The 576,716-nt window shown below is 38.0% G+C and overlaps 1 protein-coding gene, 1 long non-coding RNA gene and 1 pseudogene across 7 annotated transcripts; 2 read left to right on the plus strand and 1 right to left on the minus strand.

The window, feature by feature from the left end:
• Positions 1–79,048: 79,048 nt before the first annotated feature.
• Positions 79,049–195,223, minus strand: MAP3K7 (mitogen-activated protein kinase kinase kinase 7). 5 transcript variants are annotated; one of them, XR_013176292.1, is made up of 18 exons: positions 194,882–195,223; positions 171,849–171,959; positions 165,616–165,681; positions 165,062–165,107; positions 163,892–164,030; positions 150,767–150,891; positions 127,609–127,737; positions 125,754–125,884; positions 123,980–124,061; positions 120,236–120,366; positions 119,459–119,588; positions 116,668–116,748; positions 105,333–105,397; positions 92,894–92,999; positions 85,366–85,427; positions 84,003–84,118; positions 81,369–82,137; positions 79,049–79,295 (listed from the first exon to the last, which is right to left on the minus strand). XR_013176292.1 is itself a non-coding variant. In XM_077162425.1 (18 exons), the coding sequence occupies exons 5-18, from the start codon at positions 165,093–165,095 to the stop codon at positions 81,957–81,959; spliced, it is 1,512 nt and encodes a 503-aa protein (XP_077018540.1). In that variant the 5' UTR covers positions 165,096–165,107; positions 165,616–165,681; positions 171,849–171,959; positions 177,318–177,556; positions 194,882–194,992; the 3' UTR covers positions 79,049–81,956. The 5 variants fall into 5 exon arrangements, 4 of the variants coding, with proteins under 4 accessions (XP_077018540.1, XP_077018538.1, XP_077018541.1 ...); XM_077162425.1 differs by adding an exon at positions 177,318–177,556 and having other exon boundaries at positions 79,049–82,137; positions 194,882–194,992; XM_077162423.1 differs by having other exon boundaries at positions 79,049–82,137.
• LOC143682363 (DNA repair protein RAD51 homolog 1 pseudogene) lies at positions 157,578–158,528 on the plus strand (annotated as a pseudogene).
• Positions 195,224–195,311: 88 nt separating the features above from the next.
• Positions 195,312–383,409, plus strand: LOC143684968 (uncharacterized). Of its 2 annotated transcripts, XR_013176294.1 has the most exons (4): positions 195,312–195,649; positions 231,393–231,439; positions 234,849–234,962; positions 383,306–383,409. It is a non-coding gene; the product is annotated as an uncharacterized LOC143684968 (long non-coding RNA). The 2 variants fall into 2 exon arrangements; XR_013176295.1 differs by lacking the exon at positions 231,393–231,439.
• The last annotated feature ends 193,307 nt before the right edge of the window (positions 383,410–576,716 follow it).

A 576,716-nucleotide genomic window follows, 5' to 3' on the forward strand; every position in this document is an offset into this window, starting at 1 on the left:
ACATTTTGTATGGGAGGTTAAAGGAGTCACCCTTTGACATCCTTTGAATGGTGGAGCCCCTTTTTGTCTGGAAGACAACACTCCCTCCCACCACCATACTCCAACTTCTAAGCACAAGCTGTTGTTTCTTAAAAACTTAACTTTTACCTAAAAATCTATTCTTCACTTAGTTTCTGAATTTCAGGGGAGTATCTTTATTTACAGAGACTCCATGGTTTCAGAATGCTGGATTGCTCCCTTAAATCATCTGCCCTAAGAATATAAAACAATGTTTCACGGCCTTGTTCTCTGTGGGTGGTTTTCTCCTTAATACAGTAACAATTAAACCAGAGTTTTACCCCAGAATGTGTTAAGATGTAATAGTTGAGAGTTTTTATTGAATTGATAGGCTCAAAATCCTTCCTAGGAGTTAATAATCTGTAAACATACATGTAGTTAAGTTTAAAAATTTTAAAGTGTTGTGTATGTTCATAAAGGCATGTTTTTAAAAATGTAAGCCTGTTTATAAACTTACTGTAGTTTTATGCCTCTAACCTGTAACACGGACCACTGAATTCTCATTCATTCCAGAGTCCATACCCCCTTGAAGGTCAGGGGCCACGTCTCATCTTGATTTTCAGTATCCCCTAGTTCATGGCTGTGCGTGTTCATCGAACTGAATGGATTTTCAGTGAAGCAGAGCTAACAAGTTTACTTAGTCTGTCCATTGCTGGACAGTTCTAATGGTAGAAAGTGGTTCCCTAGTTGAGCTAAGACATACTTCCATGTAACTTATACCTCATATTCAGGCAGAAATGAGAGGATTGCACTAAATTCCCACTAGTAGGCAGCAAGAGATGAGATGGCTAGAATATGGGTAGCTTCTGCAAGGAAAAGTTCTGGCCCCTGCTAATTATGTATATGTATATTTTATATATATATATATATATATATATATATATATATATTAGCAGATGCCCATACTACACAAGCAATATGATGTGGGAACTGGCTACAAATGAACCTATAATTAGGCTTTTGGCCCAACTTCCATTGGCAGTAGAGGACTATTTTTACACCATCTACCTTAAAAACTGCAATTCATCCTCCCTTTACTTTCCAGGAGTAGGATATAAGGGTCATCACCAGGTCCAGTGCTCCTCCATCTTTCCCATTAGGTGTTCCCACCTTTCAACTTTATTTTAGATAGAACTCTCTAGAATGCTAGAGCCTAAGAGATCATCTGCCTGCTTTGTCCTATACAGTAGCCACTAGTCACATGTTCAGCTAATTAAAGTGAAATAAAATTTAAAATTCAATCTATCAGTTGCACTAAGCATACTTTGAGTTTCAGTGGCTACTTATGGCTCTTGGCTCCCATATCTAACAGTGACGATATAGAACATTTCCATTATCTTAGATATTTCCATCAGACAGTGCTAGTAAACAAAAGTCCTCATTTATTTTAAAGACAGGAAAAGATTAAATGCCTCTCCCAACATCCATGGCAAAACTATGAATGGATCCAGTTTTCCATAGTCCAGGTCTACTGCTCTCATGACTGCATTGGACTAGCTTCTCAGTAGGGGACACCATTTAAAATGTCCTGGGAGAGGTTCCTCAAGGGTATGTCATAGTGCCTCATTACAATTTAAAAGATAAGACTATCCAGTCCTCCCTGGAAAAGGCCAGGCCAGGCCGGGTGAAGAGTCAGGAAGAAAGAGTTTGCAGGAGGTGAGGATCCATCATGATTCAGAGCATGGACAAGTCAAGCACAGAAGTCGAGATGTGTCTCACCCACATCTATACTCTCAGTGCCTGGATTGAAGTTGGCATTACATTATGCCAGAGTAAGTGAGCAGGGACAGGGATAGCATTAGGAGCTGGGTACAACAAGCAAAGGGACTGTAGGGGAAGATGGGAGAACTTTGATCAGAATCTTAGATGAGATTTGGGGTGTCCCTGTGCCAGCTTTTCTCCCTGTCTTGTCATGGTTCTCCAAATGCATACTCTACTTATTGGGATGCATGCCAATATCCTGAAAGGTTAATCGTTGCCTTAGTTTATATATCTGACTTGGTAATGAATTTCAACTCATTACGAAATAATTGACCAGGAATGAGTGAAAAGATGTGTTGTGTTTTGTTTTCAGTAGCTGCAGAGCCTGAAAGGTCAATAGGATTGGAATTCAGAAGACCCTCTCATCTCCAGCACTCTTTGACCCTGAGCATCAGTATCTCATGTGTGAAATTAGCCTACAATAAATCCTTGTCAGGATTGTGGAGGGTATCAAGTGAAGTAATATGGGTGATAATTATTTGAAAACCAGAGAACTTTGATAATTAGTTATCTCTATAATTATTCCCTCATTTGGGGACCTTTTCGACAACAATTATGGTATTGAATTCTGGAGAGCCACTATTACCTTAGGTGTACCAAATGTATGTGTTTCTCTGAAGATTTATTGTGTTTAAACCATTGATGGATCTACCTAATACCCTTATTTGAAGATGATATAGTCACAGCCTCTGCCGTTTTGTGAGTCAGCAAAGAATAGTTTAATGGTTCAATTAGCTCCTTGAGGAGATACATGGTGCTTGAGATATGCCAAATAAGCAGCATGCAACCTCTGTGGGGAGAAAAGAAGTCAGAGGACTCCTTGTGAAAACACAGCTTCCTGCAGAGCCAGATGTAGCTTGCATTTTCCTCTTGCTTTCTCCCAATAGCAGTGCTCAGGGGGGATAAACTTTACTTAACCTAATTAATTTTAATCACAGCTTTCAAATCTCATACTGTGAAAAGAATTACAAATTGGAATACATTAATAGAAGCCATAGTTTATGCTGCAAGCTAATCATGAAATGTGCATTCACATTTTCTGCATGAGTTTGCAATTACCATTAAAATAAAATTCTGTTATGTCCTTTTAAATTACCAAAATGTGAAGAGCAGATTGAACTAGGCCCATTTTTGTGCTAAATGACTAGAAGAGCATCTAAATTTCCAAGAATTAGACGGCTTCCTTCGTCTGAGCTGCAGTGAGGAATGATTTCCAGTCGTCTGCTTCCAGACAATTTCTGCTTTTAAATAATAGTCTTTTAAACTGCTTGTCTGGGAAAACATCTCACCTGCTTTAATAAGCGGTCCTTTGAATTTAGTACAGAGGAAGAATGTTACATCTGTCTGTCTGTCTGTGTCTCTTTCTGTCTCTATCATCTCCCCTATCTGTACGCGTACACACACCCACATACCATATAATGACATTTCTATCAGACAGTGCTAGTAGTTTTACTTTTAGGTTACATGCAGACATTTATTTTATGAATGTGTATATTTAAGTAAGTGCCACCTGGTTCCTCAGAGTCTGAGGCAGTTTAGAGGAAACACAGAGAGTATGGTAATAACGTTTTAATGAAGAATTTGTTCCCAATTTAGAATAGAATGGCAAGACATCTGCATAGTAACTATCACAGCTTATATGTGTATTGGCCTTGACAGTTCTTTTACCTCTCTTGACGCACAGCACAGTGGGTTTTCAGTGTCCTCACGGGTGATGGTCCCGGGAGATGGTGCCATGACTTCTGACACCAACCGCAATGCGATGCTGTCTCCACCTGCCTGGAGTTAGGTCACACCTCACTGGTTAAGGGCCCAGTCCCCACAGGACTGCCCTCACATCAGACACCAGCCACACATCCCGAGGTTCCCAGGCCCGCCCACTTCTGACCAACTGGCTATTAATGTGGAGGCTGCCACACCTTCAGGCTCGAGCATTTGCTAGGACAACCCACAGGACAGGAAAGGACTAGACTTACAATTGTACAATTGCAAAAAGGATGCAAATCAGGACCAGACAGAAGGAAAAATGCACAGGGTGAGGTCTGGAAGGGGCTCAAATGCAGAGCTTCTGTGTCCTGTCCCTGTGGAGGGAGGAGGCATCACCCTCTCTGCACATCAACACGATCAGCAGAAAGTAGAAATACCTGTTGCCAGAGGAAAGGAGGAATGAGGAGCTGATGGGTGCAGTTGCTGTTCGGAGTGATGGAAGGGTTTTGGTAATAGATGCTGGAGTCGGTAGCATGGCATCGTGCATGTAATTTGGGTCACTGAGTTGTATACTTGAAACTGTGAAATTTTGTGTTGTATATATATGCATAACCACAATAAAAATAAAGTAAATAAAGTGTCAGCTTTGTGACAGCCGCCACTTTGCTCCACAAAGTTCTGTATAAATGGCAATGTGGTATTTCTTTTGTCACCATATTGCATTATAATGTTCTGTTTAGGGCTGATCACCTCCTCGAAACACTGAACACAGCAAGGACAAGGACTGTGTTGTGTAACATTTATTTGTCTTTGTATCACTGACACCCCACACAGTGTGCAGACACGTTGTAGAAGCTCCCCAGACTGCATATGGCATAAACAAAGTGGGAAAAATCTTAGTTTCTTATGATAGCGTTGCTTTTTGTCCTTTTGAAATTTAGTCAGAATGAAATAGAAGTACTGCAGACTGACAAGTCTGGGGAAATTTCTTCAAAACATTGCAACCCGAGTGGGGGAAAAAAAAAAGGAAGATCAAGGAAAAATCAGATTAAAAAAAAATTCTGTAGTGGCATTTTTAATTAGAGAATATTCTTCTCATTGACGTTAGGAACTCCCAAGGAAATAGTTAATACGTTCGAGTACCCTGCCTCCCATTTTTTCGCCAGTTAGTACTGGATATACCGAGCAGCGAGCAGCGTTTGTGATGAAAAGCTCCTAGGATGCAGCACCCGATGAAGACGCTCAGCGCTTCCATAGCACTCCGCACATTTGATAATTAAGGCTTTTCCCTCCCCTCTGCAGCGTCCACGGCTGCATTATTGACTGGAGTTGGCTGAACTAAGAGGTCCTGAGGAGGAGGGGCTCGCTGGGCCCATGCAACGGGTCTGTCACATGCAGAATCCAGACTTTTGGATCCTCCTCTTATGTCAAGCAGTTACCGTCCGCCTCAGAATTTTATTTCTTTAGACAAACATTATATATCAAAGCCAAAGACCCTAGATCAGGAGGCTCTTTGGACCAGTTCAGTGGTTCTCAGTTATTGGGACATCAAGAATCAGTAAATGTTTTAAACTTAAGTTTAGGAATGTGGTAGTTAGATTCAGTTGTCAACTTGGCCAGGTGAAGGCACCTAGTTCTGTTGCTGTGGACTTGAGCTAATGGTACGTGAACCTCATCTGCTGCTGATTTACATCTGCAGTCGGCTAGGAGGCGTGCCTGCTGCAATGAGTGACGTTTGACTTAACTGGCTGGTGCTTAAATGAGAGAACGCAATGTAGCACAGCCTAGCAGCTCGGCATTCCTCATCTCAGCACTGGCAGCTCAGCCCAGGCCTTTGGAGATGCAGAAAGAAGTCACCCCAGGGGAAAGTTGTTGGAACCCAGGGGTCTGGAGAGAAGACCAGTAGAGACCATCCTGTGCCTTCCCACGTAAAAAAGAACCTCAGTGGAAAGTTAGCTGCCCTTCCTCTGAAGAACTAACAAAATAAATCCCCTTTTATTAAAAGCCAATCCGTCTCTGGTGTGTTGCATTCTGGCAGCTAGCAAACTAGAACAAGGGATGACTGTAGGATTGCCAGCTTTTAATTTTGCTTATCAGGAAAATCTTTTATCAAAATTATGCCATAAAAGAAGATAAAGTTTGACCCCTTCCCCCCTAAAAAAAATGAGGAATGGTATCAGAATATAAGTCCAGTTGAAAAAAATTTTGAATACATGTAACTTGATGACAACCCCACTATATTGCTATTATTTTTCCCATTTCACAGTGGACCAAAGAAAACTAGCAATAGTTTGGAGTAGTGCTTAGGAATCACTAGCTTGGATGATCTTTAATATGCTAGATCCATGCTTTTTGCTGAAACCTCAGAGTCAAGCTTTTATAGTTTTATTAGTAGGCTCAGGCCCACCTGCTGGCATTTTCCTCCAAGCTCAGTCACCTGCTTGCTCCTTACACAGCTAAGGGAGTGGGTACATCTCACTCATGGCACTTTCTTCTCGCCAGAGTGCTGGGTCTCTGCCTGATAGTTGTTGGAAAGTCTGGATGTGATTTTTTCCTAATGAGTTTTAGGTAGGACTAGGCAAAGCAATCCCAGTCCTATTTTTGTTTTGTCCATGCAAGAAAAATAAAGAAAATGAGTACATTGAGGTGTGAATTTGGGACTTACATATTAAGGGACTATACAAATGCAAAATTCTATGTACATTATGCAGAAATTATGGGGATAAAGGGATAAAAATAATTACTGTAACTGGGTTAAGGAGTGTTCTAGTTTGCTAGCTGCTGGAATGCAATACACCAGAGACGGATTGGCTTTTAATAAAAGGGGATTTATTTCATTAGTTCTTTGGAGGAAAAGCAGATAACTTTCAGCTGAAGTTCTTTCTTATGTGGGAAGGCACAGGGTGATTTCTGCTGGCCTTCTCTCCAGGCCCTTGGGTTCCAACAACTTTCCCCGGGGTGATTCCTTTCTGCATCTCCAAAGGCCTGGGTTCAGCTGTGAGTGCTGAGGTGAGGAATGCTGAGCTGCTTGGGCTGTACTACCTTGAGCAATCTCATTTAAGCACCAGCCAGTTAAGTCAAACATCATTCATTGCAGCAGGCACACCTCCTAGCCGACTGCACATGTAATCAGCAACAGATGAGGTTCGCATACCATTGGCTCATGTCCATAGCAACCCAACTAGGTGCCTTCACCTGGCCAAGTTGACAACTGAATCTAACTACCACGAGGAAGATTGTAAATAGATTTTTCTTTTATGTTTTCCAAGTTTTATTTCAGTAATTTTGTTACTTTGGGAATTTAAAGTTATTTTATAATTATGAAGAAATAAGAAAAAGAGAAAATACATCTTTATGGATTTGTTGGGATGCCAATGAAATATTTTACAATAAAAGCAAGTCACAAACTAATGTATTTATGGTAGATTGTTTTCCCCAAAGATAGTCACAACATCTTCCCTCTCTCATGCTCTTCTCATGATGAGACCTTAGTACTCCTTCCATTAAGCTCTTCCTGTTGAACCTGGACAGAACTTTTATTTTTTTATTTTATTTTTTGCTTAGCCTATCCTTTGTGGGGTTAAGTTTTATATAAACAAACCCCAAGATTGGGGGCTCAGCCTATTGCTTTGGTTGTCCCCACTGCTTGTGAGAATATCAAGAATTCTCCAAATGGGGAAGTTGAATTTCCCCCCTTTCTCACTATTCCCCAAGGGGACTTTGCAAATACTTTTTTATTCACTGTTCCAATTACTCTGGGATTTATCAGGGCATCACTCTGGACAAACCTATAAAATCTTGTGCCCTACTCAAGGTTCCATGTACTATAGTGTTCAATTAAGCTGTCCACATAAGTTATATTAGGAAATGCACTAGTCAAAACATAAATTTTGTACCAAACAAATATTTTTTTTGCTTTAGTCACACACATAAGTTAAAGTTTTAAAATATGAATTACCATCTATTTTCAACATCCTGCAATATTGACATTTCTTTGTTCTTCCTCATGCAAAAACATTTTTAAATTTGCACATTTAGTCACTATCATTATACACTCTAGGCATTCCTAGATTATACCATCTCAGTCTTTATTGTCTATCTTTCCTTCTGATTTCATTTGTGCCCCCAGCCCTTCTTCCTCTGTCATTCTCACATTCAGCTTCATTCAGTGTTCTAACGTTATTGTATTACAGTTAGGTAGTATTGTGCTATCCATTTCTGAGTTTTTACAAAAATTTTAACTGCCTCAACTGAGTATAGTGGAAATGATACCATTTGACTTCTGAGGCTTAATTATAAAAATGCCATGTGCTTCTGCTCTGTTCCTGGGACTCCATTCTTTGAATTCAACTGTCATGCTGTAAGGTAGTTCAAAGAAGAGTCCACGTGGAGAACTCACATGTAGGTAGGTGTTTCAGTTTGCTAAAGCTGCAGGAATGCAATGCCCGAGAAATGGACTGGTTTTTAACAATGGGGATTTATTAGCTTACAAGTTACTATTCTAAGGCCATGAAAATACCCAAAGTAAGGCATCAACAGAACAATACCTTCTCTGAAGACCTGTTACCAGTGTCTCCTCTATCATATAGAAGGGCACATGGCTATGTCTGCTGGTTCTTCTCCCTGGGTTTTCACTCTTTCAGCTTCTGGCTTCTCCATCTGTGGCTTCTTCCCTCTCTGAGCTTCTGTGGGTCCTCTCAGCTTCCCCAGGGCGTTTCCCTATGAGCTTCTCTTAATTTCATCTCTTATCTTCTGTATGTGTTTTGACCTCTTATAAACAACTCCAGTGAAAGGATTAAGACCTACTTTGAATGAGGTGGACCACATCACAAGTGAAATAATCTAACTACATTCCCAGCAACAATAGGTCTGCACCCACAGGAATGGATTAAATGAGCATGGCCTTTTCTGGGGTATATAACAGCTTCAATCCACCACAGTAGGTGTCTGGTCAACAGTCAAGGTAAGGACCCAGCCAAGAGGTAGCACCAGCTGCCAGACAAATATAGTGAAGAAGCATCCAGAGGATCCCAACTCCAAGTTATTGGGTCACCTTCAGCCGGACACCTTGACACTATCGACAGAGATGAGCAGTGCCTAGGTCAAATTCCTGAGCCACAGAGCTCCTAATTTTAAGCATAATTAAATAATTATTTTATACCATTAAGTTTTAGGGTTCGTTACACAGGAATATGTGCATGATATAATTTTCTTTTAGTAAAAGCAAAACCAAAACCCAACACTCCTCTCATCTGAATATGTTGTTTCAAATGTAAAAATGAACAAGGCAGAGGTACCATAAAACAGCAAAAGGGGTATTGCCTTGAGGTGCATATGCTGGGAACGGAAGTCCAGGAAAAGTGATTCTTTACCTTCATACATTCTTGTACTGGAGGGTCTCACTTGTCACCAGCATGTGCTACTAACTCAGTAAAGAAAAAAAGTTAAGGAATGATCAATAAAATGCCACCTTGCTTAATCATCTTAAAAGATCTGATTTGAGGTTTTTAATAATATGGCTAAGAAAATGAAATAGTCTTGAGCTGAACCTCTCATCAGATTTCATTGGTAAAAATTTTAATAATGAGAACATATCCTTTCATTGTTCTAGTCCCAGATGCAGGACTTGCTTTTTCCCCCCTCCCCCCTCTTCCCTTCTGGAAAGAGCTCGACTAGGAGAGGATCCTGTTTCTCCTTAAAGGGACTATTTGTTTCCATGGCAACTTGCCTTCTTCATCTTCAGAGTTGTAAACTGGGAAATTCTATTAAAGGCTCAGCCAGGCAGCCGCTTTGGAAATGGTGTCTGATGTTAGCTGTTTACTTCATTCACCTTTGCTGCCCCATAATCTTTTGAATTTGGCGATTCTGTCGCTATCAAATGAAGCAAGTAAAAGGAGACAATACGAAGCTGATTTTAATCGGTCTTGGAGGGCACTGTGCTCTCTTCTGACAGAACATCGTCAGGTACAGTTGTGGGGCTGTCGCAGTGGAGCCCCGGGCTGACCATGTGATTTGTGCAAACCAGGTCCACCTCTGCCCTGGCCGGGCCTCTGGGCCAACGGCCCTCACACAGGGCAGCTGAGCGGGCCCTGCATGCGGCAGAGCAGAGTGGAGACGGCGCCCAGGGTCAGCCACTGGGGCTGAATAGAAACTAGCTCTGTTGTCAAAAATGACTTTGATTGTTAATGGACTTCAAGTCCTATGTATGAGATTCTGATTTGGGCATGAGGGAGTTGATTATACCCCTGCTGTGAAAGCAGCTGTAACTCAAATAGGTGCAAATAAAGCAAGTAACCAAATTACCTGATTTAAATTTTTCCAGTAGCACTTGTGCCTATGAAATTGCATTTATTGACTATGGGAATAGAAGTGTGTGTATGTGTGTGTTTAAATCAGTGTGATCAATATGCATGAAATCTATATCCAATTTTTAATTTCCCTAGACCCTCAAAATATGACATTTCAATCACAGCCTATAAACATAGAAAATATCTTTAAAGCACTTTTTTATTCAAGAAATTCAGCCATTTTATTCCTCTTGAAAGCAGCTTCATCTGGTTATGCTGGGGGAGAAAAGATGTTACTAATTTTCTTTGCTTTTTTAAATCTAGTGACTGATAAATAGCTTGCCTCCAATATATGAACAGATTTCTTAAATAAAATGCTAGTATTTAAAAAGAATATTTACGATTCTTGTAACTTTGCCCAGTTGATACCTACCCTAAATGCACCAAAGAAAACACTAATCTGACTTCTACCCCCCTAGTTTCCTCTTGTCTGTTTTTGAGTTTCCCATAAATGGATCTTATTGTATGAAAAAAGAGGGTGGGCAACGGTGGCTCAGGAGATAAGAGTGCTTGTCTGCCATGCCAAAGGACCCCGGTTCGATTCCCAGTGCCTGCCCATGTGGAAAAAAAAAATGTTTATTGTATGAAAAAAGAAAAAGAAAAGAAAAGAATATTTAGAAATTTCTAATTGGAAATCTGGAAGTGTTTGCAATTGCATTTTATGAAAGTCTCAGGCTCCTACCCTTCTATGAAACTTTCTTCTTTAAACTTACTCTCCCAAGATAATTCCAAATTTTGGTTTCTTTCATCATCTTCAGTTTTAAGGCTATTAAATGCTTCCCTTTTCCCACAGAAGATGATTAAAAGTACTGTGTTCGGTGGCCCTCATCTCTGGAGATGGTTTGGTGTTTCTTCGTTCCCATTGGAAAAAGCAAATGCACGCCAAGGGCTCTGCTTGTGGCAGCCGCTCTCCTGATGTTGGGAGTACAGGAAGCAGGAAGGCTCAGCAATCCTCATCCTGAGGAGTGTGCTGTCTTACAAGAGCAATTAAAGAACGTGGTTCATCCCAGAATGGTAGGAGACCTACCCAGGGCGGGCTTACCCTCCACAGTGTCTCTGAGAGATGGGGATGCCTACTTCCGAGTAGAAGAACATTCTGCCTCACAGCTGCCCATTTCAGTCTCATTTACGAAATGTTCATTCATTCCACATTTTGTTTTGGTTCTGTCAGGTAGTGGGGAAATCAGAGGAAACAAGACGGGTGTAGTCCTGCCCTCATAAAGCTTGTTAGAATGCTCTTCTGCCCATTACATGGAAATTCTGTCCCTTTACCTTAAACCCATCAGTTCCGATTAGGTCTATGGAGTTAGAAAGACTGCACGGCACCTTTAGTGAGTGCCTGCCATACACGGGGCCTGTGCCGAGAGCCCCATCTGCTTCATTTCTCTTCCTTCATATCAGAATTCTATGAGGAAAAGTCCTTCACTGTCTCCCTTTTCCCAGTGGAGAAACTAAGATATAAAAGGTAAAGTACCTTGCCCAAGATCATATAGCCACTATCTGTTTTCCCACTCATATTCAGTCATTCAGCAAGCAGAGTTTGAGAAGCTTCTGGCAAGGTGAAAAAAGACGTGATGGCTGCCCTTAAGGAACTCAAGAACCGAATAAGGGAAGAAGCCAGGCAGCGGACACACCCCATAAGGCTGTGTGCTCGCCGCGCTGACAGAGATAAGCTCTCGGGGTGGTGGCGGATAACAGGAAGTTCTCACACCTGGTCTTGGCATCCAGTCAGGCTCCCAGGGAACACAGCTGCCCTTAGGGGTATCTGCCATGCCTCTGCCCCCACCTGTCAATCAGCATCTAGAGTCTAAAGCATGACTCAGCCCTGTCACACTCACTTATTTCTTCATTCCGTCAGCTGATGTTTTGGAGTGCCGACTTTGTTAGTTAGCCCTTAGGAGTAGAGCAGTAAATAAATCAGAAATAGTCAGGACCTTCACAGAGCTGACAAGTGAGGTGAGAGACTGAAACAGGGAGATGTACAGGATGATTAAAGACAAAAACAAAACAAGAGGACCTAATAGATTGGGGCATCAAGGAAGACTTCTTTGAGGAAGGGTCATTTAAGTTGGGACCAGAAGGCTGAGCAAGAGTTAGCTGGGAGAAGGTTGTAGAGAAGAGCATGCACTGACAAGAGGAAGAGGGCTTGGGATGGACCTGAAGGGAGAGCCTTATGAGGGAAGGCTTTGCAGGCTATGTAAAGTGTTTCAGATTTTGTCCCAAATACCATGGAAAATCTCCTGAAGGGCTTTGAGCCAGTGGCAATCACGATGTAATGTATATTTTATCAAGTCCACTCTTGCTGTTCCATGGGAATGGCTGGCGGGACTGAGAGCAGAGTCAGGGTGTAGTTAGGACGCAACTGCAGCAACTTATGCGAGGTGTGGCAGTGACTCGGACCAAGGCTCCCTGGGGCTGTCACTTTAATCCAGGATCCTGCAGTGGACACACAAGGTGCAGCATAACCCAGCCCCTTAGTTCTCCCGGCTCATCTGTCACTCTGCCCACCTCACATGCTTGGCTGTATCCATAAGGAAGGGCCCTCAGTACTTGAGATATCAAGTGACTCAGTGACCTCTTTCATTTCAGGCCATTGAACATTCTGCTCCCCCTTCTGGAATGTTTCCCCATAATATTTGCCTGGTTAACTTTTCTTCAACCCTTAGGACTCAGTTAAAGCTCACTTCTTTCCAAATATTGCCCTGGACCCCAAGCTGCTTGATAGGACCTGCTTCCCCCTTTGGTTCTCCCTCCAATTCTAGAATAATTCTAAATGCTCATGGTACATTTGGTAATGGGTGGTCATTGCGTGTGTTAGACCTTGTGCTGGCTTGGAGCCATGTGCATCCCCATGCGGGTACGTCTAAGACCTTGTAGTTCAATTGAGACGTGACCCAGACCATTTTGGGTTGGTCTTAATCCCTTTGCTGGGATCCTTTATGAGGACAAGAGGGAGAAAATGCCCAAAGACATTTGGAGAGAGCCATCGAAACCAGAACACAGGAGAGAAGGACTAGCAGATGTCGCCATGTGCCTTCCCATGTGACAGAGAACCCTGGATGTCAGGAGCCTTTCCTCAGAGAAGGCATCTTCCTCTTGATGCTCTAATTTGGACATCTTCATGGATTTAGAACTGTAAATTTGTAACCTAATAAATCCCCACTGAAAAAGTCAACCCATTTTTGATATACTGCATTCTGGCAGCTTTAGCAACCTGAAACACCCCTCTTTGTTCTCTCCATTACCCATGGACTCATTTGTCCCCCACTGCAATGCCCCTGGGTAGATGAATGAATTATTTCAAGGGAAATGATTCAGAACTCAAGGTGGCTGTCCTCCATGTTTCCCTCGAATCTTCATTTAACATATTTCTCTTTTTTCCAGAAATTGTACATTCCCACCATCCCACAGATACTGTCCCTTGTTGAAATGCCTCTTCCCACTTTTTCAGAATATTGTCTTCCTTAAAAGATAGTAATCACATTTCAGTTCTCTCTGCTCCCAATGTTGAATAAGCCTGTCACCATCGCCTTCTCTGATAAAGAGCACAAAGAGGAAAATGTGGAAATATTTTTTTACTAGGATATTTTCCTTCCTTTTTCATGACCACATTTCTGATGACAGTCATTTCATAGATAATTGATATTTTTATAAAGACATTTTAGTTTTCCTAATGGCCATCTGATAGGTTGCAAGTGTTGGTCAGTCTTTTATACTCTTGAGAAAAAGGATCTGATCTTAAAATATGTATTCATTCCAATGGCTCTCAGAACCTTATACATTTTCTTAAAACATTCACCTATACTGTCCCTCAGGGGGGAGTTCAGACTTCCACATAATATCTCAGTAATTCGAGGCAAATTATTTCGCCTCCCTTTGCCTTTGTTTCCTCATTTGTAAAGGGGTTAATAATGGTCCCTACCTCAAAGGCTCTTATGAGCACTGAACAAGTTAATACTTGTAAGACACTCAGAACAGTGGCTGCCATTTGCAGCAGCAACAATCACCTCCTATGGAAGGGGAAACGGTGGCGGGGCGGGGAGGGAACGGGCGGTGTACCCTCAGGTTGCTGGGAACTCCTGATGACCCAACCCCACCTGCTCCTTCATCTGCTGGGTGGGAAGCGGGCTGAGGTTGATGTCTAACCCTGGAAGGAGGTGCCGTCACCTGAGGAAGTTTCTCCAGTAACACACCTGACAGCACACACACCGGTCTGAGGCCACAATAGCCTTGAAAACCTTGGTCTGGTTGTCATGGTGCATTCCCATTGATTGAACCAATAAAAAAGATTCTCTTGAATCCCTAACCTGCTTGAAAACGATTATCACTTACCTAAAGAAAAAAGGAAGGAAAGAATAAGAAAGAACATTCTCTGACATTATATCTTCACCTTAATCTTCATGTTAATTTCTATAAAAAGCTAAAATCTGGGGCAGTATTAGGAATTCTAGGAGATGGAGAATTCCACTTTGGAGATGATTTTTTTCTTTAGATAAGCAGAGTCTGCATGACTGAGCCATTATTCTATTTTGACTCTAGCACTTGTTTGATTAATCTTTAATTTGTTGAGCATTTATGTCCTCTCACCTCAAAAAGAAGTAGAAGTGGCTTCTTAGCTTCAGTGTAATGAATGATAGTGTGAGGGATTAAATGCAGATGAGAAAACACCTAGGGGATGCAGACGGCCTCAACACATGTGAGTCACAATCTCAGGGAGCAAGATATGGACCAGACACCTTCCTGGGGTTGGGCAAGTGCTAGAGGAGGAAGCACCAACAAATTCAACTGCAGGTCAGTAGGCATTTCAGCCAGGGATGTAGAGCCAAATGGCTAGAGGACAAGGTGCCCAGCAGAAAGTAACGGTCATTCAGATAAGCAGCTGCCTTTGGAAAGGTCCAGCAAAAGGCCCGATGGGGGTCCTGCATGGGGCATCTGGGAACATCTATCAGGACGCAAGCTGAGAGCCAAACAAGGGAACCTAATGTCGAATCCCTGCATGGCCCACATTCCCCATACGTAGATAAGACCAAACCAAGCCTCATGGAGGGTTATGGCAGGGCCATGGTGGTAGGAAGGCTATAGGCGACAGACCAGACAGACGTCTCATCTACCCTGAGCTGCAGCAGGAGCTGGAAATGCAAATACCACTTTTCAAGTCGCTACAGAGGGAAGTAGGCAAAGAGAGAAGGGTGTCGCAGATAGTGATGGCCAGGAATTTTTCTCTTTTTGCCTTAATTTGAGCAGCATTCTAGATGCCCCTTGTCTCTCTCTTGGGGCATTCATTCTGGTCAGAAGAACATTAAATTGCCTTGGCTACATTTGGAAAAAATAATGCTGTCTTTGGTGTTAATTTTCGTGTATGTTTACAGTTCACCTCTCTCTCAAATGGACCAATACTGATTTTTCAGGGCTAGATGTTGGAGAAGTGCAAGCTGGCCCCACAAGTGGGACTTGTATCCCACAGTGAGGTAGGGCACCAACTGTGGGACAAATGCAAGAAAGAACACAACCTGCACTTCCTCAGAGTCCAAGGAAGGGTCAGTTTCAAGCCCTTGAGTTCTTTACTTAAGCCTTCTTCCTCCTGTGACCCAATCCATATTCTGGGGCAGAAAAAGCCTGAGGATGTAACACAACAGAGGAAGTGTGTAACTGTGGGGCAGCAAGAATTTCCTTATATGATAATAAGGTACACCTTTGAATACTGACAAAGCCAGCCCCTGTCTTCCCCTGCCTAAACAGGTATGGAAAACATTTGAGGAAGAGGGCCATTTTAGGGTCCTCTGACCTGGAGGGTTGCTCAGTCTTCAGGGGATACTACAGAACTGGGGTATACCTTGGTGGGAAACAAAGGGACATGGGCAGCTGGTATAACAAAGACACTTTCGGATGTAATGAATAAAAAAATTTACTTTGCTTGTGCCCCTTCTGAAGAAGCTATTGGATGATATACTTTGGCAAAATGATGAGTGAACCAAGAAAGAGAAAGACACGAAATCTCAGGAAACAGGGATACAACCCAGGAAAGTGTTCTGGGGAGGTTCCAGGATGACAGCTTAGCATTGGCCTAGAGAATTGTGAGCCTGCTGGGAGGTGCAGAACGATGTCTCCAGGGGGTGATGGGTCGGATAGGAGGTCTGTAACTGTGCTTAAGGATATGAAAAAATTTGATGTGTGGATGAAAAGAATGATGGAGCATTTACTTAATAAGGTGGTAAATCTATAGACAAATGGCTAAAAATATAGAAGAAGAAACAAATAGCTTTCAAAGAAAGGCAATATGGTTATAGTAACATGTTACTTGGCTCATCAGTGAACACTAGTTACATAGTCATAATAATGTAAACATATCAACAATGATTTAATCCAAAATTGTAATCTAACTATATTGGAATGAAAGGGAGGGGACATGGCAGAGGGTATATAAACTAGCTAAATCCTCCACTACTATAATATGAAATTGAATTTGGTATGCGAAGTTAATAAACCAAGAAATAGCAGTATATACATATTATTTATAAATATGTGCTAAATGTTAGAAGAAACAGATTGAGAGCAAGGGCAGGGCAACAGCTGCTCATTTTGTAAATTCCTTTTTGTTTTTGTTTTTGTTTTGTATGCTGTTGGTGGGAGGGGTCTCAATTCATTCTTTTTCCATGTGAGTATCCCATTATTGCAGCACCATTTGTTGAATTTTTGTATGTTTGTTTGCTTGTTTGTTTGCTTTTTTGGGAAGTGCATGGGCTAGGAATCAAAACTTGGTCTCCCACACGGCAGGTGAGAGTTCTACCATTGAACTACCCTTGCACCCCCTCTGAATGTCTTTTAACATTATTTGATTAAAAACTATGTGCGGGGGATAGGGAATGGGGAGTTGTGGTTAATTCGTGGAGTTTCTGTTTGGGGCGATAGGAAGGTTCTGGTAATGGATGGTGGTGATGATAGTAAAACGTTATGAATGCAATTAACACCACTGAACTACGTGTTTGAATGTATTGAAAAGGGGAAATTTTAGGTTATATATATATGACTAGAATAAACATTAGGAAAAAACTGTAGAGAGCCGCTTTCCGGGTTTGGCCTAGTGGACACGCTGCAGCCTGCTCTAGAGTTCCCCCCGCCCATCGAGTGAGCTAAGATGGCGCTCACATCCTGCTTTTGCAAATGACGCACACGCCCACCAACCCTATCTTCCAATCACCTCTGTATACGTGGCACTAACCTATTGGGTTTGGGCACAGTATATAAGAGGTTACCCGGACGGGGTGGGCGGAGACGACCCACAGGGAGCCGTGCCTGACGGCCGCATAGAGGTCGCTCCCCCGCGGGGTATCCTGTCCCGCGCGGAACCTGTAACAGAGAATGCAAGCTTAACTCCAGTAAAGGTCTGTGCTTACAACTGCTGCGTGTCTTGGATCTGTGTTTCTCACCAGCGCGGATTTGTCTGCGTCTGTCTCTCTCTCCCTCCTGTTCCCTCCGCCGGCCGGGGACCAGAAGCTGAGCGAGAAGTCGCGGACAAGTGGTGGCCCGTACGGGGACCCTTCTGCTGCCTTTTCTCGAGCTGGTGAGGACGCGCATCCTGAGCTCGCAGCGGACTTCCCGCGTTTGATCACCGCGAGAAGGTGAGTGCTTCTTATTACGTGAGAGTTAAGGGCTGTGGGCGTTCAGGTAGCCCCAGTGACTCGGAAGAGCTCTCCGAGTGATTAAAGACAGTGCCGACTGCAAGCATGGGGCAGTCAGGAAGTTCACCTTTGTTAGCTCCCTTAAAGACCCTTTTAGCGGACGGCTCCTGTGAAAGTGAGCCGCCCACTTGCAAGCCGCCAGAGTCAGACGTTAGTTCGGACAACTCTGACTCGGAGTCAGATAGTAATGAGACCGAGGGTGCAGACGCGCCTCCGCCGATCGATTGGGGGAGGCCCCCTGTCTCACCCACGCAGCCTTCCGCTCCGCCAGCGCCCCCGGGGATGCAACAGTTTCCGGTGAATGGTTTTGGTGATCTCGCCAAAAACCCTCACCACGGGCTCCCTCTGGTGGCCGAATCAGGTAATTACAGTGGCCCTCCTTTGCGAAACCCGGAACCCCTTACAGGCTGGTCGGGGGAGGGGCAGTTACAGCCGTACCCCCCGCCTGCGTACGCGAGCCCTCGAGACCTTACGTCACCAAGTGATGGAGGGAGACATTTCTGGAAATGGAACCCCTTTTCAGCCTTTAGACCTTTCGGTATGATGGGTGGTTGCCAGCCGCTTAAGCCAGAACCAGTCTCAGAGATGTACCCGGTTATTATCAATCCCCAAGGTAATAACCAGTATGAGCCATATGATTACAAAATTTTAAAGGAATTGAGGCAGGCTGTCCATCAGTATGGCCCCAATGCCCCTTATACCCTGAACATGATTGAAAACCTCTCCGCCCTGAATCATACACCCGCAGATATTTTTCAGCTGGCCCGTGCTTGTTTACCACAGGGCCGGTATATAGATTGGAAAGCATGGTTTGAGGAGCTAGCTGAGGAACAAGCCGCAAAAAACGCAGCGGGGAGACATGGCGGGTGGAATGCAGATATGCTATTGGGGAAAGGTGCCCACTCCCAGAATCAAACAGGGTTCCCTCAAGAAGTCTACGCCCAGATTTTCCGCTGTTTCGTAGGAGCCTGGAAAAAGCTGACAGGTGAGGGAGAGGCTCAAGCCTCACTCAGCAACATACATCAGGGCCCCACAGAACCCTTCGTGGATTTTGTAGCCAAAATGCAAACTGCGGCTGAGAGAATTTTCTCAGATCCAGGAGTGGCAGAGACTGTAGTTAAACAAATGATATTTGAGCAGTGCAACAAGGAATGTAAAGTTATCCTAGCACAAAACAGAGGGAAAAGCTTGACAGAATGGGTTCGGCTCTGCAGGGATGCTGGTAGCCCGTTAACTAATGCAGGTCTAGCTGCCATGCTAGCCAGCTCCTTACAAGTAGCTGCAAAGAAATCCAAAGACCTAGGAACAAAGCCAAGAGGATGTTATCATTGTGGCCAGTTGGGACACATTAAGAGAAACTGTCCCAATAAAGGCCAACCACCTGCCACTCAACAGTTTGGTAGACCATATGCGGCAACCAGGCTATGTGGCCGTTGCCACAAGGGACCCCATCGCGCAGAAGACTGTAGGTCAGCCTTCAATGCGCAGGGTGTGCACCTTTCTGGCCGTCCTGAACAGGACCCAAAAAACGGGCAGAGGGGGTCCACCCTTTCGGTGGACCCCCCTGCATGCCATCCGGCGACACAACACCCGTCCAAATTCGCGCATCCCCTGGATCAGCAGGACTGGACCTCTGTGCCACCTCCAGGCTTGTACTGACCCCCTCCATGGGTGTCCAGTTGATAGGGACCTCCTTTAAAGGGCCCTTACCAACGAAGACTGTTGGGCTTATAATAGGGAGGGCATCCACAGCCCTGAAAGGACTAACAGTCATACCAGGCGTTGTAGATTCAGATTTCACAGGTTACGCCCAAGTTATGGTACAATCTCAGCAAGGTACTCTGGTCATTGCAAAAGGTGATAAGCTGGCACAGCTCTTGCTCTTACCCAGCTTACATACATTCTTTCCGAGTAGACCCAGACAGAGAAGAGATAAGGGATTTGGGTCTTCTGGAGAAGTTTTTGAGGGCCTCCATATGTCTCTGGAGTCTCGACCCATGCTGACTATTAAGGTACAAGGCAGATCCTTCCTGGGCCTGCTAGATACCGGGGCCGATCGATCAATTATAAGACAACAAGACTGGCCCTCCACCTGGCCGACGTGCAAGGCGGAGGACACCATTAGAGGAATAGGCCAGGTCTCAGCACCCATGCTGAGTGCCACTGCCCTCCACTGGGCAGATGAAGAAGGACATCAAGGCAGTTTTCAACCTTATGTACTACCCTTGCCTGTGTCCTTATGGGGAAGAGACATTCTAGCCCAGATGGATGTTACATTGACCAGTAACTGCTCTCCGGCCTCTAAGCATCTCTTAAAAGGAATGGGATATGTCCCTGGCAAAGGCTTAGGAGCCTCATTGCAGGGACACACCATGCCCGTACAGACTGCTTCCAATTTTAATAGACTAGGCCTGGGTTTTTCCTAGGGGCCACTGAGGGGAGATTCCCACCCACACCTATAAAACTAAAATGGAAGACCAGTACCCCGGTGTGGGTGCCTCAGTGGCCATTATCACAGGAAAAGCTGTCAGCATTGCATACTCTAGTGTCTATACAGCTAAAAGAGAGCCATATCATTCCCTCCACATCGCCTTGGAACACACCCGTATTTGTCATAAAGAAAAAATCAGGCAGATGGAGATTGTTACATGATTTAAGAACCATCAATAACTGTATGGAGCCTTTAGGACCTGTTCAAATGGGGTTACCCCTCCTCTCAGCTTTGCCAGAACACTGGCCCATTATCATCCTAGATCTTAAGGATTGCTTCTTTTCCATCCCACTTCACCCTGAAGATACTCCAAAATTTGCTTTTACTGTGCCCTCTCTTAACCAAGAGGAGCCCTGTCAACGCTTCGAGTGGACGGTCCTGCCCCAGGGCATGACTAATAGTCCTACCATGTGCCAGCTGTATGTTGCTACAAAGCTAGCCAGCACTCGGCAGCAGTTCCCCCAAGTGAAAATCATCCATTATATGGATGACATTCTCTTAGCCCATAAAGACACAGATCTTCTTAAAACAGCTTTATCACATTTAGTCCTTAGTCTTAGAGAAGCCAACCTGGAAGTGGCCCCTGAAAAAATCCAGATGACAGAAATTACCACCTTCCTGGGGGCAAAAATCATGCCTCAGCATGTTTCCCCCCAAAAAGTGTCTCTCAGAGTAGATGACATACATACCCTTAATGATCTGCAAAAGCTTATGGGAGATATCAATTGGGTTCGTCCGTACTTAAAGATCACCAATGCCAAATTAACACCTTTGTTTGATTTGCTAAAAGGAGATTCAGACCTACACTCGCCCCGGTGTCTCACCCCAGAGGCGAGGCAAGCACTACGTCAGGTAGAACAGGCGCTCAGTAGTGCTGCTTTAAAAAGAATAGACCCCCAAAAGCCATTCGAAGCCTGCTTACTGCCAACAAAACTACAGCCCACGGCAGTGCTATGGCAACAGGGACCATTACTCTGGGTCCACCCTGGAATTTCCCCTAAGAAAAGTTTAGAGCATTTTCCTACAGCAATTGCAGAGTTGGCATTGGAGGCCATCAAGAAGGCCATACAGCATTTTGGCCAACAGCCTAAGTACCTCAGAGTACCTTACTCTTCTCAGCAACTTGAGATACTTACTGGATGTATAGATCAGTGGGCCATCCTCCGATGTACCTTTTCGGGAGAAATTGATAACCAATACCCAAAAGATCCCCTCTTACAATTCGTCACCCGTCACCCAGTAATCTTTCCTAAGGTAACTTCATCTAAGCCACTAGTGAACGCCCTCACCGTGTACACGGACGGTTCCAGCTCCGGTTCAGGAGCATATTGCGTAGAAGGAGGTTCTCCTAAAACTGTGTTCTTCCAACCACAGAGACCTCAATGGGTAGAATTACAGGTCATTATTACAGTCCTGAAAGAAATTACCGATCCCCTAAATATTATATCTGATTCGATTTATGTCGTAAATTCTGTAAATATTTTAGAGACGGTGGGCATTATAAAATATTCCTCCTCAGTAAGACCATTCTTTATCAAACTTCAAGAGACAATATGTGCCAGACAACATCCTTTCTACATAACTCACATTAGAGCGCACACAGGCCTGCCAGGCCCCATGGCACAGGGAAATCACGTAGTGGATGTGGCCACTCGACAGCCACATATCTTCCCTGCGCTGACACCGTGTCAACAGGCCCAAGAGTTTCATACTAAATTTCATGTCAATGCAAGCACCTTAGTCAGACAGTTTCACATACCGCGTGCAGCTGCCAGAGATATAGTCAGAGCCTGCAATAATTGTGCAGAACAGAGGGTAGTCCCTTCAGTTGGAGTTAACCCTAAAGGTCTCATCCCGGGAGACATTTGGCAAATGGATGTCACCCATCACTCAGAGTATGGTAAAGTTAAATACCTGCATGTGTCAGTGGATACTTGTTCTCAAGTTTTATTTGCCTCTGCCGAATCAGGAGAAAGAGTCCACCAAGTAATTGCACACTGCCTTGCCGCTTGGGCAGCTTGGGGTAAGCCGAAAATATTAAAAACAGATAACGGACCTGCTTACACCAGCAAAGCCTTCCAAAGATTTTGTGCAAATATGGAAGTGCAATTAAAACATGGTATCCCTTACAACCCTCAAGGGCAAGGAATCATTGAAAGAGCACACAGGTCTCTTAAAGACTTGCTCAAAAAACAGAAAGGGGGAATAGGCCACGGCCTGTCCCCGAAGGCTCAACTGTCTGTAGCCTTATTTACATATAATTTTTTAAATGAAAATTCACTAGGAATGACACCTGCCCTACAGCACACCACTCCGAGTCCTCCACATAGAGGTCTAGTCCGTTGGAAGGATGTCCTGTCAGGACAATGGCAAGGCCCTGACCCAGTGCTCAGCTGGGCCAGAGGCTCTGTTTGTGTTTTTCCCCAGGAGCCAGGACGTCAACCAGTGTGGGTTCCGGAAAGACTGGTGAGAACCGTGACATCGCCCGAGGAGGCCACGGAGCTGTTGCCTAAAAAACCAACAAGCCTTCAACCTGAACCATCAGATCAGGCCTCCAACTCTGCTGATGACGGCGGCGACTGACGAGATAGCAATGAAAACGCCGGTCACCCTTCGATTGTTTAGAAGGGGGACCAGTTTTAATAACCCCCGTTGCCTTCGACCTTTCCAAACTGGGCGAGACTGTACAAAGTCTGTGGAACCGAGTCACCTCATGGTTCTCTTGGCCCAATTTGACTACTTGGATCCTCGTGGCAGTGGGACTATTAGTGGGCTTAGTCACTGTTAAATGTTTGTTAGAACGCTTGTTCCAGACACAGCAGCAACTACGTGTTTCTACCATGTTAGCTATGTCTTCCCAGTCAAATGTGGGTGTGCGTCCCTCCTCGATAGATAGCCCGTCTGAATCACCTGGGGCAAAGCTCTTGTCAGCAAGGTTTGTTGCAGGCTCCCTGGCCACTACCCGTGTTTAGCTAGGCACCAGAGGCTGTTAATTTTGCGCGCCTAGCCGCCTCGACGGTGGAGCTGCGGCCGCAGTCCTGGCCAGACTGGGCTTGGCTCTAGCCATTGCACCGAGGCCTCCGCAGCGTTTCCTATGCCCTGGCTGTCGCTCTCATAATCCCCGCTTGACCCAGTTGTGAGGCGAAGCACTGCAGGGAGGAGTCACGTGGTATCCAGTTCACGGACTCTCCGGTCTCTATATGAGGTGAGCATTCTGGTCGGTGCCAGAGGCTCCGTCGTGTGATGACGCGAGCCTAGTCCAGACTCCCCAAAGCACCAAACTATGTTGTGAGCCACTCAGGCCCACGGGAGCACCATCATCAATAGAGACACTGGGTACAAGAATACGGTCTACGGACCATGCCTCTTATAAAAACAAAAAGGGGGAGATGTAGAGAGCCGCTTTCCGGGTTTGGCCTAGTGGACACGCTGCAGCCTGCTCTAGAGTTCCCCCCGCCCATCGAGTGAGCTAAGATGGCGCTCACATCCTGCTTTTGCAAATGACGCACACGCCCACCAACCCTATCTTCCAATCACCTCTGTATACGTGGCACTAACCTATTGGGTTTGGGCACAGTATATAAGAGGTTACCCGGACGGGGTGGGCGGAGACGACCCACAGGGAGCCGTGCCTGACGGCCGCATAGAGGTCGCTCCCCCGCGGGGTATCCTGTCCCGCGCGGAACCTGTAACAGAGAATGCAAGCTTAACTCCAGTAAAGGTCTGTGCTTACAACTGCTGCGTGTCTTGGATCTGTGTTTCTCACCAGCGCGGATTTGTCTGCGTCTGTCTCTCTCTCCCTCCTGTTCCCTCCGCCGGCCGGGGACCAGAAGCTGAGCGAGAAGTCGCGGACAAAAAACTATAGTACATTACGCACAGTAAATCCTAAGGTAAACTATATAGAAGTTAATAGTATGATTATAATATTGCTCACCAATTATAACAAAGGTACCCGATACTGAAGCCAAGTGTCAATAAAAGGGAAAACTGTGGGTGTGAGTGGGGTATATGGGAATTGGGTATATGGGTATATTTGCATGATTTTTCTGTAAATCTACAACTTGTCTAATAAAAAAATGCACATGTGCCGATTTGAAAGGATTTATATACGCTAGAAAAGCCATGCTTTTTCCCTAATCCCATTTTATGGAGGCAGTCTTTCTTTTAATCCCAATTCAGTATTATAGGTTGGAAATGCGATTCGATTATCTCCATGGAAATGTGACACACCTAATTGTGGATATTAACCTTGGATTAGAGGGAGATGTGACTCCACCCGTTTCAGGAGGGTCTTGACTAGTTTACTGGACCTCTTTAAAAGAGGAAGCATTTTTGGAGAAAGCTTGAGAAGGACAACAGAGCTACGAGGACCATGAGAGCCCACACAGCCAGAGACCTTTGGAGTTGAAAAGGAGAGCGTCCCTGGGAGAGCTTGATGAAAGAAAAAGCCTGAAGAGAAAGCTAGCTGACGTCACCATGTTCACCATGTACCTTTCCAGTCGAGAGAGAAACCCTGGACTTCATCTGCCTTTCTTGAGTAAAGGTAACCTCTGATTGGTGCCTTAATTTGGACATTTTTCTAGACTTGCTTTAATGGGGACATTTTCCCAGTCTTAGAACTGTAAACTTGCAACTTAATAAATCCCCCTTTTTAAAAAGCCATTCTGTTTCTGACATATTGCATTCCGGCAGCTAGCAAACTAGAGGAACATATTATCCTGCAATTTTTTTTTTTATTAAAATACATCTTTGAAATGCATTTAAAGAGTTAGGCAAATTGTTGCTTTACTTGCTGAGGTATCCTGTTTCTTTGCTCTGAGGTTCCCTCCCTCCCTCAACCTGTCACCAAGCCACCCAGGATGGGCTATAAAATCCTGACCCCTAATGAGCTGACCCAGCAGGCAGAAGCCCAGGAGCAAGTCAGCATTTCAGGGCTTGTTAAACTGAGCCAAGTTCTGAGGAGTTTTAATTAAACTCAAATTGAGAGGGGGGTGGGGGGTGGGCTGGGGGTGGTGAGTGGGGAGGGCGGGATAGGGAGTAGAGATGAAACCCTATTCCTCGCTACAGCATGCCTCGTCATTCATAATTGCTTACAAAGCAATGATCAGCCTGCGCAGCCACCACTGGGGAAATTACCATATGGAAATATGAAACTCAGGATTACAAAAGGTCCTTGAATACTCAAAGTGATTAGTGTTCAACTTAATCTTCAGGGATTAGTATTTATGCCAAGTTAATAACCTAAAGGAATATTCTGTAAATGACTCATTTAGTCATAGTGTACATTTTTGGTTTTATACAAATCGTCACTACAATTTATGGTGATTAGAGTATTAAGTTCAATTTCCACTTATATTTGGAGACAGCTGTTTCTCACAGTGCCCCTCAGGTTTCATACAGCAGAATGTACAGTGGATGTGTTGTATCTGGGACTGCCACCCTGCCATTTATCTGACAGAGACTCTTTCCACTGTCCCTATCCTGCAAAAACATCCCTGGTGCTGGGACAGCACTAACTGGTCCCCAGTCCAGGGCCTCTCTATCTTTTTTCCTAGGGATATTTCTAGAGATCTTTTACTGGGAACTCGACTTTTACACTTATTCACAGGGTATTTACTGATGTCTAAATCAAGAAAACATTTTCAAAAGGACTGTGGAAGACTTTCTGTGAACATTGTCATAACTTGTAAGAAGACATACCATCTTTTCTGAAAGATTTTTAAAAGGAGAAATCAACAAATTGATATTAAATTTTTTCAACGTTTTTAGACTTCTTTCTTTCTCACAGCAACACCAGACCTATATGTGACAAAGGAAATGAATCAGCCATAGTAGAGAATGGGGAAGATGATATTAATGACACTGAGTATAGGCATTTGCAATTGAATCGTAAACATGCCTCTGCTTTTACCCCAAGAGGAAACAGGGCTGGGGCTCCTGACTCTGTCCAGATCAAATAGCAAGGCAGTGTTCAGGCGAGATCTGTCTACCTCCCATGTCTACTATTATTCCCTCACTAGGTCAGCTACAATCCTCCTGTTTTCAGGCTACAAAGCAAAGCTTTTTTGATGACTGCAGCTCCTTCCCTACATCCTGGGGCAATTTTATTGAATGCTGATGTTACCAGACAAAGGCAGTGGATTCTGTGCCGCATAAGCTCAAATGACCGATTCCTGAGACACTGGGGTTTCAAAGACAGAGTTTAGTGCTAGGCACAAAGCAGGAGAGCAGGTGGCAAAGCACTCCAAAAATCTGTCTCCCAGAGTCTACAGAGTTCAAACTTTTTATGGATTCTAAACAAGAGGAGATTAAGTGATTAAAATTTTTTTTTTGGCTTTTACAAAGGAGATATATAACTTATAATTCACAGTTCAGAGGCCAAGAAAATGCCCAACTCAAGGCATCAACAGGATGATACCTGGACTCTGAAGACAGGCTACCAGCATCCAGGACACCTCGGTCACATGGGAAGGCACATGGCCGGCATTTACTGGTCCTTCTCTCCCGGGTTTCATTGCTTCAGTTTCTGGCTTCAGTGACTTCCTTTCTGAGCTTAGCTTCTATGTGCTTTTACCCTCTTATAAAGGACTCCAGTTAAAGGATTAAGACCCACCTGGAATGAGTTAGGTCACATCTCAACTGAAGTAGCCTAATCAAAGAGGCCTATCCACAATAGGTCTACACCCAAGGAATGGATTAAAGAACAGGATCTTTTCTGAGGTACACAGCTTCAAATCCTCACAATCTTTTTTTTTTGTTGTTACCTTTTTATTGTAAAATAAAACATATATGCAAAGCAAAGAAAGAAAAAAGCAACAGTTTTCAAAGGACTCTTCAACAAGTAGTTATAGGACAGATCCCAGAGTTTGTCATGGGCTACCATATCATCTTCTCACATTTTTCCTTCTAGCTGCTCCAGAACATTGGAGGCCAGAAGGAATATATATATATATATTTCTTATCATCACAATTCCCTTTTTTATTTATCTTTTTTTGGTGAAAACTAACGAATATACAAAAAAGCAATACATTTCAAAACACAGTGCAACAATTAGTTGTAGAACAGATTTCAGAGTTTGGTATGGGTTATGATTCCACAATTTTAGGTTTTTACTTCTAGCTGCTCTAAGAAGCTGGAGACTAAAAGAAGTATCAATATAATGATTCAGCAATCATACTCATTTGTTAAACCTTACCTTCTCTGTATAACTCCACCATCACCCACTCTTTAGGGTTATTTGGGCTATGTCCCATTTTAAATTTGTCATGCTGGAAAGGGCTGTCAATAATAAGGGGTAGGGAAATGGAATTAGCTGATGTTCTGGAGAGGCTGGTCCCTCTAGGTTTCAGGACTTATCTGGACCAGGGACCCATCTGGAGGTTGTAGGTTTCTGGAAAGTTACCTTAGCGCCTGGAAACTTCGTAGAATCTTATATATTGCCCTAGGTGTATAAGATAGTGTATAAGATAGTATATCAGCTAATAGGAGTGTTTTCTGCCATGAGTAATACTTAATCTAATCACTATAAGGCTTTTAAGGAGCATTCAAAGGTGACAGTCACTCTTTCTGCTTTAACAGGTGAGCCTCTCCTATGGAGTTCATCCAGACCCTTCATGGGAGTCACTAGCTTCACAGCCTGCCCTACGGATTTTGGACTCTTTCATTCCCACGGTTGCCCAGCCAGCCTCTCCTGAGAGTTTGTTGGGGAACTTCATCAGAGTTGCCAGCTTGTGGCCTGCCCTACAGACCTTAGACTCTACATTCCCATGGTTACGTGAGAAACTTTTACAAATTTTATATCTATGGAATATGCTGGTTCTGTTTCTCAAGAGAACCCTAGCTACTACAGTGTTCTTTAAGATAGGCTGGAATGGTTTTGGTTGGGGTTTGGCAAGGTTATGCTGGGTAGCAATGTCTAACTGAAGCCTGCATAAGACTGACCTCCAAAGTAGCCTCTCGACTCTGAACTCTCTCAGCCACTGATACCTTATTTGTTATACATCTTTTCCCCCTTTGAGTCAGAATGGCATTGTTGATCCCATGTTGCCAGGGACAGACTTATCCCTGGGAGTCATCTCCCACACTGCCAGGGAGACCCTGGATGTCATGTCCCATGTAGGGGGAGGACAGCAATTTCACTTGCAGAGTTGGGGTTAGAGAGAGAAAGGCCACATTTGAGCCATAAAAGAGGTCCTCTGGGAGTAACTCTTAGGTATACCTAGAGGTAGGCTAAGCTTCTCTGCTACATACAAAAGCTTCACAAGAGCAAACCTCAAGATCAAGGGCTTGGCCTATTAATTTGGGTGTCCCTAATGTTTGACCAGTATCGGGGGATTCCCTGATGGTAAAGTTTAATAGTTCCATATTTTTTCTCCCATCCCTCAAGGGACTCTGCCAATACTTTTTGATTATCTGCTTAATATACTCTGGGATGTATCCAGGCATTTCATCAAACTATACAGGATTAAAGGCCCTCATTATTTTTCTGGGCTCCTTGTGTTTCAGTTGTTCGATGAGCTATCCAGACAGGTTGAGTTAGATTATGTGCTGCAGAAAATTTAGGTTCTGAACAAAATAAGCCTTTTTTCCTTTGATCTCAAAGAGTAGGTGAGGTTCTAAAATATAGACAATGTCTTCCTTACAGCTGTGTTCTGAACTACCTTAATTCTGACCTGATTGGCTTCATTATTGAATCTAAATACCAGGTTATACACGTATAAAACAGTCTCTTAAAGTCCAGAAATAATAATTACCACTCCAGACTAAATGTGACTGTTAGAAAAGCTTACAATCTAGGCCCTTGCTTTCTTATAAGGATTTTCTAAAGGAGACCATATAGTAATTGCTTTTTTGTTTATGGCTTATTTTGCCTCACCAAATGTCCCACAGGTTCATTCACAATGTTGCATGCCTCACAACTTGGTTCCTTTCCGCAGCAGCACAGTATTCGATCATATGTGTACACCATCATTCACCAATCTACTTCTCAATCAGTGCATCCTTCAGCCACCACCATTCATTAGGCATCACGTATAATGTCCAAAGTCAACAGTATGTCAACATTGTCAATTTTTAGCTCCCAAGAGAAAGATAACCAATAGACACACCCTCACAAAACAGAAATCTAAACCTCCCCTTTACTCTTGTTCCTTCCGCTTTATTTACACCTGGTGTTTCTGTGGTACTGTTGTTTTGCTGTTAAACATAGCCCACAGCACGCAATAGCAGTTTTTCCCCTATACCCTGAACATATACACTCTTAGTACAAAAATCATACCTTTGAAGTAGTTCATGCAAGAACTTATTTATATTTGTAATGTTAGTCAGTGGGACATATGGGTCTATACAACCCCTTTCAATCATGTTCACCTTCAATATGGTAATATTACTTATATGCCCCCTAGTGAACCATCTTCACTTTTATCTATTCCCTTACATTTGAGTTCAACCTCATTAGTTAACCATTTATCCATTTCTAGCTTCCGTGTGTCTTTAGGTCCCCTATAGTCTGTATTATTATAAGCCTCTGATTTTACCTTTACCATGGTCGTAGAAGTGGAGTCATACAACATCTATCCTTTTGTATCTGGCTTCATTCATTCAGCATTATGTCCTCAAGGGTCATCCATCTTATCACGTGCTTCAGGACGTCATTTTGTTTTACTGCTGCATAATATTCCATTGAATGTATATACTACATTTTGTTAATCCACTCATCTGTCGATGGGATTGTTTCCATCTTCTGGCAATTGTGAATAATGCTGCTATAAACATTGGTGTGCAAATGTTTGTTTGTGTCACTGCTTTCAGCTCTTCTGGGTATATACTGAGTAGTGTCATTGCTGGGTCATAGGGCAACTCAATATTTAGTTTCCTAATGAACCACCAAATTGTCTTTGATAGTGGCTGTACCATTATATATTTCCACCAGCCGTATATAAGTGTCACAACTTCTCCATATCCTCTTCAACATTTATAGTTTCCTGTTTGTTTAGTAGCAGCCATTCTTATAGGTGTGAGGTGGTATCTCACTGTAGTCTTGATTCTGCATTTCACTTACAGCTAATGAAAATGAGCATCTCTTCATGTGCTTTTGAACCATCTGTATTTGTTCTTCAGAAAAATGCCTGTTCATATGTTTAGCCCATTTTATAATTGGGTTGTTTGTTCTTTTGTTTTTGAGTTGTATGATTTCTTTATGTATTGGATACGGAAACTTGCCCGATGCGTGTTTCCCAAATATTTTCTCCAATTGAGTTGGCTACCTCTTCACCTTCATGGCAAAGTTGTTTGAGGTGCAAAAGCATTTGATGTTTAGGAGTTCTCATTCATCTATTTTATCTTTTGTCACTTGTTCTTTGAGTGTAAAGTTTAGGAAGCTATCTCCTATTACTAGGTCTTGAAGATGTTTCCCTACATTTTCTTCCAGGAGCTTTATGGTAATAGTTCTTATATTTAGGTGTTTGATCCACTTTGAGTTATTTCTGTATAGGGTGTAAAGTAAGGGCCCTCTGTCATTCCTTTGGCTATTGATATCCAATTCTCCCATGCCCGCTTATTGGAAAGACTGTTTTTTCCCAGTTCAGTGGATTTGGGGGCCTTGTCAAAGATCAATTTACCATAGATTTGGTGGTCTACTTCTGTACTTTTGATTCAATTCCATTGGTCAATACTTCGATCTTTGTGCCAGTACCATGCTGTTTTGACAACTGTGGCTTTATAATATGTTTTAAAATAAGGAAGTGTTACTCCTCCCACTATGTTCCTCTTTTTTAGGATGCTTTTAGCTATTTGGGGTCTCTGTTACTTCCAGATAAATTTGGTAACTAGCTTTTCCAAGTCTTCAGAGTAGGCTGTTGGAATTTGGATTGGTACTGTGCTGAATCTGTAGAGCGATTTGGGTAGAATTGACATTGTAACTATGGTTAACCTTCCTATCCATGAGCAGGAATGTCTTTCCACCTATTTAGATCTTCTTTGATTTCTTTCAGCAATGTTATATAGTTTTTTGGTGTACAAATCCTTTATGTTCCTAGTTAAGTTCATTCCTAGGTACTTAATTCTTTGAGGTGCTGTTTTGAATGGAAATTTTCCCCTGACTCCTCAATTAGATCATTGCTTGTGTATAGAAACATTACTGATTTCTTCACATTAATTGTATATCCTGCCACCTTGCTGAATTTATTAGCTCAAGTAACTTTGTGGTAGATTTCTCAGGATTTTCCAAGTATAGTATCATGTCATCTGCAAATAATGAAAGTTTTATCTCTTCCTTTCTAATTTGGAAGTCTTTTATTTCTTTGTCTTGTCTGGTTGCTCTAGTGAGAACTTCTAGTACAATGTTGAATAATAGTGGTGACAGAGGGCATCCTTGTCTCATTCCTTATCTTAGGGGGAAAGCTCTTCATCTCTCTCCACTGAGTATGATGCTGGCTATTGGTTTTTCATATATGCCCTTTATAATATCAAGGAAGTTACCTTTGATCTTATCTTTTGATGCGTTTTTATCAGAAAAGGATGCTGAATTTTGTAGAATGCTTTTTCAGCATCAATCAAGATGATCATGTGGTTTTTTCCTTTCGATTTGTTAAAGTGCTGTATTACATTAATTGATTTTCTTGTGTTGAACCATCCTTGCTTTCCTAGTATAAACCCAACTTGGTCATGGTGTATAATTCTTTTAATGAGCTGTTGAATTCAATGTGCTAATATTCTGGTGAAAAATTTTGTCTCTATGTTCATTAGTGAGATTGGTCTGTTTTCCTTTCTTGTATCATCTTTACCCAGTTTTGCTATTAAAGTGATGTCAGCTTCATAAAATGAGTTAGATAGTGTTCCTATTCCCTCAGTTTTTGGAAAAGTTTGAGCAGGATTGTTGTTAGTTCTTTTTTAGAATGTTTGATAAAATTACCCTGTGAAGCCATCTGGCCCTGGGGTTTTCTTTATAGGAAGATATTTCATGACTGATTGGTCTCTTGTGATTGGTTTGTTGACATCTTCTATTTTTTCCTGAATCAGTGTAGTTTGTGTGTTTCCAGGAATTTGTCCATTTCGTTTAAGTTGTCTAGTTTGTTGGCATATAGTTATTCATAGTATCATATTATTTCTCCAGGATCTGTGGTAAACGACCCCCCCTTTTCTGATTTTGTTTATTTTACATCCTGTCTCTTTTTTTCTTTGTCAGTCTTGCTAGTGGTTCATCACTTTTACTGATTTTCTCAAAGAACCAACTTTTGGTTTTATTGATTCTTTCTATTGCTTTTTTGTTCTCCCATTCATTTAACTCTGCTTTAATCTTTCTTATTTCTCTTCTTCTCTTTGCTTTAGGGTTAGTTTGCTGTTCTTTCTCGAGTTCCTCCAGGTGAACAATTAAGGCCTTGATTTTTGCTCTTTCTTGTTTTTTAATATAGGCATTTAGGGCAATAAATTTCCTTGTCAGCACTGCCTTTGCCACATCCCATAAGTTCTGATGTGCTGTATTCTCATTTTCATTCATCTCCACATAGCTACTGATTTCTCTAGCAATTTATTCTTTGACCCACTGCTTGTTTAAGAGTGTGTTATTTAATCTCCATATTTTTGTGGAAGTTCTCATTCTTTGGTAGTTATTGATATTCAGCTTCATTCCATTGTGATCAGAGAAAGTACTTTGAATAATTTCAATGATTTTACATTTATAAAGACCTGTTTTGTGTCCCAGCATATGACCTATTCTGGACAGTGTTCAAGGAGGACTAGAAGAATGTGTGTCTGATGTTTTGGGATGTAATGATTTATATATACCTGTTAGGTCTAATTCATTTATCAAGTTGTTTAACTTCTCTATTTCTTTGTTAATCCTCTTTCTGGCTGTTCTATCTATAGAGGAGAGTGGTGTATTGAAGTTTCTTACTATCATTGTCGAAATGTCTATCACTCCTTTCAGTTTTGCCAATGTCTGTCTCATGTGCTTTGGAGCTCCTTGATTGGGAGCATAAACATTTATGATTATTTCTTCTAGTGAATTGTCCCTTTTATTAATATATAGTGTCCTTCCTTGTCTCTTATGATGTCTTTACATTTAAAATCTATTTTGTCCCATATTAGTATAGCTACTCCTGCTTTCTTTTGGTTACAACTTGTGTGGAACACCTCCTTCCATCCTTTCACTTTCAATCTATTTGTATTTTTGTGTCTAAGATGAATCTCTTGTAAGCATGATATAGCTGAATTATATTTCTTAATCCATCCTGCCAATCTGTATCTTTTAATTGGTAAGTTTAGTCCCTTAACATTCAAAGTTATTATTGAAAAGGTGTTTCTTGAATCCACCATCTTATCCTTTGGATTTTATTTGTTAGCTTTATATATTCTTTTCCCTCTCTCTCTTTTTATCCTTTAAGTTACTCTAACTGGTATTTCTCAAGGTTCCAGGGTTCTGTTTGGAAAATGGCACATTAGGCTGTTTGCACTAATTAGACAGTCTCTGGTTTTCTGTGACTCGGCTCTCCTTTTGCAACCAAGACTTCCTTATGTGGTATAGAAGACCCCCTCAGGTCCCTTACACCCTGGAATTGCTATCTCAGTCACCTTCCCATTCATTCTCTAGCTGTTCCTTGGAGTGGGGGTGAACTCAAACTATCCTATCCCACCATCTTCCCAGAAGCTTTTTCTGTCATTATAATTTCAATGGCAAGTGTAAGCAGAAAGGGAGAGAGACAGAGTTACCATCTCAATACTATATATGGGTGGAAACAATTTACAAATGTAAAGGAGTGAAACTGTGCAGGAACCAGTTAATGGTTGGTTTTGAGCTGATTCAATTTTACTTCATTAGCATTAGGGCATTTGCCTTTATGAGTTTCTAAAGGAAAAAATATGGAGAAAGGAAGTACCAGTTTTTACAATCATAAAGGCACATGATAGTGGCTTTTACAATCATTATCAGAAATCACGGCAATGGATCACAGTTCAGAGATTTCAGATATTTCCTTTCTGTCTACTCTTATATACCAGAAAGAAAAAAGAATATTTATATAATGATTCAGTAGTAAATTTTTTATTAAATCCTAACTCCTCAGTAACAGTGATTGTGAGCAAAAGCAGAAGTGTACTTGTTACCATTCCCGCCATCAGTAGGCATGCCTACCTTGGAATTACAAAGAATAAAAACTGGAGATTGTCTTGTCAACGTCACATCAATGGATAACTGACATATTCTCCATAACTAAGGTTTTTCTTTTTTCCATTCCTCTTTTTCTTCATACAAACAAAAATCACTTAAGAAAAAGATGTTATCTATCAAAAAAAAATTAGAAGAGTGTGTTCTTGAAATAAGCAGAAGGATGACAGCCTATGAGATGAAATGTCACATATTAATGGATAATAAAATACCCCATTCCTTACAACCCAGCAGAAGAAGAGAATTTGGAACAAAGGTGTAAAGGAAATCCTTTAAGCAACAAATGTTTAATCCTTCAAAATCCCATTTGGTTTTTATTTTAAAGTGTAAAATAAGATGCTTTTCCCAAATAATCAAAGCATTTTCTCTATTTGAGTGGCAGCAAATGTTACTATGTTTAATTTTGAGGAAACTGCCTCTTGCTTATCCAAGGAACAGTTTGCTAAAATGTAGTCTGCTTTAATACTTAGCATTGTGGACCAACCACCTCCACACTTGTCACTGTGTCAGTTATTTATGTGGAATGGCAGGTTGTTCAGATTCAAAATGAAGCTCTTAAAGAACAATTATAGCAACAATGTTAAAACATTTCAGGCAACAAATAAAAACTGGCTTGGTACTAACATTTTTAGTCAAGGGAGAAAAGTAGATGTAGATTTCCTGTATTTTTTTTTTTTTTTAACTTTAGGCTTACCCAAGAGTGCTTGATTTCAGTTGATTTTAAGATAAAATCAATTAAGTTAGCAGCATGAAACTTTAAATGTGATTATTGGTATGGTTGATATTGGAAAAGGTAGACTGATCTAATTACTCCTGAGTGTGAGAACAAACTAAATTAGCTTTAAACCTGAGGTATCTCTGTAGTGTTTTCATAGTGTGAGGCCCCAGGGCTGGGTCCCATCCCCTCTTCCATTATGAGAACAAGTCACTGCCCACAGCCACCTACATGATGGGGGCAGACAGTAAAGGTCAACAGACCCTTAAGGGGGCAAAGAATGTCATTAAAACTCACCTCCCCTAATCAAAACTCTAGAGACTGCTGAACCTATTTCGTCACACCCTGTGGACCTAAACTTCATACGCCATGCCCACAGCATTCTTCTTTCTCTCCTTTGCGTGGAACGCTGACTTTCATTTCCTGACTGTCTGTGATCAGGAAGACTCTTCCCCTGTTCGTAAGTCCCTAATTAAATTCATGGGTAACTCCATGCCAGGTGTGTTCTTTGGTCTTGGGGCTAAGTTGGGTTGGAATACATGGGCTATGATGATTAATTTTATGTGATATCTTGGCTAGGTCATGGTGTCCAATTGTTTGATCAAACATCAGCCTAGTTGCCACTTGGAGGCATTTCATAGATGGGATTAGTATCAACAATCAATTGACTTTAAGAAGATTCTTCTTGATAATGTGGGTAGGTTACGTCTAATCAGTTGGAGCTCTTCAGAGTAAGAACTGAGGGTTCCCAGCATCAGAAGGAAATCCAACTCAAAAATACACCCTTCATTCCCTCCTGAGTTTCCACCCAAAGGAATTTGAACTAAAGACTTCAACATTACTTTAACTATAATTTGCAGACTCTGGCCTGTCCTATGGAATTTGGACTTGCCCGCCTCCATAATTGTGTAATTCCTTACAATAAATGTCTTTATATATATTTATATATGTAGTATATAGTATATTATAATATTGTATTATATATTAAACTAAATACACACATACACACACACACACACACACACATATATACATATACATATACGTCTATCCCATTGCGTCTGTTTCTTGGAGAAACCTAACTGATTTTCTGGCCTTCTTTCATGTCCGCATTGGTAGAGAAGTGTCATCTGATCGCAGGGCCTGAATAGGAGCACATTGGAAACTCACTTCCATCTACCTAAATGAATGTGTAAGCAAAGTTAGAGTCCATTTCATTGCTTGTAAGGATATGAGAACATGAAGATGACCCACCTCCTTTGGTTACCTGTTTCAGAGTCTGATCTCTTACTCATTGTCATGGTCAGGTTCATGTGTCAACTTGGCCAGGTGGTGGTACCTGTTTGTGTGAGTGGGCAAGTGCTGGCCTGTCTGTTGCGATGAGGACATTTCATAGAATTAAATCATGATCACTTTGGCTGCATCCACAGCTGATTCCATTTGTAATCAGCCAAGGGGAGTGTCTTTGTCTAATCACTGGAAACCTTTTAAGACGGATTCAGAAGAAACAGGCTCTCTTCCTGCTTCAGCAGGTGAGCCTCTCCTGTGGAGTTCATCCAGACCCTCCATCAGAATTGTCAGCTTCACAGCCTGCCCTACAGATTTTGGACTCTACATTCCCACAGTATGTGAGACATTTTATAAATTTTATATTTATGAATATTTCCTGTTGATTCTGTTTCTCTAGAGAACCCCCTAACTAATACACTCATAAAGGTGCTTTGGTCTACACAAGTTTTCCATGCATGTGTGTGTCCTGTTGAGTCTATTCACAACTCTGAATTGAGTTTCTCAGGGGTAGGCAGAGATGGGGATTTATTCCTCAAAGATTTATGAATTTGCATCCATTCTTTCCCTCAAGGGAGACAATACAATTTCCTGAAGCTTTTCCTCATGTGCTTCTGATAAAAAACCCTATTGGAGTGCAGAGAGATTTATGATTCATACATACGTGCTGGCCACTTCTATACAAGTTCTCTAAAAACTTAGTCACAATTTGTCCTTTTCTCGATGGTTACAGGACTGATTCACAATACATATTCTTGTGTCTTCCCTCCTTCCCTCACGTCTTTTCTTAAATATTAGAGCCTTTGTTCCAACTATTTAGTAATCACAGGATATCAATTAAAAAGAAAATAATATTCTTTTTTTTTTTTTTGGCTTTTAAAAAGGGAATTTAATGAGTTTACAGTTCTAAGGCCAAGAACATGTGCCAGTTAAAACAAGTCTATAGAAATGTCCAATCGAAGGCATCCAGGGAAAGATACTTTGGTTCAAGAAGGCTGATGAAGTTCAGGATTTCTCTCTCAAGTGAGAAGCCCCATGGCAAACAGGGTCAGGGTTTCTCTCTCATCTGGAAAGGCATGTGGTGAACACGCATCATCTGCTAGCTTTCTATCTTGGCTTCCCTTCAGAAAGCTCTCCAGCAGGCATTTTCCTTCTTCATTTCCAAAGGTCGCTGCCTGATGGGCTCTGCTTCTTGTGGCTATGTCATTCTCTACTCTCTCAGAATCTCCCATTCTCCAAGATGTTTACTCTTTCTTTTTTTTAATTAATTAACGGAAAAAAAGAAATTAACCCAACATTTAGAAATCATACCATTCTACATATGCAATCAGTAATTCTTAACATCATCACATAGATGCATGATCATCGTTTCTTAGTACATTTGCATCGGTTTAGAAGAACTAGCAACACAACCGAAAAAGATATAGAATGTTAATATAGAGAAAAAAATAAAAGTAATAATAGTAAGAACAAAACAAAAGAAAACAAAAACCTATAGCTTGTATGCAGCTTCATTCAGTATTTTAACATGATTACTTTACAATTAGGTATTATTGTGCTGTCCATTTTTGAGTTTTTGTATCTAGTCCTGTTGCACAGTCTGTATCCCTTCAGCTCCAATTACCCATTATCTTACCCTGTTTCTAACTCCTACTGAACTCTGTTACCAATGACATATTCCAAGTTTATTCTCGAATGTCGATTCACATCATTGGGACCATACAGTATTTGCCTTTTAGTTTTTGGCTAGACTCACTCAGCATAATGTTCTCTAGGTCCATCCATGTTATTACATGCTTCATAAATTTATCCTGTCTTAAAGCTGCATAATATTCCATCGTATGTATATACCACAGTTTGTTTAGCCACTCGTCTGTTGATGGACATTTTGGCTGTTTCGATCTCTTTGCAATTGTAAATAACGCTGCTATAAACATTGGTGTGCAAATGTCCGTTTGAGTTTTTGCCCTTAATTCCTTTGAGTAGATTCCCAGCAATGGTATTGCTGGGTCGTATGGCAATTCTATATTCAGCTTTTTGAGGAACCGCCAAACTGCCTTCCACAGTGGTTGCACCATTTGACATTCCCACCAACAGTGGATAAGTGTGCCTCTTTCTCCGCATCCTCTCCAGCACTTGTCATTTTCTGTTTTGTTGATAATGGCCATTCTGGTGGGTGTGAGATGATATCTCATTGTGGTTTTGATTTGCATTTCTCTAATGGCCAGGGACATTGAGCATCTCTTCATGTGCCTTTTGGCCATTTGTATTTCCTCCTCTGACAGGTGTCTATTCAAGTCTTTTTCCCATTTTGTAATTGGGTTGGCTGTCTTTTTGTTGTTGAGTTGAACAATCTCTTTATAAATTCTGGATACTAGACCTTTATCTGATATGTCGTTTCCAAATATTGTCTCCCATTATGTAGGCTGTCTTTCTACTTTCTTGATGAAGTTCTTTGATGCACAAAAGTGTTTAATTTTGAGGAGTTCCCATTTATTTATTTCCTTCTTCAGTGCTCTTGCTTTAGGTTTAAGGTCCATAAAACTGCCTCCAATTGTAAGATTCATAAGATATCTCCCTACATTTTCCTCTAACTGTTTTATGGTCTTAGACCTAATGTTTAGATCTTTGATCCATTTTGAGTTAACTTTTGTGTAGGGTGTGAGATATGGGTCTTCTTTCATTCTTTTGCATATGGATATCCAGTTCTCTAGGCACCATTTATTGAAGAGACTGTTCTGTCCCAGGTGAGTTGGCTTGACTGCCTTATCAAAGATCAAATGTCCATAGATGAGAGGGTCTATATCTGAGCACTCTATTCGATTCCATTGGTCGATATATCTATCTTTATGCCAATACCATGCTGGAAAATAATATTCTTGATTATCTAAAAACAATGATCTTTGCAGGCCTACACCATGGTTAGTTATATCAATGTGTTATAATGCCTGTAAATGCATCTTATGAAATCCTGTTGAGTTGATACAACTATTTTAAAATATTATAGCTAATAAATTATTTACAAAATTGCAATGATTTTTTAGACCAGTAAAAGATTGCAAGATTGTTGCACAATCTTTTAGAAAAAGCAGAAAATTTAAATTCCTTGTAATTACCACCCCCTCCAACTGCAAATCCTCAAAGACATGCAATGTCATCTTTGAATGCATAATCTTTCATGGTCCTACCGCCACCTCTTCCTCCTCCTCCTTCAGACTTGTTTAGATTTTTAAATTAAAAAGTTAGCCACTCTCATTAAAACATGCCAAACAATTCAGAAGTATATAAGAAAAAAAGTAATATCTCCACCACCAGCCACCCTTCCTGGGTAAACCATGCTTCTGCATATCCTTCCCACTATTTTCCCTATTCATATGCATGTCATATGCATGCCAAGTAGGTCTGTGTTTAGGTTTAGAAATTTTTTTTGACCAGAATAGCATCATATATCTGCTTTTCAGTGTCTAATTTTTCATATAGTTGACATTCATCAAAATTAATATATATCAATATAGCTCATTCCTTTAAAAATACATAATTGCTATAATTAATTTAACATCCTCCCTATTGATATATATATTTTTAATTCAAAGAAACATTTTTTTTTGCCGTTATACTGTGCTTCAAGTAACTTCTAGCTAACTATGTCTTTATATGCAGGTGCTCTAATTCTTGTAGATTCCTCTGAGTGGGAATGCTATGTTTTGTTTTTAATAGAAGGTACCTGTTCTAGTTTGCTAGCTGCTGGAATGCAATATACCAGGAAAGGAATACCTTTTAACAAGGGGAATTTAATAAGTTGCTAGTTTAAATTTCTAAGGCTGAGAAATGTCCCAATTAAAACAAGTCTATAGAAATGTCCAATCAACGGCATCCATCCAGGGAAAGATACCTTGGTTCAAGAAGGCTGATGAAGTTCAGGGTTTCTCTCTCAAGTGAGAAGGCACGTGGCGAACACGGTCAGGGCTTCTCTCTCAACTGGAAGGGCACATGGTGAACACAGCATCATCTGCTAGCTTTCTCTCCTGGCTTTCAGTTTCATGAAGTTCCTTGGGAGGTGTTATCCTTCTTCATCTCCAAAGGTCGCTGGCTGGTGGGTTTCTGTTTCCTGTGGCTATGCTCTCTCTGAATCTCCTTCATTCTCCAAAATGTTTCCTCTTTTATAGGACTCCAGACATTTATCAAGATCCACCCAAATGGGTGGAGACATGTCATCACCTAATCCAGTTTAACAACCACTCTTGATTAAATCACATCTCCAGGGAGATGATCTGATTACAGTTTCAAACATACAGTATTGAATAGGGATTATTCTGCCTTTATGAAATGGAATTTAGATTAAAACATGGCGTTTCTAGGGGACATACATCCTTTCAAACCAGCACAGTACTAGATTACTTTCCAAAATACTGTGGCAATGTATGCTTCCATACCAGTATGAGTGTCTTCCCTCCTTCCTTCATGTCTTTTCTCTAATATTCAAGTCTTTGTTTCAACTATTTACTAATTTGTATTTGCCTGCATCCTTGCCAGCATTAGGAGCTATTGTTCTTTCAAATTGTTGTCAATCTCGTGGGTGAAAAATAATTTCTCACTGGTGGTTTTTTAAATGCACTTTTATTGAAATATATTCACACAACATGTAATCCATCCAAAGATATAGTCAGTGGCTCACAGTATCATCATATAGTTGTGCATTCATCACCACAGTCAATTTTAGAACATTTTCATTACTCCAACAAAAGAAACGAAAATAAAAAAGAAAGCCAGCAACATCCCTTATCCCTTATCCCCCCATTATTATTATTATTTCTTTATTTTATTACTCATCAATCTATACACTGGCTAAAGGGAATGTCAGTCACAAGGTTTTTATAATCACACAGTCACATAATAGAAGCTATATATTTATACAATAATTATGTAAGATCAAGGATACTGGCTTACAGTTCAACAATTTCAATATCTCCTTCTAGCTATTTGAATACATTAGAAAGTAAAAAAAGACATATTTATATAATGAGTCAGTAGATCATAATCATTTGTTAAATCCTAATTTCACAGTTACACTTCCTCCCTCTCAATCTTCAGGGATATCTGAACAATGACCATTTTAACTTCATGCTGGAAAGGGATGTTAACTCTATGGGGTAGAGGAATGAAACTGGTTGATGTTATTAGAGAAATTGGTATCTCTGGGTATTAGGGCTTATCTGGTATACGAACAATCTAGAGGTCTTAAATTTCTGAAAAACGAAAAGCAAAAAACAAAAAACAAAAAAACTTTCTATGAAAAATTTGTGTGGAGTTTTAGATAGAGCCCAGAGGGTGTTCTTTAGGGTTTTCTGGAATACCATTGGTTGGGGTTTGGCATGCTGTGGCAGTGTGCAAAATCTGGCTGCAGCTTGCATAAAAATAATCTCTAGAATGGCCTTGTAACTCCATTTGAAATCTCTTACCCACTGAAACTTTATTTTGTTTTCTCTTCCTCCTTTTAGTCAAAAAGCCATTCTCAATACCATGATGCCAGAGCCAGGTTCATCCCTGGAAGTCATGTCTAATGTAGGGGGCAGTGTAGTGAGTTTACTTGCAGAGTTGGCTAAAGAGAGAGACCACATATAAGTGACAAAAGAGGTTTTCTATGATTTGATCAGTGACTGGAAAAGTATTTGCAAGCCCCCTTCAGGGAATGATGAGAGTGGGGAGAAATTCAACTTCCCCAAGTTGAATTCTTGATATTCTCACAAGCAGTGTGGACAACCAAAGCTATAGGCTGAGCCCCCAGCCTATATGAAACTTAACCCCACAAAGGATAGGTCAAGTCTACTTAAAATAGGTCAAGTCTACTTAAAATTTAGGCCTAAGAGTCACCCCCAAGAGAGCCTCTTTTGTTGCTCAGATGTGGCCTCTCCCTCCAGCCAACATGACGAGCAGTCTCACCACCTTCCCCCTCTCTGCGTGGAACATGACTCCCAGGGGTGTGGACCTTCCTGGCAACGTGGGACAGAGATCCTGGAATGAGCTGAGACTCAGCATCAAGGGACTGAGAAAAACCCTAGAATGAACTGAGAATTAACATCAAGGGATTGAGAGAACCTTCTTGACCAAAAGGGGGAAGAGTGAAATGAGACAAAGTGTCAATGGCTGAGAGATTCCAAACAGAGTCGAGAGGTTATCCTGGAGGTTATTCTTGCGCATTAAGTAGATATCACCTTGTTGTTCAAGATGTAGTGGAGAGGCTGGAGGGAATTGCCTGAAAATGTAGAGCTGTGTTCCAGTAGCCATGTTTCTTGATGATGATTGAACAATGATATAGCTTTCACAATGAGACTCTGTGAATGTGAAAACCTTATGTCTGATGCTCCTTTTAGCTACTATATCAACAGAAGAGTAGAACATATGGTATAAAAATAAATAATAGGGGGAACAAATGTTAAAATAAATTCAGTTTGAAATGCTAGTGGTAAATGAAAGCGAGGGGTAAGGGGTACAGTATGTATAGTCTTTTTTTTCTCTATTATCATTTTATTTCTTTTTCTGTTGTCTTTTTATTTCTTTTTCTAAATTGATGCAAATGTACTAAGAAATGATGAATATGCAACTATGTGATGATATTAAGAATTACTGATTGTATATGTAGAATGGAATGATATCTAAATGTTTTATTTGTTAATTTTTTTAATTAATAAAAAAAGTTTAAAAAAAAGGTTTTCTAGGGGTGACTCTTAGGAATAATTATGTAGGCCTAGCTTCATCATTGCAGAAATAAATTTCATAAGTCTTCAAGACCAAATGCTTAGCTTATTAAATTGGGAGCCCCTAATGCTTGAGAGAAAATCAGGAATTCCCAGGTGTGGGAGTGTAATAGTTCCATATTTTTCCCCAGTCCCTCAAGGGGACTTTGCAAATACTTTTTTTTTTTTTTTGGCTTTTCAAAAGGGGAATTTAATAAGTTGCTGCTCGTTTACAGTTCTAAGGCTGAGAAAATGTCCCAATTAAAACAAGTCTATAGAAATGTCTAATCAAAGGCATCCAGGGAAAGATACCTTGGTTCAAGAAGGCCGATGAAGTTCAGGGTTTCTCTCTCAAGTGAGAAGGCACATGGCAAACACAGTCAGGGCTTCTCTCTCGGCTGGACAGGCACATGGCGAATATGGTGTCATCTGCTAGCTTGGTCTCCTGGCTTCCTGTTTCATGAAGCTCCCCAGGAGGCGTTTTCCTTCTTCATCTCCAAAGGTCGCTGGCTGGTGGACTCTCTGCTTCATGGTGCTGCAGCATTCTCTGCTCTCTTTGAGTCTCTCTGAATCTCCAAAATGTTTCCTCTTTTATAGGACTTCAGAAACTAATCAAGACCCACTCAAATGGGTGGAGACATGTCATCCCCTAATCCAGTTTAACAACCATTCTTAACTAAATCACATCAACCAGGGAGATGATCTCATTACAGTTTCAAATATACAGTATTGAATAGGGATTATTCTACCTTTAAGAAATGAGATTTATATTAAAACATGGCTTTTCTTAGGGGGCATACTTCCTTTCAAACCAGCACATTCCACCCTCTGGCCCCTAAAAAAGACATGTTTTCAACATATACAAAATACATTAATTTCATAACAACATCAGAAATCCTTAAACTTACCAGTAGCAATACAATGAAATACAAAATTAGAGACAGTATAAAATCTCATCAAGTCAGTTACAGACATGATCTGTCCTAAGGCAAAATTTTCTCCATTTGCTCTGGACCTTTGAAAACTCATAGCAAGTTATTTGCTGCCAACATATAAAGGAGGAACATTCACAGGATACATAGACACATTTCCATAGGGAGGAAGGAACACAGGGGTCACCGGACCCATACAGTTTTGAAAACCCGCAGGGCAAAGTCCATTAGATTTCAAAGTCTGAGACTCATTTATCCTCAAGGCTTTAGAAAGTGGCAGTCCCACCCTTTCCAAATGCCTATGCCTGCCTCTCTCTGAATGCAACCTTGGGGGATATTGGGGAGACCACCTTTCTCTCGGCTCCACCCTCTCCAAGCATTGGGGCCGCACCCGGGCTCTCTGCCATCTCCGGGGCACACGCTCAGCCCCTCCATGTGGTGGCAGCCAGGCTCTCCCCCAACCCCAAGAAACGTGCTTCACCCTCTCTAAGGCCTGAGGCGGCATGACTCTTCCACTGCAATGAGGTGGAAGGCCCATTCTCTGCCTTTGGGGCAAACTCACCCTCTCCACGGGCTTGGGTGGGTCCACTCTCCTGGCCCGAGGCTTCCTGACTTCAGACCTCAGCCTCCACGGTTTTGCCTCTGAAGTTATTTTTCCTCCAGTGTGTCCCTTCTCTGAACCCCTCAGTCCAGACTGGCAGCGGCTCTGTTTATACAGGTCCCACAGCACTTTCGTTGGCTTTCTATGCAGTAGTGTTGAATCATGCCCATCAGACATAAGGAGTTTCCACAAATCTTTCCTGGATAACGCCATGTCCGATCCTGACTTTCTCTGAAATGGTTGACTGGTTCCACATTTGGTTAAATCCACACTATACTCTGTAGTCTCCCTTTCTGTAGGCCCAGAATTTTATGGGACCTCAATTTCTGGTTTCTTTTTACTCAAGAGTTCAGTTTTCAGCTTATCTCTTTCCTGTCGCATTTCACTATAAGCTGCAAGGAGAAACCAGACTGCACTTTCGACATTTAATTTGGAGATCTCTTCTGCTAAATATCCAAGTTCATGGCTTTTAAAATCTGCCTTCCAGCCAATACCATTAGTCAACTTTGCCAGATTATCTGCCGTTTTAAAACAAGGATCACCTTCCTTCCAGTTTTCAATAACACGTGCCTCATTTCTGTCTAAGGCCTCATCAGAGGTATCTTTAGAGTCCACATTTCTACCAACAGTCTCTCCAAAGCATTCTAGGCCTTCTCTATCAAGCTTCTCACAACTCTTCCAAAATCTTCCCTTTATCCATTTAAAAAGCCGTTCCAACATGTTTGGTATTTGCAAACTGCAGCAGCACCCCACTCTCCGGTACCAAAATCTGTTCTAGTTTGCTAGCTGCTAGAATGCAATATACCAGAAATGGAATGGCTTTTCAAAAGGGGAATTTAATAAGTTGCTCGTTTACAGTTCTAAGGCTGGGAAAATGTCCCAATTAAAACAAATCTATAGAAATGTCTAATCAAAGGCATCCAGGGAAAGATACCTTGGTTCAAGAAGGCTGATGAAGTTCAGGGTTTCTCTCTCAAGTGAGAAGGCACATGGCGAACACAGTCAGGGCTTCTCTCTCGGCTGGACAGGCACATGGCGAATACGGTGTCATCTGCTAGCTTGGTCTCCTGGCTTCCTGTTTCATGAAGCTCCCCGGGAGGCGTTTTCCTTCTTCATCTCCAAAGGTTGCTGGCTGGTGGACTCTCTGCTTCATGGTGCTGCAGCATTCTCTGCTCTCTCTGAGTCTCTCTCAATACTTTTTTTTTTCTGCCCCCAAATTCTCTGGAATGTATCAGGGTATTACTTTAACCTGTAGAGAATAAAAAAATCTTATTCCCTATTCTAGGTTCCATGCAATCATGTTGTTTGAATAAGCTGATCATACAGTTTAAATTAGATTGTGTGCTACAGAAAATTTAAATTTGGACCAAATAAATATCTCTTCCTTTGGTCTCACACAGAAGTTGAGGTTTTAAAATACAGACAATATCATCTTTTACCCTGTATTTGAATTTATCTTAGTCCTAACCAGGTCCATTTCATTCATATCTCTAGTTGAAGTCTGATCTCTTTTTCAACTTTTTAACAATTGCTATATGGAATAATGCTGAATTACAGAGCTGCAGAACTCTCACTCAGAGTCTCAGGTGTCACACAGATACCCAAAGTTCCAGGGAACTACAAGGTTACACACAAAGAGCACAATATCTCAGAATTTAAAAATAACAGTGAAAACTCAGGAGTAGTTGTGATTGGTGTTAAGAGCGTATAATCTAGGGATCTTTATAATGAGCCTTATTGAAAATTTCATACTCTTTATTTATTGATTGTTCGATCTCTGTCTACTTTCTATCACCTGATAACCTATGCTATTATATTCAATTCCTTTCATTTCTGGTATTTCACTCAACATGATGTTCTCAAGTTTCATTCAGTTAGTTGCAGGCTTCGTGACTTCCTTTCTGCAGCTGCTCAAAATTCCACCATATGAGCAGAAGTTCACCCTTTTATTCATCAGTCGATGGATCCTTAGGCCATCTCCATCCATTGCAATTCTTGAATAATGTCAGCATTAACACCAGTGTGTAAATGCCTATTTATGTCCCTGCTTTCAGTTCATTTAAGTATATGTCTAATAACAGGGTTTCAGGATCATATGGCAGTCCTTAATCCTTAGTTCCATAGGAAGCATACTTAGCCTCCTGTGGAACCACCAAACTGGCCTCCAGAGAGACTGCACCATTCTACTTCTCTACCAACAGTGAACAGATACATCTCTCTCTCTTCACATCTTCTCCAGCATTGTATCTTTATGTTTATTTAGTTTTTTAAACTTTTTTAAATTGTATAATATAACATATATACAAAGCAAAGAAAGAAAAAAAGCAATAATTTTCAAAGCACTCTTCAACAAGTAGTTACAGGAGAGATTCCAGAGTTTGTCATGGGCTACCATACTATCATCTCAGACTTTTCCTTCTAGGTGCTCCAGAACATTGGAGGCTAGAAGGAATATATATGTATTTATCATATGTGCTGATTTGAAAGGATTTATGTACCCTAGAAAAGCTATGTTCAATCCTAATCAATTTTGTGGGAGCAATCATTTTTTCTAATGCCTGTTCAGCATTATAGGTAAAAAACTTGATTGGGTTATTGCCACAGAGATGTGACTCAACCAGTTTTAGGTATTAAACTTGGTTAGATGGAGATGTGTCTCCACCCATTCTATGTGGGTCTTGATTAGTTTGCTGGAATCCTATAAAAGAGAAGACACTGTGGAGAGAGTGCCTTTTTTGAAAATGAGGAGAGAGTCACAGAACCATGACAAAATGACAAGAGAACTGCAGAGTCCACCAGCCAGTGACCTTTGGAAATGAAGAAGGAGAATGCTGCTGGGGAGCTTCATGAAACAAGAGGCCTAGAGAGGAAGCTAGCAGATGACACAGTGTTCACCACGTGCCTTTCCAGATGAAAGAGAAACCCTGACCATGTTCACCATGTGCTTTTCCACTTGAGAGAGGAATCTTGAACTTCATTAGCCTTCTTGAATCAAGGTATCTTTCCCTGGATGCCTTGGGTTGGACATTTCTATAGATTTGCTTTAATTGGGACATTTTCATGGCTTTATATGGGGCCCAGAAATATTACTCAGTGTAAACAGCCTGCTAAGGTGGCCTTCATAAACTCTGTGGCAACATGATACGGCATAACTTATGCAACCATTGATGTAATATGCATATATCTAATCATGTACCCCATGAGTGAAGTCACTTGTTGGCAAAGTGCCACTTTTGTGTAGTTTAGCACATAAGGAACTACTGCTCTGTAAGCATCAAAGTGGAGGGAATGATTAAAGATAAACACTCTACCGGAGGCTCCTTGTACTTTCAATTTTCTACTGGGAACAGAGCAACTGAACCTTAAGATATGAACCTGACACCTTAGAACCCTAACTTGTAACTTATTAAATTCCCCTTTTCAAAAAGTCATTCCATTTCTGGTGTATTGCATTCGGGCAGCTAGCAAAATAGAACAGATTTTGGTACCAGGAATGGGGTGCTGCTGTGGCTTGCAAATTCCAAACATGTTGGAATAGCTTTTTGAATGGGTAAGGGGAAGATTCAGGAGGAGTTTTGAGGAGCTTGACAGAGAAGGCCTGGAATGCTTTGAAGAGATTGTTGGTTGAAATATGGATTCTGAGGATACCTCTGATGAGGTTTTCGGCAGACAGGAGGCATGTGTTATTGTAAACTAGAAGGGAAGTGATCCTTGTTTTAAAATGACAGATAATCTGGCAAAATTAACTAGTGGCTTCGGCTGGAAGGCAGATTTTAACAGCCATGAACTTGGATATTTAGCAAAAGAGATTTCCAAATTAAATATGAAAAGTGCAGCCTTTTTTTTCTCCTCACAGCTTAGAGTGAAATTTGACAGGAAAGAGATAAGCTGAGAACTGAACTCTTGGGTACAAAGAAACCAGAAATTAATGTTCTGGACAATTTTGGGCTTGTCCAGGAAGGGAGACCATAGGGAATAGTGCCCCATGTGAGAATTTGGCCAAATGTGGAACCAGTCAGCCATTTCAGAGAAAACCAGGATTGAACATAGAGTTATCCAGGAAGGATTTGTGGAAACTCTTTATGTCTGATGGGCATGATCTGAAGCTACTGCATAGAAAAACCAGTGAGAGCATTGTGGGATCTGTATAAAGAGAACCACTGCCAATCAGGACTGAGTGGGATAGAGAAGGGACACATTGGAGGAAAAATAACTTCAGAGGCAAAACCAAGGAGTCTGAAGCTTAGGGCCAGGAGAGTGGACTCACCCAAGCACGTGGAGAGGGTGAGTTTGCCCCACAGGCAGAGGATGGGCCTTCCACCTCATTGCTGTGGAAGAGTCATGCTGCCTCAGGCCTTGGAGAGGGTGGAGCACATTCCTTGGGGTTTGGGGAGAGCCTGGCTGCCACCACATGGAGGGGTTGAGTATGTGCCCTGGAGATGGCAGAGAGCCTGGGTGCAGCCTGATCCTTGTTGAGGATGGAGCTGAGAAAAATGTGGTCTCTCCAATGTACCCCAAGGCAGCATTCAGAGAGAGTTGAGCCTCTGTGTAGGTCCTTGGAAAGGGTGGGACTGCCACTTTCTAGAGCCCTGAAGATAAATGACTCTCAGACTTTGAAATCGAATGGACTTTTCCCTGCAGGTTTTCGAGACTGCTTGAGTCTGGTGACCCCTGTGTTCCTTCCAATTTCTCCCTATGGAAATGGGTTTATGTATCCTATGACTGCTCCTCCTTTGTATGTTGGGAACAAATAACTTGTTTTGAATTTTACAGGTCCAGAGCCTGAGGAGAATGTTGTCTTAGGACAGACTATGCCTGTAACAGACTTAGAAGAGACTTTGTACTGGTTTTAACTTTGTATTGCATTTGATTGTTACTAAAATGCTTTAAAGTTCTCTGATATTGTTATGGAATGAATGTATTTTGTATATGGGAAAACATGCCTTTTTAAGGTCCAGAGGGTGGAATGTGCTGGTCTGAAGGATTTATGTATCCTACAAAAGCCATGTTTAATTCTAATCAATTTTGTGGGAGCAACCATGTCTTCTACTCCATATTCAGTATTACAGGGTGGAAACTTGATTGTGTTATCTCCACAGAGATGTGGCTCAACCAACTGTAGGTATTAAACTTGGTTAGATGGAGATGTGTCTCCACCCATTCTATGTGGGTCTTGATCAGTCTGCTGGAATCCTATAGAAGAGGGGACATTGTGGAGAGAGCGCCTTTTCTGAGAATGAGGAGAGAGCCACAGAACCATGACAGAATGACAAGAGAACCACAGAGTCCAGCAGCCAGTGACGTTTGGAGATGAAGGAGAATGCCGCTGGGAGAGCTTTGTGATAACAAGAGGACTGGAGAGGACGCTAATAGATGCTGTGTTTGCCACGTGCCTTTCTACTTGAGAGAGAAACCTTGAACTTCATCGGCCTTCTTGAAGCAAGGTATCTTGCCCTGGATGCCTTAGATTAGACATTTCTATACACTTGCTTAAACTGGGACATTTTCAGGGCCTTAGAATGGCAAACTTGTAACTTATTAAGTCCCCCTTTTTAAAAAGCCATTCCATTTCTGGTGTATTGCATTCCAGCAGCTAGCAAACTAGAACATCATCACAATCAACTTTTTTTCTTTGTGAAAAATAACATATATACAAAAAAGGAATAAATTTCAAAGCATAGCACAACAGTTGTAGGACAGATTTCAGAGTTTCGTATGGGTTACAATTCCATAATTTTAGTTTTTTACTTCTAGCCTCTTTAATATACAGGAGATGAAAAGAAATAGCAATATAATGATTCAGCAATCATACTCATTTGCTAAAACCTACCTTCTCTGTACAACTCCACCATCATCTTTGATCTTTCTCCCACTCTTTAGGGGTGTTTAGACTATACCCATTTTAACTTTGTCATGTTGGAAGGGGCTGCCAATAATGTGAGGTAAGGAGAAGGAACTAGTTGATGATCTGGGGAAGCTGGCTCCTCTAGGTTTCATGACTTATCTGGTCCAGGGATGCATGTAGAGTTTGTAGGTTTCTGGAAAGTTACCCCAGTGCATAGAACCTTTGTAGAATCTTACATATTACCCTAGGTGTTCTTTAGGATTGGAATGGTTTTGGCTAGGTTTTGGAAAATTATGCTAGGTACAAATGTCTAACTGAAGCTTGCATAAGAGTGACCTCCAGAGTTAGCCTCTCGACTCTTTTAGGACTCTCTCAGTCCCTGATGGCTTTTCCCCCTTTAGGTCAGGAAGGCACTGTTGATCTCCCACAGTCCCAGGACCAGACTCATCCCTGGGAATCATCTCCCATGCCACCAGGGAGACTTTCACCCCTGGATGTCTTCTTGTTCCTCATAGAGGGGAGGGCAATACCTCTACCTCAGAGTTGGGCTTAGAGAGAGAGAAAGGCCACATCTGAGGAACAAGAGAGGTCCTCCTGAAGTAACTCTTAGGCATACCTATAGGTAAGCTAAGCTTCTTCTTTCTATTTATTTTAAAACAGCTTTATTCACACACCATACAATCCATCCTACGTGTACAATCAATGTTTCCTGGTATAATCACCTAGTTATGCATCCAACATCATAATCTATATGAGGACATTTACATTTCTTCCATAAAGAAAGAAGAGGAAGGTTAAAAAAAAAAAAAGGAGAAACAGCAACACCAAGAATCCCATACCTCTCCCTCATAACCCCCTCTTACTGACATTCAGCTTTGGTATTTTGCTATTGTTATAATTAATGAAGGAATATTATAGTGTTACTGTTAACTATAGACCTTAGTTTGCATTAATTGTATTTTTTCCATATACCATCCCATTTTTAACGTTTTGCAAAGGTGACATTCATTTGTTCACTCTCATGTAAAACCTTTCTAGTGTTGGTAAATTTAATTACCATCATTGTCCACTCTAGGTTTTGTTAAGTTATACAATCCCAGTTTTTATCCTTTATTGTTCCTTCTGGTGTCATACATGCCCATTCCACTTTCAATCATACTCACACTTATCTTTGTTCATTATACTTGCAATATTGTGCTACCACTACACAGTATTGTGCTACCCTTTTCTGAATCCTTAACTCAATCCTGTTGAACTTCCTTAGCACCAAATGCCCAATCTCTACCCTCTTTCTATCTCCTAATAACCTGTGTTCTCAGCTTTAACTGAGAGTTTGCTCATTATAGTTGGTTCATACAGCATTCATCCTTTTGTTTCTGGCTCATTTTGCTCGACCTAATGTCCTCAAGGTTCATCCACATCATTGTATGCATCATGACTTTATTCCATCTTATAGCTGCACAATATTCCATCATATGTATATACCACAGTTTGTTTACCCAGTCATCCATTGATGAATATCTCTTGGCAATCATGTATAATGCCGCTATAAACATTGGTTTGCAAATATAAATTCATGTCCCTGTTTTTAGTTCTTTCAAATATATACTTAGTAATGAGATTGCTGGATCATATGGCAATTCTATACTTAGCTTCCTGAGGAATTGCCAAATTGCTTTCCAGAGTGGCTACACCAGTCTATATTCCAACCAACAGTGAACAAGTGTACCTATTTCTCCACAGTCTCAAGCACTTGTAGTTTTCTGTTTTGTTTTGATAATAGCCATTCTAGTAGGTATGAGATAAAATCTCATTGTGGTTTTGATTTGCATTTCCCTAATAGCCAATGAAGTTGAGTATCTTTTCATATGTTTTTGAGCCATTTGGATTTCTTCTTTGGAAAATTGTCTATCCATGTATTTTGCCCATTTTTAAATCAGGTTATTTGTTTTTTTGTTTTTGAGTTGCAGGATCTCTTTATATATTCTGGATATTAAATCCTTATCCAATATGTGGTCTCCAAATGTTGTCTCCCATTGTGCAGGCTGCCTTTTTTACCTTCCTTGCAAAGTCCTTTGACATGCAAAATTGAATAATTTTGAGGCAGATCCCATTTATTTATTTCTTCTTTCATTGCTCACACTTTGGATTTAGGAAACCACCTCTTACCACAAGATCTTTAAGATATTTCCTTACATCTTCTCCTAAAAGTTTTATGGTCTTAGTTCTAATGTTTAGGTTTTTGAGTTAATTTTTGTATAAAGTATGAAATAAGAGTCCTCTTTTATTCTTTTGGGTATGGATATCCAGTTTCCAAGTACCATTTGTTGAAGAGGCTGCTCTGCCCCAGTTTGAGTCAACCTGACCACCTTATCAAAAATCAGTTATCAAAAAGTGGGAGAGAGAAATAAGACAAAATAAAGTTTTAGTGGCTGAGAGATTTCAGACAGAGATGTTATTCTGGAGGTTATTTTATTTTTATTCATTATTTAGATATCCCTTCTTAGTTTTTAGTGTATTAGAATAGCTAGAAGGAAATAACTGACCCTGTTGAACTGTGTTCCAGTAGCTTTGAGTCTTGATGGCAATTGTATAACTATATAGCTTATACATTGTGATCATGTGATTGTGAAAATCTTGTGGCTGATTCTCCTTTTATCTAGGGTATGAGTAAAAAAAAATAATGACAAAATTAAATAAATAATAGAGGATGGGGACAGGGTTAAAAAAAACTGGTGTAGATTGCAATACTAGTAGTATATATATGGGGGGGTTAGGGGTGTGGGATGTATGGAATATTTATTTTCCAAGAGTGATGCAGATGTTCTAAAAATGATCATGGTGATGAATATACAATTATGTGATGATATTGTGACCCATTGTTGGATACTTTGGATAGACTGAATGGTGCATGAAGATATCTAAATAAAATATTTTTTAAAAAAGAGGAAATGGTTTGAATGAAAGCAAATGACAAATTTAAAAAAATGTTTAAATCACACACACACAAATCAATTGTCTATAGATGAGACTGTCTACTTCTGAATGCTCAATTCAATTCCTTTTGTCTGTATATCTATCTTTATGCCAGCACCATTCTGTTTTGATCACTGTAGTTTTGTAATAAGCTTTAAGTCAGGTGTGTGAGACCTCTCACTTCATTTATCTTTCTCAAGATATTTTTAACTATTAACGCTGTAAATAATAATCAAATGATCAAATTTGATCATTGATTTTTTTTCTATTTCTGCAAAGTAAGTTGTTGGAATTTTAATTGGTTTTGCATTAAATCCATAAATCAACTTGGATAGAATTAACTATATTTAGTCTTCCAGTCCATGAACACAGTATGTTCTTCAGCTTATTTATGTCTTCCTTGATTTCTTTTAGCAATGTTTTGCAGCCTTACATGTATAGGTCTTTTATGTCCTTGGTTAAATTTACTTCTAAATATTTGATTCTTTTGCTTGCTATTGTAAATGGAATTTTTTTTCTTCACTTCTTCCTTAGATTGCTCATTATTAGTGAATAGAACCCTACTGATTTCTCTATGTTGATCTTGTATCCTGCCAATTTGCTGTATTCATATATTAGCTCTAGTAGTTCTGCTAGATTTTGGGGGGATTTTCTACATATAGAATCATGTCATCTGTAAACTGTGAAAGTTTTACTTTTTTCTTTCCAATTTGGATGCCTTTTATTTGTTTTTCTTGCTTGACTGGTCTAGCTAGAACTTCCAGCCCAATGTTGAATAACAATTCTTGTCATGTTCCTGATCTTAGAGGGAAAGCTTTCAGTCTTTCCCCATAGAGTATGATGTTAGCTGTGGGTTTTTAAATCTAATTTTATTGAGATATATCACATACCATATAATCATCCAAAGTGTACAATCAGTGGTTGACAGTATCATCACATAGTTGTGCATTCATCAACTGTGGGTTTTTCATATATTCCCCTTATCATGTTGAGGAAGTTTCCTTCTGTTCCTATTCTTTGAAGTGTTTTCATCAAGAACGGATACTGAATTTTGTCAAATGTCTTTTCTGCATCGATTGAGGTGATTATGTGGTTTTCCTTTTTGATTTATTGATGTAGGTATACTACATTACTTGATTTTCTTGTGTTGAACAACCCCCTGAAAAAATGGAATAAAACCCACTTGTCCATTGTGTATAATTCTTTTACTGAGTAATTTTGCATCTATGTTCATTAAAGAGATTGGTCTGTAATTTCCTTTTCTTGTAGTATCTTCATCTGGCTTTGGCATTAGGGTGTTGTTAGTTTCATAGAATGAGTTAGGTGGCTTGCTCATTTTTCAATTTTTTTGAAGATATAAGCAGGATTGGTACTAATTCTTTCCTGAATGCTTAGTAGAATTCACATGTGATGCCATCTAGTCCTGGACTTTTCCTTTTTGGGAGGTTTTTGATGACTGACTCGATATCTTTACTTGTGACTGATTTCTCTTCTATTTCTTCTCAAGACAATGTTGGTTGTTTGTGCTTTTCTAGGAAGTTGTCCATTTCACCTAAGTTGTCTAGTTTGTTAGCATGTAGTTGTTCATAGTATCCTCTCATTGTCTCCTTTGTTTCTGCAGGGTCAGTATATCAACCTCAAATTTCTGATTTATTTGTTTGCATCCTCTCCCTTTTTTCTTTGTCAATCCAGCTAAGGGTTCATTGATTTTATTGATTTTCTCAAAGAACCAACTTTTGGTTTTGTTTGTTCTCTCTATTGTTTTCATGTTCTCAATTTAATTTATTTCTGCTCTAATCTTTGTTATTCTTCCTTTCTGTTTGCTTTGGGATTAGTCTGCTGTTCTTTCTGTATTTCCTCCAGGTGAGCACTTAATTCCTCAATTTTTCCTCTTATTTTTTAATATAGATGTCTAGGGCAATAAAATTTGCTCTCAGAAATGCCATTGCTGCATCCCATAAGTTCTTATATATTATGTATTCATTTTCATTTGCCTGGATATTTTTAAAGATTTCTCTTCTAATTTCTTCCTTGACCTACTAGGTGTTTAAGAGTGTCTTGCTTAGTCTCCACATGTGTGAATTTTCCAGACTTCTGCCTGTTATTGATTTCTAACACCTTTCCATTATGATCTGAAAAAAGTGTTTTGTATAATTTTGATCTTTTTAAATTTATTGAGACCTGCTTTGAGACCCAACATGTGTTCTACCCTGAAGAATGACCCATGAGCACTTTAGAAACATGTATATCCTGCTGTTTGGGGGTGGAATGCTCTGTAAATGTCTGTTAAGTCTAGTTCTTTATTTGAGTATTATTTATCATAACACTCAAGATCTTTGTTTCTTATTGATCTTCTGTCTATATGTTCTCTTCATTGATGAAAGCAGTGCATTGAAGTGTCCAACTATTATCATAGAGGTGTCTGCTTCTCCCTTCAGTATTCTCCATGTTTACTTCATGTATTTTGGGGCACTTTGGCTTGGTGCATAATATTCATGTTATAGACTTCTTGATGAATTGCTCATTTTATTAATACATTACGTCCTTGTCTCTTTTAATTGTTTTACATTTGAAGTCTTGTTTGTTTCAGATATTAGTATAGCTACCCTGCTCTTTTCCGGTTGTTGTTTGCATGAAATACCTTTATCCAACCTTTCATTTTCAACCTATTTTTGTCTTTGGGTCTAAAGTGAGTCTCTCCTAGATAGTATATAGATGGATTCTGTTTTTCTAATCCAATCTGTCAGTCTATGTCATTTGATTGGGGAGTTTAATCCGTTAGCCTTTAATGTTATTAGTATAAAGGCAATACTTTCTCTATCCATTTTGTCTTTTGGATTTTATAGTTATATCTTAGCTTTTTCCCTCTTTTTACCCTTTTAGTAACCCTTACCAATAATCTTCACTTCTACACTCTTCTCCAAACCTCTATGCCTTGTCTTTTCATATCTGCCTATAAGACTCCTTTTAGTATTTCCTGTCGAACAGGTCTCTTGCTTGTGAACTCTCTCAATGTCTTCTTATCTGTAAAATTTTTTAACACTCCCTCATTTTTGGACAGTTTTGCTGGATATAGAATTCTTGGCTGCAGTTTTTCTCTTTCAGGATCTTAAATATAATTTAACACTGCCTTCTCACCCCCATGTTTTTTGCTGAGAAATCTGCATTTAGTCTTGTCGAGCTTGCATTTAGTCTTATTGAGCTTCCTTTGTATGTGATGGATTGCTTCTTCTCTTGCTGCTTTCAGAATTTTCCTTTAACAATTCTCCTTTAACAATTCACATTTCAGAATTCACATTTAACAATCCGATTAATAGGTGCTTTGGAGTAGGTCTACTTGAATCTATTCTCTTTGGGGTATGCTGTACTTCTTCAACCTGTAATTTTATATCTTTCATAATAGTTGGGAAATTTCAGTGATGATTTCCTCCATTATTCTTTCTGCTCCCTTTTCCTTCTCTTTTCCTTCTGGGGACACTCATAAAACATATATTTGTGTAGTTCATATTGTCACTCAATTCCCTGAGACCTTGCTCGTATTTTTCCATTTTTTCCCCTATCTGTTCTTTTGTGTGTAGGATTTCAGGTGTTCTGTCCTCTAGTTTCTTTCTTCTGCCTCTTCAGATCTGATGGTGAATGTTTCTATTGTGTTTTTCATCTCTTCTATTGTGTCTTTCATTCTCGTAAGTTTTGCCACTTGATTTGCAAGCTTTTGAGTTCTTCTATATGGCCACCCAGTGTCTTCTTTATAGACTTCATCTCTTTTGCCACATCTTCCTTCAACTCGTTGAATTAATTTAGAAGATTTGTTTGAACATCTTTAATTAGTTGTTTCTACTTCTGTATCTCATTTGAAATGTTAGTTTGTTCCTTTGATTGGGCCATCTCTTCATTTTTCCTAGTATGATGTGATTTTTTGCTGATTCAATGCATCTTATTTTCTTGATTCTGGAGGTTGTTTTCTCTCTTTTACTTAATATTTTCTTGTTGATTGGCTTTGTTCTCTATCTGCTCCCTGACATTCAGTTCAAATTTTTCTAGACCTCTAGTATAGCTCTGGTTTAACTGATCAGAACTTTTCAGCTGTTGTTTAGCTCGTTCTTGCCCTGCCTCTATGGGCTTTTTGTTTTTTTTTTGAGATTGATCTTTTTCTGCATGTGTAGCTATTTTGCCACCAGAAAGCAAGCTTTCTTTTCCCTCTTTCTTGTCATGGAATGTTGATGTGTTGTACATTTTGTTTTATTTTGCCTTTATGTTTTTAACACTCCTTTCATTACCTCTAGCACTGTTTACTGAGAGGTCTGGCTCTTGGAGGAGGGTCTCCCCAGACGGGATCAATTCCAATCAGATTTTCCCAGACAAGACAGACCCATTAAGAGGGTGTACTCAGTATCAAGGTTCCCTGGGGATGAGACCCCCATAGGGTGCCAGTCTTTCCTGTGACACCCCTTACTTCTGTGTTTTCCTGTCCTGCCCACCAGATGGTGCTTGTCAGCCCACTGCTCCCCATTGGTGTAAAGTGGTAATCTGCCTTTAATTCTCAGCAGAACCTGTCCCTGCCAGGGGTGTGGTTGAGATAGAGGCTGAGGCTACAGGCAGGCTTAAACTGTTTCTATTTTCTAGCTCTTTGGGTCTGAATTCTCTGAATAACATTCACTGCCTTGCCCCTCCTTTTTTGTGAGGGAGGGTAGGTGAGCCACTCTTCAACCCCTACTCCCTGCAGGCTGGCATGTTACTGGTCTCTCCAGAAGTCCCCTTTCCCCCTGCTGGGAACATGTTTGAGACAGGTTGGTTTCCACTTTTTGTAGGTTGAAACTGCTGTTGATATTCCAGCCTCAGGGTTATATTCTGTGAATGAGAGCCACCACTTGCACTGGGTGCTGACTTCCTTTTTCATGGTGAAGATATGCCCTTTAGGGAAGATATGCCCTTTACCTCATTAGTTTCTTTGTCTCCCAGTCATTCCTTAAGTCCACCCTTCCCTGGGGCAGTGTTGAAACCTGAGAATGCCTGCTATTTTCTTTATTTGGCTGCTAAAAAATAAAAAAGGAAAGTAAAGGAAAAAAGTCCTTTTCATAGCTGGTCCCCAGCCCCCTGGGTTCACCAATTAAGAGCCAGAGTTGATTTGTGGCTCAATGTGCCCCTTTTCTTGGAGCACAGCCCTTTTTCAATATTCTAAGCTAGCCAACTACCAAACCTCTGTATTTATCATCAGTCCCATGTCCTCACTGCTGGGGAGAGACCTCCCAGTTTCTTTCATGTTGCCTTGTTGTTTTATCTGTGCTCAGAGCTTGTATTCAGTAGTCAGAACCTGTTAATCAAATCTGCAATTGGGGTTTGGTTGAGCTCTCTTTTACTTGCTCCTACTAGAGAGGGTTTCTCTTTCCGACAGTGGGGAGACTGAGACAGCCTACTGTACCAGTAGGGGGTGGGCACCAGCCTCTACAGTGTGGAAAAATTGATCTTGGCTCTTCCACCCATTTCAGACTGGTTTATGATGTGCATCTGGTCACAAAAGTCCCCCAAACAGCTGTTCCAAACCATTCCTGGCTATTTACTAGCTGCCCTAGAGAATGAATTAAATCCCACACCTCCCTATGCTGCCATCTTGATCCACCTCCTTTTCACTGCTGTTTTAAATGATATGTATTTCCCTAAATATTAGCAAGATTTGACATGGCTTCACATGGCTGGTCAAATTTTGTGATGGACTCTGCCTCTGCCTGAGATTGTACCTGGATTCATTTGGACTGCATGCAGATAGATAGTTCAGGCCTTCAGATTTACTTCCAGTCAAATTCAGAGCTGAATGATCACTAGTTATTACTCTTATTTCTCCCATCCATTGCCCAGGAGATTCCAAACCAGCTGGCAGAGCTCACTGGCAAATGGGGCAGATGACAAGGAGTTGCCTACCACTTGCAGTCTGGATACTTGGAGCATGTCTTGGTGATCATTCAAGAATGGTGTCCTAAACTGTCTCTCCCCCTCACTTTTTTTAAAAAAAATTTTTAACTTTTTTTATTGTATAATATAACATATATACAAAGCAAAGAAATTAAGAAGCAATAGTCTTCAAAGCACTCTCAACAAGTGGTTACAGGACAGATATCAGAGTTTGTCATGGGTTACCATACAATCCTCTTGTATTTTTGCATCTAGCTGCTCCAGAATATAGGTGGCTAGAAGGCTTAAATATTTTTTTTATCAACACAACTGACTTTTTTCCCTTCTTTTTTTGTGAAAAATAACACATATACAAAAAAGCTATAAATTTCAAAACAGCACCACAATTAGTTGTGGAACATATTTCAGAGTTTGACATGGGTTACAATTCCACAATTTTGGGGTTTTATTTCTAGCTGCTCTAAAATACTGGAAACTAAGAGATATCAATTTTATGATTCAGCATTCATATTCATTTGTTAAATCCTATCTTCTCTGTATAACCCCACAATTACCTTTGATCTTTTCATCCCTCTCTTTAGGGGTGTTTGGGCTATGTCAATTCTAAAGTTTTCATACTGGAAGGGTTTGTCACTAATACGGAGTAGGGAGATGGAACTATCTGATGTTCTGGAGAGGCTGAGCTAGGTTTGAGGACTTATCTAGAGGAGTGACCTATCTGGAGGTTGTAGGTTTCTGGAAAGTTACTCTAGTGCATGGAACCCTTGTGGAACCTTATATATTGCCCTAGGTGTTCATTAGGATTGGCTGGAATGGTCCTGGTTGGGGTTTGGCAGGTTATGATAGGTAGTAATGTCTAACTGAAGCTTGTGTAAAAGCAACCTCCAGTGTAGTTTCTCGATTCTATTTGAATTCTCTCTGCCACTGATACGTTATTAGTTACACTTCTTTTCCCCCTTTTGGCCAGGATAGAGTTGTTGATCCCATTCTAGATCTGGATTCATCCCTGGGAGTCATCACCCACTTTCATGCCTGGACGTCATGTCCCATGTAGGGATTTCCTCCTCACTCTTAAAATTATTTACCTCGGGGTAGAAATTGTGGGTTCAAGGGATTTTATAAATCTTTCAACCACTGGGACACTGGGAGGGACATTATCAACCCCCCCCCCCCTTTTAACTTAATAAAATAAAAGACAGTTGTCCTGATTTCTAAACAATGTGGTTTTAAGACAGGGGTTTGCTGACAGGACCCACTCTCCTCCCTGGCTGCAGACAAGAGGCCTATTTTCAGAACAGGCACAGGTACTCTGCATACTTTGCTTGGGAACAACTGTCCCAGTCATGAACTCTTGTTTTCTTCCTATGAAAATAAGGTATTTTTCCATGGCTATACCTGGGGTCTTAGGTGCTCTAAGGATTTTTTTTTCCCCATGAAAGCTATCTTAATTTTGCTAGGCTGCTACCAAAACCACGACAAACTGGTTGGCTTAAACAACAGGAATTTGTTCTCTTGAGTTTTTGAGGTTAGGAGAAGTCCAAAAGCAAAGCATGAGAAAGGTGTTGCTTTCTCCCTGAAGACTGTGGTGCTCTGATGCTGGCTGCTGGTCATCCCTGGGCTCCCTGGTAACATCCTCTCATTTCACTTGTGTGCTCCCACAGATTTCTGGCTTCTTGGTCATCACTGTGGCTCTCTCTGTAAGAACTTCAGTAACAATAAACCTATCCTTAATTCAGCTGGCCAGCTGTTCTAGTTTGCTAGCTGCTGGAATGCAACACACCAGAGACAGATTGGCCTTTAATAAAAAGGGATTTATTTTGTTAATTCTTCAGAGGAAAGGCAGCTAACTTTCCACTGAGTTTCCTTCTTACGTGGGAAGGCACAGGATGGTCTCTGCTGGCCTTCTCTCCAGACCTCTGGGTTCCAACAACTTTCCCCGGGGTGATTCCTTTCTGGATCTCCAAAGGCCTGGGCTGAGCTGCGAGTGCTGAGATGAGGTATGCTGAGCTGCTTGGGCTGTGCTACATTGAGCTCTCTCATTTAAGCACCAGCCAATTAAGTCAAACATCATTCATTACAGCAGGCACGCCTCCTAGCTGACTGCAGATGTAATCAGCAGCAGATGATGTTCATGTACCATTGGCTCATGTCCACAGCAACAGAACTAGGTGCCTTCAGCTGGCCAAGTTGACAACTGAATCTAACTACCACACCAGCCTTTACCAAAAACAACATCTTCAAAAGGGTCTCTTTACAATGGGTTCACACCCACATAAATGGGATTAAGATTAAGAACAGATAATTTTTTTAAGTAATTTGTTTGCATATCCCTGGGTTTTCATAAGCGATAATCCAGGATCCTATTTAAATTAAAATATTAAATATATTTTATATAATATAATTTTAAAAGTCTAATTTTAACCTTTTGTCAATGCTTCCTCTCTCCTCCAAATAATGAGAACCTTAAAAAAAGACATTTCTCTATTTACTTTGAATAAAAGAGAATATTTAAAAGAAAAAAAAAAGAGAAAGAAAGAAAAGATTAAGAACATGTTTTTCTGGAGTATAAAATTCAACCTATCACAAAAGCCTTCCATAAAAATAACCTTTGCCCATTTTTTATTGAGTTTTTATTTTTCTTATCAATTTGTCTTTGAACATTAGAGATACTATTTATTATGTGAGCTGTGGAATATTTTATTCCCAGTTTAACACTTGTCTTTTGTCTGTCTTCATAGTATCATTCGCTTTAACAAAAAAATCATTACTTTTTATGCTAAATGATATGTCTGTATTTTCCTTAAGGATTCCTTATAATTCCTTATAATAATTCCTGTAATTACTACCTGGCTGAAACACAGCTTTCCTATCCCACAAATGTTCTTTTAGCAGGTCTGCTTTTTTTGGTGAGTGCTTGTTTGGTATTTAAGCTTTCATTTTTAGAAATGAGGTAGTGGATTACAGGTACACTTTGCTTGTTGCCAGATGAATGGCCACCTTTGCCAGCACCAGTTATTAAATTATCTTTTCTCCATTGTCATCAGACATATTAATATTCACAAGTATTTTAATCTATTCTATTTCCTAGGTATTTTAATCCATCTGTTTCATTGGTCTATTTGAGTATTCCTGCATCTACAACTTTATCTTTATATATAATAATTACATTATAAGCTTTATACTTGTCAGGGCAAATTCCTCTCTTCTTCCAGTCACTATTCTTTTTTGAAAATATCTTGGTGATACACTTTTAACTCTAAGTAGATTGTAAAAGATTGATGATATATATGGTAATCCCTAATTTAAGAAAAAGCAAATAGTTATATAAAGAATCAATAATGAAGTTAACATGGAAGTCCAAAACTACTCAAACAATCTAAAATGAGGCAGGAAAGGGGGAAACGGGAACAAAAACCAGAAGAGACAAAGAGAAAACAAAAAATATAATGGTAGACCTAAATTCAACATATCGATAATTATATTAAATAGTCTATCCACTCACATTAAAAGGCAGAGATTATCAGAATGGATACAAAAGCACAATCCAATTATATCTGCCTACAAGGTTATACTTTAAATATAAAGACACAGGTTAAAGGTAAATGGGTAAGATGCAAAATGGCAAAGTAGGAAGTTTTACAGAATGCTCCTTCCATCAGAAAAATATATGAGCTGGAAAAAGGGATCGGACTCGACTAAGTGGTAAACATGGAACCATACTGGACATTTAGAACCACAGGAGTGCCAGACAAAGGGGAAGGCTACCGAAAGTTCAGCTTTTGTAAATAAAAGTACAAACTCATTTCCTGGCCCTGCAGTGGGGGCTATGGAAATGGCCTAGATTCTGGAAGCAGGTAGATGGGGTCAGGATGGACAGAAGAAAAGTTGGCCTCCAAAAGTTGGGGCTGAAGGTTAAGGCTGGTCTGGGGGATCCCTGAGTGACCAGCACGGATATTGACCCTGGTTTTGGCTTCTAGGCAGCAGAGCCATCAGCCTCCCTATAATAGCCCCCAGAACAGAATGTAAAGAGTCAGGGTGTTAGTCAGGGTTCTCTAGAGAGACAGAAACAACAGAAGATATTTGTGAATATGAGATTTATAAAGGTGTCTGTGATGGTTAGGTTCTGGTGTCAACTTGGCCAAGTGGTGATGTCCAATTGTCCATTCAGGCAAGTACAGTCCTGACCACTGTTGCAAGGATATTTCATGTTGGCTGATAAATCAGAAGGCTTGTGTATTAAATCATCAGTCAGTTGATTGCATCTGTGGCCAATTATATCTGCAATCAACTAAGGCGTGTCTCCCACAAATTAGATAATCCAATCTATTGAAGATTTTTCCAAGGAAGAAGAGAGACTTTTTCACTGCTTCTTCAGCCAGCAAACCTCTCCTGTGGAGTTCATTCAAACCCTTCATCAGAGCTTCCAGCTTCATAGCCTGCCCTATGGATTTTGGACTCTTCCATTCCCATGGCTGTGTGAGACACCTTTATAAATCTCGTATTTACAGATATCTCCTTTTAGTTCTGCTTCTCTAGAGAACCCTATTAAAATGCCTCATACAGCCCCTTCCATGATGGAAGTGAACCACTTCCACCATGTCACCAGGTAGCAGACTGATCACCTCAGGGAATGGTGCCATATTGGGGACTGAGTGGGTCTGTGCTGCTGGCAGATTGGGGACTCAGCACGGGCTATATTGGTGAGTGAAGTCCATGCTGCTGAGACCATGCATAACCTCCATCCCTACCACCATACCCACTTTGTTCATGAGCCCATTGGGCAATGGCAGGAGTGGCTGGGGAAGGAGGATGATTTGTATCCAGAGAATGGGTCATCTTATCCACTTGATTAAAATTTTCCTCTGCTGAAGTCACCCTCTGTGAGCACTCATGTGAGACACAAATACCTTTATGTTCTTTGCCCACTCAGAAAGATCTATCTGCATACCTCTTCCCCACCCTCTTTGCCACCAATTTTGCAGTCATGCTCCTTCCAAGTCCCTGATCATCCTCCAAACCATTGGCAATTGTCCATGAGCCAGTCACCCTGGTAAAATGCTATAGGTCTCCTTGGGCTTGGAGACAGGGTAACAGTGTAAATCTGTTTTAGTTTGCAAGCTGCCAGAATGTAATATACCAGAAATGGAACAGCTTTTAAAAAGAGAATTTAATAATTTACAAGTTTACAATTCTAAGAAAGTGAAAGTGTCTAAATTAAGGCACCAACAAGAGGTTACCTTCACTCAAGAAAGGTCGATGGGTTTGGGACACCTATGTCAACTGGGAAGTCATATGGCTGGCATCTGGTTTCTTGCTTCTGGGCTCCATTGTTTTCAGCCTCTATTCCTGTGGGGGCTGCTCACTTTGCTTCTCTGGGGCTGGCTTTCATCTCTTGGCTTCATTGGCTCTCTCCAGGATCTGGCTCCAGGATCTCTCCAGGATCTCTCCAGGATCCCGTGGTGGTGTCTTCTGGGATCCAAGAATCTCCAAACATCCGTGTCTCTGTTCTCTGAAGCAACTGTTCTCCAAGTGTTTACATCTGCTCTGTCAGCTCTGAAGTTTCTCCAAAGTGTTTTCCCTTTTAAAGACTTTAGTAAACTAAACAAGATCCACCTGGAATGGGTGGAGTCATATCTCCATCTAATCGATAGTTCATACTCATAATTGGCTGTGTCACATCTCTGTGGAGATAATCTAATCAAAAGATTCTAACCTACAGTGTTGAATCAGGATTAAAAAGATTGGGTCAGGATTAAAACATGGCTTTTCTGCGGTACATAGAGATTCAAACTGGTACAGTCAGTGGTTTCTTTCTTTATTTTTTTTTTGCCCCCTTCAATGTATGGGTGTTTTTTGGTCTGGTATATATCCTTCAGGACCCAAGCAGACACTGGACTTGGTTTCGGCCCTCTTAGTAGTGGTGCTGTATCTAGTTTCTTGCCAGCATCCACCTAGACAGAAAGAACCAGTGTATCCTTTTTTCTTTCCTTTATGTATGTGAATTTCATGTGCTGGTAGATCCCTGAGGGCCCAACACAAATGCCAGTCTTGGTTTTTGCCTTCTGGGCAACAGCAACTTCTGGCCTCATCCTAGCATCCACAGAGACAGAAAGAGCCAGTGAACCTTTTTTGTTGTTGATTTTTCACTTGTGGCTGGGTGTTATATGATCTGGCAGATCCCTGTTAGCCTAGGTTTTGGTCCTTTGTGTAGCAGTAGTTTTGGTCCTCATACCAGCAGCTCCTTGGATGTAAACAGCCCGTATAACTTCCTTTTTTGGCTGGTTTTATTTCTTTCTCTTGATTGTATTATTTAGTCTGGTGGATTCTGAGAGACTAGCATAGATACTACTCTTATTTTGGCTCTCTTGGCAGCAGCAACTTCAGGCTTCACCAGCATTTACCAGGATGTAGAGCCAATGCACTTTTTGTTGTTGTTGCTTTCCTTTCTCTCTCTCTTTCTTTTTATGGTCTGGTGGATCCCTGAGGACCAGCATGGATGCTGGCCTTGGTCATGTCTCGATAGCAGCAGCTGTTGGTTTCTAACCAGTATCTACCTAGAGACTTGGAGAGGCAAAGTCTCTCTTTCTTTTTTATTTTTTTTCGAGAAGTTTTGTCTCTGTTAGCATTTTTTGTCTCTTTCTTTCTTTTCTTGTTTTTCTTCTTATTTTCTTTCTTATTCTCCATCTGACACAATGAGGAGTGGAAGTATTAGATTTTATGTTACTGTACCATAAAACTCAGAATGTCCAGATCGCAATAAAAATTTTCAAAACTTACAAGGAGACAGGAGGGTATGGCCTAGTCACAGGAAAAAATGAATTTGGTGGAAACTTTTCCAGAGGAAGCTTAGTCTCTGGAATTACTAACAAGATATTAGATCTTGACTATCTTAAATTAGATTAATAAAGTAAAGGAAAACATGGACAATGAACTAAAGGAAATCAAGAAAATAATATATGAACAAATGATAAATTCAATAATGAGACAGAAATTATAAAGAAGAAGCAAATGGAAATGCTGAAATTCCTGAGTTAGTAGAATAGATCAATGAACTGGAAGATAAGCCAACTGAAATTGCCCAGTCTGAGGAGCAGACAGAAAAAGAAAATGAAAAAGAATGAACAAAGCCTGAAGAACGTGTGGGACATCATCAAGTGTACCCATACTGGGACTCTGTAAGATAGGAGTCCCAGAAGAAGGAGCCCTAGAAGAAGAGAGAGATAAAGGGGCAGAAAAAATATTCAAAGAAATAATACCGGAAAACTTCCAAAATCTGATGAAAGGTAATGAATATACAAATCCAAGAAGCTCAATGAACACCAAGCTGGATGAAGCCAAAGTGATCTACAGTGAGACAGATTATAATTAAACTGTTGAATGTCAAAGACAAAGAATCTTGAAAATAGCAAGAGAGAAGTGACACATCCCATCCAAGAGACCTCATGGAATTCAGAAGGATATATTTAAAGTGTTGAAAGAAAAGAACTGTTACTCAGAATAATATATTGGACACAGCTGTCCTCCAAAAATAAGGGAGAAATCAGGACATTTCTGCACACACACAAAAAAATCTGAGGGAGTTCATTACTACTAGACCTGCTTTACAGGAAATAATAAAGGGATTCCTTCAACTGAAAGGAAAGAACACTAGATAGTAATTCAAAGCTGTATGAAGAAATAAAGACCTCTGATGAAAGTAACACTATGGTCAAATATTAATATCAGTGTGAATGCATTTTTCATTTGTAATGCTTTTACTTACATGGCTTAAAATTCAAATGCATAAAAACCAAGCATGAATCTTTACTACTGGTCATACAAAACATAAAGATGTATGTGACAAGAAAACATAAAAGGGAGGGACAGACTGATCTGTTACAATGTATGTGTAGGCTATTCAAGTCAAGTTGGAATCAACATGAACTAAATTGTAATAGCTTTTGGGGTGCTAAATGTAATCCCCATGATAACCACAAATAAAATACCTAAAAAAATCTACACAAAAGGAAAGGATAAGTGATTCAAAATGGCTCATTATAAAAGATTATCTAAACAAAAAAGGAAAGTAGTAGTGGAGGAAAGGAGGGACAAAAAAGGTATGACTCTCAAAAAACAATTAGTATATGTGCAGAAGTAAATCTTGCCGTACCAGTAATTACTTTAAATATAAATAGTAAATAGATTAAACTCTCCAGTCAAAAGGCAGAGACTGACAAAATGGATAAAGAAACATGAAACAACTACATGCTGTTTACAAAAGACAACTCGTAGATTCATAGATACAAGCAGTTTGAAAGTGTAAGAAGAAAATATTTTCAAACCATATCTTAGATAAGAGTTTATATCTAGAATATATAAAGAACACTGTTACAACAAAAAGACAAAGAACTCAATTTAAAAATGAGTAAAAGACTTGAATAGACATTTCTCCAAAGAAGCACTAAAAATGGTCAAGAAGTACATGAAAAGGTGCTCAACATCATTAACCATTAGGGAAATTCAAATCAAAACCATAATGAGATGCCATTTCATACTCACAAAGATAGTTATTATTAAAAATATAGAAAATAACATACGTTGGAGAGAATACAAAGAAAATGGAACTCTAGTGCATTGTTAGTGGAGTTGTAAAATGGTGCAGCCACTGTGGAAAGCAATATTGTGGTTCCTTGAAGTTAAATATAGAATTACCACTTGAACTAGCAACTCCACTTCTAGATATATACCTAAAGAGAGTGAAAACAGGGTCTCAGATACTTGCACACCAATGTTTATAGCAGCATTGTTCACAATAGCCCAAAGGTGGAAATAACTCAGATGTCCATAAACAAATGAATGGATATACAAAATGTGGTATATATATACATGATGGAATATTATTTGACCATAAAAAGAATGAAGTTATGAGACATGCTGCAACATGAAAAGAACCTTGAAGCCTTTATGTTCAGTGAAATAAGTAAAGCACATAAGGACAAAAATTGTCTGATACCATTTATAAGAGATGACTAAGAACAGCAAATTTGAAGAGACAGAAAGTAGATTAGAGGAGAGGTTACCAAAGAATGGGGTGGGGGAGGAGAGGGGGAGTGGCTGTTTGGTGAATATGGAGTGTATATAAATAAAATTAATTAAAATAAAAATTTTAAAAATTAAAAGAAGAGTAAATGGGTGAAAAAGACCATATAAACAATAAGCATAAGAAGGCTCGAGTGGGTGTATTGATATCAGATAAAAAAGATGATTTTTCCATCCCTCTCTTTAGGGGTGTTTGGGTTATGGTCATTCTAATTTTTTCATGTTGGAAGAGTCTGTCACTAATATGGGGTAGAGAGATGGAACTATCTGATGTCCTGGAGACTGGGCCCTTTAGGTTTCAGGATTTATCTGATCCAGGGACCCATCTGGAGGTTGTAGGTTTCTAGGGAGTTGCTGTACTGCATGGAACCCTTGTGGAATCTTATATATTGCCCTAGGTGTTCTTTAGAATTGGCTAGAACGGTCCTGGTTGGGGGTTGGCAGGTTATGGTAGCAATGTCTAACTGAAGCTTGTGAAAGAGCAACCTCCAGAGTAGCCTCTTGACTATTTGAACTCTCTTTGCCACTGATACTTTATTAGTTACACTTCTTTTCCCCATGTTGGTCAGGGTGGAATGGTGATCCTATGGTGCCAGGGTCAGATTTATCCCTGGGAGTCATCTTCCATGTCACCAGGTAGACTTTCACCCCTGGAGGTCATGTCCCACATAGCAGGGAGGGCTATGATTTCAATTGCAGATTTGGGCTTAGAGAGAGTGAGGCCACATCGGCGCAATGAAAGAGGTCCTCCAGAAGTAACTCATAGGCATACTTAGGTAGTCTAAGCTTCTTTGCTACCTACATAAGCATCACAAGAGTAAGCCTCAGGATCAAGGGCATGGTCTATTGATTTGGGTGTCCCTAAAATTTGACACAGTATTAGGGAATTCCCTGAGGGTAAGGTTTAATAGTTCCATATTTTTCCTCCCATCCGTCAAGGGACTTTGCCAATACTTTTTAAGTATATTATCTGCTTAATATATTCTAGGATGTATCCAGGCATTAAAAACATATAGATATATATCAGATAAAATAGACGTTTGGGTTTGATTTCCAGTCCATGTATTAAAAAAAAAAAATCAACAAATGGTGCTGCAATAACAGGATATTCTCATGGAAGAGAATGAAATGTGACCCCCCACCACACAACATACCAAAAAAACAGAGAACAAAGCATTACTAGAGATAAAGAACATTTCATAAGGATAGCAGAGACAATTTGTCAGGAAGAGGCAACAATAATAAAAGCATATGTACGTAATAACAAAGCCTCAAAATACATGAAATGAAAATTGACAGAATTAAAGAGAGAAATAGAGAATTCTATAATCAAAGGAAGGTATTCCCAGTAATAGATAAAACAACTGGATGAAAAAAATCACTAAGGACATAAGATTTGAAAAATATTCTCAGTTACCATGATCTTATAATATTAATATTTATAAAACATATACATGTTTTATATACATGTTTTATAAATTATTATATAAAATATAATTTATTTCATTTTATAAATTATAATTATTATCTGAAGTTATTGACATATATAATCAATAACTTCAGAATGTATATTCTTTTCAAGTGCACATGATAAACTCACCAAAACAAACCATATTCTCGGCTATAAAACAAATTTTTATAAATTTAAAAGGATTGAAATGAGCATAGAAAACAATTTGGTGTATGATTCATATGAAAGTGTGCTATTCATTTATCAGTTTATCTTCTTAAAATAATCTAATTGTAAATGTAATCATTAGTTTTTTCTAATAGGTATAATCATAGATATTAATACATAATTCAAATTTTCTAACAGGTATATATATATATTAATACATAATTCAAATTTTCTAACAGGTATATATATATATATATATATATATATATATATAGCAATATATATAGCAACATATATATATATTGCTATAAAGATTCCAACTTATCAGAGACTTCAGTCCATTTGCCTTTCATTAGAGTAAAAGTTTTGCTCTAATTTACCAAAAATACAAAAAAGTTCTTTGGAAGCAGATTATTCTAGTCTTATGCTAGAGATACATTTGTATAATTTCTTTACACTATTGCAAGTACAATTGTTTCCCTTCCCTTTATAATACATTAGTTTCCCGACTTCTGAGTAACAGTCAAGTTTGTTTATATGTCTATAGCAAGAAGACCTCCTTGCAAAGGCTTTGAGAGGCACCTGGGTCTACAGCACATAATTAACCTCCAAATCCTTCCTTGTTTTATTGGTGGAAAACAAGTATAGTATTGGGATATACTTATCCTTTCTTTTTTTTTTATTAAAAGAGACGTTTATTAAAAAGAGAGAATGTACATGCTAGGTTAACACGGCAATGCCCAAGGAAGGGACACACTGAGTGGAGTGGGCCAGCTTGTTTTATAGGAAAGTTTTCCCAATCCAGCTTTCCATAGTAACCTTTGAATACAAGGTGTCTTCTTTGTTCTAGGAGATAGCTAGCAGAATTCATAGTTCATTGTCACATACCTGAAATTTGTCTTTGGGCAAATGGTTAACAGTCTTTATGACCCTATGCTTCCTACTATTAACTAAGAGTTTGCTTTGGGCCCAGAATTTTACAAGCTTTTATGGTTTGGGGGAGATTCAATGGTTTTGGGAGGTCTGGGGGCTTTAGGGAAATTTTTGTACCAGGAAGTTTGCAGCTCTGTATCAGTTCCTTTGGAGCTAGATAAGTTCCATTTTAATTCTTCTATTTTATTTGTAAATATTATCAAATGCCCTTCCCTTAGGCATTGTATAATTGTATAGTTACTCTCCTTTAAATTGTCTCGTAAGTAATTATGCTGATGGCTTTTTTTAAAAAAATGCTTCATTCCTATCGGAATGGCGTTTCACACTAATTACAGACCTATATCATACCTTTTATTTAATTAATTAATTAATTTATTTTTAATATGGGCAGGCACCGGGAATCAAACCTGGGTCCTCGGGCATGGCAGGCAAGCACTCTTACCTGCTGAGCCACCGTGGCCAGCTCTATCATACCTTTTAATGGATATATTGTGTAGCTATACTATAATTTATGTATCATAATTTGTTTAGCTCTGCTTAATGGCTATTATGTTGACTTTTTTTTTGGCTCGATGTTGTAATATATATATACCTCTAAAATAATTTCTGATTTCAATTTTATTTTCCATGCTTCCTTCATAGGGATGGAAGTGGTGGAAAAGGCCAAGTTCATATACTAATAACTTTGTGAATTTTTTATGTTCAGGTTTCCCTAATAGAAAAGCAGTTCCCCCCACCCCCACCCCATCCCAGATCCTTTCATTTATCTAAAAATATTTTGGGTTGCTTTTTCAGTTTTTGAAAACTTTCTCTGCATCTTTACTAATCTTAGACTTAGACCTCCATGCCCTCACCTTTTGTGAATCCTAGGAATATGTCAAATTTGACCTTTCTCTGATTTTTCTTAGCTTCCATAGTACTAGATGGGATTTAGGAAATTTATAATCATAATATTCTTTCTACCTGCCAGGCAATGGAGGTAGTTCTCAGACTTGACTATGCAACAGAATTACTTGAGGAACTGAAAGAGAGAGTTTTCTATTCCTGGGCTCTACTTGCTATTCTCTGAATCAGAATTTCTGAGATAGTGGCCATCAGAGTAATTTTTTTAAATTAAAAAAACCTTTAAAGGAATAAAAAATTACATTCTTTTTTTTTTACCCCGCCTTAGTTTGCCAGGGCTTCTATAACAAATAACACAAAATGGGCTGTCCGCTGGTTTTGGAGGCTAGAAGTCCAACATCAAGGCATTGGCGAGGCCTTTCTTTTTCCCAGAGTGTAGAGTGCTCAGGCAATCTTTTGTCACATGCAATCTCTTCTGCTCCTCTGACTTCCACTAACTTCTGGCTTCTATCTGTGTCCAAATTTATTCTGCATGATAAGGATTCCAGTCATATGGATTTAGGGCTACCATGATTCAAGTTGGTGACATCTAAATAAGGTCTTTGAAGATCCTAATTACAAATAAGTCTACATCCTAATTAATAATTATATCTTCAAAGGTCTTTTTTACTTATGTATTAACACTCACAGGAATGTGGATTAAGACTTGCATGTATTTTTATGGGGGCATGATTAAATCCTCAACACCTCTCTTGCTGGGGCTGTGCTTCATTCCCATCAAATCCATGGAGTACCTTTGGAATACTCACGTATCAGTCTTTCCTTAACTGCAGGGATCCAGGCTGGGGGCGGGTGGGTAAGGTAAAAGTTCCCTTGATGGATGCTTGCAAGGGCTCCAACTGTTGTGCCCATGGGAAAGGTCACTAGGTTCCTGTCCCGTCCAAGATGTCATGTGGGATGCCTCTTCCACATAGTTAGGGTTTTCTCCCCTCCTGGTTCTTATTTTTAATGTACCCACAAAAATAAAAGGAAAAGAATTTCTAAAAGGGAAAAATCACAATGCCAACATCTGAAGACATTAATCATTTTCATTTTTCTCTAATAGTTTTTGTTGGAATTGTTCCATTCAATGGCATTATTTCATTTTCATTAAGGACCAAGTGGACTTTTGTGAATGGGCTTAGGAACCAAGCTTTCCCTACCTTTATTTTATCTACAAGAATATGAATTCCAAGTTCTAAACCAATTAAAAAGAGTTTTATATAGGGGCTGAGGCTCAGAAGACCTGGGTTTGAAATGTTGTCCAACAATTATTAGCTTAACACTACTGAGCTTCTTAAATCAGTAACATTTAAGAAATGCCTAAAGCATAGTATATACTGTTTTTTTCCTTTGTATTTCCTCAAGTTTGTTAAATATTTTTCCCTTAAAGTTAATTTTTTGTTTTTTCTTAATATTTGAGATATCATAATGGGCTCCTTCCCCAAAAGTTTCATTTCCAAGGGGAACTGTCTGTTGAATATTTAAATTACTTTAAGTCTGGTTTCAAATGAAAGTATTCCAACTTAAAACACATTCTGACACTTTATTTTTCCAAGCTACAGCAATTGTAAATACAGGAAAATCTTCAAATAGGTATATACCATGTTGATGAGATTTTGACATTAATGAAAATGCAAGTTGCTCGTGCATTTTGATGACAGGCCAGCTTTTCATTATACTCCCAGTATTACCAGGGAGAAGGGAGACAGAGGAAGTGGAGGCAGTAGCCTACTTTCCTCCCCAAGGGAGGGCAGAGGCTGTCCATTGTCCCCTATAACCTTTCAACCCTTCATTCATAATTGAACTCCCCAGGTTAGGTTAGGCCCATGGCTGCTCATGGTAAATATATTTTTCAGCCTTCCTTCAGCTAGGGGTAGCCATGTGCCTATGGTGTGGTCAAAGGATGTGAGTGTAAGTGCATGCACCCATGGACTGTGTCTGAATAGGAATGAGTGGCACTGTCCTTGCTCTTTTCACCTTTCCTGTGGCTGCAACACAGAGTGAAATTATATTGCTCCAGACCTTTTACATGAGAAAGAAAAAACTGCTATCTTGTTTAAGTCATTATTTTGGGCAGGAACCAAATTACATCTTAATGAGTAGAAGGAGGTTGTGTACATGGTCTAGAGAACTGAAATTATGGTATTTTCTGAAATGGATGAAAACACAACTTAAAGGAGAAGAAATGTTCATTTTAAGCTAAGGAAATCTCTATTGCTTTCCAAGCCTTTTATACATAAACCTTGGAACCAAGAATGGCATTCTAGTTTGCTAGCTGCTGGAATGAAACATACCAGAAATGGAATGGCTTTTAAAAAGGGGAATTTAATAAGTTGCTGGTATACAGTTCTAAGGCTGAGAAAATGTTCCAATTAAAACAAGTCTATAGAAATGTCCAAGGCATCCAGGGAAAGATACCTTGGTTCAAGAAGGCTGATGAAGTTCAGGGTTTCTTTCTCAACTGCAAGGGTACATGGTGAATACAGCCAGAGTTTCTCTCTTGCCTGAAAGGCACATGGTGAACACAGTCAGGGTTCCTCTCTCATCTGGAAGGGCACATGGTAAACACGGCATCATCTGCTAGCTTCATCTGCTAGCTTCTTCTCCTGGCTTCTTGTTTCATGAAGCTCCCTGGGAGGCATTTTCCTTCTTCATCTCCAAAGGTCGCCGGCTAGTGGACTCTGCTTCTTGTGGCTGTGTCGTTCTGCTCTGCTCTCTCTGAATCACCTTCATTCTCCAAAATGTTTCCTCTTTTATAGGACTCCAGAAATTCATCAAGACCCATTCAAATGGGTGGAGACATGTCGTTACCTAATCCAGCTTTACAACCACTCTTGATTGGGTTACATCTCCAGGAGATGATCTAATTACAGATTCAAACATGCAGCATTGAATAGGGATTATTCTGCCTTTATGAAAATGGATTTTGATTAAAACATAGCTTTTCTTGGGTCCATACATCCTTTGAAACCAGCACATTCCACCCTCTGGACCCTAAAAAAGACATGTTTTCCCCATATACAAAATACATTAATTTCATAAAAAATCAGAAATCCTTAAACCATTTCAGTAGCAAAACAAATGAAATACAAAGTTAGAAACAGTACTAATTCCTATTAAAGTTAGTTACAGGCATGGTCTGTTCTAAGGCAAAGTTTTCCTCTGGGCTCTGGACCTATAAAAACTCAGAACAAATTATTTGCTGCTAACATACAAAGGAGGAACAGTCATAGGATACATATACACATTTCCATAGGGAGGAAGAAACACAGGGGTCACCGGACCCATACGGTTTCAAAAACCTGCAGGGGAAAGTCCATTAGATTTCCAAGTCTGAGAGTCATTTATCTTTGGGGCTTCTGAAAGCAGCAGTCCCACCCTTTCCAAAGGCCTACGCAGAGGCCTGCCTCTCTCTGAACACAGCCTTGGGGGACACTGGGGAGACCATCTTTTTCTCGGCTCCACCCTCCACTAGCATTGGGGCCGCACCCAGGCTCTCTGCTATCTCCGGGGCACATGCTCAACCCCTCCATGTGGTGGTAGCCAGGCTCTCCCCAAACCCCAAGGAATGTACTTTACCCTCTCCAAGGCCTGAGGTGGCATGCCTCTTCCACTGCAACGAGGTGGAAGGCCCATCCTCTGCCTATGGGGCAAACTCACTCTCTCCATGTGCTTGGGTGGGTCCACTATCCTGGCCTGAGGATTCTTAACTTCAGACCTCAGCCTCCATGGTTTTGCCTCTGAAGTTATTTTTCCTCCAATGTGTCCCTTCTCTGAATCCCCCAGTCTAGACTGGCAGAGGCTCTGTTTATACAGGTCCCAAAGCACTTTTCGTCAGCTTTCTATGCAGTAGCCTTGGATCATGCCCATCAGGCATAAGGAGTTTCCACAAATCCTTCCTGGATAACTCCATGTCCAATCCTGGCTTTCTCTGAAATGGCTGAATGGTTTCACATTTGGCCAAGACCTCATGTGGGGCACTATTCTCTGCGGTCTCCCTTCCTGGATGCACAGAATTTTTCATAACATCAAATTCTGGTTTCTTTGTACCCAAGAGTTCAGATCTCAGCTTATCTCTTTCCTGTCTCATTTCACTATAAGCTGTGAGGAGAAACCAGGCTGCACTTTCAACATTTAATTTGGAGATCTCTTCGGCTAAATATCCACATTCATGGCTTTTAAAATCACCCTTCCAGCCAAAGCCACTAGCTAATTTTGTCAGGTTATCTGTCATTTTAAAACAAGGCTCATCTTCCTTCCAGTCTATAATAACACATGCCTCATTTCTGTCTAAGACTTTATCAAAAGTGTCTTTAGAGTTCACATTTCTACCAACAGTCTCTTCAAAGCATTCTAGGCCTTCTCTATCAAACTTCTCACAACTGTTCCAGAATCTTCCCCTTATTCATTTAAAAAGCTGTTCCAACATGTTTAGCATTTGCAAATCACAGCAGCAGCACCCCACTCTCTAGTCCCAAAATCTGTTCTAGTTTGCTAGCTGCCAGAATGCAATATACCAGAAACAGAATGGCTTTTAAAAAGGGGAATTTAATAAGTTGTTAGTTTACAGTTCTAAGGCCGAGAAAATGTCCCAATTAAAACAAGTCTATAGAAATGTCCAATCTAAGGCATCCAGGGAAAGATACCTTGGTTCAAGAAGCCCGATGAAGTTCAGGGTTTCTTTCTCAAGTGGAAGGGCACATGGTGAACATGGTCAGAGTTCCTCTCTCATCTGGAAGGGCACATAGTGAACACGACATCATCTGCTAGCTTCTTTCCTGGCTTCCTCTTTCATGAAGCTCCCCTGGAGGCTATTTCCTTCTTTATCTAGAAAGGTTGCCCGCTGGTGGACTCTGCTTCTTGTGGCTATGTCGCTCTGCTCTGCTTTCTCTGAACTGCCTTCATTCACCAAAATTTTTTTTCTCTTATAGGACTCCAGAAATTTATCAAGACCCATCCAAATGGTTGGAGACATGTTGTCACCTAATCCAGTTTAACAATCACTCTTGATTGGGTTACATCTCCAGGGAGATGATCTAATTACAGATCCAAACATGCAGTATTGAATAGGCATTATTCTGCGTTTACAAAAATGAATTTTGATTAAAACATGGCTTTAATAAGAATTTTAAGACTGTTGCCTAGTAATTTACTGATAGCATTACAACTCTAATGTACAAAAATAGATGTATTGCATGCCTTTAGATTCATCAACTTCATTTGCAGCTTATAAAATGAAGGCATATTTCCAATCCTAAAAAAAATAACATGGTGCATGCAAAATGAAGAAGAGTGGTACCAATTTTTGCAAGTAAGAAGTGTATCACACTTTGATGGTATTTAGTCAAGGACCTTTGTAGGAAATTGATTAGAGCCAAAAGGTAGGTTCTAGAGAGTGTGATGAGAAAATGTCACCATTTATTCTTCAACAATAAAATAAGTTACACTCATTTTCAGGTTTCTCCAGTTTCTAATTTGAATTTAGTGAATGAATTAATCAATCATAGTCATTTCTCTAAAAACTAAAAAACAGGTATCCATAAATAAAATCAAACAGTAAGTTTGAAAGGTAATTCCACTTTGTAAATTACTTTTGCTTTTCAGAAGATAAATATTCAGCATTTACTCAGGAATTTTCTGGTGCTTTCGAAGCAATTATCCTGTGGCCATATGACATCTATAAGATGCCAGTGATCATTAAATTATGGAGAAAGAATGAATTTCACTACTTGCAAATTTAAAAGGATCATGATACTCAGATAAAGGCAAATAACCATTCATTTATCAGAAAAGCTTCACTGAAAAGTGGTTTCAAGAATTTTGTAAGGTCAAAGTTATTCACAAATTTTACCCCAAATAAAAAACAAGAAGCAGGACAAAATAAAAAGACCAAAATAAGCCTCACTTGTTTGGTAGAGAGTAAGTTTTTCTAGACTAAGCCTCACAATACCACTATTCATATTTCCATTTCTGGCACATATCTTTCAGGTGAGGGGGCAGTGGAGTGAAAACACCCCATATTCCCAATAAGTAAGTATAGGAAAGTTGAAGCACTTCAGAACATCATGAATATTTCAAAATACAGTACAGTTTCTTAGTTTGCCAGGGCTGTAATAAGAAATACCACAGACTGGTTGGCTTACATAATGAGAATTTATTGTCTCACAGCTCTATAGGCCAGAAGTCCAAAATCAAGGTAGGCCATGCTTTTTCCAAAGTGTATTGTATTCTGGTGGTAGCTTGTGGCAATCCATAACACAAACTCTGCCTTCATCATGTGGTGATTTCTGTCTCTTCACTCCTACCACTGTGTCCAAATTTCCTTTGCTTATGAGGACTCTAGTCATATTGGCTTAAGGCCCACCTTGAATCAGTTTAGCCTCACTTAATAGGACCTTTGAAGATTCTCTTTATAAATGAGCTCACCTCCACAGCATCTGGGGTTAGGACTTGAACGTGTCCTTTGGGGAACAGGATTCAATCCATAACAATAGCAAAGTTGTTTAGAGCATAGATTTGGGTTTAAAAGACACACATGTGGGTCTCAATCTTGACTTTGATGTTTTCAACAGAGTGGTCAATCTAGCTGAGTTTACTAGCTAGAAGCTACCTCATGTTTCTATTTATCTGTTCACTGTTCAATTTTAATTTTTTTCCTATTCATCTTCACATAATGGCCTGATAACAGCCAGAGTTCTCAGGCATGGCCTAAAACAGATGATGATGGAAAAGCAGATTCAGGAACAAGTTTCCTAACCTCTAACAACCTGCTTCCTCATCTGTAAAATGGGAATAGCACTTAATTGCCACATGACTGAAAAGACGTGCAACTTGGCATTAGCAACAGTTATCATCTTGGCCTATGTCCCTGTTAAAAAGAATGAGTAAATGAATGGATGGAATTATCAAAATGAAGGTAGAGCTCTTAAGAATGTACGCATATGTGTAGGTTGGTGAGGGAGTAGGTTGATAAAGGAATGAAATACCTAATATAACTTAGAAATATTATAAGTACTTCATACAGAGGAAAATCAGTTTTCTAGTGATAAGACTTACTTAGCAATGTACCCCGTGTTGTATTTCATGCAAACTGGGATTTCCTAAAACTGTGAAGAGTACCCATTTAACAAAAAATTTTGAGTTGGAGAGGATGTCTGGACTGGCCAATTATCCACCCACTCAAAAAGCATAATTATGGTATGATAGTGTTTAGTATTAGAATACTGATGTTTTGGTTTTTATTAGATCCTGTGTAAGATTAACATATTGCTGGAGCACACCGCCTCTCAGCTTATCTGTTAATATAAATCATTCACCATTCTTATGTCAAATATTGAATTACAATCTGAGTTTTATTAAAAACAAAATAAATCTAAAAAGCTTCCTTCAAGTACATAATATGCATAAGAATATCTGTATTACATCATCTTACATTACATGATCTGAAATGACATAGGAGAAATTGAACTTACTACATTTGAAGAGAGGAGTTGACAGCTGAAAACCACACACATGTAAAGAGAGAAACAAAAATACAGGTAAGGAGCGAAGGCCTGTGGTCTCTGGCTACAGGCAGAAAGCTGAAACCAGGAACATGAAAGATATTCAATATTCTAAAATACTTCAGCAAACATAGTCAAACATTTGTAAACAAATCTCTTCGATATGCTATATTGCAATAAGGTAAATATTCTTAACTGTTTTTATTCGGCTTAAAAAATCTATTTTTCCTACTGAGGAGTGAGTATTTTCCTCTAGATTAGGAAAAAGCTTTGTTCTCTTTCCCTGGGGGCAAGAATAAAATGTACCTTGTTCAGGGATTGTCTGTCAATTTCTTAGATTTGGGCCCTTTAGCCACTTGCTTGCTTGCCTGTTACTCTATCCCCTCCAAAAAAGGGTTAAATTGTAAAAATAGAATTAATAACTAGTTGGCGCCTTGTTAATATATTTAAAGATTTGATGGGTAAGTACACTGATGAAATTGGCTGTGGATATTTCAATTATCCCTGGTATAGTTTTCTCCTATCACCAAGGAGAATAGGATTCAAAAAGTGTGAGATGGGCAATTTAATTACCTAAAAGCATAATGAGGCTGAACTACACTCAAAGTCCAGAACAAGCACAATATAAAAAATCCCAAGGAACTTACTGTAAACAAACAAGCAACTGTTCAACAGCCTTTGGCATTTGGTACCATGACTTAAAACTATTATTTTCTTCCATTTACCTATTCAGCTATATTTATGAAGTGACTGTATGTAATAATAATAACAAAATTTCCCTTTAAGTGCTATGATACAGCATATATACACTGATGACTAGAAAAAAAATCTGAAATCAATAATGCTAAGTCCTAATGAGAATATCAAGCCTTGGCATCCAAGCTTGGATTTTCTCATGTGCTGAGATATTAGAAAAACCTCTAAACATTGACTAAGTCCCTTCTAGTGGAGTGCCATGTACATGCAAGAAGCAATACTCTGGATGAATTATGCTCGTCCTTAGTCTATAGTTACTTTCTGTGCCAATTTTATTTTACTATTAATATATTGAGCCCAATATCAGTTCAACTAGGTAATGAAATTATCTGGGAATGAAAACCCTTTTATTTAAATGAAGTGATGGAAGACATTTAGTTCCCAAAAGCTTTCTAATAGCAGATTTTGAAGACTAAAAATGACAAAGTTTAATACAAACTGTCCTTTACCTTTATTTGCTGTATACACAAAGAATACATTATGAAACTCAGCGGGAGGAAGAAAAAATAATGGATGAAAAACTTACTTGCTTTAGCATTTTAAAGAAAATTCTGCTAACTTCTTAGACCAATTTGCTTATCAGAAATAGAACAAAACTATTATACAGCCATGATATAACTTGAACAATCATAGCAATTATGCTTTCACTTTTTATTTTCTCTTCATAAAACATTAATGCTATTAAAAACAAGGTTGATGACCTCCTTATTTAAAAGATATCTTATGCTGGTATCAAAAGGTAATTTATTTTAATATGAACTGAAAAAATAAAGCTTATAAGGTCTATTATTTCCATGAAGTTTTATTATTACTTTTAAGCTATTTTCAAGTTGGTAGCAAAGTTACTGTTAACAATATAAAATTTCTCTCTATAAGTGTTCAAATGTTCTCTTAAAAATGTTGAAAGGCAGCAGGTATTCGAGGATGGGATTGTAAAGAAAATCAATTATTCAAATATCTAGGATACGTAGGATACTTGATGAATTTATATTTAATTCTTTAACTTCCTTACTAACTGCTCCTGATTTGCCAGCTTTATTACTCATTTAGTCTTAAGAAATCTAAGCCTGAACCTTTCAGTTGGGGCAATTACTTCCATTTTCCATTATTTCTCTTCAGTTTTTCAAATATACAGTAAAACAATCCAATAATCATTACAAGAAGGAATGATCATTTAAGCTGGATCATGTTCTTTGCCTTTTAATTTCACTTAAGAGATTAATATTAAAGTCAAAAAAGCTTTCAACACACAAACACACAATCACAGAATTAATTAAAAATTTTTGCCCCTTAAAAAAAAAAAGAGTTCCATTTTGTTCAATGTATCATAATCAGATCCTAGTCTAGTGAAACCAGGTAAAATTGATTTCATTAAATACAGCAGCCGCCACTTACCTTTAAATATTTTATGGATGGAACTGAGTTCAATATTAATCCAAGGATGCTGGCATCAAGGCCCTTACGGGACTATTCTTAAAGATTCTATATTTCTGTGAGGTACCACCAATTTTTCTAGAACTATAATACCCTGTCTTTCCTTGGTATATACTATCTTTTGGAATAAAATTATTATTTTTTTGAGATGACATACAAGAATAAAATCATTCTTGAGGTTCCACCTCTAATACGGAAAAAAGACGATGTTTGCATATAGCAGCCGGTTTGATATTCCATTTTTGTTAGCCTAGTTTTCAAGCAATGAGCATGCACATACAGCCACAGTTTCCAGCATCTGTTCTGAAGTTGAGAACTGCTGCTTATTCAAGTCACAGATGCCCCAATGTTATGCAACGAGACAGGTGAATTGCACGTCCACCATGAGAATAGCCAAATATTGATGAAACAAATGCAGCAAATACAGGCAGCTGGCATTCAGAACACGCCAAAAAGCTAATACTCGTGAACTGTCATAATAAGGGTTTTTCTTTCCTTTGAAAAAACAAGTCTTTCTTTGCATATTTTAAAATTTAAAGGTCAAGAGAATCATGAAGTGCCTTGTCGCTTTTGCTGCTGACTTCTGATGACTTCTAGTTGTTTTTTGCATTGCTGGTAATAAGTAGAAAGGCTTTTGTTTTCATCTAAAAGCTTTTTATGTTCCTGTACCAGACGAGATGTATTTTGCTGGTCCTTTTCATCCTGGTCCAGTTCTGCAACTAATTCTTGCCTAAAAACAAATACCACATAATAAATATTACATACGATGGGAAAGTCATACCTTACTAGCTGATAATGAAAGCTCAATTAGTTAACACTTTTATTCAGGATCTATCATTATGCATCTTAAGTATACTACTCAAATCTAATTATGGGCGGAAAGGAAACTAGTCCATCCTTCTAGTATAACCATACAAAGACCATAATCCTTTTAATAAGCAACTGTAATTAGATAATTAGAGAAACAGATAAAATGATACAATAAAAGCTTCAGAAAATATCATTTATTACCTCTTTTTTAACTAGGTTGGGGAAATAAAAGGCCAGAAGAGGCTCTACCAGCTACTGGAAAATAACATGAAGTTTTTAATCATTCACATTCTGCTGTTATACTCATATTCTGAAGTCATACTCATATTCTGAAGTCATACTCTTCTTAAACTATAGTACATAACTGTAGGTATTAGAACATTTATAAGCTAATTAAAAGAGATGTTTTCCAACTTAAGTCTCTCTTATTTTACAACTGTGGAAATAATACAAAGTACAGCTTTTAAAACACTCACTTTTGCAAACATTATCAGGGAATATCCAATCAGTCTTTTACAGGCTAGTGAACTTCTTAAACTCTAAGCCCCTTTTATTTGAAAGGGCTACTAAGGATTAGCTCCTCAAGTGAGCTTATTGACTATAACTGAATAATGAATGAAAAGCCCTCAAATAAAATAACTTCTTAATCATAATTCCTCATTTAAAGCAAGTATCTAAAATGGATTCAAACCATCATAGTTTTCATATCCTCCCCTCCATTCCTCTATTTGTTTTTCTCCAGCATAGATCTCCTATTTTAAATGATTAGGATGTGAAACATCAGTATAGATTAAGTATGTGAAATAAGAAATACAGATTTGTTTGCTAAACATAGTCAAAGCATTTCGATACTTCTAAAACTTCCAGTTCTAAAATGTACAGACTGTAGTATCTTGTTACCTATCTAGTTCTACTTTTCTTACCTTTAAGATACCAAGTTGAATTCATTTAAACTTTTATATCAGTAACTTGTGTTGAAGCTTATTTTCTTTATATTTCTTTTTTTGAAGAGAAACAGAAAACTTTTTACTAGTTACTTCAGAAAACAAGAATTTTCATTTATTTTGGTTAAAATTAAAATAAGCAACACCATATACACTTAGAGTTGCCATGTTTTTCTCCTATAATACTTCATTCTGGTTATCACCACAAATCAGGTTTATATGTATAATATTTCATGAGTGACATGCTTAAGAAAATTAAAAGAATTTTTAAGAACTGGGAATGAAGCAATGTGGAAAACGGACTGTATTTCTTTAAAAACTCTCAGAAAAACACGATGGATATAGAACTCCCCAGGAAAATAGTCATACCAGGTATGAAACAAATCTTTATAAGTATTTCTACTCTTTAAACACACACCTGGAAAATTATGTTTAGAAAAATTTTCCTTAGATAAAGCACAATTGAACATAGTAAATAAATCATATTTTACTGTGTCCAAGAAAACAATAACTCTTTATACAACAAATCTAAACTGTTTTTAACCTTAAAATTCTAAAAGGACATAAAACACAAAATTATACAGCACCAGTTTATTGTCCTTAGTACTAATATAATCTTACACAGTCAAAAGGGTTGAGTGTTTGTGTGAAAAATAGCCAAAAGGTGTTCAAAACAAACATGTACATATATAAAATCTCTAAATTGGAAACATGCTTAATAATAACACACTCTAAATAGTGCAAAATTCTCATGTCTTCAAACAATTTTATATTGTATCACAAAAATTTCAAACTCAAAATACTTATATATTTTTGCCTTTATTCATAAAATATAACTTACTTTCTCTGTAATAACAATGCAATTTCTGTTTGAACTTTCATATATTCTTGTGCCATTTTACAATGCTGTTCAAATACTGCCATGGATTCTTTGGAGTTTGGGCATGGTGCTAGAGGCTGAAAATAAGTCAGAATGTTAAAACATAAAATTTCAATATCTAGCTAAGATGAGAGTCGAGACAGACCGAGACTTTAATATATTTTTATAGTACTAAAGTAGCGATCTTTTAAAAATAAGTGGTAAACCATGTCCTAGAAAATCCCACTGTTTCCTTGTCAGAATTAACTCAGAACTTAAATTTACACTTGCTGTTTTTTTTTTCTTTGCATACATTTATAAACTTCACTGTTTTCCTCAAGTAATTTACGCCACTACCTCACTACTACCTCTATCAAATTTAGGTATCTTACCTCCTAGCTTGCAGAGAAAATAAAGGAGAAACTCCCTCAACTTCTTGTCCCTCACCTAAGAAGCAGAAAAATTATGAACCTATTGTAGTGCACTGTATCATTGACCCATTCTTTCCTCTGACCCTACAGTGGTCAGATGTAAATCCACATCATTTTTTTTTTTTGTTATTAGAGACATTGTGGATTTACAGAAAAAGCATGCATAAAATACAGGGTTCTCTTATGTCACCCCATTATTAACACCTTGCAATGGTCTGGAACACATGTTACAAGTGATAAAAGTACATTTTTACAATTATACTTTTAACTATAGTCCATGGTTTAACTTAGGGTTCCCTGTGTTGTGCAGTACCATCAATTTTTAAAAAAACTTACATTTAATATATATACAACCTAAAATTCCTCTTTTAACCACATTCAAACATATAATTCAGTTCTGCTAGTTATGTCACAATGTTGTGCTACCATTCATCTACACTTGCTGTTTAAACTTTAGTTGTTAAAGGGAACAATGTCTAGAGTGCTCTTAGTTTCTGGTGGTACACTTTGGGTTGCTGAACTGTTTCTGTTTTACCAAAGATGTTCACAGCTTTCATCCTCCTGAGGCACTGAAGTGTATTATATTTTCAGTCAATATGAAAATAAGAATATATCACAAAATACATTAAACAGGAATGAACTTATAGAAGTTTTTATTTTAAGAACCTAAAATTAAAGAGTGAAATGATATGCTTAGCAGTCTAAGATATGAAAGGTGTGTAAGATGTTTAGGACAATTTAAAATCTAACCTAATTGATAGAATCATTTATTTTAACCTGATCTAAAAAGTTTAAAGAGGTCCACTAGAAGCATAAATGAATATACAATAATAGATAGAACACAATAGTCAGCTTGAAAGATAAACTCTCTAAGAAGGAAAAAGTAAACATTCATTAACGAAGTACTTCTTTACCTGTAGTTGGTGATCCAGTGTGAGATAAGCCATTGGGATAGAGTTATCTGATCCATTGGTATCTGGAATTCAAGCATATCTTTTATTTATTTTCTGTCATAAATAACTATAAACAAAAAGCAAGAAGGGATGCATGAGATATTGGTATATATTTCTTCCTAAGACAAATAACTTGTAAAATAAAAGCTATTATTACTGATAATGAAAAAATACTAGAGCAGTATATGAATTTTTTTACTAATTAAAATTTTTTTTAAAATACCAAAAAACACCAAACGCAAACATTCCTAACTTTTGATCATTCCATTCTACATATATAATCAGTAATTCACAATATCATATTCATCATCATGATCATTTCTTGGAACATTGCATCTATTCAGAAAAAGTAAAAGAAAACAGAAAAAAATTTATACATATCATACCTACCACCACTCTCCCCATCAATCACCAGCATTTCAATCTAAATCTATTTTAACATTTGTTCCCCCTATTATTCATCTTTATTCCATGTGTTTTACTCATCTGTTGATAAGGTAGATAAAAGGAACATCAGACACAAGGTTTTCACAATCACACAGTCACACCGTGAATGCTATATCATTATACAATCATCTTTTGGCTACTGGAACACAGCTCTACATTTTCAGGCAGTTCCCTCCAGCCTCTCCACTACATCTTGACTAACAAGGTGATGTCTATTTAATGCATAAGAATAACCTCCAGGATAACCTCTCGACTCTGTTTGGACTCTCTCAGCCACTGACATTTTATTTTGTCTCATTTCACTCTTCCCCCTTTTGGTCGAAAAGATTTTCTCAATCCCCTGATGCTGAGTCTCAGCTCATTCTAGGGGTTTTCTCAATCCCCTGATGCTGAGTCTCAGCTCATTCCAGGATTTCTGCCCCACATTGCCAGGAAGGTCCACACCCCTGGGAGTCATGTCCTATGCAGACAAGGGAAGGGTGGTGAGTTTGCTTGTTGTGTTGGCTGAAGAGAGAGGCCACATCTGAGCAACAAAAGAGGGTCTCCTGGGGGTGACTCTTAGGCCTAATTTTAAGTAGGCTTGACCTATCCTTTGTGGGGTTAAGGTTCATATGAACAAACCCCAAGATTGGGGATTCAGCCTATAGCTTTGGTTGTCCAAACTGCTTGTGAGAATATCAAGAATTCAACTTGGGGAAGTTGAATTTTCACCCTTTCTCACCATTCCCCGAAGGGGACTTTGCAAATACTTTTTTATTCACTGTTCAAATCACTCTGGGCTTTATCAGGGTATCACTCTGGACAAACTAACAAAATCTCATGTCCTATTCAAGGTAAACAGAGAAAATAAAAAACAACAACAAAAAAGGTAAACAGAGGACAGCTAGTTGCCAGAAATCAGAATGCAATCATACTCTCATACCTAATTTAAGATGGCTATAAAAGGAATAGACTCTAATATATTAATGCTTGTGAGCCCCCGTTTATTAAAACAAACAAAAACAGTGACATGAGAACTATATACTTTACATTCTATCTTAACTAACCTTAGATAAAGAAACCCATTTTCCTTTTTTTTCTACATCATGCAAGGTCTATCAAGCTGTGTCACACTATCAAGCTGTGTCAACTCTGTTAATATCAATATTTCTTTTTTAAAAATATTCTTATTGAGAAATATCCACACACATACAGCCCAACCTCATTATACAATCCATGGCTCACAATATCATCACATGGTGGTGTATTCTTCACCATGATCAGTTTTAGAACATTTTAATCACTCCAGAAAAATAAAAAGAAGAAAAAAGAACTCATATATCCCATACCCCTTACCCCCAGTATCTCAATCTACTTAATTTTTACCCTTTAACTCCCCCTATTATTTAATTGCTTTCTATTATTATTTATTTATTTACTTATCTGTCCATACCTTGGGTAGAAGAAGCATCAGACACAGGGTTTTCACAATCACACAGACACTGTAAAAGCTATATAGTCATACAGTCTTCTTCAAGAATCAAGGCTACTGGAACATTTTTCAATAGTTTCATGTATTTCCCTTCAGCCACTCCAATACACCATAAATTAAAAAGGGGATTCTATTTAATGCTTAAGTATAAGCTCCAGGATAACCTCTTGACTCTGAAACCTCTCAGCCACTGAGACTTTATTTACTTCATTTCTCTTCCCCCTTTTGGTCAAGAAGGCTTTCTCATTCCTATGCCAGGTCCCAGCTGGAGTGGAATCCCATGTTGCCAGGGAGATTTACACCCTTAGGAGTCATGTCACACGTAGTGGGGGAGGGCAGAGAGTTCACCTGCCAAGTTGGTTTAGAAATAGTGGCCACATTGGAGCAACAAAAGAGGTTCTCTGGGGTGACACTTAGGCATAATTATCAGTAGGCTTAGCTTCTCCTCTGCAGGATTAAGCTTCATCAGAGCAAGCCCCAAGATTGAGGGCTCAGCCTATTGAATCGGTTGCCCGCACTGCTTGTGAGAATATCAAGAATTCCCCAGATGGGGAAGTTGAATATTTCTTCCTTTCTCTCCAGTCTTTCAAGGGGACTCTGAGAACACGTTTTTATTCTCTGCCCAAGTTACTCTGGGATCTACTGGGGCATCACACTAACTTGTATAAACCAACAAGCTCTCATGCCCTATTCAAGATTCCATGTTGTTATGGTGTTCAAGTAGACTGACCATAACTGTTAAATTAGATAATGTGCTACCCAAAATATAAATTTTACATCAAATAAACATCTCTCCCTTTGGTCTCACAGAGGTTGAAGTTTGAAAATATGGGCCATATCATCCTTTACCCAGTATTTTGATTTAATAGTCCTAACCAGATCAGCTTCATTCAGATCTTTAGATGTAGTTAATATCAGTGTTTCTTAATGAGGAAAGAGAAAAAGTAAGTGATACAGACTGTTCCAATGAACCATTTTCAACTGATAAAGAATCTAATGTGATCCCCACACCCTGATCCTGTTCCTTCCCATGAGAATCACTGCAGAAAATGAGAAATGTCATTGATGGGAGTATATTATACATAAGAACAGTACAAAAACAAAGAGGTTTAGAATTGTGGCTCAATGTAATGCCAAAAGTAGTTAAATTGGTTTAATTCAAATAACCAATCATTTTTATCAAACTATTTGGACGGTTTGGTTTGTAGTTCAAAAGAGGCACAACTGCCAGAGTCACTTGGATCAGGAGCATGGGATGGTCTTGTCCCAAAAGCAACATTTATGCAGAACAGTTTGAGAAGTAAGCAGAATAACTGAAATAACACAGCCTTGCAATTTGAGAAGTAGGTGTTTTCCATTGTGAGTAGAAAATAAATGAGTTGTATGAAAAAGGTAAGCCCTTTTTCTGACAAGTAGTTCCTTTAAGGAGTGATGCAGATAAAGGCAAGGTCAGGATGACAGCAGAGGCACTACATTCAATCTAATAAAACCTAAGACAATTTGATGGTTTGGTCACCTCCTAATGTACTGCTGTCCGATAGTCTAGTTTGTGTGCATGATATTCTAGTTTGTGTATTTTAAAGACACTGGGAATGTGCTTTCAAATAACTCCAAAAGCCAAGTTAAATCGGACCAAATGAGACAGATAATGCACGTAAGGAACAACATGCAGTAATAGCATATGGTAAGCACTCAACACATGATCATGATGGTTATCATTATGCTATTATTATTAATCCTAAATGGAGAATTAGAAAGGAACAGGCAATTTTAAATAATCAAGTTTGGATTTCAGATTAAAAAAGCAATGTTTATGAGACACTGAGGTGCAAAAGAGAAGGATAAAGTATTGCTTAATAAAGCCTTAAATCATATATACTAACACAAATGTTTTCCTACTAACACAAATGTTTTCCTGAGGTGGCTAAACAAGAATTTAATTTGTTATCTCTTTGACTACCCTCTTCCCACCTCTAACAGTAGTCAAACTATACTCCCAAGAAACACTGCTTTCTACAAAGCTTAAAATCATTCAAAATAATTTACCACTAATTTTACAGGAAAAATTAATGAAGTGTCTTAAAAGATTTCCTTCAATTTAACATTTTCAATCCTTTTATTCTTTCTTAAGTTTTTGATATTTGATATATCTTATATCACACCCTGCATGTAATATGTATTAGAATTAAGTTTGATATATCAACGTTTCACAGTATTCTGGGGATGGGAGAAAAAGCCAAGGATTCTGCTATGAAATTAAAGTGCTTCCATGGTGAGGAATTTAAGGTCCTTTATTGAATTTCATGTTTTCCTTAAAACCAAGAAGTGGGATTTCACTTTCTCAGTTATACCTAAATTGAAATCCAGCTTCTAGTATCTAATAGCAGTAATTGACTTCAAGATAGCAAGTTTGCTATTGTAATGTCTCAATTGCTGATCAAGTCTAACCTTTTCCCCTGAATGTCAAGGGCCATACTGGTTTGGTTAAATTAGGTGAAATCTCTTTTCTGGCCCACAAAACACAACACTTACTATCATCTCATATTCTTTAAGAATGCATTCCCTTCACATGGAATGCTTTCTTTTCCTTTCTGCTTTATGACTAAAGAATAAATCTCATTATTTTTGTGGAAGTTATGGATTATGCCAGGTTTTATATTATTGATTTTTCTTTAACTATTAAAACACTCAGTTTATACAGCACATGCATTACTTTATTATAAAGCATGATGAGTTTATTTTTAATGTAATGTAATCACTGCAAGCAATGTGCCCTGTTTTATACTTCTATGTCATTGTAAAGTAAGTATGGGAAAAACTCCAGCATGAGCTTTTTTCTCCCTCTGTGGCTCCCTCTACTGGGTTTAGGTATTGTTTTCACTATATTTTCTTAGGTATGTATATCTGTTTTTAACCCCATTATATTATAAATTGAAATGAAAGAGCGCTCATCATCTGCTATAGTTACCAAATATTTATGCGTCTTATTTTTCTACGAAAATATACAGAAACCTCTCCTCTTTTATATTTAAAAAATCTAATTAACTAGGTTGTTTTAACTTATGTATATTTGTATGTTTGTTTGTCAAGATCCACAATTTTTTTTTAACTTATGTATATATGCCCTTAATTTATTCCTGGGCCAGTGAGCCTTCAAAGAAAAAGTCTTTACTTAACTCTTTCCAGTTAGTTATTTTATTAGCTTCTCAATACTTTTCTTAGATATAATGCAAAACTGGACCTAATTAACTGTAAACCAAACTCTCAGTGATTAAAATTGTATTAAAAGTCATTTAAAAACGATAACCACAGATTTGCAATATGTGTGGCAAAGACAAAATTCAATTGATATTACTGCAAGGGCCTTGGGAAGATTTCTAATTATTGGTATCTTGTGACATTTTTGGTATCAGAATAAAAAAAAAAGAGAGATGAGGTGGGAATATTGAGAATATATGAAGTGGAAATACAGCAGTTCAGTGAGAAGTAATTAAGAGGGTTTTGACTTTGTTCTCACGAATTCATAACCTGCCACATATGGACTTGTATGTCTCGATTAGTCTAGACTGAAGCCAGGAAGCTCTGTCATGTCGAATGACAGATCCAGACCAAATGTATGGTTTTGAAGAGTACTCTCTTACCAGAGGGTTCAGGAACCAAAAGAGTGATATCTAAATGTTAATGATAAATATACGGCAAGAGAATTTCTGTTTCTAACACAGACGTGAAGAACATCTATGATGAATTCTGAACATGTGAGAATGGTGAATATTCTGGACAAGCCGAGCATAGGCTGTCCTAGGGAAGAAAAAAGAATTTCTTTCACCACTAAATTGGAACTTTCTAAAACTAGAGAGAATAAACTCTGTCTAGACATAGTTCTATTTTATATAACACAAAGAAAAACCAGGTTAATTTTTTAAATTAAATTATAAACTTGATTAAACCATGCCAAAAATCCATAAATATATTTAAGCAGTATTTCAGTTGGGTAGACACAAAGCCAACTTTGGACTTTCAATTTAAATGCCACTATTAATAACACAATTGATCTTATATAGAATTCCAAATCGTTATATTCTCAAGGTATAAGAGATCATCTTTCCTGCCTCTGACAATAATTTCTATAGGCGTATATGACTGAGTGTGCACCAACGTATTCTGTTAATGATACAGAAAAGTCAATTCCAGTTTGACACATCAATTTCTATTTGTCTATAATAAAACTATCCCATCACTACCTATGGATAGGTAGATTTTAATACTAATATTGTGACTAGTTAAGTTATTAATGTCGGGAGTTTTTATAACTCTTTAACAAACTTCTTGAGGTCTATTTGATAGAATACTTTTGTAATTGAAATAAATTCTGCCTGCCGTTAAGGATTCAAAGTGACTGTCGGTAAGGATTCAAAGCATTAAACAATCAGCATTTATTTTTCTCACTAAGATACATAATTAACTTGTGTCTGTCAAACAAAAGACTGAGATGAGGATACTAATGATGATGATTTTACCATTTTGCTGATTTTAGTTACTTAAAAAAATGATTTTAACTATTTTCATCCAGAAGGAAGGATCATAATAGGAAAACCACAGATTGAATTATCAAGAATACATACAATATGCTTCCTAATGGTAAAAATTCCAACCAAACTATCTTCAAAATATATGCTTAAAATCCATAGAGTCAGAAACTAGAACGCAGGATTACCAGGGTCCAGGTTGGGGGTAGGGAATGGGGAATTAATGCTTAATTGGTACAGAATTTCTATTTGGGTGGATAAAAAAGTTTTGGTAAAGGATGGGTGATGGTAGAACAATGTTGGGAATGTAATTAACACCACTGTATTATATCCTGGAATGTAGTTAAAAGAGGAACTTTTAGGTTGCATATACGTTACCGGTATAAAAATTAAAAAAGAACAAACTATAGGATTGTATAACATAAAGAGTGAACCCTAATGTAGTTAATAGTACAATTAGAATAATAGTCTTTCACCAATTATAACAAAGGTACCAAGGGTGCAAGGGTCGTTCAGTGGTAGAATTCTCACCCGCCATTAGGGAGTCCCAGCTCATGCACTTCCCCAAAACAACAAGAACAACAAAAAACTATGAAAACAATAACAAACAACAAGAAATTCAACAAATGGTGTTACAATAACAGGACAGTCACATGGCAAAAAGAATGAAATGTGACCCCTACCATATACCATACAAAACAAAAGAAACAAAGACACCACACTAATGCAAAGCGCAAATAATGGGGGGGAGGGGGGGAGAGTTGATTGTGTTGGGAACTCTGTCTTTTCTGCATTATTTTTTGGCACAACTTTTCTAATTAAAAAAAAAAAAGTACCTGCTTAATGTCTGGGGAAAAATGCAGAGGGAAAAGCATTCTGTCTCAATAGTCAAAATTTATTGCTAAATATTTTATATTAGTAATGTAAAAATATAAATTAAGGCATAATGTTTGCTTCTGTAAATGTTATAGTAATGACATGAATAAGTGAACATAAATATGATGAATTCAAGATTTCTAATTATAATGAGGAATAAAATGGCCACCTGCGGAATCATCAGAGGTCCATGGATGACTTCGAGTTGGCTTTTCTGAGGTTGGTCCTGAGGTAGTGATCATTCTGATGCTAGGACTGGATGACCTACTGCTCACCTTTAGGAAGAAGTGACAGGAGGAAAAAAATGTGATTTTTAATTTAAAAACTAGATTAACATATGTATATACACACACACACACAAATTAAAAAAATTTATGTGCACTCATCTGCATAATACTTCTCAAAAATTGATGAGCTAACAGGAAAGATACTGTGAGATCAGAAATAAAGCAGGATCATGTATCTAGCAAGTACTATAATTTGCTACTAGCCTGTAGCCTTTTTTTGTTTGTTTTGTTTTGTTTTTCTGGGGGTGGTGCATGGGCCAGGAACTGAATCTGGGTCTCTGGCATGGCAGTAACCTGGAGCTCTGTTCTGACCACCAGCTGTACTCAGAGGAGCAGGAGATAAAGCCTGAGGCCTTTGCAGGATAGAAAGTAAGACTTTCATCCAGGGGTGAAAGTCTCCCTGGAGACATCGAAGATGACTACCAGAGCTGAATCTGGCCCAGGCACTGTGGGATCAACAATTCCATCCTGACCAAAAGGAGAAAAAGAAGTGTAACTACTAACGTATCAGTGACAGAGAGAGTTCAAATGGAATTGAGAGGCTACTTTGAAGGTTGCTCTTACTCAAGCTTCAGTTAGACACTGCTACCTATCATAATCCACCAAACCCCAACCAGGACCATTCCAGCCAATCCTAAAGAACACCTAGGGCAATATATAAGATTCCACAAGGGTTCTATGCACTAGAGTAACTACTCTAGTAGAGAAACCTACAGCCTCCAGACAGGTCCCTGGACCAGATAATCCCGAAACCTAGATGGCCCAGCCTCTCCAGGACATCAGATAGTTTCATCTCCCTACCGGATATTAGTGACAGACTCTTCCAACATGAAAAAGTTAGAATGGACATAGCCCAAACACCCCTAAAGAGAAGGACAGAAAGATCAAAGGTGATGACGGAGTTATACAGAGAAGATAGGATTTAACAAATGAATAGGATTGCTAAATCATTAAATCGATATCTCTTTTAGTCTCTAGTAATCTTAGAGCAGTTAGAAGTAAAAACCTAAAATTGTGGAATTGCAACCCATGTCAAACTCTGAAATATGTTCTACAACTAACTGTGTTGCTGTGCTTTGAAATTTATTGCCTATTTATATATGTTATTTTTCACAAAAAAGAAAAAAAGTCAATTGTGGTGATAAAAAATATTTACGCCTTCTAGTCTCCTATATTCAGAAGAAAAAATCTGACAGGATCGTATGGTTGCCCATGACAAACTTTGGGATCTGTCCTTTAAGTACCTGTTGAAGAATGCTTTGAAAACTTTGCTTTTTTCTTTCTTTGCTTTGCATAGGGTTTAATCAGTGAAGCATATTCACTGATTAAACCCTATCACAAAGATATTTTACTCTCTGAATTATGGTTGCATTTATTGTTAGTTCCTACATAAACTTGAAGCTGAAATGCTTTATAATTACTCTCAAAGTTTGTGATTCCTCAAATGTGTTATAATTTCCATAGGGCAGAGACCATGTGAACTTTTATACGTACTCCCCAGGATCTAGGAAACTGCTGAATACACAGTAGCCACATAGTATATTCTTACTGAATAAAATGACAACACACGCTGTTGGCACTCAAACTGATGCTTAAGCTTATTTACTTTTGGTATATAAGACAAGTAAGAACAGACATGAAAGAGAACCAGAGAAAGAATGTATGATTCTTACTTTAAAGATACTGTCATCTGTGGTAAAGCAAGTATGAACATTATGAAATTATTTTTCAGTTCTTTCAACCTTTTTTGACTGATAGCAAATTGATGATTTAAGAAGAGGACACTGATTTGATCAGAGGTATAATTTCTATTGCAAATCAAGAGCAACTTTTCTTCAAAATGCAGGCAGAAGAGATTCAAAGAACTGTTTAAGGGTTTCAATTAGCCTATTTAAAGTTAATATTCTTATTTTAACATTAGAAAAGAAGAAATAAATGTAAGTATTTGTGACATGTGAGAATCAATATCAGTTGAAGAGAAATTAAGCAACATAAGTCCAACTAAGAATAAGATTCACAAAATATCAGAATGGATTTTGTATACTAAATAAAAAGGTTTTAGTTTTTACTGAATGCTTGTGATATGAAAACAATGAAGTCTATTTGAATCTCCTATGAATTATACTATTCTTTAAGCTTAAATCATTCCCAAGAAAATCTTTGCTACAATTTCTTTCTACCTTCTACTTTCAAAAAAACTCTAAGGCAGCATTTCATGCACATACTTGTTTATTCTATTTGAGATTTCCTATGGCTATGAAATTAGTATTTTCACTTCTAGTTTCAAAACTGGTCTTTCTCTAAAGCTCTAAGAAAAGCCATGAGTTAATTTAAATCCCTAGGTTAACTAAATGAGTCTTTAGATTTCAAGTGATGTATATTCCAAAGAATGATATAAATATGCTAACATATTTGTATTAAAATGTTAATAATAATAAACAATAATAAAATATAATAAAAATAATAAAAAGTATAAATACTTAAAAACAAGCCATAACTGTACTTTTTGAATATCTGAAAAATATAAGCCATAAGCAACAGAGATACGTAGTAACATATGTTTTTCAAATTTTTGTTTATTTGAAAAATCAAACTAGTTTGTGGCTTAAATTTATGTTACTGCTTGCAACCAATCATGGAGCAAGTCTTATTATATAACATCTGTATTTTTTTAAATCACTGTTAAAAGTCTGATGGCTACAAATGTTCTCAAACTATTAGAAGCCATTGAGGTTGCTCTCTTTCAAACTCCCACATTAATTGCTAAGTTTAAGAGACATAAACACTCATTTGACTTACCACAAGGAATGGATGTGGAAGTGGTTACAAGAGAACAGAAATGCCATCAACAATTTAAGGCAGCAAAAGAATACTAAGCCAAATTTAAACCACATGGGCAAATTACTACCAATAGGCATGAATTAGAATTGGACTTTGACCAGAACTTTATCCTTCTATTCATAAAAAGGAATTAGGAATTATTTTTCAGGCAAAAACAAGCTTTGGTTTTCATGTTTCACCTGAATGACTAGGAAATGTCTTCACAAGTCAAAAATTTATGCTGGTACAACTATTTAGATTGACATTTAAAAGCTATTTAAAATGGCAGAAATCCTTCTCATTGCTAAAATTATACAAGCACAAAACATAGAGATTAAATACTTATTTACTGTGATATTCTCCTTGAAGTAGTAATTTAATAATATAAACATATTTTTAAAAAGGCTATAGTTGGAAATGTGGATTTTCATGGTATTCACTCCAGGATGGTAGTCACAGATAATTTAGTTATATCTTTACCTGATAGGGTGTATCTAAAACAAAGACATAAACTCAGTCTAATCCTGGCTTCTGCTGTCCTTTACAAGGAAATTTTATAATTTTATTATTCTTATTTGGTCTTTAAATTTTTCAATAGAAATATTTAAAACTAGGTATTATGTAAAACAATGGTATAAGCTTCTGATTTAGAGTTTTAACAGGCAATTATTTACACTAAAGGAGGAGTAGACTGAGGATAAACAAAGGCAGTATAATAAATCATATCCCTTATATAACAATACATTTATAATGAGTAATAATAATAGCATTCTTGATATGTTATAAAAAGCCTTTAAGGCAATTAATTTCCATGATCCCTGACATCAGTTTTTCTTATGATATAGGGAGACAAGAATGCAATTGAGTTTACATCTTTCCAAAGGCTACTTTCATTTTAATTTCCAGAAAATAATACTATATAGTGTGAGCCAGGAAGTGGTAACCAGAACCCTGGGAGGCACACTATGGTGATGCAGACAATAACATGTATTAAGCATCTACTCTGTGTGGTATTTTTCACATGTTGTAAGATCTTTAAGAGGTGGATGTTATGGTCCCCATTTGCAGCTGAAGTTCAGGAGAGTTAAGAAGCTTGTTCCAAATCACACCTCTGACTGGTAAAGTAGACTCTAAAGTCCATATATAAATGTAGTATTCCCAGTTCTCAAAATAATCATAATTGCATCATTGTATAGTTATAATTTTCACTAAATACAGTCCCCTCAAGGTGAAATCTTTAAAATAGATTCATATTTGGTACAATTCCAGAAGAAATATGCAGGCATGCATGAGAATGTATAATTTTAGTGAAACATAGAAAGACTCAGCCAGATGTATAAAAAATTTGTGAAAGCATCTGTGGACATTTATTATCAAGACAGGTTAGCCTTGCTTAATGCTATGATATAGCTAAAACTCATCATCACTAAAAACCATTTAAATAATTAACGACAACGAAGACTATCAGAAGCAGAAATATTTAAAATTTAGATGACATAGGACCTTAGTATGCATTATACCCAGTTTTAATACAAGATAGAATGATAGAGTGTCGAGTTTGCATGCTTTGGAATTAGATCTGGATTCTAAATCTGGTTATAAAGATTACTGGTACTGTAAGGCAAGTAAGAGACTTAGGCAAGTTTCTCTAATCCTCAGTTTACTCAGCTGCAAAATGAGGAAAATAAAAAGTGCCAAACTTATAGTATTAAGATTTAAATCACATTTGTCAAAGGTCTGGCTGGTACAAAGTCAGTACACAATAAATGGCAGCTTTCTATCACTGTAGTTCTCTAATTGATCTGGATATAAAATTTTATGTGTCCAAACAAGTTCCTTGAGGATTTGTTAGAATTAATAAGTACTTATTAGTATTTCAATGTCCTCCAGCCAAAGACTGCCAGGGGCATACCTGTAGCGGAACAAATTGGGTTTATTACTTAAAATGAAGAAAATGTGTGCCATGTGGATATGTGGGATATCTCAGTTAAGAAGGTTTTAGAAAGAAGTGATTATAGGTCTTGGGCTTTGGTAGAGTAATTTTGCGGGAGGGTCCAAGGAAGCAGAGGTTTGCTCTAGATTGGCTCCTGTCAGAAAGTGAGGCAGTTATATGACTAGATTGAGGATAAGGCTACCACTGGTAAAGGAGCAGCAGTTACTCCTATGAGCCAGGAGAGGGCAATGTCTGGTATTTTGTGGATGGCACAGTGACTGTTTTTGTCTGTGCTTAGACAAACTATTAAATGATCTTGTTTTGTTTTATTGGTTGCATTCTCATCACAACCTTTTCTGATAGTGGTTTTGCATGGGATTGTTTATGTCCAGCAGGAGAATTATATGGCTTAACTACTTCTGAATGTCAAGGGCTACATTTTCCCTTCTCCGTAAAGCCTCTAGGAGACAAGGTATTTTAGGAGCACTTAATAAATTTTCTGAGTTAAAAACCATTTTTAAAGTGAATCGTATGTTGTGAAGCTGCAATCTTTTACATTTACATCACTAATTTTTTTTTTTGGCAAGGACAGTCCTCAGGAATTGAACACGGGTGTCCGGCATGGCTACATCACTAATTTTAATTAAGAAGTTTGCTTTGTCAACTATTCTTCTCAATAGAAATGACAACTAATTTAATTTTAGTATACAGGTTGAAAGTCTAAGTGACTTTATTAAGACAATGTCTTGAGTTAAAAGTCAGGATTCAAATTTCAGTTAGTTCATGTTCCTCTATGACACGCAATGTTAAACTTTATTAGTAAGTTATCTCTCTCCCTCCCATGATTATACTGGGCGGGCCAGATTCTTTTCTTCATGCTCTCTATATATTTCTATGGCCAAAGATCTAAGCACTTATCCAATTCTCTTAGGCCAGTCTTCAAAAAGAACTACAACTTCACATTTTTAAAATCCATGTTATAAATACTTTTTTTTCCCTTCAAACAAGAAATGTTCTCTTCATGAACAATTATTTAATGGTCATTCATTAAAATTTCACCATGAAATTTTTATTGGAAAATGTTTTGATAGTACATTAAAATTACTGTTTTCCATTATCATCCCAAACTGAACATTTGGCATTTTAGGTTATAATATTTAAGTAATTTTGAAAAAGTGGATCAATTTTAAAAATTGGCTATACATTCTTTGTATATAACCTGGTTGTTCCCTGAAACTTAGGGTATTTATGTGACACCTGAGACTCAGAGTTAGAACTCTGAAGCGATGAAAGTCAGCATTATCCCATTCAGCAACTGTTTAAAAAGCTAAAAAAGTAATCAGACTACGTCTAGAGATATGAATGAACTGGCCCGGATAAGACTAAGGTAAATCAGAATACTGGGTAAAGTATGATATATCCCATATTTTCAGACTTCTCTGTATGAGACCAAAGGGAGAGATGCCTACTTGGCACAAAATTTATATTTTAGGTAGCACATTATCTAACTTAAATGTTACGGTCAGTTTACTTGAACATCACAACTAAATGGAATCTTGAATAAGGCATGAGAGCTTGTTGGTTTGTACAGGTTAATGTGATGACCTGATACATCCCAGAGTAATTTGGGCAGAGAATAAAAAAGTATCTGCAAAGTCCCCTTGAAGGACTGGAGAGAAAGGAAGAAATATTCAACTTCCCCACCTGGGGAATTACTGATATTCTCACAAGCAGTGGGGACAACCAATTCAATAGGCTGAGTCCTCTATCTTGGGGCTCGCTCTGATGAAGCTTAATCCTGCAAAGGAGAAGCTAAGCCTACTCACAATTTGCCTAAGAGTCACCCCCAGAGAACCTCTTTTGTTGCTCAGATGTGGCCACTCTCTCTACACCAACTTGGCAGATGAACTTACTGCTCTCCCTTCTACATGGGACATGACTCTCAGGGGTGTAAATCTCCCTGGCAATGTGGGACCTGACTCCCAGAGATGAGCTGGGACCTGGCATCATGGAAATGAGAAAGCCTTCTTAACCAGAAGGGGAAGACAGAAATGAGACAAAATAAACTCAGTGGCTGAAAGGTTTCAAACAGAGTTGAGAAGTTATCCTGGAGGTTATTCTTATGCATCATATACATATCCGTTTTTAGTTTATGGTGCACTGGAGTGGCTAGAGGGAAGTACCTGAAACTGCTGAACTGTGTACAAACAACCTTGATTTTTTTTTTTTGGTGAAAAAGTAAGTTTATTGAAGCTGTATCATCAAGGAACTGGTCTTGAAAAAAAATTTGTTTCCTCCAGGAACAATCTGGTGACTGTGACAGGACCCCAGCTGGCCAGTAGCCTTGATTCTACTTGAAGAAGACTATATAACCATACAGCTTTTACAGTGACTATGTGATTGTGAAAACCCTGTGCCTGATGCTCCTTTTACCCAGGGTGTGGACAGATGAGTACAAAAAATATAAGAATAAAAAATAAATAACTAATAAGAGGAGATAGAGGGTAAAAATTGAGTAGACTGAAATATTGTGGGTCAATGAGAGGGAGGGATAAGGGGTATGGGATGTATGAGTGCTTTTTTTCTTCTTTTTCTTGAGTGATGTAAACGTTCTAAAGATGATCATGGTGAAGAATACACAACTGTTTGATGATACTGTGAGTCACACTGATTGTATAATTTGGTTGGACTGTATGTATGTGGGTACTTCTCAATAAAATTATATTTTTTTAAAATTTGCTATACAATGGCTAAATGCAATCTGTTTTAGAACAGGTTAGACTGTTGTTCTAGTTTGCTAGCTGCTGGAATGCAATATACCAGAAACGGAATGGCTTTTAAAAAGGGGGATTTAATGAGTTGCTAGTTTACAGTTCTAAGGCCGAGAAAATGTCCCAATTACAACAAGTCTATAGAAATGTCCAATCAAAGGCATCCAGGGAAAGGTACCTTGGTTCAAGAAGGCCGATGAAGTTCAGGGTTTCACTCTCAAGTTGGATGGCACATGGCGAACACAGTCAGGGTTCTCTCTCAGCTGGAAGGGCACATGGTGAACATGGCATCATCTGCTAGCTTTCTCTCCTGGCTTCCTATTTCATGAAGCTCCCCGGGAGGCATCTTTCTTCTTCATCTCCAAAGGTCACTGGTTGGTGGACTCTCTGCTTCGTGGTGCTGCAGCATTCTCTGCTCTCTCTGAATCTCTCATTCTCCAAAATGTTTCCTCTTTTATAGGACTTCAGAAACTAATCAAGACCCACTCAGATGGGTGGAGACATATCATCCCCTAATCCAGTTTAACAACTGTTCTTAACTAAATCTCATCAACCAGGGAGATGATCCCATCACAGTCCCAAATACACAGCATTGAATAGAGACTATTCTACCTTTAAGAAATGGGATTTATATTAAAACATGACTTTTCTTAGGGGGCATACTTCCTTTCAAACCAGCACATTCCACCCTCTGGCCCCTAAAAAAGACATGTTTTTCCCATATACAAATATATTAACTTCATAACAATATCAGATATCCTTAAACCTTTCAGTAGCAATACAAACAAAGTAAAAAATTAGAGACAGTATAAAATCTCATCAAGTCAGTTACAGGCATGGTCTGTCCTAAGGCAAAATTCTCTCCATTTGCTCTGGACCTTTGAAAACTCACAACAAGTTATTTGCTGCCAACATACAAAGGAGGAACATTCATAGGATATATATATACATTTCCATAGGGAGGAAGGAACACAGGGGTCACCGGACCCATACAGTTTCGAAAACCTGCAGGGCAAAGTCCATTAGATTTCAAAGTCTGAGAGTCATTTATCCTCAGGGCTTTAGAAAGTGGCAGTCCCACCCTTTCCAAATGCCTACGCCTGCCTCTCTCTGAATGCAACCTTGGGGGATATTGGGGAGACCACCTTTCTCTCGGCTCCACCCTCTCCAAGCATCGGGGCCACACCCGGGCTCTCTGCCATCTCTGGGGCACACACTCAACCCCTCCATGTGGTGGCAGCCAGGCTCTCCCCAAACCCCAAGGAACGTGCTTCACTCTCTCCAAGACCTGAGGCGGCATGACTCTCCCACTGCAACGAGGTGGAAGGCCCATTCTCTGCCTTTGGGGCAAACTCACCCTCTCCACGGGCTTGGGTGGGTCCACTCTCCTGGCCTGAGGCTTCCTGACTTCAGACCTCAGCCTCCACGGTTTTGCCTCTGAAGTTATTTTTCCTCCAATGTGTCCCTTCTCTGAACCCCTCAGTCCAGACTGGCAGCAGCTCTGTTTATACAGGTCCCACAGCACTCTCGTTGGCTTTCTATGCAGTAGCCTTGGATCATGCCCATCAGACATAAGGAGTTTCCACAAATCTTTCCTGGATAACTCCATGTCCGATCCTGACTTTCTCTGAAATGGCTGGCTGGTTCCACATTTGGTTAAATCCACACTATACTCTGTAGTCACCCTTTCTGTAGGCCCAGAATTTTCCAGGACCTCAATTTCTGGTTTCTTTTTACTCAAGAGTTCAGTTTTCAGTTTATCTCTTTCCTGTCGCATTTCACTATAAGCTGCAAGGAGAAACCAGACTGCACTTTCGACATTTAATTTGGAGATCTCTTCTGCTAAATATCCAAGTTCATGGCTTTTAAAATCTACCTTCCAACCAGTACCATTAGTCAACTTTGCCAGATTATCTGCCATTTTAAAACAAGGATCACCTTCCTTCCACTTTTCAAAAACAAGGATCACCTTCCTTCCACTTTTCAATAACACGTGCCTCATTTCTTTCTAAGGCCTCATCAGAGGTATCTTTAGAGTCCACATTTCTACCAACAGTCTCTTCAAAGCATTCTAGGCCTTCTCTATCAAGCTTCTCACAACTCTTCCAGAATCTTCCCTTTATCCATTTAAAAAGCCGTTCCAACATATTTGGTATTTGCGAACTGCAGCAGCACCACCCCACTCCTGGTACCAAAATCTGTTCTAGTTTGCTAGCTGCTGGAATGCAATATACCAGAAACGGAATGGCTTTTAAAAAGGGGGATTTAATGAGTTGCTAGTTTACAGTTCTAAGGCCGAGAAAATGTCCCAATTACAACAAGTCTATAGAAATGTCCAATCAAAGGCATCCAGGGAAAGGTACCTTGGTTCAAGAAGGCCGATGAAGTTCAGGGTTTCACTCTCAAGTTGGATGGCACATGGCGAACACAGTCAGGGTTCTCTCTCAGCTGGAAGGGCACATGGTGAACATGGCATCATCTGCTAGCTTTCTCTCCTGGCTTCCTATTTCATGAAGCTCCCCGGGAGGCATCTTTCTTCTTCATCTCCAAAGGTCACTGGTTGGTGGACTCTCTGCTTCGTGGTGCTGCAGCATTCTCTGCTCTCTCTGAATCTCTCATTCTCCAAAATGTTTCCTCTTTTATAGGACTTCAGAAACTAATCAAGACCCACTCAGATGGGTGGAGACATATCATCCCCTAATCCAGTTTAACAACTGTTCTTAACTAAATCTCATCAACCAGGGAGATGATCCCATCACAGTCCCAAATACACAGCATTGAATAGAGACTATTCTACCTTTAAGAAATGGGATTTATATTAAAACATGACTTTTCTTAGGGGGCATACTTCCTTTCAAACCAGCACAACTGTCATAATAAACACCTTCTCCCCTCAAATCTTTTGGGGTAGTTGATGACAATTCATTCTCCCTCAACCACAGTCTGTCTCACGTACTGTGTTTTACTACCCGAAGGTATTGTAAATTAAAAGAGATAACACATAATACCAAGTAATTCAGAATTTGTAAGGAAACAGGCCTGCTCTGGGGGCATGGAAACATCAGCTCTGAGTTATAGCAAGGCCTTTATTATAGATTATGGAGAAAAGCAATTGTAGTAGCAGACATTTCTGAAGTGTCTTAGGGCAAGCTTCTCATTCCTAGTCAAAGGGAGAATAGTTGGCTAAAGGCTCTCATAATTGGAATATCAATGGCAACAGTAAACAAGAGGTTAAAAGGCTAAGCTCATCAAGCCTCTAAAGAATCAAAGCCAACGCCAGATGTCGAACTATTTGTTATTAAATGGGCTATTAGACCAAAGTATTTGAGGGGGAGAAAGTGGGAAACTTCAGTTAAACTTCTGGAGTCCCAATGTTCTAAGAAATGATCATGATGATGAATATACAACTATGTGATGATAGTGTGAGTTACTGATTATATAACAAGAATGGAATGATCATATGATAAGAATGTGTTTTTTATGTGGTTATTTATCATAAATAAAAAATAAATTCAAAAAACAACTTCTGGAGTCTCACAAGAGCTGATATACTAAAAAAAATACTTCTAAATAAGCAAAATCAAGAATTGGTCACTAATATGTAACAAAACATAATAAATTAATATGTACACGAACACACAGACAATGTGTAAAGGCTTTATGGATTGTGAAATAAAAATATTTCAGGTCATATAAATGAAGTGTTATCACTTAAATATCAAGTTTTCATAAGTTAAGTTGATGGTTATAAAGGACTTTTCAATGTTTATTAATGACTACAAAGAATCTCCAAAATTTAAAATGTTATAAAAAAGAAAACAACTTTATGAATGCTAAGTGCAAATATATTACCATAAATAAAATCACATTGCTTATAATGTGTAATGCTAAAATTTTACATGAATATAGACCATGATGTGATATTTGTTACTTCAGATGCAAGATGCATTCATAAAACTTATTTCAGTACAACTACAAAAAAATCCCCCTCAAAATCAGTCCTCATTTGTTTTATAGTATATGATATCAATTATATGTATCAAGCCTATTAATCTGAATGAAGAAGAAAAAACAATTGGCAGCTACTTTTATATACCTGGTTGGTTAAATTTAATGAATTCTGTACTAGCCAGTAATGGTTTAAGTATAGCACTGTGTAGATCACTTGCAGAGAAGCAATGATAGAGAATGGGAATTGAGAAAAGCATGCAGAAATACAGAGATAAAGAAAGAAAACAATAAAAATTGGGACAGAAAACTTTCTTCAGAGTTTATCTGCTGCTTAGTAAGTATCATTGATATTTCACAAAAACATAATCACAGTGGATATACCAAATTAAAAGAAGCTGGAATTCTACAGGTATGGCAATGCTCAATGTGACTCCAAGGGAGTGGCATCTTAAGCAGAAGTATTAATTCTTTTCATTAGTAAAAAGGATGTTAAAGATTCATTTTAAAGGACAATGAAAATGATAAGTAGCTACATTATAAAGTTGAAAACCTCCTTATTAAAACAGTTATAAAAGCTACATAACATATAGAGAGCACTATATCTTCCCATGCAGTTTAATCAACCTATCTTCATAAAGTATCCTTCAAGTGAAATTAATAATGACATCTGTAATTTTTTTTCTAAATATTTAAATTCAAGTGTCAATGAACTTCTTGATCACAATTTTAGGTCAAAGTTGTAATTTCAACTAAAAAAACTAATAATGCAGAGTATATTATAGTTAAGTGTCAGTTTTTACCCACTATTATTCTTCAAGGAGAGAGAATTGGAATGTTAGGTCTTACCTGACCAGGTTCTGTTCCAGTAACAGTCAAGTCTTGGATGGATCTACGTCTTGGTTGTCCGTTGCCTTTTAAAAAATAAAAAAAAAGTCAAACAGTGAAATCTATCCTGACAGACAATAAGGGTGCAACTGCTACAGTAGGAACTTGGAATTTGTTGCTCCTTGAAACTACACAAAACGTTTGTGGGAAAAAGAATAAGTGAGTTTGTTTGGGAAAAAAAAAAAAAAGAAGAGTGAGAGAGATGTAAGGAAAAGAAGAGAGACAGCTGCAATGTTTTAACTCAAAAATTGCTGGCCTACAACAAAGTATGTTCTAATACAATAACCACTCCTACCACATGAGTAGCTAGCTGCTGAACTCTCTTCCACCATCTTCTGTCATGTGCTTAAATAGATGAATGCTTGGAGGCTGGGGCTGATGATGGCATCTATTTCAAGGACCTTACGTTATAATTTCTACAGCAAGATAGCTAGCAAGTTGTAAGACATTACTGACTTTAACCAGCAGCAGTACTTATTCATTTCAGGGCCTAAAAGGATGTTGAGGTTTAAATCTATTATACCCAATCACAACTCACTTAATTCCATTAGTCTGTCAAAATGTAGCAATTTATAATAGGTGAACAACTTTTAATTTTCTACTGGAGATGAATAATTCTCAGTTTTTTCTCAAATATAATGCTTGCTGAAATGGGTTAGTGTGCTAATATATTTTAGGAACTTCTATGCTAATAACTAAATAAAAAATGAGTTTATGAAAGAATTCTACAGACTGAATTAAGCAATAGCTTCACTCAGCACTTCTACTTGGGAATAGCCTGTTTATACAGTATTTTCTAAGATGAGAGATCAGCTGTCTAGAAGGAAACACCAAAATACTATGAGTAACAGCTGACACAATGTTCAAAATTCTTTTGACTTTGAAATCTATATTATGTAATTTCTTAACAGTGAGCATGAGAACATGCACTCTCTAGTAGTAGCCTAATTGGCACTAAGAATTCATTCTTAGGATTTTGTATTTCTACATTCCTGAATATAGTATTTTATTTTGAACCAATCAGTAACATAATTTAGCATCTTAATCCATATAACCCCATCATTATTGTGCACATACAATAGAAAAAGAATGTTTAATGCAATAACGCGTAATAAATATAAAAAACTCAAATTACAACCACCTTTGAAAGTGTACGATATCATTGCTCTTTTTCCTTTTAGGGCTGCCTTTTAGAATTCTTTGCACAACCTTAATTTGAATTCACTGCAAATTTCATTTTTTGTAAGATGTTCCAACTTTCCATTACAGATGAACACAATAAACTGTGCACTTACTGAATCAGGCATACTAATGATACTTTCATTAATACCTTTAACCAGCCCTGTTTCCCGAGGACAAAAAGGATCCCCACCACTATGACTAATAAACAACTTTGGGCACATTTCATTCAACACACTCATTCTAAAATTAGCTTAGATGAGACAGGCTTGTAAAAGTGTTTGGAATTCTCTTTTCAGATTAGCAACATTTGTCAATCTGAGGAACCACCCAGCACTTGTGTCTAAAACCATTATATCACCATTGAAATAACAAAAACAAATAGAAATGTAAGTGGGAGATTGGAGATGAGGGGGGAACAACTTTTCAGAAAGTAGGGTAAAGAAGAGCTGACAGTTAATGAATACCATAGAATGAGAAATCCTCAAGCTACAGCATGAGTCAAAGCAAGCAATATTTGGCAAGGCATTTAATTAGCATAACTATGTCATAAACCATCTGGCAAACAGCTCAGACAAAGCAAAAAGGATTGCAATCAACAAATACTTGTTGCTCCAATATTAAGTTTTAAGTTATAATTCAGAAATATGAATGTAAAGAAAAATCAATCCCCTACTATTGTAAACCAAAACTACTGGTTGTGTTCCCAGTAAATCTGGATTAATTCTGAATTTTTCGGTGTGTGTTTCAGAACACTAATTTAGAAACTCACACATTTTACATTTTGCGTGGTTCTTTGAAATATGTACAACTACATTACACATGGTAGTGTAACTGAAAAAAAAAAAGGAGGAGATAAGAGACAAAAAGATGTAAACAGATGCCTGAGCAAGGAATCTGAAACCTTCAAACAATGTCCTGAGTATTTAATTCTGCAATGAATTCTGGAACTTTCATGACTTATCCATAGTTAAGTCATTAGAATTTTCTAGAATCTTCTAGAATTTTCATTTCTAGAATGACTCTTCTGAGTAACAACTACATCCTCAGTCCAGCCCCCCCGAAAGAGGAAGGGGGAAGGAATATCAGGGTACAGGTCAATCTAGACCTTTTTACAGTAACATCAGAAAGACAGACTCCACTCCAACTCTTAAAAAGCTGCTCTTTTAAGTACCATTGATTTCCTGAGCTGGCATTTGAAAGCCCTCACAGATTTCCTCCAGAGACTGCAGGTTTGGATCCCAAACATTTACTCTGGTGGTTTTTCTTACCAATAAATAAGCTTATAGCATTCCTTAACTCAACTACTCCTATGTTCCTATTTTCTAGTCATCCTGAAGACTATCTTCTCCTTGTGTAAAATTAAATACTGCATTTTCCTAGAGACATCTCTTATCCATAGTATGGGAATTTTGAGATTCAGAAGCCTGGAACAGTAAAATAGTTGCTGGCCATTGTATGCTTTACATGTAAAATAAATGAGATAAAAAATTTCTCACAGCACTATACACTGAAATATATATTATAATATATAATATATAATATAATATATTGCAAGCAATATTATATTACCGCTTCACGGTCAACATATTTCAAAATATATGTTCTCATTTAGGCTGCCATAAATTACATACTCCTTTGCTTATTTCAACAAATTCTGGCTCTTCTCTTAGTAAGGCCCTTCAGGTGGGTTTCTAAAAACTTTATCAAAAGAAATCAATATTACTGATGAGTTTTGCTTTCGAATAAACCAGTTTCAAAAATTTTTTAGATTAAAAAATAATTTTGGTAGGCTACAGTATGACGGAAAGAGATTCTCTAAATATTCACTGAGAAGTTAAATTAACTTTCCTATTTAATTAGTCATGAGTACAGAATTTTATGGAAAGTGAGGTGACTATCCATGACAGAAGCAGATATAGCGTATCTTAGGACAACTTTCCAAGTGCTCCAGTGTTCCTAATCAGAGGTTTGCAGCTGTTAATGGCACTGTATGTGTAAGGAAGAAACTTGCCAGATCTCGAAAACTCAATTCCTTTTATCTCACTGCTCTATTTATATTGGGGCTGATGTGACTATTTTGGGGAGGTAAATCACACTATTAATTTACATACTGCCAGTTAAGGAAATGTTTACAAGCATCACTATCTACTGGTTCTTGAACAAAATAGAGTTTAGAAAGGTTACATTCTAATCCTGGTGGAGAAAGCAAATTAGTGCCCAGGTATCCCTAAAGAGTACCTCTGCTTCCAGCTGTTTAGCATTTTGCAAAATTCTCATCCCCTCCTATGATAAAACAAACCTATCCACCTGCCAATTATATAAGATGCTTTGAAATGAAGAAGGAAATGATACATAAATACTAGAAATCTAACTACACATTTATTTCCCTGTTAATTATGCTTGGGACTTTCTATTTATTCTACTTTACTACATATCATATTCTTGCTAAACCAATATGTATACAAAAGCTAAATGTCCTTGACTGAAATTAAAAATGATTATTCACTAAATTTTTCTCAGTTAAGAGATCTAAATGCAACAGAAAATCATAAAAACATTCTTTACAGCTTTAAGAATTATTTTACAAATAATAAACATCAAGTAAATTCAGGCTTTTCAGGAAACTGAGAAAAAATATTTTATATATTTTAGTAAGACTGACTCAAAAACAGTTGTATATTCAGTCTTCTTTATCATATTCTTAAGAACAGTATGTAAAATGGAAAATCCTCTTCTTTGGCCAAGATATTCCATTACTCTATAATGTTACACCATATTATCTTTGGCTAAGAAATAACAAAAAAGTACATTGAAGCGTCACTGCTCAAGGTTCTTAAACAGAAGAGCTTTAAAACAATGTTTATTGATAGAACAGGTTGGAAAATTTTCAAGTGAAGTATCACGATTTAGTCTGAACTAACAAATCCAGAATAACCAGTTATGATATTACCACAGCACTAATAAAAACTGTTAAATACAAATCTTACAAAAACTTCCAATTCAGCTAATTCTTTTAAGGTATACTTACAAAATACTGCAACACTAATACAATATCACTGTTTAGAAAAATGCACACTTGCAAATTGCATTTTAGAATTTATTTCCTTTTAAAACAATCTGGTATAAAACTACGTACAACAAATTTTATATCAGAGTGGGAAGAACAGAAGACTAATGCTTCAACTAACCCTTCTTTACAAGTTTTATGTATGTGTATGTGTTTGCTGGTTCTTTTTTGCAATTTTCAGGCATTTTATCTATTCATCTTTGGCTTTTGGATTTTTATTTGAGATGAAGGTAGGGAAAAAAAAGCACAGATTCTTGGGCAGTAACAAAAACAAAATGTGGAGAAAGTCAAGTAAATTCAAGTAAAATAACAAAACAAACATTTGACTATCATCCTCATTAAAGGCCTGGAGGGGGAAAAAAAATACAACAGAAAAACCCAAGGAAGTCTAATAATCTGCCATCACCCATCCCCTTTTCTTCAATTAAAAGTACCACAAATTAAAATGTACTGGCTGAAAAAGGTAGGATTATGCTCTTAAAATTTTAAGTTTTGATGGAGAACATTTAAGGAAACCTATTTCCTTCTCTCAAAGTGCATTCCAACTTATCAGCTTACAATGTTCAATAAGCAAACGCACGATTCAATTATGGGTCAAATGGTATAAATTCTGGGCAAGAAACTCCTACATTTACATTTCGTTTGCTTAGGCAGCACATAGCTAGTTACTTGGCAGGACCTTCTCCAGAAATAAAGAGTTGGCAAATTATACTATATTGATGATTTGCTCTTAACTGTGTGTCTTTCTTGGTAATAAGGACCCAGACTGATGCAGAGCTAACTCTTTTAGGGAAGATGGGGAGTAAGAAGTAGAATAAGGGAGGTTTGTCTATACCAGAATTTGCCAGTACTTCTTCAGAGTCAAGAATAAGCTAGAAGCTAGAAAAGGTTAAAAAAAAATTGTACAATTTGATTTATAGGGAATCCTTAGTTATTAAAGGTCAATTTTTGTATGACTTAATAGATTACTAAATTTAGTACTGCTGGAAGCCACAGATTCCTTTTCCTTCTTCATTTGGTTGATGGCATAATATACAATAGTGTTGAATAGCAAGCAAAAAACAAGATTAAAAGTGAGGGTTTTTGCAACTGTTTACCCATTTCTAGGCAAGACATTTTAGTCATTTTAAAGAGGTATTTAAAATAAATTTCTTAGAGTGATAGTGTTTTATTCTTAATTTTAAAAAAACCCATTTTTTAATTTAAAAAAACACTGTTAAGAACAATACATTTGTAAACTACTAATAAGTAACAAAAATTTCTGTCATATTTAAAGGAATGTTCTTATCAAGAGGCAGCTCTCCCAAGAAATATATTAGACTCAAATATTGTACTTGGCCAAAGGAAAGTAAAATTGAAACTATCTACCCATAACACAGATAAAAATATGGCCATATATTTTTAAAAATGCTTACAACTGGGTTCCAATGCTAAATACTTTTTTTTTTAAATTGAATTGAATCCGAGCTCTGGCATGGCAGGTGAGAATTCTGCCACTGAGCCACGGTTGCATCACTCTCCAATGCTAATTAACATCAGTTTTGATGTACCAAGGAGTATCTGGTAATGTCACAGAACTTGTAGGATATCCAGTTTGACTAAAAATTTACTAGGTGGTAAATTTCTACTAGGTAGAAATTTGGGAAACTAAGTATTATCCTCTATAATGAAAATGGCCATGTAGAGCCCTTGAGATATTCCCAAAGGGTGGAGTTATAGTTTTATACTTAACTTTAAAATACAATCTAGGAACACAGTAACGTTTGGCTTTTATGTCCATTCAAGTCTAGTGCTTGCATTCTTTGTCAAAGAAAGTAAAACCCATTTGGTTAATATTTGGATATCTGAAAAATAACCAATAAGAATATTTCATAAAATGTATTAATGAATGACATTTTTATTTGAACAGCATTGCTGCTTTGGCAATTAAGAGTAGAATTAAGGCTTCTTGATGTTGTAAGGATCCAAGAGGGTCTCCCTAGCTGAAAAGCTCTTCTTAGTCTGAACACTAGAGAGGAGGAAGGCAAAATTACGCTAGGTCACAAAATGTGATTTAGGAGTCAGAAGATCTGGGCTAGAGTCCTGGGTGACTCTGGGCAAACCATTCAATATCATCACATCTAAGTTCTTCATCTGTAAAATGGTTGTGGATTCAACTAATAACTTAGTTAAAAGGCTGTCATGAAGGTCAATTAAACTACTTTGTAGGCCACAAACATCTAACCCGGGTTTTGCAGCCTTGGCAATGCTGACATTTTGGGCTGGATAATCCTTTGTTGTGGGGTGTCTTGTATATTGTAGGAAGACTGGCAGCATCTCTGGCCTCTGCCCATTAGATTCCAGTGGAGTGCTCTATTATGACAATCAAAAATGTTCCATTGTTAAATGTCCCCTGAGGACAAATTCATGGCTGATTGAGAGCCAATGATTCAAACCATTTTTCTCTCCCTTTTTTACCCCTCCCCTAACATCTAGTATAGTACTGACTACATTGCCCACTATAAAACTATTTTTGAGGATTGATTTAATTTGTTTTTATTTATAACCCATTAAGTCCTGCATTTAGGTTATACTGCCATTTGCCTAAATCTTCCTAATTACCTCCAACATTTAATCACTGCTCAGCAGTACAGAATATAAGTTTAAATACTGTCACTTCTTTAGCCACAATATCTTTCCCTTATAGATGGTACCTTTTTAGTGTGAAGGTAAAATGATGTCAGGCACAGGAATATCTTGGAAATATTGCGGGTCTAGTTCCAGACTACTGCAGTAAGTGAGTATGGTAATAAAGCTAGTTACATGAATTTTTTGGTTTTTCAGTGCATATAAAAGTTGTGCTTATACTATATTAGTGTCTATTAAGTGTGCAACAGCATAATGTCCAAAAAGCAATGTACATACCTGTACTGGTTTGAAAAGATTTATGTACCCTAGAAAAGCCATGTTTTAATCCTAACATCCATCTAGTGGAAGCAATGGTTTCTTCTAATCCCTATTCAGCACTATAGGTTGGAAACTTGATCAGATCATCTCCACGGAGATGTGACTCAATCAATTGTGCATATTAAAGCTGATTAGATGGAGACATGACTCCACTCGTTTGGGTGGGGACTTGATTAATTTACTGGAATCCTATAAAAGAGGAAACATTTTGGAGAAAGCTGGAGATTCTGAGAGAGCAGAGAATGACGATAGAACCACGTCATTTCCGCAGAACCACGAAGCAAAAAGCCCACTAGCCAGCAACTTCTGGAGATGAAGAAGGAAAACGCCTCCTGGGGAGCTTCATGAAACAAGGGGCCTGGAGAGAAAGCCAGCAGATGCCACCATGTTCACCAAGTGCCCTGCCAGCTGAGACAGAAACGTTAAATGTCATTGGCCTTCTTGAACCAAAGTATCTTTCACTCATGCCTTAGATTGGACAGTTCTATAGATCTGCTTTAATTGGGACATTTTCTCAGCCTTAGAACTATAAACTAGCAACTTATCAAATTCCCCTTTTAAAAAGCCATTTTGTTTCTGGTATATTGCATTCCAGCAACTAGCAAGCTAGAACAATACCTTAGTTAAAAAATATTTCATTGCTAAAAATGCTAACCATCATCTGAGCTTTCAGTGAATCATATTTTTTTTTGCTGGTGGAGGGTCTGGCCCTGACACTGATGGCTCCTGACTGATCAGGGTGGTGGCAGTGGCAATTTCTTAAAATACAACAATGAAGTCTGCCACACCGATGGACTCTTTTTTTCATGAAAGATTTCTTGTGGTATGTGATGCTGTTTGATAGCATTTTACCCACAAGTTCTGCTGTGTACTATGGACCCCAGCAAAGCCATGTTTTAATCCTGATCCATTCTTGTGGGGGCAGCTGTTTCTTTTAATCCTAATTCAATATTGCAGGGAAGAATCTTTGATTGGACTATATCCAGGGCGATGCAGCGTGCCCAACTGTGGGCATGACCTTCGATTAGAGATGTGATCCCACCCATCCCTTGTGGGATCTTGATTAGTTTACTGGAGTTCTTTAAAAAAGAAAACATTTGGAGAGAGCTCAGAACAGAGACACGGATGTTTGGAGATGCTTGGAGCCCCGTAGACATTGCCATGTGCCTTTCCTATGAGATGTTAAGCAAGGCAGAACCTAGAGAGAGACAAGGGAAGCCAAGAGATGAAAGCCAGCCCTGGAGAAGCAAAGCAAGGAACCCCCATAGGAACAGAGGCTGGAAGCTGTTTGAAACCAGAATCAAAAGCCTAGGAGATGCCAGCCATGTGCTTTCCTAGCTGACAGAGCTGTTCCACACACACTGGCCTTTCTTGAATTAAGTTATCTTTCCCTGGATGCCTTAGCTTGGACACTCTTATAGGCTTAGAACTATAAATTTGTAACTTATTAAATTCCCCTTTTAAAAGCCATTCCATTCCTGGTATATTGCATTCCTACAACTTAACAAACTAATACAACTTCTTTCAAAATTAAAGTCAATCCTCTTAAATGCATATGGTCACTTTGTGTTTCTGTGTCACATTTTAGTAATTTTCACAATATTTCAAAGTTTTTCATTATTATTGTATCTGTTACGATCTCTGATCAGTGATCTTTGATGTTACTATTGTAATTGTTTTTGGGTGCCACAAAACATGCCCATAAAGACAGCAAACTTAATCAATAATTTTTGTATGTGTATTGAATGTTCCACCAACCAACCATTCCATCTCTCTCCCTCTCTTCAGGTCTCATTCCAAGACACAATAATATTAAAATTAGGTCAATGAATAACCCTATAGGGGCCCCCAAGTGTTCAAATGAAAGGAAGAGTCACATATCTCTCACTTTAAATAAAAGTTTATTTTTTAAATAAATTTATTTTTTAATTAAAAAACTAGAAATGATTTAAGCTTAATGAGGAAGGTATGCCAAGAACTGAGCTAGTTTGCAAGTTAGGCCTCTTGCACCAAACAGTTAGCCAAGCTGTGAATGCAAAGGAAAAGTTCTTGAAGGAAATTAAAAATGCTACTCTTCTGTAAAAATCGTTTGTAAAAAAAACTATTGCTTTTTTATTTCTTTACTTTGTATATATGTTATACTATACAATAAAAAAGTTTTTAAAAAATGCTACTCTAGCAAACAAAACAAATGATAAGAAAGCTCAACAGCCTTATTGCTGGTATGGAGAAAGTTTTTCTGTTCTGGATAGAAGCTCAAACCAACCATACCATTTCCTTAGGCTAAAGTCTAATCCAGAAAGGCCTTAATTATCTTCAATTCTGTGAAGGTTGAGAGAGGTAAGGAAGTTGCACAAGAAAAGTCTGAAGCTAGCAGAAGTTGGTTCAAGTAGTTTAATGAAAGAAGCCATCTCCATAACAAAAGTGCAAGGTGAAATGCTAACGTAGACATTATAGCAAGTTATCCAGAAGATCTTGCTAAGATAACTGAGGAAGGTGGATACACTAAACAACAGATTTTCCATGTAGGCAAAACAGCCTTCTGTTGGAAGTCGATGTCACCTAGGACTTTCATAGCGAGATAAAAGTCAATGCCTGGCTACAAAGCTTCAAAGGACAAGCTGACTCTCTTGTTAGGGGCTAATGCAGCTGATGACTTTAAATTGAAGTCAGTGGCTTATTTACCATTCCAAAAATACTAGGGCCCTTAAGAATACACTTACTCTATGCAGGGTTGTCACAAACCTTCAACTTGCAAAAAAAAATGCAATATCTGCAAAGTGCAATAAAATGAAGTACAGTAAAACAAGGTAGGCCTGTACATAGTTAATTTCTCAAGCAGCTCATGACTCAATAAATTAAAATCATTATGTGAGAGATGGCTTATTCTTTGAATGACAGTAGTGACAACGTTATAAAATAAGATAAAAACTACTTTGATAATCAGCCTAAACATTAATTGCCCTAATATGAAATGGTTTTACAGAGACAAAATGGCCTCTAAGAACTGTACAATTTATGCTCAATAATGGTTTATTTTTAATAGCCACATATTTACCAAACTTCTATGTGTGAAACATTAAGCCGGATACTGTTGATTCGATTTGCCTTTTCATTAGTGGAGAAAAGAATCATTAAGTATTCAACTACAATACAACACTATGCTAAAAAGAAAATCACAGGCAAGGTATAGAGTATTGATGAATACATCCAAATCACATGCAGGAATGGATGTGGGAAAAATTGTATATTTCCTTATCAAAATTTAGGGGAAAGAGGTGGAGGAAAATCTAAAGCACAGCAAGACAGGATAATATTGGTAATGTATACTAATCAATATCAAAGGTAAATATGTCAGGTAGGTTTCTATGAAAATTATAATTTAGATTCATCTATAAAATGACCACCATAAAAACTGTCTACCAATTTGAGGCACTGAAATTACATGTGTGAGTTAGTTATAAAAACATTTTAATAACTTCCCTTTGCAAAAAGATTTTTCTGACAATATACAAAAATCAGAATTCATCATTTATTTTACATGATTATTTAGAAAGATACCCTGCAAAACAGCAAATCTTGTTTAGTTGTATTTTGTTTCCTAGTTTAAGGCAAAATGGTATTTGGAACTCTCTCGTCTCGAGTTCATATATTTCACTTGCTACCAACAGAAAGAGGCTGGGACAGAAAGGTTTAGAGGGAGCCCAAAATGTAGTAACTGAGGAAGGAAAGGTACCAAGGACAACAAAAAAAAATAAATACTTGTTCTCTCTTTCTGCTGGGTGCAAAAAAGGTATGGGTTCAGTTTATCTGCTCATTTAAATAAGAGGAAGATGGGAGAATTTTAGGCTGACATTCTCCCTTCTGTGAAAGGTTTACTTTCCCTTCTATTTTATCCTTATTATGTAAGATCCGAAGTATCTTTGCGAATCTACTTCGGTGTAGATAAATGTATAAGGTTTTAATCTTCTCCTTAATTATTGAATGCAAGGTATCTATTTTCATGCCTTATAAAAATTGGAGCAAGAAGCATTTTAAAGGTACCAGGGATCATTATTTTGGTTTCACAGCTATTAGACCAGTTCAGGTGGTCTATGATACCTGATATGACGATCTCAGGGACATCCAGAATGTTGCCAAATGAAGCGGTTTTACGGTGGCCCCTTTTAGGCTTGGAATAGGCTGCAAAAACACATATATACAGTATACATGCAAACAACCACACGTAGTAACGCAGAAAATGATGAACTACAAAAACAGTATGATTTCAAATAGTTATGTTAATAATATTTCATGCAGAATGACATGCAGAACTATCTAACTTTTCATCCATGCTTAGGGATGGGATGATTAAAGAGCAAACAACAACTACCAATACAAGACGTTTGAAACACTGGTTTAATTAGCTAAATAAATAAATAAATAAATAAATAAATAAATAAATAAACAATGAAGAGGACAGAGACGAACAAAGCTGCAGGGTAATGAGAAAGCTAGATTTTAAATGTGTTCATAGGAACAGTCTACCTAACTGAAACCACTGGTGTGTGACTGGATGTTGGGATTAAGGAGGGAGAAAGAGAGGAATTAAAAAGAAATATTTTGCTATTTCTGTTTTAATCACACGAACACAGAAATATATGTTCAAATTAGGTGTTTCTTGAAGAGTGCTATAAAGTAAAAACCACTGATTAAATTGTAATTATTGAATAAAGTAAGAAATGGATATGCTTGCACAATTATAAATACCTATACATACTTACTTCTAGAAAACTGAATATTAATTTATAGTTTCCAAAGTTTAGGATACCATCCTGGTGTTGAAAGGTTGGAGAATATGAACCTTTCAAAGACAATTCACTAAAAAATCTGAATTGTTTAAAATTCAAAGGATACATAATACCATTTGTACTATACTTAGAAAAAAAGGTGGGGTAGTTTTAATCTGTGAGGTTATCCTTATTCTAGCAAAATATCACTCTTGTAAAGAATAATAAACCACCACTTAACTAGAAAAATGATACTAGAGCAACATAAAATTACTATTATAATACGACTTGCTGTTTTAGAGTTGCAATAAGTATTTGTTAGATCTGTCTTGAATGACATCCTTGAATTGAAAAAGGTTCTCTAAAGTTTAAGGGTATCCTTGCTTGTATCAATTCATCTACTACTATCTGAGATGATCCAGCTTCACAGAAATATTGTTGGAGAAGGAGGCTGGTGATCTACACTCAACTTTGTTGGTTCTAAAGATCCCCTGCCAAATCTCTATTCTTAACTTCTTTCTTAGCAATAAAACCCTGACTTTACTCTGGACAGCAATGTTTCCAGATAAAAGACTACAGATCCCTCTTTCTCTTGGAGCTATAGGTGGCCATCTGACCATATTACCTTGGCTAATAATATACATATTATTATGTATATACAAAATAATAATAAACATATAACCTACATGTAAATTGTTAGGTAGGACTTCAGCAAAAGCTCCCTGAAAAAGCTTGGGTATATTTCCTTTTGCCCTTTCCCTTCTTTCCTGCTTCCTAGAAAATTGAAACTATCCACATGTGGCTATCTTGGACCACAAGGTAATCTTAAGGCTGGAAGTTACAAAACAGGGACTGTGGTATAGAGAAAGAGAAGGAACATAGTTTTCTGATGATCATGAATCACACCTCCAGACTAGTATGAGAAATAACCCTCTGTGTTAAGGCATTGTTATTTTATTTTGGATATTCTATTACAGTGAACCGATTTTAATGCTAACTGTTGATAAAATCAGTGATCATGATTAGTTGAGGACAAGTATAGCACAAAGGTACATGATATCAATTACATCCCAAGTGTAAGTATTCAAAATATTTTCATAAGAGATTTTCATTAAAAATAAAAAGCAAAACATGGAAAAAGTCAAGCTTAGACAACTTCTTTCTTAAAAGAGCCCCACAAGAAATGAGAATATTCTATTCAGAAAAAAATGGAATGAAAAAAAAAACTTAAAAAAGTAAAACTTGGTTAGCTAAGTTAAAAAAATGCAAATTCACATGGAAATATACATGTATACATATACATAGTTAAAAGACTAGAGGTAAATACATAAAAGTGTTAAGTGTTTGTTTCTGGGTGGGACAGTTACAGAAGACTATTGTTTTTCTGTTTTGTTTATATTCCCACATTCTCCATAGCAGAAACACATATACTTTTATAATCGGCTCCCCTCCATCCCTGGACAAGGGGTGGGGAAAGACCGGAAAGAAATAAAATTAAACAAGCATTACTAAAATGAAATCAGGTTAGAAAAGACACTCAGTTTAAAAAAAAATGTATTTAATTGTTTTTGTGTTGATAAGTTCTTCCATTAGTAATCATTTTAAGAACTGGCAAAATGGAATTCAAAAGCTAGCTTTTCTAAGATCTATTAAAATTACCATGATCATTTATTTTACAATTTAAAGAACTAACCACAACCACAATAACTTGTGTTACTGAAAGGAAGGAGGGGCAGAGAGCAGTTCATTTTTCTGTTAACTTCAAAACAAGATATTTGTTAATATTTGAGTTTAGCATAAAATCCTTCAAAGGTAACCAACATTCTGTTTTTGGCAAAATTTCAATTTTGCAGTTAAACTTTCAGCTCACATTTGAGCTGAATTACACTTGAACTCTGTGATTAGGAAGGTATATGGTATGATTCAAATGATTTTTATAAATCTCACCTTCCTTATTTGGAAATTGGGATAAATGTATAAATTATCACTAGAAGCTTAGAAAGTATACTGTAAACCTATTTCCTGCTTAAAAAAAATAAGACACAAAAATCACAACTGCACGAAAAAGATGAAAGGATTATATACATTTTCACGTCTATCCAGACTTTCAGTTTTTTTCTTACCTGTGGTTGCAGCTATCCTTGCTTCTATTTCAGACATGTCAGCACTCATCCTCTTGCCCTCAGAGGTTGGGGGCAAGCTCTCCATGCTGCTCCCACGGGAGGTACCCAAGCTTAAACGTCCGGATTCATTCTGTAAAAATTATAGGTCAATTTGAATTACTGAAGTTGTTTAGATTTAGCAATCCTAGGGTATACTAGAAGGCGGAAGCTGCCAACTGGGATTCTTATAACTCCTATACTACTCTAAAAGAAGGGAAAAGTTTGGAGAGAGAGAGGGAACTATAAAGGTAAGAGAGAATGAGTTGGGGATACTGCCATTATGAAATGGCAATGGAAAATTAAATGCCCAAATTATTAGTTACCCCAAAAGCTTCAGGAAAGATGAATAAAATAATTCCTTAAGATATTTAAACTAATAATAACAAAAATATAACAAGCACGAAATGACAAACCTAGGACAACTCCTCTAAATGGGGGGCATGGCCAAAAAATATCCATTTTATATTTTTAACAACCATTAAAGTTGGGGATGATTAAAGGGAGGGAGTTACAGAGTTGGCTAAGGTAGCAATCATTGGAAGGGAAAACAATTTAATCAGCAATAAATGGTAGAATAATCTTATTATATGCCTCTCTACCTGAGCTCACCTATCTGCTTCAGAAACAAGATTCAGGATTTGTATAATGGAATATGGAAAATAATTAATTTCAATTAGTATAATGTTATGATTACTGGCAAGGTTACCACTCAATTTTACTTTTGAGAACATAACTAACCTGCTGTTTTGCCTGATTTTTCAACAATTTTGATTCTAAGCGTTTAATAGTATCATTTGTGGCAGGAACTTGCTCCATATTAGTGTCACTTTTATTACTGGTATTTGTAGAAGTGATGTCCATGAATGAGCCTAGGAGAACAGAAAAACTTTATGCATACAGTTTGAGAAGAACACAAAATGCTTCATTTAATAATATGTAACTCACATTCTTTTCTAAATGTGGCAAGATTGGAATAGAAACAAAATATGATTTTCAAGATAGGTGAGAAATTAACTACAGTATCATAATACATTTATAAAAGGTTAATAAAGATATTCAAACAAACCCATTTTAAATAAAACTTAAAGATGGCACACAAAGGGAACCAACATGCCTAACTAGTCTTCCTTTAATGAAATTTTCTCTGTGTTAGATTAAAAAGTAATGCTACTGTGGTTAATAGAAGGAAAGAGATTAAGAACTGTTAAGTCAACCAGATTTTTGTCTTTACAACTTAGAGAGTAGCACTGCCAACATTTTTCTGCTTATTGTGACATGCTCATAGATTTATCCAAATTTTGACCATAGGGCTGAAGAACAGATAAGAAAAACTATGGCTTAAGCATACTACCCATGGCCTAGGCAACTGCATCTACTTAAGTTAATGAGCACAACTGACTGTGACAATAAATGACAGAAGTTTTAGTGTTAGAGGGGTACTTTAGTGTCAACCAAGGGTATTTCTATAGTAATATGGATTCTTATAATGTGATATGGGAAACTGAAATTGAAGATAATCTATATCATGACAATGCCTCTGGTTAATATGATCTATTCCAAGTACACAGAATAAAAGTTGTTTCCAATTCAACACTTGGTTTAAGCAGCTTTCTTTGTGCTCTTTTAAGAGTACCAGTGGATAATAAAGGTAGTGAAAATGTTTAAGAACCCATGAGTTAGTCACAGTGCTAGAAAGCACTAGGCATAATCAAATCCTGGGATTTTTTCATTTTTGTTGACATATAAGAGTTAAATATTTTGAGCTTTTTATAGTTAAAAAAAATCTTTAGAAAAAAGAATAACTGTGTTGTTCTGTATCTGGAACCCTTTTAAATTCTTCCAAATTTCCTCTTGCCACCGAAATAATTTATTTCTGTAGCTTTTTTTTTTTAAACTCAAGCTTTTTAAGAAATGTTAATTCTTATGTCATAGCAGAACCTAGAGTCCAATTTTTTTTTTAGGTTCATGGTCCAGGAATCGAACCCGGGTCTCCTGCATGGAAGGTGAGCATTCTATCACTGAACCACCCATGCACCAGAGTCCAATGTTTTTGATACACAGATGAAAAAAAGTGAGGCCCAGAGAAATTTGTTCAAGAACATTCAGCAGAGGTGGACTAGAAATTAAGTCTATTGACTTAATCAAAACCACACTTGAATATGATATAAAAGAACCATAACAAAAACTAAATTTAAAGAACCAAAATGAATAGCCAAATGAATTGGGAAATTTCTGGAAGAGTGGACTTCCAATTGTGTGAATTAGCAAATTCAGGTAAACATATTTTAGTTCTATTTTGCTGGAATAAGAGAATGAATGAACCCACAAACCACAAGGGACTGATAAGGGAACAAACAACGAGTTAGGTTAGACACTAAAATGTAAAAAAACTAATAATCACAAGATCTGAGAGATGCTGAACCCCCTGAGCAAGTAGAAGAACTGAGTGGCAAGTAGAATTAACTGAGTTGGGGACAACTATGGGAGGAGTGAGTCTGAAGGGTATATCAGGAATGCAGTTTAGAAAATATTAAGTTTGAGATTCCCCTCAGGTATAAAGAATGCAGCTGGACATATCAGTGAGGTGATCTGCTTAAGGAGGAAAAAAAACCCTTCAGTAAACAGATGGTATATAAAGCCATGATATTGGATGAGCTCACCAAGGAAATCAGTGCAGACAGACAAAAAGTCAGAGCACTGAGTCCTGTGCAGTCCTACATTTAGAGGTTAAGATGAGGAATAACCACATAAAGAAACTGAGAACAAGTGGTCAGAGGTATAAGATGAAATCCAGGCTAGCATGGTATCTTGGTGATCAAGCGAAGAAAAGTGCTGTGAGAACAAGAGTAATGTACTATGTCAAATAAGATGAGAACTGAAAAACATCCACTCAATTTAGTAATGTGGTGATCACTGGTGACCTTGACAAAAGCAATTCTGGGCTAATGGTATACCAAAAGCCTGAATAGAGAAGGCTCAAGAGAAAATGGGAAAAGAGAAGTTGGAGAATTCAAATAAAGACCATATATAATAGAGGAATGCCACCAGTAGAAAGGTTACAACTATACAGGAGAGGGGAACATTGTTGGGAAGAACAGATGGAGTATAACGCACAGGAAAAAGGGTTAGCCTTTGCCTCAGAAAATGGATATTTCAGCCATAGTAACAAAACAGAACGTGCAGATGTAGGGGGAGCTTGTGGAGGTACTCTCCTCATTACACCATGTTTCTCTGAGAAATAACAAGCAAGGTCAGCTGAGAGTGAGGAAAGAGGAAGAGGTGTTTTAAGTTTGAGGAGAGAACATAAAGTATACAATAAGTAACCTAGAAGAGAGGAGAGTATATGGACTAAAATATAGTACAATTGTCCAGCAGCAATAAGTAACCTTGAGGGAAGTGAGCATGGGTTTTTTTCTAGTCATATTTAGCTGCAGTGGTACAGGCAGGGAGTAAGCTGAATGTTAGATTTAAACGGGCTTGAGGTTTATCAAGTAAGTTGAAGAGAGGGGCCAGAAAGTTGAGGATTTGTTTCAAAGGAATTTTAAAAATTGTCTGGAAATAAATGGAGTGAGGAAGTAAGTAAGGAAGGACCCAGCGAGATCGAGGGTCAGTGAGATGGTGGAAAGAACAAAGGACTGAAGGTCGAAATATGGAAACAGGGAAGTTCAGAGCAGAGGCATTTTAAAGAAGTTCACTTTAGAATTCAGAGCAAATCAAAAGATTTCCAGTAAAACTAGAATTCTAGAATAACTGGCCAAACAGTAAGCCAGCTTAAAGTAAGGATTTTTTCCTTGAAGTGGAGAGAAACAGCCAATGTACTACTAAAATTACTAGCAAAAATAAAATTTTTCAGTGCAGGATAAATATTTGTGTATATGTATACATGCTACCATCTAATTTTAGTTAAATCAATATTATAATAAATGTTATAAAAATGAAATGCTACTGACTTTGAGAGGTACAATTTTTCTAACTTAGAATATTGCTCCTGCTATCGTTCTTGGTGACCATAAACTCGAGTCTATCACAATTTCAAATTTTTTAAAACAGAGGAATTTTTATTAAAATGAGTCTCTTAAGTAAGAATCTCTGTAGGGAAGAACCAATAAGTAAAGTATTCATGATGAAGAAACATGTTTAGTTATATATATTTATAATAATTTTCAATACTGTTTTATCTAGGAGTGCATATATAAAAACTAATGTTTTCAAATGTAGAATGAAGTTCATGGTAACAAAATATCCAATCTTTTTATATACAGCTATGCAGATTTTCAAGACTTAAAAGCAGGTCTTCAAAAACTCTTTAATCTGGATACCTTCATGAAGAATGATACATCTGGAAATTCAAATTGCAGTCAATCATATGAAATGAAGGAATTAAAATGCAAATGGAGACATCATTCATTGCTTCTTGATTATAATTTCATGGTAATAGAGAGAAAAAAATCAGGTTATTACACTTCTGATCTATCTTTTTACCTGTACTGGTAGCAGAGTTGCTCTGTCCTTCATCTGAATACTGACAAGGATATTGTAATGGCTCATCTGCTCCTGGAAAGTACTATATATAAAAAAGTAAATCACAATTTAAAATTTCTTTAATATAAATCAAATCCTGTTAATATCAACTTGAAAAGTAAATCTGAATTATTTCCTTTTTGTGCAATTTGTAGCAAAGATGCTGCTTTATTTGTCCAAAGGTATATACTAAATTTGTAAGTACACAAATTTGACTATAAAATAAATGTTTTTGATTTTTATAAAGATGACAACAATGTTCTCTTTTGAACTTTGACTGTGACCAATGTCATGTACCTACCTAAGCATCTAGCTTACATGGAACCTAGGTGGTCTTGAATAAAACAGCACATACTTCTCTAAAGGAACATATGAAATAGCATAGTATCTATTATCCTCATAATTTCATGAAACACATTTAACTCATGTTTTCATAGAGATGTTAGAAATTCCCAGTTGTTTAAATCATTGTTCTAGTCTGACAAGTGGGACTGGCACACCATAGAATATGTTAGAACTATTTTTTTTTAAATACCAAAAGGATATTTTATGAATGTCCCTCTATGACTTAGAGACATAATACTGGAAATATTTGCTGATTGGAATTTAAGAAAAAAAAAAGCCAATTCCTCAAATCATATGAAGCACATCAAAGTACAATTACAAATTCAGATTTACTTTTCTGAATAATGTATATACACCAAAATATTAAGTTATCAGACTACAGAGACTAAGTTGCTTTCTTGTGCATACACCTGTAGGGTCTAAGGTTCTATATGTGGCTGGTACCCAAAGATGATACTAAGCTTTAACTAGAGTATTTCAAGCTGGTTTGCCAAAGTTATTTTCAACAGACTGAATAAAACTAAATCTTTGGCCATTTGGGAAATCACAGCAACAGTATATCTTAGGATCCAAGAGCTAAATCCTTATTAGTCTCTAGTTGAAGCATCTGAAAGATTCTGCTAACAAACAAATTATTCTGAAATTCAGGCACTTCCACAAGTATGTGAAATTTTTAAAGCCAAGGCACCATATAACAGATTTTTGTTAGTGCACCAAAAACTAGAGGACTAAAATATTTCAAATAATTCTGAAAGTGTAAGACTTAAAGCATAAGGAATTCTGGTAGTCATTCAAAAAGGGTTGTTCTAAATTTAAAAATTCTGTAAATTCTAGAATAAAGGTTTTGTTAATGGCAAATTAAAAGCTGAAAATATGCAATGAAAAACATTTTTCCAAAAACTAAAAATTCACTTTAATATATATATCTGGGAATACTACCTCCCTCCTGCTATGCATAAATGACTGAATGTTTGATGAAGATGGGTATTAAAGAAAATGTAAAATTTAGTTAAGTATGTATTAGACTCATAAAATACTTAAGTCCTATAAAGGCTTTAGAGAGCAACTTATTCAACTTCTCTCACATTACAGAGAGGCAATAGGCCCAGAAGCAAGCATACTTGTCCACTAATGTAAGGAGGAGGAAAAAGCAAGTCCAGAAATCTAACTTAGTCATTTTTCCATTATAAAGAACTAGATCTGCCTCCCCCTAATGTTTCATTTTCTAATAGTATGAGTAACATATGCCCATTATAACTTGAAAAATACAAAAAAATATAAAGCAAAAAAAAATAACAATAATGCCCCCTTTACTTCAAAGCCTCCCTGAAACCCAGGATATAGCAAACCCCCCCCCCAAACCCAAAGCCCCTCTAAAGAAGGATTATACCCGCATCAAGTGAGTCATTATTTTCACTATTTCCTCCATAGAAGGGCGCTGAGAAGGATCTTTAGACCAACAACGAGTCATCAGGCTCTCAATGGGCTTAGGTAAATTTTTGATCAGTGGCGGTCGAGTACCTGTAGTTGAAAAACAGGGGGAATGGGGAGGACAGAATGCATTTATCCAAAAAATAGTGTAGACGTTTTATATGTACTTTCAAAACAGCATTTGTTTTATAGGTCTTGATATTCAGATTTACATTCTGGTGTAATATAAGTAATTTTTTTGTCCTTTAAGTTAACATTTATTCTATCTGTACAGATCTTCATGAAGGGAAAAATTACACTTTTTTAAAAGTTAAATTAACATTTTTATATGTGTTATGGTAATAGTAAGACTAAAATTTAATTAACTATATTTCACTTGTTATAAGCTTTCTTTTAACAAATAATAATGGTCTAAAATGTATTTTATTAAGAAAACTAAAATAGTGGCTTGAAGAAATTTTACCTGAACTGTATTTTCAGATACACTGCAACAATTTCAAATGTGTTTAAAAAATCATCTTCCATACCTAGAAAGTGGTCGACTATGGTGTTATAGTTCACTGACCTCCAAATGACTCTTCTGAGGAAGGCAGACTTTTTGGCTTCTCTGAATCAATTGTTTCATAAGCTGAAAACTGTCAAATTTTGTTGACAGTTTATTAAGACGGTACTATTACCAGTAAGTCCTTACTTAAAGAAGGCTTCAAGTAGAATGGGATCTTTGTCATTGTATCAATTCACAAGTTAGTTCTTTTATACCTTATTTCACTGACATTCAATTATTTACTGACAATTGATGGAGAGAAAAAGAAAGCAAACCGTATTGGTCAATGCTCTATTATTCCATATAGTAACATAAAAATAGTAACATTAAAGGTAGTACAGGTAAAAACAATTAAGATTCTTTAGCTGATGTTACTGTTTGAGATCTATGAATGATCTAAATAGGTAGACATTTGCTTTCATCATTTGTGAAATCATGTATAAAAATGCCACTGAATCATAATGATTATAATCAGGTGATGAAAATTAAATAACAAAGAGTGAAGTTAAAATTTAGGAAGATTATTTTCCTTATGAAGATTTTATTTTTCCAAAGCAAATGTGAAGTAACTTGATTAGTGAAGACAATGCATCCCAACATTGTATGTGGTTAGAAACATCATTACTACAGGTATAAAAGGAACAGGAGTCCATAAGTAAATATAACAAAAAATATGGGCATTGGAACAGGAAGATCTGGCTTTGAATTTCAGCTTTAACACAATAATCTTGTGACCCTATGCAGTTACTTAACCTAAGTCTCAGTTTCCTAATCTGTAAATAAAGGCAATAATACTACTAACCTCATAAGGACTGGTGAGAAGATAAAAAGCATCCATGAAACAGTCTGTTACACCTTTATGAACTTAAGTGAAAACTCATTATTATTATTTGCTTTCGATCCTGAGTGAGAACCTTGGTTCCTACGTCCCCTCAGCCATGTGAGAAATAGGCTTTTAACTTTCTACACAGTCCAGGCCCATGTTTCTCTATTCTCTGGAGAGGTCCAGCCTAGGCAGTTAGCTCTGGCTGTCTACTGATGGTCTTTCCCTAGTCAGCATAGCTAGTTACACTTCCTCAGCGAGCCCTGCACACTTACTCAGTTTGACAGGCCAGGGGAGAAGACTGGTTAAGAGAATACTATTATAGTAACAAAGAATTATAGGTTTCAATGTTAGTGATGAATGGTCTTCCTTGGGGGAGGGGAAAGAAACAGTTTTCGAAATAGGAAAAATATGAAGTATATTAAAGAAAAATTTATTTTGACAAACCATTATGAACAGCCCACATGATACGGAATGCTGGACCACCAATCTCATCAAAAGGTTTCCGACGTGTTATCACTTCCCAAAGGATAATACCCCAGCTGAAGACATCACATTTTTCACTGTAATTGCTACCTAGAAAAAAAAGACAGTATAATTTCAAGACTTCTTTTCCACATGACTTATATATGTAGAACGGAAGTACCTCAAATTTTTTCAACAAAGACATTTTTTCAATTTTTTTTTTATTTATTGTGAAACATATATACAAAAAAGCAATAAATTCCCAAGTATGTTTTTTTTTTTTTTTTTTTAAGAGGGAGGAAGGGAAGGAAAGACAGAGAGAAGGAAGGAAGGATGGAAGGAAGGAAGGGAGGAAGAAAGGGAAACATCTTTAAACATTTTCTTGTTTTATTGTATTTTGTTTGTTTGTTTGTTTTTTACATGGGCTGGGGCCGGGAATCGAACCGAGGTCCTCCGGCATAGCAGGCAAGCACTTTGCCCGCTGAGCCACCGCGGCCCGCCCCCCAAGTATGTTTTAACAAGTAGCTATACAGCAGATTTTAAAGTTTGGTATGGGTTACAGTTCCATGATTTTTCGTTTTTTTCTTCTAACTGCTCCAAGACACTGGAGACTAAAAGAAACATCTATATAATGATTCAGCAGTCACACTTGTTATTAAATCCTGTCTTCTCTGTTATACTCCTCCTCTTTGGCATACTTTTTTGTGAAAAATAACATATAAACAAAAAAGCAATAAATTTCAAAGTACATCACAACAATTAGTTGTAGAAGAGAATTCAGACTTCACTATGGGTTATAATTGCACAATTTAAGGTTTTTACTTCAAGCTGCTCTAAGGTACTGGAGACTAAAAGAAATATCAATATAATGATTCAGCACTCATACCCATTTATTAAAGCCTACCTTCTCTGTATAACTCCACTATCACCCTTGCTCTTTCTTCTGTTCTTTAAGGGTATTTGGACTATGCTCATTCTAACTTTTCCATGTTGGAAAGGGCTGTCAGTAATATGGGAAAGGGAGATGGAACTAGTTGATGCTCTGGAAAGGCTGGCCCCTCTGCATTTCAGGATCCATCTGGAGGCTGTAGATTTCTGGAACTTACCCCAGTGAATGAAACCTTTGTAGAATCTTATATAATGCCCTAGGTATTCTTTTGGATTGGCAGGAATGGTTTTGGTTGGGGTTTGGCAAATTATGATGGGTAGCAATGTTTAACTGAAGCCTGCAATACAAATGACTTCCAGAGGAGGACTTTTTTGAACTCTCTCAGCCACTGATACCTTATTTATTACACTTCTTTTCCCCTTTTTGGTCAGGATAGCATTGTTGAGCCCATGGTGCCAGGGCCAGGCTCATACCTAGGAGTCATCTCCCATGCTGCCAGGGAAACATTCATCCTGGATGTCATGTCTGATGTAGGGGGAAAGGCAATGGTTTCACTTGCAGAGTTGGGCTTAGAGAGAAAGAGGCCACATTTGAGCAAAGAAAAAAGTCATCCCCAGAGGTGGCTCTTAGACGTACCTCTAAGTAGGCTAAGCTTCTCTGCTACATACATAAGCTTCACAAGAGTAAGCCTCAAGATCAAGGGTTTGGCCTATTGATTTGGGTGTCCCTAATACTTGTCACAGTATCAGGGGTTTCCGTGGCAGTAAAGTTTAATAGTTCCGTGTTTTTTCTCCCATCCCTCAAGGGACTTCACCAATACTTTTTTGATTATCTACTTAATATACTTGGGATGTATCTAGGCATTACATTAAGCCGTATAGGATTAAAGGCGCTCATTTTTATTCTAGGCTTCCTGTGTTTGGATTGTTTAAATGATTTATCCAATCAGGCTGAGTTAGATTATGAGCTACAGAAAATTGAGGTTCTAGAAAAAATAAACCTTTCTCTCTTTGGTCTAAAAGAGTAGGTGAGAAGGTGAAATTCTAAAATACAGACAATGTCTTCCTTATCCCATATTCTAAAGACCTGTTTGGTTTCATTCTTATCTCTAAATACTAGGTTATACATATATCAAACAGCCCCTCAGCCTCCAGAAATAACAATTACCACTCAGACTAGATGTGACTGCTATAAGAGCTTATAATTTAGAACCCAGTTTTCTTATAAGTATTTTTTGTTTGTTTGTTTGCTTGTTTTTACATGGGCAGGCACCAGAAATCGAATTTGGGTCTCCGGGAGAGGACTCTGACTGCTGAGCCACCGTGGCCTGCCGTCTTATAACTATTTTTAAAAGAGATCATACTACATTTGCTCTTTTGTTTCTGGCTTATTTTGCCTCACCAAATGTCCCACAGGTTCATTCATATCTTTATACGCCATACAAATTCGTTCCTTTTTGCAACAGCATAATGTTCAATCATATGTATATACCATCGTTCGCCAATGTACTTTTCATCACTGCATCTTGCAGCTACCTCCATATACTGGGACTCATGTGTAAAGTACAAAGTCAATAGTGCATCAACACTCTCAATTTTAGATAATTTCATAGCTCCCAAGAAAATGATAGCTAATAAACGCACCCTCACCATATAGAAAATCTAAATCTCCCACTAACTCCTGTCCCTTCCCCCATTATGTACCCCTGTTATTGCAAATGTATCGTTGATGTCTGTTAAACACAGCCCAAAGCATTTAATGGCACTTCCCCCCACACCTCGAATTATACACTTTGTACAAGATTCATACCTTTGCAGCAGTTTTCATGCAAGAAGTTATTTATATTTGTAATGTTAATCAGTGGGCCACATGAGTCTATACAATTCTTTTCAACTTATTCACCTTCAATATGGTAATATTACTTATAGACCCACTAGTGAACCACCTTCACTTCTATCTATTCCCTTACAATTAAGTTCAACTGTTCACCCATCTCAAGCTTCCGTGTATCTCTAGATACCCTATATTGTATATTATAAGCCTCTGGTTTTAACCTTACCATGATAATAGAAGTGGAATCATACTGTATCTATCCTTTTGTGTCTAGCTTATTTCACTCAGCATAATGTCCTGAAGTCTCCTCCATCTTGTCATGTTGTTCAGGACATCATTTCATCTTACTGCTCCATTATATTCTATCATATGTATATTCACATTTTATTAATCCACTGGCCTGTTAATGGGCACTTGGATTGTTTCCATCTTTCGCTGACTGTGAATAAAGTTGCTATAAATATCAACATGCAAATGTCTGTTTGTGTCACTGCTTTCAGCTCTTCTGGGTATATACCAAGTAGTGCTATTGCCAGGTCATGGGGCAATTTGACATTTATTTTTCTGGGGAACTGCCAGGCTATTTTCCATAGTGGCTGTACCATTATACATTCCCACCAGCAGTGCATAAGTGAGTCAATTTCTCCACATCCTCTCCAGAATTTGTAGTTTGTTTGTTTAATAGCAACTACTCTTATAGGTGTGAGGTGATATCTCATTGCGGTCTTGATCTGCATTTCACTTACAGCTAATGAGAATGAGTATCTCCTTCATGAGCTTTTGAGCCACCTGTTATTTGTTCTTGACAAAAATATCTATTCAGCCCCTTCTCTGCAGGCGCTCCTGCCGCCATGTAGCCCTCCTCTTCATCTTTCTCCGCCAGCGCTCCTGCTGCCATCTAGCCCTCCTCTTCCTCTTTCTCCGCCGGAGGCGCTCCCGCCGCCATCTAGCCCTCCTCTTCCCCCTTCTCTGCTGGCGCTCCCGTCGCCATCTAGCCCTCCTCTTCCTCTTTCTCCGCCAGCGCTCCCACCGCCATCTAGCCCTCCTCTTTCTCTTTCTCCGCCGGAGGCGCTCCCGCCGCCATCTAGCCCTCCTTTTCCTCTTTCTCCGCCAGAGGCGCTCCCAGCGCCATCTACCCCTCCTCTTCCCCCTTCTCCGCCGGCGCTCCCGCTGCCATCTAGCCCTCCTCTTTCCCGTTCTCCGCCTGCGCTCCCGCCACCATCTAGCCCTCCTCTTCCTCTTTCTCCGCCGGTGCTCCCGCCGCCATCTAGCCCTCCTCTTCCTCTTTCTCTGCTGGTGCTCCGGCCACCATCTAGCCCTCCTCGTCCCCCTTCTCTGCCGGCGCTCCCGCCGCCATCTAGCCCTCCTCTTCCTCTTTCTCCGCCGGCGGTGCTCCATCCGCCATCTTATCCTTCCCTTTCTCCTCCTACTCCAGTGGGTCTCCAACCACCACCGTGCCCTCTTCCGCCTTCACCGGTTCCTCCGCCACCATCCTCGACAGCCCAGCCATCCTCACCTTTCCTCCTCCAGAACAGCTACTAGGGGAGTAGAAACGATACAGAACAGCTCCCGGAGCCACGACAGAGATCAAAAAGACAGCGTACCTCATCCTGGAACGGCTGACTGGCTGGGAGAACCTGCTCCGGTGAGATCGCCGAGGGGCGCAGGCTTCCCAGGCGGGGCGGCAAGCGGTCAGAGTTCCTCCCTTCCTCCTTCCCAGGCCGGCTGGGAGAATTGGGCAGGCGGTCCCCTCAAGCTGTGGCGGCTGGTGCCCCCACCACGCGCGGCCCCCCGGACCAACTGAGAGAATTGGATCGGAAATCCCCAGGCCGCGGAGAACAGTGACCGGGGGGGGTCCCTTCCAAACACGTGACTCCCCTGTCCGGCTGGGAACGGTGCACTCTCCCGGGCCGCGGCGGTTGGCGCCCTCCCGCCACGCTTGGCACCCCAGGCTGACTAGGAAATTCGGACGGGCACTTTCCCGGGCTGCGGTGGCTGGCAACCCTCCCCACGTTTGGACCCCCGGGCCGGCTGGTACTCTTTCAAGCCGCTTCGGCTGGCGAAACTCCCCCATGGCGAGAGTTTTCCAAAGTTAAAGGACCCACAGCACCTTTTACTGGTGAGACCTGCAGACAAAGGTGTGCCACGAGCGCCACCTACTGGGAAGGATAAGAAAAACAGAACCCAGAGATTTCACAGAAAAATCTTTCAACCTGTTGCGTCCAACACCCAGGGAAATCTGACTAAATGCCCAGACGCCAGCAGAAGATAACGGATCATGCTCAGAAAATTGAAAATATGGCCCAGTCAAAGGAACAAACCAATAGTTCAAATGAGATACAGGAGCTGAGACAACTAATGCTGAATATACGAACAGAAATGGAAAACCTCTTCAAAAACGTAATCGATAAATTGAGGGAGGACATGAAGAAGACATGGGCTGAACAAAAATAAGAAATAGAAAAACTGAAAAAACAAATCACAGAACTTATGGAAGTGAAGGATAAAGTAGAAAAGATGGAAAAAACAATGAATACCTACAATGATAGATATAAAGAGACAGAAGATAGAATTAGTGATTTGGAGGATGGCACATCTGAATTCCAAAAAGAAACAGAAACTATCGGGAAAAGAATGGAAAAATTTGAACAGGGTATCAGGAAACTCAAAGACAATATGAACCGCACAAATATACGTGTTGTGGGTGTCCCAGAAGGAGAAGAGAAGGGAAAAGGAGGAGAAAAACTAATGGAAGAAATTATCACTGAAAATTTCCCAACTCTTGTGAAAGATCTAAAATTACAGATCCAAGAAGTGCAGCGCACCCCAAAGAGATTAGACCCAAATAGGCGTTCTCCAAGACACTTACTAGTTAGAATGTCAGAGGTCAAAGAGAAAGAGAGGATCTTGAAGGCAGCAAGAGAAAAACAATCCATCACATACAAGGGAAACCCAATAAGACTTTGTGTAGATTTCTCAGCAGAAACCATGGAAGCTAGAAGACAGTGGGATGATATATTTGAATTACTAAAAGAGAAAAACTGCCAACCAAGACTTCTATATCCAGCAAAATTGTCCTTCAAAAATGAGGGAGAAATTAAAACATTCTCAGACAAAAAGTCACTGAGAGAATTTGTGACCAAGAGACCAGCTCTGCAAGAAATACTAAAGGGAGCACTAGAGTCAGATATGAAAAGACAGAAGAGAGAGGCATGGAGAAGAGTGTAGAAAGAAGGAAAGTCACATATGATATATATAATACAAAAGGCAAAATGTTAGAGGAAAATATTATCCAAACAGTAATAACACTAAATGTTAATGGACTGAATTCCCCAATCAAAAGACATAGACTGGCAGAATGGATTAAAAAACAGGATCCTTCTATATGCTGTCTACAGGAAACACATCTTAGACCCAAAGATAAACATAGGTTGAAAGTGAAAGGTTGGGAAAAGATATTTCATGCAAATAACAACCAGAAAAGAGCAGGAGTGGCTATACTAATATCCAACAAATTAGACTTCAAATGTAAAACAGTTAAAAGAGATAAAGAAGGACACTATATACTAATAAAAGGAACAATTAAACAAGAAGACATAACAATCATAAATATTTACGCACCGAGCCAGAATGCCCCCAAATACGTGAGGAATACACTGCAAACATTGAAAAGGGAAATAGACACATATATCATAATAGTTGGAGACTTCAATTCACCATTCTCATCAATGGACAGAACATCTAGACAGAGGATCAATAAATAGAGAATCTGAATATTACTATAAATGAGCTAGACTTAACAGACATTTATAGGACATTACATCCCACAACAGCAGGATACACCTTTTTTTCAAGTGCTCATGGATCATTCTCAAAGACAGACCATATGCTGGGTCACAAAGCAAGTCTTAACAAATTTAAAAAGATTGAAATCATACACAACACTGTCTCAGATCATAAAGGAATGAAGTTGGAAATCAATAATAGGTGGAGTGCCAGAAAATTCACAAATACGTGGAGGCTCAACAACACACTCTTACACAACAAGTGGGTCAAAGAAGAAATTGCAAGAGAAATTAGTAAATACCGCGAGGTGAATGAAAACGAAAACACAACATATCAAAACTTATGGGACGCAGCAAAGGCAGTGCTAAGAGGGAAATTTATTGCCCTAAATGCCTATATCAGAAAAGAAGAAAAGGCACAAATGCAGGAATTAACTGTCCACTTGGAAGAACTGGAGAAAGAACAGCAAACTAACCCCAAAGCAAGCAAAAGGAAAGAAATAACAAAGATTAGAGCAGAAATAAATGAAATTGAAAACATGAAAACAATAGAGAAAATCAATAAGACCAGAAGTTGGTTCTATGAGAAAATCAATAAGATTGATGGGCCCTTAGCAAGATTGACAAAAAGAAGAAGAGAGAGGATGCAAATAAATAAGATCAGAAATGGAAGAGGAGACATAACTACTGACCTCACAGAAATAAAGGAGGTAATAACAGGATACTATGAACAACTTTACGCTAATAAATACAACAATTTAGATGAAATGGGCAGGTTCCTGGAAAGACATGAACAACCAACTTTGACTCAAGAAGAAATAGATGACCTCAACAAACCAATCACAAGTAAAGAAATTGAATCAGTCATTCAAAAGCTTCCTAAAAAGAAAAGTCCAGGACCAGACGGCTTCACATGTGAATTCTATCAAACATTCCAGAAAGAATTACTACCAACTCTCCTCAAACTCTTCAAAAACATCGAAGTGGAGGGAAAACTACCTAATTCATTCTATGAAGCCAACATCACCCTCATACCAAAACCAGGCAAAGATATTACAAAACAAGAAAACTACAGACCAATCTCTCTAATGAATATAGATGCAAAAATCCTCAATAAAATTCTAGCAAATCGTATCCAACAACACATTAAAAGAATTATACATCATGACCAAGTAGGATTCATCCCAGGTATGCAAGGATGGTTCAACATAAGAAAATCAATTAATGTAATACACCATATCAACAAATCAAAGCAGAAAAATCACATGATCATCTCAATTGATGCAGAGAAGGCATTTGACAAGATTCAACATCCTTTCCTGTTGAAAACACTTCAAAGGATAGGAATACAAGGGAACTTCCTTAAAATGATAGAGGGAATATATGAAAAACCCACAGCTAATATCATCCTCAATGGGGAAAAACTGAAAACTTTCCCCCTAAGATCAGGAACAAGACAAGGATGCCCACTATCACCACTATTATTCAACATTGTGTTGGAGATTCTAGCCAGAGCAATTAGACAAGAAAAAGAAATATAAGGCATTAAAATTGGAAAGGAAGAAGTAAAACTATCAGTGTTTGCAGATGATATGATACTATACGTCGAAAACCCGGAAAAATCCACAACAAAACTACTAGAGCTAATAAATGAGTACAGCAAAGTAGCAGGTTACAAGATCAACACTCAAAAATCTGTAGCATTTCTATACACTAGTAATGAACAAGCTGAGGGGGAAATCAAGAAACGAATCCCATTTACAATTGCAACTAAAAGAATAAAATACCTAGGAATAAATTTAACTAAAGAGACAAAACACCTATATACAGAAAACTACATAAAACTGTTAAAAGAAATCACAGAAGACCTAAACAGATGGAAGGGCATACTGTGTTCATGGATTGGAAGACTAAATATAGTTAAGATGTCAATCCTACCTAAATTGATTTATAGATTCAATGCAATACCAATCAAAATCCCAACAACTTATTTTTCAGAAATAGAAAAACCAATAAGTAAATTTATCTGGAAGGGCAGGGTGCCCCGAATTGCTAAAAACATCTTGAGGAAAAAAAACGAAGCTGGAGGTCTCGCGCTACCGGACTTTAAGGCATATTATGAAGCCACAGTGGTCAAAACAGCATGGTATTGGCATAAAGATAGATATATCGACCAATGGAATCGAATAGAGTGCTCAGATATAGACCCTCTCATCTATGGACATTTGATCTTTGATAAGGCAGTCAAGCCAACTCACCTGGGACAGAACAGTCTCTTCAATAAATGGTGCCTAGAGAACTGGATATCCATATGCAAAAGAATGAAAGAAGACCCATATCTCACACCTTATACAAAAGTTAACTCAAAATCGATCAAAGATCTAAACATTAGGTCAAAGACCATAAAACAGTTAGAGGAAAATGTAGGGAGATATCTTATGAAACTTACAATTGGAGGCGGTTTTATGGACCTTAAACCTAAAGCAAGAGCACTGAAGAAGGAAATAAATAAATGGGAGCTCCTCAAAATCAAACACTTTTGTGCATCAAAGAACTTCATCAAGAAAGTAGAAAGACAGCCTACACAATGGGAGATAATATTTGGAAATGACATATCAGATAAAGGTCTAGTATCCAGAATTTATAAAGAGATTGTTCAACTCAACAACAAAAAGACAGCCAACCCAATTACAAAATGGGAAAAAGACTTGAACAGACACCTATCAGAAGAGGAAATACAAATGGCCAAAAGGCATATGAAGAGATGCTCAATGTCCCTGGCCATTAGAGAAATGCAAATCAAAACCACAATGAGATATCATCTCACACCCACCAGAATGGCCATTATCAACAAAACAGAAAATGACAAGTGCTGGAGAGGATGCGGAGAAAGAGGCACACTTATCCACTGTTGGTGGGAATGTCAAAACGTGCAACCACTGTGGAAGGCAGTTTGGCGGTTCCTCAAAAAGCTGAATATAGAATTGCCATACGACCCAGCAATACCATTGCTCGGAATCTACTCAAAGGACTTAAGGGCAAAGACACAAACGGACATTTGCACACCAATGTTTATAGCAGCGTTATTTACAATTGCAAAGAGATGGAAACAGCCAAAATGTCCATCAACAGAAGAGTGGCTAAACAAACTGTGGTATATACATACGATGGAATATTATGCAGCTTTAAGACAGGATAAACTTATGAAGCATGTAATAACATGGATGGACCTAGAGAACATTATGCTGAGTGAGTCTAGCCAAAAACTAAAGGACAAATACTGTATGGTCCCACTGATGTGAACCGACATTCGAGAATAAACTTGGAATATGTCATTGGTAACAGAGTCCAGCAGGAGTTAGAAACAGGGTAAGATAATGGGCAATTGGAGCTGAAGGGATACAGACTGTGCAACAGGACTAGATACAAAAACTCAAAAATGGACAGCACAATAATACCTAATTGTAAAGTAATCTTGTTAAAACACTGAATGAAGGTACATCTGAGCTATAGGTTTTTTTTTTTTTACTATTATTATTACTTTTATTTTTTTCTCTATATTAACATTCTATATCTTTCTGTTGTGTTGCTAGTTCTTCTAAACCGATGCAAATGTACTAAGAAACGATGATCATGCATCTATGTGATGATGTTAAGAATTACTGATTGCATATGTAGAACGGTATGATTTCTAAATGTTGGGTTAATTTCTTTTTTTCCGTTAATTAATAAAAAAAGAAAAAAATATCTATTCATATCTTTATCCACTTTATAATTGGGTTGTTTGTTCTTCTACTTTTGAGTTGTATGATTTCTTTATGTATACAGGATATCAATCCTTTATCTGATGTGTGATTTCCAAATATTTTCTCCCATTGAGTTGACTGCCCCTTCACCTTTTTGGCAGTCTTTTGAGGGGCACAAGCATTTGGTTTTGAGTTTCCATTTATCTATTTTTTCTTTTGTTGCTTGTGCTTTGGGTGTAAAGTTTAGGAAGCTACCTCCTATTCCTAGGTCTTGAAGATGTTCCCTTACATTTTCTTCTAGGAGCTTTATGGTACTGGTTCTTATATTTAGGTGTCTGATCCAATATGAGTTAATTTTTGTATAGGGTGTAAGGCAAGGGTCTTCTTCCATTCTTTTGGCTATTGAAATCCAGTTTAGTGGATTTGGGGGCCTTGCCGAAGATCGGTTTACCAAAGACGTGGTGGTCTATCTCAACACTCTCAATTCCATTGGTCAATACTTCTATCTTTCTGCCAGTACCATGCTGTTTTGACAACTGTGGCTTTACAATAAGTTTTAAAATCGGGAAGTGTTAATCCTCCCACTTTGTTCTTTTTAAGGATGCTTTTAGCTATTCGGGGCTCTTTTGCTTCCAGATGAATCTGATAACTAGCTTTTCCAAGTCTTCAAAATAGGCTATTGGAATTTTAATTGGTACTGTATTGAACTGTAGATCAACTTGGGTGGAACTTACATCTGAACTATGGTTAACCTTCTTATCTAAGAGCATGGAATGTCTTTCCACCTATTTAGCTCTTCTTTGATTTCTTTTAGCAATGTTATGTAGTTCTCTGTGTACACGTCCTTAGTTAAGTTCATTCCTAGATACTTGATTCTTTTACAACTTTGTTGTAGATTTCTCAGGATTTTCCAAGTATAGTATCATCTGCAAATAATGAAAGGTTTACTTCTTCCCTTCCAGTTAGAATGTCTTTTATTTCTTTTTCCTGCCTGATTGCTCTAGCTAGAACTTTTAGTACAGTGTTGAATAACAGTGGTGACAGAGGGCATCCTTGTCTTCTTCCTGATCTTAGGGGGAAAGCTTTCAGTATCTCTCCATGAGTAAGATGCTGGCTATGGGTTTTTCATAAATGCCCTTTATCCTACTGAGGAACTTGCCTTTGATTCCTAGATTTTGAAGTGTTTTTATAAGAAAAGGATGCTGAATTTTCTCAAACGTGTTTTCAGCATCAATTGTGATGATCATGTGATTTTTTCCCTTTTGATCTGTTAATATGCTCTTATTACATTAACTGATTTTCTTATGTTAAACCATCCCTGCATTCTTGATATTAACCCAACTTGGTCATGGTATATAATTCTTTTAATGGGCTGTTGGATTCGAATTGCTAATATTTTGTTGAGAATTTTTGCATCTATATTCATTAGGGAGATTGAACTGTAGTATTTCTTTCTCGTAGCATCTTTACCCAGTTTTGTTACTAAAGTGACATTAGCATTATAAAATGAGTTAGGTAGTTCTTTTTTCCCTCAATTTTTTTTTGAAAAATTTGAGCAGGTTTGGTGTTAGTTCTTTTTAGAATATTCGATAAAATTACCCTGTGAAGCCATCTGGCCCTGAGCTTTTATTTCTAGGAAAATTTCGGATGACTGATTAAATCTCTTTATTTGAGACTAGTTTCTTGAGATCTTCTGTTTCTTCGTGAGTTAGTGTCATGGTTGGGGTCATGGTACCTGTTTGTCTGTTTGGGCAACTGCTGGCCTGTCTGTTAGATGAGGACATTTCATAGAATTAAATCATGATCACACCAGCTGCATCCACAGCTGATTCCATTTGTAATCAGTGAAGGGGAGTGTCTTCTGCAATGAGTGATGCTTACTTTAATCACTGGAAGCCTTTTAAGGAGGGTTCAGAAGAGAAAGGCTCTCTTCCTGCTTCGGTTGGTGAGCCTCTCCTGTGGAGTTTGTCCAGACCCTCCATTGCAATCGTCTGCTTCACAGCCTGTCCTGCGGCCTGTGGACTCTGTGTTTCCATGGTTACCTGAGACACTTCTATAAATTTTATATTTCTGAGTGTTTCCTATTGATTCTGTTTCTCTAGAGAACCCTAACCAATACAACTTGGTACCAGGAGTGGTTCTCAAGAAACAGAATCTTAAAAATGGGGTTTTATGAATGGTTTTCTACTCTGAATGGACTCAAAGGCACTAAGGACTCTGATTCCCATAATCAGAATGACACTCCCACTCCATGGAGTGAGTTGGCAAAAGAGATAGTCAAAATATCACTATTCGATTCTCCTAATGCTTTGCTTATATGAAGCCAGGGTCTGGGGGATAACGCTTTTGACTCCTTTTGGAGTTTTGTGGAAATAAGAGGTATAGAGATGTTGGCTGGTTGTTGTTAGATACACTGGATACATTAAGGAATAAAAGGGATGGGCCTAAGGCTTCAAATGAGAAGCTTAAGTACTGTCTGACAGAGGTAGAAGATTCTGTGAGTATCCTGAAGGAAATCTTATTTCCTATAGTCATAGACTTGAGATCTCTGAAAATCAGACTTAGAATCTTATTGTTAGAGTAACAACTTTACATCATAAACTGAAATCTCAATGCTGCATGGTGTCTGCCATTAAAGTGAGGGCATTGATTGGAAAGGAGTGGGACCCTGAAAAATGGGATGGTGACATATGGATTGATAATGATGCTGGAGTGAGGTTGAAACCTAAGGTCATGCTGAATCTTCTCTAGATAACCCTGTAATAGTCTGCCCTGAGAACATAGCTGCCCCACCTCCAGCCTACCTTGGGGAGTTGGCCACCCAGCCTCTTCATGAAGTGATTAGCCCTAGAATGATTAATCCTGTTTCACCAGATGAAACTGCAAATGAATGCCCTGAAGCAAATGGCTTGGAAGATATTTCTAATTCTTTTCATGAACCACCCCCACCACCCCTCATTTCTTCCAGACCTATAACTAGACTGAAGTCCCAACAGGTCCCTAAAGGTGAGGTACAAAGTATCACGTTATACTCCAAAAGAACTGTGTGAGTTTTCCAATTTATATACAAAGAAATCAGGGGAATACGTGTGGCAATGGATTTTAAGGGTGTGGGATACTGGTGGGAGGAATATATGGCTGAATCAGACTGAATTTATTGAAATGGGCCCACTAAGCAGACATTCAATGTCATAGCTCGAGGGGTTAGAAAAGGTACTAACGCTTGTTTGGATGGTTGGTTGAAACATGGATCAAAAGGTGGCCGGCCGACACTGCCTGAGGCTGAAATGCCAGAAATGCCCTGGTATAATGTAGATGAGGGGATACAGAGGCTTAGAGAGATTATAATGTTAGAGTGGATTTATCATGCAAATTCTGCTCTTACATCCCAGGAAAGTCTGGAGGGTGCACCTTTTACCAGAACAGTGAGAAATAAATTTGTGGGAATAGCGCCATTATCCCTGAAGAGCTCTGTAGTTGCACTTCTCTGTAAATCCGATAGTATTGTAGGAACTGCTGTCACTGAGCTGAAATCCTTAAACACAATGGGGATGACTGGATCCTGAGTTGGCAGAAGCCAGGTGGCAGCACTTAATCACCAAAGATAGGGTAGATGTGGCTATTATAATAGACAGCAAACTCAAAGCAGGAGATAAAATTATATGACTCGCAGAGATTTGTGGCATTGGCTAGTAAATCATGGGGTACCTAGAAATACAATACATGGGCAGTCTACTAAATTCTTGTTCAAGCTGCATAAACAAAAGAATTCTAGGTCAAGTGAACAGAAGTCTAACTTGAATTACAAAAACACAGAGTCATGGTCCCTTAATCAATTTTCAGACTTGAGACAGTTTACAGACCCAGAGCCCTTGAATGAAGGGGAGGCCAGGTCCCTTTGGGGGAGAACCCTGTTACACTGCCACAGATTTATACTGTTAATCTTACTCCAAGCCTTCCCCAAGGAGACCGATGGCCTTTTACCAGGGTAACTGCACTGGGGAAAAGAAAATGATAAGATATTTCGGGGATTATTAGACACTGATTCAGAAGTGACATTAAATCCAGGGGACCCAAAACATCACTCTGGTCCACCAGTGAGAGTGGGGGCTTATGGAGGCCAGGTGATCAATGGAGTTTTAGCTCAGGTCTGTCTCACAGTGGGTCCAGTGGGCCCCCGAACCCATTCTGTAGTTATTTCCCCAGTTTCAGAACGTATAATTGGCACAGACACACTGAGCAACTGGGTAGAATCCCCACATTGGCTCTCTAACTCGTGCAGTGAGGACTATTATGGTTGGAAAGGCCAAGTGGAAACCATTAGAACTGCCCCTACCTAGCAAAATAGTAAATCAGAAGCAATACTGGGTTCCTGGAGGGATTGCAGAGATTACTGTCACTCTTAAGGACTTGAAGAATGCAGGAGTGATGATTCCCACCACATCCTCATTCAACTCTCTTATTTGGCCTGTGCAGAAAACAGATGGGTTTTGGAGGATGACAGTGGATTACTGTAAGCTCAACCAGGTGATAACTCCAATTGCAGCTGTTGTTTCAGATGTGGTATTATTGCTTGAGCAAATCAATACATGCCCTGGTACCTGGTATGCAGCTATTGATCTGGCAAATGATTTTTTCTCAATAGCTGTTAGTAAGGACCACCAGGAATAGTCTGCTTTCAGCTGGCAAGGTCAGCCAAATACTTTCACTGTCCTACCTCAGGGGTATATCAACTCTTCAGCCTTATGTTATAATCTTGTCCACAGGGGCCTTGATTATTTCTCCCTCCCACAAGAAAATCACACTGGTCCATTATATTGATGATATCATGTTGATTGGACCTAGTGAGCAAGAAGTAGCAACTACTCTAGACTTACTACTGGTAAGGCATTTGCGTGTCAGAGGGTGGGAGATAAACCCAACAAAAATACAGGGGCCTTTCACTTCAGTGAAATTTCTAGGTGTCCAGTGGTGTGGGGCATGTCGAGATATCCCTTCTAAGGTAAAGGATAAGTTGCTGCATCTGCCCCTCCCACAACCAAAAATGGGGCACAATGCCTAGTTGGTCTCTTTGGATTTTGGTGACAACATATTCCTTATTTGGATGTACTACTCCAGCCCATTTATCGAGTGACCAGAAAAGCTGCTACTTTTGAGTGGGGACCTGAACAAGAGGAGACTCTGCGACAGGTCCAGCCTGCTGTACAAGCTGCTCTGCCACTTGGGCCATATGATCCAGCAGATCCAATGGTGCTGGAAGTGTCAGTGGCAAATAGAGATGCTGTTTGGAGTCTTTGGCAGGCCCCTATAGGAGAATCACAACACAGACCCTTAGGATTTTGGAGCAAAGCCTTATCAACTGCTACAGACAACTACCTTCCTTCTGAGAAACAGCTTTTGGCCTGCTACTGGGCCTTAGTAGAGACTGAACACTTAACCATGGGCCACCGATTTACCATAAGACTTGAGTGGTCTATCATGAGCTGGGTGTTCTCTGACCCACCAAGCCATAAAGTTGGGCATGCACAGCAACACTCTATTGTAAAATGGAAATGGTATATACGAGATAGGGTCAGAGCAGGTTCTGAAGGCACAAGTAAGTTACATGAGGAAGTGGCCCAAATGCCCATGGTCTCTGCTCCTGCCACATTACCTTCTCTTCCACAGACCAGAGCTATGGCCTCTTGGGGAGTTCCTTACAGTGAATTGACTGAGGAAGAGAAAACTTGGGTCTGGTTTACAGATGGTTCAGCGCAATATGCATGTACCATCCGAAAGTGGACAGCTACAGCACTACAACCCCTTTCTGGGGTGTCCTTGAAGGACTGTGGTAAGGGAAATCCTACCAGTGGGTAGAACTTTGAGCAGTGCTCCTGGTTCATTTTGCTTGGAAGGAGAACTGGCCAGATGTGCGTTTGTATACTGACTCATGGGCTGTTGCTAATGGTTTGGCTGGATGGTCAGGGACCTGGAAAGATCATAATTGGAAAATTGGTGACAAAGAGGTCTGGAGAAGAAGTATGTGGATAGACCTTTCAGAGTGGGCTAAAATCATGAAGATATTTGTGTCCCATATGAATGCGCACCAGAGGGTGACTTCAGCAGAGGAAGGTTTTAATAATCAAGTGGATAAGATGACTCATTCTGTGGATACCAGTCAGCCTCTTTTCCCAGCAACTCCTGTCATTGCCCAGTGGGCTCATCAACAAAGTGGTGATGGTGGTAGGGATGGAGGTTATGCATGGGCTCAGCAACATGGACTTCCACTCACCAAGGATGACTTGGCTATAGCCACTGCTGAGTGCCCAATCTGCCAGCAGCAGAGACCCACACTCAGCCCCCGATATGGTACCATTCCCCGAGGTGACCAGCCAGTCACATGGTGGCAGGTGATTACATTGTACCACTCTCTTCATGGAAAGGGCAGTGATTTGTTCTAACTGGAATAGACACATACTCTGGATATGGGTTTGCTTCCCCTGCATAAAATGCTTCTGTCAAAACTACTATCCGTAGGCTTACAGAATGCCTTATCCATTGTCATGGTATTCCACACAGCATTGCTTTTCTGAGCAAGGAACACACTTCACAGCAAATTAAGTGCAGGAATGGGCACATGCTCATGGAATTCTCTGGTCTTACCATGTTCCCCATCACCCAGAAGCAGCTGGACTGACAGAACGGTGGAATGGCCTTTTAAAAACTCAATTACAGAGACAACTAGGTGCAATACCCTGAAGGGCTGGGGTAATATTCTCCAGGAAACTGTATATGCTCTGAATCAGCATCCGCTGTATGGTGCTGTTTCTCCCATAGCCAGGATCCATGGGTCCAGGAACCAAGGGGTGGAAATGGGAGTGGTACTACTCACTATTACCTATAGTGATCCACTAGGAATATTTTTGCTTCCTGTCCCTGTGACTCTGAGCTCTGCTGTTCTACAGGTTTTAGTTCCAAAAGGGGGAGTGCTTCCACCAGGAGAAAAAACAATGATTCCATTGAACTTGAATCTAAGACTGCCACCTGGTCACTTTGGGCTACTCATGCCCCTGGATCAACAAGCCAAGAAGGGGATTACATTATTGGCTGGGGTGATGGACCCTGACTATCAGGGGGAAATAGGACTGCAACTCCACAACAGAGGTAAGAAGAGTTTTCTTGGAATATAGGAGATGCCCTAGGGTATCTTTTAGTACTACCATGTCCTGTGATTAAAATCAATGGAAAACTGTAACAACCCAATCCAGGCAGGACTACCAATGGCTCTGAAGCTTCAGGAACGAAGGTTTGGGTCACCCTACCAGGCAAAGAACCACGGCCAGCTGAAGTTCTTGCTGAGGGTAAAGGGAACACGGAATGAGCAGCGAAGGAAGAAGGTAGTGATAAATATGAACTATGACCATATGATCAGCTACAGAAACGAAGACTGTAATGCTGTTTTGTTCATGTTATACTATTTAAGTTGTTAAGATATCAAGTTTAAGAATCAATATTACCCAAGGACTTGCACCATATTTTGGAGAGATTTAATGAATTTCCAGTTATATTCATGACCGTTGAGTACTGTTAGGTGAAAGAAAAAAATGTGTGCTTTATTGTTTTTTATTCAGAAATTAGGTATAGTTTAAGGTGATATGTATAGCTGCTAAGCTGACAAGGGGTGGACTCATGGCCAAGTTCATGTGTCAACTTAGCCAAGTGGTGGTACCTGTTTGTCTGGTTGGGCAAGTGCTGGCCTGTCTGTTGTGATGAGGACATTTCATAGAATTAAATCATGATCACGTCAGCTGCATCCACAGCTGATTCCATTTGTAATCAGTGAAGGGGAGTGTCTTCTGCAATGAGTGATGATTAATCTAATCACTGGAAGCCTTTTAAGGAGGATTCAGAAGAGACAGGTTCTCTTCCTGCTTCAGCTGGTGAGCCTCTCCTTTGGAGTTTGTCCAGACCCTCCATCGGAATCATCTGCTTCACAGCCTGCCCTGTGGATTTTGGACTCTGCATTCCCACAATTATGTGAGACACTTTTATGAATTTTATATTTGTGTTTCCTTTTGATTCTGTCTCTCTAGAGAACCCTAACTAATACAGTGAGTGTAGTTTGTTTGTGTGTTTCCAGAATTTGTCCATTTCATTTAAGTTATCTAGTTTGTTGGCATATAGTTATTCATAATATCATCTTATGATTTATTTCGTCCAGGTCTGTGGTAATAAACACTGTCTCATTTCTGATTTTGTTCATTTGCAACCTCTCTCTTTTTTTTCTTTGTCAGTCTTGCTAGTGGCCCATCAATTTTACTGATTTTCTCAAAGAACCAACTTTTGGTTTTACTGATTCTTTCTATTGTTCTCTTGTTTTCCCATTTATTTAACTCTGCTTTAATCTTGTTATTTCTCTTCTTCTATTTGCTTTGGGGTTAGTTTGCTGTTCTTCGTCAAATTCCTCCAGGTGAGCAGTTAAGTACTCAATTTTTGCTTTTTCTTGTTTTTTAATAAAGGTATTTAGGGCAATAAATTTCCCTCTCAGCACAGCCTTTGCCACATTCCATAAGTTCTGATACGCTGTATTCTCACTTTCATTCATCTCTAGGTAGCTACTGATTTCTCTAGCAATTTATTCTCAAACTCTTTGTTTAAGAGTGTTATTTAATCTCCATATATCTGTGAAAGTTCTTTCTTTTTGGTGGTTACTGATTTCTTGGTCTCTTGTTGATATATTCTCTTAGCCTTTGTTTTAATCTCTTCCTCAGTTTTGAAGGACAATTTGGCTGGGTGCAGAATTTCTGGCTGTAAATCTTTCTCCTCTAGGGTCTTAAATACATTATACCACTGCCTTCTCACCTCCATAATGCCAGATAAGCAGTTGAAGTAGATTGTTTTTCTCTTGCCACTTTCAGGATTTTTTGCTTCTCTTCAACGTAAGACAGACTGATTCGTAGGTGTCTTGGGGAAGGGTTATTTGGATTTGTTCTACTTGGAGTTCATTGGGCTTTTTTTATTTGCATATTTATTTCTTTTGTAAAGTTTGGGGAGTTTTCCCCTATTATATCTGCTACTAATCTTCCTAGCCCTTTATTCTTCTCTTCCCCTTCTGAGACACTGATGATTCCTATATTAGTGCACTTTGTTTTTTTTTAATCATTTCCCTGAGATTCAATTAAAATTTTTCCATCTTTTTGTCATTTGCTCTTTTGAGTGTTCAAAATCAGTTTTCCCTGTCCTCTAGTTACTTATTCTTTCTCCTGCCTCTTTAAATCTGCTGTTGTGTGCCTCTAGTATGTTTTTTAGTTGGTCTACAGCATCTTTAATCTCTGTGGTATCTGCTATTTTTCTACTTATTCTTTCAAATTCCTCTTTATGCTCTTCTAGTGTCTTCTTGGTCTCTTATGTGTTATTAGCCATCCACAAACTTTATTTAGTAGAGTTATATGAACATCTTTGATTAGTTGCTCCAAAGTCTGTGTCTCCTCCAGTGTTTTAATCTAGTAATTAGAGGGGACTATATCTGTCTGCATTTTCACATGGCTAGTGATAATCTGCTGTCTTTGTATGCATTTAAATACCTTGATAGGTTTACTTTGGAAGTTGATTTCCTTCAGTAGTCTAAAGCTTTGTATTTGCAGGACGGGTGTGGAGCAGGATTTGGGGCATGGGTTGGAGAGCAACATTGTGGTAATGGGTTGTGGAGTGGGTATATGCATGGGTTGGGGACACTATGCTGGTGTCTGTGAGCCTGGGGTGCGGGTCGCGGGGTTGCGGAGGTGTGGTGTGACAGGAGCAGGTTGTGGTGTGTTGGACACGGAGGTAAGATGTGGCAGGAGATGGATGGGGGTTGTTGAATGGATGTACTGGGGCTGGTACATGGGTAGGATGGGGTGGGGACGTGGGGCATGTGGGTCATGGGTGTTAGGGTGTGGGATACAGGGCACAGAAGTTGGGGCACAGGTTGAGGGCACAGTTGTGTCTTTGCGCAGGCGGAGGGATCCAGAGGGGCCGGGATGCAGATGTGTGTGTGTTCTAGTTTGCTAGCAGCCAGAATGCAATATACCAGAAATAGAATGGCTTTTAAAAAGGGGAATTTAATAAGTTGCTAGTTTACAGTTCTAAGGCTGAGAAAATGTCCCAATTAAAGTAAGTCTATAGGAATGTCCAATCTAAGGCATCCATGGAAAGATACCTTGGTTCAAGAAGGCCAATGAAGTTCAGGGTCTAACTCTCTAGTGAGAAGGCACATGGTGAACATGGTGTCATCTGCTAACTTTCTCTCCTGGCTTCTTGTTTCATGAAGCTCTCTGGGAGGCATTTTCCTTCTTTATTTTCAAAGGTTGCTGGCTGATGATCTTCATGGTGCCACAGCATTCTGTGCTCTCTCTGAATATCCTTCTTTCTCCAAAATGTTTCCTCTTTTACAGGGCTCCAGAAACTAATCAAGACCCACCCAAATGGGTGGAGACACATCTCCCCTAATCCAGCTTAACAACCACTCTTGATTGGGAGACATCTCCAGGGAGATGATCTAATTACAGACTCAAACATACAGTATTGAATAGGGATTATTCTGCCATTTTATGAAATGGGATTTAGATTAAAACATGGCTTTCCTAGGGTCCATACATCCTTTCAAACCAGAACATCATGTGTGTAGGGGCAGGGCACAGGTTACAGAGGTTGTGGGATGTGTATCAGGTTGGGTGACAACAGGTGGGAGGGTCCTGGCACAGGTGTGCAAGTGTGGGGTGGGGTTGGGGTAGGGATGTATGCTTGTGCAGAGCGGAGGGTATGTGGCACAGATGTGCATGAGAGCACCTGCCAGTTGTGGGTGTGCCAGTTGTGGGAGGGCAAGGGTGTTCACATGTGCAGGGTTGAGGGACTGGGTGTGGGTACACAGGTCTTGGGAGCGGCAAGGCAGACTGTGCGCTTGTGCAGGAGAGGTGTGTCGGGCTGGAACAGGCTTGCATGCATGCATGGGGTTGGGGTATGGGGTAGAGCTGTGTGGGGAGGGGGATTGTGGCTTGGGTGCTTGAAGGACAGTGGGGGGGTTGGGTGATGGAGTTCAATGCATGGGGTGTGGGTGGAGTCGTGGTCACAGGGTGGCACATATGAGGGTTGTGCTTTCAAGGGATGCGGCTTGGCTTACTTCCTTTTCCCCAACTCCCTGTATGTGCACTCCTGAGGGCTCCAGGCTTCCATTTGGAAAGGGGTGCATTTGCACTAGCTGGATGGTATCTGGTTCTCAGCTTTTGCAACCAGGGCCTCCCTATATGGTGTAGAAGACCCTCTCAGGTCACTTACACCTTGGAATCGTCGTCCCAGTTGCCTTCCCATTTCTTCTCTAGCTGTTCCTTGGAGCAGGGGTGAATTCAACCTATCCTATTCCACCAACTTCCTGGAACTTCAACAAAAACATTTTTTTTAATGAACTAAGTATCAACAATGGACTAAAAAACTCACTTTAGAATAAAGTTAGTCATTTTCTACCTTCTCATCAAGAGTCATAGACCTTGTCTTTTATTTTTTTAGACTGATATGTTCTTTGAACAGAGTGTGAAACATTTGTATAATCTTTCCTATAATTTTTTTAACCTTAAACTTTCTTCCTCCATTCTGTTGATGTATAGCATTACTCTGCTATCAAGGCACAAGAAATTTCAAATTAAATGTTAAGATTTTCCTTGTAGTATCTGGTGAGATAAAGTTCTTAATATGCAAACTTAAATAAGCTGTAAGCAATGAAAATTATAAATAATAAAGTTATAGTAAGCAGATTAATACAAGATTTATAAGATTACTAAATTCGTGGGTGAATCAGCACAATAAACAGCAAAAAAAAAGAATGAATGAACAATTATTACAGTGACAGTGACACATGTTAAACAGTCCACTGTAATAGAGTGGTATAACATTAAATCTAATATGGGCTATAGATGCTGTCAGTAGGCACCTTTCAGAAATGGAGAAAACTAATAATAGTTTTAACAGTCTCTGGTTTCTTGCTCTAAACAGTTAGCAGTAAATTTTATTTCTAGGTCTTTTTGTAGAAACAAATTTTTTTTAATTCTCTGTCCTAAGATACTATGCCACTTTAACTCTCAGAAAGGTAAACTAAATAATAATTTAAAAAGTACCAAATATATGTAGTCTGTATTTGAAAACAGAAAGTTATTATTTAATTTTGTATAATTTAACACTTGCTCACTTTTTAAATTTGTATTTTAGGACAAAATGGTCCCACTCAAATCATTAGCTGTACAGCATTTTCTCTTTCTCTGGGGTGCCTAAACAAAGGCAAAAAACCCAAAACTATAAATTCACCTAAAAAAAGGAAAGAAAGAAAGAAGCTATCACCATAATCTTATTACTAAATGCATCCACATTTCGTAGGCATCTATACCTCCTAACATACAGTTCATATATCTTTTCTTCAACTTCTATCATTTAAGAGATAATGGCAAGCTTTTATACAGAAACCTTACATAAAATGTATGAACCACTCTTTAAGAACTTGAGTGAGACAGGGAGATGTAAAACAAAGTAAATATAAGTTTTTCCTTTATTTGTAGTTCTTATATCATATCTGCTAATTATTCTTTCTAAGGCACTCTCATTTAAACTTTAAGACTGCTAATTTCTAATCACAAAGAAACCAATATAAAACTACATAATGCTTAAATTTGTATAGAAGGTGCTAGAGAACTGAAGTTTGCTTTAAGATTAGGATCTAAGGCTATATTTATTTAATATCTCCTTAAGACTTCAGTATATATGTTATAATTAATTATGTACTATGTAGAAGTAAAATCATGAAAACAGAACAAAACTATAAACACAGAATGGATTCAGATGGAGTGAGGTAGAGAATTCGCTACATCACACTTCTGTCATTTTACCTTCAAAAACTTCAGGCGCCATCCAAGCAGCACTCCCTTTGTTATTGGTCATGTGTGTCTGAATGTCACAGGCTGTACCAAAATCACAGATTTTTAGAACTGTCCCTCCTGCAACCAGCAGCAAGCTGTTTGGTGAAGAAAAAAAAAATCAAAGGTTATAAGACTAATATATGATTCTATAATAAAAGAGACATTTGTGGGAATAGAAAGGGTTAAGCAAAATGTCAGCATTTCTGAAATGCTACTTGGTCATTACACTATAACAGCCCGTAGTTCAAGGGGATATTAGTAGAAGTTAACTAACCTTACCCTAGTTGTGGACCCTAGGGCCACAGCTAGACACACATTTTGATGTCTCCATTTCTAACTCCATAATCTTTCCTGACCATACTTCTCTCTGGATCAACATAAAACATGGGGTTTTAAAAATTTCCAGTAGGCCAACATTATGGTGCCCTAAAATGGAAATGGATGGATATCACATATATTCCTGCCCCCACACTTAACCCATCTATCTCAGTATTTTTCAAGCACACAACTAGTCAGTGTGAACAGTTTCATGAAACTTCTGTTTCAGTTTCGTACAATAAATACACACAAAGGTGCTGGATTGTGGAGTATTTCTTACTTGGATCGTGGTAACAAAGTCGGCAAATCTGCTTTGGTCTTATTAACCATATGATGAACAAAAATAAAGCCTTCAGTTTAGCCTAATGTGGCAAGACTGGTTAGCTATTCACTGACCCCATTTTATCTCCCTCCTGGGCACACAATTAGATTACATTTCCCAGTCTCCTGCACAAGATGATCTAAAGCGACTGTTCTGGTCAATAAGAATGTGGGTGGAAGCACTACACTTCACTAAGCCTGGCCCTTAAAAATGTGATTGCTCCTTTTTCTTTCCCCATATGTCAGGTAAATGCAGAGGATTATGAGCTACAGGACAGAAGAAGTGTGGGACCCTGAATAAGCATATAAAAAGATGTCCACCAAAAAGGAACATCCATTTTAGACTTCGTATGAGTGAAAAATAAATTTGTACTGTGTTAAGCCATTGAGCTGTCAGGACTTACCTATTACCGCAGTGTCACTCTAGTTAAGTGGGTGCAGCTATAACAAAAATCTAATTTATTTGGTACTGGCTTAGCAGCAGGCATTAAGGAAACCAAAACTGGAGACTGGAAAGATGGAGACCCATTCAATGCTGTGGCAAAAAATGAAGTAAAGCTTGTCTCGTGTGATCATTTGTAGCTTTAAAGGACAGGAAAAGCAGACTATATGCTAAGCTGAAATGGCAGGATATAAGGCTGACAAAGACGTACTCTTAGCCAGGAAGCAAGAAAGTACTTCGCATCTAAACTGGATGTCTTCAAGGTATTAGAATGAGAAAAGGGCACTGGGGCCAGGGACCAAATAAATCAGGTTCAAGAATTTCTCTAAAAAAGAATTCTGGCTGTAGCTAGGCACATGAAACTGACTGGTATCAGAGAGACCAAAAGTTTACTTTAGAAGAAATTATATTGCCTAAGAAACCACAAGCCTGGAGTAAAAAAAAGTTTCAGTCTCATGACAATACTTAGGACCCTAGAGATACATAAGCAGGAAGCAGGCTGTGAAAGCTGTACAGCTTTTCAGGAGGTTTATACCTCAAAACCCACTTCAGATACAGCTATGGAGACTAATGAGCCAGGATGGGCCTGCAAAACAGCAAAGCCAAGAATCACGAAGAACAATGGATAAGGGAGTTCCTCTCTATGCCAGTTTGAAACTGTTGTGTACCTCAGAAAAGCCATGTTCTTTAATTCTGATTCACTGTTGCAGGGTAGGATTTTTTGATGAGTTATTTCAATGGAGATGTGACCCACCTAACTGTGGTGGGACCTTTTGATTAAGTGATTTTCATGGAGCTGTTCCTCCACCCATTCAGGGTGGGGTTGCTTAAAGGAGTCCTTTAAGAAGGAACTACTATGGAAAGCTTCCGAACTGACATAGACACCTTTGGAGATGCAGAAAGAAAACGCCCCTGGGGAAGCTCTTTTGAAATCAGAAGCCAAAGGACCAGCAGATGCCAGCCATGTGCCTTCCTAGATGAATATACCTTCTTTAGTCAAGGTATATTCCTCTAGATGCCTTAGTTTGGACATTTTTATGGCCTAAGAACTGTAAACTTATACCTTAATGAATTCTCTTATTAAAAGCCAACTCCCCTCCCCCACAAAAAAAGTTAACCCATTTCTGGTATATTGTATTTCCTGTAACATTAACAAACGAAAACACTCTACAAGGCCAGAATCAGGGTCTAATAAAGAAATCTCACACATTATTAAGGCAAAGGAGCCAGACAATGCAGGCCCCCATCCTTACCGAGCAGTAACTGCTGTATGTGCCCATTCTTCCCTTTTCTGATGACATCTTTACAGATTATCTTGTCTGTCTTGTGCTACTGTATGCATATGTGTATATACTGGGAGTGTGTGTGTGTGTGTGTGTGTGGCAGGTAGGACAGATAACTTGCCGTTTTAGTTCATGCATTGCCAAACCATGAGTAGCTACATCCAGACCTGTTGGAGAAGACTACACATCATACTGAGGTAGATGGTGAATGAAAAAGCCTTTGGAATTTTTCCCTGGCAAAGGGGGTGAGTGACTTCACACGTAGTAAGAGAAGTAAAGATCTTTGGTGACCAGAAAAGCAGAATGTGGCTGTGAATGACTTCATGCTCTCCAAACCCATTCTTTCTTACTCTTGAGTATACAAGACTAGATTTCCCAACCTCTCTTGTAGTTAGGTGAAGCCACAATTGAGATGTGGCCAGTGGAAAGTGGATGGAAGTGATGTGTGTCACTGACTCAAAAACTTCCTGTTTTAGTTTGTAAGCTGTCAGAATGCAGTACATCAGATATGGAATGGCTTTTAAAAAAAGGAATTTATTAAGCTGCGAGTTCAGTTTTAAGGCCATGAAAATGTCCAAATTAAGGCACCAAGAGGTTACCTTTATTCAGAAAGGCTGATGTTGTCCAGAACCCCTCTGTTAACTAGAAAGGCACCTGGCTGGCATCTTCTAGGATCTCTGGCTTCTGGACAGCTCAACTGGGAGGACACATGGCGACTTCTGCTAGCTTTCTCTTCTCATTTTGTAAGGCTTCCCTGGGGGCATTTTCCTTTTGTATCTCCAAAGGTCTTTGGCCACGTGAGCTCTATTGGTTCTTTACAAAATGGTTTCCTCTTAAAGGGCTCCACTAAGGAACCCCATCTGGAATGGGTGGAGACACACCTGCATGGAAATCATTTAATCAAAAGTTACCACCCACAACTGGTTGGGTTGTATCTCCAAGGAAAGAACAAAAAAGATCCCACCCAGCAATATTGAATGAGGATTAAAGAACAGGGCTTTTCTGGGATACATGACAGTTTCAAATTGGCACAATTTCCATACATGATTTCCATTATTTTTTTCTCATTGGCTGGCCGAATGGAGAGGTCTCCAAATTCCTGGAGGATGGCAGAACCACAAATTGAAGGGAGCTTAATTAGGTCCCTGAATGCCATATGGAATGTCACTTGCCAAAGAGACACAACTGTTTTGGATTTCACACTTAGTGAGAAATATAAATTTCTATTGTATTATGTCACTTATTGGTGGTAGCAGCTAGTGTTAAAGCAACTAATAAACTGAGCTATTAAGATTCTTATATGAAACTTATACTCAGGTCTTAGGTTTTTTATGTCCCAATTTAACTTGTTATCTTAAAGAACTGAAATCTTTTTTCATATTAAATGAACTATGAAAGCAAAATATAGTTTTATCAGACTATAATTAAAAAGTTAATCGTACATTTAAAAAACACAAGTCACTCTCATCATTACTTAAAAAGTTTCTAGGCTGGTGAGCTGCTCTGAAAATGTGTAGAAATAATTCTTTATTTTGAATTCCCTCCATCTCTTTCTTACATACAAAGATACAGTGTTTTATATAGTCAATATTTATTTTTATGTATGTTTGCTGATAGTTTTTTTCACCATTCCTTCTATAATTGTTTCCTTTTCCAAAGTACATCTTTTAGCACTGCCTTTAATGAAAGTCTGCTTATGGTGAATTCTCTCAAATTTGTTCCACCAAAATGTCTTTATTTTGCCTTTTTTATCTGACATTTTAGGGCAGGCACACAATTCGAGGTAGACAACTTTTTTCTCTCAGCTCTGAGAAATTAAGATTCTAGCCTTCTGGCTTCCACTTTTACTGTTGGAAAGTCTACCTCAGTCTAAAAGTTGTCAATCCTTTTAGGAGTTCTATCTTTTCTCATCAGCTTATCTTTAAATTTTCCCTTTACTTTTGTTGTTCTTTAAGTCTCACTATGGTATGTTACAGGGTAGATTTATTCTGCTTAGAATTCGTTGTGGTTTCAGAATTATAAGATTCCTATCTTTTCTCTGGAAATTCTCAACCAATCATCATTTCATTGGAATTCTAATGATACATTATTGGGCTATTAGTCCCTCTCCTTGTGGTTAACTAATTGTTTTTTGTTTTGTTTTGCTTTTTATTTTTTTGCTTGTGCTGCATTTTGGGTTATTTCAGATGTATCTTACAGTTCACTAATTCTCTCATCACGTATATCTTATCTGCTATTTTAAAATTTTAATTATTTTGTTTTAGTTCTTTTGGTTATTTTATAGCTTTCATTCACTGCTAATGTTTTAATCCTATCTTTTATTTTATATAAATATAAATAATTTAAGCATATATATTTTATACTCCTTATCTGGTAATTTCTTTGAAGTCTTATGAGGGTTTAATTCTGCTTTTTGTTATTTCTGATGACTCACTTATGGCAACTGTTCTAGTTTGCTAGCTGCCGGAATGCAACACACCAGAGACGGATTGGCTTTTAATAAAAGGGGATTTATTTTGTTGGTTCTTCAGAGGAAAGGCAGCTAACTTTCCACTGAGGTTCTTTCTTACGTGGAAGGCACAAGATGGTCTCTGCTGGTCTTCTCTCCAGGCCCCTGGGTTCCAACAACTTTCCCCGGGGTGACTTCTTTCTGCATCTCCAAAGGCCTGGGCTAAGCTGCTAGTGCTGAGATGAGGAATGCTGAGCTGCTTAGGCTGTGCTACATTGCGTTCTCTCATTTAAGCACCAGCCAATTAAGTCAAACGTCACTCATTGCAGCAGACACGCCTCCAAGCTGACTGCAGATGTAATTAGCAACAGATGAGGTTCAAGTACCATTGGCTTATGTCCGCAGCAACAAGACTAGGTATGCTCACCTGGCCAAGCTGACAACTGAATCTAACTATCACAGCAACTCATGAGTTTGGTAATTTTCATTGTGGTTTCATATGTGATCTTAATCTGTAAGAATTCTAAAGGTCCTGGTTTGAGGGTACATGACTTCAAAATGGGGTTGCATTTGTTCCCAGATACACTGAGACACTAACAACTCCAAAGCACTTTTAATCTGTCTGGTTGAGGTTTCCTTGACTGTAGAAATACTGTCAATTCAAAGCCATGATAGCATAAGCAGAGACAACTTTTTCTTTCAGCTCTGTGAGAAGTATCAGTTGGTCTATGAAAACTAATTTTTTCTAGTCTATCTTTCTTTAAGTTGTTCCTTCCAAGAGTACTGAATTATACAGAAGTCTCAGTTCTGCTACCCCATCTTGGGCAGAATAAAGGACAGATTTCCAATAATACAGGAACAATTAAAACCCAGGGTTCTACATTTTTGGTGCTAGCAGAGATTCACAGGAAAGCTTGTGACTTCCATGACTGCTTCTCAATCCAAGTTCAGTTCTATCTTTTACTCCGATGATCTATTTCCCTTATTTTCTTGTAAGATCACCTATGCATCTAAAAGAATGTTTGTCATATGCAGCATTTGTGGATGTTTATTATGGGATAGTTTTTTTAGTTTATGCCCTAAAAAAAATAAAGTTTTTTTTTGTTTTAAAACTAAAATTTAAAGTTAAAAAAAAAAACCTAGTTTATGCTGCAGTTCTAAAATTCTTTTAATTATGTACCCATAAGAATCAATGGGTACACTCTGGATGATTACATGGTATGTGAACAGACAATACATATTAAAAAAATTTAATAAAGCAAAAATCAATGCTCAGCCTCTCCAAGAACATTAACTAGTTCTATCCCTCTATTCCATTATTGACACCCTTCTCCAACTTGAAAAAGTTAGAATGGGCATAGTCCAAACACCCATAAAGATGGGGAAAAGGATCAAATGAGGAGTATAATAGAGAAGATAAGATTTAACAAGTGCGTATGACTGCTAAATCATCAAATGTATACATGTTTTAGTCTCCAGTGTCTTGAAGCTGCTAAAGGAAAAATCTGAAACTGTGCAATTGTAACCTACACAAAACTGAAATCTGTTCTATAACCATTTGTTTCAATGTACTTTGAAACCTATTGCTTTTTTGCATATGTTGTATTTCATATTAAAAAATGTTTAAAAAAATGCAAAATAGCCCTACAATTTTCAAATACTCATCATATGTTTGATAATATTTTGGTTGTACTGGGCTAAATAAAATATTCTACCAAAATTAAAAAAAAAAAAAAAAATCAACGGGACTAGACCCAGGCCTGAGGAAACGCGAGGTGCACCCTGGGACGAGTAGTTGGGAGCTGAGTCTCCTGGGTTTGTGCCCAGAAGGCCTGGGCAGAAGAGTAGGGAAGTATGGTCTAGCAAGGGGTCCAGGGTTGGGAGCACGCTGAGCCATGGAACAGAAGTCTGAGTGCGTGGCCTGCCAAGCAAGCAGTGCTGCAGGCAGATTATTGAACACCCTTAGTAATGGCTATGTAGATGCAGCTTGAAGCAAATGTAGACACTTCAACGGAAGAAGAAATCTTTGTCCATGACCTATTTCACGGTTACAGCAATATGGCATAAATGCCAATGAAAAAGAAACTGGAAGAAGCTGGGTTCCTTACTGTTGAGGCTGTTGCCTATGCACCAAAAAAAGGAGCTAATAAATATTAAGGGAATTAACGAAGTCAAAGCTGATAAAATTTTGACTGAGACAGCTAAATTATTTCCAATGCAAATGAAACTACTGCAAACGAATTCCACCAAAGGTGGCTGGAGATCATACATATTACCATAGGCTCCAGAGAACTTGACAAATTACTTCAAGGTGGGATTGAAACGGGTTCCATCAGAGAGATGTTTGGAGAATTTCGAACTGAGAAGAACCAGACCTGCGACACTCTGGCTGCTACATGTCAGCTTCTCATTGACAGGGGTGGAGGTGAAGGAAAGGCCGTGTACATCAACAACAGGGGGTACCTTTAGGCTAGAACGGTTGCTAGAAGTGGCTGAGAGATGTGGCCGCTCTGGCAATGATGTCCTGGATAATGTAGCATATGCTTGAGGGTTCAACGCAGACCACCAGACCCAGCTCCTTCATCAAGTATCAGCCATGATATAGAGTCTAGGTATGTACTGCTAATTGTAGACAGTGCCACTGCCCTCTATAGAACAGACTATTCTGGCTGAGGTGAGCTCTCAACCAGGCAGAGGTTTCTGTGGATGCTTCTGGGACTTGACGATGAGTTTAGTGAAGTAGTGGTAGTCACCAACCAGGTGGTAGACCAAGTGGATGGCACAGCCATATTTGCTGAAGATCCCAAAAGACCTACTGGAGGAAACTTCATTGTCCATACCTCAACAACCAGATGATACCTGAGGAAAGGAAGAGGAGAAACCAGAATCTGCAAAATCTGTGACTCCCAGTCTTCCTGAAGGCGATGGGCGATGACAAAGACTGAACCATTGTTTTTTGCCCCTGTGATAAACCTTAAGTGTTGCACCCTAACGAAGAGGACTGCTTCCTGGGGTCTTCACAGGCCTTTTCCTGTTATGAATGCCAGGGAAAGGCTTCTGGGAAAACAGCTATTGTATCAGGTATAAAAAGGAGACAGGTCACGACTGATCTGAAATGTTTATTCCTTCTAGAGCGTATTATTCTCTATGTGATTTCTTTGGTTCTTGAGGGAGCTATGGAATATCTTTGATACAGTACCTTAGTGTTGACTCAGGACTAACACCTGTCTACTGGGCAAACTTATGTTTTTGAGAGAATTAAAGCTGGGGAAACCCAGCTCATCTTTGTCTGAAAATGGGGAAATGAAACACCCAAGCTATATGGCAAAGGGAATGGGTTCTTTTCCTTTGTTAGTAAAACTTCGTCTTGTCAATCAGAAAGAGATATTTAAGTTTGTGTATCTGGATTGTTGTTTTAATTAAGGAGTCCAGAAAAGCCCTACTGGGCTGCCAGCACTTTGCTTCTACTTGCTTGGGCTTTTACTGCTAAGATGAACTCAAGGTAATTCTAGGACCTTAAGAATTTCAGAGGCTCTTTAAGTAGGCTGATTCGCTGTGAGGCTGCTAATTCGCTGTGAGGGAGCTATTTGAAGTAAATGTGTTGTTTAGGGGTTATTGCACAAGTTGAATATTTCAAAATCAAGCCTCTATATTATCTTTTTAGCACTGGCTAGGAATGATCAGTTTAAAAATTTGAAAACTCATTGGGAAGGGAAGTATGTATGATTTAGAATCCTATATTCAGATGACTGAGCTTACTGTTCCTCAGTCTAATGGAGAATATTATAAAACAGGCACATCAGCTTTCCTATTGCCTTTGCTTTTATTCCATTAAGACTCATGTTATAGAGGTTTGGTACTTTCCCTGAATATTTACTTCAGGGGTTAGAGATACTCTTCCTCCCTTTCAGATTTCTACTCAGGTTAGGTTTAACCAGTTCTTCCAGTTTCAAAGGGCCTCTGGCCAGCACTGGGAGGAGAGACTGAAGATCTCCTACTGCTGACTCTTTTGGTCCCACTGTATGTAGGGAGACAGGAAGACCCAGTCAATTTAATGTAGCTTTGCTGTGGTTTTTTTGTTTTGTTTTGTTTTACCAGAGAAGTTACAGCTTTATAGAAAAATCATACAGTAAATAGAGTTCCTATACATTGTATGCATATACCACATTTTGTTGGACACTTGGGTTGGGGCTGCAGCCACCTTATGGCAACTGGGAATGATACCACTATGAACTTCGTACAAATACTCATTTGGGTTCCTGCTTTCAATTCTTTTGGGTATATACCTAAAAGTGGGACTGTCAAGTCACATGATAATTCTATGCCTTACTATTTGAGGGGCTGCCAGACAGTCTTCGGCAGCATTGTGCTATTTTACATTCCCACCAACAATAAACGAGTGTTCCTATTTCTCCATATCTTTCAAACATTTCTTTATTTATTTTTAATCTTTTTTTGACTCTAGTCATTTTAGTGGGTGTGAAATGGTATCTCATTTTGGTTTTGATTTGCATTTCCCAAATGGCTGGTGATATCGAACATTTTTTCATGTGCTCATTGGCCATTTATATGTCTTCTTTGAAGAAATGTCTATTCAGGTCTTTTGTCCATTTTTCAATTGAGTTGTCTGTCTTTTGTTGCTGAGGTTTGGAATTTAGGTATTGTAGATATTAAACCCTTGTGAGATATATGGTTTCCAAAAAAAAAAAAGGGACTTAATGGACACGTTTCAGTACATCCTCATGAGTACACAATTTTACTGTGTTTTTCAAACTAGGGTATGAAACCTTGCCAGCAAATAAGTGTATAGCTGGGATAAATGGTAGAGTACCTGCAAAGACCTAATTACAGCTAGCACATCTTCCTGGACTATCACTTTTATTCAGTTATAAGTATTTTAACATTCTACCATATATTTTAAAGCAAATTGCATATTATAGGATCTTAAATGCAAAATTCTTATACAACTTTCCCTATGAAGGCTTCTTTGGGCTCTGTCCCTTCTCTCAGACCTACTGGGGTTCTATCACACAACTTTATTCTGGAGGCTGGGAAATTTTGAGAAGTACCAGTTTAGGGCATTAAAAACCTTATAGAATTTCAAAATGTCAAATGATTCAGCAGCATTATATTTTCTAAAAACAGCACTACAAATCAAGTCATCCAAGTCTAAGATTGCTCATAAGGTCAAAAATAGTTCCTATTTCAAGTATTCAGTTTACTTAAGAAGCAATAAAAGAATATTTACCAATAAAAAAATAAAGAAGTAAATATTTATATGTACTGGTATGAAAAGACATCCATGTAAGTGAAAAAAGCAACATTGTATGTAGTATGATCCACGGTGTATTATATAGTATAGTACAGTATAATCCATGGAGGCAGAAAAGACTTACTTTATACTTTTATTATTTGAATTACTTTTTTAGTATGAGTATGCATTATTCAAAAATAAGAGTAATAACAATTTAATAATTTAACAAAATAAAGCCATTACAGAAAGGAAAAAATCTTTATTTGAAATGTTCTAAAAATATTAAATTCCAGGATAATATTAAATCTGTTCTTTACATGTATCAAAGCCCCATTTTTGTGTGTGTAGAGTATGAGTATGGAGGAGGGAAGGGAATGTACAATTCTATTACTGTTAAAATGAAATGAATGAAAAATTTCCAGAAATTTTTCTGACCTTAATATTATAATTTTTCCTAGGTGTTCCATCACCCAAGTACAATTACCGTATAAAATATTCTTTCTTAGGAAGTTTTTGCTTTTGATGACAAACAGAAATAGGGACAGGTTATAAAATCTCCATCAATAGCAATATATAAAAATTCATCTTAATTACAAATTTTATAAGCTTTTGGTATATAATTACAAATTTTATAAATTTTTTGCTATATAATTTTGTACCTGAATTCCAACTGGAGATATTATTTAGGAAACTAGTTACCTTTCAGTGAACATAACCCAGCTAAGCCAGATAAACTATTACTATCTACATTTCCAAACTGCCAAAAAGACTTTCATTGATAATTCAAGTGGAAAGAAATGCTAAATGCAACTTATTTCTATATACATTTGAAAACAAAAACTTTTCCATCTCATTTTTCTTGTTCAAGTTCTTATAACTTTTAACCAAGGAGAATGTAAGAATTCTATAAATGGCTTCCTTGTTTCATTCTGACACATTCAAGACACCATAATTTTTCTGAATCACAACATTTATGCCAGTATTCCTCTACTCATAAGGCTTCAATGTTCACCGCTCTTGGCTTAGAATAAGGCTCACTGAAATCTGGACCTAGATGATCTTTTCAACCTTACTTTCATACTGTCCAAAATAAAATCCTACAGTTATTTTTGATATACCTGTGAATACACCTGGAAAAGATAAATAAAATGGGAGCACAAGTATAACTTGTCATTATATAAAACACTTCACCAAATCATTGGGTGCCTTCTTTGCATGCCTTTCTGACAGACCCTGTTTGACCACAGATCTGTAGGTTTCCTGCTGACAACAAGATGTAGCATGTGGGTGTGTGTATACAATTGCATAAGAAAGCACAGCCATTATGAAGAACTTTCCTATATCTCATCTGGAAAATTAATTCAAATTTTAAGTCCAACTTGTATACTGAAAGCCACAAAGATGATCTCTAATACTACAACTATTGGGATGCTCAAGAGGAATAAATGACCTGGACAGACCTCACATAAATATGTTATTGTTATTTATTAGCAAAAGGAGAATTTCTATCTACAAAATTTTAGTAGGATATAGCTAATCTAATCTGGGTTGCTTAACCTAAAATTTATGGCTTTATGGGGCATGGTTGGATGGAGAAGGGGGTAGTTGCTTAAGCTGTGTAACTAATGGAATATAAAATGGAGATGTTAGAAAACTGAAATGACTTCCTTTTGCAGACAATTATTTCCACATATATTGCTCGGTAACTAGTCAGTTATCCCAAAGCTAAAATACATTCTAATGCAGAAGAAAAGAAAGGAATGCTTTGGAAGCCACATCTGATGGTTTCAGGCTCCCCCAGGAAAAGAAAGTTTTGCCTTGCCTGATGCTTGCCCTTATCCTTTGAATCATTAGCCAATCTGGTGTTGGGTAAGATCTATGATTCTCATGAATTTACTTTGATATTTCAATTCGGTATAAATACAGGGCAGGAGGTGGGGAAAGACTGAATCTCCATAACCAGAAAAAAAAAGGTTAAGTGGTTTTTTCTTCACTAGCCAAGACAGACAGCTAAGACAACAGTCTCAGGAATCAAGTTAAAAAAATAAAACTACCATGAATCTGGAGCTTAAGCATTATTTTACCAGGGAAACAGAAGACTAATAAGTTTAAACCTGAGAATAGAAATAATATACACTAGCAAGAACAGCGATTCCAAAAACTGGAACCTAAGTAGGCACATCAGATTAGACATCAAAGTGAAAAATTATACCCAGAAGGGATGCTTTAATGCTTTACACCAGTATCAAAGAATGGAATAACTTGAGACTACATTTGTGACTGATGTAATTTTACTAGGGGAAACCTCTTCTCTGAAGACTCCTGTGGTGGTAGGGGGAAGGCATTTTGGGAGTAACACTTTTACTCTGTTGTGGGTAAATAAAGAAGAAAAAAAAAAGAAGGAAAGGGGTATTCATAGCACATGTTTTCTGTAATTGAGTGCTTACATAAACAAATAAAAGTTTGAGCCTTTTTAAATATTAAATTTAGGAATTTTTAAGTTAATAATAATTTTAAGCCCCAGGATTCTCAACATGAAGAAATCCAGAAAATTTTAATTTCTACGTAGATACCAGAAATGTTCTTGGCTTTCCTCTGAAAGGGCAAATAATGACCACTCTGCAAATTTTTGTAGAATGTGTGTTATATGTGGAAATCATGCTAATTGTTGGGGATATAGCAGGGAACATAAGACTTGTCCCTGCTGTCATGAACATAAAATCTAGGAACAATATTATATACTACAGCACAAAATGAAATTTGCAGGCTAACAGATTCTAAAAGTATATTAATCTAATGTAGATTATAAAAAACAAAAATCCACTAAAATAAAAAATTGCACTCAAGACAACATTCCAAAATGCAAGTTTAAAGAAAGGACTACATGATGATGAGTTAAAAATAAACACTCTTAAGCAAGCTAAAAGGGAGGAGAAAAGAGAAACTCATGTACAAATGATCAGCTTGAATTAGGGAACGGGGGGGGGGCTGGAGACAGCAAGGAACAGATTACACCATTAGAACTTACTTTGGTGGTTTCAGGTCCCTGTGAATTAGAGCTTTGGGTTGCATGCTGTGAAGATAAGCCACTCCTTGGGAACACTGTAAACACCAACTCATTGCATGGGCAGCAGTGTAATATGGCAATGGTTCAGCACCATGCAGCACTGCAAAAGAAAGGCACAAACTAAAAAGAACTTTATTGTATATAATAAAAAACACAAAGTGAATGCAAGCACTATCAGAACATGTCTGGATATTTTTCTAGACATATTCTTATCCGTTCTTCTTGGGATTATTTTCTAGATAAAAAGATTAAAATATCTAATAATTTTGAGTGGATGACTACCACACAAATAACATTACATACCATTCAAGTACAATTAATATACATTATCATACTCTTCCAAATTGATTTGTCTATCTCATAGTAGTATCAAATAAAAGCAATGTGATGGCACACTACAATAAGAGAGACATAGAAAAATACTACAGAAGGAAACAAATAATTTGCATCAAGAATGTTTACAATCATATTCTCCATAACTGCTAAAAACTAGAAACAGTCCAACCAAATAAAACAATGGCTTATTAGAAACCCATTAACAATGATGAGCACACAGGTATTCAAAAAAAGTAATAATCTATAAAACTAATGCTAATTAAAAAATAAAAGAAAGTATATTTATGCATATGGTTGATGTTTTTAGGGTGAAAGAGTTAGCTTTGTTCTATAAAGGTAAGAAAATGATAAAGTTTTCTTTCATTGTTACAATTAAAATGTTCTATGATGTGAGTTTTCACAATTTTAGTTTTGAAAAAAGCACAACAAAGCAAAGAGAAATGGAAGTACAGTTAAGGAGCTCTAAACTCAGAGAGGGCAAAAGGACAAAAAAATATATAAATTCTAACATACTTATCTGTTTAAAAAGCAAAATTTTACTTTACTTAAATAGTTTTAACATTATGAAAAGCAGCATCCATTTAAGAAATTTACATATTTAAGAATTTTAAATTTCATATGCTAATGCAATAACTTCTATTCTTTTCATTTTTAATCTTGAGCATTTTTTTTTAATTATCTCCTTCTGGTATTCTGATGGTAAATTGTGAAGAACATTAAATAAGTTACAGTTTTTATTGAAAGCTTTTCAATTATTATAAATTTACTAGAAAAGACAGGACTAACGACACTCACCATTATATAAAGAGCCTCCTTCAGCATATTCCATCACAAGACACACCTAAAGGAAACATGCCAGAATAATTAACTACTGAACGACAGCATCTTAGGGGACATGAGAGAGAATTTTATTTCTAGAAATGCATAAAAAATATTAATTTATCTACTACTGTGTGTATACCCCTAGAGAAATAAAAAAAAGATATCTATGATCTAAGACCTTATCTTCCAGGAGCCTACTGTATAAGAGAGGAAATGGATGTAAAATTATAATCACAAGATCTTTTGGGGACTTTCCTCCTGTGTTCCTAACTGGTGCTGCCATGGGATATCGAAAGCTTCACAAGAAGGTGAGGTTATTGGATAAGACCATCTAAGACAACTCCTCCAACATATTGTGTTGCTAAAGAATTGGAAACAAATAGAACAAATTCATAATGGTAGCACTTACTTTTTCAGAAATATATCTAAATTAGGATTAAACTGTCTTTATAAACTACAGACCCACATTAATCTGCCAGGAGGTTATTTCTTATCAACAAATGACAAGGAAAAAGTGACAAACTTACTGGATTCAAGCAAGCTCCATATAGCTTTACAATATTAGGATGGTTCACACGTGATAACTGCCGAAGCTGCAACAAATCAAGGTTTCTTTTAAAATGTGCTATTTTTTGAGATACTAATTTCATAGAATCATTGAAATCTTTTAGTTGTACAAAATATTTTTCAATCATTCAACAATCACCATCTCCTAGGACAGGCACTGTGGTCATAGGAATACCAAGATGGATGGCACAGAATACCTGCCCTCTAGTACTCAAAGTTTAGTTGGGGATATAGACATGTTAACAAATAATTTAAGTAGTGTTCAAAGTGCTGTAACAGGAGTTCTGAATAAGGCATGACAAGTACACAGAAGAAGAATTACCTCTGCCAAGAAAGCCAGAAAGCCATCCCATAGATGGCACTGATCTAAGTTACCCCATGTCAGAAGAAGCCTTGTCATTGTTGTCGCCACAATCTTCATAGCCATGATTGAGTGGTGTACCCACTCTGTGCCAGACCCTGGCTGGCATTTCATAGATGTACCTCTCACAACTCTGCAAGGTAGGTACTATGATTTCCATTTTAAAGATGAGGGACCTGACACTCAGAGAAGGTAAAGCAAGTTGATTAAACACCTTACAGATAGAAGTGGCACAGCTAGAGTTTGAACTTCATTCTTACTTAAAATATGTACTCTTTCCCTATTTTACTCTCTTCCCTCTATTCTCTCCCACCTCTTCAATCAATTCCCTTTTCTCATTTCCTACTGCCATTGCTTTAGTAACTGCAACCAGAACAGCTGCAGTAATTACTACAACCTTCTCCTAGCAGGTTTCCCTATTTCCAGTTTTAATTTTCCCCAATCCAATGCTTTATACTGAGGCCAGTGATGGGTTTACTATACTCAACTCACTTACCTGACTCTAAATCTCAAACTTCTATTAATGTACCCCCCAAGACTACTTCTTGCTTATTCTTTTCTCCTTTTCCTATCTTTTCTACCCTTCCACCTCTTTTCTTCCCTATTACCTATATCACATTGCTGGCTCATACCTAATCCATCAAGATCTTTAAAATCTCGGGCGGGCCACGGTGGCTCAGCAGGCAGGAATGCTTGCCTGTGATGCCAGAGGACCTGGGTTCGATTTCCAGTGCCTGCCCATGTTAAAAAAAAAAAAGATCTTTAAAATCTTTATAGTATGTCACTAGAAAGTTGTATCACTTTTCAGCCCAAAATCTCAATATTTGTGGATTTTTTGACCTAACAGAAGAACATCACTATTATATTTTATCTTAAGATTCAGCACTGAGTTTCAGAAAGCAGATTAAATTCCTCTCCTTCCTCAAACATCGCTAAAACAGCAAAGGGATTTTTTAAAGGCTTAAACTCAGAAGAATGAAGAAAGTGGGAAAGGGGCAGACAGCAAAATTTTTGGAAATTGCAAAGCAAATAACAAGCAATAATTGATACAGCAAACCTAAAAGAGATGAACCCTAAACAGCAATGAGAAAAACTGAGAAGCAACCACATTTACCTTATAAGACTCCCAATGATTTGGGGTGGTGGAGGTGGTATCAGATAGCTCTGCAAGTGAGCTAATTAAAAAGGGGAGAGGGATTGATGGAAAGATAGACCCAAACATCCCCTTTCTGACTTCAGAAATGAAATGACTACCTCTTTATCATCCCAGCAGGATATCAGAGGTTTATTCTTTTAGAGGATGTATAACAGGGTCCGGATCACAGGACCCCAAACACAATTACAGGGATGGGTACACAAAAGCAGAGGAAAACTCCTCTAAATATAATTGAGGGTATGAGTACATAAATTTCCCCCAATAAAACGGAGGGAATGAGTGCACAAATAAAAACAGAGAAAATTAGTCAAAATTTATATATTGAATGTTGAGATTTCCTGACTTCTTCCCTTGGCTCTCAAAATACAGAGATGTACGCCTTCCAGGCAGAAAATGGGAATTTAATTTGTTCAAGAAAAAAGACTTACAGATGTAGACACTGAGGTTTCTCCAATGAAACATCCCAGTCATACTATCTTAAAGTGCATGCACACAAACACACACACTCCTTCCAGTCAGTTGGTAAATAAAGTTAAGGCTCACCAGACACTGGAGGAAAGTTTCTAATATGAGAAATGATTCTAAAACATGCAAAATAAAAGAAGCAATGTAGCAGACACAGATATGAATCAAGAGAAAGTAAATAAAATCTGGTATCTTCAAAGATAGGAGAATATATCCATGAAATAAGAGAATGTCATAAATAAATAAGAATATAGAAATTTAAAATACAAAAATTGACACTAATTTGAAGAGTACAAGAAAATCTCATTGGAAAAAAAAGGAGAGATAGAAAAGAACAAATAGGGTAAGAAAAATAAAGAAACAGTCCAGTAAGTTCAATATCCAAATAGCAATTCCTAACAAAAAATGAAGAGTAAAAAGAAACAAATAAAATAAATAATTGAAGTAAATTTCCTGGAACAAAAGGACCTAAGTTTCCAGACTGAAAGGGCTCAATGAGTCAGTGTCCAGCTTAATGAATGAAGATAAACTCACACTAAGATACATCATTCATGAATGTCAGGGAACAAAAACCAAAAAGTTAAAAATTTATAGAGACAGGGATGTGAACAGACACTTGCACACTGATGTTTATAGTGGCATCATTCACAAATTCCAACAGATGGAAACAGCCTAAGAGCCCAACAACTAATGAGTGGATAAACAAACTGTGGTACATACATATGATCAAATATTACACAACTGTAAGAAGGAATGAAGTCCTGACGCATGCAACAATATGGATGAACCTTGAGGACATTATACTGAGTGAAATAAGCCAGACACAAAGGATAAATATCCTGTCTCATCACTACGAACTAATTATAATGAGTAAACTCTGGAAGTTAAACTTTAGAGTATGGGTTATCAGGGGATAGATAGAGACTAAAGAATGGGCAGGTGACACTTAAGGTGTACAGGATGTTTAAGAAGATTGATTGTAAAGGTTCAGAATTGGATAGAGGTGATGATAGCACAATTCTGTAAGAGTAATTAATAATACTGAGTGTATACGGTTGAAAGGGGAAGTTAAGGGTCATGTACGTCATTAGAAGGAAACCCAGAGTATAAAACATGGGACTGTATGATAAAGCAGAGCCTACTGTGGACGATGAATGTGCTTAACTGTAAAATACAAGAAAGTGGTTAAACAAACTAAAACAGATGTACGCCACTATTATAAGGCATTAACAATAGGGTGGTATGCTGGTCTGAAACTGTTAAGTACCCCAGAAAAGGCATGTTCTTTTACTCCAATCTTGTAGGGGCAGACCTACTGTTGGGTGGGACCTTTTAATTAGGTTGCTTCCATGGAGATGTGACCCAGTTCATTCAAGGTGGATCTTAATACGCATACTGGAGTTTTTTTAAGAGGGGGACGTTTTGTAGAAAGCACAGACACTGCTTGGATACAGAAAAATGTTCCAGGAGATGCTAAGCCAAGTGAGGTAATCCAGCATTTGCCCAGGAGAAGCTTAGAGAGGACCCACAGATGCTTGGAGAGAGATGCTAAGACCCCCAGGACACAGAGAGAAAGCCAGTGGAATCAGAACCTGAAAACAATGAACAAACCAGGAACAATGACCAGCAGATGCCAGCCTTATGCCTTCCTAGCTGAGAGAGATGTTCCAAATGCCAGCAGCCTTTCTTCAGAGTCCAGGTATCATCCTGCGGATGCCTTAATTTGGACATCTTCATGGCCTTAGCACTGTATATTTGCAACCTAATAAATCGCCTTTGTAAAAGCCAATCCATTTCTGGCATATTGCATCCCAGAAGCTTTAGCAAACTGAAACAGGTGGTATTGAAAAAATCCAATTAATAAAAACTAAGGATTATAGTCAACGGTAATATTGTAATATTCTTTCATCAATTATAACAAAGGTAATATACCAAAACTAATTGTCAATAATACAGGGGTATAAAGGGTATGTGATTCTTTTTCTTTTTGAGCAAGGAGAATTGTGGTGATGACACACCACAATTGATATAATTGCATAAGTGTGCAATTATATCAAGAGCCACTAACTGTATACTTTGGATGGATTGATGCTGTGTGAATAAAACTTTTTTTTTAAGTTTACAGAAAGGAAAAAGCAAATTTTGTACAACAGATCAAGAATCATGACACTGAACTTTGCAAAAGCAATACTGGGAGATTAAAAAAAAAACGGAGCAATGCCTTTAAAATTCTAAGAGAAAATTATCTCTAGCCTAGAATTCCACATACAAAGTATTAATAGAATTTTCTTTCTATTAGATATTTTCATACATTTAAGATCTAAAAAAAAAAAGTCCCAATGTATTTTGTAGCCTTTCTCAAGAAGCTACAAAGTATGTGGTCCATCAAATGAAGAAGTAAACCAAGAGAGAGCAAGATGATGAAAAAAGGGGACAGAACACATAAGAGAATGTTAGGAATCCCCGTGATCCTAAGACAACTGCACAAAAGACTTAGAAAGCCATTGATCTGAACTGGAGCAGGTCAGATGGCTCCAGAAGAAAATTTCCTCAGGATAAATTGCTAATACATCTACTGTGCTTGAGCATATTCAGAAGGTGATAAACTTGTACAAGGGAAAAAAAGCAAAAAAATGGAACAAAACAACAAAAAAACAAAACAGTAATTAATTACAAGGAAAACAAAAGGTTGTACAGGAGAGTTATGGGAATAACAGTATAACACATGGATCAGCTGTGCCTAGCACTTAATAGACATAAATAATTTTTAAAATGAATAATTATCAATTAAAATCACAATTTAGTCATCATAATTAGAGTTACAATTTAGAGGGAGGATGGGACGTATGTGGCAGAGTCAAGGGTGGGAAAAAGATAAAATTTCATCTTTTATATTGGTAAGTCAATAAATAATGCTTACATTGAAAAATCAATACATAAGATAAGTATATTATTTAAAGATATAAAGGTAATTAACAAAAAAGGGTTAAATAAAAGAGCTCAAAGAAGTTATCTTTGGGAAGCAGGAAATTTGATGGGACAAGGTAAATGGGCCTGAAGAGTTTTGGTAGGAACCCTCGAACTATTTGACTCTTCAAATTATATGTATGTATAGCCTTGATTGAAAAAAATTTTCCCCAAACTATTATGATCTTTTATCTCTTGATTCTTAGACTCCAATACATATACTATTTAACTCAGCTTTATGAACTGCCAATAGACAGCATATAATTAATGACCTTACCTAAATCATATACAAAAATCTTGAATAAGGCAAGGCTGTAACCTTGCAATACTCCCAAAGCATACTATAGAGACCATCTTGCTTCACGTCATTAAATCATTCATCAGTATTGCTCAATTCATTCAACCCATTACCAATCCACTTGAATATATTATAATTCATTTCTCATTTTTCCTGTATTGTAAATTTTAAAAATGAAATATATTTAGAAATTATGATTTAATAAACATATAAACTCATAAGATTTATAACATAAAAGTCAATTATTCATTGGCTTATGGGATTAAAGTGATAAAAAATTGCTTTAACCATGTATTGTGGTCTAACATACAAAATTATACAGTTAATAAAATAAGGAATAAATCTAATAATACAATCTCATGATTGAATTTTCTTTCATCATCAAATTTTTAAGAGAACAAAGTTGTAAATTATTATGCTAAATGAGAAAAACCAAATTTGAAATTATTTTTTCTTAAAATAAGCTTATTTGAATTTATAAAACATTCTCTTAAAAATGAATACGTGGGGTGCATGGGTAGTTCGGTGGTTGGAATGCCTGCCTTTCATGTGGGAGACCCAGGTTCAATTCTTGGACCATGCATTCCACCCCCCACCCCCCAAAAAAATAGAATATGTAAAATTTCCCTTCTTCATTTTAGATAATAGGAGAGAATACTATTTCTTCTCTATTTTAAAATTAAAATCTATGCCTTGAAATAGATCTGAATTACATGGATGAGATTTATTTTAATTCATAGATGAATTAATTTATGTAGTTAAATTTCTTTTCCCCTAATTTTTATTCAAGATTAACAGAGTGAATGAGAAAATGTTCACATGGCACTATCACTGATTTGCTCACATTGCTGATGCTCCAATATACAACTGAACAATCTTTAACATAATATTAAATTCACAGAATACTTAGGTGAAGAACTACCCAACAAATGACATCTCAACTTACCTCTACAATAAAAGCTTTTCTTTCAGATTCACTTTCTATTTGCTTAATAGCAACATCTTTTGCTCTCCATTTAGCTTTGCAGACTACTCCAAAGGCTCCTCTTCCAACAACCTGAGTTTAAAAATAAAAAAAGCAAAGCAAAAAAATATGAGACTCAGAAACAAATAGATACAGCCCAATACTGAACCCAATTTGAAAGATTAACCAATGAAAATTATAAAAATCATCACTATCTGGATTTGGTACTGATCACCTATGAATTTTCACTAAATTGAGGAGATAATGAAATGCACACTAGTATCTATCTCTAAGTTTATGGTCTAGATACCTCCTCATTCTCAACTCTTGCTGCATTTCTAGCCTGCAGGCCTGCCCTCCAGTTTTCAGACTTGCCAGCCCCTATAGTCACGTGAATTATATTCTTAAATAAATCATATGCAATACATATAATAAATACTATGTGTGTATATATATATAAATAAATGCATTTATATACATTATACACACACATACTTGTATGCATATATATCCATATATCTGAATCTGCTTCCTGGAGAACTGTGGCACTGCATCTAAGCCTTCTGTGTCAAGCCTTTTTTTCTTTTTTAAATATTTTTATTGCTAAATCTTCACACATATACATTCCATACATGGTATACAGTCAATGGCTCACATATCATCACACAGCTGTGTATACATCACCATGATAACTTTTAGAACAGAAAATATATAAAAAGAAAAAATTCATACATATCATAGCCCTTGCCCCAATATCTATCTACCCAGTTTATTTTATCCTTTGTCCCCCTATTATTTATTTATTTTTTTAGCCTATATTTTTACTTATCCGTCCATATCCTTCATAAAAGAAGCATCAGACACAAGGTTTTCACAATCACATAGTCACACTGTAAAAGCTGTATCTATACAATCTTTGTCAAGAATCAAGGCTACTATAATACAGCTAAACAGTTTCAGGTACTTTCCTCCAGCCACTCCAATATACCATAAACCAAAAAGGGATATCTATATAATGCATAAGAATAACTTCTAGGATAACATCTTGACTCTGAAATGTCTTAGCCACTGAAACTTTCTTTTGTCTCATTTCTCTCTTCCTCCTTTTGGTCAAGAAGGCTTTCTCAATCCGATGATGCCAGGTCCCCGTTCATCTCTGGGAGTCAGGTCCCACATTACCAGGGAGATTTACACCCTGAGTCATGTCCCACGTACAGCAGAGGGCAGTGCGTTCACCTGCCAAGCTGGCTTAGGGAGAGAGGCCACATCTGAGCAACAAAAGAGGTTCTCTGGGAGTGACTCTTACGCATAATTATCAGTAAGTTTAGCTTCTCTTTTGCAGGAATAAAGCTTCATCAGGGCAAGCCCCAAGACTGAGGGCTCAGCCTCTTGAAATGATTGTCCCTACTGCTTGTGAGAATATCAGGAATATCAGCTGAATATTTCCTCCTTTCCCCACAGCAACCCAAGGGGACTCTGCATATACTTCTTTATTCACTGCCCAAATTACTCTGGGATATATCGGGGCATCACACTACCCTGTAGAAACCAACAAAATCTCATGCTCTATTCAAGATTACATGTACCTATGGTGTTCACTAAACTGACCATATAAGATAAATTAGGAAATGCACTACCCAAAATATAAATTTTGCACCAAATAAACATCTTTACCTTTGGTCTCACCCAGAAGTTAAAGTTTTAATACATGGATGATATCCTTTATCCTGTATTCTGATTTACCTTAGTCCTATCCAGATCAGTGTCAAGCCTTTCCTTAAGTGAAAAATCTACCTCCCTAAATAACTCTTATTTATTACGTACTTTCTATGTAGCAGAACTACGTACTAAACTAAGCGCATTATGCACGTTACCTGATTTACACAACCTTTGGAGGTTGGTTCTGATACTACCCTCATTTACGGGCAAGTACTTAGGTTTAAAGAAGTAAACTAACCTGTTCAAGGGCTCATAGCTAGTAAGTGGTAAAAAAAAGGTTTGATGCTAGGCAGTCTAATGCCAGGATGTTAGTGATTCTAATTTGCAACACATTCAAAGCCTTTTCTGTATCAGAAAATTGCAGCTACATCTTCCCTTGGAGAAGTCTTCACTGTGGACAAACTTACATTAAGAAATCTCGGCACAAAACTTGTCTGTAACATAGCTGACTATAAGTAGGGCATCAAATAATTTATTAAGCGCTCTTCTTACTTTGGAGAGTAAGAAGGGTGCTAATAATAACTATGCTAGGTCAGTAATGGTTAATTAGGACGTATGGTCTAGATTCCACTTCAAAAAATACACAAAGCACTGCAGATATGGCTAACATTTATTGAACATGTATCATATGCCAAGCACCATTCTATGTGCTTTTCATGTATTAACACAAATAATCCTCCCCCATTTTAAAGGTGAGGAAACAGTCACACAGTTGGAACATGCTCAAGACCACACTGTCAGGGAGTATTTACAGAAGCCTAGAGTACGTAATGACTTTTATATATTCAGCTTATGTCTTTCCTTGGCTTAAAAGAAACTGTGCTGTCTCTAGGCAAAATTGCCAAGCAGGTAAAAGTCTAGTAGCTAGTCTTTCCTTTGGTGATTTTCCATTCACACTTCTTAGGTGTGGGTGCTCAGGGTCCTTTTTTATGTTAGGCTGCTGCTCACCTTCATTCCACTCATGAGAAAATGAATGAACATAAGTCATTTGCACTTGACAACCAGATACTTTATCATGAATAGGTACTGGTTAAATCTGGCAGCATTAGGATAATAGAAAGGGTACACCCAGGATCTGGAATCTGCTAGACTGAGTTGAAATGTGGGCCTGTCTACATATTAGCTCAATGCTGTGCAGGTTAATGTCTTTGAGCTCAGTTTTCCCAACAGTAAAAAGGGGATGTTCACATTTTCTTTAGTGAATATTTCTAAGGATCATAAGTTAAGGCCAGGCATTTTGTTAAATATTATAAAAAGAATAATAAGTGCTTGGAATTGACTATGGATCAGTGTAAGGAGCTGTAGTGCTCATTTCTGTCACAATACATGAAGATGAATAGCAAACAGGTCCTAAAACAAATTTCATTTCATGACGATGTTAGGCTAAGAAAAATATGCATGGAGACCCCCATCTATAGCTATTACCATTAACTGTGAACTAGATTAGGAAGTAATTTGAATATATTCTTCAACCATGTATTTACAAATACACCAAAGCAAGTGGTACTTCGTAGACTCCCCTGTTTCATACTGACTCCCAACTGTCCATGGAGGGATTCCAAATATTAACTACAGCTGTAGATCATGCACTTGTCACAAAAATTGTGTATGATGAATAAGTGCCACCTAGTGATGAGATGATGGCTAACTCTGAACTTTCTTTTTACCGGTGGCTGAGGATGGTAGACTGCCCAAATACAGGTGGGCAGAATGGAGAGTACAGCTGAGTCTCAGAGGATCAAGGAAAGCCAAGGAGAGGGTCTCAGCAAGCAGGGAAAAGTAAATAAGGTCTCCTGCCTTCAAGGGGTGTGAGGCTTATGCCAATAGAAGGATGAACTTCATTTATGTATGCCTTAAACCAGTATTTCTGAGTGCCTACAATATAAGGCTACTGTTTGGAATATCAGAGGTAAAGCAGTAAATAAAACAAAGTATACCAGAATTTACTTTTGTTGTTGTTGTTGGTGGGCTTAATAGTCAATCAACAGACAGACCAAAAGATGAATAAGAAAAATATCAGATTGTAAAAAAAATGCCATGTTGTGAGCAAAAATAGGATATGATAAAGAGACTGGGAAGGCCATCTGAGGAGGTAACTAATCTGATATTTGAATGACAGAAGGAAACAAAGATCAGTGAGAAGAAACAATTAAGGTAAAGACTCTAAGGGAAAAAATTCATCTCCTTATTAAAAAATATTTTAATCCTATCTATAGACTAGGCACTGAAAATATTGCAGTGAATAAAACAGACCAAAATTTTTCCACTGCTTTTTTTCTTGTGGAGAGAGACAATAAATAAAATATATAAGAAAAAGATAATATTTTAGAAAATGATAGTGTGTTAAGAAAAGGGACATCATTGTGTGTGTATGTGGTCTCCCTCCTGTGGGGACTTCCTCACGTACCCATCTCCCCACCCAATTTAGACAGAGTAGTCAGGCAAGGCCTCACTGAGAAAAGTGACACTTGAGTGATGACCTGGAGAAAGCTTGGAGTATTTGGTGAGGCTAACAGTGGGAGGTGAGAAGAGTGATAGAAGATAAGGCTGGAGAGACAGGTAGAGGCCAGATCCTGTAGGCGCTAACATACGAAAGGAATTTGGCTTTCAGTCTAAATGCAATGGGAAGCAACTGGAGGACATTAAGGAAGGAAAGATGTGATATGATTTGTATTTAAATAAAAAAAAAAGAAAAAGCATTTTACCTCTTATATGAAGAATGGATTACAGGGTGGCTAGAGTACATAAATACAGAGATCTCAAGGAAGAAATAATAGCTGTGGGACAGGGTTGATGATACTGCAAAAATATGGGCAGACTAGGGATAAATTGTAGAAGTAGAGTCAAAAGAGCTTACTGATCGTCTTACATTGTAGGCAGAATGTGTGGTGAAGGCAAGAGATGAATCAGGATAATGCCTAGATTGGGCAACAGTTTACTGAAAGATAAGAAAGAAAACAGTAAGCTTGTTTTTTTACTCAATGAAAAATAGTTTTATTTTAATCATATGAATCTTAGTATGCCTATTAGATATTTATGTGGAGATGAGCCTGGAGGTCCAGTGAGAAGTCAGGCAGGGCTCCAACTATAAATCTGGAAGTCTCAGGGATATAGTTAGTGTTTCTAGTCAGTTGATTGGATGCAGTCACCAAAAAATAATATGTAAATACCGGTGTCCCAGAACTGAGCTTTGAAGCTTTCCAATTTTTCTAGAGCACCCAACAGAAAAGAAAACCAGAAATGATTGAGAAGGAATGGTCAATAAGGTAGCAGGCAAAGCATGAGTGTCACAGAAGCCAAGAGAAAAAAGTATTTCAGGAAGAAGACAGATAAAATAGCTGCAAAAGCAATAAGCTAGTGGTTGTCAAAGTGTAGTTCCTTGGTCAGAAATACTGAATAACACTTAATTACTGAGTCTAGCTGGTAATTCTGCAATCTATGCTTTAACCAGTCTTCTAGGTGATCCTGATGTTTGAGAATCACTGTATTAGGCCAATACACTGAAAGTATTAAATATATTAAAAACATAAAAATAAGTAAGACAAGATATTTTAATGGAAGCCATCATATAGACCAGAGAGCCCTCCCTTGCTTTTGATATCATTTATGGAAGCTTGTCAGAGCACTCAGATGCCCTCTTGGGCAGGAAGAAGTGAAAAGCAAAATTCTTGTGAGGAAAGACTGAACTCTGAAGTAACTTGAAATCTTGAATTTATTGAGTAAAAAAATTACCTGAAAGATAGCAGAGAAGCTTAGCCTACCTATAGGTAGGCCTAAGAGTTATTTCTAGAGGACCTCTTTTGTTGCTCAGATGTGGTCTCACTCTTTCTAAGCCCAATTCTGTAAATGAAATCATTGCCGTCCCTGCTACATAGGACATGACATCCAGGGGTGAAAGTCTCCCTGGAGGCGTGGGAGATGACTTCCAGGGATAAGTCCGGTCCTGGCACTGTGGGGTCAACAATTCCATCCTGACCAAAAGGAGGAAAAGAAGTGTAATTAATAAAGTACCAGTGGCTGAGGGAGTTCAAATAGAGTTGTGAGGCTACTCTGGGGGTCACTCTTATACAAGCTTCAATTAAATCATTGCCCCCCAACCAAAACCATTCCAGCCAATTCTAAAGAACACCTAGGGCAATATATAAGATCCTATAAAGGTTCCATGCACTAGGGTAACTTTCCAGAAACCTACAACATCCAGATGGATCCCTGGACCAGATGAGTCCTGAAACCTAAATGGCCCAACCTCTCTGGAATATCAGCTATAGTTCCATGTCCCCACCCCATATTAGTGACAGATCCTTCCAACATGAAAAAGTTAGAATGGCCATAGCCCAAATACCCTAAAGTGTGGGATAGAAAGATCAAAGGTGAAGGTGGGGTTTAACAAATGAATATGATTGCTGAATCATTAAGCTGATATTTCTTTTAGCCTCTAGTATCTTAGAGCAGCTAGAAGTAAAAACATAAAATTGTGGACTTGGAATCCACACCAAACTCTGAAATCTGTTCTACAACTAATTGTTGTGCTGTGCTTTGAAATTTATTGTTTTGTATATATGTTATTTTTCACAAAAAAGAAAAAAAAGTCAATAGTGGTAATAAAAAAGTATTTATTCCTTCTAGCCTACTATATTCTGGAGTAACTAGAAGGAAAAATCTGAGATGATGGTATGGTAGCCCATGACAAACTGGGGGATCTGTCCTGTAACTACTAGGTGAAGAGTGTTTTGAAAACTATTGCTTTCTCCTTTCTTTGCTTTGTATATATGTTATATTACACAATAAAAAGAGTTAAAAAAAATTACCTGAAAGAAATAAATTTTATAGTGGAGTTAATCAAGTTATCTTTAATGTGGCAAGATTAAGTGCTTTTCTCTACTGAGTTGAAAGGAGGGGGAACTCGCCTAGGCAAGTTGCAGTGAGTTACAAGAAAATGAAGTCACTTTTCTGAACAACCTCCAAAAACAAAGAAATACACATGGAGTTACATGAATAAATAAAAATATGTATACAAACAACTATCCATATGGAAGTAGGTAGATGATAGATATATTGATAGGAAAGTCTTACCTTCCCCCATACAATTCTGATATAACCTCCCTAAGAGAACATGAGAAATAGGGGTTGCTGATGATACTGTACATAATGAAAAATGCTCCTAGGGCATTCCAATTGTTACTCCCCACCCCTTCCTTCATGAAATAACATTTTAAAGACGTATACTTTTTTTAATGCTATCTCCCTACATATATGTATTTCTGTATTTATACATACACACACACAGAGGTAGGTAGGTGATATGCATATCATAGGGAATTTTATTCACAATGTATTTTTTTTTTTCCGGGGCTGGGGGTGGGATGGGGGTGGATTGTATGCATGATGCATGGGGCCAGGAATTGAACCCAGTTTCCCACATAGCAGAGGAGAATTCTACCACTGAACTACCCATGCATCCCAAGAAGTGCAATTTTTATCATTTGTATGTAATATAATAATACAATCTTACATTTGTTTAACAATATATTACAACTTATAAAACATTTGCACAAATATGATAAAAGTTTAAATCTCATCATAATCCAGTGCATACGCAGCATTTTTTTTTCACTCCCATCTTACAGAGGGGAAAACTAAGTCTCCAGGAAGTTATCTACACAAGATCATGGAACTAGTAAATGAGAGTTACCTGTCAGGTATGTCCTTTGATGCCAACAAGACAGAGGTCCTAGTGGACTGCTTTAATGAGATTACACAAAGTCTCTTATATAGGGAGCATTAGAAATGCTACTCAGAAGCAGCAAGTATGATAAAATTACAAACAAGTATCTTTACAAAATGTTATATACAAATTAGGTTTTCAACTGCTTAGAAAGGGTTATTTAAAAAAGACTAATCTCCTTTAAGAAATACAAGTAATTTTGGATCAGCAGAGGTTTGTGTATAAAGAACTTATGGTAGATAGTCTCTAAAGATGATAGTCATCAATTCTTTCTCACCCTGTCTGTCTGTGCATGCCATTCTCTATTGGGAAGTGGAGCTTATTTTTCCTTCCCTTGAATCACAGTTGTCCTATGGCTGCTTTGATAAAAAGTGCCATAGAAACGATGTTTTGGGAACTTCAAAACCAGGCAAAGAGGTCTAGCAGCGTATGCGTTCCTCCTCTTGGAACCCAGTCACTATACTGTAAGAAGCCTAATCACCATGGAAAGGTGTGAAGGAGGAGAACTGAGTGTTTGGTTGATAATTTCAGTGTGCTCCCAGCAGTCAGTGCCACTTTGACAAACATCAGTAAGCCACCTTGGATGTGGCAGCCCACTTGAGCCCCAGGTGAAATCATGTAGAGCTGAAGAACCACCCAGGTCAACCTAGTCATTTCAAAACAAAGGAGGATAGAAGGATTTCTTATTGAAGAAAAGATATAAATGATGATTTGAGGAAAACAAACAAAAAAGTACTTGTTTACACAGACAAATTATAAGTGAATTATTTAAGGTTGATAATTAAAACTGAAACTTCAAAAAGAAAATACTGATGACTTATAATGACGAGGAGGGAATAGACTTTCTATCCTATACAACAGACAGAAAGTTAAAGGAAAAAAGAGTTCAGATTTAATGATACAAAAATGTAAAGCTTTTCTATGAAATACATATCTCAAATCCAAATGACAAGCAGTGAAAAACATCTGCAACATGTAGAGTTACATGCATCAAGAGCTCTTATAACCAGTAATCCACCTTGCCCTCCAAACCTCAAAACAGAAGTAAGCAAAAAGATTATATATGTAGGAACCACATATGGCCAATAGGATATGAAAAGTGTTGAACTCCCTATAATCAAAGAAATAACAATTAAAACAACAGTATTCAGTTCCCCAATGAGATGAATGAAAATTTAAAATTCCAGTGTTAATTTGGCATTTTGTATCATGGTTAAGTTTTAAAAATGTACATTTGTTCTGAGCCTGGAAATCTACTTCCAGGAATTTATTGCATGCAATAATTACCTATGAAAAAGACTGCTAACAAAAGTTTGTATTAACAAGAAATTAGAAACAACCCCAATATTATCAACAGACGATTAATTACAGAACAATTCCATCTAAGCCTCCTTTACTGGCTCTTTATCCTCTGTCCAAACCTTTGAGTTGGTGCTTTCTAAGGGTTCTTTCCTTGGCCCTGAGTTCTTTCCTCATCTATTCTCTAATCTCAGACCTTTGTATTCTCAATTTTTTCTCTCACCCAGGTCTTTATTCCCAGCTCAATATATATTTAAAACCACCTTTGGGCAATTTCCCTTTGGAACCACTGTATGTTCTACAGGCATCTCACCTCACCTTCAACATGTCAAAAACAGATCCCACTATCTATCCCTACATTCAACATAACGCAGCTAATTTGGCTTTGGTTAAGCAGATTTACAAGATTATACTATTTCATTTTAATGAAAGCAATCCTCACATTATGGAAAAGCAGAATGAAAAGATTTTTAGGAAGGAACTGCCTACTAAAAGGTAGTAATAATAATTCAAGTACAAGTGAACAAGAAAATGGCAAGTCTGACTCTTCTCTACCAGAACTACTCTTTGTCAGCAGCCACATTATGAGTGAAAAACAAGCTAATTTGATCTAAGATGCTGACCTAAAAAACTCAAAATCATTCAGAAAGATGATTCAAATATAGTTTGTTTGTTATTTTACTTTTTTGCATTGGAATCGAACCCAGGTCTCTGGCATGGCAGGTGAGAATTCTGTCACTGAGCCACCATCGTACTGCACTCCAATATGGTTTTACATTTACTGTCATTAACAATGAATCTTGCTCTAACTGTTTGCTGCACCTTGAGTTATGATCAAATGATAGCATGGAGCCATAACTTAAGTTTAGTGCATTTTAAATTTTACTTCTGTTTAAAAATATATCTTATTACTCATGTGCACATGTACATATTAAACAAACCCCAACTATATGTATAGAACACAGAGAGAAATTGTCTCTCTACGCTGGGAGACAATAAAAAAAAAAATTGGAGACCACTGCTCTATAGGATTTGTTGGCTAAGAAAGTATACTATTGTCTGCCTTCTACTTCTAGGCTGAATGTAAGACAGGCCTCTGCCGAAAGAGAAAATATTGCTAGTGTGTGGATTTTTAAATATATATATACTTTTGCCCAACTCTGCAAGTGAAATCACTGCCCTCCTCTCTATGTGGGACATGATATCCAGGAGTGAAAGTCTCCCTGGCAACGTGGGATATGACTTCCAGTGATAAGCCTGGCTTTGGCACTGTGGGATCAACAATTCCATCTTCACAAAAAGGGGAAAAGAAGTGAAACTAATAAGGTATCAGTAGCCGAGACAGTTCAAATAGAATTGAGAAGCTACTCTGGAGGTCACTCTTACACAAGCTTCAGTTAGACATTGCTACCTATCGTAGCTTCCCATACCCCCACCAAACCATTCCTACCAATCCTAAAGAACACTAAGGGCATTATGTAAGATTCTTCAAAGGTCCCATATAAGAGAGTAACTTTCCAGAAACCTACAATCTCCAGATGGGTCCTTGGCCCAGAAATGTCCTGAAATGCAGAGGACCAGCCTCTCCAGAACATGAACTAGTTTCAACCCCCTATCCCATATTATCAACAGCTTCTTCCAACATGAAAAAGTTAGAACGGGTATAGCCCAAATACCCCTAAAGAGTGGGAGAAAGATCAAAGGTGATGGTAGAGTCATACAGAGAAAGTAGAGTTTAACAAATGAGTATGGTTGCTGAATTATTATGCTGACATTTCTTTTAGTGCCTAGTATCTTAGAGTAGCTAGAAGTAAAAACCTAAAATTGTGGAATTGTAACACATACACTTTGGATGATTACATGGTATTGAATATATAATCTATATCTATATCTATATATATACTTTTGACTTCCAGGAAGATGGTGGAATAGGATAGGCTGAGTTCCCTGCTCCATGGAACAACTAGAGAAGTGAAAGAAATACAACCACAACAGTAGTTCTAAGACGTAAGTGACCTGGGAGGGCCTTCTACACTACATAGAGATGCCATGGACGAAAAAGCTGAGGAACTGGGACAGAGAAAATGAGGTGAGTGGGCTTGGTCACAACTCCACCAGGAATGAGAGGCTATGCCCAGAAAGTGCCTGCTCCTGCAGCTAGTTGGGAGATCAGCCTCCTCAGCTCTCCCCTTCCACCGGGGAAACTTGCTTTCCCTGCTCACAGAGACCATCCAACTAATGTAGAGCCTACTGCTCCCCTTTCCATACAGAGGACCAGACCCTGCAGGAGTGCACAGATGGGGAGGCAGGGATGAGGAGGCAAGCCACATGATGACGTGTGCCCCCACACTACCCCGCATACCCCTGCACCCTCATGATGTGCCTCGCATCACTTCTACTGGTTGGCATTTCCAAATTGGCTATTACAGGGGCAACTGAATTACCCAGTCCCACAGACAAGGTCATTCCAAGTGGGGCCTGGGGGCCTTCAGATCCATCAGGCCCACAAGTGAAATCTCCACTGAGGTGCACATAGCCCTTGGGTTAGTGGCTTTCAGCGTGCACTGGGAGTAGCAGATATGGCTGGAATTGAACCATGTCTCCATCCAGCTCAGCCAGCAGCTGCAGTAAGAGAGAGGCAGGCCTGAGGGGAAGAGGAGGCCCAAAAGTGGTATCTGCTGGGAACAAATGAAAAGTGCAGTCTGACAAACTGCCTATCTGTCTAACTTCAAACAGATCCTCAAGGAGATCTGCATTCCCTGAATGAGGTTGGCATCTTGGTTGGTGAGGAATTACTGATATGCTAAGTGCATTTCAATGCAAACCCAAGCAAATACAAAACCTTAGATGACTGAGGAAATCAACTTTCAAAATAACCCTATCAAGATAATCAAACGCCTTGAAGCAAAAAGAAAATCACAAAGCATATGAAGATACAGGCAGAGATTACCCAGCCAAATTAAAACAGCAGGGTAGACACAGACTTTGGAACAACTAAAGATGTTTATACATTTCTCCTAAATAAATACAATAGGTTGGCTAATGACATAAAAGACATTAAGAAGTCACTAGAAGAGCATAAAGAAGAATTTTAAAGAATAAATAGAAAAACAGCAGGTATCATGGAGAGGAAAGATATCATAGGCCACATTAAAAATATCCTAGACACACACAACAGCAGATTTGAAGAGGTAGAAGAAAGAATAAGAGGTCAGGACAATTGAATTTGAATGCACTAAAGAACAAATGGCAAAAAAAGATGGAAACATTTGAATTGAATCTCGGGGAAATGATGGGCAACAAGAAGCACACAAATATTGGTGTCCACAGGAGAAGAAAATAGTAAAGGGCTAGGAAGAACAGTCGAAGAGATAATTGGGGAAAACTTCCCAACCTTTATAAAACACGTAAGTATGCAAATCAAAAGCCCAATGAACCTCAAATAAAATAAATACCAAACAGGCCTACTCCACTACACATACTAATCAGTCAAATGCTGAAGAGAAGCAGAAAGACCTGAAAGAGGCAAAAGAAAAGTGACACATCACATACAAGGGAAACCAGATAAGACTGAGTTTGGACTACTCAAAAGGCACCACGGAGGCAAGAAGGCAGTGGTATGATATATCTAAGATACCGAAAGAGAAAGGTTTCCAGCCAAGAATTCTTTATCCAGCTAAATTGTCCTTCAAAAGTGAGGGAGAGATTAAAATTTTCACAGACAGGCAAAGGCTGAGAGAATTTGTCAATAAGAGACTGGTGCTACAATGCTAAATGGAGTTCTGTTAGCTGAAAAAAAAAAAAATACAGGAGAGGGAGCTCTGGAGGAGGGCACAAAATTGAAGAGTACCAGTAAGGTAACTTAGAGGATAAAAAGAGAAATAGGGAAAAGAATGTACAGACCTGACAAATAAAATCTAAAGGATAAGATGGTAGAGTCAAGAAATGCCTTTACAATAATAACTTTGAATGTCTATGATCTAAACTTACCAATTAAAAGGTACAGACTGGAAGAACAGATTAAGAAATATGACATACAAATACACGGAAAATGAAGGATGGAAAAAGATGTTCCATACAAACTGTAACCAAATAAAGCAGGAGTAGCTATACTAATATCAGACAAAATAGATTTTAAATGTAAAAACTCCAGAAGAGGCAAAGAAGGACATTACATATTAATAAAAGGGACAATGCACCAAGAAGAAATATCAATCATATATATTTATGCTCTCAATCAAGGAGCTCCAAAATACAAGAGGCAACACTGGAAAAACTGAAGGGAACAATAGACATTTCAATAATAATAGTGGGAGACTTTTAATATACCACTCTCCTCTATAGACAGAACAACCAGGCAGAGAATCAATAAAGAAATTGAGAACTTAAGCAATTTGGTAAATGAATTAGACCTAACAGACATATATAAATTGCTACATCCAAAAGCACCAGGATATACATTCTTCTCCAGTGCTCATGGAACATTCTCTAGGATAGATCACATGCCAGGGCTCAAAACAGGTTTTTATAAATTAAAAAGATTAACTATTTTAAGTTATCTAAAAAGATTAACTTTCTCTGATCACAATGGAATGAAGCTGTATATCAATAACCACCAAAGAACCAGAACTCACACAAATATATGGAGATTAAATAATGCATTCTTAAACAATCCGTAGGTCAAAGAAGAAATTGCTAAAGAAATTGGTAAATATCTGGAGATGAATGAAAATAAGAACATAAAATATTAGAACCTATGGAATGTGGCATAGGCAGTGATGAGAGGGAAATTTATTCCCTTATATGCCTATATGAAAAAAGAAAAAGAGCAAAAATTGAGGACTTAAATGCTCACTTGGAAGAACTTGAGAAAGAACAGCAAACTAACCCCAAAGCAAATAGAAAAAGAGAAATAACAAAGATTAAACAACCACACAACAAAACAATAGAATCAATAAAACCAAAAGACAGTTCTTTGAGAAAAATCAATAAAATTGATGGACCCTGAGCTAGGCTGACAAAGAAAAAAAGAGAGGATGCAAATAAACAAAATCAGAAATGAGATGGGGATTGTCACCAGGAACCCCAAAGAAATAAAAATAACCCTAAGAGGATACTATGAACAACTATAAGGCCACAAACTAGACAACTAAATGGACAAATTCCTAGAAACTCATGAACAACTTACAGTAGGCTGAGAAGAAATAGAAGATCTCAACAAACCAATCACAAGTAAAGCAATTCAGTCAGTCATTAAAAATCTTCCTACAAAGAAAATGCCCGGACCAGATGGCTTCACAGGGGAATTTCATAAAACATTCCAAAGAGAACTAACACCAATTCTGCTCAAACTTTTCCCAAAAAATGAAGAAAAAGGAAAACTACCTAACCATTTTAGGAAGTTAACATCACTCTAATACCAAAATTAGATAAAGCTGCTATAAGAAAGGAAAACCACAGGTCAATCTCCCTAATGAATATAGATGCAAAAATTCTCAACAAAACACTAGCAAATAGAATCTAAGACACATTGTAAGAATTATACACCATGACCAAGTAGGCTTTATGCCAGGAATGCAAGGGTGGTTCAACAGAAGAAAACTCAATCAATGTAGCAGTACATTAACAAATTGAAAGGGAAAACGTCACACAATCATCTCACACTGATGCTGAAAAAGCACTTGACAAAATTCAGCAACTTTTTATGACAAAAACACTTCAGAAGGCAGGAATTGAAGAAAACTTCCTCAATATGATAAAAATAAAATACTTATAAAACACCCATAGCTAGAATCGTACTCAAAGGAAAGAGAAGGAAAGCCACCCCCCCACCCCCAAGATTGGGAACATGATAGTTCAGGCAGGAAAAAGAAACAAAAAGCATCCAAATCAGGAAGGAAGAAGTAAAACTTCCATTATTTGCAGATGACATTATACTATACTTGGAAAATCCTGAGAAATCTACAAAAAAGCTTCTTGAGCAAACAAATTCAGCAGAGAGGTGGGATACAAGATTAATGAGCAAAGATCAGTAATGTTTCTATACACAAGCAATGACTTAACTAAGGAGACAATTGAAAAAGCTCCAATCAAAATAGGAACTAAAAGAATCAGGTATCTAGAAATAAAGTTAGCCAGGGATGTAAAGGACCTGTACATAGAATGATATAAAACATTGCTATAAGAAATCAAAGTTCTAAACAGGTGTAAAAACATTCCCTGCTCATAGATAGGAAGGTTAAACACAGTTAAGATGTCAATTCTTACCCAAATTGATTTACATTCAATGGAATACCAATTGTGGTAGTTAGATTCAGTTGTCAACCTGGCCAGGTGAAGGCACCTAGTTCTTTTGCTATGGACATGAGCCAATGGTGCGTGAACCTCACTGGTTGCTGATTACATCTGCAGTTGGCTAGGAGGCCTGCCTGCTGCAATGAATGATGTTTGACTTAATTGGCTGGTGCTTAAATGAGAGAGCTCAACGTAGCACAGCCCAAAAAGCTTGGCATACCTCATCACAGCACTTGCAGCTCAGTCCAGGCCTTTGGAGATGCAGAAAGGAATCACCCCGGGGAAAGTTGTTGGAACCCAGAGGCCTGGAGAGAAGGCCAGCAGAGATTATCCTGAGCCTTCCCACGTAAGAAAGAACTTCAGATAAAAGTTAGCTGCCTTTCCTCTGAAAAGCTAATGAAATAAATCCCCTTTTATTAAAAGCCAATCCATCTCTGGTGTGCTGCATTCTGGCAACTAGCAAACTAGAACACCAATCAAAATTCCAACCACCCAGTTTGAAAACTTGGAAAAGCTAGCTGTCAAATTAATTTGGAAGGGAAATGAGACCTCAAATAGCTAAAAATATCCTAACAAAGTAGGAGGACTAACACTTCCTGATTTTAAAACATGTTATAAAGCCACAGTGGTCAAAACAGCATGGTACTGCACAAAGATAGAAGTATCACCAATGGAATTGAATCAAGAGAGCTGAGACAGACTACCAAATCTAACATCAATTATCTTTGACAAAGTCACTAAATTTACTGAATTGGGTCAGAATAATCTTTTCAATAAATGGGAATGGGAGAACTGGATAGTAATAGCCGAAAGAATGAAAGAGGACCCTTACCTTACTTCCTATACAAAAATTAACTCAAAGGCCTAAATATTAGAGTCGGTATCACAAAACTCCTAGAAGAAAATATAGTGAAACATCTTTAAGACCTACTTGAAGGAGGCAGCTTCTGTTTTTTTAAAAAATATTTTTATTGACAAATCTTCACACACATACAGTCCATATGCGGCTCACAATATCAGCACATATCTGTGCTTTCATCACCACGGATCATTTTTAAAACATCTGCATCACTCCAGAAAAAGAAATAAAAAGAAAAAATAAGAAACTCACACATCCCATACCCCTTACCCCTCCCTCTCATTAGCCACTAGTATTTCAATCTACCCAATTTATTTTACCCATTATCCCCTCATTATTTCTTTTTATCCATATTTTTTTACTCATCTGTTCATACTACGCATAAAAGGAGCATCAGACACAAGGTTTTCACAATCACACAGTCATAATGTAAAAGCTATATTTTATGCAATCATCTTCAAGAATCAAGGCTACCGGAACATAGCTCAATAGTCTCAGTTACTTTCCTCCAGATACTCCAAAATACCATAAACTAAAAAGGGATATCAATATAATGCATAATAATAACCTCCAGGATAACCTCTTGGCTCTGAAATCTCTCAGTCACTCAAGCCCTTGTTCTTGAGCTTATTTATGTAGTGGAGAAAAACCTCTTTTGTTGCTCAGATGTGGCCTCTTTCTCTTTAAGCCCAACTCTGCAAGGAAAATCATTATTCTCCCCACTACATGGGACATGACATCCAGGGAGAAAAATCTCCCTGGCAATGAAGACTCTGACTTCCAGGGATGAGCCTGGCCCTGGCACCATGGGATTGACCAAAAGGGTCCCCAAAAGGGGTCTGTAATAAAATAAGGTATCAGTGACTAAGAGTGTTCTAATAGCATCAAGAAGCTATTCTGGAGGCTACTCTTATGCAAGCTTCAGCTAGATATTACTAATTACCATGGTTTGCCAACCTCCAACCAAAACCATTCCTGTTAACCCTAAAGAACACCTAGGGCTCCATCTGAGATTCTACTAAAATGTCACACACTAAGATTATTTTCCAGAAACCTACAACCTACAACCTCCAGATAGTTCCTAGGGCAGATAATTCCCGAAACTCAGAGTATCAACTAGTTTCAGTCACCTATCCCATATTATCAGCAGCCCTTTCCAACATAAAGAAGTTAGAATGGGCATAGACCAAAAATCCCTAAAGATTGGGCAAAGCATCAAAGGAAAAGGAGGAGTTATAACAGAGAAGATAGGATTTAACAAATGACTGTGACTGCTGAATAATTACATTAATATCTCTTTTAGTCTCCAGTATCTTGGAGCACCTAGAAGGAAACCTGAAATTGTGGAACTGGAACCCATACCAAACTCTGAAATCTGTTCTATAACTACTTATTACAATGTATGTCAAAATTTATTGCTTTTTTGTATATTATATTTCATAATAAAAATATTTAATATGTAGATAAGAAAATATTTCACAAATTTCTTTATTGCATTAATCAAGAATTTAAAATGGTGAAGACTGAAAGGGAGTAACAACTAGCAAGTAATTAAGGGATTATATATGTTACCAGATGAATAAACACAATGTTACCAGCCACAGAAAGCAAACCAATGTTTTTCTTGACACATGGTAAGGTAAATCAGCAGAAAAGAACAATATAAACTGGCAAATTTAGACATTCTGGCAACTAAGTAAACAATGAAAGACCTAATATCCAAACTATGAAACACTGAAATAAGTCGCTTTTTACTTAATATTTCTAATTCAAGTTCTCAAAATATGCCTCTCGTATTGTATTCACAGTGGAACAATCCAATGTAGTTTCTTCAACACATTATCATTAACATCCTTAAAGATCAATTTTCAATTAAAAAACAAAAGGTATACATCCAAGTTATAAGTATTTCTCTTGCCAATTAAACACGCGTACCCAAAATGTGAACCCAGAAACAAATATTTTAGATATTCTTCACAATGTCTCATCTGTAAAAATGGAAGAAAAAAGGTTGGTTTTAAAAGAAAAAAAAAGTCAATTTAAGAAACAGTTTCATCTAAATTTATGAGTGTTTTCTAAATTAAAATGTTTTTGGATTAGTTCTTTTACAACATACAAATTTTCCCTTTCATTTTAGCATTATATTTCACCAAATGGTTTTAGTCGTCTTGGTTTGAGGCTTACAACTTTAGCCTTTTATACAGTAAAACAGATTTAAATTTTAACTTGTTAAGTAAATAAATAATAACAGAAAAATATAGAGGATAGTATGTATAACATTTTCATGAAATCACTATTGAATGGCACAAAAAACAAAATCAAACTTTTTCCTTTTGTGTGTGTTTTTTAAAACTAATTTCTTTAGGATGAAAGCCCTCTCCATTTCTTCATTCAGGTCAAGTTATTAAAAATAACAATAATAAAATAAACCAAATGGAAAATGATGTCTTTCCTTGTGCTCTCAATTTGTTATGAAATAATTCTTAATTGTCCCCAATTCATCCTATTTTTAGTTCAACGATTGTAGTGGTCAGTTTGGTTTTGTCCTGTTCTGTGAACCGTGTGAATGGATCCTGGCTATGCTGCCATTCCTCTGGTTAGAAATTTGGAACATGATAGAACAAGCACAGATCTTATATTTATTAGTAGGCGTTGTGGCCTCCAACTATTTGAGAACTTCAATATCTATTAATAAACTATGGCAGAGTAGAACTGCCATTTGCTGACAAGACAGACTTGATAACCTACAAGTTAAGTTTTAATTATTTGAACTTCCTTCAGAATTTTTCATATAGTTTCTTAAAGATTGCCATAAGATAACTGACCTGTTTAACAGATATTTCTTTAGATCTTATGTTTGTATTATCTTTTAAGCAGTACAACAATATAAAAATCATCTCTGTGGCTACCTCTTCACTATAATAACCATTTCAGATTTCTTAATTAAATATTGGCTAACAAAGACTCAGTTTACTTAGATCACTACAAATTAGGTTCTTTTATAAGTTGGTCATATAGTTATGAGATAAACATACAAAATATAGATCACTCCCAAACTTATCTCTATTTCCCCATCCTAGCATATGTTAGCCTCTAAATTAAAATCTTTGCTTGTCTCTTTCATGAAGCTGAAGAACACAGTAGTTAAATGTGTTCAATACTGTAGCCTTGGGTGTTTTCCTTTTACAAAAGCAATCATGCCAAGTAGGGTCTTTTTAGCACTTTAGAAAGGATTCTCCAATACTTTAGCACAGCACCTGGCTATTTCCAGCATCTTTTACTCCTGCTAAATAAGAGCGTTTGCTAAGTATACTGGAGTGTAATGAATGAAAATCACATCTTGTTTCTAGTGTAAATGCCCTAACCAAATTGCATAATTTATCTTAACCTCTGTTTTATCATCTGTAATATAAAACAACCAGATGGGCATTAAATTCTCATGATTAGCTGTGATGACATTATCTACTCATTCAACAAATATTTAGATAAGTGCTATGAAGGATAATAAAAGTGACAAGGACATAGGTTGCTCAGGAAAAAAGCTTCTCTAAGGAGGTGACATTTGAGGTGGGATTTGAATAGTGAAAAAGGAGCCAGCCATGTGAAGTTTGGGGGGTAATGGTACTCTAAGCAGAGGAACAACTGCAAAGACTAATTCATCTTAGTGATTTCCCAATTATGATGCTCACCTAGTTTAAATTTTTATTAAAGTTTTCACTTGAAACCTAGTTTAAAACTATTTTCCCCCAAAGAAAACTCTTCCCCACCAAATGAAAACCTCTGTGATTAACCCTCCTGATTTCAAATTATGATTTAGGTACCTAATTTATACTATATTCATACTGAATCTGAAAACATAATTATTAACTATTCCATGTTTGCTCTGGTCTCACTCACAAGTACCGTGCACAAAAAAGAGTGGTCATTAAATGCTGAAGACCAAATACTAAAAATGAAATCTGAATTTTGTTTCTCTATTTCCAGAATAAGGTTTGGTCACAAAGTACTTCAGAATGAATTACAGCAACATTGTAAATACAGTGGAAAGAGAAGCTGACTCAGGAGTAAGAAATCCCAAATTCAATTCCTAGCTCTATCATTTATTTAGACATGTGGCTTCTGGCAAATAAACTCTATGATGACATGTCCATATCTGTAAAATGGGAATATCATTTGCCCTGCATACCTATGATTAGATGGGTACCAACTACATTCCATGGGAGATTATGACCACTGTTCTCAAAAAATGTCTAAGCTTATTGTGGAAACAGAATAAATACTGGAAACAATGAACCACATTTTCATTTTTGAACTCAAAGAGCCCTTAAATGATCTTGGTTCAAGCCCTTATTATACATTAGAAACTAAGGGCCCTGAATACAATGTGACTTGCTCAAAGTTACAAAAATATATTGTGGCAAAATCAGCACAGCCCCTACACTTTCTAAATATCCAGACCAGTATACTTTTCACTACACCACACTGCCTTTACCATATTATGCAACCTAGTCTACAATATACATACCTCACAATTTATTCTAACATTCTCTATACCCAGATCCAGAATGTTAAAATCTAAATGACTACAAGTACCTACGTAGATTTCTGAGGCTGATATATATAATTTTGTTACCAGAATTAGGTTTAAGAAGTGCCCAAGTGTTCCTAATCACAGTATTAGGAATTTAAGGATTAAAATCAGCTGATGATCTTAGAAATCTGTTTCTACAAAATGTGTATCTGGCCTATGATTGAAGCATATATTACACAGTTTCTAATTACATTCACTTAATGTCAATCAGTTATATTGTTATTTGAGAAATATGGAATATGACTTTTTTTTACTTAAAAAGTAATATACCTGTACTGTATAAAATATTGAAAGCAATCCAAAATACTTATTGTTTTTGGTTATCTTTCTCTGCTCTGTTATTCATGATTATAACCTAAAAGCAAAATCTAAGTTGAGAAACAGCCATGAGTGCCCATGGTGCACTATGGATTATATAACAATGTATGCCAAAGATGCAAGCAAAAGAAGAACCTGATGAAATTGTGTCATGGTTTCAATAGCAGAAAGATCCAAATTCACCTTTAATGTGAAAATAAAATGGGTATTAGAAAATGAAAACAAATATCCTAAATCCACCAAACGAAGTTCTAAACATTATTTAAACTGAAAGAAGGGTCATTGGACATGTGGGAAAACTGAAAGAAGGGTCATTGGACACATGGAACCCTAACCAAAAGTGAAAACCTTTGGGGGAAGAACTGCAAAATGATAATGTCTTCTTACTAACTCCAATTCCTCCATGAAGCAAGAAAGCAAAAGCTTTAGAAAACAGTGTGCAAAACTGAGGTTGTTCTAAAAATCAAATGAAGTTAAGACTGTGAAAGCATTGGTAGACCATGAAGTACAAGTTATTATTATATAACAATTTGTAGTCTACAAGCATAGCAGTTTGCCACAGGGTAGACGTAAAGGCTTATTTAAAAACTGCAATTCTTGTATACTGACTCACTGAATTTTTATTTTTAAAAAAGAAAGAATGTTAGTCATGAAAGCTGGATCAACTACCACTTCTGAAAAAGGAATTTATCATAGCCTCAATAGAAGAAAACATGCAAAAAAATTCCCCCTCCCTTTTTTTTTTTCAAGATATGGATCTTCTTTTAGCCATGTGACCTTTAAGCAGGTCACTGTTCCTCTCTGAATCTCAGTTTCCTAATGTTTCAGGCAGTGTGTTGGGTATTTTGCCATAGTGTTTAATTGACTAATAGGATCTGTTATACAAAGTGAGATAGAAATTAACATCTCTATTTTACAGTTAAGGAAACTACAATTCAAAGGGGTTAGTTAGGAAATTATGCTGCCAACCAGGCAGCTAATAAGTGGCATATTTGATATACTGCACCTTATTCTAACTCCAAAGATCCTGTTCTTCCTAGCATATTTCCTTGAAAAATAAAAACAAGGCTGGTCTCAATAATTTCCATGATTACTCCTTGCAACAAAAATATAATCCAATATTCTTCCAAAATCAAATAGGAAAAATATGTATTTATTTGATGACTGTGAATTATATTACACTTTTAGCTCACTGCAATCTAAATTTTAGATTTTTAGAGATAACTTTTCTCGAGTCTATAAGTTTTCAGTAAGACATACTGTGTTCTTCATCGTATATGTAATGCAAAGTGTCTAAAAAATTTAAAAACTGGTAACTTTAATAGATGCCATTTTCATTCAAAGTTTTTAACATGTTTTAAAATGTCTATTCATACTGTTTTATCTTTTCTAAATTTATAGTCCTTATCGCCAATCGCTCATCTGTAAACTTGAAAATAAGCAATGTATTAAAGACAAACTGGAATATCTTCTAAAATAACTAAAATTTTTATAGAATATGAAACGGATTAGGATTTTCCAACCGTGGTTTCCCGACTGGTCTTACATTTTAGTTGTCACCGCGATCTTTAGTTACCGCTTCAGGATACGCTACTTGAAACATCCTTCCATCATAACAGACCAGCCTATGACTAATGGTGAAATTTATCTAAACTAGCCTAACTGAAGGCAGAACATTTGTTAAGATTACGAGTCCTACTCTACGGAATCGACGAAACTGAGAACCATTCGGTACTCTGGAAGACAATGTATTTAGACTCGGCGAGCTATTAATTTAACATTTACCGAGCGCCCACTACCTACCAGGTACGGAGCTTGAAAGCTGAACGTCATACAATCCTTGGCCTTTAGACTAACTGAAACTCCCAAACGGCCACGGTCTTTCTGAATTTACTACTTAGAGAAACCAGAACTGGTGGACCACACTATCTCACCAGTTCACCCTTCTACTTGAGGTGACCCAAATCCGGGCACTGGATTATCAAATCCAAATTTAAGAATGCCGAAGTGAGGAAAAAAGAAATCTACCTCGGAGCAGGTGAGCGCTGCGAGTCCCCCCAACACCCGGTATCTGCAAGGTTGTGGGGACTCCAAGGCGGACCCTGAGGGGCGCCCAGAATCCAAGAGGTCGGGGAGGCGCCTTCAGAGCCGGGACCAGGCAGAGGCGAGGACCGCCCAGGGCCGGTACCTCTTTGCGGGTCCTCGCTCACCTCTTCTACCTCGATCTCCTTGTAGTCGATCTCTTCAAAGTTGAGGACCTGGAAGGGGGTTTCGATCATCTCACCAGCCGAAGACGAGGAGGAGGAGGAGGCGGCGGAGGCTGTAGACATGATCCCTCGCGAAGCCTGGGGAGGCTGCTGCCCGGACACTCCGGGGGAGGCCCGCGCCCACCCGCCTCTGGACTGGCCTTCAGCCTGGAGCCGCGCAGCGCAGCCCAGCCACCCCGCGATCCGTGGCGGGGGCAGGGGCCGCAGCCTCAGCCGTGTCCCGGCTCCAGCTCCGGGTCGGCTGCGCTTTCCGCCACCCGGCCCCGCCCACCACACTTCCGGCTCCGGTCTGAAATCGGAAACAGGCGGAGGGTTGCGGCTGGAAGGCGGGGAGGGGAGAATTTGGGGCCTGGGAAAGAAAAAGGAAGGACAGGTTGCGGGTGGGGCATAAGGGTGAAAGGCTTGCTTGAACTTGTAAAACAAATTTCGCGAGATCTTCGTTAACAGGGACCCAGCAACGGGATGATACCGCGAGAACTCTTGCGCTGACATAATTAAAATGCGCGAACGGAAGTGGCGTGCAGCACGACTGAAGTCGTTGTGGTTGGTCCTTTAAGAAGCAGCGGGAAAGATTAAAACTACGGTTTTGCCTCTGTTTTGGTGAACTTTGTCATGACCTCACTCCGTTTAGTCTGAGCGGCTTGCAAAGAGGTCGGGATAGTATTGAACTGAGTTTTTGTGGCAACCTTACTTTTCAGTTTCAGCCCTAAGGTAAACTGAGCTGTGTTCTTAAGAAACCTCGTAGAATTTGTTTTCCTCAGTGTTTATAAAAGGAAACAGTTGCTGTTCCTTTAAACTCTGAAAGGCCGAGTGTTCACAAACAAGTCAATATTTTGTTCTTACAATATTTTCAGAGATTAGTTAGATAAGGTAGATACTTTAACATAATTTGTTGTGTTCACCTCGTTAGAGACTATATTAATAACACGTCAAGTGCAGAGCACTACCATAGATGCTTTACATTTAACTTAATCAGTAATCGCCTTGCAAATTAAAGATTTTTGTTGCCATTTTCAGTACGTATAGAAAATAAACTCGGGTTAAAACAATTACTGGTCCTCACAAGCTAGTAGAACCTGGACCAGTGTGTCTCAAAGGCTGTTGATTTTGCCTATGTTGTGTTGCCACCGCAATTTTGTTTTAAATTAGCTGCTAAACCTCAGTCAGTTTGACCTGAAGCATAACTGTGGGAAAACTGAACTTGGACATGAAGACTTAAGAATAAATATAGACGGTGGTTGAGGCAGTGGGTTTGAATAATCAACTCACTTATGGACACTGCGTGGAAGAATCACGGATGGAACCCTACGCGTATGTTGTCAAATTCTAAGTCTCAGTAGGAGACTGAAAAGTAGATTGCTATGAAATAGTCTGAATCGGGAAAGTGAGGAGAGCATTTCAATTAAGGAGTAGTCAATCAAATAAATGGGGTACACAAGGAAGTAAAAAACATTTGTGATTGCAAATAGGTCATGGGATATTCTAATCAGGAAGTTAAGAACTTCTGGAAACATTCGTTTTTTATTAGTTCTAGTGACAATGATAGTTGGACGAATGGATAAAAAAATGAAAGAATAATTTCTTCTCACTATAAGCAGTCTCTGAAGGCTCTCACAGAAGGTCTTGTTTTCCCATATGTTTCCATTCTTTTTCTAATGCTCAGATTTTCCCTGAATTTTGGACCTATTGGACATATTTACTTAGAGGTTACATAAACACCTAAACTTTATGATGCCTGAAGCAAATTTAAAATTTCTCCTCCACCAAAAGTATGTCCCTCCCTGTGCATTTCCTATCTCAGGGAAGGGTTTTATCCATTCAGTTGTCCAAGTGAGATAACAGAACATTTCTACACGTGAAATGATAGTGCACTAATAATCAAATAGAAGCAGATTAAATCAATGGGATGATCATTTCTTACCTGTCATTCCTCTCCTTGCATTACCAAACTAGGACTGCCTCTTACTTGTGCTGTTAGTCTGTAGGACAGTCTGTAGGTCCATATCTTATTTGTCTTTGATACTCTGATCAATTGATGCTACAAAGTGGGAACTCAAGAAATGTTTATTATGTTTTCTGAATGAATGAATAGCTTTTGCCAGGCCTCCCTTTCTCTGGAATACAAGATCTGTTTTCTACTCCTTTGTTTAGGAAAGTATCCTGCTGACAACCAACTAATCACTACAGCAACGATGCTGTTCTTCTTGATTTTCTTTCCAATATTTTATGAAAAATTCAAACATATTGAAAAGTTGAAAGAAGTTTACAGTGAACATCTATATACCCACCACCAAGATTCTATTAACGTTTTACTGTACCTGCCTGTTCTAGTTTGCTAGCTGCTGGAATGCAACACACCAGAGATGGATTGGCTTTAAATAAAAGGGGATTTATTTTGTTAGTTCTTCAGAGGAAAGGCAGCTAACTTTCACCTAAAGTTCTTTCTTACGTGGGAAGGCACAGGGTGATCTCTGCTGGCCTTCTCTCCAGGCCTCTGGGTTCCAGCAACTTTCCCTGGGGTTATTCTTTGTGCATCTCCAAAGGCCTGGGTTGAGCTGCGAGTGCTGAGATGAGGTATGCTGAGCTGCTTGGGCTGTGCTATGTTGAGCTGTCTCATTTAAGCACTAGCCAATTAAATCAAACATCATTCATTGCAGCAGGCAGGCCTCCTAGCCAACTACAGATGTAATGAGCAACAGATGAGGTTCACGTACCATTGGCTCATATCCACAGCAGCAGAACTAGGCACCTTCACCTGACCAAGTTGATACCTGAACCTAACTACCACATTGCGTAATCATATATCCATCCATCCATCTATCCGTGTTTTCTGTTGAATGTGTTTCACAGTGAGTATATTGCATAATTTTGATCAGCTGCTCTGATACATCTGCTTCTATATTTTACCTGGTGACTTGAACTTCTGATATTGATATTAGTCTGAAATCAATCCTTGTCCTATTGGCTTGCAGATTGCTTAAGCAGGCAAGTAGGCCCAATAACTGTCAATTCCCCTAGCCCCTCTTTCCCCACTAGTCCTTGTTACTAAATTTTATCATGTGTTTTCATTAAGCCCATCTATTATGTTTTATTCTACATTACAGAAGTTATGTATGTAGTTGAAAAGCCATCTTTAAAAAATTCTATGAATAAATTTTTCTTCATTTTTTTCTTTGTACTTTATGTTGGTGAATTGTATTTGGTGGGTGATACAAAATGTCAGTGTTTTCTCCCCTGGATTTACCCAGGGGAATTTTGAAAATACAGATCCCTTGTGGCTCACCTCCAGAGATTCTCACGTAATTGGTTTTATGTGGGGCTCAGGCATATGCATGTTTTAGAAGTTCCTCTTTTAAGATTCTAAGGTAACTTAAAGGAAGGCACAGATCAGTTTGACTCAAACAGTGAATTTTTGTTAATTTTATATTGCCTAGATGAACTACATGGAAACTTGGGCCTGGATGTCTCTATTCTTGGTCCAGAATATAAAAGCGAAATCCCTTCCTCTATATTAGAATCTAATCCTATATTAGATCCTATATTAGAGAATCTTTATCCAAGGAAAGAGTTCTTATCTTCTTCTTGAGAGTTTGTACTTATTTTGACACCTTAGCTTTTATTTAGTGACAATAGATGAAAAATAACAAAAGGGGGAAACATGGTTTTTTCTTATTATTTGTGCCGTTATTCAGTGGGATCTGTAAATGGTTTCAGATAAAAATGCTTTCAGATATTAGCAAAGGAATAAGAACACTCATGCAGTCAAGTAGTATTTAGAAAAACTATCAGGTTCTTGATCTGGAGAGATTTTTTTTTCTCTTTGTCTGCTTGGCACCTTTTCCTTAGCTTCTGATAGTAGACCATAGCCCACTGTCGACAGTGATAGGCGCCATATATTAGGTTGGACCAATCATTGTACCTGATACACATGCCTCTTGGAATCAGTCCATGTTATGGATTGAATCATATTCCCCACAAAGATATATTCATATCCTAACTGCACATCCTCTGAATATGAACTCATTGTAAATAGGCTCTTAGAAGATGCTATTAAGAGAAACCAAAATGAATCAGCATGAATCCAATATTACTGGAGTCTTTATAAGTAAAGGAAGTTTGGACATAGGAGTAGAGAGATAGATTGCCATGTGATGGAAACAAAGATAAGTTATGGATCATTAGCAAGCCACCACCAGAATACTATACACTTTGGAAAAAGCATGGTCTACCAATACCCTGATTTTAGATTTCTAGCCTCCAAAACTGTGAGACAATAAATTCCTGTTATTTAAGCCAACCAGTCTGTGGTATTTGTTATAGCAACCCTGGCAAACAAAGACAGTCCAAGCATGGTCATGCGATTTAAGGTGGGCCCAGCAGAATTTTTCCCAGAATTTTTCTAACCAGAGCTGTTAGTGAACAGTTCTGTTTGGTGACTGTGACATGCAGTCTGGGAGTTGCTTATGGCCATATTTCTCACTGAGTTAATAAAGCCTGGCCGATTGAGAGAATGAAGTGTACACCCAGTAAGAAGCAGAGATAAAATACAGAGAAAGTTCTGGAAGTAGTTGTGTCTCTGGATCCAGTCACCCCCAGGGTTCATCCACTTCTCCCATTTTGTGATTGGTTGTGTAGACCAGTAAATTCCCATTTTTTACTTACGCTGGTTCAAGTTATATTTTTGTCATTTGCAACCAAAGGATCTTGTGTAATAATACAGCTTGAATCTGGAGAAGTGAGGGAGGGGAATGGAGCCCATCTTAGTTTACCTCAATTTTGACTGTGCAATTCCTTTTAATTCCTTTTTTTTCATGAATTAAAGATGGAATCTGAACATCACAATTTCATCTCAACTTCAGTCACCAGTTCATTGTGTCTCCCCAAATTTCCAGAAATAAACCTCAAGTTGTTTAGATGGTCTCCTTGAAGTCCCTCTCCCCCTGTTTTGAGCACCCTCCACCACCCAGCCCCATATCAGCCCCCTGATAACTACTCTAATCTCCAACTTTGTCTTTAATTTTAATCCTTTTATGTTCTCCAGGGATGAGGGACCAATGGTTTCAAAATCCTTTACTGACAGTATTTTTGGCATGTTCTAAATGGGATTTTATTCTTACTTCAGTCATTTTGGAAATGGAAATATTTGACAAGTGGATTCATAGAGACTTTGCAGAAACTGAGACTAAAATAGCTCCATTTTACTATCCTGTGGGATAAATGTTTATAATATATCTGTTAAAGGATTCCATAGCTCCATTTTACTGTCCTGTGGAATAGATGTTTATAATATATATGTTAAAGGGTTCCATATTTTATTAGTTAACATGATTTTTGTTATAAGTAATAGAAAACCCAATGCAAAATGGCTTAAGCAATAAAGGGATTTATTAGCTTAGGTAAATGGTAAGTCAAAAGCTAGGTCAGAATTCAGATTTCATTTGATTCATAGGCTTAGTAATAGCCTGAATAATTGAGTTTCCATTTCTTCGTTCTGCCTTTTGTGGTATTGCATTTGTTCTAGAACAGTGTTTCTCAACTTTTGTCACTGTTCCTCCAAGGAAACTTTTTAGACATTTTTTCCTTAATATCCCCCCATAAAATTTTGTTATCATAGACATACTGTATATGTGTTTATGTGCTGTTTGTATATCTGGGCTTTATAAAAAAAAATTTTTTTTCTTTCCCCAACAACTGATTATCACTTTCTCACCCCTGTTGAGAATATATGTTCTAGGAGTCCCATTTTTCACATGACATACCACACTGTCCAGTACAACCACAGAGAGCATCTCTGTGCTGGTTTGAAAGGATATATGTCCCCTAGAAAAGCCATGTTTTAATCAAAATCCCATTTCATAGAGGCAGAATAATCCCTATTCAATACTGTATGTTTGGATCTGTAATTAGATCATCTCCCTGGAGGTGTAACCCAATCAAGAGTGGTTGTTAAACTGGGTTAGGTGATGACATGTCTCTGCCCATTTGGGTAGGTCTTGATAAGTTTCTGGAGTCCTATAAAAGAAGAAACATTTTGGAGAGGGAGATTCAGAGAGAGCAGAGCAGCATGACATAGCTGCAAGAAGCAGAGTCCACCAGCCAGCGACCTTTGGAGATAAAGAAGAAAAATGTCTCCTGGGGAGCTTCATGAAACAGGAAGCCAGGAGAAGAAGCTAGCGGATGATGCCATGTTCACCATGTGCCCCTCCAGATAAGAGAGGAACCCTGAGCTTGTTCAGCATGTGCCTTTCCAGATGAGAGAGAAACTCTTGACTGTGTGCCATGTGCCCTTCCACTTGAGAGAGAAACCCTGAACTTCATCAGCCTTCTTGAACCAAGGTATCTTTCCCTGGATGCCTTAGATTGGATATTTCTATAGACTTGCTTTAATTGGGACGTTTTCTTGGCCTTAGAACTGTTAACTACCAACTTATTAAGTTCCCCTTTTTAAAAGTCATTCTGTTTCTCGTATACTGCATTCCAGTAGCTAGCAAACTAGAACAATCTCTTTTAGCAGCAATCTCAAAACAGCAGGGGACTTTCTTTTATAAATTCCTTGACAACTGTACCCTTGAAAGAAGAGTGAGGGAAGGGAGGTTTTGAAGATGCAAATAGCTTGTTTAACTTAGATTCCAGGCTTATAGAAGCTTAAAGGCTTACAGGGGGAGCTGCTCACCAAATGAAAAATCTGAATACTCTTAGAAGGGGAAAAGCGGGCAATAGTTGCTGGATATGCAACCAACAAATGTTCATTGTTAATCTATTGATCAAAGTTGAGTTCCATTCCTAGAAAGGGCTGCCATAAGCTCAAGCCAATGAAAGAGCATTCTTTCCAGGAAGTTCAGAAATATTATTCTGCTTTACTAGATTCAAGTCTGGACTATCAAGAATAGGCAACTCTTTAGCATTTCAGTAGCACTGCTGGAGAACAGCTCCCCAAAACCATGCATTTCTTTGGTATCTGAGTTTACTCCATATTTTCTACTCCCATGTCTTCATGTTAGAGTCTAGGAGAAGCTTTGCTCCAGTATATTTGACCCATGGAACTGCTGGAGGTATTTGTGTTCCTGGTGTCAACAATGTGGCTGGTAAGGGTGAGCTTGCAAACTTGAAATAGGGGTTTCTGGCAGGTGCAGATTCATCAGATATATCTAATGCTTCTATTTGCAACTAATGTTCTATATTGTCCCAACCAAACTATCTGCAAGGTGACTGCTTTGATGGTACATGTGTGTTCTGCAGATAAAATTTCCATCATTGGTTTTGAATTACTTGACATAAAAATGATCAACTGGTCTCCAAATCCATTGATGTTATCATAAGAAGTTTCAACATTTGCTCATTTAAATAGGGAAAGAGATGAAGTCTTTAAATGTAATTCAACTGTTGCAGATTTTAGAAAAATTGTAAAAATACTTGAATTTTTTTTATTTACTTGTGTGAGTAAAATTTCTCTTTAATGTTGTCTACTAAGATTTGAAAAGATCAGGAATGGATTGTAACCATTTCAAGTATAAAATCTTACATTAAATGTTATGTTAATGAATGTTTATTAAAATTTTGAAAAAATATTAGGTGTTTTATACATATTCAGCATTTAAGATTGTCTCTCATACTTTGTATTTCTTTCTTTAAAATAATAATGTGAAAAAGCAAAGATTTTTTGAGTCTCAAATTGATACTCACCCGAGAGTATTTTACAGTATTATTATTTTCTATGTGTATCATGACATGAAAAAGCTGGGAAGTATTAAGTTATGATGCTGTTTAAGTAGTCAAGTCAAGAAGTAAAAGTGGTTTGCACAAAATGGTTAGGTTTGAGAGGTGCTGAGGAAATAGAATTGGTAAGACTTGGTGATTGACTACATGTGGGGATAGGATAATATTGGCAAGAGTATGGTTGAAGTAACAGGCCATGGAGAACTAACCTGAAGAGAGGAAGAAAGTAATAGCAGGGTCTGATGAATAGGTGGGAGGGTCAGTGGGTGGGAAGTTGCCATGTGGTTGAAGAACAGATACGATGGAACTTTCCTGGGTTACTGGGCAGATCTGAGGGTGTGATTAGAGAGTGAGATGTTCTAATTTGTGATTCCAGAGGTGGTGCAATTTCAAGTGAAGGCAAGATTTGAGATATGATTGGAAGAAGTGAAGGGGTTGGTCTTTGGGAATGAGAAGAGCAGAAACTGAGAAGCCAGGATATTGGGTAGGACGTTCATCTAACTGCTGTTGGATATTGAGGTTATTTCTCATTACCTGGAATTAGCCAAACTGCTAGGTTGGGGCCCAGTTCTCCAGAATGCCAAGTCTGCCCAAGACTTCTGATCTCAACAGCAAAGAGCTAGTGTCCAACTACAAAGTTAAAAGGAAGAGTCTACAGTCTCACTTTTGATACCACCTGCAAGTTCAGGAGTTTCCCGAATTGACCCTTAGCTTTGATACTTCACTAGAAACACCCACAGAATTCACTGCAGCCTATTATACTCATAATTATATTTATAGCAAAGAAAGGATATGTTGACTTAAGCCAAAGGAAGAGATTCATAGAACAGGGTCAGGGAGGCATCCAAAGATATAGCGTCCAGTTCTCTCCCTGAAGAGTCATGGATGGCATTACCTCTTCCTAGATGCTATATGTGACAATATGCACAGAATATAGTCAACCAGGAAAGTTCACGCAATTTTAGATACAGTTTTTATTGATGTTTCTTTAAGTAGGTATGATTGAATCATTACTCACATGGTTTAACACAGTCCATGGCAGGTTGGGATGACATCTGGTGACCCTAGAAGCTCACCATAAGCCACCTCATTAACATAAACTACTAGGTGTGGTCCAGGGACCCATGATGAATAACAAAGACACTCCTATCACTTGGGAAGTTCCAAGGGTTTAAAAGTTGCCTTCCCCTCCCTCCCCAGAAGCTGAGGACAAAGGCCAGGCCTAGCTACTTTGGGTTAGGCCAAATTTGATAGTACACACTAATTTTTTTTTTCCTGTTATAAATATCCCTGAGATGAACATTCTTGTATTAAATTTAATGTTTATAGGTGTCTTCATGCAAAAGCTATTATACTTCTTTGGTTATCTAATTTTCCTTTCTCTGAAATGTTTTTAGTAAGCGTATACTTTAAAGAATGGTGGTATACAAGTTGCAGTCAGGATTTCTGTACTTTATCTTCAAAGCACAGGTTGTGGAATTGTAATGATTAGAAATCTTTTCCTGGTTCTGTCCCATACCTTAAACGAATTACTTAAGTTCAGCATTAGTTTATCTATCATTTGTTTCAAAGGTATTTATGCAGATTAAAAGAGTGACTGGTTTATGGAAATGAAACGCTAAATAATTTCTAGTTTTGTTTTCTTTTTTTTTTCTTTCCCTGAGGGGAAACAATTCTCCCTCATAGCCTCTAGGAGACTCTCTTGCCCTCAGAGAGCTCAGTTGCTGACTGATTAAAAACTTGGAAGGAGAAGAGATTTGGCTTGGGTATGTTTGTGGAGGGGAAGGAAGCATGCTGCTTATTTTTCATATATGGTATTGCCCCAAGTCTGGGTAGGAGGGGTCTCTGCTCTGAGCCTAACACTTTAAAATATCCTTCTCTGGTTCTCTTTTAGTATGCCCCTCCTCATGGGATGAAGAGATCATGCCCCAGGTACTCAGGACCCTAAAGTATGTACCTAAACACCCCTAAAGCTACTACACAATTCTCTTCTCTGGATGTGTCCTCCTGTGGGCTAGGTCAGGGGTAGCTCATTATGTGTGTGTATGGATAGAGTTTGGACAGGCAGGATGGAGTATCTATATGTAGGTATATAACATCTTTTGCAATGCAGGATTTAAGCCCATTGTAGGATGCAGGAGCGACACTGAAGGGCTGGAGGATAGTTCTGCTCATACCATCAAATTCTGGTGAAGACATATTGTCAAAATAGGAGGATGGATATATTTCCTTTATCAGTCTGTTATCTTGACTTTATAACTTATAAATATTTAGACACATAGTATGTGGCTTCCATTTGTACCCTTGCCTTGGGCTCTGCAAATGTTAAGAAAGATTTGCTTTTATGTGTTATTTTTGTTCTTACATACTAGGGATTTATGGGTAAGATGTTCCCAACTTGGATTTGCTATTTCCCAAATTTCTCACAAATGACTATATCTTATCATGTAGGTCTCAGCTCAATTACGCCCTCCTCAGTGGGGTGATATTACTTCCCTAATGCTCTCCACGCCTTTAATTTCCATCCTGTTACCCAGCTTTATTTCTAACCCTTTACCTATCTGGTATTATCATTTTAAATTATTTTCTCTCCTTTATTTTCTGTCCTCCCACCTGCCTCCCGCCTGGATGTAAGCACCAGTTTCAGGGATCTCAAGTGTTTTGTTTACCATTGTTTCCTCAGTAATTAGAATAATATCTAAAATATAGTAGACAATTTTTTAAAAAGTAATTCAGTATCTACACTTCTAAATAAATACTGTTTAATTTATTCAGGTAAAAGGAATGAATTAACCAAATATTTTCTATTATAATGTCATTGGAGAAAGATTTAATGGGTAGCTAAGTTGATATACAATTAGCATAGTAATTGTTTGTAATGGAGGTTTCTTAAGTATTTGTGGGTTTTGAAAATGCTTTCTTCTCCTGGCTAATTTAAATCTCTCTCCAATCTTAATACTAATTTTTAGGATACTTTCTCTTCCTAGATTTTGCAAGGTTATATTTGGTACCTCTTCTTTCCAAACATCTGCTACTATTTGATCATTTCGAATTGATTTTTTGTTAAATTTTAATAATAAGGTTTTATCATGGCAGCAATGATCGCTTTCAAAAACAATTGATATTTTAACTAAAAATTTGAAAAATCAGACAGAATAGACAGATATTTATTTTCAGGGCCTTTGAGGCAAGTTTGAACATCACTGATGTATCTCAGCATCAGTTTTTAAAAGCAGAAATTAATTGGATAAGAACATGCTTCAGAAATAAAAATGATTTTCATAGAAATAGTACTCCTCTCTTCAAAAGCACATTCATTAAATGTTTTACTTCAAAGACTAATGTGTCAAACCAGTGTTCTTAGACAGCCTTTCTCAGAAGAAATTCCAGAAGCAATTTGGCTTCATTTATGGGAATAAATAAGGGTGTTTCATTTCCCACAGCCTCAGGGAATCACAAATTAAAACTTTCCACTAAAATGGATGTCATCTAGTATTCATTATTTCAACCAAAAAAAACCCACTCCACTCTGCTGAAGTTGCAATCAGGGGAAGGGATTTGTAGTGGCTGAAACCTGCAATTCTGAGAGGGCCTACTTTGTATTCCTTCTGGTAAGCAGCCCATTTCACATCTTCCTCTGCATTCCCCAGCACCCCACAGAGGTACTCTCCATGGTGCAAAGCTCCATTAAGTAAATAGAGGTTCTGTATTTACAAGCCATCTCTGGGAATTCAAAGTGCTCCAAGAGGGAAATCGGTACTATCAAGATTAAGGTATTAATGAAAAGTTCTGTTAAATTTCTGTTGGGATGCTAATTAATCTTGTAAATATTGTTAATCAATTCAATTCTGTAACACACTAAATTTTAACACATGGTACAGGAAAAGTAACAGGCAGGGTCTTTTAATTGTACCCAAAGGCATTCAGAAAGTTAACAGAAGTAGTCTAAACAGAAAGTCATCCCTAAATAGTATTTCAGTCTGTTTTTCAGTATTCACCTGTTCTATCACATTTCTAAGTTTGGGAAATCAATACTGAATACGCAGATATTTGAAGTATTAGAAGAAATTCGGAAAGTAAATTATGACAGTTATTCCTTTATGGACTCTTCTACCTAAAGTGCAGAAGAAATCTCAGCCTGGATTTTTAAACTACGTTGGTAGCTATAGCCTGAATTGTTAAATGAAGAAATAATCCTTAGAAACTTTTCATCTTTGAAGCCTGACTAGCCATGCTAACTGGAAGTACTGAGCTAAATGAACTATGCTATATTCCTGCCAATATTCAGATATTTTCTTTGTGGTAATAGGAATTTGAATCATACCAATTTTGTCTAATATTCATGTCAATCCATTTCCAATATCTTAAAGATTAAATAAGTTAATAAACATGTAAACAATATGTGAAAGTATATAGTACCAGTCTAGAAAATACTTGATCTTCAAAAATATTAGTTTGAATGAAGCACTACATAGAAGAAAGGGAATAGGTGATATGATGCAACCGTAAAAGTTAGCTACAACTTATTTAGATCAGTCAGCAAGTAGTGTCCCTGGAGATTCTGATCCACTGGTACTCTGATGTTAGTGGGGCAGTTTTAGTTTCTACTTCATAGCCTGGACCAAGGTAAGAACCATTAAGTACATATATGGGCAGTGGAGTTTATTTTAACAAAGGATGTTTATAATTCTTTTGAAGAATTAAAAATTATTTTAATTTAATGTCCAATTTCCTATTGTTTGAAAGAAGAAAGCTGCTGCTCGTGATTCTGTTCTGATTTGTATTATGTATCATAAGCTAAACTAAAGTTAAAGGCTTTCCAGTAGAGTCCCATAGGATGATTATGCCCTGGCTGGAAACCCCTGATCTTGGTTATAATTTTTGGTTTGCATATTCCATAGCTCAATGATATTGGTTGGTCCGAAGGATGACTAGGCTTTTGGCAATTGATTCCTGTTTGCCAAAAACGCAAATGACTATATGAACTACAGGGCAAATTGTGTATACCAGTCTTTCTGAGTGAGGGGCTGGAGGAAAGGAGCCAAGTTAAGCAGAGACGATTATAATAGGGTAGATGAGCAAAAGGAGGCTTGAAAGGAATGGTATATATGAAAAATGTTGGTATAGTTGTGATGAACTCATTTACTGTCCTGTAAAATTGTTTTTATCAGATCTGAGCATTGTTATAATGGGCTCTAGAGGCTCCTTGTAGTCACCAAAGCCTACTTGTCTGAAACTTGGAGCTGTACTTCTAGTTCTAGGCTTCTATTGATCTATTAAGGTAGATTCTAGTACTAGTTTTAGCTGCTAGAACATCCAGTTCTAGGCTTCTATTGAGCTATCAGATAATCAGGTTGCTTTGGGGGCATATTAGTGTCATTTAAGATAAATGATTAATTGTAAATTTGTCTGAAGAATACTTTTATTTAATTATTTATTAAAAAAAATTTTTATTGAGATATCTTCACACACCATACAGTTCATCCAAAGTATACAATCAATGACTCACAATATCATCACTTAGTTGTGTATTCATCATCATGATCATTTTGAGGACATTTGCATCACCCTGAAGGATATTTTTTTAATATTGGCCTTTTCCCTGGAAAATATGAGGTCTTTTCTGTTTGTTTCTTTGATGAGTTCATTATACTTTAAAGTTGCGTCACTATGGTTTTCCTAATAGCAGTCCCTTTCTTTTCTTATCTCATTATTTACTACTGATTTAAGGCCAACACTTGGAGCAGGGGCAGTGAGGGGGTGATGATGGTGTTGGTTGGTGTCAGGAAGAAGAAATTAAAGTTGAAATTTAAACAGAGTAAAATACTTTAAGGAGTATAAGGTCAATTAATCCTTAGGAATTAATCCTCAGGGGTGTTTGGGAATGTGGTCAGTAGTATAATGAGTGCATCAAATGTAATGTTATACTGCATGGATAATTAAGTAGAAATAGTTAAATTTGGGGGGATAAAAAATAACAATGATTATCATTTAGTTAAAGTTAGCATTTTAAATTTCTAAATTTCTTTAACTTTTCTAGTTAATACTTCTGTTTTCCTTATAAATTGAAATTGCTTGAGATTAGAACATCATTATCTTGATCCAAACCAGATGAAATTTATAGCCTAAAAGGAAATTTCATTCTGAGATCAAATTAAGCAATTCTTTATCAATCTAAATGAGACTAAATTCTACACCTCTGCATAAATCCAGACAACTTGAATATTTATTAATCAATATTAACCATCTTCATTAAAAGAAAAGCAATAGCATATTTTAATTGGCATATGGTGTTTATTAAACTGATGAAAATGGAGTTGGTTTAAGTTTCAACTTCATACAGTATTACTTACCTTAACTCTCCTGCTCAGAATTGATTTCTACCTTCTTCTAAAGGACTCATTATCAACTTTAATAAGCCTCAGATTGATCTCCTTTGAAAAACAAAGAAGACATTATTTCCTTGATCTCTAGCTTAATTTATAAAAAGTAGATATTATCAGAATTGATAATTCACCTCCAATTGATTCATATTGAGCTCGCATATAAATGATTCTGAAAGCAATAAAATTTAGCCACAGGACTATAATAAGTTAAGAAATTTGGATTAAAAATTTAGCCTTGACAAACTCACTGTCCTCCCCCTCTCTATGTGGAGCATGACTCCAAGGAGTGTAAACCTTCCTGGCAATGTGGATCACACACATCTAGTATAGGCTGGGACTCAGCATCAAGGGATTGAGAAAACTTTCTCGACCAAAACGGGGAAGAGAAAAATGAGACAAAGTGTCAATAGCTGAGCGATTTCAAGCAGAGTTGAGAGGTTATCCTGGAGGTTGTTCTCACGCATTATATAGATATCACGTTGTTAGTAAGGTATATTGGAGAGGCTGGAGGGAACTGCCTGAAAATGTAGACCTGTGTTCTAGTAGCTGTGTTTCTTGAAGACAATTGTATAATGATATAGCTTTTGTGATGTGACTGTGTGACTGTGAAAACCTTGTGTCTGATGCTTCTTTTATCTATGGTATGGACAGATGAGTAAAACATATGGATTAAAAATAAATAAATAATAGGGGGAACAAATGTTAAAATAAATATAGTAGATTGAAATGCTAGTGATCAATGAAAGGGAGTGGTAAGGGGTATAGTAAAAAACAGGGGAAACAAAGACTAACATATATTGGGTAGATGGAAATACCAGCAGTGAATGAGAGGGAGGGATAAGGTGTATGGTATGTATGACTTTTTTTCTTTTTCTGAATTGATGCAAGTGTTCTAAGAAATGATCGTGGTGAATATATAGAATATGCACCTATGTGATGATATTGTGAGTTATTGATTTTATACCAGGAATGGAATGGTCACATGGTAAGAATGTTCATGTTTGTATGTTATGTTTAAAAAAAATTAAAAAATTAAAAAAGAATTAAAAAAAATTTACCCTTGAGATGACGATAAGTCTTGAGAAAGAATGTGGGAGATTTAGAATATGCAGAGAACAAGAAGAAAGATGGGTGGAATTCAAAATGCTTTTTTATTTTAGATTTTTAATTGGCTACATAGTTATGTTTATATTGGGGGAAATGTTGGGATTTAATATATTATTTTTATTCTTGACTCTTTTTGGCTAAAGTCAGATTATGTGACTGTCTCACAGAAGAAAAGGTCCCATATCAAAGCGATCCCTCATGGCTAGGTTGCCAAAAGTGAACTTTAAAAAATCAAGCAGATCAGCTGGAGTGGGCTGTATGGCTGTATGTGGCATTCCAGTATATCTCTGCAGGACAATTCAGTCCTGAATCATTTACTCATTCCTTCATTAAGCCACAATGACTTACTGGGGGAAGATTGTGATAGCCACTATCTGTGGTGCCCTTAAAGGTACAGTTAGATTTTATTTTCACATCCTCTCTTAGTACTCCAAGGCCTCTTTTGCCTACAAGTCAATTGCCCTTATTTATCTGGTATAGCAGAGGCTATGGCGTGCCCCACCCATATCCCCTTAGATTCTCTTAACCGTTCCTATAAGTGCTTGCTTGATTACCAAGGAAGAGCAACCTTTGTATGGGACTGCCTTTGGACTGCCAGAACTCACTTTGTCCACATGCATAGGCAAACTTGAAGTGTCTGGGAATTAATGTCCTCCAGGGCACATGGTCCTTAACCTTGTGCCTGGTGATCTATAGTGTAGGAGTTTAAGTACTCTGGCTTTTTACTCCTGTGCTGAAATAATTCTAGAGCTTCCCCTGTGTTGTCTACTGGAGTAGCTGACTGCATAATTCACACTGTATTAGCTGTCTTTCCTTTCTCTGTATCACCTTCCTGCCACCCTCTTGGGTGGGACCCAAATAAACCATGTGCACTCTGTCCTTGTGAGGATTTGCGTCTGATAGAAGCCCCTAAGAACTTTGTATTCTCCAAACAATTCAGCTAAAATCTCAGTTGTGGCTTTCCAAGTCCGCAAAATATAGATAGTAGGTAAGATTTTTGTTTCTTTTTCAGGCCTGAAAACTTATTTACCCCAACATCTGACTGGCAGACTTTTTCTGGGTTTATTTGATTGTGGAGTATAGATTCTCACGGGATATAAGTACTATATTGAATTAGCTGTTTTTGCATTGAGATTACCAAATTATTCACCAAATTGCTTTAAGTTGAATAATGGAAATAACTGGGTGGAGCGATTATATGTGTCTTTCTTTCATTGAACAAAATGTACTGAATATCTACCATGTGCTAGTATTGTGTTAAGCTTTGTAGATACAGCAATGACTAAGATTAAAAACTGCTGCTCTCATGGAAGCTTAAAGTTGAGCTTATTTGGTTCTTGCAGATATATTTAGCATAATATATGATGTTCCTGAAAATCTTAATAGTTGTTAATAGGAGATTATTGGTTTTATTCAATGTGTGTTTAATTCTTTTCCCTCATTCTTGCATTGCAAGATTCAGTTGTAATGCATTTCCTTTGTTATGCTCTTTAAGCATAAACGTACTGATTTTGGGTATCCGGTATGTCTACTTAATTAATTGTTTTTTTCCTCTTCATTTACTGTCATTCTTTTCTTTCAAGAATGACTTTTCATTATTGTAAAAATTTTGTTTTTTGAAGATCTATATTACTACTCCACTGGTGTCTCATTAAGATTAACATTTCTCAAAGTTCTCATATTTGGCTCAGTCATATTTAGGGTTATAATATTTTAAGCTCTTGATCAAGTGTAAAAATGTTCAAAACTAAATGCATTTTTGATTATGTAAATAAGTAGTCCAAAGTACAAATGAACGCAGAACAACATATGTAAGTTTGATTGTTACATTTGGCTTTACACGTTGTAGCAACTTTCAGCTTAATTTAAAAAATATTAAGTTAATACCTCATTAGAAATGCATTCAATACTTATAGTTACTACATTCCTGTCAAATGTCAGGGTAAACATTTATAAATTAATAGCTCATAGTCACTCGATTCTGGTGCGCCTGCATTGATTGGAGTGCTCATATGAAATTTTTACCCAGCTGAACCTTATGGACACATAACAGAAAGTCTGCATACATAAGCAATTATTTTAAGTTTGGATTCATATAATATGTGCATACCTTTGCAAAAAAATGTTTATTAATCATTCTCTGCCTTTAAGATTCTTTGCACATAGAAATGATACTTACCACTCTGTAGTGGACTTTCTATTTGTCTATCTGTCATTCACTTCCCCTTCTTCTGGCATTGGTATCTTTATTTTCTCATAAGGTATGACCCCCTCAGTGTATGAATTTCAGGAGACGATAACTGTCCCTCCACCTTAGTGGTGGGAATGCCGCCTAGGTGTGGCAGAGTAACTGGCCACAGCGATTGGTTCAGAGGTGGAGATGTAAACCAAATCAGACCAATCAGAACCAATAGATTTGGCTAGAACTATAGAAAAGAGTCATTCTCTTTCTGCAAGGGTTGCTGGGCTGATAGTCTATATGTTTGGAGCTGTTAGTAGCTAGTGGTCTTTGTGATCACTTGAGAAAAGCTTGCTTGAGAACAAAACCTGTAAAGGGAATTAGAGTGTGGATAGGGAGAGACAGAATTCAAATGGCAATTCCTGTGCATCTGTATTCAGTGGCACCTAAAGATCTACCCCTGAACTCTTGCTGACAAGAATCCTTAAGTAACAATTGCTCCACCAGCACTCTCCTGCCATCCTTCATAGTTTGTAGTTTTTCTTCCTCATTTGTGATGGAAAGCTTCTTAATACTATATGAAACCATTGTTCTCCCTCCTCTCTATGATTTTCCTCATCAACACACCAAATAAATAAGCTTCTGTTTTAAGAGCCTTTTGATTCTTGAGGTATGTGCTACAGAATTAAACTTTCTTTCCCTGTGAGAGCAATAAGAAGTGCCTATGGTCTTAAATCCATTGTTTAGATGCTTGAAGGAGAGCGGAGCCATTGAAACTCTGAGTATGACCTAAAACTACAAACATAAAGAAGGCCTATTGTCCTTAGAGATACGCTGTTTATTCAACAATTGATTATTGAGCTCCTACTATTTTAGGCGTTGGGGATAGAGCAGTGAATATTACACATAAAAAACTTTGACCTCTTGTATCAGTTCAGAAGACTTAGTATCCAGAACTGGAAGATTTCTGGGAAGGTGGCACTCAGGAAGACTTCATTCCCTTGCTTAAAATCCTTTGATGCTTTTCCATAGTACTTAAATAAAATCCAAAGGCCTTTGGGATTATATTTGTTCAAAACCTTCTCCTGTGATTTGTTTCCCCTTACTTGTACAGCTCCAGTCATACCAGATTTCTTCCCTTTTCTGTAATCTGTCTCAGAAACCTTTGCATCTTTTCATCCATATCTTGACTACCTCTTCCCCTGACACTTCATGTTTTTGCAGCTTAAATGGCATGTCTGTGGAGAGACCTTCCTTACCAACTCAGTCTAAAGTGGATCCCTTCATGTTCTCTCAAAGAATGCTGTTTTTTGTCTTTTGTAGTACTTACAATAAGTTGTAATTTTGAACTGTATATTTACATTTGTGTTTAGTATTTCTTTACTACCTCTTCCACCACTGTAAGTTTGTGAAGTCAGAGACTCTATCTAGTTTGTTCACTACAGAATTATGCAGCGTCTGGCATAGTGCCTAGCACATTGTGATGACTTAAATATATTTGTTGAATAACTATGTGGCTTGACTGCAGCCTCTTTAGAAGTAGACACTACTGTCTCAATCCTTTTTCAGCCTTTTGCCTTCTAAGTCAAGGACCCTTTCTAGCTCTCTTCTTTAGCTGCCTTTCCTAGGGGTCATTCTGGTATAGTAGTCATCATCTATTTATGTGAGAACTGGGCCTCAGGCACCAAACTGGGAGAGTGACCACAGAAATCTGATGAGATAACAGGAACCAAAACAGAAACCCAGCCCGTGCAACTGGAGATCTGCAGAGCTGGAATTGAAAGGGGCAGGGTAATCCCAGGAGCCCATGGTCATCTCCCAGGTAAGAATTCTAAGTCAAACTGTGGGCAGAAGTGTCTCAAGGAGCAATGTGGAGGTCAGTGATGAGTGTGAGGTTAGGAGTAAGTGCCAGCTTTTTGGAGTGTGAGTAGGATGTGGTATCTGTTCCTGTAATTAGAGCTTACATGTGGAATGACTGGATACCCAGTAACGGACTGACCCTCCAGGTGGAAAAATCATTATTACCAACTGTGGGGTGCTGGAGGAGTAAGAGGCAGGGGAAATAAAATGAGCTGACATTCTGGCCTTGCCTGTCCCTGTCATTCTTGTTCTTTGTTGGTGTTAAACAGATGATGTCTTAGCCTACTGTGATCCCTTTTAGACTTCAAATCTTCTTAGATCTAAAGCATTAATTTTTCTCTCCAATATTTTATTATGAAAAAATTCAAGCATATGGCAAAGCTAAAATAATTTTACTGTGAACACCCAAATACTAGCCACCTAGATACTATCATTAACATTTTATTCTGCCTGTTTTATCACAAATCTATTCATCTACTCATCCCTCTATCTGCCTTTAATACATCTTAATTTTTGATGCATTTCAAAGTAAACTGCAAACATTGGTACATTTACCCCTAAATATTTCAGCATTCATATCATTGAAGAGTTCAATATTTTGTTTTGCTTTTTTTTAAATAGTTTTTTCTTTGGAAGTAAATTGCATATACAATACATGCACAAATCTTTAGTGTACATTCACTGAGTTTTGACAAATATATACACCTGTGCAGTCCAAACCCTATCAAGATATAAAGTATTACCATCATCCCAGAATTTCCCCTGATGTCTTTTCCCACTCAATTCCTGCCCCAATCCCCAGAGGCTAGGGCTGCTCTTTCTTTTATTCCTTCCATAGTTTTAAGACATTATTTATATCTGTTAGAGCCAAAAGTAAGCCCTAGAACAATCTTTCTGCAATAGTTATCTGTTCTCATATTTAAATAGAAAAGAACTCTGCTTCCAGAATTCAAAAGTCAACCAAAATTTGAAAGAAGGAATTTGGTCCAACATGGCCGGTGCTAGCTTCGTAATGACTTTCCCCAGTCAGGGTCCAGGGTTACTTTATCTAACTCATATTTCTTCAAGGTGCATCAGCTACATAATAAAAATAGGGTCATTGAGTTACAAGGTGGTTTGGTTTGCTAAAGCTGCTAGAAAGCAATATAACAGAAATGGACTGGCTTTTACAAAAGGGATTCATTCATTTGCAAATTTACAGTTCTATGGCCATGAAAATGTTGAATTAAGACATCAAGAGGGAGATACCTTCTCTGAGGAAAGGCTGCTGGATCTGGATTCCTCTGTCATGTGGGAAGGCACGTGGTATCTGGTGGTCCTTCTCTCCAAAATGTCTCTGAACTTCTGTAGGCGTTTTCCTCTCTTAGCTTCTCCTGGGTGTTTCCCTCTCTGTGTGTCGTTCTCTTGGTTTCCTCTCTCTATTCTTTCTATTTTTTCTGTCTTTTATTCTCTTCATAGAGGACTCCAGTGAAAGGATTAAGATCCACCTTGAATTGGGTGGGTCACATCTCCATGGAAACAATCTAATCAAAAGGTCCCACCCACAATATGTCTGCATCTACAAGAATGGATTAAAAGAGCATAGTCTTTTCTGGGGAACACAACAGTTTCAAGCCAGCATACAAGGTCACATTAACAGAAGCAAAGCAGTATTTCTCCAGCTGTTACCTCTCCCTGCATCCTGCTGGGGTAATTCTGACCTCTTAAATTCTTTTAAGAAGTCTCCATATATGTCTCACATAACTTGTTAATGCAGCCCAAATCATCTTTCCATGCTGACACTAGCTCATTACCCTTCCTTGTGTCAAACTAGTACTCCTAAATTCTTTGATAACCTGAAAAGGAGTTATTTCCCGGGAGCATCCTTGTTCCCTTTTACAAATAGACTTTTGGTGGCCAAGTCTATCTTGTCCTCTAGAGATGCTCAAACATGTCTGAATTTTGTGTGGGTTTGCAGCTTCACTTGGAACAAAGTGATGCAGTTACTACTGTTACAACAGACATCTTTGAAAACTAAACCATTGAAAAGGGCCACACTTTTCCTCTAGCACTTACTCCTTCAATACAATGGAAAATAGTTTATATTTTATTTGGGCTGTTAGCTTTTTCACACATTCATTTTCTTGCGTTAAATGCAGGCTTTAATACATTAAATACAGACACACCTAAACAGCCTTCTCTTTATTTGGACTCTTCTAAACCATCTTAACAATGATTTTGAAAAGTGCCAGCCAAAAAATTTAGCTTCACTTATGTTCTTGGCTTTATCTAAGCAGAAGTATTTATTTAATATTCAAATATCCTATTATTAATCAACATATTCATTATTAAAAATAATTTAAAATAAAGTGCTGGTGAAAAACAAAGGTCTTATATCTTAATAAGGACAAAAGTTAAAATTAGTAAATGAACTGAAAGCTGAAAATTGCTGTTTGTCAGTCTCAATCAAAGGTTCTTTAGATTTAATTGGCTTGTGTGTATACTCAGGCATAATTTAAAAAAAATGAAAGAACATAGATGAAATGCTAGAAAGATGCCTTTAAAGATTGGGTTTAAATGGTAGAGTATAATGAGAGGTAATATTTTGCAGCTTTTTGAGAAGAGAGTGCACGGTTAAGTCATTCATTGTAATGTTATTTTCCTTTTTATATTTATCACAGTTTATAATTACATCTGTATTATGTGATTTTTTTTATCCAATGTAGATTTCTACCACTAACTGTAGTCTTCCTGAAATTTTTTCCCCTCGACTGTTCTTCTTTGAGAACTTAGCAGAATGACTAGCACTGAGATAGGTTCAATAAATGTGTATAATGAATTAATGAACTTGTATGAATATTCCTTTAGGAAATCCATCTTGATGTTGCGTTGAGAGATATGTATATTTTAAATACTAATAGACACAGACAAATTGCTCTCCAAAAAGCATAATTCCCATTCCTGAGATATTGGGAAATATAGACAAGTTGTATACTTCTTTGTTTTCTTGTCTAATAGTGAAGAAATCAATCAATATGCAACTATACTAAAAAGCAAAAAGCTGACTATTCTGTTGTGTTTAAAATATTCAGATAGAAAAAAAATTGTTCCCTTAGGAAAAGATTATTGTTTGGAGAAATTATGTCTTAAATTTTTGAAATTGTTGCTTCATAGATGTTTTATGTTACTTCCCTGAGGAAGTTACTTAAAACATAAAAACTGAAATTCCTATGTATATATGTTGGTTGGGTGATATTTTAGATAGAAGAAAGAACAAGTATAAATACATGATACAAAGGCAAAAATCTAAATGTGCAACAATAGGGGTGGGATTAAATATAATACATCCTTATCTTGGATACTATGAATGAGTTAGTTCTGTACGTACTGACATAGAAAGATTATTATATTATTGAGTGGAAAAAACATGTGATATGACCCTGTTTGAAACAAACAAACAGACAGACAGACACTATATATATGTGTGCATGCCTGCTTCCACAAAGAACAAAGGTCTGGCAGGGACAAACCAAAATGTTAACTGTGATAACTCCTAGTGAGTTGAGTGGATTGGGAGTTGAATGAGAGATTTTTAACTTAAGGTACTTTGGTTTTATTTGAAGATTTTTTCCCAGCTGATCCATATACATTTTGCAATTATTATTTTTTTTGAAAGCAAAAGAAAATAGTGAAGTGTGTTGGAAGCATTAGTGTAGCTTTTAAAGTGGATTTGATAATAAACTTGCAGGAAGAATCGTAACATTTCTTATAGCAATTCTTTACAGACTTATACAAAATAGGTTAGGTGAGATTGGTGATTTTCAAACATTTTATAGCCTTGGAGCCTGTTATATAAGCTCCATGCTAGACAGAATTTCTGTATGTGCAATTGATGAAAGCAGAGTTGCTTGGTGGAAGCTGAGAGTGAGGGGGGCCTCTTTCTGTGTTCTCCTCCCCTCATAATCTTTTGACAGCCCCTAGGGCTCAGCTGAGCACCGTTTGAAAAACACTGGTCTCTTCCCGGGATGCTTTTGATTTAGTCCTTCCTGAAGGTCAGAGGGATATACCAGCCTTGTGATTCTAAAGCACAAAGAATAAAGAATGCCTACAGGTATCCCCTGAATTCCCTCTTGCCATACAGAAAACACATTTAGAGTAGGAAACATCCGTGTCCTGTAAGGTATTTCCAGATGTACAGTAGAGGAGGAACAGTTTTTATTTTGGAGTCTTATAATTTTACTTCTTAAAATCCAAGATTTGTGCCCTCTTAATATTCCGAAGAACAACTACAACAGTTTTGTTAAGCTATGGACTGTAGGTTCATAAATATCTGCCTGCTCTGCCATTTTTAGTTATAATGAGACAATTTTAAAAAACGAAAAATTGCTTTGTATTTTTCTAGGAACCTTCATTTTCCAGGGCCAAGCAGCTGAACAAAGAGATACATTTTTAAAAAGCATAGCTAGTACTAATGATGAAAAACTAGGACAATTTTTAAAAGAATTATTCTTTTCTTTAGGATGTGCACATAATTTTATATTTATTGTTTTATACGTAACATTTGGTTTCTGGGATTATTTGTTTATTAGAAGCTTGATTTTTTAATTCCACATATTGTTTTGTTTAACTTATCACAATCTTAAAACTTATTTTGATATAAACGTGCTAGTGTGTTTAAAATTAGTTGATAAGGCTTATTTCACAATATATTTGCATAGATCTTATTGCTCAGTGTCTTAAATGGCTTTATTTATTTTTTATTTTTTGTGCATGACTACAGTAGAAACAAATTAAAAGAAACATAATATAGTAGATGAAAAAAATTCTCTCTTCCCCACAAGGTGGTACTGTGGTTCTTCTACTCTTTCAAAAATCTGTGCATAGCATTGATAATATCTCCACTTGCCTTCCTTCCCCCAACCTTTTACAGGTATTCTTCAATTAGATTCTAATAAAATGAAAAATAATTTCAAAGGAAATCTGATACTTTTAGGTTTCAGGTACTTGCAAGCAACTAAAAAATTCTCCACTTTTAAGAGTTTATTTCCCCCTACCCCACTGAGCTTTTTTCTTCTTAAAAAGTTCTTGCTTGTATAAATTTTGGTTATAGTCTACGACATTTTAAGTATACTATGTATAATATGGTGGTATAGTTAGTAGCTTTGTTTTATAAAGAAATAACATATTTGCATCTTTAAAATGTTTTAATAAATGTGAACGCAGCTCACCAACTTCAGGCATTTCAACTGTGATGTTATAATTTGCTCTTTCTTCTAACCAACTTCCGAAATGAAGAACCTGATGCCAGCCTCACTTCTATAGGTTAAAAATCACGGGAGAGTGTTTTTTTTTAAGCACTTTGAGTAGACATTTTGCTATTAATTTCTTTTTACACTATTCTTCGGTTTATTTGAATATTTAAAAAATTCTTTTCATGTGTGAATATGGAACATTATAAACGTTTGTTTTTCTCGCACCAAGAACCCAAGACCAGTAATTGGAAATCTGGATCCGGGTTTCGCCTCCCGGCTCCGCCCGCGGGTCGCTGGCGGACGTCTATCGAGTCCGGCCAAGGCACCCGGCCCCTGCGCCCAGGGCGGCCGCAGTCCCACGGCTCTCGCACAGCAGAAGTTTAATGTGTGGGCGTGGGGCGAGGGGACGAGTGTCATGAGACCACATAACAGTAAACCGAGTTCTTCCTTGATCGCCCTGTTTATTTGGGGTGGCCTGGGGAGGGGGCCGATGGAGATTAGAGGTACTTGCTTTGGCGAGTCCCGGCTTTAGGAAGTGGAAACAAATCCTTGACTAATTTTTTTGGCTACAGTAAAGGACATGGGAGGAAAAGAAGAAAAGAAAGAAGAGAAGAAAAATAGCAGTCTGTGAGAGACTGGGGAGACAAAACTGAGGGAAACAGGATCGAAACGACAGAAAAAGCCAGAGAAGACAGAAGGCAGAAAATAGAAAAGGAAGACGCGGAGGCGAAAGAAGAAGGGGCAGGGCATCCATTCCATCTCGTTCTCACCCGGAGCCCGCCGAGACAGTATCATCCACCCGGTTTACGGGTCGGAAAACAGCGACATTCAGAGGTTAGGTGACTGCTCAAGGTCACCAGAGGCGGGATTGTCTCCTGTTCTGCACCGGGATCCGGCTCTGGCCGGGCGGTCCGCGGCACCGGGAGAGAAGGCGCGGGGCGGGCAGAGCGCGGCCGGGAGTCGGGGCCGCAGCAGCCGCGCCGACAGCGCCCGGAGCCCGCGGGAGGGCGGGAAGCGGTCATCTCTCCCCAAGCAACTGCGCTTTTTAGGGGCGCCGCCTGGGGGGACTTCTTGGACCCGCTCCTCCCCAACTGGGGTCTCGGCCCGACCCGGCCGGGGGTCGTGGGCGGCCGGGAGCTAGGGGCGGGCGCGGCGGGGCTCCGGCGTGGGGAGGGCGCCCCATCCTTACGATTTCCGCCTCGTCCAGGCTCTTCCTAATCGATATTCGGGTCCCCCTGGCCCCCCGCCACGCCATCCCGCGGCGCGCTCATCGCGGGGTCCGCACCTCGGTTCCCCCGCCCCGGAACCACCGACCCACGGACGCACCGACGCGCCCGCAGGGATCCGGGCGCCGGGCGAGGACAACGGTCCCCAGAGCCTGGACTCGGGGGCATCTGGGCGAATGAGTCCAGATTCCCAGACGCGAGGAGGCCGGGGTATTTACAAACTTCACTGTAACTTACATGAATATGTACACATACATACGACTAGGAATCTGTGCAGCTCACAGAAATGGAGAATAAAAATAAACAATCACAAGAAAGAATAATGACCGGTCTATATTGAAATCGATGCAGTTTCTCGTTATGAGCACCTTGTTCGATGACTAGCTTCTGCCAGCCTTTAGTGATTATTTAATGAGTATTAATTGACGAGACACCTTTCACCTGCAAATGGTTCGTCTGCATTGTCTTTCTTCCAGAGAACTGCGAATTAAAGTTTCTTTGTTAGGGAGAACAAAGCAGAATCCAAATTATTTTAAGGAGGCTTTAGCATTTGACTTGGCAAATCGTTTTGCTAAGGATCAACCTTCGCGTTTTGTCTCGCCCCCTCTCTGTCACAGCCTAGTGCCGCACATCGAGCTGTTTTTTGGAGCAAGGCTAGTGCTCCTGGTGGGTTTGGGGGTGGGGGTGGGGCCCCATGTAGAGGCAAGAGGAAATTTAGAGATTTAAATAACCGAGGATCTGGAGAAGTTAAGGCCCTCTAGAAAGTTCGTACCAAAGCTGGGACCCGTCAACCTGGTGCTTTGGGTGTTTGGTGGGAGATGCCGAGGAACTGCACTGGAAGTGCCTTCCTTCACGTGGCCCCGCACCCCGCGCTCATCCTCCCTCTGGGGAGCCCAGCAAAATTTCCTTTCTGGAAAGTTTGTCAAGAAGGCAATGTCTTCTTCCTTTTCATTTAAAAAATTATTTTCTCTTGCTGTCAGATTCATTCTGACATGGATCAGGGGTGGAAAAGTGTGTGGTATAGAATAGAGTCATTAGTAAATCCATCTCGTTTTTTGTTTCATTTGACAGCAACACATTAAATTAATCCCTGTCCAAAAGAATCACATTAAGGAAGCTGTCAATGCTAATCCCCAGCTCATTGTTGCTACCTAGCGCAGGGTTGACTTTAATAGGTCGCGCTGACATTTGTTCCTTGAGAAGCACGTCGGTGACTTCATCCAGACCCAAATCTATTCCCATCAAAAAGTGGAGGCACTTGCAAGTTTCATAGACCCTGAACTCTCTGGGCTTCTAGCTTGGGGGGTTGGGTTCTTGTTGCAAAGACTAATTCACAATTATACCTTTAAACGAGCGAAGATACAACAATAAAAAAGAACTTAGAACCCTCACTGAGGAAAAAGAAAACGTATTTTTTAACTAAAAAAAGAGATGTTGTTACTATAGTTCTTATGCTTGCTTACTGCCACTGTTGCCTATAGTCCTGATAACATACAAACCAGATTTAAGATTAAAAAATAGGAAAAATTAAAATGATTGAGAGAATAGATTATGAAAAAAAAAAGAGGGGGTGGGGATGGTGGAGAGGCAGGAATGAGAAAGCCAGAAGAAATGTAGGAATAAAAGGGATATAGAAAAGATGGTGAAAAAAAAAGGTAATTTACTGACAAAGAAGTATAAAATCCAAGCAATAATTTAGGTAGTACAGAAACTAGGAACAATATATTACAATAAAATTAGAACATCCCTTTAACCAACATTTATAAACTATAATTATATAACGTGTTCTTTAAATGCAATTTCTCTGTCTCTTTTCCCTTCTCCCCTCACCCCTCCAGCACACTGATATGGATTATCCAGCTTTGTGCTTATGACATTTATGGATTCCAGATCTGACACTCATATATTAGCTTTTGTCTGGGCAGCTAAGAGAAAGCAGAGAACTGATCCATTCTTAAATCATTTAAGCTGTTCTTAAAATATGCTTCCCACCTGGTTATTCTTATTCTTTTAGATATTTGGCAAGGTTTAGAGGATCAAGTGGGAGTTAAAAAATTGAAAAATGGTCATCCATTTAACAAGCTTGTATTGAATGATAAGTGTACAAATTCTACAGGTTTTGCTATATCCATATATTAAAAAAAATGGTTTGTGTATTCCGTTTTTGCTGATTGAACCATACTTTATTCATATTGCAAAGTGATACTGTAACTCTTTTTGCCAAATGAAAACTCACCCTTACTCCAATTTATTTTCCTTGAAAATCTGTGTTTTTGAGTAACATGATACAGCTGTACTTCTAAGTCTCAGGAATTTAGCTATTTTTAATTTTATCTTTTTTTTTCTAAATAATTTTCACCTCCTTTTGCTCTCTTTTTCTCCCAAGAGTCGTTTCTGGACATAAGCACCTGTGAATTTACTTTTTTACAGTCTCTGTCAAACACATGAACTGTCTATTTATTGAAAACTATTTCATTTAATAATTAACAACTGAGGTTTATTCAGAGAAAAATTGGCTAGGGTTTTGGTGGTCCCAATAATAAGACTGCAAAGATCAGTAAGAAAAGGACTATGCGTATATCCAAGAATCTCCAGATAAATGACAGGAGAATAGAGTAAGAACTTGGGTTCATATTGCATCAGTGGATTAAGACCTAGCTGACATTTTAGAAATCGGCGGGTTAGATCAGATATATGAATGGAATGCTGAAACTCTAGGAACTTGGGCCTGAGCAATACCTTATACTCATGTCTTATACATAGTAGGCACTCAGTAAATAACTTTAGAATCAGTAACGAATGTGTATCATGCGTGCATGGGGGAATGAATTCAGGACAGAAGGAATACAGACAGGAAGCAGAAAAGTGATGACCAGAGGAGGCATCAGAGGTGAACGAAGTTGTAGAAATGGGTGTAGTTGGTGCTTTGTTGGGTGGCAGTCACTGAAGATTTGGCTCTATGCGGACTAAGGCAGAGGGTGATAAAGCCAGCAGGTGATAATGCAGAAAATGTATACAAGTATATATTATTCTTTGAAAATGTGTGGCAGTATGCACTGTTCCCAGTATTCAGGGTCAGACAAGAGCTTTGCTTTCAGGGAACGTATGTTTCAAAGGAAAAGTAACACATATGTTCCAATTTAGATAATTTTTCTTTGTTCATTTTTCCTTTCATAAGTAGCAAATACCTTATTGTGTTTCAGACATCCTCCAATAGAAATGTATTAAACGGCTTCAGCCCCCAAAGGTGGTGGAGCTCATGCCACCAGACATAATGATTTTATGCCAGCAAGTAACTTTGGCTGATTGCTGTAGTTCCCCGCAGTGCAGCTGGCCAGAGGATTCCTTCTCTTTTTCTTACCTGCTGGGCAGAGGAAGCAGAGAACACCCTAAGGAAAACAGCTGGTGGTAGATCCCCAGACCACTGGCAGAGGCTGGGGTGGAATTTTGGGGTGTGGTCAGTTTGGTGGAGGCTGCAATGGCAGTGGGGTCATGGGACAGGAAGAACTTTCTACTACAGTAAACCCACAGTTATTCTCTGGTGCCTCAGGCCACTTCCATGGCTCCCACCCTTCTATCCCCCTTCTCCTTTTCTTCATTGGTCCAAGGGTTAGTCTACCTGCTTTCTTTTTCCATGTTTGTCCTCCGTGGTCTTCTCCATCCTGTGGGATGGAGTCCTGATTCACTCCTTTTCCCCTATCATTTTTTATTAGTAATTATGGGAGTGGCGGGCCCCTTCTCCTTTTCTTCATTGGTCCAAGGGTTAGCCTACCTGCTTTCTTTTTCCATGTTTGTCCTCCGTGGTCTTCTCCATCTTGTGGAATGGAGTCCTGATTCACTCCTTTTCCCCTATCATTTTTTATTAGTAATTATGGGAGTGGCGGGAGCAAATATAGGTGAAAGTGTGCCTCAGTTTTTCCTTTTTTTTTTTACACTTAGACTTATATAGAAACTGTGTTTCTTAGGGCACATATAAGATCTAAATCAGAGCCATCTAAATTTCTGATTCTACCTCTCTGGATATTTGTCGCAGAAATATAAAAGATCCCTGAGGGGACGGTGAATATTTGGACAGGGTGGTGGGCGCTGCTGGTGATGTCAGGACTTCGAATGAATGTGTAGGATCTGGGAAGACAAACAGCGGTTCTGGGGCTTTACACTCACCTCTCTTCACTGCTGATGCTTCTGAGCACAGGCTTCACCCCAGTAGAGCAGGGAATAGGATGAGAAGTCAGACACTCATTCAGGATTGTTTCACTTAGAAATTGTTTCTAAGTGAAACAATCCTGAGCTATCCATGGCCTTTCTCTACTGACCAGTGTCAAATTTTTGTGATATTGTTGTGTAGGTCGATGCGCCAGGCTGTGGAGTATAGAAAAGACCCAAGAGGGACAAGAGAGGTGTTTGAACTTACATACTTTTGGTTTTGTCCTATTGCTTCTAAGCCCACAGATAAGACTATAACTGACAACTGCAATCCATTTTCCAACTTAAATTATATCTGTGCAACTTAGGTAGAAAGCCCCTGGGCAGGCATGGTACCTTTTTTCCTTTGCCTGACAGGGTACCAAGCACACCGAAGGCATTTAGCAAATAACGGTAATAATTTAAATCAATGGGAGCATTGGGTGTATAGGGAGATAAGAGACTGGAATACTGGGGCCCACTAATAATTAATAATGTCTCAGGAGGTGGTCCCACTGTTTTTGGATTTTAAATCTGCTTGTTCAATTTCTTGCTGGAGTGAATTCCTCGCAAAAAAGAATAAGCTTTAATTTGATACTTAGTCACTTCTGTGTCCTGTGCTGAGTTAGCTCAGATTGCATATTCTTATGAAAATATATGCATTCATTATCAGTCAGATAATGTCGTTCCCCAGGGCTTCTAAATGCAAAACCAAGAGATCATATATTCAGATATGTGACTTCAAAGTCATGGGATCATCTGAGAAGTTCACATTCTTCATTTTTTACTTTTTATTCTTGGAATTGAAAGGAAAACATCACCATGAAAACTTCTAATTAAATACATAATGAAACAAGGCAAGATCCACAAGTTAAAGCTGCACTAGGAATGAATTCTGCCCTTTTGTGTGATAGGTTAAATTGACAGACATTTTAATAGAATGCCAAGATAACTGGAATATGCCTTTCATTAAGCTTTGATTACCAATTATTTTGCTGCTTATTGTGCTCACATCCTGAAGACTTGGGGGTCTGCCATTTTCTATTTAGGTTAAAATGGTTAGACACCATAAGAAAGGATAGCCCAAGGCAAAATTCTAAAGAAGCCAATGTCCATCTTCTGTGCTTGTTACTCCCCCCAGCATGTTCCTTTTCCCATTTGGTACATTCTGGGTGCCCCTGCCCTGGGTTTAAACTTTCCTGCCCCCCCATCATCAACCACCCCCATCAAAGCTTATGACTCTTCACTTTTCTGAACTGATTCCATCCCATTTTAGATCTTACTTTTAAAAATATTTTTGAATCCATCCTTTCCTCTACATTTTTTTTTTTAACCACAGGCTTATTTCGAGTCTGTGTCAGCTCTTGTCTGAATTACTGCAATAGCTTCTTGAATAGTCTTGCATTCAGCCTGGCCTCCTTGTCATTCAACCTTCACCCTGCTATTAGAGGTTGTTTTTTTTTTTCCTTCTAAAATGCAGGTTTTTGTCTCTCCCCTGCTTAAAACTTTTCACAACCCACTTTCATCATCTATAGAATAAAAAATCATACTGTTTAGCAGAGTATAAAAAGTATATCATCATTTAGTCCCTGGCCATCTTCCCAGTCCCATCAAATGTTTCCTGGCCATGGTTTTCTAATTTGGGCTTTGGTTCTTTATACATGGGTCTTTACAATGGCTGCTTTGCTCCATCCTTACCTTTGAACATGAGCTGCAGTAGGTTGACAATATATGTTTGGGTGAATGAAAACACATTTTTCATTGCCTTTAAATATGATGCTCTGGCTGCTTGTTTTCCCTTTGTTATCTGGACTATTCCTACCTTTTCTTTAAGGCTGAACTTAAAATTACCTTACTGTACTAAAAATGGCAGTTATTTCCTCCATACTTTTAAGAAACTCTTTCCATGGACCAGGGATGGATTAAGTAAGATTCTCTCTACAAAGAATTGACATGGGGATACAGAGAGAGTGAATTAGTTCTCTATGGATGTTGGATGAGTAAGCGCTTATGTCTCAAGGTCGAGGTACCATATGCACAAGGTGAGAGAGTTGAGCTGTAAGAATAAGTGGAAAAAGGTGATGCACTGCAGAAAAGGCATATTTGGGAGCTCTTTGGAAGTCTGAGAAAGAGAGAAGGAGTGGGGTGCTGTCTTGGTTCCTTTTGGCTTAGCAATTCCTGTTTGAGTCCCTGTTGAGACTTCAAGTGCTTTTTTAGACATTCTTTTTTTTTTTTTTTTTTTTAAAGGAAAGACAGAGAGAAGGAAGGAAGGATAGAAGGAAGGAAGGAAGGAAGAAAGGGAAACATTTTTAAACATTTTCTTGTTTTATTGTATTCTGTTTCTCCGTTTTTGTTACATGGGCTGGGGCCGGGAATCGAACCGAGGTCCTCCGGCATAGCAGGCAAGCACTTTGCCCGCTGAGCCACCGCGGCCCGCCAATAGACATTCTTAATTCTTTGCTAATATCTTCTTTATTTAAACTGTCCCAAGTGAGTTTCAGTTCCTTTTTATCAAATGATTCCTTATTTGATTCCAGAATTTACCATGCAATAAAATAATTTACATGTATGTCCATTTTGTATACTTTCCCACCAAACAGTAAACCTTTTGAGGGTTGGGATGCTGTTGTATTTATCTTGAGATTTCTAGCAATTTGTCTAGCTGTGGTAGGTTGACAATAGATATTTGAATGAATAAAAACTTTCCCTGTTTTTTTCAATGCCTTTTCTAGCAATAAACTTATAAAATTACAAATTTGCTCTTGCAGTTATAGTGGGTGATAAAGCATTAGGTCTTCCAGTAACTTATTTGTATTTTAATAAGGGCTTTCCAGAATCGATCCTTTGATGTTCAGTAAAAACCATGAAAGTAAGAATTTATCAGTATCAGACTTCTAGGGGAGGTATTTTGGGAGCCTCTCAACATCTCTAAAAATAAAATCTACTTTTGTTCAGAGTCAGCAGCATATAGGTACAGCAGTGAGGGGGTGGGGGGTGGTGCTGCTTGGGGAACAGAAAGACTCCTTCCCTTCAGGAACCCAACTGATGGAGTGGGGGCAGTGACTGAGACTTTCTCCCCAAGGCCGCATTTACTTCCTTCCAATTGATTTTAAATAAGCACTGATCATCCAGGAAAAATAGTCTTAGTGAAACCAATCAAAATGCTAACTTACTTGAGGTTATATCACTGTGGGACACTTCTCTTTGGGAATCAGCGTATTCTTTAAATATTGTGGTCTCTAATAATCCACTTTCTTTGGCACTTTCTGCGTTGGCATTAATGATCAAATGACATTCAGGCAGCCAATAAACACTTCATTTCTATGGCCTGAAGTGTATGTCTCACATGCGTTTCTTCCTTTACAGTATTATATTAGTAAGCCTCCCTCTTTCTGGTTATACCAGTGAAGTGAAACTGGCATTTCTGAGGCTTCCATTCTCAGTGGCTGGTATTTCTAGTGGGGCAGAACATCAGCCTTCCCTAGACCAAAGCCTGTTTAAGGCAAGACTTCTTCTAGACAAATCTTTAAATAGGGATGCATCTTTCTTAATACTATTAAGAAAATGGTCTAGGCTTTAAGGGCTAACTTTAGTTAAGGCCTTAGTCATTTTTACTTGTGGTTTAAGGTGATGTTCCTTTCAATGTTAATTGTAATTATAATGGGGTAGGGGTACATGTAGGAATGTTTTTGAATAAACACATAACTTGTGGATACTTAACACATTCTGGGCTTATTGTTAGGTTTATTCCTCCCTTGTGAAAATGTTGCTCAGCTCTAGTAAAATGTATCTGCACTATCCTCTGGAGACTTTAAGAACATAAGTGGAGGTTAAACAGCTGGACAGAATGCCAATGTTTTAAAATATGGCTAGGAATCAAACTAGAAAGGAGAAAGTCCTCCTTAGCTTCAAAGGTAGCCAATTAAGTTGCAAACACTATTGATAATAGTTGTTTTATTCAGAAGCTTATTATATAAAACACCATGCTGTCTTGAAACTGAAGAGGTTGCCGTGCAGTCATCTCCATAATCCATAATTGAAAGAATCATAAATGTAACAATTATTTCCCTCTATGATTGCTTTCACAATTTCTTGTTCTCTGCAGGATCCTTGTCTTTTTTTTTTCCCTGTAGCTCATTGCAACACTCAAGCTATTATGGTATGATTTGTATTTAAGATTAAATTTTGCATGTCTTACTGAAGTATAGAAAAATCTCCTTTTTTCATAATTGTGAATTATGTTTATATAATCAATCAGCTTTTTAAGTAAGCAGTTTGGATGCAATACATGCTTTAAATGTGATATTCATTTGGCCTAGATTTTACAAGTTTTATCAATCAATGAGTTATAATAAAGCAATGTGATTAAAGATGGACATAAAAGTAGTATAATATTCAAATTGGAAAAATTACTTTGTATTATGGAAAAGAGATAAATAGAAATAAAAATAATTTGCATGTACTACATTTTAATTTAATCTTTAAAAAATTCTGTCATTCTCCTGAAGCTATTTCTGGCTTTAAGTACTTTAAAATATTAGCAATGAAGTAAATGTAGATAGCGTGCGGTGACAGAGGACTTTTACAAGTCTATATTTTTTCTTCCCTATATTTGAGAAGTTAGGCTAGTGTTTGTCCAGGAGTGATTATTCAGCAGGCTTGGATTGGAGCCTGGCCAGCTTTTCTGGGAACCCTGGTTTAACAGAACAAAGGTAAAGTTTAAGGAGAGGGGTGTAGCTCTCTCTCTCTCTCTTCTTGTTTACTCCACATCCCACTTCATGCCGAATGGAGAGAAGAAGTGAAAACAAATGTGATGGTTTGGAGCTGTGTGTATCCCAGAAAAAATATGTTCTTAATATACTCCTGTGGGTGTGAATCCATTGTAAATAGGACCTTTTGATGAAGTTACAGTTAAGGTGTAACCTACCTTAATCAAGATGGGGCTTAAAAAATAAAATAAAATAAAAGGGAGGGCCACGGTGGCTCAGCAGGCAAGAATGCTTGCCTGGAATACCAGAGGACCCGGGTTCGATTCCCGGTGCCTAGAATGCCAGAGGACCCGGGTTCGATTCCCGGTGCCTGCCCATGTATATATAAAAAAAGATGGGGCTTAATCCTGTTACACAAGTCTTTATAAACAGAATGAAATTTATCAGAGTGAAAGCCATGGGAAGCAAGAAGTGAATAATCAGAGGAACCCAGAAGGGAAGGGAGAGGCCAGGAGAGGCTTCCATCTGTAACAGAGAAGCCAAGGATGAAGGATTACTTGCTGCCAGCCCCAGAACACGAGCTTTTGGGAAGAAAGTATCACCTTTATGACTTTGATTTGGATTTTCTCTTAGAGTCAAAACAGCCTATTTCCACTGTTTAAGCCAACCCATTGCATGGTATTTACTTGAGCAGTGAAAGAAACTAGAACAACAAGTGAAAATGAGAAGAGGAAGAACTGTAGGAGAGTGAGGGCACAGTTCCAAAGAGACTTTCATGCATTTTGAACAAATGAAATAAAAGTGGCTCTCCACATACACATTCAAGTCCTGTGTTTTAGTTGTCAGATGCTAAAACAAATACCATACCATGGGTTGGCTTAACCATAGGAATTCATTGACTCATGGTTTCAGAGTTTAGAAGGCTTGCCTTTTCACAGTATCTTCTGGCAGGCCAGCAATCTTTACAGCTCCCTGGCTTTTCCAGCACATGGCAATGTACATGGCGGCATGTTCTTCTTTCTCATCTGGGTTCTGTTGACTTCCAGTTTCTTGCTTCTCCCATGGCTTCTTTTTCAGTGGCCATTTGCTTACGATGACTTCAACCTTATTGGATTAGGGCCCGCCCTCATTCAGTTTGGGCTCATCTTAACTAATTGTATCTTCAAGGTCCTATTTATAAACTGGTTCACAACTACAGGACCAGGGGTTGGGACCTGAATATGCCATTGTGTGGGGGACATGATTCAATCCCCCACAGCCTCCTTATTAAAATTTAAAAAAAAAAAGGAAAAAGCCACCAAATTACGTCATGTCAACCAAAGCTAATAGCACTTTATAAGAGAATAAGACTTCAGACTTGATTTCAAAACACCAAAATATTTTTTCCTTTAAAATCTATCTATAGATTTAAAATCCTCATATTTTTCATGATCTTAGAAATCTTTTTATTCATTTTCTTAATTATGCAAGGCAGCCACTGAGGATTCTTTATTATAATTAGAGAAACTAACAATTAATTGTCTAAATCTAGACACTTTTGAGAATAAAGTGTGTTGCTATTAATAATTGCCCCAGGACAACAGGTATAAACTGGGCAAACCAGGATGTATGGGCACTTGATTATAAAGAAATAGAAACTAAGATTGCCAGGTGGTTGAGTCACTAAAATTAATTTAATTGCTTTTTTTATTGTTCAACCATTATGAACAAAGGAGAAAGTTAAATTGGCTATTCTAAAAATAGCTAATAGTTTTTGATCACTTATGTGCCAGGTATTTGATGGTCATTTTATTCATAAGAACTTGACTGATCATGTCAATTCTATAAGGTAGCTACTCTTGTTCTTATTTTATAGGTGAGGAAACTGAAGCCTACAGTTTCTTGTCCAAGATCACAAAGCTAGTAAGTAAAGGATTTGTGATTCAAGTCCAGGATCACAAATCACTTGATTTGTGATTCAAGTGTCTGAACTGCCACCTTATTCTGCTTCTCATGCCTCTAGCATTGATGCTTGCAGAGGCAGATTTCGTATCTCTATCTATCTATCTATCTTCTATCTATCTATCTATCTATCTATCTATCTATCTATCTATCTATCTATCTATCTATCTATCTATCTATATCTATCTATCATCTATCTATCTATCATCTATCTATCTATCTATCATCTATCTATCTATCTATCTATCTATCTATCTATCTATCTATCTATCATCTATCTATCTATCTATCTTTCTGTCTGTCTATATTACCATAAATACTGCCATATATATGTATGGCTCAGAAGTTTGCAACCCTAGGGGCCATAAAGAATTGGTGATGCAGGCTGGAAGGGTATTAAGTAGGTTATTAGAGACTAAGACAAAACAATTGGCATCAGAGATCCTAAATCGGTCGAAGAATTAGGCTATAATTATGAACAGTCCACAGTGTGCTTCCTGAGGCTTTGCTCTTTCAGATGGTTCTGAGGAGGCAGGAATGATAATCGCATTGTAAGCCCAGAGTGAACAGGCAGAAGTAAAAGCAGCAGCTGGCTGAGGCGTGGAGGGAAGTTTGGGAGTGTAGAAGCCCTGATAATTGATCTACATGTGTGCTACATACACAACCTTGACTTCAGTTTTTATCGGTAGAAGGAAGGAGTGGCTCTTACTTGGAGAGAATAAAAGGATAAAGAGGAGCTTGTAGGATCATGGAGAAAGGGAGGCTTTCTAGTCAAAGCACGGAAGTTTCTGAGCGCAGCCTGCGATCCTGGCTACCATTAAACTGCTGGTGATCTCAGAGGAGGTTCCACCAGGCAGAGGCTGTGTGGAGAAACCATAGAAGAACCAGTGGCTTCATTCTCCCTTGATTCCCAATTCCCTTCATAGTGGGAATTTATGAGGTTAAAGAACTGGGAGCACATTAGTGCCATTTTAATTCTACATAATGTGAGTTGTGCTGGCTATTTTAGGTAGCTATTTTCATTCTTATCAACCAAGATATCTCTAGTTCTAATCATTTATCACTTTATTGATTTTGGTGCAGACATACATTTATTAAACATACTTTTAAACCCTTTGAAATATTGTGTCTGTTTTCCTTCAAGAATATGAGAATGCATTCATTTAACTCTTCCATTGATAATTTAGTCATTTGAGTCGCACTTGTATTTTATTCATTAAACTGATAAACTCAATCTTGATTGTGTTGGTCAACCTTATTGGAGCCCTTTTTATTGAATAGTGGTACCATGGGGAGTGGATATGGGGGAAATAATTCCTTACCTCAAAGTGCTAGAAGTGGGTATATATACCAAAAAACAAAAACAAAACAAAGGAAAAACAACATAACCAAAACATAAACAAGGTCAATTGAGAGTAGGAATTATTTACATTAATTCTCAGTGGTTATGGTTTAAAAGTGCATTCACCAGATATTTTATCCTCCTCTAACATGTTTGGATATTATTATCTATTTTTGCAAAATGATTGACCACAGTGACAAAATCTAAAAGAAAGAAATTATATCACCTTAAAAAAGCTAAATAATGTCCTGTAATTTTAGGTTATATATGCAAAATGCCCATATATATTTTCCATGTGTGTTATTAAAAAGAAATCTCATGTTTCAAGTTAGAAAGGGTCTCAGAGGTTATTAAATTCAACCTCCTCCTTTATAGGGCGAGCAACTGAGGATCCAAATCTTCCATGCCTTGATCAAGGTCATTTGGTAGCATGATCAGAACTAGAAATCAGGTTTCCTGTTTCTCAGCCCACAACACTTTCAATATTTGTATAGTCATTTAAAATAAAAAAATTAATGTCCTTTATAATAATAAAAATATGTTTATAAAACTAGATGAAGAAAGAACTCTAATTCAGGAAACTAATTCTCTAACTAAAATAAGACATTCCTATGATGCACACGAAGTACCAGCCAAAGTCAGCAGACTGCACAAATAATTCTAAATTCTAACCTTTCCTCCATCACAGACTTTGTGCAGTCTTTGGTAGATCAGTTCACCTCAGTGATAGGTACTGCGTGTTATATATTAGGAAAAATAATGGCCTTTTCTGAGGCAGGGAAGAAGTTGGGTCTTTTTAAGCATTTATAAATGGAGGGGTCTTGAAAATTCTGTGATATGAACAGACTATCAAGTTTTGATAAGAAGCAAATTGTCTAAAATATATCGGTTAAACAAAGCAGAAAGACTTTAAGCATGATAGTCTCTGTTTATGCCTTCGCTTTCAATTCTACTCCTTTAGACAGATAGAATTAAATAGATTTTCTTTGTATATGTTTTTCTGTTTTGATCAAATTCTTGTTAGAAATAAATTGTGTTGTAAAACTATGATAACTTTCTTGAACTTAGGAAGCCGAGTTAAATCCTTCAAGTGCTTTTTCCCTGAATCCCTATTTAATGGGCTGTTGCCATTGGTCACATTAATTGGGTAATTACTGAATCTCCATTATGTTCTGATATTAGAACAGAACCAAAAAATAAGAGATCATGAACACTGAGAGTAAATTGTGAACATGAAAGCATGGTTATTTAACTTTTTTCTTGGGTGCATATATTTATAATTTCTGGAGATGAGGGCAGACCTTCATTTCAGATTAGAGAAATAAAAATGAAGAAAGATCCAAAGTGATCTATTATCTTTTTAAAATGTAGAGCATGGTTAAATTATAAGATTAAGATATGTATAGTCCCAATTTATGTTTTAACATCGGCACATGCAAGACATTTATGGACACATTAAAAATATTTAACACTTTATTTTTTATTTTTTTTTTGCGTGTGTAGGCACCGGGAAGCAAACCCGGGTCTCCACCATGGCAGGCGAGAACTCTGCCACTGAGCTACCATTGCCTGCCCATTTAAACTTTTTAAAAGGAAACTAACATTGATATCTATTTGACAAAGGTCTGTTTACTGTATCTCATTTGTGCTGTCTAGAACAAATAAAATCCTTATTCTTCTTCTTATGTATTAAAGACATAACCATTTTAATCCTGAAGATGTCATTTGAATCGAAGAAGTATCTTTAAAATAGAAATATAACTTGCAATTATTACGTTGGTACTTCTTTTATGGTTCTGACTATATTTTTATTTTAACCATTAGAGGGCACATTAGTTCAAGAGAAATTGAAAACAAAAAGCACAGCCATAAGCTGGAATAGGCTTGGAAAATTTATATATTAAACAATGCTTATTTTCACTCATTTCACTGTTGCTTGCAATATAATTTATGAGACTTTTTAAAATCTGAAAAGAATTCAAGTATATATATGTATGTAAGAAATAACTCGGCACTTTTTATTGCTAGCTGCAGTTCCTAGGAGAATAAGCTTGGCCTAGTTGAATTTGACGAAGCTGACCGTTATGTGGCCAAGGAGGGCATAATTAATCATGGCATTTGGAGAACATCCTGGGTTGAAAGGTATGTGTGATTAGGTTATTATGAATTAAGTAAATGCCGGTCCCCAGTTTCGTAGCTAATAATAAAAAAAAGCACCTGAGTGTGAATGAATACAGCTGAATGTACCTTTGCAACTAGATTTCACCACAAGTATTTATAACCTTTAAAATTTGATACAAATTACAGAGAACAATAGATGGCCCCAGTGTGTACACAAGGCTTTATTTCACTAGAAAAGCTTGACTGAGGTCATAAACTGCACGAGGGTAGTCGGCTCAAGTGACTGCTGAGTCTCAGAATGAGTTCATTTGTTTTCAATCTTCAGGAAACTGTTATTATTTCTAATCACTCTTTTGCTCTAAAGGTTGCAGGTTTTTAACCTGTAAAGGCTGAAATAGATACTTGCTGGCGTTCAACAATAATGCTTTTATGATGTCAAGCCAAAGGAATACTTTAAGTGATTGATTCATTAATTCATCTAACAAAATTTATTGAGCACCTACTAGATTTCAAGCACTGGGCTGGGTGTTAGGGAATAAAGATGGATAATACATTGCCCCAGACTTGAAAATACATTTTTTTTATTGCCCTGTGATTTATAGAGGAGTAAATCAGCAAATAACTGCCGTATATGATAACTTTATATATTAGTGGGAGAACAGGAAGAGATTTGTCAAACCTATCACAAAAATATTCTATATTTTATTTTTTAGGGAACTGAACAGTTAGGCAAAATCATTAGTATAGACTATCTTCAGTTTAAGACTGCAGAACTGCTTTGGCAGTATTTTTCTCTGAGAGTCAATTATACAATAAATTGTAGTAATTAGTAGCATAAAACAAGGTAATAATGTAATTAAAACCAAAATATTTACTTGCTATAGAAGATACTTTTATGCATCTTAATTCTGTTCCTTGCGAGCTAATAATACTCTATAGGAATTTCTGTGTAGCTTTTACATCTGGTGATTGTGGAATTAGCATGTACAAAGAGAGCTCAGAATTATACTTTAATTATGATTTGAATGATGATTTGAGTCTAAGCATGAGCTGTCAATAGAATTGTGAGCTGGGGGAAAAAGAGATAAGGACTGTTAGTGGGATAAAAAGTATATTTGCAGTCATTTACTTTTTAAAGTGTCTTTTGTTTTAAAAGAAGTAATTAATGTTAGGAATTAATTGGTTCAGATTCTTGATTTTAAAGTTATCACTTGGTTGCTAAGATGAAGCCTTTTCAAAATTACTACAAGATATGCAATGACAGGAACATTTCAGTTGAAAGGTAGAAAACATAATTGAAAAGCTAGCTTTTGAGTGCCTGCTTATCACCCTAATTGATAGCAGATGAGCCCAAGAAACCAAATGTGGGAGTTCAATAAAAAAATGTATTTAGCTTGATTGCACATTATCATGCATAGTTTCTCTAGCTGATGTTTTGATGCAATAGAAGTCTTCAAATGAACAGTATGCATTAACTATTATAAAGCAACTGTTAAATAAAAAACATCATGCAAAAAATGGACCTGGGTATAATATCTAAAAATCTTTTAAAGTGTGAACAAACAAATTAGAATGCTCAGAAAATGCAGCTATAAAGAATGTTTTAGATATGTATTTATTGACACAGAAAACACATTACAAGCCACACTATACAAGTCCACTATTGTCAGAAAAAACAACATATGTAAGAGTGGAAATGTCAGGAAGGTCATACCCCGAGTATTAACAATGGTTATCTTAGGGAAAGGGATTATGAGATATTTTGATTTTCTTTTTTAGACTTGGCTTGCAGTTTTCTAATTTTACTACAATGATATAATTAGTTATATAATAAAAGAATATAATAGCTTACCAGTCTGCCAAATATTTAGAAGGAAATTTTTAATATGACTTTAGAATATAGCTACGTACTTGCTGATATTTAGTTGGGGTTAACGTAAATTTGCAATTCCTACTCATTTATGTGCCCTCTGCTTTTGTACCTAGATGTATTACTGTAACAAGTGTTAAAAATTTAGCATTACATTTTTAAATTTAGTATTTAAAATTTTAAGTATTAAAAATATAGTATAGATGATACCTAATTTCATCTCATACAAATGAGCAGGTACAGTGAATTCAGAAATCAAAGAAAAGGACATATGAATAATGGCTCTGAATTTTAGCTTTGTAAGTATAAGAAAAGTACTTGAGACAATATGAAGGGATTACGTATAGGATGTTACCTGGCGTATAGGAAGAATGAAGTGAAACTATAAAATTATACCACATTTTGTGTCTGCACACGGAGATGAGGATGATAGAAATATTGGTAATAATTAATACCAATCAATCAGATAAGAAGGGATGATACTCCTGTTAAGAAAAATGGGGAGTCTATTTTTATAAGGTTGTGTTCCTTTCACCAAGGAGAAAAGTGGGCCCAATTGATTTGCTCAACGAGAGTTTATTTTCTTATTTCTATTTAAAATAAAAAATGTTAAAAGCATCACTTTTGGCAGATGAATTCTCAGGGCATTATAGTTCTCGGACATCACGCCAGGGTGAACAGCACATATACAAAGGTCAGACGAGATGGATGGACTTGAGTGGTCGTTAAGCAGTGGTTAACTACTGGTTGAGCAGTCATGGACTTTTCCATTAATAGGAAGGGCAAAAATGGACCCTAACCTATTTATGGGACGTTTTAGTTTCCTTCTTGTTAAAGCAAGTACCATGCGATGGTTTGGCTTAATAACTAGAATTTATTGGTTGGAGTTTTGAGGCTAGGAGAAGCCCCAAAGCAAGACATTATCAAGGCAATGCTTTCTCTCATGATACTGTGGAATTCTTGGCTGCTGCTGGCGATCCTTGCTCTTTGGCCTTTCTGTCACATGGCAATGCACATGGTGGTCTCTCCTATTTCTCCCTTCTCTCCTAGGTGTTCTGCATAGCTTTTTCTCTCTCTGTGGCTTTCCCTATAATGCCCTCAATCATAGGCTTAAAACCCATCCTGAGTCAGCTGGGCCACATGTGGACAGAAGTAACATCACGAGGTCTATTTACAGTGAGTTCGTAATCGTAGGAATGGGTTAAGTTTAAGAACATATTTTTTTCCTGGGGTACAGAGCTCCAATCCACCACACCGGGAAAAATATCCACAATTAAATACACATTACATACACATTCTTTGTGGCTTCTCTACTCTATGTCAAATAGAATCAAGTTAAAGAGAAAAAAATAGCTCTACTAAATTGGAATTAATAGCCAAATATGAAGTCATACATTTATTAAGTGGTTACATGTAAATGCTATACAATCACAGTTTGAGGGAGGAAGTAATGTTTGTGGGGACATAAGTATTAACGTCCTTTCTTTCTTTTCTAATTAAACGGGGTACTCTAGTGGGTATTTTATTTTTTTCTGCTTTATAGGCTGTCTTCACTCTGACTTGCAGAACAATAGTTTTAACTATTAGTGAATAATCAATTTTCCATTACAATTTTATTAACAGTAAGGAATTAATCAGTCTCACAATTTTCTTTAGAATGTTGGTTCAGGTATCCAGCTGTAATTTTTTTTCAGTCGAAATGAAAATTTGTAAACCAAACATGTTTCAAATTGGTCTTTTAACCGGTGAACTGATTTCCTTGAGAGGGAGCGCTTAGAAAAATTTTCTAATTAGTGCTAAGACCTGATTTTCTGTGGCTCACTGCTTCATGTATTCTACTTCTTCAAATTATGCTGTAGGAAATGTCTTTAGAGGTTGCTGTTTTCTATTGATCGTTACAATTGTTCTCAGTAATTTAGAAGTTAACTGTGCACTGATTTTTTTTTAAGAATGTGCTGGAGCCTTGAGTCAGCACAGTCTCCTTTCCGCCGAGCCAGGGGCTAAGATCCTTACAGCCCCTCGTCAGCTCCAGGCATAAGAGGAGGGCTCACAGGCTCTCTCAGTTCATTTCCTCCGTGTAAACTCTCCTGTTCTTTCGGCCTGCAGTTTGCTTCTTAAATGCTTCTCTCCTCATAAAGAGCTGAGAAGGGATTTGTGTAGAATGATCTTACCTGAGAAACTAAAGATCATTAATTAGAAAGGTGCTTCTGGGCAACAGAAAATTTTTCATTGGAAAGGTTTCAAATCTAAGAAAGTAATTAATTTCTCTGTGGAAGAGGGTCACATTTTTCTCTTCTGGTGTCCTTCACTATTGCAATTGAATGGTTTCAGGCATAACTGAGGGATTTCACGGTTTGGCTCTCTCTTCTTTGTCTCTTTCCTTCCCTCTTCCACTATGGATTTTGGGGCATATTTTATTTTATTTTTGGGAGAAAAGTTTAAAGAATATGTTTGAAAGCACAAAATGTAATTATGTGGTTGTTTTTCTTAATGTGCATTCATTTTCAGAAGTCGTTCATAAAAATAAAAATTTTCTCTTTTTTATTAAAAAGAAAATGACAACTAAGGAAAATAGTTTCAATAAATATGATAAAGGCTTATCATCATACATATACATGTATTATCAAGAGAGACAGAGATAAAAAGCACTCTCATGAGAGAGCAAGGTAACTCACAAAAACAAATACTAAAAGTCTTACCAAAATAAAGGGTAAGTTCATGGGCAGACAATTCAAAGAAGAAATTTAAAAAATCTAAAATTCATTATTATCAATAATAAAGAAATTAATATCGAAACAAGAGACATTAAAAATCCTTTTCTATATCAATCTACACCTGTTTTAGTTTGCTAGCTGCTGGAATGCAATATACTAGAAACGGAATGGCTTTTAACAAGGGAAATTTAATGAGTTGCTAGTTTACAGTTCTAAGGCTGAGAAAATGTCCCAATTTAAACAAGTCTATAGACATGTCCAATCTAAGGCATCTGGGGAAAGATACCTTGGTTCAAGAAGGCCGACGAAGTTCAGGGTTTCTCTCTCATCTGGAAAGGCACATGGTGAACACAGTCAGGGCTTCTCTCTCAGCTGGAAGGGCACATGGCAAACATGGCGTCATCTGCTAGCTTACTCTCCTGGCTTCTGGTTTCATGAAGCTCCCTGGGAGGCATTTTCCTTCTACATCTCCAAAGGTTGCTGGCTCATGGACTCTGCTTCGTGGTGCTGCAGCATTCTCTGCTCTCTCTGAATCTCTCATTCTCCAAAATATTTCCTCTTTAATAGGACTCCAATAAACCAATCAAGACCCACCCAAATGGGTGGAGACATGTTGTCTCCTAATCCAGTTTAACAACCATTCTTGACTAAATCACATCATCCAGGGAGATGATCCAATCACAGTTTCAAACATACAGTATTGAATAGAGATTATTCTACCTTTATGAAATGATATTTTGATTAAAACATGGCTTTTCTAGGGGGCATACTTCCTTTCAAAGCAGCACTACACCTACATAATCATTATCTAGAATCAGTATGGATTCATGGATTCCTGTTTTATTCAGTGGGTTCTAATCCATTACTGTGCTTTTTTTCATGTGTAAATTGTCCCAGATTTAGTCAGTTGGAGGTCCTTCAAGTTAGCTTTTGTCTTTTTGACATGTTCCGAGCATTTTTTAGAGTACTTCCTTACTTTTTGGCCATAAAAATGATGTTCAAGGCTCATTTTGCATCTTGAGGCTTTCCTGCTCCACACCTGGAATCAACATTTCTTCATGGAGCTCCGGTTCCTATTAGTAGACGATGGCATTTAGAAACTAAGATTGGAGAGCAATTTGTGGTTATTGCTACAAGGACTGTTTAGCAGATAGAACTTGTGTGTATGTGTGTATGTAGGTGTGTGCGTGCGTGCACATATGCATATGTATGTGAAATCTTAAGCTCATACTGATACTTCTAATTTTAATCTAAATTCACAATGTTCTTTACTCGCCTTTCTCCATTCCATAGATGCAAGTCCCTTCTTCTGCAGAAAACCCTGACTTTTGGCAATATCAGTGCATTTACTTATTTGCTCACCCTTTCAACGCACATAAAGTAGTTTCAGAATTAATACATCTTCATGACCAAAGTAGTTTCAGAATTAATACATCTTCATGACCACACACACACAAAAAACAAGGTTTGTTTGTAATTTTTTGTTTCCCTAGACTGAGGGTCAAATATTATATTCTAAAGTAACTTGGGTTAGTTCTTTATTTCTCCCTGAAATGTGGTTATGTTATTTATTTAAAATATAGTTTGGTTCACATGTTTAAAATATAGTTTTGGTTCCTTTGTTTCTGTTTGCATTTAGTTTTAGGTTTTATGCTCCCCCCACCCCCGCTTGTCGATTACTCTTATTTTTGAATATGTAGAAAATTAACATGCTTCCAAAAGTATATAAAAAGTATATTTAGCGTGGTGTGATAGTGGCTCAGTGGCAGAATTCTTGCCTGGCTTCCTGGAGACCCAGGTTCGATTCCCAGGGCCTGCCCATGCAAAAAAAAGTATGTCTGTATTTCCTTCATCTTATTCCTTTCAACCCATTCCGTATACTTACAGGCAATAATTTCATTGTTTTCTTTCCTTTCCCCCCAAAAACTAAGCAGATAATTGTATTTTTCTTTTACTTCTGTTTCTGTCTTATACTCTCTATATTTGATATGAAAATCACTCTTTATCAGTTCATAGATATTGTTCTTATTCTTTTTACTCCATGGGACTTCAATGTATGTTTGTACCATAGTTAATTTATTCAGTCTCTTATATTTGGGCTCTTAGGTATTTTACAATAATTTTCAGTTACAAATAATGTGGTAAAGAATAACCTCATAATGATGCAGGTATAGCTTCTAGATAAAAATCCTAGAAATAGGATTGTTGGATTGATATCTGACATTATCTAACAAAACTGCATATGACAGAGTAAATAAGTATGCAGTTTTTGCTAAATATTATCATATCCCCCTGCATAAGAGTTGTACCATTTTGCATTTCTACCAGTATTGTATGAGACAATCTCATCAACAGAGTATAAATACAGCTTTAGAATTTTTGCCAATTTGATGGGTGAAAAATGGTACCTCAGTGTAATTTTCATTGGCGTTTATCTATTATGAGTGAAGTTAAGCATCTTTTCATATGTTTCAAGAAATTTTAAAATCTCTTTTTTTTGGTGAATTGACTGTTCTTATCTTTTGCCCACATTTTAATAGGATTTTTGTTCATTTTTTTCTCAATTCTTTTAAAAAGAAGGATATATTAGTTTGCTAATGCTGCCAGAAAGAAATCTACCAGAAATGGAACAGCTTTTAAAAAAGGAATTTATTAAGTTACAAAGTTTACAATTCTAGTGCTGAGAAAATGTCCAAACTAAGGCACCTACCTTCACTCAAAAAAGGCTGATGCCGTCTGAAACACCTCTGTCAGCTGGGAAGGCACACAGCTGGCATCTGCTGGTCCCTCGCTCCTGGGCTCCATTGCTTTCAGCCTCTGTTTCCCATGGGGGTTCCTCACTTGGCATCTGTGGGCCTTCACTTAGCTCTTCTGGGACACAGCTCTGAGTTCTGGCTTGCTTAGCATTTCACGGGAAGGCACAAGGTGACGCCTGCTGGGCTCTGCATCTCCAAACGTCTGGGTCTCGTGTTGGCTCTGTCAGCTCAGAAACAATTGTTCTCCAAGCATCTGCATCTGCTCTGAAGGTTTTTCAAAATATTTTACCTTTTGAAGGACTCCAGTAAACTAATCAAGACCCACCTTGAATGGGTGGAGTCACATCTCCATGAAGATAACCTAATCAAAAGTTTCCATGCTGTAGTATTGAATCAAGATTAAAATAAATGGTTGCCCGCCACAAGTTTGGATAAGGATTGAGACATGGCTTTTCTGGGGTATATAATAGCTTCAAATTGGTACAGGGATATCAGCCCTTTTTCAGTGATATATGTTACAGATTTATCTTCCAATTTGTCATTTGTCTTTTGATTTTGCTTGTGATATTTATGCCAAGCAAATGTTTTATTTTTTGTGTTGACTCTCTATTATGTTTATTGGTTGGTTTAGCATGTAAGTCTCTTGTAAGAATATTAGGAAATTTAGTTCAGGAGAAGGAATTGGTAAATTCAAATCCCAATTATTATTTTTTTATTTTTCTCATAGGCAGACACTGGGAAACAAACCCAGGTCTCTGGCATGGCAGGCGAGATATCTGCCTGCTAGCCACTGTAGACTGCCCAAATTCCAATTATTTTTAAGAGCAGACCATCACAGGCACAAAATAAATCTTATATTAGTACAGGTATACTTTGTTTTTGTTTTATAAAAAACACACAAAATAAAAAATTTGAACTTATGAAGCAAAGACAATATAGCCTGATAATTTTTGCTACATATGGTTTAGTTCCTTTATAAAATAAGTAACTTCCAAGTCCATTTAAGACTTGATCTTATTTATAAATACTGGCTGCTTTTTACTGAATTCAATATAACACCCATTATTTTTTAAAACTTAAACTTTTAGATAAAACATATAAATATTTCAGAAAAAATATATTTAATTCCTTTGCTTGAGCACAGAGACTATGTTTATTCTGCCTACTGATTTTTTTTTTTTTGCCTACTGATTTTTAATTTAAGCTCATATTATATGGGCATAACCAATGTGTTGTACAACTTTGTCTTCCATGTTTTCATTTGGCATTGTTTTATCTGTTTTTATTTCCTGTTTAAGACTATTAGGATCATAATAGTCTGTCAAATCAACATATTAGAGCATGACCTATTTTGGAGATTTGGAATGTCTTCAATTTTTCAGTGCTGTAGTAATGATATTATGAACATCTTTTAAAAATTAAAAAAAATCGCTTTGAATGATTTCCTCCCATTCCTTCTTAAAATGCTTCCTCCTTGGCTTCTTGGACAGTACTTATCATTCTTTTGCTGCCTTTTGTATGGCCTTTTTATGTCTTGGACCTTAATTGTCATCCAGGTCTCTGAAGGAACCCCTTGGGAAATTTGAACTTCTAGTCCCATTAAGTGTCACCTTTACTCAGGTAATCTTTAGGTGTCTATATAATACATAAATGCAGACTTTTATGAAATATGTTCTATGTACTATCACTTTTTGGAGATACAGGACAAGTAAGATATAGCTACTGCCTTCAAGGACCAACCAGTTAGAAGGGGATATAGACATTCAAATACACTTGCAATAGAATAATATGGATTATGTACAAAGAAGGTACAAAGGAAGGACTGATCAATTCTGTTTGGTGGGAGATGATCAGGAGAGTTTACATAAAGAAGGTCATGTTTGTGTTCAGCATTGAAATATCAGTAGTTCACCAGCTAGAAGGGGTGGAGAGAATAAATATAGGAGATATGGAGAGAAAGGCAATCCAGGCAGAGGGAGTTTCCTGATCAAAGATATTGGATACTGACCTATAACCAGATAGAACATTCAGAGAATTCCACATATTTCCATTGGTTGGAGCACAGTGAGTTCTTAAGAAGGAAACAAAGACAAGATTATGGGGGCCTTAAACTCTATATAAACTATGAGTGTAGTAAGTAAAGAATGATAAGTACAGAAGTAACATGGTGATCTGATCTGCATTGTGAAAGGTCACTTTAATGGTTTTATGAGGAAGGTAAAAATGGAATTCAAGCCAAAAACAATGGAACCAATTAGGAGTCTATTGCCTTAAACCAGGCATGAGATGATGAGGGTCTAAACCAACGTGGCAATACTAGAAATGGAGAAATATTAAGGAGGAAAAACCAACAAGGATTTGGTCACCAACTGGCTGCCAGACATGGGGTAAAAGGAGATGAAGATGAGTCCCAGGTTTCTGACTTCTGTGAAATAAATATTGTCCAGTGAATGCACTGCATAGTTAATGGTACCAACCATTGAATAAGGAATAAAAGTTATGATTGCAGTTTTGGTCACTCTAAATTGAAGGTGCCAGTGTCAGATGAGTGGTTGGATATATGATGATACTTGAGTTCAGGAGAGCAGTTTGCACAGCAGCTACACATCCTGAGCAGTTGCTTATTTCCAATTGTTGTAGGACATGCCTTTCTAGATAGTCTACAATCACCTGAAATTTAATTTAATCAAAATCTCACTCTTTAGCTTCCCTCCAATCTAGTTCTTCTTAACTCTCTCATGGTTAATGGTGGCACTGTTAAACCATCCATTGCTAGACTTTAAAACATAGAGGAAAACTTTGTTCTTTTAATCGCTATTGTTGTTGCAAAATTAAGTCCTGCAATTTCTTTCTTCAAAATTTCTCCAGTGAAATTTTCTACTTGTCCCAAAATAGGTTTCAGTCCTGACTCTGCTAACTGGTTAGATGATGAACTGGTACAAGCCGTATAACCTTCTGAAGCCCTAGTTTCCACATTTGAAAACAGAAAGGATTTGAGCTAGTCCATGAATTCCCTTCCTGTTATACAGTCTTATATCTTTTGGATTATGATGCTACCACCTAGATTTATATAACTGCATCCAAACAGGTGTCCCGGATCCCAACATCATTCCCATTCAAGCCATGCATATAATTGTGACCTGAAGCTTCCTTAAACACGGTGCCAGTTTGAAAGGATGTATGTCCCCTAGAAAAGCCATGTTTTAATCCTAATCCCGTTTTGTAAAGGCAGCCATTTCTTCTAATCCATATTCAGTACTGTATGGTTGAATCTGTGATTAGATCATCTCCCTGGAGATATGACTCAATCAAGAGTGGATGTTAAACTGGATTGGGAGACATGTGTCTCCACCCATTCGGGTGGGTCTGGATTGGTTTACTGGAGTCCTATAAAAGAGGAAACATTTTAAAGAATGAAGAGATTCAGAGAGAGCAGAGAATGCTGCAGCACCACAAAGCAGAGATTCCACCAGCCAGTGCTTTGGAGATGAAGAAGGAAAATGCTTCCCGGGGAGCTTCATGAAACAGGAAGCCAGGAGAGAAAGCTAGCAGATGATGCCGTGTTTGCTATGTGCCCTTCCAGCTGAGGGAGAAACCCTGACCGTGTTTGCCATGTGCCTTCTCATTTGAGAGAGCAACCCTGAACTTCATCGGCCTTCCTGAACCAAGGTATCTTTCCCTGGATGCTTTTCATTGGACATTTTTACAGACTTGTTTTAATTGGACATTTTCTCAGCCTTAGAATTGTAAACTTGCAACTTATTAAATTCCCCCTTTAAAAAGCCATTCCATTTCTTGTATATTGCTTTCCAGCCGCTAGCAAACTAGAACAAGCGCTGATCTTTTTGCTTTTGCATTGGGTTTCACTTCTTTGTTGATTATCCAGATTCTATAAAAGGTCATGCTTTTCTACCTAGCCAGATATCTTTCTTTACCTCCTAATATCACCCTCTCTTTCCTGCCAGTCCAGACTTCTGTTTCATTTCTTCCCAGAATTTGATCATGACCTGTTCCCCACTTGAAAAATCCAGAATCCTTTCTTTTGAATCCTAAGTTATCTTTCAGAAATCAGTTCAAGTTCCCTCTTCCAGGGAGATGATAGTTAACCATTTCAGTCCTCAGTGTTTTCCCTCTCTGATTTCCAAGAGCATCTGTAGCCTGTAGCTCACAGCCATCCATAGGCTTGAATTTTCACTGATTCCTGCATGGGGACCAAGCTCTGTGTCTACCGGAGAGCCCACAGGGTGCTGAGCACAACGTGTGGTAAATATATGTTGGATCATTAGCTTTCAGGAGCACACACCATTCTCAAACTAAAGTACAGACTATAACCTCAGTGTTTAAAAAACTAAAACAAAATGACATAGTTCCATTGGAGGGATGACCTGTAAGATGATAAAAAAAATCATATACAGGAAAAAGAAGATCATATACCAGAATGGACATAGGAAATTGAAGAACCTAGATGGTCTATTAAACAGCAAATTAACTCCTTAACTCTTTTTGGTCTATTTACTTGAAGTTGTCCAGTTGGGCAATGTGGTTTTGGGTATCTTCATTAGAAATTATACATTTATTATTTGAATCAGCTATTCTATCACAAGAGCATTTTGGTTTTAAGGATGCCTCTTCTAACTACTAGAGAAATTTAGTGCAATTTCAAGTTATACATTGTTTTAACAGGTCAAAGTTTGAAACTAGATTCCATGAATTTTGTGAAGAAAGCAGCCACAAAATGTGCCCATAAAGTACTTGGTTATGCCCCTAGGTAATATTTAGCTGAGCTTTGACATTTGAATGCCTCTTTGGATTTCACAATTTATTCATATAACATTAAGTTTCAAAAGAAAAGAGGATTTATCTGCCATACCTCATTTCCCCCCATATCTGTCATCAAATACTTACCTGGTTTTGCAATTACTATTTAGTATTTTGATATTTGCAAGGTACCTTGAAATAATTGTAATTATTGTGACAAATGTGTTGCAGAAATTCTACATGTGGGATCTCTGGGTTTTTGGTTATTTCTTACTTATAAAAAAGTTTATTTTGTCATGCCACTGCTTTCAAAAAGTTTATATTCTCCCAGATTAGCAATACACCACAGGGCAAAGACAGGCCAGCCAGTTTACAGTCAGAATTTCAATTTAAATCCTCATGGGCCTAAGACAGGATTACTAAAGAGAATCGTTACTCATATTCGATATTCTCTGAGGTGGAACAAGTGTCTAGACTCCTGAGAGTGGATGTCAGCAGGCTTTAACACGGTGACTCCCAGTGTAGCAAAAGTGGTGGAAAGCCATATCCAGGATTGAAAAGCTGTGGGGGAAAGCTGTCTCCTAAAACACAGGAGACCCACAGAATATGAAGTATAGCAGAGACCTTGTAGTTTCCATCTGTTCAAGGGAAACTTTGATAAACATTTTAGTTGATTTCTGTTCCCTGCCCCATTCTATTAGTGTTTGCTTACTATTAACTGCATCTGTAATGTAGATTTCTGAGAACCGACAATAGTCTGTTTTTCTGTGATTGTTTTATGTATCGCCATCTAATGATAATAACACCATCACATGATTAATGTTTTACAGTTTACAAAGTACTTTCACAAATGTTAATGCATATGATCCTTATGATAACCCTGTGTGGTGCTTGGAACTCTGTACTTAAACTTAATTCATTCCTGTGGGTATGAACTCTTATAAGTAGGACATTTTGATGAGATGACTTCAGTTAATGTGTGACCCAACTGAATCAATATGGGTCTTAATCTTATTACTGAGGTTCACAGACAGAAGGTCACAGAGACAGAGAAAGCCAGAGGGAGTAGCCATAGGCTGAAGATCAATGGAAGCCAGGAGAGGCTGCCATATACATTTCCATGTGACAGAAAAGCCATGGACCAAGGATCACTGACAGTCAGCCCCAGAATGTCATAGCCTTCTGGGAGAAAGCACTGTCTTGATGACACCTTAATTTTGGATTTCATTCTAGCCTCAAAAATGCGAGCCTAAAATCCCTGTTGTTCAAATCAACCCATTGCATCGTATTTCATTAAGCAACCAGGAAACGAAAACATCCTGTGATGTAGATAGGGTGGAGCTTTTTATTCATAAATCATTTGAAGGTCAGACCATTTACTTGATTTCTCCAAGATCACACACCTAATAAAAATGATGTTGAAACTGGAACTTAGTTCATTTGACCCAAAGACCAGATATCTTTCTATTATTTTGAATTCAGTTTATGAAATTCATAAATTGTCACATTCTTTTTGAGATCAGACAGTGTTGAGTAATGGAAGAGTGGTGATAAAGATGTGAAAAGGCATTTCATGGAAGAATTGAGATGAAGACTGTGAGTCCCTCTATGTTGCTTTTCTGATTTATCTGTAGAATTGCAGGGTTTGGTTATAAATAAAGCAATGAATAGTTAGTTTGTTTTTTATGTTATCATGTAAGTCCGGCAGCACCTCAGGTTTTATTTTTCAGGGGTTTGGATATGATTGTATAGCCCACCTGTCTTATCATGAGAAAAAAGCACATGTGGTTTTCAAATAGTTTCTGTGGGGGGGCGGTGGCACGGGAACTCTGTTTTCTCTTAATCCGACCCTTTCCCATGTCTGAACTTCCTTTATCACAAAATATTTATTTCTATCTATCCTAAATCCTGACTACTGTCATTTAAATCCAAATTCTTTTGTTTGGTAGGTACTAGTGTAAATTTTTAAATTTATAGCTTTGGAAGTGTGCAGGAAAAGTATTTGAATTATTTGTGACTGCTGACGAGTCTTAGTAACTGATAGCTCCAGACACTGAGTGAACCTCCTTTGGCAGGGATGGCTATCCTGAGGGGAGAAAGATGAAACTGCAAAAAGTCTTTTCATGCAGGTACGATCTTATGGCAGAAAATGACCAAATGTCTTTTATGTGGTTTATGATATTATTAGCTCTTAGGCTGATATTTGTTTCTCATTATTCATGTTTATTTGGCTTAAAATAAATTATAATCTTTAAACAAATTAGCAAGCAGACAGGAGTAATATGACATAACTTTGATTTTGCAGACATAGTTTGACATCCGAGCAACTTCAAGGAAGTTGGCTTCTCTTAATTCATGCTATTTGTTCTGTTATTAAAAAATGCTTTTGTTTTTTCAAAGGCAGAAATTATGATTTTCTGTGCAGCTTGTGCAATTTTGAGTACTCTATCAGCGTTTGATATAATGGTAAACAAGAAAAATTCTGCAGATTATAGTTATCTTTTTAGCTTCAAAGATTGTAAAGATGGGATTTTAAAAATCAGCTCACTAAAGAAAAAATTATAGTTGGAGTTCTCTGAGTACTATAAATACTGATGCATTTAAAAAAATATTTTCCTTCATACTGTTTAGTAAATGGGGTAAAATTCAGGCAGAAGTTTGTGTTTTTGCCTCCAGAAGTCCACTTTTTAAAAAAAATCATGCATCTTAATTGCCAGAAACTCATGGCCCTTTAAGAAGGGTCTCAGAGTAACTGTCACCTTACACTGTAACAGATGATCCTGTCTCTGGCCAGTTCTGACTGGATCACTCATGAACACCAGATTAAAAGGCTGATCAGCCTATATCCTCCAACGTTTATGTCCCAGTTCCCTGACCCCTGTGATTTATGGTCAGCACACGGTACACACACGCAGACGTGTGCACACATGAATTTTGCCTGCATCTTCAGGCCTTCCATTTGATCTATTTGTAACTTCATTATACCTATTCATTAACAGTGCCTGATTTTCTGCTTTTCTTTGCTAATATCCTACTGCAGCAATTTCCCTCTTCCTCTTTTCTCAAGCCCCTTCTTTCTCCTTCACAAGCATATCCAAGTTAAAAAAATAATTAGAAATCAGTATCTGCACATGCCATTTCAAATTTTAATAGTAACTGTCAATGGATAGCATCTCTGCTTGGCATACAAATATTAGATATGACTCTATCTTGAGTCAAGGGCATGTGAAGCATGTATTCAAATCAGTGTTTCTTTTCATAGTATTCCTTATATAAGGCTTGAGTTTCAAGACATGATTTTAGTGAAATTAAACTTGAACAACTCAAATTATATACTTAATTACAATCAGCATCAGTGTCAATACCTAATTGATTCAACCCTGTTGTGGTGACACCTGGAGGCTGTACGTTAAAATACTGTGCGGATGTGATCAGATCTTATGGGCCCACTAAATTATATTTGCTAGGTAATTAAGTAAAAAAAATAAATAAATAAAAAGTTAAAACTCTTAGGTGGAACACACTTGGGGGTATTCACTGGATCTGAGCACTCTGCATCCTGAAGTCCAGAGCATTTCAATCTCTGATTTAGGACTGCTATTGATTTTCATCAGACACCATAAATATGCATGATCTAGAACCATTATCGATGAGGATATATGGCATGATATGATCTATCTGCGTTGGGGTTGCGGGATGTTTGTTGATGATCACCATATTTGTAATTTATTTTTCTTTGAAAGCTTGAGTCTGTGACCTCATTAATTTAGCTAATGCATAGACAGCACATATTGAAAATCAGGCTCGGTTTTAAAAATGATAAAATAAACTATTAAAAAAATGAATTGTAAATTACATCTCATATATATAACACAAATCAGAGTCTCAGACAGATAATGTAGGTTTAAGTTTGAGTATGGAAATTGGGTAATAAGTGATAGCCTGCTGCTATGAATCATGCTCATGTGCCCAGCTTTGCTTGTGCAGGATATGGTCTCTGTAAAGGGAATTGCATGTGCCATGGTTCAGTTATGAAGTAGAGCAACCATGCATATTATAGGGATGGTAGATTTCTTATAGGAATTAAATCTGGCACAAATAAGGGAGAAGCTGGGAAGAGCTGGAAGGGGAGCTGGAAGATCAGCAAAAGAGTCATTAACGATTAGTCCTGGAGTACTGGCGCAAATGGACAAGTCAGAGCTTGCAGGGAAATCTATGTTTCTTGATCTGAGAAGCCACGCACATCCAGCTGCCATGGTAGGACCATGGAGGGGGCTCATGGAAAAAGCTTTTGAGAAGCTATTGCCTCTGTGTGGCTACTATCTCTGAGTGTCCATAGCCCCGCAGCTGATGTTGCAGCTTGGGGCCACTGTTGGTCAGCAGGACCATTAGTTGGGAAGACAAGCTGGACACAGAACAGAGGAAAGTGAGGACAAGCTGGGTCCTACCAAGTACCTCCACATCTGTCTACCATCATATCTGACTGTGACTTCCTTCCAAGAGTAAAGGCCACTACTTTACTTCTGTCTTCCAAATCTTGTGCAAATTCCTCTTTGCGCAAGAACCTTCAGGGAAGGGAATTATGCTCCCAGTTTAACCAAGTTGGCATGGCAGGATATAGCACAGAACTCTCAGTTTCTACAAGTCTCTGTAGATCAGAAGATATTGCTTGTGGTTTAGAACCAGCACCATTTTAGGACTGTCATACCATTGTTGAAAGGTATGCCTGCTATCAAATAGCCTTCCCATTAGCCAGCCTGTCTCCAGTAATGCCCAAGTTCTTACCACTAGTCTGTATTTTAGGTTAAGGTAGTATGCCTATAAACATCTCCAGTTACAATGCAAAATCTTACTGGGAGATTTAATGTCTTAAATTTTATTAGTTCATCATTTATATAAACATATTAGTTCATTGCCTTAGCTGGCCTAACACTTAGGAAGTTTGGGGTAGAGAAGATTGAGAAAGTTCCAGTATTAACCCAGAGAGTAAGGCTGAGTTGAGTATCTTAGTGAAGTCCCCTAATCATATATCGTAGGCATGTAAATGGAGAAGAGAAGGTGCAAACATTTGCCTGCTTAACAGTTTTTCCTAGTAATAGTCCTACTTAAACTCAGCCTCTCCACTATACTGCTCAAGGATGAAATTACAAATGGTACTTGTGAGATGTTGATATTCATATTTATGTTCAAAAACTTAACACTGGAATATTTAGTAACATTTTCAGTTTAAAGTCATTACTGTGCAGTCATTTGTTCTTTAGTGTCTAGAAAATCAACTTCCTTTTAGGTTTGCCTGGTCTCACACATACTATTTTAATTTATTGTCTGATGCTATTATAAATCTTGGGATGGGACTTTAAGACTAGGATGTTCCCTTCCCTTCCCTTTCCTTTCTTTCCTTTTTTCATATGGTCTTTAAACAAAATGCAGTGGTGATTTCTGTCTCTGACTTCTGGCTAACTATGGTCTCATGCAAAGTGCGTTGGGTGCTCTCCTTTCAATGGACAAGACTGCAGGCAGAGACAGGGGTGCCTGGAAGCTACCCATATTCTGACGACTGTGAAACGCAAATACAAGAGCAAAATTAGGCAAGCATGATAGTCTGACATTGAGGACATTTGGGGTGAACAAAATCTTCTAGTTTATACATGAGACAGCAAGGTAAATTAATAAGGGAAATTGACACTCATTTATACCTGCCAGCATCCACAGGCATCTCAGTAAGACTGCTGACAAAAGGTCACAGCTCATCTGTTCTGAAGACAGTCAATAGTGAAGCTAAAAATTATTCTTTTTCAAACATTGTTTAGATACTTTATACTCTGTGGTGACAGAAGAGTGTCTCTTTCCCTTTCCCTCTCCCTCATCTTTCCCCCACCACTTGACTCTTTAGCTCACTTGTGAGCATGCACGGCAATCTCTCTTCCTAAAAACATGCAGGAGCAATAAATCAGCCAGTTTAAGAAGACCCATCCAGCCCAACACAGATCGATTTCACAGGGCAGTCGATGGGCTGCTAATAGAATTACAACTACCTGTCAAAACAGGGAAAACATATCTGTGACAGTGACAAAGGGCAAATCAATTTAAGAAGAGGGTTTTTTCCTTCCAGAAACATAGATGTGGAGTACATGGGTGTCTCTGAGAGTCTGTAATTGTGACTAGAAATCATATACTTGGGCTGTTAAAGCTAAGGTTATGTCAGTGATTCTTGGAGAACATACTGACTCTTTTTTCTAGGGGGTTTGTCTGGTAACTGTAACAATTTGCTCTGTAATAGAATATAACAGGGAGCTGCTGCCTGAAAACACATTTTCTTAACTGTGTTATTCCAAATAAGTCGGTCTTGTCCCTTAAATAAATTATATTCTCATGAACTTTGCATTTGCATGTTTCCTGTTGTGTCTCCTATCAGACAAGGGGTTGTGCATTGCCAAGGACATCTATATGGCAGATCTTTAACTTGTAAGCCAACTTCATCATTTTCAGGGGCCTCAAAAAACTCTTGGCAATGCGACTTTTACTAAAAGCAACTTCTGGGTTTAGGCTTAACTTCTTGCAAAGGGAATCTTAATCATGAGCATGGCTCACATCCTAAACCTATTCATTTGAGGCAATTTTAGTCAAGGACTTGATTTTTACCCCCAACATTTTACTGTGTATTAATTCAGCCCAGCACTGTGGATTTTCTGCAAAACAAATAAACAAAAAGTAATCGTCCTTTATTTTAAACCAACTGCAGTCAACAGAATCTGAATGTGTCATTATAATTGGGAAACACACTGGGCCTCATCCTCACCAAAGCTCAGTAATCAAATGCACCTATCAGGCATGTTGCTGTTCCACGGTTGGAGAAAAGCTGCTAGAGGGCTTTATAGACTGAGATTAAGGAACATGGTTCTGGAGACAGACAGATCTGCATTCTCACCTGCTAGCTGCCACTTACTAGCTGCGTGACTTAGGGAAGCTACATAACCTCTCTCTAAGCCCAAGTTTCCCATTCTGTAAATGGGACTATTAATAGTGCTTAACTCAGAGGTTTGTAACTAGGAGTAAACGAGCTAATGTGCAAATCCTATGGTCCCTGGATGCAGAAGGGAGGAGACCTGCAATGTCCCTCATTTCTGTATTCTCCCCCCTGTTTAATACTGGGCTAAGGAGACGACAATCCAGCTGGCCATTTTTTCGCTCCAGGAAGCCAGGCGAAGTCTTCCCATGCTGGATTTAGGTTAACAAATGGATAAGGGAAACTATGTTTACCCCCCAAACATCCCATATACACACCCCTGCCTTGTGGCACATCTTAAGGATCTTATATGTTTTTTCACTGTTGTTTTCATCTCTGCCTTTAGAACCCCGTCTCATTCCTTGGCCTCTAATGCTTGGGAAACTAGGTTAAGAGAATCAGGGAAATGCTTTGTGATATCTCTGGGTACCTTGTGCTTGAGGGGTGGTGGCTTTTTGCTTGGCATCGAGGGTCAGTGATTTGACTTCTGGACTCAGCCTGGCTTTGCTGATGACAGCTCATATCCGTGAGAACTGCTATCCATCCCCACTCCCCCTCCGTGGGGTGGGGGAATGAAGGCAGGCACAAAATTTTTAATTACTTTTCTGGAATATTAGATAGTAACCAACAACATTTTTTTTTTAAGATTCTTTTCTTCACATCTGGTGAAGATATTGGTTGGAATAGCATTCCATGAGGACTTAGCAATAAAACCATACTTGGCACAGCTGTCTCAGAAAGATTTCTGTAAAGAGAGGCAGTATCCTAGTTTGATGCTCTGGTATCAGCTTACATCGCCCTACTTCTTGCTTGGGTCCAGATTCCGTTCACATGTTGTACTGCAGTTCCATGACATTCATCCTGGAGCTGTCCTAGTTGCAGGGCTATTGTATTAGCATTGTGCTTGATGCGAACGAAATGCTGACTATAGGCTTAATTTCTGCTCAACTTTACTTTTTCCCCCTTAAAGGACCTTATAAAAAGTCACTATGGTGTGCCTGTTGGATTAAGGCAGAAATGTAAGTTCTTTTGTTATGATGAAGGGACAGCGCCATAATTAGGAAATTTTTACATTATTGCCCTAGAAATACATCTTTGTCACTGTAGCAAAACCTTTCAATTCTCTGTGAGAGACATGATAACCTGTGGGCTCAGGTTCGGGATATTTTAGGATTGATACAGCTAGAGGAAGAGTACTGAGTGATTTAAGATTCCCACGTTAGCCCTTGCATTTGAAGTTCTTTGTGTAAGTCTACACCCTTTGTCTCAAATCCCTCTTGCTTTCCTGAGGTGAGGGGAGAACCTAAAAATAGTACTTCAAAGCGTTGTCAAGATTTTAGCTTTGTGTTCAAGAAATCCTTCTATAATCTCATCACCTGAAACCAGAGTCAAAAAAGATGTTCCAAAAAGAAGGTTCAGGACCTGACTTCTGAGGCGCTGAGGTGGGGGTAGAGGGGGCATGTGGGTCAGAGCTGTGGGACCAGGGTTCACCTCCTACCTCCGTGTCTTCATAATCTGCATGATGCTTGGCGTGTAATTTAACCCAACTCTGCCTTCGGTTTGCGAGAGAGCAAATGGGAGAAATAATTGCTGTGCTGCAAATTGTTTGATAGAATGCACATGTTTATTTAAAATAATTTATAAAATATATAAATTATATATTTATATATTATATAAATATATATAAATTATATATAAATATATATAAATTATATATAAATATATATATATTATATTATATAATATATATATTATATAAAATATAAAAATAATTTATGATTATTTTTTAGAACCACAGGCAAGACTTCTATGGGGCACCATTGTTCGGCATCCTGCAGTTATTTCCTTCTCTGCCAGTTCTCAGCCCGCTTCCTCCACCTCAGGGACCTGTTGTGGCTATCTCCTCCAGCACAGAGTTAAGACTGTCTAGGGAATAGCAGTTAATTGCTGAGCAGCTAATCAGAATTGTGAAGGTCAGGGATAACAGGCAGCAACTTACTCATGTTCGCAAACAGCAGGATGTGACAAAAGCAATTTAGCTTGATAAATGCACTTCAGAAAAAACGATTGAGCTTATTTGGTCTCCCTTGGGCTCTTTCTGTCCATTTACATCTGCCCCTTTCTCTTTCTGCTCCTGTGTCCTCTTCAGTTTTTGTTTCTTTGTATTCCACGTGACTGTCCGATTCCCTTTGTTACCCTCCCCTCTTGTGGGTTGAACTTTGTCCACTAAAGGGGCATGTTGAAGTTCTAACCCCTGGTAACTGTGAACGTGACCTTATTTGGAAATAAGGTCTTTGCAGATGTAATTAAGTCCAGATGAGGTCACACTGGGGGAGGGTGAGCCCTAATCCATTTTGTCTACAGTCCTTATAAGAAGAGGACAAGAGACACAGAGGCAGACGCAGAGGCAAGATGGCCACATGAAAGACCGAGGCAGGGATTAGAGTTATGTTGCTGTGAACCATGGAACACCAAGGCTTTCCCACAACCGCCAGAAACTAGGAAGAGGCAAAAGGATCCTCTCCTAGAACGTTCCGAGAGCGCGTGGCCCCGCTGCCTCTCTGATTTCAGACTTTGAGCCTTCAGAACTAAGGGAATAAATTTCTGTTGCTTTAAGCCATCCAGTTTGTGGCCCTCTGTTATATTCAGTAGCTCTGGGAAACTAAGGCAGTAACACTTACTCCTGCTGAGGGTGAGGGAACCAGGAGCGTTACCCCTCTTTGTGTCTTCTTTTCTTTCTCTTTTCCTTCTCCTCTCCTCTTTTTTTCTTTGCTTTTCTTTCCTCATTATTTTCTATTACTTAACCCCAATGTTTGTTTGTCTTTTCCCACTAATAGAACTGAACTTGTGTTGGCATTATTACCTGGTACTATTAAATAGTTCTGTTGTATTCTTAAACACAGTTTCATGGCTTGTGCCTTACCTGCATCCTAAGGAATCCCAGCTCCCCTTCAAGGACCCAGACAATTATTTCTGTGAAAACATGGCTGGGGAGGGTAGGGGTGGGGTCTCTATGAGCTCACAGGTGGTTCCCGAATGTTCCTCATGTGGGGTGCTCCCTGAGCTCCACTGCTCACTTGTGAAGTCATGTGACAGCAGAACGCACACCACCCCCACCCCATTGCTGCCCATGGCACTGGTGGCCACACTAACGCCCATGCCAGGATCGGCCATTCGTCCTCTGGACACTGCAAGCCCTTGCTGAACTTGAGAGATGCAGCGTACGCGTCAGGGACAATGTCCCTTGTGCCATTTTAGGTCACACATTTCACTCCAGGACTGAAACAACTTTCTTTGTGTCCTGCATCAGACAGGGTTTTAGAAGGAAGCAGATGACACAGTTGAGAGTGGTGGTTCGTTGACAGTTTGAAGGGGGAGACTATTTTGAAAGGTATTATTACTTATTAATGCTTCACAGACCCTTTGTGGCTGCCTTATTAATAATAATTACATAATAAGCATCACCTCTATAAGTAACCTCTATATGCTGGATATACAAATTCAGTCATTGACGCTTTCAAGGCTTCATTTTGCACATAGAATCAAATCCCAAATCCTTTACATGGTCTAATAGGGGTTTCCAACCCTGACCTACCTACCCAGCCTCCCACCACTACCTATCATCAGACTCCCTCCACTCCCCAAGCTCTGCCTTCTTTCTGTTTCGGAAAGCAAGCCAAACAGTTTTCTTTCTCAGGATCTTTAAACATGTTAGTCTCTCTGCCTCCCCCACCTCCTTCCCGTTACTCGGTGGACTCTTTCATTTCTCAGGTTTCAGTATCACATCCATAAGGTAGTCTTCTCTGAACACACAATCTTAATTAGGTATGCATTGTTACACACTCTCCTAGCACCTTCTACATTTTCTTCATAGGATCCATCACAAATAAGAGAAAACAACAAAAGAGACTGACAGGGGCCCATGATGACAGTGATTAGGCTTATCTCTGTGTAAATGAGGTTTGGTGGGAGTTAGGGGGTGGAGATGTATTTATAGAATTGTGTATGATTGTTTAATATCCATTTCCCCCACTCCCTGACAGTAGGAACCATCTTTGTTTTTGTAGACTGATGTTTCCAAAGGACCTGGCACATAATGAACTATGTACTCACTGTATGCCCCTTGTTTACTTTTGTTGTGTGAGCTCCTTCAATCTGCACCATAATTCTGTAAGGTTGGGGTTGACAAACTGGTTCATGAACCACATTTGGCTCATTAGCCATTTTTGTCCATAAGGTTTTATTGGAACACAGTCACACTGATTCATTTATATATTGCTTATGGCAACTTTTATGCTACAAAGGCAGAGATGAGTTGTTGCAACAGATATCATTTTGCCTGCGAAGCTGAAAATATTTGCTATCTGGCCCTTTACCAAGAAAGGTTCTCAGTCATTATTTCTTCAAATTATTCCTTCTACCCCCTTCTCCCGTCTCTTCTCCTTCTGGGACACCTATCGCATGAATGCTTGTGCACTTTGCATTGTAAATAAGTACCCAGAGACGCTGCTATATGGTAATGCAGAATCTCCATCTCACAGGTAAGGAAACTGAAGATCAACAGTTCCAATAACTTCCTCAAACATAGATTTCAAGCGGCAGAATCTGAGATTCTAAATCACCACAAACCAGCTCTTCTGGCTGACAAGGGAGTGGAGTTGGGATGCCCAGGGGAGTGGCCATTTGGTCTAAGTCTTAAAAGAAAAGTGGAAGTTCTGCAATGGATAAGAGAGGACAGTATATTTTAGCCCGAGACGCAGAGATATGAGGGAATTTGGTGTGTTTAGAACGTAGAGTGATAGAAAAAAACATGGTGGCAGGGAAAGGGGAGAAACTGACAGGAAAGGAGGCTGCTAGGTTGGAAGGAACCTATGCTAGACCAGGAAGCCTGAACTTAAGCTTCTAAGCCTGTGGCCTCTGCTGTTTGTTCATCTTCTTTCTCAGTAAAATAATTTGAGCATTTGTCCCAAATGTGTTTATTTTCCATTAATGCTATATGGTATTCACGATAAAAATACAAATCTAGAAAATTTAAAAAGAAGAGTTGAAAGTAAAAAATGAACATTTAAAGTAACTTTGAATGTTCATTTAGTTATTTATGGTTCCCAATACTTTTGGGCTGCATTATAATAATGACACTAGTTTAATGAGAGCAATGTTAGTGAATATACTTAATTATATTTGAAAATCTTGGCTTACCACTTAGCAATACAGCTGTTTGAAGGTATTAAGATTAGTTTTGCGATACATGGTTCTGGTGGTTTTCATAGCTGAAAATTATAACTCTCAAAGATACATGGATTCACGTGGAAGAAGTGCATTGTTGGCTTCACTTACAAATTATGATAATTATTTTTCAAATCTATCCATCAATTATGCAAATGTTTTTGTTTTAATTCATCTAGTAGGTTTCCACCATTCCTGCTGTCAATTGCTTGTCAATATGCATATGAATCAGAAGGTGAGCACGATGTATTCACAAACCATTGAAACCATTCATCTGGAAATTTTTAAATAGGGTAGGAAATCCTAAGCATAAGTGTCTAGTTTTGGCAGTTTCTGAAGATGACACATACCATTTCTAGTAACAAAAAAATCATTTAACAATGGAAACATTTCCAAAACATTTGTTTTCAAAATGCTCTGTCTGTCGTAGCACAGATCTCTCCTGTAAAGAGATTATTAAATGCCAGGTGGCATACCAGTGACGGATCTGATTATGCCATTTTGCTTTCACCTCCTGTGGCTGACTGAGAATGCACACAGGAAGTGGGAGAAATGTCTGTCCTGCCGTTTTCTTATTACTCGTTGGTATGTTGCATTATTAGTATATATTTTTTAACTATTATCTTCTTCACAAGATTTCTTGAAGCTATTTGTCTATGTTGTGATAAGTGGTTCAGTTAAAAATATTCCATGTAACCTGTAAATCCATTTCCCCTGACGTTTGTAAACTAAGCTGTTGTAATATGCAGCAAGCATATTCACATATATATTGAATATATAAATCCAACTCGATTCATGTATTAAATCATAGAAATCCTTATTGCTTTCTAATTTTTTAGATAAATACAAATAGAATTTCTAGCATTTTCTTCTGGCACCCTAGTGGGTCATCTTGCCAGTCCCCTGGGCACCCCCTCCACCTTCTTTTGGAGACCATTGCTCTGCGTACTGGAATGCAACCACAAGTTCTTAAATAGGAGGCTGCTGATATGATCAGGTCCAATTTATTTCTGGAATTATATTTTGTGGCTCTGGGTCTAGACACTGCAAGTATTTCACTGATGTGTTTACTGTCTGTAAACACAAATTAATGTTAGCTGGTTTTAAATAACATTACCTAACCCTCTTCAGAATAGGCAGCTACCATGAGCGTTCTGAAGACTTGTCTAACTTTATTAGTATCTCCATGTCTTCTGACATTCTCTGATCACCTCAGGGGCTTTGCCCTTTAGGTTGGAGGATAAGAGACTTTAGGTATAAGGAGGGTACTGTGAGGTGACTTAAATATCTTAGGGTAGAAAGAAGAATATTGTGTTCTGCAAGAGAGAGCAGGTGCTTTATGTGACCCTATTAAATCTGAACATTTAAGAAAAAGAATTATTATCTATGACTCCATATTAAAAAAAAAAGATGAAGAAAAAAGAAAGAACATGGGAAACGACTCCAGGTTAAGAGTTGTTGGAGAAGTTATGCCCTTTTTAAGCCTTAATGAAAAAGTCTTGAGCTTTTAAAAATATTAGCATATGAAGTTAAAGAACTAACCACTGACCTTGAAACAAGGGAGGGAAAAATGGAGTTGGTCCCTGAGAAATAGTAGTTGTCAAAACAATACTACCTAGGCTAAATTTAAGTTTAATAGCCATTTTGGATACAAGTCCTATGCTAGTTTATTTTGCAGTCCATATACCCAATACATGAGGGACTTCTTCCCTTGTTAAGCCTGAAAGATTATTTTTTTCTTAGAGAAGAATTTTCACTATCTCTTTAGAAACAATTATGTAAAGTTTATTGCTTCATTTCATAATTTTTCCAATTACTGTAATTGAACAAAATAAATTAAAATTAAAGATCACTTTGGGTAGCTACAAATGGCTTACAGTATGGCATCTGCATCTAAGATTCTTGGATGGTTGGAAAATACATTTTATATCTTGGGAAAAGGAATAAATATCTATGTAGACTGTTAAGTTGGAAGCTTCACTGAGGTACCAAGATATGGTCTAAATCAGACACCAGAGTGAGTTGTGAGACAGGGCATCTGTTTGGAATTTTAAAGTAGGTAGTTATAACCCCATTTTATAATTCTTCAGTCTTTTGCTCACTTTGAGTACAGAACAGAGTTGGGAGAGTGGATATTCGTGGACAGGGGATGTTTTGTAAAGGAATTCTTTGGATAGAGGTGCAGGAAGAGTTGTGTCTTGCCTCCTCTACCAGCAAGAGGAAGCATTAAAAGCCTGCTGAGAGAGGCTTCAATAAGACCACTTGAGGATCTTGGAATGTGCCCTCTCCAGTTAGCCAGACCACTTTGACAGGTGCCCTCCTTCTGCCTGGGGAATCTACAATGTGAGGGTTCTACACTCAGCTGCCTCGGTGCTGGAGGAATGAATCGCTTCTGAATACATTGGGACTGAATCCCCTGAATTTGGTTAGATAAAGAATTTGTGGGCATTTTCCATGACTGAAGTGAACTATGCTTGAGAGAGAGGGAGAAAGCGGATGTGGAGATCATCTTAGGTCCTGTTCAATGGTGCTGACTAGTTGAGTGATGGCACCTCAGCAGACAGAAATTGGAAGTCACTAATGGAGTCCCTGGGGTTGCACAAGGAGTCTGGTGACCAGTCAGCCTGGAGATGCATTGCCCAAATCTAAGATGTGGCAGCAGAGGATCACCATGCTTGAGAATCACCAAAGAATTCTCAAATGTGCCTCAAAAACAAGAGCTTTAGACAGCTGGCAGGACCAGATAGCATAAAACCATCTTGCAACACTACTAATCTAATAAGAACATTTCCTCCCTTCCCTCTCCTTCGTTCCCCCACTATTACCCTGGCAGGACAATGAGATGGTGGGGAAGTTCTGGAAGTGTGAGTTAGGGACTGGAATGGGGAAGATGACACAAGATGATCTAAGTACTGAATGGAACCTGTATTTGTAGACTGAAGTGATTGGGGGCATTTTATAATTTAACGGGGAACTGAAATGTTGTGGAGATGCTCAAGTTTTAATCTGGGAAGATGGAAGAACTTTCTCCCACTGAATACATTTTTAAAAAGGATAATGTAAGGCAAAAACAAAGATGCTTGCTGATCATAGTCATGAGGCCTGCTTATTCAATACACTGGTCACAAAGTCCTGGTCATGCAGCTCAGGGCCCCTGAAAAAAAGAGGCAACAGTACCCAGGGAGAGCTCTGGCCTGGTGATCTAGGGGCCACATTTAAAAGACTGATGTGCGGTGTTTCTGCCCCTTTCATGCTGGTTGCAGTGGTAGGGCTGGGGGCAGAGGAAGGTATCATCGTGGAAGAAGCAACTGTTCTTTCTTTTGGTTTGCAAAAGGGGTGTTTGGCCACAACAGTTGGTCTCCTCACTGTTGAATTATTAAAGGGCTATTGGGTATTATATGTTCAAGGCTTCTAGCTTTATATATTTAGTGCAAAGATAACCTCTCAGAATATTATTTATGGAGTTGATTTTTTTGCATAGGGAGGCTAGGAGACAAGGAAAGAAGCACTGAAGGACTTAGGTATGGATATTTGTGATTTGGGGCAGGGCACAGAATTTTGCCACCTGTAGGTGGGAAAACAAATGAGAGTCTGTATAGTGCAGAGATTAAGATGCAGGTTTTGGAGTCACACTGTCTGAATCCTGGGACCTTGGATGAGTCTAAACCTTCTCTCTTTTCTCATCTATAAAAGGGGGAAACTACTTATCTCGTGGGGCTTAAAAATTAGAAATAATCCCAATAAAGGACATGCCATAGTTGTAGGAACTTGATAAGCACTCACTAATTTCCAGCTAAGGTTATTATTTTTGTCTTCCTAGTGTGCAGGGAAGAGGGTCTGTTTAAATATCTCCAGTAAAGGGAGAATGATATGCAGAGGAGCTTATTTTGTCCTTGGCCAGGTCTCACTTTTACACAGCTTGCCAAATTCCATCCCATGAGGCCTCGCAGAAGAACTTTAACATTTCTTCCAAATGACAGTCATTCATATATTGGAAGACAGCTATTGTGTCTCCTTGGGCTCAACTGTAGATTATGCATTCCCATTTCCTGTAGCTATTCCCCATTTGATAATACTTTGATTGCCCTCACTGTCCTGGCTGCCCTCCTCTGAATGTGCTTCAATGTTTCAACATCTCTTTTATAGTGTGAGGCTCCAGACTAAAGCTGAGCAGCTGAGTGTCAGGTGAGATCTGATCAGGGCCCGGGAGAAAAGTGACAGTTACTTCTCTCATTCTAAATGCTAAATTTTGTTAAAGAGTTTTGGATTGTACGGAATAGAAATTGTTGGTGCTCATGTAATAAGTATATATATATATATTTGCTAATATTTCCTTCCCCCCACAAAGCTAGGTAGGGTCGAATGACCATTTCTTGACAATGGGATGTGGGTGGAACTGATGAAAACCACTTGCAGGTCTGATTGGTTAAAGCATCCCGAGTTGTTCTCAAAGGCCACTTTGGGAGCCATGTGTTCCAGATGGCAAAAAAAAAAAACAAAAAAAAAAACGGTGGAAGCAGCCCTGGGTTACCACGTGGCTGGGAGAACTGTAGAGAGAGCTGTCCAATGTACTACCAGATTTGGCATGATTGTGAAATAAAATTGTTTTATTTTTAAAAACTGAGATTTTGGGTTTTGTCTGTTGCAGCATATCGTGTTAATTACTGTGATGAATATAATCTGTAGTAGCATTTCTGGTAGCCATATTATGCTGTTGACTCAGATCATGTTTGAAATAAGCTAAAATCCATTGTTCTCTTTAATCTTGTCTGCTACTTAGACATATATCCCTATCATGAACTTGCTGATTTATTTTGGACAGAAGCCCAATATATTATATTTTTCCTATTTGTTTTACTTTTTAGATCTAGCTAATCCCTTTCAAGCTTCTCAAGAAGTTCTTAGATCCTGATTCTGTCAAGCAACTGTCCTTTCACATTTTGTGTCTTCCACAAATATTTAAGCCTTTAAATTCCTTACTGACAAATACTATTATCCAGTACCCTAGGTCTTGGTATTCAGACATAAGAAAATACAAATATTGTTTCTAGCCCAATTGCATGTTTTCTAATGTGAATTACTGCTCAATTATAGCACTGTTCCTTTTTCTTGTTTTCCTTTTTCATGCTTTTTATCCTTCAAAACATCTACTTGTTGTTTTATCTAGATCTTTTAATCTCTTCCTCTTTATTTTTCATTCTTATTCTTCAATATCTGCCAAACATACTCTTCTCTCTCCTTGTGAAAATTACCATCATTAGCCAAGGATATGTCATTCTGGAATCTGACACCAGGGTCCAGGGCTAAAAACCCCATCCTTTGACATCACCTGCAATGCAAAGTATTCATCTCTTATTTCCCATTTCTATTCCGAAATCCGGGCACATAAGAAAAGATGAAAATGTAACTTTGTTCTCAAACTGTTTGTTTTCCTAGTGAAGTGGAAAGAACACTGCTCTCAAAGTTAGAACTCTTGGTTTTGAGTCCTGTTTTTTGCCATTATAAGCCTAATGGCCTTGCAAAGTGCCTGACCCACTATAAATCTCAGTATTTTTGGTTTGCTTTGCTTTTGTTTAAAAATCTGTATATAGGAATGATAATTCCCATCCTGGATACTCCCAGCATTGTGTGATGATTGAATGAGTGAATGACACTAAAACGTTTTACAACTGGCAAGAACTGGTTAAGCATTACTGTAGTTGTTATCAGCCCAAGGAGCTCTCTGGGTCTTTCCTATCAGGACCCTTAATCCCCTTGTGGGGGATGTAGGAGTGTGTGTGTGGTCAGTAGGTTTGATATAGCTTGGCAGGCACTCACGTATTATCCTGAATTCCTGCTCCAGAAAGAGAGAAAAACTCCCCAATGACTTTATTAGATCTATGCCCAGGTATTTACATCCCTTAAGGGAGGCGACTGACGCTGACTCAAGTGCTGCAGGCATTGGAGCTATTATCATGGGCTCAGCAATAGACTTCTCAGTTCTCCCCTCTAGATGCCCCATGAGTCGGGTGTTTTAGGGTGACAGATCTCTGGGAAATGAAGAACCAGTCTCGGAGAGTTACAGTACACTAACATTTTATAGTCTCTGGGAAATCCTACAGCAAAGAAACTTATTTGACTTTGTTTAATCCAGTGCATCCCCAAATTATTAACCTGGGAACCCTTTCTTTAATGGGACTTATATTCATTTCACAGTGAATGAGCTTTCAACAGAAACAACTTCTGAAAATTTTGGTCTAGGTTAGCCAATAGCAAAATATTCCTCAGTGGATACTAACAGGGCACTTTCATCTGTTCACACCCCGACTCTATCCCAACAAGGTTTTGAAGAGAACTCACAGACTAGTAGTCCATATGTTAGATTGTTAGATACTCTCCCACACACTGGGAAGTAGTTCCTTACCTTCATTCCCTCTGTCCTGCAAGCTCTTCACAACCTTCCTGTGAATCTTCCCTAACTAGCACATTGCCTCCCTTGAAGTTATCCTTTAAGCAGTCCGGCCTCAAACAGCTGATGGGAGCTCTGTGACCTTTGCCTGTGCTATTAAGAACAAGCTCTAAAGGCTAGATGAAGGCACACAAGGAGGACACTGGAGAGCCTCTTTGTAGCCACTGCCACCTTCTGTGGTTCTTAACTCTGTGGGACATAGACATACTACATGGATTCAACATAGCCAATCAGTTCAAGGGAATGTGAGGTTGAGGCAAACTGTCACCTATCTCTGCAGTCCGCATATTTTCCAATATTGTCCTCTCCTCAGGAATCCACTGTGAACCTTGATCAACTTCACCAAATGAACTACTGAGATCTTGAATTTTAGAATCTCAGTTTTGGACAAAAGCCACCTCATCTGCTACCTGTTTCCTTTTCCCAATATACTTACATGAATTCTGCCATGACAATCACAGCTCTTGCTTTCTGGGTACTTATGATGCACCAAACATCATTCAGAGTACTTCACATGCATCAATGCATTTAGTTATTACAACATTACCATGATGTAAGAGCATTTTTTCCCCTCATTTCAAAGGAGTTACATTATTTTCATGAAGACACATAGCTAGTCAATGGTAAGGCAGGACTCTAAAATGAGGTCAATCCTTCCCCAAAACCCATGGCATTGTTAGTGACTTTATATTGCCTACTTTGGGTTACATTTAGTGCCTCCATTCCAGAAGCCCTGGTGATCTGCAGCAATCCTGGACCCTTCAGCTTATTTTATTTTTGTATTTCCTTTACTTAAAGCTGCATTGAGCTAGTTCTATCCTGGGCTATTCTGTCATGGGCTTTCTCTTCTCCTGTAGCCTTATCTCCAGGGCACTGCTATAGAAGAAACCGAGTCAGACAGAGCTGGATGATGGCAGATGTATGTTGTCCAGCTTTAATCTACTACTGCTACACTTGTCAGCCTTTTTCGTATCTCATTGATGCAAAGCATATTCCTCAAAAGTTACTCCACCTCTCTTTTATTAAGCTCCCAAATCTTTATTGCCATCATATATATTTTACAAGAAAACTGAAAGGAAGGCAAGGTATTGAATGCTGAGACCAAGCCTCAGATTTTTATATCCTTTGCCATCAATGTAGCAAATTGATCATCCTCCTGCCCCTTTCATTCTAATTTGTAACCTCATAGGTGGCAGGCTCTCATTTCAACTCTGGTTATAGCCTCCCTTGTATTCTGGGACATTATTTCTTACCATTTCTCTGTCTCTTGCCTCATTTCCTTCTCTGACATCTAAACAGATAATCACCTGCAGTCTGTTTTATGTTTGGATTCTCCCAATTCATTGAGTGTCTCAAAGTTAACTGATGCTTTCTTTTCAGATCTAATGAAGTTTCCTCAATTCCTATCTACTTAGGCATTTTTGCATATTTGACAATTCTGAATATCTATTTAAAAAAAATGTTTTCTCCTCATTGGCTTCCATAGCAACATACTTTTTTTTTTTCATCCTTCACCTCTCTGTTCTTTTTCTGTATCCTTTGTAGTTCCTATGCTATTCTTTTTTATTTTATTACATTTTTTGCAGCTTCATTTTAAGTGCAATTTTATTGAGATATATTCATATACCATATAATCATCCAAAGTGTATAATCATCATATAGTTGTGCATTCATCATCACAATCAATTTTTGAACATTTTCATTACTCCAAAAACAGTACAAATAAGAATTAAAAAAAAAAAGTAAAAAGTAATACCCAAAACTTCCCATACTCCCTATACCCCCTATTATTTATTTATTTTTTGTCTTTATTTTCTTACTCATCTGTCCATACAGGTGGATGAAGGGAGTGTCAGTCACCAGGTTTTCACAGTCACACAGTCTGCTGTCAACTTGGTGAATTGATTATACCCAAGTTGTCTGGTCAGGCAAGCACTGGCCTGGCCATTGCTGCAGGGATATTTTGTGGCTGGTTAATAAACTGAAAGGCTGGTGTATTAATCATCAGTCAGTTGACTGCGTCTGTGGCTGATTACATCTATGTCTTGCACAACAAGATAATCCAATCAGCTGATGGCTTTTAAGAAATAAAAGAGACTCTTTCACTGCTTTTTCAGCCAGAAAGCCTCTCCTGGGGAGTTCATCTAGACCCTTCATTGAAGCTGCCAGCTTCACAGCTTGCCCTATGGATTTTGGACTCTTCCATTCCCATGGTTGCATGAGATACCTTTATAAATCTCATATTTACAGATTTCTCCTGTTGATTCTGTTTCCCTAAAGAACCCTGACTTACACAGCTTAGTACTGCAAGTGGTTCTTGAGAAACAGAATCTTAAAAATGGTTTTTTATAATTGGTTTTCTACTCTGACTAGGCTCAGAGGCACTCATGACTCTGTTTCCAATAATCAAGATGGCCTTGACAGTCCATGGGGTGATTTGGCAAAAAAGATATTCAAAATATCACCATTAGATTCTGCTAACTGTACACTTATATAAGGCAAGGCTCTGTGTGATAATGTTTTTGACACCTATGGAGTTTTGTGGAATTAAGAGGTATGATGGTGTTGACTGGTTGTTGTTAGATATGCTGGATACCGTGATGAGGAAAAGGGATGAGCTGGAGCTTCAAATTTGCACCTTAAGCACTGTATGAATTATATGAAAATTTCCATGTATGCCCTGAAAGAAAATCTTATTTCCTGTGGTTGCAGACTTGAGATCTCTGAAAACTAGACACAAAGCTCACTGTGTGAGTAGCAGATTTACAGTGTAAACTAAAATCTTAACCTCACAGAGTATCTGTTGTTAAAGTAAGGGCTTTGATCTGAAAGGAATGGGCTCCTGATACTTAGGATCATGATGTATGGCTTGATGATGGCGATGGGGTGACGAGATCCCTGGAATCTGCTGAACATTTGCTACATAGACATGTAATGGACTGCCCTGAGAAAAGAGCTTCCAGGCCTCCAGCCTGCCTTGAGGAAACAGCTTACCAACCTCCAGTTTCCCCAGAAGAGTCTGCCATCCAACCTCCACCTAACAAGATTAACCCTTCAGTGCCTGCTAACCCTGTCATCACCTCTTCTGGGGAAAGAGTCTTCACTCCTCTTTTGGAGCGACTAATCTTGTTTCACCAGATGAAAGTGAAATGGAATGCCCTGAGGTAATTGGCTTGAAAGACAATTCTATTTCTTTTCATGACCTGCCCCCACCCCCAACCCCTATCTTTTCTTCAAGACCTATAACTAGACTAAAGTTCCAATAGGCTCTGAACAGTGAGGTACAAAGTGTGACAATGAGGAGGTATGCTATACTCTAAAAGAGTACCATATAAAAGGAGGTACAAATGAGGAGGTATGCTATACTCTAAAGAACTGCAGGGTTTTTCTAATCTATATAGACAGAAATCAGAGGAATATGGGTATGAATGGATATTAAGGGTGTGGGATCATGGTGATAGGGATGGAGTTTATACATGGGCTCAGCAACATGGCCCATGACCTGGCTACAGCCACTGGTGAGTGCCCAATCTGCCAGCAGCAGAGACCCACACTCAGTCCCTGATATGGCACCATTCCCCGAGGTAATCAGCCTGCTACCTGGTGGCAGGTTGATTACATTGGACCACGTCCATCAAGGAAGGGCAGAGATTTGTTCTAACTGGAATAGAAACAGACTCCAGATATGGGTTTGCCTTCACTGCATGCAGTGCTTCCACCAGAAGCACCATCCATGGACTTATGGAGTGCCTCATCCACCATCATGTATTCCACACAGCATTGTTTCTCATCAAGGAACCACTTCACAGCAAATGAAGTGCAAGAATGGGCACATGCTTATGAAATTCTCTGGTCTTACCATGCTCCCCATCATCCAGAGGCAGCTGGGTTGATAGAACAGTGAAATGGCCTTTTAAAGACCCAATTAGGATGCCAACTAGGTGGCAGTACCTTGCAGGACTGAGGCAATGTTCTCCAGGAGGCTGTGTATGCTCTAAAACAGTATCCACTGTATTGTGCTCTTTCTCCCATAGCCAAAATTCATGGGTCCAGGAGTCAAGGGGTAGAAATGGGAGTGGCACAACTCACAATTACCCTTAGTGATCCACTAGGAAAATTCTTGCTTCCTGTCCATGATACCTTAAGCTCTGCTGGACTACAGGTCTTAGTTCTAAAAGGTGACACAGCAATGATTCCATTGAATTGGAAGTTAAGACTCCCACCTGGCCACTTTGGGCTTCTCATGCCACCGAATCAACGGGCATGAAAGGAGATTACTGTTCTGTCTGGATTATTGATCCTGACTGTCAATGCAAAATAGGACTGCAACTACAGGATGGAGGTAAAGAAGAGTTTTCCTAGAATACAGGAGATCTCCCAGGGTATCTCTTAGTACTACCATGCCCTGTGATTAAAGTCAATGGAAAATTGCCATAGCCCAATCCAGGCAGGCCTACCAATGGCCCAGAAACTTCAGGAATGAGAGTCTGGGTCACACCACCTGGCAAAGATTCATGACCAACTGAAGTATCTGCTGAGGGTAAATGGCACATGGAATGGGTAGTAGAAGAAGGTAGTGATATATATGAACTATGAACACATAACCTGTTACAGAAACGAGGACTGTGATTGTATGAATATTTCCTACCTGCTTTCTTATGAATATGTTGGTATTTGTACATAAGCAAATATCTTGTTTTCCTCTTATCATATGACATAAGTGGTATTGTTCATGTTATAGTAGTTAAGTCATAGGATATGAAGTTTAAGAGTGAATGTTACCTAAGAAGTTGTACTCTATTCTGGAGAGATGTAGTGTATTTCCAGTTGTATGCAGGACAGTTGAGTATTGTTAAATGAAACATATGTCCGTTGTTGTGTTCTATTTGGAAATTAAGTGTGCTTCAAGGTGATGTGTATAGCTGCCAAGTTGACAAAGGGTGGACTGTGATGGTTAGGCTTTAGTGTCAACTTGGTCAAATGATGATGTCCAGTTGTCTGGTCAGGCAAACACTGGCCTGACCATTGCTGCAAGGATATTTTATGGCTGGTTGATAATCCAGAAGGCTGGTGTATTAAATCATCAGTCAGTTGAATGCACCTGTGGCTGATTACATCTGCACTCAACTAAGGCGTGTCTCCCACAGCAAGATAATTCAATCAGTTGACAGCTTTGAAGGAAGAAGAGACTCTTTCACTGCTTTTTTCAGCCAGTGAGCCTCTCTTGTGGAATTTGTTCAGAACTTTCATTGGAGCTGCCAGCTTACAGCCTGCCCTTTGGATTTTGGACTCTTCCATTCCCATGATTACATGAGACACCTTTATAAATTTCATATTTACAGCTGTCTCATGTTGGTTCTGTTTCTCTAGAGAACCCTGACTAACACACATGGGCATTCCATAAAAGCTAAATAGTTACTCAATTATCTTCAAGAATTAAGGCTACTGGTTATCATTTCAATGGTTTCAGGCATTTCCCTCTAGTTACTCCAAACACCAAAAACTGAAAAGGAGTATTTATATACTGTATAAAATAACCTCCAGGATGACCTCCCAACTCTTATTTGAAATCTTTCAGCTACTGAAACTTTATCTTGTTTCATTTATCTCTTCTCCATTTTAGTCAAAGAAGGCTTTCTCAATTTCACAATGCCAGGTCCAGGCTCAACCCTTGAAGTTAAGTCCCATGATGCCAGGGAGAGCCACACCCCTGGGAGTCACATCCCACGTAGTGGGGAGGGCAATGAGTTCACCTGCAGAGTTGGCTTAGAGAGAGAGAGGCCGCACTTGAGCATCAAAAAAGATTTTCTGGGGATAACCCTTAGGCATAATTCTAAGTAGGCTTAGCTTCTCCTTGGCAGGAATAAGGTTCATATGGGCAAGGCCCAAGATCAAGGGCTTGGCCCATCAACTTGGCAGTCCCCAGTGCTTGTGAGAACATCAGGTCTTACCCAGGTGGGGAGGTTTAATATTTCCACATTTTTCTCCAGTCCCTCAAGGGGACTTTGCAAATACTTTTTTTATCTTCTGCCCAGATTACTCTGGGATCTATCAGGCCATCACACTAGCATGTACAAACCAACAAGATTTCAATCCCTATTCAAGGTTCCATGTAATTATCTTGTTTGAATAAACTGACTCTACAAGTTAAGTTAGATAGTGTGCTACAGAAAATAGAAATTTTGCCCCAAATAAACATCTTTTCATTTGGTCTTATACAGAACTTGAAGCTTTAAAATACAGTCAATATCATTGTTTTAGTTTGTAAAGGCTGCCAGAATGCAATATACCAGAAATGGAGTGGCATTTAAAAAGGGGAATTTATTAAGTTGCAAGCTTATAGTTCTAAGGCATTGAAAATGTCCAAATTAAGGCAAGGCTATAAAATGTCCAAATTAAGGCACCCAGGGAAAGATACCTTGGTTCAAGAAGGCCGATGATGTTCAAAGTTTCTGTTTCAGCTGGAAAGGTATGTGGCAATGTTTGATAGTTTTCTCTTCAGGCTTCTTCAGCGGCTTCCCGGGGGGCATTTTCTTTCTGCGTCTCCCAAGGTCTCAACTCTGTTGGTTCTGTTGGCTCTGAGCTGTTTCCAAAATGGTTCCCATTTAAAGGACTCCAGTAAGCAACCCCCCTTGAATGGGGGGTAGGTGGGGGGGTCTAATCACCCACAATTAGGTGGGTCATGTCTCCATAGAAACAATAAAAAAGATTCTGCCCAGCAATATTGAGTGGGGATTAAAGGACATGGCTTTTCTGGGGTACATAATAACTTCAAACTGGCACAATCATTCTTTACCTTTTAGTCTGACTTACCTTAGTCCTAATCAGATCTGCTTCATTCATATCTCTAATTGAAATCTGACCTCTTTTTCAGCTTTTCTAACAGTTACTGTTTGGAGTAATGCTGACTTTCATAGTGGCAGAACTTTTAGTTTCAGGTGTCACAGAGATACCTGAAGTTCCAGGAAATGACGAGCATATACACAAACAGCTTAGCATCTCAGAATTTAAAAGTAACTGTTACAGAGCGGTGCGATGGTGGCTCAGTGACAAAGTTCTCGCCTGCCATGCTGGAGACTGGGGTTTGATTCTGGTGCCTGCCCATGGGGGAAAAAATAACAGTTACAACTCAGGAATAAATGTGACCGCTGTAAGAGTGTACAGTCTAGGGACTTTTCCATAAGTCTTCCCTGTTAGCTTATGCACTAGAATTCAATTCTCAGAGTTTGTACATTATAATTAGTCTACATTAGTGAGGTACTATAATATCTGCCTTTTCATTTCTGGATTATATCACTCTCATACTGTCCTCGAGTTTCATTTACCTAGTTGCATGCCTCACAACTTCATTCCTTCTTGCAGTCACTCAATATTCCATTGTATGTATACACCACAATTCAGCCTTTTGTTCATTTGTCTATGTATCTTTAGGCCACCTCCATCCATTGTGGATCAGGAACACTGCTGCCATGAACACCAGTGTGCAAATGTCCATTCATGTCCCCACACTCAGTTCTTCCAGGTATGTACTGAACAACAGGGTTGCAGGATCATATGACAACCCTATACTTAGCCTCCTATGAACCACCGCACTGCCCTCCAGAGGAGCTGCACCATTCTACTTCCCTATCTACAATGAACAGGTGCATCTCTCTCTTCGCATTCTCTCCAGCACTTGTATCTTTCTGTTTATTTTTAAAACAGTTTTATTCATACACCATACATTCCATCCTGAGTAAACAATTAATAATTCCTGGTATAATCACATAGCTATGCATTCATCACCACAATCTATATGAGGGCATTTCCATTTCTTCTGCAAAGAAAAAAGAGGAAATAAATGCAGAATAAAAATAAAATTAAAAAAAAAGGAGAAACAACAATACCAGCAAGAATCCCATGCCCTCCTTTATATCCCCCTCCTGCTGACATTTAGCTTTGGTGTACCACCTTTGCTACATTTAATGGAAGCATATTACAATGTTACTGTTATCTATATACTCTAGTTTGCATTGATTTTATTTTTTTGTGTATACCATCCCATTTTCAGCTTCTTGCACTGTTTACATTCAATTGTTCTCCTTTGTAAAAACATTCTGATGTTTGTACATTTAATCACTATCATTGCCCACTCTAGGTTTTGCTGTTATATAGTTCCAGTTCTTATACTCTGCCTTTCCTTCTGCTCTCACACATGCCTCTAGCCTTCTACTTCTACCATGCTCACACCCAGCTTTGTTCAAGTACTTACAATATTGTGCTACCATCACACGGTATTGTGCTATCCATTTCTGAATCTTTATACTCAATCCTATTGAACATTCTGTACTCTTTCAGTGTCATATGCCCAATCTCTACTCTCTTTCTCCAATCTCTACCTTCTTTCTATCTCCTAATAACCTGTGTTCTCAGCTTTAGCTCTCAAAGTTCTCTCATTAATGTTAGTTCATATTAGTGAGGCCATATAGTATTTGTCCTTTTGTTTCTAGTTAATTTCCCTCAACATGATGTCCTCAAGTTCATCCATGGTTTTGCATGTGCCATGGCTTTATTCTAATATATCATATCTTATTTTTTTCTTCTCTTTTTACTCTGATAGTCTTCATTTCTACACTCTTCTCCAGACCTCTCTCTCCTATATTTTTCTATCTGCTTGTAGTGTTCCCTTTAGTATTTCTTGTAGAGCAGGTCTCCTGTTCACAAATTCTCTGTGTCTTTTATATGAAAATATTTTAAACTCTTCCTCATTTTTGAAGGATGGTTTGCTGGATAAAGAATTCTTGTTTGGCAGTTTTTCTCTTTCAGTATCTTAAATATAACACACCACTGCCTTCTTGCCTCCATGGTTTCTGCTAAGAAATCTGCAATAGTCTTTCCTTTGTATGTGATGGATTGCTTTTCTCTTGTTGCTTTCAGAATTCTCTCTTTTTCTTTGACATATAACACTCTGATTAGTAAATGTCTTGGAGTAGGTCTATTTGCATCTATTCTGTTTGGGGTATGCTGCACTTCTTGGATCTGTAATTCTATACCTTTCATAAGAGATGGAAAATTTTTGGTGTTTTTTTTCCTCCATTATTCTTTCTGCCACTTTTCCCTTCTCTTCTTTTTCTGAGATACCCATAACATGTGTATTCATGTGCTGCATGTTTTCATTCAATTCCCTGAGACCCTGCTCATATTTTTCCATTCTTTACCCTATCTGTTCTTTTCTGTGTAGGATTTCAGATGTCCTGTCCTCTAATTCACTAATCCTTTCTTCTGCCTCTTCAAATCTGCTGTTGTAAGTCCCCATTGTGCCTTTCATTCCCATAAGTTCTGCCATTTTTTTCCAAGCTTTTGAGTTCTTTATGGCCACCCAATGTCTTCTTTATTTTCTTCATCTCTTTTGCCATGTCTTTTCTTAACTTAATTGATTATTGAATTGATTTAGCATGCTTGTTCAAAAATCTTTAAATAGTTGTTTCAACTCCTATAATCTTTTAAAAAATTAGTTTGTTCATTTTACTGGGCCACATCTTCATTTTTACTAATGTAACTTGTAATTTTTTCTGGTGCCTAGGCATCTGATTTCCTTGATCAGTTTATTCTGGAGGTTATTTTCACTCTTTTACCTAGGGTTTTCTTGCTGGATGGCTTTGTTCTCCATCTGTTCTTTGTCATTCAGTTCAACTTATTCTAGACTATCAGTATAGTTTCTGTTTAACTGGTAAGAATTTTTCAGCTCTTGTTTTTCTGGTTCTTCTTGGCTCTGCTTCCTGTCACCCCCCCAAAAACAGATGCCCACCGCGGCCTGCCTCAGGGATGGGAAGTAGATACTAGGCACCTCAGCAAGGTCTCTGTTTGTGGGTAGAACAATCTGCTGGGTCCCTGTGGAGCTCTGTTTTTCACTGGCCCATATGACCTGGGTTTGTTTTAGGGCACTGCGTTTACACTTTGACAGCTAGGTCATCTGTATTTCTCAGCCAACACAAGGGCAGCTTCCCATACAGGGATCCTAGACCTGTCCCAATTGCTCTGATGTATTTTTTGGAGAGCATCTGAAAAAGCTGTTCAATCCCCTTGCACTTTCTGTGCTGTCAAGCAGCTGGAATTGTTTGATAAAGTAATTGTCCTCAGAGGCTGCTTGCCTTGTAGCTCAGGCCATCTCTGACACTGAAGGGCTGGAATTGTAGGTCTTCTCTTTGCTGGCCCAAATCTGGCTTAATGGTTGGTCTATTTCCCCCACGTTATTTGTGGCAGAGGACTCCCCCAGCTGAACAGTATTTGGCAGACCACTAGGCAGGGATCAGACTACCGGTTGCTTTTCCTTCAGGTAGTGGGGGAAGAAGGGCTTTTGGGCCCAGGGCTGGAAAGACTGTGTCCACATTTTCTCATATTCTTCATTCCTCACTGATCTGGGTCTAGAGATGTCCTTTCCTGTCCCCTGAGTCTCCAAATGGTGGGGGTCTGTCTCACTGCTCTGAGAGAGTTTATATTCTGTGTCCCCAGTGGAAGGGATCCCGGCTGCTGTTTCTGTCCCACTTGTGTTGTGTGTGAGGCCGAGTGAGGTGGCGTGGAGAGGACCATTTGTTCTGTTACAGAGGTTTCCTACCTGATATTTCTCTCTCTCTTCAATTTGGTATCTGTAGGTTCCCTTTCCAGTCTATATCTTCCTCCAGAGCTCTGAAAAATTCAGAACTGTTTTTTTGTTGTTGTTGAATCCCTGGGCAGAGATTTTCAGTAGCTGTTCAGTGTCATGTTGATAATGTTTACCTCTTATGCCATTCTTTTTTTTTTTCCTAATATTTTAAAATACAATTTTATTGAGATATATCATATATTCACATACCATATAATCATCCAAATTGTACAATCACTGGTTCACAGTTCGTTATATAGCTGTGCACTCATCGTCACAGTTGATTTTTGAACATTTTCATTACTCCAAAAAAAAGAATAAAAATAAAAATAAAATAAAATAAAAAACAAAACATACTCCACTCCCCCATTATTTATTTATTTTTTGTCTTTTTTTTTTTTATCTGTCCATACACCAAATGTAAGGAGTGGCAGTCACAAGGCTTTCGCAGTCACAAGGTTTTCACAGTCTCACAGTCGCACCTTAAAAGCTCTACAGTTTTACAATCATCTTTGAGAATCAAGGCTATTGGATTACAGTTCGACAGTTTCAGGTATTTCCCTCTAGCTACTCCAATGTCCCCTAAACTGAAAAGGGATATCTGTGTACTGCGTAAGGATAACCTTTAGAATGATCTCTCAACTCTATTTGAAATCCCTTAGCTACTGAAACTTTATTTGGTTTCATTTCTCTTCCCTCTTTTGGTTAAATAGGCTTTCTTAATCCCATGATGCCAGAGCCAGTCCTATGCCATTCTTAACCTCATCCCTATTCCTCTTTTCCAAAGCCAAAGGTATGTCCTCTGTTCTCCATTTTCTACCTGTACCCCTCTTAACTTCAGCTATCACTTGTGTTTAATGACTTCAAAATCTTTATTTATAATCCTGATTTTTCCTTTGCCTCAATTATATATTTCCAACTGTCTACAGTATAATGTCACTTGAATGGAAAACTGAAGGCATTTACTTAGCTCTAATATAGGTTCCTTTTCATGACCAATTTATCTCTGTTGGCAGTCCCAGAATATTCCAGTCTTCAAGTAACTTTGAAGTTATGTTTTATATTCCCCATCTCCTTCATGCAGTCTGCATTAGCTTTGTCTTTTTATTTCAAAATGCTTTTCATATTTTCTCATTTTCTTCCTGTCCATCGCCCTTACAGAAAAACCTGGTTAAAACTGAAGTCAGATCTCTCTCTCTAGGTCTGAATTCACTGCCCTCCCCCCTACATGGGACATGACTCGCAGGGGTGAGTCTTGTCCTTGGCAACACGGGACATGACTCCATGGGATGAGCTTGGCCCTGGCATTTTGGGATGGAGAAAGCCTTCTTGACCAAAAGAGAGAAGAGAAATGAAACAAAAAGTTTTAGTGGCTGAGAGATTTCAAATATAGTCGAGAGGTCACTCTGGAGGTTATTCTTATGCAGTATATAGATATTACTTTTCAGTTTTTGGGGTATTGGAGTAGCTAGAGGGAGATACCTGATCTGTTGAACTGTAATCCAGTAGCCTTGATTCTTGAAGATGATTGTATAAATGTCTAGCTTTTAAGGTATGACCATGTGATTGTGAACACCTTGTGACTGACACTCCCTTTATCCAGTGTATGGACGGATGAGTAAGAGCATAAAGACAAAAAAATAAATATATAATAGGAGGTTATGGGGGTATAGGATATTTTGAATGTTCTTTTTTTTACTTTTATTATTTTTATTCTTATTCTTATATATTTTTTGAGTAATGAAAATGTTCAAAAATCGATTGGGATGATGAATGCACAGCTATATATATTTAAAACAAAAGAAAACAAACAAAAAAACTAAAAAACTGAACCCTAAGAAATTTGTTTTGGGGACCCTCACTCTAATAATTCTAGAGCTCCCTCCTCTCCCGGTTGTATTTGTTTCCTCTTCCATCAAATTTATGGGGCCATCTGATAAAACAAAAGATAAAACAAAAGCAAAAACCATTAAAAAAAAAAACCCAAAACCTTTAAGCTCATTTTCTCTGAAGTAGGACTATCTGATAACAGTTTGTCACATTACCCGATTCTGTTTGCACAGCTCATGATTCTTAAAGTAGACTCAAAGCCTTGATGCCATGAAAGTTCTAAACTAAGACATCATTTACCGTGAATGGGGAGCTCTGAAAATATGCAGTTGTAGTTATTTACTCTGCTGCTGGGAAAACCCAGTACGAACTGCCACTATCCTTTCAGCTCTTTGTCTTACCTCTTTGAACCAGTCCTCTTTCCAATCAGTCTAGCTATCAACTTCCTACAACTGCCACTCACCCTTTTCACTTTCAACATTGACCACTGTACCAAGATAAGTCCACCTGCTTGTTTTTTTGACATTTCTGTGGATTATTCTCTCTCTTCATTTCAAATGTTATTTTCAATTATCCCAAATATTTTCTCAATCAGAATGGGGGCCCTGTCACTCTCCACACCCAACTCGGCTTTCTGTGCCGCCTTTGTACTCTGCTTGTGCAATTCTCTTTACCCTTTTCTCTACTTGTTGAAATTCTATTTAGCTTTTAAGGACAAACATATATCCTACTTTCTCTATAAACATATTCTTTCGCTGTGTCCAACACCAGGTTTGAATTTCTATTGTAGTTACAATCAGAACCACTTAAATCAGCATATAATTGTTCTCTAACTTTTCAGTAGTCTTTCTTTTGCCTCTTTAACTTGACCAGAGTGACATCTTATACTTCTTTAACTTCTACACATGATAAGCAAGTAAGCATTTGTCATTTGGCAGGTTGTTCTTTCATATTTATTGTAAGTTGACCCACAATGAATGTGTTGCTGAGGTTATTCCTTTGATTCAGTTAAGAATGGATTTATTCTTCCCACCCAAAGAGGTGAAAATATGTCCATCATATTCACAATATTTGTGAGTATTTCTCAGATGTTGCTACTAATAACTGGACTAAAATAAAAGTTTTGGAATTGAGTTCTAAATGATAGGGTAGGGTTTAAAGAAGTTTAATAATGAAGGCATTAAAAATAAAAATGTAAATGAATGTATGAATATGCCTCAGACTGAGTAACATAACCTTTCCAAAATGAATTGCAAACATAAGGATTAAAATAATTTCTCAGACTCTTACTGTTAAATTATAGTGAAATGAAAGCATTTAGACAGAGGTTATAGGCATTGCATTGTTAATTACAGTGGCTGCATTTGCTTTTGTTCCAGTGCATTGTAATTAATGAAGATCTACAGTTCTGTGCTTTGTCTTGGAAAACATACACTGTTTTCGGAGGCATCAATATAGCCCTGATATTCTTCATTTATTTCTCAAGAATGGCTCTTTTTAACCCAGGGGAGTCCATTGTTGAAGTAACAACACAAAAATCACAGCAAGACCTGAGCTTGAATGGATCAGAGAGTAATTGACTCTATTCATGTATGCCTAACCTCATCCTGACACCCCCCAAATGTGGACTGTAATGACAGACGGGACATTGTTTAGACCAACTCAGTAATGATAACATAGTCATGCCTTTTTAAAAATTTCAAGCCCTAAGAATGACTTTAAGGTATAAGTGAAGGAAAGTTAGCAATGACATAAATTCAAATGTGCATTCTAACCTGAATCTTGGTTTAGCCCATGTGACTACATGTGTTCGACAATTTGAAGACTATAGCAAACTTTTTTGTAGGGGACTAAAATGTTCATCAATCCTAACGTTAGCAATGTTTTATCAATAAATAAGAAGAGCCAATCATGAAAGGGAGGTGAGGGTAAGATTTGTACCTCCTATTAGGAATATTATAGTGTAGGATTAATGATAGAGAAAATAAATTAATCTTTTTTCTCTGTCTGATCCTATTTGGTAAGATCTTTTCCCAAAGGGCACTAGTTACGAAAGAACAGGTCATGGATTGGACTTGGCACATGGCCCGGGGGAAGCCTGACAGTCACCTTTCCACCACCTTTGTGAACATTTGGGGGATTTGCCCTGCTGGCATTTTGAAACAATCACAGCACACCCAAGAGTGAACATACAAATTGTACCACTTGATCCTTCTTCTCTGCTCTGCAGAGACCAACAGGACACCCTATGGAGATGTGGACAGGAGAAAAATCCTTCTGTATCTGCCTCCCAGATTCTCTGTTGGAGCTGGGCTGACAGCCTGGTGGGAGTTAGGAGGCACTGACTGACAGCCAGAGTCTCTCTGTGAGCCCATTGGCCCGGAGGTGGCTTTCCTTGTCTCTGAGGAGTAACACCTGGTAGGTGGTTGGAAGCCTCTGAGAATTCTCAGGGATGCAAATTTTGGGCCAGAAGGTGGCAGTGAAATGGGGCAACTCCTTTAGTGCTGAAGCGCTAATGGGTCCTCTCGGCCTTAGTAGGTTGGGAACATTTCATCCCTCCTGCATAAATCCATAGCGGGTTATGAGCTATGAGTTTATAAGAGCCCCATTTCTGCTCTGGCTGTTGAAAAATTGGACTGACTTCGATATTTTGAAAAGAGGTTTTAGAATTTTGTTGTAAGTGCCACTTATGGTTTTTTTTTTTTTTTAAAAAAGCACTTCCCTGTTTATAGAGGAAAACAATCCTTACATAATAGGAAGAAGAAAATCTCTCAAATCTGAAAAAAGTTAATTGACTTTAGATGGTCTTATCAAAATATGAACTGATATTATAGGACTCCAGCCGATTTATCCACTACAGATCTTTTACTTTAATTTATTGGTTACTTCACAGAATTGCCAACTGCATTACAGTCCCATGTGCAGCGGGAAAAGCACTATCATGTAACTCTTGAGCAGATGTGCTACAAGAGTCTTTTCATTTCCTTTCTTAAACCCAAAGAATAATGACACTGCAATATCATGTGGTGAAAAGAGCAATAATTTGATAAACATTGTCTTTCCATTAGATTAGAGCAATTAATCTGATTCTAATTTGGCTGAAACATTATCATACTGGAGTCCCCAGAGCCCTGTGAATAATCTCTAAACACATTGGCACACTCAGTAGACAAACATTATCTCCACTCGCACTGTTCTTCCATATGGTCTCCTCCCATGGTGATGTAGGGCACCCTGCTGTTTCAATCAAATAAATGTCAATTATCTGAGATAGATTTTTAGTTCTCTAGCCCAGGCTTGCAGTACAGCCAGAGTGGCTGGATAGAACTATCGGCAACTCTTTTCTGCACATACCACTTGCATTTTATAGGGAGTTCACACCTTGCCACATCATTGGCATTCCACGAACTCTGTAAATAGTATGGTTGATTTTGGAGGCACTGTGTGTGTGTGTGTGTGTGTGTGTGAGAAAGAGAGAAAGAGGAGAGGGAGAAGCATTCTTGACCTTCATTTAGCTTTAGTCTTCTTATTCTTAGAGGTAGAGAGAATTTTTTAAATTTAAGGAGGAATGCTTTATCCTCCATGATTCTACTTAGGCACTTCTCCCTTTGTAGCAGCACTCTTCATCTCTGACTGGGAATCTGGACATAGAGTTATAAAAAACATAGACTCATACCTGACCGGGTGGTTTCTCTTGCAGGTCCTTTCCTACAGTTGTCCTGAGTGAGGTGGGTCTTGAGGGTGAGGGCTGTAGAATTTTCCCATCAGTGTCCCCACTCTTGTGGTGGATGCTGGTGAGACTGGCTGCAGCTTTGGACTCCAAAAAAGTGGAGGAGGTAGGGAGGAAGAGAAGACACACCTTCTCATGTCTGAAGAGTACCCTGCCAGGGTATTTCTGGAGCCGAAGAGAAGAATCTAGTTTCTCAGAAAGGGGGCTCAGGATATTAAGCTGACATTGTCAAACCAAGCAAAACTGGACAGAGTGAAATACTCTGACATGCTGAGAAAGCTGTCAGTTCTACATTTCCTTGCAGTGCTCTCTATCTTTAGGGTGTCAATTATCAGGTGTTGGTTTTGTTATCAGACAGGCCCTTGTCTCAAAAGCTTGTAAATTTGCCCAGAGACCTGAGGGCCCCTGATGACTATATGTCTAGACTAAAAGCACTAGGTCACCCTCCTTGCTGCTGCAACTGTGACAAGCTGGCACAAAGAGAAAGGCAGTCCTTGGGGATCTGGACTAATTCACTGTGGCAATCCAGCAAATGTTGTCAGAAAGGATTTCAGTTTCCATGTTGGCCGTGATCCCAAATCAAGAAGGAAAGCCACTGAATGCTTAGAGTGAAAAAAATATAGTAGCACTAAGCTCCTCCTATCTCTGAAGTGGTTTAATAGGGGACTCATCAGTCACTGACATCAAATGTCAAGCATCAGGTCACCTGCCACATTTAGAGGGCAGGAAGTCCCTTACTCCAGAGGTGGGCCTGTGCACCTGTTCTACATGGCAGGAGGTATAGAGGATGGGTATTTTAGAAACAGCTGGAGCATTTGCTGAAGAGAGCAAACATTATTATGCTGGGCTGACATGCAGAAGAGGTTCCTGAAAAGAAAATTGAGGTGAGTGAGAGGTTATAAAGAACAGTGGTTAAATATTCAGGGTCTGGAAGAAGGTGGCTTGGTTTCAAAGCCGGAGCTCACCATCTATCATGTGGGCAAGGTAGGTAGTTTCTAGAAGTCTCAGTTTCCTTATTTATAAGATAGGAGTAATGATGACACCTACTTCATATGTTTCTTGTGGAATTCAAATAATATAATGAATGTAGAGCACATAACATAGTGCTGGAACATTGTATGTGTTCAGTAAATGTTTGCTGCTGCTCTTAAGAGTGAAAGGTTCAGAAAACTGGGGTTTGAATTGCATGGTTCCACCCTTACCAGCTTTAAGTAGGTTGCTAAACCAGTAACCTAAACCAGGCCTAAGTGTCTCAGTAATGTTATAGAGCTCAAATTATAGAGATGTGTTCTAATGAGGACATACCAAAGTGTTCTTAATGTTTATGACAACAATAGCTACAGGGCTGTGTAGTGAAAACCAGGTATTATAGCCTTCTTCAGCGCTATATTACAGAGCTATCAAATTAAACAAATTAAACATACATTGCATGGGGGAAGGTTCCTGAGTCCCACACCAGGATTTTATTCTGATAGGGATGCTGTGAGTGCTATCAGATTTGAATAAAAAGGAAGGTAGTCGAGAAAGTACTAAACTAGATATCAAGTTTGCTGTGGTCTGGTCAGTATTCACACAAATTAGCTGAGTGATGTTGAGAAAATCCTTTACTATTTTAGGGCCTCAGTTTCCTCTTTTCTGATGTTAATTCCTACATTAACATTTTATAATGATTAAACAATATGCATGGATTTATCCTGTTCTTTTCAGCCTATCATCCATTCATCTCATCATCCTTCCATCCCTCCTCCACATATCCCACCATCCATCCTTCCATCCATCCATCTATCCATCTTCTCATTCAATGAAAAAAAAAAAACAATTATTGAGCAACCTTTGTGTTCCAGGCACTGAGTCAGCTTCTGGCACTAAAATGATGGATGAGGCACAATATCCTCCCTCAAGTATTTGCTAGTCTAATGTGGAAGACAGACAAGTAAACAGTATATAGACTATGTCTGTTTCCTCTTCGATATGGCAACCCCTCAAATATTTGAGGAAGGCTAACATTTCTTACTTCTACTTTATTGGCATCTTGTTTCTAGATTAAATAAATGCAAATTTCTTTAATTACTCACAAGGACTCCAGATTCCCTTCCTTCTTATAAATTAATGTCCTGTGGTATTTTCTAGGTTTTTTTTTTTTTTCTCAGAAGTAAGAAATAGAAAAGATCTCTGCAAAGAAGCTTTAATGCTACTTGTGGCAGATTGATTTATATACCCTAGAAAAAACCTGTTCTTAATCTTAACCAAAATTTCAATGGGTGTGAGCCATTATAAATAAGACCTCGTGAAGATGTTATTTTATGTTAAGGTGTGGTCCCACTGAATGAGGTCAGATCTTTACCTGGTGTGGTAGTTTGGTGCTGTTATGTACCCCAGAAAAGGCCGTGTTATTTTAATCTATTCTTGTGGGTGCAGACCTACTGTGGGTGGGACCTTTTGGCTAGGCTCCTTCAATTGAGATGTGACCCAGACAATTCAAGGTGAGTTTTAATCTTTTACTGGTGTCTTTTATGAGAGGATAAAAGATAGAAACATCAAGAGAGAGAAGAGTTTAGAGAGAAACGCTGTGGAGATGCTAAGAGAGGCCCACAGACGCTCAGTGAGAAAGCCACGGGAATCAGAAGCTGAAAGCAACAGAACCTGGGAGTGAAGGACCAGCAGCTGTGCCTTTGAATGTGACAGAGGAACCCTGGGTGCTAGCAACCTTTCCCCAGAGGAGGTATCTTTCTCTTGATGCTTTAATTTGAATGTTTTCATGGACTTCGAACTGCAAATTTGTAAATTAATAAATCCAGATGTAATATACCATTTCAGGTATATTACATTCCTGCAGCTTCAGCAAACCAAAAACACCTGGATTACTGGAATCCTTTAGAAGCAGAAGAAATTCTGACATAGGAGAGAAAGGCCCAGGGTGGCATCAGAAGCCAGAAGCCAACAGAATGGAGGAGAAAGTAGAGGACAACACCGTGTGATAGGAAAATCAAGGAACCCAAGAATTGTTGACCCGCCAGAATGCCAATTAATCCTTCTGGCCAACATCTTCATTTGGACTTCTGACTTCTGAAACCGTGAGTCAATAAATTCTTGCTGTTTAAGCCAACCCATTGTGTAGTATTCGTCATAGCAGCCTGGAAAACTAAGACACTACCCGAATAGGAAGCAAACAAACATAGACTTCATCCATCCTGGGGGGTGGGAGGTCTCACACTGATTTTATCTGGAGCAAGAAGGGATGTTACAAACTCTATCGATGTCTCAGATTGCATTTCTCTCCCATTTTCACACATCCATGTTTCTCGAGCTCTCATTTATGGTGGAGCACCATACTGGATAAGATTACTTGATAACTACTGTAAAAGCAGAAGTCATATATTAACACAAGGACTACAATAGTGAAAAAAACAAACAAACATCTATTAACCACCTGCCACATACTTTATGTACTTTATTATAATGTGGTAGCTTGAAGCTGAATGGACCCCAGAATAACATATTCTTAAAACTAATCCCTTTCCTGTGTGTGTAGACCTAATGTGGGTGGGACTTTTTTTTTTTTTTTTTTGCATGCATGGGCACTGGGAATTGAACCTGGGTCTTTGACATGGCAGGTGAGAATTCTGCCTCTGAGCTACCGTCACACCACCCTTTTTTTTTCTTTTTAATGAATGAATGAATGATTTTTTGGGGGGTGGGATTTTTTGATTAGGTTATTTTGGTTGAAGCATGCCCCATGTGGGTCTTAATCCTCTTACTGGAGTTCTTTATCAAAGGATGAAATACAGAGAGAAAGCCACAGAAACAGAAAATGCCACTGAGGACAGAAGCTGGAAGCAATGAAACCTGGAAGAGAGGGGAGAGACCAGCACTCACTGCATTTTCCTTGCCATGTGACAGATGAGTCCTGGATCCCCAGCAGCCTCTCTTCAGGAAGATGGTATTGTCGTGATGATGCCTAGATGTGGACCTAGGCCTCATGTCTTTTCATGGCCTCAGAACTTACAAACGAATAAAATATAAGAAGCTTATAAACGAATAAATTCCCATCATTAAAAACCAGCCCAATTCTGGTATATTGCATTTCAACAGCTTTAGTGAGCTAAGACATCATATTTAATCCTTATTATAATGCTATGAAATCACCATTATATTCATCATTTCATAATTAGGGCTTCTGGGACTTTGAAGGTTAAATGATTTGCCCAAAGTCACACAGCTGATAGGAGGAATCAGGATTTAATCCCAGATTTCTTTAACCCTAAAGATGGGGCTCAGAATCCCATTGCTTAATCACTTCTCTAATGCCCCTCTGTTTCATGAAAGATGAGGAGACTATTTGGTAGATTCTGTTGGGCTTCTCAGACATCTGAGTTCCCGTGTAAGGGTGAAATCAGCTGGCAGGTTTAGGCCAGGCCTGGAGACATTTTAGTCCAGGGTCTGTACCTCAGCTTTTCCCATTCGAGATTTAACTTTTATTATTAGTTCATCAGGGTGATCAGACTTTGCAGGATAAAAAGCCTAACATAACACAATAGAGAATGACTTATAAACCACAGTGTCAATTTACCATGGCAAATAGGACTGATTTTTTAAGCAGGAACATTTCTTCTATGAGGCACTTACTTCCTGTGGGGTCAGTCACTCAGGAGGACAAAAAGTAATTTAGAAGTTTGCTTGGTGAGCATAGAATTTACAGCAAAGAGATTAGGTATTGCTCTAGGGAAGTCTTCTCAGGTTAGTATGACTTAGAGTTAATCCTTCTCTGTCCTGTGATTATTTCTGTCTAAATTACTAGAATCCATCTTCTGGAATCACAATATAATTTTCCTTGGTCACTACTGGACTCAGACACACAGACAGTCTAACATCCCAATTCTCTTTTGTTAACCTTTCTCTTTTGGAACTATCTATTATTATAAGTACCCTTGTGACATTACTTCATGTAGCAATGCTAGAAATTATTGTTTATCTTTATTAGTTTACCCTGAAGGTTGCCTGCTTCTTATTTATTTATTTTTTTAAATTTTTGTTTACATGGGCAGGCACCGGGAATCAAACCCGGGTCCTCGGGCTTGGCAGGCAAGCATTTTTACCTGCTGAGCCACTGTGGCCCGCCCGGTTGCCTGCTTCTTAATGAGGTTTTGGTTGTCCTTTGTGGGGGGGGATTGGGTCATCCATTTTGCAGCAGCCAGGAGGTTTGGGGCATTGACCTCAGCTAGAAGGATGAGCCTTAATTAGTTTAAGAAAATCTCAGTAATGCCTTCTATCCAAGCCAGTGCAAGTTTATTTCAGGATGCCAGACCTAAGCTGGCATGACATTTCCCTGGCTAAAGGGATTGGCCCAGGAATTTGTGCAAATTCCAATCTAGGCCAGTGGGATATGATGGAAGATTTGGAGGAGGGAGAGGGACACTTCTGGAGCCTGCTTTTAAGACAGAGCCATGGAAAGCATATGGGTGTGAGGACAGAATGACTGGAGCCATTTTTCTACCAATCTGAGGGGGATACCCCCATGAAGAGAAAAGAACTTAAAACAATACAAGGAAATGGAGCTGGAGTCATTGCACTGAGTCAAAGCCAAAGCTTGACCCACTTTTCGACTTCTACTTAGGTATGAATAAATAAATTCTCTCTACGTGGGAGTCAGTTTAATTTAGGTTTTCTGATACATGCAGCTAGATACATACTAATTGAGACATGGCTTCCTCAAATTCATTTCATGTTCACAAACTACTAGGCAATGTCCTTCAGACAGCCAAACATATCCATTATATGTGAATTTTTGATATCCCAGTTCAGTGAGTAACAACTTTTGAACAGCCATTAGATTGTGGTTTTCCAATTTACCTTTTGTGTAATCACTGTAGTTACCATTAATTTAGCCAAAGCTCACAGAACTATCAGCATAGCCATTTCTCTGGGCCTAAGGCAGGAACTATTCTGCAAGTATACCTATCTATCAGTGAAATGCATCATTTCTCAGAACCATCAAGTTATCAGCATTAGCACTGGTTTCACAGGCACCATTGGCAGACTTTACCTTCTCCAGCTACCCGGATGAATCAAATCTAGTGGCTTATTGTTCAAGATCCAACCAGAATCATATATAATATCAAAGCATTTGTCCTTAATGAAATTTAGAGGTTATGCCAGAATGTAAATAAATATACTGTTTCCTTCATTGAAAAAATCTTATGAAAAACAACAACAAACAAACCTGCCAGTGAACTAAACAGTGTGCTTCCTGACCTAATTAACTTAAATTCTGGAACAAGCTCCTGTCTTGTTATGGATCATTAACCAACAAGCGGCAGTTTGACAGCTGGTCTGTAGACCACACTTTGAATAGCAATGAATAAGGTTCTAAACAAACGATTCATTCACAAACATTACTAAACTACTCTGTGGAAGTAACTCATGAGCAATCTTGGGAGTTTTCTGAGAAATCTGCCTTACTCTTCATATTCAACCATAGACCCATTTTTTCCCCCCCAATCTTCCTGAATTCTCTTTTATCCATGCCTTCCTCCTCATTCCTACAAGCTTTGATTCAGGCTTCCATTACTTTCTGAAATGCTGCCATTTCTCTGCTGTCAGTCTTGCCCTCTCTAGGCCACAACATTCTGTTAAAATGCATATTTTTGTTCTCTAGTCTCTGGGTCAATGAAAGCTACTATGGTGGACTCTTCTCTGACTACTTCCCAAATGGATCTTAGTGCCTTGTATTGCAAATACTGAAAATGTTCTTGGTTAATGATCCTTCCACCATGCTATCCTGAGATGAATATATTCTGCAACCTGTGACATTTTTTCTGTGACCTCTTGTGGTAGATTGAATTATGTACCCCAATTTAGACATGTTCTTAATTTTAACCCATATTCCTGTGGGTGTGAACCCATTGTATATAGGACCTTTTGAAGATATTAATTTTAATTAAGGTTTGGCACAGATGAATGAGGGTGGGCCTTAATCTGGATTACTGGAGTTCTTTATAAACAGAAGAAATTCAGACACAGATCCACTGGGTGGAGATGGAAGCTGGAAGTCAATGGAACCTGGAAGAGAAAGGAGAGGGTATTGCCGTATGAGCCAAGGTAGAGATTCAGGTCAAGGAATCACAACAATCGCTAGTAGCCAGCTTCAGAATGTTACAGACTTTGGGGGGAAAGCATCATTTTTCTGACACCTCAGTTGTGAAATTCTCCTAGCCTCAAAATGGCGAGCCAATAAATTCCCATTGTTTAAGCTGATGATTGTGTGATGCTTGGCATGAGACACCTCTCCTTATGCCATTACTGTTCTGGAGAAAACTTTTAACTCATATTGCTGACAAAGATTTTGTGAATGATAATGCTAGACTTATGGAAGAGACAAAGTAAGAGTATCTTGTTGGATGCTATAATGTAAGTCTGTGGTAGCTCAGACGTCTTCAGGAAGTGATTCAGGAAACAGTAGGCGTACATTCTTTGAAAATATGAAGGGCATCATGGTTATTGCTGCAACTTGGGAGAACTGATGACAATTCTATGAATGATAGTGGGGAGAAATTATAGTTGGAGAAATATAAAGGCTTCAGATAATTTGTTGATAAAGGAAATGGAACCTCCTTATCTCTCTTTGAAATCATGCTTTAATGCCCCTTTATAATGATAATTAAATTTAAGCCCAATTCACCAATGCATCCCTGCACCTAAAGGGTTATTTTTCTTATAGACTCTTAATAACACTTCTTGCTCTGTCCCTATTTTTTTAAGAACTCAGACTTCATTTTATTATACTATTATATTATTATTTTACATAAACTTTATGAAAATGTATCATTTTCTTCTCTGCTTTATTTCAGACAATGCAGTTAAGAGAATTTAATTTTTCCTTGATAACTTTTTGGCTCATCATTATGAACATTAATTATATTATTCTGAAATGTGGTGCTATGTTTGATAGGCAATTAAATTATGAATACTATTTTACTTCTATATTGTCCTCATATATGAGAATAGCCTGGAATATTTTAAACAAAAGTAATGATGAGAGCATGACCCTACCAGGGACTTCAATTCCTTATAAAATTATAGTAATCAACAGTGTTTTTATGGTATAGAAACAAGAAAATTTAGTTTAGAAATATTCCAATGTATATAAGTATTTATCATATAACAAATGCAGAATTTCAAATTACTTGAGAAAGAATAAATTATCCAAAAATGGCATTGGGAGAATTATCTAATCACTAAAACCATAAAATTATACTTCGTCTCTGCTTCACATGATTAATCCCAAATGGATTAAGGAACTACAAGAACATTTAGTAGGAATGAATACTCATATAATCTTGGGATGGGGAAAGGCTTTCCAAGCAAGATATTAAAGCCTTAAGGGTGAAGATCGATCATTTGTCTACATAAAAATTTAAGACTTCTGAATTTGAAATCTATACTTGTCTAAACCCATAAATTAAAAGAAGGGTGATAATGCTTAGTGGTTAAAGGCAAACTCTGGATTTAAACCTGGGTTTTCACCTTTACTCCTTTTTTCCTTTTATTAGCACAATAACTGTAGGTAAATTTGTTAAAACTCTCTGTGTCAAACTTTTCCCATTGCAGGTTTGTTTTGACTATTTAATGAGATAATGCCTGTGAAGTAGTTTTTGCAGTGCCTGGAACACAGTCACAGCTCATTAAATGCTGCCTCCTCTTAAGTTAAAAGTCAAATGATAAATAAATATTTTAGAGTTGATATGTAAAGAACTTTAAAAAAATCAACAAGAACATGATGAACACTCCAGAGTTTATAGACAAAGGACACATGTGCTGGTTTGAAGCTGTTGTGTACCCCAGAAAATACCATGCTCTTTTAATCCATTTCTGTGGATACAGCTCTGTTGTGGGTGGAACATTTCCATTAGGTTGTTTCAATTGAGATGTAACCCACCCAATTCAAGGTGGGTCTGAATCCTTTGCTGGAGTCCTTTATGAGAATAAAAGACAGAAAAAGGCCAAAGAGCAGAGGGAGAAACACCCATAGAAGTTTGGCAAAAGCATAGAAAGCCCCTGGAGTAAGGTGAGAGAGAAAAGCCCTGGAGATGCTCTGAGAGGATCCACAGAATCTTGGAGAGGAAGCCATTGGAACCCAGATCTGAAAGCAAAGAAACTGTGAGGGAAGGACCAGCAAATGCTGGCCTCGAGCCTTGATCTGACAAAGTAACCCTGCGTGCTAGCTCCCTCTTTTCAGAGAAGGTATCGTTGTGTTGCTGCCTTAACTGGGACATTTTCATGGACTAAGAACTATAAATTGTAAGTTAATAAATCCCCATTGTAAAAGCTAACCCATTTCTGGTATGTTGCATTCTGGGAGCTTTGCAAACCAAAACAACTTTTAGACATTTCTGATTTCAAGAAATGAAGACTACTTCCGGGTCAAGATGGCAGTTTAACAACATGCATGTTTTAGTTCGTCCTCCAGAACAAATACCAAATAACCAGAAACAGTACAGAACAGCTCCTGGGGCCACATCAGTGACCAGACACACAGTGTATCCCAGTCTGGACCAGCTGGACCGGCTGCGAGCACCCCCAGAACCATGAGTTCCCAAAGCTGCAGCAGTGGGTGCCCCTCCCCCACAGGCCGCTTCCCAGAGGGGAAAGGAAAAGACTTTACCAGCAGCAGGGACTAGGCACAATCAAACGCCAATTGTGGAACTAATTAACAAATTCTGACTACTAAAAATAGGCCCCCAGCTTAGGTGAACCTGATCAAAGCAGAGGTTGCTCATTTTTGCCCCGGCGCCCAAGGGGGCAGGACTGACAGAAAAAGGGGAAAAAAAAAAAAAAGAAGGAAACAGAGGTTTTTGTGGCTGTGCATCTACAAAGGCTTGACTGCCTCTGGATACAGCAGCAGGACTTTTCAGTCTGCAACTGCCCCAGGCAGAGGCAGAAGTGAGCTCTTTTGGGGGCTTGTCTGGAGCCTGTGCCTTCCTCAGGGAAGGGGTGAAGCCCAACTTAGGTGGAATCCCTCCATCAAGGAATTCAGACCCCAGGGCTTGGTAATTTGAAGCCATTAAAACCAGCCTACAACCTCTCCTCTGTCTCCACCATGCCACCAGCAGGGAGAGTCTGCCAAAGTTAAAGGTACCGCATCACCTTATGCTGGTGGGACCTGCAGTCAGACAAGCACCACACACAGGGCAGGATAGGAAAAACAGAGTCCAGAGACTTCACAGGAAAGTCTTTCAACCTGCTGGGTCTCACCCTCAGGGAAAACTGATGCAGGTGACTCTTTCCTCCTGATAGGAGGCCAGTTTGGTCTGGGAAAATCTGGCTGGGGTATATAATATCTAAGTAGACCCTCCTAAGTGTGTGTGAGGGAAAGGCACCAGACAAGCAGGGCAAGAAACAAGAAAACAAGAACTGAAAAATTCTCCTCTGTTAAACAAAACTTAAGCTAAATATCCAGATAAAGCTGAACGGAATGTCAAAGAACAGATAGACAACAAATTCATCCAGCAAGAAAATCCTAGATAAAAGAAGTGAAAGCAATCTCCAGAATAAACTAATTAAGGTAATTAAATGCCTAGACGCTAGCAAAAAATAACAAATCACACTAGGAAAATTGAAGATGTGGCCCAGTCAAAGGAACAAACCAACAATTCAAATGACATACAGGAGCTGAAGCAATTAATTCAGAATGTATGAACAGACATGGAAAACCTCATCAAAATCCAAATCAATGAATTGAGGGAGGATATAAAGAAGGCAAGGAAAGAACAAAAAGAAGAAACTGAAAGTCTGAAAAAACAAATCACAGAACGTATGGGAATGAAAGACAGTAGAAGAGATGAAAAGAAACAATGGAAACCTACAATGGTAGATTCGAGAGACAGAACATAGGATTTCTGAACTGGAGGATGGAACATCTGAAATCTGACAAGAAACAGAAACTATAGGGAAAAAAATGGAAAAATATGAGCAGGGACTCAGGGAATTGAAAGACAATATGAAGCGCACGAATATACATGTTGTGGGTGTCCCAGAAGGAGAAGAGAAGGGAAAAGGAGGAGAAAGACTAATGGAGGAAATTATCACTGAAAATTTCCCAACTCTTATGAAAGACTTAAAATTACAGATCCAAGAAGTGCAGCGTACCCCAAAGAGAATAGATCCAAATAGACATATTCCAAGACATTTAATAATCAGAATGTCAGAGGTCAAAGAGAAAGAGAGGATCTTGAAAGCAGCAAGAGAAAAGCAATCCATCACATACAAGGGAAGCCCAATAAGACTATGTATAGATCTCTCAGCAGAAACCATGGAGGTGAGAAGACAGTGGGATAATATATTTAAATTATTAAAAGAGAAAAACTGCCAACCAAGAATTCTATATCCAGCAAAATTGTCCTTCAAAAATGAGGGAGAAATTAAAACATTTTCAGACAAAAAATCACTGAGAGAATTTGTGACCAAGTATTTCAGCTCTGCAAGAAATACTAAAGGAAACACTGGAGACAGATATGAAGACAGAAGAGAGAGGTGTGGAGAAGAGTGTAGAAAGGAAGACTATGAGTAAAGGTAAAAAGAAGGAAAATTAGATATGACATATGAAATCCAGAAGGCAAAATAGTAGAAGAAAGTACTACCCATGCAGTAATAACACTGAATGTTAATGGATTAAACTCTCCAATCAAAAGACATAGTCTGGCAGAATGGATTAAAAAATAGGACCCATCTATACGCTGTCTCTACTCAAAGGACACGAGGCCAAGGACACAAATGGCCATTTACACGCAATGTTTATAGCAGCATTATTAACAATTACCAAGAGATGGAAACAGCCAAAATGTCCATCAACAGACAGTTGGCTAAACAAACTGTGACATTTACATAAGGTGGAATATTATGCAGCTGTAAGACAGAATAAAGTTATGAAGTATGTAACAACATGAATGGACCTTAAGGACATTATGCTGAGTGTGATTAGCCAGAAACAAAAGGACAAATACTGTATGGTCTCACTGATATGAACTGACATTAGTGAATAAACTTGGAATATTTCCTTGGTAACAGAGACCATCAGGAGATAGAAATAGGGTGAGATATTGGGTAATTGGAGTTGAAGGGATACAGATTGTGCAACAGGACTGAATATAAAAACTCAGAAATGGACAGTGCAATACTACCTAGCTAATACAATTATGTTAAAACACTGAATGAAGCTGCATGTGAGAATGATAGAGGGAGGAGGGCTGGGGACATAAATGAAATCAGAAAGAAAGATAGATGGTAAAGATCAAGATGGTATAATCTAGGAATGCCTAGAGTGTATAATAATAGTGAAATGTACAATATACAAATTTTAAAAATATTTTTGCATGGGGAAGAACAAAGGAATGTCATTATTGCAGGTGCTGAAAATAGGTGATAATTAATACTTTAAAATGTCACCTTATGTGTGAGACTAAAGCAAAAAATGTTTATTTGTTACAAAATTTGTATTTTGACTAGAGCATTTCCTAATATAACACTTGTAGATAGTTCGATTGAATGTCATAAGTACTTGGAATCTCAGGTAGCACATGAGATTTTGTTGGTTTGTCCAGAGTGATGCCCCGATGAATCCCAGAGTGATTTGATCAGTGACTGGAAAAGTATTTGCAAGCCCCCTTCAGGGAATGGTGAGAGTGGGGAGAAATTCAACTTCCCCAAGTTGAATTCTTGATATTCTCACAAGCAGTGTGGACAACCAAAGCTATAGGCTGAGCCCCCAGTCTTGGGGTTTGTTCATATGAAACTTAACCCCACAAAGGATAGGTCAAGTCTACTTAAAATTTAGGCCTAAGAGTCACCCCCAAGAGAGCCTCTTTTGTTGCTCAGATGTGGCCTCTCTCTCCAGCCAACATGACGAGCAGTCTCACCACCCTCCCCATCTCTGTGTGGGACATGACTCCCAGGGGTGTGGACCTTCCTGGCAACGTGGGACAGAGATCCTGGAATGAGCTGAGACTCAGCATCAAGGGACTGAGAAAAACCCTAGAATGAGCTGAGAATTAACATCAAGGATTGAGAGAACCTTCTCGACCAAAGGGGGAAGAGTGAAATGAGACTAAGTGTCAATGGCTGAGAGATTCCAAACAGAGTCGAGAGGTTATCCTGGAGGTTATTCTTATGCAGTAAGTAGATATCACCTTGTTGTTCAAGATGTAGCGGAGAGGCTGGGGGGAACTGCCTGAAGGTGTGGAGCTGTGTTCCAGTAGCCATGTTTCTTGATGATGATTGAACAATGATATAGCTTTCACAATGAGACTCTGTGAATGTGAGAGCCTTGTGTCTGATGCTCCTTTTAGCTACTTTATCAACAGAAGAGTAGAACATATGGAATAAAAATAAATAATAGGGGGAACAAATGTTAAAATAAATTTAGTTTGAAATGCTAGTGGTAAATGAAGGCGAGGGGTAAGGGGTATGGTATGTATAATTTTTTTTTTCTCTGTTATTGTTTTATTTTTTTTCTGTTGTCTTTTTATTTCTTTTTCTAAATCGATGCAAATGTTCTAAGAAATGATGAATATGCAACTATGTGATGATATTAAGAATTACTGATTGTATATGTAGAATGGAATGATATCTTAATGTTTTGTTTGTTAATTTTTTTAATTAATAAAAACAGTTTAAAAAAAAAAAGAAATGAAGACTTTTTACTCAAGTAATTGGGGGACTTTCTGAAGGATAAATAAAAGAGGCAGAGTCTCAGAGAAATCCAAGAAAAGGAAATGAGTATAACCAATTCTCACAGAGATTGTAAATAGAGCTAAGGTCGTTTTAGGGATCTTGAGAATAGAATCTCTAGTTCAGTATTCAGTTATTAATGCCATTTATACCCTCATTTAATTTCTGTGTCTCATTTCTTCTTGTGCTAATGAATTATTGCCTCACCATTTTATCTACATTATAGCTTTTCCTTACCCCTGGCTTGTACTTCCTTATATTATTGTTTTCCTCATTACTTCAGTTTGTTTCTGGCCCCTCATGAGTGTTAAGAGCATCTTTTCAGCTTCAGTTCCCACTTACTAAGAGCCTGATTTTTTCCACTTACTCAAATTAAAGTATTAAAGGAAGAACTTGATTGGCATGTCATTGCTTTGGGCAAGAATCTTATTGGATCTTTCTTTGTTTTTGGCAGAGCTTTTCAAACCAGGTCATCTTGAGGGCATGGCTCAGCCTACTTTTGGCTGCGTCAATGTCACATGACCAGCCCTAGTCCAATCAGCTGTGGTCCGCATGGCAGTGTTCTGTTTGCAGAGCCAAACAGAATCTTCTGAGGCTACCTCTAAGGAAAGGGTTATTTGTATTTTCAAATTTTTCTTTTCTTAAATCACTTGTGTAATGACCCAGATTGCTGGAGTTTCCTGGTTGAAGATTTGTTTGACTTCTTCATTTAAAAAAAAGTATTGTGGTAACATGTTTCCATTTTAACAATTTTAAGTGTGCAAGTGGCATTAGTTACATTTACAACGTTGTGCTATCATTATCACCAGCCATTACCAAAACTTTTTCATCACCCCACGTGGAAACTCTACATCCATTAAACAATACTTTTCCATCTTCCCCTCTTCTGGCTCCTGATAACCTCCAATCTACTTTCTGTTTCTATAAATTTGCTTATTTGAGGTAGTTTGTATAATTGGATCATACGATATTCTTCCTTTTCATTCTTCCTTCACTCAGCGTATTTTGAAAGTTCATCCATGTTGCAGCATATATCAGTAGGGACTGAATAATATTCCTCTATGTGTATATACCACATTTCTTTTATCCAGACATCTGTTAATAGGTACTTGGATTGTTTCTACCTTTTGACTACTGTGAATAATGCTACTATGAACACTGGTATACAAGTATCTATATGAATCCCTATTTTCAATTATTTTAGGTATATGCCTAGAAGCGGAATTGTTGGGTCATAATGTAATTCTATGTTTAAGTTTTTGAGGAAAGTCCAAACTGTTTTTCACAGCAGCTGTACTTTACATTTCCATCAGCCATGTATAAGGTTTCCAATTTGTCTACATCCTCATCAACACTTGTATTTTCACTTTTTAAATGATAGCCAACCTACTGGGTGTGAAGGGGCATCCCATTGTGGTTTTGATTTTCATTTCCATAATGTTTAATCATGTTGGGCATCTTTTCATGTGCTTATTGGTCTTTTGAATATCTTCTTTAGAGAAATGTCTATCGAAGTCCTTTGTTCATTTTCTGGTTGGGTCGTTTTTCTTTTTGTTGATGCATATAGATGTTCTTTATGTATTTTAAACTTAAGACCCTTTTTTGATATGTGATTTGCAACTCTGTCCTCCTTCATCTTTTATGTCTGCTTTTGATAGTTCATCCCTAACTATTTCCATCACCTTGTTCACAGCTACTTATATGTTATCCAACTTTCAGTCTATAAATCAGAACAGGACAGAGGGGAAATGGAACCAAAAGATGACCAAATTCTCTAGCTTGATTTACTTGGGATTCCCAGAATAGAATGAATCAATGAGTTCTACTTTGGGGATACCTGTTTTTTTATTTTTCATTTTTGGAGTAAAGCACATGGTCTTAGCTCAGAGGCTTTTTGGATTACTTCAGGTTTGTACTGGGCTCTGTGAAAGTGAAGTGGCTGTAAGTCTAACTATCAGATTGCGTGCAGGTTTCTTGTACATTTGAGCAGATGTGACACCTTTATTCACAGTAAGTCATAATCCTTTATATACTTGTGTTACTTTTTTCCCCACAGTGTCTTTGTTATGAAATGTTTCTCTTTGAGTAGAAAACAAACCCAAATTTCTTGTTATCTTTTGGTTAAGGGAGGGGGTGCTCTTTTCAAGGAAAACAATTAAAAGCAATATAAAACTCTACAGTGTCAGAGTAAGATGATCTTTTTATGCAAATACTACCTTGAAGTTTTTAACCATCTGTTCTTGATTGAATCTGCAGGAGATTATCCTCATATTTTAAGAAGCACACTGTGAATGCTTAGGTACATGCTGGAAAGCCCAAGAAATGAAGGAGTAGCATCATGTATGTGAAAATAAATTAGTCAAAGCAAAAAAATTTACCTGTTTTTATGCATGATAGATGGAACTGAATTAAAATGAATAAGGTAAGTTCCATATTCAGTGGTGGAAACAATCAAAGGTCTCTGGTGATTCTGCTTGGGGACCCTTATATATGTGTATTCTACTATAAGGCACAATTACTTTCATAGCAATAAACTGTTCTTATTGCTTCTTTTATTTATTCTGAATTAGGCTATGTTTTCTCCAAGACTTCAAAAAAATTTGAGGAGAAGCTATATTAAGATAGATAAAGCATAGCCTCTAACCCATTCTTTGCCTGGGAAAGTCAATATCTGTGTGTGTGTATAAATATATATATTTATATATATTATTTATGTTATTATTATATATGTAAAATACAAGTGTGTGTGTGTATATATATATATATATATATTTTTTTTTTTTCTTTTTTGATTGGGCAGGCTCCAGGAATCGAACCTGGGTGTCTGGCATGGCAGGTAAGAATTGTGCCACTGAGCTACTGTGCCCACCCAATATCTGTATATATTTTTAACTTTTTACTTTGAAATAATTTCAAATGTACAAGGACAGTTGCAAAAATAATGCAAACCCCATACAGACAACTGCAACATATACCTATCCTCCCATATACCCAAAGCCACCGATTTTTTTTTAGCAACTTTTATTGTGTGATATAACATATATACAAAAAAGCAATACATTTAAAAGTACATTTTAACAAGTAGTTATAGAACAGATTTCAAAGTTCGGTATGAGTTATAGTTCCACAACTTTAGATTTTCCTTCTGGCTTCTCCAAGACACTGGAGACTAAAGATAAATATCAATGTAATGATTCAGTTGTCGTACTCATTTGTTAAATCCTAACATCTCTGTTATTACTCCTCTTTCTTCTTTGATCCTTCTCCCAATCTTTAGGGATATTTGGGCTATGCCCGTTTTAACTTTTTCATGTTGAAAAGGGATGTTGACAGCATGTGGTAGGGGGATGGAACTGGTTAATATTCTTGGAGAGACTGGCATGTCATGGTTTCAGGATTTATCTGGTCTAGGAACCATCTGAAGGTTTTAGGTTTCTGAAAAGTTTAGTGTGTGAAACTTTTGTAGAATCTCAGATAGAGCCCTGAGTGCTCTTTAGGGTTAACATGAATGACTTGTTTGGGTTTGACAAACCATGACAATGAGCAATATCTAGCTTAAGTTCACATAAAAATAGCCTCTTGACTCCATTTGAACCCTCTTAGCCACTCACTGACACCTTATTTTGTTATATTTCTTTTCTCCTTCTTGGTCTGAAAGGCATTGTCAATCCCACGGTACCAAGGCCAGGATCATCCCTGGGGTACATGTCCCATATTGTCAGAGAGACTTTTACCCCTTAATGTCATTTCCCACATAGGGGGGAGTGTAATGATTTTCCTTGCACAGTTGGGCTGAGAGAGAGAGCAACAAAAGAGGTTTCCTGTAAGCAATACCAAGTCATAATTATAGGTAATCTTAGCTTCTCTGCTACAAAAATAAGTTTCATAAGTGAAAGCCTCAAAATCAAGGGCTTGACCTATTTTCTTGGGAGTCCCTAATATTTGAGAGAGTACCAGGGGTTTCCCAGGTGGGAATGTTTAGTAGTTCTATATTTTTCCTCCAGTCCTTCAAGGGACTCTACATATACTTTTTTTTTTTTTTTTTGATGCACCAAGGTTTTTTTTTATTAATTAAAAAAAATAACTAACACAACATTTAGAAATCATTCCATTCTAAATATGCAATCAGTAATTCTTAATATCATCACATAGATGTATGATCATCATTTCTTAGTACATTTGCATTGATTTAGAAAAAGAAATAGCAAGACAACAGAAAAAGAAATAAAATGATAATATAGAGAAAAAAATAAAAATACAAAATACAAAAAATATATATAAAAAGCAAACAAACAAACAAAAAATTATAGCTCAGATGCAGCTTCATTCAATGTTTTAACATAACTACATTACAATTAGGTAGTATTGTGCTGTCCATTTTTGAGTTTTTTTTTATTATTATTTTTTTTATTAATTAAAAAAAGAATTAACAAAACAATTAGAAATCATTCCAATCTACATGTACAATCAGTAATTCTTAATAACATCACATAGTTGCATATTCATCATTTCTTAGTACATTTGCATCGATTTAGAAAAAGAAATAAAAAGACAACAGAATAAGAATTAAAACAATAATAGAAAGAAAAAAAAACAAAAAAAACAAAAACAAAAAACCTATACCTCACATGCAGCTTCATGCAGTGTTTTAACATACTTGCATTACAATTGGGTAGTATTGTGCTGTCCATTTCTGAGTTTTTATATCCAGTCCCGTTGTACAGTCTGTATCCCTTCATCTCCAATTATCCCTTCTCTTTTTTTTTTTTTTTTTTAATTAACGGAAAAAAAGAAATTAACTCAACATTTAGAGATCATACCATTCTACACATGCAATCATTAATTCTTAACATCATCACATAGATGCATGATCATCATTTCTTAGTACATTTGCATTGGTTTAGAAGAACTAGCAACATAACCGAAAAAGATATAGAATGTTAATATAGAGAAAAAAATAAAAGTAATAATAGTAAAATCAAAACAAAACAAAACAAAACAAAACAAAAACCTATAGCTCAGATGCAGCTTCATTCAGTGTTTTAACATGATTACTTTACAATTAGGTATTATTGTGCTGTCCATTTTTGAGTTTTTGTATCTAGTCCTGTTGCACAGTCTGTATCCCTTCAGCTTCAATTACCCATTGTCTTACCCTGTTTCTAACTCCTGCTGAACTCTGTTACCAATGACATATTTCAAGTTTATTCTCGAATGTCCATTCACATCAGTGGGACCATACAGTATTTGTCCTTTAGTTTTTGGCTGGATTCACTCAGCATAATATTCTCTAGGTCCATCCATGTTATTACATGGTTCATAAGTTTATCTTGTCTTAAAGCTGCATAATATTCCATCGTATGTATATACCACAGTTTGTTTAGCCACTCTTCTGTTGATGGAGATTTTGGCTGTTTCCATCTCTTTGCAATTGTAAATAATGCTGCTATAAACATTGGTGTGCAAATGTCCGTTTGTGTCTTTGCCCTTAAGTCCTTTGAGTAGATACCTAGCAATCGTATTGCTGGGTCGTATGGCAATTCTATATTCAGCTTTTTGAGGAACTGCCAAACTGCCTTCCACAGTGGTTGCACCCTTTGACATTCCCACCAACAGTGGATAAGTGTGCCTCTTTCTCCGCATCCTCTCCAGCACTTGTCATTTTTCGTTTTGTTGATAATGGCCATTCTGGTGGGTGTGAGATGATATCTCATTGTGGTTTTGATTTGCATTTCTCTAATGGCCAGGGACATTGAGCATCTCTTCATGTGCCTCTTGGCCATCCGTATTTCCTCTTCTGAGAGGTGTCTGTTCAAGTCTTTTTCCCATTTTGTAATTGGGTTGGCTGTCTTTTTGTTGTTGAGATGAACAATCTCTTTATAAATTCTGGATACTAGACCTTTATCTGATATATCATTTCCAAATATTGTCTCCCATTGTGTAGGCTGTCTTTCTACTTTCTTGATGAAGTTCTTTGATGCACAAAAGTGTTTAATTTTGAGGAGGTCCTATTTATTTATTTTTTTCTTCAGTGCTCTTGCTTTAGGTTTAAGGTCCATAAAACCGCCTCCAGTTGTAAGATCCATAAGATATCTCCCAACATTTTCCTCTAACTGTTTTATGGTCTTAGACCTAATGTTTAGATCTTTGATCCATTTTGAGTTAACTTTTGTATAGGGTGTGAGAGATGGGTCTTCTTTCATTCTTTTGCATATGGATATCCAGTTCTCTAGGCACCATTTATTGAAGAGACTGCTCTGTCCCAGGTGAGTTGGCTTGACTGCCTTATCAAAGATCAAATGTCCATAGATGAGAGGGTCTATATCTGAGCACTCTATTCGATTCCATTGGTCGATATATCTATCTTTATGCCAATACCATGCTGTTTTGACCACTGTGGCTTCATAATATGCCTTAAAGTCAGGCAGCGCGAGACCTCCAGCTTCGTTTTTTTTCCTCAAGATGTTTTTAGCAATTCGGGGCACCCTGCCCTTCCAGATAAATTTGCTTATTGGTTTTTCTATTTCTGAAAAATAAGTTGTTGGGATTTTGATTGGTATTGCATTGAATCTGTAAATCAATTTAGGTAGGATTGACATCTTAACTATATTTAGTCTTCCAATCCATGAGCACGGTATGCCCTTCCATCTATTTAGGTCTTCTGTGATTTCTTTTAGCAGTTTTTTGTAGTTTTCTTTATATAGGTTTTTTGTCTCTTTAGTTAAATTTATTCCTAGGTATTTTATTCTTTTAGTTGCAATTGTGAATGGGATTCGTTTCTTGATTTCCCCCTCAGCTTGTTCATTACTAGTGTATAGAAATGCTACAGATTTTTGAATGTTGATCTTGTAACCTGCTACTTTGCTGTACTCATTTATTAGCTCTAGTAGTTTTGTTGTGGATTTTTCCGGGTTTTCGACGTATAGTATCATATCGTCTGCAAACAGTGATAGTTTTACTTCTTCCTTTCCAATTTTGATGCCTTGTATTTCTTTTTCTTGTCTAATTGCTCTGGCTAGAACCTCTAACACAATGTTGAATAATAGTGGTGATAGTGGACATCCTTGTCTTGTTCCTGATCTTAGGGTCTACATATACTTTTTGACGATCTGTCCACCATAGTCTGCAGACCCACCAATTTTAGTATTTTTCCACCTTTGCTGTATCATTCTATTATCTATCTATTGATCAAATGATCTATTCATCTATTTTCTGAACATTTGAAAGCAGGTTGCACACATTCTTGAATATATAATACTTCAATGTATATTTCCTACTTACAGGATATCACTTAAATAATAAGCTTAAGTGCAGTTATCAAGTTCAAGAAATTTAAATAGATATAAAAATTACATCCTATATTCCTAATTTTTTTATGTCCCAATTATGCCCTTTTAGAACATTTATTGTCCATTCTTAGAGCCCATCCAGTATCATTTGATTGTCATTGTTTCTTTTTTGTTTGTTTGTTTGTTTGTTTTGTATGGGCAGGCAATGGGAATCAAACTCAGGTCTCTGTCATGGCAAGAGAGAACTCTACCACTGAGCCATCATTGCCCACCCTGTCATTGTTTCTTTCATTTCTATTTCTTCCTTTTAAATTTTCATTTTTTCTTTTCTTTTATTTTTTTGACATGGGCAGACACTAGGAATTGAACCCAGATCTCTGGCATGGCAGGTGAGAATTCTGCCACTGAGCCACTGTTACACTACCCTCTTCCTTATATTTCTAATTGTGGAAACATTTCTACAACATAAATCTTCTCCTCTCATCTCCTCTCAAGTATACAATTCAGTAGGATTAGTCACATTCAAGCTGTTGCTGTACTCTCACCACCATCCATTGCTAGAAGTTTCCCTTCACTCCAAACAGAAACTCTACACATATTTTACATTAACTCCCTGTTACCCCAAACCCCACCGCTGGTAACCTGTGCTGTACATTCTGTCTCTCTGAGTTTGTCTATTCTCTGATGTTTTGTTTATGGTTACCACGACACTTAAATTTAACATCTTAAATCTATAGCAATCTTGTTTGCTTTGATACCAAGATAACTTCAATAGCATGTATAAACATGTTTCTATATCCCTCTGAACCCACCAATCCATTAAGTGGTTCTTGTCACAAATCATCTATTTTTACATTATGAGTCCCAAACCACTGACTTATCATTAACTTTATGAATTTGCCTTTTAGATACTGTAAGAAGTAAAAAGTAGAGTTCAAAATAATTTTAAAAATGCAGTTAACACTAGTATTTATACTTTCCCATGTCATTATCTTCATGGAGATCTTTATTTTTTATTATGACTTCAGCCAATTTTCTAGTGTTGTTTCCTTTCCACTTGCAGAACTCCCTTTAGCATTTCATGTAGGGCTAATCTGGTGGTGATAAAGTTCTTCAGCTTTTGCTGATCTGTGAATGCCTGAATATTCCCATCATTTTTGAAAGACAGATTTGCTGGATATAGAATTTTTGGTAGGCAATTTTTTTGCTGTCAGCACTCTAAGTATGTTTCCCCTTGCCTTATTTCCTCCCATGTTTTCTGATGAGAAATTAGCACATAATATTATTGAATGTCACATATATATGACATACTGTTTCTTACAATTTTTGAAATTCTTTATCTTCGGCATTTGGCAGTTTGATTGTAACATGGCACAGTATGCATATATTTGGGTTTATCCTGTTTGAAGATTGTTGAGCATCTTGGATATGTATTTCATGTCTTTTGTTAAATTTGAGAAATTTATAGTCATTATCTCTTTGGATATTTTCTCATCTCCTTTCTCTTTTTCTGAATTTCCTACAGTGCTTGTATTGGTGCACTTGATGGTGTCCCACAGGTTCTTCAGGTTCTGTTCACTTTTCTTCTTTCTTGTTTTTTTCTGCTCCTCAGACTGGACGATTTCAATCATCTTATTTTCAAGTTTACCAATTCTTTCTTCTGCCAGCTCCAATCTGCTATTAAACCCACTAGGGAAGTTTTAATTTTTGTTACTGTGGTCTTCAGCTCTTTATGATTCTTTTTCATAATTTCTATCTCTCTGTTGATAGCCACTTTGTGTTCATCTGTTGTTTGCCAGATTTTCTTTAATTCTTTGTCTGTGTTTTTGTTTAGCTCTGTGAGCATATTTAAGACATTAAAAAAAATATTTTTCTGGAAATGTCCCAATTTGATCCTCCTCATGGATAGTTTCTAATGCTTTCATATTCTCCATTGCCTGGGCCATTGCTTCCTATTTCTTTGTATGATTTCTAATGTTTTGTTGAAACCTGGGCACATAAATATTTGTTGATTAATTAAATGAATGAATGAATGAATGAATCAATATTGAGCCCCTGTTATCTAATTCACTTTGCCAGATTCTATGAATATAGTGCCACTGGAACACGTGGCTACTGAACACTCGATATGTGGCTTCTGTGACTGAATCATTTAATTTTTAATTTTATTTGCTCGTAATTACTTTAAATTTAAATGGTTGCATGTGGCTAGTGGCTACCAAATTGGACAGCACAGGCCTAGAGGAGGAGACAAAATATAAACCCATAGTAATGGAAAGAATGTAATACAATTAATGTCATGGTAGAGATATGTAATAAAGTACCATGGGAAACTAAAAGAGAGACCTATTAATTCTGCCTGAGTTTGGATTCCCCATAGACCCTCTGGGGGCACTCAATGCTTCTTCCTCACAGCATTTTGCATTCTTGTATTTATTTATAATTATTTGTTTGATATCTGTCTTCCTTACTAAGCTATGAGAGCTGGATCTGTGACCATCTTAGCCTATTAACAGGGTATTTACATAGTAGGTGATTAGTAAATGACAACTGAGATGATTATATAGGCTTATACAGTAGGTGATATTTGAATTGTATGTTAATGGATAAATAGAAGTTTGTCAGGCCGAGAAGGTGTGGATGGGATACTAGGCAGGAAAAAGGACATGCAAAAAGGTAGATCAACATGGGAGTCCCAGGGCTTTTGTTAGTGAAACAGGAAATTCAGTATAGTTGTAATGCTGAGTTCAGTAAATGAGCATATATGTAAAATTTATTTGTAACTTAATAAATCCCCTTTGTAAAGCCAATCTACTACTGGGATATTACATTCTGGCAACTTTGGAAAACTGAAACAATAATGGACTTGACACCAACCAAGATGAGGAAGACTGTGGATGTTGCAGATTGGGCAGGTAAATCAGAAGTTTGGGTTTAAATTTATTAAATTGAGATATCTCTTGGGTATCTAAGTGGGTATGCTAAACAGGAATTAGATGTATGTCTATAGTTTGGGAAGAGGTCTGGTTATAAATTATAAATGCTTTTTGATTGACTCATGAATGAGATGTTATTATCTTAACATAGTAGTTGTGAATATGAAGCTACAGGACTTAATCCTTGTGAGTAATTTGCATATGGACAAGAGAAAAATCAAAGAGAAGGCCTTACAATTTGAACAGGCAGTAAATGCATATCCCCCAAACTAGGTAAATATACTTAATCTTAAGATTATTATTTGAACAAAGATAATATGGTTTTAAATCTGAAATTTCTTCCTGTTCAGAGTATGGGAATGGGGGAGTATTAGTTTCCTATGGCAGCTATAAAAATTACAACAAATTTAGTGATTTAGAATAATACAAATTTATTATCTTGCAGTTTTTAAAGTCAGAAGTCCAAGTTGGGTCTCACTGGAGTAAAATCAGGTCTCAGCAGGACTGGTTCCCTCTGGAAGCTCTAGAGGAGAATTTTTCCTTGCCTTTTCCAGCTTTGAGAGGTTGCTTGCATTCTTTGGCTCATGCCCCCTTCAATTAAATAAATCAAAGGCTAGTTGGATCTTTCTCACATTGCGTGACTCTAATTTGCACTCTCCTGCTTACCTCTATTACCTATAAGGATCCTTGTGATTTCACTGGAGTCACCCAAGTAATCTAGAATAATCCCCAATTTCAAGGGAGATAATCAAGATGATTAGGAACCTTAATCCTCTCTTGTTGTATAATATAACATATACACAGGTTCTGGGGATTAGGATTAGTGGGGGAGGTGTTTTTCATCCTTTTTTGACAAAAGGTCAGTATACAATAACAACAGCAATTGAGAGGATGTATAACATATAAACAAATCTCAGTTAGGCTATAGCCCATTCAAGTGCCTGGAAAAAGTATCAATTCTATCAGCCAAAGTCATCAACCTGGATCATTCTGAACACTGATAGGCGTCAAGCACCTCCTTAACACATCTGACAGTGAGGCTTCAACTGAATGTGTCCTGTTTCCTTGCTGACATTGTTATATTTCTGTGATAAGAATTTTCAATCATTGTTCCCCCAAAAAACTCAGGTTGAGACTATGAATTTATGAACATATAATAAGCCTATTATCTCATATGTTAGTGATGGGATAAAAATTATGTGAGCAAATGAGGGATTGTGATATGGGTGGGATTCAAGTTGATTTCAAGCTGATTTTAGAATGTATTTTAAAAGTAAGAAAGTAATAAATAAGAAACACCAAAACAGGCTGAGAAAACCTGAGCAAGATAGGAACTTATAGACAATCCACATTTATACAAAGTTGTACACATGCTATACTTCCAATCAACCTTAAGAATATTTATGGGATGTGTGAAAGCAAACTCGAATGCAAGACTATTGTGCTCGAGGGTATGTACATTTGAGTATGTGTGTGCTTTGTGTAATTATTCCATATAAAATTTTTATTGGTTTTAAATCTTATATGAAATCATATAAAATGAATACTATGAATACTGGAGTTTGCTCTTTGCTACCCTTCCTCGGGATTTATTTTCTGATTTTTAGGTATACCTTACGTTTACAAAGACCATATTTTCGGAACCCAAAGTCTATAGAATACTAATGCTTTTATGGATCATTGGATAGAGCATTTGAGGTTGAGATTATCCTGTGGTAACTATGGTATTTAATTGGTACAAGAACTGTTCGGTCTTATTCTACACTGTTTCTCGCAGCTTCTCTTGCCCCTGTTCGCATGGCTGCATGTCACCAGGTCAAGATCACAGGAAGCGCTTCCTAATGATCTTACTCAGTGAGTTTGGGAGGCAGGAGAGTGCAGTGGTTCAGAAAGTGGGCTCTATAGACAAATTATCAGAGTATAAGAGGTACCTCACCACTGTAAGCCTGGGTTTTATTTCCTGTAAAATGGAGATAGTGCTCTAATGGAGCTATTATGTATGGGGTTTAACATAAATGTTTAGGGAATAGAAAGGTCAGTGGCTGGAACTTCGGGGGTGAGTATCCGAAGTAAGTTCTAAGACATAGGCAAGAACGAGATCATGTAGGGCTTTGACAGCCCTGGTAAAGAGTTAGACGTTTTAGGAGGGAGCTAGATTGGAGGAAGGAGAGTATTGTCCAAATACAGCAGATGTTGGGTCTTAGAAATATAAGAAAACAGCATCTGTAAGACTAGGTGATCTGTTGAATGTTGGGAGAGGCAACGAAGGAGAGTGAATGAGAGGCTAGGTTAGAAATTTAGGAGAACTTCCATGTTTCTGACTTAGGTAGCTGGGGGAAGGTGGTATCCTTCTCTGAGACATGGAATATGGGAGGAAAAGCAGATTTGGGGGAAGAGACAATGAGCACAGTTATGGATATGAATTTAAGGTTCCCATGAACTATTCAATTGTCAATGAACATATAAAAATGGCTATGTGGGTTTGGAGTTCAGTGGAGCTTGGTCTGGAGATACAGGTTAGAGGGCACAGCATATAAGGAATTAATGATGTAAGACAAGTCTTGAGAGCTTTTTGAAAAAGGAAGACATTCGTCTGATGAAACAGTACATTGAGCTGGCATTCCTCTCTTCCTAGCTCCCCTTCTTACTGCCCTGCTTAAATCCCACAGAAAAGGCCTCTAGAAAATCCATCCGAAGGCACAGAGATGTACCTAGGAAGCCATCCAGCATTCTGGGAAGAATAAAAAAGATTTCTGTAAAATCTGTGTGACATAAGGATTTGAGGTCCATGTTTACTCTGCTTATCTTGTGTGAAAATCATTAAACAAGTTAAATTCTATAAAAACTTGGAGAAAACCAGTGGAACTCTTGAAGATTTGATAGCAACAGTGTAAAACTGCTCTAAAAGGATATTCAGTTGTAAGGAAACTTTTACCGAAAAATAATTCCTTCACGAGAGGATGAACTCAAAATAAAAATTTACAAATCATAAGAGGAAATGAGCTACCAGAGGAGAGAGTCAGTAGTGTCAGTTCTCAACTTGTTGATTTTGAGATCCAAATCTACTTCTTTTTGACCTGACTTTTTTATATTGGAGCTGGACCCTGTGCTGATGCAATGTTAGGCTTTTCAGTATAGGGGCTGAATGACTCTGCTGGACAGAGTGGAGGAAGGGGCTCATGTTATGCTTAACATGAACAAAATGTTGGAAGTAATAAAATCCATACAGAAATAGTAGTGATGATTTAAAAAAATAGAAAGATAAAAAAGAACTGAATAAAAACATTTAGAAATGACAAAATGTAGACTTTAATTGAGAATAAAGTGGGTGAGTCTAGCATCAGATTAGATTCACATAAAAAGAGAATTATGACCACAAAAATAGCCTTGAAGAACTTGCCCAGTATGTAACACAGAGTGATAAGAAATGAAAAATAAGAAAGATAGGAGGTGGTGAAATAGAGCGAGGTGCTCCAAGCATCTATCTAATAGGATTGAAAAATAAGAAAGAGAAAAAAAGTGGTGGGATAAAATGATTGCTCAATATTCATCTAATAGGAATTCTTTCTCTTTCCTTCTCCCTAATCCCTCACTCTTTCTTATGGCTAGCTAGCTAGATAGAGGTGTAGATTTACATAGATAAATACATATTTCCAGAAAAAGAAATAGAAATAATGGAAGAAGAGAAGAAAAGGTAACATTTGAATAGATAATGACTGGGAATTTTTCAGAACTGAGGAAATAACAGTAGGATTTATTCTAGAGATTGATTAACTTTATAAAACCTAGTGTAATTTAACATATTCAGTCAACAGAGAAGAAATATGCTCATCTCAATAGATATAAGAAATCTGACAGCCATTCTGTTAACACATCTTAGAAAACTATGAATAGGTGGGAGCTTCCTTAAAAAATATTGTCAACCCCATACCTAAAGTCGACTTTATGTTCACATGTGAAATATTAAACACATTCTCTTAAGGTCAGGAACAATGGAAGGATTCCTGCCGTTAGCACTTCTATTCAGCATCGTACTGGAGGTCCTAACCAGGTCAAGAAGGCATGGAAAAGAAATAAGACATATAGGGATTGGAAAGATAAGAAGCCAAACTGTCAGTATCACAGATGATGTGATTATGCCCATATGACATTCAAAAGGCTCTTCTTAGAAATTGTTAAAGTAACCAGAGGATTGATCAAAGTTGCTGTCTGTTGTGGATTGAATCTTGTCCCCCTTAAAGACATGTTCAAGTCTTAGCCCCTGGTCCTGTGGGTGTGAACCCATTTATAAATAAGACTCTAATAAGATGAGACCAAACTGAATCAGGGTGGTCCTTAATTAAATTTGATTGGAGTCCGTATGAGTAGAGGAAATCTGGACAGAGAGTCACAGGTGAGAGGAGACAGCAAGAGACAAATGGCCGTGTGATGGAGGCTGAGATTCAGTTGCAGATTGCCAGCAAACTACCACCTGAACACCAGAGACTTTGGAAAAAGCATGACCTACAACATGATATTGGACTTCTGGCCTCCAAAATTGTAAGACAATAAATTCCTGTTGTTTAAGCCCACCAGGGTATGTTATTTGTTATAGCAGCCCTGGAAAACAAAGATGCTGTCTACTGAATCTATAAAAACAACAACAACAGTATTTCTATGCTATATACAATCAGTTAAAATTATAATTTACCATATACAGTCAGTTATAATTACAATTAAAAAATCACATTCTTAGTCCTGGGCTTGATTTCAAGCTCATGAACTTCCCCAAACAAACAAACAAAAAACTAACCAAATAAAAAATCAACAAATGGTGATGCAATAATGGGATAGTCACATGGAAAAAGAATGAAATGTGACCTCTGCCATACAACATACAAAAAAAAAAAAATCCCATTCTTCATAGCCATAAACACACAAAGTATATGAAACTAAACTTAATATGAGATGTACATGACTTCTATGGAAAAATTTATAAAATTTTATTGAAGGATGTGTAAGAAGATCTAAATGAATGGAGAGTTATACCATATTTTTGGATAAGAAAGCTCAGTATTTTAAGGATTTCAGTTTTTCTCCCAAATGATCTATGAATTCAAAGCTAGTTCAATTTAAATCTTAAGTGTGCCCAGAAACTGGCGAGCTGATTCTCAAATTTACATGAAAGAATAAAGGGCCAAGAATAGTCAAGGTTAAAAAAATTTTGAAGAAGATTAAAGAGAATGAATGCCTTTATCATTTATCAAGACTCATTGTAAAGGTATAATAATTAAAACGTGCTGTATTGCTATCAATGTAACAGAACAGGGGGAAAGAGTTACATGTATACATGGGAAATTAACATATGAAGGGAGTGGTATTTTAATTAGTGTGGAAAGATAAAATAATAGATGATGTTGAGACAAGTGAGTAGTCATATGGGAAAGATAAATGTGTAAGCCTACTTCACAGATACACAAAAATAAATTCCAAATGGATTAAAAATGTAAAGGTGAATTGGAAAATATAAAAAAACCAAGGAAAATAGTTTTATGATGTTGGGCACTAGGGAAAGAGTTCTTAAACCAGATTCAAAAAGCACAAACCTTAAGAAAAAGAGGGATAACTTTATTTAAAATACAAAGGTCTGTACAAAAAAGACCGGTTGTAAAATGAAAAGAGAGGCCACATACAGGGAGCAGATATTTGTAATCTAAGCAACCAGTAGTTTGATGTTTACTAATGAAAATGCATATAAATAAAACTGCAAAATAGAAAAAGGAATATATCACAGAGAATGAACAAAGAATATGAAAAGTCAATTAGTAGAAGTCCTTTAGGATGATATATAAAATTACACATCCTCACTTATTATTAGGGAAGTTGAAACTTAAAACAAGGCAAGATTTGACACCCAACAGCTGATAAAACTTAAACATTCTGAAAGTATGAAGTGTTGGCAAAAATATGGGGACATGGAGACTCCCAGGGGTGTGGACTTTCCCAGCAACGTGGGACAGAAATCCTGGAATAAGCTGAGACTCAGCATCAAGGGATTGAGAAAACCCCTAGAATGAGCTGAGACTCAGCATCAGGGGATTGAGAAAAACTTCTCGACCAAAAGAGGGAAGAGTGAAATGAAACAAAATAGTGTCAATTGCGAGAGATTCCAAACAGAGTCGAAAGGTTATCCTGGAGGTTATTCTTACGTATTAAATAGACATCACCTTGTTAGTCAAGATGTAATGGAGAGGCTGGAGGGAACTGCCTGAAAATGTGGAGCTGTGTTCCAGTAGCCATGTTTCTTGATGATGATTGTGTAATGATATAGCTTTCACAATGTGACCGTGTGATTGTGAAAACCTTGTGTCTGATGCTCCTTTTATCTACTTTGTCGACAGACGAGTAGAACATATGGAATAAAAATAAATAATAGGGGGAACAAATGTTAAAATAAATTTAGTTTGAAATGCTAGTGTTCAATGAAAGGGAGGGGTAAGGGGTATGGTATATATAAATTTTTTTTCTGTTTTCTTTTTATTTCTTTTTCTGAATAGATGCAAATGTTCCAAGAAATGATCATAATGATGAATATGCAACTATGTGATGATATTGTGAATTATTGGTTATATATGTAGAACGGAATGATCAAAAGTTAAGAATGTTTGGGTTTGTTTGGTGTTTTTTGGTATTTAAAAAAATAAAAAAGCAAACCCCCCAAAAAATAGGGGGACATAGAAATGTTCAGAAGCTATTGGTAGTCGGGTAGTGGGTAGGATACATTGGCGCATCATTTTGGAGAGTAATTTAGCAGTATCTGTGAGTTGAAGATGTGTGTACTCTGCAAGGCAGCTATTTTACTTCTAAGTTATATATCCTGGGAGAACTGTGAAACAAGGAGGCATCCTCAAAAATGTCAGTGTTGCAATATTGTGTTAGCAAAAAACTGGAAACAATGTAATTGTTCAAGAAAAAGGAAATGGATAAATTAAACAGAATTCAATAGAATATGAAACACCAGGAATCATGGACAAATTAGATCTATACATACCAAAAGGGATACATTGCAAAAATATAATGGTGAGTGAAAAAAAGCAGGCTTCCAAAACATACAGTTTGTAACATTTAGGTAAATTATGAAAATACATAAAACCAACAACATGTAATGCTTATGGGTAGATGCATATATAAAAATATAAAATATGGGTAATAATGGTATTTATCAACTTCTGTGATGATTCATGTAGGGAGGGGAGAAAATATATCTCTAACACTTTAATTATATGTAGCTGCTACATTTTACTTTAAAAATATCGGAGGCATTGTAGTTCTTAAAACTATCCAAGGCAAAGATAGCCAAACATCAATATTTTTAAAATTGGGGGAGGAGTGCCTCGTGGTTTGTTATATTGTTATCTTTTCTATATTATATATAATATACACATGGAATAGTTTGTATATAAACTCTATTTTATATGTTTGACGTAGTTCATAGTTAAAATATGTCTGCAAGTGGGGACAATTGCCAAAATTGTTAAGGCCTTTGATATAATCCTCATTGTGATTTACATACAGCATAAAATGGAGACAGTGGCTATGATTTTAGAGGAGTCTGTGGTCTTGGGACTAAAGTAAGATAATTAGTTAATAAGGGAGGAATTCCTAACCTTGATTTCAAAGCTGTGCACAGGTGACAAAATTTATAAACAAATTTTGTTCAGCAAGTGTTCTAGTTTGCTAGCTGCTGGAATGCAATATACCAGAAACGGAATGGCTTTTAACAAGGGGAATTGAATGAGTTGCTAGTTTACAGTTCTAAGGCCGAGAATTAAAACAAGTCTATAGAAATAAAGTCCAATAATCAAAGGCATCCAGGGAAAGATACCTTGGTTCAAGAAGGCCGATGAAGTTCAGGGTTTCTCTCTCATCTGGAAAGGCACATGGCGAACACAGTCAGGGCTTCTCTCTCAGCTGGAAGGGCACATGGCAAATATGGCATCATCTGCTAGCTTACTCTCCTGGCTTCTGGTTTCATGAAGCTCCCTGGGAGGCATTTTCCTTCTTCATCTCCAATGGACTCTCCACTTCGTGGTGCTGCAGCATTCTCTGCTCTCTCTGAGTCTCTCATTCTCCAAAATGTTTCCTCTTTTATAGGACTTCAGAAACTAATCAAGACCCACTCAGATGGGTGGAGACATATCATCCCCTAATCCAGTTTAACAACTGTTCTTAACTAAATCTCATCAATCAGGGAGATGATCCCATCACAGTCCCAAATACACAGCATTGAATAGAGACTATTCTACCTTTAAGAAATGGGATCCATATTAAAACATGGCTTTTCTTAGGGGGCATACTTCCTTTCAAACCAGCACAGCAAGTTTGGACAATAAAAACCCATATTGCCTGTGGAGCTGAGACCAGCATGATACTGTTGACATTGCTGATCAATCTGATGTGAAAAATGTTGCATTATCATAAAACATTTGGGTTATTAATGTCTTGGTATCAAATTCAATGGAATTGATTCTCAGATGCAGTTTTTGTTGAGAGAAAAGTAATAAGGCATGGTTTGTTTTTAACTTAGTTTTCATAAAACTGTATTTATAGAGTTGGTAGAAAGCTTTGAACAGATTCTGAGGACTTCGAAAAGAGGAAAATTTCTTCCCTGCATTCACACAAGTTCAGAGTTCAGAAATTCCATTTTGACAGCAAGGTTTAGGTTCCTATAAAACCATGTCAGGAGTGTTTGGTAGGAGACTTAAGGACCTCAGAAGAAAATTGGATAGGGAAAGTAATATTTGGAGAGTCAACCTACCAGACCTATTGCTGTTGTTTGCTAAAGCTGACAAAATGTAATATACCATAAATGGGTTGGCTTTTACAGTGGTGATTATTAACTTACAAGTATACAGTTCTGAGGTCATGAAAATGTCCAAATCAAGGCATCAACAGGCCGTGCTTTCTGTTTCTGGCTCCTCTGTCTGTGGTTTCTTTCTGAGCTTCTGTTCGTGCCCTTCTCTCTTGGCTTCTAAGCTTTCTATTTCAAGCTCTTATAAAAGGCTCCAGTAAGAGGATTAACCTGGGGCCTCAGATGCAATAACCCAATCAAAAGGCCCCACCCACAATAGGTCCACACCCACAGGAATGGATTAGCTTTAAGAACATAACCTGTTCTGGGTCCCATAAAACCTCCAAACCATCACATCTACTATAACACAAACACTCACACACACACGCACACACACACACACACACACACTTGTGGGTGTCTATATGAACAATAATAGCAACTATGTAATTACTCTCCTTTACCTTTGGGTTCGTATGTATTGTGTGTGAAGGACGGGATCTTTGGGAAAAGGAGGGAGCTAGATACTCCTACTGAAATTCATGGATCTTCACAGTCTCATTATCATTCAAGTTAAAATTTGCAAGTTGTGGCTTTAGGGAACTTTTAGTGGTTAAATATGGTTGAATGGCACTGTTCAATGGTTCAGACCCTTCTACAAGCAACTTCAGGTAGAGGTATGTTTAAGGAAGGTTGTTGTATTGGTTTCCTGAGGGTGCCACAGCAGATTGCCAAAGTAGGTGGTTTAAAACGACAGACATTTATTTTCTTGAAATTCTGGAAACTAGAAGTCCCAAATCAAGGTGTTGGCAAGAGTCATGCTTTTCTGAAGGCTCTAGGAAAGGATCCTTCCTTGCCTCTTCCAGCTTCCAGTGGCCTTAGATGCTCTTTGTCTTGTAAATACATCACTTCAGTCTCTACTTTTGTCTTCATGTGATGCTCTCTGTTCTGTGTCTGTGTCTCTTCTCCTCTTCTTATAGGGACACATTCAGTATTGCCTCCTGTTAACTCCATTATATCGCAAAGATCCGATTTTCAAATAAGGTCACAATCAAAGGGATGGGGGTTAAGACTTCAACATAAGCTTTTTTGGGGATACAATTCAACCCATAACTGTTGTGTTGGGTTGTTATTAGAGTAGGCAAGCCCTTCTAATTCTCCCACTCTTATTCCTCAAAAGCAGCAATTGAAAGAGGCAAGAGAGACCTTTCCCTTCTCAGAGCCAACACTATGGTTCCTGATCATCAGTCTGAGGCTAAGTTACAGGTGTAGCCCAACAATTCTCACATATTAGAACTGGAATCATCTTGGTTGCTGAAAATATTTAGATAAGGAAATTCCATTATTCTCAAATTTCACATAAGGGGAACTCATGATTGGGGATGGAAAAAACTCTAAATATCTGACTGTATTAAGCCATGGAACTGTTGAACTGTATATTATTAAAGCTGGAAGAAACCTTAGAATTTTTTAGTTTAACCTTTCCATTTTTCATCTTTGGTAGGGATATTAAAATCTATGTCTAAAGGCACAATTGGCTTAACTCTTTCTAATTTATCTTGACAGTTATAATGGGCAAACCGATTGCATGTAGAAATAGACATAGAGAAAATTTCAAGTGGAGTATTAACCTCTTGATACATTACTTTAAATATCAGTTATAAAACAGCCAAAGTTTGGAAGCCCAGCTTATGGCTTATGTCATCCTGCATATTTTAAATGCACCATAGTTGAAATTTAAATGCCAAATTGTCTGAGTATCACATGCTGCCAAACATGCCTTAAATAGACAAGAAGTATGCTATTTTTAACCTGCAGAACTCCATGAAAGCCTCATTTTCTTAAGTATAAAGTGTGGAGGTAAGGATGAGAGAGTGCTTCACTTAATTTATAAATTTTAAAATATTAAAACAAAGCCTCCAAAACGATCTGGCTTCCAACATTTGAAAAGTATTTATTTATCTGACTGCATGAACTGTCTCTTTGCATAAACTGCCTCTTTATGTTTAGACTACTCTCTCCAAAGGTTCTCAAAAATCGTCTCCCAGGTAGTGTGACTAAGTTCACAAGGTGGGGAAATTGACCAAGACGGATTTCTAAAAGTCCATGCAGTTTTCCTGAAGAAAAATGGAGAGAAATGGAGGCTGTAAATACAAAATGGGGCTCTCAGGAAACAGAAATCCCGTGAGGCTTCTAGGTCCTCGTGTGCCTCCGTGTTTCCCTCTTGCAGATTGAATGTGTAAAGATTTTATTAGGGCACTGGGTGTGAACGGAAATGGAGAGGTAGCCAGGTTAGGTCGCGAGTCTTATCAAACCAGGAGGCTAATCTGACTCTTAGAGGGAGAGGTGGAGAGAGAAGTTTGGGTGGAAGTGCCCTAGATTGTCAGCGCAGTCTAAGAAGGCTTCGTCAAAGTCTTTGAGGAGTCCTTAAGCCAAAATTGGACTATCAAGATGTCCTGTGTTGCCCAGGAACCAGGAACCGGTCTGCTTTAGTATCCCTAATGCGCTCAATCATTGGCAGGCAGCTGCCTGTGGGAGGTGTAGCCTTGGGATAAAGTCCGAGATGGGTTTCACAGAACAGCAGCTGGGGCCCTGGATCAATTTCGCTCCTTGTAATAGGAGGTCTGCAACATGCATTTTCATAGCTGCTTCTTGGAACCATGGGCAAGATTATGAAATAGGCACTTTTCACATGCAGGCTGTCCATCTTTTTCTCTGCCTCATCTCTTTTCCCTTATTTGGTAGTGCTTCTTCCGTATCTCTCTTAGACATGCAGCGCCTTTGGAATACCTTTTATTCCTGAAAAATGGTTTGCTCCTGGAAAATGTCTCATATTCATTGTAGTGTTGAATTCCATGATTGTCAAATATTTTGCTTTCGTATCTTCCAAAATAGTTAAAAAATGATTTACACATTCAAAAGTTTCTAAATGTAGACATCTAAAAATTTTCTTTCCCAGACACCTCTGTAGATCATGGTGGCAATTCCTTTTCTAAGATCTGTGAGGCAAATTCTCATTGCTGACTGCATTATACCAAAGATCCAGGAAGTCTGCACCTACTGAGGGAGGCTCCAGACAGCAGGGCAGCAGTGAATCAAGCAGTGGATCCGGGATGAAGTGGAGGACACCTTTCAGTGAGGGACCACCGTCTTCTGTCACCCATCTACCCCTCATTTCTCATGAAAGACCCAATGCGAGAGACTGTGACATAGAGGAAGCTAAGGCTTAATTTAATTGGGTCTGGGGTGCTGGCAAGGCAGGTGCTCCCTAGCCCTCACTTAACTACCTGGACATATAATGGCCTGATAAAGGCTTGTTGAATATTCATCAGTTAATATAGAACTGAATCCATTGCTTTCTGGTGATCCTCTCTGTCAATACTTGACTGGTATCTCAAGAAGTTTATTTGCTGTTGCACACTGTACTCAATCAATCTTAGGCTTATTTTTTCCCCCCAGGCAGAGACTGCTGCTACACTTTGCACTAGCTGATATTGCTTGTCTGTCCTCAACTGTGACCCAGAAAAAAGTGAATTGTTTCTAATGTGCTCAAAGCATTCATCATTTCCGCAAGGTGAGAGTCCACTCACAACTTCCTATTCGAATACTGAATACATTACTGACCATAGAGGAAATCTGAAATTTGCAGCAAATTGTGGACTTAAAATAGGGAGGGCCCCCATGTAGAGAAGATACACTGTTTCTCCTCAAATACCATTTTATTCAAATATTCAAGTTGTTTCTTGGTGCTCTCCTATGTTGGCTGTGGTTTATACAGGTAAAGAAAATCCATCATTTTGCTTTCGTCTATGGCTCAAGAACATCTTGGCATTTTCTATTTTTGACTAATACAGCATATTGCTCTTACTAAGTTTATATGCTGCTTTTGTTTGGAAAAGTGATTTTTCTATAGTGCAGGATTCGGTGCCACTAATATTCTTTAAAGTCACATTTTAAAATTGCCTCCCTACCCCGACTTAGACATTTAGTTGTTTTTTTCAACATGCAATTTTTATGGATGAGGTTTCCATTAAACACCACGATTTAGATTAAATTACTTTCTTAAAATCACATCGCTTCCATAGTCTACTTAGTATACTAATTCCCATATGCTCCTCTATTGCCAAAGAAACTTTATCTATATAATGTGACTGAAGAGGCAGCCTTCATTCACAACATAGCACAGTCTGTTAAAGTGGTAAATATTACCCATTTCTATTATTAGAGCTGAAATGGAATTTTCCTCTGCTGCATTTTCAAGATGTGACATAATTAGATAGCAAGCATAGAAAAGTCAGAAATAGTAGAAACTAACGGTTGTCATCAGTACCAGGGAGGCTTGAATTCAGTCTGCTCTGCCTGGCTCCTGATTTCACGTTCATACAACGCCCCCAGGCCATCTCATTCTCTGTTTGAATTATAGGGTGCTATGCTAGTTGTGCAGGTACTGGGGTAAGGAAGTGGGAAGCAAAGTTTCCAATTCTATATTGGTTTTCAGACTGAACAGGAACAGGGAAATTCTCGCTTGATGTTTCAATTATCTTCAGCTTCTCACAGACACACCTTCCCAGCGCTGAGAAGTAGTTGAGTAGTTTCCACCTTGTCTAGAGAGGCTTCTAACTTCTCTTTTCTTGACTACAGTTTAAAATTGTGAAAAAAACTACCACCACCACCACCAAAAAAATAACAACATAAAACCTCTAAAAAGCCCCCCAAACCAAAACAAATCAACAGAAACTGTCCTTTTTTTTTTTTTGCAGAAGTGCTATTGAAATTAGTAGTGCGTGTAATTCCTGGCAGCAATGAGGAAGGAATGGAGAAAGGGAAATGTGTGTGTGTGTGTATTAAAGTGTTGAGTAAGGAACAGGGCTAACTGGAGAAAATCAAAATAAGTAATTTTTTTTTTTTAACAAAAGGTATCTTAACGAGCTTTATAGTTAAAATCAGATTCATTTTGGGTCTATCAGTTCATTAGAAGAAAACTTTTGCATCTTCAATAAGCCTATTAAACATTGTAGTTTATTAGTTAATATCTTCATTGAATATGCCTGTGGAATTCAACTCAGCTTTCCCTCTACTCGAATTGTACAGTAATCATTGATAATGCAAGTTCTAACTTATCTCATTGTTTAAATAGTTTTCTACTCTCTTATGTTACTATAGACCATAGTAGGGTGAAGATTCCAGACAAAGTTACACGGTAGCATGGCTTTTTGATTTGTTTTAATAAAAATTGGATGAATTTGCTGGTTATACTAGAGTGGTCTGATTTGCAGCTCCCCTGGAAATCTTCCTTTGACTCATGGGTTTTAGAATCAGAAGAGTTGCAAACCTCTCATCTTCCGTGTAAGTTATATGTGGGTAGTAAAAAGTAATATGAATTGAATATCAAGAGCCACACCTTCTAATACCAGCTTTGCCGATAATGAGCCTTTTGACCTCAGGCAAATTATTAAACCCATATGTAAAATTACAGGGGATGGATTTCATGATCTTTCTTTATGATTCAGGCATGTCAGAAAATCCAAAGATCTGAACAAGGAAAATGAGCAAAGTGCTGTACGCTTGGACTTAGTGATAATAACAGGGACACCAAAGATTATTTATATCTCTGTTGGCACTAAACAAACCATGTTGAGATTATGTCTCTTTGACAGATGTAAAGTGATTTCAGTGGGAACAGGAAGATTAAATCAGTGATTTTCTTGTTTGTTAAGATATCTGCAGGATGTTGGCAGAAAATAAAGGATTTAGCTATACCTGACTGTTACCTTTTACAAATTATCTCTGTCCCCCTTGGTGGCTGACTGATGTTGGTTGATGGGTATTGCAGAGAGCTCTGAAGCAGCTGTTAGTAAAGAAAGTTGATGACTCATTTCTACATAAAGTGCTGAAGGGTACACATATTCCCATCTCTTTTCTGGAGCTTGGATGATGACTGACTCAAACATTTTATGTATGGCCACAAGAATTCACCTACAAAAATATACATTAGTACTTAAGAATGCTTGTGTTGTTTCTATGTAAATGATTCCCTACTTTAAATTTCTCTCTCCTCACAAAGATGTTTTCATTGCAATGTTTATATGTAGCCCAAGACTAAGATTTCAAGGAGAAATAATTGATATGACAGATTATTTAATTTATTGTGTCCTAGGCACTGTGCATCACCATTAATGAGCATTATCTCATTTTAATGTCTGACAGTCTTATAAAGGAGGAACTATTCTTGTGCCCATTTTGCAGATCACGTAACTGAGATCCTGAGGATTAAGTGACTTCTCAGCCTTGACATAAGTAAGAATTGTTACAGCTGGAACTAAAGTCCAGATCAGTTTGACAAGAAAGCTTTGTCTTTACAGATGCTATACAGTTCTATTTCACCAGGTTATCTTCCTTCTACCCAGACACAAAACTCCCTCACCTTCGTCAAGTATGCCATAATTGCAAAGATTCTTTTCTTAAAACACATGTACTTTGAAACCTTTTTATTTATTTATTTATTGACATGGGCAGGCACCGGGAAACGAACCCGGGTCTCCGGCTTGGCAGGTGAGAAGTCTGCCTGCTGAGCCACCGTGGCGAGGCCTTTTTAAATGACACATTTTAATTGAGTATTTTGAAAATTTCCTTCTTATGAAGGGCCACTGGAAAATACCTTGGAAGTCACATATCCCCATATGCACGAAGACCTTGCTACTTCCTAAATGTAAGATTTCCGCAAATAAAAATGAACATCTTTCTTTCCATTGAAAACAAAGTGCATCTCAGCCAACAAATGAGCAGAATATCCCACAACAAGTCCTTTAATTTGCAAATACTTGAAAATGAATAAAGATCAAAAGCCTTTTCATAGAATGCTTTTCCCTCCAGGAGACATTTGAACATGTTAAGAGTAAGCATCATTTTTAAAAAATAATAAAACAACTTGGATTTTAAATATATTTCAAAGTAGGTTGCACAAATATTATGTAATCTTGTGCTGTTCAGTGCTTTTAGACACCCATTCATTAGTTCCTACCTACATCTAACCCATGTTGTTTGTACATATAGGCATTTGTAGTATAACAAACCTTAATTTTACCAGAAAGATCATTACTATGCTATGAATTTGTATACTGAGGATAGCTCCACAAAAAGTATCTGCGTCCTTGCAGATAAGGATATTCCCATTAAGAGAAACAGAAAGAAACCTAACTCTAACAATGGATGTTGCCTTTAAAAATTAAATAATCTGATTTTCAAATAATATACCAAAGCCACTGTGGGAATAGCTATCATTCTGTCAGATATAATTGGCCTAGTTTGCTGTGGATTATCTTAAATGGTAAGGGCCAAATGTAAGATTCTGATTCCCAGTTGATTGTTTCTTCTGAAAGCATATAGATTGTTTGCTCAGTCTTTTTGTTAGGAATTGGGTTAGTATTTTTTGTCTGGTGCTTTGGGCCACTGCTTAGACCCAACTAGGATCAACCTTATGCAAAACTATAATGGAGATAAGGCTTGTATAAAGTACCCTCACATCCTTCTTTTAGTATCCTCCTCCAGGAGGATACCTTACTTCTGAGAGGGAGTACTGGTTTATTGCCTGTCACTCTGGCTGCTGACCCCAGCACACTATGTTTAACTACCACCACTCACATCTCTGCTCCCCACACATGTTCTGGAACATCCCTTTCACCTTGCCTTTCATTAGTGCTTACCCGGCCGAGTTCCATTTGCCCAGGGTGAGTGAGGCTAATGTGATAAACTAATGACTGATCTTGGGTGAGCAAACATTAGCATTTAAATAGGGACCTTTTGGAGGGGATGCATTTAACACAGAAGAGGTCTTCAATGGGGGCAATTTCAGACATTATGACAGGACCAGGTCAAAGATAATTTTGTCAGATGAGGTCCTGAGGTTTTGTGCAGGGTCGGCCTTGGTTTCTAGCCTTTCTCTCAGTCAGGATTTCAAACGTTTATGGCAGGATCCCAACAGCTTTTGTAGGACTTTTGACACAAGTGCTTTGACCCGAGGACATTTTCTCCTGCTCCTTGACAGGCTCCACCTTTCCTCCTTCAGAGGAATGTACTGTTCTTGAAAGAAGTGAAAATAGGAAACCCTTAGAAGCTAGTAAGGAAATATAATACAAGATGTGCCAACAGCTTCTTAGTCCAGGGTCTCATTGCACAGCTACAGGATTGCGATTCTCATAGAATTTCAGTGACTGGTGCCTCCTGAAGCTCTTGGACATAAAACACTTGGCTGAAGTCTGGAGTCATGCTTGGACTTCCTGAACTAAAGGGGGCTCCACTCAGCCTGTCAGTCCTACATATAAATTTTTAGTCTCTTGTTTCCTGTAGGTACAACATAAGTATCCTCACAGTCCTCACCACCTTCCTTCTATCCCAATAAATCCTGAGAAAATAAGAGGTTGAGACATGAGGCAAAGACTACAACTGGTGCTTTAGGACCATTTAACAACTCTGTCTAAAGGGTACCTGTATGAAACAGCACTGATTTAAGGCTGGTTACTTTATTATCTTCATTAATATATTCAGTGTCCCGACTCTGGTCCTTTGGATCAAGATGATGGGAGAGACATTTGCTCTAAAGCGGTTTCACTGAATGGCGATTTTGATGACTTAATACCTTTTCAGACTTCTGCTGCCACCGCTGTTCTTTGGTTTTGATTTTAAAGCAGCTGAATGGAATCTCTAAGCTTTCCATTATGTCTGTTTTTTTTTTTTTTTAATTCTGAAGAAATAATTCAGAACACGTCAAGGACAAATGCTTGAGTTATAGAAACTGTTTTAAAAATTATCATTATTATTACAAAGCAACCCCAAAGATCTTTTAATTTCTTTGATTGTTTAAGTAGTTCTGTGGAAACATGATGTCTTAAGATGTGGAGAGAGTTTATAATAGAGCATAAAAGTAAAAGTCTGAGGGCCAGGACAATGCAGTTGGTTGCTGGGATTCTCAGGGACTCTGGAAAGCGAAAGGGGTCAGTAAAAGTTTATCAGAATTTGATAGCAGCCCCCATACAAGCATCCAGATAAAACTACAGCCAATTACTATGTATGGCTGATTATGCCCTAAAAAAATTCTGTGGAGATTTAAATCTTTCATCCAGAATAAAGATTTGTAGCATAATGACCTGATTTAGCTACAAAGAAGAAATAAATCTGACAGCTGGGCTAGAAGAGGTATTAATCTCCAAAGTTTGCGTGAGCCTTTGTTTCCCCTTTCAGTTCTTATGCGACGCCCCCCCCCACCGTGGCGCCCCCTCCCCCCCCCCCCCCCCAATAAAAAGAATGAACGTCTCTGTATTTCAGCTCAAATTACATTGCTTGGGAGAAAAAGGGCAGGGAGGTGGGGAGTGGGTATTAGACCGAGTTGAAAGACTTTCTGTTCTTTAGAGACACAGCAACAGACAGGAAAGCTGAGAGATGGAGCTGAGCTACTCCGTCCCATGATCTGTCCCAGACGGAGGGGAAGACAGGCAGGCAGGGAGGGCGGGCAGCACGAGGAGCCCTGGGGGCACATGAGTGTCGTTTCTGATCACTCAGGATAATTTAGTGGGACATTTCACCATGTGGAGTCGGTCGTTGAATGGGTAATTATTCCATCTTTCACTTTCAAGTTTGACCCCTGGCACGCGCTGACCCCAGGTGAAGAAGAGCCGGCTCTGCGGTCCGCATAGGGATGGGCTCTGATCTCACCCACCTGAAGCAGCCGCGGCTTCTGGGTATTTGACCTCTTCAATTAGGCTTCTTTACATCTCATATGGATGGCGAACTTTTGGCTCATTTCCCCACTTCTACCTTTGCACAATACGAAAACTCATTTAAAAAATATAGTCCTTTGAGGGTGATTCTAGCAGTTTTAACTGACGGGGCTATTCTGTAAGGGAAAAAGAGCACAGTTTTAAAGAACCTTAACTTTTGAAACTGAAGTGAGTCCTGCATGCTGCAAAGGAGAATATTGATTTAATGGTCACACATAATCCTGTAAAATTAGTCATGAAACAGACACTGATTTTAAAGAACAGTGCTGCTATTAAAATATATCATTGCACAGCTGTAGGACAAACAGATCTGATTCCCCCAGGGAGAAAGTGAGAGGTCCGTGTGGTCTTTGCCTGTCTACCAACTAGCTGTGTGGGGTAGTGACAGTCTGAGTACTTCCAAGTCTCAGGAGACTTGGATTCCTAAGCAAATTCTCTAGGGCTCCCCAGAAATAAGTGACAAAAATCACCCTTCTGTGTTTTCAGTTGACTTCCTTTAGATCTCATTGAGCCAAGAGTCAAATCCACCATCCACCATAAGTAAATGTGTTCAGCATTGTCAAAGAGCTGTATTAATGGACAAAGTCCCGCTTTAAAGGTCATAAAGTATTTCTCTCACATGGGTGATGAATAGCAATTCGGAATTTCCTTGGCTCCGTTATACTGTGTGCTGAGGTGATAGTAACAGTCATCAGGGATGGCCTGTCTTGGCTCATTGGCCTCAGTGAGAGGCAAAGAACTGAATTCTCTGCCATGGCAGGGTCATATAGACAACTTATGAAATTCTCTTTAATGAGGCTTGCCAAGGATCGGTTTTAACGTTAGAAGCAATAACTGGTGTTCAACAGGAGCTGGGCTTGAACCCAGTGGAAACTGTTACAGTTTCATCAAAGACCTGCATGGCTGGAGCCAAAAACCATACTCTCTATGGGCAACCAGATGCCCATAGAAAGGTGGGCAGAACTTTGAATAGAATCAGGATTTAAAAGCACATTGGTAAACTGTGGAAGTAAAAAAAAAAGAGAGAGAATGAAATCTGGTAAAGATAATAAAATCACAGCATTAAATCTATAGAGAATATTATCTGTATAGAGATCAGATAGGAAATAACTGCTGGTGTACATGTTCAATAGATAAAATTTGCACAACTGTCTGGTTATTTTCTGCGTTGTTGTGCCATCATTTCATAATTTGGCATCCTGTTTTGTTAAGTCTTCTTTCAGTGGATATAGAGCCAGTGGGGATCTCAGATTTTATTTCCCCACCTCCACCTTAGAAACAAGGGTGGTTTTAAGGTAGTGCTGTGAGAGTCCAGATATTGACAAATGACTGCTCACAGTGAAAGGCAGAAAAGACCGAGGCTGCAGAAGCCCCCAGTATGAAGCAGCTGAGGGCCATTTTTGTGTAGGGCAAACAGTTTACTTATCTAATAGCTCTGAGGTTACTACCATATTAAAGCACAGTGCAATAACTAATTTTCACAATGCTGACTCAAAGTCATCCTGAAAGTATTAAATGATATTCAGTGAAAGTCTGTACTCTTAAAGAAGTTAATGTACATATGTGGAAACCTTTATTCTCTAATGTTACTGGATAAATTTACTGATTGCAATCTATTATTACTATTATTTTCCACCAATAACACCAAGGTGAACTTGAGTATAGCTTTTGCACAAATAATCATGCAGTTTGAAGTGGTTAAGTACTAGACTGATAGATTTTTCCGGGATATAATTTTGAAAGCCAAAGTAGTTAGATTACTTTAGATATTTTTAACTGTTTCCTACCTTTATTCACTTCCCTCTTTACACAGCAGATTTCTTCTAAAAGTTCAAAGCATTCACAAGAAATGAGAGAAAAATATTTTCTTCTATATTGTAGCATGTTGAAGGTACTTACATACTGACTATCAAGGAAATAGAAATGATTCTCACTCTCTAGTTAAATAATTTCCAACTTGTTTCATCTTCTTCAAATGTAACATTTAACATGGTTTCTGGGGTAAGGATAAATAAGCATGGAACCTCATTTTAAAGCAAGGATAGCAAACAAAGCAGAAAGAAAAAAAAATCCACCCTAGCATAACTATTTTACAGGTCTTGGTGTGTATGATTTGCTGTTGAAAACAGTTACTGCAGGGAAAACCAATCAGTCACACACATCCATGAAAAAGTTGCAGCGTCGTGTTGAATATTGCAAATGCCACTGACTATTCACAGTCGTAAATGCAAATGGCTCTTAGCACCTCTGGTACTATCTATGCAAACACAGTGTCTTAGATTAGGACAAAGCATCTTGGTGACATGGATCAAGGAAGAGGGGGTGTGCAGTTCAACACAAGAGAGTCTCTCTAGGCTAGCAAAGAGAAAAACACTGCTTTTCCTCTTGACTTCATCATATACTTTTCTTTAACAAAATAACTAAAAGAATACCAAATCCTAATTAAGTCCAAACCAAATAAATAAAATCTAACAACTGCCCCCATATTTTGGCTATTTTCTTGTTCCCTCTTCATAGTCTATTCTCTAGTTATCAGAATGAAAGCCTTCACTCAGTTCAGAACCAAGGACCTCTTAGAATTGATTGTTGGGTCTAAAACATAAACAGCTTCCATCTGCTGTCTTTCATCCAACTAAAAAATTACTAATGAATATTCTCTAAATATTGAGTGATCTTTTTCTAGTCTGGTGCAGAATGCATTTTCAAAGTGGTAGGTTGCAAAATACTGCTAATGGGACCTTAAAAAATAAACGCTGGTGTAACAGTGTTAGTTGTTTTTGCTTTATGTTCACCTGAGGAACCAGTTCTTTATGAGTATTCAATAACTATTAAATAATTAGGGTTATAGCCATGGAAGCCTAGCCAAAGGATAAGTAGCATTTCCAAGGTTGTAAAATGTGTTAGCAAGGGAGCCTGGGATTGAAATTAAGAGTTCTAAGTCTCTTCCTGGGGCTTGGATCACTTATGTCTCACTATTTCCTTAATCACATATAACCATCCGGTACTTTAGCATCTCCTAATCCAGTACTCAGTTAGGCAAAATTTGGAAACCTCCAGGCAATGACCTGTTTTTCAAGGGGAGAACATATTTACTTCCAGCTGGAACACATCAAGACAAGCCATTTTTCTTATAGCCCCATTCTTGCCAAAAGACTGGAAAATAACTTATTAGTGAGTCTAATATCTCAAGAGCCACAACAACAGCTGCGCTGAATATAGAACATACAGAATGACTGGACACTGTGAAACTGGGATGACTGAAACCAATGCAGTGATAATTCCAAGCTTGAGTTTGATCTTTTCAACTAGAGGGCGAATCACAGGGAAACTTTAATGCCGACACGATCAAGTTGACTTATCTCATCTGCTCGTTTGAAAATCGTCCTTGTAGACTTCGTGTATGTGCTGTTCTAATAATTTATAACTGAATCTTCTTTTTTTAGAACTTCAGTATAGATCACGTTTCAAGATTCTTAATTGGGCCAAACAACATTTTGAGGATATAAACTTAGTTTAAAAATATACGTTTATATTTATGAAATTCAAGCACTTTATAATATCAGAGGAACCTTTGTTCAATAATGTCTTATTTGCAACGTGTGCTTCCATATACTACTGAATATTTGGTTATTATGAATGAATTGGGTAATTTAGGAATTATATCATTTACCAAATATATGAGCTTAACTGGTGCAGTTTTCAGAAAAAAAGATATTTGCTTGTCATTCAGTTGACAACAATTGTGAAAAAATTCCTTTGTCCTGGGCATGTATGTGTAAGGAACGAAGAGGAGAAAATTCCAATAATTTAGTGTTTCATTTCTTTAAAAATCTCATTCATCCCATTCCTTATCCCACCCTGTGATAGCCTAGAATAGGAAAATCTATTACCTTTTATTTAAAATTTGAATTTTTTTCTAAGTTGGTCTGATTATGACAGTTGGCATACATCCTCTGAAAGGTACAACTGCTAAATAGCAGTGTTTCAGTGGTGTTTACACAGTTTGGGTGTTGTTCAGACATTTACAAATGTTTATTGAAGTACAGTGATTTAAATTTGTGTGGCATATAATCACTAGTCCTAGATGAATAATGCAAATGAACTAATTATGAGTAAATAATGAGAAATTTAAATTCTGAAATAAGCCATTATTTTTTTTTAAAGCTTTTTATTTTGAAATAATTCTAGACGCACAGGAAATATTGCAAAACTAGTCAAAGAGTCCTGTATATCCTTGCTCCAGCTCTCTCTAATGACTTCCTTTATAGCTGTAGTTCAATATTCACCCCATTTTTGTGTTCAAATGTCTATCAGATGTCTACATAGACACTTGGCAAAGATGTGTTGAATGAATGGATACATGGATGAGTGAACACTGATGCCAGGTGAGATGTACCCTATCTATATTTTTATTAGTATTTCCTGCCTTTTCCATAACAAAACAGGGCTAAGTGTTACCAAAGCTTTAAAACTATACACAAACAACATAAGAAGCACCTCATTTCTACCCAGAAAGATTGGTAAGAGCATAAAATCCCAGGGGAATTTGGGATTATAAAATGAACATGAAATTCAAAGAAGGCCTAGCCCTATGGTTCAAATCTCAGTTCGATAATGGAAAAATACAATATTTAATGTGGAACATATAAACAGAGAAGCTGGGCTGTAAGTAAGCTGTTGAATCATCAAGGTTCTGTGTGGCATGGCCAAGCAAAAAGGAATTTTCTTATCTTGGTAAGAGACAACTTGGCTAAGAATGATCTGGGATGCTTTTTGCAGAGTTCAGTCATATGTTTGTTTTGGTCTTTAGAAAAATGCTCAGTTTAGAAATGATCCAAGTGACAATAACATGATTCAATGATTCAGACTTCTGGGAAAATCAGTTTTGTCTTTTCTAAACTAACAGGTGCACATACACACACATATTAAATGTCTAGTAGACATGAATACTATAGGGACAGTTTACTTAAAATTTAGAACATAGCATCATAATCAATTTTCTCCTTTTTCTGTTGGTATTTAATTTTGTTCTCCTTTATCTAACTTCTAAGTTAGTTCTGGATCTAATTCAAAACTGAACTCCAGATGCCATAGATCTTCAAACTTATTTTAACTTGTCTTTGACCTCACATTCACCTTTCATCTCCAGAATTATTCATTTTCACCTTTACTTTTCCCTTTAATTTATTTCCCTGCTTTTTTTTTAATCCTCTCCCTTCACCCCCAACCCCCGCCCCACCCCATAATTGCATCAGGGTGGAGTCATGTAAATCATTTTATTACAAGTCTTTCTCTTTCTAAAAATCTATGAAATTGGACACTAAATGATCTGCAAGAAATTAAGGGGTATTGTATTTCATCATACTAGTGTGTAAAAGAGATTCCTTTAAACTGATTGAAGAAATTTTGCCTTCCATTAAATTTTGACTGAAATCAAAGTTGCCTGTATACCTGATAAATAGGTTAACATGAAGTCTTTCTTCTTGGAATTTTACCTGTATCATAACTTTCCATATTTTATACTTGGAGCAGAATGGTGAGTGAAGCAAGACAAATGAGGGGGCATCAAACCCCCTGGTGGCTAAATCATCCAGGTTACTGGTCCTATATATCATGCATCTTGCTTGAGAGAAGGAGGAAGCCACAGCACCTCACCCCACCTGGGAAAATTCTTCATTGAGGTAGCAAAGCTGCACCAAAAGGGAAAGTACTTATTTGTCCATATTGTGTCTACACATGCACCAGGGTGATTGAAGTGAATTGAAAGCAAAGTCGATATAGAGAAAGACACACGCTTTGATGCCAAACAACTGCTCCGGCTAATGCTTTCACTTCTGTGGCCTCATCTTCTGTTCTTGGCTAGTTGTGTTGCAGAAGTGCAACCAGCTGTGATTTTTAGTCCAGGGTTTTCTTCTCCTCCCAACACCCTGCTGGCATAACTGTCCTTGATGATGGATGGGACTCCATGCCCTGTGTCTGGGGTGCGGCCCACCTGTAGGGTGGGGGCGGGGGGTCTTGGATCAGGGCTCACACAAGCAACTTGTCTGCTTCTACATTCCTGGGAGAGCTTGGGCTCCCAACTTGCTTTGTGTGAATTGAAAGAATAGAGCTGATTTACAGGGTAAATAAAATATCAGAGGAAATAGAGGGTAGCTGTTACTTATGGCTAAGAGAGATTTATGAGATTACATAGTAACTGAACCTACACTTTAAGCTGCAGTCATTATGCTCTACATAGTTCCATACCTCATTAGAGGAAAAAAATATGTGGAGAATGGAGAACACTAAGTCCTTCTTCTGTTAAAAAAGGTTTCTGGTCTCGGTGCAGATGTGATCCATAATCAAAAGAACACGCTACATTTTTTATAGCATCTTTCCACAGCAGGTTTTACTAGAGACAGTAAATCTTACTCTAGCAGAGTTGAGTGGGAAAAAAAACTTCTATTTTATGCTTGGAGAAACTGAGGCTCAGAAGCAGTCAGTGTTTTAAGGTGCACACGAGAAGTAAACGATGAAGGCAAGAGCACCTGGAAATTTTATATTATTTCTAGTCTGTTTCTACCTCTCAAAAAATTGAGTGAATTACAAAAGAGAGGGAAAATAGCCCATACTATATTCATTGATATGCCAGGCAGCACCCCACCTTCAATTCCATTTCAAAAGTTTTTTTTCCCCTCTATAGCAATGATGGGTTCCACAAGTCTTGGAGCAAGTTAAGGGGCTGAAGGGTGCTTGTGGGCACAGTGAGCTATTTTTAAGTGTGCATTTGGGAAACAGAAATTACGGGGGCAAAATCTGTAAAGGTGCAATCTTATACTTGTTATACACAGGGAAGGATTCATGTAAATCCAGAGGTATGTGTCTTAAGAAGTGGACAAAATCAGAGGAGAGGGCATCTGGATGCTAAATCCTGGAAACTCAAAATGTGGTCTCTGGACCAGCAGCATCTACATCAGCTGGGTGCTTCTTAGAAATGCAGAGTCTCAGGTTCCATCTCAGACATGCTGGATCAGAACCTTCATTTTAACAAGATTATCGGGGACTTGTATGCACATTAAAATTTGAGGAGCTTGGGCTAAATAACATCTAGGAGGGGATGAGACCTGGAGTGGGACAGGGTAAGACCCAATGTCAGCCAGTGATGGGATGTGTATTTGGAATGGCATGGTGAGACCTGATGCTTAAGCAGGATGGTTAAGGTGAGTGCTCCTGAGCATTCATAGAATCAGGACAGGGAGAAGAAAGGTAAGAAGAGTCAATCTGGGAGGCTTAGAGCCATGGAAAGGGATGACTTGAGAGCTTCATCATGGAGTGAGCCAACAAGCAGCGGGCATGGGGGAAAGAGACAGGTGATGGGGCTAGGGCAGGTAGGAGGGGAGAGGCAGATCTCAGAAGACAGCAAAGAGAAGTGGGGTTGTGTCCCCTGAAGGAAAGCCATGCATGGAAATTAGAAGAGCAGTTGAGAGCAGCGCCAGAGTTAGGATCATCTCAGTAAGGCGGGCTTTGTGAATAAGACTCGAAGACTCATGCAGTGAAACTGGCAGCTCGGGCCCTTCCTCAGGAGGTGACCTCCTTTGTAGTTGGAAGGTATTTTCATCAATATGGATGGTTCCTGGGTTTGGCCTCTGATACTGTTTGTTGTCTCCACTCCATTTAATCCTAAAATGAGGTTAATAGCAGTTTTTCTGGCCATTCTACTGCTCTGACGAGAATTAATGTTTTAAATTATCATTGAAAAATACATGAATAAATAGGAAGTTTTTAAAAAGTACAATAATATAGGCCAAAATATAGTCTAGCTCCCAACATTTTGCCTATTAAAATGACAGATATTCCTTTATAAGGAAGTTTTTGTTTCAGAAGCAATTAAAATTTTTGGCATATCTAGATCCCACCCCTCCTCCAGAACAGAATTACTCACTTTTGAAATTAGTAACTGGAAATTTAATCCTTACCCTATATCCAGCAGTTCATTTTTGATTGCACTGAATTTTAAGAGAGAAGAGTTTATGCATTGAGCCTGATCTCCTTTTTTATTTTTATTTTTAAAATTTTTATTATTATTATTATTTTGCATGGGCAGGCACTGGGAAATGAACCCGGGTCTCCTGCCTGGCAGGCAAGAACTCTGCCTGCTGAGCCACTGTGGGCCCTGACCTCATTTTAACACAATATTTTGTGAGCATTCTTTTTCTGGAAATACAAGACCAGTTTAGTTCTTGGGCAGTGTTGATTATAAACCAGACTTAGGCACCATGCCTGTCTCTTGTTGGATGAGGAAACAAAGTTTCTTTGGAGCCTGGATTCTTTTAATGAGATAAGTACAGAGCAATGTTTCTATTTGTAGCTAAATTGTTTAAAGATAAATAAGCCTTTGAAGTCTGCAGATAAGCCCCAGGCTGGAAAGCACAGAATTGTGGCATTGTGTTCTGTGCTCTCTGACTCCCAAGCAGGAGTCTTTTTAGATGAAGAAGCACTTATGACCATGATTAATACATATACTAAAAATCTATTAAGGGTTTCAGTAGTACTACACCTCATTTGCTATAAGGAACTTCCAAGTGAGAGACTGAGCAGGAATTTATGGAGCCATGTAGCTGCTGCTGGAGATTGATGGCACCTCTGCTTTGAGTATGCATGGAAAAAATTCTTGGTAAATGCAAGGACTAATTAAGAAGCACCCTTTCCATTAAAAGGGATGGGCTTATTTTTTTGTGTGTGGGGAATGAGGGGCCGTGAGAAAGGAAGGAGAAAGGGCAGAAGGTTCCTATTAGGATAAGGTCTTCAGTCTACACTTAAATGATGTTTTCTGGATTCACCACTGACTTTTAATATGAGAAGAGTTAACTATGGCCATAAGCTGCTGCTTCATGCTCGTCAGGAGGTTGAGCTAGTGTGTCTATGTATACAGGATTGATCCTATGGAGCCATCTGATAGTCATCTAATGTTACTACTTTATTGCTTTTTATTTTCATTTCTGTAAAGAAGATGGGCAGTTGCTGAAGATGAAGGGAAAACTGGTGAAACTCAATGAAGAGAATCTCCTCATTGTCCATTACGAGATTTTTGCTTGTTTATGATTGTAACCTCATCATTCTTTCCTTAAGTCCTTTTGAAAGAAGGAATGAAGGTAAAGCATTTGTATTTACTGTGTAACAGTTGCTACCATTTATTAAACCTTCACTATGCACCAGGCACTGTATTAAACACTACATGTGCACATAATCCTCCAAGCAACTTAGTGGCGTTGGTCCCATTAGAGTACTATCCCCATTTTGCAGATGAGAAAACTGAGTTTTAAAGACAGGTAACTTTTCCAAGGCCAATCAGCTTATATGTGGCAGGGTCAGAATTCAAACCTTATTTGTTTGGGTCCAGAGACCATCCTCTGAATGTCTGTGCCATTCTGCATCCAATAGAAGAAAAGCTTTAGCTTTCATGCAATATAAAACAAGAATGAGTACAAGTTACAGTTTGATGCAGTTGTTCCCCACTGTCCTTCACCTACAATTTAAAGAGTTTCCTTTCAACTAGTGGGTTTCCCAGTGCTGCAGCTCTACTACATTCCCTAGGGGTCTTTAAATTTTATTTTCTATATGCTTTAGTAAAGTGAACCTCTCCCGGGTTCCTTATGTTTCTCTTCTTTTATTCTTTCTCTGTCTGCTTCCATCCCTTTACCACATTAAACTAGACACTAAATGAGAGGATAGTTGTGCAAGTATTTTGAAAAGTTAGAAGCAAGTCAGATGTAAAGTGTTACAGATATGTCTGAAACAGCCTTCTATATCTGTTCAATGAAACCACCCCTCTTTTTCTAACTAAGACACTCAGCAAAATTCTTTCTGGAAATTCCAGAAGGCAGAAAGGCTATGAACCAGGCACACAAGCTGCCAAGTCAGTCAAAAGTGTCAAACTGGATTATGTGTGTAAATATACCTTAAACCCAGTGATGGCCGGTTTCCAGGTAAAGGTCATAGAGGATTTTGTAGGGAGACATGTATTGCATAGCTTGAAAGCTATCAATGACTAATTGGTTAAGCAGCCTTCTTTTGTCAAGAAGAGTAAGTGTACTGAGTATGACAGCAGATAAGCTAAAATGAGGTGAGCGAGAAAATAAAAAGAGTGACACAAAGAAGAGAAAAAAGAGTCAAGAGCTCTGGTTCAAGAAGAAGCAATACATAGTTTTCTTTAGGAAAATTGGTTGCTAAAATGAAGGCTTTCTTTTAATTTGTGCCCCTGATACCACAAGTAGTTTGGGAATAATAAGCCCATTATAAATAGTGAAGATTAACTAAATGGTCAAAGTGAGTGGCTGTGATGAGAATAGAAATATCAAATTAGGTGTATTTTAAAAAAATTTCTGCCTTCATGGGTGAATTGTGAGTCATGCCAAATGAATCATCATTTATTTATTCTCAGATATCCTCCACAATTCCTAGTCATAAGCCTAAATTACTATTTATGGAGCTTAACACTTGGCTCTATTTACATGATGATTTGTGGACAGCTTAAAAATAAAAATATTTAAGTGACTTTTAACAGTATCAGTGTCTCCCACAAAAGGCTTACCCTCCTGGGTGGGCCACCGTGGCTCAGCAGGCAGAGTTCTCGCCTGCCATGCCAGAGACCCGGGTTCAATTCCTGGTGTCTGCCCATGCAAAAAAAAAAAAGGCTCACCCTTTCTCTAGAAATACCACCCCCACCCTACCCCCCAGTCCTCTTTTATATATTTCATTTCAATTGGTGGGAGCCAATAAGGATTTAGCCAGTGAAATATTCCAAATGGCAATGAGGACACAACCAAACAAGTAATTTTCATACATCTCTATTTATTTTTATCATAACTTGTGTAACAACTTGTTTACAGAAGACTCCCCCCCCCCCCCAACTAGTTATTGGGGGCCAAGAAATGATTTAATGAAACTTACTGGTTTGTAGATGTAGGTCTTGTTCCTGGGTAAACTTCGAATCCCCTGTTACCGCCTCTTGTATTTTCCCATTGTATCATTGTGCATCCCTTTCCCCTGCCCTGATGCCTCAGCTTTCCAGCATCCTTAAGGTGGCCATCAGAGAACCTGACCCAGGCATTATGCTCCCTTGGCCTTGGTCTTCGCTGGTTGCATTTTAATGATTAGATCACTTGTAATCAATTAATCAAACAATTTTAATTGACATGAATCATGCTGAGTAGTGTAATGTTTTACCTTTTTAAAGATATTTTAAATTTTTAAAGGGAAAGCCTGGAACGATAATGCTGAACGAAGGAAAAATGTGTAGATGTGATGGGCCAAGTAGAAGTATTTTTGCTTAAATGAGCTGCGAATGAAATTTCTCACTCCAAAATTCATCTTTGGATTGGGAGTAACCCCCAGAGAATCTGAAGAAAGGGACAATGAAGAATAATTACGTTTTAGGTGCACTAATAATCTGGGAGGTGTTTTTTGAGAAGAGACACTAATCCAAACATGAGTGACTGTCTGGAACTCCTGGGAAGCATGTGACTGAGTTAGTCCAGGTTACCTAGAAAACAGCATTTTAGGCAAAGCTGCTTATGCTTTAGTGGGGAATGGTGCAATTCAACAGTGGCACAGCTGAGTGGGGGAAAGGGGAGTAAGGCAGTGAAGAAGGTGGTGCAATTACTGGGCTTCCTGATAAACATGGCTGGGCCGTGCTGTGCCAAATTGGCACAGGTCAGGGTGGGAAATTTATCTGTTGAGCTTTCCTGTTTCCTGCTCTGACTGACTTGAGTTTACGCTAGAGGACATTAAATCCCCTGAATTTCTGGGTTCTGTTACCGGACTAGGCTCTCCTCTGGCAGCAAGTGACTGAGGGCCTGGGACTGCGCATGGTTGGGTGGTTGTCTGTGGCTCAGTGAATCTGGGGGTGCAGAGAAATTCAGTCTCAGTAATCCCAGTTAGTGGCTGTGGATGCTGACTACCATGGATGGAAATGGGTGCTGGTGGTGGGAAAAAAGCAAAGCCACAGGAAAAAAAAAATCCCCAACTGTAAGAAAATGACAAAAAAGCAGAGAAGAGGCAAGTGTTGAATGTAAGTCGAAGAGTCATGGGGAGCATTTCCAGAGGGAGAAGGCTGGTACTGATGCCCAGATGAGCGGAGAGGCCTGGGTTCAAGGAACACAGAGGATGCTGCAGATCTGTGGTGCCAGCAGTGATGACATCATACTCTGTGATGGAGGTCCTGGGTCCTGGAGGAAAGGCTTGTGTCCTTTTCCATTGAGTAATCCCATATCTAGCATATGGTACTCATTAAGCGTTTGCTGAATTAGTGATCAGATACTTTAATTTGAACCAAGTTACATCTCTTTATCTCCAAATGTGTTTTGCCTTGGTAAATGACCTTAAAGCTTTTATGCATGGGCAGTAGGACTCTGTGGAGAATATAACCTTTTTGGGAACAGAGGAGAAGCCTGTGTGGCTATGGAGATGGTATGGCATAAGTTAGTCCTGCACATTTGGCTTTGAATCCTGTCTCTTTCATTTATTTACAATGTGAACTTGTACAAATTACTTAAATTCTCAAAGCCTCACTTTTCCTCTTCTGTAATGGGTATAATAATAGTATAATATATATTTATGTAGTATAACAATAGCAGGATTGTTGCTACAGAACTAGGTGGTATATACTAAATGGGCAATTATTGTTAGCTATTATTACCATTGCTTTTATATGCTCTTTTTACTGTGGGTACTTAAACAAGGTAGATTAAACGTTGTCTGCCAAAGAATTTCTTTTAAATTTGTCATTGTGTCAATATCTACACGTCTCTGTATAGGACAGTGAGATAATAGAAAGTATTTGGTTGGTAAATCCTGTGTAATTATTTTTAGGGCTGTTTTACCTAATTAGATGAAATTTTAATCAGTTAGGTAGATTTCTTTTTAGAAGCTAACTGTGCTCTGTGTATAACTTGTTCAAGTTAAATCAAAAGGAGATTTAAGAGCCATAAATGTCGCATCCTAGGAATGGGAACATAATTTGAATGAGATTTTCCTATTTTCTACCTTCCTTGTTATTACTGTCCTCCATTAACAAACAGAAAAATGCTGTCCATAAATAATTACTACGTTAGTCATATCTTGGTGGATTTTGTCTATGTGATATACAGATGTTAAACGTTACTTTTTTATCAGCACCAGTTTTCTCTGTAATTAACCAAGTAAAAATGTCATGCAAAAACCAAAGCGGATGAAAAAAAAAACAATAAAAAACAAAACAAAACCACCAAAGCAGATGTGCTGACCTCTACACAGTTATTTGAATGTTGTTAAAAACTTGGCCCAAGCAACATCCATATGAGGCAGAATTATTAATTTTCTTTGTTGTCCACAGTTACTCTTGAAGCAAATTATTATTTTTTCATTCAATTAAGATTTGTGCTCTTATCAGAAGCATTACCACAAAGAAACACTTTCTGGCTTCGGCTTTTTCTACAAAGTAGAAACCTCATGAAAGGAAAAATTTGAGAGAGGGACAAGGCGAAACAAAAGACAGCAACTTAAGTTTTCTGGAGGATTTATAATCAAGGCATGAGCTCTTACTTAAAACAACAATCCACTTAGTTTTGGAAATAAAATTGTAAATAGGATCGTAGTTCACGGATATGTGCCAAGACTTAATGTAGTTTAGTGGGTTTCAATGCTGGCTTCAGCACTTACCAGCCATGTGAAGGGGGCCAGTTAGCCAACCTCTAAAAATTGTAATAATAATAATAATAATAATATTAGTGGAAACACTAATACTTTACAATGTCATTCTGGGGCTTTGAATTAATTAACATGAAATACTGAGGACAGTATCAATCAGACAGTACGAATTTAATAAATAAAAACTACTGTGTTCTTACCTGCAGTGAATATTGTTACCATCCAAACAAGCTACCCTAGGAGAAACCTTGCCCTCATTGCGTTTATTCATTGAGGCAGACTGGATATATTTTATCAGGTGCAGAGTTGTTCATTATGAATTGCATTTTAATTGAGGGGACAACGGAATGATCTAGATAATCCCTCACTCTGACTCTCTCATCTATTACTCTAAATATTTCCAGGGGGACTTGCTTCTGATGTAAATTTCTAGGAAAAATGTAGCAGTAAGAGAAATTTTATTCAGACTATTGAGCCCAGGACATAGAGAAATTAATGTAAAAAGATTACACAACTGGGATTGTCTCTTCTGTTGATTAGTAATTTGTACTTTGCAGTGAGGTAAAGGAAAAGTGATCTAGTTTGAGTCCTCAACTCTGGGGATTTAGTAGCAGGGGAAAACTCTCAGCTCCATTATGTTGCTGACCTTCTGAAATTAAGAAATAAAAAAGTTATGGGATTTGAAATACATAGTAGAGATTGCATTATAATAGCCTGATAAATAACTGCAAAAAGTTTATTAGCCCACTTATTAAAGAAATGACTTCCCTCCACCATGTATATTATACTGGTGATAAAAATGAACAAAATCAATGTCCGTTTTTACTCCCTTGAATAAATTGTTTCTCACCTTGGATGAAAAGGTGAGTGTTATTTCTACTGCTGTCTTACAATGTGGTTATTTTATGTTTTCCAGGCTTTCGGAATTCTACTCATCTCTAACTTTTATTATGTGACAGCTTTATAGTAAAAGAAAAATAATCATCTATTGGCTATAAACTATTTACTTGAAAATGAATTAATTTAGTACCAGGAAAGATATAGCCCATATTTTTCAGCTTTCTGCTTATGTACACAAATTTTGTTGGAGCTGAAACTATACAGTTACTGACTTTTGGAGAATGGAAATAAATAATCAGACATCAGGAATTATTAACTGGTGCAGAGGGATCATACCTGCCTGCACCTGTCTTACAGTTGGGAACTACATCAGAATCACTTGAGTATTTTTTTTCTCAAACACACTCCAACTTTCCAGACATTCTGATATGCCTACACCCATCCTATCAGTGGTGGGGGTGCGGATTCCTCTACCCTCTAGATAATGCTCTAATAAATGACATTTAATAAATGTCATATCTCTTCCTTCTTTGGGATGGTAAGATTTTGAAAATCCTGGTCCTGATGGGATTTTATAAGTCATTGAATGCTTGCTTTGGTAGCACGTAGAAAGAACCTCTGTTGCTTGGAAAACAAATAAACAAACTAAATTTCTGATCCAATCCAATACAAAATATTCTTCAAATCAATGCAGTTCTTTCTTAATATCTTAGAGAGTAAAGTTTTGAGATCAGATTATCTGAAGTCTTTTTAAGTCAAGTTGGCTGATATTTCCAAGGTAAGTCTTAGAGGCATGAATGTGTCCTGGGAAGGGTTTTTGAATTTGTTCATATTGTAGAGCCTGGGGTCCCAGAGAACAACGGTATCACAAGACATATTGGGAAAAAAAGTGAAAAGGTTGGATGGGTTCCATGGCCATATTAATTGGGAAATCCTTTATCACCATCCAAAATGTTCCAAAGGGTATTGCAATAACATTAATTACATACACAAACCAAACGAAAATGCATGCTGCTCTCTTCCTTAGCTTAAACTTTGAGCCAATTCTGAGAATTCAAAATATGGGGTGGGGAGTGGAAAGGGAATATCTGAAGTACTATTGTTGACTTGCTGGCAAGCAACCAAAATAGTCATGTGAATTTTGAGCATTGATCTTGCAAAACCAAACTCTTCAAAGAATGACAATAATATCATACCATTTGTTTTCAAGAAAAACTTTATCTTACTGTGGCTTAATAATTCTGAATGTGGTATGTTTTCACTTCTTGATCTAGCTTTATAACCTTCCACTACAAACAAATATGTTGGAGGACATTACAAGAGTATGTGGTAATCTTTTTGAAGTAATAAAATGAACTAACAAAGGACACTACTTTACCTTTTGATATTTTACTAATTCTTTAGTGTGAATTGTCTGTATTTTGTTCACAGACAACAAGCAAAAGCTGAAGTTTTTATTAAAGAAACTACATTGCTCATAACTATGGAAATGTGTTCTTTTAATAAAAATTACTGGTTACACTTTTAAAAACCTAAACACCATAAGGTAATCCTTGCATTTCCCTGCATGATTCAATCAGGGGTGCAAGTTTGAAAGTCTATGGCTCTGTGATTCACTTGGAGGCCTTTAACCTTTGTTCTAGATTAAAACTTATTTTCCCAAGACTTTCTGTGCCCAGCAGACAGAGTCAAGTAGAGCAAAGAGCAAACTAAATACTGCCCAAGGTACAGGGCTCAGTGCAGCTTTTTTTTTTCTTTCAATTTTTTATTCTGCGACTGTTTATTCACTGGATCCTGCTTATTTGCTTGTCTCCATTGCAAGCAGTTAGCTCTGTATCTTCCCTGTTGAAACTGAGGCTTCAAGAGTGTACCAGAAATTAGATGGCATTAGTTATCTGACTTAAAAAAAAAATCCCCTTCCATAACTTTTAAAAAGTAACATGTACTTTCTGATTACAAAATAAATACAAGTGTAGTGGTCTAAGTTATTTTAGGCATAGCTTATTTAATCTTTACTCTATCGGGTATGAACTGTTATTTTAATTACTTTAAATATGACAAAAGCAATCAGAGGTCATGAAGCTGGTAGATAATGAGGCAAGATTGAAAGCAGCCAAGTAGCTTCAGAGAGCAGGCTTTTAATCGCTTTGTGAGAATGTTCCCCTGATTGTTGAAATAGATCAGTCAAAAAGTGACAAGTTGAAACACACTCAGATTCAAATAGCCATTGGAAATAGTAGAAACCATTTCACAATGCAGTGTAAAATTAGTTGCCAAATGGACTGTGTAGGCCGGACATATTATTGGAGTATAAAAAGAGAACAGATTAGTTCAGGTTTGGGATGCATGGTCAGACCAAGCTTCCATGAAAATATGTGGTATTAGCTTAGACTTGAAGTGAGGGACGATGTTTTCAACACCAGAAAGCAAAGTATCTTGGGCATGAAGTGAATCTCTGTCAATTACTTTCAACTGGGCAGGCCAGTCCAGGACAGAGAGTCCCAGGCCTGGAATTTGGCTTTTCTACTAGACCAGGACAGCAATTCCAGAACTGACTCAGGTGTAGGTGTTAACATACTATTCAGTCTGACAACCAAATAACTGTTTTCAAGGGGCAGGATTATTACTGGCAAATGGTAGACTTTGGAGAATCACAATGAAGTATCAAGGTGTCCCAAGAAACAGATAATCCAGTACCACGTGGCCATGGAGACAGGATTTGTAACAGAACACCATACCAGGGGAGGTGGGGAGGAATGCAACTGCCTGAGGGGCTGGCCAATTCTTGAGAGGGCAGAAATTTGGAAACGAGAAGCAAACAAAAGCTTAGTTATAAGAACTGGGCCTAGGATTTGAAGATTGGGTTTAGGAATGAGATGGAGGCCCAGGTATTAAAATGTAGGTGGGTACTGTTTGGTTTGGAGAAGCAGCAGAGTGAGCTTGAGGGCGGACTGCACAACGTAGGGCAGAGGGGAGGTTTGGTGAAATTACTTCTGTTTTAGGTTGGAATTGGACCAGGGAATGGGAAGATGAACTCAGCATGAAGGTGGGAATGAATTTGCTCCAGTTGGGCAGTAGAAATGGTGAGGAGGTAATGGATTAGAATATATTTGAGAGAAAGGAAGGGGCAGAACATTTCAGACTGGAAGAAAAGTGTGAACAGAATCATTAAAGCATGTGTGGGACAGTTAGGAAAACTGCTATGATTGGAAAGAAGAGTACAATAGTGGGAAACAGGACTGAAAAGTAGCATTGAAGTCAGATTATAAAGAGTCTTGAATTCCAGGCTAAAATGATTACTTTCATCTTGTTGGCAATTGGAAGACTTTGAACACTTTTGAAAAGAGGGTTGATATCATCAAAGCAATTGTATTGAAGTATAATTTAACAACAGTGTGGAGGGTAGATTGGGGTGGGATGGAGTAAGAGATCAGTTAGGAGGATTCTACAATAGCTCAGTGTAAAGCAATAAGGACCTGAAATAGGCTGGTGGCAGTGGGGCTCAGAATTGAGGGAAAAGAGATTACAAAATAGGACTTGATAGAACTTGGCAACTGCTGGGGCAGGTGATTGAAGAGGAGGGAGGAGTGAAATATGATGCCAGAGGTTAGGTGATTCAAAACTTTTAAGAGGAAGCATACAAGTTAAAAATCGGAGACAGTCACAGAAAATGAAGGATTTGATTTTTATCAATGTTTAGTCTGATAGAAGAGGAAGGTATTCAAGAAGGAATGCTTGAAAATGAGATACTGGACCTGAGAAGAGAGGTAAGGGCTCGTTAACACATATTTATGAATTTTCCACCTAGCTGTGCTATTAGAGACCATAATATCAATGAGATATCTGAGAGGGGAAGATAGACCATAAGATAGACTCAGAGTAAATAAGAGAGAAGGGCTTTGCATGAGAAATGGGTAAGTAGTTAAAAGTTTCAAATGTTATAGAGAAGTCAAAGAGAATAAGAAATAAAAATAGGGCCAATGATTTAAGTTATATTTAAGAGTTATGATAAAAAGTATATGTATATTTGTACATTGCATTATGATTAAGGTATGGTGCTAGATCTACTAATATAAAGTAGACATCCTCTTAGAAATGTAGCTCAGATGTGGCTGGAAAATAATATGCATAAGCAATATATGCATAGATATTTATGGGTGTTTGGGAGACTGTCCCCTTTTTCCATTAAGTATTCTGAATTGACTAAATAGTGAGTCTTCTGGGTATTTTGATGTTCTTTGCCTTCTACATGCCACATTTCCATTTTCTTTGTTGCAACAAAGTGGAAAAATTTCATTTCAGATTCTACAGGGCAGGGTTTATCAACCTCGGCACTATTGACATTCTGGATCGGGTAGTTCTTTATTGTGGGGCTCTGTCCTGTGATTGAAGGTTGTTAAACAGGCTCCACTCACTAGATGCCAGTAGCACTTCCCTAGACCAATTTTCCCTAGAAAAAATTGTCTTCAGATGTCGCCAAGTGTCTCCCAAAGGGGAAAATAATCCCTAGTGGAGGGAAAAATCACTGTGGCAGGGATTTTTGCCAGGATTTAGTTGTTGTTCTGTCCTGGGAATAGCACTCCAGTTTTTCATGGGGAAGCAATTCCCTTTCACACTCTCTACCTAACTTGTTTTAGGTGGAGTTAACTCTGTCTCTGGCATCACAGGTGGACATGGGACATAAGTCCTACTATTTCAATGCCTAAATTATTGATTGAAGGATGGGCATGTGACCTGAATTAAAGTTAATGTAATACTTTTGCTTGAGAAGCCCCAAATAGGTGGGCTTCTTTTCTGGTAGACTTGAATCTGGAAGGATATAGGCTTAGAACAGTTGTCCACCATTTTGATACACTCAAAATCCAGCCATGTCTTTAACCTGGTCAACCCTGGACTTTTCAGTAATGTGAGCCATGATGATCTTTCGTTTGTTTGTTTAAGTCATATTTTCTTTGACTTACACCAGAAAAACCTCTAACTGATACAGAAATGACTTCTAGAGTTTGGAGTTATAAGTAAATGACCCCAAAATGTAGAATTAGCTGGTTTAGAATTGGGTAAAGGAGAGCAAAGACCCTTCCCTCACACTTTTAAAGAGTCAGACTTTGTGGGCAGAGCGATGGTGGCTCAATGGCAGAGTTCTCACCTGCCATGCCGGAGACCTGGGCTCGATTCCCAGTACCTGCCCATGCAAAAAAAAAAACAAACAAACAAAAAAAAAAAACAAAAAAAACACATCAGACCTTGATCTTAGGCTGTGGAAATGGGAAACTGTGTTATGCGGTAGTGAACATTTACGTGACTAAAATGCCACTTTTGCTACTTTGATACTCAGACCATGTGTCTAACGGAGGCTGCAGCGTTAACTGGGGTTCTTGGTAGAAAAGCGGTAAGATGCTGGATCTTATGGACTATATGACTATATTTTGAAGCCTTAGTAATGTCCTACCAATAAGAGATAAACTTAGATAGAACCTGTTCTGTTTGAAGGCAGAGAGGGAAGAAAATATATCTTTTCTGCCTGTAACTGTAAATTCAAGATGGTTTAAGAGTCTGTCTTGCAAGTTTGGAAGAGCTTAATTCTCTTGTTCCAAGTTAGAGATATTCAAGTAAACCCAGGCTGGGGGATAGGAAACTTAGTGGAAGGTACCGCTGGGGTCTGGGGAAAGCTTGATGCTGCAAGCCCTTTTAAACAACTTCCATTATGCATTCCTGCCTGAACATGAGGCCAGTTGCCCCATCAGAGCTGGGAGGTAGCTTGCGGCACAAGACAAATAGTATCATGGTGACAAACTCTTCCAGGCAAAGGCCTGGAGAGATGCCTTTAGATTGACCCCAACGTTGCTACTAAAAGACAAAATGTCCTGGTTAAGTTCTAAATTTGAAAACTATGAACTGCCTAGATCCACAGGAGTTGATTACTAAGTCATTGAATCAACTGGAACTCAAAAGATCAACAACTATCAAGTATTAAAGAGAATTATATTTCCAGAGAAATGCCAGGTCTGGCTCAGCATGGGTTACCCCAAGATCCCAAATTTCCACCAACAGATACATTCAAAGGAAATATTAGGAACCAGTATTTATTCATTCACTCACAATTAATGGATGTGTAAATACAAATGAAAACCACCCAAATGAGAACAAGCAAGGGCTATTTATTCAGAGCTTGCTATACAGTAAGGGAGTCAATCACTGGCACTTGCATTTGGCAGAGATTCAAAGGCAGGCTGGAGAGTGGGGAAATTTTATGGTGGAAAAAAGCGAAAACTTTAGGTACACCCTGATCAGAGGCTGTTGGCAGGGTGAAGCTGGAGGCATGCTAACTAGAAGAGGTCATCATATGTGATTGGATAGGGGAGCATATTTGTCTTTCTTTGGTTTCTTTCTTTTGTTTCCTAGAAGCAAGGACAAAAATTAGGAAATTGGGCAGTTATGAAGTTCTGACTGTTTTGGGGCCAATGACTACAGTTTGTGGTTTGGGTTCCTGGACTGATTGCTGCAGATGGTGGGTGAGAGTTCTATTTTTATACATGGTCTGGCCATATATATAAACGTTCATTTATATAGATACATAAGCATATACATATAAATATATACATTTACATACACATATAGATATGCTTATATATGTATGTAAAATGTTTCTATATTCAGTCTCTGTTTATATAGTCAGTCTCTTAAGTGCTAAGGTTCAGGCACTGTGCTCAAAGTGGTCATATGGTTTCAAATGAAACAAATGCCCAGTCCCCTCACAGAGCTTAAATTCCAATGAACGGAGCCAGACAATAAGCATGTATACAAATAAATGAGTGGATGGAGTCAGATGATATCAGTGCTATGAGAAACAAAAAGAGAGAGAACTGTAAGAGGGATCGACTGAGAAGTGGGTAGTAATATGAAAATTTGGAAACTTTCCCTTTTCTTCTAGAAAGTACTAGCAGGCTATTTTGGTCCTTCTACTAAAGAGCACTGAAGTAGTAAGTTAGCTTTGGCTTTGATGCTGCAGTTATCTCTTTGAAGGGTCCAGTACTTTATTACTACTCAATTACATTTCCAATACAGAGGTAGGCAGCAGTGGATGGACTTAATCATTGGGATATTTGGGCAAATTTGTCGAAGACCGTCTTCACTGTGCTGAGACAGTAACCCGAACACAGACTGGATGGCATGTTATCAACCGCCTAATGAATGTGCGCCCTCCCAATTGGGATCTTGGGTGCATTTACTCATCTTCAACCAGTGTAATTAAAGATGAAAAGTATAACACTGATGTATCCTTCTCTGGGGAGGGAGTTGTTTTAATTGTAGACACATCAGTGGAAAATGAACTATGCTAGAGAAAGATCAGGCTTAATTACACACCTGTTGGTGGTAGGAAGCGAGGCTGTTGCGCTCAGCTGCAACAGGGAAACTACCTAGGAAAAAACCTTGTGATGTGGCAAAGCTCAAAATATCGCCTCATTAGAGTGAACAGTACTGCCTTACACTCATTGAATCACCAAAATTTTAGGTGAAAGAGGCTTGAGGTTGTTTCATCTAATTCACATAATTTACAGATGAGAAAACTGAAGCCTGGAGTCATTGACTGGCTTGTCCAAATTCACACAAATAATTTGAGAAGCATTTGTTCAGTTCCTTTACTGATTGCCCATGTCTTCAAGATGCCCTTTGCTAAGATTTGAAGTGAATGGCAGAGATCTGAGTTTTCATTTGGGACTTCAGAATCAGTTTTAGAAGGTAAAGCCAGTCAAGTTTCACTTTCAGACAGTTTTTCTCAAAATGCGAGGTACAGTCCATTAGAGAGAAATGGCTATGATTGCAATTTCTTTAGGTTGATGCCCACCTACTGAGGCTACCAGAAGTTCTGCTGAATCCCTGAAGGATGAGATATAAAGGATATAGAAAGAACTTTCTGGGCAAAATCATATTTTAAAATATCATCTCAAGATTTAACTCCAAATTCCTGCTTGATTTGTTTTTCTTGGTAACTGTTCTGAATTGCTGTGTGATCCTCAAAATCTTCCCCTGCCATTTTTCATGTAGGCTGAGCGGTCTGCTCCATGCCTTATATTTCCTGGGATGCCTCCTGGGTTCTGCTTGGTATCCCTAAGGAGGTTCAGGTTGCATATCTAGGCCCAACAGTAAGAGGAAACTAGATGATGCAAGACAAAAGGTATGTGTGTAAGAGAAAGAGAGAGAGATATATATTAATTTATTAATTCAACAAATTTTTACTGAGCTCCTACTGTATGTCAGGCATTCTGATGCATTCTAAGAAAAGTGACATCAACCAAATAGACATGATCACTCTCCCTGGGAGATTTATACCTAGTGGAGGAGCTAGAGCTTGGATTTTCAGCTTGGCTCTATAGACATTTTGGGCTAGATGATTTTTTGTTGGGGAGAGCTATCCTGTGCGTTATAGGAGATTTGAGTAATATCTCTGGTCTCTATTCACTAGATGCTGCTAGCACTCCCCCAGGCGTGACAATCAAAAATATTCCCAGTCATTGTCAAATAGCCCCCAGACAGCAAAATTGCCCCCAGTGGAGGACCACTGAGCTAAACAAAAATAAAATGATCATATATATATATAATTAAATAATACAAAGGGCATCGAATTCCTTTTTTGTTATATTTTCAGATTGGTTATCTAGACAATCAGTACAGCAGAGAAGTACTATTTTGGGGGGTAAACTTTTTATCGTAGTATAATACACACATGTAAACAGCAGAAATCCTAAGTGTGCAACTTGAAGCGTTTTACAAAGTGAACACACACATGTAATTGATACCCTCATAAAGACATAAAACATCACAGTGTATATTGTTTTTTAATTTTTTACACGGGCAGGCACCGGGAATCAAACTCGGGTCTCTGGCATGGCAGGCGAGAATTCTGTCACTGCACCACTGTCACACCACCCTGTGTGTGTGTGTGTATATATATATATTTTACATGGGAAACAAACCCTGGATATTCTTTTATGATGGCTTGTTCTGCTCATTGTATTTTTAATGAGTCATTAATGTTGCTGTGTGTGGAACAAGTTGTTTTTCTCATTGCAGTATTATGTATTCTATCTTTGCTGGGTATTGGGGCTTTTTCCAGTTGCGACCATTAACAATAATATTGTTCTTAACATTAGTCCTCTTTTTTTAAATGACAGCTTTGTTGAGCTGTAATTCACATGCTACAAAATTCACTCCTTTAAACTCTACCATTCAGTGGTCTTTAGTATATTCACAAAGTTGTACAACCATCGCCACTGTCTGATTTTAGAACATTTTCATCCACCCCAGAAGAAATCTTGTACCCATTAGCAGTCACATCCTGTTCCTTCCATCCTCCTACTCCCTACTTGCTAGAAACTGTTGGCCAACTTTCTGGCTCTATGGATTTGCCTGTTCTAGACATTTCATATAAATGGAAATAATATGTGGCCTTTTATGACTGACCTCCATTGCATGGATATGCCACACTTTGTTTATCCATTCATCAGTTGATATCTTGAAAATCTTTCATTAGAATGATTTCTAGATAAATGATTTTTTTGTGGACATTATAAATGGTATAATCGTTAAAACTCCATTTGTTTGCTTTTAGTATATAGAAAGAAACTTAATTTTTTAGTTTGACCTATTATTCAGTGACCTTGTTAAATTTAGTAATTCTCATAGTTTACCTATATATTCTTTTGGAATCACTACATTTCTGTTCTTTAAATATTTTATTTCTTGTTCTTGTTTTATTACTTTTGTTAGACTATACACTGTGTTGTTGAATAAAATTGGCAATAGCAGATATCCTTGTCTCTGAATGTTTAATATTTCACTCTTAAGTATGCTTGCTGTAGGTTTTTGTGGATACCTTTTGTCAGATTAAAGAAGTTTGCTTCTATTCCTAGCTTGCTGAGTTTCTATTTTAATAATAAATTGATGATGAATTTTATCAAATGACTTTCCTGCATCAGTTGAGATGATTATGTAACTTTTCTGTGGTGCATTGTTTCGGTTTGTTAAAGCTTCTGCAATGCATTATACCAGAAATGAGGTGGCTTTGTCCATGGGTATTTATTAGTTTACATATTTATAGTTCTAAGGCCATGAAAATGTCCAAGTTAAGGCATCAACAGGAAGATACCTTCTCTGAGGAAAGGCTGCTGGCGTCTGGGGTTCCTCCATCCCGTGGGAAGGTACACGGCCTGTGACTGCTGACCTTTCTCTCCCAGGTTCCCCTGTGACATCGAAAGGCCTGTGGCTGGTGTCTGCTGTCCTTGCCTGGGTGAAGCTTCTGGTTTCAGTGGCTTCCTCTCTCAGCTCCTGGGGGTCCTTTCTTAGCTTCTTCAGAGCGTTTCTCTTTACACTGTCCCCAAATGTCTCTGGGTGTTTTCTCTCTCTCTCTCTCTCTCTCTCTCGAAGGACTCCAGTGCAGGAGAACTAAGACAAACCTTGAATGGGCTGGGTCACATCTCAATTGAAATAGTCTAACCAAAAAGTCCCACCACAATAGGCCTGCATCCATAGGGATGGATTCAAAGAACATGACCTTTTCTGGGGTAAAAAACAGCTTCAAACCAGCACATGCATTATATTAATTTATTCTCAAATATTAAAACAGCCTTGAATTCTTGGGATAAACCTTATTTGGTCATGATATCTTATCCTTTTACATCACTTTGTTTGGCTTATTAATGTAAAATTTTCATGTCTTTGTTTAGGAGAGAGTTGGCCTTTATTATTATTTTTTTCTTGTATTATCTTAGTCAGGTTTGGAGAGGTTGTGTTCATATTCCTTCAGTCATCTCTGTGAGATCCCATCTTGGATTTTTCCTTTGAAGAATTTCCTTTAGTGCAAGTACATTGGTGATAATTTTTCTCAGGTTTCGTCTAAATGAATATGCTTTTATTTTGCCTTCATGTAGAAGGATATTTTCACTATATAGAGTTCTAGTTTGACAATTATTTTTTCTGAAATTTAAAAATATCTACATTTATCTTTTGACAACTTTCAATGATTTTATCTTCATCTTTGATTTTCAGCAGTTTTATGGAGATGTGTTTAGGTATGCTCTTCTTTGTATTCATCCTGCTTGATATTCCTTGCTTGATGTCGTCAAATTTGAAATTATTTTACCATCATCTCTTCAAATAAGGTTTCTGTTTCATTCTATTTCTCCCCTCCTTCTGAGGTTTTTTCACCCTGTCCCAAATATTGTTTATGCACTTTTCTACATATTCCATCCTTTCATTCTCTCCTTTCTTCAGTCTACATATTTTTTCTGACATTTTTCTATTCATGAATCTTTTCTTCAGCTATGATTAATGTGCTGTTAAATTGAATAATTAATTTTAGTTACTGTTTTTTCACTTTTAAAATGTCCACAGACAATATTTAAAAATAAAATTTGGGTGGGTGATGGTGGCGCAGTGGCAGAGTTCTCACCTGCCGTGTTGGAGACCGGGTTTGATTCCCAGTGGCTGCCCATGCAAAAAAAAAAATTATAGTTGATAATTTATAGTTTTCTGATGCACTTCATCTTGTCATCAAATTTCTTAAACATATTAGAATTATTTTAAAGACCAGTTCTGATAATGTCAATATCTGGATCCCCTCTGAATTGATTCTATTGTCTGGTTTTCCTTTGGCTTTTGGTCTTTTAGTTTTGTTTATCTATATGGCTGGTAATTTTTTATGGCACACCAGTCATTGTGTATGAAATGTTGCATGGGTAATTTGAGGCTCTGCATGATCTTATCTTCCTCCCAAGAGAGTCTACTTTTGCTTCCGGATTCAGGACAAAATAATTTGAATAAAGTCAAAGATTGAGCAGAGCTGAAGCTGGCTTTGGCCTTTACGAACAGTAGTTTATTTATCTTTTCCCCTTACTTTTAGGAATACTTTGAGTGTCCTTTCTAGAAGACTGAGGTATTTTACCATATTCCCTCCTATGTAATGAGACTTGTACTCAATTTTTGTCCTATCAGCTCAATTAGATTCTTGGGAGACCTGCTCAGTTTCTCTGTCTTTCAACCACCACTTTTGAATTTGTAAATGCATTAAGGGTTTAGGCTGCACCAAATATGTGCTCATCTCTTTATGTTTCCTTTGTCCTTGGGATTATGGCCCTCTAATTCTTAGCTATCTTGGTAGCTCTCCAATGCCTATGAATAGGTAAACAAATTTTTGTCCAGCTTTTCTAGTTTTTCTTGGGAAGGACATTGCACTGTCAGATACTGACATGAAAGTGGAAATAACTTACAGTACTTAAAATTTTTTTTTCTCCTTTTCCATTTTCAGTGGATAGAGAAAATTTTTATCTACTGGTCTAAAAGGTCTGCATTGTTTATGTTCTTATGGTAGTTACCCTTTGTTATGACCAATATTTATGGTTATATACCCTTATTATTCCTTAAGATAATCAACAACTATATCTTTTTTTTTTATTTTTATTTTTTGCAATAACTTGCCCAAGTTTCCACAGTTGGTGACTGGTGGAGGCATTCCTTTAATATATTTTTTTATTAATTAAAAAAAATTAACTAACACAACATTTAGGAATCATTCCATTCTACATATGCAATCAGTAATTCTTAATATCATCACATAGATGTATGATCATCATTTCTTAGTACATTTGCATCGATTTAGGAAAAGAAATAGCAAAACAACAGAAAAAGAAATAGAATGATAATATAGAGAAAAAAATAAAAATAAAAAATACAAAAAATATATGTAAAAAAACAGACAAACGAAAAAAAAACTATAGCTCAGATGCAGCTTCATTCAGTGTTTTAACATAACTACATTACAATTAGGTAGTATTGTGCTGTCCATTTCTGAGTTTTTGTATCTAGTCCTGTTGCACAGTCTGTATCCCTTCAGCTCCAATTACCCATTATCTTACCCTGTTTCTAACTCCTGATGGTCTCTGTTACCAATGATATATTCCAAGTTTATTCTCTAATGTCAGTTCACATCAGTGGGACCATACAGTATTTGTCCTTTAGTTTTTGGCTAGTCTCAATCAGTATAATGTTCTCTAGGTCCATCCATGTTATTACATGCTTCATAAGTTTATTCTGTCTTAAAGCTGCATAATATTCCATCGTATGTATATACCACAGTTTGTTTAGCCACTCTTCTGTTGATGGACATTTTGGCTGTTTCCATCTCTTTGCAATTGTAAATAATGCTGCTATAAACATTGGTGTGCAAATGTCCGTTTGTGTCTTTGCCCTTAAGTCCTTTGAGTAGATACCTAGCAATCGTATTGCTGGGTCATATGGCAATTCTATATTCAGTTTTTTGAGGAACTGCCAAACTGCCTTCCACAGTGGTTGCACCATTTGACATTCCCACCAACAGTGGATAAGTGTGCCTCTTTCTCCGCATCCTCTCCAGCACTTGTCATTTTTTGTTTTGTTGATAATGGCCATTCTGATGGGTGTGAGATGATATCTCATTGTGGTTTTGATTTGCATTTCTCTAATGGCCAGGGACATTGAGCATCTCTTCATGTGCCTTTTGACCATTTGTATTTCCTCTTCTGAGAGGTGTCTGTTCAAGTCTTTTTCCCATTTTGTAATTGGGTTGGCTGTCTTTTTGTTGTTGAGTTGAATAATCTCTTTATAAATTCTGGATACTAGACCTTTATCTGATATGTTGTTTCCAAATATTGTCTCCCATTGTGTAGGCTGTCTTTCTACTTTCTTGATGAAGTTCTTTGATGCACAAAAGTGTTTAATTTTGAGGAGCTCCCATTTATTTATTTATTTATTCAGTGCTCTTGCTTTAGGTTTAAGGTCCATAAAACTGCCTCCAATTGTAAGTTTCATAATATATCTCCCTACATTTTCCTCTAACTGTTTTATGGTCTTAGACCTAATGTTTAGATCTTTGATCCATTTTGAGTTAACTTTTGTATAGGGTGTGAGATACGGGTCCTCTTTCATTCTTTTGCATATGGATATCCAGTTCTCTAGGCACCATTTATTAAAGAGACTGTTCTGTCCCAGGTGAGTTGGCTTGACTGCCTTATCCAAGATCAAATGTCCATAGATGAGAGGGTCTATATCTGAGCACTCTATTCGATTCCATTGGTCGATATATCTATCTTTATGCCAATACCATGCTGTTTTGACCACTGTGGCTTCATAATATGCCTTAAAGTCTGGCAGCGTGAGACCTCCAGCTTCGTTTTTTTTCCTCAAGATACTTTTAGCTATTCGGGGCACCCTGCCCTTCCAGATAAATTTGCTTATTGGTTTTTCTATTTCCGAAAAATACGTTGTTGAGATTTTGATTGATATTGCATTGAATCTGTAAATCAATTTAAGTAGGATTGACATCTTAACTATATTTAGTCTTCCAATCCATGAACACGGTATGCCCTTCCATCTATTTAGGTCTTCTGTGATTTCTTTTAACAGTTTTTTTTGTAGTTTTCTTTGTATAGGTCTTTTGTCTCTTTAGTTAAATTTATTCCTAAGTATTTTATTCTTTTAGTTGCAATTGTAAATGGAATTCGTTTCTTGATTTCCCCCTCAGCTTTTTCATTGCTAGTGATAAGATAAAAATATATCTTATTTTTAACAAGACAAGTTTTTAACACTCTTTCACATCCTTACATTACCTTTGGTCTATCTCATCTCCTGCCCTACCTAACTCCCAGTGATAGTATCTAGAATTTTGGTTCTACATTGTTATGGAGATCGATAGATACATAGGTAGGGAGGGAGGTAGAAAGGTGGATAGGTGAATAGAAAGATAGATTTTTTGACCCTTGCTTTTCTAAACAATAATAAAATTTCCTTTCTCACTTGATAGCCCTTACTTTCCAAATCTCTTGCAGCATTCCCCTGAATTTAGTCCTTTTCTTATTGAAATAAATTTTCCAAGAGTGTTTTCAAAGTGGGTCTGTGTGCTGCAAAACTTCTGAGAATGTTTTTATTATAGTCTCACATTTAAATTACTTTTTGGGTAAATGTAGATAAAAAATCCTAGGACCAACATTTTTTTTTTTCCTTTCAATTCCTTGAAAATGTTACTCCATTGTTTTCTTGCATCTGGTATTGTCCATCTGATCCTCATCCCTTTTAAGTAATCTCCAATGGGAGATCTCTCAGTGGGATCTTTCTTTCTTCTGGTAAACACCGTGTGACCACTTCTCAAACCAAGATTTTAGGTCTTCGGTTAATTACTGGAAATAGATCACCACTACTTTTGGAATACTTCCTTTCTTACGTGAGAGGAAGCATATTATAGTGGATTCGATCATAGATGTTTGTCAAATTATATTTGAATCCTGTACTACTATCCTGTGTGCACTATTCAAACCCTCCATGCCTTAGTTTCCACCCTTGCAAATGAGGGTAATAATGTTACCTTCTTCATGGGGTTTTCATAGGATTAAATAAGTTTTTGTTGGGAGTGTGCTGAGAAAAATGCTTGGTATAGAATAACCATAACATAATTTTTCGTTAAGTAAAACATTAGTTTGCTTCATCTTCTTCTAGGATTTTTATATTTTGGAAGAAGTCACTTCTATACTCAACAATTCATCTTTTCTTTTTATATTTTCAATCTATATCTTGTTGCCTTCTGGCAGAGTTTTTCATTTGATCTTTCAGCTCACAAATTTGTTTTTCACTTGAATCATCTGCTTTCTATCCCATCTATATTATGTTTTAAACTTATTTATTCATTTTTTTTAAATTAGAGAAGTAAGTTTATGGAAAAATCATGTAAAAAACATAGCATTCCCATATACCCCCCACCCCCTGTTATTGACACCTTCCATTAGGGTGGTACCTTTGCTACAACTGATGAAAGAAAAATATAATTGTACTATTAACTCCAGCCCATGGTTTACATTAAGGTATATTTTTATCCTGTAAACAACCCTATTATTAGCACTTTGTATTAATGTGGTACATTTGTTATAACTCATGAAAGAACAATTTTATATTTGTATATTAACTATAGTCTGTTTACAATAGGATACACTGTATTGTACAGTCCTATGTTTTATTTAGTCTAATAACGTATATATGACCTACAATTTTCCCTTTTAACTACATTCACTTATATAATTTCAGGGCTCTTAATTGCATTTGTGATGTTGTGCTACCATCACCACTATCCCCTTCCAAAACCTTACACTGAATCTAAATAGAGACTCTGCACAAATTAAGCATTCCCTGCCCTAAACCCTGCCTCTGGTAACTTATACTCTAGACTCTAATCAATGAGCTTGCATATTCTAATTATTTCAAGTCAGTGAGCTCATTAAATATTTGTCCTTTTCTGTATGGCTTATTTCACTCAACATAATGCTCACAAGGTTCACCCATGTTGTTGAATTATCAGGACTTCAGTCCTTTCTATGACTGAATCATATTCCATTGTATGTATATACCACATTTTGTTTATTCATCGGTTGATGGACACTTGGGTTGCTTCTATCTTTTGGCAATGTGACTAATGCCATGATAAGCATCAGTGCAGAAATATCTGTTCAAGTCTTTGCTTTAAATTCTTTTGGATATATGGCTAGTAGAGGGATTATCAGGTCACATGGAAGTTCTATACTTACCTCTGAGGGACCAACAAACAAGCACAGCAGCTGCACTATTTTACATTCCCGCTAGCAATTGAATGAGTGTCCTTCTTTCTCAATATCCTCCCCAACACTTGCAATTTTCTGTATTTTTAAAATAGTAGCCATTCTATTGGGTGTGAAATAGGATCTCATTGTGGTTTTGATTTGCATTTCCCTATTAGCTAACGACAAGAATCTTTTCATGTGCTTTTTAGCCATTTTTATATATCTGGAGAGGTGTCATTCAAGTCTTATGCCCATTTTTAAATTGGGTTGCCTTTTTATTGTTGAGTTATAGGATTTCTTTATTTATCCTGAATATTAACTCATGATTGGATATGTGGTTTCCAAATATTTTCTCCCATTGAATAGATTGTCTGTTCCCTTTTGTGATAAAATTCTTTGGAGCACAAAATTTTAAAATTTTGATGAGATCTCATTTATCTAGTTTTTGGTGTTGCTTGTGCTTTGGGTGTAAAATCTAAGAAACCAATGCTTAACACAAAATCCTGAAGATGCTTTCCTATGTTTTCTTCTAGGAGTTTTATAGGTCTGGTTCATATATTTAGGTCCTTGATTCATTTTGAGTTGATTTTTGTACATGGTGTGAGATAGGGGTCCTTTTTCATTTTTTTTCTATGTGGATATCCGGGTCTCCCAGAACCAATTTTTGAGAGACTATTCTTTCCCAGTTGAGTAGACTTGGCAGCCTTTTCAAAGTTCAATTGGCCTGAGATATGAGGGTCTATTTCTGAACTCTCAATTCAATTCCAATGGTTTGTGTATCTATCCTTGTGCCACCATCATGCTGCTTTGACCACTGTAGCTTTGTAATAAGCTTTAAAGTCAGACAGTGTGATCCTCCAACTACATTCTTCTTCTTCTTTTTCAAGTTGTTTTTTGGCTATTCAGGATCCATCACCATTTTGAATACATTTGAAAATTGGCTTTTCCATTTCTGAAAATAGGCTGTTAGAATTTTGATTGGGAATGTATTGAATCTGTTAATTATTTTGGCAGGAATTGATATCCTAACAATATTTAGTCTTCCAATCCATGAGCATGAAATGTCCTTTCATTTATTTAGACCTTCTTTAATTCATTTTAGCAAAGTTTTATAGCTTTCCATGTAATAAGTCCTTTGCATCCTTGGTAAACTTTATTCCTAGATATTTAATTTTTTTAGTTATTGTAAATGGATATTCTTTTCCTGATTTCCTCCTCAGATTGCTCATTACTACTGTATAGAAGCACTATTGATTTTTGCATGTTATTCTTGTACCTCCCATTCTGCTGATATGTTTATTAGCTCTAGTAACTTTGTTATAGATTTTTCAGGACTTTCTTTATATAGGATTATGTCATCTGCAAATAGTGAAAGTTTTACTTCTTCTTCTCCAATTTTGATATCTTTTATTTCTTTTTCTTGCCTATCTTCCCTGGCTAGAATTTCAGTATGATGTTGAATAACAATGGTGATAGTGGGCATACTTGCCTTATTCCAGATCTTAAAGGAAGGCTTTTCAGTTTTTCACCATTGAGTGTATTGTTAGCTGTGGGTTTTTCATTTATGTTCTTTATCATGTTGAGGAACTTTCTTTCTATTTCTGTTTTTCTAAGTGTTTTAATCAAGAAGGAATGCTGAATTTGTCAAATGCCTTTTCTGTGTCAATTGAGATAAAGCATGTCTTTTTATCCCTCCCATTTTAGTAGTGTGGCATATTGCATTAATTGATTTTCTTTTGTTGAGCCACCCTTGCATACCTGGGGTAAAACCCACTTGATCATGGTATGTAATTCTTTTACTATGCTGTTGGATTTTATTTGTATTTTTTTTTGAGAATTTTTGCATCTATATTCATTAGAGAAATTGGTCTGTAAAATTTTTTTCTTGTAGTAACTTTATTTGGCTTTGGTATTAGGATGGTGTTGGCTTCATAAAATGGACTTTCTTCTTAAGTTTTTCTGTAGGAGTTTGAGCAGGATTGGTATTCCTTCTTCTTGGAAGTTTGGTAGACTTCACTTGTGAAGCCATCTGGTCTTGGGCTGTTCTTTTTTGGGAAGTTTTTGATGACTGATTCATCTTCTTTACTTGTAATTAGTCTGTTGAGATTGTCTATGTTTTCTAGAGTTGGTTGAGTTTCGTTGTATGTTTCTAGGAATTTTTCCATTTCATCTAGGTTGCCTGGTTTATTAGCACAGAGTTGTTTATAGTATCCTCTTATGATCCTCTTTATTTCTGTGAGATCAGTAGTAATGTTCTAATTTTATTTATTTGCATTTGCTCTCTCTCTTTTTTTTCTTTGTTAGTCTAGCTAGGGTTTGTCAATTCTATTAATATTTTCAAAGAACCAACTTTTGGTAATTCTTTATTGTTTTATATTCTCTATATCATTTATGTCCACTCTAATCTTTGTTATTTTTTGCCTTCAGCTTGCTTTGGGTTTAGTTTGCTGTGATTTTTCTAGTTCCTCCTGATGTGCAGGTAGGTCTTTGTTTTAGTTTTTTGTTCTTTTTCAATAGCCCTTTAGCATTTAAGTCTATAAATTTCCTTCTTAGCACTGCTTTTGCTGCATCCCATCAGTTTTGATGTTATGTTCTTGTTTTCATTTATCTAAAGATATTTACTGATTTCTCTTGCACTTTCTTCTTCAATCCACTGATTGCCTAAGAGTGTATTATTTAACTCCCATATATTTGTGAATTTTCCAGTTCTCCACCTGATACTGATTTCCGTCTTTGTTCTATTATGGTCAGAGAGGATGCTTTGTATAATTTCAATCTTTTCAAAATTTTTGAGACTTTTTTGTTACTCAACATGTGGTCTATCCTGGATAACATGCATGTACACTTGAGAAGAATGTATATCCTGCTGTTTGGGGGCACAATGTTCTGTATATGCCTGTTAGGTCTAGTTTATTTATCACATAATTCAAGTTCTCTGTTTACTTATTGATCTTCTGTCTAGATTTTTTATCTATGGATGACAGTGGTGTATTGAAGTCTCCAACTATTATTATAGAGGTGTCTATTTTTCCCTTCATTTTTTTCCCAGATTTTGGGGCACCATTGTTAGGTGCATAAATATTTAAAATTGTTTTTCCTTCTTGGTGGATTGACTTTTTTATTAATACATTGTGCTGTTCTTGTCTTTTATAACAGCTTTTGACTTAAGGTCTATTTTGTTTGGTATTAGTATAGCAACCCCAGCTCCTTTTTGGCTACTATTTGCATAGAATATTTTTTCCATCCTTTCACTTTCAAACTATTAGTTTTTTGGATCTGAGATAAGTCTCCCATATACAACCTATAATTGGATAATGCTTTTTTAATCAATTCAGCAAATCTGTGTGTTTTGATGGGGAATTTAATCCATTAACATTCTATATTATTACTATAAGGTAGTACTTAACTTCAGCCATTTTGTCCTTTTTTTTTTTTTTAATGTCCTATCTTCTTTTTGTCTCTTTCTCTCTCTTTTTTTTTTTTGCAAACCCCTTTTCTGTATAGTTGATCTTTTGTGGTGTATCTAACTGATCCTTTTTTTTTTTTTTATTTCTGTTTCTTTTTGTCTTTAAAATACTTTCTTTGTGGTTACCCTGGGGTTTGTATTATGCAGCCTATATCTATAACCTACTAATTTGAAAAGATACCAACTTAGCGTCAATAGCATACATGTTCTATGTACCCATATCCCTTTGTTTCCCCTCTTTATGTTTTTCCCACATTACTCCTTTAAATTTTGTGTAAACATTATCAGAAAATGTGACCTTTTCTTATTCAATTGTATTCTGACTCTTATAGGAATTAAAGAGTTGTGTATTGAAAATACAGTACTGTTGAGTTAGTACCATTTACCTTTCTAGTTTCCTTTACTGAAGATACTCATTTCTTCACATTACTCCAAGTCACTCCTGTCATGCAGAACTTCCTTTAGTACTTATTGTAGGACAGGTCTTTTGTTGATGCACTCTCTCCGTTTCTGTTTATCTGTGAATATTTTAAACTATCCCTCAGTTTTGAAGGACAGTTTTACCAGATAAGGAATTTTTGGCTGGCAGTTTTTCTCTTTCATTACCTTTCAGAAGCCTCCATAGTCTTGATGAGTAATTGAGAAATTATTCTTATTGAGGATCCCTTGTTTGTGATGAATTGCTTTTCTCTTGTTGCTTTCAGAATTCTCTCTTTACTGTTGGCATTTGACATTCTGATTAGTATGTGTCTCAGAATAGAATTTATTCCGTTGGGAGTACATTGTGCATCTTGGACATGTATATTTATGTCTTTCATAAGAGTTAGGAAATTTCCAGCCATTATTTCCTCAAATATTCCTTCTGTCCCTTTTCTCTTCTCTTTCTGAGACACCCATGATCTGTGTGCTTGTATGCTTCATGCTGTCACTCAAATTCCTGAGACACTGCTCATTTTTTTCTATTCCTTTCTATTCTTACTTGTTTTTCTGACTGTTATGATGTCTTGTCTTCTAGTTGACTGATTCTTCTGTTTGTTGAAATCTGCTCTTGATTGTCTCTAGAGTATTTTTAATCTCCATTATTATGCTTTCCATTCCTATAACTTCTATGTTTCTTTTTAAACTTTTAAATTCTTCTTTATGCCCACACTTTGTTTTCTTAATCCCCCTTAGCTCTCTATCCATATTTTCCTTCGTCTACTTGAATTGATTTAGGAAATTTGTTTGAACTTCTTTGATTAGTTGTTTCAAGTTCTTTGTCTCTTCTGAAGTTTTACTTTGTTCCCTTGACTAAGCCATATCTTCCTGGTTCTTAGTATGAATTGTAATTCTTTGCTTATCTCTGGGCATCTGATTATTTTGGTATGTTAACTCTGAAGGTCAGTTTCCCCCTCTTGTCTAGGGTTTTATTGTTGACTGGCTTTGGGTTATGGCTCTTCTTTGATGCTTGGTCCAATTTATTCAGGACCTTAGAATAGCCTGTGTTTTTAACTGTTCAGATTTTCTCAGTTCTTCATCTGATTCTTGCCTTGGATATGTGGTAAAATTTTTAAGATTATAATCTTTGTGCAATTGTTTTGCCTCCAGGAGAAAAGCTTCGTTTCCTCTGTTCCATCTCCAGGAATTGTGATCTGTTCTGCTTGTTTTTGTGCAGAATCTTCTCTGCAGATCCTATGATTTGCTTTAATTCTTTCCCTAACTCATTGCCCTCTTTTCTTTACACTTTTCAGTTGTGGGACCTATCCTCTCTTAAAGCAGTTCGGTTTCCTCCCCTTTTTTGTTTGAGCCTTTTCTGCCTCTGGCTTCTTTCCATATTAGTTATCCCACCATGGGGACTCAGTTGGGGTGAATCCTGAAAGGTGAGTCAATCTAGAAAGGTCCATTTTGCATTTAGATAGTCCAGTCAACAGAGACTGGGTTGAATGTGCATACTTCTTGGCAACTATTCTCCATGGTTTCATTTATTATTTATTTATTTATTTTCCGTTGTGTGCCCTTTTGTATGCAGCACTCCTCAGCTGCTTGTATTCCACCCAGGATCTCTGTGGACTTGGATTCTTGTGCCTGGATTTGTGTGGGGTTCTATCCCACTGCTGTGAGTGGTTTTATAGTCTGTATCCATGGCAGGAGGGACCCAGACCATACCATCTCCATGTGACTTGCAGGCTGTGCAGGACTGAGTGATGGGGAGGGGTTCAGACGAGTGAGTCTGGGGTGGAAGTCCCCTACCTGATCGTTGAGATCATTTTTATTTTTCTTCATTTCAGCATTTGTGCATTCCTCCTCTAGTCTCTATCATCCTCCAGAATTCCAGGAAAGTGGGATTTGTCCTTTTATTAATGTATTTTGAAGGTAGACTTTCCCATGCTGACGATGTCACCCTGTACTGTGTTTTTCAGTTTGTCGTTTTAATATTGATCTCTAACATTTCTTATTTGACATTTTATGATTTCTTGCCCCTCCCTCAATCTACTGGTTGCCTCCTTTCTCATCTTTTTCATATTTAAGGTTAATAATTCATTTACTGTAGTATTTTAATGTGAGCAGTGTAATAAGTAAAATTAAGTATTTTATCTGAAGTGATTGAGATTTTCCTGTCAAAAAGTTAGAAAAGCTGGACTATCATGTCTGAGATGTTTCAAAGAGCTTGGAGGGAGAACTGGTTGGGGATATTTATGAAACCAGATGGGCTATGAGTTAATAATTATTTAAGCTTAGTGATGGGTTAAGAAGATTTATTATTCTGTTCCAGTTACATTCATATGTATTTGAAATATTCCATAATAAAATGTGTAAAAGATGAAAGTATAGGAAAAAATCAGAAAATACAACTACTCGGGAAACAGGAAATTATTTTACGTCTGATAATCAAGGCTTTTCCTGTAACCATAAATGATCTCCACTTTATTATTATCTTTGGATACAATCTGTAAAAAATTGAGTCATATATTGAAAAGTCAAGCAGTTATTTCCTTACTTGGGCCAGGAAATTTTATTTTCTTATAGTAAGGATTTTTTTTCCCTGAGGTCCAGATCTCACTTATTTTTATGAAACAGTCGAAATTCTCTGATAAATTCATTTCAAATTAATACTAAAATAAAAGATGGTTGTCTTCCCTAATCCATGGTCAGAAACTACCCTTGGATTAACATGAGGGTTAATGGTGTTTTTCTCTCGCTAGTAGAATTACGGGTGATTTGAATTTACCTTTTAATATCTTTTTGATATTGTTTCAATGTGTTACTTAAAAAAATGTTATCTCAGTGTAGGTGAAAAAAAGTGCTATACAATTTATTCAGATTCTGAATAGACAGAGTTGGGAGGGAGACTAGGGTGATTTGTTGAATATACATCGATTTTTCATTTTTCAAAAATGGGATTAGCTTTATCATTTTCTCCATTTTAAAAAGAAGCATTCTTACTGTTGAATATGTTAGGACATTAGTAGAAACATAAAATATGAACCAAAAAATCCACAATTCTTTTTGGAGTGATTTTATACAAACCCCACACATTTCTTTTTAATGGGCTAAAAAAAAATACAGATGAGTCCATAGCAACAAGAAATCTTTATTTTTTTTAATCACTAACTTTATTTCTATTCCAGGCCATTATCATTCCTAATGTTGAAACCATATTATGGAGTCACATCTATTTGAAGTGATTTCTCACTTTCACGTGGTCTTGTGCTCTGTTTAGGCAATGATTGGGAGAGGACATTTGGCGAGGGAGCATCCTCGGGGGTCTGCTGAGGTCTCACTCATCCTTATATCTTTCATCATTGATGTCTGCTTCGCTGTGTCTGCTGAAATGTCAGAGTCCACCTTGACCGCAAGTTATGTCCATGCAGGTCACTTGAAGCTTTCTGTGTTCTAGCTCCAAAGCTCCACCTGCCCTATTTTGTACCTCTTTTAAGATACAGGGAGAAATTTGGGTTCTTTCAAGTCTACTCAGATTATTATTCTGATCCATTATTTAAGGCATATATTTTAAGCCCAACTCATCGCAGTGAAGCTCTTGGCTTTCAAACCTTTTCCCCTGCTAGTCATTTCCACAACCTATTTTGAAACTCTAAGCCAAGAATTTTCTTTCTTTCTTTTTTTTTTCTCTTTGGTGTCCTCCAGTCAATGAATGATCCCCTGAGACTATGAATGGTAGTGAATTGTTGGGATATTAAGAGGAAGGGATGAAAGAAAATGTCAGGGAAAAATCCACATGCAAAATATAACCAAATTCAAACTTGCCTTATGGATCCTCCTCACTTCTCTCTTAAATGGAAGAAATTTATAATTTCCCCCTGCAGAATGAACATTATGCATCATCATGAAGAACATTCACTCCTAATAAAATGTTACCCCATGTCCATTTCCCAGGCCACTGATAACTTTCTGTCAATTCACATCTCTTATTAACATTTATACCTATATGCCCTTACTTTATATAGATGGGCTATTTGCTATATTGTGGTCTACTCCTTTTGAAAAATGTTTATTAAATATTGAATTGATAGAAAATAATATTTATAAAATATGTGTGGCATGTAAAGGGTAATAATACAATGAATACCTATACGCTCACTATCCATTTTAAAAAGTAGAAACTCTTATTTAAAAGGAAAGTCCCTGTGTGGCCCCCATCCCCTTGCCTTGCCTTTCCCCAACCTTTATCTTGAGTTTTGTATTTATATTTTCCTCACTTTTAAGTACAGTTTTCCCACATGAGTATAACCCTGACAAATAAATTAACCAATAAATTAAGTTGTGCATTTTTTGAAATTTCTCTTATAAATGGAATCACAGTGAATATACGTATTTATGACTTGTTTTATTCACTCAACATTTTGATCCTAGATTCCTCTATGCTATTGTGTGCAGTGCAGTTTATTAATTTCCACTGCTATGCAGTATTCCATGGTTGAACACACTAATTTTCTTATCCATTTTGCTGCTGATGGACATTGGAGCTATTTACAGTATTTTGTTATCACATATAGTGCTCCTATGAACCTTCTTGTACATATTTCTGGGTATAATTCCAAGTTCTGTAGGCTCTCTTTTCCAAAGAGAACAATTCTGATTGAATCGGCTAAATCCCAGGAGTCTAATTATTGGGTCAAAGGATTTGGCTATCTTTATGGCTTCTAAAGAAATATTGCCAAATTGCTTTCCAAAAAGGTTGTACCAATTTGTAATGCCAGATATAGTCAATGATATAGCAATTTCACTTTAATCAACTTTAAGTTTTGTCATTGAATATTTTTTGGCTAGTCTAATGTGCAAAATGTATCTCAATGTAGTTTTAATTTCCATTTCTTGATTGCTAACGTGGATGAACATTTTTCACTGTGTTTTCTTTACTAATAGTACTTTCATTTATGTAAATTCTGTATGCTTACCTTTAGGGTTTTTATTTTACATTAAGTTAAGAATAATAAATGTAGCTCTCACAAACCAAAGGTAGAAGTGATTTGCAGATTTCAAAATGATTAAGGAAGATTTTCAACATCTGAATGCCTTACGTATAATTACTTTTGGTGACTTTAACAGACATTAAAAATAGTCATCTATGTGCCTGGTATTTGGAATATAAAGTTAAAAGACTTAGTCCTTGTTTTCAAGGAATTTAGGGTCTTTCAGGCTAAAGCAGAGAATTATGATTAAGAAGCACTCCAGTATTAGGCTAAGATATTCTAAAAGGTTTTCCAGAGACAGTGACCCATGAGTTAGATCTGGGAGAAATGAGTGAGTGTTAAGTAGCTGGAGAAAGAGCTTCAGACCAAGCAAGACTACATGTGCAAAGAAACACAGGGCTGGAAGAACAGACACTTCCCTGAGACTGACCGGGGCTGGCACTGGAGCAGTGGGCTGGTGTCCAACATGCGCCAATCTAAGGAGTTTGAAGTTTAATTTGGAAGTACTAGAAAGCCTCTGAGGACACTTAAATCTGGAAAATCTCGTACAGTGACAGAATAGGATGGAGGATAGAAAGCTCTTATTTGGCCAGCTGCTATGACAAATGTTACACAGTGGGTTGACTTGAACAACAAGCATTTATTTTCTCATGGTTTCAGAGGCCAGAAGTCCTAAATCAAGACATCAGCAGGCCTATGCTTTCTCTCCGGTCTGTAGTGTGGTGAATGCTAGCTTGCTGTAACCCTTGGGGTTCCTTGGCTTGCATCTCTGCCTCCCTACACATGGTGGTTTTCTCTCCCTGCCTCTGCTCTTCTGGTTTCCACTGACTTCTGGTTTCTGACTTGCCCCTATGGCTTCCTCTGACTTCTGGCTTCCGATTCCTTCTCTTTATAAGGCCTCCGGTAATGTGTATTTAAGACTCACCCTGATGCAGTTGGTCATACCTTAATTAATGATAACATATTCAGAAGCTCCTTTTTACAAATAAATTCACACTCACAGGGTTTCAGATTAAGAGTAAGAACTTGTCCTTTGAAGGGGTATATAAATCAATCTAACACAGTAAATGATGGGGAGAAGGGTGTGGACATTTAGAAGTAATTTGGGGAGAAGACAGAAGACAGTAGTGATGGGATAAAGAAGAAATGAGGGATTTGAGAACTATTTGACAGTATATCAACAGCCTGAAGGAAAACCCAAGACTTAAATTTCCTATGAGAAGAGAAGAAAAGAAAAAGGAAAGGCCACTGTACTACCAGGGAGAGAGGTGACAACCTCAGGCTTGCCCTGGACATGAGGGCACAGATCCTATATGGCAGTCATTGAGGGGACAAATGGAAGCCAATTCCCTTTCTTTTCCCACCACAACTCTATCCTTTACCATGAAGAATCTCTCCTGCAAGAATGTGGGCGCCTAGATAATTGTGTCCAAAGTCCCCCACAGCAAACAGCAGCCTCTGGGACACAAAAGTGTACGAAGTGACTGTCTCCTCTTGAGAAGACAGACCCTGAGGAAAAGAGCCATTCAGGCCCATTCAGAGGCCCAAGGCAGTTGGAGCAGGGAGCTCAGGCTCTTGAGTGCACAGAGTATGCTCTAGAAAGGGAGTGGTGGGCTGCATGGACACCTTGCTCTGTGGGGTAGTTTCCTGGCCAGAGGAGGGCAAAGAGGAGGCTGCTTTGTGCTGGCTGAGGGCGAGATGTCCAGGAAGGCAGATGGCAGAGGGGCTGTACCTCCAGCCCCCACATGAGATTTAAGCATCTAGAACAATCTCATAGCAATGAGAAGCTAGGAGACCCTTGCAAACTTTAGGAACAACCATAGGGAATTATATATTTCCACTTTTACTCTACTTTAGCTTCAGATTGGGTTGTCTGGCAAAATATCTGTTATAGAAAATTATTTATATTAGTAATAAAAATCTTTAAAGTATTACTGCTTCTGGTGGTTCTGAATGGTCATAAATGACTCTTCTGTACTTGTAGGATATTCATTTTCTCACTCTTTGCAATAACTGCCTATTTACAAATTGGCAAGTTTAAAATATTCAGTGATACTCGAATATGTATTGAGTACCCATTCTAGGTTGTTGGTATATAGTGGTGAACAAGACAGAAAAAACTCTGCTTTGTATTCTGACGGAGGAGAGAAAATAAAAATGCAAACAAGTAAATAAGATAATTTGTGATAGTAATAAATGTTATACAAAAAATAAAATCGTTAATGAGTTAGAGAGTGATTGTGAAGGGAGTAGACTTTTCTGAGCGCTAAACATTTACCATGTGTCTCGCTTAGATTTGAGTTCTATTGATGTACTGAAAATGTCTACTTTTAGCTATAATGGCCATTTCCTCTGGAAAGCTATGCCTGACCTTTCTGGACCTTGTAAAATTCTTTTGCTCTATAAGTTCCAGGTACTGCTCTTTATAGCACTGACAATATATGCATTTCACCTTTAGTTGGGTGACCATTTGATTAATGTCTTTCTCCTCTAGAGACTGTGTTCTGTGAGGACGAGGACAGGGCCAGTCTTTGTTTTCCACTCTATCTAGTCACCAGCAATGAGCTTGTTTGTTATAGGTACTCAATAAATATATGCATTCTTTGGGATGAATGAAATGATTGCCAGTGTTTTTTTTGCTGGGGGTGGGGGGTGGTTCATGGTCCAAGAATCAAACCCGGGTCTCCTGTTTGGAAGGTGAGCGTTCTACCACTGAACCACCCATCACCCCGATTACCAGGTTTTAAAGCTTCATAAATCCAAGAATGTGCGTATTTTTCTGATATGTTTCAGTTCAGTGTCTGCTTGACAAAGTGGGCATGTGATAAATGTCTCATTGTATAAAAATGAATTTTTCAGGCCTTTATCAGTTGATCTGTATGAATAATGTGCGACCCAGTTTGGTTTAGCTAATTGGATCATTCCCCTTCAAGGAGAGTAGTGGAAATATAGGGAAAAGAAGAGGAAAGTGCTTTTGAAATGAAAATTGTTCCTGAGCAGACCAAATAATCTCATGTCAGGAAAGGAAAGAGAGTAAAAAGTTAAATGGGAAGACAGCATTTTAAGCAGAATTTAGACAGAACTAAGAATAAATGTAGGGTTACGTTGTCACCAGGTCCAAGATTTATGCACAATTTTGATAGATTTTTTGGTTGGAACTTGGTAAAGGAGGAAATTATATTACAATGAACAGTGTAAAAAAGTGTGAATTTCATAGTATACTGTGCTGGTTTGAAAGGATGTATGTCCCTAGAAAAGCCATGTTTTAATCAAAATTCCATTTCATAAAGGCAGAATAATCCCTATTCAATACTGTATGTTTGAGACTGTAATCAGATCATCTCCCTGGAGATGTGATTTAATTAAGAGTGGTTGTTAAGCTGGATTAGGTGACGGCATGTCTCCACCCATTTGGGTGGGTCTTGATAAGTTTCTGGAGTCCTATAAAAGAGGAAACATTTTGAAGAATGAAGGAGGTTCAGAGAGAGCAGAGAATGCTGCAGCACCATGAAGCAGAGAGTCCATGAGCCAGAGACCTTTGGAGATGAAGAAGGAAAACGCCTCCCGGGGAGCTTCATGAAACAGGACACCAGGAGAGAAAGCTAGCAGATGTCGCTGTGTTCACCATGTGCCCTTCTAGCTGAGAAAGAGAAGCCCTCACTGTATTCCCCATGTGCCTTCTCACTTTAGAGAGAAACCCTGAACTTCATTAGCCTTCTTGAACCAAGGTATCTTTCCCTGGATGTCTTAGATTGGACATTTGTTCTAGTTTGCTAGCTGCCAGAATGCATCACACCAGAGATGGATTGGCTTTTAATAAAAGGGGATTTATTTTGTTGGTTCTTCAGAGGAAAGGCAGCTTACTTTCCACTGAGGTTCTTTCTTACGTGGAAGGCACAGGATGGTCTCTGCTGGTCTTCTCTCCAGGCCCCTGGGTTCCAACAACTTTCCCCTGGGTGACTTCTTTCTGCATCTCCGAAGGCCTGGGCTGAGCTGTTAGTGCTGAGATGAGGAATGCCGAGCTGCTTGGCTGTGCTACATTGTGTTCTCTCATTTAAGCACCAGCCAATTAAGTCAACCCTCACTTATTGCAGCAGACACGCCTCCTAGCAATTAGCAACAGATGAGATTCATATACCATTGGCTTGTGTCCACAGCAACAGAACTAGGTATGCTCACCTGGCCAAGTTGACAACTGAATCTAACTAACACAACATTTCTACAGACTTGCTTTAATTGGGACATTTTCTCAGCCTTAGAACTGTAAACTAGCAACTTATTAAATTCCCCTTTTTAAAAGCCATTCCATTTCTGGTATATTGCATTCCTGCAGCTAGCAAACCAGAACATATACCTTTACCAAACTAGACACTATTGTTAGGAATAAAAAAAACTGACATGATTCTTTTCCTCTTAGGGGTTACTAAAATTAAAGGGGGAAGGAAATAGAGGACTTTTGGGCCTGAATCAGTGGTACTGAAATAGAAAAACGAATTTGATGGCACAAAAGGGAAAACATAAGTGGGGAGGCTTACTGCTTAGGGAAAAGATCAGCCTCAGCCAGATCTTCCTTATCCCAAATAAGCAGGTTCCAGGCTGCAATAGGCCTTTGCTAACATTTCTGATGAACTCTTACCTAGTAACTGTAATAACAAATGGATCAGAAGTAAAAAGTCATATAGGAAGATGGGATTGCCTGTGGCTTCTATCTTCTAGGCCTGGAAGAATTGCATTGACAGGGGATTCACTGTTTTCTAAGATTGCTCACTTGACCTCTCACTACTTCTGTAGAAAGTTTTTGTTCATGTTGAGCCTAAGTCTGCATTCCTGTAGCTTTTGCCTATTGTTTTTAGTCTAATCATTGATGCTTCTAGAATAAATCAATTCCTGTTCCACAGAAGGGCACTCTAATAATTTTAGACATCATCATGTCTCTGCTTCTTCCCTTATCTATTTCTTCTTCTGCAGCCTACCATCTTTGTTTTCCTCTGCCAATGTGTGGTCTTGTTTATCTATGAACTTTTTAATCTGTGATTCCCCTAATTTCACTAGGGAGGTAACTACCTCCTTCATGCTAAATATTACATTTCCATTAATGGAAAAGGATACACTTGGTAGACACATGATATTATAGATATCCATGCAGCTCGATGCTAGATAAACCCCTAACTCTTTTTCAAATTATTCTGTACGTCACACCCATTTTGCCTTTATGTAGTCACTTGTTTGGTACAGTTATTGTCCCATGGCTCCAGCTTGGGAAATATTCTTAGATTCTGATTCTGTCATCCAAAATATTTACTATTCTTCCAACTTTTATGCAGTAGAAAAATTGTTAAGTGTGCCTTCCTATCTACATTCCAGTCACTGATAAATCTGATTAGGAAAGGACCAAGTTCAAAGTCTGTGGTTCCCATTAGAAGAAACCTCCTCACAGTTGGCTCAATCTCTTAATAGATTACTTCTTTGATTTGACCATTCAACCTATTGCAAATCTACCTTTTCTTGCCATCATCAGGCCCAATGAATTTCAACTTTTGCTGCACATTAGAGTCAGCTGGAGGGTTTTAGATATCTTGATGTCCAGAACCCACTCTAGACCAATTAAGTCTGAATCTGGTAGTGGGAGAAAGGCATTAGTATTTTTTAAGGTACCTCCCTTACCAGGTGATTACAATGTGTAGCCAAGGTTGGGAACAATTGACTTTGTCAAATATTCTCCAAACTTCTCTGATGACAAGAATTATCTGGGGGTATATCTTATATGTACAAATTCCTGGTCCTATCCCCTATCCACTGAATCAGAATCTCTAGGGATGATCGGGAAACTTGGGGACATCGATAGTTCATACATAGCCTCCCCTGCTCCCCCCTCTGCCCCCCGCAAAAAGAAAGTTAAATTCATGTTGAAATGCAGATTTACTATTTCAACCACCTTTCTCTGTAAATGAAAGAAAGCATCAATATAATTATATTTTTTTGTGGTAAAATCTCATCTTATTTACGGCAGTCCCATGGACAAAATACAATTTCTATTTATAATTATGTGTGTATGTGAATCTTTTAGGACATTCATTCATTTAACAAGAAAATCTTGAGTGACTCTTTTGGGCCAGAGCTGATGCCAGGCAATGGAGGGACCACTGTGGGTATAAGACAGACATGATCCCTGTCTTCATGTTCTCATAGCTGGGGTGGGGGTGGAAGAGGAACAGACAAAACAGATGCAGTAAATAAGTACAAGTTATAATAAGTGCAATGAAAGAAAAGGAATGTTGAGGTAGGGGATGATAGGGATGGTGGTGGTGGAGGGATTGGTATGAGAGGGAGGGCCCAATGGAGGAAGTGAAGTTAACTGATGCATGAAGCCTGAGAAGAAGCTAGCCACAAAAGGGATGGAGTGGAGAGAACATCCAGGCAGGCATAGGGCACATGAAAGTCTCTGGAGCAACAAAGAGCTCAGCATGCTTGAGGAACAGAAAGAAGACTGAAGATGGGGGTGGAGAATGAGGTGTAAGAGAATCCAGGGACAGAGTTTGCATTATAGTAGTGGGTTTGGATTTTATTCTAAGTGCAATGGGAATCATTGAATGTTTTTAAGTTGGGGGAGAGAGTGCTTGTGCTGGGAAATGATTGAATGAGAGCAAAGGGGAGAATGGAGAAGGGAGACTAGCAGGGGCCTACAGGGTTTTCAGTAGTCCCAGTAGGGATGACAATAGCCTAAGATGGTGGAAGTGGGTTGGGTGAAAAGTTGATGGGTTTTGGAAGTAAATTGGAAAGCACTTGGATGTGAGGAGTGAGGGAAAGGGAGGAATTGGGAAGAATGTTGTCTACGAAATATTACTGGACTGATAAATCTTATCTACATGTGTCATGCATATGGACAAAATTTTATTTGATTGGGAAATATTTGGGAAAAATAAACTGTAATTTGTTAATAAATATCTGCTACGTACAGGCCTTAGGCTGGCTGCTATGGGATATATGCATCTGGTAACTATCGACCTGAGTTCCAAGGAAGAGTCAGGGCAATTGACTTTCTATGCTAGCTCTGCCATAATTTATTTCATCGCCAGTTTTGGTTACTGACAAAATTAATGTAGAAAGTACAAGTTCTCCTTATCTAAAATGGTAAAAATAGAGTAATTAAGTTTGGATGAACATCATAGGTATATATATGCTCTATTTTGTGTAACTTGAGGGCTTTGAGATGATCTTTAATTCTTTTCTAGCTATGACATTCTGTATTTGTCACCAGACTGGAGAGACAAAAGACACTCATCACATAAAATATATTCAGGGCATTTGTGCTAGTATGAATCTGTTATATACCCCCAGAAAAGCCATTTTCTTTCAGTCTTGATCCAGACCTAAACAATAGGTCTTGATCCAGACCTAAACAATAGGTCTATAGGGCCAGACCTATTGTTTAGGGTGGAACCTTTGATTAGATGGTGTGTAGTTAGGTTCAGTTGTCAACTTGGCCAGGTGAACGTGCTTAGTTCTGTTGCTGTGGACATGAACCAATGGTATGTGAACCTCATCTGTTGCTGATTACATCTGCAGTTGGCTAGGAGGTGTGCCTGTTGCAATGAATGACGTTTGACTTAATTGGCTGGTGCTTAAATGAGAGAGCACAGTGTAGCACAGTCAAGGAGATTGGCACACCTCATCTCAGCACTCGCAGCTCAGCCCAGGCCTTTGGAGATGCAGAAAGAAATCACCCTGGGGAAAGTTGTTGGAACCCAGGGGCCTGGAGAGAAGGCCAGCAGAGACCATCCTGTGCCTTCCCACATAAGAAAGAACCTCAGTGGAAAGTTAGCTGCCTTTCCTCTGAAGAACTAACAAAATAACCCCCTTTTATTAAAAGCCAATCCGTCTCTGGTGTGTTGCATTCTGGCGGCTGGCAAACTAGAACAGATGGTTTCCATGGAAATTGGCCCATTCAGTTGTGGGTGTGGCCTTTTGATTAGATGGAGAGTGATTCCGTCCATTTGAGATGGGTCTTGATTAGTTTACTAGAGCCCTTTAAAATGGGAGATATTTTGGAGAAATGACAGTTGCTTCAGAGCCAGCACAGACACAGACATTTGGAGCTACTTGGAGAGCCAACAGAGATGTAGATTTTTAGAGAGGCAGAAGGAGCTGAGGGAGCCATTTGAACTGAGAAGCCAGGAGATGCTAAGCTAAGAGATGATCTCATAAGTGGGGCCAATAATATCTTCTTTATGAGGTTATTGTGAATAAAGAATATATTTTGAATTAAATAGGTAAGTTTTAAAGACTCATGAAAATTGAAGTTTGCACGTACATTCAACTGACGTTATGTGTATGTATATATGTTTATATGGAGGAGATGGCAGCTATGAGGACATTCAGATTGAGTAAGCACCAGATGATTAGAGGTAAGTTGGGGGCATACTGTCTACCAACAGAAGGACAGGGGCTTGCCACATCTCACACTCCTCACACTCAGGCTCATTGCCTATAGTCAACAGAATTATCTGAGGCTCTCTTTCAACAGACATTGTTCCATTTCATTGCCCCTTACAGGCCTGCAATACAAACTTGATTAGTCAGGACTTTATTTACAAAACTTTACAGCATTGTCTCTCAATTGATGGTAATATAGGGGGAATAAAAACAAATGCTGAAGGGGAGCAACCTGGGATTTTGAAACATTCCCTAGGTCTGTGTCTGTCTCTCTCCCCTGCCTGAAAACCCCTGGTGAGATGACTCAGTTATTTCTGTGGGCGTGCTGTATTGCTTTGGTGGGCTGGGGAAGCAGGAAAATTGGAAGCCACTACTGTAGAGATTAAATAGTGGTGTCCTAAAAACACCAGCAAGGTCCAGAAAGTAACCTAAGATCCCTGGATTCATGGTTTTCTACTATTTTTGAAGCAGTGAGCTCATAGCTAAGAGTGACTGGGATTAAGAAATGCTCAGCTGGCCAAGGTTATGACTAGCAAAAGTCAAGCAGGTTCTTTCACTTGAGGGCCTGGGACAGATCTTGGCCTTTGACTTTGAATTCTTCCATCTCCTGTTTCATACTAACACTTTAAGCTGCTTAAGTCTTAGCCACTTGTTTCATCATGATTTTGGTCAGATATGGTAACAGTTTGTAGTGATTACAGAATTATTTTTAAAAGATAATCAGTAGATTTTTTTTTATGAATAACAGCTTTAAAAAGAAGACTAGAAAAAGTCTGTAAGCTAAGCATGTATTTTTAGTATTAGGTTTAAATTTGGAAGGGATGCAATGAGTAAAGCTACACCCTTCCCCATGTGTTTTTAGTTATTATACTGTTTAGTACACTGTAATTTACGTAATCTTAATCAAATTTATTATCTTTGACAAAAAGGCAAATGCTTGGAATATAAAGTTGCATTTTTGAAGATTGAAGAACATAATTTTTCCAAACTCATCTAAAAATGCTTAGCAGTCAGTTCTGCCATTTAGATTTATTTAAACGTATGTAAATTTAGCATTTTGAGCAGCCATTAATAAAGTTGCTGTGATTTAAATCTTGAATTTTCTTTTCCTCTCTGGCTTTTTGAAAAGGTACTAGGCTAAGCACTTAAATTACTGTCCCAGTTTCCAAAGATTTTGGCTAGCATTTTCTGGAGCAATAAAGTAAGTTGTATGATAACAGTTTCATTATGGATTTTTTAAGACACATGGTTTCATTGAAAATAGCATTTACTTGAATTGATTTTAAAGTGTAAGTGGGTTTGTGAAGCATTATAACAATTAATAACCTTTTCTTCTAATTGGAAATGAAATTTTGATTTTAATTAGTTAATCCCCAAATTATTCCTTATCATGGTATTCCTTAAACTTCTCGATTAATTTCTTTTATGCATTTGTTTTCCCTATAGTATTCATTTACCACAGAGAAATTCTACTCTTTGAGAAATCATTGAGGAACTACATAATTGTGAATGATTTTAGAGAAGCCACTTGAAGTCTTTTCGGGGTTCATTTTTCTCATCTTTAAATGAAGGCATTGGACCCCAAAATATCTGAGGTCTTTTCCAACTTTAAAATTATTATCAATGATCTTTCTCCTTTGAACATATATGGCAATTTTCATCAACCTTTTTTTGACATTTATCTAGTAAACATCATATTCGATTTATTTATGTAGACGGCTAATCTGATCTATTCTTTAAGCTCTGTGGAAATAGATGCCTGATTTCTCCATTTTTTTTTCTTTGAATTGCACTTGGCATTTAGAAGAAAGTCACACACAAATAGAAATAGAAACTCGTTTATACCAAAGCAATTCATTTCAATGTAAAAGATTATTAAATTACTTGAGCTTTCACTTTTCTTTTGTTTGTGTAATAAATTCTTAAATCTTAAATATTTAATTTCACTTTTTAGAACATGAGTTTATGTAACATAATATATACTTGAAAAAAAGTAGTTAAAAATATAGTGTAGAAGGCATAGCTCGCCTATCTAGAAACCCAGACTGTATGTTTCTCCCTTCCTTCAGGCATGCACTACACTGAAGTTAGTCATGGATGTGCAACTTGTTTTGATAACAAAGCTGGTATGTGATTCTTTATGCTTTCTTGTCCAGACTTGGTGAGCCTTGAAGCCTCAGTTGAGATGATGGATGGTCAGATGGAGGAATCTTTGTCAGTGTGAGTCCTTGTTTGACAAAAATCATCAGAGTCCTCCTTTTGCCCCGCACTTAACAGGGCCCAATGTAGATATAGTTGTGCAGATATCATCAGCTAGAAATAAAGCTTTGCTTCATTTTAAGTCCTGATTTTTTTGTTGTTGTTGCCACAGGGTAACCTTAGCCTTTTCTGATTATTTCAAGTTGTAAATCTAATGAAAATAATTTTATACATCACTGCATTTGTAAGAAAAATGCTTTGTAATTGAAATATTTCATATTGTATTATGATCCTCTGATATGCTTTGTGAAAAGCTTAATGCAAACACTTGAGTGAAATTTAGCTCAACTTTCACCACACTGCTTTGTAGAGTAAAAAAATAATACTGCTTTTGATATAGCTGCAAAGTAAATTATTTAAAAGCCAATTGTGCTACAATTGAGATAATGGAAAATCTCTGGTGGTGTGAATGTTTGTTGGATATGCTTTTATCCAAATTCAGTTTCCCCAGGTAAGAACCAGGCACAGCAACTTTTAAAATTCATTATCATATTTATTTACCACTAGTGATTTTTAAATCTGTTATTTCTTTTACAGAAAATGGGCTTTCGCATGTGTAGACAGACTGTATTTGAACTACCTTTAGTTTTAATTTCAGATTTTTCAATATTTTCCCTCCAAAGGAAAATATAGAGATGAAAAAATTTGGGAACACTGTCTAAAAGACTTTGCATTCCAACTGCTGTGTTGTATAGAAACACCCACTATAAGATGTGGTAATTACTAGCATGGCCTCCAGAGCTGGATGGCCGTGTTCAAATACTAGCTGTAGCAGTAACTAGCCTTATGATCTTGGACAAATTCTTTATTCTTCTTTGTGCCTTAGTTTTCTCTACTGAAAAATGGTAATCCTAAATTTTACGGCTTGTATGAATATTAATATATGTAAAATGATTAAATTAATGCCTGCCATGTACTTAGCGCTCCGGAACCATCACCCACTCTTGATAGAAATCCAGAGATTTCCATTTGTATATGGAAATGTGTTGTTAGGTGGAATCTGCTATGATTGGGGAAGTTCATCAACAATGTTCCATTTATTTACTTTATGCTATTTGGCTTCCTTTTACTCTAGGATTTTTTCTTCCACTCTCTTTTTCCTTTGTCATATTTTGTTCTCATGCTGATACTTAATCATGCATGCATATTATATATTATGTTTTCAATTTATTTTTGGCCTATGGGGTTAGTTACCTCTAAACAACTATAATTATGATTAACTTCCTTACTAATATTGCAAGTCTACAATACTGAAACATGTTTCTCGAATCATAATATTCATTTCTGATCCAAAGCATATGATATGGATGAAACAGTCGAGAGCAAAAACTAGGTCCATAAACACTTATTTATGTACTCAGTACTGGTAGGTGCAATGGAAAATAAAGCAGATATAAGGACAGGGTCCCTGCCCACCAGGGTTTTATAATAGAGTTGAAGGATTATTAATTAAAAACATAAAGCAGAGACCCAGACAAGAAAGATTAGAAACACATAATTGTTCTCATACAGGTGATAGAGAAATTTTGAGAAGGGAAGCATTACTGTAGGCTGGAGAATTCACTGAAGCTTCAAGAAGGAGCTGCAATGTAGATATTCCAGGTAATCTATTCAAATTTAGCTTCATTCGTACACACTCTTTCTATAGCATGAGAAACTGATGCAGCTTAATGTACATCTGCATGGCAAAGTAAAAATTAATAAATATTTAGGGGTGTTCAGGAATCGGTGGCGCAATGGAGGCAGTGTTGGGAAATGGAAGTATCCCAAGGGAATGGATTGTGTGAGTGGAAGAGATTGTGAATCTAGGTCTGGGTATATAGGCAAAAGTTGTGTCGGGAGCTGTGCAGGGGCTTGGATACCTACCGTAGGGCTGGGAAAGAAGAGTCTGACATTCAGACAGAGGCTCTTAGATTCTCAGATGGTTGTAGGGCGGCACTACGGCTGATCTTTAGGACTCTGCAGCTTTTCAAAATGTCGTCTGCACTCCTGGATGATAAAGGGGAGAAGTTTCCATTATGCGTTATGATTTGGAGTATAGTAATTATGCCTTGAAGTCCTGAAATGGCATTAAATTCTAGAAATATGAGGGAACTTGAACATATGTTTTATAATAATTATTATCTGAGAAAGACATTATTGTGGTCTTCTATTAGTAACTGGTGATATCTGGTTCCCTCTTGATTGGGTGGCTATTATGGGAAATAAAGAGGTGGGAGGACTTTTCTGGAAATACTAATCAAACAACATTTTCAAAAAGGTTTGCAAGAGACAGGCGAGTGTCATGGACAGAGGCATTCAGGTAGGCAAGGATGGAGGCTGGGAGGTGGGGGCTGTGAGCATAAAGAGGGGATGGCAAATCAAAGACACCTGAAATGAAGAATCAGCAAAGTGATTTTTTTGTCAAACATCTCTAGTCTCTGTTTACTTTAAAGAAAAAAAAATCCTGAAATGAGATTTCAAAAGGAATGTGGGAATTGCATTAGGCAGGTAACGGGCTCCCTTGCAGAAGGGAGGGAGATGGAAAACAAAGGGAAAATAAGGAAGGTAGAAGAGAATGAACATAAACTTACCTCTTCCAGTTACATTTCTCAGGCCTGAGCAGGAGGCTGTCTAATAGTCATCCCAGGGACCACTGCCACTGCCCCCTCTGCCTCTCCCACATTCTAACTGCAAAACTTAGTGGGTTTTTTGAAAGAGGATCCCAATAGAGTTACTGTGCAACAAATTGTGAGAGCAGGTGTGAAAGTTCTTCTATGATGTTGTGGAAGCATCAGTATATAAAAAAAGATTCACAATCAGTGATGCTTGAACAAACTGACTTCAGACTAGAAGGGCGTTCATAGGGCATTGTGGTGAATTTATTCATGAGTCCCAAACTAGACATGTTATTGGTGTGGGTCTGCATTCCTGTGGTGTGAACTCATTGAAAATAGGATCTCCTGGAGATGTTATTTAGGTTAAGGGTGTGGCCCAGTTGAATGAGCTTGGGCTTTAATTCAGTTTGCTGGAGTCCTTTATAAGCAGAAGAATTCAGACAAAGAGAAAGCCATGGAGAGAAGCCAGAAGTCAATGGAACACAGAAGAAAAGGACTGGACATAGCCATGTATGGGAGAGTGAAGGAACCCAGGGATTGCTGGGCAACCCCAATGCTCCAGACCTTGGGAGGAAGCAAGCTTTCTAGCTTCTGAAACCATGACCCAATAAATTCCTTTGGGTTTAAGCCAAAATCAGTTTTTGGTGTTGTGATCATAGCCTAGCAAAAATAAGACAGGCAGTCTCTTTTTTAAAGTTCTGTAGGAGCCTTGTTTGCCATTTAAGAGGAATGAGATGTATCTGCTGGTTAGGATGATATTCATAATATAGTTATCTAATCAAATATGTCAAATAAAGTGACCAGCTGGCAGCTTCTCCTGATCTCTATTCCCTAGTAAACACAGTAAAGGTTGTAGATGTAACAAAGAAGGTAAAACTGCTTCCTTTCCTAGTCTCTTGTATATTGTGGTGCTTGGCGCATAGGCAAATGGTCAATTTCGAGGCTGAATTATCCCCACCAGCATGGGTTCTGATTCCTGCTGCACACTCCCTGAGAAAATGCTAAGTGGAGGTTGATGGGAGGCTGGGAGATGCGTAACTTTTAAAATAGGCTCATTAAGCACAACGTCAACTCAAGTCTGCACACTTTGTCCCCGAGTGGCATGGCTGCTAATTATTCCCTGCTGACTGAATCGGTTTAAGAGCGCAATACAGCAAGTCAAAAGTTGGAAGTTCCTAGAAAAAGCTGTTGATGAATATCAATTCATACCTGTTTACGATTCACATTTAATTTTCTCGTTAGCTAATTCTAAGCTTGGGACATTAAATCCCTTGATCAAAAGAGGTATAGACGGACAAGCCAACTCAGGTGATAGAACATTGCACTGCAGTGAATAATAATGAGGTCAAAGCTACCTGGGCATTCAGATACTGCTTGATTGGCATCAAAGTAGATCCGGAGATAACGAATTCTACTGGGTGGCCCACCCCAGTTTAGTTCACCTTCACTTTTTAGTCATTCAGACACTCCTCTTCTTTCTTTTCCTAGCCAGGTTCCCCTCTGACCACTTCTTAAGAATCATTAAGGCTTGAGCTTGGGTCAGCAGAAATCCTGTCTTTGCTTGCAGGAGTATGGAAAGGAGAGCTTTATGGTTACAGTATTCACCCAGGACTCCCTAACACTTCTCTGATTAGGTGATCTGAATTAAGGACTGAAGAAAGCTCTCGTTTGAGTTGGTTGAATGCTAATAAATGATGAGGCCGCCATTTATTGATCTATGCCCTGTACTCTGATAGAATCATCATACATTCTCTTTTAAACTCTACAATAACCCTTTGCAATAGGTATTATTCTCAATTTACAGATGAAGCCACTGTATATTATTGAGGTCACGTAGATATTAACTTGTGATTCTGGGATTAGAATCAGATTGGAATCCCTGTCTCTCTTAAACCAAGTCTGCTCTTTACACAGAATTATGTTGGTTTGAAAGAGCAACTCTTTCAACAAGTAGTCTGATGGGGGAGGGCTTTCTACCGAATTTAAAACAGTCCCTCTCAATCAGTTTGCCCTTCCTTTGAAAGGTCTGGAGTTTAAGCATAATAGGATAGGGGCAGACCACGGTGGCTCAGCAGGCAGAGTTCTCACCTGCCATGCTGGGGACCTGGGTTCGATTCCCCGTGCCTGCCCATGCAAAAAAAAAAAGGTGAAGTAAATAGCAGGACAAAGTGATTGAGAAATAAACTGGCTTGTAGGATTACCAGAGGATGGTAGATATTCCCCTCCTCCTTCTTCTACCCTCAGAGGGCAGCCATGGCTGTATGGGCTGGAGGTCTGGGTTTCCCTCAGTTATCAGAAGAACTTATGAGACTTTTTTTTTTCCAAAGCTTGGACTCAGCAAATAAGGAGGTTGTCTAATAAGGAGATGACTCCTAACACTGACGGCATAGAAAAGCAGTTCATCTGAGGAAATAGTAAGAGGGTGAGTGCTTTCTGTCTGAGTGTGTAGTAATATTGGAAGGAGGGAAAGAGCTCTCTTCTGACTTGCTGGAGCCTCATGGAGGGGAGGACTATGCCATCTCACTGGTAACCATGAAAGATTTAGAAATCTGAGTTCCTTCTGTAATTTTCCAGCATTGTATCAGCCCCAAAGCGGGGGTATCCCAAAATGACTGAGAGAAAGATTTTCTGCCTAAGGTAATGGTGGTTGCTAATTTAGATTTAATTTGAGCTAGAAAAATAAATGGGACATTTACTCTGTCTAGCATTTCAGAACAAAATTGTACCCATAAATCTAAAGGATGCATGCTCAACTGGGGTGCGATCATCTCCAAGGGGTGTTACTTCTTGGGGCATGAAAATCCCCTTATTCCTTTTGTGTAAAAACATTAGTACATAGACAGCTATGTAGTAAGTATATGGTATATCATGGAGGAGGGGTGAGTAGGAAAGAAATATCTAAAAAAAGCCTCCTTAGAGGTGTGATAATGAAAAAAGTTGAGAAACACTGTTATAAGGTCTCTCAGATTATTGGAGAAATATTCAAAGTTATAAAGGTCAGAGAGGAAGATATGCAGTGCCATTTAGAACAAGATGATAAAGGTACAATGTCTGCAGGAACATAAGGAAGTGGGGAAGACAAAAACACAAACGGCCTTAAAAAAGGATTTTTAGTTTTGATGGTCAGACAGGGAAAACCACATAAATAACACAATAAAGCAATTAAGTTGATTACTTTAATCTGGAAGATTTTGTTACAAACTTTAAAAAATCTCTCTGCAAATATCAGGAAACAAGTTCCCCATTCACTCAGATTCAATGCATGCTTCTTCACAAGCGTAAAGTCTTTCAAGCATCTTGGGCAATGCAACTTTAGGTATCCCCTCTTTGTTATCTTCCCCTCTTTACTAACTAACTTTAGTAGAGTCCTACACTCTCTTTGCTTCCTCCTTTAATAAAAGCCATGGGAATCCCTAAAAAGAGAAATTATTTGCTTTTATATCTTCTCCAAGTTGCAAAAGGACAAGATACGAAGAAAATCCTTTGGTTCTTCTTGGCCAGCTTAACTGAAATCTCCTAAACCAATGGTTTGCAAACTTTAACTGTGTTAGAGTTATCTGGAAGGCTTTCTAAAGACTTGTCAGGCTGCTTGCTGAGCCCCCATCTCAGTTTCTGGTTCCTCAGGTCTGTGGTGGGCACCTATAATTTTCATTTCTAATATTGATGCTGCTGGTTGGGAACTACACTCGGGGAATCACTGCCCTAGATAAATGGTTTCCTGGCTGGCCGGCCATCAGAATCACTGAGCAACTATTAAAAAAATATGTATTCCATAGCCAACCTCTTGAGTATATGGGTCAGTGGGTCTAGAGAGGCACTCAGATTTTATACACTTTCATACTGCACATATAATTCTGATAACCACTTAGGTTTGGGAATCCCTCTTTACAAAGCCGCATCAGAACTACCCCTGGACACTGGAGACTCACTGCCCTTTGGTTCATCATTTGTAAAATTACTTTCCCTGGCAGCATACTGCTCCCAGTGGGTGATGCAATTTTGTAGTTTCATTTATTAATATCCTCATTCTTACAAAGTGGATGTTGATTGTATTCTGGAGATTTCAAGTAAAAGAGCAGATCTCTCTCTTTGGGAGTTGGTTTATGAAATTGTACTGTCCAGAGACAGAATATTAATTAGACCATTTATGAGGAAAATATAAAAGGTGAAACCCTGGATTTTATGTTCAATGGTTCATATATATCAAACAACGGGCCTCAGAGAGATGTATGATATTTTAATTATCCTCTTGGACTTGCTTCCATGCAAGCCTTAGTATTTGAGTTGGGGCAGAGAATCCAAAGCACTGGCAAAGTTTTACTAGTATTTGGGAAATTTGTTGTAGATGCTTGGGATGGCAGTATTGGTACTTGTGCTTGAGGGAAATGTAATGTTTTGAGCCTAGTGTAATTTTCCTTGAATTTATTTTGAAAATGATTTCCAAGACTGGATTAAATGATTTAAAGATGAGATCTCCGACTCTGAAGAAGGGGCCAGAGTCTCTTCAATAATTTAATTAATCAACTAATTGTTCTGTCTATTTAATCTTCATCTCATTCCACTGAAAATTTATAATAGCCCCCCAGATAGGGCTTTTTAAAAAAACTTTCCAGGGAATTTTCTGAACTGTAAGAAATCATGATATTTTAGTAAAACCTATCTGGAGAGAGCACCAGTGATTTGCACTGTACAAGGACAAGGGAATTTTGAAAGATCATATTAAGGTAGGATGGTGAGACTGGGTCAGCTGAAGCTTTCTTTCTAGAAACTTGAGAACTGGAGAGTACTTATAACTCAGGGACCACACACTAAAGATTCTGGAATTAGTTACAAATCCTCAAGGTACTGGCCTAGCAGCTGGAAAGGATGTTTATCAGAGAATCATGACTATATAATTACTTGATGATCACATTTCCAGGTGTGTGGAATATGTGCTATCAATTACCTGTCAAGTTTCATTTCTGGAGTCAAAGACCTCAACTCCTTTCACCTCGATGAATAAACAATTCCACTGTAAATTTTGAGGCATGGAAAGTTCTGTGAAGAAGGTTTGGCATCTCAACAAGTTCTAAATTATTTTGGAGACTACTGTTTGTGCAATTTTATTACATCTCATTGCTGAGTATGTCTTTATTATCAGCTATATTATCACACATTGTACTATGTATGAGATACATACTATCTCATTGCTGATAGTTACTTTTCTACAACATCCGGTCCATTCTCTCTCCCCAATAATTGGGAAGTAGAAATGCCAGTTTATAAAGATCTATTGAGTATAGACTAGCCACTAACATATATGCCTTTTAACCTTCACCTTTGCGACACAGTGGAAGCACCAATGTGTGAAACTTGAATCACATATATACAGATATCCATTTCTTTCATGTCACTGAGAGATATTTATTTCATAGTCAAAAGCAGTGACTTGTAAACAGGTAACTATTATTTCCACTCATTCTTTAGATTTTAAGATGTCTGGATAGTCCCACTGCTGAGCTGTGACAGCCCTTTCAGTCCCTTTCTTTGGGTTTCTGAGTGATGGTGGTCTCCTTCATTTTCAATTCTCAGGAAAAGGGGTCAAAAAGTATGTGAAGGTAGAAGATAAGGGGGTCTAAACGAAGGAGAACTGACGGTGAAGAAAGCTGACTGCAGGAGAGAAAGTGGGGACAAATGAGATAGTGAGTAGCAACAAAGACTATTTCCCCCCAAAGAATAATGATAAAAGTTTTTCTCTGCTTTAGAATGGGTGCATGAAGACCTGGGGACATTCTGATCTTGTACAGTTTCAATGGTGAAACATCAATACTGAAAGGATTTGTGAATCAGATTGAATCCAAGCTCATCAGGTTAAATGAATGTGTTTTCTTTCTGGAGTATGAAAACCAGATAAAAATTACCCAGGAGTGTGGGAGGGTTGGGGCAGGGAGGGTGGCACCTGGAGCGAAGTTAAGGTTGAGTTTAGCCACATCTTTTCATGTCTGTATTTATACTGTCCCTTTTAAAGCAAGCATGGCAGAGACCCCAGACAATTATCATTTGATTACACTTATATCCTGGTGCTTTGTCACCACTGAGTGTTCAGGAAATGCTCCTTGGGGTATTGTTTTGTTTTTAATCACAAATGGTTATTTCAAAGTGATATGTGATAGAAATAGTGATTGATTTCAAACAGGGAACTATTTTGCAGCAATTATATCTTCTTATTAAATATGTGATAGGCATCAGAGACATAAATTTCCTGTGCTGAATAACTACAAAGGATCTTTGATAATAAGCCCCAGTCTCCACTTTCAAAAGTTTCTATTTTAGTGAGGAAAAAAGGGAACAGAGACAAGTCACTAAACGGAGAGACTTAAAAATGGTTGACTTGACTCATTATTTAAATGGCCCAGGATCTTAGATCTCTTATCATTGATGGCAGATGGGAGTTGGGGGATTAGGGAAAAGCATGGAAAATGAGCCCTTAGTTTTCTTGATGGAGGTTATACCAATAACAACAGTAGACTTTATAATGGAAGTCAGAAATGTTGACCCAAGTGGACACAGGAGAGCCAGTGTTTTTTTATAAGTGCCCTTGGGCTCCCTAGTGTTATTTCTTCCACAATATTGCATATCTTTCCTGTCAGATTGCTCCCTTTGGGGCTAATGAAATACTCATTTAAATGTACCATAACTCCTATGTTTTCCCAACGTGAGAAGGTATGGCCGAATAGATAGCTAGATAGCTAAGCATGGTAAGAAGATATCCTGGAATTGAATTACAATTGTAAATATTGTTTGGTATGATCAAAACTCCCATAAAACAGCAATTAATTTCAGATAATTACTACTTGGAAACTACATAATTGCATGTTTCCCTCTAGAGTCACCTTGCCTTTGTGCAGAGTACTTAAGCGGTCAAGCAGTTAACCTGAAAGGGAAGGGCGCTTAATGGTAGAATTAAGAACTGTAGCAGTATGACATTCTAAATAGCAACGTGTGAGGCCACTGAGATATTTAATCAAGTTGGTTATTATATCTTTGGAATTAAATCAGGTAGAGAGAAAAAGTTAGTTACATATGACCCTCTCCTCTGAGAATATAAAAGAGCCATCTGTATGTGTGCAAATCTGAGGGATATTCTTGAAGGTGAAATAGCTTTCCATCAACCTGGGAATTGTGGAGAAAATTGTGGAGATTTACATATGAAGCGGACACAACAGAAATGCCCTATACTCTTGATAGTGTAGTGGTTAAGACAGCAGTTCTGGAGTCAGATTCTTCAGGTCTAAAACTTGTTTCCACCACTTACTGAATAAGCTACACCCTCATTAAACTTGAATTTCACCACCTATAAAATGGGAATATTAAAGTATCTATCTAGGACGGTTGTAGGGACATTTATGAGCTAATATATGTGAAATGCTTAGCTCAGGGCCTGATATTTGGTAATGTTTGACACGTATTTATTTTTATTATATTTAATTTGTGATGGCAATTTCTACCCCATGACATGTATTATAAGATGTAAGATGACTCCCAAATTTTGCTTCAGCCATGCTCTCCCATTCTCCATTCAAAGAGATTTACACAGGGTTAGCCAAAAGTGCATTTTATCATGACAACTAGGATGTCATATTTCTTAAAGCAGCCTTGTCTTTGTATTTTTGGATATATTTCAAACCAGTCTACCATAAAAATTTACATGGAAAGACTCCATTTTAATAACATCAGGTTAATTAAAAATTTTTTTTTGGTAACAAGAGTTCACAATCTTTTCAAGGATGCTTTTCTTGATAAATTCCATGTACAAGATCCTATCTAGGTGGTTTCAATTTACATTTTTCTCATTTTTTAAAGAGCAATATTCTACATCCCTTAAAATACATATTTTATTGACCATTCCATTCAAATTATTATTTTTTTTGGCATAGCAGACACTGGGAATACATTCAAATTTAATGACAGTTTCTTCTTAAAATAATTTCTGGGTTTCACAAGCCTGCGTTTTATATGCGGAACAAATAGGTTTTGGGATACCTCCTGGTTGGCCACGATTATATTCTTTATTGCCTTATGAGAAAGTTCTCTGTAATTGCAGGAATGGGAGCAGGTCCTTGACTCTCTACAAGAGACAGAGTTAAAAGTTATGAGCATGACATGAATCTGCAGTTTTGATGTCTGAACAAGCCCTATATCTTACATTTTATCCCAAGTATCTATAGGTATGAATGGTCTTTTGTATATTAAAGGAAAAATCAGAAGGGCATAAAGCAAGATTGCATTTTGGTCCCTATCCTTTATTTTTTTGAGTTTCTTATAAATTAGTAAAATTTTGGATGACATGGATGCATAACCCTCCATCGTAAAGAAATTTCTTTTTTATATTGATGCTATGGTTTAATGAGGAATGACCTCAACAGACCACTGGTATGTTTCTAAAGACATAAGTTATGCTAACCTATTTCCTGGAATCTAAGATGGCATTGATTATAAATTTCACCAAAGACTTAATAAGAGGTTTTATTTATTTTTTATTTTTTGCATTGGCAGGCACCGGGAATCAAATCCACATCTCCGGCATGGCAGGTGAGAACTCTGCCTGTTGAACCACCGTGGCCCATCCTAGAGGTTTTAAAAATAAATATTGTGTTCAATGTTTCCAAAAAATAATGTTCAGAAATGTTAAAATGTGAGAAATGGGGTGACTATATCTTACAGTTGGGCAGTGAGCATAGAGGCATGTGGAATTCTTAAGGGGCTCTGTGAATGCCCATTGATGGCCCTTGGTGAGGTGCTGTCACTGAGCTGGCAAGTAACTGGCATGGATACTAGTGTATTGAAATGATCACCAAGGATGTAAATCTCTTGAAGGGATGATTCCTCCAGTCAGGATACAAAGATTATATTAAAGAACCAGACTCAGATGTTGTAATTCTATGTGGTGGTGGGGGACAATATTCCATGTCCCTCAGGGAAGGGTGTACCTATGCTATACATTACCCCAATTATAAAAGTCTTATACCCAAGTTCAAATAAACACCAAATTCACAATCACAATAAGGTAAGATAGAACCAACTTTGAAAAAATTATATTTATTTTTTATGAGTCAAGTGTACAATATCTAAGGGAGAAGAATGTGGTGAAAATACATAAGTGGTCTTATTTTTGTAGGAAGATGATATTTTTCGAAAGACATGTTACAGGTGGGAGAAGATTGAGTAATATCTGTAAGTAAGAAAATCCCCTGTACTGGAGGAGAGAAAAATATGCAGTTTGTAAGTAAAAATAAAATATAAGACTGAATTTAGAAGGTAATGAACCACTCAAAAGACAAGATTTCAAAGGCAGATATTCATATACTGGAATCTATAAGAATGAGAAAAGCCAAGAACACAATTCAAGTCGGCCAAATAAATTGAAGCAGCTTGAGATCCTTTGTATAGTTTGCTAGCTGCCGGAATGCAATATATCAGAAATGAAATGGCTTTTAAAAAGGGAAATTTAATAAGTTGCTAGTTTACAGTCCTAAGGCCGAGAAAATGTCCCAATTAAAACAAGTCTATAGAAATGTTCAATTTAAGGCATCCAGGGAAAGATACCTTGGTTCAAGAAGGCTGATGAAGTTCAGGGTTTCCCTCTCAAGTGAGACGGCACATGGCAAACACGGTCAGGGTTTCTCCCTCATCTGGAAAGGCACATGGTGAATATGGCATCATCTGCTAGTTTTCTCTCCTGGCTTCTTGTTTCATGAAGCTCCCCGGGAGGCATTTTCCTTCCTCATCTCCAAAGGTCGCTGCCTGGTGGACTCTGTTTTTTGTGGCTATGTCATTCTGCTCTCTCAGAATCTCCTCCCTTCTCCAAAAATGTTTCCTCTTTTATAGGATTCCAGTAAAGTAATAAAGGCCCACCTGGAATGGGTGGAGACACATCTCCACCTAATCGAGCTTAACAACCACTCTTGATTGAATCACATCTCTGGGGAGATGATCTAATTAAAGTTTCAAACGTATAGTACTGAATAGGGATTAGAAGAAACGGTTGCCTTTGCAAAATGGGATTAGAATTAAAATATGGCTTTTCTAGGGTGCATACATCCTTTCAAAATGGCACAGTCATGAAGACCTCTTTTCCTATTAGTGAAATTATAACAAGAGAAACAATGTGGAAATGAAGAAAATGGTCATTGGGAGTGAAACTACACATGGCTAAGTTAGCTCTACCTTTAGGGAAGGTTTGGCCATTAGTCTGAGACTACTCCAGGTCACCGCAGTTTAGAGATCACAGAGTCATTTTCCCAGAAGTTCTGGGCATTGCTTGGGATCTGTTGGAGCTTATTGCCTTAATGGATTTTATTGTCATGAGTAGCCAGCCAGGCATGCTGAGTCCACTCAAAAGATTATATAGGTATGAGAGAGAGTAGACAGACCCACTTCAATTCGAATCCACTGTTCCCCTTCGCATCCTCATACTCTGAAGAATTATTTTCACCAAGCTATGATTTGACATTCTGTCCTCAGTCTACCCTGAGAGATACTATTAGAAAGAAAAATAATTCTTATAGAACCCATTAAAGCACTCAGGATGCTACCGAAAGACTTTGTCTTCTGTATTCCCTGCTGTGCCCTGTTTTAAGAATTGTGAAAAATTCTTCTTTAAACAAAAAAAGTCACATAACTAATTTTGTTTCTCCATTCATTAGAAGCTGCCCAGATGCTTGGAGATAATATTTTAGCACAATTTAAATAACTGTATAGAACCAATATGCAAGTCTAACTTTCCTTTTGGTCTTGATATTCTATATTAATTTTAATTTTCCCAGGTCCTAAATTTTTATTTATTTATATTTTAATTTAAGTCATCTTGTGAGCTGTTTCAAATAATTTGTAAAGTTATAAATTCAATATTTATAAGAAATTCAACTATATTTTGCTTTTGCCTTTTTATTTCAATTTTATTTGGTTGAGTGTGATCTGATTGGGTGAATTGTCAATGTGTTCGTTATAAAAAATAGCTTGTGCATAGGAAAAGTAGGAAGTAGCATTTGTTAGAAAGATAGCAGCACTAGTGAGAAATGTCTGGTGGATGGGCTAAGAGAAGTTTTGGGAAAGCAATGCAATTTCAGAGTTATGTATGGGATTATATAATCGATTAGTGTCTTATTCCTCTTAGACTTCAAAACTGTTTTTGCAGGCTCTACAGCATGTTTCTCCTTGTTAATGCAATCACCTTTGTGGATTAGTCTCTCTCTTTCTTATGGGAAATGAAACTTCTGTCTGAAAACTCTAGGCAAAGCTATGATGGATCATGAGAGAAGGATTAATCATGAGGAAGGCAAACTATATATTTCTGACCAGCTCTGAGGAAGGTAATATTGCAATGAATATGAAGTCTCTGTGTAACAAAAACAAAAATCCATATACATACATTGCATGAACAATCTCAGTTAAGTGCTTTATAGGATCTCAGAACTGGGAATTCAATGGACCTTTTTAGTCCAGTGCTCTTAGATAAAGAGTGTCCAAATGGCCCACCTAACATCTCAGAGTGTGCCGGTGGCGGACCTGAGACTGCACTGACGTCTCCTGAGGCTCAGACCCATGTTGTTGCCTTTTCATCACCAAATCAAACAGGGAAAAGACTTCACTTTTAATCTTGGGAGATACTGTCATTCTGTTTATGTGCAGTTGCACAAATGTTCTCAGAGCTTTGGAAATTAAGATTAAATTTGAATTTCATGTTTATTTAAATAATCTTGTTTAACTGACTCATCTCTATGATACACCTTTTAAAGGAATGTATAGTCTATGATGTGGCTGGTGAAATATTTACTTGGTTTTGTTTTAGGTTAGTAGTTACTTCTTAGACAGCATATAATAAGGAATATAGGCTTTGGAGCCAGGCAGACTGAATTTGAATCTTGATATCTCCACCAAGTGAATGTGTGACCTTGATCATGAAACTTAAAATCTCTGTATGTCTGTTTTCTCATCTATATAAGATGAGGAGTTACCTCATTGCTGTGGAGGCTAAATGACTTAATACACATAAAATACTTTGAATGGTGCCTGGTACAAAATAAGGAGTCAATAAATGTTAAATTCTTTATTTCTCTATTTTTAATTTTAAAATTAGTGTATGCACAGGTTTCCCTATATTTTTTCAAATTTAAATTAAAAGACAAGTTTTAGGAGAGAATATGAGGGACCTCAAAATCATGCAAAGAAACAAGAGCCATCTAATTTGATGAACTATCCAATTATAAAAGTCCATTGCATTGTTCTACTAAGTAGTCATTAGGACTATGCTTAAATTTTAAAAATGAAGGCTTCACCATTTCTTGAGGCAGTCCATTCCATTTGGGCAGTTTTACAAAAAAGAAAAAAAAACTGTCTATACATTGCACTGAAATCCATCTTTCTCTGGTTTTCATTGGTTTCCTTTCAATGGCATAGAGCAAATTTAAGTCTCTTTTCAAGTGACGGATCTCCAGATACTTGAAGCAAACTGTTACATGATCTCTCTAGCCTCCTATTTTCTTCTTCAAAAACAAATGAATAAAAAGAAAAAAAAAAAAGAAACATATGAACGAACAAACAAAACACAAATGAGCAGGGTGGTGCAACGGTGGTATAATGGCAGAATTCTCACCTAACATGCTGGAGACCCAGGTTCGATTCCTGGAGCTTGCCCATTCCAAAAAAACAAAAACAAAAACGAAAATGAACTTAATTGTTGGGACACGTAATTTCAAGCTCGCTCTCTAATTCTGCTTTTTTCTTGGTCCTTTCCTCAAAGTTATCTCCTTTGTCTATAATAATGTTAGTCAACCAATTGATTAAGACAAACAAAATTTGCCCTGATCACATTTCAGAATCTGAAGTCCTCTGTATCTTTTCTAGACAGCTATTTATGGAAAGATAAACCGATCCTGTAGGGAACTTACCTTGTTGCCGAAAACCTTTTTAGGATGCACATAATGCATCCCTTTTTAAAATGGAGTTGCATAACCTAAAAAGTCTGATGCTTCTTAAATATTGGAAACATCGATTTTTTATCTTGATGGCAAAGAAACCATGATACTGAGAAACACCTCTCCTAGTCCATTGATTGTAAGCTTGCAAACTTCACCTCTCCAAAAAGAAGATGACCTATTTGGTTCCTCCGAAATCTGAATGTTTGCTATTTTGATTTCTCTTGCCATCATTGGATTTAGTTCAGAATAAATTTCATGTGATCATATAGTACATTCCCCCGATCCTGGGGTAGACAATGGGCCATAATGTTAGGAATCACGAGGCTCGGCTTATAATTTTAACATAAGGATGGCTATTAATACTTTCCTCACATATGTTTTAATGTAAGGATTAATTAAAATAAGGTAGGCAAAGTACTTAGTGTATTGCCTAACACAAAGTGTTTGCTTTGTAAACAAAAAGTAATGAGAATGATAAATTTGCAGTTCAAAAGGAAATGTTTTTGCAATGTTCCAAACATTGAAAAAATATTCCAGACACATTTCAGAGTTTGGAACGTTATCAAAGAAGCCAGAAATATAAAAGTCCCTATCATTCCCTATAGTTCACTGCATGAAATTCCACTTCCCAGAAAAAGCCATTGTTGATGGTTTGATGTGTTTTGTGTCCTTCCAGACATTTTGTATTCATAAGCTTATGTATATATGTTTATGTGTAATATGTATAGCATGACTAGATGCAAATATAAATGGCCACGTGTATGCATGCTATTTTATTTTTAAATGAAATAGTGACACGGATGTTTTGCAATGTACTTCACTAGCTTAGTATATCATGGACTTACTTCAGTGGAGGATCAATGAACCTATCTCGATCTTTTTAATGTTTCCACAATGTTCCATTTTATAGATGATCTGTCCTTCATTTACTAATCTGTTAAGGACAGACATTTAGAATGGATCTATTTACTTGTTAATATGGACAATGCAATAATGGATATCACTGGATATATATCTTTGCACATTTCTATAAACCTTGAGGACACATTCCTAAAACTGAAATTGTTAGGTCAAAGCAATTTTCAAATTTAAATAGTTTTTTTTTTTTGCCAAATTGCCCTTCAAAAATTTGTACTAAAGTGCACTTCCATCTAGAGCATTGATTTATTCTTCCATTCAGTGTCAGAGTTTTTGTTATCCCTGAACTTTCATCAGTATTGTACGTTATCATTTTTTTCTTCATTTCTTGTAAGTTTGGTTAGTGAAATTTGATAATCTACTGATGCTTTAATTTGGGCTTTAAAGCTATGAGTTAAGATGAGTATTTTAGGACATGTTTATTGGCTGTGTTTCTTTTTCTCTGAGCTTGCCAATTGAATTCACTGTCCAATGTTCTATTGGATTGTCAGTCTTTTTTCTTATTGATTTTAAGATCAATATTGTATTTAGGTCTATGTTGCAAAATTTGTGTCCTAGTTTGTTTAGACGGAGTCTAAACATCTAATGACTATTTGATTATTTGAGGCAGCAGATTCCCATGGAAAGAGCGCCAGACTATAGAAAACATGAGTTCTAGCTCTGGCTCCTTCTCTTACTTGTTTCATGATTTTGGTCTTCTCATCTGTAAAATGGTAGTACTGACCCATTTTAAAAGGGAGTAACTGACTGTGAGAGTGTTGCAAAAACTAAATGAGATAATGTGGATGGAAGCAATTCATGAACTCTAAAGTACTTTGCAGATATAGCATCTTATTGTTATTTTTATGATAGCCATAGAATAATCCTTTTGAGAAAAGGAAAGTTTGCTTGTTTTCAATCCCTGGCTTCCTGTTTCATAGGTCCAAAATCAAACTCTTTATAAATGACAAGTTTAAAGATACTAACTTCATATCAAAGATAAATTATGTTATAGACCTTTCTCTTCTGCATTGAGCAGGTCCCATTGGAGAAATGAGCCCATTTGTGGAGACAGTGCATTAATGAGACATTATTGACCTGGAGAGCACTGGAAGAGAAGGTGCTAGAAAAGAAAAGTCCTGGAAATCATGTTATAGGGACTAGGAGAGCTTAACCTGGAAGAAAGGCAGGTTATAAGGACCTGATATTTTTCTTTAGATATTTGAAAAACTATTTGAAGCCTTCTGGTTTTGCTTTATTAACTGTATATTGCTAAGATTATTCCATGTTGTTGAGTATAGCTACAGTTTATACATTTTACTACTGTATAATATTTCATTGTGCAAATGTGCTACAATTTATATTTTTTATTCTCCTTAAAAGTATTTCATTTTATTTTAGAGTTTAGCTATTATGAACAATTACTGTTATATATACTCATGTGCAAGAGTATCTCTAGGATTTATAAGATAAGTGATGAAATTCTAAAATCATAAGGTATGTGGATGTTTAACTTTGCAGGGTAATGCCAAATTGTTTTTTAAGGTAGTTGTATCTTAGGTTATATATTTAATAAGTTTCTCCCTATAATTGTTTGCCACACTAGAATATATTTTCTTGGATTACATTATCATTGTGCATGATAAGTACTAATGGCTTTCTGATCAAATGACTTTCAGTAGTGTGTTCTTGGTCCTGTAATCATTCAGTCTTCTCTAATTGCTCTTAATCACCACTTCCCTCCAACCAGACCTGTGACCTCATTCTCTATACTTGCTTTCTCTGATTTTCCTGTCTCTTTACTGACTTCTACCTCCTTCTGATTATTCTCAGTCTACATAGAGGCAGAGGGTTAAAGATATAGACTCTAGAGGCAGAGGGTTAAAGATATAGACTCTGGAGCTGGGCTGCTGAGCCCAAACCTCTTTTCCACCACCACTAGCTGGGAGACCTCCGGCAAGTAACTTACCATCTCTGTGTTCCCCATCTGTGAAATGGGAATAATAACAGAATTTACCAGAGAGTTTATTGTGAGGAGTAAATGACTTAATACACATACAATTCTTAGAAGAGTAAGTAGTATATAAATATTTGATATTCTTATTATTATTACAAAAGAAGCTCTTACCTTATTCTAGAAATATTTTATGATTAAAATGATTTTACTTTGTATTGCATTTCATACTTGATGCATTATTAGTTTCTTGCTTGAGGGCAGAAACCTTATTTGAACAATTTTATTTCCAAGCATTTAGTTCAGGTTGGGTTTATTGATGAATAAAATGAAATAAAATAGTCTATGTAAGTTTGATTCCCAAGTTTTATAGCCTTGATACTGGTAATGGAAGTGCAGCTATCTCATATTTAAAACTCCACTTGGCTACTAATTCTATTGCCAAGACACTAATTTATGACCCAGACATTGGTTGTAAGCCTAAATATTTTACCTTGGAAACTGTATCTTAAAGCTTTAACTTGGGACAAAGAGGAGGAAAGAGTCTCCAAAATATAGAAATCTACTATTTGCCCATTTTCCTAATGCTGCAAGGACTCCATTATGTCCAGCCTGGATTGGATTGCAGGAAGAATAACTCTGGTGTAAAGGTTGAAGGAGATGGGTCCCAGATCAGCCTGTACAAGAGATACTTTGTTGAACTCCCAAAGGCTAATGCTGCACTACTGATGCCCACTTGCCAGCATTTTGCCTGTTAGATTCCCCATTCACTTGGTGGTGTGTGCTCTCAATTGGGCTGCCATTTCTGTGTTCATTGATGAACATTAGCTGTCAGGGCTACAAATTACTGGACAGCCAGCTAATCATTAAAGATATGTCTTCTCTGATCACATGCTGTAACATTATTCTTGCAAGTACCCTTTTGTAAAGGACTTCTGGAGCAATAGAAAACAGCCATAAAGTGCTTTCCATTTCTAGGAAAAGTCATGTGTCTGTTTAAGTATATAAGCATTTTCAGAGGGCTATTTGTGATTGCAGCATTTTCAGACTCAGTACAGCCACATTACAAAGCAAACAGTCGGGAAGTATTTGACTGTCCTCTCTCTGTAATTTAAGCACACAGATGAAGATAAAGATGCACAGTGCAGGAAACATATTTTTCGCAGAGAAGTCAAATAGGGAAGGAAAGTGTTGAAGGATCATGAAAAGAGATAATGAATTTCAGGTATTCTTGAGCTATTGGGTCAGTTCTAAATGCATGAGTTTTTCAGTTGGAGGATACTATAAATGAAAAACAATTTCCATATTTTCCATGCCAGTTTATCCTTAAATATTGCTGATTTGAAGTTTTAACAAAGCAGTCCATGTTACCATGAATTGAAGATGGCAAAGATGTGCCTTGTCGCTGAATCAGTCCATACGCTGAGTTCTTAAATCTGGTTTTTCTTGAGTCCCTGATCTTAAATATATTAACAGAAGTCTTCTATTCCTATGTGAGATAAGAGATTTATATCACTTATAAATATTTTTAAATATTTATATTTGTTTTTTTTAAAAGGTAAGAAAAAACCAAAGAAAGACACTTTGAAAATTTAGGTAATATTTATAAATATTTTTAAAGTGTCATTCACTTATTCCCTAAAGTTAGACAGTAGGTTGTGATGCCACAAACTTGGGAAAGTGGAGGGAAATAATTTCTCCATGTGCAATCAACAGCTGGAATTTTCTGTTTCTATTAGCAGGAGAGAAGCCTTAACCATAAGAATGTGATGCCATCTTTCATTGTTTTTTTGCTAACTTTTTGGCCCATTAAATGATTAAAATAATGTTTAAATTCTCAAATCAGTAAGGATTCTCAAATAACATGCTTAGAATGAAGAAATCAGTGTGCCTATTCTTTAATTTGAACAGGAAATGTATAGGATTATGAAAAATCCAGGTTCTTGACTATCCACTCCAGAAGCAAGACAATTAAATTACAAGAGAGAAAAAACGGCCATGAATCTGCTATAGCCTATAATCATTCAATAAGTTTCGATGATTATTGAAAGCAGGTTAATGCAAGACTCAGCTATTTGTCTTTGATATACCTGGGAATTCTTTGGACATTTCATCTAAATCACTTAGAAACACCCAGGAGCGTGGTACTGTAATACAAACAGACCCAGTTTTATAAATCAGATACTGGTACCCATTCTTTAAAAGGTGCACCAGATTACTATAGGCCAAAGGTGCTTCTATTTCATTATATAATAATGACAGCAACTCAATTTAAGTGCATAATGATCCAAGCTAGCCGTCCATAGCTGCAAAAATTTAATAGCCACCTTATCTGGAATGCTGACGAGGTGCACTTGCCTAGAAACCATTACAGCCTCTTCAGTTTGCAAAACAATTGGCTTTAATCTTTAATACTGTTAAGCAGTAGGGGGCAGATAGGCACATTAGCATAGCTTAACTTTTTATAAATAGCATTTAATACACCATATTCAGATACTGTTGGTCTAAGCATCTTATGCCAAACAGTTTTAGACTTGAGCAAATAGTACAAGGATTTCTTTCTTCTTGAAAGGCAAGATACAATGCCTGCATTCCCACGCTGAGACTTAGGAGGGTTTGTATATCAATGAAATTTGAAGGCAAAAACCTTGAATGTGTTTCCTTGGGGATACATAAGGCTCCTTGACATAGATTTAAGTTACAATAAGAAGAAAACCATTAAGATGAATTTTTCTCAGTTCAACATAGAAACATTAGCTTCATTAAGTTCGTGTACTGTTTGGAGCACGAAGGTAACACTATAGCTTCAGCACTATGGCTCTTCATCTATTCTATGGTTTTACATATTTAAAAAATTTCTTGCATTATTGTATGAGAAGAACGCATACGTGAATTTCAGCTATTTTCTCTCTCACAGAAGCAAATACATTCTTATTGTTGTAGTTCATCTTTGGCTACTATGGAACAATGGACTTTTAGGACTGCTAAAATTGAAGAACTGAGCTCTAAGTTCAGATGATTTTTCAGATGACTTACTTGTGATGTTTATACTTGGTGCTGTGTCAGGTTGTTTGGCTAGGTATATCAGATACACATGGCATACTTTCCTAGCACATCGGAATTCCTTGATGAGAAGGAATATAATCATTATTTTTATATTAAAGTAAGCAAAAATGTATTATAGAATCTATTGAACAATTTGCAAGTACTGTGTGATAACTAAAACAGAAGGCTTTAAAGAAATATGTTTATGCTGTACTGCTTCAGAGGTGGGTCTCTGGGTTCTCGGGAGTAAGCACAGTTGCCTCTACAGCTAAGGGTACCTTGGAATGAAGATTCAAGGAGTACCGCCTTACACAACAGCAGGGAGACCTAAGGTCTGCAGCAAGCATGTGTTTAAATAACAACTTAAATCCTCCCCAAATTCAAATATAGTTTTGTTTCAAGATGCTTTCTGATGAAACATTTGCCTCTAAATGCAAATGCAATTGGGAGAACACACATGTTTTGAATTCTTGGTTTATATTTAAAATGTAATAAAGTTATTTTCAAATCAATTCAGGCATTACTTATTTGAGGAGAGTAGATGAATCAATTCGCTTCACACTTGCAACTTCTGACCTCTTTTAGCTTCCCCTTTGGGTTTGTGGGCCCTTTTTCAGAATCATCATTATGTACTGTCTCAGTCATAAAGGCTCTCCCACTTTCAAGGCTATATTTACCATTCTGACTGAATTTCCACTTAAACAAATTATGTATATAAATATCATCCTAACAGAAAAAAGATAGAGATAATAACCTCATCTTCTGACTTTGAATATGTCCCTCTGCATCAATGAATTTACTTACTACTGTGTGATATCTTCAACTAGTTTGATGGTCTTTTCTGCCTTAATGTATATCATCAAACAATTTCTTAATCTATAAGAATGTATTGAGCATAATGATAAATGCTACTGGAGATAGGAGGAAACGATCAGACCCCAGCCCTGCCTTCAAGAAGGTTCTAGTTTATTCTGGGAGATGAAAATATTTGTACAGAAAAACAACTTTAGAAAAAAAATTCCTAGCACTTTAAGGTACTGAAATAATTCAGAAAGGAAATTGTCCAGAAGGATACAGAGCCTTTCTAACGTATTTAAATGCATTCAACAAAGTCCATGTGTTTTGGCTTTAAAGCCAGCACTAGTCACAATTATAATAATTCCTGACCATTTTTATGCAGTCTATATTTTCTCAAGAGCCTCCAGCTGATCCTTCCTACAATCCTGTGAGATATACAAGGCTTTTCCTTCAGTTTCACAGAGTAGGGAACCAAGACTCACAAGGGCTAAATAATTTGTCCTAGGTCATAAACCTACGAAGTGATATAGTGGTCCTTGGCCCTGTATTGCTGATTTTAAGTTCAGGGATATTTTCCCAGATTCTAAGTTGTAATGGTTCTTAACAACTAAGCCTTTTATAAATATAACTTTGTAGATATCTTTATATTTACATTAAAAAGAATTAACTGTGAAACTCAAACCTACTATATTGGGTGCTCAGAAACAAAACAAGACAATTATTTCTCAAAAGAGTTCTGTGATCCTTAGAGAGGAGGGGGAAAAATGAAGAATTAAAGTTGGGAATTACTATATACTAGAGCCCTCTGTGGAAGATTCACAATGCATATGGCTTAGTAAACTGCAAAAAATTAATTTTACTTTGGTTTACTAGTTTGTCAACTTTATTTGGACTGGAACTTCTTTTTTTTAAAGCATTGTTTATTGTGAAATATAACATGCAGAAAAGTGATAGGTTTCAAAGTACATTTTAACAAGTAGTTACAGAACAAATTTCAGAGTATGGTATGTGTTACAGTTCCACAATTTCAGGTATTTCCATCTAGCTGCTGTAATAAACTAGAGACTAAAAAAAATCAATATAATGATTCAGTAATCATTCTCATTTGTTAAATCCTACATTCTCTGTTACAATTCCTTCCTCTCATTTGATCCTTCTCTCAATCTTTAGGGATATTTGGGCAATGACCATTCTAACTTCCGTGTGTTGAGAAGGGGTGTCGACATTATGGGATAGGGAGAATAAATAGTTGATGTTCTTGGAGAGACTCGTACCTCTGTGATTCAGGGCTTATCTGGCCTAGGAACAATCTGAAAGTTTTAGGTTTCTCAAAATTAAACTAAGTGAAACTATTATAGGGCCTCAGATAGAGCCCTCGGTGTTCTTTAAGATTTTCAGGAATACTGTTTGTTTGGGGCTTGGCATACCATGGCAATTTGCAATACCTAGCTGAAGCTTGTATAACAGTAACCGCCAGAATAGCTTTTCGACTCTAATTCACATGTCTTAGCCACTGCAGCCTTATTTTGTTACATTTCTTTTCCCCCTTTTTGGTCAAGAAGGCATTGTCAATCCCATGATGCCAGGGCCAGATGCATCCCTGGGACTCATGTCCCACATTGCCAGGGAGACTGACCCACCTGGAAGTCATGTCTCACTTAGAGGTAGAGAATAATGAGTTTATTTGCAGAGTTGGCTTAGGGAGAGAGAGGTCACATCTGAGCAACAAAAGAGTCTCTGGAAATGACTCTTAGGCATAATTATGGGTAGGTTTAGCTTTCCTGTTACAGAATGAATTTCATAAGAGCAAGCCTCAAGATAGAGGACTTGGCTGTTAATTTGGGAGTCCCTAATGCTTGAGAGAGTTCCAAGGAAATATCAAGTTATACACATTGAGCACAGCATCTCAGAATTTAGAAGTAACACTTAAAACTCAGGAATAAATGTGACTGCAGTAAGAGCCTACAATCTAGGCCCTAATTTTCTTAATAGGTATTATCTAAATAAGACCATACAATATTTGTCCTTTTGTTTCTGGCTTATTTTGCTCAACCTAATGTCCTCAGGGTTCATTCACCTTATTGCATGCCTCATGACTTCATTCCTTTCTGTACCTGCGCAATATTCCATAGTATGTATACACCACATTGAACTTTCTTTTTATTCCACAATTAACAGCCCCCATGCTATTACTGAATTAGACCTTATTTTAGAACTCTTTTAGTTCAGAATGGGATTTAAAAAAACGAACCTAGTTTGAATTTCCCAAAGCCAAATTGGATAGGAAATGCCTGGAATATGAATCTTACTTATCCCTGCTTTAACTTTGAAGGTTCCAGGAAAAAAGAAGAGGACCTTTCAGTTTCATTTTTCCTTCTGCTGCCATCCCTTGGCTGCTCCAGAGCTGTTAACCATCATGCTGTGATGGTTTGAAATAAACTAGCCTCACTATGAAAAACTTTGATAGATTCAACATCTCTTTATTTTCCTCCCTGTAGTGATCATTGTGGCACAAAATGATTTTTGAGGTTATGGGATAGGAAAAAAAGTTATATGAAAGCAGACCTTATTGATCCTGTTGCAGGAGGTCTTATCAGCGAGGATGTAAGATGTGGTTACTGCACTGCTTTTTTACCAGCCTACGGAGGAGTCGACACATTAAGTTGAAAAGAATGGGCTTAGATAATAAATCTATGCTTTGGGGAAGTTACAGATTCAAGCTCTTTGAAGGTATTTATTCCTTCGAAGTTCGTAATTTGTGTTTATTCATTTCCCCTAGTTGATTTCAGGAGCAAAATAGTAAGACAAATTTGATTCTCCATTGTGGTCATACCTGGTCATTTATTGGTATGAACATGTATTCTCAGTTTTCCAAGATTGCTTTTTAAAATAACAATAATTTGCTGCCCTCATTGGAATGACTCTGTGTCTAAAGCTAGTCTACATCTTATTGCTTTGTGAATATATTATTTCAAAAATAAACCCCCAAAGAAAATAGGCAGAAAGGAAATTTACCAAAATGCTAACAATGGTGGTTTTCTTACAAAATGGAATGGGTGGGTGATTATATTAATTTTTCTTATTTTTATGCATTTTTACATTTTCTACAATATTATGACAATACCATGTAATATTACTATGAAAGTAGTTTAAAAATATACTAAAAATTATGTAAAACTTAAAATTAAATAGAGAAAGCTATTTCTCCCTAAACTCCGAACATGATTTAAAGCATTTTGTTTTCTCTTCATTGCCACTTTACAAATGAGGGGTGCGGGGAGGGTGCAGAGGGTAGGTGGGGGAACTAAGTAAATGTATAATATATCCAATAATAATGTTTTTTTGAAAATTAAATGATCACCTAATGACGATTAAACATCTAGGTCTGTGTCCAATAAAGAAATGAAGAATGGCCTAATTACTGTAGTTGCTAGTAAAACCTATTCATTTATCATCTTCACCAAACACTACGACCAGAGTTTTACAGAAAGAGCACATTTTTCAATCTATGATTTCCTTCCTCATAAACTGAGGTTTCTATTGAGCAGACATGAGGGATTTAGCTGAATTTAGCTGAGGAGGCCGTCCGGCCTTTACAACAGAGCACAGAGGAGCACTAAGACTGATTTGCATGGCTCAGGTCTCAGGAGCTATTGCCCTGAAATATCTGAGATCAGGCACCCATCAGTCTTTCCCATTCCAATTCTTACATAGATTTTTTTTCCCAATATAAATTTGCTTTCCTATTGGTTTTAACAGGAAAGATTTGAGTAGTCAGTCGAGATTGGTTCCCCCTCCCCTGAGAGAAATCAGAAATAGGTTCATATGAAGTAAGATTTTTCTTTGAAGATACAGGAGGAAATATTATATGTATTTAATGTACCCCTGGGATAGTTCCCTCCACTCCATATGCAGGTGCTAAATTTAGCCAGGCTAGTTTGATATGATTTAGTGATGTTCTCTTAGCTTCTTTGTGTCTGACTATTTGTAAGGTTAATAAATCTTGATGACAAGAAGAGTTTCCCAATAAAGTCAATACTGAATTATCCTGAAATTAATTATATGGTTTATGGAGTCTATGCATCTAGTTTTTCTTCCTTTTTTTTTTTTCTTTTGACTGCCAGAATTGGGACTATTTCATGAACCACTCTAAGAAAATGAGGCAATTGTGAAATCCTTATCACATGCTAAGCCAATCCAAAGGGTGAGCTATTTCTCTGGATCTGTATATGATAGGGGATAATAGAAAAGACAAGGAAGAAAAATGACTTGACAGTAATTAAATCTTTGGATTATTTATTTTATTTCAGCCTATTTTCTAGCTTTCCTCTCCAATCTTCTCTCATGAGTCTCTCACACATACCTTAGATCACAGTCCTTTGATTTTTGATGGGACATGTAGTTTGAGAAATCTCTCCCCCAAGGTGATTCTGATATCACTTCCTCCTCCCACAAGAAAAAAATCAACTCTCTCTCTCTCCCCACCCATCCCTTCCCCCACCATCACTGAAAACCATTGCTCTAGCCATGCCAAATTATTTAGAATACCCTGAAAGTTGGCCTCATTAATCTGTGCTGATCTCACTGTTTCCCCATTTATAAGGTCTTCCCACTGCTTCTCTGCCTGGCTTCCTATTAGACTCGGCTCATCTTCCAAGAATTAGGTGACACACTTTCCTCTTTTGAAGAGTTTACCTCCTTTCTCTGTGCTCCCACTGCACCCTGAAACATCTTTATTTCAGCACCTTGGTTGGGTATGTTGTATTGTGCGCTTACTTATTTACTTGCCTGTCTCTTCTGTTAGGATGTGTGTGCCTTACGATCAGACAGTGGCTTATTCATCTTTGTACCCCGTTACTTAACAGAGCTTGGGAAGACCCAGGTTCACAATGAATGTTGGCCGAATGATTATCTGTTGAATGAATTGTAGATCTGAAGGCTATATACAAAAATTCTGGCAGGTATGCTTGGAAAGACATGCGTTAAAAGGATCATGGACATGGACGATGTGCTCCAAGGGAGAGCTGGTCCAAATGGGGCATTCTGGGCAGCAAGGGGAAGGTTTTTGGGTGTGGGTGGAGAACAAAGAGAGAAGGAGTAGGTTATCTGATAAAAATATCCATTGCTTTCCGTTTTTCTTGGGGTATCCATAATATGTCCTCTATCTCTTTTTTATGCATTCATCTATTAAGTAATGAGTTAATGTAAAATGAGGTTACTACTTCCAGCTATCAGTTTTATGTTTGGTTAGTGTTGACTCACAAGGGATGATGACATTCCAGAGAAATTCAGTATTTCTGTCGTTCTTTCCAATCTGCGCTTATACATCCAATTTCTTTCAGCTCCCCAAGTAACCTGGTGAGTGACCTTTCTTGCCTTCATGGACCTTGAGCTTAAGGACTTGATGGCAAGAAAAACAAGTTTGGATAACATTGAGTTGAAGCCACAGATGGTTCATTAAATAAAACAAAATACTGCAAGTCATGTGAATAATATATATTTTAATATGTCAGTGGGGAAATGTGTGCCAAAGCAAGAGAAAAGGTGGGGTAGCATTATATTATTTACATGCAGGTTGTACTTCAATTATTTTGGATTCAAACTCTCCAAAGACCTGATCACCACACCAAGTCTCTTTAAACTTTTTTTCTGTGTGCAGAATTAAGTGCTCAGCTGGATGCTGCACTCTGTAATCTTGATTTCCTTCCTAATTGCATAAGTGGCTAAGCTCTTACAATGCCATATTTCTGTTCATTTGCATTTACACATTATACTTCACCGTGTGCTTCAAATGCACCATTTGAATGTCGAGTCTTGTCTCTGTCTTTAGGGTTCTTATAATGGCTGGGCCTCCGAATAGAGCAAGTCCAGAGAGAGCTGCTGCAATCTCAATATGAGACTGTCTTCTTACAATTGGCCAATATTCGGCTGGCTTCTGAGGTGATGCCGAGCAGTAATTCAAATGGAAGAACACAGCAATAAGTAGAGGGAAAGAACACCCAAGGTGATCATTTAGAAATCATTTTCAGGTCAGAATAAAAGAACAAGGGATTTGTTTTATTTTATTCCAAACACCATATAATCAAAAGGGTCTCAGTCTCCCTAGGAGTTCACTACATGGGGTTGTTTTATGAAACTGTTGAACAAAGCCTGAGAGAATTCTTGCCTTGCCTTGCCTCCCTAACCCACATACTTGTTTTCAAATAAAATGAAGTGGTCTCTCTGGTCAAATAATATAATTTCCCCAAATGCTCTAACTTCACTTTCTACAGGAGACCTGTTGATCAAATCTAGAGCACATTTGCGGTAGCATTACATACCCATAATGTAATCTATCATATTTACTACATTTTGAATTTTGAGCATATTCTTTAAAGTGAATGAGATATAAAGTTTCTGGGTTGTCCTGATTGACAGAGTCATTGGAATCATATGGAGGAGTCCTGGTGGGTTCGTTCTATACTCATTTGGGCTGCATATTCCTCTGTGGCAGGGTCCCCCAACCTCAGCACTATTGACCCTTTGGCCGTCCTTCATCTCTTCCAATTAGATGCCAGTTGCCACCCTCCTTCCCCAGTACTGACAACCAAATAACTCCAGACATTGCTGAGTGTCTTTTCCTGGGGGCAAAATCACCTTGGTTGAGAACCACTGCCCTATAGTACCAACCTAAATGGTTGTGATCACCCTCTGTGGGTAATATTTTTAATTTTGGAAGTATGAAATCTAACAAGATATAATAGGTGGAATTTGAGGCTTGGTCTGTATTGTGGAGACTGAACATTCACTGAATACCTCCAGTTCTCAGTCAGAATGACCCATGGTTTCATGATTGATGTAGTAATTTTCTCACTAGGCTATGCGTTGTCTATCATCTCAGATTTCCTCAGCCCTTGCAATGTAAGCCATTTGGGAGCATAGACCAGATATCTACCTGATGGGTTTTCCAACCTACTTGACTAGTTCTATAAATCAAATTCTTCTCATCTGAATAGATTACCATAATGTTGGAACATTCAGTTTATCAATAGAGCATCAACAGTGATACTGCTTTTTTTTTTTGATGATCCATAAGTTGGATTTCTAAATTTAAACTCACCTGAAATTATAAACCTAGGGTTTAATTTATAGAACCTGCCAGCAAATCTTAGTAGCCTGGTTTTCATTTATAAACGTCTCTTCTTTTTAATGATAATTGTAGCCAAATCATTTTTAGCGTTTTGTAAGTCCAAAAATTAGTTTCCATATCTTTAAATGGGTATACAAATCCTAATATAGATTTACACAACCTGAAGTAGATTTTCAAATCATTCTAATAAATCCTAAATAAAAGGACTTGATTTACAAATTGGATTTTGTACCTGGTTTTCCAGGAAGTGATTTATAAATCAGGAGTTGAGAGCACCCCTGGCAGAATGAACTGGCTGTCTCTCTCTCTCTCTCTCTCTCTCTCTCTCTCTCCTCTCTCTCTCTGGAGTCCTGCCCTCCCTGGAATCGGGCTGCCTTAATTTACAAGGCGGAGGCTCTTCTGGCTCTAACTTGTCAGTGCTGATGAGAAAAAGGGCCACATCCCACAGGCTGGCTAAAATAGCCACTAATCACACTGAAGACAGCAAACCATTCATCTTCTTTGTCAGAAATGGAATTTGGCATTCAGATCATCGACGTTCCATGTTTTACCTGAGTAAAACAGCAGAGATTTACACTAGGCGTTCTGCATGATTCTAGTCAAGGTTACTGCTTACGTGATGCTACACAGCCCCAGAGCCAAGGCCAAGCTGGAGTATGCCCTCCCTCAGGGGAAGCTCCGGGACAGGCATCTCCTCTTTCCCCTTTACTGTCATTGTGCTGCAGATGAGGTCTGGTTCATCAGAAGGTTATATACCTAACCCGCGACGATGGCGATTCTAGGAAATGGGACGGGGATGGGCTGAGCTTTTATTTCTACTTTATTCACTTCCTTGACTATTTGAATGACTTCTGCCAGGGTCATATATTGATTTCATGATTGAAAAAAGATACTTGGAAGATATTTGTATCTGAAATAAATAAGGATAGGGTGGGGGAATTGTTTGGATTTGCACTTTACTAAATACATATTGTAGGCCGCCGTTACACAGGACTCCTTCATTAACTAGCATTCTGCCATCCACAGAATCTTTTCATGGCATTTTTGCCTATTTACTCATCACTGGTTTCCTGGAAGCCAGGTAAGCAGCAATCCTGTTCCAGGTATGGAAACTGAGGCTCCCAGAAGAGGAAAGGCCCATTTTTCATAAAAAGTGGCAGAGATAATATTTGGCTTAGCTTTGGACTTCTTATTCCAAGACCATCACTCTTCCCATGACACCATCTGTCACGCCGTAGAGACTTTAGCAGTCTTATTGTAGACGTCCAAAAAGCATCCTGCCTCCTCTACCGTGAATATAGTATCACTGCACAGTCTATGATTCCATTGAGCTTTGACAGTGATGGTCTTCTTTGAAGAACCATGAGTTAGGAGTTTCTCTGTCTCTCTCATAGTGGTATGTGCCATTCCACTGCACCAAGTTCTGCCCTTCAACACTTCTGCCCAATCCCTTAAAAAGTTGCTCCAACAACAGCTTTTTGTGAAATCTTCCTGATCACCATACCTCTGAGTGCTTTTTCCCTTCAGGTAATCACAGCAATTATTGTTTGTTCCTCTGCCAGTTCATTTTGTATCTCCCCACCCTATGTCTCTTTGTTTTTGGTGAGAAAAGTCTCCAGATTTAAAAATCAGAAATTTGGGTTTGTGTTCTGACTCTATTGCTAGCTGAAAAGGAAACCTTATGAGCCTCCTCCTTTTTTTTTTTTTTTTCAAATGGGAATATATTGTAATATCTATCCCACAACATGCAGTGATGCTTGAATGTGATCAAATCAGGAAAAATCTTCTGCAAATCTTAAATCCTATATGGATGTAAGTTCCTAATACAGTCCCACTGCTGAATGTCTGTAAAGTTTAAAAGTTTGAAAGGAGCCTGGAGCACTAATGTTTACAAGTAAATTTAGTGGTGATTTGAAGCTAGGGAATGCAACTCAGTTACATACATATGAATTTGAGTAATGCAAATTTGAAATAGTGTAGTATAAAATAATAATAGGCAAATTTTGAGATAAAGGGAAGGAAATCTCCAAATTAAAAAAAATAGTTGCCACAATTATACCGTTTCAAAGCTCTTGGGTTGAGGAAATTATAAACCATGTATACAGTATTGTTACTTGTAGTGGCACTAAAGTGGTAAAGAGAAATAGCATTCATTCTTTGTCAAAATGGCGTGACCGATGCCATTGTTCCATGCATTGAAATGGGCTATTTTAAATTCACTTTATTGTAGTTTAACAGTGTAAAGAGCCAATAGAAACCTCATTCATGCTTTCCTCAAGCAGTGGTGTTAGCAGGAGGGCTGTGAGTAACACCCCAACCCTCCTTTCTACCTTCCAAATTAGTAACCTTACAGCGTAATTTAGGTATGATAAAAATAATCATTTTTTTATGGTTATTATTTGACAGAAGAACTCTAGGAATTATTAAAGATAATCCAGAGTAAACGAGGAAGGAGCAGCAAAGCAGGCTTCCTTTTAAATTCATCATATATGCAGGCAAGGATAATGGGAAAAAAATTGATAAGATTGTGGGGACATGGCTGCATGATTAACATTGTTGTAATGTGCTCCAAAACTGCAGTGGGTATAGTGGAATTCACTCTGAAAATGAAAGCCTCTATTTAAATTTTTTCCTCTGAGGACATTAGTCTTGAATTTTGAAAGTTTTGAAATACCTCTTTAAGAATACCTTCCTTAAAAAAAAAAAAGAATACCTTCCTTGCCTAAGATCTGATTTCCCTGTAATCAGTGTGGTGAAGATATGGCACCTATTTAAGATTAATAGCTGGATGCTGGAATATAGCATAGATATATTTAAAACATTATATTTCTAATTTCCAAGAGCTTTCTCTTTCTACATCTAAGTTATCAACTTCTTGAAAGCAGGAAGGAGTCTATTTCTTATTCTTTGGATCTTCTTTGGTATCTAGTAAAAACTGGGAGCTCAATAGTTATTTCCGAGTAATTAGTTGAAAACACAGACCTCTGTTGTGCCCTGACTCTTTTTGGAGACTAATAACATCACTCCATGGATAATTTTAAAAGATTATTTTAATAGATGGGTGCTTTGTTCACAATAAGTCCACTGATTTGTACCTGATCTTAGAGCTGAGATGTGATCTGAGTGAGCCTGCTGATTACAGAATGATTGTTTAACTTTTTGCTTGTTGTCAGAAGCCCTTTATCGAACACCATACGTTGCTAGATAGGAGCTCTCCAGTCTAAACAAATAAATCAGATAATCCTAGCATCATATAAGAATCTACATACTTAATGAAAACCTTAACAATGAAGATGTGCAATAAAATTTTTTACATGCATCACTTAATTTATTGGCCAGAGAAAGAGCTACAGATTTGTAGCCAGGCACACACACAGCAATATCCCCTATTCCCCAAACCTCCTCCCAACTTCTCCCCCAACCTAATGATGCCTAAGTTAAAATCAATGAACAGACAAGCATACGTCATTTATTAGTTCAAGACAAGCATAAAGTTTCTAACACTATTGAGCATTTAAAATAATGAACTGGACAAGTCAAAAAGATAACATCATTTCATCATGAGAATAAAGTCCAACAAGTTGTAAACTTGGGTGGGAAAAATTTACATGTGTAATTTCACTAACCTTTAACTAAAATTTTGCATTTTCTTCTACTATGAATGTAGGCAAAAGCGCCTGTAGGAATGAGTAGCTCTTGTGACCTTGACACAGGAAAAACTGCTAACATTTGCATATCAGATTACTGTTGATGCAGATATCTTGAAGTACTGTGTGTACCCATTTCTATTTTGAGATTATGGTAGTTATTAGAAAAATCTGCCAGATCTTGTTATTTAATGCATCAATAAAGAAGCACATAGATTACAATACTGCAAATTGAAAACAACTGGTATCTTTATTTTAATATAATTTGTTTCCTTAGTAACCCTGTTTATTTTATTTTATGCATTTAGGAACATTTCTGAGAAGGACTGCAGGAGCTTCACAAGACATACAAATGAGTCTATTGCTGGCCCAGAAAAGGTTAAGAAATCCTAGTCTCATGGCAGTTGAAACCATAGTTGGATTGCCTTCATTTGGGAATTAACTGGTCATAAACTGGAGACCAGGAGTCTAACTCACAGTTAACAAAGGGAGACACCTTTACTGACTCGGCCTTTGATGATTATAAGATGGAGATTGGAGGGGCATTTTGCTACTGCCATTGCCAGAAATGTCTGCATGAGAAAAGAGGTCATGATCATTTTCTCCTTGTTATTTTTTCTTTCTATAAATTTGCTAAAATGTACTTTTAATTATACCTCTTTGGATCCTCTCCGCAACTGGGAAATGGTTTTCTAAGAAGCCAGATAAAAGACAGCCTATGTCTTAGGTACAGGTATAAGATTTGCTGTGTAGCAATATTATATATAGTCATTATACTCTACAAAGAAATAAATGGCAGTAACAATAATTCCCAAGGCTGCTTTTGTTCATTGAAATGAGTGATATTTGTTGCTTTAAAAAACATTTCCTAATTATATATGGCTATTTCCTTGCCAAGTGCTGACCAGGCCTGGCCTTGCTTTTCCAAGCTGACAGCAGGTTTCAGGTTGAAAGGGATTTGGACTTGAAACTGAATTTCTAATCTGACCAGATCCCCAAATGGGGCTCCTGTTCTTGGCAAAAATGCTCTCTGCATATTTCCAGAAAGTCATCAATTATTCAGAGGGACCTTTCAAATGCCAACAGCTTAAATAAGAAAATGTGCCATGGCAGAAGGAAGTAAGAATTAGACTAGGGCTGAGTTGATCCTGCTAAAAGTAAATTTCCCCTACCAAGGCTTTGGTCCCCAGGAAAGCTTTACAGCCAGTGACCCCCAAATCAGCTAGGCCAAGAGGGTCTAAGCACTGCAGAGATTGTAATTCACCTGTCCTGAGGTGGGCGACCTGAGATTCTGATTCCTCTTGTATATCACATCATACTTTCTGAGAGCAGTTACTTAATTAAAACTGCATTCTTACAATTGTATATTTCATATTTTGACATTGATGCAGATCTCCCAAATTCAAAGTTTTAGGAAAAAAGCTGGGCAATAAAAATTGACCTCTCATTTAATTTCAATATTTATTGACTACTGAATGCCTACCATGTGTTTGGTATGGTGATAGCTGTTATAGCAGACGCAGTGTTTGCTCTAAGAAGATTCAGTCTGGAGTGATGGATTAAACAAAGACATGAAAATTCTATGTGTTTGAATTAACAGGTTCATCCCTTACGGGAAGTACAGTAAGTCCTTCATTGTCTAGAAAGTTTCCTGAATACCTATATCCCCAAATATCGCTATAGCCACCGATTTCTTTGGCTTTCTCATTTGTAAAATTAGAGAAATAATACCTGCCTCACGGCACATTGATGTTACATGTAGCTTAAATGAGATTATCAGAATTGGAGAATACTTTTTTACCTATGTAGGATGGTTTGGCTGAGCGAATTTCACTTCTGCTCAATAGTCTTGTTGCATGTAGAACTAAAATGATAAATTGTATCATATTATGGACCTGGGCCATTCCTGGATGAGTCTGAGTATTATACTGACTGCAGAAGTAGGCCGATATGGGAATTTGGGAAACGTGAACACAGGGATGGCTTCAAGGAAGAAGAGGATTCTGCCAAGGATGTTGAAGAGCTGGTAGGTTTCTAAAGGGCAGGTTGGGAGGGGGTGGTTGAGAAAGATATTGCTGGCAGAGTGAACAGTATAAGAAAAAAGAAAGAGCTTTGATATATATGCAAGCAACAGTGAGTAGCCTAGTTTGTGCAGCATATAATGTTTGCATTACAGAGTACAGAAGAGAGGAATCTGGGACAGTAGCCTGGACCATATTGTGAAAAGCCTTCATTTAGTTGGCAGTTGGGGGAAAAAATGGAATGTGTCTTACCATGGCCAGAGCTGTGCTTTGGAAAATTAATTTGGTAGCAGCTTGTAGGATGAATTGGAGAGTGCAAACATTCAGGGAGAGTGACTACTGTGGTTCAGATAGGAAATAGCCTAGATGTTTAACAGCTAGTTCAGGGTTAGGCTCTGTTGAACCAATGATGTTATGATGATGTGACCTCATCAGACTATGGCACTGGAAAGAGGGAGGCATCCAAGAGGCTTTGAAGAAGCAGACCCTACATAACGTAGCACTAGCTTTACAGGGAACAGGGAGAAGACATTAAGATGACTTGGAGGTTTGAGGCCTAAGTGACTGGGAGGAGGATAGAAATGAAGAAGTTGAGAGAAGCTAGTCCATGCAACAAGCAAGATGCAGTAGTATGTGGTCAAGTCAGGATATGATAAATTTAAGTTGTAAATAAGGCTTCTGAGTAAAGACTGTTGGGAATATGAGTATGGATCTATAAGAGATATAGGCTCAAGTATAGACAGGATAACTTCAAAGGAGGTAATATTTGAAGCTATGAAAATTAGTAGGACTCTGGAAAATAGAAAGGGAAGAGGAAAACAGAGCTTAGAACATAAATAATCTACGGTTGGTGTACCGGTGTTCTTGACGCAGGATGGGAGTAGGGACGGGGAAAGCCTGTGGGGCTGGGCAGGTACCTTATAAAGGAAGGAGCTTGGACTCAGAGTGTATTCACCCACTGGTGTGAAGTGGGGACTCTGGGGCTACGGAAGTTAGTCCTGTTATAAGTGGGCCACTGAATGTCAGTTTTAATAGCCACTGGGGACTGTGGACCCAGTTTGCCCGATCTGAGTTTTTAAGAGGAGCCATAAATCGAGATTATAATGGATTCAGGTGATTGCATACCATAAAGTCAGATTTAAATAACAACCACCGCTGCTCACAACAAATAGTACATATTTGTGGTCCGGACCATGGGCTATGGATCTCCGCTTCGGCGCTAGTTACGGTGGGAACATTCCGAGGAGCAGGAGTGACCCCAAAGTCCTGTCATTCAACTGATGCTATCTATAGGAAGTGAGTCAAGTGGGCTGAATTCTTGGGGAAGCTAAGGAGGACGTAAGTGAGAATAAGGCATTGTGTCTGGGGAGTAGGAGGCAGTTGGTAACTTTCTAGAGAGCAGTTTCTGCAGCAAGGTGAAGTTAGAGGTCAAATGGAAAGAAAGATCTACCTGGGAGAGGAAAAGTCTGAGAAGTTTTGCCGGGTTGATAATCTTATTGCTGGGATGGCAGATGGGAAGTCTTTAGTAGCTAGGACTGCTGATTAAGAACATTTTAGGTGGAAAATAAAAGTCTTCCCAAATTGCTACATTATTATGAGTGAATTAGGAGAGCAATTTGATCACTTGGAAAGTGCTCCTCTTTCAATAAATGTAAAATATGGATTCTTGCTGAGATTTCTAAGCTGCTTCATCTAAATTATATGCTAAAGTAGAGAAACAGATGTTAAATATGATTAAAACCAATTACAAGTTCCACAGTACAATGCTGTGTTTTACTTACTTTAGTCTCCCTGCTAGCTTAGGTACCGTCCATTTTGCCTTCATTTCCTATTCATAACTCCAGGGTAAGCAATCTGGGGGATTTAAGCAGTTCAGACCAGAGCCTGACAGGGATGTACGAATTCAAACAGAATTGCCTCAGCAAGTCTAAGCATCTAACATCAGTCTCGCTAGGGAGGGAGTGAGGGGGTGTCCTGATTTTGCATATGAAGCAGATCAGATTATCAAGTTGCCGGCCTGACATATCAATGCTTATATCAAAATGTAATTTCAAGTCAATATTGGGGTGAGATTTTTCTGGGGTTTTGCTTGTTTCTAATCTTTTAAATGGGCTGCTGCTCTCTTGAGAAATGTCTGAAGCTTACATTTTGTCATTCAGGGAATGGAACACATACCCCCAGAAAAAGGGGGTTCATTATCACAATTCTGGAGGCCTGGTCTGGGAAGCATCAGAAATGAGGCAGCTCCAGGGGCTCCTACTCTGCTCACCTCCAGGTCGAGCACAGCTCTGCTGGGTACTGTGCCTGCTTCTCTTTTCTTCCTAAGTGAGTTCCTCTGTCATCTCACAGAGCTGCCTCTTCAGAACGTCAGCTTGCATAGGGACATTGTGGTTTCTGATGCCCCCTTGCTGCCTGTTCTTCAGCATTCACTATCACTGCTTTGGTTTCCTAGGATTTGTTCCTTAAAGTTCCTGGGCGGGGGTGGGGTAGGGGAAGTGGGTGGTGGTTGGGGAGTGTGGGAATCTCCTGATCTCTGTTCATTGTTTTGGGCAATGCTGCTGGCCAGTCTCTGGATTGGCTGGCCTTCTGTCAGGTGACCATCCCTGGCCAATCAGCTTTGGTGGGGGTTTGGGAGCCGCCTGACACAAAATGTGTCTGTTCCTTGAGCAAGGGCTGTAGATCTGAGGGATTTTTTTGGTGGTAGGACAGTGAGCAGAACATCTCCACTGCGTTTATCTTGCTATTCTCGGTGACTAACCCATAGGAAGCCCTCAATATATATCTGTTGAATAAATGACCAATTGACTTAATGAATGGTTTATATATTTAGTTGTGTGTGTACCCATGAGAAAAGGATCCTCACATATGAGATAAAGAAAGTCCACATACATAGTTTTAATCATTGCAATTGGAAACTGAGATGAGGAAAAGCTCTTCAGCTAAAGCAGCATCTGATAAAAAAATAGCTATACTTCTTTTTAGGGCTTTAATGATAAACTATATCCTAAATTCTTCATGATCTACAGTCACTCACAGATTGTATGCCGTAATATCCCACCCTCTCATTCTTTCTTCTTTTTGTGTGAAATAGGGCCAAAAGAGAAATCCAAGTTGATTTAAATATATATCTTTTTTACAAAATGAGTCAATTAATAGTTTAAAACTCTTGATTTCCTGGGACTCGAGTCTCATAAGAAACTGATTACCATAACTCATTTTCAGAGTCAATTCTCTCAATTCTAATTAGAATTAGAAGTTTCTGAGGAATCCTGAGTACTCGTAATTCACACATAATATGAGCTATTCTTGAATTATGCATTGGCTTGTGTCTCTGGGCAGTTTTTTTTTAGATGCCCTCTTCTCAATTTCTGAATGAATGGAGACCTCACCCTTCTAATTTATTACCTTCCTCCCTTATCTTCCCATTCCACATTACCATCCATTCTAATGTGGTTGATGATAGTGTCCTGGTTTTTTGTATTCCCCCTAAAGCCTTAGGTAAATGATCTTGCATATTATATTACAGAACATTACTGTTGTGAACAGTTATTTGGAATGGAGTACATTCAAGAATACTCCAGAAATAATATTGCTTTCGTTGATGTTGTTGGCCCTTCTTCCCTTCAATGTTAATTAGTAGATATTGAGAAACTACAATCCAAAAAGGAGATGCAGTCCTCAAGAAACCTACCTCCTGCAATTACACTTAGTGGACTCAGTAATTTTAATTCCGTAGATCAGTCCCTCCTGGTGATATGTACTGCAAATTGCATGCCTACCCATTAATGTCAAAGCAGAGGTAATAATTCAAGTTAAGAATTCAGGTAGACAGAGGAGAAGCTGAAGGAGTCCAGAAGAGGGCAGCTGAACTGGAAGAATGGCAGTCTGTGGGTCAAGCTAGCATTCATCTCCAGCCCTTGAGTTTTGAATGAAGAATTTAGTGACTTGATGACAAATTGATCGATAAGTAGTGAAAGTATAGAAAAAACGCTTGCAAGAATCCATGGGACAAACCAGCCATGGAGCACATTGCGAGTTGTAATGCTGGAGTTGTGGCAGAGTAAGGCATTAATGAGCACTAAGGAGTAGGGGGCTGAAAGCAAGATTAAAGTTGACCACCTGGGGTGAGGGTATAGTGAGCAAGTCAGCTGAGTGTCTCATGGCAAACTGTCTGTCTCCCTCACAGTAACTTCACCCCTTTTAGAAGCTGGGACCCAGTTCAACCTCAGGAGGTGCTATAGGGTTCCTATGCTTTAGCTTAATGTTTTTTAATTAGGGGATCTTTGGCAGTGTCTGAAGGCATATTTGGTTGTCACAACAGGTGGGTGCTATTGGCTTCTAGTGGATAGAGGCCAGGAATGCTCCTAAATGTCCTACAGCGCATGAGAAGATTCCTACAAAAAAGAATTTCCAACATGTCAGAAGTGTCCAGGTTGAGAAAGCTAATGAGAGAAATCATTCTGAAGGGCACGTTTCTTGTATGTTGACCTATGCTGGTCGGTACCTCTCCCAACCTTCCCATAACCCCACTCACATCATCTTCTTTCTTTCCTTCCCCAGCACCCATTCATACCATGGCCACCTTTTGAAAACTGCACCTGAAAGGAATCATTCTGGAGTCTCTGAGTGTTTTGAAAATGTTCCTATTAATAATTCAATTCAACTCAATTCAACAAACATTTGTTGAGTATTTTGATAAGTATACAGGAATACAGAGGTGAAAAAGCCTGGATCTCTGCCCTGTAAGAGATCACAATTTAGTGTGGAAGGCAGACATATACATAATTAATTATAATGAAGACAGATGGAGGCAAAACCCACAATTGGAGAGTAACCTAGATGTCAGCTTGGTCTTCACTGGCTCTGGAGATAGAGGTAGCAGTATCTCAAATTTTCAGTTCTTTGACCAAAGTAAATGAAAGCCTTTTAAATTTTCTTTTTTTCACAAATTCACAGGGCTTATATTTTTATAGTATGGTTCTTGCATTGATGCCTACTTTCTTTAAACTCTTTCTCAAGGACACAAAGATATAGACCTATATTGTTTCCATCATACAATCCACACACTCCAAATTTCTTTGCATGTTTTACAGAATGCAATTCGAGGATATTCAAAAGGATCTCATTAATATTACTTAATATTCTGCTCTCTCCCAGACCCCTCTGCCTTAACCTCCATTCTCAGTCTCTCTACCTATCATCCCCCTTTCCTTCTGCAGGACAGCACATTTCTCTTCCCTTATCTCATATCTGGAAACTCTCCCCACACCAGGCCATTTTGCTTTCACTTCCTATTCCAGCCTGTTTTATGATATTTTTTCCCTTAAAAAACACAATTCTTTTCCTAAGAGTACTTCTGGTGCCAGAGCAGAAATAACATTTTCTCCATAAATTTACCCACAACATAATCACATTACTCAAATAGAAGAAATAAACTGGGAGAGGGGTTCAGAAAAGGCAGTCTTAGCAGCGTGAGCCTGGAGATATTGGCAGGATTTAATAGACAGAAGGAAGTGTGTGAATATCCCAGGCAAAGCAAAGTATCAGCAAAGACACAAAGGGTAGAAGTGTTCCATGTTTGGGAAATGGGACTAGGAATGGTACAAGGAGATAAATGCTAGTTATTCCAGAAACGTTGCGGCAGGCAGTGAATGGCTGGGAATCACACGCTGAGGGCTTTGATCTGTATTCAGTGGAAGCCATTAAAGCACCTTAAAAGTGTGTGTGTGTGTGTGTGTGGTGGAGGGGAATGGGAGTGGGGTGTCAGGACTAGATCCATATTTTAGAAAGATCACTGTGGATACCATGTGGCAGGAGAACCAGAGTGAGGAGAAGTGGTGGGTGGGTAACCTATTAGGAGACGGTAGTAGTCATTCAAGCATGATGTTACATGAGAAGGGGGAATGGAGAATATTTTATTTAATTTTTCTTTGTAAATTTTAAGTATAAATTTCATGTGTATGCCTTTTCTGTGATACAGAGGGAAAAAGAATACAATTTAATATTACAAGATTTGAGTCCTAGATTTGTGTCAGCTACTATGTTGCATTAGCTAGGGTTCTCTAGAGAAACAGAATCTGCAGAAGATATCTGTAGATAAAAGTGTCTCATATAACCATGAGAATGTGAAGTCCAAAGTCTGTAGGGCAGGCCGCATGCTGGTAACTCCAAGGAAGTTCCTCAGCGAACTCTCAGGAGAGGCTGGCTGGGCAACCGTGGGAATGGAAGAGTCCAAAATCCATAGGGCAGGTTGTGAGGTTGTGACTTCGATGAAGGATCTGGATGAACTCCATAGGAGAGCCTCGCTGGCTGCAGCAGGAAGGAAAAACTGTCTCTTCTGAATCTTCCTTAAAAGTCTTCCGGTGATTAGATTAAGCATCACTCATTGCAGAAGACACTTCCCTTAGGTGATTACAAACACAATCAGCTGTGGATGCAGCCGTTATCATGATTTCAGTCCATGAAATGTCCTCATAGCAACAGACAGACCAGCGCTTGCCCAACCAGACGACCGGGCAGTACCACCTGGCCAAGTTGACACATGAACCTTACCATGACATGTCTATTGGCTGCTGTTTTGAAGGTGTATCCAATGAACATTTGGACAGAGTATATCATCATTAACCAAAAAATGGCCTCTTCTTAGCCCTGTGGCAGTTTTCTGAAATAGTTCCATTGAGTGTTCTTCCTCTTGCTACTCTTTCCTTCTGGTCTACAAGGTTATCTTTTTATGAGGATCCAGATACTCTCACTTCGTCCAGGAACTTCGTCTGTGTCACTCTGTTTTGGAGGGAGCCTTTATTCATGGTAAATTGATGCGCATGGTTTGTCATTTCAAATTTTGGTCGGAACAGAGCATCTTTAAAAAAACAAAAAGCTGTAGAAGATGAAAGCATTGCTGACAATTAAGAATCATTTGGTGCCTGGTAATATGTGCTCTTGGGAAAGTATTAGAAGAAGCTTAGACAAAGCTTCTCCAAGTTCTTGTTTTCTAAGCTGATATAACCATTGCATGGTTATCATGAGAGTTCAGTGAGATAATGCATGGGAAATAAATTTTGATATCACAATTATTCTCCACCCTTGATGCATTTTGTAAAGTACCTCATTAATAGTGGACAGACAAAAAATGCCCAGTCAATTATATAACTGTAAGTATCAATCAAATAGCCCTTGTTTCTGAGGTGAGTGGCAGAGGAGAAATGCGTGAAAGGAGGTAGCCCCAATTTGTTGAGGATGTGATCATTTTGTATGTAACAATAGTTAAGAAGGCCCTCCTTAACATTTTTGGCCAAGAGTCTGAAACTTAAATGTATACCACTAACCTGAGCCTATATTTCAGTTCAGTATGTAACACAAAGCACTGAAATCCTACAAGTCAGGCCACCTCTTGTAGACTTTTTAGGTTAAAAGTGTTGAATTCTGACCAAACATTGCAAACATTGAAAGAAAAGTACTCCTTAGAGATTTTAATTAGAAAGACCCATGAGATAAGCATCTCAACTCTTAAGAGATTAAGTGTATCCTAGGTTTTCCTGTTCTGAGTGCCCCATCTCAATTAAACAGGCTTCTTCAGTCCTCCATTTGGAGAGTCAACCAAGAGACAATAACCCCTCATTTGTAATGACTTCCTCTATAATTAGGAATGAGTAAACAATAGCATTTGGAAACAAAGAATCTATTCTGTGTATTTTGACTGATCCAGAGTCATTTGGACAAGTAGCTTCCTGCTGTAGTCCAAAGCATTCTCCAAAAAATGCTCCAGTGATTGTTGCAGTACCTCATGCCATTAAGCAGACTTCATTTTTTGTACTAGCAGTTTTTCACTTTTGCTTAAGCTACTTCTAGACTTGGAAAGCAGACGTTCAAGTAACTCTGTCTTAGTGAAATCACCACAAATCCAAAACTGAAATCCATTTCGGTGTTATTTATAAGTGGGGAGATTTGCTGAAATCAGTTGTTTGAGTAATTGGAAGAAAAGATGAGAGAAAAGCCTCGGGAGACCTTGCTAAAAATTGGAAATGTGTGGCTATGACTTGGATATCTGCTGTTTGTTCAACTAGACTTATAATTTGGGAGGAGTCAGTGAAGAGTTGAGGAGAAAGAAAGAATTATTAGTTGCCAGGAAAGAATAGAACAAGCAACTTAAAAAAAAAAAAAGCAACTTAGCAGATAAAGATGAAACTAAATGAATCAGTGAAATTTTTGTGGAAATTTTTTGTCATTGGGTGATTTTTACAAATGTTTGGGGATGTTTTTGTTTAAAGGGCACATTCTCAGCTGTTTTATTGATTGTGAAAAATTCACTTCTACTGAGGCGACTTAGCAAAGCAGCCCAATATCTTTGGCTTCCAATCCCTCCTCCTGAGAAACTGTTTTTATTCTTGCCAAAGGAGTTGGGGAGGTGAGTCTGTATGAAATTTATTCCAGGTTTGCCTTACTGCAAATTATGTCCCTCCTTGTTAAGAATGTCTGAAGATAGAAATACTATTCCATTGCCATCTGTTAAGTATATTCTGTACATTTTGAGGATATATTAAAACAATACCTTGGGTACTGAATTTATCTTGCAGAGATGGGGTGGCCTCATCAGTCTCCAGTGTCACTGTACACCCCAGATGCTGGTGAATAATGAAGCCACCCTTATCGTGTGCAAATGAATTCAATTTCCTCTCTATTGTTATGTCAAATTTAATTCAGTTACATCTTATTTTTATTTTTAAAGGTTGCCTGCTGCTCCAAGCCTCTTTCTCTGTCACTGCTAATATGAAACACTTCTCAGAATTATCCAGTTCCGGGTTTGTTTTCCCTACTAAGCTTAGTAAGTACCTCAAAAACCTGAGTGGAGTGGATAGATTGAAAATATTTTCAGTCTATGAGTGCCTGGCAACTATGAGATGACATCTGAAGTTGACTGGTAAATTTATCATCACAGAAACTGTATTTACTTTGATTTTTGTTGGTGTCTCTCTTACATATGCTCAGGCAGCACATATGATCCTACGGTGTGGGCAGCATTCACTGAACCTAGGAGGAAGGCAGGGCAGGACGCAGCCCAGGTTTGAACCCAATTAGAGTAGCAAAAGATTCTGGGAGAATCATCTCATGTATTTGCTATTTACCTCTTTAGAGAAACAAGACAATATTTTCCCATTATATTTACTTAATGGATGAGACTAAGTCTATTAGATGAGATACAAAATAAATTAAATTCTGTGGCAGGTGAGCACCCTGAAGGCACTGCAGTTTGTTACGCTGTTAATAGTCTCCAAGACCACTGCATGAGCTTAGCAGAGCTATCTTCAAAATTAGCTTTACAGGCCACCTGCAGACTTCCCTTTTGCTTTGCTAATCAAAACTGCAATCCTAGGTAATTTAGCAAAATATTAAGTAAATAATTACTTCAGAATATTTCAGGTTTGGGGACATAAATCTTGTTCTTTTTACATGCCTGCTGATGCTAAGAAGCGGGGAGGTTCCAACTTTGCAATTTCAGTTTCTGGTGAGCTCTATTACTTTCTGTTCTGAAAAATTAAATTCATTCTACAGATGGATGTAACAGAATCTTTAGCTAAATTATAATGGAAAGAGGATCTGACTTCGGGGGTCCGGGCAGAACATACTCAGGATCAAGATAAAAAAAAAAAAAAAGAGTCTAATGAGCTCCAGGGTTTTGGAGTATATCCATGTGTACTTATGAACGTGAGCTCTTTTTTTAGTGGGGGGGAGGGGTGGGTTTTTGTTATGCTCTTCCAAACTGATGACTTTGGAAACTGAGTACCAACTGGGATAATAAGGGCGTTGCGGTGGTTGAGCCTCATAGCTGCAGTTGTGGATGGAAGGGGCTTCCTAATTAGACCCTGGCAGTTTATAGCTGGCAGTCTCGGGAACAGCGTGGCTGTGATAATAATGACAGCAACAGGGTATGTTGTGTGTGAACAGAGAAGAATTTGCATTTTAAAATAAGCATTCTGCTTTTGGATGTAGCCGTTCCATAGTGTCAAAGTTTGATTTAGATTCTGCTTTGCTTCATTGGTAATTTCCTTTATCCTTCTTTCATCAACTTCCCTATTCTCTACTGGACCATGGAGTTTCCTTTATTCTCTCTGTTGAAGGGCAAATCAGAGTTGAATTTGCAGATTACAGCATTTTATTAAGGATACTAAAAGTTTTGCTACAGCAAAGAAGCCGGATCACTTGTAAAAATGGAAGCCGTTTTGAGCTTCTAGGGATGGCAAGTGAATTTTATGGACAAAAAAGAAAGTTAGCTTAAATCTTGTTGATTGCATAAGGGTTTGTCTGTCTTATAGGAGTGGGTTTAGGGCAGGCAAGCTTTATTTGGTATTGGGTCAAATGTAACTAACTAGAGGCTTGGTTGTCTGTCTGGGTTGGCTGCCTTGGTGGGGATTTCAGATTTCAAGAGGAAACTCAAGAGGAGTTCAAAGAGGAAGTAGGGCATGGTTATTTTAGGGGGTGGGGCCCCCAGAGCTTTCTCTATATAATTTAATCACCTCCTACTCACCATCACTAGCCCTTCCTGATTGAAAGATCATGTATTGCATTTTTTCCTTCCTGGTTGCACTTAAATTTTCAACATCTCTTTTTCACCTGATAATGTTGAATATTAGTCAACATCCCTGTTTTCCTCCCAGACAATACAAGACAATACCTTAGGAGTCAGCAAATCTCATAACTGTTTTTTATAGCTATCATGTTGTTGTCGTCCCATATTTTAGTTTCATAGTTTTGAAAAACTCAAAATTAGTCATTATCATCATCATTATTATTATTTTCTTATGAAATCAGTGCTTATTTAGATTTATTCCTATGCTTCTAAATTCTTTGCTCCTCATTCCTCTGTTTTTTTGCATGGGCGGGCATCGGGAATCAAACCTGGGTCTCTAGCATGGCAGGCGAGAACTCTGCCACTGAGCCCCTGTGGCACTGCCCCATCATTCCTCTTTATATATTCTTCTTTCCTTTTCATTCACTCCTTTGTTTTAATACTAATTTCATTCTCCCTAAGTACATTTCTTAAAAGACCTTTATGTAGGGATTCATTAGTTGTAATTCTACTCAGTTTTGTGTTCTGAAAATGTCTTTATTTTGCCCCTATTCTTCAATAATATTTTGGTTGGGAATAGAACAAGAATTTGGCTAAGTGTTTTCTTAGCACTTTGAATATGGTATTTTATTTTTTGACTTCTATTATTCTTATTAGGAAGTCCTGTATGGGCTGTCGTTGCTTTCAAGGTGACCTATTTGTTTTTAATATGCTATCTTTGTTTTCATCATTCTGCAGTTTCACTACTATGTGTAGGGGCAGAATTTATTTTTATTTATCCTGTTTGGGACTCCTGCAAGTGTGGATTGGGAAAAAAAATAAAAAACCCTGTTCACTGTAAAACAAAAATGATAAATATTTTCTGTCTCATCCTAGATTCTGAATTGGAAAAATGGTATCCTTGAGAACTTGTAGCCATCGGACTATTTCCAGAAACTTGCAAGTTGTACCGGCTGTTGGCCCAGAAACCCAAGCAAGAAATTAACACAAAGATTGTTTCTGAGATTTTAAAAGCCTGAGAGTAACTGGAAAAAAATTAGAAAACTAGCCTGGAGAGATACACTCAAATCAAACCAAATAGGAGTTCCATAGATAAAGCCCTCTCTAAGGTGGTTCACAATTGAAAATATAAAACATGGAGAAAAGCTGCCTTTGGTAAGAGTTAGGAGAGATAACTACTATTTGTTATAGTTATACTATGTTATTACTGATTACTTCTCTAAGAACTTCAAATACATGAATTATTAAATAAAGACTATAAAATAAATATGCTTAACTTAAATAAGACATAACATTAGAAATTAAAATGATGAGAAAATACACTATTGCATGATATAAGACATCATCAAAAAAGACCAAGCAGGGTTAAAAAAGAACCAAATAGAATATCTAGAAATAAATAAGTATAGACATTGTAAGTAAAAGCTAAATGATATGATAAAACAGCAGTTTGGACACAACTGAAGAGAGAGTTAGGGTCATAGAAGATAAATCTGAGAAAATTGCCAAAAAAGACTGGAGAGACAGATAAAGAGATAGAAAATATGAAACAGAGTTTAAGAGACATGAAGGATAACATAATAATAAAATATATGTTTAGTCATATCATTCCCTCAATCCTAAGGTACTCTTTCCTCTAGCTTTGATACCACCTTTTTTTTTTCATAGATCTTGTTTTTTTCTCATAGACCTCTGACTTCTTTTACTTAGTTTCCTTTGGAGACTCTTATTCCTTTGCCTTTTCCATAAACAATGATGTTTTCTAGGTTCTTCCTAGACCTGCCCATCTTCTCACTCTGAAGCAACCCATGACTTTAATTCATCTCCATATGCTAAAAACTTTAATATATCAATCCCAGATCAGATTCCCTTTGATATCTTAGACTCCTTCAACCCATGGCATATTGAACATTTCCAATTTCATGTCTCACAGGAACTTTAAACTCATTGTGTCCTTAATTAAATGCCTCTACTTTTCTACCCCAATATCAGATTGTACTTTAGTACTTTCTGTCTTAGTGAATGACATCACTACTCATTCTGTTGTCAAGATAGGAACATGGGTTTCAACCTTGATGCCTTCAACTCTCTCATGACCTGCAATTCTTTCTTTTAAATATTTCTCAAATTCTTCTCTCCACCATTATTGCTTCTGTCCTAGTGTAAGCTTTTACCTCATTTCTTCTGGGTTGCTGTGTCAACTTCCTTCATAATTTCTCTCTCCAGCCAGCATGGTAATGAAATGCTGATCATGTCATTATTCCACACAAATGACTTCTTTGTGTTCTCGAATATATCCCAACCTACTTAACATGGCTTACAAACCTCTGATACCTGCTGGCTTTCCAGCCAGATGCACACTCTTCAGAACAGCCATACTAAACTTCTGTACCACTGGCTTCTGGGTCTTCAAAACACATTATTCTTTTTGATTGAAAATTCCTCCATCCTCCTCTAATGTAGCTGGCTTTTGTTATTTCTTCAGGTGACATTTAAGTGTTCCTTCCTCTAAGAAACCTTCTTTGGACCCCTCTAGATTGGTTAGATACCCTTTTATCTGTACCTGTAGCACGATTGTAATTCTTTATTTGATCATCCAAGACCATTTAGCCATAAGCTTCTTTAAGCATGAGCAGTATGTGCTTATTTACTGGTGTTAAAGTAGGCACTTCATAATAATTTTTAAAAGAGGGGTCTAGGGGAATAAATAGTGGATTATAGACAGGACTAAGCTGGGGAAATTTCTTTCCCTTTGAAATCTTTTCTTCTCTCTCCCCTTCCTTTCTTTCCTCTCTTGCTCTTTGAATCTTTTTTTTTTTTTCTGAATTATTTTTGTTTCCATCACTCTCTTTCCAATCATATTATGATTGTGGTAGTACTGTGTGTCCAAGGCCTTTTTCTACTCAGGAGAAAGCACTTGGGTACATGGGGCTTTCTTCTTTAGAAGTTCAATTGCCTTTAGGTTCACAAGAGTAAAGTCCAAATTTCTGGTTAAGGAGGCCATCCAAAATTCTGGGAGCAAATTCATAGCAAATAATAAAATGAAAGATTTATGAGTGACACAGAGAACAAAATTCACTTAGATTGGGTGGCTTTCTATTACCATGTGTCTACACGTGTTTTTCTATGGTGTGGGTATAGAAAATATGGGAGGAGAAAGTGGTTGGTAAGGAGGACAGGTAAAAGAATGGATGAAGTAGTGTATCGTGGGGTCTACTTTGTGCAGTAAAGGCAATGATGTCTTTGTCTATATGGCATGTAAATGGAAGGATGGAGGACTTGGGGATGCAATGAGACTAGAGTTGTGTCTGGAATTAGAAAAATGGGGAAACTGGTAGAATGATGAAACTTAGATTTCAGAAATGAAATAGTTCTGACCTGGGAGTGGGATACTAGAGTGAAGAGGAGTTGAAGATTTTGGGACTTGAAAAAAAAGCAAGGAATTTTAAGTCAACTCTTAGAAATCATGTTCACCTGGATATTGGAAAAAGACAAGTGGAGTGGAGAAAGCTGGGAGCCAGATGTTCAAGTCTTCAACAAATGTCAAAGAGCAAGACCTGAATGGAAAGCTGAGGATGGGCCACAGAAAGGGGAGAGTGGCATAGCTGTTTGACATGCATCTTGAAAGGGGAGGAATTTTTACCTAAGGGTAGAAATATAATTACTTTGATAGGTGGTTCTTTGAGTTCATGGGAACTTTAATAATCTAATAAAAACAACTTCTCTGTTCAGAAAAAAAAAGCAACATATGTATCTCCCTACAAACATGCATACATAATTTTGCATAGAAGTTCAGGGGATTCTCAGATTCCCTTAAGATCCAGGGTTCATGAAAGTTACAATTCTTGACTAGTTCTGAGAAGCAGCCAGGGAGGGAGATTGGAGGAAGGATGTGGATCCTTCTCCCTAAATTCCCTCAAATTGGGGAAGGTAAGTTCCTCTACTCTACTTTCAAAGATGGCAAAAGAAATAGTGGCTACTGGGGACATCAGATTTTAGGGAACAAAGCTGGAGGAATCAGCTGGTCAAAACATTGAGAATAAATATGTTTAAGAGGGAAGTTTAAGTTTAAGAGAGAAGAAGCATTCTGAAAAAAAATCAGTGAAAAATGTTGGAAGGAAAGACAACAATGGAAGAATAGCAGTGTAGAATGAGAGAATGGGAGAGGGGCTTGCATGCTGTACAGCATTTGAGAATTACAGGAACAAAAGATATCCTGGGATTAATTTGCCTTAAGCCCTAGGAAGGAATTTTGTGCTGCCTTTCTCAAATTTCCATTGTTCATATATTACCTTCATTAAGTTTGCCATGTCTGCTTACCACGTGTACCATCATTTAGGTAATATTTTTCTTTAAATTAATTTCTATAAAAAATGTAAATATTATATAAATTAGTACAGAAGAAAAATTCAGTGAAATCCTGATTGTGGTTTTTCTAACTAAAATATAACTAATATTTTATTAAAATAAATGTATATATCACAATAGAAAAGTTTGCCTATATACCACCTAAAATATGTTGTATACCAGCAGCAATACACAGCCTATGAAATGTGAAATGCTACTTTGATGTATTATTATTTCAATTCTTCTTCCAACTAATGAGGGGATTTAGGTCCCAGACTGGCTGAGATGATTTCTGGAAGGTTCTCAATTTGGTTAACAGATTATATGATTTTAGGAAACTTACCCATCATGAAATGAAAAGATGGTATTCCATGTTCCTGGTTATGATGGTCAACAGAAATGACTGGAAGTGGTGGAAGCAGAGGTTGAGGAATGGGGATAGTTTCATTCTAGAAGCTTTTGTCCCTTTCCCACACACAAAAAATGTTTTATCCAAGACAGACATGTACGTTTGTATTTAAATGTTATGTTTGGGTCAGTGCTTTACCCCAAGGAAACCAGTGAGTGAAGTAAAACTTTTTTTAATTTTGTACTTCATAGGAGGTTAACCCAAGCAACAAAGCAGTATACCAACTTAACCACTGCTCTAGTGAGTCAAGGGTGAAAGAAAGTTATGGGCAGATTTAAAGTACTTTGCTTGATCAGAATATTCATACAAGTATGCTAATTGAGGAAGGGATAATTCTCCGGTCAAATTCCCACTCCAACTGGGATATTATCACTGTTTGAAACACTGAAGAGACTATGATATGCTAATAGCTTTAAATTGGTTCACATTCAAATTTCTAGGTGTTTGGGGAAGCTAAGCATGCTTTGCAGTAATTGGCCTCTCTGTAAATGTGGCCTCAGGTACCACTTCTTGTTTTAAACAGCCACTTTTACATCCAGGAGTGATGGGTTCCAGGCCTGGTTATCTCAGTCTTCCTTAAGCAGACGTGGCTATATGCCATCTCACTAAGGAAACTTTCCCAGTGTAGTACCTACTTGCTTAGCTGGTTTTAATTTGTTCTTTTGTGGAAAGTTTTACTTAAAAACAATAATGAAAAGGGCCATTAATACCCAAGAAAGTGAAATTTGGGCCAGGATGAAAAGTTGCCAATAAACCATGGATATTTAAAAAGAAACTCCAAAGAAGGAATGAAATTAAACATTGTGTCTGAGTCCACCACAATGAGCTATGTTTATTTTAGGTACGCTTGTATGTGTCACCTGGGGGATTTAACAATAGCATCCCCAGAACAAACAGATTTAAAGTACTTTCTGTCTCATTCTTTAGAAAAGGCATCAACCCAGTGGGGTCAAGAAGATACAAATTAATTCAAAAGAAACAGTTTTGAGAAACAGCAGCCCCAGCTAACCCAAAAGAATATATGAAAGAAACAAAAATAAATTTAAAATAAGAAAGAAAACACAAATGCCTAAAGCCATAACTTTGATATTTTATCTTAAGGAAGAGAAAAGGCAGTTAAGAATTTCTTGCCCACCACCTGCTGGGTGGCTTTTCCTCTACCGAAAAATATGACAATGAAAATAACAAGCTACTTCTGCTTGAGGGGGCTTGCATATTGAGAGAGTGTTAAGTGAGAGGGCAGATGGGGATGGAACAAACGGACCCCAAAGTTCCTGAGGAAACATCCCTGCAATGACCTCTCAGTCCAAGGACCCAGGCTTTTAGCAGCCTGCTGATCATAATGGCATGCAGCTGGAGAGCAGTAGACTTTGCTTACGTGCCAAACTAACTCTGTTGAAAATTTGAGTGAGTAGCTCTTCAAGGTCATTGTGGAAGAGGTGATTTGGGCAAATATCCCTGAATGTCTTAGCAAAGTGAAGGGTCCCCTCTAAGAGTCCTTGACTACCTATAAAAGTTATTGAAGTCTAACGTACCTAATACAATTTTTTAAAAATTAATATCAAATAATAAGGTATTGGGATTACTGAGAAAAAAGGGGTTTGTAGAGTTTTAGAATACTCTATTGTATTTTCATTATTCTCAAAATAGAATCCAGGGATTCTGATCCAATATTAATTGCCTATGAGTCTTCAATACTGACGGTATTAAATCTTTTTTTTTTTTTTGGAAGTCCAGGGTCTGGGACTTGAATCCGGGTCTCCCTCAAGGCAGGTGAGAATTCTGTCACTGAGCTACCTAGCACCACCTTAAAATTTAATATTAGTAAAATAGTTCTGAACAAAATAAAAATGTCCCAGTAGTGGGGGATTCTTTGTGATCTTTAAAATTCTGTATCTACAGAATTTTAAAAACATGCTGAAATAGTATGTCAATTTTTAGGAACATGAGTATTTCTTGATGCACAAATACAACTGCCCTTAGAAATATTTTCCAATTGCCTTCACCCCTTAACTATATATCTGATACACTGGGAAAGGGTTCTATTTCTTAGTTGACCAATAATGAATCATAAATGAATGATAAGTACACTCATAGATGGAATTCCGAAGATTTGAGAAGCCTTGAAAGAGAAATTTTAAATAAGCGTTTGAAAATGACCTCAATATCTGCTTTGTTGTTTTTTGTTGTTGTTTGGTTTTGTTTTATCATGGTAACATATATATCACATAAATTCGCATGTGAACCATTGTTAAGTGTACAATTCGGTGGGTTTAATTACATTTACAATGTTATACAATCTTCACCATCTTCCATTAAACTTTTTCAACATTGGAAACAGAAACTCTTTACCCCTTAAGCAATAACTTCCCATCCCGTCTTCTCCCAGGCCTCTAATCTACTCTAGAGGGTAACCTCTAATCTACTTTCCGTGTCTAAGAATTTGTTTAGTCTGGATATTTCATACAAGTGGAATCATATAATATTTGTCCATTTGTGTCTGGCTGACTTCACTTAGCATGTGTTCAAGGTTCATCCATATTTTTTCTTGATTTCTTTAGTGCAAACCTCACAGCAGGGCTGGACATGGTTGCCGCTGACATGGCCTGTTGTGTACTTTAATCTACCTTTAAGTACTTTGGAGCTTCTTAATGCAAACTGTCCTCTTGGAGTCTTGTTTCAGATCTGGAGACTTAAAGAACAAATTGAAAGGGAAAAAATATATTATGAATTAGACTGTATCTTGGCAAACTCCAAAAGAGAAAAGAAAACCTATTTCTTAAAGGCCAATGTTTGAATTCTCTCTGGACATCTAAGGATGAGGAAAATTTTGAGTTACAAAGTGATGAGATAATGTCCTCATTTTATCTTTTGTAAGAAAATAGAGAGCAAAAACAAAACAAGGCAAAATATATGGTTGATATTGGCAGCATGATTTTATTATTTTCAAGAAAATGCCAAATTCTAAATATTTATTTATCTCAATAAAACTTGCTGACAGTACAATCCATGAAAGTAAGATATGTTTGGACTGCCCTGATGCAGATGTGGCTCTTAATTTCCATGATAAAGTACTGGGGCCTCCCTGACTGTTACTGACTTTATTTTGCTTGTTTGCTTATTACACTGATTTAAAAAATCGATACATTAAAAAAATGACCCCCAAATGATTGTAATTACAGTTTGGTATGGCAGCGTATGACATAGCTTGATATCAAATAAAATTTGTCTTTAAGATGACATACATATATTTTCCAAGTATCTTAGTACTTATTTTTATGAGTGTTATGGAGGATTCTTTCCATCCATGGTAAAGGCATTCAAGAATCTATTGGTAATGCTATTATTTATGATTTGTATGTAGGACTTTTCATCTAGTGATCTCAAAGTACATTAAAAATGTAGCCTCATCCATCTGCAAGATACTAACCATTTCCCATCTTCTGGTTTGCAATGGGGAAAGGGAAGCAAGGAGGTTAGGTGTGATTATATACAAATGTTCTAATATCTGAAAAGACTGCCAAGAAGAGATAACTCTTTCCTGACCTCTGAATTACTACTCTAGCTTCCTTACCAGCCTTTCTCCCATGGGAGAAAATGAAATATCTCACACAACATGTTTACAGTACAGTATGTAAGGTAAAATGGCAAAACACAGTTATGTCAATACTACTTATGAAGAACAAATTTAAAAAAAGGACCTCCTTCATAAAATCAATAGCAAGGAAGAGAAAATCAAGATGAATGGGCAAGGGAGAGCAGGTTACCAGTTGAACGAATGGAGAGAACTTTTGCAATGCTCGCCTGAATGAGCAAAGGTAAACAATTACTCTCTGTATGTGTGTTTTCACCAGGTAAGTTGAGTCGACGGAGCCTAGTAAGAGAAAGAGAGGATAAATTGTTGAGGCATAAAACAAAAATGTTTATCTGAGCATTTATCACCCCTTAATCCAATGTGGAATTCAGAGATGAAACCCAGCTCTCGGCCGGCATGGCTCTTGGTTTATACATCGGTTCAGAATCATTCTGCAAACCATAAAACGTGCTTTCTCACTTTTCTGCCTGGATGATTTCAGAGCTGCTCTCTAGGGACCAATTTCTCTAATGGCGAGATCTAATTCAATTGTGTGTTCACTCGGTTCAGAGGGAAGGCCACGGCAGAAGCAGTGCTACAGAGCATATATACGGGCCGGAGGGACAGAGATTTCTGTTCTGGGGAGTGAGGAGCACAAAATGCATTGCTTCTTACTGAATATATTGGTCATGCACTTCTTTAAATCTTTCTTACTCATCTAATTCAGGTAAAACCCCACTGTGCAGGGATTGCATACGTCTTGCCTGATTTTAAAATGATAGCCACAGTTTCCCTTTTCCATGAATTCAACTTTTAATCCCTGATATTTAGCACTTCAGGGAATGGGCTATGTCAGTTCACTGATTTTTTTTCAACTTACTATAACCAGTTACCATCCAATTGATTGGATGGCTTGTACCCCATCTGAATTTATCATTAAGGCTCCAAAATACTGCATTAATCTCATTTGTAATTTATGAAGGCCTACACTGTAAAGCCCCATAGGGCAAGATTAAGTGGATGCACTCATTTTGTGTTGCTCATATTTAGTATCGTGCTCTCGATATTTGGGGAAGTCATGAATATCTTCTGCTGATAATGAATTTATGCAATGCTGTATTTTCCTATTCTTGGTAGGGTCTGTGCTTTCAGTTAAATGTATGCATTGATGATAGATGTGATACTCATATAAAAATGTCCTCTTCGAGCCAGTTCCCAGAGAACCAATGGTGCATTTGTGTGCTGGACATCAGGGGAAGGTGAACAGATTACCTTATATTAGGCCACATCCATCCCTTAAGCCTTTCAACTCTTAGAATTACATTTAGGTGACTTACGTTTTAAAGACCAGTGCTCTCCTAGATTTTTGGTTTCCAATAAGAACAACAGAATTAGAGAATTTTGGAAACTAAAAGGCTCTTAGAGACTCTCTAACACCCTTCCTATACAAGTGGGGACAGTGAGGCTTAGAGAGGTGACGTCACAAAAGTAGTTAATACTAAAGCTAGGACTTGAACATGACCCTGGCCCCTTCATTTATTTATAATATGAGTCTTCTCTGTGGTAGGCCCTGTGTCAGGTAACCATGATGAATCCAGTCCCTGAGGGATGAAAGCTCTACTGGTTTCTAAGCCCTTTCTACTGAACCCAGGGACTGTGTTGGCTAAATTTTGACTTCTTGATGAAGCAACTCCATGATTTAAAGTAATGTTTTTTAAAAAAAAGTAAATTTCAAAGGGAAAATTTTAGGTATTATGTATGTTACTAGAATGAAAATAAAAATAAAATCCACGGAACTGCACAACGCAGTGAACACTAAATTAAACTGTGGACTAGAGTTAATTGTACAATTGTAAAAATATGCTTTCATCAATTGTAACATATGTCCTACACCAATGCAGCGTGTTAATGATAGAGTGGCATATGGGAATTCGGTATTTTGTGCATGATTTTTCTGTGAACTACAACTTCGCATATACATAAATTCCTAGGTAACCATTTTGGACCCTAATCCATTCTTCTACTCTTAACATTATGACTTTCAAGGAAAGTCATTTTCATCTAGCTTCACTGACTCGTCCCTCTTCCTAGCCTTCTAGTTTGTTTGAAGTTCCTTAATGTTAGAAATTATTGTCCCCAAATGGCTTCCTTTGTGGTGGTTCTTTCTTCAGTTTCCACTGTTCTTGAGGATTGGTATTCCATAAAAGGAACCCCAAGAAAGAAATCACCAGTGATCATGAAAGGAAGGCAGGTCCTTCTGCAGCAAGCCACAGACTGGACTTCTTAGGGATCCATGAAGCGTTCTCCCCACAGCCCATTGCTAAAAAGATTTCTCAGAAGTAATGTATTCTAGGGGGTGCGAGGGTAGTTCAGTGGAAGAATTCCTGCCTGCCACGTGGGAGACTCAGTTTCACTTCCCAGCCCATGCACTTCCTGAAAACAAGCAAACAAGCATGCAAACAAACAAAAAAACCAAACAAAAGCAAATATTCAACAAATGGTGCTACAATAAGGGATACTTAACGTGGAAAAAGAATGGAATGTGACCCATGCCATACAGCATACAAAGAAAAAGAAAAGAAGAGTAATATATTCTTTCCTTTCCATGTCTTCTTTTATTTTCTGTATATTTTGGCAGACACTACGACAATGATGCAGGTTCTTATGTTTGCCAGCATGAGGGCCTGCAGTTCATTTTTTTCCTTATTAGCAAGAATAAATAATTTTCCATTTTTTTAATCTTATCATTTTGTCTTTAATAGGAACTTATGCTTAAATGAAAGCTTTATACTTTACACAGTGCTTTCATATTCAGTATCTCAGGAGCTTCAAAGCAAATATATGAAGTAGGAGGGATTTTTCTCATTATCTCCATTTATAGTGTTGAAACAGAGACTCAGAGTGTGTTGATTAATAAGAGCCCACTCTTGGTGCCTACTAGAAGAAGGAAGGGCAATTTGCCAAGAAGTCACCCTGGCTTGTTGCATTAGGCCACTCTCCTGCTATGCTGGCTTTGCTGGTTTGAAAGTATTATATATCCCAGAAAAGCCGCATTTTAACCCTGATCTAATCTTGTGGTAGCAGTCGTTTCTTTTCATCCTGATTCAGTAATGCAAGTTGGAAGCTTTTGATTAGATTATTTTCATGGAGATGTGACATACCAATTATGGGTGTGAACTTTTGATTAGATTGAGAAATGACTCCACCCATTTCAGGTGGTCTTGGAGCCCAGCAGACATTGCCGTGAGATATTAAGCAAGTCAGAACCTGGAGAGAGCCAAGGGAAGCCAAGAGATGTAATCCAGCCCTGGAGAAGTAAAGTGAAGAACCCCCACAGAATCAGAGGCTGAAAGCAGCCCAGGAACAAAGGACCAGCAGATGCCAGCCACATCACTACCCAGCTGACAGATGTGTTCCTAACTCATCGCTTTTCTTGAGTTAAGGGAACCTCTTGTCGGTGCCTTCATTTGGACACTTGCACTTCCTTAGAACAGTAAACTTGTAATTTATTAAATTCTCCTTTATAAAAGCTGTTCCAGTTCTGGTATATTGTGTTTTGGCAGCTTGTAAACCAACACACTGGCCTTTAAGACTATTTATTTTAATTATTCATGTTATATTGAAATATTATTGATCAATAGCATTTTGTTAGAGCATAGAACATGCTTAAAAGCACACTTGAATAGAACATAGGAAAATATTAACAGCAGTGTAAAACTGTGTTCCCTTAGCAGTGCATGAGCTATGTAGGACCTGTCATATGATTATAAATAGGCTTCCCTTGGTAAGGCTATTTAGGTCCCAGCACAGAGGTTAAGAGCACAAAGTCTAGAACCTGATGTATTCAGCACTTGTTTCTGCCACTTCCCATTCCCAGCTGCTTAGGAGAGTTATGCATCATCTCTGTGCCTCAGTTTCTTAGTCTGTAAAATGAGGATAATGGTAGGCCCAACCTCACAGGTTTATTGTGAAGTGTAAAAACATGTATACACACACAGACACACAGACACACACACACACAGAGACACACACAGTATAGAACAGTGTCTGGCACATAGTAAGCACAAAGTGTTAGCTATTACTCTTAAGATACTATGTTGGGAAAGTGGCCTGGACCTGGCGTGAGAAGAGCTTTTGGGTGGTGGAAGAGTGACTTCAAAGGTCTGCAAGAAAAAACAGCACCAGCAAAAAGGCAGGAGTGTGTACGATAGAAGGTGGTGTTGGTGGGGCACAGTGGGGATGGCAAACTCGTGGAAGCCTGACGGGAGCTGAGAATGTTGTTCTACAGGCAACACATGGCCTTCCCTGCTGGTGTGATTAGGAAGTGCCGATTCATGCGCTGGGGTAGAGACTTGACATGAGCAATGCTGGGCCCCCTCCACAGCTGGGTCTTTATTATTAGACAGACTGCCAGAATAAGAAATCTAGAAAAAGGATATGTGAAAGCTCCCAATCCTGGAACTGGGCCATACAGGGGCCAGGACATTCTCTAAAGTTCTGGAACCAGAGCTGCAAGGTAGGAATGAAGACATCCCAGAGAGGAGCAGCGATCTCCCGTTAGCAGATGTCATCAGGGAGCATATCTTGGTTCTGGGTGTCAGAGGAGGGGTTTTGGGAATCTTGTGGCTTTGCATTCTGGCTCTGTAGTGAGAGACTGCGACTTACTTCAAAACAACCCTTGATTTAAGCTTGGGATGGAGATGGTCAAAAACTTAAAGCTGCTTAAGAGTTTTGCTCTTTCAAGTCGGGATAGCTCTGTGCATTGGGGTAGGGCTGGGGCTTCCCATCGAGGAATGAATTGTCTCTCTTGCCTTTTAAATGTAAGATCCTTGAGGGCAAGGAGTGAGCACATGTGCTATTGTGCTCTAAGCACAGAGTCTGTAACAATTGCAGGAAATAAAAAAAAAATGGTGGATGAATTGGAAAAGCTAGGGAGAAGCAGGGGAAACGAGGTAAAGAGCTGACTTAGCCAGAAGCTGAACAGAAATTAGGCCTCAGACCTGACACTTGGTCAATTGAGGTGCCCACAAGATCAGCACTTTTTAAATTAGGAAAGCTATATATACTTCTGTTGATGCTTGTATGTAATGGAGCATGAGAAAATGAAAATTGATCCCGATTTCTTTGTGAGAAACTCATAAAGACACCTCTCAGGAATGGAGAGACAATGAACTTGTTTTAAAAATGCATACCAGTGTTTCTTATAAACTGATGCCAATAGGGATTACTGTTATTTACAAGAAAGGGAAATTGAAGTAAAGAAGAGCAAATGTCCCAGGCCCCTACAGTGGTAGAGGGCAGCAGTAGAGAACAGAAACCAGACTGTATTATTATATGCTATTCTGTCTTTCTGTTCAAAATGATAAAATCCAAACAGCAAACAAAGCCCAATTTAATTCTAAGGATAAGACCTAAAATGATTTGGTTCATGGCAGTTGCAGTCTCTCTAGGGTGAGGAGGAAGACCCAAGGCCTTGGGTGGAGTGGAGAAGCAGAACAGATGTGAGAGGACATCTTTTAAATGACTGTAAGGATTTCAAAATCAGTATCGGAAGCTTCAGCCTGTGGCCTAATCCTCCCCTAAAGAAAGTAGTTCTGCTCTCACTTTGCGCTGAATCTTCAAGTAGGCAGCTGGAGGTGGAGGGTGTTTGAAGTACGCATGACTTTAATTCGAGCAGAATCAATCTGTGACTATGAAAAACTGGACTTTCTTCCCAGGACAATTGGTCTTTCCTTTTCCCCATGGCTTTCTCTTTCTGAGTCCAGGTCTTTTCAGCTACTCTCTGCTTGCAGCCCTGTAAATGCTTTCTGAAGAGCCTGGTTAGCTAGACAATCTACATCAGTGCAAGCCTGAGGGCATTGGCGCATGAATTTTAATCACTTCGCTCTTGTTGGGCTAGGCCTGATGGAATGGGTAGCCTTCTGGGCTGTGGTTTCCAGCACCTGCATTGACCAAAACTGCTAACATAACAAACCTGCACTGTCAAGGGAGAATTTTTAAAGTCAACTTTCACACTGGTTTTAAAATATCAAAGGGGATATGAAAACTATAGAGGTACTATTGGAATACTAACTCAATGCTAAGGAAAATGTTTGAGTAGAGCTGCCATAAACCTCAGGGTCTTTGGGAGTGCTAGCAATTGGGGGTAGGAACAGGAAGGCTATATTTCAGTTTTCAAAAAGATCATTGAAAATAAATTTCTTTCTTTTTCTTTTCTTTCTTCTTAGGATATAATCCCTTTTGATAATTTTTTTCCTAGCACTGGCCAAGTATTGTAAGCATTTTACTTTATTGCATGACCCCCTGGCACAAAAGATCCTTGATATAAAGAGCCAAATGAAAAAATGAATTCGTAGGGTGTGGAATGACTCAAAGAAACTAAAAAGACTGATTATGTAATTCATACTTTTGATTTTCATTAAAAGATTTGTGTTGTATTTTAATACCTACCTTATGCTATCCCATAGTAGGTCAGAGTCAAAATTGTGGACTCTGGAGCCTGATTGTACGGGTTTGACTCTCAGCAATACCACTTAGTGTGTAGCCTTGGAAAAATTACTTAACCTCTTTGTGCCTAAATTTTCTCATCTGTAGCATGAGGATATGAATTGAATATAGCTCATGAGTTGTCAGGAGAATCAAGTGAATTAGTATATATATATATATTATTAATATATTATTTATATTATATATAAATATATATAATATATTATATAGCATATATTATATATTATTAATATATATACAAAAGGTACTTAGAACAATTTCTGGTACATGGTAAGTGCTGTGTAAGTGTTAGTCATTGTTTTATGACTCATGCCATGGGAGTGATCTTCCAAAAGCAAGGCTAGTAAAAGGGCTCTGTCTTGTTACCAAAAACTTGAATGAGTTTTCCAGTCTCTATATTGTTTCAGTAAGTGTTCAAAGTGACATGTGGTTTCCTTTCATTCCTTTTCCAGGATTTATTTTTAGTGACTGGGAAAACTGATATCTTAAATGCTCACAGATCCTGATGCCCATGGGCTTGGCCAAGAAACATTTTATAAATAAATGCAATATGGGGACCCATTGGTAAAAGAAGGGCTTTAAAATCACTTACAAAACAAACAAACAAACAAATAACCAATGTGGAACAATGGGATCAGTACTCTCAATATATAAATATAATATGAAACTATATATAAATATAATATGAAAATAAATAGTCCTTGAAATAGCCTTAGACTTCAAAGTTTAACTCTTTGTAGGGAGTACTTCGGATTTTATGACTTGAGTTTGGTCAGTGGAAAACCTGATGACTTGAACAGTGAATTCCTGAACCTATTGAAAAAATGTAACTCCTTGGATTGTTACAGCTCTCAGAGATGTGAAGTTATAAATGAGCAGTACCCTGACCACTGCAGGATGTGTGATACAATTTCATGGCATGATTAAATCTCTGCAATCTGAGAAGACATAATACCCTGTTTTATCCCAAATTGGTTGTTATGTTATACATTATCCTTTTGCTGCTTTCCCTTTCTGTTTGAGTTACTTTTTTGTGTGTATGTGTGAGGCTTCTCAAAGGCTAACCACATGGGATTATGGCAAGTGGCACTAGTAACCAAGTTTAACAGTAATAAACATGGAATAGCTCATAAGACAGGAATTAGGAAATGGAAAGTGCTAGTAGTCAAATAGGAGTTTTATGTGTCTACTATAAAGAGTTCTGTTTTTCAAATTACCTTTTATGGTATGCTAGGTGTGCTTTTTGTGTGTTGAGAATCTTGGCATCATTTTCACATTAAATATTCCGAGATCATTTAGTTATTTATCCTTCAAATACAATGAATAAAATTATCCCAAAAGGAGGGAAATGGCCAATTGCTGAAATTACAACTGTTTTTACTTTTCTCTAATGGAAGTGGCTTTAAAATCCATGGGGGAAAATCCAATTTGAAGGAAAGCAGTATTAGAGAGTGTGCAATTATGTATAGTGAACATTTCCTCAATGATGGAAAAATTCAAAATACATGAAGAACAGCCACCATGGCCATTTTCTCAATGAAATGAGTTGATATCATACACTGTTGTTGGCGACTTCTGTTTCCAAGGAGCCAGAATAGAAAATGATTTATTTTTTCATTCTGGACTGGGGTAAGAGCACACTATCATTTATGGAGATGGGACAATATACCAAAAAAAACACATAAGAATTGAAAAAATACAATTTGAGTTTCTATTCTGGATTGGTTTCTGATAATAATAATTACTATTAACAATAATTAATGGCAAAACTGTTACACACATTAAATAAGATAAATTTCTCAAGCTCTCACTGGTATATGATGTGAATCAAGCCACTTAACCAAGTGTTATTCCTTTGGCAGAATGAGAAATGAGCTTTACTCCTTTGCTCCCCTGTGGGATGGAGGCCCTTAGAGATTATATATAAATATAGCATATATTTGTATTAATATAGAAGATTGATATGATTAATTTTGTATGTCCTTGGTGGGCACCCATTTAATGTACTCCCCCACTTCCCATATTCTGCTTGACTTTCATATAAAGGCTTTAATTCAGGCAGATGTGAAACTGTTGAGCGTGGAGAATATGCATGTGGCTCCTGGTTCTAAACTCAACAAATCAAACCTGGATAGAGCATCTTGAAGTGTACTTTACACCACTCAGGAGGAATGGGTCAAACGCTGGAGACATGAGACAAGGTTCCTCTAGCCTGTGTATGGATTCCAGGGTGAAGGATTCATTTGCTCATATCCAGGCTCCACCTCTCTGAAAATAAATTTTATGTGACTTATAGGAGAGTCACTTAAAGATACTATACAAGGAAAAAATAAATCAGGTGGAAACCCTGAAAACCTTAGACAGGGACTTCAGAGGTAATTAAATACAATTTTTCTCTTAATTTCTTATGTCTGTTATTAAGGTTTCATGGAATTATTTTCTAGGGACTTGGCTACAGGTATTCAGGGCTACCCTCCTCTCAGTCTTTAAAGTATATGGCCTGATATATATTAGTATTGGATATTATGCGTATTTGCACATTTTACTCACAACTAGATCATATGCTGCCATAGCTCAGGACTCAAAGACATGCCTGGCATAGAGCCTTCTGTAAAGTATACTCAGTAAGTGTATAGATTCTCTTCTAGAAGTTGCAATGAAATGTTAAAATATAGAAGCAGCTCTAAATAATAATACAATGAATAACTGTGGATCCACCACTCAGCTTTAGAAATAATATTGCCAATAAGTTGAAACTCCTTATATCCTTCCTCATCTTATTCCTGTCTGGAGGTAACCTCTATCTTGAATTTGGTAATTATTATTCCCTTTAATATCTTGTTCTTTTACTAATATAACCATAGGTAATTGTCATGGTCAGATTCATGTGTCAATTCGGCCAGATGGTGGTGCCTGGTTGGCTGGTTGGGCAAGTGCTGGCCTGTCTGTGGCTATGAGGAGATTAAATCATGATTGCATCAGCTGCATCTACAGCTGATTGCATTTGTAATCAGCTAATGAGAGTGTCTTCTGTAATGAGTGCTGCTCAATCTAATCACCAGAAGGCTTTTAAAGAGGATTCAGAAGAGACCATTACTCTTCCAGCTTTAGCTGGTGAGCCTCTCCTGTGCAGTTCATCCAGACCGTTCATCGAAGTTGCCAGCTTCACAGCCTGCCCTGCAGACTTTGGACCCTTACATTCCCACGGTTGTCCAGCCAGCCTCTCCTGTGAGTTCGTTGAGTAACTTCCTCGGCCCTACAGACCTTGGACTCTGTATTCCCACACTTATGTGAGACACTTTTATAAATATTATATCTATGGGTATCTCCTGCTGAGTCTGTTTCTCCAGAGAACCCAAGCTAATACAGTAATATTTGGAATATAATTGTACAGTGTATAAAGAACATTGTATAATTTTTATGTTATTTATAAATGGAATATTTTATTTTAATGAAAACTGCCAATTTTTGATCAGCATTATGAAATTCATCCATGTGACTGTGCAGGATTCCAGTTTATTTCTTTTCTCTTCTATGTACTCTTCCATATATGAATATACCATATCTAATTTATCCATTGTTCTCTTGATGGACATTTAGGCTGTCTCCAGATTTGGACTTTGCAAATATAGTTGTGATGAGTGCTCTTGGACATGTTTTTTTATGTACACACACTAAAATTTGCCTAGTATACATGCCTAGGAGATCTAGGGGAGAAATTGCAGGGTCCTCAGATATGCATTTCAACTTTGATAGCAGTTGCTGAATTACTCTTCAAAGTGGTTAATACTAATTTACATTCCTACTACTCAGGGTTATTGATGTTCCTTTTAATACACATTCTCACCAACATTAGTGATTTCCAGTCTTTTTAATGCTTTCTAATCTAATGAGTTAAGAAGTGGTATCTCTTTATGGTTTTAATTTTAATTCCCATTAATACTAATGGGACTAAGCATCTTTCATATGCTTATTGGCCATTAGAATTTCATATTTTCTGAATTACTCTTTACATGTTTTGCCCATTTTCCAATTGGTTTAATTATATTTTTTATTGATTTGTAGTAATTCTCTCTAAATTCTAGATATAAATCTTTTAATGATTATATTCATCACACTACTGTCTTCAAGGGCGTGGTTTATGTTTTTCTCCTTTAAATGGTGTCTCTTGATGAGCAAATGTTTTAATTTGAATTTAGTTACGTTTATCAATATTTTCATTTATGGATTATGGCTCTTGTGTTTCATTTAAAAAGCCCTTTCCTGTTCAGAGATCAAAATGGCATTACTCTGTATTATTTTCTAAGAGTTTTAAAGTTTTGCTTTTAAGTTACATCTTTGCAGTCAGCTGTCCTCTTGGTATGGCTGAAATTTGGAGAGTTTCTTGATGCCACTGTTGGACTCAAGTGTCACTACTCCTGCCCCACAGGCAGCCCTTTACCTCCGGCTGTACTCCTGTCTGTTCCTTTCAGACTCTCATTACCAACTTTCCTTATTGACTTCTTTTCCCCAGAAGGGGAATCATAAATTAGCCTTCTATGCTGCCTTAGTACCTGGCAGATTGGGTTAAATCTTCTGTCTTGTTCCTAGTATGAATACAGACTTTTGCACATTTTTGTTTGTACATAATTTCAGTAGAAATCCAAGAGATTAGAAATTAGATGTCTATATTGACATCTCGAAGGATCTCCAGATCCTTGTTCAGTTGCCTTGGCCAACTGTAGTGTTGCCTGGAAGGAGAGACAAGGTATCACTCCTGGTCCTTCCTGATTTTGACATTTCAGAAGTAGAATAACTTGTGTTGGTAGTGTGGCATGTACAACTTGTTTCAGAAATTAAACATTTCTTTTTTACCTCCCTCCTAGTCAGAAGTCAGCTGGAACCTTCCATTTTCGTAAGTTATATATTTTATTTGGTAAAGGCTAACCAATATTATTCTGGTATCCTAATGTCTACGTATACCTGCATCTTGTTTTAGAAGATGAAAATAACATATAGAACCAAACCTTTAAAGCTGGGAGACAGATGATTACTAGTCACCTTCTTTGTGGCTAGCTGGCAGAGACTCATGTAAATAGAGGAATAGGGGAAAACGTTGACTTGAAGTTTGAAAGATCTAGCTTTTTGAAAATAGTGTAAGGAAACTTATCAATTGCAAGGGCTCTAAGTGAAAGAAGCATGACCGCCTGTCATTTTCTTTGATAAGCTTTAAAACATCCCTGCTTGAGAAGTCACAGTAAAAGCCAAAGGGACTTCCCCTGGGATTTTGGAGGTCTGAGTTTTCATCCTGGCTCTTCTCCTTACCAGCATAGTATCTCTGGATCCTTCTCTACAAACAAGATAGTGATGCTTGCATTGCTGTTATGACAGGGTTTTTTTGAGGATCCTATAAGGTAATGTATAGGAAAGTATCATGTGAACCACACTGGGCAGAGGCCATAAGATGGGTCATAGTGTCCAGGTGGGGAGATGGGGGCAGCTGGTTCTGGCTGAGTTAGAAGTCACCTGAAAGCCACAATTCAAGGAAGTATTATTTTTAAATTCCAAAATTTTCATCATTTTCTTTTTCTAGAATTTTACATACCTAGTTTCCAGAAAACTATATAGTTCACATTTAGGATGAAAGGTGAAATGGAGTGTTTACTCTATAGATACATGGGGAGGCGGGGAGCAGGACATATGTACCCTGCAGCAATCCCAGGAGTAAGGGGGGACCTAGCACCTGGAAGGACACCCACCCAGGACTGTTCATCATGCCACCTGTCTTTCCCAGCCTGTCTGTGTTCTTGGGCTCACCCATCTTTTGGGAGAGGTCCTGTTCTGTGTAATTTGCTATTGAAAACTATGATTGTTCTTGGGAAAGTGTTCCAGATGCTGGGAGAACAACTACAGAGTAAGACTGCTCTGTGTAATGATTTGATTCAAAGTGTGTCCAATGTCTATCCAGCAGAAAGTTCTTGAAATGTTTGCAGCATCTGTGAGCTCTGTACTACTCCTGTCCAGGGCTCCAGATGCTGGCAGGTGTTTCCCTCTATTAAATCAGTCTTAAAGGATTGCCACATGTACTTCAATCAAACCTTTCTCCCCACATGTCCCTACAAAATTGTTGCTCTACAGCAAACCTTTTCAACCACACCCACATAAATGTGGCTTTTTCTATGGATAGAAGAGAAGGAATATGTATAAAATCTTAAATTTTAATATGTAAAAATTTAATGATAGCAACTTTATATACCCACCATGCTTTATGCTGTGTGATGGGATGCTGCTGCTTGATCCTCAAGAGGCTGTCAGATGGTGTCTGGTCAGGCTTTTCTTGTCATGTGTATGAGTTCCCATTATGCCATACAGTTGGAGCTCAACAATAACACTTGCTTTATAGATCCTACCCCAAGTTTCATTTCTACAAAACTTTATAGCTTTCAAAGCACTTTCCTTACACCCAGGTGAGGTAGAAAGAGCAGGTGTACATTATCCACAATTTATACAAAAAGAAACTAAAGCTTACTTATGACTTGGAAATGTTGAATAAAGCTTACTACACCATATCCAATAAGCTTTTTAATGAGTTATTCTATTCTCTAGTTTTCTAATATATTGTAGTTTCATATTTGATCAACATTTGATCAAAATTATAGGAGTCAGACCTGCAGTCTTTTAAAATCTTTGAGATTACAGTGAAGTAGATACATAGTTTTGGAAATTTTGAATCAACATATTTTTCATTCCCCTTAAATCGTCATGTCTTACAAAACGCAAATGCCTCCTAGAACAAATATATCCGTGGGGTAGAGAAGGGGGATAAAACCTTCGGGATCTCCTCACTTTATGGTACTGGGAGGGAGAAAGTGGGAAGTCTCTACCTTAAGAGAAGCCCAAGGAGGTAGCCTTGCTGTCTGAAAGGCAGCAGGCTGATCTTGGCGCTGATGGGAACAGAATGTGATTTAGCAGTGGGTGAGAGATGCCCCTAAGCAGACATGCCTGGTACTTGATCACCAAAGCCAGTAGGTACAACACAGAGGCTCCCAAAGTTCCCATGGACCCTGAAGCTCAAACACACAGAATTGAAACACAGCCAAATGGTGGAGGTCAAGGTGAGAATCAGAGGAGCCGTTTCCCACTAGAAATGAGTAGCCTTGACCATGGAACTCAGCAGTGTTTCCAGCCCAGTGCCTTCTCCTAGTCGTCACAGCACAGGCTTAGTGCATGGAGTGGATGAACAACTCCCCCAAGCCCCCATCACCTTGCAGACTATATACTCATATGCCATTGTGGTAGTTAGATTCAGGTGTCAACTTGTCCAGGTGAAGGTATCTAGTTCTGTTGCTGTGGACACGAGCAAATGGTACTGTGAACCTCATCTGTTGCTGATTACATCTGCAGTGGCTAGGACGCATGCCTGCTGCAATGAATCACGTTTGACTTAATTGGCTGGTGCTTAAATGAGAGACTCAATGTAGCACAGCCCAAGCAGCTCAATATACCTCATCTCAGCATTAACAGCTCAGCCCAGGCCTTTGGAGATGCAGAAAGGAATCACCCCAGGGAAAGTTGTTGGAACCAAGAGGCCTGGAGAGAAGGCCAGCAGAGATCACCCTGTGCCTTCCCACGTAAGAAAGAACCTCAGTGGAAAGTTAGCTGCCTTTCCTCTGAAGAACTAATGAAATAAATTCCCTTTGCCAATTCGTCTTTGGTGTGTTGCATTCTGGCAGCTAACAAACTAGAACAGCCATCTTCTCTTAAAAAATGTGGGAGTGTCATCAAAAAAACTGGATAGACTGAATAGTTATTCAAATGAGACTTGAAGAAACTCTTTTAAATCAGCCTAGACAGAGAAATCTTTAACTTATTAAACTTCCTTCTTCTAGTTACTTCCATTTCCTCCTTCCCCAACCCCAACCCCACAATTCCCAGTGAGTAGAGGTATCCTGGAGAGGTTTAATTCAATTATAGGGATGCAAAGAAAATTGAGTATTTTTTGCATATCTGAGTTTTGGGGAATTGTCCACCTTGCTATACTAAAAGGAAATATTTCATAGGCAGTGAGCTGAAGGCTGTATTAGAGGTCAACAGATGCAATGTTCTTGACTACAATGGGAAACTATAGGCATTTTTCCTTTTCTGTATTTGTTTCAATCTTGCTTGCCTAAGGAAATTTTATATAATGGATGTCAGCAAAAGCACCTTCCCCCAGGAGGGCAGTTCATGTGCCTAAAATGTGGACCCCCAGGGTTCCTTGGCTTCTCGATTTAATTACCGTAAGACCTTTTACGGTTGCCCCATGTTGTTTCTAAGTTTTCCCAGAAGCTGTGCTGTAAATCTTCCACCCACTGAAATCTTTTGTATATCCCTCAGCCTGAATAATTGGGAAGAAAATTATGTTCATGTTATTTCAGTTGGAGAAAGTGCTAAAAATTCAGGGATCTGTGCAGGGGGACATAGAAATCTATTCCTTTGAGGGTTAGCTCTGTGTTCCATTGATCTTGGACAACTATCTGGGCCTCTAGAAAATGGATTGGGCTATGTGATTTTAAGTATTGCTGGTGATGATTTGCTTTATTTGCTAATTCATTAAACATATATTTATTAAATGTCTGATGTGTTATCCTATGTGTTGGGATGTGATAATGATTAAGATAGGCCTGTTCTTTACCTTTATGCTTCTTTCCCAAGAATAAAAAAATTGAGGGTATCTACAATAGGTTATAAAGTGACATCTCCCATAATACTATAATGTGAATATTGATCCCTTTATAATCCAATTAACTTGTCACATCAACACTTTCCTTCCAAACCTTGGATGTGGCCATCCTTTACCAGCTCTCTTAAAAAGTCTGGCATGTGTGTTCATGTGTTCACAGAGTAGGGAGAGGACAGAAGCCTCAGTCCAGATACTGCTGGTTAAAGATTCTACTGCGATTGGGGTAAAATCCCCAAATGGAAGTAACTAAAATCTTGAGCACCGATTATATGTTAAGTACAGCACTAGGGGCTTAATGTGTGTTATGTCATTGAGGGAATCAACACTATTGCTTTTAGCCTTTAACTCCCAAGTAATTTATAGGTGGTTTTCCATCAGAGCTTTCTGTCTTCTTTACTGTCACCTTTTCTTCTAATAAACTACAACACAAGAGTCCAGGAAATGGATTATATGAAAGAGGCAGTGTACTAGGGCAGAGAACGTCTTATTGAAGAAGGGGTGTGCATGAGGGATAACAGCTGGGAAGGGTAATACCAGTAAGTTCATCTCTTAATTTCATAAGAAAAGGGTATTTTATAGCCATCTACATTATTCTGAAGTAATGAAACATTTTCCTAAGTGGGAAATCATGTCATCTGTTGTGCTTGAATAGGCTTAATCTAAAGAGAAGCTAAGTATTTCATATGTTTTTATGAGGAACATTGAAAAAAACCCCACAATGACTAACCATCTGGTATATTTTTAAAATCTTCTCTAGAGTGTATATTTTACATATTTTCTGGATTATCATTTTTTACTACTGAGCATGCCAGCAGATATCCCTGTTTCAAAGCCACATGTTCATTTGATTGCTGAAAGAGGTAAAAAACCACAGTACCTAAAACCGAAAAAGAAACAACCCAGTATTCTGAGCATCCTTCGTTCAGAAAGCTTAACAGAATGAGTCTGATAGAGGGGTGTATGTACCTAAAGTATTCATAAGTAACTCATGTGGGAAAGCAGGCCCTTGAACCTCAAAGTGTTCATTTTCTGAGAGTGTACTACTTTTCTTGTGTAGGGGCATCAAAATTTACACATGATGATTCAGAAGGGGAAGAAAATAAGAAAACTTTCTTTTCTGTAACTGATGCTCTTACTTTTGAGCTCCATGTCTGAAAATAGCGGGGAAAAAAAAGCAGTACATTTGTAAAGATGTCTTGGTTTCATATTTGGGGTAAATATTCAGTTGAAGTTCAAAGCCTTTAACTGTTGTTTCTCCCTCTCCAAGGGCCAACCCTCCTTTCCAGAAGGCGTCTGGGTGTGTAGGGGGAGGTTTACACGGAATCATGGCCAAAGGGGCTGCAGGCTCTGTCTCCTGGGACGTCCCTGGAAATATTCCTGACCTGCTGTCACTGATGCCTGCTGAGTGTCCCTGGGCCTGCCTGGTCTGCTGGGTGGAGACTGCTGCTGCCGCTCATGGATTTTTCCACCACCTGCGATCAGAACTGGCCAAATAATTTGCAAGACCCAGTACAAAATGAAAGTGTGGGGCCCCTTATTCAAAATTATTAAGAATTTCAAGGTGGCTACAGCAGTGTATTAAACTTCTGAGTACAGGGTTCTTTAAAATTTTTCTGTCATAATCACTCTCCAGATACTGCAATCAAAAAACCCTCAGTAACTTGTCTGGCAAAGGGATTACTTTGCAAGTTCTTAGGAAATCAAGGAGGAAGAGAAGGTGAGTGGAAGAAGACAGAATTTTTTTTCTTTAATGGGGTGGGGAAAAGCTTGGATTCATGTCGGTAAATCTTGTCCTTGACACATGCTCTGTTGCTGAATTCTTACCGGTTAAACTTGTCAATGGTTTCTGCTACTCTGCATCTCTCAAGCAAATTCCCTGTAATTTGCTTTCTCTTTTAGCAGAGGTCAGCATCTTCTTATTTAGTTGGCTGCTTGCTCTATGTTGTGACAACAAAAGGGGTTTTAAAGCCCTTAACAGGGAAGAGTTTCTTCCTTTCCACATTCCAATTAGACCTGGAGTCTCCTTTTTTGGGGTGCTCTGGCCCTTTCATATGAACACCATGAAAACACCTTTCCCCCCGACATGCCTTAGCTTTACAACAGTGTCTTAAAACATTAAGCTCTAATATTTGTGTTTTTCACTCTATTTTCAGTGTGGAGTGGAAAGCATTTCTATGGAATGGCAGTAATATTTTGATGTATGAGGTTCTAGTGTGCTAAAGATAACTTATTAAGTATTCAGAATCCAAATAAATGCAAATGGGTGGGCCCCATCTTTTATCCTCCCGTAAAAAAGGGAGAAGATATACTTATGATTTATAGCCATTAGTACATAATAAAATTAGATTAGAAATTCTAATTCTAGCATCCTTTCTATCATGTATAGACATACATACTGAGGGTTGAAATAGGATTAAGAACATTTGCCAGAAAATTGTGTGGCAATTTACCATGACATTGACTGCCGCTTATTTTTTTTTTTTTAACTCAGAGGACTATCAGTTGCAAATGACATATCAATATGCTACCAGTATGCTATCCAATATCTGAAATTGCATGCTGAGGTCTTAGTACTAAGAAGCAATGGTTTGTGTTGAATTAGCAGACCATCTTTAGTTTGCAGTTCATTATTTACCTGAAACAGAATGCAATGTGGAAAAGTCCATGGCGTCCCTACAATTACAAAGAGGTGAAATTAGGTGGCTATCTACCCTACTTCATTTGTCAGCAGCTAGCGGCAGCTCTTTAATACCATAATTTAGCTTCACTCTTTCCATGCAGAGGCAGCTGATTATGATATTTCTGGGGGAAAGAGTATTCTATCCAACAGATGCATTTGAAAAGATGTGCTAATGTATAGCTGAGAGGAGATTATTGCAAGAGGCTGGCTTGTCGATGTTTAAAAAGTCACTCATCAGCAATATCGTTACAATTAGAAGTATGACTGGTAATTTCTAGATTTTCCCTTTATTTATTCTTCCTGTGCTGTATTTCCTCTGCATCCTATTGAAATAAAGCACATTTCCATTCATTGAAGTCCTGTGATTTCCTCAAAATGTCTCTTAATTCTGCGTCTTCCCTTACCACCCCACACAGTCATGTTTAGGTTCCCATTGCCTTAGTCCTTCACAAGCATGATGGCCTCTTTTTATGTGTTCTTGTCTTCATGCTTTTCCTTTCCGAATTTGTCCCATACATGGTTGCTATACTAACCTTCTGAAAACACCACTTGATTATGCCATTATGCTGCCCCCCCAAACCTTAAAGGAATCCTACAGCCTCGAGAATAAAGTCTTTCTTATTTTGTCATTCAAGTCTTTGCACAATTGGGCCCCTACCTGCTGCATCAACCTATACTCTAAGTGACCCACCCAAGGAACCCATCATTGTATTTCAAATGGGTCAATTGTATATAACCCAAGAATGCTTCTGCCCCAGTATGTGTCTTTGCCCACTGTATTTGCATCACTCAAAATGTTCTCCCATTATCTCTATAGCTGTCCAAGCTATGGTCAGTTTTCAATTCTGGGGATGTTTTCTCTCCTCTGTGGGCCTTTGATCCTATTGAGACAACAGGTATTTTGGTTCTTTTTCATTCACTCAACCAATGACTATTAATACATGTTGGTTGTTTTGCTGAACTCTAGGAGTGCAACAGTGAACAGGCTAGGCATGTCCCTTCTCTTAGAGGTGGCAATCTAGAGAAAACTAGGCACGAAATAGAGTCCACCTTCACGCAGTTTCTGTATCATTGATTATCTATGAAATGATTCAGAAATAATATATCTGATGTCGTACATTATATATGTACAGGCAGAGATCTGTATCTCATTTCCATACTTGCTTGGGCCCCTTTGAGAACTGAAACCAGGTCTTATATTCAGTGTCCCACCAGAGGCATCGTAGATGTTTTTTGGGAATTGTGCAGCAGTCAGACTGTAGGCTTTCCTGTCTCCCCTCTGGTCTTCTGGTTTTCTGGACTTGGGCCAGTTACTCAATCTCTCATGTCTCAGACTCTTCTTTACAAAGGAATATGATAATTGTACCTACTGAAACAGGGTGGCAAAGAGGATGAAGGGAATTCACTCATACAGAGTGCTTTGAACAGAGCCAGGAATGTGCTTGGTGCTCAGTAAATGCTTGTTTTTGCTATTGTTTTGATAATACATAGTTTATGTATCTTCAGGCATTTCACTTTATTGAAGTTTCTTTACCTCATCTGTAAAATAAGTATACTGATATTAGTTTTTTAAACAGGGGTGTTTTTTTTTTTTCTGGTGTGTGTGTGTCTGTGGTAATAAAATAAAAGATGAAGGGGCTTGGAGAATCAGAGCATGCTAGAGAAATGTAAGGCTCATTCATTAGTCTGTGCTGGGTGCCTGGGGAAAAGCAGTTACAGTCCCTGCTCTCCGAAAGCCTACAGTCACCTAGGGGCAGTAAAGAGGGATGAAATAAGCAATTACAGTCTATTTTGCTAGCACTCTGCTAGGGAAAAAGACAGTGCTTGTTCAAATATATAGCAGAAGTGGCCAAAGCACTCCGAGGGGTGATGGTGGTCAAAGGGGGTTTCACATAGGAGGGGTTAGTGGAGCAGAGGGAACAGTGTGGGCAGAAGCCTGGAAAAGTGTGACCTTGGTTTGTCTGAACATCAAAATAAAGTATAGTGTGGCTGGCATGTTGAATGTGGGGGCAGGAGAGAGGGCAATGTTTGTGAAGTCCGGTACAATGTAAAAATGGAGGACTCTTTCTCAAAAAGTGTTTTTGCTTTCTTTCACATCCTCTGTCTTGGCCTGTTTTTCATTTGTTACTTTATGCCGTACCCCTCACGTACAAATGCTTGCAGGGGGAGAGCAGAACCTCCCAGGGAACCAGTACCCCTCCTCATGCCTGCGCACAGGCTTCTGCTGGGGGTACAGGCCAACAGTGGTTATTGGGGTTAGAAAGGGGTGGGGGAGACGGAAGCTGAGAATCAGTCCTGGGGAGCTGAGGTGTAGGTGAAGAGATGGTGGAGGTGGGGCAACCTGTGAGCTGATTGTTTGGACTTAAAATGCAAATTCAAAGATAAAATTAAAAATCTCAAGGTGTTGGGTGGTGCAATGGTGGCTCAGCGGCAGAATTCTTGCCTTCCATGTTGGAGACAAGGGCTCAATTCCCAGAGCCTGCCCATGCAAAAAAGAAAATAAACAAACAAAAAACTCAAGGTGTTGACATTCTGCATGCCAGATTTTGTGTGATGGTACTGGTCACATGCCCAGCTTCAGGTCACATGCCCATGAAGCTGATCCTGAATCTACTTCCAGAATAGATTCAATTTGGCTGTGATTTTTTTTTAATGCTAGTATATTTGGATTTTGTTACTAATAATTTATTTAGGATTTTTGCTTCTAGATTTAGAAGTTAAATGAGAAAATTACAGACTATTTTATTTTTGTGGTTGATTGAATCACGTATCCCCATTTAGACACGTACTTAATCATAACCCACGTTCCCATGCGTATGAACCCATTGTAAATAGACCTAGTTAAGGTGTGGCCCCACTTTGAGAGTGAGTCTTAATCCATTTTGCTGGAGGCCTTATAAAAAGAAGAAAATAGAAGCCACAAATTAGAGAAAGCTTCAGGAAGAAGCTGGAAGTAAGTGGAAACCAGAAGAGCAGAAATAAGGAGAGCTTGCCATAAAGTGAGAGGCAAGCCAAGATGCAAGCCAAGGAGCCTGGAGGATTGCAGTATGCCACCACCAGAATGCTACAGATATTGGGAGAAAGCAAGTCCTACCAGTATCTTGATTGTGGATTTCTAGCTTTCAAAACCATGAGCCAATACCTGTTTTTTAAGCTAACCCATTGTGCGGTATTTGTTTTAGCAACTTTGGCAAGCAAAGACATTTTCATATTTAGAAAAACTATTTTGAGATTGAATAAGAGAGGAAGGATTTGTGCAGAACAAGAACATGCCTAATTCCATGGATGTTAGTGGACTCTTGTGCTTGTAAGGCAAAGCCTTTACTTTTTTGGGAAATCTCAAGATAAATGAACTCTAAGCAAGACTCTAGATTTCTGAATCCTTCTAAGGCTTTAGCATCAAGGATATACTAGCCTCATAAATTGTTTGCTAGTTGGTGGAATGCAATATACCAGAAATGGAATGGCTTTTAAAAAGGGGAACTTAATAAGTTACAAGTTTATAGTTCTAAAACCATGAAAATGTCCTAATTAAAATAAGTCTATAGAAACGTCCAGTCTAAGGCATCCAGAAAAAGATACCAGGAAAAGACTCACCTTTCTCACTGTTGAGTCTCTCTGTTGTATGTTTGCTTTTTAATTTCATTTATTTCTGCTCTTAGCTTTAGTATTTCCTCTCAACTCTATCCTTTGGTTTTATTCTATTGCCCTTTTTAGCCTTTATTATTTGCTGGTATAAAGATTATAAATTTCATTCCAAATATTGCTTTAGTTCCATCACAAATTTTGAGATTGAATATTTTCATAATCATTGAGCTCCAAACATTTTCTCATTTCTGTTATGATTTAATCTTTAGGATTTTTGAAAGCAATTGTTTATTATAGACTTTTTAAAAGTCATGTTTACCAAGGCATAATTTACATTCAATAAAATTTGTCCATTTGATATGTATAGTTTGGTAAGATTTGACAGATATATACAGTCATAAATCTGTCACCAAAATAAAGATATAGAATACTTGCTTCACCCTACAAAGTTCCCCCAGCCCCTTTATGATCAGTCTCCTACTCCAACCCTACTCCTTGACAACAATTCATCTGATTTCTGTCTCTAAAGTTTTGCATTGCTATTGATTTTAATTTATTTTCACTGTTGCTAGGGAACATGGACTTTATAGTAATGATTCTTCAATATTTGATAAGATTTGCATTTGGTCTATTTTGTGGCCATGATCATAAAGTATATTTAGGCTTGAATTGCTCTATGCAAAGTTCTATATGCTATTTAATTCAAAATTTTATAGTTTTGTTACATTCTTCTTACTCATTTTCTGATTGCTTTACCCATCAATTTCTGACAGAGCTATACTAAAATCACCTACTATAGTTTTTCTAACAATTTGGTGGATTTGTCAATTTTTTTCTTGTAGCTTTGTGAATATTTTGCTTCATGCATTTTGAGGTAAGTGCATACAAATTTAGAATTGATACACCTTCCCAGTGAATAAAAAGTTTTTATTATTATTGTGGTGGCTTGGAATCATGTACCCCAGAAAAACATATTCTTAATTTTAATCTATTCCTGTGGATGTGACTCCATTGTAAATAAGACCTTTTCTGAGGTTAGTGCAGATGAGGTGTGGCCCAACTGAATCAGGTAGAGTCTTACCTGTATTACTGGAGTCCTTTATAAGCAGAATGAAATTCATACATAGAGAGAGAGTGAGAGAGCCAGAGGAAGAAGCCAGAGTCAATGGAACCCAGAAAAGTCAGGAGAGGCTACTACCATGTGCATTGCCATGGGACAGAAAAGACAAGGATCAAGATCAGCCAATCCCAGTATGCAACAGTCTTCTGGAAGAAAATATTGCCTTGATGACACCTTGAGTTTGGACTTCTCTTTGACTTGAAACCAAGAGCCAATACATTTCCATTGTTTACACCAACTCATTGCATGGTATTTGATTTAGCAGCCAGGAAACTAAAACAGTTTTTGGTACCAGAAAGTAGGGTGCTGCTATTACAAATACCTAAAATGTGGAAACTGCTATGGAATTGGATAATGGTTAAAGCCTGGAAAAATTGTGAGATGCTTAATAGAAAAAGCCTAGATTGCTTTGAAGAGACTATTGGTAGAAATATGGTCATTGAAGTTAATTCTAATGAGCATTTACAAGTAAGTGGTGAATTAGTTATTTGAAAAATGGTGATGCTTGTTATAAAGTGGCAGAGAAATTGGTAAAAAATTACGCATATATATATTTTTTGTTGCTGTTTTTTTTTTTCTTTGCATGGGCAGACAACAGGAAAAATTATATTTTGATGTTAGATTGAAAGTGGAACTTGGAAGCTATGAACATTTTGATTTGCCTGAGATTTTCAAGCAACGTGTGGAAAGTGCAGCCTGGTTTCCCCTTGCAGCTTACAGTAAAATGTGATTGGAAAGAGGTAAGCTAAGAATTGAACTCTGAAGCATAGAGAAGCAGAAATTAATGGTTTAGAAAATTCTGAGCTTATCCAGATAGTGTGCTTTGACACAGTGGCAGAAGAGGCTCTATCAGGGATCTCCCTGAACTTTTGGGAAATGATTCCTCAGAGGACAGGGTTCCATGCGAGGGCTTAATGGAACAACCTTTTGCTAAAGAAGGTGTGACTGAAAATTGATCCAGGCAGACATTTCAGTGGAAATCAGGATTGGTAGTACAGTTATTCAGGAAGGATCTATGAAAAGTCCTTCAATCTGATGGTTCAGTCTCCTGTACACTGCACATAAAGCCAGTAATTTTTTTTGTGAAATTTGTATGAGTAGAACCACAGTGAGCCTGGACTAAAAGGGACAACAAAGGAATGAATTTAAGGAAGAATGATTTTAAGAGCAGAATCATGGAAGCTGATGACTGAACTGAAGAGGTCTCCTCGGGCCAAGAGAGTGGGCCCACCCATTTATGTGGACCAGGCAGGATCAGTCCTGCATTTGGAGGGGACAGATCATCTGTTCTGGTATTTGGAAGGGATGGGTCTTATGCCTTGGCATTCACCGAGAGCCTGGCAGCCACACCAGCACATAGAGATGGTGGGTCCTTTGCCCCAGCATTTGCAGAGAGGTTGGTATCCTGATGCTTGGAGAGGGTGATCTTCATCCCATTGTTTGGGGACAGCATGGCCACTGTGTAAGCACTTGGAAGGGGTAGGCATGCCACTTCATCACAGTGGGAGGACAAAGCACCATCCGTAGATCTCAGACCTTGAAATCTGATGGCATTTTTTCATGCTGGGTTTCAAACTTATTTGGGACCCAGAACCCTGTTTGTCTTCCAATTTCTCCCATCTGTAATTGGAATGTTTATCCTATGCCTGTAACTTCACAGTATACTGGAAGCAGGTAACTTGTTTCTAGATTTCACAGGTCTATAGAAGGAGGGAAATTGTGCCCCAGGACAGACTATACACATAACCAATGGTGAGACTGTATACTTGGCATTATCACTGAAATGACTTAAGGCTTTTGGGATGTTGTGGTGGAACAAATGTATTTTGCATGTGGTAACAACATGTTTGGTGTCCAGAGGGCAGACTGGGTGGCTTGGATTTATGTGCCCCAGAAAAAACCATGTCCTTAACTTTAATCCATTCCTGCAGATGTGAACCCATTGCAAATAGGATCTTTTGTTGAGGTTACTGTAAGTAAGCTATGGCCCAACTGAATTAGAATGGGCCTTAATCCTATAGCTGGGATCCTTTAGAAACAGAATGAAATCCAGACAGAGAGGAAGAGGGAGAATGAGAGATGGAGAGGAAGCTCCCACAGGAGGAAACCAGAGGTCAATGGAATCTAGAGAAGCAAGGAGAGGCTGCCGTGTGCATTGCCATGTGACAGAAAAAGCAAGGACCAAGATCACCAGCAGCTAGCCCCAAAATGCCAGTCTTCTTTAAGAAAGCATTGCCTTCATGATGCCTTGACTTTGGACTTCTAACCTTGAAACCATTAGCCAATAAATTCCCATTGTTTAAACCAATCCTTGCATTGTACTGATTTAGCAGTCAGGAAACTAAAATAATTATTTGGCAAGTTTCCTTGATCCCTACCATTTTTTCCTTAAAATGCTGTTTTTTTCCCTCTGATATTAATTCAGATTTCTTCTAGCTAGTATTTGAGTAGTATATCTTTTCTAACCCTTCATTTAAAAAATTTCTGTGTCCTTACGTTTTATGTGATTTTTGTAGAAGGTCTAAAGCTGTATTTACTTTTTAACCCATCTAAAAATTTCTGCCTTTTACTTGGTTAGTTTAGATGGTTTACATTTATTGTGATTAATTATATTTTTGATTTGTCTTGTCAGCTTACTTTTTCCATCATATTTTCTTTTTCTGCCTACCTTTGAATTGAGTTTTTTTGTTTGTTTGTTTTGTCTCTACCCCATTTCCATCTACTTTAGCAGTTATATACATTAGTGCTACTCTTTGAGTGGCTACATATAACATTTTAAGATGTCCTCCTAATTTCCCAAAGTCTAAATTTAATATCTTTCTCTTCTTTTTGAGTGATAGAATAGCTTCAAAATTCTTTAAACATGATTATACCCTTCTCATCTTCTATATTATTGTTATCAAGTACTTTAGTTCTAACTTGTTTTGGTAATTCTCAAATTAATTGTTTTATACAGTCTGTTTAGATCTATTCACATATTTGCCAAATTCTTTATTCATTTTTCCTTCTGAAATCTCAGACATTCTTTCTAAGATCATTTTTCTTTTTCATGATGTATATCCTTCATAATTATTTTAATGATACTTGGTTGCTGGTCAGCTCTCTTAATTTGCTCTTGTTCTTTTCAGCTGTGTACACAGTTATGGATAGGTAGTTATTGTCTCTGGATGCTTGAAGCTATTACATCACTATATTTTGGCTTCCATTGTTGTCCTTAAGTATCAGGGACATTTATCTTTAAAACTCAGTTTTAGAGAATTCTCAGCATTATTTTTACAAATATTGCCTCTTTTCCATTCTCATTCTTTTGTTCTATAATCCTGTTTGACATGTGTGTAGTGGTTTGAAGCTAGGTACCTCAGAAAAATATGTTCTTAATCTTAATCCATTCCTATAGGTGTGAAAACATTACAAATAGATCTTGTGATGAGGTTACTGAAGATAAAGTGTGGTCCAACTGAATTAGGGTGCAACTTAATCGTATTACTGGAGTCCTTTATAAACTGAATGAAATTCAGAGAGAGAGAGAGAGAGAGAGAGAGAGAGAGAGAGAGAGACACTGAAGGAGAAGCCAGAAGTTGAAAGTCAGTGGTATCCAGAAGAGAAGGCCAGGAGAGGTCATCATGGTCATTGCCATTTGACAGAGGATTCCATGACCTAGGGTCACTGGCGGCCAACCCCAGAATATCAGAATTCAGGAGGGAAGCATCACCTTGATGATGACTTGATTTTGGACTTTTTCCTAGCCTCAAAACCATGAGCCAATGAATTTCCATTGTTTAAGCCAACCCATTGCATGGTATTTGCTTCAGCAGCCAGAAAATTAAAACAATATTTTAGAGCATCTCATTCTGTCCCATGCCTATTAATCTCACTTTCATCTGTTCCATGTCTTTGTACTGCATTTGGGACAGTTTCTTATCTTCCAGGTCATATCCACCCTTTCACTGAAAGTATAACTCTTCAAATATTCAGGCTCTGTGCAAGGATCTTATTTCCCACTTTGAAAGCCCAGTGTTTGGGTCCTTTAGCCCACAAGGCTATTAAAACCAGGTCTTTTGATCAGTGTTATCATCTTCACATCAGTTTACTATAGGGCTTTCGATTTGCTTTTTGTTTTTATTTCTTTGGTATTTCCTTTATATTTTATAACTTCAGCTGTGTATTTCAAAGGATCGTGAACATATCTCATCTAGAAGTTCTAGGTGTTTTGTAGCGCAGAGGGATTTTCAGTGTATTTAGTCTGCTATGTTGCTAGAATTGGAAATGCAGAGTTCATTCTTTACCTGGATCTCCATTGTACTTGATCAGATTTTAATGTATCTTAGCTTCCTGCGTCTTTGTGACTTAAAGAATGCAAAACATTCTTAGGGTTTTAGTAATCTGTGAGGCGCAATCCTGCATCTGCTCCTGCTCTATGAGATCCCCTCATTTCAGCTGTTTCCTTATCCTTTGTTCCTTATGGTATGTGTGGTTCTGTCCCACCAAGGCAAGCTTGCTTGAGATGGCACAATAACCTTTTCTCAATATAATATGCTTCCTTTCTGACGATGTTGCCCACTTACAATATGGATTTCAAAATGTTATATGTGTATCTGTTTAGACAAGATCCTTTATGTAGATTGTAAGATATTTAATTTCTTTCCTTGTTCCTTTCATTACTTGTATCACATTGTTATGATCAGTGCTCCATAAATACTCTTTGAGAAATGAAAGCACATATCCCTTTTTCAATATTACTTGAGTAATCTATCATAGAAATTTATAGCTGGAGACTATTTCAAAAGTGAGTTTTTATATTCATAAGTGAAACTGTCTTAGTCCTAATGGCCTATCATTTCAAAGAGTTTTAGTACTTAGCGACCATTTAATGTATGGATTATTGACATATTCACTCATACTGCAGATACTTTGAGCTGTCCAACTCTGCCAACAGAAATCTGTTTTACAGACTTCAAGATAAATGATTTAGTAGTCTTTAATCATTGCTGTTGTGGATGGCTGTGCTCTTAATTGATAGTTCAGCAGATTAACAGCTCACTAGATGAATTATTTCACTTTTCTATGCATTTTAGAGAATGAATGGATTTCTAAAATGGCTGAAGTCAAATCAAATGAATATTTACTGAACTTTTTCTTTGCAAAGCACTGTCTAGGTACTGGAGTGGGGGTGGCTGGAGTGGGAATGGAATTAACTTTAAAAGCAAACAACAATAACAAAATGCATGTCACAAAAAATGCCAAGTGTAATGCCTCTATAATGGATGCTTTCTATGAAGACTGGCCAATTTTATATCAATGGTGTGTTAATGAGAAATGATATCAAAGTTGTTACTCTCAAGAATTTCTAAAATGGGTATTCACTAAGCATTTGTGTTTGCCATGAGTGTCTTATTGAATATTATTGTTTCTGAATCATAATGTTAATGCAAACTTTAACAGCATTTGAGTGATGAAGGGATGTGTTAGCAGCGGCATTAATAGCAGCAGTGATAATAACGACAAAGTTAAAAAAAAAAAAACAAAACAGTCAAATATTGTCCTATGTAGGATTTCTTCCCGGCTAGTAATGTTAAATCTAAAGAAAGAATTTCCTGGAAATGAGAAGAGAAGGGTTTCTGTCCATTCACAAGAGGGTGCTTGTAATGATTAAGATTCTGGGCATTGTTGTCAGACAGAACTTATTTTGAATCTCCCTTTTTTCCTTTTACTGGCGATATGAACCTAGGCAAGTCAGTGAACCTCTGTTCATTTTGCTTATTTATCAGATCAAGTGGCTGTAACATCTACTTTGCATGCAGTTACTTTACAGGTAGTTAATAAATGCCTGGTGTATAGCTTGCACACTCAAAGTGCTCAACAAATGGTAACAATTATTATTCTGGTTATTTTATTATTCCCCAAATTATAGGTCTGCTACAACTGTACAAATTTAGCAATGACGTTTTCTGATAGAAAGTGTTTGAGGAAAGTTAATGTGAGGCTTTAAAGACAAAGTGTACTTGGAATGCAGCTGGGAAGTTGAGTTGGTAAGGGACAGACTTTCTATAAACTAAGTTGGTGAAGATAGGAGATAGAAAACTGTGGTTGTAGAAGCTGAATGTTAGTAATTGTGGAAAGAAAGTAAGAATAGTCTTTATTTTTCAGGCTGGCATTTCCTATAGAAATAATTACAATTATACTTTAATACTTGAAAAATGCTTCAGGGCAGAAAGGGTGCTGCCTTTTCACTGGGAACGATAATAGATGTGAAATTTCTTCGAAAAAGTAAGACACGCCATATATAGGATTATTGTCCTTCTCTGCACCTCTGTGCATGCTTTTTTCCCCCTGCCTTCTAATCAAGACTTAGTTTTCCTGACTCTTTGGCCTTCCTGAATGTTACTGCAATTTACTGGGAGGTCAGAGGTCACAGAAATTCCTGCGGTGCAGAAAGTAAGGTGAGGAAAATCTTTGTTTCCTCATGAATGCCTTTTACTTACCTTCTGAACATAAAAATGGAAACGCTTGGTAAATACAAATAAATCTTGGAGGGATAGTTGGCAGAGTGATAAACCAAGTTTCCCTCAAGCCCATTAAAGGAGCCTTTTGAGTGCAGCAGTGGAGCACATATCCAAACTGTGGGTCTCAGTGCCTCTCACCAAAAGCTGGTGCTGCTCAGCCCAGTCGGGTCTAAGATTTCAAGTCCAGTCTTCTGCTTGCATTTCCCATTTGGCAGGCGAGCCTTCTACTTCATTGCCCGTAGCCTGCCCCTGGAGGGATGGTTAATGAGGTTTGCAGTTCCATTAGAATTTTCTTTTCAAAATACTTTTCTTTCCATGAAGATGAAAGTCTAGAGTTTCCAGATAAGCTTAGCTGGAGTGCATTCTACTTCTCTGAAGTTTAAGGATGGCTAAGGAAATTTGGGTAGAAAAGTAGGACTGTGTGTGATTTAACTGGGTGGGCCTGTCCAAGTGCTACCTGCTGAGATGTTCCTTGAGCAGGTACCAATTTGTGTCAGGCATTTAGAAGGCTTATTTCTACAGGTGGGCTGGCCCATTATCTCCTCAGGGCACAGGCCTACTTTCCATTAGTGCTAATACGAAGGGCGTGCTCATTGAATCATGAGAGCACAGATGCGTGTGTGGAAAGCAAGACTGAAGTTGTTGAAAGGAGTCACAGCTGAGGGTAGGAGGAAATTCTCCTGGATCAGCAGCAGATATATCCTTTCCAGAAAGTACGAGTTTCTTGAAATTTCTGTTCCTGACTCAGAAGTGAATTTGGGGGACTTTTAGGAATATAGAAAGCCAAACGCATAATGTGAAAGTTTTTTGTACCTTGCCCTCAGCAGGTTAAGGACACAGATTTTCAAACTGCCAGAAGAGCAGGAAGCAAAGAGCAAGAACAAGGAAGATAAAGAACTGCCAGTCTCAGTCAAGCAAAGGAGTGAGAAAGACAGGCGCCACTGTTAACACAGATGCAGCTTGCTGCAGTTGAAGGCTTCTGACCCTCTTGAGGTAGCAGGAACTACTCACCAGCTCTGCAGAGCATGGGGAGTCCAAGTTTTTGGCTAAGTAATCATTAGTCACAGTCAGATGCTCTAACACAAGTTGTTTATATAGATGCTCTTTTTTTAAAAAAAAGTTAGATCAAGTTGGAGATAAGTAGGGAGGGTTCTCAGCCAAATTTTAGGTTGCTTTGACTTGGGCTTCATTGTAGCTTAGCTGGTGACCTTCATTCTATTTTTTCAGGAATTTTTATGTCAGCCTCGATTCATGCTGTTAATTAATTAATAAATTCTACCAAGGTTGATTGAACTAGTTGACTTCTCCATGGCTGGAACACATAGTCTTTAGACTATGGGGGTAATGATGGCCAATATCATCCAGTTATGCCATCTATTAAACTCTAGGTAAGTATTTTTAAAGTGTAGTACCAGCTACCTCCATCAGCTTCACCTGTGATATTTATACAACTGCAGTTTGCTGGGCTCTGCTCCAGCCCTGCCACATCAGAACGTCGGGTTTAATGTACACACGTGTACAGATAAACCTACAGGATCCACACTTATGTTGGAGTACTAATATTGGAAAATCATTGCCTTTTTTATTGATATTTATCAGTTTTAAACTTTAAGTGGGCAATAATCACTGAGGCCGTTTTTCTCTTACGGTATCTCCTAGGTATCATCTAGAGACCTTTGTGCCAATTTAGGTGAAGTGCAAACACATGGTAGCAATAATCCTTAATTCGTATGGCCTCTGTGAAGTTTCCACCTGGAACGCTGTGCTTTCTCAGGAATCCAGATTGACTAATGCATTCTTCATATCTAATAGTAATAATAATAAAAATATGTCTTTCCAAATACTAGACCTAGCAAGCATATATCAGTAGATAAATTACTACACCTTGAGCAAGTTTTTGAAAAGAGAAATATTTTTCCATCCATATTTAAAAATTGTTAGTTATAGTTTAAAGCAACCATAGTCTTCCATCTAGATTGACTTTCAAAAATGTGAATGTTCTTTCTGTCTTTCTTGGAACCACACTGTAGAGACATGCAATTATGACACATGGTATTGTAAAGCAGGTAACTCAGTGCTTCCCGTACACTAGTGCTCAGAAAATGGGACTTCACTTTTCCCCTTCCTTCCCTTCCTTTTCTTTCCCCTCTAGAGGGCTCCAGGAATTCATATCTATTTTGTGGCAGCCACCTTTTTTGATCCATGTTGTCCTATTTAAGCCACAAGCTGTTCATTCATCCCATTTATACCACTGGGCATAATTAAAGGTACCACTTGATTCTTAATCAAAAGCATGTTCTTTGCCCTTAATGTAAACTTGGAGATGCATACTTCTTACTGTGCCATTGCTCTCAACACAGTGATGGAAAAAGAGAAGATAAATGTGAGAAGGTCCTTTACGGAATGTGTATAGATTCAGTTTCCTTTTTGTCCAAAATGGGGAAAAAGTAACAGCCACATTTCCTTCTTGACAAAATGAATGAAGCTACATCCTTTTGTCAGTGTAATTTCAGAGCTTTGTGCAAAGATTTTAACTAGATTAAGGACACCTTCATTTATCTCTTGCGCTGACATTTTTGCTGTTCCAGATTAAGTATCTCTGCCCTTGGATCTATTACCCACAATCTTCTAATTGAGCAGCAGCTGATTACAAGGTAAAAGAGATAGCATTATGCATTACCCTTCACCTCCAGGTATATAATCATAAGTAATCAAATGGAGCCCCTCAACAGGCACAGAGAGCCATTCTTTTCTGGGTCAATCCTTGCTTAGCTTAGCAAAGATATCATAGTTCACTCTCTTTACTGATATTATCCAAACACTCCTGAAACTTACCTTTTATTTTTAGAGATCATTTTGAAGTATTCCTGAATTACAACCTGAAAAATCCAGAATATAGGTCATTGGAAGAAAGCTATTTATATAGCTGTTTCTATATCTATATTTGTATTATGAAGGGTTTATCCTATTCCTTGTCTTCCTTTCAAACCTTGATTTTCTAGAGCAGTTACCCAGATCATATAACTTGAACTATACCCATCTCTGTCACGTATAGCCCTTGCTCTCTATGATCTTTAATTTATGTATTGGAAAATCCTATTAAACCGGTCTTGACAGGGCAAACAATAGTAATTTGCTTTTCCTGTTGATTGCAAATGTGGCTCCTGAGTTAGCTAAGGAGAAACTACCTAATAGTTTCTTTTCTTTGGTTTCAGCAGTACTGGGATTTTAAATAAAAAATGTCAACATAATTTCCAGTGCCATTTGTTTTGAAAAGGAAAAAAAAAAAAAAGCAGAGAAAGTGGGAATCTCTGAGGCCTTCATGCTGTCTGAATTTGAAGTTATAGATTGTGGCCAGCATGGATTTTAAAATTAGTTTAAAAACCAAGTTGGCATTAATGAAAAAAATTAAAGACAGATAGTGAAAGAGACCTAGCACATCAGGAAGGTTCTGATTCTGGTGTTAGTTTTGCACTGAGCTAATCTCCAGGCTCCAGACTTTTAACAGAAGCTGTCTAAGATTAAAATCACTTAAAAAGCTCGTGAGTTTAGTGTGAGGCTGGCAGAATTCGATGCTTAGAGAATACAGCTGAATGGTAGGGATTTCCTGAATTTCTTTTACTTTAGGAAGGTTAATTCTGAAGTCTACTGGCCTTGCAGTCAATGATGCATTGGGGTGCCAGTCCTATCCAGGAGTACCAAGATTATTTGTCACTTATAACTCATGCTTGTGTTAGGTGCTTCAATCAGATCAACATTTGAATGATGTCAGTCTCAGGGAAAGGGAGTCTTGGTCTTGGGGTAAAGGCAGTAAGGCAAGGTATATAACTCAAGATATAGAAAGATATATCAATCAGAAAAGGAAGGAAGAAGAGGAAGGAGGACATAAATCCAATTTGAGTGGGGATTTTAAAAGTCATGATTATCTACTCAAAACTAACTTGAGTAGACATTAATGAGTTCAGAAGTCTGTAATAACTACTTTACACTGATGAACTGGATTATTTATCAAGATACTTCTACTCCTGTTGATAATCAGGGGGAATTTCTGCATGATAATCCTGAATCTTCAAAAAATATATTCAATATCATCTTGACTTCAGCCCAATTCACAGTTTTGGTTTGTTACTCCCTTGCCTTTTGGTCTAACCTCCATTTCTTTTGTTTGTTTACCAAATTCTGAAACCCATGAAATGACTATATCATTTAAATTCATTATTGTTTCCCCATTGCCTGGGCCAGTGTTAGGCATATAGTAGGTTAGTTGCTGAAACCATTGAATCATTTTGCTTTGAAAGATAAAATAAAAAGGCTTATTGGGGTACTAGCCATCTTTCCATACTCAGTTGGAATGTCTTAACCTCCTGTCTTCAGTGACGACTCAGGAGTTTGTTGCTCTCTCTGATACTCTGTACGTGTCTTTCTCATATTGTGGCAGGACTCTCTCCCCCATGATTTTGTGTCTTGTTCCTCTCAGCCTGGCCAGTGCTGCTCCATGAGTGTTAATGAGCGAATGATTCAGTAGAGAAAAGCAAAGAGCCTATGGGCCATTTCATTTGGCTTTTCCCAGTGCCCTTTTTTTATTGTGGGTATTTGGGGATGCTTCTATTCAAGGAGCATTCTACTCCCTGTGCTTTTTAGGCATTTTAGGAAGGTTTATTGGAGATATTAAGATTATTCTCTAGAAGTTAATGGTGTTGGGCTTATTTCACCTAACCGTGGAAGGAGGGTTCACATGGTAATAAATACCCTTGCTGGAGGTGAGCTGGGAGTTGAATCTAGAGTACATTGCTTCTATTCTAGGCCAAACTGTTTTCCTAAAGTAAGGGAAATGTTGTATTGGGGATAAAGTATCCTCTTAAGTGTTCTCACCTCTAGTAAGAAAAATTCAATTTCCCTGAAAGTTATGTCACCACTTTTCACTTCCTGAGACTTTAATCTCTATATCACAGTGGAAACAAAGCTGAGGATCAAAGAGGCAATACAAATTACTGGGTCACGTTTTGAACCCTATTTGTGTGGTCATCAGTGTTTCTAGGAGCAGGAGGTGGCTGGCGGCAGATGGAGAGCTGTGGGAGTGTTGGAGGAACAGCAGGGAAGGCTGGGGAAATTATCTGAACACGGAATGGTGATTTTGATACTGTGTTCTGCCACCAAGCACAGGTTATTAGCTGTAAAAAATCAATTTTCTTTGATAGTGTCTCTATGTCCCCTACCTCTTCTCTGAAATTTAAGTGATGACCAAAGTGACTTCAGACAGTATATTGCGTGGCACATTATGTGTTTGTTGCATTTAGACGCTCCGGACATTATAAAATCAATAGAATACAATGCTGAAGCTAAATTTCAAAATGGATACTGTATTTTTCCTATCTTCCTTGTAATTTCAATCAGATAAGCCTCTTTTTTTTTTTTTTGGTTTCTTGTCTAAAACTGGTGAGCATTCGATTTCTTGTAAAATACTAATGGTAAAATTGGATGTGTTTCAGTCTAATCATTTCATATCTATTTCATTTATAATGTGGGCAAAGTACATGCAAGTTTCTGTGAAAGAAATAAACTTTGTGTTAGACACAGCCATATATCTTTCCTCTTTGCTGCCTCATGGAATTTACTACCTTGGGTATTGTATTATATTTTTTATTCCTTTTTTTCTAATTTATGAGCTTATCTTTTTATGATAAAACTAATATAACTACATTATCAACAAATTGGAAATAAGGAAAAAAGTTATTGTCCATGAAGATGCCACCGTAATAAAAGACCATTAGCATTTGCTGTATTTCCTTGCAGGCTTTTTTCTGGGCATGTGGGTATTCTCTACTAGTTGTTTAGGGTATATATATGTTTATAAACCTTTCTTTTTCATTTTACATTATATTATTAAAATTGTCCATTTGGCTACAAAATCTTCAACATCGTAATTAAAGATGTGGAACTGAACACCATAATACTTTGTAGAATATATAAGAAATACTGATTTAAACTCCTTTGCTTTTATAACTTTAGAAGTAAGTGAAAAAGGCATGGACTTTGCTTACAAAATTGGGCTCAACTGACTTTTGCTATGCAATTAGAGACAAATTATTTCTTCTCTCTGAGTCTGTTTCCAACTCTGCAAAACTTGCCATGTATTTACTGAATATGTGATCTGAAAATAGTAGCTGTTATCATGCAGGCGCTTTCTAGTTTTTGCCATTGTATCTAATATAATATGAGATATCTTTACACGAATAACGCTTGCCAGATTTTGTATTATTTTCCTTGGCTGTAACTCCAAAGTGGAATTTCTCGGTTGATCCATTTAAAGAGTCTTGACTTGCTCGATCATGTTGCTTTTCAAAAGAATTTACTAATTTAAATCACAATTTCAATTAATGAGAGAACCTACCTCACCCTTTATCTTCCAGGTAAACTTTAGAATCATCTCCAAGTTCTGTGAGTAGGATTTTGGTTGTAAAATTCAATCTTCTCAATCAGGAAAAGTATCTTCTATTTTCATTAACTTTTGTATTTTTAGCTATATCTCACCTTTTTCATTAAGTTTATGCATCCATTGTTGTGTGAATTATTGCTATTAAAAATGGGAGTTCTTTAAAAATAAGATATTCTAAGTGGTTATTGATAGCTTGTTTGGATCATTACTAATTTTGATGTATGTTTATCAAAACATATATCTCCTTGCTTAACTGAATTCTTTTTTCCTAAGTGTTTGCAAATTCACTCGACTTAAACACATGTATTGTAATAATTATATATTACATAAATGTAGATCATTATATATCTCATATAATCTATATTTTCACTTTTCCTTTAATTTTCATAACTATGATGTCCGCTTCTGCATCATTCTTATCAGCCAGAATTTCTAAATCAATACAAGTAGCAAAAGAGATAACAGACAACAGGCATCCTTGTTTTATGTGGTTATAAAAGGAATCCCTCTAGAACATTCCCCAAACTGTGTTCTAAGGGGACTAGTGCTTTGAGAAAATTGGTCACATTCCACTGAGATTTGCAATTCACACTCACATATTATGGTTTCCAAAAAGTCCTCGAGTCAGAAATATGCTTAGTGTTCAACTCAGCATTTCTCACACTTATTTGAACATGAAATTCCCACATGCTATTTTTTTTTTCAGACCTGCACATTTTAACATTTAGAGGTCACTGTTCTGAGGAACTCCCATTTGAGAAAAATACTAAAACACTATAAAACATCCCCGTGAAATGTAATGTTAGGATTAATTTGGAAAATATTTTATTCATAATTTCCAAGAGTAGCCATTTATTCCTCCTTTAAAAATGTTATTAACAAAAATAAGTGTTAAGAGTCTTTTCAGTATCAATTGAATAATTTATTTTTTGGTATTTAACCTACTAATACTGTATAGTACACTAAAAATTTCCTCAATATTGAACCATCTTTAAAATCCTTGGATAAAGCTCATTTGGTATAGTTAGATTAATTTTTTTAATACACCTTGGATTCTCTGTGCTAATATTTTAGTACCAAGGATTTTTGCATTTATATTCATGAGTAAAATTAGTCTATAATTTCATTTTTGTGTTTACTTTGTCGAATTTTGATATCAGGGATATATATGCTTCATAGAATGATGTGGGTATTTTCCTATCTTTGGCTCAATATAGTAACTGTTTATATCCAACATGGGAATTCTTTGCTCCATGAATGTTTGAAATAATTCCTAGTTTAATGGGCTGAAGCCTTTTATAGGGGATGTTCTTTAATAACTCTATCAATAATTTCCCCAGTATTGCTCCTATCAAGTTTCCTTTGTGTTGTTAAGCCAGTTTTGGTAATTTATTATTTTTTTTCAGAAAAATCATCATTTTGTCTACTACCTTATTTATTTGCTTATAATTAGGCATAGTATATAATTTTCAAATATTTTTAAAAAGACTTTTACGTTCTCTGTGCAATTTTGCCTCTTTCTCTTTTAAGAGTGACTGCCTGAATTTATCAATTAACTCCACTATTTTTCTCTTTTTCATTTCTAGGTGTATTTTTATTTCTTTCTTTCTGCTACTTGTCTTTATTATCCTAAAGTATTAATTTGATTAGCGCTTTTCTTCCTCTGCTGCTTTTTAAATAATAATTGGAAATCTCAGGGAAAAAATCCCCTAAATTGACCTGAGACTTGCGTTGGGTCATATATTTACTTTTTCTTTCTCATTTTAACAGCCAAATCTAATAGGCTGAGATGATTGTTCAGAAGGAAGATATGCTAAAGTCATTGGGTCATTGAAAAGTTTGGCTACTTATCTGCTCAGAGAGAAGAGAATAGAGACTTCCTTAAAATGCCTGTTGGAAGTCTTGATTTTTAAACAAACATTAATAAAGCAGTAGCTATGTATTGAGCATCATTTTAAGTATTTTTATGAATACTAATCCAGTGAATCCTTGTAACAACCTTGTGAGATGGGGAAACCAAGGAATGGAAAGTCTAGTGAGAGCCAGCACTTGAACCCACTGGGTCTGTCCTTGAATCATTAACTAAAGCAACATGCCTGTTTTGAAATTCTTCTTGCTTGTTCTTTGATACAAATGTTTGCAGAAATAAATTGGAGAAAAACTTCTCCCTTTTTACCCCGATTAAGATAAAAGGTTATAACTGTACGTGATGGCTAGGTTCATGAGTCAACTTGGCCAGGTGGTGGTGGCCAGTTGTGTGGTCAGGCAAGCACTGGCCTAACCATTAGTGCAGGGATATTTCATGGCTGATTAATCAACCAAAAGGCTGGTTTATTAAATCATCAGTCAGTTGATTGTATTTGTGGCTGATTATATCTATGATCAACTAAGGCAGTGTCTTCCACAATGAGAGAATCCAGTCAGTTGGATTTAGGCCAATCAGTTGAAGACTTTTAAGGGAGAAGAGAACTTTCACTTTCTTCGGCCAGTCAGCCTCTTCTGGAGAGTTCACTGAAGACCTTCATTAGAGGTGCTGGCCTCATGGCCTGCCCTACCAAAGAATTTGGACTCGTGCATCCCCACAGTTATGTGAGACACTTTTATAAAATCTCATATTTACAGGTATCTCCTGTTGGTTCTGTTTCTATAGAGAACCATGACTAATACAGTGTTTATCACTCTATACCTGCCCCTTTTATACAGGAAAGTATAAAAGGGGTCAGGACACATCCAACTTATTCCACTCTTTGCTGAAATGACTCTTGATCATCTCCCTTGGAGTATTTTCTCCAGGTCAAGAGCAAAACTTCTCATCCATCCTCATTGACAAGCCTGTTTTTATAAGTAATCCAGAACAGGGGAGGTTCAGGTCATCAGCCTTCCCTACCACTGACACCTCTTGCAAGCAACATGGTCAACACTGAGATAGTCTTCACCATCAGACAGAATAAAAGAAAGAAGAGAAAACATTGACAGGTCTCTGTTAGTAGCCTGCAGTTGCTATCTCAAATTGATTAAAAAAAAAACATAGCAAAGTGGTCCCATGTTTGGCCATCTGAGAACAGGAAACACCTCAGTGCTTCAGGAGAATCTCTGAACACAGCACTGTTTCAGGTACTGGATTACTCAGCCTAGAGGGGCTCTGAGCAGCCACTTCCTGGCAATCAGTTCACAGGATTGAACTTCACAATTGTGTGTGGAGTTTGGAGGTTTATCTTTAAACCCGTGTTTGTTCTCTGAGATCAGGGCATCAAGGTACAGAAGGCACCAGCTCTCCATTCTCTGCCCTCATTCTATCTTCTGTTGACCTATGTTCTGATGCTCAATTTGTGCAGAATATATAAAAGGATGATTGTAAATGTTTGGAAATGAATACAGGTAATGTTAACACATGATAGTGAGTGTAATTAACAGCGATAAAATGTGGGCACGATTGTGGTTGAAAGGGAAAGTTTAGGGTTGTGTGTGTCATTAAAAGGAAGGCCAGGCTCAGTGGGAATATACAACATAACTGGAATATTACCTGGTTCATATCTAGCTAATTAATTTTTGCATCAACTTATAAGCTGATATGAGCAAAAGGCTAAGACTCAGAGCATATAGTCTTATCTCTACTCAAAACAGTTTCAGTTTTTAGTAGATTTGTTTAATCTCAGAATTTACCTAACAACAGTCACCTAGTTATACATCAGTCAAAACATATTAGAAGTTGATATTTTATAATATATGCACCATATATCATATATTGATGACAATCATCACAGTTCTTTGTGACTTTTTTGCATTTTCTTGATTATCTTAAGTCACAGATCTTGAGTTATATTAACTCTTTCTCTTTCTTTCTTTAGTTTTCCATGACATCTGATTTCTGAACTAGAATATTCTATTATATTATACTTGAATGGGCAAATGATTGTCCTATGATTCTTCGGGCTAAAAATGCATACAAACATTGTTCTAGAAACACTTTGAAATCACTGCCCTAGAACAGAGGTTCTCAAATATTAGTGGGCATCAGAATTGTCTTATTAAAAGACAGATTTTCAGGCTCTGGCCAAGAGTTTCTGATCCAATAGGCCAAAGTAGAGCCCAAGAATTTGCAATTCTAACAAATTCCCAGATGATTCTGAAACTGTTGGTCCTGGGGCCACATTTTGAGAACTACTGCTCTAGAATCTTATAGGAAGCATGCAGAAACTTTGCTCCAGTAGAAAGTAAAGGGATATTGTCAAACTTCATAGGTCCCAAGTGATACCAGTCCATTGGTCTTAATTGTAAGTCTAAAAGAATCAATTTCTTCTCCAATAGCAAGTGTGCTCAGAATCCACCTTCTCAGCTTTCTCACTGGCTTAGTCTTAATCTGGGGTGTTATCATTCTCAGAGAGTTGGAAACGCGATCATGTACAGCCAGTGCTTTGACATGCATTATTCCTGTGGCAGGCATCATTTCAAATACACAGACTCTTGCTCTCTCAAGCACCTAAAAAGAACTTTTCCATACTTTGATCTATTTCCTTGCCTACAAGAGAGAGACAGACAAGAGGAATGCAGAAATGATGCAGCAAAGACGAATTCTCCTAGAAGCCAAACAGAACAAGTAAGCATGTTTAGAGCTCTTGGCTTTTGCTGAATTCCTTTGAATATCTACTGCCTCTGGGTGTGCACAGTTTTTTGTTGCTGAGATGATATGTTTCTTTTTGCTGTTCTAGACAGGAGAGAAGAATTTAGGCACTTTTGGGGGGGGGGTCTCCTTTTTCCAGTACATATCAATCACCATATTTCTTCAACTTTATGGAGAGTTAGAGAGGGTTCCCCATTCCATTAAATTCTATGTCATCCATGTCATCAACAAATAGTGATAGATGTAGAAACTTCCAGGTTTTCTAACACCATTTTTAGACATATTTAAGAAGAGATTTTAGTATTAACCTAGATATCCTATTTTAATGTTCGTTCATCTTTACATCAATGAAGTTCTTTTTTTTTTGCCCATATCCTTAAAACCTAAGCCCATTTATTCCTGCTTCCATTTCTCTGTAGAGAAGAAGATCTGATAAGGTATCTCCTCATAGTAACACCACAGGCACCAATTTAATCATATTTTTAAAGTCAAAACAACTTGAGATTCTTTGTTTTTTCCTTATGGGTCTAGTTCCTCATCCACATAGGACTTTTTGTCTTTTGTTTCATTTTGTTTTAGCATTTGTGATCTCCTGGACATATTTGTAAGCTTTAAAAAAAAAACTGCTTTAATAATAACATGTGTTGGCTCCTTCATATGTGTCAGGCACTGTTCTAAGCACATCACATGTCTTTTACATGCTTTACCAAATTTGTAGATATGTATTATTGAAGTCTTATAGGTTTCTAAAAACTGTCTTGCATAAAGAGTCAGACATTTTTCTCAGGTGAACAGAAACAATTTTTCCTGGTCATTATTTTTTGTTTTGCCTATCTTGTAAGGGTTCTCTAGAAATTGATTTTTCATTTGCACCAGTTGTTTTAATATTCTAGTGTTTTCCAATTCTGTCAGTATTAGTAGCTTCGATGAATACTGCAATTTACTCTGGCATTCAGGGGAGCTCAATATGCTAATTAAAAGATGCTGATCAGGAGATGTTAAATTTCTTTTAGGCTCCCAGTTAAATATAACACGAAGATTTCTGACAGAAAAGAAAGGGATTATAATAAATATAGAAGCAAGTGGCAGGAACTGTTTAAAAGATCACTAGATGTCATTCTTGAAGATTAAACAAATTAAGAAGACTATCCTGAACAGAAAAGTTTAACCCTTGATAGATATTGGAATTCATTGTGCTTCACACAAAGGGGTTTGTTCATTCATTGGCCATTCAAGCCACACAGTTTTCTGTGCTGGGGTGGGCTAGTTGACAAAGGCATCTCCTTGTCCTCGAGGGAGAAGCTCCCCAAAGTGAAAGGGTGCAGGCAACACTCACTCCCACCCCTGTATTTCATATGTCTAGGAGTGATAAGACTTATAAGTTCTTGAAATGCTGGAAAAGAGCATTTTCAACTGGGATGAGAACCATGGCCTGTGTTTGTAATTTAGAACAAAAGGGAAATGTCTTTAGGGGACTATAGTTTTTTTTTCTTATGGAGACCAAAACAAGAGGGAGTATGGGGAATCTTGGTGGTCGTGGGAAGGAGTGATTGCTGACAAGGCCCAGGACATGCTCAGGGAGCACTATCAGTGCCTTAGGAGAGGAAGAAAGGGCTCTTCACCCAATCTGGAGAACGTCCAGGTCTAGAGCCAAGAGAGCGACTCATCCTAAGAGAGGTTGCAGAATGTGGCCTTGGGGGCTGAGAGCTGTCTGACACCTGAAGTGGATGAGGGTAATGTGTTCTGGGGGCTGAGCTCTCATACCTGATCCATTTGCAATTGAGGTTGAGAGTTTACCTCCGCTTTCTCTTAATAAAACCTCTTTCTGCAAGTCCTTTTAAAAATGTGTTTGGTGGGAACTGTTCTGCAAGATATATTTGATCCGGTTGGATGGCAACCTCATTCTCTCCCAAATAAAGCAACTTCAGTTCTTAGGCCACAGACAACTCGGGCAGTAAGGGTCATGTAAATAGTGAGTAGATTACGGTGATGATTTCCAATGATGGTATGGTTAAACTTTGAATAGGAATTCTATAAATTGATCTTCGTTGCACTGAATAATATAAAACATTACATAATGCACATAATAGACATATCTGTGATAAATCTTTGTCCATGAACGATGATAAGATTAAAAGAAAATATTTTCCCAGTGATATCAAAGTATAAGATTTAAGCATATCAGCATTATTTAGTCTCTAGCACAATAAAATTTGGGTCTTTCTCTCTCCCTCTCTCTGTAATTCCTTTACTGACCACTCTTGACTGCCTGTCATTTATAATATTAGTACTAGCCACCCACTCTTATATACCTCTGATGCCCAGGGCATTTCACACAGATTATTACTAATACTCAGAGAAACCCTGCCAAGGTAGATATTATTATTATTCTTATTTTACACATTGAAAGCTGAGACTCAGAGGATTTGTGCAAGGAGCAAAGCTGGAAATCCAGCCCAGGCTGAGATGATGCCAGAGCCCAGGCTCTCCCTCCTACAGCCCACAGCTCTGGACAATGTCTCCTACACAGAAAGCCGCAGTGTTTACAATATGTCTAATCAGGGTTTGTAAGCTTCTTTGGCAACTAAGAAGCTTTCATATACGCTTATAGGAATCAAGGAGTAATTATATCAGCCGATACAGCACTTAAAAGTGGAAGTGATATTATTAGAAAGGATAATATTTTTTATATTATTAAAAAGGATAATATTTTTCAACTATTGCGAATTAAACAACAATTACTCCTGTGCAGGAGCATTTAGGATAGCGTTAGCAGGAATTCAAAGGTGCCAAGAATGAAATTTGACCTCTACTTTGGACCCAGAGCACATACCGTTTGGTTCCCTTGCCCAAACTGACCAAAATTATAAGTTTTCATGTGTGGTCTAAAGATAGTTGAGCTGCTACTATGAAAGATGTGAATGGAGCATGTGGTCTGAGAGTTCGGTTGACCAGCCTGTTTGTGGTGTCCCTTAACTTCCAAATGGGCTCTGCTATTGACTGATAGGTTAGTTTTCCTATGTGGAGCCAGGGAAGAATAATTTTGTCTCATTCCAAATCCCTGCCACTGTTACTAAGCATAGATGGAAAAACAGAGAACCCGTGTGGGACTTGGCCTCGATGCTTGTGCAAGGTGAGCAAACAGTATGATAGATGAGGCGGATGGAATGCCACCAAGGGCAGTTGCCCACAGATCCCTTTCCTGGAGACTTAAAACCAGATCATGTTTCCCCATGCTCCATCCCACTTCTGTCTGGGGATCATCTCAGCCCAGTGCGAGCACGTTCACATCTTTTTGAGCTCATCCTTTCTTTGTGTATTTACGTAGGCCCTGTGCCCTGGCATCACAAGCCTATACTCACGAGATAAAAACAACCGGAGAAGTCAAATCATTTCTACTCAGTTGGACAAATGATTTGGTAGAGGGAACCCTTGATACAGTCAGGACTATTGATATATATATATATATATATTATTTTACAAAGAAAAACAGCATATTAAAGGCTAATAGAACAAGTGTCCGAAGATGTTGGGTCTTGTAATATGCGTGCCTCACACAAGGTGGCAGAATAAGCATAAGGCGATGGGCCAACTGCAAGGCTGTGATGCTGCATTGTTTGCAAGATAGGAACCGGGAACCAGATCCTACCCTTGCGTCTGCAGCCGCTGCTAGTTCTCTCTGTAGGTGCTCACAGATCTGTGTTTGAGTAGAGTATGCCACATGGTTTAATAACTCACCAGCACCAAATCTTCTGCTTTCCATGAGAAACTGTTAAAAGATTAGACCTTGCTGGTTTCTCAAAAATATGCACAGGCTCCCAGCTGCGATTTATATGCCTTTGCTTTGATTGAAAACCCTGGTTTATTCTCCATCAGCATTCTACTTCAACTCAAGGGCATTGTAAAAGTTCAAGCCCCGGGACAGTTTTATAACATATGATATCAAATTTTCCTTTTTTCTTCTCCATATAGGATGTGAATATGAAGTTAACTATTTATTAAATATTTGTCAAGCTTATTAACATTGTTTTGCTCCATAAGGAGAATTGAAAATCCCTGGTTTTATTTTTAAATTTAATTGAATGGCTAATACTTAAATTTCATCATTAATTCAATTTTTAATATAGTCATTTTTATGGCTGAATTAAATATTTTACCAGACTCAGGCTTGTGAATAAGGCTATTAGCAAAGGACTACATAGGGCAGTCACACTATGCATCAGAAATGCTACAGAACAAATTCATTTGTACTATTAACCTATTCAGCACACAGAAGTGGGACATCTCTCAAAGTCAGGGGGAAAACAGTTGATCTCTGGAATAAAAAATGGAAGTTCTGCCGATGTCTCATTTCGTATGTAAAAATTCAAGTGGCTTAGCCTCAGAAGTTTTTTTTTTTTTTTTTTTTTTTTTTTTTAAAGGAAAGACAGAGAGAAGGAAGGAAGGATAGAAGGAAGGAAGAGAGGAAGAAAGGGAAACATCTTTTAAACATTTTCTTGTTTTTATTGTATTTTGTTTCTCCGTTTTTGTTACATGGGCTGGGGCCGGGAATCGAACCGAGGTCCTCCGGCATAGCAGGCAAGTACTTTGCCCGCTGAGCCACCGCGGCCCACCCAGCCTCAGAAGTTTTAACTGATAATTTATTTTCCCAAGTTCTATACTGAAAATAGTAGGGCGGGCCATGGGAGGCTGAAATGTTCATCCTCGATGAAGGAGATCAGGCCATTTCCCATGCTAGATCTCTAGGGGAACAGGTGACCATGGCTACTCATCCTTGGTCACCTCTTTCTTCTCCTTCTCTTCCCTATGATCACTATCCTTAGGCTTTCAGTGCTTCTGACAGACCCTGTTGTTTCTGGCCCCTGAATCTCTTCTCTCTCATAGTCTAGATTATAATTCTACTTGCTGGTCTCCTTGCAATTGGCTGTATCTCATCATTTTCACCTCTACCTCACATCTACAAGCATTGTCCTGGTGCTAGCCCACACAGGCTTGAGAGAGCCGATTGTGCACATCTTCTCCCAGTTCTACATTCAGTAACATTGGGTTGATAGCCTGCAGTTGTCCAGGGTTGTGGCTGAGTGGCTTGATTTATACTATAGAAATAGGCAAACGTTGCAATTCATGGCTCTGCCCTCTGCCACCCTCTGCGAGCTGGTTAACCTCCACACAACTGTCTAATATCATCGCTTCAAATGGATAACTCCAACTCCAAGATGGTTCTAGCATCTCCCTCCGCTCAGACTTTTGGAGTTAATGGCATGAAATTACTCTTTAATATGTTAACCTCCATTGCAGGGTAATAAATATATTCCTTCCCAGAACTGAAGGTATTCTTGCCCATGTTTAGGAATGACACATGACTGTGTTACACAGCTGCTGTGTCATTTAAACCATTGTGCACACAGTAGCTGAGCAGAGATTCACATGGAAATAGTCAACTAAAGACCAGGCCAAAAAACGAAATCCAAATTGTCTAAATGCTACACTGAGTGTAGCGAAATGTCTGGCACTTCTTAAATTTTCTGGATACTGCTGGAAAGCTTGGCATTTCAGAGAATTGCAGTCACAAATTAGATTTTTGAAGGACCTTCCTTCAAAATCTTGTGCTCTATCTTAAGTGTTTTTGTCCCCTGGAAAAGTGATTCCTCAACTTTCTGCATTATATTTGAATATTGCCATTTGGAATTCAAACAGTCTGGTAGGGTAAAAAATTCAATGTGCCTAAGAATCCAGAACATTCTTTAACTTGGAATTCAAAGCCCCTTAAACTGTCTTGCCAGTGTACTTCCCAATCTGCTATTCGCTGGGATGTCCAACTATCCTGCCTTTGCTCAACTTGTGCATGAAGTGTCCTTCACTCTCTCTTGTTTTGTTCAAACCTTATCCCATTGCAAGGCTGATGTGAACATCTGTCCCCTTCTTAAAGCTTTTCCCGATCTCTCCACTTGGAAATACATGTATCCTCTTCAGTACATTTACAATATTTTCTGTATAACTGTTAGGTTACTTATTAATTTTGACTTTATATTTTACATTTGTACATTTATTTTCCCTTCCCTACTAGATTTGGAAGCAGAAACCACATGGGCTAATTATTAAGCTGTTGACTCTCAGCTCCAAATTCAACCTTCCACCCTCTGCTCTGTGATGCTGGGGCTGTGATTTTGCAAACCACACGCCTGCTTTGCCAACTGTTCCCAGTTAAGTTCTGTCTTCATTTGCCAGGCTGCTATGACAGATGCCATACAATGGGTGGCTCAGACAATAAGCGTTTATTAGCTCATGGCTTCAGAGGCCAGAAGTCCAAAATCAACAGGTGGGTAAGGCAATGCTTTCTCCCCAGAGCCTGTAACATTCTAATACTCACTTGATGGGGTCCTTGGGGTTTCTTAGCTTGCTTCTCAACCTCCTGTCACATGGCAATCTTTCCTCGTGTTTTCTGGTTTCTGTTGACTTTTGGCTTCTTCCTACGTGGTCTTCTCCGACTCACTGTGACCAAATTTCTTCTGCTTATAAAGGACTCCATTAAGATGGATTAAAGCCCACCCAATTCATTTTGGCCACATTTAACTAAAAATAACATCTTCAAAAGGTCCTATTTACATTGGAATGTGGATTTGTTGGAGTACATAATTCAATCTACCATAGTTCTATCATTGGAGCACCAGGAGGAGACATTGGAGGGTAGAAGGAGGAAGGACTTGCTCCTTCCTGTTTGCCTGATGATCCTGGGAGCATTGCCCCATGATGGCATGTCACTGTCCGCAGCAGGTGGTTTCAGCCTCCAACTTCTTTTCCAACTCTGAAACGCATCTCATTGTGTCTGTCAGAGAGATCAGCAGCAGCTGCACCGACCCTCTTCTCAGTGGTCTGGATTCCAGCTACTTGAAGCCTGTCCTCTGAGTTCCTCTGCAACTCATCATTAACAACTCACCAGCACTCAAAGCCTTTGCTACCCATGAGAAACTATATGATGATTAAACCACATTGGTTTCTTGAAAATATGCATTTTCATTCCAATTTATATTCCTGTTTATATGACCTCTGAGCTTCTAATTCTTCTCTGTGTTCCTCTAGGCCTAGGGGGCACTGCTTCCTACAGTAATTAATTCTGTGTTACCTCAGTCTTCTTTGTACAATACCTATTCAGCCTTCCAACACCCGTGTAACCAGTTCTGTGTAATAACTGCCCAGTTGAAATATCCTGTGTGGTTTTTGTGTCCCCAGCTGGACTCTGACGGCCACACAATGACTGATTCATTTGTGTTCCTCTTTTGCTCAGTTCTTCCACCCAATTCCTAACAGTATGGTCTGCACAGTGTAATTGCTTAATAAATACTTGTTGAATGCATGAATACATATTTATTAAGAGAAAAGACCTTGCCACATTTCATTATTTTGTCTTTTCTCTTCCATTTCCACGATTACTATTTTCAAGTAAGGAGCCTCACTTATTCACGGGCAATTTTGGTGGGTCAGGAAGCATTTCCTTAGGGTTTATGGAATGGCTTAAAATGCATGACTTGTCACTGTATTTTACAAGCAGCAGAAAACAACCTATGCATTATGCAGTGCCCCTTTTTGTTGACCACTCTTCTGCCACAGACTTCAGGGAAGTTTTCGATGCTGAGAAAGGTGCTACTTTCCTCATGTGAACTGGTAACCAAACAGACGTGATCTATGATGCGGACACCAGGAAGGTGAGTCTGCTAGCCACTCTTTTGCTTCGTCCTGAAAATTGGTAAGGATATTTTTTGAGGGTATGATTTAAGGCCGGATTGTGGAGAAAACAGCTGCTCTATAAGCATATGCATAATTGCTGCTTTAACCAGACTAAACTTTGCAGAAGGCTGAAGGCATTATCTATCACAGTAAAAGAAGATAAAAGGAGTGCTGAGGGGAGTGTAGAATCTGACCAACTGGGCAATCACTGAGAATGTGATTTCTAGGCTGGACTATAAGAAATGCACAAGCTTGAATGAGTTGTCCATGGTCTACACGGATGAGTCTGTTAAAACCCTCCCACACAGGGTTTAAGGTGACTTAAACAGCTATCATTCAAGTGTGCTTGAGAAAACTCCTCGAATACAGGTGGGAAATTGGCAGTTGCAATGGTAGTGAGGAGTCCAGCTCAGGTTCTCATCTATGCTATGCCATTTGGGAATCATTTGGAAATGGTTCTTCACCAAAAAATGCAAGTGTGCTAAATATATGCTTTGCTAAATATAAATAGCTTAGAGGAAAGTAAGTAGCCATTCAGTGGGATTGAGGAACGTCTCCTAAATCTTTGTAATCTAATCCTGAACACAAGTTATAGTGTTTGAATTTGGATGATTTCTGTAATCCACAGGACACCAGGAAACTTTCAAAAATCTACATTTTTGGTGCTCTGAAAAAGACAAAGAAGATGCATTCTGAATTGGAACAATCAAGTGATGTGAGGTATGGATGGGCGCTCTAGAAACGTAGTGAGATTGTGTTTGTACATCAGGGTAGCATGGGTAGTGTTGCAACCACATTGAGTTTAAGTCCCATCTCTTCTGCTTACCCACCACGGCCTCAATGAAGCTACTTCTAGAAAATGGGGATAGGGTTACAGTGATGATCAAATACCATTCCCTTTGTGAGAGCTCTTGGTACGGTGCCTGGCCTATAATATTCCTGACCAACTTTCACTGAGTTTGAGGAGAGGTAGGTGTAGGTAGTTGTAATAGATTAGGCTGGAGTGAGCCATGCCCTTAGGTCACCACAAGGGAAGGCTATTTTAATTCTTTTTCACCTCTGGAGACTGGGGTCAGGTGTGAACATTGGTAGGCCCAATAAATGGGGAGCAGAGGGGTAGATCTGAGTGTGTAGCTTCAGAGCAAGTGAAATATGGGGAGTTTGTGAATCTTTGCATTATATCTCATCCATTAAAACTCCTCATGTAAAAACTCTTACCCGCCACTGTCCCACTCCCCCAGGATGCCAATATATCTCTCTTTTTCCTGTTAGATCCTTGTTTCCAGAGCATTAGACCTCATATCTGAGCCACACTTTGCTGTGAAAGAATTGCCTGTATCTATAAATTCCACACTTCTGTGCAGTTCAAGTTCTAAGTTTTATAGTTTTTTTTTTTTCCTCTTCTTCTAAACTGTGCTTTCTCTTCTAACTTAAGTTTTCTTGCCTATGGTAGTCTACATTTCTCCCTCCAATGTTCCAATTCTGATTAACTGTGAGTTTGGAAACCAGATCCCCACCTTTCAGAATTAAAGCAGAAATGGGTGATGATGAGAACCTAGGTGTCAAGTGTCTCAGCTTTGGTGCATGGTGTTTGTGACATATTTTGACTGCTTAGAGGTCTTTTTACTTTCTTCCTAGTGCTTAGCTTTATTCTAGAAAGGTGATGATGCTTGTTGTAGAGTCCTAGATGAACATAATCCCCTTCTGGGAATATGGGAATGATATTACTGGATCACTGGGCACCTTGGCAGAAGGCAGCATTAGATACTGCCTTATTTTTAAGGGCTCCTGGTGCTGATAAGAGGCATTCAGAAGAGCTTGATCAAACACTAACCTAAGTAGCTTCTTTGGCAATGACTTGCGGATGAATAGGCAAGCCAAGCCCTTATGAAGAAAGGTCAGGATGAAGGCTTACAAATCTATTTTTGAGGTTGGAGACATGAATAAGCAAAAACTGTCAGAGGTTAAAAGGGAAAAGAAAGGTGAAGAAAGGAATTCACACTAGCACGATTTTCAGATAAGAGAGGAGAAAGGAAGCAGACAAAGAAACATATGCAGGAGGAAGTAGGGAAGGAAATAATGAATACTGGCTCCCTGACCCTCCACTGCAGCAGGATCAGTAGGTCAAGGAAAGCAGCCCCGAAGACTGATTGCTGAGCAAAGATGCAGAATACAAGGGTCCAGCTCCAGGAAAGTCCATGGAGAGAAGCATAGTGTGATTAAGACGCAATTCCTGCTAAACCCAGACCTGGGAAAGCAAAGAGACAGCGAAAGGTCAGTCAACAAGAAACACTATGAGCAGCACAGTGGTAAGATGAGAAAGTAAAAAAGACAGAAGGTGGAATAGCAGTTTGAAATAAACTGTGCAGCTAAGCCTGCTGGGGCAGAGGTAAACAGAGGCAAAAATCGGATGGTGAACAAGGACCCCTGGTATCTTCAGTTGAGGTCCAGAAAGCAGACACTTGGGGACCTGCAGTGAAGGACTTCAGACACTTATGTGGTACCAAAAGAGGCACAAAAGAGATCTGGAAGGCGTCTAGGAGTAGAATGCTAGTAATGTGTATAGTAAATCTTACATGGTAATATTCCCTAGTGGCATTGCAAATTGATTTTGTCCCTCTGCCAAGTACCATCCTGGAACTCGGGGATACCACCTCTGGTCTGAGCCACCATCGTCCCTCACCTGGATTACTTAATTGCTTCCTAATTGGACTTCCTGCTTCTACCTTTATCCTCTAAGATCTATTTTTGATAGACCAGTCAGAATGATCTGTTTCAAAATGTAAATCGGTTCATATTTCTCTTCTGTATAAAACCCTGTGACAGCTCCTATTTCACCCAGAGTAAAAGCTGAGGTTCTGGCAAGGATTTACAAGGCCTTACATGATCTATCCCCTCTACAGCCCTATTCTTTTTCTGATTTCACTTCCCATGACTTCATTTTGCTCACTCCGCTCCAGTCAGTTGGCCTCCTTCCTATTTTTCAAAACATGCAGATAGGTTCCTCCTTAGGGCCTCTGCACCGGCTGTGGCCTCTGCCTGGAATGCTCTTTCCCCAGAGACACTCCTGGATAATTCTGTCACCTCCCTTGAATGCTTGTTCCCCCAAAAGATATACCCAAGTCCTAACCCCTGGTGTTGTGAAGGTGACCTATTTGGAAATAAGATCTTTGGAGATGTTATTAGTTAAGATGTGGACAAACTGGATTAAGGTGGATCCTAATCCAATTTGACTGGTGCCCTTATAAGGAGAGGGAATTTGAACACAGATAGACCAAAAAAGAGAAGACAGCCATAGGATGGAGGCAGAGATTGAATTACGCCATGGATTCCTGGCAAGCCACCGTAAGAATTCTATGGACTTGAGAAGATCCATCGCTCTGCTGGCTCCTTAATTTGGACATCTAGCCTCTAGAAGTGTGAGATAGCAAATTTCTGTTGTTCTAGGCCACCTAGTTTGTGATACTTTGTTATGGCAGCTCTAGGAGACTAAGATAGATGATAATTAAACTAAACCCTTATCCTGGTGGTTAACAGCAGGACTGCTAAGGTCCCCATCTTCTACAGTGTCCTTATCCAGGGAAGCTCACTTATCTTTGCCATCTGAAATAGGGGGAATGTCGTCCATTCAACCCCCTAATCCCGCCTACCACTTCTCTCTCAGTTCTGCCATCTCTCCTCCTCCTGTCTCCAAGTTCCAGCAGGAGGACTGCGATGTTAGCCTTTCTGCCTGTTTGAGGTTCAGAGGCGCTGACATGTCCGGGGAGGAATTGATCACCAGAGCCTGACTCCATGAGTGGGAAGAACAGATTAGAGATACTCAGATTGCAAAGGAGAAAGGCAAGTTTATGATAGTCTTCTATAACTTGATGTGGAAAGAAAGGTAAACTGGTTGCTTCTTCACAATTCTACTTCTCTCTGTGCCCCACAAAAACCTTTTTTACCCCTTTAGTCCTCATTTATATCGATGCTGGGAGCTGTTTTTGCAGTGACAGATCTGATGACATGAAAGTCCTATCCCCTAGCTTTGGGAAAGTGGGAAGAGAGAGGTTATTCCTAACTTGGAGTGGGGGTAGGGGGAGGATGGTGAAGCTGAGAGTACACAAAAGTAGGGGTGGAGGATCAAGGGTAGGAATTGGGTTATTTAGTGCTTTTTCTTCTCAGCAGTAGGCTATACTTGACAATTCTGGGACAACAGTAAAGATCCCACTTGGCACCTCATGCCTGATAAAATAGCTGTGACAGAGGAGAGAGGATAGTAAAGCCAAATGGCATAGCCTCAGAGGACCGGTGGAGTTTCTTGCTTGCTTGTTTGCTTTTTCTTTCTTTTTTCTCTCTCCCTCCCTCTTTCTATTCCTTCCTTCCTGGTCTGATACTTAATTCACCTCTCCACTATACCCATCTTTTCCCTTCTCCTCCACAGTTCTTCCTCCTAAACCTTGAGGAGGAAGAATTCAAATTGGTGAATATCTGGGTGTGGGTCTCAGTCTTGGGCCAGGTCAATAAGGGTGACATGAGACATGTGTCATGCAATTAATAGAACATTTTTCTGGGCCTTAATGAGGAACCTATGGATAGCTAAAGACATGAAGATTTATGGAGCCTCGGGTTAGTCCAGAAGATTGGCTTCTATCCAGTGTAGGTATGAAAAGATCTTGAGGGGTGGGGTTAAAATGAGGTCTGTTCCATGAGGTCCAAGCCACAGGCTCATTAATGGGGGCAGGCTCATTAACCTGCAGGCCATGTCCCCTGGAGGTGGTGGTGAGCCAAGCACGCCTGGCCCACCCTGGACCCTTCCTTATGCTGGCTGCTGCCCATGATTATGACCCAGACTAGCAGTCTAGTTCCCTTGTCTCTTTCCTACAATCTAGTTATTCAAAGAGGAAGGAAAGAAAAAAGCATCGATTGAACTGCTTGAAGGTAGCTTTATTTGAAAACTAAAGAAGAGTGGCAGAATTATGAGTTGATTAAAAAGAGAGAAAGAGAGGGAGAGAAAAAAGTATTGACAAAGGACCCTAGTTCCACGCTGATGCCCCAGCAATACATTGACCTGTTGGGACTGCTACAATCCCAGGCAATGGGGATTTTCCCTGTGGGCATTTCATGATCACTGTGTCCAGGCTATTTCTCTGTGAAATCGATTTCTCTCTCTTTTTTTTCCCTGACTTTCTCTTTGTGAGTATCCCTCTGTGATTATAATTATGCAATTAGGCGGGCAGAAGACACTTTCACCTGGCAGTATCTGCAGAGCCAGACTGCACTTATCAGCCCTGTTTGAGATGGGCCATGTGATGTTGAGGGATCCCCTGTCTGCAGAAATAGCAAAGTTTGCTTCAGAATTTTCAGGGGCTATTTAACCTACTTTGTACCAACAGTCTCAGGTTTTCAGGTCTGAAGAACAAAGTTCCATAGCAGTTTTGCATTCTAAATCCCATAAGCTCTAAGAAGTACAGTTGTACATAGACAAAAACAGTTGCAGCTCAGAGAGGAATGGCTATAAGTTTTTGCTCTTCTAAATGCAGTCTTGATTAGCATCTCCTTTAATTATGGTTTTAAACATGCTAGACTTTCTATTCCTTATCATAGAGTTTCCTTCTTTGCAGAAGCTCGCTATCATATGCCTTTGTTGTGTTCCTTTTAAAAAACATCTATCTGTCCCTGCCTCCCTCCGATTTCCAGTTCTTTCATGGTAGAACTTTCAACAAGCCCGAAGGCTGCCCGGAAAACTCTGACATTGCGTTACTCCGTGCTTCAGTGGCTGTTAAATTGATAGTTTCAGAGTGGATATCAAACTATCCACTCTATCAAAAATTTTTTTTTTTAAAGAAAGGAAGAAAGATTACAGTCTGTCTGAATCAATGTGACACCTCTCTGACATGTGTGTCTAGATCGCTCTTTCTCCCAATACAGTCATTCCTTCTGACTTTCTCCGTTTCTCAATGGCTTATGGATGCCAAATAGGGCTTGTCATTTCATGAAAATTGTTCCCCATTTTGCTTAGGTTTCTCTTAATTGTATGTCCCCTCACCATGGGCTTCCAACGAAGTTGTGTTGGAATTTCACCAGGCAGATGGAGTTTTGGTTTTTCTCCTCAATAGAATTTCTATTTGTGGCATATGCATTTCCCTCCCCCCTGTATTCCCAGCGACAGTTTTCAGTGAGGGCAGCTGCTGCCACGCGCCTCTTTGGATTTTTCTTTCATTTTCTCTCTTCACATATCGAACTCATTCTATCTTGAAAGGTTCTCAGTCTCCACTGGCCGGGGGAAGGTGGGACATATCACAAGCTGGCAGAGTAGCAGTGCACTGTGCTTTGAACTTGTCAAATTCTTTTAAAAAGTCTAAATCTTTAAAGGAAAGAAAAGAAGCTTCTGGTTACATTTAGACAATGTGGGAACAGAAATGACGGAGTTTAAAGATACGGTTTAATGCTGTGATGTCAGTTCTCAGGCATAACTTCCCGGAGACCTTTAGCTTTGCCAAAACTCTCTGATTTTAAATGTCTTTTGAGGTAATCTTTTTGTGTCTGAAAAAAAAATAAGAAAATAGAAAGAATAGGATTTATGCCCCTTTCAATAATTCATCATGAAGCATACAAACATATTTTGTTTTACTCTCAGAAGCCTTTCTTCAGAGATAAAATTCAACCTTGTACACTGCTACTGCTACCCCTGCCCTTCCAATCTCCCAAGCTAGTTAGAAAAATGAAGTGAGATGAAGATGTCCACCATCTTCTCTTTCAATTAATCCTATTCAGATTCATGGGCTGTTAGCATGTGCAGCAATTACTTTGCAAAGATTCCTTGTTCAGCTATGATTATACAATCATGTCCTGACTGCCTGTGATTTCACTCAACAACCGAGGAATATAAATGACATCTCTGCCAAAGATTCCCATTATCACTGGACAGAACCCTCTCTTAGGCTTAATATCATTATCTGAAAAATAAATACAGAAATGATATTGTAATTATCATGGAAAACAACAGAACTTTTTAAAAAGCACATTATATGTGTACCACATTGGCTCTAGGCATATGCATGAAGTAGTAGTTTCTTTTTATGCCCCACCACTTCTTAGTGCCCATCTTTTTCCCCCTGTGTGTTCATGGCCCTTGTTCCTCCCCCCCAGCCCCCTCCCCCCCACCTTCTCCCATCCATCTTCTCTATGTACTTACCTCCGTTGCAAATATCAGGAGATAATATCTGATGAACTCAACTGATGTTAGATTAGGGTGTAGGAAACCCTGGTATCCATGAACCCCCTAAAATCATATGCAAAATTCTATTTGGGAGCCTATATGCCTTATTTTATAGAGAGGATCCGTAGCTTTCCATTTGGTTCTCAAAAAAGTGTAGGATCCCAAATGGCTAAATACCGCTGCAAAGCTACTTTCCCTCAGCAGGCTTGCTAACTTAAAGTCATACATATTTAGTGGTGGCATTTCATGGGAGTTTTGAGGCATGGGGATGGGGGCAGGGTCCTAATGCTCCTATCAGCTACTCCATAATTCTTATAACTTTGTTCCTTAGACTCTTCAGTTTGCTCCATTTTGGAACATTTTACTTTTAGCTTTCTTGTTTTTATACATGCCATGAGAAAATGTACCTAGCTCTTGCATGCTGTACCCCTCACAAACTCAGTGGTGTTCCCTGTGGGATTGGGGGCCACTGCTGCTATTTTACAAACTGCAGGTTATTTAGGCGGTAGAAGGTCAGAGAGGAAAATCTATGCATTCTTTATTCCATTCGTTGGTTAATTTGGGCAAAAGGTGTTTTCCCTGAATTACCCAAATGGTTAAAAATTGATATTTATCCTTCTAAAAAATAAAATAAAAGTAAGCCTTAACTATGTTTATATTCTGTGGATCTTAAAAGTCAGTAAATCAATAAAAAGACTGAGAGTCAATTAAAAAAATGACTTTTCAAACATTGTCCTTAAAGAGTTTCATGTAAAAGATGGATACAAATTAAGGTCTGGAGGGGAGGACAATTAGTGGCATCACAGAGATGGAGAATTTCATAATAATGATGTACTATTTGAAGTGTCTTCTTGCATGACTACAGCCCAGACAGGATGCTTTGCCTGAAAAAAAAAATTAAAGCATTTCTTGGTCCCAATCATAATCATTTGAAGAAGAACCCTCTATTGGATCTTTGTGATTCCAGAGAAGCCTCTGGAAGGAATGACTATTGCCTCAGGAAGAGGAAGTAATCAGATCTGACATCTAATAGAGAAGGGTTGACTGTAAATACCCAATTCCTATCTCACACCTGCTAGGGTAGTTTTTTAAGGAGTCTGTCCTGGGCAAATTAATGTGATGCAAAATGAATTTGGGGAGAATTGGATTTTGAAGCAAAGGCATGACATAATTTTCCCCTGAGTTAATTAGCGCACTTATTTTTAGGAAAAGTTAACTGTATCGAGAACATTATTCCTCAGTCATCAACTTATAACTCATGTCTGGTGACATGAGCACTCCTCCAAATAATGACTGCTTGTCAGGGAGACAGCCCTCCCTACCTGGCTTTCATAAGACTCTTAGTTTATAGACAGGTCTCACAAAAGTTTTTGCTCTATGCTTTATTTAAAAAAAAAAAAAGCTTGTCTCTTCAAAACTGACCGAAAAGAAGGGGTTCAAATGAGATGGAGAATTCTGTCATATGCTTTATAGACATTCCAGACAAGCCTGGAACAACAGCCCATTTAAATAACCACTCTATGGATCCATCAAACTAAACTGAGACCTGCCTTGGCAACGTTTCTCCATTTCAAAACCAAGCTCTCGGATAAAAAGCAGGATAAAGAAGGGTTTGCAGTCAGTTCATACCTAGGAGCATCTCTGAAAGGAGGCTGCTAGAGAGTTGAACGAAGCAGGCTGTGACAGAGGAGTTGAACATTATCTCTGCTGTTACACATAAGCATATGGTTTCCACCCACAGGAAAAATTTGCTTCTTTTCTGGCTGCCTCACTAATGCATGCATGAAGGGGAAAGTCTTTTCTATCAAATGCATGTCTTGGGTTGGCAGATAGTGTGAAGTTGGGGGCTTCTTGTCACTGGTTTATAACATACCTGTTGATTGGGTTAATGCCCTAACTTTATTCATGCTTTAATTCTGCTTTTAGGCTAATGAGATAATCAGAGGACAGACCTGCATTCGGAGTTTAACAGACGCCTCTTATGCTCACTATAGGTTACAAAACATCTGGCTGGGTTAGTTAGATAAGGGAGGCCTTGGCTCCTAGTGTTATTTACTGTGAGCAAGAGATCTTAATTCTAGGGGCTAGGTAAAAAATGCTACTATCTCCATTTTGCATGTGGGGAGCACAGAGGCTGTGTGACTGGGATACAAAGTGAGACGACATGAAGTGGTTCAGTAGTACTTGTCGCTGGTAGTGGAGGTTGATGGTATGCTAAAGGAAGAACATATAATGAAGGGCTTCAGTGCAATGGAGGTAAAAGACCTGTAGTTGGTACTAATAGAAGTTGCTCTCTCCCTTTTGAAAGCCACAAAGGCTCATTTAAATGCCTTCCTACTACATAGACACAAGAAAGGAGTTGGCATTTTGTAGCAGGCTCATTGCATATTAAACTTTGGGGGCCAGAATCCTGTGCCCTTATGTTCTAGCATTTGCATGACTCATTTCATTATCACAACACAAACAGCAAATGTTTTAGAAATGCAGTTGATTTAAACTTGGTACCTTCATGTCGGACCTAGGAGGAATTGTCAGAGAGAGACTGCGAGTTCTCTGCTATCATCAGCACCAATATGAGGAAGCACCTGCCACCTGGATGGCATGGGATACCCACAAGCTCTGTGATGCAGAAGGACAGAAGCAGTGATGGAGAGCCAGGAATGCTGAAGAATCAGAGCAGGGTATGGGAGGGCCTGCAGGTATCTCTCATCTGGGAACTGAAAGTTTGCTGGAAAGAGATGAACACTTTCCGCACTTACAACTGTTTACTTGACTAGGGAATTCACTGATACCCTGCTCAAGAAGAAAGGGAGATGATCCCAGAATTACCTTACAGTAAGACTTGCAAGATTCTTGTGGTTTGTTTTTGCATGGGTTAATTCTTTAGTAAATTCTATATGATTTGTTCCAGAGTTTTCTCAGTTAATTTTCTTGGCTGCCTAAAAGGTTTCCAAGTTAACAATTTGGTTGTTAAGAAGAGGCGTCTGCACCAGTTGGACCCCACATTGATAGTCAAGTTAAAAATTTGCATTTTGGACCAGGTAAATCACATCCAATACAGATGGGAGCTGAAACAAGGCCGGAAATTATGATCATGTGGTATGAAGTGAAATAAAGAATCAGCGATTATTCTGCCTACTGGAATATTGCGGTGAGTCTTACTCTAAATATTCCTTCTTGTCACTGTCACTTCTAACAGTTCTGACTGTCTCAAAGCTTGTCCCACTGCTACCAGAGTGATCTTACTAATTCCTTCACATGGCATAAAAGGCTCTTCATGATCTGGCTCCCACTGTCATTTCCAGCCACAGCTCTCTCTGGTCTCTAGCTCTGGCACGGCATTGTCCATCAATCCCGAAGTACTTGGAGTTTTCCCAACATGCCCTGCTGGGTCTTGTCCCTTTGCAGATGCTTGTCTCTCTGCCTGGAATCCTTCTCCCCTTTCCTGTCGGCCTCCTGGCAAGCACTTGGTCTTAAAGCCCCAGCTCAAGCCATTTCTTTCTGGATCTTCTAGGCGCATGTGGTTGTTTAGTAACTGTTTGCTGAGTGAAAAAGTAAGTGAGCAAATAAAGGAATGTGAGCAAATAAATGATTGGTTTGACTATGGCTTCTCTACTTTACTTAGAAAAATGTCCACAGAATTCCCAAGAACACTGCTGCCCTGGTAAATGTTATGATGAATTTGTAAGTTTTGAGTTGAATGCTTTAAGGGTTGGGGGAAGCATGGCACTTACTAGCCTAAGTTTGACAAACTGCTTTTTTCATTCTGCTTCAGAATGACTTTAAGGTTGATTTCTTCGTCCTCTCTAATATCACAATCAGCTTCTAACATCTAACCTTTACAGAATAAAAAATGATGCAAACAAAATAATTCAATGTGGAGAGAGCTCGTCAGAAGACAAATGGGCTGTGAGCAATACATTTGGTTGTGTGGATATAATCGCTCTCAGTAATTAAGCATTTGTGTTCATTAGTAGGCTCTAAAAGCTCTGAAGATCAAGGCTTCAAAGATAAAGTCAAATGTACTGTTTTATTTTTTTATTTCCCATGCGAAGAATATATCCCCTAGTCATTTCTTTTTTCTTCCCTTAGAGATATTCAGTTAGTGAACTTACGCATTTTTAACTGCAGAGATGCATGTGCTATGGAGCAGAGAAGCACCAGGTATGCTGAAACCTCTTGGGAGGAAGGAGGCAGGGAGAAGGTGAGTTTGTCTGTGATGAGGAAAAATGCATTAAAATGTAGGGTTTGTGGTGCACAGCTGAGGCCATTCCTTGTCCCTGTCCTCTGGCCTTTCACTTTCATGTGGGGTCCCTAGGATAGGTCACAGCACTTGGTTCAGAAGGATGTTCCATCGGGTCAAATCGTGAACTCCATCACTCACATGGCATTTTGTGCCTTGGAGATTATCTGTGGAAAATCAAATCTTGAATCAATTTTCTTTCTCAACCCAGCATGCATGCTGCGGGAAAGGGGGCGAGATGTGGTCCACAGAGTTTAGCATACTCGCTGTAAACTAATTTTAACACAGCCTAAGTAAATATGCATAACAGTGGTGTGGATAACCCTGCTTTCTGTTCATGGTGAGGGGTGTGGGGGGGGACTCAGAATATGTGCAGAGGGAGCCCCTCCCACAAATGCTGCTGCAGCCGTTCTCTCAGGCCTATGGGATATTATGAGACAGTGGTTCTTTGCTCCGAGTGAGTAAGCCAGGAAAGGAGCCATGTCTCAGGGCATAGAGAGGCATCATATCGAGTCCTATAGGGCAGTGCCAAGCCAGGAGCTGGCTGCTAATAATGGGGCTTCCTTAGCAGAACCTGAGGGAAGGACCTGGCCTACCCCTAGCCCGGGTCCAGGTGAGGCATGGTGCCTTCATCAGGGAAGGGTGGACAGTCTGTGTATGACTATTCTACTCTCAGGCACTCTGAAGGCTTTTTGCTAAGATGTCGTTGTTCTTGCCTACAGGGGTCCTCAGATACTGCCCTTTTCTCAGGAACCACACATCTTTCCTTCTTCTTTCCCCCTTCTCCTCCTGCCCAGCTGGAATAGGTAGCTGGGCTTAGAGTCCCAGAAACGAAAACCATTAAGAGTTCTTTAATTTTCTACAGTATCCCCACCCCCTAGGCAAGAGACACAGAGTTGAATGGGCAAAGTGTGGGAGAGAAAATAATCTGTTAATATTTCCCAATATTATTCCACAATACAGAATTCTCAGAAGATAATTTTGTCTAATGTAAATGTACATCAGAATATATAAGTATCTACATATCATATTGTAGAATCCAGTATATAAATAGTTTGAGCTTAAATTTTGTTTTGTAAGAGCTATACCTGTCTTTATTTTACTGACAGATACTTATGTTTCTTTACATATAAGAAAGGAACCTGATTTTTATACTTTCTATGATTCTACTATGTTCCAGTTGTATGTTATGGGGAGGCAATGCTGAGGCAGAGATGGGCTTATGTTCTCCAACATTATAATCTGTAAAGCAGAAAATTTCTTTTACAATTTCTAAGGCAATTTTAATTGGTCAACCTAAACAAATCTAGTTTTGAAGAAGCCAGGCATTTGAATCTCAGAAATTTATGTGTCTGAGAAATTCTGAAGATGTGTGTTGAGAAAGGGAGAGGTTTTCTGTGTGATGAAATGTTTTATATATTTTCTACAGAGGGAAAATATATTATTCCTTAGAAGAGAAAAATCCATGAATACATTTAACAAATGTGAGTTCTCTACCTGTGAAATAAATCATGCTGTTTAGTAAACTACCACCAAATATATCTCAATATGTTAAAATATGAGAACTAATGACTATTCATAAAAGTTGAAAGGAAAATATTTTGAGCAAAAGATCTATAAGAAAAAGATCCCACTTAACTTTAATAAATGGGATTTGGAAGATGAGTTATGTTCTTATGCACTTTCTTATATTTATAACATAATAGGCTTATGAATCTTCTTTTGCCTGACAGGGCCAAGTAGCATGTGGATTTCCTTTCCTCTTTATTTCTACTATTGAGATGCAGCAATTGAGATTCACTTGAATTGTTCCCGGTTGCTTTGATATTGTTATATCTCATGTCCTGTGGAAACAGAAGAATCGTGACACACTTAATCATAGCATTCCAGAATTGTCTCCAATGAGTGTCCCTTAAGACACTTAAATACACTACAAAGGTTTAAGGTCACTTTTCTCATGAAGCCAAGCAGTTGATTTTGAACTAGACCATTTTATACTCTTTAGTTGCTCTTTTAAAAATGTACTTTAAAGAAAGGGTGCAGTAATAATAAAATGATTGCTAAAGCGGTCACTATCTGAAACAAATAAATGATACTCTTTCATTTTAATCTACAAATTGAAAAAGATAAAAATTCTCTCTAGGAGGGATTATCCTGTTGGTTAACCAAAGCCAGACTGAGACTGGAATATGGGGATTATAATGATTCAGAGAGTTATGACATTTCTATTACAACATATTGAGAAATCCAGCTATCTCATTCATTGTAGTACAACTGTTCAGTAGGAGAAGGTGAGACTATTATTGTTGTTGTTTTGGATGAAGCACCTTTTCATAATTTAATTGACTCACTTTTTCCAAGCCATATTTCATTCCATACCTGGGAAGCAGATATAGCATCAAAAGCAATTCTGCTGATCCTGCAGGAATGCAGAATGTTGCAATCCTATAGTATTGATTTTTTTTTTAAGATCTCATGCATAACCTTGTAGTGGTTTTATTTTAGAAAGAAAAGATGCAAATATTTAGTTCTCCAACAGCGTGAAGTCACCCTTCCCCCATCTCTGCAGTGGCTTTTGCTCCCATGTTTACATCAAATCCATTCCTGTCACTTTGAGATATTTCATTGAGCTCATCATTTTATTTTTATCTGGACTACTTGGGAGGCTGCTCAGCTTCTTTCCAGCTCCAGGTCTCCTCACAGCTATCTTTGTTTTCATCTCTGTGGAAGAAAGAATTAGTTTTCTCAAATTTTCCTGTAAGGAAACCAGTATCATGAGTACATAACACCCACCCCTTGGGCTTTGTGCCGTATTTCATTATTCCCTGGAGGCTCTCTCTAAGCCCTACAGCCTCATAGTTGTAATCTTCACCTCTATTTTGTCATCCTGATTTCTGCTTGTATTCTTCACGTGAATTACTGAGTGTGGTTCATGTTCACGGGGCTATGTTTTGATTCTCTGATTTAGTTCACATGAATCTAAGTAGGGTGCTATCTGGCTTTTTGCACTACATTGGCTTAGACACTGAGATGGTATTTCTTTTCACATTTTGATTGGATTTTTCTGTGACTGAAAATTTTAGGATTGCAGCAGAGAATATACCTTGATGGTGGTGGCAGGGAGAGGGGGGATTGGAAATAAATACAATGGCTGTGAAATAAAATTATATTTTGAACTAGTGGCATTAAAAATTATAAAGCCTCTGATGTCATTGTTAGAACGAAAATGTCACTATACGTATTCATGTAGCTCTTTCAATAAATATGGTATTCTTAGTGCTAAGCACCTTTGCTATTAGTCTGATAGAAATTGTAAACCTTCGATAAAATTAAGATTCCTATGTTCTGGGTCGGAGGACTATTTCTTTTTCAAAGTCAGAAACTACCAAGAGTGCTTTCTCTAAGAAGCTGTAGGAACTTTTGAAATGCTCTTTGTCTTCTTTCCAGTCCCATTTAAAATCTATATAATTATCATCTAATACCATCTCCTCTCCTGTAAAATGAATATGATTAATGATAATAATTGCCAATGGTGTTATAACAACTCGTAGCTTTAGGGGAGTCTAGCAGGTTTGAAAATGGGTTTGCCTATACAAACTCACTTTAATTCCTTGGGAGAGAGCGACTGGGAATGATTGTTTTTAGCAGGCTGACAAATCTGGGCACCTGCTTACAAGTGTCAAGTAATGGTTTCTAGGCACCAGACAATATCCGTTAAAGTTCAGTACACTAAAAAGTAAGAACTGCTACAAATAAGGATTGAATTCTTCAATAATACCTTTTTAAAGTAAATTATAGAATTACTTTAAAAATAGATTATTTAGTGCCTTTGGCTCTAATTAAATGAAGCAAAGGGTCCTGAGCAGCAGTAAAATAAAAAGTGAGCAATGGTGTATGAGCTTGTCCGAAGGAGAGATGACCTCTGTCACAGCTGGGGCACTTGCTTGACTAATCACGTTTCATGGTGGCCATAGCACCATAAGTGAACAATCCCCCTTAAAAAGATGTATGAATTTTAATAATACTTTCTATGACTACTTTTAACTTAAGAAGTGTTAGAACTTCCAAGTCAGTTTTTAAATGAAGTAGAAAACGTCAAGGTTGAAAGTTTCTGTCTGCCACAGGCTTCTCTTAGCGCTGAGGGATACTTTTTAGTTTTATGAATTGCAAATGCGGTAACTGTTTTTCTCTTGTTTGGGTTTCTTGCCCGCTGTTCATCTTCCCAGCACTTTTCAGTATTTTGAAGGGTTGTTTTGGCCTCATTTTCATGTTTTAATATGCTTTTCTTAATTTCTCATAGATCTGGAAGATAATAAATTAATGTGAGGGTTAAATGGGAGGCTTGTTCTTAGAGGCACACACGACTTTGATACTTCTTGCTGTTGTCCCCCGAACTGCCAAGGAATTTGATTCCATGAGACTGAACTGATTTGTGCTGCAAAATTAACCTACTTATTTTAAGTTTCTGCAGGGTGGGAACCACTTCTTACTCTGAGTAGATGTTCTTTAAATGTAAACTTTGATGTGACACCACAGGTAGGTGCAAAATATATGGACTAGTTCTTGCTTCCATGTTCCTTTTTGCTGTCCCTCCTCTTCAATGGACCGTTAAGGAAACAGCAACTAACCTTAAGGTTTTTGAAGTCTGATATTTGACTGCTCTGCCCATACTGGCTAAGTTACATTTAATTAAAGGCATTCATTACTTCTTTGAGAAATAGAATTCAGTTACTAGAAGAGATTCTAATTTTTTATAGTGGTTTACATTTGAACCTCTAGTATAGACTGAGAAGTGATTGGAAACACATGCAGAGTTTGTAGTATCCCGGTTGACTCAGTGTTGTCAAAAGTTACAGTCTGGAAAATTTACGTGGCTATTGTGTACTTGCAAAGTGCCTATTTCAAATCAAGATGTTCTGTTAGCATAAAACACACACTGGTTTTTGCTAACCAGGTTTGGAAAAAATATACAAAATATCTCATTAATAATTCATATTGTTTTAAGATAGAAAAATATTTTAGGTATATTCTATTGAATAAATTATTAAATTAGTTTCAAAAAAAAAAAAAAACTTGCACTGTTACCAAAACTTTACAATTAACCGAAGTAGAAACTTGGTACAACTCAAGCATTAGCTTCCCCTACCCCCAACCCAGTCCCCAGTAATATATATTCCAGATTCTGACTCCCTAGATTGTTAAACTGTTAAAAACACTGAAATAGTTATCAGACTTCAGTTAGAGACGTGAATGAAGCTGTTCTAGGCAGAATTAAAGTAAATCAGACTAAAGGGTAAAGGATGATATTGACTGTATTTAAAACTTCAACTTCTTTGACAGAGCAAAGGAAGAGATGTTTATTTGGTGCAAAATTTATATTTTGGGTAGCACGCTATCTAATTTAACTTGTTTGGTGAATTTATTGGAAAACCATAACTTCATGGAACTTTGAATAGGGAGTGAGATCTTGTTTGTTTGTAAAAAAAAAAAAAAAAGTTACAGTCTGGTATCTTTAGACTTTTCAAATTATTACAGAGACTTTATAGCTTTGAAGAATGTGAAGTTATTTCCAAGGGACCCCCACATGTACCCAAGTCAGCCCATATGATAGGGTCCAAAAGTCCTACAAAATGTCCAGTTAAAATAATTGGAGTTCCCATCACACATAAAACTTCAGGAAGTATACCACTCTTTTAAAAATTCTGTGAACCCCAGAGTAAGGCAGTGGTTGGGGAGCAGGGATGAGAAAAGGCAATTACATTCCTGTGGTGGCCATTTCTCATCCTATGCTCCATCTCCAGGCTCAAATCTTGTCCCTTTCTCATCTTACATTTTCTGCTACTAAAGCTGTTGACCACTCTCCATGTAGCTCCACTTAACGGTGACACCAACCTTTTGTTATTCATCAACACATAACACAGGGTCTTCACAACTGTTTGAAGAGGTATCTATTGAAAGTTTAGAAATAAGGGAAAGAAATTACAACCTTCAAAGTGGAAAAAGTTAGAATTGAGTTTCAGACCTCACTGTACCGTAGGTTCATTGGTCATCCCATCATGGAATTTTGTTGTTCTTCCTCCCCTACCCCTTCCTCCATTTCCTTCTCTTCCTCCTCCTCTTCCTCCTCCTCCTCCTCCTCCTCCTCCATTCCTTCTCTATGGATGTTGGTTAAATTCTTATTTTAGCTCACTGTTTTAGTTTCCTGGCTGCTAAAACAAATGCCATGAAATAAATTGGCTTAAATTATGGAAATTTTTTGGCTCACAATTTTGAGATGGAAATCCAAAACTGAGACATCAACAAAGTGTCTCCTTCTCCCAGAAGACTGTGGTGTTCTGGGGCTGACTGCTGGAGAGTCTTGTCCTTGGCTTTTCTGTCTTGTGGCAATGTACACGGTGGCATCTCCTGGCTTCTCAAGTTTCCATTGACTTCTGGCTTTTTCCTGCAGCTTTCTCTCTGTGTCTGAATTTCGTTCTGCTTATAAAGGACCCCAGTGATAGGGTTAAGATCCATCATGATTTGGTTGCACCATTCCTTAACTGATGTAACCTCATCAAAAGTCCTATTTACTATGGGTTCTCCCCCACAGGAATGGACTTAGGTTAAAAGCATGTCTTTCTGGGGGTAGGTAGCTCCCAAGCCACCTCACTGGTGAAACTCATTTAACTAAACACAAAACCTATCCTTAATAACCAATACTTTTCAATCTACTGAAAAGATCATGAGCTTTGGAGTCATACAGATCAGGGTATGAATCCTGGCCCCATCTCCTCCTAGATGTGAGACTCTGGGGGAGTTATAATGCTCAAGTTCAGTTTGCTTTTCTCTAAAATGGCTACACAGATACCCCATAATATTGTTAGGATTAAGAAATGTACATAAATTGCCTGGCATGTAGGAAACCCTTCAATAAATATTTCCTAACTTCTCTTCGGATTTCAGACCACAGATTTTCTTCCTTAATTTGGGCAGAAGTTCTGAGGACTGGAATCCTTCCTTCCTGGTGTGTGTGTGCATCTGTGTGCATGTGCTTGTGTGTGTTGCATTTATCTGGGGAAGGGCATGCAACTGCAGTGCTCATTTTAAGTGGTTTAATTCAAAGACTCTTGGTATTCTTATTAAATACTTAATTGCATATAATTTTGTTCCTGTTCTCTGTTCCTTATGTCTTTTAGATCTCCCCCAATGGATTCCTTGAGGGCAACACTGTTTTAGAGCCACTGAATATATCTGTAAGTGCTTAGTGCATCTTTGCTGATTTTATTTGGCCTGAAGCTGCTCATTGCTGCACTGATGAACATAAGAGAATTTCATTATTCTGAACAGACCATGAGGTGTTCACTTGCCTTCCCATTGCATAGTCCTTTTCTGAGAAAAGCAAACCCAAAGTTTCTTTTCTGAAAAGTGGAATGGCTTGTACCCCATAGATTTAACAAGCCTACTCCTTCTGTGCTAGTCATAGCTTACTGCATTGGGGTTTGGGCACTGCTGAAGATGGCCAAACAGAGCTGGTCAACTCAGATGCCTGCCTCTAAGGGGCTTTAGCGTGAACTATGCCCTAAGGAAGCATTCATATAGTATGGTTGGAATCTAATCTATACCTTTGCAAACTTCTCTATGCCTCTGTCTCGTCATCTCTAAAATAGGCATGATATTATCTAAGCTCATGGAGTATTGAGAGGATTAAATGAATGAGTTAGTGCAGGATAAGCCTGAGCATAGTAGTAGCTGGTCATATATGACTAATAAAGCTAGTGAGGCAGATAAAATTATTGTGCTCAATTCTTTACCCTCCTGTGTCCTCATTCTGCCTTGGTCCCAATCTGGGATCAGATCAGAGAATGGAAGAATGGGAGATGCCCCAGCTGCTTACAATCCCACAATGGGAAGCAGAGCTGCCCCAGCTACTGCAGTCAGAAGCAGAGATGCCCAGAGAACCTAGCCTACATCAGCTATATTTCAACCCATGCACAGATGTGTGAGCAATAATATATGATTATTGTTTAATGCCATGGAGATTTGGGGGCTTCGTTATGCAGCAAATAGCTAACTGGTGGCCTTAGCTATTATTACCCTTTGCATTTAGAAAACATAAGTGCTATCAGTAGAACACGGCGCACTCAGGCTCCTTGAGCACAGGTGATGGTTGTGAATGGTGCTGAGTTACCGTCCCCGGTTCTCTCATGGTCAGAAGCCCTGGGACTCCCAATGCTCCTACAGCTGACCAGGCAGTTCCTGGGCTGCTTCCTGGTTTCCAGGGTCCTGCCATCAAGTCCTGTCACTGTGGGCATCACTTTCTTGTGAGTCCCAGGATCTTGACTAATATGCTCATGAAAATTAGTAAAGGGAAAGAAAAAATACTTTCAGGTTAATTTGCATTCATTTTCTTTTTTAGTATTTCTTCTAAACCCCAGCTTTCGGGTGGTGAGCCGAGGCATTCTATCCTTGAAATCGCTTCGGTACGTGGTTGGGTTTCTCTGGGCTGCTGCTTCTCTAACTGTAGTGGCCTAAAATTCTTGCCATCACCCAAATTCCTCTCAGGGAGTTGGAGGGGGTTAGTGAGACAGCATTTGCAAAGTACTCCGAGTCTCACAGAGGAAAAGGCACAGCAGTCATATAAATGTGGATGTCTGGAGTTGGCACTCGCATTTGTTCCTGTGGATCTATTTCAGATAGTTTGGAATCTTTGAGGCAATAATTTGGAAGGCACCACCTCATGCCCTTCTCTTAGTAAAGGACAGTGTTTTGCTTGGAGCCGAGATATTTTTTCCACCCTTTTGGCCTTGCCGAGCTTTTTAACGATCAGTTCCATGCTGCTTGTCTCTAATCTGCGGAGAAATGCTGTCGGTACAAACTGTACTGTGAGACTGTGAGAAAATTACACCACAGCCCACACGGAAGCCCTGCTTTTGGTTCCAGGATGTCTGCTGGGACTGCCGTTAAGAATATGTGTCTAAAGAAGGAGCTCATTCTAATTCTAGGTGCACAGGTGAGTTAATAAGTGTGTGCATTGAGACCAAGAGCTGATGTCTCAGAGACGTGGCTCTCCATCACCTCGGGGGTGTTCTTAATAGTGGTGCTGGCTTCTCCCCCTTTCATTTTCGTCAAATGCATCAAGGGCTGTCATTGCGTCTCAAAGAAAACTCTTATTAATATGTATAAGGTAAGGCTGCTCCTTTCTAAGAATTAGCTTTACTCACAATCATTACTTCCCACCATAATGCCTGTGGAGACAAAAGGTAATCCATTGTATGTACACAGACACACACACACGGGAAGCCTAAACAATAGAAAGAGCACCACTGCTCTGAACTTTCCTGAGGCAGAAAATGTCATATATTCATGCAAAATAAAATGCAGCCCCTTGCTTGTTATTTCCCTCTCTGAAGCTGTAGCATTTGCCACATAATGATATTTTTTTGTTTCTGAGTCCAGACATGCTTCACTTTATATGATATTTTGAGAATATCTCAGTAGCTAAATAATGGGGATGTGAACACTGTTAAAGGTCCACTTGAATTTATCTTGAATGAGTGACTCTTAATTGTCTTATATTAAGACCAAGTGTCTGATTTGTACCTGTTTTAACAGCTCTATGATCAGTGATTTGAAATATCTGTTTACAGACAACTATATGAACTTCTGATTTTTCACAGATATTATGTTTTCCTTTTCCTTTTGTTGAAGCTGGTAATCATAGGTAGTAGAGCCTAAACTGATCATTTGATAATTTGGGGAATTTACTGGATATAGGTGGCTTCAGGAGTCACAAAATGGTTGGAGATCTGGTTTTCATTCTCACGAATAATTTTAGTAAAGAACATTGTGTTTTTATATTCATTATCTTAAGTATAACATCACCACTCTGGGTTAAGTATTAATTATTACCCACATTCTATGGTTGAGGGAACAGAAGCCGAGAAGGGCCAAGCCATTTGTCTACATCTCTTTTACCCTTATGGCCTGGGCACCCAACCTCCTTGGGAGAAAGACTCAGGGCGGGCTCTTTGGGTCTGATCAAAGCTGAGTTTTTACAGATTCTTCTCTTACTTCAACCGGGCATTTGGGAATCTTCTGGACTTGGGGGAGGGGTGGTCAGGGGTGAGGAGCCCTCTTGTTTCTGGGGAGCTTACACTTTGAACACTCAGTGGCCAGGAAGTAGTAAGACAAATTACTTGCTAACTTGCCCATTCCGCCATGGGAAGGCCTAGTGGTATGTGGGGGGTAGACGTAAGGCTGGGGAAACGTAAGCAGCAGCAATGTCCTGCTGTGTCCTACAAGGGCAGAGAATGGCATTGCTACTCCAGGGTAAAGGGACAAAATATCTGAGGCAGGACAAGGCTGGAGAACTACCAGACAAATGAATAAGCAAAATCAGTTACCGTGAATAGTTCCAAAGTACCATCCTCCAGACAAAGGATACCCTGTTAGGGCTTTTTCCTATTGCATTTCCCTTCTGCCTTATGAACTGATCCATGGTTGGCTGTGGCTTCCAAATCTGTTTGCAGTAAAGGTCCATTTCAAATGGCATTTATAATATTGAAATAGAAGATTCCAGTCTCCATCTTGTTTCCTTTTTGTTGTGATTTTTATTTGCGGGTAAAATAAAATAAAGCAAAGCAACACACACAAAATAGAACCATAGAAAGGTGCTATTTAACTTAACCCTTGCTCCTTTTACCTACAAGTTCTCAGGGTTTTGGCTTGGTACTGTGATAGTGGGACAGGGCATTGGGTGATCTGGGTTCTGATTTCATCTCTGTCGTTAAGAAGCTGTGTAATCTTGGGGAGCTCATGTTGGCCATGCCTCATTTTTCAGACATGACCGATGAGACTCCTAATACATGCCCCTGAGTTTTTAGACCTGATTTCATGTGTTACTGAGGGAACTAAGTGAAATAACTAATGAGAAGATAGATATTTTAAAATGTAACATCAAAGTGAAGTTCTAACGGAAGTACACTTGCAGAATTTTGCATCAGGGCCACACACTTCTGTCTCCTCCCCAGGCTAGCTCCACAAAAGATTGATTTCCATGGCTGGGGATTTTTCCCACAATCAGTCAGGATTACAGTTGAAGCAGAGAAGTGCAGTTAGCGTAAAGCCAGGTGAATCTTTGGTGTTAAGGTTAAGATAAATATCTGTGCTGTCAGATTGCCAAGGTTAACCTGCTTGCTCTAGGCACTTATGTTCCTCTCTGCATATCTCAGGACATTTGGATCTGTCTCTGGACTATACATTTGAGTGACCCATTTCTATCTGTCTACGCAAGTTGAAGTCCTTTCCCCATTTGTTGCTTTTTTTGAAGGCGGAAGTCCCATTGAACTCTTTTTCTGAATTCATATCTTAATTTCTTTTTATTCCTATCCAAGGTAGATGTGGTGGGGGGTGGGCACAAGGTTTGCCATCTTCCCAATCTCTCCTCCTCCTCCTTTTCCCCATTCACCTTTATGTGCTTTTGCATGTCAGCACCAATCAGGTCAGTGTTTCCAGAGGAGATGTTAATATAACCCTGCCAATTTTATCAGTCTACTAAATGGTCATTCAGGAGAAGACTTGGCAAGCTCCTTGGCAGGGAAAACTTCATCACTGCAGAGTGGATTGAGTCTCTATTTGGTGAAGCCAAGTATCCATCTGTGTTAGGAGACCCATCCATTCTCTTCCTTTTTAACCTAACTGGAGAGTTATCATTCTGGCCATGGGCCCCTCCTACAGATGCAGTTTGGAGTAGAGGATACTAGGGAGACTACTACTTCTCTGGAGTGCTACTCCAGAGAGGAGTAGCCCTAGAAGTCTGGGCCATGACCTGTGGGGATTTTGCCTTGTTCCAGGAGCCTAAATGTGACATCGGGGAAGCTCTAGGATCCAGTCAGCATTGTTCCACTCTGACTCTTTCCTGGCTTCTTCCAGAGCAGGTGCCTCCCTGACCAAAGATGAGCCAAGGCCCTGCCATTCCTGGGCTTTCCTATATGAGGACCCTCCAGGCTTCTAGAAGTATCTGAACTGAAATTTGAACTTTGCCAAACTGGGCAGCTCTTGTTCCTTTTTCAGATGCCTGAAGTGGTGCACTAGGTCTGTTCATTCCTGCCAGTTAAGGGATGAAGTGACAATTGCTCTGTTCTGTTGGCCTAACTTCTACTGATGTGGAAAAATGAGACATTCATTAGGTAATCCAACCATTTCACTTATCAAATTGCCTTCCTAATCCATGCTTCCTGGTGTTCATATGTCCCCTCTGGAAATAAAAAAATTGTGTGCTTGGGGTGAAACATGAGAAGGAATAACTATAAGTACAATCATCTAATATTTTCTCAATGTCAGAATAAAGATGTCAAATGATTACTGGGAATAGTTTCTTAGTGCCTAAAGAGCCATAAATTTGTCCATTTTGGAACTGAGAGCCCTGGGAATATGTCTGGTGGTTTGTAAATTCAACATCCTCTGATGATCAGTAATTCATTTATGACTTCTCCCCTTGGACCCTCTGCAGTAGAGAAACCGTTACTCAATGGGTGAGATATTTAATATTCTCCCCCTCTCAAGTGTCAATGGCATAGCATTGTCTGTGACCTCCAGTTCCAGGACTTCTTCCTTTAGTTGAAAGGGAAAGCTACCCACCCACTCCTGGGTGCTCAGCAGGAGAGCTCCCCGTGCCTGGGCTCTTGTCCCTGAATCAGTTGGAGAGAAATATTTCCTCTGATGAAAAAGCTTTGAAATAAATGGCGAAGGTACCTGAAAAGTAAGATTTTCTTTTCATGCTTTTTGGAAGCTTTTTTTTTTTGGTGTTTATTTCAAAGACTTAAGTGTACTTTGGGGGGCCCCTAATCATCATAAGCCCTGGGAATTTACTTCTCTGCAGCTGTTCCCCCTCCCCCAGCAGCCCTGCATGGAGCAAAATAATTGTCTGTTTCTGCAAACGGCCTCCTGTGCAGATGGAGCCTGATTAGCATGTGCGCTTGCAGCAGTCCACTGCTCTAACCACATTTGGAAATCCAGCCACTGAGAGAAATGTGGGCTTGACATTCATTAACATTCTTTGGCTCCCTGGGAAATACACATAATAGGGTAAAATTGCCATTAAGGAGAGCAACACTTGAGGGAAATATCTACTCAATAAAGACGGAGATTCTTCTCATCAACAGCTGAGGAAAAATCCAGTTGCCATAAAGGGTAAAAGAGACATCCTCTTTATATGAGTGGAGATGACCTGAGTTCAGCAGGTTTGCTGCACTAATGAGTCCCATCGTCCTGCACTGGAAGGGACAGGCTTATTGGTATGCAGGTGTTTCTCAGGCATATTTTGGTCTCAGCAGATCCCAGAGATAGCTTAATGATTTCTATCTCCAGGGTTGTCTGTATTAACCTTAAGAAAAGGCAAACCCAAAAGAAGGAACTCTTAATACTACACAGAGCCATTAGGTTAAAACTTTTTTTCTTTTCCGGATTGAGGGATTAATATTCATGGGTATTCTCTTTGCGTGGTACTCGGGAGTTTTAGGTGGAATATGATAATGAACTAACCCATGCCGCATGTAATTCCTATACGTGGCCTGTGACTCACTTTTACGTCCCTAGGGTAATTTGATTAGACTTTTTTGTTCTCCACAGCCCTATGAATTTGAATGATGCCCTAGTAACATTAGAGGACTGTCGTATGTGGTGAAACTGATTAAAGGAATTGTTATTAACGTTAGGAAGAACTGCCCAAAAAGCAGCACTAAAGAGTGTTTAAATTAATCTAGGTCCCTAGACATTTTAAAATTCCCTTTGAAGAGACTTGAAATGATACCTGGGTTAATTCCTTATTATAGACCTGGGCTCAGGTGTAGGTCCATGAGGCAAAACGTTAAAACCCATTTTTATTTTATCCTCACTTGACCAATGAAATGCTCCATTTGCTAGTTTTTGCAACTATTGTCCTTGACGATTGGCAGGAAGGAGTCAGGCTCCTTGCCGAGTCTGTGTCCTGCATAAAATTATTGATGTATTGAATAAGTTATCTAAAGCAGCAGGTTTCTTAATGTCTGGTTGAGCAGTTTTAAATTTCTTCCTGGGATATAACACCAATTTGTGAGCACACTATTTTGATTCTTTTATCTCCAAATGGCCTTAATTTGATGTTAGGTGTCTGTACTGCATTTCAATTTCATCAGAAGCAGCACCCTGTGCTTCTTATTAATAACAACAATACCTGGGATTTGCATAGCAGCTCATAATCTGCAACACATTTTCCAAAACATTTTCTGACTTAATTCTCACAATGTGCCTACGTCGTGGGTGGTAATATGCTCATGTTTTAGATGAGGAAACTGAGGCTCAGAGAATACATTGCTGAAGTTTTCACAGCAATTTAGTCAGCAAATCCAGAATTTGCACTTGAAACCCTTTCTACAATGCAGAGCTTCTTTTCTTTGTTACAGGAATTCTTTTGTCCTAAACATTAATTTGGTGGTGCAAAAATTCAGGATATTGCCTTAAATATCTGCGGCTAGGATGGGCTTCAATTAGCAGAGTTTTGCATGTTTGCTGAGCATATGAACATACTTTGGGGGCAAAAAGCCATTTTTTTTTTTGTCCCAAGCAGATGATTGCCAAAAGGAAGTGTATCTTTAGTGGCCTGTAATGCTAATACCCTTCCTAGACTTGGATAGCTTAGTACTCTTAAGTGCTTACACTTGCTTCATTCTCCTTGCAATTTAGTGATGTAAGGATGTGTTTCCTTCTTTTCAGGTCAACGACCTAACACGGCTCTATATGAAAAACAGTCATCTTCCTAATATTGTAAATGCCATTTTTATTGGATTTCACTTTTGATGATCAAACTACAGACAAAGCATTAAACATAAAATTATTGTTAAGGAGCAGAATGTGAATATCATAAACCCCATCTGTGAAAGTGATGGTAGAGATGACAGAAGTTAGGAGGTAGGGCATGGGAGTGGGGGGCAGAAGTGGAGTGTAGGACAGGGTCCTCATTTCTTCATCTAGCATAATCAGTGGTCAAGAGCTATAATTTAAAGTTGATGGAACAAGATATAGAGGGTTACCTATAATATTTAAAGTAGAAGTAGTAGCAGTAAAAATAATATAACTAATACAATCTGGGGGATAGGAAAAGCGGAGAAAGTAAAATTGAGCTAATTTTCTCATCTGTCATTGTGTCAAAAATTAAAGCCTCTCATAACATAGATGCTTAAGATATCGTGGTCCATCAGTAGTTTCTAAAGAGTGACTCCAATGGGTAGTGGAACTCAGAGTAGGGGGTGGAGGTGGAGCAGACCTACGTCAACTGTGCTGGTCCAGCAGATTCACAGCATGCCCAGACCATCAGATGCTGGCCTGAGCAGTGTGGCAGCAACAACGCAACAGAAGATCACCTGTGCGTTGTGGCTGTGTTACTTGGGCAAGTTTCAGGGCTCAGTTTCCTCCACCGTTAAAGCTAGGGATTCCAACCAATATCATTACTGTTAACCCTACAGAACCCCCAGGGCTCTATTTGAGATTCTATAGAAGTTGCACGCACTAAGTTTACTTTTCACAAACCTAAAATCTTCAGATGGTTCCTAGGCCAGATAAGTCCTGAAACCCAGAGGTGCCAGTCTCGCCAAGAACATCAACAGTTTCATCCCCCTATCCCGTATTGTTGATACCCCTTTCCAACATGAAAAACTTTAGAATGAGCATAACTCAAATATCCCTAATGATTGGGAGAAGGACCAAGGGAGAAGGAAGAGTTGTAATAGAGAAGTTAGGATTTAACAAATGAGTATGACTACTGAATCATTATATCAATACCTTCTTTTTGGTCTCCAGTGTCTTGGAGCAGCTAGAAGGAAAAACCTGAAATTGAGAAACTGTAACCCATACCAATCTTTGAAATCTGTTCTGTGACTACTTGTTAAAATGCACTTTGAAATTTATTGCTTTTTTGTATATATGTTGTAATTCACACACATACACACAGACAAAACTAGGGATTTGACTCTAGACTTCCTATTAACTTTGATTTTCTGTTTTTCTATAATTCCACTGGTTTTATTTTTATTTGTAAGACGTGCATCACAACCTTCGCTGGTGACCTAAGAAGCTACTACTTTAGAATAATATGTTCTCTTTAAGAAAGATTTTTGTGTTATTAAACAGCCATCAATCATGGTTATGACCTAAACACTGTTAATCTGACTCAGAAACGCATTAGTTTATTGCTAATAGAGTTCTTAATTAAATTACTGAAATGGTTCAAAAGAGTTCAGGGTTTTGGGAATTGATGGAACATTCTCTTCCATCAATTTTTACAATTTGAGTTACTTATTATTAATTTAAGGTATTTTTTAATATGTCATCAAATTTCTTTAATATGAGTAAGAGTTTAAACTTTGCAGAGAGAAGAATTTCATTGTTTGATGGTGCCAAGCAAAGCAGCTCTGCTTTACACTCTATTTGAATCAATGCAATCATATTTTCTTGAAACTTCTTCTTTTACTTGTCATCTTCTCATGATTTCAGTTTGAAATGGAACCACTAGTAATAAATTTAGTATGCAAGTAGGTGAGAAAGTGAGTTAACATTTTTTTACCTTCTTTCTTTGTTTCTAGGTTATCAGATATTTGGCCAGTTCTTTAAGTGTCTGAATTAAGGTGAGGAAAGCAAAACCAAATGAGAAGGACTAAGTATACCCAGAAATACCCAATTCCACTCCTCGAAGTTTGTTGGGAACTTTTGAGGTTCTATTTGTTTTTACCAATGCTTACAACAACAATGGATTGGGAGACAGAAGTTAAGCAGAGTAGCTTTCCAGATAATAAAAGATAGGGTTGCCTGACTTTTTGACTGTTACTCAGGTAGCTGAAAACTGCTCTGCTTACCACTGGGTGACCATGGTTACATTCTGGTACTTATGGTTGAGTGGGCATTGGCATGGACATCATTTAGTTCGTTCTTATGGTAATTAAGTTCCTTAATATTTAGCTTCCCCAGGAAACATGGGGGAGTAGAAGGCTGAGGGGAGAGCCCCACACTGTCCAGTGTTAGGCTGAAAAAAGACCGGCCACGGCAGCAGGAGCTGGCTGATGCTGGCAAATAGATCTTGGGTGATGTGTCAAGAATGGATTAGAGTGAAGAAGAGGGATGGGAAGTAGTCCAAATGACTGTGTTCCCATCCATTTACATACATTAATCCTCAAGGTAGCAGTCTAAGGTAGATATTAAAAGTAACAAACCTTAACAAAAGAGGTTAAGTTGACTTGCCCAAGGTCACACAGAAAGTGGTGGAGCTGATATCAGAACTCTGTTCTGTCTGAATGCAAAGTCCTTACTCAATTCTACTTTATCATTCTGCCCCCTACTAGTGACAGGCAGGGGGTGTTGAGGATAAGAAAAAAGCTCCTCTGTACTTGAGCTGATATTTTTTTCAGGCACTAGATCTCACTTGTGCTCATCTGGCTGTTTATACAAGTTACAGCAGCAAGCCTTCATTTGCAAGTCAGAATCTGGGCCCCTGTTGGAAGGCTCGGTTCGGGATGGGAAGTGGGGTGGGTAGGATCAACTCCAATTCCCTCCTACCTCATTACAAAGCTTATCTTAATAGCGCAAGAAGTATTTGCTTCTCTGGAGACAAAGTAAGTTAAGGATGCTTTGTTCTTTTTTTTTTTTTTTTTTAATGAAATGAAAACACCCCATTAAAAGCAAATTCTTCATTTTAAACTGTTGAATGCTATGGTAGTTAATTTCAGCTTGTTAAATTTAGGGTCTTGAAACAAAATCCCACGCATAAATGTTCTCTGGGCCCATGGCATTTCCATTTGATTGTGAATTGGATTAATTTTCATTTATCTTAAGCTCTTGCTTCTCATTCCTTTTTGTTTTGAGATACTTAAGCAAATGTTGACAGTTATGGTTGGCTTAATAAGCTGCCTTAGTTATGTAAATGATTTCTGTCAGTTATGTTATTGCTAGTTGAAGATAGCCTTAAGTTTTCTGGCATATTTTTAGGGCTTACTAGTTAAAGCATTCCTGATACCTTTTAACATTCTTTTGCTTCTTCAGGCATCAAGTTGACCTTTTCTCTAGCTCCCTTTAGCCCTATACTTCCTTTGTGAATCTACTGTTTGCTTGACTTGAAAAATGAACTTCTACAATTATAGACCCAGTGGCCTTTTCTCAGTCCTCATTCTTCTTGACCGCTCTTCTACAATTGACATTGCTGCCTCCCCCTTTTTCTTGAGATGTCCTTTTCCTCTGGCTTCCATGATGCCATGTTTTCCCAGTTCTTTCATCCTTCTTTGGCTGTTCCTTCTGCTCTTCATCCTCTTCACAGATGGAGACGGGTAGTTGAGTACGTCCCAAGTTTTTTGTCTCACATTGTGACACTTACAGAAGATGATAATAACTGAGTGGTACTCAGGCATTCCCAGATGAGGCTCCTCGTCTCTGATGGTGATTAGAGAGTGGACTGGGGGCATCGATCTCTCGACACACTGTAACCCAGTTGAACACATCCGTGAGCCTCTGCACACCATCCGGGTACATGCATTCCAGAGAGCTCCGTTATTCACTCTCAATCATCATTGCTGCAGGGTAACTGAGTCAAGGTCCAGACAAAGAGTCGGAAAATTTGGATTCCAAGTGATGAGGTACCAGAGATAGGAATAGGCGGAAGGTCCAGAAAGTTTAAAGAAAAGTGATGAAGAGGATATTCCACAGATGTCAGAAACAGCAAAGATTCGAACACCTATAATTGTAACAGGGGCTTAGGAACATCTGTGAAAGGTGTCAGTTATCAGGAACAGAAATTAAGAACATCGGTTCTCAACTGAGCTTGGCTGGAGTCCAGGGAGATACTAAGACATGTTTGACTACCAGAGATCAGAGCACAGGCCACTGTTATTGTGGTAGACAGAATACGGACCTCTGAAGATGTCCGTGTCCTAGTCCCCAGAACCTGTGAATATGCACATTACACGGCAAGGGGGGATTGAGGTTATAAATGAAATGAAGGTTACTTATCAGCTGTCCTTAAAATTAGAAAATTATCCTGGATCATCTAGGCTGGCCCAGTGTAATCACACATGTCCTTAAAAGTGGAAAAGGAAGGCAGAACAGTCAGAGAAGATGGGATGGCAGAAGCAGGGTCACAGTGAGGTGATGTGAGAAGGGCTCAACCTGCCATTGCTGATCTGAAGATGGAGAAAGGGGACCGCGTGCTAAGAAATGGACAGGACCTCTAAAAGCTGGGAGAGGCAAGGAAACAGACCCAATCCAGAGCTTACAGAAAGGAACATAACCCTGCCAACACTGATTTTAGCCCATGTCAGAATTCCGACTCGTAAAACTGTAAGGTAATGATTTTGTGTTGTTTCAAGCTATCAAATTCATGATAATTTGTTATAGTTACAACAGGATATCACCCATTCAGCATCTAGTTACCGGTTACCCATTAGGAACCAAGGACTCCACTACCCACTCCTAAGGAGCTCACAGTTGGGGGAGCTCACAGTGGAAAGCCAGAGGTAAGACTCCCGTTGACCTCAGTTTCTGTTCAATTTCATTCATTCATTCACTTGTTTAACAAATATTTTTGAACAGTACCTCTCATATGCCAGGCACTTTTCTAGGCATCCAGGGAGAGGTCAAATCCTCACCATCCTAGAAGCTGCAAACTAGTTGGAGGACACCCAGTAAATATAAAAAAAAAAAAAAATTAAAAATCCCAGTAAGAGGTAAATGCTATGAGAAAAATTAAAACAGACTACAGGGAGCAATACTGAAGTGAGTGGCTGCTTTTGGGTAGGGTAGTCAGGGGAGGCCAGTCTGAAGAAGTGATATTTTTAAAACGTGGAAGAATAGCTCTGATACAAAAAAGTTAAACTTCGGATGTGAAGATGTGCTTTTTTTTTGAGCTTCTATACTTTACAAGACTTCTCCCTTTATGTTTTTTTTTTTTTTTGCATGGGCAGGCACCAGGAATCAAACCTGGGTCTCCAGCATGGCCGGTGAGAACTCTGCCTGCTGAACCACCATGGCCCGCCCCACTTCTCCCTTTAGATGAACTGAAAATGTAGGTTTTAGACCCGTGGGCTTGAGTGATTCTAGCTTTCCTCATTCCCTATAATAATCAGAGACATTTCTGGAGTTTGACTTAATGTGTACCTTAATCTTATTACTTCTGATCAAAAGCTCTTCCGCACCTTTGATGATCTCTTCAGTGTGTCATGAGAAAACCTTCATTTTTAAGTCCATCCTTCCTCCAGTCGCTATCACTGATGGACAGCTAAGGAATTATCCTCAAGAATGTAATGCAGTTTCTTGTTTTGACTGCTTGTGGGAAGGGCTGTGAGAGCACGGTTTTGTGTACACAGTCACGACTAATAATGACATTAATCTACTGTGAATTCCTTACGGTTGGTCTTCGGGCCAAAAATTTTATGTTATGATGAAGTGAATGGTATAATGGAGGATCTTGAGTACAGATGCCTTTTATTAAAATTGGTTTTTATAGTTAAAGGACCTTTTAGAGAGGGAGAAGGGTTGACTTCAGAATTATCTATGCTGTATTGACTTTATTGCGCCCTGAGGTACTCTTGAAATGCAAATGTGGGTGTTCATTAAGCAGAAACTGTTTCAAAACTATTATGCTCTGGCATGTTGATGCAGGTGGAAATTTGAAAGCTTCCTGCCTTTATTATTTTTTTCCTTTTCCTTTTTTTGGAGGTTGCGGATATTGGCTGGAGAATATGTACGGATCAAGCTAACTGCTAGAGAGTTTCTCAAAGAAATGTATTTATATTTAAAGGCAGGAATTTGCTTTGGCTTTCTGGGAATCCTGGTGAGGAAGTAACACTCCACTCACACCACTTCCCCTCCCTACCACCCAGGATGCAGGTATGCATTTTTACAACTAAGTATCTGTTTCAACAGCTGCTAAGATAGTGTGCTATAGGTAAAACAACCAACCTGCCACATGAATAATCGACTAACTTCCCAATGCACATAGCAAATATTTACAAAACTAGAGGAATTTTAACTCTGATGCTTTCTGCTTTTGCCTTTTCCTTCTTACTGCTTGAGATGGATACTATAACGTTTTGACTAGAACTGGGAAAGCATTTGGTCATTGGTTTAACATTTACCTTCAACATGCCTTAGTATGTACGCAATTAAATAGATAATGGTCCCTGATGTTTGCTAGTTGACAAAACTGAGCAACACTGAGATGAGCAGAAAGTATTAGGGACATACATTAATGAATTGCATCTTTAGAACTATACCTTAATGAAAACAAAATACTTACACCTTGAAGGGAACATGAGTGACAAGTAATCTTAGGATGCATGTTTCACTATCTAGCATCATTATTACTATCACGGTTGTGTCATTTTGGGGCATGTCGGATTATTCTTGACTTGGCATGATTTGCTCTGAGTCTGTGCATCATAGTTCTGTTGTAGGCACTAATCTGGGTGCAGAAGCAGATGTGACTGTTGCTTTGATACCGGGTAAAAATGTATTTCCTGCCTGCTTATTGATTCTGTGTTAAGAGATTTCATATCTTATTTTTACAGAGACATGTTACTATATGAAGTAGTGTTTATTTATATTTATAGAGCAAACCAGTATAAAATTACCTATGGGGAAAAAAAACCTTCTTGTTCTAGAAATGATAGAACTTCTTACTCAATGATTGTCAGGGAATATGATGTAGAATGTTAATTTCAAAAGCATTACTTAGAGCTGGCCATGGTGGCTAAGCAGACAGAGTTCTCACCTGCCATGCTGGAGACCCCGGTTCGATTTCCAGTGCTTGCTCATGCAAAAAAAAAAAAAAAAACATTACTTATTACCATTCTGGAAAATTGACTCATTTCAAGGTGTTCCCTCCATTCTCTTCTTTGTCCTTTGTTTGTATCTCTATGGTGTATCTAATTATTAGACCCCTGCTTTATCACCAAAACATATGTTGTATGTGTTGCGAGGAAATAAGAGCAAAAGGAAAATTAGATTTTGAAAACTAAGATGAGACCAGGAATTCTGGAGGCATACAAAATAAATGCCAGTGGTCCCTCTTTGCTAGAAGAGGGCCACAAAGCTGATTCTGAGCACCCTAACAACCAAGGCAAAAAAAAAAAAAAAAGAATATCTTATTCTTGGACATAGGAATTATAAACATTTCCAGTCTTCCACTTAAAAGAGGTGACTCGTAGTGGCCAGCTAAAGCTTCTTAATCTATGTTCTGAATCAGGTAATTTGCTATACAGCTGGCTACACAGTTGACCTTGACATGTGTGAGGGTCTTTTGATCTGATGCTTCTACCTTTCTACATGCTGCCTCTCCTGCCTAGAATGTTCTCTGTCTTCTCCTTCAAGGTTTAGCCTAAATGCCATTGCTTCTAGAATCCCCATAGCAAAACTGATTTTTTCCCAATTTCTCACTCTCATTAAATCTGTGTTTGCTTTTCTTTTAGGACACCTTAGCCTGTTATATTTTCTATCAGTAATACATGTGCAGATGTTATTGACCCTATTTGATTATATAATACCGGATGGAAGTAGTCCTTGCCATCCAATCCAATGCTTTACATATAATTGGTGCACAATAAATGCTTCTTTGAATGAGTGAATGAATGAATGAATACATTTTATCAGATAAGAGTTGAGATTTTTCTATGCATTGAGCTGATTTGGCTTTCTTCCCAATTCTGAGTGAGCTATTCCTTTAGAGTTGCATTTGATTTTAAAAACAGTATTAGAGTGCTATAAAAATAGCCTGCAATGAGTTATTTGAGCAGTCTTACTGTTTTTTAAGAGTGGTAATGCTCCTTTTATGATGCTTTTCATTTACAGCATGGCCTTACAGCCAGCTCTTTTTCAAAACGCAATCCCATTATTATGGCTGCTTTTTGCTTCAAACAACTTCCCACAACATTAGAGTATAATATTGCAAGAATAGTTTCTGACAAAGAGGTTTCTGGTTTGCAGTCAGGGGGATACATGATGTCAAATTGCTCATCATTTCTGGATCTGAAAGGAAGTGGTTTGAAGATTTTATTTTACCTATGTGGTTCCAGCCAACCATGGCATGGAAAACATTTCCCTGTATAGGACAAGGAAATGGCTCAGATAATTCCTATGCTTTGCTGAAATTCAAACTTGATAGAACTGATTTTGTTTTCTTCCATATTTGGATGATCCTAACAAAAAGAGTGCATGTGGGAAGAAAATAAAAAGACTCAGATTCACTTTGAGAATTTGTTGTTGTTGAACTTTTTAAAAGAAATGTGGATGTCAGCCCATGAAGATTTTTTGCATCTGGATGCTTAAGCTGTGGGGCATGGGAATGTATCTAGGAGTGCTGGAGAAAGTAAATAAGAGTGGGTGGAAATAAAAAATGCAAAAAACTGGAGGCCAAGTCTGCAAAAGGACAAGTCTGTGTTTAGGAGTGTCTGTCTCTGCCAGCTGCTCATCCCCACCCTCTGGGCTCCCTTGGCTACATCCCCTCTGTGCCAGTTTGAAACGATTATGTACTCCAGAAAAGCCATGTTTTAATCCTCATCCAATCTTCTGGGGCCAGGCCTATTGTTCAGGGTGGGAAACTTTGATTATATTATATCCACAGAGATGTGGCACACCAGTTGTGGGTTTGGCCTTTTGATTAAATTACTTCCATGGAGATATGGTGCTCCCAAGTGTGGGTGTGGCCTTATGATTAGATGGAGATGTCATCCCACCCATTCAAGGTGGGTATTGATTAGTTTACTAGAATCCTTTTAAAAGGGAAGCATGTTGGAGAAACCTCAGATGCAGACACAGGCATTTGGAAATGCAAATGCAGATTCCTGGAGAACAGTTGCTTCAGAGCTGACAGAGACACAGATGTCTGGAGATGGTTGGAGTGCTGACAGAGAGAGCAGATGCCTCAACATGGGCAGAGCAGAGAAGACAATACCATTACACTCTCCTTTTAAACTCGTTTTCTATCGCAGTCCTTGGCCAGATTCTGTCTTCCCAGACAGGAATGACTCACCTTATCTGATAAATCATATTGGCATGATTGGATGTGGTAAAAAAGGTTACATGAAATCCCAAGGACTCTTCTTTGCTTTCTGGGCAAATAAATATGTATGTGTATGTGTGTATGCTTGTACATACAATATGCATATGTTTGTATGTTTTATGCTGCTGAAGAAGATGCAAAACACAGGGGCTTTGGATTTAATCATACGTTACTTTATAGTTTATGCTCTTATTTTGCCACAAACCTTATGTGTGGCTTAGGGCATGTCAGTTATCTTCTCAGACTCCTGTTGTCCCTTCCCCCATCTGTAAAAGTGGAAGGATGTCATAAGGATTAGATGAACTAATAGTAAAGAGCTGAGTACAGTGCCTGCTCATAGTAGGAATACACCAAACACTGGTTCCCTTCCCTCCCCTCTGCCCCTTTTAACAGAGCCTTGTGTAGCCTGCCCTTTCCTGTTGTCTGGTCCAGCCCATGGGAGGAAATGATATCTCCATGCTTAGCTATCTTTGCCTCATAAATCATACCCTGCAAATAGCCAACTTCTCTCCACATACATATTATCCTTTTGAAACATGATTTCTGCACTTTGAAGGTAAGCAATCACTAAGAATCTGTTTATTGTTGGGAAATAATTTTTATGATAAAGGTACTGTTTATCATTAAAGCTATTTTGTATGTTCAACAGATAAACTTAGATGCACAATTTTTCACAATCAGCTTTCAGCCTGTTATGTTTCTTTATTATAAAAATATTGGGAATGCAGCAAACATCCAAGAAGAAAACAGAGGTATGGAACATGAATAAGTAAATGGATGGATGATTTTCTCACAAGAATTCATCCCTCATTTGTAAAAGAGGGATGGCAACTTCAGCATTGTAGTGACTGCAGCAGCACTTAGCTTCAGTTGTATAACATATACTCAGAGAGAAACCAATAAATCTTATCTGTTCTGCATATAAATAGCTTAAAAATTATAAGCTCCGCCTTCTGGGATAGCCTCAATCATTTCCTTGTCATGTTATGTTGGCAAGCCACCCCATCCCTGTGGGTGTGTACTTTCTCATTATCTGAACCCTTTTTAGTTTCTGAGTTAAAAGAGAGAGTTTGTTCCGAATGTCATGAATCATCACTGTGGCTCCCTTTTCCAGCACCAAATGAATCGTGCATTGTGGTCCCCTCTTATCCACACTTAGGGTTCTGCAGAGGTTCAGTTCCTGACCCAGGGCCCAATGCCCTTTCTAAGGAGGGTGAGTCCCTTTGAGCCACTCCAAAGCAGACCTGGTAGCCTGATGGCCAGCAGGAATGAGAGTCCACATCTTCAAAACACTAGGGTAAACATACATTTACCCTGAGTGGCAAAAACACCTTCCATGCTTCACTAGTAAATCACCCTTGCAAGGGTAACCAGAAGCTACTGGATTCTTTCTCTTGTTAATACAACAAGAAACTAAATATAGATAATTCTTTAGGGGATCATTCAGATGGTTAATACTTCTGCTCATCTATACTAGTATAAGATATTAATTCATATATTATAGCATGGAATCCTAACCCCCTTTTCATCAGGTTCTTAAAATTCATGCATGTTAGAAGTTTGGGTGTAAATTCTTTCTGATATAGTAGGTGAGTGGAAGGATACATGACTTCCCTCCTCTGGCTTAAATGCATGCTTTTAAAGTATAATTTTGATTTCTTAGTTAAGCTTGACCCATACCATGGAATATCCACAGGTGCCAGGAACAAAGGGGAAATATAGAGTTAAAGCAGTGGGCAAGAGCTGAAACTCAGAGCTTGTGCCACATTGTAGTTTTGTAACGACTGTAAAGCATTGTGTCAGCTCTGTGTTGAGGGGAATTGGGGACCTGATTCCATAGAGGAAAGGTATTCTGCTCCTCACATCAATATGGATGTGCTGGTGGTTTATAGTTGGCTACTCTTCAGTTGATCATGGCATCCATTGTGATTTGTTGGAGCTCTTGTTCTGGTTTCTAAAGGTGGGATTATAGGAAATGAGGGGGAGAAAGTGATTGAAGACATTATGGCTGAGCAAATTTTTTGAGTTGAATAAAGGCATGAAACTTCATGAAAATGAAAGGAGCACTTAAAGACCTGAACAAATTCATGAAAGCAAGTATCAGTTTAGATATAGCATAAATAAATTGCAGACTGTCATATCAAAAGAAACAAAGACAGCATGACCAGGTTAAAAGACAAATTCTTTCTCATCAAAATACTAGCAAACTGAATCCAACAGCACATTAAAAGAATTACACACCATGATCAAGGGGGATTTATCCTTGATATGCAAGGGTGGTTCAACATAAGAAAACCAATTAATGTAATAAACTACACTAATATAATGAAGGGAAGAAAATCACATCATTATCTCAATTGATGTAGAAAATGGATTTGAGAAAACCCACTACTGCTTCTTTATAAAAACACTTAAGTACACCAGGGATAGAAAGAAATTTCCTCAACATGATAAAGGGCACATATGAAAAACCCTCTGCTAATATCCCAGTTAATAGTGAAAGACTGAAAGCCTCCCCTCTAAGATCAGGAACAAGACAAGGATGTCCACTGTCACTATTGTTATTCAACACACACTGGATGTTCTTGCCAGAGCAATTAGGCAAGAAAAAGAAAAAAAAAAACCACCAAAATTGGAAAGGGAGAAATAAAACTTTCCCAGTTTGTGGAGGGCATGATCCTATATACAGAAAATCCTGAAAAATCCACAATAGAGGTCTTAGAGCTAATAAATTAATTCAGCAAAGTAACACCACAAAATCAGTAGTGATTCTATACACAAGCAATGAACAATTGAAGAATTCAAGAAAAATTTCTATTCACAATAGAAAATAAAGAATTATATATCTAGGAATTAGTCTAACCAAGGATGTAAAGGACTTGTTCACAAAAAACTATGAAACATTGCCAAAAGAAATCAAAGAAGACCTAAGTAAATGGAAGGGCATTCTATGCTCATGGACTGGAAGACTAAATATTATTAAGATGTCAGTCCTACATAAGTGATTCATAGAGCCAAGGCAATCTCAATCAATTCCAACAACCTTGTTAGCAGAAATGGAAAAGCCAATCATCAAATTTATATGGAAGTTCAGAGGGCCCCAAATAGCCAACATCATCTTGAAAAGAAGGATGAAGTTAGAGAACTCACACGTCCCAATCTTAAAACTTATTACAGTTTTTATTACAGAGCCACAGTAATCAAAGCAGCATGGTACTGGCATGAGGACAGACACATAGGTCAATTGAATTGAATTGAGAGCTTAGAAATCAACCCTCACATATTATGGTCAACTGATTATTGACAAGGGGGCAAGGACTGTGCACTTGGGAAAGAATATTTTTTTTTCAACAAATGAATTGAAAAAACTGGATCTCATTTGCAGAAAAAAGGAGGACCTCTACCTCACATCTTATACATAAACCAACTCAAATGGATGAAAACCTCAATTTAAGAGTCAGAGCTATCAAAATCCTAGTAGAAAATATGGGGAAGCATCTTCAGGACCTTGTCTTAAGCAATAGTTTCTTAGACTTTACACTCAAAACACAAACAGAAAGAAAGAATAGATAAAGCAAACTTCAAAATTAAATACTTTTATGCATGAAAGTAAAATGACAACCTACACAATGGAAGAATATATTTGGAAACCACATGTCCAATAAAAGTTTAATATTCAGTATATACAAAGAAATCTTTTAACTTAATAACAAGAAGACAAACAGCCAAGTTAAAAATGGGCAAAAGACTTGAATAACCTCTCTCCAATGAAAATGTACAAATGGTTAGAAAGCACATGAAAAGATGCTCAACATCATTGGCCTCAGTGAAATGCAAAGTGAAAGCACATTGAGATAACATTTCACACAATTAGAATTGCTACTATTAAGAAAAACAGATAATTAGAAGTGTTGGAGAGGATGTGGAGAAAAAAGAACACTCATTCATTGTCAGCGGCAATGTAAAATGGTACACCTTGGGTTTGGTTTCTGGTGCTTGCCCATGTTAAAAAAAAAATGGTGCAGCTTCAGTGGAATAGCATTTGGCGGTTCTTCAGAAAGCTAAGTATAAAAACTTATACTTTCCAATTCAATGCAATACCAATCAAAATCCCAACAACTTATTTTTCAGAATTAGAAAAACCAATAAGCAAATTTATCTGGAAGGGCAGGTTGCCCCGAATTGCTAAAAACATCTTGAGGAAAAAAAACGAAGCTGAAGGTCTCGCGATGCTGGACTTTAAGGCATATTATGAAGCCACAGTGGTCAAAACAGCATGGTATTGGCATAAAGATAGATATATCGACCAATGGAATCGAATAGAGTGCTCAGATATAGACCCTCTCATCTATGGACATTTGATCTTTGATAAGGCAGTCAAGCCAACTCACCCGGGACAGAACAGTCTCTTTAATAAATGGTGCCTAGAGAACTGGATATCCATATGTAAAAGAATGAAAGAAGACCCGTATCTCATACCTTATACAAAAGTTAACTCAAAATGGATCAAAGATCTAAACATTAGGTCTAAGACCATAAAATAGTTAGAGGAAAATGTAGGGAGATATCTTATGAATCTTACAACTGGAGGTGGTTTTATGGACCTTAAACCTAAAGCAAGAGCACTGAAGAAAGAAATAAATAAATGGGAGCTCCTCAAAATTAAACACTTTGTGCATCAAAGAACTTCATCAAGAAAGTAGAAAGACAGCCTCACAATGGGAGACAATATTTGGAAACGACATATCAGATAAAGGTCTAGTATCCAGAATTTATAAAGAGATTGTTCAACTCAACAACAAAAAGATAGCCAACCCAATTACAAAATGGGAAAAAGACTTGAACAGACACCTAGCAGAAGAGGAAATATGGATGGCCAAGAGGCACATGAAGAGATGCTCAATGTCCCTGGCCATTAGAGAAATGCAAATCAAAACCACAATGAGATATCATCTCACACCAACCAGAATGGCCATTATCAACAAAACGGAAAATCACAAGTGCTGGAGAGGATGCGGTGAAAGAGGCACACTTATCCACTGTTGATGGGAATGTCAAATGGTGCAACCACTGTGGAAGGCAGTTTGGCGGTTCCTCAAAAAGCTGAATATAGAATTGCCATACGATCCAGCAATACCATTGCTAGGTATCTACTCAAAGGACTTAAGGGCAAAGACACAAACGGACATTTGCACACCAATGTTTATAGCAGCGTTATTTACAATTGCAAAGAGATGGAAACAGCCAAAATGTCCATCAGCAGAAGAATGGCTAAACAAACTGTGGTATATACATACGATGGAATATTATGCAGCTTTAAGACAAGATAAACTTATGAAGCATGTAATAACATGGATGGACCTAGAGAATATTATGCTGAGTGAGTCCAGCCAAAAACTAAAGGACAAATACTGTATGGTCCCACTGATGTGAACGGACATTCGAGAATAAACTTGAAATATGTCATTGGTAACAGATTCCAGCAGGAGTTAGAAACAGGGTAAGATAATGGGTAATTGGAGCTGAAGGGATACAGACTGTGCAACAGGACTAGATACAAAAACTCAAAAATGGACAGCACAATAATACCTAATTGTAAAGTAATCATGTTAAAACACTGAATGAAGCTGCATCTGAGCTCTAGGGTTTTTTTTTCTTTTTTCTTTTTTACTATTATTACTACTTTTATTTCTTTTCTCTATATTGACATTCTATGTCTTTTTCTGTTGTGTTGCTAGTTCCTCTAAACCGATGCAAATGTACTGGGAAACGATGATCATGCATCTGTGTGATGATGTTAGGAATTAATGATTGCATATGTAGAATGGTATGATTTCTAAATGTTGTGTTAATTTCTTTTTTTTTTCCGTTAATTAATAAAAAAAAAAAAGAAAGAAAAAATGAAAAAAAAAAAAACTTATACTTTATGACCTGGTAATCCAACTACCAGGTATATATTCAAAAGAATTGAAAGCAGAGGTCAACAGGTATTTCAAAAAGATTGAAAGAAAGGACTCAAAAGATATATGTGGCCTTATTCACAATTGCCAAAAGACAGAAGCAACCCAAGTGTCCGTCAATTGATGAATGGATAAATAAAATGTGGTATATAACACCAGGGGATATTATTCTTCTGTAAAAAGGAACAAAGTTCTGATAAATGTGAAAATATGGATGAACCTTCAAGATATCATGTTGAGTGAAATAAGTCAGACTCAAAAGGACAATTATAGTATGATCTCACTAATATCAAAGAATTAAAATAAGCAAACTCATAGAGTCAGAATCTGGAATATAGTTTCCTGGGTAGTAGGTTGGGAATAGGGAATGGGAAGTTAGGTTTAAAATGTACAGCGTTCCTATTTGGAATGATGGAAATATTCTGTTAATGGATGGTGGCTGTATTGGTTTGCTAATTTGCTGTCAAAATGCAACATACCAGAAATGGGTTGACTTTTATAAAGGGAATTTATTAAATTACAAGATTAGAGTTCTAAGGCCATAGAAAATGTCCAAACTAAGGCATCCAGATAAAGACACCTTGACTCAAGAAAGGCTGATTTGAGAAGGCACATGGCTGGCATCTGCTGTCTTTTGACTTCGGGGTTCAAAGAGCTTTCCTGGGAATGTTTTCTTTCTGCATCTCCAAATGTCTATCTGTGTCAGCTCTTAAGCAATTATTCTCTAAGCATCTGAACTTCCTCCAAAATTTTTCCTCTTTTAAAGGGCTCTAGTACACTAATCAAGACCCATCTTTAATGGGTGGAGGCACATCTCCATCTAATCAAAATGTTACACCTACAATTGGGTGTTTAACATCTCCATGGAAACAATCCAGTTAAAGTTTCCACTGCACAATATTGAATCAGGATTAAAAGAAACATGGCTGCCCCCCCAAGATTAGATCAGAAATAAATACATGGCTTTTCTGGGGTATATAACAGCTTCAAACTGGTACAGTAGTGGTGGTCACAGAACACTGTAAATGTAGTTAACAGTACTGAAAGTTACATCTGAATGTGATTAGAAGGAGAAATGTTAGGAATATGAGATATTCCTGTATTTATGATAATAGAATAAAAATTAAAAAAAAATCCGTCCATGGAATTACTCTACCCAAACAGTGAACCCTAAGTTAAACCATGGTCTACAGTTAATAGCACAGTTGTAAAAAGGCACGTCAATTAATTGTAGCAAGTGTTACACACCAATGCAAGGTGTTAATGGAGTGGTATATGAGAAAGCTGTATTTTACCCATGATTGTTCCATAAACCAACTGCTCTAATTAAAAAAAAAAAAGACATTATTTACAAAAGAATGACTGTTAGACTGAACTAACGTCTCATCAGCAACTAAAAATGCCAGAGAGTAATTTACGTAACAGTAAGAAATCATAAAGGCAAGGAAGGAAGACATGAGATTCAAGGAGCAACAAACATCAAAGAAACTGAAAAACATATAAAAAAGGAAAGAGAATAAAAGGAAGGGATGATAACAAGGTGAACCTAAAATACAAGACAACCGTAACATAGAAGATGGGCCCTGGTGAGCAGAGATACAAGTTCTAAGGTCCTTGAAATGTTCAAGAGGAGAAGAAGAGAAACATTAATTCACCTAATGACTTTTCTAAGTCAAACAACATGTTAACAATTTCAGTCTATTAAAATAATAGAAGTGGAAACATAACTTTTAAAAAACTTTTATTGTAGTAACATATATACAGTTTTGAAAATCCCCATTTTAACCACTTTTAGGTGTATAATCCAGCTCTATTAATTATATTTACATATTGTCCTACCACACCAATATCTGTTATCCAACTTTTTCATCACCTCAAAGAGAAACTCTATACCTATTAAATAATAATTCCCTCTCCTCCCAATGCCAGTCACAGATTATCTATAATCTACTGTCTGTCTCAAGAAATTTGCTTCCTCTAGTTGTTTCATGTAAGTGAGATCATACAATATAAATCTTTTTGTGTCTGGCTTATTCCACTCAACATGATGTCTTTAAGATTCATCCATGTTGTTACATGCAACAGAACATAATTCTTTTTAGAGTTGAATAATATTTCATTGTGTATATATACCACATTTTATCTATTCATCTATTGATAGACGTTTGCAGTGCTTCTACCTTTTGGCAATTGTGAATAATACCATTATTAACATTGTATGAATATCTGTTCAAATCCTTGCTTTCAATTTTTTTGGGTGTATACCAAGTGGGATTGCCATACCATAAAGTTATTCTGTTTTCAACTTTCTGAGGAACCCCCAAACTGCTTTCCACAGTGAGTGCCCCATTTTACAGTGCTACCAGCATGTATAAGAGTTCCTAGTTCTCCACAACCTCACAAATATTTATTCTTTTCTTCCTGTTTTTTTTTAATAATAGCCATCCGGTGTGAAGTGATTTCTCACTTTGTGGTTTTGATTTGTATTTCCCTGATAACTAATGATGTTGAGTATCTTTTCATGGGCTTAATGGCCATTTGTGTATAATTTTTTGAGAACTGTATGTTGAGGTCTAAAGTATGACTTTTGAGGTAGAAACAAAGTGGATTAAAGAAAACTCATTCAAGAGGGTAGAAGGAGACATGTGGGTGGGTTTCACATTTGCTACTATATTCAAAACTGCAATAAATATCCTAGACCTCCTAGTTAACATATGCAAAGTTTTAATAGAAAATATGCCTAAAAGCAGAAGTTATAGGGCATAGTAATATGCATTTTTAACTTCATTAGATGCCATCAAGTTGATGTCCAAAGTCCTTATATACCGATTTACACTCTCAAGAAATCCTGAATCCCTATATTCTTGCCAAAGTTTGTTTTTTTCAGACTCTTTTATTTATGTGAAGAGATATCTCTTTTTAATTTTCATTCTTTGACTAGAAGTGAGGTTGGGCATTTTGTATATGGTTATTGGCTATACAGGATTTCCCTTCTGTGTATTATCTCTATATCCTTTGACCATTTTTTGTCAGTTGCTTTACTTAAAATTTATGTGAAGCAGTTCTTTATTCTGAATTCTGGTCCTTTATTAATTGGCTGTATTGCATATATCTACTCCCAATCGATGGCTTGGCTTAACTTTCTGGTTTAAAATTTTGAAGTTGCCAGTCTTAATTTTTCCTTGATGAATAGCACTTTTGTGTCTTGATAAAAAAAATTTTCATTTATAAATATCATAACTTTACTTTCATTTATCTTCTTATGGTAATTAAATTAAAAAATTGTTTCATGTTCTGGTCATTTGGCTCTTGGTCCATATTTTAGTTTGTTAAAGCTGCCAGAATGCAATATACCAGAAATGAAATGGCTTTTAAAAGGGCAATTTATTAATTTGCAAGTTTACAGATCTAAGGCTGTAAAAATGTCCACACTAAGGCATTCAAGGAAAGACACCTTGATTCAAGAAATGCAGTTGAGTCCAGAACACCTCTGTCAGCTGGGAAGGTACCTGGTGATATCTGCTAGCTTTCTCTCTCAGCTTCTTCATATGGCTTCCCTGGGGGTATTTCCTTTCTGTATCTCCAAAGGTGTAGGCTCTGTTGGCTCTAAAGTTTTTCCAAAATTGTTCCTTTTTAAAGGATTCCAATAAGCAACCCCACCTTGAATGGTGGAGACACATCTCCATGGAGACCATTTAATCAGAAATTACCATATTTCAAATATCTTCATGGAAACAACTTAATCAAAAGGATTCTACCCAGCAATATTGAATAAGGATTAAAGAATGTGGCTTTTCTGGGGTACGCAAAACTTTCAAACCAGAACAGTCCAATATTCTTTTGCTACTTCTAGTCCCATATCCCATGTGTTCATCAAAAAAAAAAAAAAAAAAAGACAGAACATCAAGCCTGAGTGCACAGCCAACTTCAGCTCTGAATCCATTGATTTAAAAGACATAGAACTATCGAATGCCTGGAATTTATTTTAGCGTATGGAATAAGGTAAGGATTTAAATTTATATTTATGTAGACAAATCCCAGTATTCCATCACCATATATTGCACAATCCCTACTGAATTGTACTGTTGCCTTATGATATGCAAAGTTCCTAAATAGACCCTGGCTCCATTGATCTATCATCCTTTCTCTGCCTGAACAAGATTTTATGCTAAGTCTTGGAATTTGATGTGACAAGTCACTCCTTTTATTCTTTATCTGAATTAACTTTGAAATTATCATACTTTTCTATATGAATTTTAAAAATCAGTTTGCCTAGTTCCATTAAAAATCCGATTGATAGCGCATTGAGTAGATAGACTGGTTTGGGGAAGATTTGATGTATTTCTGATCATCCTCCCATCCTCTAGTATAGTATGTCTCTCCATTGATTCAATGATTTATCCTCTGGTATAGTATATCTCTCCATTTCTTCAAGTCCTAATTTATGTCTTCCAGTAGCATTTCATAATTTTCTCTGTAAAGACCGTTTGTACATATTTCATTACAATAACAGTAACTCAAAGTTGTTATTTTTGTTGTGAATAGTATCTTTTTTTTATTAGTTTTCTAATTGATTATTGCTAGTACAGAGTATGGGCACGGACTAATGCAGTAGCGCAGGGTCCTATGCTCAGTAGGGTCTCTGTGCTTTGGGTTTATCATTCTGTGGCGCCCATCTTGAGATCCTTAATAATTTTATCTTTGGAGTTGTATGTTTTTAAAGTGAAGATTAATGGGAAAATGGAGCATATATTAGGAGCATGAATGGTTCATATATGGTCCTTTCTCGTACCAGCTTTCTGGCTGCTCACATCCTTCCCTTACCCAGCACTGCTGCTGCCCTCCACCATGGCTGGGGCCTGGGTGCGTCCAGGGTGGGGGTCAGGTACTGACATCCTGGGCACCTAGCCCTAGGACAGGGCGCTGGGGTGCCTGTGAGGATCTGCACTCTCTCCCAAGTATCTCCATGCTCGTGGGAGAACAGCATTAAATAGCAAATGCAAAATACCATGACAGATGGAGAAAGAGACTTCCAAAGAAAGGAAACACCTTTTTACCTGTGCTTTGAACAAACAAGCGACCCCACATTTTCATTTTGTACGAAGGCCTTCAAATTAGGCAGTCAACCCTGTGCTGGCTATGGGAACACTAGAATTTGTGCATATCCTTCTATGGGTCTCACTACCTCTTCCCACTCATAATTTTGTATTACAATGGATATTCTGTAATTACCATCCAAATTTTAAGATGAAGTATTGGTGGCCATTTGAGAGCACCCCCGGGGGTCAAGTGCCTTTGCAATAATTTCGTGCACCTGAACACATCAAAATCTGATGACATTTGTACATATTTTATAAAATGCTGCTATTTCAGAGATGTATGTAGCTCAGACACAGGGATCAAAGTGACTTGTTCAAAGCTAGCAATAAGGGTCTGCTCTTATTCTTACTCTTAGCTCAAGCAGGACTCATGCACTATTTATGTCTCAGGGTGCAAATGACATTAGTTCTGAGAAACTTGACCACCCCAAGGGAGCACATGTATCCTGTATTACTTGTGCCCCTCACTCTCCCTCCCACAAACTCCTTCACGAGGTGGTCAAGGGTTAATGCATTTGTGTTGGCAAATTATAAGTTCTTGCATAAAAGCACCATAAAGAACAATAAATGCACTTATTATTTAGAGTCCATAAATTAAAGATTTTGAGAACATGAAGTACATTGAATATATATGTATGTATATATTCAATATATGCATCTCACAATATAATTGTACTTCTTAAGGGAGGGTGCAGAGAAGAACTAATTTATTGAGCTAAATATCTTTGGCTATATTTTCCGTACTTATTTTATGTACCAAAGTACTGTATCAAAATACAGCCAGCTCCACCTCGGACCTCTGTGGGGGGAGGGGCATATAAATATATAGCACAATTCACAGCCAGAACCGGGGAACAGCGTGTGTGGCCTCATTGTTGATCTCATCTCAAAGCCTGTTACAGACACTTCTTCAGATGGTTCATTCAAGAAATAAAAAGGGTGAGACTGGACTTTGATTCCAGAGAACAATGATGCTTCTTAAGGTTTTTTGTTTGGTTTTTGTTTTTCAGATTCAGAACTGTAGAGAACCTTTTTTTGTCATTTATTTGATCCCCTTTGCACATAAACTTTGACATATGAGCAGCATTGCTGATCTAGTGGCAAGCAGTTATACTCTGGGTACTAAGACAGCTCCTTATTTTTTCTAAGAAATATATACCTATTTTCTGGTATCCAGAATTCCTAGTCACTTATATTGTGTCTAAAAGAGTTGATTTTTCTTTTATAAAATAACAAATACCTTTAGGGAGGTTGGCACAATAATGTTATGTGTCCTTTCTAATTCAGGGTAAATGCTTTACCAGATCCTTTTCAAGGACCTATTTTTTTTGGAGGGGAGGGTAATGGAAGTTGGTAGTTTAAAGCTGTTATATGCGCCCCTAGGACCCCAGAAGAGATCATGTTCTTTTTTTTTTGTGGCTTGGGCAGGTACCGGGAATTAAACCTGGGTCTCCGGCATGGCAGGTGAAAATTCTGCCACTGAGCCACCGTCGCACCACCTAAAATCATGTTCTTTTAATCCATTCCTGTGTGTGTAGACCTATTGAGGGTGGGGTCCTTTGATTAGATTATTTCAATTGAGATGTGACCTGCCTCATTCAAACTGGGTCTTAATCCTCTTACTGGAGTCCCTTATTTTTAGTGGATAAAGGGCACGCAGAAAGCAGGGAGAAACACCCAGAGAAGCTAAGAGAGCCAGAGAAGGGGAAAGATGAAACATGCAGAAATAGAGAAAGGAAGTCACTGAAGCCAGCAGCTGAAAGCAGCAAAACTGGGAGAGCAGGGCCAGCAGATGTCACCATGTGCCCAGCCATGTGACAGAGGTGTCCCAGATCACCAGCAGCCTTTCTTTAGGGAAGGTATTGTACCCTTGAAGTCTTAATTTGGACATTTTCATGGCCTAAGAACTGTAAACTTGTGAGTTAACAAATCCCCATTGCAAAAGCCAATCCATTTCTGGTATGTTGTATTTCGTCAGTGTTAACAAACTGAAAGAAAACTCAAGAGAGTATTGACTATGACTAAGGCTAGGGAGTAACACAGAGAGAATAGAGGAAAGTAAGACAAAGAAAAGCCAGGTTACAGATGCTTGAGGCAGAAGTCCCCCATGTCACAAGGTTGCCTAAGCCTCTACAAGTAGTGGAAACTTCAGCTCTTACCTTCAATTTTTAAACTTATAAAAAACAATTCTAAAGGAAAGGTTTATGGCAAAAGTGGTTGACTTGTGGACACCTACTAAATGCTGAGAACTGCTTTAGTAAGTTAACAGCAGAAATGACAAAACTACAGGACCATGAATTACCCCAATGTCTGTTTCCCCAATCATACTGTAGATAAGGATTGCTGTATATGGCTTATGGAATTCATCAAGCGACTCCAAACTCTAAAAGAAACATGAAAACTAAGGCTCCAAGGGCCCACTAGTGTGAACATTTCCTTGTCATCCTAAAGAATAGTGCCTTATTAATGGTGCCAAGAGTCCATGTTGAAAAAAATTTCAGGAATCTGACTACTGAATTTCCCTCATTTAAAATGAATATTGTTTGCCCATAAGGCCCATAACATGATTTATCTTAGAATGTATTCTTTTAAACTGTGAGCCCATTATCAGCATTAGAGAAGTGTGTTAGGCACAACCTACCCAGAAGTACTGAAAATATCTGACCAAAAATAGTTTGTGGATTGAAATAATGATTGGGTTTTTTGGCTGATGTTTCCTTTCCTTGCTTTTGCAACTTCTGCTGTTTTTTGAATTTCTCATGAAACGGGAAAATTAAACTAAGTATGGAACATAATAGAGAACTAGATGTCTAAATCCTTTCTCTACCCCTTAGAATGTGTTCTTTAAAAATTATTGAGAAATGTAAATTCTAACCATCATTATGTTTCATCGACCTTAATTTTACCATCACAAGATTCACCTAAATGACATCTTTTCAGGCATAATATTTTCTGAGTCACATACTCTATGATCATCAGAATTCCCTGGATTGTAACCTGCAACTCTGTTTAAAAATATTGGCAGAAAATCCTTTAGAAAACGTTTGGAATTTGGAAGAAAATTCCTATTTACTTCATGGAAAAATAACTTGACTAGAAACATCTCAAACTTATTTATGCGTTTTTCCCTTGTCTTTTTTTTTTTTTGCCCAGCATATAGAAGGCAGATGAAAATTAGGCTGAGAACTTCTGTAAAACTTTAATTCATAATGGGCTTAGAGGTTTTCCAAGATATAGTCATCTTCCCAATGTTTCTGTGCTAAATCTGATAACTCTCGTTGACCAAATTGCAATTTACAGCCCTTTATATCTGTCCTGGAATTCTTGGCCACAGTCATCCTGGGAGAGGGATAAGGAGAGAATAATATAAGTTTACCCTGGGTCAGTATTTTCAAATTTACTTCTTGGTCAATAAATTCCACACATTCTAGCTCCTTTCTTGGGTAAAACAATGACTGTGGAGTATAGAGTTGAAATGAAAGGCCAAAATGAATTTATCGGTAAATGACCTGGGAAGCATACGAGAAGCCATACTCAGTCATATACTATTCTCTAGGCAGCAACATAAAGCAAGCTCAGTAATCTTAAATGGATAAAATAGAGTTTGTGAGACAAAGAATAATAGAAACTTAAGATGGAGAGCATGAATCACGAAAGCATTGTAAAAGAAATCGGAGACTTACGAGAGAAATTATTACAATCAGAAGGCAAAGCCATGTCTGTAAATGAAAGATCCTCAGACAATACAAATAAAAACTTCCCAAAGTATATCAGAATTAGTATTTGAAATTAAGAAATGCTTCAAAATTTATTTGTTCCAATTTAATTGACAACACAGAATTAACTCAGTAATTACTGTGTAATGGATGTGTGGTGTGGCTATGTCTTCTGTACTTAAAGCAGTCTGACTTTCTGGTGGTTTCTGGTGTGGTCTCAGGCTTCCTTTCATGATTTATGATGTCATAAAATGGGGAAGTTACTGGACTGGTTCATTGATGACCATGATTTTACAAGAGATTAAACTAGGCTCTTCCCAATTATGTTAACAGGCAAAGGAAAAATGTATTTTAAAAGTGGTGGCATCTTGTATGAAGCTCATTAAAACATGGCAGCCTCTCTGTATTTATAACGCATAAAACCTGAGTGGTAGGTGGGAAAGGTATTCTTTCCCTAATAGAACAACTGGGAAAATATAAGCAGATGTGTCATGGGAATATAAAAAATCAGAAAGCTAGTTAGAGGAAGATCAATACTAAAACTAATTTATTCCCAGATTCTGAATATGTCTTTTTTTTTCCCTCCACCTCAGATCCTAAAAAAAAAAACAAAACCATCTTAGAGCTCACACTTTCTGGGAGGGGGGTGGAAAGAGAAACAAAATTTAGGAGTAGCTAGTTAAAGTTCATCTATATCCTCTGTGAGGGAGACCAGGTAATCAAGAAAGACTGTATATTAAAAGAAAAGCAAAGACGTTGCAGGGAAGTACCCCCAACTCAAGAAAAAAAGAGAGAAGGATGACACTCCTAATATCACATTATGTTAAATTCAAGGAAAAAAGCTGTTCTAGTTTTCTAGCTGCTAGAATGCAACATACCAGAGACAGATTGGCTTTTAATAAAAGGGGATTTATTTCGTTAGTTCTTCAGAGGAAAGGCAGCTTTCAACTGAGGTTCTTTCTTACGTGGGAGGGCACAAGGTGATCTCTGCTGGCCTTCTCTCTAGGCCCCTGTGTTGATTTCTTTCTGCATCTCCAAAGGCCTGGACTGAGCTGCGAGTGCTGAGATGAGGTATGCCGAGGTGCTTGGGCTGTGCTATGTTGAACTCTCTCATTTAAGCACCAGCCAATTAACTCAAATATCATTCATTGCAGCAGGCACGCCTCCTAGCTGATGGCAGATGTAATCAGGAACAGATGAGGTTCACGTAACCATTGGCTCATGTCCACAGCAACAGAACTAGGCACCTTCACCTGGCCAAGTTGACACCTGAATCTAACTACCATGAAAGCCCTAACACGAAGAAGGCTACTTTATAAAGGGTCAGAGGAAATTCAAAGAAAAATGTACAGAAACATATTCACAACAGAAGATATTAATTTACTGTTCTCACTTCATGACCAATCAAATAAACATGTGTATGAATGAATGAATAGGGTAGGTCTAATGAACAGATATTAAACACTAAATTGTCAAAAGAGAAAAAAACCTTTTTTTTAATGTTCCTGAGTAACATCCACAAAACTGAACGTATTAGGCCACTCAATAAATTTTTAAAAGTGGTTTAGCTCACATAATTGCTTTTGGCAGTAAGGTAGACAAGATCTCCTATAAAACCTTACACAAACATGAATCCCCATATTCTGAATAAATTACAACAAATATAGTTTAAAATGTATTAATAAATTCACAAGAAAGTTCTGAAAATCTGAAGAAATGAAGAAAAGCTGGAACTGTAAAGGTAGGCAAATACCAATGCAGAAGCTGGTGCTGTCCTAAGGACTGAAACTCTACACTAAAAAACCAGGAACTGGAGATGAGTAAACACTGGGAGTGAGGGAGACTTGGGCCAAGCTGGGTGGTGGGGGTGAGGCACTGCATTCACTCGGGACACACCTGTAAGGCTGGGACACACAACTGACTGACAGGTCTATGAGATGATGGGCAGCAGAAGGACTGCCAGGTTCTGAAGGAAACTGCATATGAAATCGTGTGTTTATGTGCTGGTTCATGTAAGTTGGATGTTTAAACTTTCACTACTTCATAGACAAAAGGATCCACCATTGGAGAACTTCAGTAGAGTGGCTTAAGTCTGGGAGAGTCTCCAGGGACTAAAGCGAAGCAAATAAGAATTTTCCTGGGAGAAAATTATTTTTAGTTCAACCTTTTCAGGACTCATACGATAAAATTTAGTCAAATATAAACCTACAAAAATCATCAAATACATAGAAAACAATCCACTAAACGGATTCTATAGAAAAAATGAACGACAGATTCAGTTTTACAAAGACTCCTGTTCTAGTTTGCTAGCTCCTGGAATGCAGTATACCAGAAACAGAATGGCTTTTAAAAAGGAGAATTTAATAAGTTGGTAGTTTACAGTCCTAAGGCTGAGAAAATGTTCTAATTAAAGCAAGTCTATAGAAATGTCCAATCTAAGGCATCCAGGGAAAGATACCTTGGTTGAGGAAGGCCAATGAAGTGCAGGGTTTCTCTCTCAGGTGAGAAATCACACGGTGAACACAGTCAGAGTTTCTCTCTCATCTGGAAAGGCAGATGGTGAACACAGCGTCATCTGCTGGCTTCTTCTCCTGGCTTCCTGTTTCATGAAGCTCCCTGGGAAACATTTTCCTTCTTCATCTCCAACGGTCGCTGGCTGGTGGGCTCTGCTTCTCATGGCTACTTCGTTCTTCTCTGCTCTCTCTGAATTTCCTTCGTTCTTCAAAATGTTTTGTCTTTTATAGGACTCCAGAAATTTATCAAGACCCACCCAAATGGGTGGAGACATGTCATCACCTAATCCAGTTTAACAACCACTCTTGAATGAATCACATCTCCAGGGAGGTGATCTGATTACAGTTTCAAACATACAGTATTGAATAGGGATTATTCTGCCTTTATGAAATGGGATTTAGATTAAAACATGGCTTTTCTAGGGGACATACATCCCTTCAAACCAGCACAACTACTAATGCTTGAATGGTAGGATACAGATAATAAAATCATTATTTATGAAATATTGTAGCGAGTATTAAAAATTATCAGATAAATTTGGGAAAAGACATTTGATAGTAAAATTACAATAATCAAAATTAAAATAAATGCTGTGTCTACCAATAGTTAAACAAAATTGAGGAAAGAATTAGAACAAGAAAAAATGGGAAGAAAATACACATAATATAACATGGAGAAACAAGAAAATAGAAAATATGAAAGAAAAATAAAAACAATCAATTAAGCAATCAAAAAAATACCATGTAGGATAGAATGAGATGTCTAACATGTATCTAATTGAAATTCCTGATGGAGAAAATAGAATGGAACAAGCAAATATCTGAAGAGATAATTCTAATGAGACATGAATCCACTGGGTTAAGAAATACAACTACACCAAGCAGGATAAATAAGAAGAAATCCACGCCTAGGTCACCACGGTGCAGCAACAGATTAATAAAGACAAATAGAAGAATATAAAGTCAAGTGGAGAGAAAGAGAAGTCCCCCACAAAGCAAGGACAATGAAAATCAAAGCAGGTTTCTCAATAGCCAAAGTGGAAGCTAAAAGGAAGTGAAAAAATTTATAAAAGTGCTGGGAAAAACGACTGTCAACTTAGAATTCTGTACCTAACAAAATATCTTTCAGGAACAAAGGTAAAACAAAGACATTTTCAGATAACGACAATTGAGAGTTTTCAAAAACAATAATAAGTAATGATTAATAATAACAATCAGGGATAATTTGTGGGATTAAAATAAAAATAAACACCTTAATAAAGAGTATATAAAATACTGAACAGTAATATCATGCTATCTAGATGAGGGGTTTGAATCAAGTTAGAGCACTCTAAGAGTCTATTAATTTATCAATTGCAAACTTTGTTATTTAAATGTCATGGTAAAACTTTAAGGGTAACCAGTGAAAGAATAGAAATAGTGTTACAGTTTCTGAATTAGCAAAAAAGGAAGATGGAATTAGAATTTAAAAGGCGACAACCAAAAGAAGGCAAGTAAAAAGAAACAGCATAAAGCATGACAAATCAAAAGCAAAATATGTGATGGTAGAAAGAATCCAAATATATAAATGTATTGAATTGAGCTCACCTATTAAATGAGATTGCCAGGTAATATTAAAAAATTAAATAATATGCTTTGCTTGTTTGAAACTGTAATGTACCCCCAGAAAAGCCATGTTCTTTTAATGCTAATCCAATCTTGTGGGGACAGACCTATTGTTAAGGTGGGACCTTTTGATGAGGTTGTTTTCATGGAGATGTGACACTGCCCATTCAAGGTGGGTCTTAATTAGCTTATGAGAGTCCTTTAAGAGGGGAACAATTTGGAGAAAGCTCAGACACAGATGCTTGGAGATGCTGAAAGAGCCATTTGAAACCAGAAGCCCAGAGAGAAGGGCAGCAGACATTGCCATGTGTCTTCCCAGCTGACAGAGAAACCCTGAACTTGATTGGCCTTTCTTAAGTGAAGGTATCCTCTCATTGGTGCCTTAATGTGGACATTTTCACAGCCTTAAAATAGTAACTTGTGACTTAATTGCCAATCTATTTTTGGTCTATTGCATTCTGGCAGCATTAGTAGACCGAAACATACACTATTTAGGAAACACATTCCTAAATAAAACTTTTCAGAAAAAGTAGAGGATAAAAAGGAGAAACAATAAAAATTAGGGAAATATTAACCAAAAAAGCTTAGGTATCTATACTGCTATTAAGAAAAGAAGACCTAAAGATCAAAACCATATGTGGGGATAAACAGGGTCAGCATACAAAGGCAAAATGATTAATTCTTCAGGGTATATAAAAATTTTAAGTTTATATACACCTAATAAAAGAGGCTTGAAACTCCTAAAGCAAATATTGACAAATTCACTATGGAGGAGGGTTTAGAACATACTTCCCTGTACCCTATAGGGCAAAATGAAAAAGTTAGTAAGGATATAAAATATGTGAACAACTCAATTAACAAGCTGAATTTAATGAACACAAAATTTTTATTATAAAAATGACCATACACCAGGGAATAAAGCTAGTCTCTACACATCTCAAAATCAGTATCACATAGATTATATTTTCTGTTAGAAATTTAATTAAGTTAAAAATCAGTAACAAGGGCGGGCCACAGTGGCTCAGCAGGTAAGAGTGCTTGCCTGCCATGCCCGAGGACCTGGGTTCGATTCCTGGTGCCTGCCCATGTTAAAAAAAAAAAAAATGTTATGATCCAACAAGAAATAAATCATGCAAGTTAACAATACTTTGAACTGAATGTAATGAAAATATTTTATTTTATAACTTGTTGGATAAGGCTAAAACTGAGTTTCAAGGGATATTTATAGCTTTAAATGCTTATACTAATTTGTAAAAAAAAAAAAATCTAAACTGTAATGAGCTAATGTTAAAAGTTTTGGAAAATGTTAGAAGTTAGATAAATGAGTCTAGAATAAACCCAGGAAGAGAAGAATGAAAAAAAATGATAAAAGCAGTTAAGTGGTAAAAAAATGAAATAGAAAACAAAGTACAGTAGAGTGAAAGAAAAAGCCCTCCACGAAATTGGTCATTTGAGAAGACTAATAAAATACACAAATCTCTGACAAGATTGACTGAAATAAAAGAGAAGGCACAAAAATATGAAATGAGATGGGCACAGCTACAGCAGAGATAAGATGGTCACAGTAGGATACTAAAAATAAATGTATTATTTTCCATAAATTTGAAAGCAGGATGTATGGGATTCCTGGGAAATATAAATTATATATTAAAAACTGACATAAGATGAAAAATAAGCTTTAAATGGGTCTATCACCGTTAAAATTTGAATTTGTATTTTAACAAATTTCCACAAAGAAAGCAACAGGCCCAGATGGTTTTATAGGTGAGTTCTGCCAGAGTCCTGGTAAACACTTCACTCTTTTCAGTTAAGTCTTCTGCAAGCTATACCCTAGAACTAAGGGAAAACTGGGACTGAACTAGCTGTCACAAAGCCTGAACCACAGCCTTGAAACATCTCAATCCTCGATTGGATCAAAGTGGTCTGCCAGCCAGAAGAAATTTGACTCTTCCTCAGAGGATGAAAACATCACTCAGAGTTTCTCCAATTTTGCATTTGCAATGTCCAGCATGCAGTAAAAAATGATCATTGGTGCTGGATTATAGAATGAAATGAGTGAAGACCAAGACAAAATCCAGACAGCAGAAACATACACAGAAGTAATTCAGATATCAGTTATAAGAAACAGAATTTAAAACATATGTAAAAATATATATGACAATTTCATTATATGTAGCTAGTGACAGTTTTGTTTCCTCCTTTCTGATTCTTATGCTTCCAATTCCTTTTTTTAATGACACTGCCTAGGAGCTAGAGGATAATGGTGATAGAAGTAATGAAAATGGGAATCATGTTTCTTCTGCTTGTTACAGAAAATGTTTGAATATTTAATAAAATTATGATCTTTCCTACAGACTTTTGATGAATAATCTTTATCAGACTGTACTTTTAATCCTGGTTTAGTAATAGTGCCTATTGTGAAAGACTATTGAATCTTTTTTTTTTTTTTTTGCATCATTACAGCTAATATATAGAGCCCTGCTGCTTCATTTTAGATAGCTTCAGTGCCATTGGGGCAAAGGAACAGTATTCTTTTAGAAATAGTCTTTATTTCAATGGACTTATTCATCTGTTGAGTCAGTCCTGAGCACTGGATGCTGAAGATAAAGAGGTGAAACAGTTGGCTTTTTAGAAAGCCCAAAGTCTGGTGGAGAATATGTAAATTAACAAATAATCATAGTATAAGGCTCTGATATAAGTAAACAAGAAACAACAGCACCCCACACCATTCCATATATAAAGTCTGGAAATGTTATAAACACTCATAACTTTGGGAGATCTCTGAAGTTTGTTATAGTGTAGGGAAGGCTTCAAGGAGAATTTGGGGTTTGAGTTTCAGCTATTTGTGTGGGTAGAGAAGAAAATGGAGGCATGAAAATGGAAGAGCTTCCTTATCTGTACCTGTGATGATAGGAAAATATATATACTGCTCAGTTAATCTTGAAGGGCTTGGGCATGCTTTTAAAATTATGAACTATTTTTCCATGTGTCATTTGCTTGGACTGAGAGTGGGCAGTATGAGTAGGGAATGGTAAATTTATTCTAGAAAATGCCTTCAGGATTCAGCTACAGTCCTTGCAAAACAGAGCAAAGGAAAGATGTTACAGTCAGAGATTGAGGAAGAAACCGTTTCATAGTATGTTGATAGTAATTTAATAAAAAAAAATTATCCTCTGGACTAGCACTCAAATTTCCTTAGTCTTTGCTGATGATCAAGGGCATTCTGTCTTAAGTCTAATGTGTTGGCCTTTGAAGTTGCCTAGTGTGCAAAGAAACTGTCAATTACATGTTTTAAAAAACTGAACAGCAGAAGGGTTCTGGAGGGAAATCAAATTAGGGTCCTTTTGGAAATGTCACAATCAAGTGGGACCAGCAAAAATGAAGAGGTTCATTGACGATTCAAATTGGCATGTGAAGAATTGCATGTTTTTGCTGCTAATCAAAGATAAAACTGGACTTTGAGCTGGCTATGTGGAGCCTGAGACCACCCAGACTTTAGCTAATATTAGTGTTTACATCACATGTTGGAAACAAACTGGGCGATTACAAAGACCTAGTCTAACTAGATCCTAACAGACAAAAAGCCCTCTGGTTCAAATGTTAATAGCTTTGACCTTCATTGGTTTTTAATCTCATTCTATCTTGCAGAGCAAATGAACTCTAGGTTATACTGTAGAGAAGAGTCCTTTTTGTTTTTCAGTCTATTTTTTTTTCTCCCTGGTATTGCAGGGAATATGAAAGTCTGTCTATTTTCAGTTGAGTATATCACTGAAAGTATATGCACAGAAAGACTGCTGACTGACGGTGCTTCAACAAAGGCAGATTCAGTTTGCAGCTGATAAGGAGCAATGTCATCCATGCCATGTTTACAAAGTAGGCGAGGAGAGTGAAATTAGTGATAAAAGAGCTAATCTTATTGTTTTGCCAGATGAGAGAATGGCACTTTTGTGCTTGCTTTAAAAGGAGCCACCTTGTTGTCCCTCCTTTCCCCTCTAAGCTTTGGCAGCAAAACAATTTCCAGATTCCCCAAAGTGTCATAGATTATAAAGGACACAGAAATGCTGGAAGGGTTTCCCAACGTTGAGTAGAGAACAAGCTGCACTGGAGATTGGCTGTTTTTTCTTAGGTGCTCATGACCCAAACTGCATAAACTACTGATTTTCTCTCTTTGGTGGTTTTAAAGCAAAAGGTAAATATTTGGGATGTCAAACTAATTCATCAGTGTTTAATTTTCCAGCACATTTACATGCTCAGTTGTGCTAAGAAGTGAGTTTGAAAGCCCTTCGTGATGCCTTATGATTGGGTGGAAGTTCTGGCTGTGGTACCAAGGCCTCTTTGAGGAACAGGCATGTGGCTGAAGGAAAAGATCAGGGAAGAGGGGTGTGCTTTTATTCTTTTAGTTTATCTGTGTTCTTTTAGTTCATGACTACTTAGATGTAAGCCCTATAGAGATGAAAGAAATAGTAGTGTATAATAGCTATAGGTGAAGCACAGCTAAAAAAAGGTTGTTTCTTTGTTTAGAGTGTTTCTGGTCATGCCTCTTCATCATTCACTCTGTTTGTCTAGAAGGAGAGGTAGCAGATGATGTTTTATTTTTTTCTCCCTGCATGGGCAGGTACTGGGTCTCCGGCATAGTAGGCAAGAACTCTACCTGCTGAGACACCATGGCCCACCTACAGATAATGTTTTGGCCAGAGACGTATCCCAGGTTTGACAGCTCCTCAGTATTCTGCTTTCTGCAGAATTTTAGTGATGACCAACTACATCCTTTTAGTTAAGCATCAACAGATTAGATAATTCAGTTTCTCCAAAGAGAGGATTAGACGGCCAATCTTGAGTATGGCGTCCAGTCCTGGTCTAATTAGCTGTGACCAGGAGAAGGTCCTGAACCTTACTGCCCATTCATCAGGACTGTGGAAGCTGACTTAGACTGTAAAGAGAGGTATTGGGGCAGGATGTAAATGATTAGATGAAGTAATGATTGGGGTCTCTAACAACTTCCACAAAGAAAGTTTGGTAAACCCTAATAGATTTTTTTAATGTCCTTTTTTTTTTTGTTGTGAAATTTAACATCTATACAAAAAAAAACAATAAATTTCCAGGCACATTTTTTTTTTTTTGGCTTAATGAAAAGCTTTATTTTTCACTTATACATGTATATCACATATAAACTCTGGGCTCTATTTTATGGTCTTCTCACTCAAAAATGAATCCTGTTCACTGTACTAGGGCGAAGGGAAGCTCACAAAATACTTACCTAGTTTTAAAAGTTTCTGCCTACTAGTGATGCATACACTTCACTCACATTTCATAGCCAATGTTAGCTTCATGATCACAGCTAACTTCTAGGGTAAGGAGAGTGCTGTCCTATCATGCTTCAAGACAGAGGAGAACTGAAAATACTGGTGAAAAGTACTAATGACTGATACAATAGATTCAGGCTTTCTAATATTAGAATTTTACTGAATAAGACTAAGAGAAGATGGTGGGAGCACTCTTTTGATTATCATCAAAGTTAAACAGATAGCTTGCTTCATGGACTGTGAGTCTTATCAGATGAATGGAATGATCTAAGACTATTTCAAATATCCAGGTAGATTAGTCACTTAAAGTCAAAGAGGTCATAGATTGAAAATTGCAATGCTGCTCCTTTCCTCTTTTGTTTCTGCTTCTGAGTTCTTAAGTGGTCCCTTATAAATTAGAATGATGGATACTGGAAGTACATTTACTTCTGCTCCAAAAAGAATTTGGTCTCCAAAATTAAAACCTATTATTAAAATCCAAATTGATGTTTTATTCCCATTTATCTATCTACTGAGTTGAGTTTGGGGGGGAAAAAGCAATTTTTGACCTGAATTTTTAAGAATCCACAGGAGTATGTGTCAGCATTCCCAGCTGAAAAGCAATGCCCAAGCTATGAGCTTTGAGATTGAGGACTGTAGAATGTAAGACACTGTGGTATCTGTATCTGATAATTGCTATAAAGGCATTAGCATAAGGCAGATTTATTTATGTATTTATTTATGTGATAAACCATAGCTAAACTGCCTTTTCATTGATTTTTTAACAATTTACTTGCCTTGATGTATCTTTTTCAAAATTCTGGAGTATGTAAATTCATCCTCAGCAGCTTTCAGAAGTTTTAAAATATTTCATATCTGCATACCTGTGTTCATGGACTGAAATTCATATTTCCTATTCATAGTTTAGAAAGATTACCTTGTATAGAGAGGGATGTTTGAAGGCATTGAGGTTAAAATTGAGTGGCAATTAGAAGGCTAAGTTAGAATTGACAGTTTTCTAATTCAGAGAATTGTCTGATTTAGAAGGTCGAACTAGACCACAGCTATATACAGGAGTAGAAAAAAGAGTAGATGAGGGAGATGTATTAATGTGAAAAAGTTTTATTCCAAGTTTTGGCCAATGCTTTTGCTGTATGTTGCTATTTTTATATTATATTGCCAGTGAAATAGTAAAACTATGTGCCTAATTGGACTGGTGAGGAATTCCATACAGTTGGTTTTAAAAATCATCTTGAATTAGAGAATTCATGGTACCATAATTTTGTTGATGGAAATAAGAGAATTGGAAGCAGCATGAACTGGGATTATTTATGCCCAATTGAAAGCATGGTAGTGGCGCACAGCTCAAATAAGAGATCTCAGGGCAACCCATGCTAGGGGTATGTCAAGCTACGTTTCAGATCCTAAAAGAGGAGACTCAATTCTGATCATGATTTACGGCTCATGCCACATGGTGAGGTTCTTTCCCCTTCCCCTGACTAAGGCATTGGGAACATGGACCCTCTTTTTTCCCTTTCTCTTTCCAAGTAGTAAATTGTCACAGCAGGTACACGCTGTCAGGCTGGTTTTCTTTAGCACAAATAAAACCACTTTATTACAGATGTGAGGATAACCTAGGTACAAAGTACGTAAGGAACAGGTAAAGTTTTAGAATACAAAATCTTCTATTTCATTTAGGAGACTCTTCTCATAGATCTTTCTAGGACTGTGCTCTACTCTTTTAGTATACTCAGTTTACTGCCTCATTTTATTTACCCTGAAATCAGGTTACTTTTATGTTTCTCTGTCTTGATGCTCTCAGCTAAAGAACTTGATTCTTTTCTAATTTGCAAATTTCCAAATGTTGAGTCTTCTAGAATGTAAAATGTACTTTTTTATTCAATAAATATGTGCTGAACAAATAAAGTCATGCTTAGCCAACTGAGGCTATATACAAAGCACACTGCATATTCCAACACAGTAGCACACATTTGGATTCATATGAAAAAGGAGTAGGTGGAGAGAGATGCGTGGGTGTGAATTACTAAATAATGTTTGAGTTGCTCTAATACTTCTCTCCTTTTTTCCCTTTTATTTAGTTTTCTTTTTCTCTTCTCTTTTTTTAATTTGTGATAGAGAGGAAGGGATTTAAAAGGATGGGAAAAGATTAGAAGTTGGAGTAGGAAAGAAGCCTGACAAGGAACTTATTGCAATTAAATTGGTCCCTTATCATCCACTGTTCATTCAGAAACTATAACTTCTTTTGGATTAATAAGTTCCTTCTTTGGAATGCAAACAACTACCCAGAGGCTAAAGATAGATTTGGGCATTCTTGGTGTCAATAGTTTTGATCTGACTCTTTTTATTAATGGAAGAAGCATTAAGTTGGTTTCCTTATGTGTCAGAGGGCAGAGCTAGGATCTAATAGTGGAAAGAAGGGGTTTTCTAAGATTAGAAGCTGTGGGATGGGAACTGCATCCTCTGGTGTCTACACGGGGTAGAACATAGAGTGTATTCGAGGGAATTCAAACATTGATTATGTCACCAGGGTTTATTAGTTAAAAGAAAAAGTAAGCATTTGTGGCTAACTTATGCAAGAAGAGAATTTGTTGATAGGAGAGGAGAGCTTCAAATTGCTAAGAGAGGATAACACTGTACCCTTGGACAGGAGAAAAATCCGAGAAACTCTTAAAGGTCTAGTTGGCAAACCATCCGATAGTTCAGGGCAGACACAATTACTGAAACAAATACATTCTTGCTTAATGTAATAATATTTATTGAGTACCTACTAAGGACCAGTCACTGGGATACAGCAGAGAATGAACAAAGGCTTTGGTTTGTGCAACTTGTATTTTAGTGGGAGAAACAGACACTAAATTAATAGACACATAAATATGTAGCATATAGAGTGGTGATAAGTGTGAAGAAGAAAAATAAAATGTAGTAAGGAAAGAGAGTAATGGAGAAAGTACTAGGGATCTGAATGGATTGTACCATGTGATGCTCTGGAGGGAAAGTATGGCAGAGAGAGAGAAAAGCAACTGCAAAGAACTCAGTCTCTCCCCTTAGGATTTAAAGTCTTCGTAGAGAGAATAATATTATTTGAACTTAAAACTCCTGCTCACTCTTTGCTGAATTAAAAAAAGAGGAGGCACAAGCTGGTATGAGAATTTTCTAGAAAGCCCTTAGAGACTTCCTAGAAATCCCTCCTCTTGGGAGGAGGCTCAGGGCAGTTGAATTTACTATCTTTCTCATAGTAGGAGAGGTAGAGTCTCCAAAGGAGAAAATCGAAATGTAATTAGGAAAGGGGATTAATAGCAGGAGTTGAATAACAAATATTCCTATGGATAGTTAAAGTGATCTTAAATGCCCTTTTCAACACTAGGGCGCCTGAGGGATGGAAGCTAAAACAGTAGCTGTAAAAGAGGAATGAATGAAGAAGTGAGATACTCTACCACAGGTCAGCCACTCCCCTCCTTGCTTCTCCTACCTTCCATTCTCCATTACCATGCAAATTGCGCTCAGGTCCATCACAAGGAACAGATACAAATCCTGTGGAGGGAGTTTGTTACAAGGGATTGATGTAAAGGAAAATAAAGAAGCATGGGCAACTGGCTAGTTGCTCATAGCTGAAAATCCAGGAAATCTGACTAGTTCTGGAGAACCAGTAGAACTCTAGGAGTCAGCTCTTTGGAATGGGTTTGTCCATTGCTCCCTCATTCTCACAAGTCAACTTCTCCCTGCTTCTTCTGTTTCTATCCCATTCACAACTCCTCCTATGGTTTTGGCTTGCTTAGAGATTTTGCATGCTGCCTTTTCTCCACAACTCCTTTATATCTGTTATGTTCAACATCTGATCTCCTCTGGGAGTCTTAGTTCTAACTTCTGAGAGGATCTAGTATCAGATGGTTGGCTATCACTATCTACTACAGTCTTCCTGATGTATAATCATTTTATGCTAGCTATGCTAGACTGATGGCCAACCCATATATCTTTGCCTTTGATTTAGACAATAACCTTTGATTCAGAAATCTAGGAAGGTTGGTGGGGTCACAAAAATCAAGATATATGCTTGAGGAACCAATATGGATGCTTTATTCAGAAGGATTTGGTGAGGTGACAGGGGCTTTGGGTTTCTTGGACTTTATTCTAGTGTAAAAACAACATTAATCTCAACATATAGAATGCCTACTATGTAACAGGCATTGAAAACACATTATTTCTGGCTCTGCAAACAGTCATACCATGTAGGTATTATTATTATTCTCATCTTTACCTCTCAAAATCATACAGCTAATAAATGGATAAGCTAGAATTTAAACCAAGTTCCATATTCTCCTTGAGACCATAATTAAGAATTCCTCTAGACCTCTGAATAAGCAAAAGTCTTTCTATAAAGAGACAGCGAAATTACAGAAGGTCCATATATTAGAACAGGTCAAAATAATTTTTGATGGTCCATCAGGCATGTATGCATTCATTCATCCATTAATCCCTAAATGATTTTGAATGGATACTATGCACAAAGGACTAAAGAAATAAAATAATGGGTAGAAATATTTTACCAGATACAAATCCAAATGGTTCCACATAAAATGGTTCTAACTGTACTGTTTTGCAATCAGAATGTCTGAATGCTAACTGAAAAACTGGCAAATGCTACTTTGCAATATGCAAGATAGAGAATTGCTTAGTAATGAAGAAACAACAGAGAAAGAAATCTTTTGGGAAAAAATGTTCAAGTAAAATATTCCATGTAAATTTTGAAATAATAAGAGAAAAGGATAAAAATGTTATCTTTTTCCTGGAGCTCATGAAATCATAACTATTGTCCCAGAACAGTTCCTCTGTGGTAACAAGATCCTATTCTGCAAAGCCAAGTGAGTCCATGCTAAAGAAATACAGCTTTCTTTTAAAACAATGCCATTTGCCTTGGGAATGAATTGCCAATGAGAACAAACATTTCAAAATGCCAAAATTTGTCGCTGCTTTGTCTATTTTCTGGATTTTTTTCCCTGTCAAAAGCATGAAAGATGATATTACCAGGCGATAGGATGTGGTATATGAATCATAATTAAACAGGTGTAAATTCATAGGCAACCAACCAAAGGACACCACTGTAGCTGAGGGGTGGAATTTGCCGTGCGCTTCTTGGTCAGGGAAGAGAAACCTATAGAAATAGAAACTCTGAGTCAGTGCCCCTTAATGAGCCCCAATGTTGTAGTAAGTTTTCAAAATAACTTAAAGATTCTTAGAGGGCTCACTTTTTAAAATTGTAAAGAAAATTACAGCAGCTCCAAATAGGATAAATGGCTAACTGTCGGCCTAAATTGAAGCAGTTCAGAGAAAGGGTTGTTCATACATCTGTACTGCTGCCAATTGCTAAATTCTGACAGCGATTTAAGCACCTAAAAGGACCCTCCTGGACACTGCCTCCGACCCTGCCTCATCTTCCCACCACTGAAGGCCACGTTTTCTCTTAGCCTGTGGCTGGTTAGAAGATTGTGGAATGTAAATTTAATCGTAGATTACTTTTTCTACTTGTACATTCTTAGGCCAGTTATATTGCTGCTGTCTTTACAGAAATAGTGCCATAAATATATCTAGCAGGTATCAATTTAAAGACATAATGAAAAGTGAATCAGTAATAAACCCACATCTGACAGTCTTGGGTTTCAGCTCTCCCTGACTGGCTAAGGTAACATTTACTGAAAACCAAAATAATAATCATAATTGAAAAAAATCCCATCAGGAAATAGAGGTCTTGGGAATGGAAGGATCATAACTTGAGGGAACTTTGCATGTTTCATTTTAGCACATGAATTTTATATTAAAAGTATCTATTGATTTTGTTTGACAGACCACGGATATTTTTTATTCTTTTTTCCTTAGAAATGCTGTCACTTATCTTGGAGGGCTGCTATTCAGTTAACAAGGGGATACTGTGAACATAAGATGAGGAAGAAAGATTCGTGAATCATAAGGAAAACAGTCCAAGGCACTCTGGTTTGTGCCATCTCGAGGTCATGGCAGATAAAGAAATGAAAGATCTGGCTGGTTTTGTTCAGGAAGTTGACCGAAGATGATTGAACCCTTGATTAGCCTGAGCCGTGGACAGAGAGAGTGCTTTGTGTTGCATTCCCGATGTCCAGCTCAGGTAGAAAATACCTACTTTTGTGCCTGAAGATTATGACGAAAATCTGGACCACGGTAATCTTTTGTATGGTGACATGAAGTTAGGATTAAGATGCCGAGGCTTCTTTTTAAGGCATATGAGGGAGGGTCAGCAGGAGGGCATGTCAGAAAGTCAGCTGTTGCTTAATCGCTTAATGTTTGAGGTTTTCTGCTAATGCTTTGCCAGAGGAACTAGGATTTTGTGATTAGCCTTTTAGAAGAAGTGTCAGAAATGCTTTTCAACACATAGGTTATGACATCAGCAACAGCATAAAGAAATCTTGTGTGTCTTCTGGGTCAAGAATCAGAGGAGCTTTGCCTTCCCCAAAACCCAAGGATGACGGGCAAGATGGCTTTCAAAATTAAAACAATCTCCTAAAACAAAGCACCCCTGTTCAGTTGCTTCAGACAAGGTACCTAAAACTGACATTGTTCATGCTATGATTACTTTTTGAAACCGAAAAGTTGGGTGCCCTAGAGAAAAAACGTTTCTTCTGAGAAGATAATTTATTCTCTTTACCTTTCCTTTCAGTTGATGGGGAGATGATTGAAAAAAATGATACCACATTACTTCGTCTTTATCCCTCTCCTTATTTATTTATTTATTTGCATGGGCAGGTGCCGGGAAACAAATTGCTCCTTATTTTTTTTATGCAAATAAAGTCTGGGTATTTTTGATAAAGATACAGAAGTGTCCTGCAGACCCTGGCTGTTCTGATTATGTCATAGTATCAGAGGGATTGCTTTGGTCTTAGAACAACCCAACTCAACTTGCAAAGTTCTGAATACTGGAGCTGCTCTACCACGGCCTTAGCTCCACAGCAGAGAGATGCAGCATAATTAGCTCTTCTGACATCCTTTTGAGCAAAATGTCAGTTCAGAAACTTGAAGTGTTTGCTAATGACAAGGGCCCAACTGTCCCATAAAAACTGGAAAAGTGGTGTTTGTTGTCTATTTCAAGAACTGGAAATGAAAGTCTTAATGATACAGGAAATGCTCTTCAAAGGCCAAGAAGTCTTATGAAAGATAAGAGGATCAATCAGTCTTAAATACTAGGTTACTACGAGTAAGAGGCCTGATGCTGCCAGCATGGATATGTATTTAGAAGGAATGAATAAATTCTTGCAATAGTGTTAATTTTACTTTGAAGTATATAATGAAACCCCTCAAGTACCCCGACTTCAAAATCCCTTTCCCAAAATGACCAAAATTTCCATTTTTGAGCATTTATCTTTCTGCCTTTTTCCGTTCCCTAAGTCATAACAGAGTTTTTAAAGAGCAGCTAATAAATGAAGTATACTTCAGTTTCATGTAATGGATTGGATCAGAAGGGAACTGATAAGATGATATTGGAAAAGCAGGTGGGGGGTCAAAAAGCTGTGAAAGTGCTAAGCTGTGTGGGTTCAATTGATTCCTGATGTGTGCAAGGTCTGCAGTTCCCGGGGTGATTCCAGCTAATGGAAGGAAAGCACTCCCCTGCTCTGTTACAGTTGAGCACTCTTCTCCAGGGACTGGTTACTGGCAGGGCCAGAGGTGATGAGGAGGAGATAAGGCCAATTAAGAATTCAGGCTGGGTAAGCTGGAAACGGAAGCCACAGGGAGAATTCCAAAGGAGATGCTGGAAACAGGACTATGGGTCACTGTAAGCATTCATGCTAGAATACAAATTTGAGTTTTAAACCTGCTCTAGAGAAACTCATTTTAGTGAAAGAGAGGATCAAAGGAAGCTGAAGATTTGCAGTGTGGTTTCTAAAGGCAAGGCATAGGGGCGGAATGACCAAGTGGAAATTTATCATTTAAACCTAGCCCGGTGCTTATCATCCCTTCTGTGTTCTTGGCACACTTTGGGCTATTAGAAATTTAGAGTGGTATACTTGAAGGCATTGAAAAGTTCAAAACAAAACCAAGCAATTCAGCAATAATTTCAACACAATCACAGCTACAGCATAACTATAATCACACAGGTTCCTAATAGCACCCATAGTAACTGAGAACCTGTTCGACATGTGGTTGAGAGTCAGAAAGTTCTAGCTCTGGGAAGTGGCTCAGCCTTTCATAGGTCGCTGACCTCGAGCCCATTACTTAATGACTCTAATCATCAGATCCTGCATTTGTAAAATGGGGGAGATGAGAAGTAGCTCCTTCAGAGAAGGGTGGGGAAGATTAAATGAAACAAAATGTGGGAAGGTCACAGCCCGCGACATTTGTGGGTGCCCAATATCTCTCTGTTCCCTTTGTCCTCAGCTCCTGTCACTGATCACTGCCCTGAGAACACTCTCGTGAGCTCCAGAGAGCAGGTTCTCACCTTTCAGTCAATGTGTGAGCTCTTTCAGGTAAACGTGCACTGAAAAATCAGGGTTTAAGGGATGATTTTGATTACTGCATCATTGTATAAATATTCCTTTTTGCTTTCTGGTATATTGGAGTAAATAGAGGGAAATACCTGAAATCTCTAAATTGGAATCCAGCTGCCTTGATCTATGATGATGATTGTATAGACCTTACCTTCTGCCCCTGTGATTGTAAAAACCTTGTGGCTAACCTTCATTTGTACTGAGTTTTCCAGTTTTCCAACTTTAGAGTCTTGTAATCACTAAAGGCAGCCCCTAATGTTTGTTAGTCAAGGGTCTTGGGTCAGCCCAGAACTAACCCAACCCAAATCTGAAGTTATCTTGATGACTGAGGCTGGGTCTAACCAAAATGGCCCACCTGACATGCACAGTAGCTTGGACTTTAACCTACACATCACATATACCTCAATCTGCCATTTTCTTACACACATTCTGTGACTAAGCATCTAATTAACCTGCACATGCAAAATAATTAGATCACCTCTGATTACATCATCTGGGGCCACTGTGATCATTATCCTAAACCCTGCCTATCTTTTTCTCAAATAAAACTATCGGACTTCCCAGATCACAGTTTGGGGAGATAGATTTTGGGCCGATAGGCCATCTACTCCCCTGCTGCATGCCTAGTAATAAACTTTTTTTCTCTTTGAAACCCTGGTGCGGGACCAGCTCGGGGCGCTTTTGCCGGAACTCCCGCTTGGGGTCTACCTCGTAGCAAACGGGGGAACCGAAACAGTCGCGATCTGCCTTCGGTTCCAGGGGCTCGAAGGTGTGGAGGGCGCGCGAGACGAAGGACGACTCACGGGAACTGGCAGAGCTGGCAAGGCGTGCACACCAGAACATTTATTAGGAGAAGTACAAAGGCTTATATAGTGGGACGGCGGAAATAGGGAGGGGGGAGTCGGGGCATGCTGTGATTGGTGGACCGGACGGGCTTTCGTAACGGGGGTTGGGCTGAAAGGAATGAGAAGAGAGTGGCGTGATGAAGGCTGGGCCTATTAAGGCGCGAGGAGATGGTGGTGTGATGTGAGGTCAGGAGTTACTAGGTAAAGGGTTTGAAAGATGGGGCTGGTAGAAGAGCCAATGGGTTGAGAGAGAAAGGTGGAGTGGTGAGAAGTAATTAGTAACTAGGCAGAGTCTCTGGGAGGCGAGACCGAAATTGAGCTGGCACCCTGGTGTCTCAGGAATTGGTCACTGAGCATATCAGGCAAAAAAATTCACTGCCTTTATTGGGTAACAAAGGTGTGTGGTCTCTTAACTTACCCACAACTAGCTGTGGTACTGCTCTATCAAACCACAGGACCCACTCAGCAAAATGGCACTGTAGTGAAAGTACAACCATTGTAATAAAAGTATATGTGTGTAAGTAGTACAGACCAATTTCATGCATCGAACAAAATTTGGGGCATATCTGAAAAGAGTTCAGTACCCCAGGGGACTGAGCTGGACATTCAAAAACTATTTTTGTAGGGAAATGATGACTCCCTTTTCCCTGTGCCAGTTTGAAGCTATTATGAACTCCAGAACCCCTTTAATCCTCATTCAATATTGCTAGGTAGAATCTTTTTTATTGTTTCCATGGAGATATGACCCACCCAATTGTGGGTGGTAACTTTTGATTAGATGGTTTCCTTGAAGACGTGTCTCCACCTATTCAACGTGGAGTTGCTTACTGCAGCCCTTTAAGAGGGAACCATTTTGGAAAAAAGCTTCAGAGCCACCAGAACTGAGGACAGAACCAACAGAGTCAGAGACCTCTGGAGCCCTCAGGGAAGTCATTAAAGAAGGCTTTCCAGCTGAGAGAGAAACCCCGAACATCACTGGCCTTCGTGAGCCAAATTATCTTTCCCTGGGTGCCTTAATTTGGACATTTTCACAGCCTTAGAACTGTAAAGTTGCAACTAATAAATTTCCTCTTTTAAAAGCCAAGTGTTTCTGGTATATCGTGTTCTGGCAGCTTCGGCAAACTAAAATACCCTGCAAATCAAGACTGCCTTTCTTCCCTAAATAATGGGTTGGTAGATTACTTAATTATTCTTTCTATAAGCTGAATGAAGCCAAGCACTGCAGAAAGTATTTTATATACATCATCTCATTTATCCTTTCCTTAAGGCAACCCTTTGAGGGAGGCATTATTATTTTTAAACCATGTTACAGAGAAGGAAACTATGGCTTAGATTGATTAAGTCATTTGCTGTAAGTTGTAGATTTTCTCAACTGCAGAAAAGGGATCCAAACTCATATCTGTGTGAATCAAAGCTTATATTCTAATTTTCAGTGGTTCTCAGTCATCAGCAAACATTAGAATCATGGGGCAGGGGAAGGAGGGAGCTTGCTCTACAGGGGCCCACCCCCAGAATTTCTTTTTCAGAGGGTCTTGGAGTGGAGCCTGAGAATTTGCATTTTTGAGTTTCGCCCATGATGCTAAAGCTGCTGGCACTGGAACTCCCTTTGGAGAGCCTTCCTCTGCCTAAGGTCACTGTGTTGTAAGGCCTCCTCAAACCCTAGTTGAACCCCTAAAAAAACCACATGAAAATGGATGCATACACTTCTAAAATAAAATTATAACATTTGGGGGAGAAATTGGAAGTACCTCTCCATTAGGAAAACTGTGATGATTAATTTAGAAACAGGTACAACAAACACTGCATTAGATGACTTCTCCAGTGGCTGGAGGTATTTGGTGGTGAGTTTTGCACTTCTTGCATTGCCTACAGCACATAACTTTGGTACTACATTGCCTAACTCAGCGATTTATTATTGTCATTTGAAATAAAATACTTCTATGCATAGTGAAACAAAGCAAGAAATGACTCCCTCGAAATGATTGTGGTTTGTCAATGGTAACACCATTGGTATAATGTTTATTTGTTTCTGAGGTTTTGAAAATTGCTTTAGGAAGCCTTGAGGCAGAAAGCTTCACTTAATTAAAATATTTTAAATCAAACCACAGGACCAGCAGTTCATAAAGCCTCAGGGTACAGTCTGCAATTGTAAGAAACTCAAATAGAATAGGTAGATGAATATAATAATATGGGGTATAACTTTTTGTTATTATTTCTGTTTGCTGGGTTGAAATAATTAGGCAACAAAAATAGTAGCTGAAAATCTTTGGATAATGGTTGGAGTTGTGAGGATATTCATTAACTGTTGCACAAGTGGTTTAATGTTTCCCAAAGAGTGTCTATGAAACATTATGGATGATGGTCTCAGGATGTTCAGTAAAGAAAGGATTTCCTTTTAAAATAACATGAGGAATTATTGTACCATTCTCTAGGAAATTGACACTGCCCACTTGGGAAAGACTCTCAGAGTCTTGCAGTAAAGCAACCTGCTTAGCTTTGTTTAAACTATCATTTCCCAAAGTGATTTAACCATAGAGTCTTTTTTTTCTTTTGTCACCCCTCCAAGAGCACTGTGTCACAAATTATAGAACTAAAAGTGTTTGAGGGGGTGGTGCAATGGTGGCGCAGTGGCAGGGTTCTCGCCGGCCATGCCAGAGACCTGGGTTTGATTTCTGGAGCCTGCCCATGTTAAAAGAAAAAAAAAGAACGTTTGAGGAATCACTGATGTGTATTTCTGGACCATTATCGATGTGGAGCCAGTTTCTGTATGTGTGTTGCTAGGCTCTACTCCCAAGCCCCCTTGCTTCCCACCTTTTTATAAATGTCGCCTATTCTTTATGGAAACACTTGAATACCATTTGACTGCTAAAAAAAAAAGAATCCGTAAGATATGCTTGGTTTGCTTTCTGTGTTTATCAGTAGGTGGGATTCAGTAAAACAATGGGAATTTGGTCTAACTGGGGGAAAGTTTGATCAGAATTGTGGAAAGTTTGAAAAGAAATTTAATGTCATTACCTCCCATAGATAACTTTTTTTCCTGAGTGCTGCTTCGAAAAGGCCCTTAGGAGAGTCTATCCTAATGACTAGAAAGGAAATATTCACAAACCCACTTTTTTATCCAGGAGATGTAAATAAATCGTTCAAAAACTACGTGCTCAATCAGTTAAATGTTTTTCTCTTTGGAAATTACTAATTTGCTTAGCAAATTCATTTTTCCTAGGTGGAGGAGAGAAGTTTTCAGACACTTTTCCCCTAGCTAGAGGAAAGGTAAACTTTAACCTAACCATTTTTCTAATTATCACACGTTTTGCATTAATGGGGTCCAAATTAATTAAGGTTTTATTATAGTTTCATCCTTAGGAGACAAGGTTTCATTTCCCTCTTTTGAGGTATTTTCCATCTGAATCAAAAGAAGATTAACCTTACCACTCCGATTGCTGGGAGCCAAAGGGTTTCAACTTCTTTTTTTTTTTTCCCTCCCCAACATACCTGAGGGTTATGAGACACTCCTTCTGTAAGGAAAAGATGAAGCATGTGGGGGGCTATAATTAGGAAAATCTCTCCAGGTGATTCTCATAAGCTCCCTGCCCCTTCTTGAGAATTCTGGCTTTAAGCCTTTGATTAAAACCTTGTAACCCTCAGGCATGAGTGGAATAGGGATAGGAAGGCAACTGGAGGAATTGACAGGACTCCAGCTAAGCTAGGGCTCCCTTGGCAGGGGGTTTTGTCACAAGAGGTCAACTAAGGCGTGGGGAATCTAAAAGATACCGGGCTGGCCGGCCGGCCGGTGTAGGGCAGTCATCACCATCAGCATGACAAGCGTGGTTAGCTGTCTCCGTTTGTATTGAACATTGGGCATTGAGAACCCAGGAGCAGCCAGACGAAAAGAGGTGGAAGACCTCAGGGTGAAACCCACCTTTGTTATAAGTGGGGGCAGAAGTTCACATTTAATCAAACCCTTGATATGAATTCTGTGAATGTGATGGAAAAGAGATGATGTTTTTTCTGCCCTTTCTCCGACCTCTGCCACAATCTCCTGAGGTCATTATGGGTTCACAGAAGACAGAGGTGAGATGTCCGCAAACCAGACTAAGGAGGTGCTAAAAGTTTTAGAGGGAATTAACAGTGTGAGGGAAACTATTAAAAGAATCACCATGCTTATTGTTTTCAATTTCCATGATGATTTATCTTTTGAAGGTTAGACGAAATAGAACAGTTGGTGAAGATACACAGGAATTCAAAACTTTCCTTTTGGCTTGGAAGCAAAATAATAAATTTGGATAAGGTCCACATTTACTTGGATATTGAGGCATTGAGTCTTGTAGGTAATAAAACAAAAAAACGTTTAGGAAATAACCTGCCCTTACCTAATAATGCTCTCATTGTTTTACTCTGTTCCAGGGCTAGTTGGATTCTTATTTAATTATATCTGTTTGTTTACATTCCTCTTAACCAGTTGTCTGCATTTGACTCAAACTGGTTGCACTGTCATCTAAATATTCTAACTTGAGGGAAGAGATGTTGTTCAGAACTGAAGACTCCTGTGAAAGAGGATCTTCTTGTGGCTATTTCCTCGTTATACATTTCAAGATGTTATTGAAAACACGTGAATACGAAACGGCTGTTATGTTCACTTGTCACTGAAATGGGTTTGGGTAATCAGGATTGGGCTGGTTGTCAAGAGATCTGTTTTCTCATATCTCTGTGCAACGGGCAAATTACTTTAGCCCTCCGAGTTTCCTTGTCTGTTGAATAATGGTTTCTTCCTTCCTGGGGGAAATGGCTTTTGTCTGTGGTTTTATGGATCAATGACCTCTGATTAAATTTTAGGTTTTAGACACTAGATGGAGATGTTGTGCTGCATTTTGAAGAGGTTTGGAGCCCATGCACTCAAAGTTCTAGATGTAGGTTTCATATTTCCTCAGATTTTAATAAATATGGCATCCAATTAATGAAACTCCACCAATGAAACAAACATAACTGAACTTGGAAATAACACAAGGAGCAAGAAGAAACCAAAAATAATCTCTGCATGCTTTTTGACATGCTAGCCTCTAATTGAATCTTATCTTAATTAGCTTAATCATCTGCTAATGTCTAAAGTCTCTTGGTCCTTTTCTCATCCTACTTTTATGTTAGGCAATTTGTACATCTACACAAACTTCATTGGCAGGCCTGAACTCCTGATACTGGCTTCTTGTTTCTCACTCATCTCTTTTATTCAACTCCTTAGTTTCCAGAACTTGCTATCCTCAGAAGTACCTGTGAGATTTTAGGCTGCCTGCTGAGATGCCAGAAATATACAAATTAACGTACTTTTTTGTTCAAAAGCAAACTCTTTAAGAATACAGTTCCTCCTCATAGGTTGAAATACCTCAGCTTCTTCCTGGACAACTCACTGCTCGTTTATGACAACTGAAGAAAAATGGGTTTGCTAAAATGATGGCTGCCTCTCTTGCTCTTTTTGGGCATGAATTCTTTTGAACCCACAGAAGGAAATTAGAGCTCCTTGAACTCATTTTCTTTTCTTTTTTTGGGGGGGTGGGGTGGGGGTCCTCCATTTCTTGGCATGAAGTCCTGGCATGGAGTCCTGGCATGGAGTCTGCAGATTTTCTGGATGGCTCTAAGCTGAGTGATGGCAAGCACCCAGGAAACCCCAGCTCCTTTTGTGCTTGCTTGTTCATAAAAGGACATGTCTGGCTAAACCGCTGCTATCCCTGGGCCTGGAACCTCTGAATATGGGGTAGAACTTTTGAAAGGACTGTGCTCATTTTGAACAATTTACACATAATTATACCCCATTTGAGAAAATATACCTTTGCCTGTCTCCCCATAGTGGCATGCTCCTTTATTCACACAAATGAGTAATTGGAAATGGGAAAGTCTCTTCAGTAGAGGTCCCGGGTGCTGTCATAGGAAGATACCTGTGTCAGACAGGGCTGGGAAGGCCATGTCACAGTGGTGGGCATCACTTTCTTTGCCATGGTCTTCCTGATTTATGGAACTGGCAGTTCTGATCCACATGACAGTTTGGGTCATTGTATTACGTGACCTGGATCCCAACCAGAGCAGGTAAGTCTCGGCTATCTTTTGGCTAGATGACACAATCAATGATCACTTTACTTTGACTTACTCAAACACACTGAAATATAAATTATTTGAAGTTAAGAAAAGAAAAGTGATTTTAAATTTGAAATGTTCCACTCCAAGCAGATAAGGCTGAATAAAAACTAACATGACTATTATAATCCTCTAAGTTAAGCCTAAGAGAAAAGGCACCCTTCACACTGTCCAGAAACATCTGTCTCATGGAACATTTTCATTGCTTGGTCTAAGAAACCTGAGGCAGAGATAGGCTCCCCGAGGACCTGAGACTCAGGATTTACTAATTGAATTCTTACGTGGTTTTTCTTTTTCTTTTTTTTTTTACTGCATTCACCTAGGAATAGAAGACATACAACTAAGAAAGAACAACAAAAAAAAACTTTGAGACAAAGACAAAAGGAGTTTGGAGTTAATTTTATATAGCTTGGAGGATGGACTCATAGGGGTAGCACAAAGACTGTTTTTTGTTTTTTTTTTAATAAATTGATCCCATATTTGGTGGTAGCAAGGGGAGAAATATAATGTAGAACTTGGCTCGAATGAATAGAAAGCCTCACAGTACTCAAACCACATATTTTTTAGTTGTATTGTATAGCTACAACAGAGTAAGTAGTTTAAAAGACCAGAATAAGTGTGATCTAAACAGTTTTCTATTTTTGGTTTTACAAATTGAGCTAAACTCTGCTAAATAGTTCAGAAAGCTATGAAAATAAATGCAAAAGAATCTATCATTGCACTTAAAGTGGAATATAGTATGTTTACTAAATAATGCTTATATTTAAAACGGATTTCAGATATTATGTAAGGCATGGTTTTTGATCATTTATTTTCAGGTATAGCAGGCAGATAATGGCAAATTCAGTAGGACTTGATAAGAAAATTTCACCAGAAGCACTAAACAGGTACATTGAAAACTGATTGTATTATGTTCTGGGTCATTTGTTCTGGAAAATGTACCTTCTCTCATTTAAAAATTTCTATAAAGGTCATTTGGTTTTTTAAAAAAGGTTTTATCTGAGGCACTAGACAACTTTTAATCATATTCTTTATGTGCTCCCTGCACTGTGTTATCTTTCAGTACTATTGTTTTCCAAGGGGTGATTTCTATCAAGAAAAAAATGCAAGGAATGGAAGAAAATTCAAGCTTTACTAGAGGTTTTTCTTATCTAAGCTGGTTGGGTGGGGAAAAAAATACTTTCCCAAAACAAAAGTAATATTTACAGGTAAAAAATGAACCAGTCCCTATCTTATACATGGACCATCATGATGGTGAGCAGTGACAGTCCCTTCTCCTAAATTCAAGAAGAAAACTCTCTTCACACTGTCTGGAAGGTGGTGGAAAAGGTGGCTGGGGTTGGGCAGTGATGATGAAGTCAGTCAATCCTTCAACAGATAAGATTCTGAGATGCCAATGCTAGACGATAGAGATTCAACAGTGAATATATGAAACACTTAGGGAAAGTGCAACATTGATTAAGTGATGGCATGAATGATGAGTGTGAGGAAGGTGTGCAGTTTTCTATGGTAGAATCTACAGATCAGGAGACGGAATAGGGGTTAACCAGGTAAGGCAGACAGGTGGCGGGAGGTAGGTGTTCTTGACTAAGGAAACAAAGCATGTGGAGAGTGCAAGAAGCAGTGGAAAAGCACCAGGTGGAAGGTGCTGGGGTGATTATCAGGAGTCGAGCAATGTAGAAACTGGTAGGCCCTATTTAAAATGTTGGTCTCTATTCCTAAGAATAAATGGAAACTCTGAAATTATTTTAAGTGAAGGAGTGATTATATCAGTTTTGCTTATATATTATTATTCTGATTGTGCCATATCATAGTCAAAAGTTCTGACTTTTAACTTTTATTTCTAAGGTCTTGGGGAAAAGTATCATTACAACCCTTAGATAATGGCAACAAATTCATTTAAGCTGGTAACTGACTTTATTAGCTAATCTGGAGAAGGCCATTAGCCTTTTATATGGGGATAAAAATTCACATTACAGTAACTAAAATTGTAAAAAGATAGTTTATAAAGAACTCCTTCTTGTAAGAATCTTTTTAAAAGTAACCTTTCTAGTGTTTTAATATTTATTCTGGATAGTTTAAATATAGTTATGATAGGAAACTAATGCACTCATTTGGCCAACTCTCCCAATTTCCAACACTGTAATTTTTCTCATATGCTTTGTTTAATCTTAAAAAATCCAATAAGCAATTTAAAAATAGAGATATAAAGACTCATTACACTATATGGACCTGCTAGAAAGTCAATAAGCAATCGACTTACTGAGCCCTCTGAGATATGATATTTTTAAATGCAGTAATGTGAAGGAGAAAAATTTATTGAAGTTAGGTCAGTTTAATTCTGGTTTGTATGGATATTGTGGAGAGTAGGTATGCCATTATCATTGTCATCTCTTTACTTCAATCTCTAAAACAAGAATTCCTTCATCTGCTTGAATGATCAAAGTGAGGTTAGGGTCTCTCTCTCTCTCCCCACCCCCCTACCCCCACAAACTCAGTTGCACAAAACGTGGCATTCTTTTTATGAAAACCGATAGAGCATTAATTACCTTGAACTCCCATTTCTCCAGGGTAGCCGGGAATTCAGTCTCATTCATTATTGGAACCCTCTTGCTGAGTAGGCTAATAAGGTTGCCCAGAATTTCATATGCAATGACATGCTCAAGGATGCCCTTTAGTTTTCAGCCCACATTCATCACCCTGATGTCCTCATGGTTGTCAAGGTTTTCCAGTTCCAGGCTGGTCTTGCTTCCTGGAATCTGCTGAGCCTGGAAATGCTGGTGGAGCCGGTCAGCCTCCCTCAAGACACCATAAAACAATTGCTCACTGCATCCTGCTATCCTCCCGGGGCATTTGGTAGAGAAGGACACAGACTCTGCTGTTTTTACAACCCCCAATATAATTTCCTGCCTAATCTTGGAAAACTTTGCAGAAATCTTTCTGAGTTTAAGTTTTGAAACCAAAAGCCAGGGAATATTCAGGGCAGGTTTTTAGTCAATTTATGTTTCCAGTCTGGCAGCACCAGACACAAAAAGGCAATTTCTGACTGGAGGAAGAAAAAAAATATATAGTAAGAATGACACCAAAATCTCAAAGATCATCCTACTATGTATAGGCTTATTATTTTTAATCTAGGTAACTAACTGAGTTCTATCAGTTCACAGATGTTGCAATAGAGAAGTATATAATAATCATTGAAATAATGATAAAAACAATAACAAGATGAAGAACCACCACCTTTGAGGGCTTACGATATGCCAGGCCATTATGAAACGGAGAGATTTGCATGTACCATCTCATTTTCTCCTCACAGCCCCATGAGGAGGCACTATCGTTGTCTCTATTTTAGAGATAAGGAAATTGTAGCTTACAAAGGTTAAGTGCATTGTTTGTGGGAATGTAATATGGTACAGCTATTGTGGAGAGCAATATGGCATTTCCTCAAAAAGTTAGAATTACCATATGACCTTCAATTCCACTTCAAAGTATATCCCAAAGAAAGTGATAATAGGATCTTAAACAGATACTTGTACATCCATATTTACAGTAGTATTATTCATATTTGCCAAAACAGCCCAAGTGTCCATCAACAAATGAATGAATAAATAAATCATGGTACATACATAGAATGGAATATTATTTGGCCTCAAGAAATAATGTAATTACGAGGCAGCTACAACATGGAAGAATCTTGAAAAAATTATGCTCAGAGAAATAAGCAAAGCACATTAGGACAAATATCGTATAATACCATTTATGAGAGATGACTAGAAATAGCAAGTTCTTAGGGATAGAAAGTAGCTTAGAGGTTACCAGGGGATGGCAGGGAGGGGGGAAGAGGGAGTGTTTGTTTGGAAAAATAAATAACTTGTCCACAGGTAGCAGATGTAGAGATAGTGGAATTGAAGGAAAAGGGAGGAGAGGAAAGAGGGATACAGTGTAGATGAAGAGAAAACTAATTGCCAGGATCAGGTACTTATAAACCACAGTCTGTGCAAAAACAAAAAAGGAGAGGTTAAATGGCTTGCTCAAAGTACCACAGGTTCTACATGGCGGGACTGGAATTGATCTGACTCTAGAACCCTGCTCTTACCCTTGTATTCAGCTTCCTGTCTCTTCCAAAGGAATTGATCCTCATACTTTGGAAGCTGTAAGGATTATCAGTGAGAGTGAATTACCCTGGGTCAGCTCCAAAGAAATGGGAAGAAAGCTCAAGGAGAATATTCTTTCTTGCCTTTACCACCAAAACTCTTGGTGCAAATTTTCAGTGAATCTCAAGTCACATGATGATCCATTAAAGGTGGGCAGAATCTGAAGTTGAATGTAGGAAAAAAAAAAGCAAAACAAAACTGATCTTAAAGACCTGGTTACATTGCTGATATTTAAACAGGGGCTCTAAAGTAGATAGTTTCCCAATATGAAACCTATTATATTATTTTTGCTTTAATCTTCCTATTTCTGTTTGTTTTCCCAGTCTAGGGCAACCTTTAGCTTTGTGCAGATTTGCAAAAGGCCTTTAAAACCAGGTTTAAAATAAGATGATTCTTGTGACGTTTAAGTTCATGGGTCAGCTTGTCCAGGTTATATGTTGAATTTTTTTTGGTTCAGAAAGCACAGGTCTGTTTGTTACTGTGACATACACACATATACCAGGTCCTTGGGGTGGTGAAGATTCCAACCATTAGAAAGCAATTCCTAATTGTTTTTCTAAAAGCTTTAAGCATCTGAGGATATTCCTTTTCCCTCATTAAACTGAGTATGCTTTGTATATCAGTTATTTCATATCAAGCAAATCACAGTTATAGACAGAGGCATCAGTTGTGGTTTGGGAAGGAGCTCTGTGAAGAGTGGAAATGCTTATTACCTCCCCAGAAATGTGGTTGTGTGGGATCAGCTTGCAGGGGTGGGAATATAATGTCCTGAATGCTGTTTAGGCCAGTGTGCGCAATCTTTTTTTTTTTCCAACGTGGGCAGGCACCGGGAATCGAACCCGGGTCCTCTGGCATCGCAGGCGAGCATTCTTGCCTGCTGAGCCACCGTGGCCTGCCCAGTGTGCTCAATCTTAAGGAAGTGACCAAGGCTTTGCTCCAATGAACTCTTTTGATAAGGCAACCATGATATCTTGAATTGTGTGATGTTAGTCTACCATACTTGAAAAAATGATCCTTTTCTGTGTCTAGTCATAGTCCTCATGCTAACATTATTTCTGTCCTTGACATTTAAATGCATTCATGGTGCCCTTCAACAGAATTTGTGTTTAAAAAATTTAAAGTAGTTTTGCTGTCTCTGATAAAACTTTTCACAAGTTAATCGAGGCAGAAAGTCCATCCAGTTTGGCGATCCCCAGGAGAAATGTGTTTGAAAATTATTTTCTCCCCTGTTTCTTTTGCTAATAATTTGTAATACAAGTTCTAACATGAAATTAAACTTCTTTTATAATTTCATTATCCAGGAAATGCTTCTGCAGTCTGCTGAGAATCCATGTTGAAGTACAGTGCAGTGTACAAAATAATTCTTGTTTTAATACATCGCTATGGCTCTCAGAGGAACCTCCTCTCAGCTCAGCTCATCATTAGCTTCTATATTACTCAGGTTTCTAAGTCTTTAATTCAAAATGAAAATTAAACAATATTCATTTTGCCAGGGCAGTTCAGAGAGAAATTGGTTTTAAAAACCCCATATTTTTCAATTAGAAAGACTCTTGCTATAACTGTGTCTAGTTTTCCTAATTGTTTAGAACCCAAATACTAGAAGCCAGAAACCCTTCTGAGAATGGACTCAGAGCCCCCAAACCCCTATTGCAATACCCATCATTGCTGCTGATGGGCACTTGTTAAAACTTTATGAAACCACTACACATATCACAGGAAACCCAAATCGAACAGTATGTTTCAGGAGATTCAAACAACATTTTAGCTTGTACATACACTCAAAAAAGAGTATTTTTTAACTAGGGGAAATTACAGTATTTTGGCTTATTTAGATTAGGCCATTTTTGTACTCAGTTATCATAAAGCTTCACAGCATGGTGGAAGGCTTGAGCTTTGCTGCTTCAGAACAGTTGGACTGAATTCAATTCTGTGCCTTACTGAAATAATTTAATTTGGTCATTCTAAGCCTCAGTTTATTCATTTGTAAATAGGAGGCATAATACTACATAGGGTCATATGAGTATGAAACAAAACATAGATGAAAGCATCTGACATAAAACTTGGCATATAGTAGGCGCCTGGTAAATTTTCCTTTCCTATTACCTATCAATTATTTTAAAATGGCACTGACTAAAAAAGCATAAAAGCAGAGCCTCCTGAATTTTGCTACTGAAAGTCAGTCTCAGATGCATGGATCAGGCTTTATAAAATCTCACCAAGCCCTCAGATTGATATTTCTATAGCATTAACAAAGGAGAAAAACGAGAATTTTTTTTTCTTCCACTGGCCTATTATTTTTTTATTCTTTTTTTTTGTTCACTCACTTACAATGTATTTAAGTGGAAATCACTTCAAGCCCTTGAACCACCCCCAAAAGCTTTGCTAAATCCCACATTTTTGGTTTCATTCCAGATAAGGTACTGTGTCACCTGCCTTTGAAGTCTTTGAAGTGTCCACGTTTTAGGCTGTGGCTGTAGTGAAGCCCAAACTGATGGTTTCAACTGCAGAAACCCATTTAAAGTTGGGACAGGTGGAATTGAAGCATTATATGAGAAAGGGTGGTGTTAGCTTCCCTTTCTTGACCCCCACCTCTCTCCACTCTTAGTCTCTTCAAACACTTCTGCTATAGTCACAGAAATATCAAAGGATGCTCTACTTTGGCTGCAGTGACACTGAGGCTGGAAGTGACTGCTTTACCGACCACAGCTGTTCACTGCCTTAGGACTCCACTGAAGTGGGAAGTACATATGAGGTCTCCGAGTTTAGCCAATGACCTCATGGTTTCTTACATGGTAGAGATTTGAATCAAAGCTAAAGAACAGCACACACCATTTAAAATGTGGTATTTATATTATAAACAATTACAAAATATGACTATAATACATTATATTATAAATACACATATTTTATGATTTATGTTTAATTATTACAACATATGTGCACATCTTTGAACATTATATGCATTGCTTTTTTAGCTTTTAAAATAAAGGCAAATGGTATCATACTATAAGATTTTTTTTTCCCTTTGTAATCCAGAAGCAGTATGTTAGTGAAATTAAAAGCTAAACTGGGTTGTACTCTTCTGCCACTAACTGGCAATATGGAATCACATTAATTACTTAAACTCTCTATGCCTTGGTTTCCTCATCTATTCAGTAGTAATATATTTTTAACTAGAGAAGCTGTGGGTTTACAGAACAATTATGCATAAAATACAGGATTCCCACATACCGCCCCACCAACCACAATTTGCATTGGTGTGGAATATTTGCTACAATTGGTGATAGAACATTTTAATAATTGTAACATTAATTAAAGTCCGTGGTTCAACTTAGGGTTCACTGTTTGTGTGGTGTGGTTCCATGGATTTTATAAAATTTTTTATTCTGTTAGATATACAATCTAACATTCTGCTTTTAGTCATATTCAGATATATAGTTCAGTGCTGTTAATTACAATCACAATGTTATGCTACCATCACCACTATCCATTACCAGAACATTTCCATCATTCTAAACAGGAACCCCATATGTTTTAAGCCTTAATTTCCCATTCTCTATCCCCACCCCATCCCACAGTTACTTATATTCTGGATTCTGACTCTAGTTTGCTTATTGTAATTGTTTCAAATCAGTGAGATCATGCAATATTTGTCCTTTAGTGTCTGGCTTATTTCACTCAACATGATGTCTTCCAGGTTCATCCATGTTGCCATGTGTCAGGACTTTATTCCATTATACTACTGAATAAAATTCTGTTGTATTATATACCATATTTTATTTATCCATTCATCAGTTGAACACAGGATGCTTCTATCTTTGGAATAAAGCCTCTGTGTACATTGGTGTGCAAATATCTTTTTAAGTCCTTGCTTTCAATTCTTTTGTGTTTATATTTATCAGTGGGATTGCTGGGTCATACAGTTATATTAAACTTAGCTTTCTGAGGAACCACCAAACTGTCCTCCATAATGGCTACACTAGTTTACATTGCCACCAGTGATGAATGAGTGTTCCTATTTCTCCACATCCTCTCCAACAGATGCTATTTTTCATCTTTTTTTAGAAGCAGCCATTCTAATGGGTGTGGAATGATATCTCACTGTGATTTTGAATTGCATTTCCCTAGTGGCTAATGATATTGAGCATCTTTTCATGTGCTTTGTGGCTATTTGTATATCTTCTTTGGATAGATGTCTACTCAAGTCTTTTACCCATTTTTAAATTGGATTGTTTGTCTTTTATTGTTCAGTTAAAGAATTACTTTATATATTCTGGATATTAATCCTTTTTCAAATATGTATTTTCAAAATATTTTCTCCCATTATGTAGACTGTCGTTTTACTTTCATGCAAAAAGTTTTTAATTTTGAAGTCCCATTTATCTATTTTTCTTTTGTTGCTTCTGCTTTGGATATAAAGTCTAAGGAACCACTGCCTAAAGCAGTCTTAGATGCTTCCCCACATTTTCTTCAAGGAGTTTGATAGTTCTAGCTCATGTATTTAGATCTTTGATCCATTTCGAGTTGATTTATGTATATAGTGTGAGGTAGAGGTCTTCTGTCTTTTCTTTTCTTTTTGCACATGGAGATCCAGCTTTCCCAACACTATTTGTTGAGGAACTATTGCATGGAACTATTTGTTCCCCTTGTCAAAAATCATTTGGCCATAAATGTAAGGGTTGATTTCTGAGCACTCAATTTGATTCCATTGATCTAATATGACTGTTCTTATTCCAGTACTATGCATTTTTTTTTTTTTTTGACATGGGCAGGCTTTGGGAATTGAACCTGGGTCTCCAGCATGGCAGGTAAGAATTCTTCCACTGAGCCTGCCCTAACATGTTGTTTTGCTTATGGTGGCTTTGTAATATGTTTTAAGATCAGGAAGTGCAAGTCGTCCAACTTTATTCTCCTTTTTCTAGATGGTTTTAGCTATTTTGGGCCCATTATTCTTTCATATAAATTTAATATCTGGCTTTCCATTTCTGCAAATAGGGTTGTTGGAATCTTTATTGGGATTACATTGAATGTATAAGTTGCTTTGGGTAGTGTTCTAATTTGCTGGCTACTGCAATGCAATATACCAGAAACAGAATGGCTTTTTTTTTCTTATAAATGTTAACTTGATTTATAAGAACTGCTCTGAACAGTTACAGTCTGTTTACAATGAGGAGTTATCTGTGAACATACCATACATGGCAATTATAAGTTGTCATGGAAAGAGAAAACCACAGCCTATTTTCTGCTGCCAACACAAAAATAACCATAGAACAAGGAGGGAAAAATGTAGGGATTAAGGTAGTTTTTTTTTTATTATAAAAGAATCTTCAGAATTCTTAAATGAAAGAAGTATCTTAGATTCCCAGAAAAAGACACCAAGAATGGCTTTTTAAAAAAGGCAATTTAATAAGTTGCTAGTTTACAGTTCTAAGGCCATGAAAACATCCCAATTAAAGCAAGTCTATAAAAATGTCCAAATTAAGGCACCAACAGGAGGTTACCTTTACTCAAGAAAGGCCAATGAAGTTCAGGGTTTTTCTCTCTCAACTGGGAAGGCACATAGTGCACATGGCGGCGTCTGCTAGCTTTTCCTCCAGGCCTCATGAAGCTCCCCCTTCTTCATCTCCAAAGGTCTCTGGCTGTGTGGACCCACATGGTTCTTGTTGTTCCCTAAAAAGGAATTCTCTCCAAAATGCTCCCTCTGCTAAAGGATTCCAGTAAAGTAAGCAAGACCCACCTGTAATGGGTGGACTCACATTTCCCTCTAATTCAAGATTGATACCCACAATCGGGTTAGTCACATCTCCATGGGAACAATCAAAAAGCTTCCCAGCCAGTAATATTGAATAAGGATTAAAGGACATGGTTTTTCTGGGGTCCAACTCAGACTCAAACCGGCACTGGTAGCATTGACATCTTTATAATATTTAGTCTTCCAATCCATGAACACGGAATGTCCTTCCATTTATTTAGGTCTTCTTTGATTTCTTTTAGCAATGTTTTGCAGTTTTCTGTATACAAGTCCTTTACATCTTTGCTTAGATTTATTCCTGGATATTTGAATCTTGTAATTGCTATTGTGAATGGAATTCTTCTCCTGATTTCTTCTTATTGGCCATTGCTTGTTTATAGAAACAGTACTGATTATGGATGTTGATATTGTACCCTGCCACTTTGCTGAATTCATTTGTTATTTCTAGGAGCTTTGTTTGGAATTTTTCAAGATTTTCTGTATACAGGATCATGCCATCTGCAAATAGGGAAAGTTTTACAATTTCCTTCCCCATTTGTATGCCTTTTCTTTCTTTTTTTGCCTGATTGCTCTGGTAAGGACTTCCAGTATGACGTTGAATAACAATTGTGACAGTGGGGATCCTTGTCCTGTTCCTGATCTTATAGGGAAAGCTTACAGTCTTTTGAATTAAGTAGGATGTTAACTGTATGCTTTCAATACATGCCCTTTATTATATTGAGGAAGATTCTTTCTATTCTTAGTGTTCTAACTGTTTTTATATCAAGAAACCATTTTGTCAAATGCCTTTCCTGCATCAATTGTGATCATGTGATTTTTCCCCCTTCATTCTGTTAATGTGCTCTATTAAATTAATTGATTTTCTTTATGTTGAACTACCCTCATGCACCAGGATAAATCCCACTCAATCATGGTGTACAATTCTTTTAACATTCTGTTGGATTTTGCTTGCTAGTATTCTCTTGAGGAATTTCGTGTCTAAATTCATGAGATATTGGTCTATAGTTTTCTTCTCTTGTGGAGTCATTATCTGGCTTTGATATGACAGTGATATTGGGCTTGTAGAATCAGTTAAGGAGTGTTCCCTGCTCTTCAAATTTTTGGAAGAATTTATATAGAATTGGAGTTAAGTCTTCTTGGAATGTTTGGTAAAATTCCCCTGTAGAGCCATCTGGTCCTCGACTTTTCTTTGTTAGGAGATTTTTGATTACTCATTCATTCTCTTTACTCATAATTGGTTTATTGAGATTGTCTATTTCTTCTTGAGTCCATGTAGGCAGTTTGTGTGTTTCTAAGAATTTGTCCATTTCATCTAGGTTATCTAATTTATTCACATACAGTTGTTCATAGTATTCTCCTGTAGTCCTTTTTATTTCAGCATTGTTGGTAGTTATGGCCCTCTTTTCATTTCTAATTTTCATTATTTGTACCTTCTCTCTTTTTATTTGTCATACTAGCTAAAGTTTTGCCAACTTTGTTTATCATCTCATAGAACCAACTTATGGTTTTGTTGATTCTCTCTCTCTCTTTTTTGTTTTCTATTTTATTTATGTTCACTCTAATCTTTGTTGTTTCCTTCTTTCTGCTCACTTTGCATGTAGTTTGTTCTTCTTTTGCTATTTGTTCCAATTTTGAGGTTAGGTCTCTGATTGGAAGTTTTTCTTCTTTTTTAATGTAAGTATTTAGAGCTATAAATTTCCCTCTCAGTACTGCCTTTGCTGTGTCCCATAAAATTTGGTTCAGTGTGTTTCATTTTCATTTGCTTCAGATATTTCCTGATTTTCTTCTGGTTTCCTCTTTAACCCATTGGTTGTTTAAATGTTATGTTGCTTAATTTCTACCTATTTGTGAATTTTCCAGTTTTCCCTCTCTTACTGATTTCTAAATTCATTCTGTGGTGGTTGGAGCATATGCACAGCATGATTTCAATATTTTAAAAATGTATTGGGCCTTTTTTGTGACCCAACACATGATCTACTTTGGAGAATGATCTATGTGCACTGGAGAAGAATTTGTTTTCTTTTCTTTTTTTTTGGGTGAAGTATTCAATATATGTATGGTATGTATAATTGTTTTAGTGCATCATTCAAGTCATGTACTTTCTTATTGATATTCTGACTAGATTTCTATCCATTATTGAGCATTGTATGCTAATGTCTTTTACTACTAATATAGAACAATCAATTTCACCCTTCAAATCTGTCAGTGTTTGCTTCCTATATTTGGAACTCTTTTGTTATCTGCATATATATTTATAATTGTTCCTCACTTCATTAATGCCTACTTTTATATTTATTTGCTTTTTTATTTTGTACCATATTGATTACCTTTTTATTTCTATCTGGATATCATTTTCATTAATTTTCTTTGTGGTACCATGGGGTTAAAATGTAACATCCTAAATACATAGCAATCATATTTGGTTTGACACCAGCTTAACTTCAATAGCATGCACATATACTTTTCCTATGCACCTCTTTCCACCCACCATTTTTTTGTACTCATTCTTCTTATGTCTTTGTATATCATTTGTCTAAAAAACATCAATTTATTATAACTTTTTTTTTGCATTTGTATTTTTAGCACCGGTAGAAAGTAAAGAATGGTGCTACATATTTAACAATATGATACAATAATACTGGCATTTATAATTTACCAAATAGTGCTTTTTGCTTTATGCTGCTTTGAAACATTGTCTAATGTCCTTTCCTTTCCATCTGAAGAATTCCCTTTAGCATTGCTTGTATGGCAGGTGTAGTGATGATGAACTCCCCCAGCTTTTGTTTCTCTGAGAAAATCTTATTCTCACCCCTATTTTTTTAAAAAACATTCTCGTCAGATATAAAATTCTTGGCTGGCAGTTTTCTTTCAGCACCTTAAGAATTTTAACTCATTGCCTTCTTGCATGCATGGTTTCTGATGAGAAATCTGCACTCAATTTAATTGGGACTCCCTTGTATGAAACATGTTGCCTTTTTCCTGCTGCTTTCAGAATTCTCTCCTTGTTCTTTGCATTTGATATTGTAATCAATGTACGGTGGCATATATTTTTCTTCTTGTTGTTCCTATTTGGTGTTCTCTGAGCTTCTTGAATGTGCATATTCATGTTTTTTTGCTGAATTTATGAATTTATTTATTATTGATTCTTTCTTCTGCCCCTTTCTTAATCCTCCTTCTGGGACTCCCGTTATGCATATATTGTGTTCTTGATGGTGTACCATAGCTGTCTCTTGCTATTTTCACTTTTAATATTTCTTTTTCCTTTGGGTTCCTCAGCCTCACTCATTTCAAATGTCTTGTTCAAGTTCACTGGTTCTTTCTTCTGTCAATGCCAATCTTCTCTTGAAATCCTGCTGGGAATTTTTTTCATTTCAGTTATTGTGGTCTTCAAATCCTGTAGTTCTGTTTGGTTCTTTTAAAAATTTTCTTTATGTTTACCTAGAGTCCCATTTGCTAATTCATTGTTTTCCTGCTATCCTTTAGTTTTTCCTCTGTACTTTCCTTCAACAACTTGATCATTTTTAAAAGGTTTTGTTCTGTATGTGCACATTCTCATCTTCTTCATTGGTGTTTTCTGTATTTTTATCCTCTCTGTTTGGTTGGGCCTTCATTTCCCAGTTCTCTGTCTTGTACTCTTTTGTTGCACACTGTACATTTTCATATTTTGAGATGTTAAATCTGGGGAACATGTCTGTTTCTCAGTTTGGTAATCAGGCGGTGATAAGACAAATTTTTTTCTGAGCTTCAGCCCTCCTATCAGAAAGGTCTGCCCAAGTGAACGCAGGGTGCAGGCTTATCCTCATCTTTCTGGACCTCTGCCTCATGCTTGTTAGTTGTTTTGGAGTTCTGCTGTCCATAGGAGTTTGGTTGTCCCCTCTGTGTCCCAGGAGACAGACTCCATCTTCTCAGTAGGGCAAAGAAAACCCATTGGAAAAACGGGCAAAGAATAAGGATCAAATAATGGCCAAAGGATAACAAATGGCCAATAAGCACATGAGAAAGACTCTCAGCCCAGTTGGTAATATAATGTAAACAACTAGATACCATACTCCCAGTAGGTTTTTGTCACAGACTGTTTACCTCTCTGGTTTTTCATACCCTTTCATTGTCTCAAGCTGCTTTTGCTTGGAGAAAAACTCTGGGACAAGGGTTACCCCAGAGAGGACTTTCCAAAGTTAGTCTTTTCCAGCCATAACAGGGCCAGGGACCCAGGAAGGGGTGCAGACAAGCTCCAAAGTTCCCTGGGGAGGGGATCAGGTAGGGTACCAAAAACTTCTCTGACAGGATCCCAAAGCTGAGCATTCCTGGCCTGCCAAGCAAATGCAGCCCTTCGGCTAACTGTTCCCCACAGTCCTAAGGAAGCACTGGATCTTTTAATGTCCACTGCCTCTATCCCTGTCTGGGTAGTGTTGAAACAATGACTGACACTGCATTTTTCTGGAGCAGGTTGAAACAATGACTACCTTAGAGCTGGGATCCCAGACATCCAAATTTGATAATCCAAAGCCATAATCAGTGATCAGCCTTGCCCACCACTGTTCTTGGGAAGGAGGATTTTTATGGCCCTTTCTGAAACCAGAGAGTAAGACAGACTGAACCCCTTGGTGGCTTGCCATGAGAGTGGAGGATGGGCACTTGTAGCCACCATACAGAAAGAACAATTTCCTATTCTTTATAATAAGTTTATTGGCCTCTTCCTCCCCTCTCTTCCCTTTATGTTATACAATGTCCATCTGGCCGCTGGAGTTTCAAAATAGTTATTTCAGACAGTTTGTGCCTATTTGAGAGTGGTTTTGGTAGAAGGACTGATTCCTGGATCTTCCTACTCTGCCATCATCCCTGGAAGTCTTAACTGAAGTTTATATCTCTGGACAGATACTTTTATCTGTAACATAGCTCATTTTGGATGCTAAATCATATACATTATATAAATATGCCATAATATTCACCTGTGGAGGGATATTGAGGCTTTCCCAGTAGGAATTACAAGCAACAAGGAATTTACAATTTTGCACGTGGAACTTCAAATAAAATATGTAAAAATATCTCGAGATAAATAGTCAGAAGAGGAATTCCTGGCTTCATAGGGCATGAAAATAACTAAATATTGCCAAATTCTCTCCAAGCAGTTGGGCCAATTCACACTCCCACTGTCTGTGTATGAGAATTTCTCTTGCTCCACATGCTTGCCAATGTTAACATTTTTATCAATCTGGTGGGTGTGAAATGGGAGTATGGGATCTAGTTGTTTACATCTTATTCCCAACTGGGCTGAGAGTCTTTTTCATGTGCTTATTGGCCATTTGTTATCCTTTGGCCATTATTTGATCCTTATTCTTTGCCCGTTTTTCCAATGGTTTTTCTTTGCCCTACTGATTTGAAGGAGTTCTTTAAATACTTTTGGGAAATAATTATCTATTGGTATATGGATTGCAAATATCTTTTCCAATTCCATGACTTGTCTTTTAATCTTGGTTATGGTGTCATTTTATGAAAATGTTCTATATTTTGTAATTAGATAAAATGTATCACTTGTTTCTTTCATGGGTTGGGCTTTTCTGCACTCTGGGACAAGGGTCAAATAAGAAATTTGCCCTTTTATTCTCTTTTCTTTACAGGCATATATCTATATTTTCTTTGGAAATTGCCTAAGTTCTGATTATTATGTATAGGTCTTTAATATTGCTGGGATTTTTTATTGTGTATGGTATAAAGTGGTTTCTACTTATTTTCCATAAAGGTAACCAATTACCTCAGCAAAACTTTTTGAGCTCTCTGTTTTTTTCACTGCTTTATAGAACCAACTGTGTCAAATAAAAAACCATATGTGCAAAGGTTTTCTCTGGGCTCTCTATTCTGTTTTATTCATCCATGTGTGTATTTCTGCACCAATACCATATTGCAAAATAACTTTAAAAATACATTTTAGAAATAGATTTACTACCTTGTTCCTTTTAAAAATGACCTTCACTATTCTTGACATTTTATTCTTGTATGTATCAGGTTCCATAAAAAACTCTTTTGGCATCTTACACTGTTTACATTAATTTAATAAATTGATTTGGGGAGAACTGATATCTTTAGAATATTGTATCTTCTATCTTCTAATACATTACCATGACATGGCATTTTATTTATTCAGGTAATATCTTTTTGTACTTCACTAATATTGTGTAATGTTTTTCCAGCAAGGTCTTGAATTTTATTTCTTAGGTTTATTATGAGGTAGCTAGAAGTTTTGGTTTCTATTGTAATAGAATTTTTCACTTATGTTTTAAGTTTTAGTTGTACTGGTACATAGAAATTCTCTGTCCTCTAATTGTTTATTCATAGACTCTCTTGGATTTTCTATGTAGGCAATAATGTTTTATATCTTTCTTCCTAATTCTTTTTCCTTTTCTTATCTTATTACATCATCTAGGACATACAGTGCAATGTTGAATAGAAATAATAATAGAAGCTGTTCTTGCCTTTTGTCAATCCTCAATATCAATGTAGTAACACTCTCTCGACTGCTGTAGGTTTATGACTGATACCTTTGAGTAAATTTTCCTTTGCTAAAATAAAATTATTTTTCTAGCAATTTTTTTTGAATCATGTCTCTTGAATTTTGTCAAATTGTTTCACAAAGGCTCAGTTCATCATGTAGTTTTCCTCCTTTAATTTATCAACAGAGAATATTTAATTGATAAATTATTTTTTATAAAATATATTTATATTTCTGGGACAAATATAGCACAGTTATGGATGAAGAGAGTGAGAAAAACACGTGAATGATTCAGAAAAGAGCATTCCAGCAAGAGGAACCCACAAGCACAAACAAAGGTCTTGAGTCAGCAGGATATTTGGTCTATTAGGAAGGTAGCTGAGTAGCATAATCTTATGGGGATAGTACTTATTTGGGACTTCTCTGCTAAAAAATTATCCAGATCGGGAATTCAGTACTTCTCTAAGCAGTATGCTCTTTGCATATTTCCCTCTATCTTCTGTCCTACTTCTATTCAGTCCGATTCCATGTGACACTCTTTCAGCTCTTTGGAAGCAGCTAATGTTTATATGTAGTGACTTGGTCCTCTCTCTCATTCATAATGTTACATCTCTGTGGGCTGGCCTGCTGTGGTAAAGGTGAACAATTCACTTCTGGAGCCTCTTGGGCAACATGTAACCTGATCTCTATACAATTACGAGCAAACATGAAATATGGCTGAGTCACAATATAACAGTGCATAGGCCTTACTGGTAATACAATCATTTGTAAGTGATTGTAAAGAACATTGGAAGAGGATCCAAAGTATGCTAACTTGATCCTGACTTTGTGAGCGGTAAGATGAGAAGATACTACCCTGTGCTAGTTTGAAACTGTTATATACCCCAGAAAAGTCATGTTCTTTTAATCCTAATCCAGTTTTGTGGGGGGCTGACACATTGTTTGGATGGGATTTTGATTAGATTATTTCCATGAAGATGTGGCTGGATGTGATTGGCCTTTCTTTTTTAAAATTATTTTTATAAAAAAATAACATATATACAAAAAAGCAATAAATTTCAAAGCACATTGCAAGAGTTAGTTGTTGAACAGATTTCAGAGTTTGGTATGGGTTATAATTCCACCATTTTAGGGTTTTACTTCTAGCTACTCTAAAGATACTGGAGACTAAAAGAAATATCAAGTTAACGATTTGGCAATCATACTCATTTGTTAAACCCTACCTTCTTGCCAACTTTGATCTTTCTCTTGCTCTTTAGGGGTATTTGGGCTATGCCCATTTCAATTTTTTCATGTTGGAAGGGGCTGTCGATAATATGGGATAGGGGGATGGAGCTATTTAATATACTGGAGAGCCTGGTCCCTCTGCACGATTTGTCTGGTCCAGGGACCCATCTGGATCTTGTAGATTTCTAGAATGTTACCCTGGTGCATGAAACCTTTGTATAAGGTTATATAACAATCTAGGTGTTCTTTAGGATTGATTGGCTGGAATGGTTTTGGTTGGGGTTTGGCAAGTTATGTTAGATAACAATGGCTAACTGAAGCTTGCATGAGAATGACCTCCAGAATAGCTTCTTGACTCTATTTGAATTCTCTCAGCCACTGAAACCTTATTTGTTACACTTCTTTTCCACCTTTGGTCAGGATGACATTGTCAATCTCACAGTGCTAGGGCCAGACTCATCCCTGGGAGTCATCTCCCACGCTGCCAGGGAGATTTTCACCACTGGATGTCATGTCCCACATAGAAAGGAGGGCAATGATTTCACTTCCAGAATTGGGCTTAGAGAGGGAGAAACCACATCTGAGCAATAAAAGAGATCTACAGGAAATAGCTCTTAGGCATACCTACAGGTAGGCTAATTTTCTCCACTACATACGTAAGCTTCACAAGAACAAGCCTCAAGATCTAGGCCTTGGCCTATTGATTTGGGTGTCCCTAATGTTTGGCATGGAATTAAGGTTTCTCTGATGGTAAAATATAATAGTTCCATATTTTTCCTCCCATCCCTCAAGGGGTATTGCCAATACTTTTTGGTTATCTGCTTAATATACTCTGGGATGTTTCCAGTCATTACATTAAGCTGTATAGGATTAAAGGATTGGCCTTTCTTGGGGAAAGTATCCTCTTGTTGATGCCTTATTATGGAAATTTTTATGGCCTTAGAACTGTAAACTTGTAACTTAATAATTCCCCTTTGTAAGAGCCAATCTGTTTCTGGTGTATTGCAGCTTTAGCAAACTGGCGTACGTTCTGGTACTGAGAGTGGGGAGCTGCAATTTTCAAATGTCAAAAATACTAGAATGGCTTTATAAATGGATAAAGGGAGGGTTCTGGAAGAATTGTGATATACTCAATAGAAAAGACCTGAATTGCTTTAATAAGCTGTTGGTAGAATGGTGGACTCTACAGTTACCTCCAATGAGGCTTTAGACAGAAATGATAAATATGGTATATTGCTGACTGGAACAAGTGACCCTTGTTTTTTTTTTTTGACCCTTGTTTTAAAGTGGCAGAGAATATGACAAATTGAGTCCTGGTGTTAGATGGAAGGTAGAATTTGAAGGTGATGAGCTTGGATATCCAGCTGAGGAAATTTCCAAACTAAAGATGGAAAATGAAACCTGACTTCTTGCAGCTTGGAGTAAAATGAGACAGGAAAGGGTGAGCTGAGAACCGAACTCTTGAGTACAAAGAAACCAGCTATTAATGGCCAGAAAAATTCTGGGCCTCCAGAAAATGAAACCATAGAGAATAGTGTTCCACATGAGAATTAATCAAACATGGAAACAGTAAGTCTTTACAGGACAAGCAAGGATTGGACCTGGAGTTATCAAGAAGGGATTGTGGAAAGTCATATTATATCATGGATTTGACCTCTGTATGCTGCATGCCAGGTCAACAATTGTTTTGCAAGATCCGTACAAATGGAACCACTGCCAGTTTGGACTAAAAGGGACAGATTGAAGGAAAAATTACTACAAGGGAAGGACCATGGAAGCTAAGGTCTGGAGCCAGAAAATCAGGAGAGTAAATCCATGCATAACCTGTGGAGAGGGTGAGTTTGCCACAGAAGCAGAGGGTAGGCCTTCTGCTTTTTCACTTGGGAACAGTGTTGTCCCCTAAGGTCTCAGAAAGGTTGGCACACGTTCTCTGGGGATTGGGAAGAGCCTGCTGGCCACCACTCCACTGTTCTGAGGGGTTGAGCATATGCCTTGGAAATGGCAGGGAGTCCGGGTGCTGCCCAGATACCTGGAGAGGGTATGGCTGAGAATAAAGTGGTCTCCCCAATGTTCCCCAATATTACAACCCTCATCCCAGTGTTTGGAGAGAACAGGGCTTCTACCTAAGTCCTTGGAAGGGTGGGACTGCCCCTCTCTCAAGCCCTGAGTAGAAGACCTCATTCTGTAAACGATTCTCAGAACTTAAAATCTAATGGCATTTACTCCACTGGTTTTTGGAATTGTTTGGGTCTGGTGACCTCTGTTTTACTTTTAATTTCTCCCTTTGGCAATGGGGATGTTTATCTTATGCCTGCCCTCCTTTCGTATTTTGAAAACAGATAACGTTCTAAGTTTCATAGGTCCGTAGCCAGAGGATAATTTTACCTTAAGACAGAGCATGCCTGTAACTCACGTTGATGAGATTTTGTACTATTCTTCAGTTGGTAGTTTATTTGTTTTGTTTACTGAAAATGGTTTAAGGCTTTTGTAATATTGTGATAGAATGAATGCATGTTGTATATGGAAAGAATATGTATTTTGGAGGTCCAGAGGCAGAATGTGCTGGTTTGAATGTGTTGTGTACTCCTGAAATCCATGCTCTTTTAACCCTAATCCACTCTTGTGAAAGCAGACCTATTGTTCAGGTGGGATTTTTTATTAGATTATTTCCATGGAGATGTGGCTCTGCCCATTCAACGTAGGTCTTAATTAGTTTACTGGAGCTGTAGAAGAACTCACAGAGAAAGAGAGAGCTCATAACCAATATGAAGAGCAGAGAGGTGAAGCCAGGAGACACAGACATTTGGAGATGCTTGGAGAGCCAACACAGAAAGCCACTGGAATCAGAAGCTGAAAGCAGGGCAATCTGGGAGCAAAGGACCAGGTTATGCTGGGCAAAATGCCTTTCCAGCTGACAGAGAAACTCCTGACGTGATAGGCCTTTCTTGAGTGAAAGTATCCTCATGTTGATGCCTTAATTGAGACATTTTTATGACCTCAGAACTGTAAGCTTGTAACTTAATAAATCCCCTTTGTAAAAGCCAATCCATATCTGGTATATTGCATTCCAGCAGCTTTAGCAAACTGAAACATACTCACTTTCCATTAAGCAGAATTAATAGAGATTATTATATTTTTCTTGATTTATTGCATGAGTGGAATTTTCTGGCAGTCTAAAGACTGCAGGGATCTAGGTTGCTCTTTCAATGCTAAAACTGGGAGGCAATGAAATGGAAATACTGCTTAGGTTGAATATAATACATTTGAAGGCTATATGGAGAAAATTTCAGAGCTCTGTCTCACCTATGTGTGGAGCCAAAGGCAGAGAAATCTCTATTTGCATTTTGGGACAGATAAAGCATCCACCAGGCTGCATCTAGTTCACAGACTGAAGCCTTGAAACCCATAAATCTCAATGATTTATTGACCTTTCTCAGGGATTTGTGAACCTCCTTTCTGGCTTCTTTCCTCTGGCTCCTTGTCCACTCTGTGCTTTGACTCACTAAGCCTATTGGTTATGCTGGTCAGTGTTTCAGTCCTCTATTTAGTGAAGGAGATAGTGATACACTTCTCATACCTTTGAGTATATCACAGGCTCAATCAACTCCTTGGTAAAGAATCTTCACACTTGCCAGGAGACAACATATTGAAAAAAACAAAGGGGTCAAGTATTTCTCTCCTGAGTCTCTCTATCTCTCTCCATTTTGCAGAAGCACATAGACTTGGCTTGCTAGTTGGATGTCAATTTTGTTTATCTCTTAGGCTCTTCTTTGGAATAGGAGGCTGGCTGCTTGCTCATGATAGTGACCATGTGACACAAACACTCCTCCATTATGGCTTGGTGGCCTTGGGTAACAAACAGCTCAGGAGTTGTCCGTAGTTGTTTTTTAATATTCCAGTTTTCCTCTGTCTTAGATTACCAAGCATGTATTTACATCAGTGGATGAGGTAAATTATTCTCATTTCAAAAGAACTATTTGCTTGACAAAGCATTTATCTGGGGATTTCTTTAAATGATACACTCTCCATGTGCATTTCAAATTAATTCTAGTTGTGACAATTCTATTTGGATATTCAGTAAATATGTGTTGTGTGGATTAGTACCTGTGCCTATTGAAAGTTACAAAGGACAAGCACATTTAACATATATTTTGAATGAATTGTTTATTTCAAAACCATTCAAATTGATGTCATATTTTAACATGTTAAGCTGTCCTATCCAGCATTGAAAATCCCTTGAAAGGTGTGTGGGGACTATGCTATTAGAGGCAAAAAAAAAGTCTGATTTTAAAAAAAAATTGATACATAGATATTTTGAACTTTCAGTATTTCAATTATTTCCCTTGTAATGCCTCTTGTAATTTTCACAGCAGCCCTTTTGAGGTAGGTTCTATTTTTACCCTATAGAGAAGCATAGTTCTAGCTTGCTAGCTGCCTAATGCAATATACCAGAAATGGAATGGCTTTTAAAAAGGGGAATTTAATAAGTTGCTGGTTTACAATTCTAAGGTCGAGAAAATGTCCCAGTTAAAACAAGTCTATAGAAATGTCCAATCTAGGGCATTCAGGGAAAGATACCTTGGTTCAAGAAGGCCAGTGAAGTTCAGGGTTTCTCTCTCAAGTGAGAAGGCACATGGCGAACATAGTCAAAGTTTCTCTCTCATCTGAAAAGCACGTGCCAAACACAGCATCATCTGCTAGCTTTCTCTCCTGGCTTCCTGTTTCATGAAGCTCCCCGGGAGGCATTTTCCTTCTTCATCTCCAAAGGTCACTGGCTTGTGGGCTCCCTGCTCCTTGTGGCTATGGCATTCTTCTCTGCTCTCTCTGAATCTGTCATTCTACAAAATGTTTCCTCTTTTATAGGACTCCAGTAAACCAATCAAGATCCACCTGAATGGGCGGAGACATGTAATCACCTAATCCAGTTTAACAACCACCCTTGATTGGGTCACATCTCCAGAGAGATGACTTAATTGCAGTTTCAAACATATAGTATGAATAGGGATTAGAAGAAACGGCTGCCTTTACAAAATGGGATTAGGATTAAAACATGGCTTTTCTAGGGTCCATACATCTTTTCAAACCAGCACATTCGACCCTCTGGACCCTAAAAAAGATATGCTTTCCCATATACAAATACATTAATTTCATAACAATATCAGAAAACTTTAAAGCATTTCAGTAACATTACAAATACAATGCAAGGTTAAAACCAGTACAAAATCTCAAAGTTAGTTACAAGCATGGTCGATTCTAAGGCAAAGTTATCCTCTGACTCTGGACCTATAAAAACTCAAAACAAGTTATTTGCTGCCAACATACAAAGGAGGAACAGTCATAGGATACATATACGCATTTCCATAAGGAGGAAGGAATATAGGGGTCACTGGGCTCATGCAGTTTCGAAAACCCACAGGGCAAAGTCCATTAGATTTCAAAGTCTGAGAGTCAGTTATTTTCCAGGCTTCTGAAAGCAGAAGTCCCACCCTTTCCAAAGGCCTACGCAGAGGCCTGCCTCTCTCTAAACGCAACCTTGGGGGATATTGGGGAAACCACCTTTTTCTTGGCTCTACCCTCTCCAAGCATTGGGGTTGCACCTGGGCTCTCTGCCATCTCTGGGGCACATGCTTAATACCACCATGTGGTGGCAGCCAGGCTTTTCCCAAACCTCAAGGAACATGGTTCACCCTCTCTAAGGCCTCAGGCGTCATGACTCTTCCACTGCAACAAGGTGGAAGGCCCATCCTCTGCCTTTGGGGCAAACTCACCCTGTCCATGGGCTTGGGTGGGTCCACTCTCCTGACCCAAGGCTTCTTGACTTTAGACCTCAGCCTCCATGGTTTTGCCTCTGAAGTTGTTTTTCCTCCAATGTGTCCCTTCTCTGAACCCCCCAGTCCAGACTGGCAGCAGCTCTGTTTCTACAGGTCCCACAGCACTCTCATTGGCTTTCTATGCAGTAACCTTGGATCATGCCCATTAGACATAAGGAGTTTCCACAAGCCTTCCTGGATAACTCCATGTCTGATCCTGGCTCTCTCTGAGATGGCTGACTGCTTCCACATCTGGTCAACTCCTCACGTGGGGCACTATTCTCTGGGGTCTTCCTTCCTGGAAGCCCAGAATTTTTCAGGACATCGATTTCTGGTTTCTTTGTACTCAAGAGTTCAGTTCTCAGCTTATCTCTTTCCTGTCGCATTTCACTATAAGCTGTGAGGAGAAACCAGGCTGCACTTTCCACATTTAATTTGGAGATCTCGTCTACTAAAAATCCAAGTTCATGGCTTTTAAAATCTGCCTTCCAGCCAAATCCACTAGTCACTTTTGCCAGATTATCTGCCATTTTAAACAAGGCTCATCTTCCTTCCAGTCTATAATAACTCACGCTTCATTTCTGTCTAAAGCTTTATCAGAAGTGTGTTTAGAGTCCACATTTCTACCAATCGTCTCTTCAAAGCATTCTGACCTTCTCTATCAAACTTCTCACAACTCTTCCAGAATCTTCCCCTTATCCATTTAAAAAGCCATTCCAACATGTTTGGTATTTGCAAACTGCAGCAGCAGCACCCCACTCTCCGGTACCAAAATCTGTTCTAGTTTGCCAGCTGTCAGAATGCAATATACCAGAAATGGAATGGCTATTAATAAGTTGCTGGTTTATAATTCTAAGGCCAAGAAAATGTCCTAGTTAAAACAAGTCTATAGAAATGTCCAATCTAAGGCATCCAGGGAAAGAGACCTTGGTTCAAGAAGGCCAATGAAGTTCAGGGTTTCTCTCTCAAGTGAGAAGGCACATGGCGAACACAGTCAGGGTTTCTCTCTCATCTGGAAAGGCATGTGACAAACACAGTGTCATCTGCTAGCTTTCTCTCCTGGCTTCCTGTTTCATGAAGCTCCCTGAGAGGTATTTTCCTTCTTCATCTCCAAAGGTCACTGACTTGTGGACTCCCTACTTCTCATGGCTATGTTGCTCTTCTCTGCT

Source organism: Tamandua tetradactyla, chromosome 5 (assembly GCF_023851605.1).
Source record: "Tamandua tetradactyla isolate mTamTet1 chromosome 5, mTamTet1.pri, whole genome shotgun sequence".
Lineage (NCBI taxonomy): Eukaryota > Metazoa > Chordata > Mammalia > Pilosa > Myrmecophagidae > Tamandua > Tamandua tetradactyla.

What these genes read in the sequence shown, in the direction of transcription:
- MAP3K7 (XM_077162423.1), bottom strand. Translation starts at nt 195,001, where the DNA reads ATGTCTACAGCCTCCGCCGCCTCCTCCTCCTCCTCGTCTTCGGCTGGT. An exon ending in ATGGAGCTTGCTTGAATCCA is followed by an intron (nt 165,108 to 165,615) that starts GTAAGTTTGTCA and finishes TGTTTCCTTTAG; the next exon opens with GTGTGTCTTGTGATGGAATA. An exon ending in GGCGCCTGAAGTTTTTGAAG is followed by an intron (nt 127,738 to 150,766) that starts GTAAAATGACAG and finishes TTTTTTTTCTAG; the next exon opens with GTAGCAATTACAGTGAAAAA.